Below are 551,276 nucleotides of genomic sequence, written 5' to 3'. Positions count from 1 at the left end.
CGGCAATGAGCCTGCCTGCGTATTAAATTCCAGCAAAAAGCCGACATACGAAGCTGCATTCTTCGCCGACGCGACCAGCGTCCCCAGCCTGGTGACCACGTATGAGTTTCGACACCCACCCGGAAGCGAGGGCTGGGTGAGAAACTCAAGTGACGCCACTTCGGACCACACACTGCTTCGCGACGACTGGATGCTTTAGTTTATCAAGTTGTCCCCGACGAACTCCTTGCGTTCCAGTGACGCCGCGTAAGCTCTGAGGTGGCTCACGCCGTCCGCTTGAAGCCTTAACACACGCTAAGACTACTAAAGACCTTTAGAGCACACCTCTTAGGCGCACGTTCCTGCGCTGCGCTTCGGCGTACCTCGGCGTCGTACCTCGCAACCTAGTGAACGACCACAGCGAAAGATGAAAGCGAACGCGGAACGCTGCGGGAGATGGAAGAAAAGAGCTCGAGAAGGAAAGTGAAGGAGGAGGCTGCAGTGAAAGCGTGAGAGGGAAAGCGAAGGAGGAGCTGAGGGGAAACGGCCTGTGCGTGCGCTGAGTTGCCGGCGGCTGCGGCATCCACAGCCGCGGCGGCGATCTCATCTGCGCTTCCGAGAAGGGGCCAGGGTGGCGTGAGGTGAGGAGGGCTATGCTCGTCTGCAGCGTCAGGTCCTGAGGTCAGTCCACGGTACCGACGTGTGTGACGTGGATCACTGCTCCTGCAAGGGGAGATGGCGAGCAGCTACGAGTAAGGCTCGATGTGATGCTCCCTTCGGTGCTGTCGCCGCTGACACTGGTGGTGCGATTTCCCTGCGACTAAGAGCCATTGTTGTCGTTGGTGGAACGAAAGTGCGAAAAGAAAAGCGTAGTGCCGCGCAAGACGGGCTGTGCGGCGACGATGGCTACGATATGGCGCCAGAGTAGTGCACGCCGTCTGTATGGAAACAAAGCCCTGCATGAGTGGAAGTCTGCGGTAGCTGCTGTGAATCGCGCCCATGCTTCACCCTTGTGCTGCCTCTCGCAATCCCCTGATTAGCGATGCAGTCGCGCCAAATTTCACTCCGTTTGCAATGCGCCAGCTACGCTACTCACAGTGTTTTCTTCCTTATATAAACCCTGCCCCCATATAATCATAACGCAAAATATTGACACGCAAAATGAAAGCAGGTACAGAGCTGCGCTTGAATTTCGCATTAGGGAGTATCGTAATCCCGGTGAATCTTTGTTTGATTCTTTCTTTCTTTCCTCCTTTCTTTGCTTGCTTAGTTGTTCGTTTATTTGTTCTCGTTAGTTCTCGCAATATTTTTGTAAACATGTGCTTACAATTTGGTTTAAACATCGAGACGATCACTTCTAAAAGGGGGAAATGACAAGCAACGTCTTTCCTTCGCCGCTGTTTTGTTGGAAGCAGCAGCCGAGCGGTCTTATCGTTTGTCGCATCGGTCACTTTGTCGCACGCGCACAACTATGCGACAAGCGAACGCAGCTATCTCTATCTTTTAACGCGACGGCGTTAAGAAGCTCGTGTCGCAGAAAAGCCGGTGTCGTCGGTGTCGGCGGCGATGGCCATGAGCGAAAAATCCCGGCAGGCAATTTGTAAATAAAAAAACAACTTCCAAGATGGGCTGGCTGGGAATCGAACCAGGGTCTCCGGAGTGTGACACGGAGACGCTACCACTCAGCCACGAGTGTTTTTCTTTTATGCACGGCTGTCGCAGATTTTTTTATTAACAATCGCAGATACCCTGACTCAACATATCAAGAGAGTGTTTTACCTTTTTTTCATGCCTATGCAAACCCCTAAAGAAAGGACTCTGCATGTCAGAGGGCAGGCATGCCACCTTGACCTGCGGCACTGCAGGCAAGGTATAGGGTGGTCTACTTGAAGGCCAACACTGATGCCGTCACAAGACTGAGACCAAGAACAAAAAAGCCTGTCGTGTAGAGTTCCTTCAGGCCACAGCCAAGGCCCAAATCCCAGGCCAGGTGGCGCATGCCGTTGAAGGTGCGTTAGCAGAGAGCAAAGGTCAGGCCAAGCTTCACTGGGAAAGTGAGGATGGGTGAGACGTACACGGCCTGCAAGGCCTCCGCATACTGCGGGAACTGGTGCGAGCACACAAATGGCATACCGCGCATTCCATATAGGCACACTGCCACGCCATAGCCAGTTGCCCTGTGTGTCAGTGAAAGCATTGATGTCATTTGCGGTTGTCTTTTGAAAGCAAGGTCAGAGGAGGAAAGCAGGCCGGTGGAAGATATCCAAGCATAAATGCTCAGGTGAGGTGATAAAGGCCTCTTGAGTGACTTGTTCTTTTTGAAGAAGTGTCCTGTCACTTGCGCCTGCTTGGGGCTCATTGCTGACATTGGTGCAAAGCATGCAGCGGGCGAGCCTATCACTCGTCTCAGAAGCGACAGAGCACTTACCATGTTGGCAAATCTCATTGCGTACGCCATAATAAAACGACACAGATCCGAAATAAATGAAGTATCGAAGGTGCACCCTTGAAGAGACGCGAGGACGCGAGAAACCAAACGGCCGGCGCCCGTAGACTACATGTAACGAGTTACGTGCTCATAATTACCGTTATACACCGCTGTATAACTTTCTACGGCACGTTTCTAAGGCAACACCGCATTCACTAGAGACGCTTTTTGCCCCGCTTTGAACCATCGAACTCATGGCTGAGCTGGCTGAACTACTCAGACACGAGTTCGATGGTTCAAAGCGGACAAAAGCGCCTCTAGTGAATGCGGTGTTGCCTTAGAAACGCGCCGTAGAAAGTTACAATCCGGTGTATATCGTTTATTATGAGCACGTAAATTAAAGACTTCGCAGTTACACGAGTAACGAAGTACGTTTCCGCTACATTTCTTCTGCGTTCTGCGCACACGCAGAGCCATCTTGCGGCAAACACAGCAGACCCCCTCCTCGCAATGTACGGCGCTGCCCCGACACGTGGCGCGCCACTCGCCCCATGATCGCGTCCGCCTTCATGGCGGCCCGGATAACTGTGCCGATCGCGACGTTTGGCTCGTGTAGATAGTTTGAGTGCGCGGTGCGAGCGGGGTGCGATTACGCTATCACGTTCCACTCTTGAAGGCGCAGTTTATGCGTCCTCCATTGTTTTTAATTCGACACCCTGATAACAAACATCGAGAACGTACCCTCCCATGCATAAAACAGTCTGCGGCTGCGAGCCTCAACAGTCTCATCCGCCGACCGGAAGCTGCGCCTGTCACAGTCACAACTGCCGAATTATGGCACAAGTTCGTTGATTACAGTGATTTTCTCCAGCTGTGGTTAATCTTTAATTCTCTTCTCCAGGTCGCTGCACTATGTGACGATGTGCTACACGTTATAGCTGATTTGCCTACGCGCCATCACGGTTATCCCCACTGCTGGCTTGCGTCAGCCACTAGTGACGTCACATCTGCACTCAACGAATGACGTAACAACCATCAGGAGACAAGAAATGCATATAAGGCGTGCAGATCACGCCCGATCGCTTGACAGCGACTTGTCAGTTTTCTTTTTCGACGTGTTCTGGACATGGCTGTTGTGCTTCCGTGTGAACATATATATCTATATATATATATATATATATATATATATATATATATATATATATATATATATATATATATATATATATATATATATATATTGTTGCGCGCGAAGGAGACCGTTTGTAACCCTTACGGATGAAGGGGACCGTTTACTTTAAGTCGCAAAGGTGAGCGCAAGAGCGGTCAGCTGGTTTATCAACTGAGCGTCGTCCTCTTCTTCCTTCCTCCACTCGGGACCGCCAGCACGTTCACTGGTCTTCGTTTTCTTCATGCGTAACATTCCTCTCGTCGCAGACGAAGCCCGCCGGGCGAGTCAATCCATGTGTCTTGACGTGAACAATTTCAAGCGGGCGACATGGACCACTTGTGTCTTGGCAGCTCTTCTACCACTCGCCGTGAGGCGAGCTATGCTATACGTGACTTCCGTGAGTCTGTTAATAATCACAAACGGTCCATCGTAGGTGGCCAAAAGCTTTTGGCATAACCCGCGTTTCCGTACTGGAGTCCACAACCAGACTAAATCACCAGGGCGATAGGTTACCGGGCGGTGGCGAATGTCGTAGCGTGCTTTTGATCTGTCCTGCGATGCCAAAGTGCGCAAACGAGCAATACGACGAGCTCCTTCGGCGAGGCAGAGAGTCTCGGCGACAGTGGGATTTTCGTGACTGCAGAAGGGGAAAACAGTTTCGATTGTGTACCGGGGTGGCCGTGCGTACAGCAGGAAGAAAGGGCTATAGCCGGTGGTCTCGTGCTTGGCGGTGTTGAACGCGTACGTGATAAAAGGCAGTACGTCATCCCAGTTCTTGTGGTCGGATGAAACGTACATAGATAGCATGTTTACAATTGTTCGGTTGGTGCGCTCCGTAAGCCCATTCGTTTGTGGATGGTATGGTGTCGGGTGACGCAAGTGGGAATCACACAAACGAAGCAGCTCCTCTACGACGTCTGCTGTGAATTGTCGTCCACGGTCGCTGATGATCACGCGAGGCGGACCATGTCGCAGGATCACATATTGCAGCAGGAATGTTGAAACGTCAGTGGCAGTTGCGGAGGGCACGGCCGCCGTCTCGCAGTAGCGTGTGAGGTAGTCGACGCAAACAACTATCCAACGGTTTCCCTTGGCTGATTTTGGAAATGGGCCTACGAAGTCAATGCCCACTTGTTGGAAAGGCGTGCTTGGAGGCGGGATCGGCTGCAGAAGACCTGCTGGAGCAGTAGATGGCCGTTTGTGGCGCTGACACTGCATGCAGCTGGCCACATACGTCTCAACAGATTGTCGCATTCCAGGCCAATAAAAGCGTTCCTGAATCCGGTAGAGCGTCCTCGCCGAACCTAGATGGCCAGACGTAGGGTCGTCGTGCATAGCACTCAGAATCGCTGTGCGAACGCTCTCCTGCACCACTAGGAGAAAACGTGCGCCAGTGCTGGAAAAGTTCTTCTTATAGAGGAGTCCATCACGTACACAGAAATGGTTTGCTGTCGTCGAGGCGGTCGTAGCGGTGAAGAGCGGTGTTAATTTATCGTCTTTCCGCTGTTCGGTTTTGAAGCAGTCGGCGTCTGGAAAACGCGGCGACACAGAAGCCACGAGGTGATCGAAGTCGTCGGCGTCACAGTCCGTAGTACTAAGTGGCATACGCGAGAGACAGTCCGCATCGGCGTGTCGTCGAGCACTCTTATAAGAGACGGTGAAGCTGTATTCTTGCAGTCGGAGCGCCCAGCGCGCAAGGCGGCCACAAGGGTCACGAAGATTCACAAGCCAACAAAATGAGTGGTGGTCGGTGACCACTGTAAAGGGGCGTCCATACAGGTAAGAACGAAACCGCTGAACCGCAAATATTACCGCGAGGCATTCTTGTTCCGTCACAGTGTAATTCTGCTCGGGCCTACTTAAGGAGCGGCTTGCAAATGCGATCACGTGTTCGCGGTCACCGTAGCGTTGAACTAGGACGGCACCAATACCTATGCCACTGGCATCCGTATGGAGTTCTGTTGGAGCTGAAGGACTGAAGTGTTGAAGAACCGGTCGTGACGTCAGCAGGAACTTCAACTGACGAAAAGAAGAGTCGCACTCCGGAGTCCACTCAAAGGGGGTGTCCTTCCGTAGCAGGCATGTCAGCGGATACGCAACGTCGGCGAATTTAGGAATAAATCGGCGGAAATAGGAACAAAGCCCCAGAAAACTACGGAGCTCCTTGACACAGCGCGGTGCACTGAACGCTTCAACGGCTGCTGTTTTCTGGGGATCAGGGCGGATGCCATCCTTGTCGACGAGGTGCCCAAGCACAAGGGTTTGGCGGTCTCCGAAGTGGCATTTCTTAGAGTTTAAAACTAGACCAGCGTTTCTGATGCAGTTCAGGACAATATCTAGACGCGAGTTGTGTTCGCTGAAGGTGCGGCCAAAGATGACGACGTCGTCGAGGTAGCACATGCAGATGTTCCACTTCAAGCCACGCAATACAGTGTCCATAAATCTCTCGAAAGTTGCCGGAGCGTTGCACAATCCAAATGGCATCACATTAAATTCGAAGAGCCCGTCAGGGGTTACAAAGGCAGTCTTCTCCTTGTCGTCAGGATGCATCGGAATTTGCCAATAGCCGGATCGTAAATCTACTGAAGAAAAGTAAGAGGCGGAATGAAGGCAGTCTATTGCGTCATCAATACGTGGGAGTGGGTACACGTCCTTTTTTGTTACAGCATTCAAACGGCGATAGTCGACGCAAAATCTCCAAGATCCATCTTTTTTTTTAACAAGAATCACTGGAGCTGCCCACGGACTTGCTGACTCTTGTACGACTCCTTTTTTCATCATTTCGTGCACTTGTTCGTTGATAATCTGGCACTCTGATGGTGAAACACGATATGGCTTTTGTCTAATCGGATTCGCCGAACCCGTGTTGATGGTATGGCGCGTTCGAGACGCAGGGATTGCAGGTTTACTGTCCTTCTGCGCAAAGTCGAATACCGAAACGTGCTTCGAAAGCACACCCACTAACGTTCGGCGTTCACTCGTGCTGAGCGATTTATTTACCATCGACAAAAGGGCCGTTTCCGAACTGTGGCCATCTGGTTCTTCGGGCACATCTGTAAGTTCAGCCACTGATAAGGACGTGTGTTCCCTGGCGAAGGCTAATTTCATGCCATCTGATAGTATAACGGGCTCCTTAGAACAGTTTACGGTCCATAAGCCAGTGCGTCCGCCTTTGATCGACACCACACAATGTGGCACCAACACATTCTTCTTCATACAGTTAAAGTGCATCGGTTCTACGGTGGCTTCGAAGCAGTCGGAATCGGCGCCGCAACAGACAACGGGAACGCAAACGGTAGATGATGCAGGTATGACCGTATCACCACAAACACACAGTGTAGTTTCGCGATCTACAGGGTTCTCCAGGAGTCCTGATGGAATCCTACCACTTAAGAATACTTTTCCTGTGCGGCAGTCGACAGTAGCACCACACTCAAGCAAGAAGTCCATGCCGAGAATAACATCATGAGTCGACCGAGGAATAATTACAAACTCTGTCGTAATAACATGGCCTCCCAAAAATACGTCAGCACTACACACACCAATAGGTCGCAACGGCTCACCACTCACTCCACAGAACTTTGAATCTTCGTCCCATTTAAACAAAACCTTTCGCCCTAACACGACTTTAAAAGAGACACTCATGACCGAAATTGTTGCGCCTGTGTCCACCAGAGCCATCACAGGGACATTATCTACAAGCACACGCACTTTGTTTTTCAGCATCAACACAGGAGGTATTTCTGTCAGTAGCACGTCTCCAGCGACCTCACCTCCATCGGCCGCGCTAGCTAGTTTTCCGGTGACGAAGGGGACGCGGTGCGACGCAGCGGTGAGGGAGAACGGGGAGCACGACGTTGCGGTGGGGGTGTCAAACTTCTGTCAGATGCTGGGGAGCGATTCCGGGAGTTGCTCGGCCAATGCTCGTCGCCAGATGATACGTGTGCTGGCCAAGGGGCACCGTGTGGCCGTTCGGAGGGCCGAGAAAACTCTGACGGCTGGCCATACCACGTGGTCACACGCTGGTTGCAAAACCGCGATATATGACCCGGGACGCCACAGGAATAACACACCGGCAGAGGTCGAAACCTTGGTCGTTCGTCGATGAAGCGGATATTATCATTTTCCCGCGTGTAGTGGGTTGGTTCATGGCGTGTGTCACGAGGATACATCGAGCGTCGAGAAGGCGTGCGCTGAGTGCGTTGGTCATAGCGCGGAGTCGGCGGGCGTGTTGTCATCCTCGACTGTGGGGCTGCGCTGTACTCCACGGCCGCTGCGGTAACCATCGGTTGCCAAGGGGCCGAATGTGGCGCCGTCATAGCCTCTCGCGACGTGTACATGCCATGGTGGTCAACAGTTGAATGGAACAACCCTTCGCGGCGGGAAAGTTCCTCGCGGACAATCTGTCGGATGGTCGAAGGAAGGTCGAGGCAAGGACTCGTGTCCACACTGGCAACCGTCGTAACGTTTGCCAGCCGACCAAACTTTGGCGCAATCCGACGCATCTTGAGCGTTTCAAAAGTTCTGCAATGCCGAATGACGTCGGACACAGAACTGAGGCTCTCCTTTCCAATTAGAAAATTGTAGACATCCTCAGCCACTCCTTTCAGCAAATGTCCAACTTTATCTTCTTCCGACATGCGAGCATTGACCACCTTGCACAGCTTCAACACTTCTTCGATGTATGTTGTGCATGTCTCACCTGGTAGCTGCGCGCGTTGAGACAGTGTCTGCTCCGCACGCTTCTTTTTGGCGACTGAGTCCCCAAAACACGCCTTTAGCTCGTCAACAAAATGTTCCCACGTCGTAAGCGCATCCTCGTGGTTCTCATACCACACGAGGGCGGTATCGGTCAGGGAGAACACCACATTGGTGAGCTGAGCGGTTGCATCCCACCCGTTGGATTTGCTCACTCGTTTGTAGTGGACGAGCCACTCGTCGGCATCTTCCCCCACTTTGTCTCCGAAGGTGGGTGGAACTCGGTAGTATGGCAGTGGACTGCTAGGCGCTGCCCTCGGAGTGGCTCCTTCTTCCGGCATGTCGAAGATGGTCACGGCTGATGGCGGGAGGCCGGCAAGTCGACGGCTTCAACGAAGCTGCGGCAGTGATGGTTCCGTTGTAGTGAGCGGTACCCCGCACCTCCACCACTTTGTTGCGCGCGAAGGAGACCGTTTGTAACCCTTACGGATGAAGGGGACCGTTTACTTTAGGTCGCGAAGGTGAGCGCAAGAGCGGTCAGCTGGTTTATCAACTGAGCGTCGTCCTCTTCTTCCTTCCTCCACTCGGGACCGCCAGCACGTTCACTGGTCTTCGTTTTCTTCATGCGTAACAATATATATATATGCCGGAAAAAAGCAGTTCTGGGTCCGGGTAAATATTCACAGTGAAGTAGACGCACGTCTGAAGCGGTTTATTGACGTTTCGACCGGGGTCCGGCCTTCATCAGAATCTGATCAGAATTGAATCTGATCAGAAAGGAAGGCCGGACCCCGGCCGCAACGTCAATAAACCGCTTCATACGCGCGTCTACCTCACTGTGTATATATATATATATATATATATATATATATATATATATATATATATATATATATATATATATATATATATATATATATGTATATATATATATATATTTCCTCCACGTCCACATACATTACACTGGGACAGGTCAAACAAGAAGCAACAATAAATTTTCTATGGGGTTATTTCTAGCGCAGGTGACAAGTAACACAACAATCAAAACCCTGCCCGCAGTCCCCAGCAGCTGCGAAGCAAGTGACCACGGCGGCGGTCAGACCTGCGACGCAGCAGAGGGTGCTAAGAATCCCTTGCTCCGGACAGGCCGCCGTTAGAATATGAACCTGGCAACGTTTAACGCTAGAACGTTATCTAATGAGGCGAGTCTAGCAGTGCTATTGGAGGAATTAGAGGGCAGTAAATGGGATATAATAGGGCTAAGTGAAGTTAGGAGGCCAGAAGAAGCATATACAGTGCTAAAAAGCGGGCACGTCCTGTGCTACCGGGGCTTAGCGGAGAGACGAGAACTAGCAGTCAGATTCCTAATTAATAAGAATATAGCTGGCAACATACAGGAATTCTATAGCATTAACGAGAGGGTGGCAGGTCTTGTGAAACTTAATAAGAGGTACAAAATGAAGGTTGTACAGGTCTACGCCCCTATATCCAATCATGATGACCAAGAAGTCGAAAGATTCTATGAAGACGTGGAATCAGCGACGGGTAGAGCGAAAAGAAAATACACTATACTGTTGGGTGACTTCAATGCCAAGGTAGAAGCAGGCTGGAGAAAAGGCAGTGGGCAAATATTGCATAGGCACTAGGAATAGCTGAGGAGAGTTATTAGTAGAGTTTGCGGAACAGAATAATATGCGGATAATGAATACCTTCTTCCGCAAGCGGGATAGCTGAAAGTGGACGTGGAGGAGCCCGAACGGCGAGACTAGGAATGAAATACACTTCATACTCTGCGCTAACCCTGGCATCATGCAAGATGTGGACGTGCTCGGCAAGGTGCGCTGCAATGACCATAGGATGGTAAGAACTCGAATTAGCCTAGACCTGAGGAGGGACCGGAAGAAACTGGTACATAAGAAGCCCATCAATGAGTTAGCGGTAAGAGGGAAAATAGAGGAATTCCAGATCAAGCTACAGAACAGGTATTCGGCTTTAACTCAGGAAGAGGACCTTAGTGTTGAAGCAATGAACGACAGTCTTGTGGGCATCATTAAGGAATGTGCAATGGAAGTCGGTGGTAACTCCGTGAGGCAGGATACCAGCAAACTATTGCAGGAGACGAAAGATGTAATCAAGAAACGCCAATTTATGAAAGCCTCTAAACCTACAGCTAGAATAGAACTGGCAGAACTTTCGAAGTTAATCAACAAGCGTAATACAGCTGACATAAGGAAGTACAGTATGGATAGAATCGAACATGCAATCAGGAACGGAGGAAGCCTTTTTTAAAAACAGTGAAGAAGAAACTAGGAATTGGCAAGAATCAGATGTATGCGTTGAGAGACAAAGCCGGCAATATCATTACTAATATGGGTGAGATCGTTCAAGTGGCTGAGGAGTTCTATAGAGATTTATACAACACCAGTGGCACCTACGACGATAATGGGAGAGAGAATAGTCTAGAGGAATTTGAAATCCCACAAGTAACGCCGGAAGAAGTAAAGAAAGCCTTGGGAGCTTTGCAAAGGGGGAAGGCATCTGGGGAGGATCAGGTAACAGTAGATTTGTTATAGGATGGTGGGCAGATTGTGCTAGAGAAACTGGCCACCCTGTATACGCAATGCCTCATGACTTCGAGCGTACCGGAATCTTGGAAAAACGCTAACATAATCCTACTCTATAAGGAAGGGGACGCCAAAGACGTGAAAAATTGTAGACCGATCAGCTTACTGTCCGTTGTCTACAAAGTATTTACTAAGGTAATTGCAAACAGAATCAGGAACACCTTAGACTTCCGTCAACCGGAGGACTAGGCAGGATTGCGTAAAGGCTACTCAACAATAGACCATATTCACACTATCAATCACGTGATAGAGAAATGTGCGGAATATAACCAACCCTTATATATAGTTTTCATTGATTACGAGAAAGCGGTTGATTCAGTCGAAACCTCAGCAGTCATGGAGGCATTATGGAGTCAGGGTGTAGACGAGCCGTATGTAAAAATACTGAAAGATATCTATAGCGGCTCCACAGCCACCGTAGTCCTCCATAAAGAAAGAAACAAAATCCCAATAAAAAAGGCGTCAGGCAGGGAGATACAATCTCTCCAATGCTATTCGTAGCGTGTTTACGGGAGGTATTCAGAGACCTGGATTGGGAAGAATTGGGGATAAGAGTTAATGGAGAATACCTTCGCAACTTGCGATTCGCTGATGATATTGCCTTACTTAGTAACTCAGGGGACGAACTGCAATGCATGCTCACTGACCTGGAGAGCCAAAGCCGAAGGGTGAGTCTAACAATTAATCTGCTGAAAACTAAAGTAATGCTCAACAGTCTCGGAAGAGAACAGCAGTTTACGATAGGTAGCGAGGCACTGGAAGTGGTAAGGGAATACATCTACATAGGACAGGTAGCGACTGCGAATCCGGATCATGATACTGAAATTATCAGAAGAATAAGAATGGGCTGGGGTGCGTTTGGCAGGCATTCTCAGACCATGAACAGCAGGTCGCCATTATCCCTCAAGAGAAAAGTATATAACAGCTGTGTCTTACCAGTTTACACGTACGGGGCAGAAACCTGGAGGCTTACGAAAAGGGTTCTACTTAAATTGAGGAGGACGCAACGAGCTATGGAAAGAAGAATGATAGGTGTAACGTTAAGGGATAAGAAAAGAGCAGATTGGGTGAGGGAACAAACACGAGTTACTGATGTCTTAGTTGAAATCAAGAAAAAGAAATGGGCATGGGCTGGACATGTAATGAGGAGGGAAGATAACCGATGGTCATTAAGGGTTAAGGACTGGATTCCAAGGGAAGGGAAGCGTAGCAGAGGGCGGCAGAACGTTAGGTGGATGGATGAGATTAGGAAGTTTGCAGGGACAACATGGCCACAATTAGTACATGACCGGGGTAGTTGGAGAAGTATTGGAGAGACCTTTGTCTTCAGTGGACGTAATCAGGCTGATGATGATGATGTATATTGCGCACTGCACGAAAGTCCTGCACATTCGCAGAGTGTAAACAGCTGCCATGATCCGCCCATAACCCTCGCTGTAGTGAACGTGTTAAAGAGGTTAGTTCTGTACGAGTTGCTAGGGAATGCGCCCTGTGTCCACCGTGACAGCAACTACAGCGGCGCAAGCAGCATATCAACAGAACCCAAAAAAATACTTCTTATAAGAGTGAGTTTACACTGTCTATAGAGTGTACGGGGACTTCAAGACGGCTGTGGCCTTTCTATATATTCCTTCTTTTGTCTATGCAAAATCTGCGCACTGGTTGTAGACAAAAGGTGATAAGGTGTCTAATACTTTTTGTTTACTCTCACTCTACAGTCGTTCTATAGACAAAACTCTTTAACGTGTTTGTTTCTTTTTTTGTCTCCTCCCACTCTATAGACTACTTACGGACAAAATTCAATGCATTATCTATTTCTTTATGTTCATTCTTACCTAACGACGGTCTATAGATGGAAGCCAATGGTGTGTTGATTATTTTTGTCTGCTCCTGGTTTATGATAGGCTACAGACAAAAGTTGATAAGGTGTACATTTTTATTTGTATATTTCCAGTCTATAAGTGTCTCTGGACAAAAATCGCTAAATCGTCTCTTTCGTTTAATCAACGTTGCGGCCTACAGGCTGTCTAAATACAGAAGTTCTTCAGCTGTCTGTTTCTTCAGCCAATTCCTAGTTTAGTGAATGCCTACAGACAAAAGCTGTAAGAGGACCATTTCACCTGTCATTCAATTACGCCGTTTTCAATCATTATTTTATTAATTAGGTATTTAACATTATTACAACACAAAACAAATTAACATAATTAGGTGTTTAAGCATCTGTTCGTACAGTTTCATCGAGGAGTGTACTGGTTTAAACATACAACCTCTAGTTCAACATAGGCTGGAATGCTTGCCCGACGGGCATTTTACTTGCGAACCACCCGAATACACAATATATGCACCTATGCAATTGCAGGTATACTGTACAGTTTTTTTATATCAACTCTAATGGAGAGTAGGGTGGGACGTCACCAAAGGTCCTGTTAAGTTGAGCGAATGCCATGCATACCTACTGTGGTGAGGTGTGATCAGAGGTAAAACTACCCGACACTGTAAAAGACCTATTTCATCAGTTTACTGACCTTCTATAGATTATCTACAGACAAAATTTGGTTATCTCGGAAGAACCCGTCAACGCTGTAATCAAGTGGAGGTGCTGGTAGATTATGCAGAGCTAGATTAGATACAAGCCACTGTGGTGTTATACTGCTGAGCTTGCTCTAAAACCTTCTTGAACTTTGCTGTGATTTCAGCACATACATAGTGTATACCTCCGTAGTCGCTTTCGGCACCCCTAAGACAGTCTTCACAGTTGCCAAAGCATGACATTGCGGTAGTAGAATAAAGGAAGAAAACTCTGACCTAATCGTGATAATTGATGCTATGAGTGCCAACTTCAGCGATAAGTGGATGCCAATCAAGCATCAAGCTAACAGCACAGAGACTCGTAATGTTTGTAGCTGTCAATGCAGAATTTGCGAGTCTGGGACGGACTGATGTCTCGCATGTGGAGCGCACGCAAGGTTATCTGTCGTGTCATTGTCAAATACTTTTCACGTTATCCTCTAATCTTGGCTGCATCACTAACATCGGGTGGTTTTCGTAGGCTTATATGCTACACTACAAACTCATCAAACGTGCTTGTTCATTTAAAATATATGTGCCAAATCCTTTGAGCCCACCCGGCCCTTTGGAGGCGGTATGCATGTCCGACTGAGCATATGGGTACGCTATTACTGTATTGGTTGGTATGACGTATCACCGAAGCAGACAAATGCGCACTAACATGTGTGCAGGTAACTCATTTAGCAGTACACTGGAAGATGGTTATGCTAGCAATGCACTGTATCACTCATCATCGTTAGCGACAATGCATACGCCTGACGTCCCTGCTAACGGCTTTTAAAAACAATGCATTCATCGAAGTGGGCGCTCCATACGAGAGCCCACAGCGTTGATAAAACAGCACAAAAACACATTTGCTCCCTCCATGGCGAAAACGTTCAAAATGTAAGGGGGAAAATCCGCTGCACGCACATTTCACGCAGAGGTAAAGATAGAAAAGTCAAAGTTTACTCCAAAATGCAAAGCATTGAGTGCGATAGCAACTTATTAGTTAGTTAGCTAAATTGGGTTTACTGGTAGAAAAGTGACTTGGGCTTTGCTGTGCCAGACACAGGGTGTTAGAATATCAATGATAAAAACGGTGAAACCAGCATTATTTAAAGTGTGTTCGGAACGCCTACTTCGTCTAAAAAAATTTGGTACATCTGTAAAAGGCCCAATTGAATCATCTCCCAAAATAACAGTGGGGTGTAGTGATATGTGCAATACGCATAAATCGTGAAAGTGCTTTTTGTCTTTGTAATTGTCTTTGTAATTAAAGTGTGTAGTACTGTTTTCAAAAGATGGAAGCGCCAACAGTGACAGCGCACAAGAGCGAATAAAGACAGGACAAGGCGACAGAACACGTTGTCGGAACACCCCCACAACGTGTTTTAGCGTAGTACTGTAAGTGGTTCTTGACATTTATCACATATCGAATGTGCTTCCTTTGTGAGTAGATAATTTTGTGTGAGGTGTGTGTGGCCTGTTCGGAATCTGGCTAATATTACCTCAGTGAAGCGTTCTTCATGATAGCAGGTTTTCCATTTACCTAGCACCCGTTTGCTGAGGTGCTATTCGGGATTATCTCTCATGTTCCACTGACACTGATTGCAATTTGTTAATCACTGCTCTGCAAATAGCTTGAAGCCCACTCATCAAGGGTACATTTATTTTAACTACAGTTTCGTGTTTCGCATTAGCAGCACACATATCCGCCTTTTGATTTCCCTGAATCCCAACGTGACTTGGAATCCAGCAGAAACGAATTAGTGGTGTTTATTTATGCATGATAGTGGGTGTAGGATGTCGCGGATGAGAGCTTTTCGATAGGACATTAAATTTGTGGCTTTAAGAGCACTTAGGGACTCTGTGAAAATTACTGTTTTTTTTTTGTGCTTTCGAGTTACAACTTCTTGCGCTGCCATCCACCGAGCATAACATTCGGCTGTGAAAACAAACGAATAGCAGGAGTCTAACAGTCCGTTTCTATATTTCTATACGTTTCTTGTAATGTTCAGAACCCTTGTATTATGTGCTCCTGTGAGGTATCCCGCTTCTTAAGGTGTGTCAGTGAAAAATTTACAAATCGTGTAAAGTCGCACCAGGGAACTAATATGGATGGCTTATCTCCAACATGAAGTGCCTCTTTTGGGATATCACACTCGCGATGCTTTCTTCATACCGATGTATGGGAGGTGCGGTAGTATGTGGTTAATTCACCTAGTGTATTCTTGTGTTACAGCATGTGACAATGTCACAGTGTATGTGTCCTGGTGATCATCGTACTATGAGAACGTAAGTCAGCATGAGTTGTGTTCTTAGTTCCAGGATGACTCCTTAGTTTCTGCGTTTAGACTAGGAACAGTGGAAGTTCTGTAAGTGCCATTTGCTAAGCGTAAACCTGGATTATGTTCTAGACCTAGTCGCCTGAGACAAGATGGTCTGGCTGAATCATAGACTGCACAACCGTAGTCCTTTTTTGCTGTGTACTAAAGACCCGTATATATGCAGAAGGCATTTCCGTTCAAAGCACCAGTGTTCCCATGACAAGACTAAGTACGTTCATTGTATTGTTCGCTTTATCTTCAGACTGTTTATGTGTCCTCGAAAGTATAACTTCTGGTTAAACATAATGCCTGGGAACTTGTGTTTTTTTTTTAACTGGTAGGACACATTGGTAGATCTTCAGGGCAGGGTCTAGATATAAGCCATTTCTTTGGGAAAAGCTCACAGCGACAGCTGTTAAACAAACCTTTATATGTCTCAGTGAGCGCCGAAAACGCACTGCACGAAAGCAAACTTACACATCTACGTAGACCATTACAGTTTTCACATGCAGTACCGCACCAGCGTCGACTGGCCGGCCGGTCAGTACCTGATAACGGCGCGAAGCGACGAGCTCAGCAAGAATTGCGCATGCTCACAAAGTTCCCTGGAAACGCAAGTAGCGTCTGCTACGCAACTACATTCAATCAAACGTAAATGTTCGATCAAACGTTAAGTCAGCTAGAGATTCGAGCATTTTTCCACGGATCCCTAAATCCGCAAGATCTCTTAATATGCCATATGTCCAAGTAGTGTCGTACGCCTTTTTCAGGTCAAACAAAACTGTAGGGCAGTGTTTTTTATGTAGAAAAGCATTCCGTATTTCAAGTTCTAGTCGGACAAGGTGATCAGTTGGTGAGCAGTTGTCTTTATAACTTCATTGGTCGATTTGTAATATATTTTGTGTTTGAAGAGTGAATGTCAACCTTGTATTTACGATGCTTTCATATGATTTCATTGAATAGCTTGTGAGGGCAATGAGCCGGTAGCTACTGGGAGATTTAGGCGGCTTTCTGGCTTTCAGGAAAGGTACTATGATTGCGTTTTTCCACGATCTTCGTATTATGCCTGTATCCTATATTTTCTTGAAAAATTCTAGTAGAGATTTTACACATGCAAGTGAAAGACGGGAAAGCATTGAATAATTAATGGGGTCATGGCCAGCGGCCGTCTTTGTGCATGCAGAAAGTACCGTGTTTGTTTCTTGAAGTGTTGGGGGAGTATTGTCCGTGGCTTTATAAAAAAACAGCTTGATTTTGTGATATAGTCGGCACGTGGCAGTGTACCTTCCTCCTCTCTGTGGATGGGTGTATATACATTCTCAGGATTCGTAATAATATCCTTGAAATCCTCGAAAGTTAGAGCTTTTCCTGTCTCGAATTGTTCCTCGTCATACCTTCGCTGCCAGCTGTATCACGATGAATAGCCAACATGCCCAAACCTATTCCCTTTTGTAGGGTTCATTTCATGTCCATGTAATGGGCAATCTCTGTTTCTATGCCGACTGTTTGTACTTTAGAAATGCGTCACAGTAGTTCACTTAGTTATAAACATTAAAAAATTGTTCGCCCAGTATGTCATCTTGTTCTTGCAGTGTTGTCTGTATGCCTGGAGCTGTGAGTAAAAATATTGTACATGATGAATAGTCTACCCTGAACTTCCTGAGCTGATCCCACAACTTACTGCATGTGACTTAACTATTATTTCAAGGCACATATGATTGCCATGATGACTTTTCTATGATGGCTTTTTGCGTTCGTGGTGTGTTGTGTGTTCCTTACGAATGTCCTTGTTTCTTTTTTGCCCAGTTTTAGCCTTCCTTCAAGCATAAATCAATTAGCCCTCAAGTACAGGATTTTTCCGCATACCTCCGCACATATCGCGCTTTCGCATTAGCCTGTTCGAAATTTATAAGGTTTTTATAAGTTGGATACCTTCTATGATTACCCCAAGCCTTATCTTGCTGCGTTTTTTTTTACACTCTAGTGTCCACCAGGGGTTTAGCTTTTTTCGCAGAATGATCCATGATTGGAGTATTGCCTTTTTTGCTGCTGCTATTGAACTGCTGTGAGTTTTTTTCATTCATTTCATCTATGTTGAGTTCTGGTGAAAGGAGACCTTCGAGTTTTGTGATCGCCATTAATAAAAGCCAGCGACGTGGCTTAGAGTTCAGGGTAGGTGCTGTGGATGGTAGTTTGATGACTGCCGGCAAGTGATCACTTCCATATGAAGCGTCGAGGACTTCCCACTTAAAGTCGGCAAGAACAGATGATGAGCAGAAGGCTAAATCGAGATAACTAGATTTCCGTGAGCTTGGTGAAAAATACGTTGGCGAATCTGAGTTTAAATGAAATAGGGCGGTTGACAAAATAAAACCTTCAATGACTTGCCCTCTTTGGTCGGTTCCATCGCTTCCCCAAAGCGTACAATGGGCAATAAAATCTACGAGAACAGGCTCCGGCAACTGGTGCTTTAGATTTTCCAGGTGTATATTAGTACAATAAGTATAGGATGAGATTTACAGTGAACAAATGGTGATGGTTTTATGCTATAGAACGTGAGATGGCGACTGCCTCTAAAGAAGTATTCAATTGAACATTTTAGGTTGGAGTGTCGCACTCAATGGCTATGGGTGGTGGTGGCAAACATCTATTACTTGAGCCTTTTTACAACATTACTTGTGAGGGGGCTCAGGAGCACGTACGGTGTCCGGGAGTTTGTGGCCCTCGGCGACCCTCAGAGCCCAGTCCACCAGCCGCCTTTGGTCGGCTGGGTTGGAGCTAGACACTACAGTCTCCCATCCCTCGACGTCGGTGAATTGCCAATCAGAGGATGGCCGGAGCTCAGGGCATAAGAACACTATGTGATTGAAGTTGGCTCTAGGCGCGCCGCAGAGCGTACATTGCTGTCGATATAGGCCTGGATGAACCAGGGCGAGAAAAGCTGGAGAAAGGAAGGTTTCTGCCTTAAGATGTGCCAAGTAGTTTGCTGGAATTTCGTTAAGGATTCATGTGGGGGAGGATATCTCAACCGTATTTTACGGTAGTGGGGGGTGTTCTCATAATATTCTACCAATCGGTCTCTGGCGTTATCCAGGTCATCGGACGGCGTGGCTAGATTGACGGCTACTCAATTGATAGAATGGGCCATCTCGTTGCCTGGATGGCCTGCGTGCGCGGGCACTCGGATGAGCTTAATTTGTCTGAAGGGGGTCTGATGATTGAGAATTTTCCGTGCCGGTTCATGAACTCAGCCTTTGGAGAAGTTGCGGATTGCAGTTTTGTAGTCGCTAAGGAGAACCTCGGCAGCGGTTGTTGAGATGGCCAGGGCTATGGCAGCCTCCTCTGCCTCTCGAACGTGCGCCTGTGTTGTGGCCGCTGTGGTGTAACCCAGTTGATGCAACGCTAGGCTTACGGAATAAGCCGGTTTCTGTGGGTAGCTAGCGGCATCGAAACACACAGTAACGTGGTAGTGCTGGCGTTGTTTGTAGAGGGATTTTGCCCTGGCCAGCCTGCGCGCCTCGTGTTGCACGGGGTGCATATTTTTAAGCAAGGGGAGAACAGTGATGCAGTTTTGTATGTCTGATGGTAAGGGGCATGTCTGATTGGCTTTGGAAGTCTGAATTACTCCTAGTTTGTCCAGAATGTGCCGACCTGTGGTGGTAGATGACAGCCGCTCAATTTGGGCTGTGCTATGGGCTTCCGTGAATTCATCCAGTGTGTTATGTACCCCCATGCGAAGGAGGCGTTCATTTGGCGTGTGCCTGGGAACGTTAAGTGCTGTCTTATACGCTTGACGTGTAAGGGCATCCACTTTTTCCGTTTCCGCCCGGTTGAGATGTAGGTATGGGAGCGAGTATACTACTCTGCTCATGACAAAGGCCTGCACTAACTTTCTAAAGTCATGCTCTCTCATCCCATTGTGTCTATCGGCTATCCGCTTATCAGGTGCATAGTGTGATGCACTGTGGTGGTGAGTTTGTTTATGGTCGCCGTGTGTCTGCCGTTGTTCTGCATGACTATGCCAATCACTCGTAGCTGTATGACCTCTGCAATGGAGTGCGTCTTCATGTGGATACGGATGCTAGGAGGGTGGAGAGCAAGAAGTACCGACTTGGGGGGGGGGGGAGAGCACGCGAGGCATATTTCCGTAGCCCGCTCCACCACCACATCGGCCCCTGCTTGTAAGGTCGCCTCCATGTCGCCTATGCTGCCTGTAGTGGTTCACAAGGTAATATCATCTGCATACAGGGAGTGCGCGAGGTTGGGAATATTTGCAAGGTGTATGGCCATGGGAATGAGAGTAGGGCTGAAGAGCAGTGGCAGCAGCAGCAGCTGTAGCTTGTCTGTTGTCAGCTCTCCCACAGAAAGGACCGCACTCCTACCCTGTACGAAAGCCTTGACATAGGCATGAGTTCTCGCGCCTGCGTGTTGACCGGATAAGGCGTTCAGCACTGCGGTACGTTCTTCATTGTCAAAGGCCTTGGTGAGGTCGAGTGCTAGTATGCCTCTTGTGTGCTTGATATGCCGGGGGTGCAGGACTTCTTCAGGGAGCTGAAGCATGACATCTTGCATGGATATATCCCCGGGGAAGCCAGTCATTGTGTGGGGGAAGAGGTTATGTGTTTGCATATGCTGTTGGAGTCTTTCTAGTGTGACATGGTCGAAGAACTTACCTAGACAGGTGAGTGAAATCAGACGTAGGTTTTTTTAGATCTAGCGGCTTGCCTGGCTTGGGAATAAAGGTTATCTTTGCATGGGTCCACTGTGTTAGGAGGGTTCCTGCGGCCCAGTGCGAGTAAAAGTGTTGGGTTATCGCCTGTATCGATCTGTCATCAAGGTTTCGAAGAGATTTGTTCGTGATGTTATCCTCCCCTGGGGCGGATGTGGTTCTGAGCTTATGTAAGGCTGCGCGGACTTCCCAGGCAGTGATGTCTGCATCCAGTTCTGGGTTGTCCTGGCCGGTTAAGTAGATAAGGGGACCCTTGTACTGTCCGCCGGATATAGGGTTTGCAGGGAGTCCAGTAGTGCTTTGTCTTCCGCTGGGTTGCTGTGCAGCAGCCGCCAAAGACTCTTGCGTTGCTGCATCTTGTTATTGTCGGGGTTCAGCAGGCATCGCAGGAATGAGCGCGTGTCCTTTAGGCCCAAATTGGCACTCATGCGGTCGCAGCGCTGCCCCGCTGTTGGCGTGTTAAGTGTGTCGCATGCTCTTCTATTTCCTTGACAAGGGCCACGATTCGGGTTTTGAGTTTCCGATTGCGCTTATTGGCTAGCCAGCATTTCTGTAAACTGTTGTGTGCCTCTCAAATGTGTAATAGCCTACTATCTGCGAGTTCTGAGTCTGACTCGGTTGTCACCTGGGATGTGGCCCTTGTGGCACCTGCCATTAGTTGCTGCACCCACGTGTCCAGGTTATCGATGGTTTCAAGTGCGGCTTCTCTAATCCTTTGAAACCTCTCCCAGTCAGTGATGGCGACTTGGCGGCGTTGTGTCTTGGAGAGCGTGCGAGTAGTGATGTAGGTGCTAAGGATGAAGTGGTTACTGCTCAAGGAGGTAAGCGTACTGAGCCATGTACCATTGGGTATGTGCTTAGTGAGATGAAAGTCCGGGTTTGTGTTACGTTGGACACTGTTGCCAATCCTTGTGGGAAAATTGAGGTCGTTGAGGAGCGAGAGCCCCTCATTTTGGATGAGCGTCCATAGCGTGGTACCCTTCCGGCAGTTCTTTCTGTATCCCCAAGTAGTGTGATTTGCGTTGAAGTCGCCCACTATTACTAATGTGTCCCTCTCGCAAATGTCTAAGGTTTTACGTATCGCCGTTAGTAGTGGGGATGCAGGGCCCTTGGGGGCTGTAGATCTTGAGCACGAACAGACTGGTGTCGTGTCTGTGTTGGGGAAAGAGTTCTGTGAGCACACCATCTCTGTCCGGAGTATCAAGGGGATGGATAGTAGCTGTATAACTTCAGTGTACCAATGCGGCTACCCTGCTGGAGGTCGCATTGGCTATTTCGAAAGGCGTGTAATTAAGGAGCTTTGTGGGCCCTTGTGTTTCTTGAAGAGCTATGATTGTGGGCGTTTCATCTGTGGGCAAGAACTGTAGGTGGAGTTGGAGGTTGCTGTGCTTAGCCCTGTAACTCCGCTAGTTCCACTGCCATACCAAGGTTCCGTTAGGCCGTGCTGCCATGATGATGACTGCGGAGGGACTCGGCTATGGAGGCCGAGGTTGTAGAAATTGAAGCTAGCAGCTCATTGAGCTGAGTTTGTATCTGAGACACAGTTGCTTCCTGGGTGCCCTGCCGCTGCTCGAGCGCCGTGAGTCTATTAGTTATATTTGCATTCAGGCAGCATTGTCTTTCTGCATGGCCATGAGGCTTTGTTGCATGCTTTGGATAGCGTTTGCAAAGTTTGTCATGGAAATGGCCCCATTTTGGGAATTTTCTCCGCTGCCGTCAGTCTGCGCATGGCGCTTTTGGGGGGATTCCTGGTGGGGGACGTTGCCTGTCACGGAAGGTTAGATGCCTGCAGTGCACAGGGTGTCTGACAGAGGGAGCCCTAGCAGCGGGGGCAGGATTAGGAGAGTCGGTTCTACGCGCATGCATGTCGCCCTTCAGCAGCGATTGAATTTGTTCGCGTAGTTCGGCGATTTCGGCACTTTGTTTCTGAAGCTGGGCCCTGAGCTCCTTATTCTCCCGCTCGAGAGACGGAGACCAGGGCCCCCAGCTCACCTGTTTCGTGGACTGAATATCCACGCCAGGTAGAGGTGGGTAGGAGGAGGAGCGGCTCCGGGTCCAGCCGTGCCCGGTGGTGGGCGGAGAATTTATCTTGCCGGTGTGGTCAAACCGCACCTTACACTTTTTGCAACCCGTGAAGTGTACTTCTCCACAGAGTATGTACTTAGCGTTACAGGTGGGTGGTTCGACGAGTTGATGCTCTGCTCCGCATCGCGGGCAGCGGTTGCTCTTGGGGTGCGGCACACGTCCACTCTGTGCCCTGCCCTCCAACAGTTGTGGCATGCCTCCACTTTGGCCTTAAAAGGGTGGCAGGCGTATAGAGTCCCATAGAAGTTCAGCTACTTCGGGAACGCTTGCACATTGATGAATGTGATTAGGATAGACTTGGTTTTGCCCAGAGGTCTTGCGTCAGTGATCGTGTACTGGGAGCGCTTATTCATGGCTACCAAATCTTGGATGAGTTCTTCTGGAGTTTGATTGTACAGCGTATTGTAAATGATGCCACGTACTGCGTCGTCGGGGGCGGCCACGTAAGCGCGGAGCGGATATTGCACGGTGTCTAGTATCAAAGAGTCCTCAGCCACATACCTCTTCCCTCGGTCCTCGGCGGGGTACTGGCCGTGAACGAGTTGTTGAATGGGTTCAGGCGCAGTTTGTCCTGCTGCCGGGCTGTGTTATAGTCAATGCGGGCGGCCGCGCACATGAGTGGGAGAAGCACTCCGCCGTTACACTGTCGTACGCACAGTCCACCGCCGGGTCGGAATATGATCTTGAGGTCCGTTTTGATGGCTTGGGTAGAGGGGCGTGCCTTTTTGGATTTCCAGAAGTCAGCGGAGCCGTCAGTAGGGTGGGTGAACTAGAAGCACTGCCGGTAGAGCCGGCCGATGGCACCGGTAGCGGTCTCGGCAACAGGTGTTGGAGCTTGGGGTAGGCAGTCTTCCGGGCTTCAAAGGCCCTCAGCCACCTTGGGCCACTTCCGAACCCATCTGGTGTGATAGTTTCTCCCTCGACGCAGTAAGCCGTCTCCACGGACGGCTCCATGGCGCTGAACGGGGTCGGAACAGACGCCGGTAGGCCAAGACCTAACCGGCTGTCGTGGCGGGACGCTCGTTGCGTTAGGCGTAAAGTAGGCCTATAGCGCTGCGGCCACCGCGTCAGATAGAAAAGCGCTTCTCGCGCACGAGATCCGGTCGGATAGTTCCGAAAAAAGGGGAAGGCTGTTGCCGGGCACCTTCACTGACCTTTGGGGACCGGTTTCAAGCCATTTACGGTGAAATATCCACCATCTCGGTGAAGCATTTACGGAGCCGATGTGAGGTGCGTCCGCTCTGCTCCGCCGCTCATGACTATGGCGACTCCTCCTGACGAACGGCTAGAGTGTGTGGGGATGTCGCGGCTAGCGAAGGACGAATCCCAATATAAAAACGCAACGCGTCTTTATTCGGCGAACGATGTCAGCGGACGGGCGTACCAACGCTACGTTTGTCACAGTAGCTGGTGGTAGAAGGCGGCTCTTATCAGCCAGGCAGCCTGTTATAGCCACCGTCGGTGACGCATACCTCGGGTGACATGGCGGTGGCGCTATGCTTTATCGACCATGCAATCCAGCGTGCAGCTGTGGTATGCTTGGCCAGATGATAAGATGGCAGGTGCGCAGAAATATGCGCAGAGTCTGTCGCCACATCACCCCCCCGCGGAGTGGAGAACCCTCAGGGCTTGAAAAAATCTGGGCAGCGTACGAGACGTCCGCTGCGCGTAATGACGGAAGCAGGCTGCGATGTGGGCGGTCGTGGATGGACGTCTGTGGGTGTACTGGTATTCGCTGGTTCGGCGGAATCGGTGTAGGCCGGCTTCAGCCGGTCGATAGAGACGCGGACGGCGTTCCCTTTAATGCGCAGGGTGAAGGTTTTGTCATCGCGACGGATAACTGGGTAGGGTCCGCTGTAAGGTGGCTGTAGAGGCCGGCGGACGGTGTCGTCGCGGAGAAAAGTGTGCGAGCACGTTGCCAGATCCTTGAAGACGAAGGGCGCTGTCTTACAGTGGTGAGCTGCAGGTGACGGGCGGAGGGTAGCGATAGTGTGTTGGAGCCGGGCGATGAAATCGGTGGGATCTGACGTCGCGGTGGTGGATGGCAGTGCAGCGAGAAATTCGCCTGGGAGGCGGAGAGGTTCCCCGTAGACGAGCTCTGCGGGTGTAGCCTGAATGTCGGGCTTAAAGGTGGCGCGAAGACCTAGGGTGACGGCTGGGATGGCTTCAGGCCAGGTTGAGTCCGGGTGGCACATGATGGCTGCTTTGAACTGTCGGTGGAAACGTTCGATCATCCCGTTGGCGCATGGGTGGTAGCTGGTGGTCCGCGAGCGTTCGAACCCGATGGTCAGCCCGAGCAGCCGGAAAAGGTGCGATTCGAAATGTCGTCCTTGGTCGGTGGTGACGCGGCGAGGGGGCCCGAAGCGGGCAATCCATCCGGCGAAGAAGGCCGAGGCGACGTCTTCCGCAGTGATTCCCTCGAGGGGCCATGCCTCAGGCCATCGAGTGTACCGATCGATGGCGGTGAGGCAGTAGCGATAGCGTCCAGCTGGAGGCAAGGGCCCTATGATATCAAGGTGGACGTGTTGAAACCGACCAGAGGTCTGGGGGAATGCGCCGAGTGGTGAAGTGACATGCCTGGTCACTTTAGCGCGCTGGCATTGAATGCAGGAGCGCGCCCAAGTGCGGCAATCACGCTCCATGGAGGGCCAGACATAGCGGTCAGCCACGAGGCGTGCAGAGGCGCGTATGCCGGGATGGCTGAGATTATGTAGCTGGTTAAAGAGGCCACGGCGATGGGAAAGGGGCACGTAAGGCCTGCTTCGTGCTGTTGACATGTCGCAGTAGATAGTCTTTGTCGATTCAGGTATGGGGACTTGCTGCAGTTGTAGCGAGGACCCGCCCTTAAGAAGGTCCTGCAGTTCAGCGTCCGTAGTCTGAGCCTCGGCGAGGACATCAGCTGTTATCTGTGAAGGGCTAATAGCTGCCACACGTGAAAGCGCGTCGGCGACCACGTTGTCCTTCCCGCTGACATGTTGGATGTCGGTGGTAAACTGGGCGATGAACGAGAGCTGGTTCTGCTGAACCGGTGGGAGTTTGTCGCGGCGCTGAGAAAAGGCGTAGGTCAGAGGTTTATGGTCGGTGTAGATAGTGCAGTGTTGTGCTTCGAGAATGTGGCGAAAGTGCTGAACTGCTTCGTATATCGCCAGAAGTTCTCTGTAGTAAGCTGGCGAACTCGACGGCGCGGGGGTCGTGGTTTCGTCGGTGGGAGTGGCCGCAGAAGGGGTCGTTTTGCGAGCTGAGAGTTTCTTGGAGAAGAACGCCAAGGGATGCCAGGTGTTGTCTACGTGCTGCATAAGGGCGGCGCCTACGGCGATGCTAGAGGCGTCCGTGAAGAGCCCCAAGGGAGCGTCTGGCACAGGATGGGAGAGAAGTGTGGCGGTGCAAAGAGCAGCTTTGCATTTTTCAAAAAGTTCTGTTAAAGGCGGTGTCCACGTGATGGGTTGGTTTCCTCGTAGACCAGCCAAGGCATCATGGAGGGGAGCCTGGTACTGGGCTGCGTGTGGCAAGAAACGCCTGTAAAAGTTCAGCATGCCGAGGAAACGGCGAAGGTCTTTAGCGGTGGTTGGTTGAGGGTAATTTTGCATGTCTGAGATGCGTCCAGGTAAGGGTCAAGTTCCCTCTGACGAAACTTCATGGCCGAGGAATTTGACGACTGAAGCGCCGAGCGTGCTCTTTGGGACATTGACGAGAAGGCCGTGGGCATCGAGGCGTTGGTAAAGGAGGCGAAGGTGCCTGTGGTGTTCGTCGGCGTTGCGGGAAAAGACCAATATGTCATCGAGATAGACGAAGCAGAAGTCGAGGCCGCGGACGACTTCGTCGATGAAGCGTTGAAAAGTTTGCCCAGCGTTCCTCAGGCCAAAGCTCATGAAGGGAAACTCGAACAAGCCGAAAGGAGTAATGATTGCAGTTTTCGGGACGTCGTCCGGATTGACGGGTATCTGCGTGTAGGCCTTGACCAAGTCTAGCACGGAAAAAACGTGGCAGCCGGAAATGCGATGTGCGAAGTCCTGTATGTGGTGAACGGGGTACCTGTCCGGAATTGTGCGGGCGTTGAGGGCACGGTAGTCCCCACAGGGCCGCCAGCCTTCGGTCTTCTTGGGGACGAGGTGAAGTGGTGAGGCCCATGGGCCGTCGGAGGGGCGGGCGATTCCCTCCTGGAGCATGGCTTCGAACTCTGCTTTGGCTATGCGCATGCGGTCCGGGGCAAGGCGACGGGCGCGACAGAAAACCGGGGGCCCTGGGCTGGTCGGGATGTAGTGCAAGGTGGTATGCTGCACGTCGCGTGGCAACCCGCTGGGGCGCGTCAAACCGGGAAATTCGGCGAGGATGGCGTGGTACGGTGAATTATGTTCGATGCTGAGTACTTTGATGCTTGGCTGGTGGGTAGTCGTTCGCTGTCCCGGCGCAGAATGTCCCGTTGTCGCGTCGATGAGACGGTCGTGGCGGCAGTCCGGAAGGAGGTTGTAGTGCGCCAAAAAGTCTGAGCCGATGATTGGCTCTGTGACGTCGGCGATGACAAAATTCCAATGAAAGTCACGGCGTAGGTTTTTAAGCTGGACGCGCAGGCGGAGCGAGCCGTAAGTTTTGATAGTGGAACGGTTTGCCGCGCTGAGCTCGAAAGACGTAGAAGGGCGGGGACCTTGAAGGTGGGCTCGCGGGTAGCAGCAAATGTCGGAACCGCTGTCGACAAGGAACCGCTGCTTTGTAATTTGGTCGGTGACGAAGATGCGACGGCCTCCAGGTTGGCAGCTCGCAGCCGTGGCTACGAGCTGCCGTCGGCGTTTCCCTGATTTCTAGCGGAGCAGGGTGGTCGACATTGCCGTGCTCTGTCCCCGAAGCGTCTATGGTAGTAACACCAGTCGTCGTCACCAGGCAGCTGCGACGGGGTAGTGTTCGGGCCACGGCTTTGCGAGTGGCACGTCGGCAAGTGTTGATCCAGGCGTCGTTGAATGGAGCTGAGCTGTCGGCTTATATCGTCGATACGCCGCGCAAGCTCTATGGTGTTCGGCGGTGCGGCGACAGCCTGGACGGTGGGCGATAACGGCGGCAAAGAGACCTCAATGACGCGGTCAGCGATCCCGGCGAGTTGGTCGAGAGGTAGCGTAAGATGAGCCTGCAGAATTGCCTGGACGTGCGGTGGAAGTCGTTGAAGCCAAAGTGCTCGCAGTAAGGAATCCTGGACTTCCATGTTGCCCGCGAGAGCACGCATGTGGCGGAGGAGCTGCGAAGGCTTGCGCTCGGCAAGTTCTGCGGACTGAAGTTGTCGCACCTTCTGGTCGTCCGAGAGTGACAGGCGGCGAATGAGTTCCGTCTTGAGGTGTTCGTAAAGGTTGGCCTTTGGTGGATTGGCAAGGATATCCCGGACCTCGCTGGCGTAGCGGGCATCTAGGTGGGCGACGACATAGTCGTAGCGGGTCCGGTCTTGTGTGATGTGCGCAAGAGAGAACTGGGCCTCGACTTGGGCGAACCATACTTCGGGCGAGTCGGCCCAAAACGGCGGAAGCTTGACAGCGACACGCCAGACGCCGTGCGGGGCAGCGTGCGGGATGCCGTCTGCCGGGGTTGTGGCGTCCTCGGCGGAACCGGCAGGATGCTGCTGCACGGAACCAGTGGGCTGGTCGTGCCATTCCTGAAGCTGTCGCTCTTGCCTCTGGATCACCTCTTGCTGCCTGTGAAGCTGTCTGTTGAGGAGTTCCAGCTGTCGTTGAAGGGCGTCTTGTTCGTCCATGGCGATGCGTTGCTGTTCGTTGTCCGGGTCACCAGATGTGGGGATGTCGCGGCTAGCGAAGGACGAATCCCAACATAAAAACGCAACGCGTCTTTATTCGGCGAACGATGTCAGCGGACGGGCGTACCAACGCTACGTTTGTCACAGTAGCTGGTGGTAGAAGGCGGCTCTTATCAGCCAGGCAGCCTGTTCTTATAGCCACCGTCGGTGACGCATACCTCGGGTGACATGGCGGTGGCGCTATGCTTTATCGACCATGCAATCCAGCGTGCAGCTGTGGTATGCTTGGCCAGATGATAAGATGGCAGGTGCGCAGAAATATGCGCAGAGTGTGTCGCCACAAGTGTTCGCGGTCACTTCGGACAACGGCACAGCCTTTCAGAATTTGAGTTTTCTTGGGTCCTACCTGGGTTCGTTTCTTGAAGAGAGAAGACCACTGGCGAGAATTTATTATGTCTTCGATGTCACCTAGATTATGGATCCGGTCTTTGCAATTCCAATGGATGATGAAAACTTCACTTATGTCTGTGTGAGCTCTATTTGATAGGTGAAATGCAATGAAAAGATCGCTACTCTAATAAAGGGTGGTGACCATTTTTTGGTGCCCTTACAAGAAGTGCGGCACTGCGGTCTTCCCGTCTTCGATGACCATGGAGTAGCACTGGCTGCAGCCACCCAGGGGGCGGATAAAGTTTGTACAAGAATACCGGACGTTGACCCTGCGGACTACTTAAACCGGTGTGGCACGGCCCCTTGTCGCGCCGCAGAACTTACTTGAGCTAAGTGTCCTAGGCTTTTCCTCATTTAATAGAATGAGCTCTTTTCCTTTACAGTGATTGCGATTATTCCTTTTTTCTTTTTTTCAGCAAGGGCAGCTCCATGACTAAGCTGGATGATCACCCTTGCAATTAACACATTGTGCAGGAGCATTGCAATTGTCAGATGGTTGGTCGTTGGCACTACTCTACGCACATGTTTCTTTTCCCCTGCATGATTGTGATGCATGCCCAAACCACCGGCACTTGAAGCCCCGCCTAGGGTTCGGTTACTATAGTCTGATGCTGATTTTCAGATATCCATCGTCAAGTGAAGTGGGCACAGTACTGGTACCAAATGTCAGTATTAACATGTTTCGTGGGAATCTGTTGGTCATTTCGTCGTAGTGTGATTGTTTGCACCTTAATTACGTTTTGCTGCTAAAATCATTCAAGGAGCTCTTCGTCGCTGAGGTAAAGGAAGTCTGCTTCTGATATTACTCCTCTGACTGTGTTGAGCGAGCGATGTGGAGAGATCGTCACGGTAATATCACCGATATTGATGAGTCCAACAAGCTTTTCGACTTGATCTTTCTTTGTCATTTGGAAGAGGAGCTCTTCGCTTGCCATCTTTGAGGCTTCATAGCCAGGTCCAATCGTGTTTGCTAGGCATTAAAATACGAGGAAAGGTAACAATTTTGAAGTGAGAAGAAGTGAGAAGAAGTCAGGAAAGATGAAAACGCAAGGAAGGAAGCCGAAGATTACAAAGTAGTATAGGAAAAGGCGACTGCCGATTTCCTCCAGGAGGATCAATCTTTACGTGAAGCAGAAGCCAAAGAGGTGTGTTGCCTCCGCCGGCGGGCCTTAACGGTCCGCACAACAAGCATCGGCTATACCCTCAGGACCGTCCTTTCACCAGACACGGCTAAGCTACCCACGGCTACACGCGGAAGGGTCCACCGCTCATGTACTCGGGTACGTGTCGCAACGCATCAAACGCTGCTGATGTAGACGGGCCTGCGGGGAGCAACTTATTAGACAGCTATACGAAGTAACGTTGGTTCTTTTATCTGCTGTACAAACTGCTGTGTGCATTCCTTTCTAACTGGATTAACAAGCACGTTGTCACGCGCGCACAGAAAAATACGAACAGATCGCACTCGATGACCGCAGAGACTCGCTGACAGAAAGCTGACGTTATGAAGAGCAGCGCAAGCGGCGCGCCAATTCCCATTTGTTCTGCCTATCACTTCAACGCGAACTAGGCGCTCAAGAACCCAGCGCACACGAAGCCGTCAGCTATCTCAGGTTCACAAGCCTTCCAACTCTGGGCAGGTTGCCTCCAAGATAGGATGCGCGTGGCCGCGCTGAGCCACCGCAGCTGGAGCAGAAGAGAAGGTACGCACTAACCTGCCCCCTTTTCTTCCCATTCCTAGCGCACGCACATCTCCCCTCTGCATGCGTAAGACGACGGCGCGAACCCTCCTCTCCCTCCTCCCTTGCGAGCACAAGAAGAAATCTCAACATCTAGTCCCTGTCCTTTATGGCTCAACCCAGGAAGCTCTCGCTCGCACCTGCATCATACTACGCGCGACCACGATCTTATCACACTTGGGATTTATATGGAACATCAAGGCGACGTCGTGATGCTTCATTTTTTTATAATAATAATATTTGGGGTTTTACGTGCGAAAACCACTTTCTGATTATGAGGCACGCCGTAGTGGGGGACTCCGGAAATTTTGACCACCTGGGGTTCTTTAACGTGCACCTAAATCTAAGTACACGGGTGTTTTCGCATTTCGCCCCCATCGAATTGCGGCCGCCGTGGCCGGGATTCGATCCCGCGACCTCGTGCTCAGCAGCCTAACACCATAGCCACTGAGCAACCACGGCGGGTGCATTTTTTTTTCATTTTTTTATGGAATGTAAGATGTAATTTCCTGATTTCATGCATTTTAGATGTTTTGACGGCTTCCATCCGCATTGGGTGCTTTTATGTGTCCAGTTCCTATATGCTATTCGTAGTGACAGCTGTATCTAGCATGAAGACGAAACATACAAAAAAATTTATATTTTATTTAAACCTGCAGCAGCGAGTGTTCGTATAACCGGTATAATTATTTACCCATATAGCTTACATGATGTGAAAGACCACAAGTCTAAGGACTGTCCATTGACCAGTACTTGCAAATTTTGTATAGCTTGTTAATAGACAATAGCTGACAAAAATTGTAAGGCTATCTGTTCATGGACTGTAGAATATCTACAGAGTGGTGTACAAGAAATGTCTATAGTCAGGCTATAGACCACAGGCTACACAAGTGCAAAGTCATAACTCTATAAACATTCTATAGAGTAGAAACATTCCATAGTCTATAGAAATAATATATAACCAGCCTATAGACATTTTACGGGCAGTAGTCCACTGAAAGTTTGAATTACCATTTCTGTAGAAACCTATAGACAGTATATGCAAACAGACATTTCGCAAAGTAATCTAAAATGTGTAAGGCACTAAGTTTATAGACAGCTTATAAACTAGTCAAGAAGCAGTCTACAATAAGTCTACGCACGTTGTAGACACATTTCTATAAACTTTAACAGACTATCCAAGCAATTGTAAAGCACAGGAACAACTTGAGACATCGCGTTTAGTTAGTTAGTGCTTTTTTTTCTTCTAGAGTAGTTACAGTGAGCTCATCCCAGCGGTCTTTTCCCTAACACAATTAAACCTTCTTTCAATATTTCTATGTGTCTCTCTCTCCATGGGTAAAATTTCTAAAGTTTCAATTTATTTATCGCTTGGCTGTGTTTTTGTCTGCGAGCAATACAGTTATCGAACTGTGTTTACCTTTCTATTGGATTTCTTTTCTTTCTCAAAGTCAGGCCCCTTTGTAGCACTCAATTTCAGATACACCTGGGATACTATGTAGTATTATTAAAATTCTTCCTTGTTAGTATTTTCAGCCAATAAGAAAGGGTGTAGTTGCCCTGGGAGCCAGTCATTACTGAGAAGACGGCAAACCTGCTGATATGATGCAACCTGACAGTGTCCACGTCACCATCCCTGGGCGCCTCACCGGAGAGGAAGCACCCAAGGTCGAAGACAAAGAAGAAGAAACAAACATGGCGAAACTCGGACCTGGCCCGTCAGCCGGCGCCGCTAAGGAGTCGCGGATGGGCGACGCACCGTTGTCCGGCGACCAAGTGACAGGCGGGAAAGTCGTAGACGCTGAATCGCTCTCCTCCACCGTCGTTGAGGACGTGAAAGGCTACGTCCGCCTGCCCCTAGTCTTCGTCAACATGGTGGTCATGCTGCTCTGCCTGCTCGGCTTCTGGAGCTCCTTGTACACGCTCCTGACGCACTCCTCCGCGCCTCTCGGCGCACCGGCTCGGAACTTTGTCGTGGTGCTCTTCGAGCGGCCCGAGATTCCCGCGCTGTTCCTGTCCAGTGTGGCGTTCGTGACTGCCTCCTTCGGCTTCCTCGGTGCCCTGCGCGAGAACGTCACCCTGCTCACCGTTTACGTGCGCTTGCTGACCACACTGGCCGCGATTCTTGTTCTGTTCGCGGTGCTTGTGTTCTTCCTGCCGTCCGCGGCGCGTAACTACGCCGAACGCTCGGTGTCGCGCGACATGATCGCCGCATACCGCGACAGCACCGAGCTGCAGGGATTCGTCGACTGGATGCAGCTGGAGTACCGCTGCTGCGGCATCTCGTCCGAGGGGTTCCGCGACTGGAACCACAACCCGTATTTCGCCTGCAACTTGAGCAACCCGAGCCGCGAGCGATGCTACGTGCCGGCGTCGTGCTGCCGCAGAAATGAGACGTCCGCCATCCGGACGCCGGACGTCAAGTGTGGACAAAACGTGCTGCAGGTGAGGTGGCACCGATGGTGCTCGTTGTATTTCGAGGTGCTATCGATATTATTGGTCCTTTCTAGCAAGTTCCCATCGACTTTCACTTGGGCACCAGCTAAACTATGCAACAGGTGCTCTGGCTGTAGAAGCGAGCAGCTGTCGACAAATATAGCATTTCTTGGGGGATCACTGGGTGCGTGCGCATTTGACAGCACGCCTAGGCACAAACGCCTTCAACCCGCGCTAAGAAACCTCCTCCGTAGTTCCTAGGCAGACTCATACATTCAAGGAGCAAAAGCCCCCAGATTTTCTCTCTTGCGCCTGCTCTTATTCGCGCCTGCGCACAAACGGCTGGCGATTCTTCAAATAAACGTCTCGTCTTGGGATGTGGAGCTTCGCCACGAGCGTTTTCTCGATATTTTCGTGCTCCCGACGAAGCGATCCCAAACTTTTCCGCACCAGTTGTGCCGCCTCGCCCAGCACACGTCTTTTATGCATAAAATGGCTTTTTGGCTTTTATGCATAAAATGTCTTTAGCTCGAAAAATCGGAGAGCTACATCATAATGCAGCGATATCGACTTCAAGATCTTTGCTCTGTATTTGGGGAAACACTGAGTTTGGTTCCCGCTACAACTGCTGTCTCGTTTTACACCCGAGACTTTATCTCGCCAGAACAACCCGGTCGTGCGATTAAGCTTCGCGCAACCAAATAGTAGGTTACGAAGCATCGCAGCTCACCTTGTTGGCAGCTCTTGCCAGCAGCCCATTCGCGCGGCGAAAGCACGAAAGGTAACAGCGCAGCTGAATGCCCCACTACCTTATGGGCCACTTACGATCACTAAGCGTACGACAGCGATAAAGCGAGAGCGCTGTTCCTTCTCGCTCTCTTTTATCCCCGCAGCCAGCGAGCGTCTGCGAGCGCCGTTGATGGCAGCGCTGCGATAGCACAGTGTGGCTGCTCCAAGCACGGTTGCTGCGGCTTCCGAACAACTGACCAAGACTGTACCAAAATGTATACGGAAGTTTTCGCTCACAGACAACTCCGCCGACGTTGCCACCGACATCGGAGTTTTCTGTGACACGGGGCCCTTAACGCAATCGCGTTACGGCAGTACCCAACCTGTCCCGCTTCTACACTGACCGATGTCGGCGTCAATGAACTTTGTTAAAGAGCGGCACGTATGTATGTTCGCATTGCCGCATACTCATTGACCCACGTTGGTCCAAGGGTTAGTTTCGAACCCTGTTACCTCACCACAGCAGCTCGATACGCTACTCATTGGGCCATTGAGTACACAGCGACCAAGCTAAGCGGGAAAACGGTTAGACACAAATATACAAAATGGGTAGATAGATGGCTGCACAAAAGTGCGTGAAGTACCCAAAGAATGCTAACGCAATAAAAGAAGGAAAGCAATTTTGTTTATTATTCATGGCACTTTTCTTCGCGGGGAATTAGGCAACTTTTATAGCAAAAACATTTGGTGCCTGCGTCGGCGGTGACCTTGGCGAAACTCCATCGTGACGAAGAATGGCCAACGCTGGAAAGAGTAAAAACACGTCAAGAAACACTCGGATTGGCGTCACATTTCTCAGGGAGGTTCGTGTAACCAAAGTAAATTAGTGGCTTTGAAAACATGTTGCATTTCGGCCTCGGTGGGGATGCAACCAGGCACTGCGGGGCGGCGAGATCAGCACGCGTCCCTGAAGCCACGGCTGCTCCACGGTTCTGGCTTTCTAAATGCGTGCCTAGTGCGTGCCTGACTGTACACGTCACGTTGCAGCCATCTCGCCGACTAGTGTGTGCGCCATTGGGCGGCACAGGGGACGGTGCAGAGGATGTGGCGCCACGTCATCACTGTATAAGATGAGCGCGCTCATGGCGTATCGCGATCTCGAATCGGTGTATTGCTTTCGCATCCCCGCGCGCAAGCAGCCTCTAGTGTCTGCCGCATATTAAATTTAGTAATTGCTGTCGCGCTAGGTCTTGTTGCGCGGAAAATCCAGCGGGCCCGCTCTGCGCATTGACATTACAGTCTGAGCGATGGAGGTGCTTGTCGGCGGCAAGCGATGGAGGTGCGTGCATGCTTCTGCGGCTCGCGAGGACGGCCCCGCAAGTACGCCACTGCGCCTTAGTGAGGAGGTCGCCTTAGTGCCACACGCGCACTTCCCATTGCGTCTCCTTATATCTTCCAAAAAGTCTAGCCCCCAACGCGGATAACTCCATGTATTGCGACATGTGCAGCAGCCTTTCACCTTCTTGCGTTACATGAGTGTAACACCTGCCGAACGTTTATTGATTTGAGGAGGAGTTAAACCGTGGAGCATGCTGCTGGCGGCGGTGGCAATACCTAGCAATGTGTCCAGGCACACCGCAGCTGAAGCAAATGCAGGAGTCGCGGCTTGTCGCGGGTGACACCGGTGACATGGGCGTCATGGGTGGAAACGTACTCTCAGGCTGGTTGTAGGAGGGAACAGCCTGCGGAAGAAGTCGTTGTGGTGCGCCTTGTCGGCCTCCCAGACTTGTCGGTTGCGGTGGCAAGTTGCTGCTCTCCGTACGTTCAGTATAGGTCCTGCAGTGCTTCGACAATATATATATATATATATATATATATATATATATATATATATATATATATATATATATATATATATATATATATATATAGAGGTCTACATATGTTGCACCCACTGCACCCCAATAGGTATATAGGGGTGAAGCGGTGGCGTAGAGGTAGAAGATCGAATCCCGGTGCCGGCAATTTTCCGCCGGATTCAAAAAAATAAAGACATCCGCGCGTTGATAAAATTTCAAAAACAGGCCTGGAGTGTGGCCTGATCCGGGTGACCAGAACCCGTAACGCACACCCTCACCAGAGCAGGATTGGCCACCCTGGTGCAGTACTTGGCCACAACCTGCTATATGCACACAACAATCAAACCCCGGCCCTCAGTCCAGCTGCGAAGCAACTGACCACGGCGGCGGTCAGACCTGCAACGCAGCAGAGGGTGCTAAGAATCACTGGCTCCGGACAGGCCGCCAATATGGAATATGAACCTGGCAACGTTTAATGCTAGAACGTTATCTAGTGAGGCGATTCTAGCAGTGCTATTGGAGGAATTAGAGGGCACCAAATGGGATATAATAGGGCTCAGTGAAGTTAGGAGGCCAAAAGAAGCATATACAGTGCTAAAAAGCGGGCACATCCGGTGCTACCGGGGCGTAGCGGAGAGAAGGGAACTAGGCGTCGGATTCCTGATTAATAAGAATATAGCTGGTAACATACAGGAATTCCATAGCATTAACGAGAGGGTGGCAGGTCTTGTGAAACCTAATAGCAGGTACAAAATGAAGGTTGTACAGGTCTACGCCCCTGCATACAGTCATGATGACCAGGAAGTCGAAAGCTTCTATGAAGACGTGGAATCGGCGATCGGTAGAGTGAAAACTAAACACACTATACTAATGGGCGACTTCAATGCCAAGGTAAGCAGGAAGCAGGCTAGAGACAAGGCAGTGAAGGAATATGGCATAGGCACTAGGAATAGCAGGGGAGAGTTATTAGTAGAGATTGCGGAACAGAACAATATGAGAATAATGAACACCTTCTTCCGCAACCGGGATAGCCGAAAGTGGACTTGGAGGAGCCCGAACGGCGAGACTAGAAATGAAATAGACTTCGTACTCTGCGCTAACCCTGGCATCATACAAGATGTGAGCGTGCTCAGCAAGGTGCGTTGCAGTGACCACAGGATGGTAAGAACTCGAATTAGCCTAGACCTGAGGAAAGAATGGAAGAAACTGGTACATAAGAAGCCAATCAACGAGTTAGCGGTAAGAGGGAAAATAGAGGAATTCCAGATCAAGCTACAGAACAGGTATTCCGCTTTAAATCAGGAAGAGGACCTAAGTGTTGAAGCAATGAACGACAATCTTGTGGGCATCATTAAGGAGTGTGCAATGGAAGTCGGTAGTAACTCCGTTAGTCAGGATACCAGTAAACTATCGCAGGAGATGAAAGATCTGATCTAGAAACGCCAATGTATGAAAGCCTCTAACCCTACAGCTAGAATAGAACTGGCAGAACTTTCGAAGTTAATCAACAAGCGTAAGACAGCTGACATAAGGAAGTATAATAAGGATAGAATTGAACAAGCTCTCAGGAACGGAGGAAGCCTAAAAACAGTAAAGAAGAAACTAGGAATCGGCAAGAATCAGGTGTATGCGTTAAGAGACAAAGCCGGCAATATAATTACTAATATGGATGACATAGTTCAAGTGGCTGAGGAGTTCTGTAGAGATTTATACACTACCAGTGGCAACCAAGACGATAATGGAAGAGAAAATAGTCTAGAGATATTCGAAATCCCACAGGTAACGCCGGAAGAAGTAACGAAAGCCTTGGGAGATAAACAAAGGGGAAAGTCAGCTGGGGAGGATCAGGTAACAGCAGATTTGTTGAAGGATGGTGGGCAGATTGTTCTAGAGAAACTGGCCACCCTGTATACGCAATGCCTCATGACCTCGAGCGTACCGGAATCTTGGAAAAACGCAAACATAATCCTAATCCATAAGAAAGGCGACACCAAAGACTTGAAAAATTATAGACCGATCAGCTTACTGTCCGTTGCCTACAAACAATTTACTAATGTAATCGCAAATAGAATCAGGAACACCTTAGACTTCTGTCACACAAAGGACCAGGCAGGATTCCGTAAAGGCTACAATAGACCATATTCACACTATCAATCAGGTGATAGAGAAATGTGGGAAATATAACCAACTCTTATATATAGCTTTCATTGATTATGAGAAAGCGTTTGATTCTGTCGAAACCTCAGCAGTCATGGAGGTATTGTGGAATCAGGGTGTAGACGAGCCGTATGTAAAATACGGAAAGATATCTATAGCGGCTCCACAGCCACCGTAGTCCTCCATAAAGAAAGCAACAAAATCCCAATAAGGAAAGGCGTCAGGCAGGGAGATACGATCTCTCCAATGCTATTCACAGCGTCTTTACAGGAGGTATTCAGAGACCTCGATTGGGAAGACTTGGGGATAAACGTTAATGGAGAATACCTTAGCAACTTGGGATTCACTGATGACATTGCCTTGCTTAGTAACTCAGGGGACCAATTGAAATGCATGCTCACTGACCTGGAGACGCAAAGAAGGGGAGTGGGTCTAAAAATTAATCTGCAGAAAACTAAAGTAATGTTTAACAGTGTCGGAAGAGAACAGCAATTTACAATAGGTAGCGAGGCACTGGAAGTGGTAAGGGAATACATCTACTTAGGGCAGGTAGTGACGGCGGAACCGGATCATGAGACGGAAATAATCAGAAGAATAAGAATGGCCGGGGTGCGCTTGGCAGGCATTCTGAGATCATGAACAGCAGGTTGCCATTATCCCTCGAGAGAAAAGTGTATAATAGCTGTGACTTACCAGTACGCACGTATGGGGCAGAAACCTAGAGGCTCACGAAAAGGGTTCTGCTTAAATTGAGAACGACGCAACGAGCTATGGAAAGAAGAATGATGGGTGTAACGTTAAGGGATAAGAAAAGAGATGATTGGGTGAGGGAACAAACGCGAGTTAATGACATCTTAGTTGAAATCAAGAAAAAAAATGGGCATGGGCAGGAAACGTAATGAGGAGGGAAGATAACCGATGGTCATTTAGGGTTCCTGACTGGATTCCAAGGGAAGGGAGGCGTAGCAGGGGGCGGCTGAAAGTTAGGTGGGCAGATGAGATTAAGAAGTTTGCAGGGACGTCATGGCCACAATTAGTACATGACCGGGGTTGTTGGTGAAGTATTGGAGAGGCCTGTGCCCTGCAGTGGGCGTAACCAGGCTGATAATGTGTGTGTACGTGTGCGCGCGCGCGCGCGTGCGTGTTTGTGTTTGTGTGTGTGTGTGTGTGCGTGTGCGTGTGTGCGTGTGCGTGTGTGTGTGTGTGTACATAAGCACTTTGCTTCTGATGACACTTTCAGATAATAGACATTGTTCGTACTGTGCTATTTCTTGCCTGTTATCGTCCTCTTTTGCGCTGCTTACGACGGGTCAACGAGTGCACACTTACATGTTCCACACACGTGCCCGACGGCGTTGCAGGTGTCAGACCAGGCGGCTTGGGCCCGCGTGAACACGAGAAGCTGCGCCGACGCCGTGTCCAGCCGGATGCGCGACCACGCCTTCCCAGCCGCCATGATGCTGCTGGCACTGTGCCTTGCCACCCTCCTCTTAGTGGCGCTGGCCGTCGCCACGCGAGAGCAAGTGCAGGATCTGTCCGCCATCTACGACGTGTACTACAGGTCTGTGCGCACAGCGTTCTGCGTTCGTCATTTGGTGGCGTCGCTCGAGCGCGGCAATTCAGGAGCGTATCGAAGCCAGGCTGCTCTGTGTTCCCTGGTAGAAAAAACACCGCGCGCAACCCTACAGGGACGATCCTTGTCTCCTCCTATTCTGTCGGCATAGAAAACTTTTCATCGGCGTGAAGCTTCGTTTTGCTATAAGAGCTAGTCACCCCTACGGTTTTTGTAAGAGTGAAACATCATGTGTGCACATGCACAAATATCGCTCAAGAATATATATATATATATATATATATATATATATATATATATATATATATATATATATATTGTTACGAATGATGTTTATTTACAAGGTGAAACGAGGTCCGAGATGGAAGCTACAGGCCAGGCCCAGCCGGTGCATAGTACCGCGAGATCACACGCGCACACTCTACTTCTTTCTCTGCCTCAGCCGCGCTGTGCTGCGACATTTTCCCCAGGGGCAGACGAAACTCGCTGAGCGACTCAAAGGGACCGATGATGGCACTGCTTGAGTCTGGCCACGTGAACAATTTGGGTCGCACGTGAACGCCGATTACTTGCCGTCACTTTAGCGACGACATAGTTCACATCACTCAAGCGACTGAGTATAACGAATGGTCCGGTGTAAGTGGCGAGAAACTTACGGTACAATCCCTCTTTGCGAACAGGTGTCCACAACCAAGCATAATCACAGGGAGTAAAGCTGACGGGGATATGCCGCGCATCATAGCGAATCTTGCTGTGGCCTTGTGAGGACAACGTCCTAAGTTGCGCCATTCGACGTGCTTCCCCAGCACGACACAGAGTTTGGGCGATGGAAGGATCTTCTTGGCACGATAACGATAGAATAGTGTCCAGAAAGCTCTGGGGATCGCGTGCGTAGAGCAAAAAGAACGGCGCATATCCAATAACTTCGTGCTTGGCACTATTGTACGCGTATGTTACAAAAGCTAAGACGGCGTTCCAATTATTGTGGTCAGCAGCGACATACATTGATAACATGTTGGTAAGGGTTCGATTCGTCCCCTCTGTGAGGCCATTGGTTTGCGGGTGGTAAGGAGTTGAATGACGATATGCAGAACCACAAAGCCGTAACAGTTCTTCAACGACGTCGGCGGTGAATCGCCGTCCACGGTCACTGATGACAACCCGGGGAACGCCGTGACGGAGTATGACGTTATGCAACAAAAATGAAGATACATCTGCTGCAGTGGCAGATAGAAGTGCCGCCGTTTCCGTGTAGCGAGTAAGATAATCTACGCATACTATAATCCAGCGGTAGCCAGCTGACGTCTTTGGGAGCGGGCCAAGCAAGTCGATGCCTACTTTTTCAAACGGTAAAGTCGGTGGCCTAACTGGTTGTAAATAGCCAGCTGGGGCCGTCGTCGTTTGCTTGTGGCGCTGGCAAACAGTACAGCTGGCAACATACTGTTTCGTTGTTTTCCAGAGCTTGGGCCAGAAAAATATCTACGTCGGTGTAGTGTGCGTGCAAAGCCAAGGTGCCCGGACGTGATACCGTCATGCATGGAACGAAGGACAGCAGGGCGCAGGTTTTCGGGCACAACTAGAAGCAATGGGGGACCACCAGCCGAGTAATTTTTTTTTTGTACAGCAAAGCATTACGAAAAGTAAACGGTGTTGCTCCTGCTGGCTCACGTACAGCTGCCCGTAGGAATTTCAAGGCAGGGTCGCAACGTTGCTCGCTCTCGAACGTACGCAGGTCTGGAAAGTCGGATGAGATGGAAACTGGGTAGTCATCGAAGTCATCATCCTCAGCTTTAGTGTGCGGCGAAGGGAGACGGGATAGGCAATCAGCATCCATGTGACAGCTTCCGCTCTTGTATTTAACGGAAAAGCTGTACTCTTGAAGGCGCAAAGCCCAGCGGGCCAACCGACCAGACGGGTCACGCAGCCCAACCAGCCAACAGAGTGAATGATGGTCAGTCACTATCGTGAAGGCGCGGCCATGTAGATACGGACGGAACTTCTGAATGGCGAATACGACTGCTAGGCACTCGAGTTCAGTAACGGTGTAGTTTGTCTCCGCTTTTGTAAGTGTCCGACTAGCGTAGGCAATGACATGCTCACGGCCATCGCAGAGCTGAACAAGCACAGCGCCAACACCCGCACCGCTGGCGTCAGTGTGTAGCTCAGTTGACGCCTCCGGATCAAAATGCCGCAGTACCGGTCCAGAAGTCAACAAAAATTTCAGCTGTTGAAACGCCGACTCGCAGTCAGCAGTCCACAAGTATGGGGTGTCTTTGTGAAGGAGAGAAGTGAGGGGAGAGGTAAGCTGTGCGAAATTCTGGATAAAGCGCCGGAAGTATGAGCAAAGGCCCAAAAAGCTTCGCAGATCTTTCACCGTTTGTGGCTGTTGGAAGTCGCGAACCGCTGCTATCTTTTCATGGTCTGGTCGTATGCCGTCTTTGGCGACCAGAAAGCCTAGTACGAGGGCTTGACGCTCACCGAAATGACATTTCTTCGAGTTTAAAATAAGGCCAGCTTGCTGTATGCAGTCAAGAACAATCGACAGGCGCTGATTGTGCTCGTGAAATGTCCGGCCGTAGATAATGACGTCGTCTAAATAGCACATGCAAATTTCCCATTTGAGTCCGCGGAGCACGGTATCCATAAATCGCTCGAATGTCGCTGGAGCGTTGCATAAGCCAAAGGGCATAACGTTGAACTCAAAGAGACCGTCAGGTGTCACGAAGGCAGTCTTCTCCTTGTCTGAGGGGTGCATGGGAATTTGCCAATATCCTGACCATAAATCAACAGAAAAGAAATACGACGCAGAGTGGAGGCAGTCGACGGCGTCATCTATTCGTGGTAGGGGGTACACGTCTTTCTTTGTGGCGGTGTTTAGGTGGCGATAGTCCACACACAATCTCCATGAGTTGTCTTTTTTCTTCACTAGGATCACAGGAGCAGCCCAAGGGCTACATTATTCCTGGATCACTCCTTTCTGTATCATTTCTTCGACCTGCTCGGCGATGGCTCGGCGATGACTCGGCGATGAAACGTGGTAGGGCTTCTGACGAATTGGCGTTACTTGCCCTGTATAGATGCGGTGTTGCATACGAGACGCCGGTGGTATATGGGACGCTCGTTGGCCTTGAGCAAAATCAAACACTGTGGCGTAGCGAGCGAGTACAGCTTCCAGCAGACACTGCTCACTAGAAGACAGCGACTTGTTAATCATGCGCTTAATGTCAGCAGAATTCTCATGGTTGGAATCGGGGTTGGATTTTTTTTTTTCGGTAGACATTTCGACCGTTCCGACGCTGACAATGGCTTGTTCATCAAAACTTGCCAGTTTAAGTCCTAGCGGCAATGTTATGGGTTGGGTTGAAACGTTCACTGTCCACAAACGAGTACAACCATCAGTGGTGACAACGAGGGAGCGAGGTACTATCGCATTTTTCTTGAGCGCATTGTAATAATCGGGCTCGGCTAAACCACAACAAGAACCTGTACGAGGGCGAGAGGTATTCACAGGTACAAACATTGCAGTCTGAGGGCGCAAACACACAATTTGTGACACGGAGAGAACGTCGGCGGCCTCACTGGTGCTATCTGTCATTGAAGTTCGCCCGTCGCGGCGAAGAGAAATCGCGCCACTTCCACAATCCAAAGTTGCCCCCCACTCACGCAAGAAATCAATTCCTAAAATAATGTCATGCGTTGTACGTTCAAGCACAGTAAATTCACTTCGAAATGTCTGGTCCCCTATCGTAACTGAAACAGAACAAAACCCAAGTGGGCGTAACATTTCCCCGCCAACTCCACGAAAGGTAGCCTTCCGATCCCAAGAAAACATAGCTTTTTGTCCAAGACAATTTTTGAAGGACAGGCTCATAACAGAAACTGCCGCCCCGGTGTCAACTGAAGCAAAAGCACTCACATTGTCAACTCAAACGCACACTTTGTTTTTAAACAATTTTACACAAGGGGGTCTTGATGAAGATGAACATATTGCGGCCTCACCCCCGTCGGTCGCACCAGCTAGTTTCCCAGCGGCGGCGGTGATAACGAGCGACGACGAAGTGAGGGAGAACGTCGTTGTCGTGTCGGTGGTGGTGTCAGGCTGCGATCGGAAACGGGGGAGTCACTGCGGTTCGCGCGTCCCTGCTGCAGCCACTGGAAGGAACTGGGATACGGCCAGGGCTCGTCAGCGGGCACGCGGGGTGTGTAGGAGTTAAACCGTGGAGCATGCTGCTGGCGGCGGTGGCAATACCTAGCAATGTGTCCAGGCACACCGCAGCTGTAGCAAATGCGGGAGTCGCGGCTTGTCGCGGGTGACACCGGTGACATGGGCGTCATGGGTGGAAACGTACTCTAAGGCTGGTTGTAGGAGGGAAGAGCCCGCGGAACAAGTCGTTGTGGTGCGTCTTGTCGGCGTCCCAGACTTGTCGGTTGCGGTGGCAAGTTGCTGCTCTCCGTACGTTCAGCATAGGTCCTGCAGTGCTGCGACAATATATATATATATATATCATAAGCGCTATTCGCGCATGTAGTTGCCGTCCTCTGTACATACGACCTACTATTCATCATCATCTTTGAGCTCGTCTGGTGCTTCGGCTCTCTAGGGCGGCTGCTCTGAAAGTAAAGCATCGCATCGGTCGACGTCTCACAAGTTGTGTAGGCTGCTTCGATTCCCACGTCCTCTAGCTATTCAGATACCCCTGGAGCTCCGATAGGGTCGTCATTTGCTCTCGCCAAACGCAGTGATCGCACAAAACAGCCCATCCACTTGTACTACGACCACCTCTGCTCAAACAGCTAGGCCTACCTGGACTGTGAACGCCAAATAACAAGACCCTCCCGTTTTTGCCGAACTCTGCGGTGACGACGGGAAAGATTGGCTCGAGCACTACAACAGAACACGTGACGTCAACCACTGCGACGCTACGCGCAAACTACGCTGTGTCGTTTTTACCTCACCGAAATTGCCAAGACCTGCTTCTTTAACCACAAATGTGACTTTTCGGACTGGCCAACATTGACCCACCGATTCCGCCAGATATTCGGTATGTCTTCAAGACGCTCCGAGGTCGCAAAACAGAAGCTGGCAACGCGCATACAAGTACAGGACGAATGCTATGCATCCTACAACTGAGGACGTCCTCGCTTTCTGCTGCCGCGCGCAGAGTGACATGGCGGAAGCTGACCGCATTCGCCACGTGCGTAAGGGCATCAACTCACTCTCCCTCAATGCTCTCGTCATTCAGAGCCCAAACAGCATTCGTGGTATTATCACCGCATGCCGACGTCTTGACACGCTCCAGTCCATTCCCCTTCCACCTGCTTCTTGCGACACTCGTTTCCACGGTGACGCCGAGTTCCGAGCGCTGATACGTATACCTTTGTCAGGGTGGAATTTCAGGGACATCTTTCTGTACCTGCGACGCTCGCAGCCGTTCGCCACGCTCCTTCAGGACTGCGTGACATCATCATGGACGAACTGGTGTCGACGACAAGCGCCGAACTTAACAAATCCACCGGACCATTTCGCACACCCAGTTATGCGAACATTGCCTCCCGACCTACCTCAACAATTCATTCTCCACTTATATGCTTACTGCGACCACCTGGCTTCGATGGAAGCGAATACTCCTGCGCAACAGGACTATTCTCATTGGCGCTCGTCGGGCCCTGTTTGCTTCTACAGCGGTATTCCTGGGCATATTTCTCGCTACGGCCGCCGGCGTCAGCAAGATTCTACGCTACCTTTGAGCGAGACAGCGCACCTAGGTTTGACTCCTACGTTCCCGGGCGGCAGCAAGATGAGAGGCGAAGCTACCCTACCTTTGAGCGAGACAGGGCACCTAAGTTCGATTCCTACGTTCTCGGACCGTACACAACCTCGTCTGGTCGCTCTCGCTCACGTTCCCTGGACATGCTTCGAGCTTCCCGCTCGCCCAGGCGCCGCTCTCCTTCACCTTACCACCTTTCCTCATAACCCTTGCGTGCTGCTTCCCATGTTGTGGACACCCCTTCGGAAAACTAGAGGCTGCAGTTTTTTGGAGAAGAAACTGCATTATATCGTACTGTCACAATTCTTCCTCCTCGCCCTACCAATTTACTCTCGGTCTGTGTGGAAGGCGTTTCTGTCTACGCCCTTGTAGATACTGGAGCCGCTTTCACTGTTATTCATCGCGAACTGCGCTTTTGTCTGGGAAAAGTGCCAACGCCGAATGTTGGTCCGGTTCTGTGCGGTGCCATTTGTCCTACCGGACAGTGCACAGCTTGCGTCCTGATAGACGGTGATCGTCGTCATGTACAATTTGCAGCGCTTTCGACGTGCGCTCATCCTGTGATATTAGGATGGGACTTTCCGCGACTTCTGCTCTTCTTTCGTGCGGTGACCCAAGGATTTACATCAGCGATACCAAGACTAGTGCCATTTTCAATTTCCCGTGTCCCCACCTCATTTCATCCGCGGATTGTATTATCGCACAGACAAAGAACGAATTCTCACCATCGAGTCAAGAGACATTGTCAATGGAGGCGCATTGGATATATACCTTCTCAGTGCTGCATTTCTCGAGCACTCGCCATCGCCTCTTGGTTGGTCCGGTTCTCACGCGGCTAGGCCAACCTGACCACCTGTAACACGACGCCTCAGCCACAACTATTGCCGGAAGGGTCTACTGTAGCCAACCTTGCCGACGTTGCGCAAGTATGTGTCGTCACTGCTTCGCCTGCCTCATTCTTCACTTGTTGTATGCCTCCAGAAGGCCACTCTTATGCTATTCTGAAACGATTCTGGTGCTACTAGAAGGCCACCGTGAGTGCAAATCTCAGTTTGGGCCAGGACAATGCCCTCCTCACCCTTATAATACAGCACGAAGTTTGTTTTGAAGTTTCTTCGCGACCCTTAAGTGAGACCCCTGTTACTCATAGGATTGAAACACAGTTCTCGCATCATTCGTCGTCGCTTGCGCCGTGTTTCATCTTTGGAACGAGTCGTTATAGAACAAGTGAACGACACAATCACACACAACATTATAAAGCGACCAGCAAGCCCTTGGCCTTCTCCTGCTGTACTTGTTGTTAAAGAAAGGATGGTTCGGTGCGCTTTTTCATCAATTACAGAGCGCTAAACAAAATTACCCGTAAGGAGATTTATTCAGTGTCTCGTATCGACGACGCTTTGGATACCTTACAAGGTATCGAGTATTTTTCGTGCCTCGACCTGAATAACTGCTGGGAAAAAGGTGTGCTCCCAGCAGAATGGAAGCACGCAAAAGTAATTATGATCCCAAAACACAACAAGCCACTACAAATCAGCAACCTAAGGCCCATCTCCCTTACTTCCTGCGCTGGAAAGCTGCTCGAACACATGGTTCACGATCGCCTCACCACATACCTCGAAGACTCAGGACTCATGCCCGACACAATGTTTGGCTTCCGACAGCTCCTCTCAGCACAAGATATACTACTTCAGCACAAGGAAGACCTCTTGGACCACCTAGAACGCCACAAAAAGTTCTTTATTTTGACAATAGAGGTAAAAGGAGCCTTCGATAATGTGAAGCATGAAGCAATCCTCCAAAATCTCCAAGATACAAACTGCGGAATCCGGACCTACCAATACGTACACGACTTTCTCAAAGATCGCACGGCTACGGTGGGTATAGGCAACATCCGAAGCGACAAGTTCGAAATGCCCAACAAAGGAACTCCACAAGGGTCAGTCATTTCACCTTTGCTGTTCAATCTCGCAATAATTAAGCTCCCACAACAACTCGATGGCATCGAAGATTTAAGCCATGCAATATATGCCGACGATATAACGTTATGGACAAAAGCGTCCACAACCGGCCAACAGCAAACTACCCTCCAAGAGGCAATCGATCAGATAGAGCAGTACCTCTCAAAATGCGGTCTCCAGTGCGCCCCCGAAAAATCGGAGCTACTTATACTCAAGGCAAGGACCCGGGGAAGACCACCAGGCTACGTCGCTCCAGATCCCAACGTCAGACTCAATGGAATCGATATCCCTCAAGTTGGCTCCCTCCGCGTCCTTGGCCTCACAATACATAAAGATGGTTCTGGGGCAGCTACACTTCCGAAGCTTCAAAAGACCCTAACACAAGTAACCCATCTCATTCGGCGTATAACCACCCATAGAAGAGGACTTAAAGAGCAAGAAACCGTCCAATTAATCCAAGCACTCCTTATAAGCCGGATCACATATGGCACCCCGTATCTACTCCTCAAGAAAGCTGAAATTGAAAAACTCAACATCATCATCAGAAAAGCAATCAAGAGCGCACTAGGACTCCCCAGTACGACCTCAACCACGACACTCCTCAAACTTGGCCTCCATAACACCTGGGAAGAAATGAGCTAAGCGCACAGAGCCAATCAGCTGGAACGCCTTAAGCTGACTCAAACAGGCAGAGCAGTACTTCGCAAGCTCGCATACAGCGAAAACTTCATAGCAGACTCAGACGCGAAAGCCCGATTGCCGCCACTTCTTCGTGACTCTATCTCAGTCGCTCCAATACCTCGCCACATGCATGCAACATACCACAAAGACAGAAGACAAGCAAGAGCGAGAGCGCTGAGCAAGAAATACTCAAAGAACCCGAACACGAGATATACAGATGCGGCAAAATACCCAGGTAGAAGAGCATACGCAATTACCGTGACCAACAATCAAGGGAAGGAGCTAATCGCTGCCACCATAACCGCCAGAAATCCAGAAACGGCGGAGGAAGTGGCCATCGTCCTCGGCATCGCCACATGCAAAGACACAGCAATCATCTTGAGCGACTCGCAAACGGCATGTAGAAACCTACGAAAAGGCCGAATTTCTGCCGCAGCAGTGAAGATTATAAAAGAAATAACAAGACGCCAAGAACTACCCGACACCTACGTCGCATGGACCCCAGGCCACGAACACCTGGCAGGAAACGAAGCAGCACATGCTATTGCCCGAGAGCATACCAGCCGGGATTTCCTGCCGCACGGTCTCCGGAAAGTGACGAGGGTGGAGGACATTCCCATCAACTACGCCGTAATATTGCAACATTACCGACTGGAAAGAAGACAATATCCTCCACCTCATCCAAAATTAAGCAAGGAAGAAGCCACCGCCCTCCGCAGACTACAAACAAATACGTATGTACATGGAACTATCCTGCACCGAATGCACCCCACCAAATTCTCATACCTATGCCGGTATTGTGACGTACCAGACACGCTCCGACACATGGTGTTGGTGTGCCCGCACCGCGAGAAAAACAGTGAAGATCATGCCTCAGAACCGCTACAAACGATCGAAGAAACGTGGGAGGCAATGTTAAAGGCACAGAGCCTGGAAGATCAGCGAGGTCTGGTGGACCGGGCCCGGGCTGCAGCATTAGCCAACGGCTTTCTGGACTAAGAGAGCCGCCCACCTAGGGCGAAGAAAGGACACTTTCTCGCTGTTTCTTACAATAAACGTTCATTCCTCCTCCTCCTCCTCCTCCTCGACTTGCGCTCCGAATATTCTCAGACCCCGATGCATCAGCCTGACAAAGACTGAGTTTGCTACACCTGAAGGAGTTTAACGCGATGCCTTTTGGTCTGTGCTGTGCACCAGCTACGTTTCAACGTACGATAAATATATACAGTACTCCGCGGCCTAAAATGGAACACCGGCCTTTGTTACTCGCACGACATTGTCATATTTCCTTCGAGTTTCTCGCAGCACCTACAACGTCTAGACGAAGTTCTCGCGTGTCTAGCAAAGGCTCGTCTCCAACTGAATACGGCAAAGTTTTCGTGAAAATGTTCGCATCTTCTGTATTAAAACAGATTTATCTGTGCGACAGAGTGCAAAGACAAAAAAAAACACGATGACCTGAGTCGAGTTGTTCAATCTACACTTTATTTGGATGTGCCAAGCCAACCATTCCAATTGAGCAGTTTCCCGTCCCTTGTATACCACCATGTAGCGCAGTTCGTATCATTAATAAGCGTGTGCTGACAGCCAGTTTGATACAGCGAAGCGCCACGAACAACGTTCTTGCGCTTGATCGATTGTTCACATTCGCTGTGTAAATGTACAATATGGGACAAGAGCTATCTGTTTCTTCAGCGTATCACTAAACTTCCGCTTAGAAGTGTCCCAATTGTCGCTTATACTGCCGAGTTATTACTAAATATGAAAAGTGAAATATAGGAAGCATAACTGGCGCAATATGCCTTTACTGAAACGCTTCACGCTCGTCTAGCATCCGCTAGCATCAGTTTACCGGGAGAGTATAGATGGCTTTTACTTTACTAGAATGCTTGCAAAGCTATTGATGCATGTAAAATTCTGCGTTTACCTTGAAATTGTAACGTTAAAAATCTGGCACGGTTCAAAGGTACACCGCTAATCGCATATTCCTATCACAATGACGCACTTCACTCGAATTTCCTATCGTTCCGAGCTAGTTCAAAGAACGCGCTTGGTCGTGCTGTCGACGCCGTTAGGTCAATTACAAGACATTAACATAAGTCAACTTGTGCACTGCCAGTCCTCAGATCCACCTTAAAGCTGCTTGCAGTGTTCACATGAACGATATTTCCGTCGACAAGCCCATCCTCTCCGATACGAACGCCTTTCTGCATTTTATCGGTCTTACTATTCGTAAACTACATTAAAGACCTACCCCTTAATTTAACTGCAATATGTTCTGTTTACTTAATGTGATGTTACCCTTGCGAACATTACTACTCGATCGCATAAACCGGGAGTTTTCATTTTAGACGATAGAGATCTTTTTGTAAGGAAGCTATAAGCGTAGCCAACGTGGCGTTCTTGCCGAAGACTTCCTAGGCGAGGTGGACATACATTGCCGCTCACAACGTGAGCTTCGGAAGAATACGTAACAAAATTTTACAAATTAGCTTTTTATTAGTGCTTTAGGGGTAGTTGTTGAAATGGACAATTCTAAGGCACTTACATTTTAATGCAGCCTCATTTACTCTAAAATCTTGAAAGTCGCACATTATTATTATTCGAAATAGTTATCATCGAGTCTCAACGGTAAATTCAGGCAATATCGAAACCGAGCGTAACATGAGCGCAAGAACCGGCGACCCAGTCATCAAATCAGACCGAAACGCCCCGTGACGACAAGCGTGAGGACGTTTGAAACCGAAAGTCTAGGGCCAGTCGCGGCAGCTGCTGATACGGCACGCTTTGCCTGGAAAGCATGTGCGTGGCTTTCTGTCGGGTCGAGATTTCACGTGGCATACGATCATTCAAACTTCACCCCCACGCTTCTTTGCGGGACGCTGCCGTCTGACATGTAGCGGGACGTACTCATTCTCGATATTGCCTCGATTGAGCTTTGGAATTTGATGGTGAATATCTCGCATTAGGTTGCGATATTGAAGATTTTTAAAAGATGGGCGCGCATGCAAATGTCACTGCCTCGAAATTCGCCGCTTGGCCAAGTGTCCTAAAGACATTCATAAAAGAAGTTACTAAATTATTTTTGTTAATCAGTCTTCTGAAGCTCACGTTATTAACGGAAAAGTGTGACCACCTCGCTTAGGAACTCGTCTGCAAGAACGTCACAATCTCTGCGCTCAATAATATTTCATAAAAATTTGTATGTTCTAAAAAAACACCCTGTATACTGAAGCTGCAGTACCGGTAGGATTAAAAGCGATTCTAAAATCTTTTGTTAACAAAAGGTATTCGACGATTACAATACTACCTAATGCGAAATTTGAGCACAGCTGTATATGTATCTTCATTTCGCGATATATAGAGGCAAAGAATTTTGAGACCGAAATCTGCGCACCAACTACCAGTGGGGCCAGTGCCGTCAGCGCCTTGGCGGAGGTAGGGGCAGTATGGGAACGCTGGCATGATGAGCGACATCGGAGCCAGCTGAGGAAGAAGACGACGACGAACGCGCGAGCAGTGGCACGAGCGCGTTCGCGCGGTTACGCCGAGAGACGGCGACGCTCAACGTCTCGGGCCCTTCCCCCTCAGGTCACTCCACGGCCGCTATGACCACCGAGGGTCACCGCGTCGATGGCCTCTCGTTCAGAGCCGACACAGTAACTCACGCAGAGGAGGTTGTCATCGCTTTGGCCGCCTCCCATCCCACCACTCGCACTACCTTGACAGATTCGCGCTCAGCCTGTTCTCGGTACATCCAGGGTTCCATCACCCCGCTGGCGGATAGTCTCCTTCGGGCCGCCTCCTGGCGCTTCAACCCTCACTCCATCAGAATAGTCTGGACCCGAGGCCACACAGGTCTTCCCGGCAAGGAGGCGGCGAATACCGCTGCCCGAGCTTCTTTCCTCCGGGCCACTGCACCTTCATGTTCTGAGTCGGCTCCTGGCAACTCGAGCCTCACACACTACAACGATATTCTGAATTATTATCGCACTTCGCGTCGACTCTACCCTCACCCGGCACGCGGTTTGGCGAAAGCGAACGAACGACTACTACGCCGCCTGAAGACCAATACTTTCCTTAGTCCAGCGGTCGCCCAGCACTTCACGCCGGGAATCTCAGGCACGTGGCCAACTTCTCAGGTCCTTGCCAACACCTTTAACATTGTGTCTTCGTGCTTCGACACTCCACTTTCCTTCTCATCCCCTTTCCCCATCCATACTAGAGTGATTCGAGAGGAGTACCTGTTCGGCTACTCTACCTTAGAAGCTCAACGTTCCTTGGTGGCGCGCGACCGGGCAGCGGCCATCTCCCATGGTGTCCCGGACTAGGGGATGTTACTCAGGCGCACAGCAAGCAACGCTCTTATCTTCTTGCAATATGAAACTTTTTGCAGATGACTGCATTCTCTTCCAGGAAATTAACTGGCATGATGACCATAGAACTCTAAGTAACGCCATAACAGCAGTTTCCCAGTGGTGCAAGGACTGGCAGATGGATATCAATCTAAAAAAGTCCGTTCTATTATCTATAACCAGAAAAAACATACATCAGCCTTCCAGTACACCCTTAACAACGTTTCTTTTGCATCTGTTCATCAGCATAAGTACCTTGGTGTGACACTAACATCTAACAATATCACATCAACCGCAATAAGACAGCTATTCTTCACTAACAGACGCCTTAAACTAGCACCATCTGAAACAAAGTTACTCGCATATAAAACACTTATAGGACCGGTTCTAGAGTACGCCAACACCGTTTGGTTCCCGTTTACTAAAAAGCAGATTAAAAAACTTGAAGGGGTACAGCGAAAAGCGCTGAGATACATATATAATAAACACTCCATCACAGACTCACCAACAGCATTACTGAAACGGGCAGAACTTCTAACCATGGATAACAGAGCCAAGCTTGCCGGACTAAAAATCATGTATCAGTTAATACACAATCAACATAAACTGCCTATTATGAAATACATATCAACGTCCTCGAATAGATGAACTCGTCATAAACTCACACACACATTAGGCGAATTTTCATTCCGCACTGAGATTTTCAAATACTCATTTTTTTTCCAAGGGCGACACGCGAATGGAATAATCTTAACACAGGTATCACTGACAGCTCACCCTTAGATACGTTTGGTACCCTGATTGCGGATCAATTATACGCGTTACAGGAATAATTATTCTCATTATTTACGTTGTTCCTTGTTGCCTTGTTATATTAACGGTCTTTGTGCTTGACTATAATTACGGCAATGAAGATACATTTCTTTTCTTGTTGGCAATATTGTAACCTTCATTGTTGCGTGACTGTTATTACCTCAATACTGACCCTGTAACTGGTTTCTGCAACTGCAATTATTGTTGTCATATTTTCTTCGTTCTAGTTATTCTCTTGTATATTCACGTAATCAAATCGTTATATGCTGAAATTTTTTATTGTATAAGGTTTAGTTTGTAGTCCCTTATGCCATGTTCTTATGTGTTACATACAGCCCTACCTGCTACAATCATTGATAGGATTCACAGTATCAATTAATGAAATGAAATGAAATAAAATGTTTCTACCACCACCAACAACGACCCAGGAACGGGCGCCTAAGAGGTGCGCTCTAAGAAGATGGGCGTTTAGCTAGCGGCACTGTGATGCCTGTTTTTATCGGAGCAATTACCCGCAACGTACAGCCTCCGTGAGGCGAAACCGCCGCTGCTTCATCATGCTCACAGCGCCCACGCACCACACAGTGCATTTTAGTCGTCTGCTTGTTGCTTTTGAATAGTAAAGTTGTTTTCTAAAAAGCCACCTTTGAAGCAAATTCTTTAGTATAAAGTCACTAAACAAACGCCAAATTGTTATCTCATGTCGCTAAAGAAAGAAGTCGCCGGTAGTTAAACCGAAAGAAACGTCGCTTAATCAGGCGAGAAATTGGCTACGGTAACACTAGACAAAAGTTTCCAGACTGTGCCAACAAAGGAAACGCTAATTTCCTTGCAACTTCTGACTCAGAACGGCCGACTAAAGCGCCTCGCTCGACAATCATATAGTGCACCGCACAGTTCCTGTTTGAGAAAGCCGAATGCGGCGAAGTTCAGCGTTTTCTGCGTGAACGCAGTCCAAAGAATATTGTGCCCGAATGTACGCGAAAGGCATCGATTGATCGTTTTCATCTTGTGTTTGCGAAAATTACGCGTCATCGAAGTGTCCTCAATTGCTGGGGAGATATTCCTCCTGTAGCACAGGAAGTGCGCTGCTTGAAAGCATTTTTCAATGCAGGCACCTGGAGGAAGGCCAAGAAGTCATGGTGGCCCGTAACACATCCGGCCTGCGTGAAGCCCGCCATCGGTGCCAGGATCGTGCGGAACAACTACCGAGGACCTTTTGGCAGCGTTTCGGGCAGCGCTTCTGGAAGCCATTCGGCGTGAAATGACGTCACGCCACGGAAGACGGGCCCCGTTTCTTCTTATTGTCTGGGCCCATGAATGCGTCCATTTCACGCACGCATAGCATCACTGGAGAATTTCGCACTGCTCGAAGACGTACCTTGTACTATTATATGCTTGATTTTGGTTGCTTTTCTTTTAGAACTTTCTTTTGTGCAGACCGAAGATTGCCACTTCCTTGAAACTATGCTAAACGGTGAGACTTGGCACTGTTTCCAAGCTTGTGCCAATGCGGTAAACGTGAAGTCGATTCGACAGGTGTCACCGTCTCTTATTGGTACGAGATAGTTTGTTGGCTGCACCATATACGTTTGGGGCGACTCCTCTTATAGCGAGGCTCCCGCAAAATTCAAATATTTTCCTCGGCCACCACTTTGTGGTGACGGTATTATGGTTCCGTGTTTTTGGCTTAAAGGGAGAAAGGCCGAAAAACATCCACAGGTGAATTTTTTTACGATTCGGTTGTATCCTTACCACAAAGGCCGGAAAAAAGAACCAGAATTGACTTTTTAAAGCAGGGAAGCAGTACCAGCCCGCAAAAGTTGAAAAACGGAGTTAGAGGGCACCTTGGATGGGATGAGACGTGCTATTGTGGCCGTGCCTTCCGTTACCGGCACGTTCAGCACAAAATGTTTCTTTTTTTTTTTACAGCACAGACTTTTGATTCTATGGTGTGTCATCGCCGTGCAATGCTATCATGCAAATACTTCATATACCATTCTTCGCGAAATCAGGGCACTTGTCGGAGAAACTTTTGTGTGCAAGAAAGACCTAGAAATGGGAAGGAAACGAAAGCTTCCTAGCTAGCAAAGGAACTAGCAAAGCTGTTCATTGAACTGACTGCGAACTTTATCGAAGCCGTAGCCGAACTTAGGACTGACGTAATGACCATGAAACAATCCGTTGAGTTCAACAGTGAGAGCTTCGATGAGTTCAAGAGCGAAATACGGAATTTACGCCATGAGCTCACTGTGGCAAAGAAGTGGAGTGAAGACAGTGAAGGAGACTGCCAGATGCTAAGGAAAAGCTTGGGGGACCTAGAAAAGGATCTTGTTAAATTGAAGCAATACAATAGGCGCAACAGCATTGAACTAAAGGGAGTGCCAGAGATAGAGAACGAGAACTTATACGACACAGTCCAGAAGGTGGCCAAGTGCCTGAAATTGGATCTCCGTGCTTGCGATTTAGATGTCGCGCATAGAATTCCGGTTAAAGGATCAGCGCTGCCAAATATAATTGTGATGTTCCACTCAAGGTGTGCGCGGGACAAATTCATTCAAGGAGCCAAGAAAAACCGATTGAACACAAAGATGCTTGGCTTTGAGAATAACGACCCAATCTTTGTGAATGACCACCTCTGCCCTGAAAACAGAATCTTGCTAGGCAAGACCATCCAATTGAAAAAAGAAAAAGGATGGAAATTTGCATGAGTGTCAAATGGTAAAATCCTGGCAAGGAAAGCAGACAATTCGAAGGTCGTCCATGTCACATGTGAAGATGATCTTTCGAAAATTGCCTAGTAACTGATTCGTAGCCGCAGCTACCTCATGGCAGAGGCATGGCGTTCACGAAGATGGGCAATAGTAGCTTGCACATATTCGACAGCAATATACGCAGTATAAGAAACTTGAACTTGCTTCTTGCTTATCTTTTCTAGTACCAAAACATTATGATGTCATTGCAATATCTGAAACTTGGCTCAAAAAAGAGCAAGATGTTGTTATTCCTGATTATGGCACAATTTCTCATCCACGTGATTCACTTTCGCGCAGAGGTGGTGTAGCCCTTCTTGTTTATAACAGTCGCACCTACTCAGCATTGCCCAATGTCTGCTGCAGCACATCTGAAATCAAAGCCTTATTTATCAGAATGGACAACTGTGTTACCATAGGTGTCGTGTATCGACCATCTAATTCAGATGTAGCTTTATTTCTTCAAAAACTTGAATCTATATTTTTCACTCTAGTGTCGGGACACAAAGGTCCGGTTATAATTAGTGGTGACGTTAACATAGAAACCAGCCATACAAACCATAGTGCCTATACGTATCTCCTAGAGTCCTTTAATTTTCAAAATCTGATCACTGTCCCCACTAGAGTAACAAGTACATCTGCAACTGTCATTCATCATCTTTTAACCAACCCCTCTCAGATGATCTTTCCACCTATGTAATGGTTAAAAACGTCATAACACCAACATTAAAGCACGCCAAAGTAAGTGCGAGGATTGACTACGCTTTGCTGAGATCGAACATCCAGTTAATCGACACTATTACCACATACCACGATGACATCGACACAGAATTCTCCAATCTCATTGACATTCTGACTTGCATTAAAACTAGCAGCAGTACTAAGACATCTGTTTGCTCATATAACTTGCCCGTCTCACGCTGGATGACGGAGCAGATTTTAACAGTATTGCAGCAGAAGGACTTTTGGTATCATAAATGGAAACAGCATAAGGATAACAGCTATTATTTGGGCCAGTACAAGAGGGTACGCAATCAATCTATGGCAGTTATGCCTACACGAAAAAAAGAATACTATACACGTTTAATCGAACAAAGCTGCAGTAACTCTAAAAAACTCTGGGAAATCGTGAATAGTGTTATAGGCAAGCCACACAAACCGACGTTTCCTGACGTGGTTGATCAGAATGTTGTAAACAGCTTCAATTCGTATTTTACTACCATTAGAATTTCTTCAGGTACTAATGTAAATAGTACAAATGTAAACTCTTTGTTACCAAGCCCACTCTCAAACTCATTTCGTACGGATGGCATTGAACTTAACGGGATACACTCAACATTAGCAACTATGGATAGTAATAAAGCTGCAGGTATAGATGAGATTACAGTACGTATGTTAAAAGAAAATATTGATATTCTATGTCCAATATTATGCCACGTCTTCAATCACTCACTTGAAACCACCTCGTACCCAACGTCACTAAAAACAGCCCGAGTTGTTCCAATATTCAAGGACGGTGATCGCTCAAGCCATTCTAGTTATCGACCAATATCCGTGCTCAGCGTCATTCATATACTTTTCGAGAAAATCCTTTCCAGTCGAATCAATAGCTGTGCACACAAATACAACAATTTGCCCACAGCAACATGGTTTTCGGCCAAACTATTCATCAGCGTGCAGCCTTTAGCCCACATTATAAACTGTGCTTTAAATGACAACAAACTTGTAGCTGTAGTCTTTCTCGATTTAAAAAAAAGGCTTTCGACACGGTTGACCATTCCATTCTTTTGTTCAAGCTAAAGCACTACGGTTTTCGGGAACGGATCTTCGATTTGTTTTCTAGTTCAGTGATTGTCATCAGATAGTTGTCATAAATAATGTCCCATCGTCACCACAACGTATTCATACAGGCGTGCCCCAACGGTCTGTTTTGGGATCCATGCTTTTTTTTCTATATACATTTCTGACCTTCCACGTGTCTTAAAATTCGGATAAATGCTGATGTACGCGGTGACATCGCTATAATTACAGGCAATAGCATCGAGGAAATGCAGTCCAAAGCAAACGTACATTTGTCGAACGTTTCTAAATGGTGTTCAACCAACAAGGTTACTGTATATGTCAAGAAAACAAAATATACTATATTTCACTCCCGTAGAAAGCAAGTAGATGCCAACTCTGTAAACATTAGTATTGACAACTCTCTACTAGAATATACTCTGTGTTTTAAATATCTTGGCGTAATCTTTGATAGACACCTGCACTGGCAAAACCATTTATTAAAAGTGGGGCCGAAGGAGGCATCGGGTTGCTATAAATTGCTTCAAGCACGTGACTTTTTTGACACAGGTACATTACGTATTTTATATTTCTCCTTTATCTACAGTCATCTCTCATACTGTCTGGAATCATGGGGATGGACCTACAATGGTTATCTCCAGCCAGTCAGAAAATTGCGGAAACGATCATTACGAATCATAACGTAATCTAAGCAGGATCACCCCAGCAATCCATTATTCTACTACCTACGGATATTACACTACGATTCACTACGCCTCCTAAAAACAGCAACTGTCGTAAACAGTACCGTAAGAAACAACAACCCCTTCCACATCTCCCTCTTCCAGGCATCCTCGCGTACTACCCTAAATGTATTATTAGGCAACTTTAATCTACCGCCCATGCACAACGTTTACGGAGAACGACGGCTCTCTTTCATTGGCGTTCAGATATGGCATACTCTTCCAGAAGAAATAAAATACGCTCAAAGTTTTGCACTTACAGCTAAAAAACTCTTTCAGCGCATGCATTAAACATGTTAAAAAACATCCATCTGCTGTTCCCATCCCACTTATTCTTGTAATATAACATGATGTTTTTGAATTCTTATGCTTTCTTTTTGTCATTTGTATTATGTATACATCCCCCTCTTCGCAATTCCAAGTTTTTATTTTTGCATGTGAAGAAGTGTCTGCATTATACAATTTTATTTCTTGGACCCATACCTAGCCTATGGCTATGGGTCCAAACAGTACTGGACATACCATTATTGTGTTTTCAAGAATAAATAAAGAATTTGAGTTTCAATTAGAATTTGAAGCCGATTTGAATATCATCCACGTAGACGGAATAAAAAATGGCAGGTGGTAATGAAGTACGAAGCGTGTTCATCTACACAATGAAGAGCGTGCAACTAAGCAAGTCTTCCTGGAATACACCAGTTTCTTTGGTAAAAGGTCGCGACAATACATTGCCAATTATTACGCGGAAGAGACGATTCAACAAACAGCTTTGAATTATCTTCAGCATATTTCCACAGATGCCCATTCCCGACAAGTTCCGCAAGAACCCGTAACGCCATGTTGTGTCATACGCCTTTTCCATATCGAGGGATATTGATAAGAAAAACTATATATGTACAAATGCATCACGGATATATCCTTCAATGCGCACAAGATAATCAGTTGTCGACCGCCCTTCTCTGAAGCCACACTGATAAGGATCAACTGTATTGTTGAGTTCAAAGAAATGTATGAGTCTGCGATTAACCATTTCTTTTTTCAGAAAGCTTACACGGGCAGCTCGTAAGAGATATCGGGCGATAACTTGCCACCATGGAAGCGTCGTTCTCCTGCTTCAAAACAGGGACCACAACTATGTCATTCTATGTGGATGAAAGGTATCCCGCAGCCCAAATAGCGTGGAAAAGTGCGAGTAGTGTAACTTGTGTGTCAGTATGTAAGTTTTCGATCATGTCATACATGACTCGGTCGAGTCCCGGTGAAGTGCTCTTGCATGAGATCAAGGCAGCTCTCAACTCTGCAATACTGAATGGCAGGTTATGCGCTTCGTCGTGTCTGCATTTACGTACGAATGACTTAAGTTCTTCTATTTCGTTGTATTTAAGGAGAGATCGAAAATAGTGGATTGAGCTCGACACACGCTCAAAGTGCTCCTCAAGAGAGTCTGCCTGGTTTTGCAGGGTATTCCTTTTGTCGTTCACAAGAGACAACGCATGGATTTGTTGCCCTTTTATCTTTCTTAAGCCATTCCACACTTTTGCCTCCTGAGTGTATGAATTAATGCCACAGAGGAACCTCACCCAGCTTTCGCTCTTTGCCTGACGTCGTGTCCGCCTTCCCTGTGATCTAATTAGTTAAAACTGAATTAGATTTTCGACAGTATGCGATCTGCGCAGTACGCCCCATACCTTGTTCTGTCTTTCGCGCCTCTCTGCAGTCTTCGTTCCACCAGGTAACACATCTGCTACGCGAACCACCATGCGCCTGCGGGGTAAACTTTTCGACTGCATCAATAATAAAAGCGGTCAAATATGTGTGTGTGTGTTGTGTTGTGTTTTATGGCACATAGGCAACTAAGGCCATCATGTGCCAAGCTCGAGGTATAGAATTTTCCGTGTAATTTTATACAAATATAACTAATCGTCGGTGCTGTTGTGTGCTTAAATAGTTAGTTACCTCATGATGGAGTAAGAAAAAGTAGGAACAATTGGTACTGATAAAAACTTTTAAAGGAGGTCGGGTAACCTCAGCGGCCATCCTTGCCAGAGCAAGGATCTCGAGGCTCCTAACTAATCAAATAAAGTCCTCAGCCTTTTTCTCAGGAATGAGCAATGGCTGTGGTGTATGAGGTGAAGTACTGCGTCATGATTTACATACTTTTAAGAAAACCAGCTTCTGTTAAAAAGCTAAAAACGCTAGACATCTCCACAATTGCATTATCATTCAAGAGCAGTGCTGGGTGAAAAGGGATGCATTGGTTATAAAATGGGGAAAAGCACTTTTTCCGTAGCTTTTCCAGATTACAACATGAAATTAAAATGTGATTGATTGTAAGTTCATCTCCGCAAGTGCAGATTAGTTTGTCTTCTTTCTTCAGCAGAAAGTTGTGTGTAATGTGTGTGTGACCTATACGGAGACGGCAGATAATGACTTCCTTAAAACGGTTCTGGTGCACGCATGACTTCCATTCACCTAGAACTGGTTTTATTAATTGTAGCTTGTTATTTAGTTCACTGTTCCAAGTGGACTGCCATTTTTTCCTTGCATTACTATGCAGTAAGTTCATGCAATCTCTATAGGGCATATTTACATTCTTAATTTGCTTGCCGTAAGCTTGAGCAGCGCACAAATCCGCTCTTTCAGTTTTCAAATATGTAACAGCATCATCTATAAGAAAATCATTTACAAAATCTCGTGGTAAATAAGATTATTCTTTAAAATGCTCCCAATCCGCCGATGCTAATTACCATGGAGAAATATGCGGAGGATTCTCCTGCAGAGTTATCATCTTTAAAGTTACAACAAAGTGGTCACATCCATACAATTTATTGATGACAGACCATTTTAGGTGAGGCAGAAGAGAAGAACAAATTGCTTTATCTATTGCTGAATGCTTGTTATGTTGGACACTGTAATACGTCGGTTCCTTCTTATTAAACAGGCAGGCACTATAGGCCCCAAAAACATTTTAATCAATCGACCTCTCGCGTCGCGTCGCCAATCTCCCCACATCGTTTGGTGGGCATTAAAATCACCCTCGAGTAGGTAGGGGGTTAGTAAGCTGATTAACTAGGTTATAGAAATCGGTTTTTCTCTGATAGTTGGGAGGTATGTATATAGAACACACAGTCACCACTTTGTTACAAAGGATTGCCCGAACTGACACTACCTCAAGGGGCGTCTGGCGGGCGATCTGTTGACAAGCTACAGACTTGTCCGCAACTATTCCAACACCGCCGAAGACATTAGCCTCGTTGCGGTCTTTACCATAGATTATGTACAGACGAAGAAAGCTTGTGTGTGTGGGTTTCAGATGTGTCTCTTGAACACACAGCATCTTTGGATGATGCTTGTGTAGAAGTTCTGTAATGTCGTCTAGGTGACGATGTAGTATTTGTGTCTCCATTATGGTAAATGTGTTGGGTGCTGTGTCTTTAAGAGACGACAATTAGCTCACGGGCCCTTTGGAGGCGCCGTGACGCGAGTTTTGTCTTTTTTGAAGCGCTCGCGAGAGCCTCGCCGTTCCTTAGGCACTAGTAGCGTCGTCTGGCTGGTTTTTGTGTCAATTGCTTCTTGCGAGGCGCTGGACACGCGCTCGTCCGAGCGGTGTATTTGACGTGAAGGTCTCGACACGTTGGACTAGTCCTTTGACGCCACCTGCCCGGGGGTCGATGGTCCCTTCTTCTGGGGTGGCGGAACAGCACAAGCTGTAGCCGCCTGAGGCAAAGCTGTTCGGCAAAGCTGCCCCACGTCGGCAAAGCTGCTCTTAGGCAGGTGTGGCACCCGCCTACGTGTCTTCTTGAAAGATATATTTTCTTTGACTTTGATTGACTGACTGAATAAACTTTATTGAAACCAGCAAGAGATGGTGGCTGGGCCTAGGCCTCCCACGTGGGGACGTCGGCGTGTTGCCTCTTCGCCGCCTCGCAGGCCTGACTTTGATTGAGAAATTTCTTTTTCTTTTTTCCATGACGGGCAGAACCGCGAGTATGCGGCATGCTCGCCATCACAGTTGAGACAATGTGAAGTGTTCTTGCACGTTTCAGATGAATGTTCATTGTCACTACACTTGGCACATGTCAGCCGGCCTCAACAGTTCTGTGAACTGTGGACAAACCCTTTGGCACTTAAAGCATCTGAGAGGGTTGGGCACGTTGCCTAACACGGAGTTTGTTATAACCGGCCTCGATGGACTCAGGAAGGACACTTGAGCCGAAGGTGAGTATCAGTTACTTCGTCTGGATCTCATTGACATCATGCCTCATTTTAATTCGTTTATCATTTATGACATTCTGTTCACTCAAGCCCTCCAGGAGTTCAGCCTCAGTGAGCTCCATCAAGTCATCGTCCGACACAACGCCGCGGTGGTGTTCACAGTACTGTTACTTGGGTCTCCCCAAATGACACTACTTTCAGCAGTTTCTCATATTGCTTCTGGTCGCGGAGCTACAAGAGGAGATTACCGCTTGTCATCCTCGACGCCTTGTATCCTGTACCAGAAACTTCCGTAAAATACTTGGAAACAAGGAACTGTGAAATGGTCGGCACTGGTTTGTCTGGTTTTTCCGAGTGAATTACATGGAAACGATGGAAGTTGTGAACTTCGCGTCCGAAAGACTGAAATACATCTTCAGGGCACCCTCGTTTCTGAGGGCGATCAGGGAGCTTAAGAAAAGCTGTTCCCATAAGTATTCATGGGGTTTACAGCCGCGATGCCGACCACCCACCATGGAGCCCAACTGGGGGACGTGACAGAAGTTCCTGCAGGAGAAGCCCTGCCAACGCTAGCCGTACATCGCTACTATAACCAAATACAGCATAACCAAGGCTGGCTAGCCACGCAAGGTTAACCCTCACCGCCGGAAAATTCGGAAGTGAGGAGAGGTGAAGAAATAACAAGAAATATGAAAAAGATGAGAGACAAAGACGAAGATCGGAGAGGAGAACATCGCATAAGGAATACCATACCATACCAGAACAGGAAAAGGCGATTGCCGATTTCCCCCACTTGGGTCAGTCTGGAGGTGCCGTCTTAAATGTCCGAACACCCGGCACTGGTTTAACCCCCAGGATCCCCCTTTCCCCAGACATGGCTAAGCCACGCACGGAGATACGCGGGAGGGTCCAACCCTCGTGTGCTCGGGTACGTGGTGTACCAACACACCAAGCGCCTGCTGGCGCAGACGCCTCTGCGGGGCTATATGCTATTCGTAGTTATAGCTGTATATAGCATAAAGGCAAAATATACAAAACATTTATATTATATTTAAACCTCCAGCAGCGAGTGTCCATATAACCAGTACAATTATCTACCTAGATAGCTTGCATAATGTGAAAGACTGCAAGTCTAATTACTGTCCATTGACCAGTACTTACAAATTTTGTATAGCTTGTATGTAGACAATAGTTCAGAAAAGTTGTAAGTCCATCGCTTCATGGACTCTAGAATCTACAGAGTGTTTACAGGACATGTGTATAGTCAGTCTATAGACCATAGGCTGCACAAGTGTAAAGTCATAACTCCATAAACATTCTGTAGAGTAGAAACATTCCATAGACTATAGAAATAATCTATAACCAGTCTATAGACATCTTACGGTGAGTAGTCCACTGAAAGTTTGAATTACGATCTCTATAGACGACGTATAGACACTATATAAACATAGACATCTTGCAAAGCAATCTAAAATGTGTAAGGTACTAAGTTCATAGACAGTTTATAAACTAGTCCAGAAGTAGTCTAAAGAATGTCTATGGACTTTGTAGACCCATTTCTATAAACTTTAATGGACCATCTAAAGAATTCTAAGGCACAGGAACAACTTGAGACATCACGTTTAGTTATTTGGCACATTTTTTTTCTTCTAAAGTAGTTACAGTTAGCTCATCCCGGTCCTTTTTTCCCTACATTTACAATTAGACCTTCCTTTAACATCTCTCCGTCTCTCTCTCTCTCTCTCTACGGGTAAAATTTCTGAAGTTTCAGTTTATTCATCGCTTGGGCGGTGTATTTTTCTACGAGCACTAGTTATCAAATTCTGATTACCTTTCAATTAGATTTCTTTTCTTCCTCATAGTCAGGCCCCTTTGCTGCAGCACTCGACTTCAGATACACCTGGCATGCTATGTAGGATTATTAAAATTCTTCCGGGTTAGTATTTTCACCCAATAAGAAAGGGTGTAGCTGCCCTGGGAGCCAGTCATTACTGACAAGATGGCCCTTCTTCTGGTGATATGATGCAACCTGGCAGTGTCGACGTCACCATCCCTGGTCGGCTCACCCGAGAGGAAGCACCCAAGGTCGAAGACAAAGAAGAAGAAACAAACATGGCGAAACTCGGACCTGGCCCGTCAGCCGGCGCCGCTCAGGAGTCGCAGGTGGGCGACGCATTGTCGTCATGCGACCAAGTGTCAGGCGGGAAAGTCGTAGACGCTGATTCGCTCTCTTCCACCGTCGTTGAGAACGTGAGCGGCTACGTCCGCCTGCCCATAGTCTTCGTTAACATGGCGGTCGTGCTGCTCTGCCTGCTCGGCTTCTGGAGCTCCCTGTACACGCTCCTGACGCACTCCTCCGCGCCTCCCGGCGCGCCGGTTCGGAACTTTGTCGTGGTGCTCTTCGAGCGGCCCGAGATTCCCGCGCTGTTCCTGTCCAGTGTGGCGTTCGTGATTGCCTCGTTCGGCTTCCTCGGTGCCCTGCGCGAGAACGTCACCCTGCTCACCGTTTACGTCCGCATGCTGACCACACTGGCCGCGATTCTCGTTCTGTTCGCGGTGCTTGTGTTCTTCCTGCCGTCCGCGGCGCGTAGCTACGCCGAACGCTCGGTGTCGCGCGACATGATCGCCGCGTACCGCGACAGCACCGAGCTGCAGGGATTCGTCGACTGGATGCAGCTGGAGTACCGCTGCTGCGGCATCTCGTCCGAGGGGTTCCGCGACTGGAACCACAACCCGTATTTCGCCTGCAACTTGAGCAACCCGAGCCGCGAGCGATGCTACGTGCCGGCGTCGTGCTGCCGCAGAAATGAGACGTCCGCCATCCGGACGCCGGACGTCAAGTGCGGACAGAACGTGCTGCAGGTGAGGTGGCACCGATGGCGCTAGTTGTATTTCGAGATGCTAGCGATATTATTGGCCCTTTCGAGCAAGTTCCCATCGACTGTCGCTCGGACACCAGCTAAATTATGCAGCAGCTGATGTGGCTGTAGAAGCGGAAAGCTGTCGACAATTATAAGACTTCTTGGTGGACTAGTGGGTGCGCGCGCATTCGACAGCACGCCTAGGGACAAACGCCTACAGCGCGCGCTAAGAAACCCCCTCCGTAGTGCCTTGGCAGAGTCATATCTTCAAGAAGCAAAAGCCCCCAAATCTTCTCTTTCGCTCCCGCTCTTACTCGCACCTGCGCACAAACGGCTGGCGATCCCTCAAATGAACGTCTCGTCCGGGGATGTGGCACTTCACCAGGAGCGTTTCCTCGATATTTTCTTGCTCCCGACGGAGCGCCCCCAAGCTTTTCCGAACCAGTTGTGCACGTCTGGGCACACGTCTTGGGTTTGGCTTTTATGCATAAAATGTTTTTAAGAAAGCTCGAAAAATCGAAGAGCTACATCATAACATGCAGCTATATTGACTTCAAAATCTTTGCTTTGTGGTTGGGGAAACGCTGAGGCTGGTTCGCATTACAAAACCGCTATCGCGTTTTAAACCCGAGACTTTATCTCGCCACAAAACCCGGGTCATGCGGTTAAGCTTCGCCCAACCAAACAGTAGGCTACGCAGCATCGCGGCATCGCCTTGGCGGCAGCTCTTGTCCGCAGCCCATTCGCGCGGCGAGAGCACGAAAGGTAACAGCGCAGCTTAATGCCCCACTAGCTTATGGGCCACTTATGATCACTGAGCCTGCGACAGCGATAAAGCGAGAGCGGTGTTCTTTCTCGCTCTCTTTCATCCCCGCAACCAGAGAGCGTCTGCGAGCCCCGTTGATGGCAGCGCCGCGATAGCGGAGTGTGGCTGCTCCAAGCACGGTTGCTGCGGCTTCCGAACTACTGAGCAAGACTGTACCGAAATGTATACGGAAATTTTCGCTCACAGACAACTCCGCCGACGTTGCCACCGACATCGGAGTTTTCTGTGACACGGGGCCCTTAACGCTATCGCGTTACAGCAGTGCCGAACCTGTCCCTCGTCTACCTGCAGTGAGCGATGTCGTCGCCAATGAGGTTTGTTAAAGAGCGGCACGTATGTATGTTCGTATTGCCGCGTAATCATTGACCCAAGTTGGTCCAAGGGTTAGTTTCGAACCCTGTTACCTCACCACAGCAGCTCGATACGCTACTCATTGGGCCATTGAGTACACAGCGACCAAGGTAAGCGGGAAAACGGTTAGACACAAATATACAAAATGGGTAGATAGATGGCTGCACAACAGTGCGTGAAGCACCCAAAGAATACTAACGCAATAAAAGAAGGAAAATGATTTTGTTCGTTATTCATGGCACCTTTCTTCGCGTGGAATTAAGCAACATTTATGGCAAAAGCCTTGCGTTGTGTGCCTTGCGTTGGCGGTGACCTTGGCAAAACTGCGCCGTGACGAAAGATGGCCAACGCCGCACAGAGTAAGAACACGTCAAGAGATGCTCGGATTGGCGTCACATTTCTCAGGGAGGTTCCTCTAACCAAAGTAAATTAGTGGCTTTGAAAAAATGTTACATCTCGGTCTTGGTGGGGATGGAACCCGGCACTGCGGGGCGGCCAGACCAGCACGCTTCCCTGAAGCCACGGCTGCTCCACGGTTCTGGCTTTCTAAATGTGTGCCTAGTGCGTGCCTGACTGAACACGTCACGTCGCAGCCATCTGGCTGACTAGCGCATGCGTCATTGGGCGGCGCTCGTGACGGTGCAGAGGACGTGGCGCCACGTCAGTAGTGTATAAAACGAGCGCGTTCATGACGTTTCGAGATCTAGAATCGGCGTAATGCTTTCACATCCCCGCGCGCAAGCAGCCTCAAGTGTCTGCCGCGTATTAAGTTTAGTAATTGCTGTCGCGCTAGGTGTTGCTGCGCACAAAACCTGTGGGCGCGCTCTGCGCATTGACGTCACAGTTTGAGCGGTGGCGGCGCTTGTCGGCGGCGAACGATGGAGGAGCGTGCATGCTCTCGCAGCTCGTGAGGACGGCCCCGCAAGTACGCCACTGCGCATTAGTGAGGAGGTCGGCTTAGTGCCACACGTTTGCTTCCCGTTGCGGCTCGTTAAACGATCCGAGAAGTCTAGCCCCTATCATATAACTTCATGTATTACCAAATGTGCAGCAGCCTTTAACCTTCTTCTGTTGCATGAGTTTTTATTGATTTGCTACCTGATATATATATATATATATATATATATATATATATATATATATATATATATATGCATTTTTCTTCTGATGAAACTTTCCGATCATAGACAATGCTCGTACTGTGCTATTTCTTTCCGGTTATCGTCTCCGATTGCGCTGCTTACGACGGGGCGACGAGTGCAAACTTACATGTTCCACACACGTGACCCGACGGCGTTGCAGGTGTCCGACCAGGCGGCTTGGGCCCGCGTGAACACGCGAAGCTGCGCCGACGCCGTGTCCAGCCGGATGCGCGACCACGCCTTCCCAGCCGCCATGATGCTGCTGGCACTGTGCCTTGCCACCCTCCTCTTAGTGGCGCTGGCCGTCGCCACGCGAGAGCAAGTGCAGGATCTGTCCGCCATCTACGACGTGTACTACAGGTCTGTGCACAGCGTTCTGCGTTCGTCGTTTGGTGGCGTTGCTCGAGCGCGGCAATTCAGGAGCGTATCGAAGCCAGGCTGCTCCGTGTTCCCTGGTAGAAAAAACACCGCGCGCAACCCTGCAGGGACGATCCTTGTCTCCTCCTATTCGGTCGGCATAGGTTACTTTTCATCGGCGTGAAGCTTCGTTTTGCTATAAGGGCTAGTCCCCCTTAAAATTCTATATATATATATATATATATATATGTATATATATATATATATATATATATATATATATATATATATATATATATATATATATATACCCAGTCAAAAAATCCGACAGAGCGATCTTGTTGGACCCACAGAGTTCTTGAGGGTCCGATAGGATTTCTTGTTTGCGCCCTTCCAACACCGATAAGAAAAATTGGAGGACGCTTAAGCTTCGCCTTCAAGAGTGGGACGCGACAGCGTTCCCGTCGACCCGCCAAGGCGTATAAAACAATGCGCTACGGCACAGCGATCACTTACGATGCGCCCCGCATCGGACTTAGCGCCCACCTATCACGCGGTGAGCGTCGAGCAACGCAGCGGTCGGCGCGGCTACGAAACGTGCGCCTGAGCGAACGGAACGAACCAAAGAACTCGGTGTCTCGGAGGGGAAACGATCTACGCCAGCCAAACGTCGTGATCGGCACGGGCAGAGAGATAGTAATCTAACCCGGGAGCACGGCGAAGCGTCGTCAGGGGAGAGGGAGTCCCGTGACGCGCCTGGCAGTGGTCCCAATGCGGGCGCGGCGCGCCTCCTGTCGGGGCAGCGCCGTACATTGAGAGGAGGGAGTCTTCTGTGTTTGCCGCAAGATGGCTCTGCGTGTGCGGAAAGCGCAGAAGAAATGCTGCGGAAATTCACTTCGCAACTCGTGTAATTGCGACTTCTGTACGTTACATGTTCATAATTACCGATATACACCGCATTATAACTTTCCACGACTCGTTTCGAAGGCAACACCGCATTCACTAGAGGCGCGTTTGCACCGCTTGGAAGCATCGAACTCGTGGCTGAGTGGTAGCGTCTCCGCCTCACACTCCGGAGACCCTGGTTCGATTCCCACCGGGCCAATCTTGGAATTTGCTTTTTATTTATGAAGCGCCTGCCGTGATTTATCGCTCACGGTCAACGCCGCTGACGCCGACACCCGACGCCGACGACACCGGCTTTTCTGCGACACGAGCTCCTTAACGCTATCGCGTTAATACTGATGTTTCCCTCAGTACAGACTGTGGGAACGCTTCCCACACCAACAAGATTCTTGAAGGGCCCCCAGGACGCTCTATGGGCACGCTTCCCACACCAATGAGATTCTTGAAGGTACCTCAAACCTCCTGTAGGCGAGCCTCCTACAGCAATACGCTTGTTGGATTTCCCTCAAAGCTTTCTATCGGCGCGCTTCCCACACCAATAAGATTCATGAAGGTCCCTCAAGCTATAGGCGACCCTAACTGAAATACGATTTTTGAATATGTTGCTTCAAGACCCCTTCCAACAGCAATAGGATTGCGGAATCATACATGTGCGTCGTGTGTGCTGAGAACTTTTGGGCTTCTTAAATACGTTTGACAGACAAACTAGTAGGCAGACCACCTAATATACAGTCATATTAGGCCGGCAACGACGTGACTGACGAAACGCGAGTCCTCGCAGTGTGCGATAGAGCTTCAGCGAACTTCCATGCAATGCCGGCAAAACTGCCGATCGACTGCGTACACTTGATATATCAGCGCCGTTCATCGACAGCGCGATTTCCACGCCTCCGCGTATATGTATACGTTCTCGTGCTTCGAAAAAATTGAACCATTCTTCGATAGTTGAAATGCACAAACTTCTATCAGCGCTTTTTACGTTCAGCGAAGGATATATATGCAGCGCAGTCAACCAGTTCGTATATGCATATGTGCACGTCATCGGCGTATTTGAACTGACAAGTGCTTTTATTGCGATTCATTTTCAACTGTAGCGATTAGAAATAGACCACATTTCCCTTCGCACAGTGCAAGCGGGAAGCGGCGACACGGCGCGGTGCCTATGCCGCTGTTACGCGAAAGACGTGAAAGCAGCTGCCGGCAGGTACATGTATGTACTACGTCGCACTCGATCGCCGCGGCGCTTCGCTGAATGAAATGTGGCTGTGTAGACGGCTGCATTTGTGCGCACTGTTATGCTGACACACATAGCTTTTCAGATGCCGTGGTTGCTTTTTATTATACGCCAAACGATCAAGCGACGGCCATTTGACACAGCAGCCTGGCTCGGCCAAAATGAGTGCGCTCGCGAAAACCATTTTGATCTGAGTGTGAAAATTCGACTTGATCGATCACGCAATTCTGCGGCGCAGGGCTACTACAGATGACACTGTTTTGATATTTATCGCACGTTATCGCGCAAGAAACTGGCGCGAACGACCTTCTTTAATTCGCGCGTTTGCTTGCATGCACTCTCCGATTGCGCTGCTGATGTGTTGACATCTCAGCGGCAGCCAAATGCGCGAGGTAGCTCCGACATTTCCTTAGCGCACTGCTCGAAAGATTACCGCGATTATCGTACCTTTGCGGTATTGTGCGAGCGCAGTACAACCGTTTAGCCTCATAATCAGCCTATTCCAACTAAACAGTTTTATTGATGTTATTCGGTGTTCATGCGGTCTTTAGCTTGCCTTGTGTCTTCGTGTTACTTTTTTTGCGATCTTTAGCAACCATGCAACCCATTTATGTGTACTGCAGCACCAAGACCTTTCCAGGCCATCTCCATAACGCCCATGTTGAACCAGCCTAAGCAAGAAAATGATTTTTTGAGTTTGCAAATATTTATACGTCATGCACCTTACACATAGCAAACATTGTCAGAAAGACTGGCCATTGTCTCCATGATCGAATAAAAGAACTACACGATCAAGTGTGTGCATGGAGGCAGATTGTCAGCACATTGCAGCAAGTGTGTGCCTCCATTAGTAAAAGAATGCACTATTGAGAGCAAACAGAGAGATTTCCTAATGTGAGGATTCATAATGCCAAAAAGATATCCCACTCACGAAATGTCGATGTCAGCAGTATCAGTTGCTTTATTAGAATAATTGTGATTTCTTAGCCATCAGCGTGATAGTTTGCTTGTGTAGACCTAATATATTTTACCAAATAAATTTATATTAGTGCAGTGCCTCATGACTTCTGCCTGTTCACCTCAGTGTTTTCCATGCTGCACAGTGACTTATGCCTTATCGCTAGGCATGCCAATACGTACCTCGTACGTGGTAGAAAGTCTACCCAGCAGTGTTACTAACAAGTTAAGATCTTTCCAATATACAGCTGCTTTGCATACTGCACTACCAAAAAAATTCAACATTAGAGCACCACACTCTTCTCAGCTTTGTTTTCCTTGCAGCTACTAACAAACATCCAAGCAACAGACCATGGAGCCATGGAACACAGCTAAAGTTTAACTGTCTATTTACTGAGCGACAGAGAAATCAAGAAAATAATCATTAAAACCTTACTGCTCAAATTGTTTGCATTGCTCTTCAGAGTGCTACTATACTACTGCTACTGCTACTCTACTGCTAAGTTCGCACACTATTGAACAGTGTGCTTGAATGCTTGCTTGAGTGTGCTGCTTGAGCAGCTTGTGCTGCTTGAGCTGCTCAGCTATCAGCTAACTGAAGAATTGCCATTTCAATTACCTTCTAGGTGTAGATTTCAATCGCTATGCAATGCCTGAAAATCAAACCAAATGTTCAAAACTAGGCCAGCAGTGTCAAAGAGCTCATTATGAAAAATCAGTTTTAATTAAGTTTTCAGCTTTATCCATACAGGAAGAAAAATTATGCAGATCCCACACACTGTGGGAATCAATGTAAGCAAAGCATTCTGAGCAGTTTGCTTTGATCAAAGATAAGTAGCGGTGATGCTGACAGTGAATCTTTAATTCCTTCAATGTTTAATACATGAGAGTGGCGAGTTGACGTTAGACGTTGAGTTGCCTGCACCACTGGTGTTTGTCTGTGTAGTAGACAAAACACACAGCGGAAGGTGTTTACTTGAGATGGTGTTTTGCGCCATACTTCATAACCTCCGAGAGGATTGAACACACTCATTGCCTCACATAGCACATCACATCTTGGCAGAAGTATTAAACTTTATTTAAAGTGTGGGGCTGTACATGCCAAAACCGCAATCAAATTATGAGGCACACGATAGTATCGGACTCTGGATTAATTTTGATGCCGTGGTATTCTTTAATGTGTCCTTAAATCTAAGTGCACGAGCAGTTTTTATTTTGCCCTCGTTGAAATGCACCTACCGCAGTCGGGATCAAACCCATGACTTCAAGCAATGCCATAGCCACAAAGCTACCACGGCGGGGGCTGAAGTGTTGACGTGTGACCATTTCCGTAGTGTCGTCTTGACCCTAAGGTGCACTTCATTGTGGCTGTGCTTTTGCACACCCTGTATAAGTTGCCCGATTCACGAATTTGCATGGTGTTTATTTTTCAGGAGTACCAGAAACGTACTGTACTGTACCTTGAACTTAAATTTATTCTGTTTGCCTGCAACCACTGTGTACAGTAGCAGCATTTCCTTGCCTTCTCACGTCACCTTTTCCCTATCGCCCATCCCCTTGTACGGGAACTGCAAGTGAAGAGTGGCAAGGCTGCTGTTCACTCGTTTCGTGACTGCATCGATTCTACCCATTCTCTGCCCTCTTTCCCCCTCCTCTCCACAATTCTATCTAGCTTCCCTCTGGGCTCGCATGTTAGTATAAAGCTGTTAGGCGCCACAGATAATTACACCTACCAAGAGGTTAATGCGGCGACACCCAGGAAGCTCCAAATGGCATTGTGCACATTCAATGCGGTGCGGTACAAACAAGTTTCTCACATCTCGTTTCTTCTCTGCCACACTTCTTCCATGTATATGTACGCGCTCTGAACCAGCGCCCTGACACGGTATGCCAGACAACACCAGCTACAGCAGCAGCAGCTATGGGAAAGTCGAAGAAAGGGGCAAAGAACACTTCATTTCAATATTATCCAGATCCCACGCACTGTCGGAATTTATGTAAGCGAAGGTTTCTGTCTTGGTTGCTTTGACTGTAGATAATTAGCAGTGATGTTGATGCCGAAAGCTTAATTTCTTCAACGTTTAGTATAACACGAGAGTGGCGAGTTGGTCTAAACGCTACCTTGCAATTACCACTGCTGTTTGTTTCGTACAAAGAACACATTGCGAGAGACATTTGCTTAAGGCGTTGTTAAGAGCCATATTTCATCATCTCTGAATTGATTATGGGGCTGTACATGCCAAAACCACCATCGGATTGAGGCATGCCGTAGCGGCAAACTCCTGATTAATTTTGACACTGTAGTACTCTTTAGCGTGTCCTAAATTTTAGTGAAATGGGGCTGCCACGGTTGGGATCACATCCACGACCTCGAGCAATGCCATAGCCACAAAGCTACCGCGGCAGGCACAGAAGTGTTGATTTCACAGTCAACTGCTCTCGTAGTGTCGCCTGGAGCCCGAGTTGTGCTTTAATTAATGCAGCTTTGCTTCTACAAGCATAGCGTAATTTATCCGCTTGACATATATGCATGGTGACTATCTTTCAGAAATAGCAGGAAGGTACTGTGCTGTACCTTAAACTTAAGCTTATCCAGTTTCCCCACAACCGCTGTCGCATAGCAAAAGGCCTACCTTGCCTTCTCGCGTCCCTTTCCCCCGATCTCCCTTGTATGGAAACTGCCTTGTCTCCTCTGTATTAAACTTGAGTTGGATTATGGGGCTGTATGTGCCAAAACCACAATCGGATTGAGGCATGCCATAGTGGCAAACTCCAGATTAATTTTGACACTGTGGTACTCTTTAGCGTGTCCTAAATTTTAGTGAAATGGGGCTGCCACAGTTGGGATCACATCCACGACTTCGAGCAATGCCATAGCCACAAAGCTACCGCGGCAGGCACAGAAGTGTTGATTTCACAGTCAACTGCTTTCGTAGTGTCGCCTGGAGCCCGAGTCGTGCTTTAATTAATGCAGCTTTGCTTCTGCAAGCTTGCGTAATTTATCCGCTTGACATATATGCATGGTGATTATCTTTCAGAAATAGCAGGAAGGTACTGTTGATGATGATGCGTGGTGTGTTATGGCGCAAGGGCCAGGTTTGGCCAAAGAGCGCCAAGCCAATGGTAATGTGATCAAAGGGAAGCGATAAATTGCGAGCAATGAATGTTACAGAGCTGTAAAGGGGCTTAAAAGACGGTCACTGTAAAGTGTGTAAGAGCTACATGTAATAAAACTATGACAATGACTATGAAGTGTGTCAAGGATGCGAAAGGTGCATTGTAAAAGAGTTACGATGTGCTAAAATTGGTCATTTGGATAAAAGTTCTAAAAAGCACTACTGCTCTAACAGAGTCCTTGAAGCGCAAGAACCTGAAGGCGTGTGCTGTACAAGGACTACTATCACAGCAGTATCCTCTAGAGAGAGGATGCGCTACGATAATATTGGGCTATTAACATGTAAAACCACATCATTCAAGAAACCTAGGACAGCTTTGCTGGTAAAAAGGGGTTCCTAACCAAGAAACATACCGGGATGCAGAGGTAGACAATATTGATATGGTAGAGGAAAATGTTTCCTTCTTTCTCTTTCGGCTTCCCGACACTCAACGAGGACGTAAGGTGCGATTGGACAGATTACTTTCTATCAGGTTTAGCATATTGCCACGGATGCCCATTCCCGACAAGTCTCGCAAGATCCCGTATCACCACGTTGTGTCATATGCCTTCTCCATATCGAGGAATATCTATAAGAAAAACTGTTTGTGTACAAACGCGTCACTAATATACCCCTCAATGCACACGAGATGGTCGTTTGTGGACTGACCCTCTCTAAAGCCCCACTGGTAGGGATCAAGTATTTTGTTCATTCCAAGGATATGTATGAGTCGCCGGTTAATCATTTTCTCAAACAGCTTACAAAGGCAACTTATGAGAGCTATCGGACGGTAGCTTGTCGCTGATGAAGGATCTTTACCTTGCTTCAAAACAGGGACCATGATTGCTTCTTTCCATGCGGGTGGAAGATATCCAGCAGCCCAAATAGTGTTAAAGAGTGCAAGTAGTGACAGTTGTGTGTCAGTGTGTACGTTCCTAATCATGTCGTACATTATTCTATCAGGTCCCAGTGCAGAGCTGTTGCTTACGATCAAGGCAGCTCTCAGCTCGGCAATGCAGAAAGGACGGTTGTATGGTGCGTTTTGTGGGGATTTCCGCTCAAATGCCTTACGTTCTTCTATTTGTCTGGACTTGATGAAAGATTTTGAGTAGTGTATTGAGCTTGACACATGCTCAAAATGTCAGGGGGTGTCTGCCTGTTTTTCTAGGGTTCACCCTTGATCGTTCACCAGAGGCAACGGATTTATTTGCTGCCCTTTTACCTTCCTTACGCCATTTCAAACTTTTGCCTCCTGTGTGTACGAAGTTATACCTGAAAGGAACCTCGCCCAGTTTTCTCTCCTCGCCCGACGTCGTATCCACCTTCCCAGCGATCTTGTGTTTAAATTCAATTAGATTTTCTGTATTCGGCAATCTGCGCAATATTCCCCATGCCTTATTCTGCCTCTTTCGCGGATTTCTAGTCATCATTCCACCAGGGAACGTCTTTTAGATGAACCACCATTCGTTTGCGGGATAAACTTTTCATCAGCATCACAAATAAAAGCAGTAAAATATGCGACAGCATCATCTATACTAAAATTAGTTATAAAATCGGGTAATAAATGAGTAGGCTCTTTAAAATGCTCCCAGTCAGCCGATGCCAATTTCCTAATGGGAACACGAGGAGGGTTTGCATGCTGCGTTATTAAGTTTAAAGTTATAGGGAAGTGGTCACTTCCAAATGGATTATTCATCACATTCCATTCCGCACTGTACTGTGCCGTACCTTAAAGTTAAGCTTATCCAGTTTATCCGCAACCGCTGTCGCATAGTAAAAGGCTTAGCTTGCCTTCTCGCATCACCTTCACCCCACCTCCCTTGTATGGGAACTGCCACAGCAGCAGCAGTCAAAGGAAGAGGCAAAGAATGCTTCACTTTAAAAGATAAAAGTACAATGCAAGTCTCACCTACAGCAGCTCTTCCTCTCTACCCGCCTTTTCTCATCTCAGAGCTAACCGCTGCTGCCCCACACATTGCACTGCACCAAGATGTCATAGAGTGTGGCTGGCTCCCTTAGCTACTGCTGCTATTTGCTACATAAACAAAAACAGGGAAAGCTAAAATGCCACTGGGCTTCCACCACACACTTCAGTAAGCATACAAAAACTTTGGAGCCTCTCCTGCTCTTTTCTTCCTCCATTATCCCAACACAGTGCATATATGTATGCATACATTTTGGAAACAGCGAATTTGACAAGCTTTTTTGTCATAACGCCACTGTCAAGCTCTAGACAGCAGTAGTGTTTCAAACAGGAAGTCAATAAAAAACTGCTGAAAAACCAAGCACATCACATTTTTCATTTTCATCGTTTATTCTCACATAAAGGTATCTCTTTCAATATGCACCAGATATAATACAAGAAAGAACACTGGTAGAAACATCAATTCTTACACTCCGCAGCCACTAATCATGGTATATACATACACATATATATATATATATATATATATATATATATATATATATATATATATATATATATATATATACACACACAACTTTGGCATCGAAAACTACCAGCATGACAGCACATGTAGGAATCATACAGGCATACACTAAGCACAGTCACAATGAAGTTGATCACAGAACATCTTGCTCCGATACTGATCAGGGAAAATCAAAATCACACATGAACCAGCTTCACAGCCCACTTATTACTTCAGCAATCCTGAGGAACATAATTCTACACCAATTACTCCAAAAGATAATAAACAAACAATCACAATTCAAAAACAATTGTTTTTATGTACTTGGGTAAAAGGTGGCAAATCAGTTCAGCGGTAATGCAAAAGGGGGAGAACATTTTAGAAAAGCAAGAAGTCATGAAACCAAGAGTAGCACGAAGCTTCATGCTACTGTCAGGTATGTGACTTGTCTCTCACTATCCAAAGGGCATGATGTCCCACAAGGCCACGTTATACTATATAGACTGTATTGGTTGGTAATGCATGCTTGCTATAATACTTGTGTGTAGAGTAGAGAAACAGGCTAAACACTGATCTCAGAACAGCAAATTTTCTTCTACATCAATTCTTGCACATCGTGCCAAAGTTCAATGAACAATTCACTCTCAAAAATAGTAATTCTGGAATTCTGGGGTTCTACATGCCAAAACCACAATTTGATTATGAGGCATGCCGTAGCGGGGGTCTCCGGATTAATTTTGACCATCGGTGGATGTTTAACGTGCCCCCAATGCACGGGACACGGGCATTTCGGTATTTTTCCCCCATTGCAATGCAGCCGCCGTGGCAGGGATACAAAACATTGTTCACATCTTTGATGCACTTTTACCATACCTGGTCTTTCAATACAATATATGAATGTCGTTCAAAAAGCCGACTTCCCAAATAGCATTTTCTTCACTGCTTCTGGCATACTGCACACATCACACAGCCAAGTGGCAGGCCCGATTAGGTTTCTATTGAAGTCATTAATTCAGAACTGCGTCAAGCGACACTGCTTTTAGGTAGCCGTTGTCAGAGGCAGAGGCAGGCACTAGCCACAAGGTTTCCTGCACTGCCATGTCCTTTTAAGTTTTGTTCCGTGTTTCTAAGGTTCCTCCAACCCACCTACTTCTGCATGCAACTATGGAAGCAGCGCACTGCCGTCATGAGACTTAAACGAGGGGGTGTGTGGCCCATATGTGACCGTGAGTGCAACAAAATGGAAGCAGCTGGAATCGAGACGAGAGTGCAGCAGGGCATACGACGCCTGTTGACAGTAGATTAAACTCATCATAAATCAAACAGACGTTTCGTACTTTCAGTCCATTCAAATAAATCTTTAATTTTTGGTTGGCCCATTACGTTTTCAACGTATTCAAAAGCCAATTAATTCAAACTGCACTATTCGCTTAAATCTGTTCATCTGTACTTCTTGCTTGTCGAAACTGGAAATATCAACTGCTTTATTCATTTCTAACTGAACATTTGCGTTCATAATAAAGCCGACTGCCTGTCTGCACTTGTCAAAGCGGTAAAGACCAGAAGCGGAAAAGTTGTCCTTGTTGTAATAGAAAACTTTTGGTTTTGAATTGGCATGTTGGAAGAAAGCAGTCGCAAATTTGCAATTTATATTCAACATTCACGACTCACTCTCTATGCTTAAAAGCACATTACAGAACAGGCATGACTTGCCAGTGAACTTGGCCGCTACATGGCCGTACCAACTGCTTTCTCTGTACTTCACACTTGTAACAATAAGGTGCACGAGCTTTCATTCACGAGTCACTCTCTATGCTTAAAAGCACATTACAGAACAGGCATGACTTGCCAGTGAACTTGGCCGCTACATGGCCGTGCCAACTGCTTTCTCTGTACTTCACACTCGTAACAATAAGGTGCACGAGCTTTCATTCACGAGTCACTCTCTATGCTTAAAAGCACATTACAGAACAGGCATGACTTGCCAGTGAACTTGGCCGCTACATGGCCGTGCCAACTGCTTTCTCTGTACTTCACACTCGTAACAATAAGGTGCACGAGCTTTCATTCACGAGTCACTCTCTATGCTTAAAAGCACATTACAGAACAGGCATGACTTGCCAGTGAACTTGGCCGCTACATGGCCGTGCCAACTGCTTTCTCTGTACTTCACACTCGTAACAATAAGGTGCACGAGCTTTCATTCACGAGTCACTCCCTACGCTTAAAAGCACACAACAGAACACGCATGACTTGCCAGTGAACTTGGCCGCTACATGGCCGTGCCAACTGCTTTCTCTGTACTTCACACTCGTAACAATAAGGTGCACGAGCTTTCATTCACGAGTCACTCTCTATGCTTAAAAGCACATTACAGAACAGGCATGACTTGCCAGTGAACTTGGCCGCTACAAGGCCGTGCCAACTGCTTTCTCTGTACTTCACACTCGTAACAATAAGGTGCACGAGCTTTCATTCACGAGTCACTCTCTACGCTTAAAAGCACATTACAGAACAGGCATGACTTGCCAGTGAACTTGGCCGCTACATGGCCGTGCCAACTGCTTTCTCTGTACTTCACACTCATAACAATAAGGTGCATGAGCTTTCATTCACGAGTGACTCTCTATGCTTAAAAGCACATTACAGAACAGGCATGACTTGCCAGTGAACTTGGCCGCTACATGGCCGTGCCAACTGCTTTCTCTGTACTTCACACTCGTAACAATAAGGTGCACGAGCTTTCATTCACGAGTCACTCCCTACGCTTAAAAGCACACAACAGAACACGCATGACTTGCCAGTGAACTTGGCCGCTACATGGCCGTGCCAACTGCTTTCTCTGCACTTCACACTCGTAACAATAAGGTGCACGAGCTTTCATTCACGAGTCACTCTCTATGCTTAAAAGCACATTACAGAACAGGCATGACTTGCCAGTGAACTTGGCCGCTACATGGCCGTGCCAACTGCTTTCTCTGTACTTCACACTCGTAACAATAAGGTGCACGAGCTTTCATTCCCGAGTCACTCTCTATGCTTAAAAGCACATTAAAGAACAGGCATGACTTGCCAGTGAACTTGGCCGCTACATGGCCGTGCCAACTGCTTTCTCTGCACTTCACACTCGTAACAATAAGGTGCACGAGCTTTCATTCACGAGTCACTCTCTATGCTTAAAAGCACATTACAGAACAGGCATGACTTGCCAGTGAACTTGGCCGCTACATGGCCGTGCCAACTGCTTTCTCTGTACTTCACACTCGTAACAATAAGGTGCACGAGCTTTCATTCACGAGTCACTCCCTACGCTTAAAAGCACACAACAGAACACGCATGACTTGCCAGTGAACTTGGCCGCTACATGGCCGTGCCAACTGCTTTCTCTGTACTTCACACTCGTAACAATAAGGTGCACGAGCTTTCATTCACGAGTCACTCTCTATGCTTAAAAGCACATTACAGAACAGGCATGACTTGCCAGTGAACTTGGCCGCTACATGGCCGTGCCAACTGCTTTCTCTGTACTTCACACTCGTAACAATAAGGTGCACGAGCTTTCATTCCCGAGTCACTCTCTATGCTTAAAAGCACATTACAGAACAGGCATGACTTGCCAGTGAACTTGGCCGCTACATGGCCGTGCCAACTGCTTTCTCTGTACTTCACACTCGTAACAATAAGGTGCACGAGCTTTCATTCACGAGTCACTCCCTACGCTTAAATGCACATTTACAGAATACGCATGACTTTCCAGTGAACTTGGCCGCTGGATGGCCTAGTGGCTATTAATTTTTTTCAAGCCTATTGGGCAACTCGCACAAGTATGACTTATTACACACACTAAGGAAGACACATTGCAAGGACACTTCATCACAACAATACAAGAAATTATTCACAGAAGGAGGTGGAAGCTGGCACTCTAATATGTGCAGAACATCAAATGGACATGGTGTGGTGAGCAGCTGCTGACAATGAAAGTACATAACGCCTACTTTTGCATAAATCCCTAGAACTAAGCAGTACATTCCATCAGACATTTTAACATAGCAAGAGCAAGTTTTGCTAGGCACACAATACTCAGAACTGTGAATAATCATGGTGCCTACCTGGGCTCTGAAATACTTGGACACTTGTGGTACATTACCAAATCTCGAAACAAAAAGCGCCTTTAGGATATCTGGCATATAAACAACTGGCTGTGCCTGTCCAAGAACACATGTCTGAGAACATCGCTTATAACTATGTTCAAGCTCTTTTTTGGCAGACAAAAGACTTGGTTGAAGGTCCATATGCACTGAAACTGTTCTGAAGGTTTGGTGCATGATGCACCGTTCAGCAATCTGAGCAGGCACATATTTAGCTGCTGTCACGAGCTGCAGTGCCCTGCCAATTCATCTTCAAAGGGAAACGTTGATGTAGCCCACAAGGGGCCAAACATTCGTGTCGACTTTGTGAGGTGCAATAATTGATGCACATTAAAAGTCATTGCATTCTGCCCATACAACTTGGCCATCTGCTGAACAAATGCTAAGAGGGACCTCTCAGCAGCACAAATTTCATCTTCTAGGATAACATCATTCAATAAAAGAAACACAGCCTTTGCAAGAAGTGCGAAATGTGTCAGATAAGGTCGGGGCAATATGTCAGAGACACATGGAAGGCTGTAGAAAAGAAGCCAAAAGCGCCACTCTGCAGCCTTCCAAAAAGCACGATCTGACAAAGGCCGTCCTGATCTTGAAAAGATTATTGGTGGCTTTATCAAGAGCAACCTCGAATCAATTAGCTTTATGTGCCTCCCAATATACCACGTGGAACCTGTAGCTGACAGCCACAATTCACTAACCTGTTTGGTCACACCTTCCAAGACGCAGTGCATGTAGTCAGGAGGCAGGCCCCAGACGAGATCAAAGCCTCGCAGCTTGATCAGAGTGGATGGACCTTTTATGCCGAACACTGGTTCCTTCTTCTGCACTGCTTCCACCATTGCTTTCAACACCCCACTGTGTGTCCTTCCAGGCACGTCGCTGCAAAATGAGTACTTCAGTGTACCTGCAAAGGCAATTTTTTTTATGCATCAGAATGATTTTTGTGTGAAAGCTTGCTATATCATGTACATGACAAATAGGTAGACATATTATTGCGCACTTAACTACAGCACACTTGAGCAGGTCTATCGGTATGTAAACCTTAAGAACTGAACCATGTTGACACAGTAGGCTAATTATAAACCTGCAGTAGCAACATCTAAAACTAAATGTTTCACCTTTGGAAGTAAATTCCAGTATGTGCAATACCAATCACCAAGAACTCGCATTTCATCTGATAAATGAGTTTAAACTAGTTTTTCCCATCCTGTTCCTGCATTTGCAAAGGGCTGACATGTTAACATTTTTAAAGACTGCTCATTAACTAAAACCCGCCGTGGTTGCTCAGTGGCTATGGTGTTGGGCTGCTGAGCACGAGGTCGCGGGATAGAATCCTGGCCATGGCGGCCGCATTCCGATGGGGGCGAAATGCGAAAACACCCATGTACTTAGTTAGATTTAGGAGCACGTTAAAGAACTCCAGGTGGTCGAAATTTTCGGAGTCCTCCGCTACGGTGTGCCTCATAATCAGAAAGTGGTTTTGGCATGTAAAACCCCATACTTTAATTATTTTTCATTAACCAAAATTTTTTTCTACTGCGATAATTTTTTAAAGTTTACTATTCCTGACACAATGAACAAGGGTTAGTCTCTGCAAAGACTGTGTGGAGTTGCACACCATATCCATCATAGTAGCACATGATTTTACAATGCAACCAAAAACAAGAAACCAAGATGAAATGTTATTTTTCACTCAAACTAGAATTGAACCAGAATGTTACTATTTCTTTCCACTCTAGAGTTACAGAAAGAAAGACATGACAGTTTCCAATTCAACTTCGTAACTTTTTCTGGAGCTTTTCATCCATACAATGCCTGCACTTGTCGCTTAAATGTGCCACCATATTACTAAATGTGCACCATCTTCTCGATTTTAAATGTAGCATCGTTAGTGCAGTTTTCAGTGCATGGATATTAAGATTGTGATAAAACGCACAAAACAGTTTTACCCCTGTCTTCAAAACAAAGCTAATACATTTGTTATAATCTTAGAAAACAGGTAAAAGTCTAGAACTGAGGTTAAACAGCCTGAATAAAACAAGGACACGAGGAAACAAATACCGCAGGCAAGCGCCGACTGCCAACTGCACTCACATATTTGAAAAAACAAAATTCATAGGAAAAGAAAAAGGTAAGAGGGAAAGGGAAATAATATAGGCTTACTACATTAGAAAGGAAGGAGATAAATGTGTAAGCATTCCCTCTCTTGCATTGTCAGGAAAAGAAATAGCTTTTTTAGATGAAAGATTATGATGCTGCTGATTTGCAGATCTTTTTGTGACTGCTGTATGCATGTCTATGCTGAAAAATGGCATAAAATGGCTGGAGAAATTCAAATAAAATTCCAGTTGGCAGTCAGCGCTTGTTTGTGGTATTTGTTTCCTCGTGTCCTTGTTTTATTCGCGCTGTTTAACCTCAGTTCTAAATATGAACCAACTAGCCCTCATCAAGATCCTATTAAGGTAACAGAAGCACACTTACCATCAATAACTTCACCTTGCTGCAAGCACCAGCTGCACCCAAAGTATCCATTGAACTGCTTGCTGTTCAAGATAGCTGCCCTGGCCGGAGAGTCCACACAACAAACAACTGCATGCACTGCTGATCTAATGGTCCTACCAGCATGAGACCACACCAGAGTTCCAACATTGGAGACTTCTTCAACAAATTGTGTCATGAAGAGATGCATCGGTGGGTGAGTCCTTGAGAACCACAGCCCTGAGACGAGCACATTTTGCCACCGCATCAAAACTGGCAGCTCATTTAACATTACTTGAATTGGCCAAATTGAGCTCTTGCTGGAATCAAACACAGGTGCCCCATCACTGTTAAAGGTCAATGTGATGTCACTCCATGCCATGTTTATCTGCTTTCGTACACTACGGTACAGACTTCCATCGGTGATGTCAGAAAATACGCCTGGCACTAGAGGTCCTGATGACAGCTTCTGTAAGTTAGTGTGGAGCGTTCTCCCAACTTGTTTCAAGAGTTCCAGCAACTGCTGCTTCAAGTTAAACATTAAAAAGAAACTCCCAGAACTCATTAACTCTTGAAGCCTCTTTTCAGCACCACAGGAAGCACAGGTTACAGTGGACTTGTTTTTGGCATCACAAGATAGTCCGAGGTATTTATGGCAGGCTTGACAATATAAGTGTACCCACAACGCTTCTTTTTTGCTTTTCCACAACTTTCTGAGGGAGTAGGTAGTGCATGGCAAAACTTTCTCCCCAAATAGGGCATTGACCAGAGTTAAAAGTCCTTGAACTTGTGCCCATGTCAGTCCTGCAGTGACAATATATGTGAGCACAAGCAGGAAAGCTTCTGCTTTTGTTGTTGCCTGATGAGGTAGGGTTTCCCGTCTGAGTTTCGCAAAATACTTCATGAAATCGTCACCTCCTCCAGCTTCAGTCCCAGTTCCTTCGTCATCATGCATCTGTGCACTTTCTTCATCATTGCTGTCCGTTTCATCTGTTTCTTGAGGATCACTATCCGAGCTCAACTGGGAAGCAAAATTCAGTTCACTACTGCTGAAGCTTCTTGCATCTTCATCACAATGAACATCTCTTTCACTTGCAGCTTGGCTAATTTCCTCTTCTACAGAACTAGCAATTGCACTCGCATTTGCACCAGCAGATATTTCTGCTAGGCTGGTGCTGTTCTGCCTTGAATTATCACTGTGGTCTTGAGTGATATTGCCACAAGTGGAATCTGTGGGAAGGCTGTTCAGGTTTGCTGGCGTGTTCTGAAACAACATGGAGCAAAGAAAAAATGGAACACCATTGCACATACATCCTTTGAAACATAAGTGTTCTATACCCAAATGCTGCTGAAGTAACGCTTTGAGGAATGTTGACACATTGGTAATTTGTGCAAAGCAGAGTTATGTATTGGACCACGAATAAAATGCGAAGAGGGCTGCGTCCGATTTTTGAAATTGTTATTGTTTATATTCAATTCCTGAAACAACAGTAATTACCTGCATATCTAAAGGAATGCCTTACGTCCTCAGCTCCAGGATGTGCCGTGGTTAATGGCGACTACTTTTTGCACCTTCAGCACACTGACTCTGCATACAGGCAATTTTAAACGAAACAACTCCTGCTGTTTTACATGTAAAACCTAAGATCTGATTGTTAGCCACACCACAGTGGGGGAGTAATGTGCACTTAAACTTAAGTACACAAGTATTTCTGCGTTCGGCTTACATTGAAATGCAGCCACCGTGGTGGGGATCCAACATCAATTTCATTTTAAGGTGAAAGCCTTAGATGTCTCGTTTCACGGTCGCGTTGTGAGGTACACAAAATATCACGTGACCCAAAGATGGCCAGAAGCAAACCAAAGCATGTCCAGCAATGTATAAGAGATGATTAACGATTGGTTAGTGATTGGATAAAGGTGGATTAGATTGTATTAAGGATGATTTGGGGGTGAATTAGGTTAAGGTAAATGTACAATGATTATGATGGGTTAAGGTCGGTTAAGATGTATTAATGAATGTTAATGCGAAGTAAGGTTAAGTTGGACGAGGGAGGATTAACGTGGATTAGGATGCATCAAGGTGAATTACAGTAGGCTTTACAAGGCGTTCACATCCGTGTCTCTTAGGCGATCGGTATGGGCACATTGGGTTTTCTTTATTATTTTATTTGAGCTCAACATCGCAACGCCATCGCCTACCGCTGCGGGTGCCGGTGTCGCCCTGTTGCCTGTTTCACACGCCAGTAAACGGGATTTAATGAAACTATAACAGCAATGGCGCAACACAGAAAATGTCACGTGAACCACACGAAATCCTTTCGATAATCATGCCGGCTGTAAAGACGGCGCTAGAAGGTGTGTACTTTTCGTAACACATCCCATACATATGCTTCTTAGTAACCGCTCTTAATTTCGTGTTTGCACTCCAGTGAATCATATCTAATAAAGCGAATTGCATACATACGTACCTTAGTAGTAGCGGTGGTAAGAGTGGTTCGTTTCGACACGTACTTCCGAGTTTGCCTTGGGACTTGGCTGCTCGATCCAGGCTGCAGATACTGCCGGTAACGTTTCGGCGGTATTTGAGACATCTCATTCACTACTATACACTTGATTACAACGAAGGCGCCAAATAAAATAACGGACGTAGGAAGGAGACACGAGACAACCACCAGCACGTGCTCAGTACTATATGCCGCCAAACGTGCGTCAGAATACGGTCGGTCGTTGCCACAATAGGATGGCTGCACAAATGGATGGATGTATTATAGTTTCCTACATGGAGGAAGGGTGTATAAGTGGATGGATACTATGAGCGTGCCCATTGGAAAGGGGTGGTGGGTTGTGCCCCTAAGGTATTGTATTGCCTTAAGTCCCATGTTAAAAAAGAGAAGAATAACCCATGATGAATTCTGATAACCTAACTTTCTGAACTGCTATTGTGAACTTTGTTTTTGTCATAAAGGTAAAAAAGGAAAGCACAGGCAAGCGCCCTCGTGGGTAGATAAACGAAAGCCTTCAAACAAACGTCGGCTTTATTGTCGATGTAAATATACTTGCTACAAACGGCATTTATACGCTCCTTACAGTGAAAACATTTTGCTGGTTTTCTACGAAAAAATGGGATGAATCTCGCGATGTATGCATGCATATGGGTACAAAATATTACGTATACTTCCTTCGCTGTCTGTGCATGTTATAGGCATCAGCAAATTTTCTTCTTGTTGTGCCTGTTATACTACATCCTGATATAACCCCTGTATTTGAAGTTATCGTAGCTTTCGATTCCACGCACGCGGCGTGTTGATTAAGTATTGACTACGTTAGGAAGTCGTATGCATTATTAAAAGAAACCTACCACATGGTCTGCAATTTTGTTCGCAGCTGTAGTTTCTTACACATGCCATAGAAACGCGGTTGCTTTTAATCCTTCTTTAAATACATGTTCATTCACTTCATTCGCATAAAGGCTAAACTCTTGCAAGAAACGCCATGTCCCTGCATGACCGTGCACTGCGAGTGACCCCGCTCTCAAACATGAAATATGTGCATGCATACGTATATGTATATTTGTGTACAAGCTTTTGCGCTAGGTGCTGAACGGCAGGCTCTGAATGATCTAGTTTTGGGTATGTTGACGCATTTACGGCTGGGATACAAGTCACGAGTAAAAGTGATGCAGTATTACAGGAGGCCTCGAGGCGAATTAGTCCTAGCTATAGTTTGATGTCAGCTGCATCCCTCGTTTCATGGGGATGTGCTGGCGGGCTGGCTGCATGAAGGAAGGAAAAAAGGTTTATGACAATGTAAGACAGACATGCAAACATAAAAAAATAAAAAATGCCGAGAAAGACGAAAAGGGTGGGGCAAACGGCGGTGTCTGTCTTGCCCTTTTCGTTACTTGTGCCTGTGTTTGCAAGCCTTCCTTTTAGTGACATGATTCCATACCAAGCCACTCGAATTTATTTCACTGGAAAAAACAACTTTTCTAGTGGCTTGATGAGTTAACGGGGAGGGGGCGTCGAGGTTGACGCCGCCAAGCTCGCACAAAAACACAGTATATAATTCCCACCGCTTTGTAATGTGTCCCGTTTATTCAAGCTAGCCCAACATTCTACCTAACTGCGACACTCCGCCTGTGCCGCCTCTACGATGCAGAGAACTAAATCCAGCGCATAAATGTAAAATATAAAGTGGTATATGACTTGCAGTGGTGTACGTATGATTACTGCTTTTAGTAAACTGCGCTTTTTGGTGTTTTTGGTTTCGTTTTTACAATCAATAACCACTAGGGGCGCGATTGTAATGGTTCGGATTTGATCGCTTCCCTGAAGTCATGTCCATAGCTCAACGTTGTGCGCGTGGCCTGCGTAGTGTGTGTTTTGTTGGAATTGCCCTAGCTGCTACGCACGTGCTCCAACAAATCACTCTGGTTCTGCGGTTAGTGCACGGTGCGATCTCAGAAAACAAAATGCTCGTGTGCGTGCAATATGAAGTGGACGGAACGACTGAAGTTGTTCAGCCTCAATCCATCCGCGACTTTCACCCGACAAGCGTCGCCGATTTTGACTGCGCTACGTTGTACGATGTGTGGTGGACCGGCGATGACTACATCTCCGGCGGCTACTATAAAGCCAAATTGCTCCACCTGACAGGTAAGCCGCTACTCAAACTGTACAGTATCGGTACATATAGTGATATTGGGTTGCCAAAAGAGTTAAATAAAAGAAAACATTGAGTCCAATTGGGGTTTTCAACGGGGCCCAATTGCTCGCAATTGGAGATCACTGCAGATCCAAGTTCCTACATTTAGATATCATTGCGGTTCAAAATGCCAATTAGACCTAATCTAAATTCAGTGGCTAAGCAATCCCGGGAAACAAAACCTTAAAGATATAATGTGAGCAGTCAGATATGGAGAGCTATTTGTGAACTTAAAAATCTGCATTTAAACTGACGATTTCTTTGAACCACTGGCATCACTTGGTCAACCAAATTTTGCTTGCATATATAGCACCTCACGTAATAAACCGGTGAATGGCGGATATGTCGTTGAAGAGAACTACCATTGCGTGTTCATGCATGACTAAGCATCTTGAATGGAGTTTCAAGTTTACCTGCGGCGTATGAAAGTTAAGACTCATCTAGGGCATCTTTTTCCATAATTGTCCCAACGAGTCCATTGAGAGATCAGTTGAGCGACCCAATAAATACAATTGTGTTAAAAAACAACAACTCAAGGACTGGGCAAATTTCAAATAATAAATGTTTATTTTTTGATAGGGAAATATGGTACAAATCTCAGTGCACGGGCTCTGAAAGTGCGAATGTTGATGCGGTGCTCTGAAAACAACTGTTGTCATTTGCAGAAATGCGTTTGCATTCTTGGCTCTCCCACTTGAGTGAAAAGAAAAAAAGAATGAAAAAAAGAAAAAAAAGCAATAGCTTAGTTAAGGGCAAAACACCTCACATAACGTGGCAGACATTTGTTTAAAGTTGGTATGGCATTACATGAGTCTAACACACATGCACAATGCTAGTCATGTTAATTTCCTCTTACGTAGTTCTTGCAGGTAAAATTTGAATGAACTGGAAATCTCGCTATTGTAGATAATTGCAATGCTTGTCAATAGATAAATGTCAGACATAACATGCATGGTGAACACTTTGAGCGCATGCTTTATTGTAATGTTAGATTTGTGTTGCAAGATACTAAAAAGAAAAACAGTTGTCATCTGTTGACCCTTTTCACGGCAATCCTGCGGGCACTGCCATGTTTGATCACATGATGGTGTGTCGGTTGCTTGCCACCGTTGCTTCTGTGTTTATAATGGATGCATATGACACCGGTGTGGCTCTGTAAACCTTTGTTTCGGCGGATGTCTTAGACGATGACTGGGTGGACAACACGCAAAGCTTTCGCTAAAGATTCACAGGACACGTTTTCAGAGATTTCAGGGTTCGTTACACTTTGTCCAAGCGATGCGAGTAGTGTATATGGTGCTTGTAATAAAAGTGGGGCTAAAAATGGATTCCAAGCTATCCTAACTTTCCACTTACAAAGTGAATCAGTATCACTGTGTTTAGCTCTTCGTTATTTATTTAGCAAATACTTTTAAGCAGCAGCTTGTCACATCTCTGGCTCAGTAAAGTTTCCTTGGTGTTCACCGTCTAATTGTTCATTTTCTGCCTGATCGCTTGCGGGTGTCCTCAGTTGTGATAGATATGTTCATGCTGTGCACAGGTCTTGGAACGTAGCCGTTCTATACATTGTAATGGCTTGTAGTATCGCTATGACTTGCTTACTCCTGTGAACTGTCAAAATAAATTCACCTTCGACCATTCGTGTGCTGTCAGTGTAGTCCGTCATTTATTGTGCGCATTTATTAAAGTGTGCGCCCATTCACTTATTGATGCGAAAGCATTATGCGGCTCATGAAGTGGAAAATCCGGCGGCATGGCTGTATATGGTACAGAAAAATGTATGGGCACTTTGTTGAGCTAAACTACAGTAGGCAAAAGCCTATCTATGACTGCCTCTTTGTCTGAAGTGTATGACTGTTGTTTCAGTCGCATCCGTTCATTGGCTTTCAACCTTCTTGTGTTGGGAGACTATGGAAGGCGCTGTTCCTTTTCACTTGAATGTTGCCGCTGGACAACACCCAGTTGCATTTCCGACAGTTGATCGCACAGAAGCAGGTCAGAAAAGGTAATGGTTTCGTATTTGCGTGCTTTCGCTGAGGCAACGTGCGGCACACCGTCGAAAGTGCCATCTCGTTTCTCTAGAGCAAACTGCTTCGTGAAAAGGGTCAATACTGTCACTGTTGTGTGTGTATTGTACAATATTATTTTATGGCTGTACTCATATGCCACTGCCTTCTGGTGCTATGCAGAAACGTCAGAGGAAATGGATTTGTTCCTCAGCAAGAGGCCTAGGAAGGCCATGAACACTGACTCAAAGGGAAAGAAGAGGACAAAAGGGAAGGTATGATTACCCAACACTTTCTTCTTTTTTGGCATTTATGTATTGGACTACACTGTGACACATACTGCCTGGTCTGCTCGATGAAAGCACATAAGTTCTGCCAATTTGGTCCGTGCACCGAACACATTTAGCCATCATTATGTGCCAACTTTCATTGCACACCTAATGCAATGTGCAATTTACTGTATAGAAAAGCATGGTTGAGAGAGAACTGTAGAAGCAAATATACAATAACTTCATTTTAGCATAGCTCTTTTGTTTGCTTATATCTTACAGAGTCCCTTAGTGAACTTGCTGCTCCAATGTGCTGGGGAGAGTATGAATGCTAGCTTTGAAATGTCTTCCAACATTTATCTTCAAATTGAAAAGCGCAATGTGATATTATAAATTAGTCAGGCACAACTAAAAGGCATTTTACCTGCTTTCAATCTTAACAAAATTACGTGAGCTGTAATTGTAATATTGCGAAGTGTTTATGGCCTGTTAATGCTCCCTCTATCCAAATGGTGGTCTGGAATCACACTGTCACAAGTGGAAGCTTAGACATCATTGTAAATTTATACTTGTTGAGTTTCAAAGGCTTACTTTATGTATGTGATATATTATTTCTGTGAAAGGCAATAAGCTTTGCGCTTTTAGTGTATTGCCGCAACAATCATTGCTTTTTTTTTAAATAATACTGCAGCCCGCACCATCAACCAAGCAGCTTCGTCTCGAAACTCAAAGCACTGTTGAGGCGGAGCTTGCAGCTCAGATTGAAGGAGTTGGCACACCGAAATGCACATGTTGCAGTGACGGCTGTGGCCAACTAGATGAAGCGCAAAAAGAAATTGCTCTTCTGAGAGAGGAGCTGCTAGGTCAGAAATCGAGCTTCCTCAAAAAAATAGAGGAGCTGGAGAAAAGGTTGAACAGCACTCTGGATATGAATGTAGAGCTGCAAAAAGCTCTGACATCGAAGATTTTTACAACTGGTGAGTGACCTTTCTTGTTCTTATGATAGTGTTTTACATAAAATTCCACCCAGCGGGGGGGGGGGGGGGGTTCGAGCTACCTGACGTAGCCACTTCTCTGCTGTGCTAATGTGGGCGTTTTTCTAACCTTCCGCGGTGTGCACAGTACGTCTAGAACCGCAATGTCCTGCGCTCCATGCAGTTGCACGGGACTGGTGACTACGCATCGTTAAGCAACTTCCCAAATAACAATACGAGTTGGTTTCGGCACTTAAATTGGTACAGCAGTAAATGAGGGTTCCAAAAGAACTGTGATTGTTCTGCAAATATATATATATATATATATATTTCTCTATAATTCTTCCAGAGCTAATTCAAAAAACGCCAATACAAATCTTCATTTTACACTTCTGCTTGTTTAGTTGTTCTTGGCAGTGTTCTTCCGGCGCTTCTGTCTTGCGCGGGTTTATTTGATGAGGTTCCTTGTTTGCCAAGTAAAGGAGCGGTGTATCTTACAGGCGTACCTGTGAGGTACACCTTATTTCAATTCTATTTTGCAGGTTTACGCATCTTTATGGCGAATGGTGGGCATTATTCACATTTGTACTGGTAAAGGTACCTCCGCCCTCATTTGCATAGAAAAACTGCCTTCAGTGGTTGTTCTCTCAGCACACCATGGTATTCCATGATGAAACCACCTGTGTTGACCTGTGTGCAAATGGCCAGGTTAAGGTCGGTTTGATTCACCTGCACCACAAGAAACGGTTGACGAGGTGCTACACCATGTCATAGTGGGAAGTAAAAGACTGAAAAAGCATGCATGAAGGCAGTACGGTGTGTACTTGCTGTTCAACTCTGCTGGTTCTTGCGGAGCAGCTTTAAGTGCTTTACAAGGTGGTTGCAGCGCAATATCTGCTCTCAGTTTCATTGGAAGACGTGACTCATACCATCACTTTGTTATTGCAACAGTGTTGCTCGAAAAAGAGCAGCGGAAGTTGCATTCACTCCATCATTGGAATTCATCACTAGTAATGTTGAAAATTGGGCTTGTTGTTTCTGTGCTTTGGTTATGCCCTTGTTCCAAGTCTCGCATGTACATTTAGGATAGTGCCTGTATATCTGCTGTAGCACCAGCTCATAGGCAAAGTGAGAAACGAAATGGCAGGCATCAAGCCAGGACAAAATCACTTGGGCAGCAGTGTTTTCATGCACCTATCACCAGTGAAGAAGGGGTAAGGCGTGCAGACACAGACACTAGAGAAGTGGACAGCATGAATTCCAACTGTCAACTGAAGGAAGCACCGAGGTGAAATAAGAAAAAAGACACAAGACTCATCTGCACATGCCCTGGAATGGTAGCAACACGTGTCAGTTGGGTACACGTGCTGACATTCATGCACGTGCGGGTACAATCGGGTACATGTGCCAACATTGTAGGCCGGCACGTGTTCTCAATTGACGCGTGGTGCTACCACTTCAGGGCATGCGCAGATGAGTTTTGTGTCTTATTTCTTATTTCACCTCACTGCTTCCTTCATTTGATAGTCAGTGTTCGGGTTGTCCATTTCTCTAGTGTCCGTGTCTGCACGCTTTACCCCTTTCTTGCATCATGAATCCTTACCAACTAGCTCAGCTTTCTGTCATTCTATCACCAGTACTTGTTTTGCACTGACTCTACTTCATACAATGGCATTGCTTATATTGAATTATGTGTAGTAGCCTAACTTTGAACTTTCATGCAAGTTATCGGATTTGTTTCTAAACAACCAAGCAGACTGAGAGTCTGAACTTGAAATGAATTTGAACCAACTCTACTGCCATCAGTTTCCCATGAAAGCAGTATAAGTAAATCTGGCCATGTGTTCAAGACCTACTGGATAAAAGTTATTGTACAAAGAGGTGAATAGTAAAGAAACGCCAGTATCGTCGCCTGTTTTTCCTGCACTCTGCCTCTATGTTTACAAACGTACAGATTACCTATACTCAATAACGTGCCTGATGAGTTAGACTTATAGTGTTGTAATAATAATTTCAGAGAGCAAGATCCGGTATGCCCGGTGTGTGGACGTGGCAATAGGTGCTGAAGCTCCTGCACAATCACGGAGCTCTGGTGCTGAAGCAAAAGGCAAGCTACATATGTGGTTCATTTTCCAAGTTTAGTTTTTGTTGTCTTCATTTCACTATACGATCGTACCAATTTTTTTTTACTTCACCAGAAAAAAACCAGGCACCTGCATTTAATCTATACAGTTAAATTTTGACCGTTAGATATATTGGCAAAAGTGATTCATGTGTTCAGTCCTGGGATTAAACATTGCAAACATTTCACATAAAATTAAAATTGTGCATTGCAGCTGTTCATGTCTGGGATATAGCCACTTGAAATACATGTCAGACCAGTCATCTTAGAGAATTTATATGCGGTTAGCTGCTGTAAGTTCTCTATACAGGACTCAAGGTACTTTGTGGCTGGGCCAGTGTAGTCGCAAGCAATTTCTGTTCTTTCTCTATTTTATAATTAAGAACTCGGGGCCCCATAATTATGTTGTAGTGTTCTATACACTAAGGTCTACAACATGTCCAGAATTGGATCTTGCTTTCCCTTTGACAACCAAAAAACAATTAATTTGTCATGTCATTTGCTAGGTTATACATTTACATATCTATGTGCTTGATATCATGTTGAAGGTAGCAGAAACATTGTCGTTGGAACATTATCATTGCAGACTTGGGCTTGCACTCCCGCAGCAGGCCACATTGTGAAGCCAACAAGCTGTCGCACCACATGGGTGAGAAAACATTTAGTGCACATATGCAGTTTTAAATTAGCTAGCACACTCAGATAAATCTTACTTTTATGGCTGTATGGGTGCTAGTATACGTTGCCCACATTGTAATAACTCATTGTTTGTATGGTCTTCAGGAACCACTGCAGCTGCGGCTTCAGCTGCTTCTGTCGAGGAATGTGGGTCACAGCAGCTTGGTAAGAGATTTCTTATATGCCACTGTTCCGTAGTTCTTTTTATGGACCACTGGTCATTTGCTTTTAGAGAGCTTCCATCAGGAGCCGCTTGCACAGAGATGTTTATCGGCATTTATATTGATTGAGTTGTAATAAGGTACTTCAGGACTGTAAATTGGGGCCGCAATGTGTCCAGCAGTGTACAAGGAATGAGTGCAGTTGGAAATTGAACACGATACCCACGGTGGTGGCTTATTGGCTATAGCATTGTGTTACTGAGCATGTGCTTGCAAGTTTGATTCCTGGCCATGGCATCTTCATTTCGAAGGGGGCGAAACGCGAGCACACACATTTAGATTTAGATTTATATTTAGGTGAGGCCAAATTATTTCAGAGTCCTCCACTATGGCATCACTCACATCCGCAGTGTTGCTTTGGGACGTTGAACCCCATGAATCAATCCATCGAAAGAAGGTCATGTTAAATGCTCAACCGTGTGCTTGTGCCAGGGGTTGTCGGATACAGTGTCGTGCCACCTCGGGCCAGAAGTACCACATTACCGATAAACAAATTTTCCTGTTGGTAAATGGCTCGCAAGGGGCACCAGGTTTAGACATTGTAAACAAATGTGGTCTCGTTATGGTTGTGTCTGGAAAATAGTACATAGGCTGAAACAGCTGAAAATTCAAGCAAAATTATGCGCTACACCAAATTAGCAGAGACAGCACAGCATCTTGTTTAATAGGGTTCGTCCGCAGTGCACAAGTTGGCAGAACACTGTGGGTTTCATTTGAAATACAGCCAAGCAAATCTGAAAATATTCCGTGCAGAAAAAAGAAAAGAAAAAGGTAGTGGAGCTCGTGACATAAACATACCATGGGCACTTGGCTCCAGTATGGGACAAGGCTGGGCAAGAATGTTGTGAATGCTGTTCAAAGCAATCTCTCTCATTGCCTTAGGGTTACTTGTTTGAAGTCCAGAACAAATTAATCAGCCATATCATTGCAAGGTGCTGCACTGACATGTTTACTTTGAAATATATGAAATTACTGTACAAACACTTACTGGTGTGTTATCATTGCAGAACCTAGTGACAGGCCATCTGGTGCTGGTGACGTGGAAGCTTTTCAGCCCTCGGGTAAGAGAGTACTTCATGTACAGGGCCAGTTTTTTCATGTTTGCCATCCTCGTATATGACTGCTGTTCAGTCTTAATATTCCTTGAAATTAAAAAATTGTCCTCCACCTTACGCAGCACAAGGCTACAAATTTCTCTGCAGCTTCATGCTACTGTTGAGCGCATGACATTTTTTTCACTTTCATGAAGCTTCCTATAGTTCACGAATTTTGCAGAACTTCCTTGCGATAAGATTGCATGTTCATTATCTTCAGCACCCAGTACTGCAGCTGCAGCTTTTAAAAGCCCCATAGGATTTATGTCAAACCAGGTTGTAAATATTTCTGTGACACCATTGCTTAGTCATCATGAACGGATTGTGAGACACTTGATCCTGCTAACCAATATTTTATGTGTGCTTTCGCTAATGCTTATCTAGCCACTTTCACCAATACTCATCTACATACTGTAGCACCTTCCACGAGCACTTGCTCACACGCATCTGTGTAGAAAGCTTTCAGATAAACACACCCTTATCCAGAAGTGCCTTGACTATTTCTAAGCCAACCTTCTTTTTTTCAGGAAACCATCACTATTTCTCGATTTTTGTATGCCTAACCTTTATGAATAGCTTTCTATATTGCAATACAGTAAAACCTTGTCAAACCGTACCCCCTTAAACATTAGTTTCGTTTTAAAAGTAGTAAAGGCAAATCCCTGGCTCAGCGGCCATTGAGCATAATGTGTTTTGTATCCACATAAACCGTACCAGCGTGTTGCATACGTATCGGTTAACACGTAGTGTTTCCACTTTTCTTTGCGCAAACATGGTGGTGCGCTGTCTCCATCGGGCAGCCCGGCAGAACAACAAGCCTCAGAGATAAAAATGGCCTTCAAGCGCCCTGTGCGTTTGTGCACAGGCTTTTGTGCACAAAAAGCTTTTTTTGGAAGCTGGTGCCTCTAGTAGCATAGTAGCATAACAGTGCACCGCCACGCATTTCTGGTGCACTGTGCATAAAAGAAAATCCTTGGACAAGTGAGGCTCATAACATTTGTTACAACTTAGTTGATGCATTGCTTGGATAATTAATGGAAATGTGTGCTAGCAGTTATTTAAAGTGAACTAATCAAATATAATTTGGCAAAAAACCTGAATTTTTTTTTTCCAGTTTCTCAAGATGCACAAAGCAGCACCGAGCAAGTGGTGCCAGAGGAGCTCGGTAGGAAACTTTTTCTTAAACATGCTCTTTTGATACATATATATTTTCATGCAAGTATTTTTTTCACGGTACTCGTAATATTCTGTGATCTTAAATATTGTGGCATTTATCCAAATGTCATAATGCGTCTCTTAGGTGCCATTTCCGTCCCACGAAGTGCACAAAATCACTGCGTTGGGATGGCGATATTGGTTCCTCCCAACAAGCTTTCTCAGAAGCACTAATTGCAAGCCACCTTTCATGTCATATACATGGATAATTTAAGTTTATTCCCCGACACGTGATAGCTTGTAGTATATTCGGTGTATACAGGGTGCCTTGTAATGTGTAAAAGCCATCATTTATTCATCATGCATGCATTCTTTATTTGATTTTTTTAGCGCACATGTGCACTATATTTTACAGGTGCCTTTTGTGTAGCAGAGCACCATTTAGAGTTAGCATCTATTCCATAATGAGCCATTAGAAAGCAGCCTGGTTATTAGTTGTTTTGTTAGTTAAAGTAGTGCTGTAGAATGAATTGCCACACATCAGCAGTACTTTGCAGCTAGTAAAAAATTATTCAGAGTACTTATTTATCATTGTCCAGAGCTAGAATCATTGCAAAATCATGAACATAGTACCTGAGCTCTAGTAGTCTGTTACAGCTGTTATACATTGCGACAACATTTAGCTTTACTGCAGTGTGCTCTAAAACTGATGCAACACTGCCAGGTTTTACATATAGGCAGTGCAGGTGAAAGTCTTGAGCAAAGCAACACCAATGAGTGCACAGCACAAAATCAGCAGCATGTTGAGAACTGCACACTTTCACTGCATTTATTACTTCGAGAGCTATCGTTGTGAGGATTTATAATTTCGTCAAAACTGTAGTAATTTCTTTTAAACTTTCTGCCAGTGTGACTGTTTGGTTACTGCCTGACCTTTACTGTCGTCTGTGTCTAATTCTTATCCCTATTAAATGCTTGTTATATACTAGAACCCTGGACCTCACAGGAGTTGGAGGAAGCACTCCTCGATGGTCATTCAGAGGCCTTACAAACTGTGATTGGCAGTGAAAGGGACGATGGAAAGGTAATTTCATTATGCCTTGAGGGCTGCTTTTTTTCTTCATTGAAAGAGCAGTTATGATCCATGAAAACCTGTATTTTTGTACTAGGCCATGCAGCCTAGTATTTATAGGTACGCTTAGATCTTTGAAAGCATTGCACTGCAATCATATCTTGCATCTGCTCACTTGGCAAAACAACAGGGATGGTGATTTTTTATATTGGCAGCTTCTAAACAGCACCTAAGCAGATGATGTATGCACCCAGGTGGGGTTGATGGCCATGACATAAGTCCTTGCACAGGTGCTTCCGAGATATTTTACATCGCAGGTGCTGCCTAATCTCAGGGGGGGGGGGGGGGGGCTCATGCCAGGCAAGTGGTAACGGCGCCATCTTCAGTTTTAGTATAAAAAAGATATGGTTGATCCCTCCTTCATAGAAATTTGTAGAACACAAAAGCTAAACATGCCTTGACAGAAGTTGTTGCACGTTTGCTTCGTGAACTCGCAGTTTGCTGCAGTGAAAGGCGCACAATTTGCAGGTCAGCGACCGTGTCGCAGGTTTGCTTGGCACGCAGTGTCCTGTTAGCGTCCAGCTGCCGAGCTGCTTCAGTGAAGTTACGAGCATTTTGTCCCGCTCTGTAGTGTCTTGCGCAGCCAATTGAGTTGCGATGTGCATAGCTTCAGGAATGCAATAGGCAGCGTGCACTGCCAATGTGCGAAGGTCTTCTGCTTCGTGCTGGCATGTCTCTTGTTGGACCAAAGCGAGATTAACCCGTTGATGTTGTTGCCTTTATGCTCTGCTTAGTACATCAGTTTTCTTAGTTGGTGCCGTCATAAGTGAAGCACTAGGTGGTGTGTAAGCACTGATGAGGCATGTTGAAGCTGCACTTTATAGCCGACGAAGCATCACAGGCTAATGGGATAGGAAAGACAAACCATATGCGGAAACTGTGTCGTCAACTCAGCAGAAGGCCTGCACCGCCTACATCAGGCTACACTGCATTGAAGCCTCCACTGCGCTGAGTCTACTGAAGTTCTTGCTGTCAGTGCTCGTGTCACAATGCAGTACTCCACTTCAGTGCCCCTAGATGGCGGAGCTTTCTTTGTCAAGAAAGAGCATATTTTACGTTTTCACGCCGATGTCACATCCATTACAGGAAGTTGACGGTGGACTCCGGCATAAAGCACTTTCGTTTCTTAAACACTTTCCTCACATGTTAGTGTTTCACACCGGATTAGACTGTGACGCCTCGCCTACGGAGTGCAGCTTCAACATGCATCGGCAGTGCTTACACACCACCTACTGCTTCACTTACGATGGCACCAACTAAGAAAACTGCTGCACTAAGCCACGCAGAAAGGCAGCTACGTCAACGAGCAAATCTCGCTTTGGTCCGGCGAGAGACATGCCAGCGTGAAGCAGAACGGGTTTGTGGCGCATGCTGCAAACTCTGCTACTCACATTCCTGAAGCTAAGCGCATTGCAACTGCCCAAAACACTACGGAGCTGGACCAAAATGCTCCTACTTTTGCCAAAGCGACTCAGCAGCTGAATGTCACTCGCCAACATGACACCGCACGCCAAGCAAACCTGCAACACGGCCACCAACCCGCAAATCATGTGCCTTTCGTTGCAGTGGAGTGTGAGTTCACGAAGTGGTTTACTAAAAACCTGTTCAGTTTTGCTTGTATGGTTTTGCTAACACCTATGTTTATGGCGATCTGCGCATTGCTCTGGGGCATGCAGAGCAGTGTCTTTGGCTCGCGAGTCATTCCGCAACTTTCGCTAGCATGGATCTCTGTGCAGTGGTGGGGTGCCATCGATGGAAACTTGCAGCTTAATTCTTCACATACAATAAACATGCAACAAGTTCTGTGAAGACACGTTTCACTTCATGCTTAACTGATTCTTATTAAAGAGGGATCAAGCATATTTTTTAGCTTTTCTTTCCGCTTGTATTTCAAATGTCAAATTTTGCCTGTATAGGCTTTATTAATCTATTCTTCTTATGTAGTCGAAATTTCTTTGCACTTGGCTGTAAAGTCATCCAGGGAACTTTTTTTACAATTTATTGTTTGTGCTGTTTCACTGGTAGGCTCCCACTTAAGAAAATGCAGAAATGTGAATTGCTAAAACTCAAGTGCGTAGGATGTAATGTCCACTGACACAGGCATATGCAACACATGCTTTGTCAGTGTATACTAGATTGTGTTCATTGCACTTGTAGAAATATAATGCCTAATGTAATTCTTCATATTACAGCTCTATGCAGGGAGCAGTCAATGGCTCGAGAAGGAGGCATGGGGCACTCTGTTCCGGGCCTCGACGGATTCTTTATTTTGCCGCATGGCGACGAACGTTTTTTGGACGCCCGAGCAACTGAGGAGCCGCAGTGTGACGGGCACTTTTTCGAACAAGTCGCGTTCGAAGGGGGAGACCGAACCAAGGCCTGCATTAACCCCTGAGAAAGTGGCCTCACTAAAAGGTTTGCAACATAGTGTATTAGATCTTAAACAGTGACATGCCATGAAATGTTGTAATTCAGTATAACTCCTGCTTAAGTGAACTACTGTTGCAACTGGTGTAGTGGACTACTGCACAGTTCGCTTATTCAGCTTTTCAAACCTTGCAACGTTCATAAATCATACAAGTTCAGTATGCTGAAGTATTGGACCACAAGCTCCTTGCATGTGTTAGGTTCGCTATGCTTTGTCAATAAAGATAGCTTTCAGTGTGTTTAGTTTAGCTGTGCTGTTTATCACTCAAGAGCTTGTTGGAATCTTCCTATTCTGTCGCATGTGCACAGTGCCCTCGGGAACTGCCTGGGCATCATCACAATACCCTCTTGACAGCTGTAATTATGTGTGATCCCTTGCAAAAGCATTGCAGAAGCTGCTGCGCTTGCCTTTCTACCAACGTGCAACTGTCGGGAGGGGTGGTCGATATAATGGCAGAGAGGATGTAGGGAGTGGAGGCAGAGAATTGGTAGAACCGATACAGTCACGAAACAAGTGAATGACAGCCTGTATACTGCGTAGGCAAACAGTGGTGCATGCAAGGAAACGCTTAACTCGCCACTCTTGTATTGTACTAAACAGTGAAGAAATTAAACGTTTGCTGTAAACATCACCGCTAATATAGTCAGTCAAAGCAAACACCACAGAAAGTTTCGCTTACGTTGATTCCCGCAGTGCAGGCGGGCGATCCACGTAATTTTTTTTTAAGTGAAGCTTTCTTTGCAAACCCTCCTGCACCTGTCTTGCTGACCGTGGCCGCTGCCTGCTGCTGCTGCCTGCTACTTGTGCATTCCCGCCGCATAGCTCACACTTGGCTGTGGGACAATGCATCCATGCGGACGGTTGCATCTGTGCCTCCTAGGGGAGGTTGGGTACCCTAAACAAATGGAGCAGAAAGCTAGCTTGCCTCTTTCATCCCCTATAACATATGCTGGTTGTATTAACATGTAGGTGCATTGCATTCTTTGGCAACATGTCACCTAAATTCGCTTTGCACTCAGACTGAATAAACACAAACGTGTTTCAGCACTCCAGCCTTACGCATTTATGGGAAGCCTTGCCTGTATATACAGATTCCAACCGATCTTTTTAAAACGTGTTTTTGAATTCACCATTTGCTTTTTACTTGCAGCTCTCTTCAGCATATACATGGGCAGCGATGTGCCTAAAGACGCCCAGAGCAAGAGGCTCAAGGACGTGCGCAAGCACCTTGCGCAGAAGCTGGGTGACATGCGGCGCAAATGATCCTTCGTGCCGCCAGCACCCGCCACCCACCTGCAGCAGGTTGACGCCCGCGCCCTCCCTGAGCCATCCCAACCAACTTTGCATACTGCGGTATTTAAAAAAAGGATGCTGTTCCACTCAACGTGAAAGTTAACTTTCACGTTGAGTGGAACAGCATCCTTCTTGTCATAAGTGGGGAGCATTGATTTGCCAGTGTTTCCCTTGCGTTATTGTTGTTCATGTTCTGTTTGTTTTTGTATGTTTAGCTTTTCTTTTTGTGTCTTGCTTTTCTGTTTCTGTGTATTGCTTTTGTTTATCTGTTATTTTCTCATGTTTATGCATTGTTTATTTTTCTTGTTTACTAGTCATAGTCATCGAGCTTCCTACGTGCTGCAGTGTAGAGAGGGGTTGCGTTACTGGAGCCACCGGTGCTTCAAATGGTAGACGAAGTTGCGGCTGCGGGAGGATCGGGTAGTGCACAGTAAATATTGTGTATATAGTCTATAAATATAGTGTATGACATACACTTCTTCCCCTACGTAGTGTAGTAGTATGGCCATCTTCCGGGCATCGGCTGTGATACTGCAGGCTACGATGAAGTTTTCGAAGCGTTTCACCCACTTCAACCACTCGGTGCCGATGTTGTTGGCGTCAGTGGCACGCGAAATTTTAGTACATTTACAGTAGACTCTCGTTAATTCAAACTCGAAGGGACCCCAGGATTTTGTTTGAATTATCAGGAAGTTTGAATTATCGGAAGTTCTCGCATATATGACTCTGAGCAAGATTACAGCGCACATTACAATTAATTATCCACTTAAATCATATTTTAAACATTTCACTCATTTATTACACAGCAAAAACAGAGCAGAGGTGAAGGATCCAGAACAAGTTTAACGGAAATCTATGGCTGACTAGACCGTTTGAAGAAATCATGAATTGTTGATTGTTTTTTCTGTACACGCGCATTAAGAACAAAGTTCTCTATTCCATTAAGAGCAGCCAGTTGTTCTTGAGAATTTTCTTCAACAATCAGAAATTTGCTGACCTCGGCAAGGTAGTGGAAGGCCTGTGCTGCTGTCACAGAGGATTGCTCTTCTGATTCCTCTTCACTTTCGCTGCTGTACTGTGCTGGCAGCACCTCAGCCACCAAGTCGTCCAGGGTGTCTTCTCTGCACACGCAGAGGTTATCATCGGCAGCCGCAAAATCACTGAGGTCAGCAGCTATGTTGTGTGCTTGGAGTGCAGAAAGCACTAGCCTTGCTTCATCGCTCTCCATTTGGAGGCAGTCTTCACCTTCATTTCGAGCGCAGTCTGGCAAGGTATCACTGGTGTGGCCTGGTATGCGGAAGGCATGCTGGAAGCAGTTCCGTATCGTTGCCGATGTTACTGCACTCCATACGTCAGCTAGCATTCCCACAGACGACAGCAGTGTTATGCTGTATGACATGTAATTATCCATGCACATTAGCATCCTCTTAAGGAGTAGCTTTCTGTAGTTTATCTTCAGACATTTGATTACCCCCTGATCCAGAGGCTGGAGGACAGCTGTTGTGTTTGGAGGGAGGAATTCAAGACGAATTGCCTCCAGCCCCTCCACGTCACCGTGAGCGGGACAATTATCCACTATCATCAGCACTTTTCTTTTATCGCGCTTAAACCGCACGTCAAGTTTCCGCAGCCAATCCTCAAACAAAGATTGCGTCATCCATGCACGTGTATTTGCTGCATAAGAAACGGGAAGAGTTCGGACGCCTTTAAAGCATCTCGGACGCTTCGATTTGCCAACAACGAAAAGTTCGGGCTTGTGACTACCATCCATATTGGCACAAACCATGACTGTGAGCCGCTCCTTGCTCAGCTTTCCGCCGGTGCAACGTTCCCCCTTGCGACACAATGTTTGCTGAAGAAGGCACTTGGAAGAACAGTCCCATTTCGTCAGCATTATAAATGTCAGCCGGGGAGTATTCAAGCAGTAGGCTCTGAAGACGCGTCTGCTGCCAGTCGGTAGTAACCGCCTCATCGACCGCTTCCGCTTCTCCACTTACTGTTTTGAAAGTGAGGCCATGTCGCTCCTTGAATCGCGACACCATCCATCGCTACACTTGAAGTCTTCAATTCCAAAGCGCAAAGACAGTTGTTCGGCCTTCTCTCGCAGGATTGGTCCACTTACTGGTAGACTGCAGCTCCGAGCGCGCTTCAGCCAAAGAAAAACTGCCTTCTCAAGCTCCGGATGCGCCGCCTCCCTAAGCCTTTTTCTATCGGGAGCGAAATGGCTTGCGTTGTTTCGCAGCTTGTCTTTCGCTTTCACAATCGTTGTCAGCGTACTTTTTGTGATTCCATACTTCAATGCCACAGAAGTCTTCTTCACTCCAGCCTCAACTTCTTCTATGGCTGCCAATTTTTCTTTCACAGAAAGGGTTCGGTACTTCCCCCGCGGAGACATGATGCTACCAACGCGGGCGAGCGACCAGGGAAAGAGAAGCACGAGCGGTCATGTGATTCGGAATCGGCCGATGCTACTCGCGTCACTTTCGCACCCTTTTTTTTCCTTTTCTCGTGCTCTTTGTTTTTACGTCAGGTTTTACGTCAGTTTTGAGCGTTTTGACAAACGCAGGTGGACAGTTGTCATTTCCACAAGCTTTGAGGGTTATGTGTTTTAATTTCGAACTTCGTACTTTGAACTGGCTAGCAAGCATGCTAGAAAACCACGGAAAGTTGAGCAACAATGTGCCCTTCGGGAGGCTTTTGTTTCGAACGTTTGTTTGTTAGGCTCTTGTTCGCTTTCTTTTATTTTTTAGGCCATAGTGCGCTTATTTTAACATTTTCCGCTGTTGTGGTGATATAAGAAGTCAGATTTTTCACCAGTGGTGGCAACGATATAGCCGATAATTTTCCGGTATGGACAAGCAAAAAGTACGAATTAACCGAATTGCGGTGTTTGAATTAAGCGGCCTTAAAATACATTGAAAACATGGCGAGCCAACCAAAAATTTGATTTTTGTTTGAATTAACCAAAAGTACGAATTATCAGTTTGAATTATCGCGAGTCTACTGTAGTAATGTAATAATGTAGTAATGTACATTTAGTAATGTTTTATTATTAGCAAGTACACTATAAATATTGTGTATTTCCTGTACCCTGTACTTGATGCAAATAAAAATAATGTCAGGTATTCAGAAAAAGACTTATTTTCTGCCAAATAACACAAGGCTGTGTATGTGTGGGCCTATATGTAGGCTTAGCCTTGCACTCCAGCAAGCCAATAGGCCGGTAAACCAACAGGCCCATAAGCCAACAGACCCATAAGCCAACAGACCCATAAGCCAACAGACCCATAAGCCAACAGACCCATAAGCCAACAGGCCCATATGCCAACAGGCCAATAAAGCCAACAGACCCATAAGCCAACAAGCCAACATGCCAGATTTCCGCATAGCCAACAGACATGGCCTTGTTGGAATTGTTGACTGGGATATATACCCGTATTTAGGACGCATACACCCCCCGCCTTACAGGCACACACTCATCGTCCACGCCACCACTTCTAAGACATTCCTAAAGCACCGCCAAATCAATGTTGAGACTTTACAGCTATTCGGCGGTCAACATTAGTAGGTAGTTATCGGGATACACTGGGATGTGAAGGCCAGTTTCCTCATCGATTCGGTGCCCGCGCGATTAACTCGAGATGCATTCACTTGTCACCGTCTATTCAACGATCACACGCATCGCTGTTGCTTCGTTAGTTCAACCTTCTTTGTTTAGACTGATCTAGCGACCAGGAAATGGATTTGGTTCGTGGTCAGCTGGTCTCTATGCACGTGGAACGAGCTGCGGCCGGAGAAAACGCCAGTTGCGCTTAACTTTTCCCTTTACTTCATTTTTCCCTCAAGTGACGGTTCGCCGACATGCTGACACATTCTTGAAACTATACGCTGTTAAGAACGGCCCAGCTGAGGTGCAAGTGTTCCCAGCCAGTTGCGACAACGGCCGTCAACGCTTCCTGGAGCGCCGCCGCAAACCTCTACCCACGGCGTCACTAAGTCGCCATTGTGACTGAATGCGGTCGGCGGGCCAAATATTGTTACCGAACCCACCAACGCCGCCCTGTTCTGCTATGAGCGGGGGAGTTGCCGCGGGAACGTCGACGAAGGCCAATTCTCACGCGCCGACCAAGACGCAGGACAATGCCTACGCGGGTCAGCTCCGAGTTCTACGAAGCCCCTCTGACGTCGGCTCCGGACCGTGCACCTGTGTGTGTGTGTGTTTGTGTGTGTGTGTGTGCGTGCGTGCGTGCATGCGTGCGCGCGTGTGTGTGTGTGTGCGTGCGTGTGTGTGTGTGTGTTCGTGTGTGTGCGTGTGTGTGTGTGTGTGTGAGCCGTCCCGGGGAGAGGCGGCTTGTTTACAATGCCTGAACGAACGTTTGCGGCTCGACACACTCTTTCTTAAACAGTCATGTTGGACTGCGACACTCTTTCAAGCAGTCGTGTTAGGCTGACGTACTTTCTCTCGCGGTCATGCTAGACTGATGAACTGCATGTAAATACTGTAAATAAACCCGTATTCCTCGTTCTCGATGAGAAGCAGTCCTTCCCTACATCAACGTCCTCAGCGTGGATAAGTTCGACGACGGCATAGGCCAGTTACCTTCGAATTCTTGCCGCACTCTAATCTTGACAACGGATCACGAGCGATGGGATTGAGCCCCCAATCCTGACAACTGGCTGACAGCGGTGAGATGGGCTTTGCGACGTGGTGCTGTATCTGCGGTGAGTGCTTGGTTCCTGCTTTGACTCTCTAGGCTTCATTTTGTGGTTGTCCTGTTTAGAACAGTAGGGAAGCTAGATTGTTGAGTGTTAGCTGGGTTGTGTTTTCCTAGCTAGATTTAGAGAGCAGGATCAAGGCAGTAAGGCAGCAATCATTGAGTTAGGGAGACTGCTGAGAGACGAATTGTTGATTGTTGGTGAGGAACTTGGTTTAGATGTACGCATGGAAATGCTAAAATCGAAATTATTGGAGCTAATTTCCGATCAGGCCACTGAGGAAGAAATTGAAATGGGATTCGAACTTCTAAAAAAGAGAGAGAAACGGGAAAGAGAAAGAGAAGAACGGGACTGAGAAAAACGAAAGAGAGGAACGCGATAAAGATCGCGAGTTAATACAAAGCAACTGGAACTTGAAAACAAACGTTTGGAGTTGTCTCAAGGAAGTGAAGGGACTCTGGGACGATCAAGTGAGGCAGAATCGTACCGCATGGACCGGCTATTTGAGGTCGGGCCATTTGAAGAAAGCCATTTGAGGTCGGGACCTACATAGGCTTGTTCCTAAGCAATTTTGAAAGGACTTGCGAGAAGATGAACTTCGGCCCGAGTACATGGCCACAGCGGTTGCTGTCCATGTTGCCGTTTGAGGCGGCGGAAGTAATAGCCAGACTGAGTGCACAGGATGCATATGATTATGCGAAAGTTAAGGCTAGTCTCCTTAAGAAATACCGCCTTTCAGCCGAAGCTTTTCCACAAGAAAGATAGCGAAGGGTATCCGGAGTTTGCATACGGCTTAAAAGCCAACCTAGTGTGGCTGAAAGCGCGGAAGCGTACGACAGCAGAGACAGGATTATTGAATGTATGTGTCTGGAGCAGTTTTACAAAACCATCCCACAAGCGATGAAACTGTGGGTGCAAGACAGGGGGAATGGAAACCCTGTGGAAAGCGCGGCTGAATTGGGCGAAGAGTACGCAACGCGTAGAAAGTTGAACGCCAAGGACGGAAATGGGGATGGTCGAAATGGACTGCGGAAACCATTTCCGTTCAAGAAGGGTTCGCAGACTAGACGATCGGAGCCTGCACACGTAGAGGAAAAGCCCGCAGAAAAGAGCGAGGAGAAACTTAACGAGGAAACCACACAAAGGAACAGAAAAGAAAATTCGAATTTTTTAGGCCGATCCGCTTTTATAAATGCCACAAACTGGGACATATAGCTGTAAACTGCGGGAATCCTAGCGTAGTTTTCTCCTACGTGGAGGAAAAAGACGAGAACATGAAACTTTTGAGCCATATCTTCACGACCTGCAAGTTAATGGCAAACTATGCTGAGTGCTAAGAGACAATGCCGCCACGATGGGCATTGTCCACCCGTCATACGTGACCATGGATCATTTCACCGGAGAAGTAGCATGGATCAAACAGGTTGTAGACGAACACAGCGTGTGTCTGCCCATGGCCAAAGTCAAAATCAGTGGACCATTCGGTGAGCTAGAGACTGAGGCTGCAGTTTCCAAATTTTTGTCACTGCAGTACCCTTACATCGTTTCGAATCGTTCGAATCAGTTACTGCGTGACAAAGGGATTAAACTGGGAGAGGGCATAGCACAGGCATTGACGCGAGGCCAAGCTCGTAAAATCGCGTCGCTTTCGGCTGAAAATGCACAAGCTGCTCCAGCGGAAGAAGAAAAGGAGATAACTTCTATACCCGAATCCGAGCTAGGCTCGAGGGATGAAAAGTCAGTCGAGGAGAGCCTGGCAGCTGACCAGCTCAATGAGAGCGTATCACTAGAGTGTCAAAGTTCAAGCCTGCAGGAAGAGCAAGCTGACGCAAACGCAAGCGAGACAGGGTCGTTATTATCACCGGCCTCAAAGAACTTTGATGAGCTCTTACGTGTGGACAGAGAGTCACTGGCAGCCGAGCAAAAGAATGATACGAGCTTAGCTAAATTACATCACACAACTAAAGAAGGCATTGCTAGGCGCAACGTGACGATACATGAGAGAGGAGGATTGTTGTATCGGCACTACAGAGATCGAAAGGGTAGCATTTTAGATCAGTTAGTCGTACCTACTAAGTATAGGCAGGACCTTTTGAGTCCCTGTCATGGAAATGGGTGGTCCGGCCACCTAGGCATAAACAAATCAAAGAAAATATTGCTTATGTACTACTACTGGCCTGGCTGTTTCAAAGGCGTAGAAAATTTGTAAGATCATGCGACGCCTGCCTGCGCTCCGGTAAACCAGGAGAGACATGGAAAGCTCCACTGAAGGTAGTGCCCTTAATAACAGAGCCTTTCAGACGACTTGTAATAGACACGGTAGGGCCTCTTCCAAAAACAAAATCGGGCTACAGGTACTTGTTTACCATGCTGTGTCCGGCTACAAAGTTTCCAGAAGCAATCCCTCTGAAAGAGCTCAGCTCCACCGAAGTAGTAGACACGCTTTTTACAGTGTTCCCACAAGTTGGGTTTCCAGCCGAAATTCAGGCTGATCAAGGGTCAGTATTCACGAGCGCACTGACTTCCACATTCTTGCAAAAGTGCGGGGTAAATTTACTACACAGTTCTGTCTATCACCCTCAGTCAAACAGTGCAGAGGGGTGGCATTCAGTGCTTAAGCGAGTTTTGCGTGCGCTCTGTTACGAGCACAATGAGGACTGGGAGAACTGTCTGCCGGCAACTTTGTTTGCTTTGTGAACGGTTCCACATGAAGCGACAGGGTTCTCACCAGCAGAACTAGTGTATGGGAGGACAATCCGTTCTCCACTGAGAATGTTAAGAGAGATGTGGGACGAAAGAGGAGAGAGTCCAACAGTGGTGGAATACGTGCTAAATTTGCTGGGGCGGCTAAGCGCAACCCAAGCACTAGTCGGAAAGAACATGGGAGTAGCTCAAAATAACGCCTAATTCTATTACGACAAGAATGCGAGGCTTCGTACCGTTAACGCCGGATACCAGGTAATGATCCTCAAACCTTCAAGAAAGAACAAGCTTGAAGTTCACTGGGCCGGACCCACAAACGTGTTGCACAAACTTTCAGATACGATGCTCTGAAAATGCCCGGTCGCAGGAAAGAGTTGAGGATATATCACTACAATTTGATGAAACCGTATATAGAGCGGAGCGGAGTCGTTAACTATACCACCAAAGAGCAGGATGGCACTAGTGCCAAATTTAAGGAGTATAGGGCGACCTCCAACTCCGAAATCAGCCTAGAGGAAGTAGTAAAACACTCGGTAAGCTCGCACGCTCTAAGACCCGAGCAGGTAGATGAGCTAAAAAATGTGTTAGGGGAATATCTCGACAGATTCAGCGATCGGCCGGGTAGAACCGAACTGATAACGCATGAAATTGAGCTGACATCAACCGAACCAGTAAGATCAAAACCTTACAGGGTGTCTCCAAGACAGAGAGAGATCATGGAGGCAGAGATACAGCGCATGCTAGAGTTGGGAGTTATTGAGCCCTCTGAGAGTGACTACACGTCACCGCTAATACTGGTAGAAACCCCTAACAAAGACCCTCGTCCGTGTTTTGACTACAGGAAGTTAAATGCCATCTCTAGGGATCAGCTGTACCCGATACCCAACATTGAGGAACGTATTGAAAGAGCTAGAGCTGCTAAATACATTTCAACTGTAGATCTCGTGCGGGGGTACTGGCAAGATCCCCTTTCAGAAAGTGCCAGCCGCTATGTCGCATTCATCTCACCTGTAGGCACTTTTCGCCCTCTCGCACTCTGCCTCGGGCTGAAGAACGCGCCGTTTAGCTTCTCTAAGTTAATGGATATTGTCCTGAAAGACTTGCAGGAGTTCGCCTTGCCATATCTTGATGATGTAGCAATTTTTTAGGACAGCTGGCAACAACACGTATCGCACCTCAAACAGGTGTTTTCACGGTTGAGGGAAGCAGATTAACGATGAAAGCGGAAGAGTGTAGATTTGGTTGTTCACAGGTTACTTATCTGGGCCATGTTGTCGGCCAGGGCACGAGACGGCCGGCCGAGCTGAAAATAGCCACGATTGGAGAATTTTCTCAGCCGTGCACGAAAACAGACCTTCGTTCATTTTTGGGACTTGTGGGGTACTATCAATGGTACATTCTGAATTACTCGCAAATGGCAAGTCCATTAACAGACGCTCTCCGAAAGGGAGCACCAAGTAGCGTACATTGGGGTACGGACAAAGAACGCTTTCCAAAGTTTGAAAACGCTATTTGTTTCTCGTCCTGTGCTTCGCGCGCCAGACTACACAAAGGAATTCATAGTTCAATGCGACGCAAGCCACAGAGGTATGGGCGTGGTACTTAGTCATGTCGGCCACGATAACGAGGAGCATCCTATCCTCTATGCCAGCCATAAACTAAATGTGAGAGAGGAAGCCTACAGCGCTTCAGAGAATGAATGTGCTTGTTTAGTTTGGGCCACCCAGAAGTTGTCGTGTTACTTGTACGGAGCGAAGTTCATCTTCGAGACCGACCACTGTCCTCTGACGTTGCTCAATCAAATGTCACACAAGAATGGCCACTTGATCCGGTGGAGCCTCACTCTCCAAGAGTACAACTTCTCCGTTAGATATAAGAAGGGAAAGTTGCATATCAATGCGGATGGTTTGAGCAGGGTAATTTGAATTCTGCGTTTGCGGGTTCCGCCTGCATTTTAGGGTTATTATTGTTAATTTTGTTAAGCCAAGAAGATCCCCTCTCATTTAGCAGGATTCCCTCCATGATTGCTGAATTTGTCCGCACGAAATTGCTTCAAAAATTGGCATAGCGAAATGCAGCATTTTTTTGTTTCTGAACTTATGTTTTCTTTGAAGCCTAGCGGGTCTAAAATGAGAGCCAAGGTACGTCATCTCGGCGCGGAGCCGTGTTGTGGGGTTCATGTTGCAGTGGCCTGTTCTTCTTGGATGTTTTGGTGCGGTGACATCATTACACAAGTGGATACTGCGAGCCAAGACATCACCCCCTGGCCACCAACCGTTCTCTTCCTGCCAAGCGGTTATCAGCGCTGGACAGTCGAGACTATCCGGGCCATGGAGGCGCTGTTAAGAACGGCCCAGTTGAGGTGCAAGTGTTGCCAGCCAGTTGCGACAATGGGCGTCAACGCTTCCTGGAGCGCCACCGCAAACCTCTACCCACGGCGTCACTAGGTCGCCATTGTGACTGAATGGGTTCGGTGGGCCAACTATTGTTACCGAACCCACCAACGCCGCCCTGTTCTGCTATGAGCGGGGGAGTTGCCGCGGGAACGTCGAAGAAGGCCCCTTCCCACGCGCCGATCAAGATGGAGGACAATGGCTACCCGGGCGCGCTGCCCGGGTCAGCTCCGAGTTCTACGAAGCCCCTCTGACGTCGGGTCCGGACCGTGCACCTGTGTGTGCGTGTGTAAGCCGTCCCGAGGAGAGGCGGCGTGTTTACAATGACTGGACGAACGTTTCCGTCCCCTTGGAATCAAATGGGGACCGAGTGCATATAAGCCGCTGTTGTGCGGATGCTCGACACACTCTTTCTTAAGCAGTCATGTTGGACTGAGACACTCTCTCAAGCAGTCGTGTTAGACTGACGTACTTTCTCTCGCAGTCATGCTAGACTGATGAACTGCATGTAAATACTGTAAATAAAACAGTATTCCTCGTTCTCGAAGAGAAGTAGTCCTTCCCTTCATCAACGTCCTCAGCGTGGATAAGTTGGACGACGGCATGGGCCAGTGACCTTCGAGTTCATGCCGGACTCCAATCTTGACAACGGATCATGAGTGATGGGATTGAGCCCAAAATCCTGACAACGCCCATGATATGGATTAGATAAGGTGGAAAATAAAATAGTACAAGACAGCGTTCATCATCAAACTCTGCAATAACCCTTCAACTAATAGGCAATACGACTTTCACCCATTAACTGGTTTGGTTTTTCCCTAATTGTACCAACTCTTTTCGTGCAATACTGCCAACTGGAAACAAGAGTCACAAGAGAAATTAGAAGATCTACTAAGGGAGAGAGCCGAAGCAACAGCCAGACAGGAAGGAACAGCGAAAATTAGCAAATTTATCGATTGTCTATGAAAATATTTATGGACCAGAATTTTTTATTTAACTAGGAAGTAGAAAAATTGCCGCCTGAAGTGGAGAACAATTTTGTGTGTACTGAATGACGTTTATACATTTATCATTCGAGCAGCCTGACGTAGCCTCTTCTATGCTGTGTTTATATATATATATATATATATATATAGGTGTCTTTCCAACCTTTCACTGTGGGCGCAGCACGTTTAGAATCCCAGCGTCCTGCGCCCTATGTGGTTATACGGGACTTGCGGCCACGCATCATGACGTAACTTCCCAAATAAATATACAAGTCGGTTGTGGCACTTGGTATAGCAGTAAGCGAGGGATACAAAAGAACTGGGATTGTTCCGCAAATATATATTTTTCTACAATTCTTCCAGAGCGAATTCAACAAACGCTACTATACTCGGCTACAACTTAAGCCAGGCATTGTTCCTCCACGATGCTGCAAATAATTTGAACCTCAAACTTTTCCTGTTACCCAAATAAGGTGGTAACCACAAAAATAAAATTATTAACGTGTAATTTTACACACGTTCCCACGCCTATTATAGCGGAATGGCGAAAGTCTAATTCTTTACTGAACTGAAATAACATGCTTGCTTCGCTGCAACTATTTGTTGTCAAGTTTCACTTCAGTTGGCGGTGCAGTTTCATGAGTAAAACGGGTTCAACAGTGAATGAACTGCGCCGCAGACTTTTGAAGAGTGAGATGCTCACACTCCACAAATTTGTCCATGTCTGTTGCACACCTTATTGCTTCCGCCGTTTGAAAAGGCTCTTCAAGAACAGCAGACGCTCCGAAGGTATCAAGTACGACGCCATTTTGAAAAGGCCGCATGGCGACGATTTTGTTTGCTTCTGTGATTGGCTGGCGGAGATTGGACCCCACCATGAATTTTAGGCTACCACCGAAAATTCAACGAAGCTGTGCCAGTCTTCTGCACAGACTAAGGCCGGGGGTAGCATTTACGCGCGGATACGTGCACCTCATGCGACGCACCGAGTCTCCACACGGTGAGGTGTGCAATGTGACTGAGACTATAGATCATGTGCTTTGTGACTGCCCTAAGTTTGCGGAAGAGCGTGATAGGTTGGTCAAGGACCTTACGCGTCTCGACAGCGCACCGTTGTCGGAGGACGTTATTTTTGGCCCTTGGCCAGACGCTCAGTCGAGTTTCAAGGCCATCAAGGCATTACTGAACTTTTTAAAAATTACGGGCCTGGATTGCAGACTTTGAGCATGCCAAATTACTTGCCATATGTTCTACATCTTCCTTCTATCGTCATCGTCACCCATCATGCACCTCTTTCTTCCCTCTTTCTTTCCTCTTCCCCTTCCCCCAATGCCGAGTAGCTGGCTAGAGAAATATACCTCAGCCCGACCTCTCGGCATTTCGTGTCATTAAACTTCTTTCTCTCTCTCTGGCTGGCGGAGTAACACAACTCCGCGCGGTCCGTGTGCTTTGCTTGCCAACTGCTATTTTTTTTTAAAGTTCTATTCTACTAAAGTAATCTTTATTTTACGCTTTCGTTTCTTTACTCATTCTTGGCACTGCTCTTCCGGCACTTCTTTAATGAGCGAGTCCATTTGACATGGTTCCTTCTTTGTCAAGTAAAGGAGAGGGGTATCGCATAGGCGTAGCTGTAAAACACACCCTATTTCATTGCTCTTTTGTGGATTTACACTTTTTATAGCGAATGTTGGGAGTTATTCACATTTGTACTAGTAAAGGTACCCTCCCCCTCAGTTGCATGGGAAAGTTACCTTGTCTCGGGTCCCCCCCCCCCCCGAAAGAAATATCCTGGGTACATGCCTGATATATACAGATTTATATCATAGAGCGCTATTTGCGCATGTCGTCGTCGTCCTCTGCACATACGACCTACTATTCATCATCATCTTTTGGCTCGTCCGGTGCTTCGGCTCTCTAGGGCGGCTGCTCTGAAATAAAAGCATCGCATTGGTCGACGTCTCACAAGTTGTGTACGCTACTTCGATTCCCACGCCCTCGTGCTATTCCTATACCCCTGAAGCTCCGATCGAGTCGTCGTTTGCTCTCGCCAAACGCAGTGATCGCAGAAAACAACCCATCCACTAGTACTACGACCACCTCTGCCCAGACAGCTAGGCCTACCTGGACTGTGAACACCAAACAACGAGACCCTCCCGTTTTTGCCGACCTCTGCGGCGACGACGTGAAAGATTGGCTCGAGCACTACAACAGAACACGTGACGTCAACCGCTGGGACGGCACGCGCAAACTACGCTATGTCGTGTTTACCTCACCGAAGTTGCCAAGACCTGCTTCGTTAACCAGAAATGCGACTTTTCGGAGTGGTCAACATTCACCCACCAATTTGCTATCCTCAATGCCCTCCTCACCATTTTAATAGAGCGCGAAGCTTGTTTTGAAGTTTCTTCACGAGCCTTGAGTCAGACTACTGTAACTGCTCATCGAATCGAAACAGACAGTTCCCGCATCATTTGTCGTCGCCCGCATCGTGTTTCATCTTTGGAACGAGACGTTATAGAACAAGTGAACGACATAATCACACACAACATTATAAAGCGACCAGCAAGCCCTTGGCCTTCTCCTGCTGTGCTTGTTAAAGAACGGATGGTTAAGTGTGCTTTTGCATCAATTATAGGGCGATAAACAAAATTACCCGTAAGGATGTTTATTCAGTGTCGCGTACCGACGACGCTTTGGATACCTTACAAGGTTCCGAGTATTTTTCGAACCTCGACTTGCACTCCAGATAGTGGCAGACCCCGATGCGTGAGCCTGATAAAAACTGAGTTTGCTACACCTGATGGCGTTTTCGAGTTTAACGCGATGCCTTTTGGACCGTGCTGTGCACCAGCTCCGTTTGAACGTACGACACATATATACAGTACTCCGTGGCCTTAAATGGAAGACCGGCCTTTGTTACTCGCACGACATCGTCATATTTTCGTCGAGTTTCTCCCAGCACCTACAACGTCTAGACGAAGTTGCCACGTGTCTAGCAAACGCTCGTCTCCAACTGAATACTGGAAAGCTTTCGTGAAAATGTTCGCATCTTCTGAAGAAGAAGAAGTCGCCGAAGGGAGCGAACGCACTTCACGTCGGCTCCGTTTTCCAAGAATTTCGCTGTGATTATCGCTCATTCACCTCATGAATGTAACACCAGCGTGTGCAGGAAGTCACCAAGATTCTACTGGCACCATATTCAAGGTGGGAAACGACTTCCTTCCCAATCACAGAGGCTTTTGACCAGCTCCACGCTAACCCTCACCGGAGCTCGCTTCGCCGGAGCGGTGATGGAAGTTCAAGTGAACGGGGAGGACATCTCCCCTGAAGAGTTTCTCCAAGGCAACGGTTGGTGCACCATTCGATACAAGACCCAATTCAACCGCGAGGCCGCGCAAAGCAACACCCAGAGCGGAACCCACTCCCGCACCGGCGAGGGAGCGAACGGCGACCGACAGCGTTCGCGTCAAAGACAGCGTAACGTCAAGCAGCAAGTCATCAGGAACAGTAAAATGCCACTGCTCCCACGAAGTGATTTCAAGGTCGTGATACCACCAAGAGGAGGCCTCGACGTTGCCGCCACCGGAACCGTGCTCCTCGCGTCGGCCATTTACCGGGCGGCCAACGTACCGGGGCAAGAAGCAGGGGAGGACACGGTGTGCACCAACAACCGCCAAAACATCATAGTCGTGAGTACACCTCACGCTACTCACGCCGCTAAGTACAGACAACTAGAAGCCATCACCATCGGTGATCGCCGCCACGAGGTCAGTGCCTATGAGACGGCCCCCGACTACACGGTGAAGGGAATCATCAGGGGAATCCCGTTGGAGGAGGACGCCAAGTCCATTCACACCAACATCGTTCACGCCCGCAACCCCGACGCCCAGGCAGCCAAACGGCTCAGTAATACCAAGACGGTCATAGTGGCCTTTCAAGGACCGCGAGTGCCCTCCTACGTCAGGTACGGCGGCGCCCTACTTCGCTGCACCCTCTATCGCAAGCAAGTCGACATGTGTCACTGCTGCGGGAGACTCGGTCACCGCATGGACGTGTGCCCCAATCCTCAGGACAAAGTGTGCCGTGGTTGTGACGCCCTCAACCCAGGCCCCGACCACCAGTGCTCCCCACGTTGCAAGCTGTGCGGGGGAACACACATGACAGCGGATCGCAACTGCCGCGCAAGGTACAAGACCCCCTATGTCGTGACAAAGAGGCAATGGGAACGACACAGGGCCACCGAGGAAGCGGAGGCGGCCGCCAAAGCCACCAGCCCCGCCGGCAAGCCACGCTCGAGATCCAGGACCCGCAGCCGAGGCCGCTCCCGGTCCCGGAGCCGCACCCCAAACCCACGGCAGCAGCAGCAGCAACGCCGGTCTCGCAGCCGCACCCCCAGAAGGACCTCAACAAGAGACACCGAAACGACCGAGAAGGTGAGCTGGGCAGATGCGGTCACGAGAAAACGAGCATCAACCACGAAGGCTGGCGACAAAGCACCCGCTAAAACAGAGACGGAGGTAACTAAATTAACACAGGCGATACAAGCGCTTCAGAAGCAAATAGAACACATGCAAACACAGATTCGCGAAAAAGACGACCTCATACAACAACTCCAGCATGCCGTGAAGAGCGGTACCGATACAGAGGCGATGCATGATACTCAAGAACAACCAATAGAGGACGACGAAGTCATATACCCCGACACTAAACGCAGGCCCGCTCCTTCACAGACCACTCAGGCCACGCAGGGAACAGAAGAGGAACCCATAGAGGACGACGAGGTCGAGTTGCCCGATACCAAACGAAGACCCACTCCCACCCTTACAGAGGCAACACGACCCAAACGCGCGCGCGCAGCGATACGCGACGCGCGAATAGATGCACTCGAGGCTCGCTTCAGCAATCTCGAGGAAACTATCATCGCGTCCATCACGCGTACCATCCAGCGGAGCCTGGAGAGTGTTCACCTCAGGCTGTCGAGATTAGAAGCCGCAAACAGCACGATCGTACCGTCGCATATGGAAGCGGCGCAACACATGTAACAAGATATAAGCATGGCCCGACACTCATCGAAACAAAAAAACACGATATGGCAGTGGAACTGCAGAAGTTACCAAAACAAACGAGCGCACTTACAACAATACCTGAAAACGATCCCCGAACGCCCAGACGTCATCATACTGCAGGAAACGAATGGTCCCGCCAAACTCGCGGGGTACCAGTCTATAACAGGCAAGGCGGAGAAACCAAACGTCACCACACTGGTCAAGCGAGCGCACACAGTTATCGAACACGATACCAAAATCAGAGACATCGAAAACATTCTCGTAGAATTAATTCCACCACGCAAGACCCGCAATAGCATCTTCGTACTCAACGTCTACAGCAGTCCCAGTTGCCGCCAGCACCGCTTCCATGTCCTCTCCAAACGGGCAATCGACATCGCCAAGGGGCAACAGCTGTTCATTGGGGGGGACTTTAACGCAGCGCACACGGCGTGGGGTTACAAGCACGATCACCCCAAAGGCACCCATCTATGGGCAACGGCGCAATACGCCGGACTCGAGCTGGTCACCGACCCCGCGGCACCAACAAGGCAGGGCAACAGCGTAAGCACTGACACGGCGCCGGACCTTACTTTCACGCGCAACACACGCAAAGTCACTTGGACAAACACCATGCAAGACTTGGGGAGCGATCACTACATTATTTCCATAGAAGCAGAAGGCGGTCCGCAGGAACACAATGCCGGTCGTCAAATGAAGATCACCAACTGGAATCGGCTACGCAAACATCGTGATGAGCAACAGATGGAAGACATCACAGATATAGAACAGTGGACCGACCAACTGCGGTGGGATATCGAGCGCATGACGCAAACGATCCCGTCGACAGCTGGGCTCGAGAAAATAGACTCCCGGTTGCTGCACATGTGGGAAGCCAAAACTAACCTGCAGCACCGATGGAAACAACAGAGACACAATAGGAGACTGCGTAAACGGATAGCACAGCTCAACAAAGAAATAGAAAAGCACGCGCTTAACCTGCAACATCAACAATGGGAAAAGAAATGCGCGGAGATGGATGGTCAACTCACCACGCGTCGCACGTGGCAGATACTGCGGTACCGGATCGATCCCGCCAACACCAAGACCACACACATGCAAGGCATATACAAAATCATACACGCTTACGGGGGAACGGAAGAACAATTCCTACGGGATACGGAACGCTTTTACATATCCCAAACGCCACCGCAAATATATCCAGACTACTCAGGAGAAAGCAACGCCACCCTATACGAGGAATTCTCCGTAGCCGAAATCCAGGCGGCCCTCGTAAAGCTGAACACCAAGTCGGCCCCTGGCCCCGATCGAATACCCAATAGGGCACTACGCAATCTCGATTACGGATCGATCGAGAAACTAACAAAATACATTAACGAGTGCTGGGCGCACGGCAAGCTACCCCGACAATGGAAAGAAGCAAATATCACACTGATACCGAAACCCGGAAAGAAACCCGGACAGCTGGAAAACCTGCGCCCCATCTCCCTCACGTCCTGCGTGGGCAAGTTAATGGAGCACGCGTTTCTCAATAGACTCACGGATTACCTCGAGGACAACGACTTATTTCCACACACCATGATTGGGTTCAGAAGACATCTCTCCACGCAAGATGCCCTTCTGCAACTAAAACACCAAATCATAGACAATCCGGGGCGTTCGACGAGAGCCATCCTCGGGCTGGACCTGAAGAGGGCCTTCGATAACGTTAGTCACGACGCCATATTGCGACAAATAGACAATCTAAATCTCGGCCTGCGCACGTACAACTACGTCCGAGACTTCCTCACGGGAAGAACCGCTCGCATGCGAGTGGGGCAACTACAGTCAGAGCAAATCAACATCGGCAGCTCGGGCACCCCGCAGGGCTCGGTGATCTCGCCAATGCTCTTCAACCTCGTCCTGCTGGGGTTGCCCGACCGACTGTTTCAAATCGAAGGACTGCATCACACGCTATACGCGGATGATATTACGATCTGGACGACAACGGGCAGCGACGGAGCGATCGAGCAACGTTTACAACAGGCCATCCAATGCGTAGAAAACTACCTCGTGGGCACGGGACTCGCCTGCTCGGCCGAAAAATCCGAACTGCTGCTGTATAGACCAGTCAGAAAGGGGCGCCCACCTAAATGCTACACCCCCCAGGAAAAGCAAAAGATCCAATTAACGGCATCAAATGGCCTACCCATCCCGGTAGTAGAGAAAATCCGGGTACTAGGAATGATGATAGAGCATAAGGGTGGCAATGGCGAAGCACTTCGCAAGATAACGGCAAAGGCCACCAGCACGATGCAGCTCATTCGACGCATCACCAACAAACACGCGGGAATGCGCGAAGGCAGCGTCATCCGACTCATCCAAGCCTTCGTCATTTCCCAGATAAGGTACACGGCAGCGTTTCACAACTGGACGGTTGCGGAAAAAAACAAGCTCAACGCGCTCATACGCAAGGCGTACAAATGTGCGTTGGAACTTGCGCCTGGAGTCAGCACCACCAAGCTCTTAGAACTAGGCCTACACAATACGCTCGAAGAACTCGTGGAGGCGCAACAAGTGTCCCAACTTGAACGCCTATCCAAGACCCGCCCGGGCAGACACGTGCTTGAAAATCTCGGCATCACATACCACTCGCAACATGGCGTCAAAGTAGACATTCCAAGACCCATACGCGAGCAACTATACGTACCCCCATTGCCTCGCAACATGCACCCCCAACACCACATGGGGAGGCGTAAAGCCAGGGCACAACAAATGAACAAAAGTTACTCTAAAGACAAGGATGCGGTCTTCACCGACGCAGCCCGCTATCGAGACAGGAAGAGTTTCGTGGCAGCAGTTACTAGCCACCGAGGCAACCACCTCACGAGTGTCACCGTGAACACGGCACATGCCGAAGCGGCAGAGGAAGCGGCCATAGCACTGGCCCTCACACAAACCAAAGCTACATACGTGATCTGTGACTCGCAAACGGCAATTCGCAATTTTGCAAATGGGCGCATCTCGCAAAAGGCGTATCAGATACTCCAGCGACATCCCATACACCAGGGAGAGGCCGACGTTTATACCCGAAGGCATTTGCTGTGGATCCCGGCACACACTGGAATGAGCACCCCCAACGAAGCGGCTCACGGCGTTGCTCGAGGCCTGACTCACCGAGCAGCATCGGAGGAAGAGCCCCCGCGGGGTACTGCAAACGTCTGGGCATGGGAGGATCGTATGACCACTTTTCACGACATCACGGCACACTACCAATTACAAAGACGCATATACCCATTCCCTCACGCTATGTTAGACAGGACGCAAGCAGTACACTTCAGACAATTACAAACAGACTCTTACAGAAACCCCAGACTCATGCACGCCATGTATCCAGACATGTACACTACAAACAGATGCACATCGTGTGGCGAGGTTGCCACACTAAATCACATGCTATGGGAGTGTCGGGACCTAACAAACAAGTCGGGCAGTGCCGACCCCTCCGTCTCTTCCACCGCCATCCTCCAGTCACGCTGGATGACCGCACTGCTCAGCTCTGACCTGACAGCACAACTCTGGGCCGTCCAGCGAGCCGAGGAAGCCGCTTCGAGAGAAGGTCTCGGATCCGCGTCCGCGGCGGGTGCCCAGACCCACTAAAAGACACCGGACTCAAATCTTGCTGACTTGAAATTAAAGTTTACGCTCTCTCTCTCTCTCTGTATTAAAACATATTTATCTGTGCGACAGAGTGCAAAGACAAAAAAAAACACGATGACCTGAGTCGAGTTGTTCAATCTACACTTTATTTGTATGTGCCAAGCCAACCATTCCAATTGAGCAGTTTCCCATCCCTTGTATACCTCCATGTAGCACAGTTCGTATTATTAATAGGCCTGTGCTGACAGCTTGTTTGATACAACGATGCGCACGAACGTTCTTGCGCTTCATCGATTGTACACATTCGCTCTGTAAATGTACAATACGGGGCAAAAGCAGTGTTGCTATCTGTTTCTTCAGCGTGTCACTAAACTGCCACTAAGAAGTGTCTCAATTGTCGCTTATACTGTCGAGTTATTACTAGATATCGAAAGTGAGATATAGGAAGCTAAGATCGCGTAATATTCTTTCACCGAAGCGCTTCATGCTCGTCTAGCGTCCGTTAGCATCACTTTACCAGCAGAGTATAGAAGGCTTTTACTTTACTAGTATGCTTGCAAAACTACTGGTACGTGCAAAATTCTGCGTTTACCTTGAAATTGTAACGTTAAAAATCTGGCACGGTTCAAAGGTACACCGCTAATCACATATTCCTATCGCAATGACACTCTTCGGTCGACTTTCCTATCGTTCGGAGCTCGTTCAAAAAACGCGCTTGGTCATGCTGCCGACGCGGTTAAATTACACGACATTTACGTCAGTCAACTTGTGCACTGCCAGTCCTCATATCCACCTTAAAGCTCCTTGCAGTCTTGAGTTGACCGAAAACCTTGAGAAAGATATGTGGGCCATTTAAATTCACATGAACGATATTTCCCTTAACAAGCACATCCACTCCGATACGAACGCCTTTCTGCATTTCATCGGTCTTACTATTCGTAAACTACATTCAAGACCTACCCCTTAATTTAACTGCAATTGGCGATGAGGAGTTACGGAGTCGCCATCTATATCGGAAGCGCCTCGCTGGCGTAGTATGAGGGATCACGTGGCACGCTCCTCATAGGTTTTGCTGTCAGCGGTCACTGAAAACACCACGCGCGAGCTCTCCCGGACAGTTTTGTAAGTACTTTCGAAACGAGAGAAGTTTCTTAGTGTCTAAATAATAATCTTGGGCAAACTGAAAGCTCACAATCGTTTACAGACACTATCTCTTTACCGAATACGTACAGTGAACGCCACTGCGCGCGGTTGCCGCGATGGAGTCTCCGAACCGGCTTCTTGCGTGAAAGGTAGGTAAACGCCGATAGCAAACTATGTGAAATAAGTTCTTATAGTGTTTGTATAACTAAATGGAGCGTAATAGAACGAAACCTCAAGGCAGCGATCGCGCAGATTCGCAGCGACCGACTGCGCATCTGCAAGCTTGTCCGCGCAATGTTTCGATTTCTCCGCACGCGCGTTTTCTCACCGTGCCATGAGCTTTAGGCCGCAGAATATGAGCATTTGACAGTATCCAAGCAACCATTGTTGCGTGGGCGCTATCAGAGCTGTTCAAAAATAATTTCATTGTAGCGACTTCGACGCCTACGGGGACTGTAATGTGCCGTCGCGACGATCCAATCTTTCTTTCTTCTAAATTCTTTGAACTTTCAATATTATTCCTCGAGTTGCGTCGCACTGTATGTTTATCGGTGTTCTCAGCGTGCAATTTCCCGCTGCTCTTTTTTTGTAATCCAATGCATTATTTCATAACACAAACATGACCATATGCCATGCTTTCTTTAAATGTGCTTCTAACCGCTGCCTTTCCACTCCACTGAACTTGCCAGTATCTATAGCATCGACAATTTCATAGACCAAACCGTCGTGACATTAGTCGGGCAGTGGACTCGGGCGAGCGTCTCAGTGCGCGTTCAGAACATCGCAGACCGGGCGCCCTAGCAGAAATCTTCCTCGCATCTGTGCTTGCTGCATACCCGAGTTGTAGCCGATGACTGTTTGCCGGTTTTATGTTTCGCGAGCCAAGCTTCACGCAGCGTCTTGTCCTGCGTCTACGTGTGAATAAGGCTGACACCGGCCTCCGTTACGTGCGTCCGGCCCTGCGGCACCGAGCAGTAGCCGACCATGTTGCGCGCCTTCAAAGGCAGCCACTACCTATTGTAGTGCTTTGAAGCGTTGTGAAGGAGATACTTAAAGCGGGGAAATTTCACCACTAAATGAGGACCACAGCATACGAGGGAATTTAAACTCGTTTTCAGCTCGCTTCGGCGCGCCTGAAGCAGCCCACGCGGCCGCTATGTCCACGTGATCCCTCCTAGCACGTCACGCCGACGGTGGCGCCAGCTTTTCCAGTGGTGGAGCTTGAGGCCAATAGGTTCTGCTTACTTACTGCGATGTTACCCTTGCGAACACTACTACTCGATCGTATAAACCGGGTGTTTTCATTTTAGACGATACAGACCTTTTTTGTAAGGAAGCTATAGGCGTAGCGAACGTGGCGCTCTTGCCGAAGACTTCCTAGGCGAAGTGGACATATATTGCCGCTCACAACGTGAGCTTCAGAAGAATACGTAACAAAATTTTACGAATTAGCTTTTTTTATTAGTGCTTTAGGGGCAGTTGTTTAAATGGATAATTCTAAGGCAGTTACATTTTAATGCAGCCTCATTTACTCTAAAATCTACATTCCCTACATTGCATCAGGATGTGAATCACGGTAAGTGGCTCACCACATTTATCACACCACATTTATCACACCACCTGACAAGAGGTATGCATGTGTACTGTATATGTGTCCTATTCTAAGTCTGCAAAGTGTTACTTCCGTGCGGCGGTTCTTTGATACCGGCGGCCAGTTGCCAAGATATGGCTTCATAACATGCAGTTTATTTTCTGTTTCTTTATCCCACAACCGCTGCCAGTAAACCCTGAGCGTTTTCCTTAGGGAGGGCTTAAAGTCCATTACAGGGACAGTCGTGCAAGTGTCTGCAGCGTTCGCGTGGACGGATGTGGCTAGCTGGTCAGCCAACACGTTTCCTTCAATCTCGCGGTGCCTCGGCACCCGCATACTACGATATGCTGCTTGAACGCATAGGTGGTGCATAATGCTGAATAGAGAGATACAATTATAGGATTTTGATATTTCTTCACAGTTTTCAATGCGTTTACGACGCTAAAAGAGTCTGTATATATGACTGCCTTTGGGATATTCAATTCTTTAATGTGTTTAACGGCAGCCAATATGGCGTAGGCCTCTGCTGTAAAGATACTTGTGTTCGTGTGCAGAACACCGGTATCCAAAAAGGATGGACCGACTGCTGCGTAAGATACGCCAGAATTACACTTTGATGCGTCTGTAAAGAATTAAGGACAGGAGTATTTGTGCTGTAATTCCAGGAAGTACATTCGTATATGCGCGAGAGGCGCGCGCTTTGTAACAGCTACGAAGGATGTATCACACTCTATTGGTTGCCACTGCCACGGTGGTGGCCGTATAGCAGGGGACATAAGGTGGTATTCAACCAGGGGAACCCTTGTTTCTTCAGCTATGTCTCTAACACGCAGTGAGAAAGGCTTTGCCACTGTGGGCCGGTTGCGAAAAAGTTAACAACTGGTCAAATCGTCTATGGTGTAATACGCGGGGTGCTGACTGTTTCCGTTCACTCTAAGAAAATACATGAGAGATTAATATGTTCTCTGCAGTTGAAGTGACCATTCATCCGATTCAACGTACAGACTTTCCACTGGGCTTGTTCTAAAGGCACCTGTGGACAGGCGAATTCCTAAGTGGTGGACAGGGTCTAACATCTTTAAAGCAGTTGGAGTAGCCGACTGGTAGACTATGGCTCCATAGTCTGGTCGTGTGCGTATTAGGATTTTATACAAGTTCATGAGACATTTTCTATCACTGCCCCAGGTTGTGCGTGAGAGCACCTTGAAGATATTCATTGTTTTCATACATTTCATTTAAGATACTTTATGTGCTGTTCAAAGGTTCATTTCGCGTCTAAAATTGTGCCTAAAAATGTATGTTGCCTGTTTACAGGCAGACGCTCACCATGCAACACAATTTCAGGATCAGGGTGCAGGCCTCTTTTTCTAGAGAAAATCACACAAGTGATTTTTTGTGGGTTCAATCTGAACCCGTTCTCATCAGCCCATTTGGAGACCTCGTTAAGACCTATCTGGACCTGTCGCTCACAGATTGCAAGAGAACTTGACTGAAATCCTATCTGCACGTCGTCAACATATGTTGAATAGAAGATGTTATGTGGTATGTGTAGACGAAGAGAATTCATTTTTACAATGAAGAGCGTGCAGATAAGCACCCTAGCCTGCGGCACTCCAGTTTCCTGTACAAATTTCCGTGACAGAACATTGCCCACTCGAACACCGAATGTCCGATTCGACAGATAACTTTCGATAACATTGAACATATTTCCGTGTATACCTAACAGTGAGAGGTCTCTCAATATCCCAAACCACCACGTTGTATTATAGGCTTTCTCCATATCTAAGAATACTGACAAGAAAAACTGCTTATGGACAAAAGCTTCACGGATACGTGCCTCGATACGTATGAGATGGTCAGTGGTGAATCGACCCTCCCGAAACCCGCACTGGTATGGGTCGAGCAATTTGTTTGATTCTAGGAAGTGTAGTAGGCGACAGTTAATCATTTTTTCGAATACATTGCAGAGGCAACTTGTTAGTGCTATAGGTCTGTAACTTGTTACAGAGGAAGAATCCTTTCCGTGCTTCAGAATTGGAATTATTATAGCCTCCTTCCAAGCAGAGGGGATCTCGCCGGAAAACCATATAACGTTGTAAAGGGAAAGGAGGGTTTTCTGGGTTTCGGATGGTAGTTGTTTTAACATATCATATATTACGCGGTCTGAACCTGTGGCGGATGTACTACAACAGTTCAGAGCTGCCTGCAGTTCTGCTATGCAGAATGGTTCGTTGTACGCCGCACTTTTTGCACATTTTCTTTCTAACTATTGCTTTTCTATCCGTGTTTTGTAATTTATGAATGTTTCGGAGTAGTGTGAGGAGCTGGATATGTGTTCAAATTGTGTACCAAGAAAGTTGGCTTGATCTTCCAGGCTTTCTCCGTGGCAATTTACTAAAGGCAGGGAATATGTTTGTTACCCATTGACTTTTTTCACTCTATTCCATACTTTCCACTCATTGGTGTGCGAGTTGATGCTTGATATATACTTCGCCCAACTCTCTCGTCTTGCTTTTCGGCGCGTTCTCGTCGCCTGGGATTTGACATGTTTAAAGTTTTCCAGGTTTTCGGCTGTTGGAGAGTCGCGAAGCATCGCCCACGCTTTGCTCTGGTCCCTCCGTGCTTACCTACGTGCATCGTTCCACCAGGGAACACGCCGTTTGGAACCCATGCCGCTCGCTTGAGTAATACATTTACATGCGGCATCAAGTATAAAAGCTGTAAAATATGCAACGGCGTCATCTATGGTTATACCGGACATCTCAGACCATGTCATGTGTGTAAGCGTTCGGTACTGTTCCCAATCGGCTGAGTCAACCTCCCACCGAGGGATCTGCGAGGGAAGTTGATCTTGTTTCGGCGTAGTTAGGATTATTGGGAAGTGGTCACTCCCATACGGGTTGTTAAGCACATGCCATTTAAAATAGGGTAAAAGCGTCGGCGATAAAATGCTAAGATCTATGGCAGAGTATGACTTCTTGGCCAGGTTAAAATATGTGGGCTCCTTCGGGTTCAAGAGACATGTTCCAGAGGAAAAAAGCACCACTTCAATGACGTGACCTCACGCGTCACAGCGTGAATCACCCCACAAACTACTGTGTGCATTAAAATCACCGAGAATCACATAGGGCTCTGGGAGCTCATCTATTAATGATTCTAAGTCGCGTCTGTGAAGCTGATAATGTGGTGGTGTGTACAAAGAGCAGATGGTAATGAGTTTATTTAAAAGTACGGCTCGAACGGCCACGGCCTCAAGGGCCGTTTGGAGCTTCAGATGCTGACACGCTACACTTCTATCAGCAATGATGGCTACTCCGCCAGATGATGCGACAGCATCCTCGCGGTCTTTCCTGAAAGTCATGTATTGCCGGAGGAAGTTAGTGTGCTTGGAAGTGAGGTGAGTTTCTTGAACACACAGCACTTTAGGTTTAAACTTACAGAGGATTTCTTGGACGTCATCTAGGTTTCTTAATAGTCATCTGACATTCCGCCGTATGACGTCATCCATGTTTAAAAAGAAATTGTGCTGTGTGTGTCAAAAGTGACATTACCTTACAGAGCCTTTGTTAGGCCCTGTAATTGGTGTTTTGTCTTTTTTGTAGCGGTCAAGAGAACCTCGCCGCTCCTTCAACGCTACTTGCGCCGTTGGGCTTGAACCGGTGTCCATATCCTCTTGCGAGGCACTGGACATCCGCTCCAGAGAGCGATGTGTGCGATGCATAGACTTCATCTCAAGCGATGAAGTCTTCGTCCCCACCGGGGCAGAGGTCGACAAGACCCCTGTGGCCTCTGCGGTGCCCTGGCGGCTGCCGGAGCTTGATGAGGCCACATGTGTGGACAGTTTGAGAGATGGCAGGGCAGCGCTGGCTGCTCCCACCGTAGAGGCGGGTGGCGCTAGCCTCGGCACGCTAGGCGTGGTCCGGGCTACCGCCAGAGGCTGTTGTGGTGCCGCCCCCCACTGCACCACTTCAGCGAAAGTTGTTTTTAGTTAAAATAACGAGGAAACCCTTTGTCGTGCTTCACGGAATGTTATGCTCTCATTAAATTTTACAGTAATTATTTCCTTTTCTTTCTTCCAGGCTGGACAAGCTCTGTAGTATGCAGGGTGACTGCCGTCGCAGTTCGCAGAATGTACCTCATTATTGGATTCGTCAGCAAAGTGACCGGTTGTGACGCACTTTGCACGCATAAGTTGTCCTCGGCAGCTCTGGGATGCGTGACCAAATCTCTGACATTTGAAGCAACGTCGCGGGTTCGGAATGTAGGGTCGAACATGAAGTTTTACATAGCCGGTTTCAAGTGTTTCGGGTAGAGTAGTTGAGCTGAAAGTGAGTATTAAATGCTTTGTTGGGATTTCATTGTCATTTCGTCTGATTTTGATGCGCTGCACATGGATTACGCCTTGGTCCTTCCTTCCATCCAGGAGTTCTTCTTCATTCAATGTCATTAGGTCTTCATCTGATACTACGCCTTTTACTGTATTCATGGTTCGATGTGCGCTCACAGAAACATAGATGTTAACAAAGGCTACGAGGTGTGTAAGTTTGTTGTACTGTTCCTTGTCCTTTAGCTCGAGGAGGAAATCCCCACTTGCAATCTTTGTTACCTTATAGCCAGCTCCAATGGTCTCTTTTAGGCACTTGGCCACAAGAAATGGTGAAATTGTTCTAGCTTTTGTAGATAATTGTTCGCAGTGAAGAACGTGGAATTTCGGAAACGTTTCTTTGCTTTTTGGAATGAATAGAGAGGTTGCGTCGGTGCGTATCCTTTTCGAGGCACGATCGGGTGAAAACGGGTTCGAGTATCCCATAGAAAAAGTTATTTGTTCGGCAAAGGCGTCTGCCACCCACCACGGAGCCCTACAATGGGACGTGGCAGAACATGTAAACAAGTCTGCACAGCGCCAGCAGTATGCCGTTAATATAACCCAATATGGTATACCCAAGGTAGGACAGCCACACCAGGTTAACCCTTGCCGCCAGGAAAATTTGAAGTGAATGGAAAAGATGAGAGGACAGGAAAGATTAAAAGTAGAAGAGAAGGGCGAATATGAGGGTAGAGAGAGACAGGAAAAGGCGACTGCCGATTTCCCCCGGGTGGGTCAGTCCGGGGGTGCCGTCTACGTGAAGCAGAGGCCAAAGAGGCGTGTTGCCTCCGCCGGGGGGCCTTAAAGGTCCGAACACCCGGCATCGGCTCAACCCCCGGGATCCCCCTTTCCCCGGACACGGCTAAGCCGCGCGCGGCTACACGCGGGAGGGTCCAACCCTCGTGTGCTCGGGTACGTGGTGTCGCAACACACCGAAGGCCTGCTGACGCAGACGCCCCTGTGGGATACAAAATTTTTATACGCACACGCTTAGACTATGGGGCCGTAGTATACCAATCTGCCAGTCCAAGCGCCTTGAAGATGCTTGACCTTGTTCACCACTTATGTATCCGCTTGGCGACCGGTGCCTGCAGGACAAGTCCTGTAGAGAGTCTCTACGTTGAAGCTAATGAGTGGTCGCTTCATCTTCAGAGGTCATACTCCAGTTTCATGTACTTTCTAAAAGTGAACGCAAACTGCGGCCATCCCTCTTATGCAAGCATTAACGACGTGTAATCTGCAATGCTTAATAATCGACCTGCAGCAAGAGAACCATTCTCTCTGCGCATTAGAAAGCTTCATTTGGAATTGCAAGTTCCAGTTCTTCAGAAAAACCTAATGGTCCCACCTAAGCCATTTCCGCCATGGCAGTGGAAGCCCATAGAATACGATGCGTCATTCGTAGATGTGACGAAAGACGCCCCGGAGGCACTTATTCGAATGCACTTCTTGGAACTTCAATCGAAGTACTTGTGCATATAGTTTTACGCTGACGCTTCTAAACCACATGCCGGCGTGTTTTATGCTGCAATCGGACCATCCTCCTCCGTGTCCGATGGACTGCATCCGAAAACAAGCATATTCACCGCGGAAGCTTATGCAATTCTATCTGCTGTTAAACAAATTCAAGAAAGCAAAATTGCACAAAGCCATTATATGCACCGACTCTTTAAGCGTTGTAAAAGCCCTAATGTTCCTCCGCAATCATCAAAACCCTGTACTTACCAAGCTTTATTCCGTTGTTTGCACATCGTACATGTCTCAGCAGCAAGTCATAATATGCTGCGTACCTGAACATAGGGGCATTGAGGGTAATATGCTGGATGACCAAATTGCCATATCAATTGCTTCATAAGATATCCATTCTCCCATTGCATTACCTGCCTTAGACCTAAAGCCTTTCATCCGAAAGAAACTCAGAAGCCACTTGCGGTGCTTATGGGATGCTGAAACAAATAATAAACTTCACTTGGTTAAACCAAAACTGGGTAATTGGCCCTCCGCAACAAAAACACGACGAACAGATGTCCTAATCTGTCGCCTCAGAATAGGACACACATATGCCACACACAGTTTCCTACTAACTGGAAGTGAACCACTATCCTGCGGTAGATGCGGTAAAAGGCTCACCGCCCTCCACGCTCTCCTGGAGTGTCCGTAAGCCGAAATAGAGAGAAAGAAACACTTTCCGCTGGCATACCGGCAGCACATCCCCCTTCATCCTATAATGTTTCTTGGTACAGAACCGTTGTTTGTACACCAGAGCAGCCATAAGTTTCTTAAACGATGTTGCCTTACATGTTGTTAGCCCTACAAATTTGTAGCACATCCTTTCTCAAGAGGATGCCGCTGCGATACTTTTGTACAGCACATGCCTTCAGGCCCTTCCATTTTAAGGGCTTTCTTAGGCAGTAGTGCGTTTTGCAAACGTTTGCTTTCAAGTATTTTAAAATATGATCATTCTATCACAACGTCTATTTGTTGTTCTTATTAGTACTCATTAGTCCCTGCCATAATTTTATTACATATAGCTTTTATGCACTTTACAGAGATTGCTTTTAGGCGCCTTTACAGCTATGTCACAATCACTTACGGAATTCATCTACCCACCGCAAACCCATCATCACTGACCTGGCGCTCTTTGGTCATAATTGGCCCTTCCGCCATAAAACAACAAATTCATCATCGTCATCTACCCTGACCCTGCACGCGGTTTGGCGAAAGCGGACGAACGACTACTACGCCACCTGCAGATCAATGCTTTCCTTAGTCCGGCGGTCACCTTGCACTTCACGCCGCGAACCTCAGGCACGTGCCCGGCTTGTGAGGTCCTTGCCGATACCTTTTACGTTGTGGCTTCGTGCTTCGCCACCCCGCTTTCCTTCTCATCCCCTTTCCACATCCCTACTAGAGAGGTTCCGGAGGAGTACCTGCTCGGCTGTTCTACCTTAGAAGCTCAATGTTCCTTGGTGGCGCGCGACCGGGCGGCGGCCATCTCCAATAGCGTCCCGGACTAGGGGCGGTTACTCAAGCGCACAGCAAGCAACTCTCTTAACTTCTTGAATAAAATGTTTCTACCACCACCAACAACGACCCAGGAACGGGCGCCTAAGAGCTGCGCTCTAAAAAGGTGGGCGTTTAGCGAGCGCCACTGTGATGCCTCTTTTTATCGGAGCAATTACCCGCAACGTACAGCCTCCATGAGGGGAAACAGCCGTTGCTTCATCAAGGTCTCAGAGCCCACGCACCGCACACTACATTTTAGTCGTCTGCTTGTAGCTTTTGAATAGTAAAGTTGTTTTCTGGAAAGCCATTCTTGAAGCAACTTCTTTAGTACAAAGTCACTAAACAGACGCCAAATCGTTCTCTCATGTCTCTAAAAAAAGAAGTCGCTTGTAGCTAAACGGAGAGAAACGTCGCTAAATCAGGCGAGAAATTGGCTAGGGTAACACTAGACAAAAGTTTGCAGACCGTGCCCACAAAGGAAACGCTGACTTCTTCCATGACCTATGCATGCAACTTCTGAGTGACAACGGCCGACTAAAGCTCCTCGCTCGACAATATAATGCACCGCTCAGTTCCTGTTTGAGAAAGCAGAATGTGGCGAAGTTCAGCGTTTTCTGCGTGAACGCGGTCCAAAGAATATTGTGCCCAAATGTACGCGAATGGCTTCGATTGATCGTTTTCATCTTGTGTTTGCGAAAATTACGCGCCATCGAAGTGTTCTCAATTGCTGGGGAGCAATTCCTCCTGTAGCACAGGAAGTGCGCTGCTTGAAAGCATCTTTCAATGCAGGCACCTGGAGGAAGGCCAAGAAATCATGGTGGCCCGTAACACATCTGGCCTGCGTGAAGGCCGCGAACGGTGCCAGGATCGTGCGGAACAACTACCGAGCACCTTCTGGCAGCGATTCGGGCAGCGCTTCTGGAACCCATTCGGCGCGAAATGACGTCACGCCGCGGAGGACGGGCCCTGTATCTTCTTATTGTCTGGACCAGTGAATTAAAGCCCCTTGATAATTTCAAAGTAGCGACACTCTCCTCCTCACGGCGCTTTCCTCCTCAATTTTCCTCGCCCGCCGGCTGCGCACGGCGCGCTTTTCCTCCTGGGCTCCCGCGAACGGGCCGCAGGATTTTATGGAGGCGTGTTATTTTGGGCCACTTGCGCGCCCCAGTGGCGCTGAAAATTTTGAAAAATGCTAATAACAGCATCGATAATGCTGAAGGCAACCTATATCAGGAGGTTGGTTTTTTTCTTAAAGCCGTATGAACGGAGTATACCGATGTAAAGGGAGCTTTGATGCGAGTTCTATACTCCGGACAATTTTTCTGCCACATGATCAGATGCTTTATTTCGTGCGTCTGATCTAGTATTGCTTGTGACGCATCCCTCTGTGTCTGGCTTATTAAGCGAAAGCCTTAGACCTCTGTTTCAAGGTCCCGTTGTGAGCTACAGAAAATATCACCTGACCGAAGGAAGGCGGGAAGCAAACCAAAGCATGTGCAGCCGCGTATAAGAGATGAATAATGATTAGCAAAGTAATGATTGAATAGTGATTGAATTAAGATGGATTCGGGTGTATTAAGGAGGATTAAGGTGGATTAAGGTCGATGAAGGCGCATTAGGGTGAATGAAGGTGAATTAAAGTGCATAAAGGAGGACTAGTTGGGATTAAGGTCGATGAAGGTGGATTAGGGCGGATGAAGGTGCGTTGAGGTGCATTAGGGACGATTATAGTGGATTAGTGTGGATTAAAGTGCATGAAGGAGGATAAAGGTAGATTACGAAGGATTAAGGTGCATCAAAGAGCATTATGGTGGACTAGGGTGAATTAAAGTGAATGAAGGAGCATTAGGGTGGATTAAGGAGGATTAGAGTGGACTGAGGTAGATGAATGTGGGTTCGGCTGGATTAAGGTGTATTAAGGCAGTTCGGCGGCGGTGCACGAACAGTGCATATCGTAACACACCTTCTGCCTTTGCAGCTCGCTGTCCTTGGCTCAACTCACGGAAGACCGCCCTTATCAACCTCGTGGACGGACGCTCCGCTGCAAGCTTGGTCACCGTGGTCCTGCGCCTGCGCTTGGATCTTCACGTGGCCGCAACGCCAGCTGGTTGTGAAAGACGCATAAAAGGACGGCTTCACCGAGTGCGCTACGCCGTTCGGCGGCGGTGCACGAACAGTGCATATCGTAACACACCTTCTGCCTTTGCAGCTCGCTGTCCTTGGCTCAACTCACGGAAGACCGCCCTTATCAACCTCGTGGACGGACGCTCCGCTGCAAGCTTGGTCACCGTGGTCCTGCGCCTACACTTGGATCTTCACGTGGCCGCAACGCCAGCTGGTTGTGAAAGACGCATAAAAGGACGGCTTCACCGAGTGGGCTACGCAGTTCGGCGGCGGTGCACGAACAGTGCATATCGTAACACACCTTCTGCCTTTGCAGGTGAGAATTGGTGTTACTTCTTTTTAAGTTTGCTTCTGTTCTTGTGCACTGCTGCCGAACACAGCGTGAAGTGTATTTGTTTTGCGTGAAGTGTATTTGCTTTGCCAATGGGGAAAGACTCCGCAAAGAATGCCGGAAAAGATGCAGAGAAGGACACAACTGACACAAAAGATCTTGCAGAGCTGTCAAAGGCGTTTGAAAACTTCAAACGTGATTTCAGAATTCAGATGAGGGAAATTAAGGACAGCATAACATTTTGCTCTGATACTTGCAGTGAGGTGAAAGATGCAGCCATTGATATTAAGAATATGAGGGCTGAAATGCAAGAACTTATCAGGCAAAACATGGAACTAAAAGCAGAAACCAAGAAACTGGCACAAAAATGCGATGAGCTAGAGCAGTATCAGCGCCTAAACAATCTTGAGATAAAAGGTGCCCCGGTGGGAAATGATCCAGTGGCAGTTGTAACAAAGATAGGGGAAGCTGTCGGCACGACGATTGATCCGGCTGACATCGACACATGCCACTGGATTCACACTCCTAAACCAGGCGTGCAGAAGATAATCGTTCGTTTTGTCAAAAGAACAAAACGTGACGATATTCTGGCGAAGTGTAGAAAGAAAAGGCTGGATAGCTCTGTGTTTGGGGATAAGAAGAAAACGCCCATTTTTGTAAATGAGCATTTGACTCAGAGGGGCAAGGCTTTGCTTGCAGCGGCAATACAGAAAAAGAAAGAAACTGGCTGGAAATTTGTCTGGACATCTGGTGGCAAAGTGCTAGCACGCAAAGATGAAGGTTCACGAGTGATACACATTGTGGATGAGGCAAGCCTGACTAAAATAGGGAATTGAACATGCAATGTGAAATACGAAATTGAAAACGGTTTATTATGTCTGATCTTTTTAATAACCGAAAGTATTATGATATTGCAGAATTTAATAACGAATTCCGCTCTAGCAAGAACTTGTTTTCGACATTACATATAAATTGTAGAAGTATAAAAAGAAAAGTCGATAATATTGCTGTTTTTCTACAGTCTCTATCAATTGGGTTTGATGTGCTGGTTTTCTCAGAAACATGGATCACTTGTAAAGAAGATGCACCGTTCCTTCCAGGTTATCGGAATGAAATCCTTTGTCGTGAACAACAAAAAGGTGGAGGTCTTGCTATTTATTTTAAGGCTGCGCTTTCTTGTGAACTGCTTGATACATATTCTGTCATGAATGATGATATTGAATGCATGACTATGTGTATTGGGCCATATTTAGTAGTTGGTGTATATAGGCCACCCCGGGGCCACAAAAAGAGGTTTATTCAGTTCCATGACGTTGTGTTATCATCAACTGTTCTCTGGAATACTCCTTGCATAATTATGGGCGATATAAATATTGACCTGTGCTCCAATGATCCCTATGCGAAAGAATTTGAAACGCTTTTGCTTACATATGGAAGTGCAAATCTTATAACATCACCTACTAGGATTACACCAGTAAGCGCTACGCTGCTTGATATATGTGCTTCAAATTTAAGTTCGCAGAATATAAAAACCGGTGTTTTTTCGTATGACATCAGTGATCATATGCCCATCTTCTTTCTGGTATTATCTGCTTCTCGCCTTTGCATACCAAAAACCCAGACATTTCTACATCGAACTAAAAACAGCAAAACTCGGGAAAATTTTTTTCACTTAGTTCAGAACCTAGATAGGAGCACTGCTTATAGGCAAAATAACCCTGATGAAGCGTATAACGCCTTCCTAAAGCTGTTGCGTGCTAGTTATGATGCAGCATTTCCACTTCATGAGTTCTCACGTGATATAAATAAAAAATGCAGAAAGCCTTGAATAAATTCTGATCTTTACAGGCGCATTCAAATAAAGAATAAGTTGTACCACGATTTCATCCACTCGAGAGAGACTGACGCGTTCACTAAATATAAGGCATATAGAAATGTTTTAACTTCAGATATAAGGAAGGCTAAAACGAACTACTATGAAAAGTTATTTGAAAAAATTTACAACAATCAGAGAAAATTATGGGAAGTTATAAATGGACTTACGAACAGGAATAAAGGCTGTCATAGGACACAAGACCTAACAATTAATGGCGAAACACTCAGCGGCGAAAGTTTGGCCAATGTCATGAACGGACACTTCATAAACGCGGGCTCCTATGTTGCAACCGATGGAAATACGGAAAGTTCCCCAACTGCTGATAAGTCTACTGTACCTTATTCTATCTTTTTGGTTCCCACAGATCCGGTTGAAGTAGAAAACTTAATCAGAAAGCTTAAAAATAATGTTGCATCAGGTATTGATGAAATAGGTTCTGCTGAGTTGAAATTGATATCACCATTGATATGTGATGTATTGTCCTATATTATCAACCTCACCCTCACTGCCGGTGTATTTCCGGAACAGCTAAAGGTGGCAAAAGTCACTGCAGTACACAAAGGTGGTGATATCAATAGTTTAGCAAATTATCGACCAATATCTGTGCTTCCAACAATATCAAAAATAATTGAAGGAGTAATTTACAGTAGACTTGCATCCTTTTTTGATAAACATCAAATAATAACAAAGAGTCAATATGGGTTTCAAAAAAATAAGTCAACGGAGCAAGCTCTATTATATATTAAGGATAAGATAATCGACCATATGGAAAAGAAAAAATACACACTTGGGCTCTTTCTTGATCTTCAAAAAGCATTTGACTCCATACAATTCCAACTGTTAATTCAGAAATTATCGAGGTATGGAGTGCGTGGAGTCGCACTTCAACTCTTCAAAAGTTATCTTGAAGATCGCTATCAATTCATGCAAATTAATAACACAATGTCTAAAAAGATAAAATTAAACCAAGGAGTCCCCCAAGGGTCCATATTGGGGCCACTATTGTTCCTTGCTTATATAAATGATATTGTAGAAATTCCTGATTCCCCTGAACTTATTATGTACGCTGATGATACAAACGTTTTCTTTTCATCAGACAATTTATTATCACTTGAAGTCAGTGTAAATAACTATTTAGGGCATCTTTCAGGATGGTTAAGGCAAAATAAGCTACGCTTAAATGCCAAAAAAACAACCTATATGATATTCCGACCTATAAACAAGCCTATAAGTAAAATACGTGTCACATTTGAAGGAAATTGTATTACACACGTTAGGGAACAAAAATTTCTTGGTGTGTGGTTTCAGGAGGAATTAAACTGGAATACACATGTAAATCACCTGATTACCGCATTAGCGCGAATAGTTGGTAGTTTTCACAAAACAGTACACTTAATCCCATTAAGGTTAAAACTAAATATGTACTATGCACTCTTTCATTCTAAGGTAACTTATGGGATATTAGTCTGGGGAACAACATCGCAAAGAAATTACCATAGACTTGTTACTATGCAGAAGAAAATATTGCGCTGTTTCGAAAAGTACAGGGGAAAATTACAAGACCTGCCAACTGCTCCACTGTTCATAAAACATTCCATGCTCAGGGTTGATCAGTTATACTATTTTAAATTGCTCCAAGTAATTCAACAAAATAAATTATATGAACAAAGCCGCACCGAAAAACTATACTACTGTTTACGAGAACAAAGGATTCGAGCACCTAAAGTAAAAACTAATTACGGAAAACAAAGTGCTGCGTACCAGACACATCATGTTTTGAATATTCTTGCAGATAGATTGAACTTTACAGGTAGTAGTGCTGCATTTAAAAAACAAGCAAAGAACTTATTAATTACCACATGTATACAGTATAATCATTAACCTGTGAATTTTCATGCCAATGCTTGCCAATGACCAATGCTTAAATCATTCAAGAATTAGTATTTTGAGTGTTTCCATGTATAATGTAATTTCATCTTATCCTCATGCATTCTTAGTTTCAAATTTCTTGAATTTATTTTGTGTAGCTATATATTACGGCGTGCGCGCGACCTCTTCTGTATGATTGTTTAGAGATGTTATGTAAATTTTTCTCTTGTTCATGTGATTTGTTATGTGTACTCTTGAAAGTAGCTAGTTGTCTATTTTCCTGAAACTGATGTACTACAATCTCTTTTTTTTTTTACTCTGTTGAAATCGAAGCGTGTGAGCTGCCACGAACTGCGGAGGGACAGGGACCTTTGTCAGGCTTAATTGCCTTTAGCCCCTGCCCCTGCAGTGAGCTTTGTATGCTGCTTACTGTAAATAAAAACACTTACTTACTTACTTACTTACTTACTTACTTGAGGATGATTATGGTGGATTAGGCCAAGTCCCATAATCCTCAAACTACTCGATTGCCGAGACAAAGTTTCAATCCTCAAGCGCTGCCCGCTGCTCAAGGGCTCAGGTTTCTCTATCAGTGAAGATTTTTCTCGTAGTATTCGAGAAATAAGAAAAGCTGTAGGATCGAACAAAAGAATACCGGGAAAGGCAGGAAAGGGTATCGCTAGTCTATGATAAAGTGCGTATAAATGGTCAACTTTTTGCTTGGGATAGTGAGCACGAAGATTTAGTTGAAGTCCAAAAAAATGAAGAAAAGGACGCCTTACAAAAGAGAGTCACTCGAGGTCGACAGAAGTAACCTTGTTGAATGTGAACACACGAAGTCTTGCAAATAAAATAGACCAATTCGAAGCTCTTGTTTTAGAAATTAAACCTGAAATTATTGCTGTCACAGAAACATGGCTACGCTCGGGTATCTTAGACCATGAAGTCTTGCCGCCGGGATATGTGATTGTGCGCAGAGATAGGGGCACTAGAGGTGGGGGTGTCGCACTTTTCTTCAAGAAAGAACTCCGATGCAACGTTTTGCCAGATAAGCCAGAAATTGAGGTGGTGTGGTTCTAAGTACAGCTGCAGAAAGGCTGCATATTTGTAGGAGCTATCCGCAGACCGCCTAACGCTGAGACAAGCTATCTAGAACTTCTTCTGGATTATATGCATGATCACATGACTAATGGAAAATTTATCATGGCTGGTGATCTTAACCTGCCGGAAGTGGAATAGTCGTCAAAAAAAGTGCGAGGTGCTGCGAATGACGTCATATTAGATATATTGTTCAACTTTAACCTCAAGCAACTCGTACGCGTCCCCACACGTATCCAGGGCAAATCCAGTTCTATTCTAGACGTTCTTGTTAGTGACCATTTCCTGAACGACCAGACAAGCCCCGAAATCATAGATGGCATATCCGATCATAAATTAGTCCTATGCACACTGCCTCTGCCTGGTCTTGTACGACACCACGGCCCTGTAAAACATGTTCTTGCATTCAACAGAGCAGACAACGATGCAATCATCACATATCTCACTCACGAATTTCACGACTTTTCAGATCTTTGCTTGGATAAAAACTCGTCGATAGATCATATATGGTTGCAATTCAAAGCACACGTAATGCATTTGAACATTTTGTCCCACTAGAGCGCAAACTTACAAGAAAGTATAATCCATGGATCACCCGCGAAATAATTCACGTTAAACTTAATATTAGTAAAACGTAAACGTAAAATTATTAGGCTGAGAAAAGCTCGGAGTTCTGGTTTAGCCGCTAATTTCACTACCCAGATTTCCGCGTTATTTAAAACATTGAAAAGCAAAATACGCGTTTCCAAAATGCACTACTGTGATACTACTCTGTCCACGTTCATGAAAACGTCACCAGCAAAATTTTGGCGTTACGTAATTGGTAAGCAAAGCGATAGAAAGGCTTCTCCTTCAATTGAAACAAAAGATAAAGCGGATCAATTCAATCGCTACTTCCAGTCGATTTTTACAATCGATAATGGACTAGTGCAACATTCCCCGATTATCCCATCGACCAAAAATAAATTACTAGAAACCCCAGAAATAAGCAACAGTGGTATACTGTGTCTGCTATTAAACCTTGATGAAAAAAAGAGTTGTGGCCTAGACGGGATACCAAAGGCTTTTTACGCTTAATATTCACAAAATCTATCCAGGATTCACAGATTCCTTCTGAATGGAAAATCGCAAAAATAATCCCAGTGCATAAATCCGGTGACAAGACGATCCCACCAAACTACAGGCCCATTTCCTTGACGTGTACTAGCTGTAAAATACTCGAGCATGTCCTCAAATTCATCACAAAGTTTTTCGAAGACAATGATCGGCTACACCCCAACAAGTACGGATTTCGAAGAGGCCTATCGACCGTAACGCAACTCGTCGTGATAATGCACGACTTGGCCCAAGGCATTAATGAACACTCCCAAATTGACATAATTTTCATGGATTTCTCGAAGGCGTTTGATCGAGTTTCCCATGAAAAGCTAGTTATCCAGCTGGTCAGAAAATTTGGGGACGGGCCAATGACTCGATGCATATCAAGCTATTTGTCCGGCCGTCAGCAATTTGTGCAATGCAATGAACACGTTTCTGGCACATTAAATGTCACATCCGGTGTGCCCCAGGGATCCGTATTGGCACCGATATTATTTTTGTTGTTAACATTAATGCAAAAATTAGGCTACTTGCAGACGACTGCGTACTGTATAGAGAGGTCAAAAGCCACAGTGACCAAATTGAGCTGAACATTGCCCTGAATGACGTAGTAAGTTGGTGCTCTAACTGGCAAATGGTGATTAATTCAGACAAACAGTTGCAATGTCAATAACAGAAAGGAAAACAAGACTAGCATTCCCATATGGTTTCAATAACGTCACGCTCCGAAATGTAAGCCAGTACAAATATCTGGGTGTGATAATAACTTCTGATCTCAGTTGGGCAATTCACAGGGAAGCTATAACCGCGAAAGCAATGAAAAAATTGTTTTTCCTTAAGCGGACGCTGCGGCACGCTGACCGTGACACTAAGCTTTTAGCGTACACCACACTTGTCCGACCGATTCTAGAATACGCCAATATAATCTGGTTCCCCTTCACGAGTAGCGATATAAGCATGCTTGAAAATGTGCAGCGCAAAGCGATTAGATTTACTTTTAACCGCTACCGACGCCTTGATTCCCCGACAGAATTGCTACGCCGTGCAGGTTTGCCCTCACTCCAAAGTCGAGCTAAAATTCACCGACTGAAGTTCTTATATATGCTAATGCACAACTATATTAAGTTAGACCACACAAGATACGTAGAAACTAAACAAACAAGCCAACTACGTCATACACATAATCTCACACTCCAAGAATACACATGCAACAACAATACATTCTATTATTCTTTTTTCCCTAGATGCATTCGGGAATGGAGTACCCTTGACCGACTTGTAGTCGAACAGCAAAGAATTGATGATTTCCTTGAGATGTTGCATAACTCACTTATTACATGCTCATCAACCTGATGTCATTTATTTATATTTTCCATACGATTATTTATTTTTTCTATTGGCATGCTTGTGAATACTTGTATTCATACTTACTGTTGTACGTATATTATTCCTTCCTATTTGTGCTTGTTTAGCATATCTACCTTGACAGTTACTTTTATTACTGTTTCTTCCTGTAACCCACTCCTGTGATAACCTTGTCACAGGCTTGACAGTATGTTGAAATAAAAAATAATAAAGAAATAAATAAATTAGGGTGGATTAAAGTGAATGAGGAAGCATTAGGGTTGATTAAGAAGGATGGAAGTGCATTAGGAAGGGTTAGAGTAGATTAAGGTCGATCAAGGTGGATTAGGGTGCAATAAGGAGGACTTTCGTGGATTATGGTGAATTAAACTGAGTGAAGGAGGATTAAGGTCGATGAATGTGGATTCGGTGGATGAATGTACATTGGGATGATTATGGTAGGCTAATCGGTTTTAATACTCAATGAACCCTAATTCACTTTAGCCCACCCTAATTCACCTTATTGCTCTTTCATCCACCTTAATCCAGTTTAATACTCCATATCTACCTTAATACAGCCTCATCAACCTACAACGCCCTTAATGCACCTTATCCTACCCTATATGGTCTTACTTCTCCTTTATCAGCCCTAATCCATCATAATCCGCCATTGTCCTCCTTCATCCACCTTAAACCTTAGTCATGCACCTTAATCCAACTTAATCCTGCTTAATAGTCCCAATCTACCTTAATACACCCTAATCCACCTCTATCAAACCTAATCCCGCTCAATGGTGACTAATCAGCCTTAATCTACCCTAGGCCATTCTTATCGGTCTTACTCCTCTTTTATCAACCCTAATTCACCTTAATCCACTTTAATCGACCGTGATCTTCGTTTATCCACCTTAATCCTCCCTAATCCGTGTTCATGCACCCTAATCCACCCTTATCGGCCTCAACACCCTTTCATCAACCCTTCACCTTAATCCACCTTAATCCGCCTTAATACTTATTCATACAACTTAATCCTTCTTAATCCACCTTATTATTGTTTATTACACTCTAATCAACCTTAATCCTCCCTAATCCACCTTATGTCAATCGCTAGTGATTCATTAACTTGGGTAATCGTTTTCTTACAGGTGTGGACATGCTTTGGGTCACCTCTGGCTTTCCTTGGGTCACGTGATACGTCCAGCTTACAACGCGACCTTGAAACATAGAGATGTAAAGATTTTCACCTTAAAACTTCAAACAAGCAATGTGGACTAGCTAACGCTCATCACCTGCAATACCACGGGTATACTTGCCCGTAATTATTTCAGGGCGCAAAGCAGAATCTATAATGCTGTACTTCCGATTGAATAACAGCAGTTAGCGACGTGATGGAGCCGCCCCAGAATATTAAGCATACTGAAGACAAGCGCAACAAAAACGCTGGTGAGCAGGCCGGCATAATAAAAAAAATTCAGCATTACGGGATGCTTTGCTACGAGCTATAAGAAAGACGCCTCGGCTCGCAAACAACGCTTTTCTCTGTCAGAATAAAGTTATTTCGGCCAATGTCATGCAGCCACTGCTTCTTACGCAAGCCATCACGCTTTCCTTGTGGTATCATAAAAACGCCATAATCATCTTCAGGCTTCTTTCTGCAGGTATATGCGCTACAGCCCGGCATAGCACTAGTACATAGAGCAGGAAACACAGCTTACAACGTTCGCTACGGCGAGTTAAAGTGCCGAGCCAGCCGTGCTCAGGAGGAAAATGCCGCGAACGAAAAAGAAAAACACAAGCAAAACTCAAGATCCACGCGTTTCCAAGGGCAAGCGTAGGGAGACCAATCGTCGTGCAGAAGAACGGGGGCAAAACTGGTTGCCGCGGGTGAACGCGCAAGGGGCGAGGAGGAGGCGAGGAGGTCGCGCGGCGGCGGCGGAGTTCAAAGAGTGTCGCTACTTTCAAATAATCAAGGGGTTTTACCGTGAATGCGTCCCTTTCACGCACGCAAAGCTTCACTGGCGAATTTCGCACTGCTCGAAGACGTAACTTGTACTATTATATGCTTGATTTTGGTTGCCTTTTTTTTAGAACTTTCTTTTGTGAAGACCCAAGATTACCACTTCCTTGAAACTATGCTCAGCGGTGAGACTTGGCACTGTTTCCAAGCTTGTGCCAATGCGGCAAACGTGAAGCCGCTTCCACAGTTGTCATCGTCTTTTATTGGTACAAGATAGTTTGTTGGCTGCACCATATACGTTTCGCGCGACTCCTCTTATAGCGAGGCTCCCGAAAAATTCAAATATTTTCCTCGGCCACCGCTTTGTGGTGATGGTATTCGGGTTCCGTGTTTTTGGCTTAAAGGGACAAAGGCCGAAAAACATCCACAGGTGAATTTTTTTACGATTCGGTTGTATCCTTACCACAACGGCCGGGAAAAAGAACCGGAATTGACTTTTTCAAGCAGGGAAGCAGCACCAGCCCGCAAAAGTCGAAAAATTGAGTTATAGGGTACCTTGGATGAGATGAGACGTGCTAATGTGGCCGTGCCTTCCATTACCGGCACCTTCAGCATAGAAGGTTTCTTTTTTTTACAGCACAGACTTTTAATTCTATGGTGTGTCATCGCCGTGCAATGCTCTCATGCAAAGATTGCATATACTATTCTCTACTTCACGAAATCAGGGCACTTCTCGGAGAAACTTTTGTGTGCAAGAAAGACCTAGAAATGGGAAGGAAACGAAAGCTTCCTAGCTATGAGGTCAAAGAATTCCCAGATCGTGAATAATCGTCATCCAACGAAAAGGGAGCGGGGAGAACATTTAGTAGGAAGTTTGTTTGGGTGTGCACCAATCTTAGTGATGACAAGGGTGCCATGTCAAACGGAGAGCATCTGCAATCACAACGGCACATACAAATGAAAAAAAAACCCGCCTGAGCACAGGATGGTGAACTTGTAGTTTTGATACAATTATTTTTTGCGTCTAAATGCGGCGATGTATGTCAAGAGTCGAAGGTCGTGGCCTTGCATTGTGCACGTAAGTGAGGAGCAAGCGCGCCGCCTTCCGTCGCACGCGATACAACGGGGGAAGTGGATTGAATGGGGGCGGGATCTAGGATTCTGTGAACCTGTGATTGCGCAACATGTTTATTTGCCTTGTTTCAACCATTATATGCCGTGAATTTTTCTGAGATACATAGATTTATTGGAGACTTATACGTATGTTAAATATCTTGTAGCGAGGTTTTCAGCATACGTGCAGTGAACTTTGTTCCCTGTGGCACGTTTTGACCATTATCAAGCTGTATCTTCGCATTTGTATATTTCATTGTATCTTGACATTTCCAGTGTACGAGGGCGAGTCAAATGAAAGTGAGCCTACCCACCCTGCGCAATTATGGTTCTGTTCATTATCTGCAAGGCCTGCGCGTAGCACACATGCATCTCTCATTTACAAAAGTGACACGCAGGTGTGAGGATAAATGTTCTTTAATGGGCTCATACACTGTGTTGAACATGGTTGCGTGACGTAGTGGACGCTCCAGAAGTTGAGCAGCGTGGTGCCGTGAGGTTTTTGACACCTGAAGGTGTTTCCCAAAAAGAAATTAGTCACCGTATGGCTGCCGTGTACATTGAACATTACATTTCATTGGCTCCTGTGAAGCGTTAGAACAAACGGTTCAAAGAAGAAGAAAGTTGCAAGGACGATCCTAGACCCGGACCAAAGCCACCCCTAAAAAGATTGCAAAGGTTGTTGAGCTGATGACAGAAGAACGGAGGATAAGCATCGATGAACTGGCAAAGCATGTGAACATCAGTCACGGTTCGGTTCAGCATCACCATTCACGCCATAATTCATGAGCATCTCGGCTATCGTCTCTTGTGTGCGCAATGGATGCCCAAGATTTTGAACCACCGCCAGAATACGGAGAAGTTCGGCGCCGCCTTTACTCATCTGATCCGGTATCACAATAAGGGTGACGATTTCTCGTCTGCAATTGTGATCGGAGACGAACCATCATACCACTACTACGAGCCTGAAACACGACGGCAAAGCTTACAATGGAAACATTCGAATTCATCACCCCCAAAGAAAGCAAAGGCCGTCATTTCCTCCGGAAAGGTGTTGTTGACTTTTATTTTTCGATCGACAGGGACCATTACTGATAGAATTTGCTAAACCTTGAGAGACTATCAATTGTTTCCGATATTGTGAAACGCCGGATCGGCTGCGTGTCGCAATCAAGAACAAACTACGTGAAAAATTGACGAATGGGGTCATCTTGTTTCACGACAATGCCCGTCCCCACGTATTGACAGTGCGTAGCGTTCAAGAATTCGTTTGCAGCATCTTTGGAAATGGCAATGCAGTTATTATTCATGTATTTGACTCCTAGGCAAATTGTTCAAAAGGAAGCTTTAGCTCGCGCCCAACACCGACATGGCCTATTCAGATACATGTAAAACGCAGAAACGCTTTTTTGAGATAACTCCTGAATCGCTTTTGATGAAATTTGTTGCATTTGGGGGAGAAAGTAAGTTAACTTCTAGTGTCTTTTGGTGGCGGAATTTCGATTTAGGGCCCGAACATTGTTTAAAATATTTTGAAAAATTCGAAACTTCGCAGAAAATAGCAGCGCAAAGTTTACTAATTAATAGCTCTGCATCAAGAACAGAAATCGCGGTTCTGTACACCGCATCCATTACACTATTCAAAGCGGACAAATTCGGTATGTCTATTTGTATCTTACGTGAACTGGTTGTGTTATGTACAAGGGTTCTGAAAAAGCCGTATTTCCGTATTACTTAACTTTTGAGACTTTTGTGCAACATTAATTTTGTCCGCTGTTGACGTACTATTAAGTTCAATTCACAAAATTGTAATATCAATTTTCATTGATTTACAGAGTTGTAAACTTTATTGTTTCGTTTTCTGAAAATTTTCCATGTTTGCCACTTTTCAATAAAATATTGACGACCTAAATCGAAAATTCGAAACAAACAATCACTAGAAATTATGTATTTCTTTTAAACTCAACAAACCTCATCAAATTTGGTGCAGTGGTTGCCGAGAAAAACGAATTATCATTCTATATGTATTTAGATAGCAGCATCCGACCTAATGTTTCCTCTTTGGAGGAGGCCGAAGTGCATTGTACCCCCCCCCCCCCCCCCGAACGAAATTTCTGGCTACGCCACTGACAACACCACCACCACGTGGAGGTTCCGCGGCTTCAGTTACAGCGAAAAAAAAAAAAACTTCCAGCGGCCGGGGATGTTGCGCGTGGTCCTCTTCCGTTTCGCTGCTCTGTGGAAGCACCATTTTTCTGCATTCACCGGACGGCGGGCGTAAACTTTGCGGAGATCGTTTGCCGCAAGCGCCGCGTGTCGAAGGGCACCTGGACCATCTGGTCAGACAATTATCTCAGCAGAGAACTAACACTTATCTCCGACAGTCGATTAACGCCGCAGAAGATGGGCTTCCTCCGCAGCGTCTCTATCCGTCGGCCGGGGATCCCGAAGGACTCGGCGAAAGCTAAAGCTTGGCTGATTATTTGTCGTCGAGTCTTGCTGTCCGGGTTGTGTAGTAAGGCCTCTAAGGATTATGTCGTGTTTGACCTGTCGTGTGTCGCTTCGCACGTCCGCACCATGCAGACCATCGTCGCTACGTTTTTGCAGAATCTGCACTGGGCTTTGAAGACTTCCGGATGGAACTTGCTATAACTATCTCAAACAATTACCTTCACCGTTCTAACCTCGCAAAAGCACAGCTAGCTCTGCATCGCTACTCCATCACGGGCAGCAAGTCATGAAAAACAAAGTGCTCGTGCGAAGGAAATGCGCATCTGTGTCGAGCTTTCTCTTTTGCCTGCGTTAATCTCAGCGCATTTTAAGTGTCTTTAAGGCAAAATATCTTCTTATACAGTAACTTTACACCTAAATATTCATTGGCATAGTGCCAGTTGTTTTCTTTCTTTTTTTTAGGTAATGAAGTGATTGCAGTTGTAGCTTAAATGAAAGCGAGCATGAACGCTTATGGCAATTTATTGCTTCAAATAAAATTCGAGTAAGCAGCAGGTCATTTTCACTTTAATGAATCTGCAGCCCAAGCGACCTCAAACAACGTTACCTTGGTTGTAGCCAGCTACGTGTCAATTGTATATTTTTAATGTATGGCTCAATTTACGTAGAACACCCAGTATGCCATAGGTTTAAGCTTTCAGTGGTGATGGATATTGTCGCGCTGCACTCATTGTGTTTCTGGTGCGTTGACTGTTAACCGTGATAGCGCTAAAAGTCAACTGCAACGAAATTATGGACCACGTAGAAAGCCCCGTTTCAGATAATGGAGACATACAGTAGCCTCTGTGGAAAAATTTATGCCTGAAATTCGAGTGAGTGGTTCACAGAATGCTCGCAAAAATCGATGTTTTTCATGCCAAAACAAAAAAAATGTCGTCATTACCAGTCGCAGGAAGTGACGTACTATGCAGGCTGTAGAGAACCAGCGCCTGAGTCGTCTGCTTCCCTCAAGGAGATTCGGAGTGGAAGTGGCTTACCGAAAGTGAAGCTGGTCGCCGCCATCTTGCTCAGGGCAAAAAGCCCGCGCCGCCGCGGTTAGTCGTCATAAGTGGACAGCACGGAGTCTGCTGCCGCGCTGCTGTTGTAATGGTATTTCGTGCGTGTGGCATGCTTGAGCATTGCAACACCTCAGTAAGTCATGGTGAAAGCCTGCGTTGCTTTCGGCTGTAGAGAAGCCGGGAGTAGGCTCTGTATAGTGGGGTTTGCGGCTACTCTGGTGCCATCTACCGCAGCGGCGCAACAGCACTGGGAAAGTGGCTCTGCGGCACCCCGGCCTGCTCGACGCGTATTCCCTCTTTGTTCTGTGGTATTCCCGCGTACTGCACTTCCTGTCAGTCACGGTTGGGGCCGTTTTGCTTACTTCGTTAGCCCCCCACCCCCCTTTTTTTCGTATACGTCTTGCGACATCGCAATGACATGCGTTTCATGGGCAAACGTCGAAATTGACGGAGGCGCGAAAGAGACCGGGTCAGAAAATGGCCGGGTCAGCTGCTCAACATTTAACAGAAATTTGTGGCAACTGCGCTCATTTGACGACTCCTTCCTGTAGCCTTAGCACTGGGTATGATCAGGATTACACTGGCGTGTGTCATGAGCAATATTTCATGCCGAGGAAGCTTACTTTATGCTGGCGAGCGCCAGTTCATACACGATCCTCGTTTTGCCCGCTGGCGTCAGAGGCGCCGTTTCACGTGGTGCGATTTTTCTTGTGAATTTAGCTTTGCCAAGTCGCATTGCCAAAGCAAAGCGCATATCCAAGCAGAGGAATCTTAAAGCAAAATCGGACCGAAATCATAAGTCAGCCAAAACTCAACACAAGGTAAACCTGAACATTTTTGCTTTTCTTCACACATCCCGTACTGGAAAAAGACTGACCTCCACGCAGTGCGAAAGTGTCAATCTGCAGAAGCAATTTTCATTCACTACTGAAATTTGCACGCAATGATAGAACATAGATACCTGAAGATCGAAACCAATGCGAAAATTAACCATCACGCGCTGGCCACATGGAACTTGACTGTCACGTATTTTATGACAGCGACACAGTTTGTGGCTTACAGAAAAAAGATAGAGTGCAATACATGTATTTCATTGACAGTATGACACATAGGGACCCACATAATTTTAAACTGGCTACATGCATCTGCATGAGCAGGAAGTAGCCCATAAGTGCTCTCATTATTTGAACTACATGTGGAATGGAGGAGCATACTTCTATAGCGCTTACAAGCGCGTGTAATCTGCCTGTCGTCATATTTTGCGTCATATTCATATATAAAGAAAAGTACGGCTAGTATAAGGACACTATTTTGACACAACAGCAACTCAAGAAACCGACTATTCATAAAAAAAATTCATAGCACGGTTTATCCCAAGAGAGATTAGCAGTTCGTACTTAGAGAAAAGTGTACAACTGCCGTCTCTTACCAGTGCCCACCTACGGGGCAGAAACCTGGAGTCTTACGAAAAGGGTTCTACTTAAATTGATGACGACAAAACGAGCTATGAAAAGACGACTGATGGGTGTAACGTTAATGGATAAGAAGAGAGCAGATTGGGTGAGGGAACCAATGCGAGTTAATGACATCTTAGTTGACATCAAGAAAAAGATATGGGCATGGGGAGGACATGTAATGAGGAGGGAAGATAACCGATGGTCATTAAGGTTTACGGGCTGGATTCCAAGAGAAGGGAAGCATAGCAGGGGGCGGCAGAAAGTTAGGTGGACGGATGAAATTAAGAAGTTTGCAGGGACAACATGGCCACAATTAGCACATGACCGGGGTAGTTGGAGAAGTATGGGAGAGGCCTTTGCCCTGCAGTGGGCGTAGCCAGGCTGATGATGATGATGACTTAATTACCAATAAATAGTCTATACTTGTAGCACTGGTATTATTAAATACATTTTGCCGGTAAAACAAATAACATTGCGCCTCGTCTATACAGGTGCTCAAAACCTTGCACTCACCGAAGCTGAGCCTAAAGCAAGGTAACTGAACAAGGAAAGTGAACACAAAGTCTTTGTGCTTACCAGCTGGCATTAATAAACCTGAAAAACTTTGCAGAACTGGAATTCCCGGTGTTAGAATACCACACAGCCGAGCTACACATGCGATGTCCCGTTTCATCCATCTTCGTATAATGCTTGGTAGACCTCGATTCCTGAGTCTTCCCATCGTTGCACGCCTGATCAATCTGCTCTGTCTTATCTTTCCCATTTTCATACCTGAGACGACAACCGAAGCAGATGCCCAAGCGCGATCCGACATTTAATATAGTTGAGTGAGTGGCAAGGGTGAGCGGAGTTAAGCTCGACGGACGCAAGAAAACAACCCCTCGCCGCGCTTGCCCGATTTAAAATACACAAAAAGAGAAATAAAAAAATGACGTTATTATGTTCGGCTAGCGCTTGGAGCGCGCACGTTCCCTGAAGTCGAAACTAGCACTCGCCTTCCGGCGGTTGACTCGAGTGTCGCTACGGTGGTTACACCTACACACTACACTCTAAAAACAGTTGCACCCTTTGGGGTGTATATTTGTCCCACAACGATAATCGTCATCTGTCTTGCCCGCATTTCCTTTCTTTAACGCTGCGAGTCCGGTACTTCCCAGTCACGAACGGCATGCGCGTTATCAGTGTGACGCAGCATTCTCGACAGGAAAGTAGCGCGATGACGACTATTGCTGTGGGACAAATTTACACCCCAAAGGGTGCAACCGTTTTAAGAGTGTAATAACAGTTTACACCCTTTGGAGAGCCCCTTCTACCACACAACGGTAATCGTCATCTGCCTTGATGCATTTCCTTCCTTTAACGCTACGAGCCCGGTCCTTTCCAGTAACGACGGCACGCGCGTTATCAGCATGACAGCATTTCCTGTCGGCAATGCTATCATGCTGATAACGCGCGTGCCGTTCCTTACTGGAAAGGACCGGGCTCGCAGCGTTAAAGGAAACGCATCAAGGCAGATGACGATTACCGTTGTGTGGCAGAAGGGGCTCTCCAAAGGGTGTAAACTGACACCATTAGTGCCAGCATATTCCGCGGCCCGCCCTATTTTGCCCCCGGCAATATGGCCGCTGTTGGCTTCACTCGCTCACGTAGGCGGCCCCGGCGGCTGCCACTCCAGAAGTTGTAATATATTGACACGTGTACTTATCTTTATCGGGCAACCACGTTTCGCCGCTTAACAACTCTAATCGCAGAGCGAGGGACGCGCCTGCATGTATCCGACGTTTCTGGAAAGTTATCGACGCTTCTATCCGCGTGTCTGTTGTCGCCGAACCTTGTGTTATCAGATTTCATCGCATGACACGAATGGTGTAGAACTTTGTGGAAGACAGGCGGGTCCCATCAGTTAATCTGGAACATTCGACGACTGATCTATAAAAGCCGACGCGCTTGACCCGCTGATCAGATTTTCGACGATCGCCGAGCGTGTTCGCCGCCATCGTTGCGCTTTTAGTGTAGCCTGTTTTGTGGGCACAGGTTCGCCCAATAAAAGCTAGTTTTGCCATTCACAGTACTGCCACTGTGTTCTTGAACGTCACTACCACAAGACATCTGGTGGAGGTGCTAGTGCGTTCATGTACCGAACGCCCCCGCAAAGTCGCGATCCAAGCCCAAAGCCCGAGGACAAAACTAACATCGCCGAAGACCAGCGTGCTAGCCGCAGACTGCAAAGACTGCCCCCAGAGCACGGACTTCTTCCTGAAACGACAAAGAAGATAGTGATCAAGACAACCCAAATGGCTGCCCCAGTGTCCCCCGTTATCCTACAGCAACCTCGGGACCCACCAACTTTCCATGTAGCAGCAACTGAGGACCTGGAATACTGGCTGGAGACGTACGAGCGAATCGCAACTTTCAACAACTGGGACTCCGACGACAAGTTGCGGCACGTATACTTCGCCCTAGAAGACGCCGCCAGAACGTGGTTCGAGAACAGGGAGTCGACATTGACAACATGGGACCTGTTCCGTACCGGCTTCATGCGCACCTTTACAAGCGTCGTGCGCAAGGAAAGGGCCGAAGCCATGCTGGACGCCCGAGTGCAACTACCGAACGAGAACGTTGCCATCTTCACGGAGGAAATGAAGCGTCTCTTCCGCCACGCCGACCCGGATATGCCCGAGGAGAAGAAAGTCCGCCTTCTCATGCGTGGTGTGAAGGAAGAACTTTTCGGCGCAATGGTACGAATCCCACCGAAGACCGTAGAAGAGTTCCTTCGCGAGGCAACCAGCATCGAGAAGACACTCGAGATGCGAAACCGGCAATTCGACCGCCGCACGAACGCGACAAACTACGCCGGACTTCAGTCACTGGCCACCGACGACCTGCGCGAGACTATCCGAGCTGTCGTGCGGGAGGAGCTACAAAAGCTGTTCCCATCATCACAGCCTCAGGTGGCTTCGATTGCCGATGTCGTGCGTGAGGAACTCCAACAACAACTTGGAGTAGCCCCTGAATCGTCGCAGCCCGAGCCGCAAGCAATGACCTACGCCGCCGTCGCACGCCGTCAAGGGCCCCCTCCGCGACCGCGCCAGGGCCCTGTCACGCCGCAGTTTCGTCGTCCGCCGCCGCCGCCGCCGCCAGCACGACCACCCGTCGCCCAGAGCACCTACCCGAGGAAGACAGACGTTTGGCGCGCTCCTGACCACCGCCCGCTCTGCTACCACTGCGGGGAAGCCGGCCATGTGTACCGCCGATGCCCATACCGGGTGATGGGACTGCGAGGTTTCGCCGTTAACGCGCCGCAGCCACAGATTGGCGAACGACCTCGCGATATCGCCGACTACCTCGCCGCCACTCAGTGGAGCCATCGACGAGCTTCCCGTTCGCCGTCACCAGGCTGCTACCTGTCGCCGCAGCGCCGACCATACACTGGCCCAGCCCGCGGCCGGTCCGTCAGCCCATATCCGGAAAACTAAAAGCAGCAACCGATGGAGGTGCGGTTGCTGTTCGTCGAACTGACGAAGATCCTCCGCCGCCGACGAAGACGACGAAGCAACCATCTCGACGACCGCCGTCCCGACGAAGTCAGGAAGCCAAAACTACACCGACGAAAGACGACTTGACGACGCGACGTTCAAGCTTCAGTTTAACACGACGCAGCCGTGATCCGACGCCAAGACCCAACTGCAACGCCAGACAAAGAACCACCGACCTCGACGTGCTTCTCGACGGACACGCGGTTACCGCCTTAGTGGACACAGGGGCTGATTACTCCATCATGAGTGGACACATCGCCGCCCAGCTGAAGAAGGTTAAGACTGCATGGGAAGGCCCTCAAATTCGCACCGCAGGAGGACACCTCATCACGCCGACTGGAATCTGCACGGCAAGAATAACCATTCATGACCGAACTTACCCTGCCACTTTCGTTATCCTCCAACAGTGTTCACGAGACGTCATTCTCGGTATGGACTTCCTGAACCAACACGGCGCAATCATCGACCTGAAGTCACAGTCAATAACGCTGTCGGAAGATAAAGCGATACCGCCGGAGAGCCCTCGTAGTCACCATGCCTTGAGTGTGCTCGAAGATCAAGTGAGCATCCCGCCTCACTCCAGCATTGTTATTTTGGTCGGCACCGAAACACCCGCTGACGTTGAAGGCGTCATCGAAGGCGACCAACGTCTTCTGCTCGACCGTGAAATTTGCGTCGCAAGAGGAATCGCTCGACTGCACGGAGGAAACACGTAAGTGTTGCTCACAAACTTCAGCAAGGAGTTCAATCACATCAACAAGGGCACGACCATCGCATACATCGAGGAAATTGTGGAAACCAGCGATGCCTTTGTCCTCTCGGATTCTGTCGCCTCTACCCCGACGACTGTAGTTACCGAGCCAGACTTCGACATAAGTCCAAGTCTCCCCGTGATTAAGCAGCAACAGCTCAGAAGTCTGCTTCGACGATACAAAAGCTGCTTTTCGACGTCATCGAGGATTCGACAAACACCAGTCGCAAAGCATCGCCTAATAACTGAAGAATGCGCTCGACCACTACGCCAGAGCCCTTACCGAGTTTCGACGCGGGAACGTGAAGCTATAAGAGAACAAGTCGGCGAAATGCTGCGCGACGACATCATCCAGCCGTCGAAAAGCCCGTGGGCATCCCCTGTAGTCCTGGTAAAGAAAAAGGACGGAAGCCTACGTTTCTGTGTCGATTATCGTCGACTGAACAAGATCACGAAGAAGGATGTATACCCCCTCCCACGGATAGACGACGCATTGGATCAGCTCTGCAACGCTAAATACTTCTCGTCGATGGACCTCAAGTCTGGCTATTGGCAAATAGAAGTCGACGAAAGAGATCGTGAAAAGACCGCCTTCATCACCCCAGACGGCCTCTACGAGTTCAAGGTTATGCCATTTGGACTGTGCTCGGCATCTGCAACGTTCCAGTGCGTCATGGACACGGTTTTAGCAGGATTGAAGTGGCAGACCTGTCTCGTTTACTTGGATGACATCGTTGTCTTCGCCGAAAATTTCAACGATCACCTTAGGCGGCTTGCAACAGTACTCGAGGCCATCAAGTCATCAGGGCTCACTCTGAAGCCAGAAAAGTGCCGCTTCGCCTACGATGAGCTTCTGTTCCTAGGCCACGTCATCAGCAAGTCTGGAGTCCGCCCCGACCCGCAGAAGGCAGCTGCCATCGCAAAGTTCCCGCAGCCCACCGACAAGAAGGCAGTGCGTAGATTTCTTGGCATGTGTGCTTACTACAGGCGATTTGTCAAGGACTGTTCACGCATCGCTGTGCCGCTGACACAGCTAACTAAATGTGACATTGAGTTCAAGTGGGAAACGACGCAGGCCGACGCAATTTGAAGAACTCAAACGACGCATGCAGACTCCGCCCGTACTTGCGCACTTCGACGAGCACGCCGATACCGAAATTCACACTGACGCCAGTAGCCTAGGCCTCGGTGCCGTCCTAGTCCAGAGAAAAGATGGACATGAACACGTGATAGCTTACGCTAGCCGGTCGTTGTCAAAAGCGGAAGGCAATTATTCCACAACGGAAAAGGAATGCCTCGCCATCGTTTGGGCTACAGCGAAATTTCGCCCCTACCTATATGGCAGGCCATTCATAGTGGTCAGCGACCATCACGCGTTGTGTTGACTAGCTAACTTAAAGGACCCTTCAGGACGGCTGGCACGGTGGAGCCTCAGACTACAAGAATACGACATTGCTGTAACATACAAGTCCGGACGAAAACACTCAGATGCCGATTGCCTATCACGCGCCCCCATTGACCCGCCGCCGCAAGATAACGAGGATGACGACGCCTTCCTTGGAATAATAAGCGCGGAAGACTTCGCTGATCAACAACGAGGTGACCCGGAGCTAAAAGCCCTTGTCGAGTATTTGGAAGGGCACACCGACGTTGTCCCTAGGGCATTTAAGCGTGGACTATCTTCGTTCACGCTTCAAAACAACCTACTCGTGAAGAAAAACTTTTCACCAGTCCGCGCCAACTACCTTCTTGTTGTTCCGTCGGCGCTGCGTCCAGAAGTACTGCACGCCTTACACGACGATCCAACCGCTGGGCACCTCGGATTCTCCCGGACGCTGTCGAGAATACAGGAAAGGTATTACTGGCCGCGTCTGACCGCCGACGTCGCCCGTTACGTTAAGACATGCCGAGACTGTCAACGACGCAAGACACCACCGACAAGGCCAGCAGGGTTACTACAACCGATCGAACCTCCTCGTCGACCATTCGAGCAGATTGGGATGGATTTGTTGGGGCCGTTTCCGACGTCAACATCCGGGAATAAGTGGATCGTCGTGGCGACGGACTATCTCACCCGTTTCGCTGAAACAAAAGCTCTACCGAAAGGCAGCGCAGCCGAGGTGGCGAAATTTTTCGTCGAGAACATCCTGCTGCGACATGGCGCCCCAAAAGTCCTCATTACCGACAGAGGAACGGCTTTTACAGCAGAGCTCACCCAAGCCATTCTGCAATATAGCCAGACAAGCCACAGGAGGACAACTGCCTACCATCCGCATACGAATGGTCACACGGAGCGCCTGAATAAGACCCTCGCCGACATGCTAGCGATGTACGTCGACGTTGAGCACAAGACGTGGGACGCGGTCCTGCCGTATGTAACCTTCGCTTACAACACGGCGGTGCAAGAAACACAGATCACGCCGTTTAAGCTGGTTTACGGCAGGAACCCGACGACAACGCTCGACGCCATGCTGCCCCACGTCATTGACGAAGAGAATGTTGACGTCGCTAGCTATCTCCAGCGCGCCGAAGAAGCCCGACAGCTCGCCCGCCTGCGGATCAAGGACCAACAGAGGACCGACAGCCGATACTACAACCTCCGACGACGCTTCGTCGAGTACCAGCCTGGCGACCGTGTTTGGGTCTGGACCCCGATACGCCGACGAGGACTCAGTGAGAGACTACTCCGACGATATTTCGGACCCTACAAGGTCATCCGACGTATTGGCGCACTGGACTATGAGGTCGTGCCAGACGGCATTTCGCATTCACAGCGGCGCCGCGCACGATCTGAAGTGGTCCACGTGGTGCGCCTTAAACCGTTTTACGGACGCTGACGAACTTCGTTATTTTTGTTTTCTTTGCCACGAGTGCTTTTGTTTATTAACTTTCGTTTGTTTACAGCATCGGGTCGATGCTTTTTAAGAGAGGGTTATTGACACGTGTATCTTATCTTTATCGGGCAACCCCGTTTCGCCGCTTAACAACTGTAATCGCAGAGCGAGGGACGCGCCTGCATGTATCCGACGTTTCTGGAAAGTTATCGACGCTTCTATCCGCGTGTCTGTTGTCGCCGAACCTTGTGTTATCAGATTTCATCGCGTGACACGAATGGTGTAGAACTTTGTGGAAGGCAGGCGGGTCCCATCAGTTAATCTGGAACATTCGACGACTGATCTATAAAAGCCGACGCGCTTGACCCGCTGATCAGATTTTCGACGATCGCCGAGCGTGTTCGCCGCCATCGTTGCGCTTTAAGTGTAGCCTGTTTTGTGGGCACAAGTTCACCCAATAAAAGCTAGTTTTGTCTTTCACAGTACTGCCACTGTGTTCTTGAACGTCACTACCACGTGACAATATAACCCATAGAGTTCCGCACTATAGTTAGAGTGTAGTAGACGATGATTGAGTGGGCCGAACGGCGCTCTCTCGCTGAGGCATTGCGTGTGGAAAAATTTTGCGAGGGCGCTGCGAGCGAACTGGATTGGGGCGGAAACGAGCCTCGCGGCATATTCAACGTTTTCGCGATGGGCCTTGAGACCGACTGAGCGCGTACCCTCTTATAGTAGTGCTTTATTTTCACTGTGAATTACTACTGACACCTTTTTTACTACGCACACATGTTTGAGGCATGGGTTATACAACATGACGTCTTCAATTTCGCTGTCCTTGTCAAGTGCGTTGTCTGCTAGCGAGCGCGCGTTTGTTGCGCGGACGCCCAGTTTTTCCCGCAGAAAGTCTCTGCGGTAAGATTTTGTGTGGTTTTACTTGCATTGTTGCGCCGGCGAAGTTTGTCGACCGGTACCAATTGTAGTTTTAGCCAGGTGAACTGCTATGTTTAACAAGGCTTTCTAAACGTAACACGTAATTATCTGCAACATGAAGCTACGTAAGAAAATGTAATTGACATTGTGTCATTTGACGCGCGCTTCTTGTTGGTGGAATATTGATCGGGGACAAAGATCAAAGAAAACAATATTATGGCGAAATAAACCAGGTTCATTGAGGCTCAGATGCCGAATGTACTTGTAGGTAAATCTAACGGTACGTAGACATATATATACACGACATATATGCAAGAGAAAAATTATCGAATATTTTAAATGCACTGATTAAAAAAGCCTCAGGTGAACCAATGAACTTTCCGAGAAAAGAAATTGAGGAAATTCTTGGGCGTTAATATGAACAACAGTGTTAAAGAAAATGTATTGCCTATGTACTCAGACTTAATCGCAGAGACCGAGAAGCCTTCACCAAAGTAATAGGACCTTGTATGGCAATCTCCTTCAACGTTCCAGCAGGCGAAATGAAGTAGAAACATATAGCCAAAAGGAATAGTATTTGCTATTCAGATCGTATTCGACTTTATAATTCACTATAAAAAATTATGCAATGGCCGTTTGCGTTCGAATGTAAGGAATAAGAGCACTGTTGAAGCCTCGAAGGTGAGGGGCCGATGCAAGTAGGGACTCTTATTCCGAATGATTGTGCTGCTGGAGAGTCGTGGCGGTTACGCAGAGACGCACCAGTTCCTCATAGAATCAACGCACGGGTGCTAATCGGTTCTGCTGAACAAGCTCCTAGCTGTCATTCAATCTAAACACCCCGTTTTGGGACAGCCTGTAAATCTGCAAACTTGATTCAGGCAAGCAAAGCATTTTTTGACAGTCTCGCCATGTCTGCAAGACTGCAACCCATTAAGACTGGGTACCCAATGTGGTACTACGCTTATCGTCTCCAACGAACACAGCATATCTGCAACTATCTCTACGTGTATGTGAGGCATGCCGTTCCTTGAAATGCTTCATTATTGTCCTTGTGATAGTGCACCGGATTACTGAAAGCAGCCGTTTATAATACAAAAACTGCTTAGTTGAGCGGACGTACATCGGGAACGGCATTACATTTACGTATGAAATATAACATAAGCGTACCATTTTTTTCTCGGAAATCAGACTCGAGAATAATTTATTTCCTTTACACCCCTAGGAGAAATCCGAAGGACGCAGCTACTTATTTTTCCTTTTTTTATTTAAACAAATTCTAGCGTTTTACGTCCGGCGATATGCCTATGAGGCACGCTGTTCAGTTCTCACCACTTGCAGGGGTTCCATAATGTGCACCTGAACAGAAGTACACGAGTGTTGATTTTTTTTTTTCCATTTCGTTCCCATTGAATTCTACGACCTGGTTTGGACCTGTGAGCTTGAGTTTACCAGTGCAACGCCATATCCACTATGTAGCCACTAAGCTACGCGCCGGTTTTTCTTTTCTTTTTTCTACAGCGAAGCTGTGGAGGGCTACTTTCCCACTATCGTGTCCGCGTGTAGAAAAATATCCCGAAGATAGTACATTGCCCGGCCAACCCGCGGTTATAACCCCGAGTTATAAGAATAACTCCCTTAAATCTGAGTACAGAGCACCGCATAGAGCCGATATGTTTTATTTGTTTGATGCGGGAAGGAGGAAGTTTACATACATGCTTTTCCATGTGCGTTTCGCAAGACCTTCTTACGGAAAATTATATGCGCAAAAATACACACGAAAGATGCATGCTGCTTGAAGACCAATAAAAATATTTGATATTCAAAGGGAACCGTACACTAACACAGTAAAATAAAAGCCGACACTGCGGCCGCAATGCATGCACAGTCACCGAGCTGCATTAAAAATAAATAAAATGAAATATAGAAGAGAAAGAAAGATATGTATTCCTAAGGCATAAATACATGTCATATCCAATTAAAAGCACAATTTGAGCGGTCTGATCGCAAACAGTAGCGCGCGAAGCAGTACGAACGACCTCGCCGAGCAGATTCGCCAGCAGTTTCCAACGGCGCGACCTCGATGTCGCCCAATTCAGTTCGATCGCAGCGCCGCCACGATATTTTTCGTCATCACCCTCCTCACTGAAAAGCATGCGTTGCCCCAGCCGCTAGTCCCACACTCTAAATTCCCACGAATACCACAACGCAGCAGCGCCAAATTTCCCTCTAGGCAATATGGTGAGAAACTCTGTACCAGAGGCATCACCTTCCATAAAAGTATGGACAGCTTTTACCGCATGAGCTTCTTTTATTCTGCGTCCAACTATGATAGGTGATAGTAATGCACAACCACTGGCACGCGCTGGAAAGCTTCGGAAGAAGGAGCTGGAAAGAAAGTGTCTGGCTCTCGCAATCGCTTCCGCCGCGTGAAACTAGCAAAAACACGGCCTTTGAGATTAGCATTTGTTATCCAGATGGTTTCATTGGTGGAGTGTGGATTTGCCCACTATCTTGCTTTGGGTCATGCTTTTGTTATAAGCAGAAAGGAGAATCTCCTCCATGCTTTGGCATCTGTAGTCTAATAGCATGACCTTTGAGATTGGCATTGGCTACTTCAAGGATGCTCAAGGGAACCATCACATATACGCTTCCCAGCGATGGCTTCGTGCAGATGTTACTGCGCACTACCTGGATTTTACTGCGCACTACCTGCGCTTGCATTGGTCTGTGTGCAGCTGCGATAGGTGATGGCTACGGAGTACGACAGTCGAAATAAGGTGTCTGGCTCCCATTATCGTTTCCGCCGCATGCAACTAGCGAAAACATAGCATTCGAGATCTGCATTGTTATCCAGAGGGCGTGTCGATTCGGACACTACTTTGGGCCATGCTTTTCGCGTATGCAGGAATAAAAAATCTGCTCCATGTTTCGGTATCTGTAGTTTAAAAGCATGACCTTTGAGATCTGCATTGGCTACTGCAAGGATTCTTCAAGGGATGCGCCACACATACATTTCCCAGCGACGACTTCGTGCAGATCTCAGAGGCCTTGCTTCTTGAATGCATAAGCCAGAAACGCTCAAGACATCATGGGCGCCATGTTGTAAAGATATCACGGGTTAAAAGATGTGCTGAAGACAAGTTGACGTCACCGTAACTCTATCTCAAAATTTCGACTGGCATTTCGAGAAGTGGCGAGTTGGTTCTTTATTATATGGTTGTGTTCTCTGATCGCGCCGCTCATATTCCGCGTCGAAGGGTTTAGAGCATAGAGGCTCAAAGCTACCACGGCCCCAGCCACAGTTTTGGCGCTACCAACAGGCATGTGAAGGTACAGTTTTGGCTGAGCTGGGCTGAGCCATGAAGTGCGCTTAGCCGCAGAACACCGGGAGCGAAACTGATCGCACTCCGTAAGCGCGATTCCGTAAGATGGCGAATTCGGATATTGGCGTTGGGAAAAGCATCGCCGTGCTTGCAATCGTGGTCGGTTGCTTCACAGTCCTCTGGCCCAAAGTGTTCTATCCAATGATGCAGGCAGCTTTCTCCATGTCGTTTTCGGCACAAGAAGGACATGAAGGTAAGCGATTCATTCTTCGCTTCAACGCATCTGCGAATGCAACGTTCAGCTGCCTCGTCTTTTCCATTGACAGTAGCCACATTTTACACTGATTACAGCAGAAAGCATATTCTACTTGTGCCTGAAGTGTTCAACGCAAGCTTTGTTTCACGTAATTTAAGCACAGTCAAGTCACCTTCTGACTGCCTCCCATAGTGGAAAGTCGCATACTGCAAAAAGACCGCTACTATTCAACTTTTGCAATGTAACCTGAATGTCACGAACTTACCTTGACCTGGCCTTAGAGCCAGTTCAGTTCACATGTAGAGAAGCGTGGGTAACCAATGTATTTGCAGCCACTCCTACAAATTGTGATACAAATACCATGGAGCTATAGCTAGTTTGCTTGGTTGCTTGACATATTGGTCGAAGAGCATGTTCGATGCATGGGGGTCGTATTTTGCGGCGATCAGGTGGGCGATACTATCACCTTCGTGTGACGTAGTGCTCAAACAGCCAATCAGCTCATCCTATATTGCTCAACCAGCCAATCAAAGCGCGTCTGACGGCAAAGACGATACTATCGCGGAAAGTGATCGTTGCAGGATACGTTTCCAGGTGTGTGATAACCGCAACCTTCAGGCCTCTTTCTAATTTCAGGACCACTTACTCTAAACGCAGGGCATTTTGGCATAAATTGTGAGTGTTAGTGTAAGGTCACCTGCACCCAGCCGACAAAGGTTGCTTTGACTTTACAAAAGCACAAAGCAAGGCTTGAAGCCAAATTTTACTACGCATACCAGAAAATACAGCACACCCCGCCACAGCATATCAGGCGCCTTACCTTGATACATTCCAATGAGTTGGTTGTCGCTAGTCTAGCAAACTGCAATAACCATTTTCTGGCCAGAGAATACACATCAGGCCTCAATTATTATATTATGACCTCGGTTATAGTATGGATTACTCGACTTGTGGACAATTTTTTCAGGTACCAAACTTTTCCAATGCATACTTTCTTAATATAGAAACTCGATGTCTGGACAATGGGCAGAGTGGAAATTTAAAGCACAACGCCCTTAGAAGCCCACATATCTTTGTCTCGTTGATAGTGACAGCAATAAATATGGACAGGACCTCAACAAAATTAAAAGAGCTCGAAAGCCAGCTCACACTAGTGCTGAAATACGTGCCACTGGCTGGAAGACATGCCATAGTCAGCTCATCTGCACAGGCTACTATCTCTTCTGCCGCAGCAGTCATGTGACAGCTTCAATGCTGTTCAATGCTCAAGTGTGTAGTTGAGGCATATGCACATTCTCAGGCAAAGATTGAGCCTTATGTGATGTTATACTGGCATCCTATACATTGAAGTTTGTGGAGGCAGAGAGCTTTTTCACTTACATGTCTGTTGAATTCAACTTCTTTGAATGAAAGCTCAGTCGTGGGTAAATCTGTAGGTACGAAGCGGACCGACAGCCCTCGTAGCCTAAGCAGTGTTTCAAGCTGTGCTGCGACATGCAGTCACGGTGTGGCCAGTTCCTAAACGTGGAGTAGTCCCAAGTGAACGTTTTGGAGTCTAAGTTGAGCCACTGTTACAAATGCATGTGAACGTGGAATCAAAGCACATTGGAGTAGTTTCATGATTGTCCGCATTTGAATTTGAGCATCTCTTGACGATATCAGAATACTATGTGCTGTAGACTTTGGATAAACAAAACTTGCTTATACGAAAATGTCGAATAAATGGAACAATAGTACCAATTTTGGTTGGCTACCGATAGGAACAATGTTAACAAAGTTCATTTAAACGAAACGCTTCTTTTTGTGAACTTCAGTTATAGAGAAGTGAAGCCAAAAGTGCACCTACGTTATCAACCATCATACTTCATATCAAACAGGAGCGGGTCGACATGTATGGGAGACGATGATGCCAAGTATTCAAGAAAGTGCTATCAATCAGCCAGAGGCGCTGTCGTGGCATTAGCAGCTACCGTACAGCGTTCACGTTGCCTAGTTTTCATGTTCCTTTGTGCATTGTGATGGCAAAAAAAGTGAGAGCGCTTGAACGCATAGCTTGCGCCGAAGAAGCTGTGAAATTCCAAACAGAGTGTACAATAACGCCTTTGTTATCGGCAGGGAAGTTGAAACACTCTGCTCTTGAAATAAAGTGATTTTATTGTGATTTTTGCATTCTTTGCATAAACAAAGCTTCTGATGAGCAGAACTTCATTTTCTGCGCCTTCGAGTTCCATTTAAGGAGAGTCTAATGTACATTCCTTTAAACATTTGCAATAGTGCTAAACAATGGGACAAAAAAAGACAGCACATGGGCGCAGACTAACAATTTTTCTTTTAAGATGTGCAGACGGTTAAAAATCAGTTCAGTGCGATACCAAGTAGCCAACCCGAAAACCAGAGGACACAGCCAAGCCACTTGATCAGACTATCTAACCGTCCCGATCATTTTGGTTTTTATCAATTAAACAGAGTGATGGCACACTTACATAAAATGGGCCCCTCCTACAAATCGCGTACACTTCAACAGTCTTACCGATTCATTGGTCTTTGGGTTGCCTAAGGATGTGACACTTATCAAAAGCTGGAGTACAACTGCACAAGGCTGCATTAACTGCTAGGTTGCTCCCACGTACTGTGTTGAGAGACCGCGCAAGTTCCCTGAGGCACCATCTTGTCTGTCCTACATAGTTTCAGCTGCAGAACAGGGGGATTTCGTACACAACAGCAACTGCACACAACTGCTGTGCGTGCTTCTTTCTGCGAACTTCGCATCTCGGCTCGGTCCGGTTAACCTTCCTGCACAACGTGCCTAGCTTGATCGAACGTAGTTGCGTAGCAGACGCTACTTGCGTTTCCGGGGAATTTGGTGAGCATGCGCAATTCTCGCTGAGCTCGTCGCTTCGCGCCGTTATCAGGTACTGACCGGCCGGCCAGTCGACGCTGGTGCGGTACTGCATATGAAAACTGTAATGGTCTACGTAGATGTGTAAGTTGGCTTTCGTGCAGTACGTTTTCGGCGCTCACTGAGACATATAAAGGTTTGTTTAACAGCTGTCGCTGTGAGCCTTTCCCAAAGAAATGGCTTATATCTAGACCCTGCCCTGAAGATCTACCAATGTGTCCTACCAGTTAAAAAAAACGCAAGTTCCAAGGTATTATGTTTAACCAGAAGGTATACTTTCTAGGACACATAAACAGTCTGAAGATAAAGCGAACAATACAATGAACGTACTTAGTCTTGTCATGAAAACACTGGTGCTTTGAACGGAAATGCCTTCTGCATATATACGGGTCTTTAGTACACAGTAAAAAAAGACTATGGTTGTGCAGTCTATGATTCAGCCAGACCATCTTAATATCAGGCGACTAGGTCCAGAACATAATCCAGGTTTACGTTTAGCAAATGGCGCTTATAGAACTTCCACTGTTCCTAGTCAAAACGTAGAAACTAAGGAGCCATCCTGGAACTAAGAACACAACTCATGCTGACTTACGTTCTCAGAGTACGATCATCACCAGGACACATACGCTGTGACATTGTCACATACTATAACACAAGAATACACTAGGAGAATAAACCACATACTACCGCACCTCCCATACTTCGGTATGAAGAAAGCATCGCGAGTGTGATATCCCAAAAGAGGCACTTCATGTTGCAGATAAGCCATCCAGATTAGTTCCCTGGTGCGACTTTACACGATTTGTAAATTTTTCACTCACACACCTTAAGAAGCGGGATACCCCACAGGAGCACATAATACAAGGGTTCCGAACATTACAAGAAACATATATGAGGAATATAGGAACGGACTGTTAGACTCCTGCTATTCGTTTGTTTTTACAGCCGAATGTTATGCTCTGTGGATGGCAGCGCAAGAAGTTGCAACTCGAAAGCACAAAAAAACAGTCATTTTCACAGAGTCCCTAAGTGCTCTTAGAGCCATCAATTTAATATCCTATCGAAAAGCTCTCATCCGCGACATCCTACACCCACTATCATGCATAAATCAACACCCCTCATTCGTTTCTGCTGGATTCCAGGTCACGTTGGGATCCAGGGAAATCAAAAGGCGGATATGTGTGCTGCTAATGCGAAACACGAAATTGTAGTTAAAATAAATGTTCCCTTGATGAGTGGTCTTCAAGCTATTTGCAGAGCAGTGATTAACAAATTGCAATCAGTGTCAGTGGAACATAAGAGATAATCCCGAATTGCACCTCAGCAAACGGGTGCTAGGTAAATGGAAAACCTGCTATCATGAAGAACGCTTCACTGAGGTAATATTAGCCAGATTCCGAATAGGGCACACACACCTCACACAAAATTATCTACTCACAAAGGAACCACATCCGATATGTGATAAATGTCAAGAACCACTTACAGTACTACGCTAAAACGCGTCGTGGGGGTGTCCTGACAACGTGTTCTGTCGCCTTGTCCTGTCTTTATTCGCTCTTGTGCGCTGTCACTGTGGGCGCTTCCATCTTTTGAAAACAGTACTACAAATATTAATTACAAAGATAATTACAAAGACAAAAAGCACTTCCACGATTTATGCATATTGCACATATCACTACACCCCACTGTTTTTTTTGGGAGATGATTCACTTGTGCCTTTTACAGATGTAACAAATTTTTTTAAACGAAGTAGGCGTTCCGAACACACTTTAAATAATGCCGGTTTCACTGTTTTTATCATTGATATTCTAACACCCTGTGTCTGGCACAGCAAAGCCCAAGTCACTTTTCTACCAGTAAACCAAATTGAACTAACTAACTAATAAGTTGCTATCGCACTCAATGCTTTGCATTTCGGAGTAAACTTTGACTTTTCTATCTTTACCTCTGCGTGAAATGTGCGTGTAGCGGATTGTCCCCCTTCAATTTTGAAAATTTTCGCCATGGAGGGAGTAAATTGTTTTTGTGCTCTTTTATCAACGCTGTGAGCTCTTGTATGGAGCGCCCACTTCGATGGATGCATTGTTTTTAAAAGCCGTTAGCAGGGACGTCAGGCGTATGCATTGTCGCTAACGACGATGAGTGATACAGTGCATTGCTAGCATAAGCATCTTCCAGTGTACTGCTAAATGAGTTACCTGCACACATGTTACTGCGCATTTGTCTGCTTCGGTGATACGTCATACCAACCAATACAGTAATAGCGTACCCATATGCTCAGTCGGACATGCATACCGCCTCCAAACGGCCGGGTGGGCTCAAAGGATTTGGCAGATATATTTTAAGTGAACAAGCACCTTTGATGAGTTTGTAGTGTAGCATATAGGCCTACGAAACACCACCCGATGTTAGTGATGCAGCCAAGATTAGAGGATAACGTGAAAAGTATTTGACAATGACACGACAGATAACCTTGCGTGCGCTCCACATGCGAGACATCAGTCCATCCCAGACTCGCAAATTCTGCATTGACAGCTACAAATATTACGAGTCTGTATGCTGTTAGCTTGATGCTTGTTTGGCACCCACTTATCGCTGAAGTTGACACTCATAGCATCAATTATCACGATTAGGTCAGAGTTTTTTTCTTTATTCTACTACCAGGGCAGCTGTGAAGACTGTCTTAGGGGTGCCGAAAGCGACTACGGAGGTATACACTATGTATGTGCTGAAGTCACAACAATGTTCTAGAAATTTTTAGAGCAGGCTCAGCAGTATAACACCATAGTGGCTTGTATCTAATCTAGCTCTGCATAATCCACCAGCACCTCCGCTTGATTACAGCGTTGACGGGTTCTTACGAGATAACCAAATTTTGTCTGTAGTTAATCTATAGAAGGTCAGTAAACTGATGAAATAGGTCTTTTACAGTGTCGGGTAGTTTTACCTCTGATCACACCTCACCACAGCAGGTATACATGGTATTCGCTCAACTTAACAGGACCTTTGGTAACGTCCCACCCTACTCTCCATTAGAGTTGATATAAAAAACTGTACAGTATACCTGCAATTGCATAGGTGCATATATTGTGTATTCGGGTGGTTCCCAAGTAAAATGCCCGTCTGGCAAGCATTTCAGCCTATGTTGAACTAGAGGTTGTATGTTTAAACCAGTACACTCCTCGATGAAAGTGTACGAACAGATGCTTAAACACCTAATTATGTTAATTTGTTGTGTGTTGTAATTATGTTAAATACATAAAAAATAAAATAATGATTGAAAACGGCGTAATTGAATGACAGGTTAAATGGTCCTCTTACAGCTTTTGTCTGTAGGCATTCACTAAACTAGGAATTGGCTGAAGAAACAGACAGCTGAAGAACTTCTGTATTTAGACAGCCTGTAGGCCGCAATGTTGAGTAAACGAAAGAGACAATTTAGCGATTTTTGTGCAGATACACGTATAGACTGGAAATATACAAATACAAATGTACACCTTATCAACTTTTGTCTGTAGCCTATCTATAAACCAGGAGCAGACAAAAATAATCAACACATCATTAACGTCCATCTATAGACCGTCGTTAGGCTAAGAATGAACATAAAGAAATAGATAATGCATTGAATTTTGTCCGTAAGTAGTCTATAGAGTGGGAGGAGACAAAAAAAGAAACAAACATGGTAAAGAGTTTTGTCTATAGAACGACGGTAGAGTGAGAGTAAGCAAGAAGTATTAGACACCTTATCACCTTTTGTCGACAACCAGTGCGCAGATTTTGCATAGACAAAAGAAGGAATATATATAAAGGCCACAGCCGTCTTGAAGTCCCCGTACACTCTATAGACAGTGTAAACTCAATCTTAGAAGAAGTATTTTTTTGTGTTCTGTTGATATGCTGCTTCCGCCGCTGTAGTTCCTGTCACGGTAGACACAGGGCGCATTCCCCAGCAACTCGTACAGAACTAACCTCTTTAACACGTTCACTACAGCGAGGGTTATGGGCGGATCATGGCAGCTGTTTACACTCTGCGGATGTGCAGGACTTTCGTGCAGTGCGCAATATACATCATCGTCATCAGCCTGATTAAGCACACTGCAGGGCAAAGGTCTCTCCAATACTTCTCCAACTACCCTGGTCATGTACTAGTTGTGGCCATGTTGTCCCTGCAAACTTCTTAATCTCATCCTCCCACCTAACTTTCTGCCGCCCTCTGCTACGCTTCCCTTCCCTTGTAATCCAGTCCGTAACCCTTTATGACCATCGGTTATCTTCCCTCCTCATTACGTGTCCAGCCCATGCCCATTTATTTTTCATGATTTCAACTAAGATATCAGTAACGCGCGTTTGTTCCCTCACCCAATCTGCTCTTTTCTTATCCCTTAACGTTACACCTATCATTCTTTCCATAGCTCGTTGCGTCGTCCTCAATTTAAGTAGAACCCTTTTCGTAAGCCTCCAGGTTTATGCTCCGTACGTGAAAACTGGTAAGACACAGCTGTTATTTACTTTTCTCTTGAGGGATAATGGCAACCTGCTGTTCATGATCTGAGAATGCCTGCCAATCGCAACCCAGCCCATTCTTATTCTTCTGATAATTTCAGTATCATGATCCGGATCCGCAGTCACTACCGGTCCTATGTAGATGTATTCGCTTACCACTTCCAGTGCCTCGCTACCTATCGTAAACTGCTGTTCTCTTCCGAGACTGTTGAACATTACTTCAGTTTTCAGCAGATTATTTTTAGACCCACCCTTCGGCTTTGCCTCTCCAGGTCAGTGAGCATGCATGGCAGTCGGTCCCCTGAGTTACTAAGCAAGGCATTATCATCAGCGCATCGCAAGCTGCTAAGGTATTCTCCAATAACGCTTATCCCCAATTCTTCCCAATCCAGGTCTCTGAATACCTCCCGTAAACACGCTATGAATAGCATTAGAGAGATTGTATCTCCCTGCCTGACGCCTTTTTTATTGGGATTTTGTTGCTTTCTTTATGGAGGACTACGGTGGCTGTGGAGCCGCTCTAGATATCTTTCCGTATTTTTACATACGGCTCGTCTGCACCCTGATTCCATAATGCCTCCATGACTGCTGAGGTTTCGACTGAATCAAACGCTTTCTCGGAATCAATGAAAACTATATATAAGGGTTGGTTATATACCGCACATTTCTCTATCACCTGATTGATAGTGTGAATATGGTCTATTGTTGAGTAACCTTTACGCAAGCCTGCCTGGTCCTCTGGTTGACGGAAGTCTAAGGTGTTCCTGATTCTGTTTGCAATTACCTTAGTAAATACTTTGTAGACAACGGGCAGTAAGCTGATCAGTCTACAATTTTTCAAGTCTTTGGCGTCCCCTTCCTTATAGATTAGGATTATGTTAGCGTTTTTCCAAGATTCCGGTACGCTCGAAGTCATGAGGCATTGCGTATACAGAGTGGCCAGTTTCTCTAGCACAATCTGCCCACCATCCTGTAACAAATCTACTGTTACCTGATCCTCCCCAGATGACTTCCCCTTTTGCATAACTCCCAAGGCTTTCTTTACTTCTTCCGGCGTTACTTGTGGGATTTAAAATTCCTCTAGACTATTCTCTCTTCCATTATCGTCGTAGGTGCCACTGGCGCCGTATAAACCTCTATAGAACTCCTCAGCCACTTCAACGATCTCATCCGTATTAATAATGATATTGCCGGCTTTGTCCCTCAACGCATACATCTGATTCTTGCCTATTCCTAGTTTCTTCTTCACTGCTTTTAGGCTTCCTCCGTTCCTGAGAGCATGTTCAATTCTATCCATATTATACTTCCTTATGTCAGCTGTCTTACGCTTGTTGATTAACTTGGAAAGTTCTGCCAGTTCTATTCTAGTTGTAGGGTTAGAGGTTTTCATACATTGGCGTTTCTTGATCAGATCTTTCGTCTCCTGCGATAGCTTACTGGTGTCCTGTCTCACGGAGTTTCCACCGACTTCTATTGCACACTCTTTAATGATGCCCACAAGATTGTCGTTTATTGCTTCAACACTAAGGTCCTCTTTCTGAGTTAAAGGCGAATACCTGTTCTGTAGCTTGATCTGGAATACCACTATTTTCCCTCTTACCGCTAAATTATTGATCGGCTTCTTAGGTACCAGTTTCTTCCAGTCCCTCCTCAGGTCTAGGCTAAATCGTGTTCTTACCATCCTATGGTCACTGCAGCGCATCTTGCCGAGCACGTCCACATCTTGCATGATGCCAGGGTTAGCGCAGAGTGTGCAGTGTATTTCATTTCTAGTCTCGCCTTTCGGGCTCCTCCACGTCCACTTTCAGCTATCCCGCTTGCGGAAGAAGGAATTCATTATCCGCAGAATATTCTGTTCCGCAAACGCTACTAATAACTCTTCCCAGCTATTCCTAGTGCCTATGCCATATTTCCCCACTGCCTTTTTTCCAGCCTGCTTCTACCTTGGCATTGAAGTCACCCATCAGTATAGTGTATTTTGTTTTCACTCTACCCATCGCTGATTCCACGTCTTCATAGAATCTTTCGACTTCTTCGTCATCATGACTGGATGTAGGAGCGTAGACCTGTACAACCTTCATTTTGTACCTGTTATTAAGTTTCACAAGACCTGCCACCCTCTCGTTAATGCTATAGAATTCCTTTATGTTACCAGTTATATTCTTATTAATCAGGAATCCGACTCCTAGTTCTCGTCTCTCCGCTAAGCCCCGGTAGCACAAGATGTGCCCGCTTTTTAGCATTGTATATGCTTCTTTTGGACTCCTAACTTCACTGAGCCCTATTATATCCCATTTACGGCCCTCTAATTCCTCCAACAGCTCTGCTAGACTCGCCTCACTAGATAACGTTCTAGCGTTAAGCGTTGCCAGGTTCATATTCCAATGGCGGCCTGTCCGGAGCAAAGGATTCTTAGCACCCTCTGCTGCGACGCAGGTCTGACCGCCGCTGTGGTCAGTTTGCTTCGCAGCTGCTGGGGACTGGGGGCCGGGTCTTGATTGTTCTGTTACCTGTGTAACCTGTGCTAGAAATAAACCCATAGAACATTTATTGTTGTTTTTTGTTTGACCTGTTCCAGTGTAATGTATGTGGAGGGCGAGGAAGTATATATATATATATATATATATATATATATATATATATATATATATATATATATATATATATATATATATATATATGTATATATACACACAGTGAAGTAAACGCTCGTATGAAGCGGTTTATTGACGTTTCGGCCGGAGTCCGGGCTTCATCAGAATTCTGATGAAGGCCGGACCCCGGCCGAAACGTCAATAAACCGCTTCATACGCGCGCCTACTTCACTGTGAATATTTACCCTGACCCAGAACTGCTTTCTTCCTGGTATATATATATATATATATATATATATATATATATATATATATATATATATATATATATATATATATATATATATACATATATATACATATATATACATATATATATATATTCACACGGAAGCACAATAGCCATGCGCAGGACACGTCGAAAAAAAACTGACCTATCGCTGTCAAGTGATCGGGCATTATCTCCAGGCCTTATATGCATTTCTTGTCTCCTGGTGGTTGTTACGTCATTCGTTGAGTGCAGATGTGACGTCACTAGTGGCTGACGCAAGCCAGCAGTGGCGATAACCGTGATGGCGCGTAGGCAAATCAGCTATAACGTATAGCGCATCGTCACATAGTGCAGTGACCTGGAGAAGAGAATTAAAGATTAACCACAGCAGGAGAAAATCACTCTATTTGACAAACTTGTGCTATAATTAGGCAGTTGTGACTGTGACAGGTGCAGCTGCCGGTCGGCGGATGAGACTGTTGTGGCTCGCAGCCGCAGACTGTTTTATACATGGGAGGGTACGTTCTCGATGTTTGTTATGAGGGTGTCGAGTTTAAAGAAATGGAGGTCGCATAAACTGCGCCTTCAAAATTGGAACGTGATAGCGTAATCGCAGCCCGCTCGCACAGCGCACTCAAACTATCTACACGAGCCAAACGTCGCGATCGGCACGGGCCACGACGCCCCATGAAGGCAGACGCGATCATGGGTAAAGCCCCCTAAACTTCGTAAAGTAGTGCCACTCTCCTCCTCCGCCTTCACTCCTCGTTTTCCCTCTCTTTCACGCTCCCTCCTCGACCGTGGCGCCACCTACATTGCTCGAGCGTAGCAACAATCCCCACAATAGCTCCTCGCCACTCCGTAGACGCTTCTCGAGCTAAAATGGCGCTGAAGCAAGGTGCGTGGGCCCACGTGACGCTATTAGGCCAATAGCCACGTGGCGGCGGCCTCGCCCAGAGCGCGCGAGGAGGAGGCGGCATTCTTCAAAGCGTGGCACTACTTTACGAAGTTTAAGGGACTTTAGATCATAGGGCGAGTGGCGCGCCACGTGTCGGGGCAGCGCCGTACATTGCGAGGAGGGGGTCTGCTGTGTTTGCCGCAAGATGGCTCTGCGTGTGCGCAGAACACAGACCAAATCTAGCGGAAACGTACTTCGTTACTCGTGTAACTGCGACGTCTGTAATTTACGTGCTCATAATAAACGATATACACCGCATTTTAACTTTCTACAGCACGCTTCTAAGGCAACACCGCATTCACTAGAGGCGCTTTTGTCCGCTTTGAACCATCGAACTCGTGTCTGAGTAGTTCAGCCAGCTCAGCCACGAGTTCCATGGTTCAAAGCGGGGCAAAAAGCGGCTCTAGTGAATGCGGTGTTACCTTAGAAACGTGCCGTAGAAAGTTATACAGCGGTGTATAACGGTAATTATGAGCACGTAACTCGTTACATGTAGTCTACGGGCGCCAGCCGTTTGGTTTCTCGCGTCCTCGCGTCTCTTCAAGGGTGGACCTTTGATACTTCATTTATTTCGGATCTGTGTCGTTTTATTATGGCGTACGCAATGAGATTTGCCAACATGGCAAGTGCTCTGTCGCTTCTGAGACGAGTGATAGGCTCGCCCGCTGCATGCTTTGCACCAATGTCAGCAATGAGCCCCAAGCAGGCGCAAGTGACAGGACACTTCTTCAAAAAGAACAAGTCACTCAAGGGGCCTTTGTCACCTCACCTGAGCATTTATGCTTGGATATCTTCTACCGGCCTGCTTTCCTCCTCTGACCTTGCTTTCAAAAGACAACCGCAAATGACATCAATGCTTTCACTGACACACAGGGCAACTGGCTGTGGCGTGGCAGTGTGCCTATATGGAATGCGTGGTATGCCATTTGTGTGCTCGCACCAGTTCCCGCACTATGTGGAGGCCTTGCAGGCCGTGCAGGTCTCACCCATCTTCACTTTCCCAGTGAAGCTTGGCCTGACCTTTGCTCTCTTCTAACACACTTTCAATGGCATTCACCACCTGGCCTGGGATTTGGGCCTTGGCTGTGGCCTGAAGGAACTCTACACGACAGGCTTTTTTGTTCTTGGTCTCGATCTTGTGACGGCATCAGTGTTGGCCTTCAAGTAGACCACCCTATACCTTGCCTGCAGTGCCCCAGGTCAAGGTGGCAAGCCTGCCCTGTGACATGCAGAGTCCTTTCTTTAGGGGTTTGCATAGGCAGAAAAAAAAGGTAAAACACTCTCTTGATATGTTGAGTCAGGGTATCTGTGATTGTTATTAAAAAAATTTGCGACAGCCATGCATAAAAGAAAGAACACTCGTGGCTAAGTGGTAGCATCTCCGTGTCACAATCCGGAGACCCTGGTTCGATTCCCAGCCAGCCCATCTTGCAAGTTGTTTTTTTTAATTTATGAATTGCCTGCCGGGATGTTTCGCTCATGGCCAGCGCCGCCGACACCGACGACACCGGCTTTTCTGCGACACGAGCTTCTTAACGCCATCGCGTTAAAAGATAGAGATAGCTGCGTTCGCTTGTCGCATAGTTGTGCGCGTGCGACAAAGTGACCGATGCGACAAACGATAAGCCCGCTCGTCTGCTGCTTCCAACAAAACAGCGGCGAAGGAAAGACGTTGCTTGTCATTTCCCCCTTTTAGAAGTGATCGCCTCGATGTTCAAACCAAATTGTAAGCACATGTTTACAAAAATAATTCGAGAACTAACGAGAACAAATAAACGAACAACTAAGCAAGCAAAGAAAGGAGGAAAGAAAGAAAGAATCAAACAAAGATTCACCGACGATTACGATACTCCCTAATGCGAAATTCAAGCGCAGCTCTGTACGTGCTTTCATTTTGCGTGTCAATATTTTGCGTTATGATTATATAGGGGCAGGGTTTATATAAGGAAGAAAACACTGTGAGTAGCGTAGCTGGCGCATTGCAAACGGAGTGAAATTTGGCGCGACTGCATCGTTAATCAGGAGATTGCGAGAGGCACCACATGGGTGAAGCATGGGCGCGATTCACAGCAGCTACCGCAGATTTCCGCTCATGCAGGGCTTTGTTTCCATACAGACGGCGTGCACTACTCTGGTGCCATATCGTAGCCATCGTCGCCGCACAGCCCGTCTTTCGCGGCACTACGCTTTTCTTTTCACGCCTTCGTTCCACCAACGACAACAACGGCTCTTAGTCGCAGGGAAATCGCACCACCAGTGTCAGCGACGACAACACCGAAGGGAGCGTCACATCGAGCCTTACTCGTAGCTGCTCGCCATCTCCCCTTGCAGGAGGAGTGATCCATGTCACACACTTCGGTGCCGTGGACCGACCTCACGATCAGACGCTGCAGACGAGCATAGCCCACCTCACCTCACGCCACCCTGGCCCCTTCTAGCAAGCGCAGATGAGATCGCCGCCGTGGCTGCGGATGCCGTAGCCGCCGGCAACCCAGCGCACGCACAGGCCGTTTCCCCTCAGCTCCTCCTTCGCTTTCCCTCTCACGCTTTCACTGCAGCCTCCTCCTTCACTTTCCTCCTCGAGCTCTTTTCTTCCATCTCCCGCAGCGTTCCGCGTTCGCTTTCATCTTTCGCTGTGCTCGTTCGCCAGGTTGCGAGGTACGACGCCGAGGTACGCCGAAGCGCAGCGCAGGAACGTGCGCCTAAAAGGTGTGCTCTAAAGGTCTTTATTCGTCTTAGCGTGTGTTAAGGCTTCAAGCGGACGGCGTGAGCCACCTCAGAGCATACGCGGCGTCACTGCAACGCAAAGAGTTCGTCAGGGACTACTTGATAAACGAAAGCATCCAGTCGTCGCGAAGCAGTGTATAGTCCGAAGTAGCGTCACTTGAGTTTCTCACCCAGCCCTTGCTTCCGGGTGGGTGTAGAAACTCATACGTGGTCACCAGGCTGGCAAAGCTGGTCGCGTCGGCGAAGAATGCAGCTTCGTATGTCGGTTTTTTGCTGGTATTTAATACGCAGACAGGCTCATTGCCGAGCCTCTTCTATTCGCTGCAGGTAGAATGAAATATCCAAGTTTTCTTCGTCAGTCATGTTCAGAAGCATGGCGTCGTGCGTCATCTCGAACTCTCTTCCGTAGAGCAACTTGAATAGCGTCACCTGTGTTGTTTCTTGTACTGCGGTACTGTATACGAAAGAATTGTAGGGGAACACGGCGTTCCAATACTTGTGCTCGATGTATACTTATACTGACAGTATGCCGGCGATAATTTTATTTACGTGCTCAGTTAGGCCATTTCTGCCAGGATGGTAAGCCGCTTCCCTGCAGTGGCTTGTGTGGCTTTACTGCAGAAGTACTTGCGTCAGGTCAGCTGTGAGTGCTGTTGCTTTGTCAGTGATGAACACCTCAGGCGAACCGTGTTGCAGGGCTCAACTGAAAACTGTACGACTTCTGCCGTACTACCCTTGGGAAGCACTTTCGGTTCAGAAAAAGGAGTGAGGTAATCTATTCTTATGACGACCCATTTTCTCCCGACCGTTGACGTCAAAAACAGTCCCATTTGGTCCATTCCAATCTACTGGAAGGAACTTGAAGGAGGGTCGATCACCTATCCGAGTGACTCGAAGCCCGATCATGATAGCCCGCTTGTAAAATTATTGTACGAAGTCCAGAAGGCATGACGAGCAAGGAGCAGGCCTGATTCAGAGACACTTCACAGCGTAAGATGTGAAGTCGAAACGGCTCACTCCAATAGCCGTTTGGTTGCCTATGGTGTCCGCCGCCGCCGGTGTTCATCGCAACTGTCGGGAAGAACGAGAACAAAAAAAACTTCCCGCCGGGACCGAACTCGGGCCCGTTGCGCGGGAGTGAGCTGCGTGTCTTGTCTTGTGTCCTCAACAGTGACGCGTACCCACTATGGGGTATTGGCCAAGAAGCAGGCGGTTTTCCGTATGGTTAGAAGTAGAGAGAAACTAGATTTGTATAGTGGAGCGCGGAACGATAGAACTGTAATTTAGAAGTGTAATGAAATATTGTTAAGAATTTTGATTATATAAGCTAACGTAAAGAAATGAAATAATAGAAATTATGGATAATTTTTCTACCACTGAGCCACGCCAGCGCTTTTTTTTCTTTATTGCATGGAAATATGAGTAGTGTCATTGAAAAAATGGCTGTGGCTTAGCTAAGGTTAAGCCCAGGATGCGAAGCATACTAGCCTTTATTTTAACGCCACAGCGTTAAGGAGCTCGTGTCGCAGAAAAGCCGGTGTCGTCGGCGTCGGCTCAGGCGTGCGGCGCTTGCTCAGGCGCACATTTCGTTGTCGCGCAGAACGCTACGTTGCTCGACGCTCACCGCGTCCGATGCGGGCCGCGTAGTCGCTGCGCCGTAGCAAAGCCACCTAGAAACAGTCTGTGCAGCACGCCGAAACCTTCGCTTCTCATTCCAACGAGCAGCTCTGTCTCCAGGAGGCATCTCACCTCGTGAGTGTCTAGCAGAGGCAAGCGCAGCTGCTTATATACCACCGCGACGCCGCGAGCGACGGCGCGAGTTGGAGCCCCGTTTCTCCTCTGTCGTGACGTCACGGTGTCACGTGGTATTGAAGGCGACACCACCGCGCCTGAGGAGCTGGGTTGAGCTCTAGTAATATGCTTCGCATAAAATTGTAACATTGCATTTGGACACACATGAAAAAACAAATGCCCACCTACTACGCAGTCCAGTGAAAGTTCCAAATTCGGACAAACAAGCACGAGCGTCCAGACGCGAAACCTATTGAGGAAAGGTATCAAGGTTGCAACCACACTATACACTTGAGGAGCCTCTCCCCGAGTGACTCAATGAGTGAGTAAAGACTTTATTTAAAAACAAGGTATTGACGGATGACCTTATTGTTAGCCAGCCATGAGCCCCTGGGCACGGGCGGCTTCTTCAGCTTTCTTTATCACCTTGGTCTGCAGGTCAGGGTCGGAGCTGAGCAACACGGCCTCCCTCTGCTCAGTATTACTTATTTCGTGATTCTTGTGATTTTCTGCTGGGCACGATTACATAATATGGAACAGATCCGCTTTCTTTCTTACAATGGTTACATGTATTAGGGTATTGGTCCGGGTAGTAGTGGTGATAGGCTACGGGGTTGGGGTAGGTGTTTGAAGTCGTCTCCAAGCTACTTCTTGTCGCTTGTTAAGCGATTTGTGTGCTGGCGGGTGCACAGCCCTGGCTAACCTGTAGTGATGAGTTATTTCCCTGTAACTGACCATGCGATCCCTCTCTGATCCTAGCGTGAGCCATCCGGGTGCTCGGTTGGCGAGTCTTCGAGCGGCGGTGTGGGCGGCATCGTTGCCGGGTAGGGAGGAGTGTGCTGGTACACAAATGATCTGGATTGGTCGTGGGTGTTGGTTGGTGTCTAGAATGTGTTTTATGGGAACCGAGATCCGACCTTTCGCAAGATTGCGTACTGCTGCTCTGGAATCGCTAATAATGTAATGATGTAATATTGTAATAATGTAATGCCAGAGCGATAGCCGCCTCTTCCTCTGTTTCAGAGCTTCTGCTGCAGATTGAACCACCAGCGCGTATTTGACCTGAGGAGTCCACCACTGCAAGGGACATATAGTTGCGTTCTATGTATTCTGCTGCGTCGACACAGACTACGTCTTTGAAGGCGTGGAGTTTCTGATGTAGGGCTTTGGACTGCTCGGCCCTCCTTTCTTTGTGGAATTCCGGGCTAATGATTTTAGGGAGTGGATTAATTTTGAGATGGCGCCTCGGATCCTGGGGTGTGTCTACTCTAGTGCTTTTCACCGACTCATAGTTGATGCCGAGATTCTGAAGGATGTTTCGCCCGGCGGTACTCTGAGCTAGCCTTTCGTATTGAGATATAAGGTGCGCTTCCCCAAGTTACTCGAGGGTGTTGTGCACACCTATGGCTAGCAATTTAACATTGGCCGTTCATATAGGTAGCCCAAGAGCCTGTTTATAGGCCCTCCGGATAATTGCCTCTATTTTTTCTCTCTCAGCCACTTTGAGGCAGAGGTACGGGGTGATGTAGGTGATGCGGCTGAGCACGAAGGTTTGTACCAACCTTATGAGGTTGGCTTCTTTCATGCCAGAGTGTCGGTTGGCAATTCTTGAGGTGAGTCGCATCCTCTGTCTAACGCATGCTTCTAGTCTATGAATTGTGGTGCCGTTGCACCCGTGAGCTTGCATGAAGAGGCCGAGTACACGGATGGTAGTCACCACCGGGATCGCGCCTCCTCCGGCTCGCACAGTGGTTTTGGGGGTGGTGCAGTGTCGGATTTGAGGTTCGTAGGGGCTCTGAGTAGGAAGAGTTTTGATTTTTGCGGGGAGCAGGCGAGGCCTTTGTCGATCACATACTTTTCAACCGTGTGTATAACTTGTTGTAGTGTGGTTTCTATATCTCCATCGCTACCTTTAACCGCCTACAGGGTGATGTCGTCGGCATACAGACTGTGGTGTAGATCTGGAATCTGATTCCAGATCTACACTGTTCCTGTTCCGGTAATCGTACTATCGCTAAATTAAAGAGGAAGGGGTACACGACTGATCCCTGTGGTGTGCCATGACTTCCAAGAGGGATCTTGTGGGGTTGTAGTTCTCCTATTCTTAGTTTCACTCTGCGGTGGTTGAGGAAATTTTTGGTGTAGTTGTAGGTCCTCTGGCCTAAACCTAGGTACTGTAGATTCTCCAGTATAGCATGATGCACATAGTTGTCAATGGCCTTTGTAAGATGAAGGCCCAGCACAGCCCGGGTACGGTTTACTTATTTATTTATTTATTTATTTAAAAATACCATACAGGCCTCAAAGTGAGGCATTGAGTAAGGGGGGCAGTACATAGAAAATACATTGAATACAAGACATCTATAAACATTATCTGTTTACAACCTACAACCGAAGTACAACTGAGATGAGAAAAGAATTATTTAGATCACAATTCACTAGGGAAAAGAAGAAACATAAAAACATAATATAATAACAAGGAATAAATCACACAGATTGTTTTAGGTGAAGTCGTATAATTAATAAAAACAGTAATGATGAAAAACAATGACATAAAAGTTACGGACGCGACATTCCAACGAAACGGTAAACATAGCGACATAACCGTAATATTGCGAAAATAAGCTGTAAATATAGTGCAAGTATAGAAATCATTGTGCGAAAAACGTAAAACTTCACTTTTCTTCATTCATGTATTCGGTCAAGGCATCACGAAATGAATCGTAGTTAGATTGGCTTGCAATGCTGTCAGGGAGCGAATTCCATATTCTGACAGCACGAGGAAGAGCAGAGCAATGGAATGCCTTTGTAGAACCGAAAAGGCGGGCATAGCTGAAATGATTATGAAGCCTATGTGACGTGGAGTAGGGTCGTTTCAAGCATGCGGGTGTTCGAGTGGAGTGAAGGAATTTGTGGGACAGTGTTAAAAGGGCAATGTCTCGGCGAGTGCTCAAGGATTGTAATGAAAGGTTAAGTTTTATTTGTGTAACACTAGACTGGTAGCTGTAATCGTTTATGATGAAGCGGCTTGCTCTATTCTGGATCCGTTCTAGCGTTTCAATTAGGTATTTCTGGTGAGGGGACCAAATGGGAGATGCATACTCGAGCTTGGGACGAACGAGAGTTAGGTAAGCTAGCTTGCGAACATTTGAAGGAACATTTCTTAAGTTGCGTCACAAGTACCCCAACGATTGGGAGGCATTAGCTGAAATGGACGTGATATGTTCTGTCCAAGAAAGATTTGATGTGAATAGAACGCCTAGATACTTATATTGTGTAGCTGTTGTAACAGTGTAATTGTTAATATGGTAGGGATACTGTGAGGTTGCCGACTTACGGGTAAAAGACATTACTTTGCATTTTGTGGAATTTAAAGTCATTAGCCATTTATTGCACCAGTTATTCATTTGTTGAAGGCCTTGCTGAAGAACGAGATCATCATCTGAGTTTTTAATAGGGCGATAAATTATGCAGTCGTCGGCGAATATTCTGATGGTGGAGGACAAATTTTGAGGTAAGTCATTAATAAATATTCGAAAAAGCAAGGGACCGAGGACGCTACCCTGTGGTACACCAGAAGAAACGTCTGTTACGGAGGAAGAGTAGTTATTTGCAATAGTAAACTGCTGACGATTAGACAGGAAATTTCGGAGCCATGACAAGGTAAGACAGTCTAATTTAAGTGCGGAGAGTTTTGATATCAGGCGACAATGTGCGACACGGTCGAATGCCTTCGAAAAATCAAGGAACAAGCAATCAATTTGCAAGTTATAATTTAAGTTAGTGTGTAGGTCTGTTGTAAATTCAAATAACTGTGTATCGCACGAGAGGCCCTTCCTAAAGCCATGCTGATTATGAAAAAGGAAGTTGTTAGTCTCAAGATGTCGGTAAATCTGCGAAGCGATAATATGTTCAAGCAACTTGCAGGGAATGCATGTCAATGAAATGGGACGATAATTCTCACAGGAGTTCCTGTTGCCATTTTTAAATACCGGTATAACTTTCGCCGTCTTCCAATCTGCGGGAAGGTGGCCTGTCGCAAGTGATTGTCTGAATATGTAAAAAAGAATTTTGCTAGATATTTTTACCGTATTCTTTAAAATCTTTGAGTTTATACCATCTATGCCACATGAAGAATACATTTTAAGGTTATTTATGAGAGAAGAGAGGCCCTCCAAAGTGACTTCAATAGGTTCCATGTATTGGTAGCCTAATTCTGAAACAAAAGGTATAATTGAAGTGTTCTCTTGTGTAAATACAGAGCTGAAGAATGAATTAAAGACCTTTGAACATTCACTGACTGGAATAGAAATATTGCTGCTGTTATGTAATAATAATTCATTTGATTCGTTATTAGGCTTTATTATTTTCCAAAACTTGGCAGGATTGTTCTTAAGCAGCTCAGGAAGATCATTAGAAAAATATTTATCTTTAGCTTCGCCTAAAGCTGAGCAGTACGATTTAAGGTACGTTTTGTAATTCTGCCACGCTGCTGATGTGCGATCTCGCTTAGCGATATTATACAAGCGTTTCTTCTTGTTTCTCATGCGATGAAGCTTTTTAGTAAACCAAGGGTGCAACTTATCGTTAGTTATATTAACGAGTGGAATATACTTGTCTACTAATGCGCACAGTGTATTTTTAAACATGAGCCAGTTTTCTTCAACGGATCTATCGTAAAATGATAGCCACAATGTGTTTTCGAAGAAAGTTTCAAATAAGAGGAGTGTATGGTTTATTCTTTTTCCAGCGGGTTTGCATGCTCTTTTTGGCTTCCCACAAGTGGAGGAGGTGGCTATCCACCTCGACCAGACCATCGTCTTCAGGGATTTCCCTCGTGGCGCGTTTCATGCAATCTCTGAGATCCCCGATCCAGGCCTCAAGATCGTTTATATGCTCGGTGGCGGTTGTTTCTCGAATCTGGCGGAAGTGGTCCCATTCCGCGAGCGAGACTCATTTGCCCTTCTTGTGGGATGGACCCGCCTGAATGTGGATTTCTATGATATAATGACTGCTATCGAGGCTTTCCCTGGTATTAGTCCAATCATAGTTGCCTATGTTTTGATGAAAGTTAGGTCGGGAGTGGTGTCAACACTGACACTATTCCCGATACGGGAGGGTGCCTGGCGGTCTGTGATGAGAGTCAATCCCTGTTGTTAGGCTTCTAGCCAAAGATTACGACCGTTGACTACCTCTGTGCGGTATCCCCGTGCAGTGTGGGGAGCGTTAAAATCACCTTATAACAATAAGGCCTTTGTTGGGAGATTCTGAGAGCCTTCCCGAATACTGTTCCGAACTTGTGGCGTTGGCACTTTGGGCTACGATAGACATTAAGGATGAATATGCTTCCATTCTCCTTACGCTTAGGGATAAGTTCAATAAAGACGTGGTCTATGTCGACTTCTTCAGCATCATGTTTAATGGCTGTTAGATTTCTGTGAACTAGAATAGCGGTGGTGGAATCCGACCCAGAAGCATTATTTGGATTTGTACCCTGCCAATTTTGCGTGGCCTCCCGTCTCCGGAAAGGCAATGATATCCTGGCCCTCCTTGCCCCGTACGAAATGCTGAAGACTTCCCCGCTTGCGGCGAAACTCACGGCAGTTCCACTGCCAGATCTTGTAGTTAGGAGTTTGAGCCATTTTGAGGTGGCGGTGGTTCAGCGATCAATTTGGAGATTTCGGATATGGATGGGCGGTCATAGGGTTTGGATGCCATGCCCTTAAGGGAGCCGGAGGCCGTGGATGTGAATCTCGACTCCCAACGAAGGACTTTGGCTTCGGTCGCGGTTACCCGAGACTCTAGGTTGGTGGTTCTGGTTTCCAGAGTGTCTAGACGTGTGCTTATTTGTTGCAAGTGGGCACCATTCTCCTGGTGTTGCTGAAGCATCTGGTTGGCAAGTTCAGTAATCATATAATCGTGTTTCTCGAATCTTGAGGATATGTCTTAAGACTTGTCTGTATGATCTTCTGCCTTACGTGTTTCTGGTGGTGCTATGGTGTTGTGTGATGGATTGGACGGTGGGGTTGGGCACGGCGTCTCACTGCGCTCCTGTTGTCTTTTTTGTAGTCGGGTGATATCTACCAGGTGCTTAGTGATTTCAGTTCTATGTTGTTCTATTAACTGCCTCATTTGTTGGCATTCTGCCTCGAGAGCCTGCGTTTTAGGATACTGAGCATTGCGAGAAGAGACCATGTTAGCCCAGCTCACCTGTGGAGCGCTATTAGTCGGTGTCGTTCGTCTCCCGGAACTCAACCTGTTCTGCGACGTCCCGCCGGAGTCGTTGGCGCTCGGATTTGAGCTTAGTCTCGGGTAAGATCGAGATCGGCTCCTGCTACTCGATCCTCCGGGAAAAAAGCTTGCACTGGTTTCTTGCCTGTTCTGCGTCGATCGGCGTTCTCGCGATCTACTTTGGCTGCCCTCGTTGGGGTGGTTCTGTACTTCCACCGAGAGTTTTTGCCACTGCCGTTGTCGGATGATGTTGGGGACTTGGAAAGGCTTCTTGCATTGCTTTGAGCCGGAGAGATGGTTACCGTTGCAGATAGCGCACACTAGTCCACAGTCATGGTCCGTTGGCGGGTTTTGCTTGCCGCACCGGATACAACATTTTTCGTTCGGGGTGGGGCACACATCGTCCCGGGGGCCGACTTTTCGGCAGATTCCGCACACTTCGATCTTATTCTTGTACAGAAGACATCGGTACGTAGTATTTTGGTAGTTGATGTAGTTGATGTAGTGTGGTACTTCTTCACCTTGAAAAACGATGATAACTGAGAGCGTCTTGCCCATGCGCCTGGCATGCGGGACCTGGGACGTATTACGCGCCAAACTTCAAATAATATCTTCTTGTGTTTCGTAATACGGAATTCCACGGATGATTGCTTTTTCGGAGTTTTCGGGCGCCGTAATGTAGGTAGTCATGCTGAATTTTTTCTCTTGCAGTTTGATCTCTTTGATTTGGCTGTACTTGACGGCGTTGTCTTCTCTTGCATGGTGTGCTGACATTAATGATATTTTGGCTGGTGTTAATTCGGATCGTGTCTTCTAGTTGCGTCGCCGCTTCCAGAGCGGCCGCTCTCATGATGTTGTCGGTGATGAGCGCGGAGCTCCAGCTGACTGTATTGAATCCGTCACGCGGTCGGAGAACCACTTTGAAGTAATTTTCCGGCAGCTGTGAAGGCTTCGGCCCTTGCCGACGCGGACAGAACGCCGGCGTCTGCGCTACTGAACTAGTTCTTGTACGCGGTATGGCGTTCGATTCGGTAAGGCTTGGTTTGCTTCGCTGTAGGTTCTTATGGACGGGGAGCCAACCTGCCTCGTCTAGTTCTTCTGGGGTGATTTCAGTCCCCTCCACTTCTATTTCCATAGCTGCCTGACGAGTTGGTAGAGAAGCCTGGCTGCCGAACCGGTGTTTTAACGCGGCTGCCGGCAAACCGGGCACGATATGTGGCGTTTTATGGATGGATATGGAAGCACTTGCCGAGACCTTGAGCTCTTCGTGGTCCAGATGACTTCCCGCAGTCATGGCGATGGTTACTTTCATGAAATCTATAGGTTGACGTTCACTGTGAGGTGAAAAAGCCGTAGCTCCATGTGAGGTACTTCTACATTTCTTCTACTTCTTCTTACTACTTGCTACTACTTACTCACTGACTACTTACTTATTTTCTTACTACTTCTTCCTCCAAAGGAAGACCTTGTCGAGAGGTGTGGCTTGGCATGAATAGAGTCCTAATAACACAAACAAATCAGCTAGTTTGTTACTGACTGTCTTTTTGAAATGAAGAAAGTGCATACCATAAGATATGAGAGTAAGGTATTATTTTATAGTTCTTTGTAAACGAAGAAGAAAGCGATGTTCTATTGTCTATATAGTACATATTCACATATATTCACTGCATATAATTCTTTTTCCCGACGCCATGTTTTAACTGGCAAGGTGGAATGGGCAGCATAAAAAGGTTTTCGCTGCTGGCGCAATACACATTCTACGGACACGGCAAAGAAGATCTCGACGAAAGACAGACACATACGGATTTCGGTACATAGGTTCAAGGAAAAGAATATGTATGAGTAATATATTTACCGACGTTCGATCAACGCTAAACAAATATGCTAGAGTGAATCTGGCTCTTAAAACTGAAATAGTGTCACCAAGTTCTTTTAGGAAGCCCCGTAACGGCAATTCTCGCGCAAAGCATTTCGTGACGAAACGAAAAGGGAGGTGTGAAGCAAGGCGTGTTCGATTAACTGCGAGAAAGAAAGGATGACGGACTATATTGATGTAAAATTATAACACGACCAATTGTCGCGCACAGAAATCCACAAGACGGAGGCCACCCTTCTCGTGTGGAAGCAAAAACTTGGTAAACGCCAAAAAACATGCAGATATTCTATTCAATGCCTGAAAAAAGACACGAGGGCAGTGAAATACCTGCAAAACATAAAGAAGCTTTTAGAATCAAGAAATACATTGCATGCCTAAGCTGTCGCATAAATGGAGAGGTCATGTCCCTGCCAGGTTGTTACCTTTCGACAGATAGTACGTGGACGAATAATCAGGTCCACTTTTATGGTTGTTATCAGAGGCACACGAAGATGTACTAGCGGAGATTGATTCCTGTGAATATTCCAGAATACAGAGGGAGTTAGCGCTCACATACCTAGCCAAAAAACTCTGCTTTTATGAAAATATACACTAGCTCCTGCAGTTTCGTAGAAACGCAAGGTATTGGTTATTACCTTGGTAATACTGGGTCTATTGTCGCAATAAAAGGCAGTGTCATCCTCGCAAGCTAGAACTTTAATTTACTCAACTGCGTACCTGTATCCTATAGTGCTTGAGCTCCAAAGCATGCTTAAGCAAAGTGGTTCCAAGTATATAGCGAAGAGTAAAGGCGAGAGCGGTCAATCCTAACGGACGAATGACTGTAACTGAATTATAGCTGAAAGGATACGGTTCACAATTAACTTTGTAGGGCAGTCTTTATGACAAATTGTTATACCATTGTATAATACATCTCCAATGTGCAACTAAATATGTAGCAGCAGTCGGAAAAAAAATCGTGTTGAACTTTATCAATGACGTTGGCGAGGTCAATTTAAAGGGCTACTTGATCCAAACTACCCTCCATGCACTCAAGGACTGAGCGTGCGGTATGAACGTTTGTATGTGTAGAGCGCTTGCTAACTTGCAGCGGAAACATGCCCTATACACGCGTCCTAGTGCCCGAGGAGACACGCGATTAAAGTCCCTCAATCATTTAAAAGTACCGCCAGGCTTTGATCCAGCCGACAACGCCTGCGATAGGCCGATCGGTGACATGTGACCTTGCTCCGCCCCTTTGCCGCCATGAAAGTTCCTGCGCGCTGTTACGACACCCAACCGGTGCCACCAGTGTTACGAACTTGCACCGCTGCACCACGATTACGACTTTGTGGTCCCGTCGCGCTCCTCACCCGTTTCGTGACAGAGCGTTGGTAGCGAAGACTCCGAGCCTGGCGTCGATGAGAATAACAAAAGGGACTTTATACATTATATACAGGTTATCATACAGGACATGAACGGGTCGGCACTGGGGCCGAGTGCTCACAACAAACGCGACTGTTCTCGCACGACGACGTCCGGCGAAAACGCGTGACACATCTCACCCCAGTCGGGAGCGACCCTGTCTCCCGGTGGGTCGGCGGATCCTGTTTTCGAGGCGGCCTCCTCGCCGCTTTATAATCCCCGAGAACCATTGTCACTCAAACGGCCCAATACAAAGTCAGCACACGACGGTCGTCCGAGGGGTCCAACCAGCGACCGCGCTGGCCACCCGGTTCAAATTCGCGCGCGCGGTGACCTCCAGGCAAAGGGAGGTGCGGCGCCGGGCTGTCTGGCACACGCTGACACGTCCAAACATGCGGCTCGCCGAGGCTTCTCCCGCAGCAGGACACCGCTGCCTGACGGCTCAGCATCTTGACTTGTGAAGGGAGAATTAGGGCGCTCGCAGGATAGATTCCGCATCTTGCAGATTCGGAATCCGGGCTTGTGGTAATGGCACAACAGCATCCCCGCCCTCAGATAAGGCGCCGGGAAGACGAGCTGCCTCCACGTGGCTCGGATGCCGGGCGCGCACGTTCGTCAGGCTCGTCCAAGTTTACGTCCAGTGTCGGGACGCCAGGTAACTTCACCTGCCCAGGTCCGACTCGCCAGGACAGGAGCTCTGCTCACCGCGTCGTCGCCAAGGCACCTTGACCAGCTCCGCTCGGGTCGTTCCTAAGACCTTGCTTCTCGCCACTGGTCCCGCTTGGTCGTTCTGCAGCTTGCAAAACCGACCGGCAAAAGGCAACACCCAACACGAACAAGTGCCCTCTGTCTCCCGTCAAACACCAGACAAGGCCATAATCCAAATCAACCTAACTAAATCGCTATCCCTCTTTTTGCTCCCGCTGCAACAAGAGGCAGGTGTACGATCTAGCACACAAGGCTCAAACAATCAGTTTACAAATCAACAACACAACAAAATAGAAACAATTATTAATCAGCAATAATAATTACAAATAGAATGGTCCCCTTGAAATCACTTGGACCGAAAACATACTTCTGAGGAAGCAAATGAGGTCATTCATTTTTCCCGGCGATATTTTCGCGGAATCCGAAGCTACTTATATTTGCGACCCTGCTTATCCGTGTAGCGGCGGTACAATAAGCCAGATTCTGTGCCAAATGAAACCCTCTTTTTTTCCACTCCCCGTTTGACGCTCTTCCTCAGATCGGCTAATGAACAGCCTTCCTGTGGCTCGCGAATCAGACTTTCTCTTTCAACTGCAGCCTGCTCCTGCCGGCTGGCGGAAACCGGAGCGAGTGTGGAGCCCGCGTCGCCTAATTGCGGCGTCGCGTCTATATCGCGGCTAGCACTGTACGCGTCACTCCCACTCACTTCCAGGACCCGCTCGTCTAGGCCTGCGTCCGAGCTCTGCCTCTCCCGTGACTGCTCGCCACTCAAGTTACCTTGATCAGTCCGTGTGCCGCACCGCCTTTCGTTCACCGACGCTAAGTCAAGTTCCCTCGACCGCGGGCGCGCTTTGGATCGCGTGGGGGCCATGTACGCCACGTCGGCAAAGAATGATTTGCCCTGATCCCTCAGCAGCTGCTCCGAGCTATTTGAGAAGAGGTAGGAAAATTGCTCCGGGAGGGCGGCTGACACAGCGGCTTCGGTGTTAAGTTTCCCAAATTCTCCTTCAATGATAACCGTTGCGATCGGTAAACAGACACTCTCCTTCTCGGCCACTTGCCGTATCCTAACGCACTCTCCCGTAAAATCACTCAAGGAGACGAAAGACGGGTGAACAACGTCCATAGTTGCTGCAGAGTCCCGCAGTGCTCGGCACTTCTTGCCGTTTACCTTAATTTCCTGCACATAGGGCTCCAATAGACGTATGTTTTTGCGAGTTTCCTGTATCGTTGCAAAAGCAATTCTCTCTGGGCAGCTTGCAGCGATGTGCCCTTGCTTTTTGCAATTGTAGCAGGTTAACGGTTTACGTTTTTCAAAAGAACGCGTCATTTCGTTTCGCTGTTTCGGACCATCGTCATCATTCTGAGATGCATTCTGTCCATCCCTTACAGTTTCTTTGGGAAGGGACTCGTCTTCCCGAAACTCGCGACGCGTGATTTCCTTCCGTTCGTCGGGCTTCCCGTAAAACCCATCTCTTCTATCTGCTTTTTCTACGCGCACTGCCTTGCTGTGCAAGCTGCGGCGGGTGTAATACTCTTCCGCTAACTCTGCTGCCTTGTTTAGCTTAACCTCCTTTAGCCTATCTTGCAGCCAGAGCCGGACATCCTCATCAATGCAACGGTAGAACTGCTCCAACGCGATGCATTCGACAATTTTGTCGCGGTCGTCGTAAACCTCTTCGCCCTTCAGCCATTCCACCAGGTCGGCTTTTAGACGAAACGCGAAGTCAACATTCGACTCCTTACCCTTTTTTGCATACCGGAACCTCTGCCGGAAAGCTTCGGGCGACAATTTGTACTTCCGCAGTAGCGCTTCCTTCACATCACTGTAGCTCTCAAACGCGTCTTTCGATAAGCAAGTTATTACGTCTGATGCCTCCCCAGGAAGCAACGCTAACAGATTCTGTGCCCAAAGGGATCGCTCAATGCTATTCCGTTCACACACGTGCTCAAATTTCACGAGGTATTTGGCCATATCCTCTCCGACGACAAAGGGTGGAAGTTGATCGCGTATTCTGGGAACATTAGAAGTGAGACTAGGCGCCGGCGAGTTATTTCGGTTCTCCAACTCTTTCATTTTAAGCTCGTGCTCACGAATCTCTCTCCTTTCCTCCTTTTCCTCCTCGCGACGTTGCTGTTCTCTCCTTTCCTCCCTTTCCTCTTCGCGACGTTCCTGTTCTCTCCTTTCCTGCTCGCAACGTTCCTTCTCCCTTTCCTCCCTTTCCCGACGTTCCTTGATATCCGCCCAGGCCTCAGCGGCTTCCTCAGCCGTTACGTCCCCAGTCCTCATGACCTCAAGGATCGCATTCTTTCTTTTGGTTGAGCCCAACTCAATGCCCAACTCCTCACAAATTTCGAGAAGTTCCTTCACCTTGTACTTCTCCATCGTTCACACTGTCCTCCTGCTGTTTACCCTTTTTGAATATACCTGCCGTACGCTACTATAATGCTACTAGTAAGACATATGCAAGTATTTCACACACTGCCCTGTTTACCCCCTCAGCATCCCCTGGTTTTCAAAACACTCTTACTAGGCTTGAAACACACAAGGTTATCACAATGCAACACCAAATCCTTCCCTGAGCTACTATAACCTGTGTCAGAGAAAGTCTGGTGTTTGAGGTAAACTTCAGGCACTCACCGCGCCGAGGTAGCTGATGCCGGTCAATCCCGTAGCTGCCATCCAGTGTTACGACACCCAACCGGTGCCACCAGTGTTACGAACTTGCACCGCTGCACCACGATTACGACTTTGTGGTCCCGTCGCGCTCGTCACCCGTTTCGTGACAGAGCGTTGGTAGCGAAGACTCCGAGCCTGGCGTCGATGAGAATAACAAAAGGGACTTTATACATTATATACAGGTTATCATACAGGACATGAACGGGTCGGCACTGGGGCCGAGTGCTCACAACAAACGCGACTGTTCTCGCACGACGACGTCCGGCGAAAACGCGTGACACATCTCACCCCAGTCGGGAGCGACCCTGTCTCCCGGTGGGTCGGCGGATCCTGTTTTCGAGGCGGCCTCCTCGCCGCTTTATAATCCCCGAGAACCATTGTCACTCAAACGGCCCAATACAAAGTCAGCACACGACGGTCGTCCGAGGGGTCCAACCAGCGACCGCGCTGGCCACCCGGTTCAAAGTTCGCGCGCGCGGTGACCTCCAGGCAAAGGGAGGTGCGGCGCCGGGCTGTCTGGCACACGCTGACACGTCCAAACATGCGGCTCGCCGAGGCTTCTCCCGCAGCAGGACACCGCTGCCTGACGGCTCAGCATCTTGACTTGTGAAGGGAGAATTAGGGCGCTCGCAGGATAGATTCCGCATCTTGCAGATTCGGAATCCGGGCTTGTGGTAATGGCACAACAGCGCCGGGCGAAGAGCGCGCGATTAGCCTGTTGTGCTTAGCACATCGCTGCGATAATTTCGTTCCGGGAGGTCTGAAACGCCTTGTTGCTGTGCGGTTGGGTGCCGAAACCGGACGAAGGATGGCAAGAAGTTATTTTGCATTGCGCGCGGCAACCAGAACCTTACCAGACATAAAGTATGGTTACACAGAATTGCACGGATGGACTTTTTACCGTCGGTAACAGCACGACCATGCGAGGCAAGTAACATACAAAGATACAAAGGTGCGATAGAAAGTATACACGTGCGTGTGTCGAGCGGTGATAGTATTTCACTCGCGTGCAAGAATGTTGAGGGCCGAAGTTTGTGGAGATTATTTATTTTAGTTCGCTGTGAGCCCGCTGAATAGGTCGGTATGACCTAGGATGCGAAGGACCGAAATACCTTGTTGCTGTGCGGATGGGTGCCGAGATCAGACGGAGGACGACAAGAAGTTATTTTGCATCCCGCGCAGCAAACAAAACCTAACCAGAAGGTACTTCTGGTTGCATAGAAATGGACGGAAAGACTGAACCGTCGGTAACTGCACGACTATGGGAGGAAAGTAACGTAGAGCGATACAAAGGTGCGAGAGAAAGTATACATCTGTGTGTGCAGAGCTGCAGTATTATTTCATTCGCGCGCATGAATGAATGTTCACAGCCGAAGTTTGTGGAGATTACTGATTTTAGTGCATTACGAGCCCGTTGACTTAGCAAGTACAGTAGGACCTAGCATGCAAGTAAATAGTGGAGCAGAAACGCATTAACTCGCTGACAAATATCCGCATTGCGTTACGTGCGATAAAAAATAAAATTCAGCAGGGAATTCTACTTTTGCACTTTCCTCTGTTTGTGCGCGCGTTGTTAACTGCGCTTTACAACATGTCCAAAATGTAATTTCCAATATCCTAATCGTATTTTGTGCGTTGCATATGTGAATAAATATATTGCTTAGTGCCTGCATTACTCTGTTTTTAAAAACGAATACTGCATAGCCACAGCTACTGGCCGTCAAATAATAAAGGGTAATACTGTATATCAAAGTACATTACATACAGCTGCGAGCTCGTTCCTTCCATGTTTCCCTTACACTCGAAGCTAGATGTTTCAGTAATCGGCAATGCCATTTTACTGATGAAAAACACACAACTGCAAATGAACATAAGAAAAACGCCACAAGCGATACACGGATTGCCAGAAAAACACAGTGCAGTAATAGCTGGGTCAATCCGCGTGCGTTTCGTATAAGGGCCCTCTAATTCTTACGGGGCTTTAGCGGTGCACGGAGGCGAAAAGGGGTAAACACAACAATGCGCGTCATGATTCTAGTTTACGCGGTGACGTCGCACGGTTGGTGTGCCGCGAGATCAGATCGCGCTGGCAGCCCGAACACGATCGAGGAGACACGCTGACACGATCCATACCGCCTCTTCATCATGTCACGACAGTTGCACTGGCTCGTAGCATTGAACCACAAGACACAGCAGTCGTCGTGTAATCGCTACACGACAGACACACTCAGGGACAAGAAGACTGTTGTCGCACTCGTTTCCACAAACACACAGGATGTTGTTTAGTTGCCGTGAGGGTCGCGCGCTTTGAGAATCGCACGTTTGAGCGACGTTATGTCGAAAGTTTTCCGGTCCAAGCGACTGTCAGCCTTCATTTTTACACGACTTCTTCGTTCAATGCAACCGCTATGTGTACGCAGCACACTTACATGCAAACGATTTCACAGGGCATACGGGATTAAGCGTAAGCAATCACCAAGGCTCGCGCGGTGATTGAGCGCAAATGAACGAAATGTAAACACGCGGAATCGAGGCGATCAAGCCCTCATTACGCTCTCTTGAGCTATTTTCTTGGAGCGGTCATTTGAAATTAAAGGACAAAATTTAGCAGTTCGGGTCCTTCTTTCGTTTTTCGCCACACTCAGGCACCAGTGGGTTTTATTTCCGCGTGTATGCAGATATTTTTTCACCTCACGAATACCGCGGCGCCGCGGTTTAGCGTGGGCGCCGTCTGCTACAGGAACTTCCTAGGTGGCGCGCGCGGTAGATGTCGCTACCTTGGAAATTATAGAGGGACCTTACACGCCATGTGAGATGCGCGCCACCCAGCGCCGATACGTCCGCACATTGCATTGCAGTTGCGTATTATTACACCAGGTGGCGTACAATGTAGCAGTTGCACAGGTAGGGGTACAAGGTAGATAGGGCAGGTTTGAGAATGAAAAAGAAAATCAAAAAGGTGGATCCAAAAATCCTAGAACGAAAAACATGGCGTACCTGATTAAACTAAGCAGGCTAGGTGACTGTTTGTCACAGCCCCTTTTCATAGGAGATATCAGCAGATCAGCGTCGTCATAGTTATCATCATATGGTGCCACTTGTCACATGATGTGGCATTTGTGCCACGTAGCTTCTATACGTGGGAATTTTTACGTCCCGCGTTTCGAATGTCCGTTTGACATTCCAACGAGGCATTTCCCTCAACGAGAAACCGCGATTAACTCTGGAAGTGCGTTGTAGCGCTGTTACGTGATGAGTGGTGCGCACTCTGAATGTCGTGTATTTTCTCAGCCCGTATGATATGGTATGAAGAACTTTATTTAGGTCCTGAGGGATCAGTCTGGGACTGATGCGCGCCGTTCCCATATGTTCTCTTAAATTTTGGGGGCTCGAAAGCGCGCGTGGCTTACTTGTTGTTGCTGTTGCCTCAGCACGTGGCTTATACCCTGTGCTTTATTCTCAAAGCCGCCTTGTTGTCATCTAGCGAACTCTTGGCTAATTTTTCATTGCTTTATTATTTTAATGTTCTTGTGCAGAATAATGTTAAGCCATTGAATATCAAATATTTAAAAGCGCCATTTATTGGAAACTTGAAGTGATAAAATGGAAATGAATTAGTAAGGCAATTGAATATTAATCCGCAAAACGTATTTTTTTTTTGCGAGGTGGTTATAGTCCGAGTGCTTTCTGTGCGCATGTGAAAGGGACGTGTGAGTGCGTAATAAAAATGATTTGGCAGTGCCACGTCCTTCAGAGCTCGTAAGCGGTGAAGGAAGTATTTTAGCACCCAGGGTCAATGTCTGTCTTTTTATGGAGCGCCGCTTGTGCAACTGTTTTTGTTTCAGCACGTGGCGAGGAGTAACCGAAGTGCAAGAGGGCAAAAAAAAAAGACACTCGTGGCAGTGTCATTTTATTAGCAAGTATTTTGATCACCTTTACTCTGGACGAGGAATTTGTTATGAGCAAGCTGAAACATGGCCGCGTGAGGTGATATGAGAAACTGTAAAGAGGACAAAGATCCCTGGGGCTACTCCGTATACCGACCCCCATAGTGGGTTGAGCCTTATCCGTAGGCACCGAACCAAACCAAACTCAACACATTCTCTACTCCGAGGCTCTTTTATTGGGCTATAGCCTCAGGAACATCTCCGTGACCATTTGCGACTATCTTTGTGACAAAAGAGGGCCGCCAGGTTAATTCGCGAAATCAATAATTGGACAGCTCTATAAATCGCTCCTTGTGTATTGCCAGTTACTCTAATTCCACCAAAAAGAGTGCTGTGTACATGTAATTACACTTATTTTTATTTCTGTATCTGTCAGGTAAATTTATTTCCTAATTATCATAAACTTTATAAATCACCCCAATTTACTTTTTCATTTAGGTTCTTCTCGCTCCCCCTTCCCTTTAACATTTCACCATCGTCTTCTTGGCCAGTCCCCCGTAGTGGGTGAGTGCCACAAGTGAGGAAGAGGCAAACAAGCAAGCAAGCAAGCTGCTTCGTCACCCTGTAGTCGGAAAAGAGTGGTAAGTTGGCGCATTCCGAATTTATTTAGCCTGAGGGGTTTCTGTCTAAGTTGATAAGCGAGGCCTCCACAGATTTCGAGGCCTCCACAGCGTGTAACGTTCCCATTGACATGCTGAAGCCATAGTCCAAAGATTACCGTAGAGTAAGGCGCATTGGCGTATCTCTGTGTAGCTTCCCTACTTGGCCACCTTCAGTTGCTGTAGCGCATAACAATTAGATTATGCGTAACATTGCTAGCTTCTGATGGCATTTAGCGCATACATGTGCTGACTCGATTTTGTAGTATGATATTTCAAAATTTTCACATTGTCTCTCGTGCACCTCGAAGCTAACCCTACCAGCAGCACGCATTCTTCATTCATGTCGGATTACGTGCAAGGCAATAGTGATATTGCTTTTCCTAATGTTGCGCATGCGTGCGCATTACGTGCTGTCGCGATAATCTTATTTAACGGCTCTGTATTGTTGACGTAACGGAAACACCTCGAAATATTATTATACCTTTATTTGTTGTTTCTTAGAAAATACTTTATTTCTTATGTTTGCTAAATCATCTTAGGAACAGCGTGAGAACGCATGAAAGAGCGAGAAAGGGCCAGAAAGAATGCTAGGATGTCGCACATGGAGCAGTGCGACATCCTATCTTACCGCACTGTAGAAGATGTAGCTGCGAACCCAGTTTGGAGCGAAGGGGCTATCATTCACCGTGGTACTACTCAACTCATAAGGGAAATAGTAGAAGCGTACCATATCTGCTAAGCAAAAGATATGTGCATCAGTCACTCTTCAGTGTAATTAACACAGAGTGTATTGAATGTTCGTTAGAGGACTGATATAGATGAGGCATATTCATGCGCGCATTATGTTGATGTCCGGGCTTATGAGCATACTCATGATTACATATTGTCACGTGGTGGTGACGTTAAAGAACACAGTAGCAATGCTGTGAAATACAAAACCAACTTTTATTGGGCGAACCTGTACCCACAAAAACAGGATACACTTATAGCACAACGATAGCGGCGAACACGGTCGGCGATCGTCGAAAATCTGATCGGCGGGTCAAGCGTGTCGGCTTTTATAGATTAGTCGTCGAATGTTCCAGAGTAACCGTTGGGACCCACGTGTCTTCCACAAAGTTCTACATTATTCGCGTCAGGCATACATGCAATGAGTTTACACAAGCTGCCTTTCGGTAGAGCTTTAGTTTCAGCGAAGCGGGTGAGATAGTCCGTCGCCACGACAATCCACTTATTTCCGGATGTTGACACCGGAAACACACCACGACGATCCACTTATTTCCGGATGTTGACGCCGGAAACAGACCCAACAAATCCATCCCGATCTGCTGAAATGGTTGGCAAGGAGGTTTGATAGGTTGTAGTAATCCTGCTGGCCTTGTCGGTGGTGCCTTGCGTCACTGACAGTCTCGGCATGTCTTGACGTAACGTGCGACGTCGGCGGTTTGACAACGGCCAGTAATACATTTCCTGTATCGTCGACAGTGTTCGGGAGAACCCGAACACTGTACAGCGTACAGTACTTCTCGACGCAGCGCTGACGGAACAACAAGAAGGTAGCTGGCGCGGACTGGTGAGAAGTTCGTTTTACGAGCAGGTTGTTTTGTAATGTGAACGAAGACAATGCGCGCTCAAATGCCCTAGGTACTACGTCGGTGTTCCCTTCCAAATACTCGAGAAGGCCTTTTAGCTCCGGGTCTGCTCGTTGCTATTTATTGAAGTCTTCTGCGCTTATTATTCCGAGGAAAGCGTCGTCATCCTTGTCGTCTTCCGGCGGGGGATCGATGGGGGCACGTGATAGGCAGTAGGCGTCTGAGTGTTTTCATCCGGACTTGTAGATCACCGTGGCGTCGTATTCTTGCAGTCTGAGGCTCCACCTCGCCAGCCGTCCTGAAGGGTGCTTTAAGTTAGCCAGCCAACACAACGCGTGATGGTCGGTGACGACTTTGAATGGCCTGCCATATAGGTAAGGGCGGAATATTGCTGTAGCCCAAATGGTGGCGAGGCATTCCTTTTCAGTCGTAGAATAATTGCCTTCCGCTTTTGACAGCGACCGGCTAGCATAAGATATCATCCGTTCATGTCCGTCTTTCCTCTGGACTAGGACGGCACCGAGGCCAAGGCTACTGGCGTCAGTGTGGATTTCGGTATCGGCGTCTTCATCGAAATGTGCAAGTAACGGCGGTGACTGTATGCGTCGTTTTAGTTTCTGAAATGCGTCGGCCTGCGGCGTTTCCCATTTGAACTCGACACCGGATTTGGTTAGATGCGTTAGCGGCTCAGCGATGAGTGAAAGTCCTTGACAAAGCGCCTGTAGTAGGCACACATGCCAAGAAACCTACGCACTGCGTTCTTGTCGATAGGCGGCGGGAACTTTGCAATGGCAGCTGTTTTCTGCGGGTCGGGGCGTACGCCGGATTTAATGATGACGTGGCCTAGGAACCGTAGCTCTTCGTTAGCGAAGCGGTCCTTTTCTGGCTTCAGAGTGAGCCCTGATGATTTGATGGCCTCTTGTACTGTCGCAAGCCGCCTAAGGTGATCGTCAAAATTTCCTGCGAAGACGAAGACGTCATCCAAGTAAACAAGACTGGTCTGCCACTTCAATCCTGGTAACACCGTTCCCATGACGTGCTGGAACGTGGCAGGCGCCGAGCACAGTCCGAATGACATGACCTTGAAATCGTAGAGGCCGTCTGGCGTGATGAAGGCAGTCTTTTCGCGATCTTTCTCGTCGACTTCCATTTGCCAGTAGCCAGAATTGAGGTCCATCGGCGTGGGGTCCATCGACGTGAAGTATTTAGCGTTGCATAGCCGATCCAATGCGTCGTCTATCCGTGGAAGGGGGTATACGTCTTTCATCGTGATCTTGTTCAGTCGACGATAACCGACGCAGCAACGTAGGGTTCCGTCCTTTTTCTTCCCCAGGACAACAGGAGATGCCCACGGGCTTTTCGACGGCTGGATGATGTCGTCGCGAAGCATTCCGTACACTTGTTGCCTAATAGCTTCACATTCTCGCGTCGAAACTCGGTAAGGGCTCTGGCGGAGTAGTTGAGCGCACTCTTCGGTTATTATGCGATGCTTTGCAACTGGTGTTTGTTGAATCTTCGATGAAGTCGACAAGCAGTCCTTCTATCGTCGGAGAAGACTTCTGAGCTTTTGCTGCTTGCTCATGGGGAGACTTGGATTTACGTCGAAGTTTGGTTCGGGGACTATGGTAGGCGGGGTAGATGCTGCAGAATCTGAGAGGACAAAGGCATTGCTCGTTTGCATAATTTCCTCGATGTACGCGATTGTCCTGCCATTGCTGATGTGCTTGAACTCTTGGCTGAAGTTGGTTAGCATTACTTCCGTTTTCCCTCCGTGGAGTCGGGCGATCCCTCTTGCGATGCAAATTTCACGGTCTAGCAATAGACGTTGGTCACCCTCGGTGACGCCTTCTACGTCGGCAGTTCTTTTGGTGCCGACGGGAATGACAATGCTGGAGCGAGGCGGGATGCTGACTTGACTTTCGAGCACGCTTAAGGCGTGGTGGCTACGAGACCTCTCCGGCGGTATCGCTTGATCTTCAGACAGAGTTATCGACTTCGAATTCAGGTCGATGACTGCGCCGTGTTGGTTTACGAAGTCCATGTCGAGAATGACGTCGCGTGAACATTGTTGGAGGATAACGAAAGAGGGAGAGTAAGTCCGGTCATGAACGGTAATTCTTACCGTGCAGATTCCAGTCGCCGCAATCAGGTGACCTCCAGCGGTCCGAATTTGAGGGCCTTCCCATGCAGTCTTAACCTTCTTCAACTGGGCGGCGATGCGTCCACTCATGACGGAGTAATCGGCCCCAGTGTCGACTAAGGCGGTGACTGCGTGGCCGTCGAGAAGCACGTCGAGGTCGGTGGTTCTTTTTCTTGCGTTACAATTAGGTCTTGGCGTCGGATCACGGATGTGTCGTGTTAACCTGTGGCTGGTATGTAACGTCGTCAGGTCGTCTTTCGTCGTCGTATTCTTTGCTTTCACACTTCGTCGGGACGGCGGCATGTCGTTATGTCGTCTAGATAGGTTCTTCGGCGTGTTCGTCGGCGGCGGAGGATCTTCGTCACTTCGACGAATAGCAACCGCACCTCCATCGTTTGCTGCTCTTAGTTTTCCGGATATGGGCTCGCTGACCGGCCCCGGGCTGGGCCATTGTATGGACGGCGCTGCGGAGACAGTGAACGGGACGGTCGTCGAGAGTTGCACTGAGTGCCGGATAGGTAATCGGCGATGTCACGTGGGCGCTCGCCAAGCTGTGGACACGGCGCGTTGACGGTGAACCCTATCAGTCCCAAGTCACGGTATGGGCATCGACGATACACATGGCTGGCTTCTCCGCAGCGATAGCAGAGCGGGCGGTAGTCGGGGGCTAGTCAAACGTCCGTCGTCGTCGCGTAGGTGCGCTGGGCGACGGGTGGGCGTGCTGGCGGCGGCGGCGGACGAAGGAATTGCGGCGTTACAGGGCGCTGGCGCGGTCGCGGAAGGGGGCCTTGACGGCGTGCGACGGCGGCGTAGGTCATCGCTTCTGGCTGGGGCTGCGGTAGTTAAGGTTGCACCTCAGGAACCCCAAGCGATCGCTGAACCTCATCTTTCACGATGTCGGCGATCGAGGCCACTTGAGGCTGCGACGAAGGCAGGACCTTGCGCAGTTCTTCGCGCACAATGGCCCTGATGGTCTCTTGAAGGTCATCGGAACCCAGTCCTTGGATGGCGTACTGCGGCGTGAGCCCTTGGCGGTTATATTGCCGGGTGCGCATCTCCAGAGTTTTGTCGATCGTCAATGCCTCTGCAGAAAACTGAGCTACAGTCTTCGGTGGGTTACGAATAAGTCCGGTGAAAAGTTCTTGCTTGAGGCCCCGCATCAGGAAGCGGACTTCTTTCTCCTCCGACATTTCCGGGTCGGCGTGCCGGAAAAGACGGGCCATCTCCTTCGTGAAGATCGCGATCGATTCATTTGGCAGCTGCGCTCTAGTTTCTAGTAGAGCTTGGGCTCGCACTTTTCGAACCGCGCTTGTAGATGTTTGCAAGAAGCCGCTTCGAAACAGGTCCCACGTCGTTAAGGTGGCTTCTCGATTCTCGAACCACGTCCTGGCAGCGTCTTCGATGCGACGAAGACGTGTCGCAGTTTGCCGTCACGGTTCCAGCTGTTAAATGCAGCGACCCTTTCATACGTCTTGAGCCAGGTTTCCGAGTCCTCGAATGTTGAACCGCGGAACGTCGGAGGCTCCCTAGGCTGCTGCAGCACGATGGGGGACGCTGGGGCTGCCATTGGGGTTGCCTTGGCTACAATCTTTCAGGTCTCCTCAGGCAGAAGTCCGTGCTCCGGGGGTAGCTGCTGAAGATGGCGGCTTGCTCGATGGTCTGGGACTACGTTGGTGTTCTCCTTGCGGTCCGGGCTTGGATCACGGGTTGTCGGGGGCGTCCGGTAAATGAACGAAAAGTACCTCCACCAGATGTCACGTGGGGGTGACGTTGAAGAACACAGTAACAATACTGTGAAAGACAAAACTAACTTTTATTGGGCGAACCTGTGCGCACAAAAACAGGCTACACTTATAGCACAACGATAGCGGCGGGTATGGTCGGCGATCGTCGAAAGTCTGATCTGCGGGTCAAGCGTGTCGGCTTTTATAGATCAGTCATCGAATGTTCCAGAGTAACCGCTGGGACCCGCGTGTCTTCCACAAAGTTCTACATTATTCGCGTCGGGCATGCATGCAATCAGTTTACACAAGTTGCGGTGAAAGACATTGAACGGAGCCATCGATAACATTCCAGAAACTGCTTTTATATGCAGGCGCGTCCTGCGATGTGCGATAACATTTGTTAGGCGGTGAGAAGTGGTCGCCCGATAAAGATAAAGAAGTACACATGTCAATATAACCACTCTGTATAACGTTTTTGTAGTGCCCGCGGCATGAAATCAATAAAGAAATTAGGGCCCTGCAATTATCTAGAGCAGACGTAAGCATAAAATGGCTACCGGCAAAGCATGTTTGTTGTAGAATATACTAGCCACAGTCGCAAAATTGGTAAAGTCCATAATCGCAATGGCGCACACAACCACAGCGCACCACAGCACAGGAACCTGTTTTGAACTGAACGTCATTGCATGTATCGTCCTGGCGAAACAGCCATCCGCGGCCCCGGATGCTGCCGGCTTGGTAACGTAATGCGATGCCATCTATCGAGCCGGCGCAAAATCCGCGCCGCGGAACTCATGGACCGCTGGCATTGAACAGACAACCGTGCCTGAGCGCCGAAAGATGACAATTAAGCGTATGGGGCCCTGTATCTGCCTTCTGAACTTCGTCTTTTGGAAATAACAAATGAAGCTTCAGCGTACTAGGAGTTACAGCTTGAATGATATCGTGAACAAAAATTAGGTAGAACTCGCAAGCAATATTGTAACTTTTTCGGCAGTAACGAGCGTATGTAATGCGGTCCCGTACAGACAGTTGGTGGCCGGAGACACCACATTTTCTTCAGTTTTGACTGGTTGCCCGGATGATCTCATTTTGTTCTCGCAACTTGCCCTGATCCCGTTTGGGCGCCCTGATAACGGCTTTGGCTTTCTGCTGAAGTTCACTTGAAGGTCGCCGCAACAGAAGTTAAACGCATTTCGTGCTTAATATGTGTTCTCTTCAATAAACTTCCTAGTTTCAAATCAGCGCCTGTCTGGTTGTCTTTTCCGCTGTCCATGTGTTTTGGCGCTGTTCTTAAGGCTAAGGTTATCTAACTTGCCCAAATGTCTGTTCTCCTGTTTACTAAATCATTCGCGGTTTGGTTTCTTTCAGTTGGCCGCAGGCTTTTCTGAGTAAGAATGTTCTGTGCTTTCCGCACTAATTTATGCACAGTAGCGGCATACTTACCTTGGCTGTTACCTTTGCCCGCTCACAGAAGTGCCTTGGATTCAAATCTGCTGAATCAGCCAGCCCTGTACTTCCGAACACAGTCGCTTATGTTCTATCGCTTGTGAAATTCAAATTACTAGAATTAACTATAAAACTATGAAATTACTAGAATGTTTACAGGTTTTGATTTCTTAATGCGATTGGCATTATTGGCCTTTTTCAGGCGCTTTAAATCCATCTATCCATCCATCCATCCTCTTACATCGACCCAGGCGCTTAAGTTGTCTACTTTCCCCGCAGGGGCGTCTGCGTAAGCAGGCGTTTGGTGTGTTGCGACACCACGTACCCGAGCACATGGGGGTTGGATCCTCCCGCGTGTAGCCGTGCGCGGCTTAGCCGTGTCCGGGGAAAAGGGGATCCTGTAGGTTGAGCCGATGCCGGGTGTTCGGACCTTAAGGCCCCCCGGCGGAGGCAACACACCTCTTTGGCCTCGGCTTCCCGTAGACGGCACCCCCGGACTGACCCACCCGGGGGAAATCGTCAGTCGCCTTTTCCTGTCCTCCTCTCTTGTCTTCGCCTTTCTCTCTTGCCTTTTTCATCTTTCCTGTCTTCTCATCACTTCTCCTCACTTCCTAGTTTCCCGGCGGCAAGGGTTAACCTTGTGTAGCTAGCCAGCCTTGGTTATGCTGTATTTGGTTATAGCAGCGATGTACGGCTGGCGTTGGCAGGGTTTCTCTAGCAGGAACTCCTGTCACGTCCCCCTGTTGGGCTCCATGGTGGGTGGTCGGCATCGCGGCCGAAAACCCTACTGTACTCATGGAAAACGCTTTTCCTAAACTCCCTGATCGCCCTCACAAACAAGGGCGCACCGAAGACCTCTTTCAGTTTTTTGGACGACAAGTCCAGAACTTTCCTAGATATTATGTGATTCACTCGGAAAACGCAGACAAACTAGTGCGCAACATTTCACCGTTCCTTGTTTCGAAGTCTTTAACTGAAGTCTTCTTCTCTTGGAGCTCCACGATAAGAAACAGTACGAGAAACTGCCGAAACTTGTGTCATTTAGGGAGACCCAAGTAACAGTAACCCCGCACCGTACCACGAACACTACCCGCGGCGTTGTCTCGGGTGATGACATGCTAGAGCTCACTGAAGCTGAACTCTTGGAGGGCTTCAGCGAACAGAATGTCATAAGTGTTAAGCGAATTAAGATGAGGCGAAATGGTAAAGAGATCAAGACGAAACACCTGATACTCACTTTCGGTTCTAGTGTCCTCCCCGAGTCCATCGAGGCCGGTTATATCAAACTCCGTGTTAGGCCATACGTGCCCAATCCTCTTAGGTGCTTTAAGTGCAAAAGGTTCGGCCACAGTTCACAGAACTGTCGAGCCCGGCTCACATGTGCCAAGTGCAGTGACAAAGAACATTCTTCCGAAACGTGCCAGAACACTCCACATTGTGTCAACTGTGAAGGCGAGGATGCCGCATACTCGCGGCCCTGCCCATCCTGGAAAAGTGAAAAAGAGATCGAGAAAATCAAAGTAAAAGAAAATACATCTTTCAAAGAGGCACGTAGGCGGGTGTCATTCCTAAGAGCAGCTTTGCCGATGTGGCGCGTAAGGGGGCAGCGTCACAACGGCCTCCGGCGGCTGTCCAACCCACAGGCAGTGAGTCGGCAGTTACGCCATCTGCCCTCGCGGCGGTTGCAGCTAGCGCTGCTCCGTCAACACAGCAGAGGGGACCATCGACCCCGAAGGTGGGCGCAGCCGAGGCTGCCCCAACATCCCCGGCACCTTCCAGCGTTGGCAACAGCCGGCGCAGCCAAATCCCGCAGGGTGCCCCATCGACCTCTGGGCTGGTGGGCGCAGGGGTCTTGCCCTCCAAGGCAGGACTCTCTCTTGTAACTTCTCGCTCGCAAGAGCACGTGTCCGGCGCCTCACAAGAGGCAATGGACGCTCCACCTGTCCTCAAGGCGCACCAAACGCCTAAGGAGCGGCAAGGCTCCTTCGAACGCTCCAGAAAGGGCAGAACCCCGGTACAGGGCCTCGAAAGGGCGCTGTAGTTTAATCTCTGTAATCTCCATAATCACTACTTCTGTTTCTGTACACACAGCACTTATTAACTTCCAATATGGATACACAAATAATTCAATGGAACGTCAGAGGTCTTCTCGGAAACCTTGATGATGTGCAAGAACTGATCCACAAACACAATCCAAAAGTGCTGTGTTTACAGGAAACACACTTAAAATCTATACACACAAACTTTCTCCGAAAGTATGCTACGTTTCGCAAAGACTGCGAGGATGCTGTCGCATCATCTAGCGGTGTAGCCATTATTGCTGACAGAACTGTAGCGTGTCAGCATTTAAAGCTCCAAACGACCCTTGAGGCAGTGGCCGTTCGAGCCGTACTTTCATATAAACTCATAACCATCTGCTCCTTGTATATACCACCACATTATCACCTTCACAGACGAGACATAGAATCATTAATAGATGAGCTCCCGGAGCCCTATTTGATTCTTGCTGATTTTAATGCACACAGTAGTTTGTGGGGCGATTCACGCTGTGATACGCGAGGTCGCGTCATTAAACAGCTGTTTTTTTCTTCAGGAGCATGTCTCTTGAATACAAAGGAGCCTACGTATTTTAACCTAGCTAACAAGTCATATTCTGCCATAGATCTTAGCATTTTATCGCCGACACTTTTACCTCATTTTAAATGGAGTGTGCTTAATAACCCGTATGGCAGTGACCACTTTCCAATAACCTTAAGTATGACGGAACAAGATCGACTTCTCCCGCAGGTCCCCCGGTGGAAGGTTGAATCAGCCGATTGGGAACGGTACCGAACTCTTACTCATATGACGTGGGCTGAGATGTCCGGTATAGCCATACATGATGCTGTCACATATTTTACAGCTTTTATACTAGATGCCGCCTCTAAGTGTATTACCCAAGTGAGCGGCACTGGTTCTAAGCGGCGTGTTCCCTGGTGGAACGATGCATGTAGGCAAGCGCGGAGGAACCAGAACAAAGCATGGGCGCTGCTTCGCGATTCGCCAACAGCAGAAAACCTGGAAAACTTTAAGCATGTCAAATCACAGGCGAGGAGAACGCGCCGACAAGCAAGACGAGAGAGTTGGGAAAAGTTTGTCTAAAGCATTAACTCTTACACAGATGAGAGAAAAGTCTGGAATAGAGTGAAGAAAGTTAACGGGCAACAAACGTATTCCTTACCTTTAGTAAACAGCCACGGAGAAAGCCTGAAAGATCAAGCCAACTCTCTTGGTGCACATTTTGAATACATACCGAGCTCCTCGCACTACTCCGAAACCTTGCTAAAGAACAAAATGCGAATAGAAAAGCAAAAGCTACAAAGAAAATGTGCTAAAAGTGTGGCGTACAACGAACCATTCTCCATAGCAGAACTGCAGGCAGCACTGAACTGTTGTAATACATCCGCCCCAGGTTCAGACCGCATAATATATGAGATGTTGAAACAACTACCCCCCGAAACACAAAAAGCCCTCCTTTACCTTTACAAATTTATATGGTTTTCCGACGAGATCCCCTCTGTTTGGAAGGAGGCTATTGTAATCCCAATTCTAAAGCAAGGAAAGGATCCTCCCTCTGTATCAAGCTACAGACCCATAGCACTGACAAGTCGCCTCTGCAAAGTTTTCGAAAAAATGATTAACTGTCGCCTACTACACTTCCTGGAATCAAACAATTTGCTCGATCCATACCAATGCTGGTTTCGGGAGGGTCGATCTACCAGCGACCATCTTATACGCATAGAGGCCCGTATCCGTGAAGCTTTTGTCCATAAGCAGTTTTTCTTATATGTATTCCTTGATATGGAGAAAGCTTATGATACTACGTGGCGGTTCGGGATATTGAGAGACCTCTCACACTTAGGTATACACGGAAATATGGTCAATGTTATCGAAAGTTATCTGTCAAATCGGACATTCCGTGTTCGATTGGGCAATGTTTTGTCACGGAAATTGGTACAGGAGACTGGAGTGCTGCAGGGCGGGGTGCTCAGCTGCACGCTCTTTACAGTAAAAATGAATTCTCTCCGTCTACACATACCACATAACATATTTTATTCAACATATGTTGCCGATGTGCATATAGGATTTCAATTAAGTTCTCTCGCAATCTGTGAGCGACAGGTCAAGCTTGGTCTTAGCAAGGTCTCCAAATGGGCTTATGAGAACGGGTTCAGACTGAACCACAAAAAAGCACCTGTGTTGTTTTCTCTAGAAAAAGAGGCCTACATCCTGATCCTGAAATGGTGTTGCATGATGAGCGTCTGCCTGTAAACAGGGAACATAAATTTCTAGGCATAATTTTAGACGCGAAATTAACTTTTATACAGTACATAAGGTATCTTAAAAACAAATGTATGAAAACAATGAATATCCTAAAGGTTCTCTCACGCACAACCTGGGGTAGTGATAGAAAATGTCTCATGAACTTGTACAAAAGCCTCATACGCACACGACTAGACTATGGAGCCATAGTTTACCAGTCGGCTACACCAACTGCTCTCAAGATGCTAGACCCTGTCCACCACATAGGAATTCACCTGTCCACAGGCGCCTTTAGAACAAGCCCAGTGGAAAGCCTGTACGTTGAATCGGATGAGTGGTCACTGCATCTGCAGAGAACATATTCGTCTTTCATGTATTTTCTTAGAGTGAACGGAAACAATCAGCATCCCGCGTATTACACCATAAACGATTTGTCCAGTTGTCAGCTTTTCCGCAACCGGCCCACAGTGGCACAGCCTTTCTCCATGCGTGTTAGAGACATGGCCGAAGAAACAAGGGTTCCACTGTTTGAATACCACCTTATGTCCCCTGCTATACGGACCCCGCCGTGGCAGTGGCAACCAATAGACTGTGATACATCTTTCGTAGCTGTTACAAAGCACGCGCCTGTCGCGCATATACGAATGTACTTCCTCGAGTTACAGCACAAATACTGCTCTCCTGAATTCTTTACAGACGCATAGAAGTGTAATTCTGGCGTATCCTACGCAGCGGTAGGTCCATCCTTTTCAGATGCCGGTGTTCTGCACCCTAATACAAGTATTTTCACAGCAGAGGCCTACGCGATATTGGCTGCTGTTAAACACATTAATGAATTTAATATCTCAAAGGCAGTTATATGCACAGACTCTTTGAGTGTCGTAAATACTTTGAAAGCTGTCAGGAAATATCAAAACCCTGTAATTGTACCTCTTTACACAGCCCTATGCGCAACCTACGAGTCCAAGCAGCATATCCTCGTATGTTGGGTGCCGGGGCACCGAGAGATAGAGGGAAACGTGTTGGCTGACCAGGTAGCCACATCCGTCCACGCGAACGCTACCAACACTTGCACGACTGTCCCTGTAATGGACCTCAAACCCTCAATAAGAAAAAAGCTAAGGGCTTTCTGGCAGCGCTTGTGGGACAAAGAGACAGAAAATAAATTACATGTTATCAAGCCGTATCTTGGCAACTGGCCGCCGGTATAAAAGGATCGCCACACAGAAGTAACACTTTGCAGACTCAGGATAGGACACAGATAGAGCACACACGCATACCTATTGTCTACTGGCGAGCCACCCACGTGTGATAAATGTGGTGAGCCACTTACTGTGCTTCACATCCTGCTACAATGCACTCAATTAGACGCTAATAGGAAAAAGCATTTACCATTACCACATCGGCAGATAATTACACTCCATCGTCAAATGATTATAGGAATAGAACCTCTCCTTAAACATGAATCCCTGTTTCGATTTTTAAAAGATGTACATAGTTTTCATATTATAGCCCCAGGAAATCCGTAGCATAGCCTCTAACAGAGGATTCTGCTGCGGTAGGTGCAATAAAAGAAAGCACCTGCCTCCCAGCCTTTGGGCTCAAAGGCCCCCCGGAGGCATAAGTGCTATTTACATATTCTTGCATTTTAGCTCCATGGTCACTTATCACGCGTACTATATCCACAGACCACTACATGTATCGCTATAACAATTTTATGCTATATACTATTTTACGCTTCCATCACACTGATTGATTTTAGGCCACTTTACAGCCGTGTTACATCCCACCATCGCCACTCACAAATCAGCGCTTAACACATTACCAGTCATGGCGCTCTTTGGCCACACCTGGCCCTTGCGCCACTAAACAACACACATCCATCCATCCATCCTAAGTTGTCTACAAGCTTGCGCTACTGGTCATGTGGTCGTGGTGCCGTCGTGGTCTTTCTATTTTCGTCATTCTAAGTTCGTCATCTGGCTCTTGTCATGACATCGTCGTCCCGTCTTGCAGGCCAAACCAGTGGACCAGTTGTGTAATAGCTTGGGCCGCTAGGTCGTTGATGCCATCATGGCCATTGCATCGTCATCATTCCACTGTTGCCATCCGACTGTCGTCACGCAGTCGTCGTTACGCCATCGTTGTCGTACTGTCTTCATAACGAGGCCACCATAAATTCGCCATCATGCCATTGCACTACAACGCCATGCCATCATCGTTATTGCGTCATCGTCGCATTGACACGTGTGCTTGTTTATCTTCCTCCGGTGGCCGCCGTACGCCGGCTAACAAACTTTGAACGTTATTGCTAACTGCAAGACACGCGTGCATCATCGTCCACGCCATCTGTTGTGCATGTCCTCGCCTAACCTTGTATTATCGATTGCATGCGTGACACGAACTGTGTAGCAGTTTCTGGAAACCACGCGGGCGCCAGCGGTTACAGTATTACCTTCGACGAGTGATGCATAAAAGCCGACACGCGTGACCCGCTGACCAGAGTTTGGACGATGGCCGACTTTTCTGGCCGCTATTGTTGCGATTCAGTGTTATACTTGTTTTGCTGAGCATAAGTTCGCCCAATAAATAGTTAAATTTGTAACTCCCACTCTTAACTCGGCATTATCATTCACCGTCACTGCTACTACGTAACATCTGATGGAGCTACTTCAGCGTTCATGTACCGCATGCCCCAGCAAAGCCGTGAACCAAGCCCGGAACGAGAGGACAACGCCAACATCATCAAGGACCAGCGAGCTAGCCGTAGGCAGTAAAGACTGCTATGGAATACGGGCCTCTTCCCGAGAAGACGACATGAATCAAGGCCAGGCCAATGACCCCAAAGGCCGCCCCAGCATCCCCATCCTGCTGCAACAACTTCGGGAGTCACCGAACTTTCGTGGATCATCAGCTGAAGACCTTAAAACCTGGCTGGAGACATATACGAGATGACCACGGCGTTCAATTGGAGCGGCGGCGAGAAGCTCCGCAATGTATATTTTTCGTTGGGTAAGGCCGCTTGGACCTGGGACGTGGGACCCATAACGTGAGAACTTCGTGAAGACCTTCATGAGTGCAGTACGAAAGGAAAGGGCCGAAGTTCGCTTACAAACCAGTGTTAAAGTTCCCGGCGAGAACCTCGCGATCTTCACGGAAGAGATGATTCGCATCTTCCTCAGCGCCCACCCCAACACGTCTGAAAAAAAAAAGGAAGTTCGGGTCTTGATGGGGGTTGTGAAATAGCAACTATTCGCCTGATTGATACGCCACCCACCCAAGACTGTCACAGAATTTGTTCCGGAGGCCACAAATATCGAGAAGACGCTTGAAATGCGCACCATGTGCTACAACCGCTGTGCGCTGACAACGAACTGTGCCGACGACCTGCGTGCGACGGTCAGAGCTGTCGTATGCGAAGAGCTGCACAAGCTGCACGCAACGTCGCAGCCAGAGGTGGCATCGATCGCTGACACACTTAACGGTGAGCTTCAGCGGTCACTGAAAGTACTAGAAGTTCCGGCATCGCTGCAACGCCAGCCGGAAGCGATGACCTACGCCCCCTTCACCCGCCATCGCCCCGGCCCTGTAATGTCGCAATTCCGTCGTTCGCTGCCACCGCCGCTAGCACGCCCGCACGTCGTCCAGCGCAGCTACCCGAGAAGGATGGAGATTTTGCGCGCCACGGGCCGACACGCGCTCTGCTGCAACTGCGGTGAAGCTAGCCACGTCTACCGCCAATGCCCATACTGCAACGTGGGACTGTCAGGGTTCACCGTCAATGCACCCTGCCCAGAGCAAGGTGAACGACCACGTGATATCGCCGGCTACCTGGCCGCCCCTCAGTGGAGCCTTCGACGACCATCCTGTTCGCCATCCCCAGGCAACTACCTGACGCCGCAGCAACGACCATGCACTGGCCAAGCCCGAGGTTGGTCCGTCAGCCCGTAACAGCAAAACTAAAATCAGCAACCAATGGAGATGGGGTCACTGCTCGTCGAACTGACAACGCTCCGCCGCCGACATACACGCCAAAAAAACTATCTCGACGACATATCAACGAGACACCGCTATCGCGACGTGGCCTGGAAGCAAAGAATATGCTGACAAAAGAAGACTTGACGACGCGACGTTTTAGTCACAGGCCAACAGGATCCAGCCATGATCCAATGCATAGACCAAACTGCAACGTAAGACAGAAAACCACCGAGCTCGACGTGCTTCTCGACGGCCACGCAGCCATCGCTTTAGTGGACACAGGGCCTGGCTACTCCGTCATGAGGGGACCTATCGCCGCCTAGCAGGAAAAATTTAAGACTACATGAGAAATCTTTCGAATATGTACCCCATGAGGACACAAGGTAAAACCGACTGGTATCTGCACAGCCAGAATTACCGCTCATGACCGGACCTACCCTGCCACCTTTGTTATCGTCCAACAGTGTACAGGAGACGTCAATCTCGGCACAGACTTTCTGAACCAACACTTCGCAATCATCGACATGAAGCCGAAATCGATAACGCTTCCCGAAGGTCAAGCAATACCGCCGGAAAGCTCTTGCAGTCACCATGCCTTGAGCGTGCTCGAAAATCAAGTCATCATCCCGCCTCTCTCCAACATTGTCATGTCCGTCGGCACCGAAACACACGCAGACGTAGAAGGCGTTATCGAGGGTGACCAACGTCTACTGCTCGACGGTGAAATTTACATCACAAGAGGGGTCGCTTGACTACATTGAAGAAAAGCGAAAGTGATGGTGAGGAACTTCAGTGAGGAGTTCAAGCACATGAACGAGGGCACGACGATCGCATACATCGAGCAAATTACCGTCACCAGCAATGCATTTGCCCTCTCCGATTCCGCCACATCTACCTTGATGACCATTGTTCCCGAACCAAACTTCCACATAAATCCAGGCCTGCCCATGAACAAGCAGTAATAGCTCAAAGCTCTCCTTGGACGATACAAAGAGTGCTTTTCGACGTCATCGAGGATTCCACAAACACCAGTTGAAAAGCATCATATTGTCACGGGTATAAACTATATACACGATGTATTTACACAATGCGTATATGTACAGCAGCACTGAATCCCGAGAGGCTGTTGGCCCTTTGTCGTCTTCACCGTCGATCACCTTGTCCTCTTTTTCCACCGTAACACGAACGCCAACAGAAAATGCACCGTCCCGGTGCTTCAGACGCGACCATTGGTAAGGGCATACTAAGCCTTAAGCCGAGAGACGTGTACGATGTCAGGTGGCATGATGGAGGTCACGGGGATTATCTCGTAAGTGACATTGGTCACTTGACGTACAACACGGTAAGGGCCTTTGTAGCACGGAAAGAGTTTCTCAGAGGGCGGCAAGGGGGACCAAAGTAGCAAGAGAGATCTTGGCGAAAAATATATGTCACGATGGCGGCGATTGTAAGCGTGCTGTTCAGATTCCTGCGATGCCGACACACGAGTACGGGCAAGCTGGCGCGCATGGTCAGCGTAGGCGATGGCCTCGCCAGCATACTTAAAGGTGAACAACGTGGTTTTCACGGGGACAAGCAGGAAGAAAGGACATGGACGAGCCCTGCCTATGCAGTGCTCGTGCAGTGCTGTGTGCAGTGCTGTTTCAAATATGGCCTACCAAATCGCCCAGACGTCTGTTTCAATGAGCATACTCGGTCGTCGACTCCTGTACCAAGGTGGGTGAGGCGTCTAATGGTAATACAGGGTCACGACCGAAGAGTAAGTAAAAGGGAGAGCACCCAGCAGTATCGTGGCGTGATGAATTATAGGCGAACGTGATATAAGGGAGAGCCACATCCCAGTCCTTGTGGTCGGCTGAAACGTATTTCGATAGCATGTCAGTAATTGATGAAGTCGCTCAGCAAGGCCGTTCGTTTGGGGATGATAGGAGGTAGGCAATTTGTGCTTGGTTGAACACGAGCGTAGGATATCGGCGATGACTTGAGAGAGGAAAGTGCGGCCGCGGTCAGTAAGGAGCTGTCACGGGGCGCCATGTACTAAAATGAAATCCCGGAGTAGGAAATTGGCGACGTTGGTTGCGCAGCTCGTGGGAAGTGCCCGAGTGATGGCGTAGCGCGTGGCGTAATCAGTAGTGACAACGATCCACCTGTTGCCGGAGCTGGACTCGGGAAAAGGGCCAAGGAGATCCAAACCCATGGGAAAGAATGGCTCAGGTGGAATGTCGATCGGCTGTAAGTACCCGGCAGGAAGCGTTGCTGGCTTTCTGCGATGCTGACAGGGCTTGCAAGCAGCTGCATAGCACCGTACGGAGCGCGCTAGGCCGGGCCAGCAGAAGCGGCGGCGCACGCGGCCGCAAGTGCTAGCAAACCGAAGGAGTCCGGCAGCTGGGGCGTCATGAAGCTCCTGAAGCACGGTTGAGCGGAGGTGTTGAGGAACAAGGAGAAGGGTTGGACCGTGAGGATGAAAACTGCGTCGGTACAATATCCCGTCGTTGAGGACGAACCACGGTAACGATGCATCAGTAGGAACACATTCCATTCGGTCAATGAGGGTCCTCAAAGTAGCGTCATGGCGTTGCTCGTTGGCCATGTTCAAAAGCTGGGAAACGGGAAGAAGACTTGAGGAAGTGTCCATGTCGGCGTAGGCGGGCGTGTGTACAGGGTAACGGGATAAGCAGTCGGCGTCCTTGTGTAGGCGACCAGACCTATACACCACCGAATAGGAATACTCTTGCAGGCGCAAAGTCCATCGCCCAAGCCTCGCTGTGGGACCCTTTAAGGAGGAAAGCCAACAGAGAGGATGGTGATCCGTTACAATAGAGAGGCTGATAATCTCATGGGTGGCGGAAATGTAAAATATACCTGCCATGAGTAACTACTTAAGAGGAAAAAACTAAATCAGGAAAGAAAGAATTTATTATAGCTGAAAGGTAAGCTCAATACTTTTCGGAGTGAGATCAGGATGCCTTAGAAGACGCACTTATAAAGCGAGATATAAGAGAGAAGAAGAAGCATGTGCTTGCTGCGGTAAAGCTAGGGAGACTATGGAGCATGTTTTATTAGAATGTGAAGACGTCGACCCAGCAGTCGATTTGCCCTTGGCGATGAAACATTTCGCTTCAGCGAGAACAGTGGAAAAGTAAACATGCCCGCAATAGGCATTAGTAAGAGGCGATTAGAGGATTGGTGGCAGAAAAGTAGGGAAACGACAAAAAAAGGAGACGTACAAAAGCACAGTTCGAAATAGGGGATCAGAAAATTTTGGTGGTGTAGCTCATAGCGTTTTTTTCTCTTTTTTATTGTTTAACCTAGGTAGGACATTAGGCAGTATAATAGCAAGAGCTTAGTGGCACAACCTGCCGCCCCGTTCCAAAGGGGAAGCTCATAACATCCGCCCGCCCGTCCGTCCGTCCGTCCGTCCATCCGTCGGTCGGTGCCCACACAACGACAAAACATTCGCGCTATGTTATAGAGTACCGCTCCGCAGGTGACAAAAAATGACTAGCGTACGCGATTGCACGTTCATGGTCGTGTTGAACTTGCACCAAGATGGCACCGATTCCATGGCCACTGGCATCGGCGCGCACATCTGTAGGGGCTGAAGTAGCAAAGTGTCCTAGAATCAGTGGTGTGGGGAGAATGGTAGTAAGGCGAGAAAAGGCGGTGTACTGAGAGGATCTCCATGACAACGGCACACTTTTACTCAGGAGACCTGTGAGAGGGCGTGCTACCGTGACCAAATCTTTATCAAAGCGACGAAAGTAAGAGCAAAGGCCCACAAAACTTCGGACATCTTTGGCGGACCGTGGAACAGGGAGCTCTTTTATGGCGCGAATTTTCTCTGGGTCCAGTCGGATGCCAGTCACATCGACGACATGTCCGAGAACAGTAATCTCGCGATGGCCGAAGTTACATTTCTTGGAGTGGAGCTGTAGACCAGCCTTGCGAAAAACGGCAAGTACAGCTGAAAGGCACTCAATGTGTGCGCTGCACGAAGGCGAGAACATAATAACATCATCTAGGTGGCGCACACAAGTCGACCACTTGAATCCTTGGCGTAAGTCCATCATACGCTCAAAGGTAGCCGGAGCGTTGCATGGCCCAAAAGGCATAACTTGGAATTCGTAAAGACCATCAGGCGTTATAAAGGCGGTCTTTTCACGATCTAGATTATCGACAGCGATTTGCCAATATCCGGACCGCAGGTCGATGGGCAAAAATGCTGTGCCCCGTATAGACAATCGAGGGCGTCATCAATACGAGGTAGTGGTTAGACGTCCTTCTTCGTTATGCGGTTGAGGCGGTGGTAATCGACGCAGAATCGCCATGAACCGTTCTTCGTTTTGACCAGCACGACAGGGAATGGCCAGGGACTTGGCAATGGCTCAATGATGTCTCGCGCTAGCATCTTGTCTACTTTCGTTTTGATGACGTGACACTCCGAAGCTGACGCTCGCTAGGGTCACCGATGGACGAATGGATTATCGGCTGTATGCATGCGATGTTTGACAAATGACGTCTGGCCTAAGGGTCGGTTGTTCAGGTCGAATATATCCTTGTAGGAAAGTAGTAGACTCCAGAGGTGCTCAGTCTCTGCAGGAGTGAGATTCGGGGTGATCATTTTCTTAATGTCGTTGTCAGTACATTTAGCAGACCGGGAAGGCTCACAAGAAGCGTTTCAATGCAAGTAACTTCGAAAAGAGTGATTGTAGCCAGGGCGATATCTTTAGACAGAATTTTCTTAGCAAGCCCGAAATTTACCACAGGGAGATACGTGCGATTGTCTGTGACCCTCAGTATTGTATGCAGAACGGTAACGTTGTGGGTGAGAACGATGGCAGTTATGGGAACGGAGATGTAATCACCATCGGGAACTGGCGTAGAAGGCGGCATTTCGATGTATGTCAAGATCTGTGGTGGAATGTGATCAAAATCAGAAGGTCTTAGGTGAATTTCGTGTGGTGTCGGAGGAACGTCCAGCAGAGGCAGGTCAAGACGCACAGTACTTGAGGAACAATCGATGAGCACTGAAGGGGCCGAGAGGAAGTCTAGGCCTAGTGTGAGGTCATGGGGGCATTTGTCAAGCACAGTGAAAAGGACGACACTATGGCGGCCGGAAATGCTCACACGTGCAGCACACATTCTGACCACGGTCTTTAATTTTCTTTAAATGGCAGCGCAGGCGGCTGGTCTTAATCAATATGTGTGCTCCGGTATCTATAGAGTGCTGTGATGGGTGTGCCAGCAACTTGGACGTCAAGAAGCTTATTTCGAGTAAACAGCGTCAAAGGAGGATTTAGCGGCGAATGCGACATTGCAGCACTAGCTCGAAGTGCCGCATTTTGTAGTTTTCCAGCTGGGACGGTTCTGGGTAGGTCGGCGACGGCGAGTGGTGAAGCTGAGGTGGACGTGGCTGACGCCGTTGAGGCGAGGGCGAGCGGCATAGCGGCGAGTCGACGTAGTGGCTTCGGAAGCGTCATAGAAACGAGAATTGTGAGGAACGTCGGGGCGAACTTGCATTCCGGAAGGTGTTTCGAGGAGGGGATGGCCAACAGCTCCGGCAGTGATGGGAAACATGACCGATTCAGCCGCAGCAGAAACAGATCGGTCTGTCGTCAGGTGTACGCCAGTCCGATGGATTCCTGGCAGTGTAGGGATAACGGACACTGAGGTGGACTGCGATAGGACCGAGTCATAGGAGCTGGACGGGTGTCAGGTGACTCAAGCAGAAGGCGCTAGGAAGACCCATAGTAGTGATTTCCTGGCGAACCACAGACTGGATCAGCGATATAGTCTCAGCAGTGCTGTTCCAAGACGTCTGTTGAGGCGAGGCAGGAAACGCTGTTTCGAGTTCGCGGCGTACGATTCGGGTCACGTTTTCGCTTGGTGGTGGCGAGCTAGATTGATCGGTGGGGTGGGTACAAGACGAGGTCACTGCAGCATTTGGAAGCCGCGTAAACTTATTGTATATACGGTGACTCTTCGCCTTCTCGAAACGGTGGTAATTCTTCACGATAGCGGGGGCAGTCGATAAGTTTCTTAAGACCAGAAGGTTGAATGTGTCGTCCGCGATGCTATTGATAATGTGTCCGAACTTTGCCGCCTCTGGCATGGACGTGTCGATTTTATGACAAAGGGCTAGGACGTCTTGAATGTAGGAGACATACGACTCGGTAGCAGTTTGGGCACGCGCGGCGAGTTGCTTGGCGGCTTGTTGTCGACCAGTCGGATTGCCGAAAACGTCCGAAAGCTTCTCTTTGAACAAGTCCCAGCTGGTTAGCTCTTCTTCGTGCGTGTAAAACGATGTCCGCGGTGTTCCGTCGATGTAGAACACTACATTGGCCAGCATTATGGTCGGATCCCACCTGCTCACCTTGCTGATGCGCTCATACAATTTCAACCATTCTTCTACGTCAACACCTTCGAGGCCGGTGAACTTGCCGGGGCTGAAGTAGAGCAACGTACTGGGTATGCATAGTCGGCATTGTAGTTGCAGACGCGGTGCCTTCCACTGGAAGCGTGGTCCCAGGCTGGGTGAGCCATCCGCTGCGACGCTCCGTGGCAAAGACGCGTACCCCGCACGTCCACCAAAATTTCACGGGTATAAACTAATTACATGATGTATTTACACGATGCGTACAAATACAGCACTAAATCCCGAGAGGCTGTGGACCCTTCGTCGTCTTCATCGTCGACGTCCCGTCCTCTTTTTCTATCGTAACAATATTATAATCAAAGAGTGCACTCGACCACTCCGCCAGAGCCCTTATCGAGTTTTAACGCGAGAATGCTAAGCTATTAGGCAACAAGTCGACGAAATGCTGCGCGTAGACATCATTCAGCCACCCTGAAGCCCGCGGGCATCTCCTGCAGTCTTGGTGAAGAAAAAAGGACGGGACCCTACGCTTCTGCGTCGATTATCGTCGACTGAACGCGATCACAACGAGGGACGTATACTCCATCTCATGGATAGATGGCGCATTGGATCGGCTTTGCAGTGCTATATACTTGTCGTCCATGGAGCTCAGGACTGGCTGCTGGCAAATAAAACAAGATGGTAGGGATCGCGAGAACACTGCCTTCATTGCGCCGGACGGTCTCTATAAGTTTAAGGTCATGCTATTCTGACTGTGCTCGGCGGCTTGACCGACGCTCTTGACCCGCTGATCAGATTTCTCATGATCACCGACTTTGCTTACCGCTATTGTCGTGATTGGGTGTCACTTTTTTGCTGCGCATAAGTTCGCCCAATAATAAGGTAAATTTGCCTCTCCCAGTTGCGTCTCTGTATCGTTCTTTCCCGTCGCTACTGCTACATGACATGATAGTTGTCGTGGTGCCATCGATGTGGTTGCATCGTCCTGATTCTAACTTCGTCGTTCCACTCTCGTCATGCTGTCGTCGTCATGGCGCCTTGAGCACCCACCGACGTCATTCCTTCGCCTTCGTTCTGTCGCAATCATGCTGTTTACACTCAGTCATCATTATAGCGCTATTGTGATGCCTTGGTCGTCATTGCGTCGTCGTCAGGGAGTCGCTATCGTGCATCCGTAATCGTACGTTCATCGTCATGCTGCCGTGGTCGTCATATTTTGCTTCATCGTCACATCGTCATAGTCGCGGCCGTCATTCAAGCTGCGTCATTCGGTTGTCTTCGTACCGTCGCCCTCACGCCATAGACGTCGTATACTGACAGTCATCCCACTGTCCTCATGGCATCGTTGTCAGACTGTTGACGTTATACCATCGTCGGCTCATTGCCGTCATGTTGCCATCGTCATGCCATCTTTGTCTCTGCACTGATGCCATGCCATCTTTGCCATTCCATCGTAGTCACTCCGGACTTCTCGTACAGTCATCGTCATGGCGTCAAGCTAATGGGTGACCATGGCCTGTGGCAAACGACTGCCAGACAGTGTATGTCGCATATAGTAGCGGAAGCAACGGAAGACTCGGGATGAGCCCAACGATTTTTCAATAAACGTGACTTCAGCAATACGGTGTGTCGCTACATTGCTTGAATGCCGATTGCATTACTGTCGGCAGTCATCCTCAGACGGGCTTTGCCAAGATATTTGATTCAAATATTTTGTTCTTAGGCCACGTTCGTTAGGTACGCAGAATCTCTTCATAACTGACGTGCTTGAATTCATGTTGAATTAATTTTTTTTCGTGTAATACCGTGAACATTCTGTTTCCTTGTTCATGCCCCAGTGTGGTTCTTGTCTGTGGCTACTGATCTAAATTCGCTATACCGGGATTGACCTAAGAGAGGTTGATGATATATCACTAAATAATTGCATAAACCATATGCTTTACGTTAAGTAAACATTAAGTAAAGTTTACTTCAATCGTAAGCCTTACTGCAGCTAAACGTCACTGTTTGCACCAATATACGTACCAAATGTTTACATTAGCTTTAGACGTACATTGTTTTATCTAGATTCCTAATATGACCTCTCGCAAGATAGTATTCCTTATCAATAGGATTTGGAGGAGCATTTTTCTAGAAGAACACCACTAAGTACCTTCATGGCGTTTTAAGAACGCATTAAAGAAACCAGCTTACTTAGTTACATGCCATAGGAGGCGCCTGCTAAATTATGTATTTGCTGAATAATTACTTGAGTAGGGCCTTTGAGTCAATCGTTTGAGTTGTGCCTCAACTACTCGGCACGAGTATCCGATGGGCGTCATAAAAAGCTGGGAGAAATGGGAGCCCAGAGCGGCACATGTTTACCACTTGTTTGAAGCCCGAAGCACTGAACTTAGCATTGAACTATATTTTATAACTTGTAATAATGGGGGGTGGGGGCGTAAGCATTCTTTGACGAATACCCTGAGAAATGTGTTCGTACAGTGTCGCCTTACATCTGCAAAATAAATGCATAATCGGTGACGTTGACACGCGTAGTCGTTGCAATAGTGCAATATTACATGGTTGGTAGGACAAAAGAAAACTTTTGATTGGGATTCGCACCATGGACCGCAGCGCACGTAAGCATTTTTGTCGAGTACCTCACAAAATCTATCCGTCCCATGACGCCCTATATCTGCAAAATAAATGCATAATTGGCGAAGTTAGCCTCTCTAATCGTTATAATAGTGTAATAATAGACGATTGGAATCGTTAGAGAAAAGGCACCCGCCGTGGTTGCTCAATGGCTATGGTGTTGGGCTGCTGAACACGAGGTTGCGGGATTGAATCCCCGCCAAGGCGGCCGCATTCCGATGGAGGCGAAATGCGTAAACACCCGTGTACTTAGATTTAGGTGCACGGTAAAGAACCCCAGGTGATCAAAACTTCTAGAGTCCTCCACTACGGCGTGCCTTATAATCAGAAAGTGGTTTTGGCACGTGAAATCCCATAATTAAATTGTTAAAAAAAGGTGCGGAAAGAAAGATTACTTCTGACTACGATTTGAACCATATACCGCGACGTGGCAGGCAGATGTCTGTGTGAGCCACATTAAATTCGCGGGAGTGAAAGTTGCTTTGGCATTAGCTTGCATCCCACCCGGTTTAAGTCAAAAGGATATTACAAGGCTTCTTGTTCTTTATTTGCTACAGTCCTACAGTAATGCGTAAGCGTTCTTTGGCGAATACCTCAGCAAAATGTGTCCGTCCCGCGATGCGTTATATCTAGAAATAACCGCATGACTCTTCAAATTAACAAATGTAATAATTAAAATAGTAGGGGATTTGTTCGGTTTGAAAAACAAAACAAAAGGTAAATAAAAGAAAACTGCTTAGGTCACCACCACTGCGTCAATGTAGTAACAAAAAAGGAAATTAATGTTACTACATGTAATCATTACAGTTATGTAATAGTAGAGAATGGGTAGCGTTAGAAAATAAACTGGTTAAGTTCTTATCGTCGCGTCAAGGTCGTAATTAAGATTACAAATGAAGAATACATGTAACCGTTATATTAGTGTAAATGTAGATGACTAGTAGTGTTAGAAAAAAGAAAAACTGGCGAGGTCGCCTTTGCCGCATCAAGATCGTAACAAAAATAAAATAATAAGAAAAAATTTCCAGTGGCATAGCTCGGCTATGCCAGGATATACGTAGCGAAAGCTAAGGCATAGCATGGTTAGCCGTGGTTAATCTTGACTGTAAGTCCAGGTTAGTCTGGTTGTCTAGCTATGTTGCGGCGTTTACCCAGTCATTCGGCGCGCTGTTCTTCTGTTTCCTGGGCGATTCGTTTCCTCTTCATCTCGTTCCGATGTCGATTCGAGTCCTCCTCCTGCTTATGAGAATTGTCGCCGTCCATACTGCCGCATCATCTGTGATTGCGGCGCACGCGAGCTCTCGTTTTCAGTCCTCCATGTTATCAGGCATGCGACGCTGCTGGGAAACCGAGTGGAGGCGAGCGCAACGACGAGGAACGTGATGTGACGTCATACCAAACGGCGGAAGCATAAAGGCGCGACGCTGCGCAGCGGCGGAACACCTGTGACTCGGTGCCACTAGTGGCGCATGCGCAGTAGTGACTAGGGAGCGAGAGAGAGAGAGAAATATCCGCGGCGAGGCGCAGGTAGTGACGTCATGTGCCTCCTCGGAGCACCGCCATGGTGAAATCGCAAGTTCGCGGCCACAAAAGCTTTCGCTGTAAAAGCAGTGGTGTGGCAAAAAAGGCCGGTTGTGAAGGCGCCTCAGCTTAGTTGATACGACACATTGACAAATAATGTGGGGCTTCCGCACCACTGACAGGCGCACCCAGAGGTCGACGCCATGAAAGGGGACGAAGCGCGTTAACTGCACACTCTCCTTCTGGTCCGCCTTTGAGGAGACAGCGTCATTTTAGCCATCCTCAATCTTTAACTCACGTTACAATATCTGCAAAATAAATGCATAATTATTCAAGTTAATGCACGCAATCATTATAATAGCATAATAGATGATTGGTAGCGATGTGTAGACATGCATAAGCTGCCTAAATAACTCAGCAAAGCGAATGCAGCAGGCGAGCCAAAGGATGCTCAGACATTGGGAGGCAATTATCAGAATTTATGTAGCATTCTTTATTTTGTTAATGGTCGTGTAGCAAGTTGCATGTAAATCAACGTGCCAAGGTAATTATGACCAGCTCTGTGAGAAAATGTTCTGTTTTTTTTTTCTCACCCCGCAGTGCCTGGACACTGTCAGGCCCGCTATTTCAGGCTCGCTTTAGTGAAACGATCGGTCTTGTCCGGGACGTTCTTGCTGAGTAATGCTTCAAGGGTCGCAAACGCCTGTCCATGAGCATCTCTAATTATGCGCAAACGTAACTGGCCAGCCAGTGAAATCGGCGAACGTCTCTTTGAAGCCGTGAAGCACGTGAACAAGGAAGGCGCCTGGAGGTGACGAGAATAGGCGTGCGAAGTGACCTTCGAGCTGTCTGTCGCTTTAGCGGAAACTCAGCGGGGAGAGCAGAGCATCCATGCAGCTACGAGCCGTCGGCGCCGTTGGCGCACCTGCACTCTGCAGGGCGCCATCAAGTTAATGCGCGCGAGGCCGTGTAACACGCAGTTGCTGCCCGAGTACAGCGCCGCACCCGTACCTCCCCTCACCCCTAAAACCCCTTAACCTTCGTAAAGTAGTGCCACGCTTTGAGGAATGCCGCCTCCTCCTCGCGCGCTCTGGCTGACGCCGACGCCGTGTCGCTATTGGCCTAATAGCATCACGTGGGCCCTCGCGCCGTGCATCAGCGCCATTTTTTCTTGAGAAGCATCTATTGAGTGGTGAAAAGCACATGTTGGCGCCGTTGCTACGCTAGAGCAGTGTAGGCGGCGCCACGATCGCGGAGGGAGCGTGAAAGAGGGAAAACGAGGAGAAGTGAAGGCGCAGAAGGAGAGTGTCGCTGCTTTACGATGCTTAAGGGGTCTACTGACCCCAGTACCACGCGCGCGACGGAAGACCGCGCTATCTGCCCGCTCTCCTCTTTCGCGCGAGCCGCGATCGTCAGCTTGCCGTCGCACGCTTTCACTCGCACATGCAGCACGAGGGGCGCGTGGACGATATTATCGCCCCTTGGACTTCATAGTACACCGAGGCGACGACGAGTGCAGAAACGCGCCTGGAGTGTCCATGTAATTGCTCCCGCAAGGAACGGCAACCATACGCTTGCGCGTAACCCGCATTCACAAAATGAAACGTCCGTGTAATTTTGATGTGCCTCTGCAGCAGAGCTACGCAAACTGCGGTCCAGAAAAAACAGAGTGCTACAAACACCGAGATCCAATAGCGCAGCGAACGCTTATCACGTTTTATTTGAATTTTGCTGCGTCGTATAAGAGCACGATCAGGGATAAATAGACATGCGAAATGTGAAAATGCACGTATGTTTGTGAACGGAACAGTCCTTCACTGCTGCTTTTCAGGACATCCCAGCCTGAGGCCTGGCCAACACATTTGTCGTCAGCAGCAGTGTCAGTCCCTTAGTCGTCGCCGGAGCCAACCTTCTTCGATGTTGGGCAACGTGAAGACTTTCTTATGGCGCACGCTGTACCTGCAAACGATATGGCGCCACTACATTAACACGGGGATCGAGATTCTATTAGTGGGTTTGTTAATTTTATCCCTAGTGTTCAGCCCACGAGCAAGGATTCCGCTCAGCAAGGATTCCAAGGAGGTGGACGCCAGTTCTGTTTTTGTGCCGCCTTTATTGACTGACGTTGTGTATGCACCGAAGAGTGACTACAACGATAAGCTGATGCGTGCCGTGGGCGACGAGGTATCCAGTCATAGGCAGGGTAAGTTACGTAGGCTTGTGTTCTGTTCTGAGTGCACGCGGCCGTGTCTAGGTGCAGGCAGGCAACTTATAGACATCATCCCATAAGCGGAAGCCTTGCTTCTGTCAAGACCACGTAGGAACGAAATTGATTAAAAGTGAGCATGTCGTCTACTATAAAGGTAAACAGAAAGTAAGGCCGACACGGCACGGTCGCCGGCTGCCGACTGAAAGCTTACTGCCAGAATTAAAATCGTTCTAAGAAACTGTTAGCAATAAATTTTCAGCTGTGAGTCAAAGCTCTAACGCGATCGTCCTTCCTTTGTGTTGAGCCTGATTTCTTCCTGCCATACGTAGACATGAAATTATGCTCGCTCGCCTGACCTGACATGCACGGCTTAAACTCACGGAAGAGCTCAGCGAGACGGGGGCGCACCACCAAAACTGATGGGGTAGCCCGGCTGCCCGATCGTTGCCATCAGAAATACGTGGACGAAAATTCACACGTAGGCACGTGTACATACATACATACATACATACATACATACATACATACATACATACATACACACGTACATAGCTACACACATACATACATGCACGCAAACATACACATACATACATACATACATACATACATACATACATACATACATACATACATACATACATACATACATACATACATACATACATACATACATACATACATGCTGTCAGGTAGCAGTGGTGGTGAAGAACACAGTAGCAAAGCTGTGAATGAAGAAACTAATTTTTGTTTGGCGAACCTATGCCTAGAAAAGCAAGTAAAATTTCAAGTACAACGATAACGGCGAACACAGTCGGCAATAGTCGAAATCTGATCTGCGGGTCAAGCTCGCCGGCTTTTATTCATGACTCATCGACTGCTCCAACGTGTTCTCTGGCGGCAGCGTACCTTCCAGAGCAGCCACTCCGGCTGTACTACCTTTCGGCAGAGCGTTCGTTTCAGCGAAGCCGGCGAGGTAGTCGGTTTCCAGGACAATACATTTATTTCCAGTTGTTGACGTCGGAAATGGTCCCAACAAATCCTTTCCAATTTACGGAAATGGTCGGCAAGGAGATTCCATCGGCTGTAGTAATTCTGATGGCCATGTCGGAAGGGGGGGGGGGGGGGGGGTCTTGCGTCGCTGGCAATCACGACATGTCTTTAGGTAAGAGGCGACGTCGGCAGTCACGCGCGGCCCATAGTACTATTGTATGCTAGCGTGTGGGAAAACCCGAGGTCCTCGGCTGTCTGGTCGTCGTGGAGAGCGTGCAGGACTTCTGATCAGAGTGCCGCGGGCACAACGAGAAAAAAGTTCGCGCGGACTGGAAAAAGTTATTTCTTACGAAAATGTCGTTGTGTAAACGAAGACAGTCCACGCCGAAATACCATAGGGACAACGTCGGTCTTGCCTTCTAAGTACTGTACAAGGCTTCGTAATTCCGGGTCTATATGTTGCGGTTCGGCAAGGTCATTTGCAGTAATTGTTCCTAAGACGGCGTCATCGTCCAGTTCGTATTGAGGGGGCGGGTCAATAGCGGCGTGAGACAGGCAGTCGGCATAAGAATTATTCCGTCCAGGCTTACCGACATGTTGATGTCGAATTGCTGGAGTCTGAGACTCCATCAGGCTAGGCCCCCTGAAGGATTCTTTAAGTTTGCCAGCCAACACAAGGCGTGGCCGGTCGCTCACTGCATTAAAGTTCCTGCCATATATTCAAGGCTGATATTTCACCATAGCCCCGATGATCCCAAGGCCCTCTATGTCGTAGAATAATTCGCTTCAGCTTTTGACAGTGGCCGGCTGGCGCAAGCTATGATGCTTTCAACTCCGCCCTTCCTTTGAGCTAGCATGGCAGCAAGGCCTGTGTGTCGGTGTGGATTTCCGTCTCGGCACCTTCTTCGAAGTGTAAAAGTACCGGCGGTGACTGTAGCCATCGTTTCGGCTCCTCGCATGCATCATCTTGCGGTGTTTTCCATTTAATGTCTACGTCGGCCTTCGTGGCATGAGTTGATGGTTCCGTGACGCTTGAAATGTCTCTTACAAAGCGCCTGCAATGACACACAAGCCAAGGAACCTACACACTGCCTCTTTGTCGACGGTCCATGGAACGAAGTGATACGAGCTGTCTCCTGCAGGTCGGGACGGACTCCAGACGTGCTGATGACATGGTCTAGGAACAGAAGCTCTTCGCAAGCGAAACGAAACTCTCCTGGCTTTAGTGTGAGTCAGATGATTTGATCGCCTCTAGTACTTTTTGAAGCCGCCTCAGGTGATCTTCGAAATTTGTGCTAAAGGATAATAATAATAATATTTGGGATTTTACGTGCCAAAACCACTTTCTGATTATGAGGCACGCCGTAGTGGAGGACTCCGGAAATTTTGACCACCTGGGGTTCTTTAACGTGCACCTAAATCTAAGCACACGGGTGTTTTCGCATTTCGCCTCCATCGAAATGCGGCCGCCGTGGCCGGGATTCGATCCCGCGACCTCGTGCTCAGCAGCCCAACGCCATAGCCACTGAGCAACCACGGCGGGTGTGCTAAAGGATATACAATGTCATCCAAGTAGACGAGACAAGCTTGCCACTTCAGGCCTGCAAAGACTGTGTCCATCACACGCTGGGACTTCGCCGGCGCAAAGTTCGAACGACAACAGTTTGAACTCGAAAGGCAGTGTGGCGTGATAAACGAGGTCTTCTCTCGATTCCTTTCGTCGACTTCAGTTGACCAATAGCCTGTCTTGAGATTCATCGAGGAAAAGTATTTTGAATTGCAGAGTCAGTCTAATGCATCATCTATCCGTTGGAAGGGGGTGTATGTCCTTGCTTATGTTAACGCGACAGCGTTAAGGAGCTCGTGTCGCAAAAAACCCGGTTTCGTTGGCCGTGAGCGAAAAATCCCGGGAGGCACTTCAAATCAAAAACAACTTACAGGATGGGCTGGGTGGGAATCGAACCAAGGTCTCCGGAGTGTGAGACGGAGACGCTACCACTCAGCCACGAGTTTTTTTTTTCTTTATTACCACTCAGCCACGAGTTCGATGCTTCAAAGCGGTACAAAAGCGCCTCTAGTGAATGCGGTGTTGCCTTAGCAACGAGCCGTAGAAAGTTATACTGCGGTGTATATCGGTAATTATGAACATGTAACTTACAGAAGTCGCAGTTACACGAGTAGCGAAGTGCGTTTCCGCTACATTTCTTCTGCGCTTTCCGCACACGCAGAGCCATCTTGCGGCAAACACAGAAGACCCCCTCTTCTCTATGTACGGCACTGCCCCGACAGGTGGCGCGCCACGTGCGCATTAGGGTTGTGCGGGGAGCGGTACGAGGCTCGTCGTGGCCCGGACTCCATCTCCCCTGACGACGTTTCGCCTTGCTCCCTCACGGGTTGCAGAATCAAGCATCCTTCCTTTCTTTAGATCACTCTCTGTCTATCTCTCTGCCCGTGCCGATCACGACGTTTGCCTGGCGTGCATCGTTTCCCCCTCAGAGACACCGAGTTCTTTGGTTCGTTCCGCTTGCTCAGGTGCACGTTTCGTTGCCGCACCGAACGTTGCGTTGCTCGACGCTCACCGCGGCCGATGCGGGGCGCCTCGTAAGTGATCGCTGCGCCGTAGCCCATTGTCTTGCAGCCCTTCGCGGGACGACGGGAACGCTGTCGCGTTCCACTCTTGAAGTCGAAGCTTAAGCGTCCTCCAGTGTTTGTGCGAGTGGTGGGCGATAAACGACACAGAAGCGGAGAGTTCCATCCTTCTTCACTAAGACCACATGAGGCGCCCACGGGCTTTCTGGTGGTTGGATGATGTCGTGGAGCAGCATTTAGTCTACTTTTTGCCTTATAGCCTCTCGTTCTCCGGTGGACACTCGGTAAGGCCTCTGGCACAGTGGTCGAGCGAATTCTTCGGTTACTACGGGATGCTGCGCCACTGGTGTTTGCCGAATGCTAGATGACGTAGAAAAGCAGGCTTTGTATCGTCGGAAAAGACTTTCGAGACATTGTTGCTTACTCATCGGAGGCTTTGATTTATCTCGAAGACTGTTCCAGGAACTATGGTCGTCGAGGTAGAAGCAGCAGAATGCGTGAGGACAAACGCATTGCTGGTTTCCAGAGTTTCCTGGAGGTATGTGGTACTCGTGATCTCATTGGTTTGTTTCTACTTCTGGGTGAAGTTTGCGAGAATAGCTGTCCTTCATTCAGTCGAGCAATTCCTATTGCTACGCAAATTTCACGGCCTCGCGGTAGATATTCGTCGCTCTCTACAACGCTATGTCTGCGGGTGTTTCGGCTCCGGCGGAAATGATGATAATGGAGCGAGGTGGAATGCTGACTTGATCGCCGAACACACTAAAGGCATGATGAACCAGAGAACTCCAGCGGTGCCGATTGGGCTTCGGATAGCGTTGTCGACTTGGCGTTCAGGTCGACGAAAATTCCACCGACACTGTGTTGGAACAGAAAGTCCATGCCGAGAATTACGTTCGCTACTATTGTTGGAGAACAATTAAGGCTGCAGGATAGGTCCTGTTATGAACGGCAATTCTTGCTATGCAGATTCTGGTTGCCGTTATTAGGTGTCTTTCAGATGTCCGGATTTGAGGGCGTTCCAGAGGAGTCTTCACTTTCTTCAACTTGGTGACGAATGATCCATTAATGACGCAGTAGTCGGCTCCTGTGTCTACAAGAACAGTGACTTCGTGGCCGTTGAGAAGCACGACGAGGTCAGTGCTTCTCCGTCTTGCATTGCAGTTAGGTCGTGGCTTCGTGTCACGGCTTTGTCGCATTGTCTTGCTGTCACGTCTCGCAGTCAGGTGTTCTGCAGGTGGCACAGTCTTGGCGTGGAGGCTTCGTCTGGTCGGCGGCGTGTCGTGGTTTCTTCGTCGAGTTAGGTCTTGAAGCGTCGTCGTTAGCGGCGGCGGATCTTCGGCATTTAGGTGAACAGCAAATACCTCCATCGGTTGCTGCGTTTAGGTTTTTGCTATGGGCTAACTGACCGGCTGTGACTTGGTCGAGTGTACATTGGTCGGGGCTGCGGTGAAAGCTAGCGGCAAGGTTACGGTGAACGGGCAGATCGTGGCGGTCTCCGCTCAGTAGCTGCCAGGCAGTCGGCAATGTCCCGTGGTCGTTGCCCTCGTCGCGAGCACGGTGTGTTCACGCTGTATGCTCGTAAATCTGACGGTATGGGTGTCCACAGTAGATTTGCCGGCTTTTCCAGAAAGGTAGCAGTGCAGGAGGTGGTGAGGAGCGGGCCATGCGCCTGTCTTCCTAGGAAATCTGCCATGGGTGACGGGCGAGCGTGATGGTGATGGCGGTGGGCGGTGGTGCTGCAGCGTTGCGGTGCTGGAGGGGGCGCAGAGGGGCAGCCTGGCGGCGGGCGACGGCGAGGTATTTCATCGTTACCGGCTGGGGCTACGGTGATTGCGCCTGCACCTTAAGGAACTCCAAGCCATCGCTGAACTTCTTCTTTGACGATGTTAGCAAATAAGGGCACTTCAGGCTGCGACCTTGGAATAGCTTCTGTACTTCCTCCTGAAAGACCACTCTGAGGGTCTCGTATAAGTCATCGCGATCGAAGGCGTGCACATCGGTATACTTTGCGGTCAGCGCTGAGCGCTTGTATTGCCTTGTCCGCATATCGAGCGTCTTCCCAGTGGTTCAGACTTCAGAAACCAATTCACCAATGCTCTTGGGCAGGTTGCATATCAATCTGAGAAAAGCTCTGGCTTGATACCGCTCATCAATTGCCGAACTTTTTCCTCTTCTGGCATGTCGGGGTTGGCGTGTCTGAACAGGCGAGTTATCTCCTCCGTGAAAAGCGATGTTCTCGTCGAGCAGTTGCATTCGGGCTTCTAGCTGAGCTTCGGCTCTTTCTTTTTTCACAATGCTCGTGAAAGTCTTCAAGAAGGTGCTGCGAAATAGGCGCCATGTCGTTAGGCTTGACCCTCGAATTTGATATGACATAGCCTGTCATCGTAGTGACACTTTCATAGTTTTCCAGCAAGCCTTCCGGGTCTTCCAAAGATGATTTGGGGAAGGTCGTTGTCTCCCTAGGCTTTTGCAGCACTATAGGGGACGCTTGGGCCGCCATCGTGGTTGGTGACTTGGCCTCAATTCCTGTCGCCTTTTCGGGAAGAGGTCTGTATTCTGCTAGCTTCCTCGTAGCCTGCGGCTAGCTCGCTGGTTCTTGGTGACGTTGGTGTTCTCTTCGTCGTTCTGGCTTGGATCACAGTTTTGGGGGAGCGCGCCGTAGATGAACGCACAAGCACCTCCACCAGTTGTCACGGAGTATACACGGCAAAGAACGCAGTAGGAAAACTGTGAATGACGCATCTACCTTTTGATTTGGGCGAACTTGTGCCTGCAAAAGAAAGTGACACTCGAAGCACAACAATTGCGGTGAAGACATTCGGCGATCGTCGAAATCTGAGCTGCGGGTCAAGCGCGCCTGCTTTTATTCAAGACTCGTCGAACGTTTCAGGGTAATCGCTAGTGCACGCGTTCTTTCCAGAAAATACTACAAAATTCATGTCGCGGACGCAGTCGGATTATCCAAGGTTCGGCGAGAACACACAAAACAGATAGAATCAACGGTAATGTTCGAGTAATCCCCAACTCATGCAGGCGAGTCTTGCGCTGAGCGAAAGCAGTTAACAGTTGTTTATAAAAAGCGGTCACTGAAGAAAGATAAAGCAGTGCGCGTGTCAATACTTACATACATACATACATACATACATACATACATACATACATACATACATACATACATACATACATACATACATACATACATACATACATCATCATCATCATGATCTACAGCAGCAGCAGCAACACCAGCAACCTGGTTATGCCCACTGCAGGACAAAGACCTCTCCCATACTTCTCCAACTGCCCTGTTCATATGCTAATTGTGGCCATGTTGTCCCTGCAAACTTCTTAATCTCATCCGCCCACCTAACTTTCTGCCGCCCTTTGCTACACTTCCCTTGTTCTGCAGTCCGTAACCCTTAATGACCATCGGTCATCTTCCCTCCTCAGTACATGTCCTGCCCATGCCCGTTTATTTTTCATGAGAGTGGCTTGTTGGGCTAGTTGGTACATGTTTATACCAAGAAAATGCCAGCAAACTTCAAAGTAGAAAAAATCGAGAAGCAGACATAGACAATAAGACAGCAAGGTGGCTGGACTAACAACTGAACTTCATTCATGAACACGGGAAGCAGGAAAGGGAACTGATTGAAGCCTATCGCATCTATAAACTTGGCCCGAGAAGTGTGTAAGCGCGCCATCTGTGTTCCTGGCTGAATAAATGTACACTCGCCAACTGAAAAAAGTCAAAACACAGATTGACGTTTCGGCGCCCTATACGGGTGCCTTGTTCACAATGAACGAATGCATGATGATCTTTATTATATACGCGTCGGAAGACGTAATGCGCTTGCGTACAACTCATGGAGGGGTCCCCGTGTCCGGTTCATCGTGTTAGTAGTAGATTGTATGCAGAATGATTCAAGTAGCAATCGGGATGATAATTTTTCATCTTACCAAGAAAGAGCTCTTATAGCTTGATAAGTGTAGACATGTATAGATATGGTGTTGACGGCGTTTTTGTTTTGTTGGGCTTTGTGCATGTTCAGCATGGACTTGGGGGACGTCGTTTTTATGAATGAAGTTCAGTTGTTTGTCCAGCCACCTTACTGTCTCTTTGTCTACGTCTGCTTCTCAATTTTTTCTACTTTCAAGTTTGCTGGCATCCCCTAGTATAACCATTTCCTTTTGTTCGTTTCAACTAAGCTGTCATTAACTCGCATTTGTTCCCTCACCAAATCTGCTCTTTTCTTATCCCTTAATGCTACACCCATCATTCTCCTTTCCACAGCTCGTTGCGTCTTCCTCAATATAGGTAGAGTACGTTTCGTACGCCTCCCGGTTTCTGCCCCGTACGTGATTACTGGTAAGACACAGCTATTATGCACTTTTCTCTTGAGGGATAATGGCAACCTGCTGTTCATGATCTGAGAATGCCTGCCAAACGCATCCCAGCCCATTCTCATTCTGTATATTTCAGTCTCATGATCCGGATCCGCGGTCGCTACCTGCCCTAAGTAGATGTATTCCCTTAGCACTTCCAGTGCCTCGCTACCCATCGTAAACTGCTGTTCTCTTCAGAGACTGTTAAGGATTACCTTAGTTTCCTGCAGGTTAATTTTCACACCCACCCTTCTGCTTTGCCTCCCCAGGTCAGTGAGCATGCATTGCAATTGGTCCCTTGAGTTATTAAACAAAGCAATATCATCAGCGAATCACAAGTTACTAAGGAATTCTCCATTAACGCTTATCCCCAATTCTTCCCAATCCAGGTGTCTGAATACCTCTTGTAAACACGCTGTGAATAGCATTGGAGAGATCGTATCTCCGTGCCTGACGCCTTTCTTCATTGGGATTTTGTTGCTTTCTTTATAGAGGACTAGTGTGGCTGTGGAGCCACTATAGATATCTTTCAGTATTTTTGCATGTGGCTCGACTACACGCTGATTCCTTAATGCCTCCATCATTGGTGAGGTTTCGACTGAATCAATTGCTTTCTCGTAATCAATGAAAGCTATATATAAGGGTAGGTTATATTCCGCACATTTTTCTATCACCTGATTGATAGCGTGAATATGGTCTATTGTTGAGTAGCCTTTACGGAATTCTGCATGGTCCTTTGGCTCACAGAAGTCTTAGGTGCTCCTGATACTATTTGCGATTACCTTAGCAAATACTTTGTAGGCAACGGACAGTATGCTGATCGGTCTATAATTTTTCGAGTGTTTGGCGTCCCCTATCTTTTGGATTAAGATTAGGTTAACGTTCTTCCTGGATTCCGGTACACACGAGGTCATGAGGCATTGCATATACAGGGTGACCAGGGTGCAGGATGCAATGGTGGCGTAGAGGTAGAGCATCCGACTCGCATGCCAGAGGACCGTGGTTCGAATCCCGGTGGCACGCAATTTTCCACCGGATTAAAGGAAATACGCCTATTGATGAAATTGCATCAACAGGCCTGGAGTGCGGCTTGATCCCAGTGACCTGAACCGGTAGTGCACTCCTTCGCCAGAGCAGGATTCGCCACCCTGGTGCAGTACTTGGCCACAACCTCCTTTATAAGTACAAGAATCAAACATACATGGTTTTGCAGCTAACTTTGGCCAATTAATAAAGATACAAACAAACCGCAGTATTATTCTGAGCCATATCAAGCACGTCATATATTTGTCCATTCTCCAAGGTGGTTAATTAACAAAGATTGCTTAATGAACTTTTCAAATATTACCTCCAACAAAAGACCGTCAGTACAAAAGTTGTAGCACTTGTTGAGCAAGATAGTATTATTTCATCTATCGTAAAATAACTTCGCTGCTTAAGCATAACTGCGAGTTGGCCTAATTCGTCCTTGTGTTACCGCTTTTCTTCGTCCCTGTTTGTTTGCGCACAAAAAGTTTTAAGATGACCTGCTTAATTTTTTTTTCCAGCCTTTTCTTAAAGTGCGCCAAATTGAAAAATTACCACGTGACTGCGCGCGCATTTAGTGCCCTCAAATGTGTGTTGAACGAATTAGCAAAGGCTGGCGCCACGCGTAGAGGTCGATTGAACAGGCTGTCGGTGACTGCGATGGACTGCGATGGACCGGAGGCTGCATGGCTTCATCTCCGTGTTTAATTACACTGCCATCCTCGCCCCTTCCATCGCCTTTCTTCATTGCACCGAAAACAACATAAGAAAACTGGCAGTGGCTTAGCTCGGCTATGCCAGGATATACGTAGCGAAAGCTAAGGCGTAGCATGGTTAGCCTTGGATAATCTTGAGTGCAAGTCCAGGATAGTCTGGTTGTCTAGCTATGTTGCGGCGTTTAGCCAGTCATTCGGTGCGCTGTTCGTTTGTTTCCTGGGCGATTCATTTTCTCCATCTCGTTCCGATGTCAATTCCAGGCCTCCTCCTGCTTATCAGAAGTGTCGCCGTCCATACTACCGCCTCAACTGTGGTTGCGGCGCACGCGAGCTCTCCTTTTCAATCCTCCGACATGTTATCAGGCATGCGACGTAGCTGGCGAAGCGAGCGGAGGCGAGCGCAACGACCAGGAACGTGCTGTCACGTCATACCAAACGGCGGCAAAGGAAAGGCGCGGCGCTGCGCAGCGGCGGCACACCTGTGGCTCGGTGCTACTAGTGGCTTATGCGCAGTAGTGACTAGGAAGCGAGAGTGAGAGAGAGAAATATCCGCGGCGAGGTGCGTGTTGTGACGTCATGTGCCTCCTCGGAGCACCGCCAAGGCGAAATCGGAAGTTCGTGGCCAGTAAAGCTCTCGCTTTAAAAAAGAAATACCTGCGCTGCGTCAAATGCTTCTGGCCTCGCATCGCAGCCGCTTTTTCATTGAAGACTTTCTTTCTCAAAACAGTATGCCTCATTTTTTTTATTTAACGCCCATCGAAGTCACCGACAACCTGTTCAAACGGTCTCTGTGCGGGGAACAGCCTTTGCTATATTCGCGGACAACATTCTCTGGCTATCAAGGGAAGGCTACGGGTGTGCGCCTGCTGGTCACGGCTTACCGCGACAAGTTGTCCGGCAGAGCGCTTTTGGCGGCTCGGCACAGACGCTGAATCGACGCAGCTTCACGTGTGTGACACTTTCGCGTTTACCCCAACGCAGAAGAGAAAAGCCACAAAATAAGGAAACCTTTACACTCAGTAATGTGTTCAGTCTTACTTAACTTTTCCTAATAATTTGTTTGGTTTTTCTTCTGAAGCCTAAACTAACATGCATGACAACGCGGAACTCTTTCCAGAAGCGCTCTCAGTTAAGCGCGCGTTGCCTCCGTAAAGCTTCCGTTCGGAGAGACAGAAAGTTGTCCGCCAGCATAATTCGTATAACTTACATTTTTTGAGGGCATTAAAAGCGCGGCGCGTTAACCGAGAGTGATGCGGTATGTTGTAAAATTTCGGGCACTTTAAAGAAAGGCTGTAAAAAAATTTAACAGGGCAGTTGGCATAGTTGAAATAATCCAATGTTTCTGAACGAGCGCCACAACTTTCGTACTGAAGATTTTTCGCTAGAGTTAATATTTCATAAGTTAATTAAGCAATCATTGCTATTTAACCAGCCTGACGGACTGGAAAAAAAATATCATGAGGTGGCAATTCGACATGCGTAGTGCCTATGTTTTTTAAAAAAGATACTTGGCCCCATTTTATTGAAACACCCTGTATATAAATATATATGCACACAACCTTGGTGAATGCGTGGGAGCAGCCCCGACACGAACAAAGGGAGACCGCAAGGAGTGCTGCTAGGAATGTCAGGTCGTTGTCTTGAAGCGTGCCTCATAATCAGACCATAGTTTTCGAACGTGAAACCCTATAATTTGTAATATTGGATTATTTGGAGCCTACCTAAAGAAACAAACAGGTAAGGCTCGTGGGAAGTAAGCCCTCGCAACCACGAGATAGGCGAGCGGCAAGCTCTCGCAGCCGAGCACGCTGACAGTATAAAAAAAAAGAAAACAATAGAGCGATGGCGCGAGCCGACGTAAACGATGGCATCACTAGAACTGCTTCACAATGTAAACAATGCCTTGAAATGCCCGATATCAACGCGAAGCCCATTTCCGAGTAATGAAAGTGTAGATTCGTCCCCGAATGGTAGGCGAGGTGGGGTCAGAGGAGGTTGCCTTGCCGAGGTTAGCTGGGTTATGTCGCGATTCCGCCTGTCGTTCTCTTCGCCCATCGACCAAACTCTGTCTTATTTTCAATAGGCAGCTCCAGCGAGATTGTGAAAGCGCTGGCGACCGGCATTTTATTTGCGTCTCCAGTATGTATTAAGAGTATCTCAAAGGGTACAACGATTCTCGAAACGCGAAGTTTGCGGTTGTCTAATTGCTGACCGCAACCCAGACCAAGGGATGACAGCGACGTCCTAACAAGGTTCACAACTGCCAATCACATCAACGACATTCTGTAAAGTCAGCTTACGCAGCGTTTCTTTTTTGAGCTGTGTACTTAAAGTTACGTTTGCCATTTTGTTACGAAGTTAACTTTTTTAAAGGGAGACTTCAAACTACAGCATTTTCATTTCGTCTATTTGGTGAAGGGGAAGAAACATCAACATGTCCTTCGCTCAGAGAGATTTGTAAAGGTCACCAAGTTTTACCTAACTACTATTTTAATTACGTTGTCATAACATTTCAAGCCGTAAGCCGCGCATTTCGCAGTTGTAACCGCGAAAAAATATAGGCTTACACGGTCCCGTACAAAAATGAGTGTTGATTAACCATTGATATATTGTTGGGGAATTGTTGAAACAACTGACTTCAACAAATTTTCAAAAGCAATTGAGTTCACTCAATTCTTGCACAACAATATTACCGTTGAGTGTTCTCAATAAACAATTTATTGGGCAATTTGTGTTGATTTTTCTAGTTGTTCTTTTGTTGTGTAGCAGTTGAGTCCAGTATACAATAATTAGGACTCGCATATGAAGACATTCCAAACATGTTTTGCGATGCGTTTCAACCTCATTCCTGTCACTTTGCGGCAGGTAGGTTCTTCTTTCGCCTCGCGTTCATTAATAGAAAATTATGTGTGACCGATGGGGTGGAATCGAACGTCGGCCGTCGAGCCCGGTACTCTAACCAATAGGCCACGAGCGCGCGCTTACTCCTCTCATTCGAAAGCCAGTGAGCTCTGAAATGCTTGGCGTGTGTGCCGCGTGCCACTTCCTGGTGCTGTCGCTACAGCTGGCGCTTTGAAGCGCCTATCTCCGGGACCGCCCCACTTTCGTAGCCATTTTCGCTACGTAAAAACTGCAACGTTAGACTAGGTTCATGACCGCCCAAGTTCATAACGATTTATTTCTTCGCCGGTGTACAAATGCCATCGTCGTTTTAACATACACTAGATGACATAACCATTGCTACGATCCGAAATGAGCACGTTTTGGGGAGCAGAAGAATGCGAAACTCACTTGCCAACACGGTGACTACGCGCATGTGGAGTTCCCCAAAAGTAGACACGGCGGCAGCGCGGCCGGCGATAAGACAGGTGCCGACAGGCGACGACGCTACCTTCGAGCATCGGACGCACTGTGGGAACCGTAGGATGCAAGCGCGCATACGCTACAAACATACACGGGTGAGGTCTTCGAATTTCCTGCGACGTACCCTCTGTCCGTAAAGCAAATATAGTTTTTGTCCAATATCCGTGGTACTAGAGATCAAAGAATGAACGCGCTTTGAGATCGCAGCGCGCAGCCGCTATAACCATTGACTTCAAAGAGCTTCAGATTCAGCAACAGCCGCAACAGTATCACAGCTAATCGCTGTATCTGCGGCTGCTCCCGTTTCTCGCCTTGCAAGCAGCACGCGATTTATTTGAGCCTCGCCGAACGGTCGTCCTCTCCCAAGCCTGCAGGTCTCGTAAGTTCAGTTAAGAACACCAAAGGGAAATGAAAGAAATACAGGTAACGGACTCTTATTGTACCTTACTTGTCACCTCGTCATCTGCAAAAACGCTATAAACTATTTTAGAAGCTTTATTTTTGTAAAAATAGCAAAACTAGTAGTAATTTTTATTTCTAGGTGGCGCGGCAAACGTTAAGGTAGCGTTCGGGTGTGTATGTGTGTGCGCAAACGGGCGCAATCGAGCTTCGTTTTGCGCACACTTTTGCAACAGTCGTAGTATTTGTTGTTTACGCTATAAATTAGGTAGTTCTTAATAATTTATGAAGGTTAGTTGATAAAAAATTATTGCTAATTAATTAGTGGTTCTTTAGTGCCGTTATTTTGTGTTTGAAAGGTTTTTATAACTGAATACGATAGTCAAACCATGTGAAGCTGTGAACGGCTTTCGGACTCAGTTATTCGGTTGCAGTTGTGCGGTGGTTCACGCCTCGTGCTTCTTGATGAAAGTATTTTCTTTTCGGACATCATGACGCACATTTTAGTGGAATGCTTTAACGACGATAAGTGGGACGTTTATCCGGTGAAGTGGTTGGCTCACCCAACAACTAGTCTTCTACTGATGTGCGAGCCTGACGGTATTGATGAGTTGCGCGGCAGAGGCCATGATGCCTGTTGGAGAGAAGGCACCCCGAAACAGTCGCAGCCGCACTTCTGAAGATAGGTAAGTAATCACGTTTTCTTGGTCACGTAGCCTTCTTTTCTATTTTAACATTGACGAGCGTGGCATGTTAAGCACACCGTTCACTTTCTTGAAGCAAACCGCATGCCCCGGAGCAAATGCGCGCGATAGTAACTCTCGCTGCCGCCGTCACTTAGTTTGAAACAGAAACAATGGTAGGCGAAGAGGCAGCGGCGCCCCATGTGCGTAAAATTGCATTGCTTCATTTGTTCCTGTGTAATAACGTTTCCTTCATTTCTGTGAGAGAACACAATTGGAACATAAGGATCGGCTTCTCTGCGCAGTGATAATTTTGTACAGTGTCCACGTCATTCTCATGGGGGCTCACGTATGCCGTCTAAGCGCTTGTTATCGCGTTCCGATACGTGAGAGGCGCACTGCCTTTCAAGGTATTTAGGCAGGCACTACGAGTTTAGGAGAACCGCGACAAATAATCGTGCAGCAGGTGTGCAGCTGTGCTACGCTTGTACCAAACTCGTACCGGAAGGCAGTGTTGCACTTCACGCTTACGCATTTCGTAACTATGGCGGCCTCCGTGGCAATTTGAGGATCGAGGTCGTGGATACGAACCCTGCAGCGGCCGCATTCCAAAGGAGCGGAATGCAAAAACGCTCGTGCATTGTGCATTGTATGCACGTAAAAATTTCCAGGAAGTCAAAATGAATACGGAGTCCCCAACTACGGCGTGCCTCATAATCAGATCGTTGGTTTGGCACGTGTAACATCAAATTTTTTTTCCGTAGTGGCTCATCGTATACCATATACAGTTAGTGTGATCACCTTTTGTGCCGTAGCGGTTAAGCGCGCCTCGATTTAGGTTGCGTCTAATGATGCGGCGCACCGCGAAATATATTTCGCCTCTCTGGGATTTTCGGAGAACGGCCAACCGATTAGTCACCGCTTCCGCGCGGTGACTGTACATGGATACACAGCGCAAATGAACAGAGGTGTGGTGACGTGGTCAAAGAACACAGCCGCCGACGGGCTCACCTTATCGTCTATCACCGCCAAAACTACCGCAGTAAGCATCTTTATCTAGCGCGGCGGTTTGCCGTTGAAGACGTACTGTACAATTTTAATAAGCGATAACCGAAACATGCCACCGTTCTCTGCTGCCTCTTTGAGTTGGACCGATCCGAATATGGGTTGTTTCCAGAAGCGAAAGGAGCGCCAATCGGCGCGTTGTCGCCTCGAGCTAAGCGTCGCACTCGAGCACCGTTTGCGCGGTGAAGAATGACGCGTGCATGAAGATAGCTCACTGCGCGTACGCTACCGCGCAACGCAAGGGCGTGTACGCGACGTTCTGCACACAAATCGCATGGGATGATCGGAGCCACGCCGGAGCGCGGCTAGCTTCAAAGAAGCGGTACATGTTCCCACTCGTACAGGCACGCTCACGCTCGCATCGCTCTCGGCGTATGTTTAGGTCATCCCTTCTACTGGACTTCTACCAAAAGATTCGATATCTGTTTGGTATGGGTTATGCACTGTCGCGTGGTCTTTGGTTCTGCGAGAGAGCCGGGAATATTTTTCCGACTGTGAAACATCGCTGTGCGTGTTTTAGCTAACATTTACCGTAGCAACCCATTCCTTCCTTTTCTCGATGGCACTCGTAAAGAGTCGCAAATTTTTACTTGCCAGTATAGTGTGTACGTCTATTTCGTGCGTAGTTATGTGCAGTGTGTGGCATATTCTTAATCCGCGCAATCTCATTTTCTGTCCACATTCCCTTCTCACAGGTTACGTATGCAGTAAATTCCCAGATGCTAAAGTGTTCTACGCCAAAAGCACCTTGGCGTCGTGCAAGAGACACCCGTTGATATGTGGCTGATTCACTAGCAAGCTCGCATCTCTGTTGCCACTCTCCATCAAGTGGGATTTTCAACTATTTTTTGTGTTACCCTGTGGTGTACTAGCTGCTGCATGGACGCTGTGAAGGCTTACTTTCGATTTGCTCTGGCGTTTAGTAGTAAAGGATGGGCTACCTTTTGAGGGGAGGCATTTACTTTTGTTTGTGAGAATGTTTACCAGCCTAACCAAGTGATACGTGGGTACTGTAAACAGCAGCACGAACAGAGGCGGACGACGAAATAGGTAGGAGCACACACGAGCGAAAGCTCTACTAATTGTTTGCTTTTGATGACAAAGGTATTAAACACACTGGTCAACTTGGCAAAGGTAAAAATCCGTGCGTGCGTGGCAGAAACAGCCACGTGCGCCAAGAAAAAAATATGAAAAAGCCATGTCCTGTAGAATAAACGTGCGTGAAAAACGAGAACTATCGGTCAAATCTATTGAAAAGGCGAAAGATTTGCCCGATAAATGATACTACCCAACGGGAAATACTCTTTTGAGAACAACTTTTTCCCACTAAGGGCAACAGATAACTTGGTTGCGCAATTGTTTCGTTTGTGATCAATAAATATTGCTTCTGGAACTCCTCTGGTGTTGCAGTATAGAGCAGAAAGGACGATTGTTTCATCACAAAGACCAGAACACAAAAGGAATTATGGAAGAATTATTTATTGATCACGAAGAAATATTCATAAGCAAGATTTCTGTGACCCTTAGTGGGAAAGAGTTGCTACAGTACTTCTCGTTACTATGGCTTACAGGAGAAACCTTTCAGTTTTCATGTTTTTGTTAGTTTTTGACGCACATGTTTATTCTACAGGATGTATTTCGGTCCTTTTTTGTTGTGCCGGGCTGTGTATGCTGCGCATCCATGGTTTTTCTTTGTGAAGTTGGCCAGTGTGTTTAAAATCTTCGTCTTCACGAATAAACTTCTACTTGAGTCAGCGTTCATGTGTGTTCCTACCTTAATTCATCCTTCTCGTCTCTGTTTGAGTGGTTGTGAAATATAAATGTACACCGAATTGGCGAAGTGTCCATAGAATTGATACATGAAGTTATTTGCGCTGTTTATTTCAGGAAGAACGCCATAGGGTCTTCTCTTTGTTTTTGGCACTGAGTACATTTTTCTAGTTCAATTTCAAGGAGTCCCCTGAGGAAGCCAATAAGAGTGATGGTAACTTCCTTTGTGTGTAAGATTTATGAATTTCATCCATTCAAGGCATGACATGGCACATGCCTGATTGTAGGTTGCAAGCATTCGTAGTAAGATCTACTTTTCGGTTCTCATGACGCTTCTTTGTACTGCGCTGCATTCTCCAGGCACATGAACCTTTTTATGCTCTAAGTGCATGCATTTTTTTCTATATGTTGGAGCGAAAATTGTAAACTTAAATATGCATATATATCATTTTCCTTGTAATCTTTTTCAACATGGGTGCGCTGTAGCTCCCTCTGTCTTTCAGTTACTGCTTTGTCCCAATTTTTATGCAACCTTTATATATTTTATGCAGCAAAATTCTGGTGCTATTTTAATAACATTTTATCTGTGAAATTCATAAACCTACATAAATTGCACATATACTACCCAACAGCATACAAGGACATATGCCCGTGGTGTGGGAGCACACCAACGCTCTACCACATCACATGGGAGTGCACAGCTCACACAGAAGAACAAGAAGATAACACGAGAGCGAGGTGGGAGGCATTGCTATCCAGCTCCGCCCTTGGGGATCAGCTCAGGCTCGTCCGCAGGGCAGAAAGGATGGCGACGGCCAGCGGTGCCTTGGAATAGGGGCCCGACCACACGGCGTTACCCCGTTTTAGGGGCAACGAAGTTCTTTCAACGAATAAAGTTTTGTTCTTCTTCTTCTTCTTCTTCTTCTTGAGGTAATTGGTGTTTCGTATATGGTTTATATGCGTTTTTCACTGTCTCAGCAATCGGGCTGTCACGTCATTGGAACCTTTCCTCATACTGTGAGACTATTTCTGGGGTGCTTGATACTGAAAGTGCAGGTGACCATTTATTTGGCTGTTTGGAATTGTGTTAGCCATGTGTTACTACCAATTTTCTGTGCTAAATAATTATTTTTTCTCTTATCGTTCAAGGTATTAGCCTTTCGTTATCTCTTTATTGACTGAGGTAGCACTTCGTTGCTGGGTATAGGAAAAAAGGCCCCAAAAGTGCTTTAATTAGCTTTGTGCAAGTCCAGAAATATTACCTGAAAATGAGCTCACTAAATTGAGGAAATGCCACTAACGAACTCCTCTGTACCCCAAATTAACATAATCAAATGGCGTACTGTTTGTTCTTGACTTGTACCAGGGAGATAAGCTGCGTTCATTACACAAAAGCTTTACAAGTTTATTTCTGAAGAAAGCAATCCTGGCTTGTCAGAAACACGATTCAGGTGTTCATCATGCCCGACAACTTTCTAAATGATGTCTCGTGAAATAATAGCTAAGTTGACTGATGTTATTTTATAAAATAATTGGGCAACATGAAAATATATATATCTCGAAGACAAAGCTCAGGCAAGTCTACTTTTGTACTTCATTAAATTTTAATCACGGTGAAAGACGTGTGCTAAAGGTTGTATATATTTACGTGAAGTCATTCGTTTCAAGTTGGTTATTTTGCCTTCTCACAGTCAGCCGTAGCTCTTCCTGTGATGTGTTAGTGTGCGCAACATTTTAATGTAACATATTCAGATGTCTTTTGTGTATTCACATGCAAGCAGCTCCAAGTGTTCATGTGTTCAAAGTTGGTTGTTGCAAGGGTATGCTTAAGCCCTGCCTTTTGAGTCGCTTTGCCTTTAGTCATAAACTTAAGTCGAAAGTGAAGAGCACAATGATCGTTTTGATTGGATTCATATGTATAGGTTTTTTCAGATGTATTTACACTGCTAGAGTCCTGTAGGTACTAGCCTGTGTCTCCAGGTTCGATGTAGTGGTGCCTTATGTACTGTAATAATGTTTCACGTCCACACATCTTTAGTGTAAATAAAGGTACTTCAAGTTGATCAGTCTCTCCTTTGATTTTGTTTGTTTGGGAAAGTTATGAGCAGGCCCCGGGGCATGCAAGTGTGAACAGCGAAGCAATTTCAATATATGAATAAAAATACACTAGCCCAACGAAACGTCAATCATATTTCAATGGCGACTTCTGAAATCTCAATGGCATCTCAACTGTGGCACGATATGCTTTTCAATGCTGTGGCAATATTAACTCAACAACAGGTCAACAGAACTACCACAACGTTAGTTCAACGCAGTATCAATGGTAACCCAACAACCATTAGACAAAACAAACACAACGGGCCGTCTAAGCACAATGGACTTTCAATGGTAACTTAACAATTATTCAACATTGAGGTACCCAATGGTGTTTCAATTTGATTTCAGTGGCCAATATCCAAAAGTGCTCAACACTCAACCCAACAATTCTCCAAAATACTCTCAATAAATCCTCAATAAAAAACTCAACATTGACCAACAATATTTCAATGCCTTCTCAAGAATTTTTTTGTACGGGTAGGCGCGGACACGCCTACGAGCAGGCCGGTATGCATATATGTATGATAAATCAATGTGACATGTATACTTATTCTTGATAAATCAAGTTTTGTAAAACTTCAGGGTGCTCTGCAAGGTCACATAAACAACATTGTTCCATAGCATTTACGAGAAGACTGTATTTGAAAAACACCTGCTAGTGTTGGTTCGTTGTGATAATGTACCCTGAAGTCTGCCCGTCCTCTAAGCAACTGTTGGCGACGAGGTTACCTGGCTACACTTCAATAACATGTCATACCTACACGTCTGCCTAATCATCATGCTGGACACCAAACACTCAGACGGCTAACAGCGCAGACAACTGGTATAGTGAAAGGGGCGGACAGATTTGCTGTCTAAAAAGCAAACTTCTATGCTTGCGAAAGAAAGACACATAATCCAAAAGCACAACGCTGTCTCAAAGTGCACGACGGACCGGCAAGAACCCAAAGTGAAAGCAAAAAAAAATGCAGCCCGACTGTCATTTACGGTTCGTTCACAATTGGCCTTGTTTCGCCCCAGAGAAAGCCGAAAGTCTTTCCGCTTCATCGGACCCTGCAATAGCATGAAAACATCAAGTGATAAATTGAACATGGTGGCCAGAGTGTCAGTTGGGGATGTCCATTGACGCAGTATATAATTACACCATGCTTTACATTAGAATGCACTGCCTCTACAAGGACACGTTTTAAAGGGAAGCTGAAACGGTTTTGAAATTCCATGAATTACTGGGGTTAGGAAGAACAGACCTAATAATTTACAGTACTGAATTTTTTTCTTCATTTTGTTATTATAAGGGGCGGACATTGCATTCTGAATATCCCCGCGGACGCGCTCCCGTCGCTTCCTGGATTGCCGGGTGAGGAGGGAGCCGGAGGAGAGAAACGGCGAGAGTGACGTCATTCCCGGGGAGCGAGCCGGCGGACCGGCGTGCTGGCATGTGCTGACGTGTTTCTTTCCATCCTGCACTTACGCTACGAGAGATCTGCCGCCGCTGACGTTTGCTTTCTTGTGCGATTTTCGTGAACTGTGCTTCCTTTCTGTGCTGCGTGAGTGCCTAAAGCCAAGGGCGCCCAACATGGGGACGTATTCTGAAACGCTCGCCGCGGTGAAGTTTTCGCACTGGCCACGTCTCCGCAGTTGCGGCGCGCCCTGAATGGCTGCTTTGACAAAACCGGAAATTCATGTGGCGCAAGTGAATTTCCGGTTTTGTCAAAGCAGCCATTCAGAGCGCGCCGCAACGGCGGAGGCGGGGCCAGTGCGAAAACTTCGCCGTGGCGAACGTTTCAGAATACGTCCCTTGCCTTCTTTATGTGCAGCATTCGGCAGTGCGAACACACGCGGGCGAGACGATGTGGGGTTTCACATGTTCCCAAAGGACAAGACGCTTACAGCGTAGTGGGTCCGCGCGGTGAGGAGAGAGAATTTCGTGCCCATGAAATCAACTGTGCTGTGCTCGGACCATATCCGCGACAGTGATTATCATCGGAGCTTGACAACGATGCGGGGAATCGGTATTCCGATTCCGGTGCCCACATTGATGCACTCGAGAAATGCAAACATTTGCAGCCATGAACGTCTGGTAACACAGTTTTAGCGCAGCCGGATAGCCTTACGACCAATTCGGAAACGCATTGTTGCTAGCGTTGCTAGGCTTGCCTAGCGACATTCGACGTACGGTTGCAGTTACCGTAAAGTTACCGTGTTTACCACACAGTGGTGCTAAGACTGCCTAATATCTGTATGTCAACACTAGCATGCAGCACGCATACCAATTCTTGAACGAGCCACAATCGCGAAGTCTTGGAACCATAGTCTGAATGTTGCACATATAATCCCCCTGGCCATCTCGATCTGGATGTGTATGATAAGCAACATCCATGACTGTACATCGCAGCACTGTATGTGCGCGCTTTGGAACGCGGAACTTATGTTCGCGATCGTGTATCAACACGCAAAAAACCACCGAATTTTACACAAGCAGCGGCAAGGTGCTTGACATCGCGGAATTGCACCCGTGTTTACAATCTGATGAGAAGTTAGTGCTTCGGAATTCTTCCTGCAGCAAGTTCCCAGTGACACTCTAGCGCGTTTTTTCTCCTGTCATTGCAACGTGCAGCGAGATGAAAAAAAAACATACGTACCAGTTAATATTTCCACTGCGCGAGAACGTTCACACATCGTTCTCGCTGTTGGCACACTCAACATCGTCGTTGCCGCGATCGTTTTCTGTATCGGCTGTCGGTTCGAACATGTAAGGCGAAAATGCAAGCTGTCCGAGATAGCGAGAACGTTCCATAATGCTTACAACTCATCTGTGAAGCCAGACCAGAACAGCGTGCTACGCTCTGAAACGACGGCGCCGACCGGTGATCCCCATGAATGACGTTACAGCGGTCCCGACCAATCACGGGCAACAGCGGCCTTCGCGCGATGCCCCGAGGAGCTGGTGCGCGTTTTCTTGCAAAAAAAAGAAGAGCCGCTTGCGTTTATTTCCGCCATTCTTAAACTAGATATTTGTGTTTAATGGACTGAAAACTGTAGAATGCCGAAGGGAAATCATTTTTTTCGAAAAGTGTTTCAGCTTCCGTTTAAGGGCCTGGGAATCAGCAGAAGGTGTGACAGCGAAGCTTTACCGTATTCCAACTTCTCTGCTTCGGCAGAACTGGCCGAATCCACTACCGCCGCTTGCTGGCGATCCAGTTCTTTAGCTGCTCCTAGTGCATCAGCAGAAAATCACTATTAACACTTCCTTGTTCCTCCTCCCTGATGAGTGCTGAAGAGCGGCGCTACGGAGCAGACGATACGCCAAGTTGCACGTCTTGACTGATAGGCCAGTGAATGAACGTGTTGCTTGATGTGGTGGGGTGATGAGCAAACCACACCCACAATTACGCGCGTAATAAGAAGAGGTGGCGGCAGTGGCAGTACAAAGGTTCGCAACTAGTGGGGTATTGGGCGAAAAAGAATTTCCACCCGCTTTGACCTAATCGCTCTTTCGCTGCTTCCAAAGCATTTACACGCTCTTAAAGCCTGTTTAGACCATCGTCTTCATTGCTATGTATGTCACCTTGTCCTCTGGCTATTTTGTTGTCACTCCGTTTTCTTTGGGATTAGTCGAGTAACTTATAGATAGCGTTGCGCCCTTGGGTCTCCTGACTTCTGTGCTGTACGACACCGAGCAAAACTTCGTTGACACTCAAAGCATCTCCCAAATTTGTTCACTTCTAATGGCGTCTACGCTGTTTGCCATGCCGAGCGTACACCGACTAGCCCTGCTTATGCCCTGTTTCATACTCAGTAGGAAACACTGCAAACACTAGAGATATTCATATCACAGTTCGCATTCGTTACCAAGCAATATTGCGTCACGTGTGAAAAGAAAGGCACGGCTCTGTGTCATGTTGCGCGACGTGGCATTAAGTTCCAAACTTCTCTGTCGCAAAGCACAACGCATTTACTCTATTGAAAGGATCGCACGTCAAAAGCCATTTGCTACCCAGCGATCGCAATGACGCTTTTCTGCGACCAGCCGCATGCTTGGCGACTTCGCAGGATCGCAGCTAAACTGCCAGCGGAGCTATATCTCTCCAGCGGTTGGGTTAATAATTTCCCTTGAAGGTCTTTGTCGCGTGCTCTTTCCGCTCTCTCGTGGGGAGCGTGCTTCTGCTCTTCGAGACCTGTCTCATGCTAAAATCAACCAACTAGCCAAAGTGCACTTCTCAATTATTGCCTGAAATTAAACCCACCACGTTTTAAAATTCTGCTCGCATAGGGACGAGAAGAAAGGGGCGTTAACCGAGGGGGCTGATTTTTTATTCATCATACCATGAGAAGTCAACAAAGACAGACGCCTAGGAAAACATTGGTGGAAATTACTCGTGCTTAATAAATGAAATAAAGAAACGACGAAAAATAAAGGAAATGAAAGTGAATGAAAAAACAACTTGCCACCGGCGGCAAGTTCTTTTTTTCATCCACTTTCATTGCTATTTATAATTTGTTAGTTCAATTAGTAAGTACATTTCCTCAATATTTTCCTAGGTGTCGTTGTTTCTTGGCTTCTTAATGTATGCTCGCATACGAGGCTTTCTAGAATTGTCTTAAGAAATTCGTAGGAAAGGCATTACTACAACCGCGCACTTTTTTAGCTTCTCGTCCGCATCAGCCATAGTTAGTCAGATCAGCTGATTAGTCTAAGAATCGCTTTCATGCACAGTGTAAACCAAAGGCCCCGATCAACTCGTATTACTTAATCTTCGCCATGGGATAACCCAGAACTCAACCCTTATTTAGAATGAATGAATGAATGAATGAATGACTGAATGAATACTTCAAATTTGCAGAAAAATGTCCTGCGTACTAAGCCGCATTCGTGGCCGAATGGTTACGGGAGATTCTGAAATGACGATGTTAGAAACATTCAGAAATACTATGTTGTGCTACCTGGTGGGATCAGCAAAACCCGTCTATCCTGCATACCTCAAACGTGTTTTTAGAGCTGTAGGATCCTCTGGGCTGGAATTTCGCTCCATGAGGTGGCCCCACAACCTGCAGGGTTATCTGACTGAGCTAGCTGGGATGCTCGGTTGCCATAATCAGAAGTTCGAATCCTCGTGTTTTTTTTCTTCATATATGGAGATGGTAAGCTCTAATTCACTTCTTCGAGTAGACTACATCTCCAGGCTTGGAGTGGCACCTGACACAGCAATAACGCGGAGAGCCAGTAGGGCTATACTAATAAAGGTACAACCACGTTAGAAAGACCTACTAAGCTTCAACAAAAGACACTTCCTCACCAGAACACGGACTGGCCTCCGTGGTACATTATTCGGCCACTCCCTTCCAAAAAACTCATTCAGTCAACCAATGGCCCTCAGTCCCCAGCAGCTGCGGAGCACTTGACCAAGGCGGTTCTCAGTCTTATAACGTAGCAGAGGGTGCTAAGAATCTCTGGGCTTGGTCATACCGCCAGTGGAAACTGACCTCGGCAACATTTAATACACAAACTCTCTCGACTGAAGCTAGCTTTGTAAGAATCTTGAACTATCAGGCATTGTTCGGGACATCATTGGCCTTAGGGAGGTTAGAAGAACTGGCGGGGCATATACAGTGCTGACTAATGGCCACGTCTTCTGCTATAGAGGACTTTCAGATAAGAAGCAGTACGGAGTAGCATTCCTAATCCATAAGGACTGAAGGCCCCTCAGCCTTCGCTCAGGGGGTCCGCGAGCCGCGACCAGCACGACAAAGGACCAAAGGCGCAAGGAGCAAAAACCGCTTTAATTTACGATAGAATGTAACACTCAAAATTACCGCAGCCTCGCGGCCAATAGCAGAAAACAACAAGGCAAGGAAGCAGGCAGCAAAGAAGCAAAAGGCAGCAAAAGCAAAGCGGCAAGCAGCAAAACAGCGAGGCAACAAAATATACAAGCGAAAGGGAGCGACGAAAGAACGGCTGCTACCAACCATCAACCAACACAATCTTTCGGGCGATAACCAAATGCATAAAGCGCAGAAAGCAAGCAAGCAACGAACCAGGCGCGCAGATAGTCCCAAAAGCGAACAACAAGAACAACAACACTCTTTCACGCAGACACAATGCAAAGACGCTTTTCCCCCTGCTCTGCAGCACGCTCGGTAAAAGAAACCTAGACGGGCCACGCCCCACCAGCGCCTCCCCAAGCCCGCGCCCCGCAAAAAGCCCCGAGTGCCGTCTCCGCTGCCTTCTTATCGGGCAGCCGCCTTCCCGGCAGTCCCCGCGCGAGTTCTTACGCTATCGCGATCGATGCGCATGCTCCATGCGACGAGTGCCGTTGTGGCGCGCGATTCAAAGGCTACCCCCCGTGCGCGCTGCAGAGAGGGCCAAGGGCCCGACAGGACATAGCGGGCAAATAGTCTACAGCAATAATGAGAGTGTAGCAGCAGTCGTAATAAAACCTAATAGAAGCTATAGATGAAAGGTAGTTCTGGCCTGCGCTCCAATCTCCAGTCATGATGATGATGAAGTAGATCAGTTTTATGTGACGATGTCGAATTAGCAATGAGAAAAGTGCAAACTCACTATACTGTTGTGATGGGCGTTTTCAATGCAAAAGTGGGGAAAAAGCAAGCTGGTAACAAGTACTTGGCAACTACGGCTTCGATTGTAGGAACAATACAGGAGAGATGTTGGTAGAATACGCGGAAAGGAATAAGATGGGAATAATGAATGCCTTCTTCAGGAGGCGTAGCAACAGAAAGTGAAGCTGGGAAAGACTTGATGGTGAAACACGAAATGAAATTGATTTATACTTTCTACCGATCTGATCATAGTGAAGGATGCAGAAGCGTTAGGCAGGGTAAAGTGCAGTGATCAAAGGTTAGTGAGGTCTAGGATTCACCTCAATTTCGAAAGAGAAAGAATAAAATTGGTCAAGAAGCAACAGGCCAACCTAGACGCGTTAAGGGTAAAATCAGACCAATTCAGGCTGATACAAATATGCAGCCTCCTTAAAACAGAGGGATCAGGAAGAAAGTGGTAATGAATGAAACCGTAACTAGGCTGCCTGTAGAAGCAGCTATTGAAGTGGGAGGTAATGCACCAAGGCAACCAATATGCAGGTAAGCTCTCCCAAATAACCAAGGACCGAATAAAGAAATTACAAAGAATGAAAGTGTCCGAGTCAAAGATCAGACAGTATTCGCGGAACTGTCAAAACTAATGAAGAAGGAGAAAATAAGGGATATTCAACAGCTGATAATTACACCTTCTGTGGCACTGGGAGAATCATTTTTTAATTTCATAGACGAATGTTTGATCTAGTCATGCTTGTCAGTGTTAAATCAGATGTGCGTAGTTTAGCTCCTGTTTCGTCTTGCATTTTGTGTTATATACGTATTTTACAGTCACCCTTCGTGTATATATTTGACGTGCGATAGCTATCAATAAACCGCCGAAAGTTTGCGCACATGTGTGTCTGTTTTTTTTTTACTTTATAGAACAATATAGTACAGCAAGCAGAACGATTTCGTATATGCCCCATGCTCCGCTCTTCGGCTTTCGCAGCCCCCTTGTTGTCTTTCTGCTAGTGTACAGTGTCGTGCCTGCTTATTTGGCACATTTTGCGCTTTGCTGGCACATGATTTTCATAAAATATATAAAATGTCCCTCGTTCAGTTCACAGAGGACACCCTGGATATCTACTGCGTGCCTCAAAAAATTCATTAAAGTAGACAGGAAGTGGGTATTTAGGGGTTACATGCAAAATTCCTACACTGTGCACAAGCGTTAAAGAATTGCTCACACGTCCACCCTAACGTATTGCCTACGTTAAATGCTTTCAAGCTCCGTGGCACCTAAAGTGCTGAAGACGAGATATTGCGATTACCGGCCGCGTAATGCTGTAGGACACTAGCTTAGGAATTTCCTTTTGGCAAATTTCGCAGTTGCTTGACACTCTCCACACGCTACCCACACATTGTTCAAAAGATGCCCACATGTGGTTTTGAAATTTCATTTTCGTTGCACGGTGAGACATTTCAGTGCACTGAGAAAACCTTCTGCAAGGTACGTAGTATTCGCCGTCGTAGTATTCGCGGCATTCCTTCTGCTTGAACTGCACAATTGTTTCGAATGGCTCGAGTTGGGGGAACTTACTCACTCTACCAGCGCATTGCAAAACGAAGACAAGCTGATAACTGCCAAGGGACAATTATCGATCGGCTCCGAGATTTCGCCGAGCTCTAAGTTCCCTCGTCGTGGCTTTCTATCAGCTGTCGGTTGAAAGGGGGTCGAGGGTTTCTAAAGCGAATGTGTTTTGCGCACCGTCACAGGACTTTCCCGACTGTGGCTGCTGGCTACGCGTGTGCAGTAGGCTTTCACTGCCCCAACATCGCACAGAAAAAAAACAAAAAGAAAAGAAAAGCTGAATTTCGAAAATTCGAGAATTTCTTGACGAACCTGCATATCTCCTGCGTAATTTTCATATCAAGAACTATGCACATATTGAAATTTTTTATACCCTGAAAAGGAGCGCCCTTTGTCCCGTGCCTCACAGCCCTGCCTTGAGATGCTATAGCAATTTCTGTTGTGCATGATGGTGAGCTCCAACTACATCTGCGATGAGAAAAAGCGTAGTTGAAGCTGTGTAGACCAGCTGGGTTGGCCAGAAATACCTGAGAATAGTATTGACAACACCTCTGAAACTTTATTCAATTTGTTCTTGGTGTCATCTGTCGCTGCTATTATGACTTTATTTGCAGCGGAATGCCGGCAAACTTCATTGGTCCTCGACAAGGATTCAACCTCGCCCGTCTAACGCGAAGGTCTTCGCCTCTGAGCCAAACGCCCTTTACACAGCCGTAAAAGGTGTAAACACGTTTATTGTGCAGTTCTTTTAGATGCTGCTATAGCTCTTGCGAAGTAAGACGATGTAAGCACCTCGCAAGACTTACCCACAGGGGTTACCTCCGATTTGTTTTAAATCAACGTTCGCTTCTCTCTCACTCTCTTTCCAGGTTTCTTTAGCCGCAAACATCAGGAGCCTTCGCCTGACATCGTGGAACGAGGCGCCCGTGTTGTCGGCTCTCTGATCGGCGCCGGTGCCAGCGATGACTCGCGCCAAGGATCTGGCTCCGTGAAGCTGCACCCCGAGGCCAACGCAAGCGCCGTGATTGAAAAATGCAAGAAGCTGACGGGCATCTATTCCACCAAGACCTCGTTGTGCGTGAATCTGTCTGGATCGGGAGGTGAATCGGCTAGCCTCGCGATGACGCTGTACGTTTCCTCAACATCCCTTCTACCAGACAAGAGGAACCTCTTTCCCCTCGGCTCCTTCTCCTCGACCGAATCGTCCTTCGGTGAGTCGGTGGCTGCGGTCGCAAGCGGCCTCCTTGGGACTGTTGCATGGGTTGTCGCACCGCTGTGTAAACCAGAGCCCTTAGTCACACTTTTGTGCGTACGGGATTTTTATGCGAAGCATATTACGAGAGCTCAACCCAGCTCCTCAGGCGCGGCGGTGTCGCCTTGAAACCACGTGACACCGTGACGTCACGACAGAGGAGAAGTGGCTTTGGCTCAACTCTTGCAAGACGGGCTGGGTGGGAATCGAACCAGGGTCTCCGGAGTGTGGGACGGAGACGCTACCACTGAGCCACGAGTACGATGCTTCAAAGCGGTACAAAAGCGCCTCTAGTGAATGCGGTGTTGCCTTAGAAACGAGCTGTTTCTAAGGCGTGCGTCTCTTGCTCAGGCGCACATTTCGTTGCCGCGCCGAACGCTGCTTTGCTCGACGCTCACCGCGTCCAATGCGGGGCGCGTAGTCGCTGCCCTGTAGCCCATTGTCTTACACCCCTTGGCGGGTCGACGGGAACGCTGTCGCGTTCCACTCTTGAAGGCGAAGCAGTAATGCATGAGTTGTTTCTTCGTCTAGCCGAACCAAATATAGCCAAGCAACAGCAGTTCACCAGGCTAAACAGTGGTTCAACAACTAAAATAAAGGCTAGTATGCTTCGCATCCTGGGCTTAACCTTACCTAAGCCACAGCCATTTTTTTTTTTCTGACCGCTGGTCGTTCGCCTTCCATGTAATGACATGCGGACCATTCGGATTCGCTAGCACGCTCTTCTTGCGAACACTCCTGCCCTTAGCGGTTCTTGTGCATGCGTGCCCTGTTCTCTGCCGCGCGCTTACCTGCCAAGCGGACGCCTAGAGTGCATTCTGAAGAACAGCGCTAGACACACAGGAAGGTGGACGGCGCAAGGGCCAGCTGTTGGTTTATCTGCGGGTATTACGTACGGTAGAGGGATGGAAAAGCAACGAGAATATTTTAAAGCGATGTTCTCGTTGTGTGTACCCCTCGTCCGTCATGCGTGTGAAGCCGGCCACATTGTATATATATATATATATATATATATATATATATATATATATATATATATATATATATATATATATGTACAAATTGTCGCGTATGCCCTGCTGGCGTATACACGCTGAATCAAGATACAGGCGGTTGCACTTTACGAAAACGCAAGCGGCGACGCGCGATGCCGAGACGAACCTGGTTGTCCTCTTCTTCAGTCTCTTGCGGCGCCACAACATGTGACAATACCCCCTCTTCAAAAAAAAGGAAAGAAAAGAAGAAGAAGCAAAGCATACATAGGCTTGAGCTGAGAGCGCCGAGATGGTCTAGGACAAACACATAGGCTATAGTCACAATCACTGTGGTATGCGATATAGTCCCAGGGCACTGATGGACGCGCAACCACAAAACTAACCGAAGTGGCTGAAAACGTCGAATATTAGGGGCTATAGTACGGTTTCAACCGCAGAACGTGCACAATCTCAGATTGCGGTTGTCGACGTAGGGGGGGCTGACTTATGTCAGGAAGGACTTCGTAGTTCACGTCACTAACTCGCTGCAACAATCTGCAAGGTCCGAAGTAGCGACTCAAAAGCTTCTCGGATAGTCCATTTCGGCGCACGGGAGTCCAGACAAAAACTTGATCACCAGGTTGGAACTCGACATGTCGATGGCGGAGATTGTAACGGTGCGCATCGATGCTCTGTTTTGCTTTATCTGCACTCCGGCAAGCTGACGGGCTTCATCCGCGCGTAACACGAAAAGTTTGGCATCTTGGGCGAGGTCGAGCTGATCGATGTTGTCGCACGGCAGCATTGCTTCTAGCATAGTCTGCACTTCATGGACGTAAACAAGGTAAAACGGCGTGAAGCGTGTTGTTTCTTGCGTAGCAGTATTAGAGGCAAACTTTACGCAAGGGAGTATCTCATCCCACGTCTTGTGCTGTACGTCTACGTACATAGACAGCATGTTAGTCATCGTTTGGTCAGTCGTTCGGTCAAGCCATTTGTCTGCGGATGATAGGCAGTTGTCCTTCGATGGGTCGTGCAGCTGAATTTAAAAACGTCTTCAATGATCTGTGCTGTAAAGGCTTTGCCTCGGTCTGTGATGACGTGCGATGGGGCGCCATGCCATAGGACGATCCTCTGTACGAAAAACTGGGCAACCTCGGAAGCTGTGCCTCGAGGCAGCGCCTTTGTCTCAGCATATCGCGTTAAATAGTCCGTGGTGATGATTATCCATCTGTTGCCAGAAGATGACAGTGGAAACGGGCCCATAAGATCCATGCCGACCTGGTCGAAAGGTTTGCCAGATGGTCAATTGGATTCAGCAATCCCGCAGGCTTCACAGCTGGCGAGTTTCGGCGCTGGCATTCACGGCAGGCTTGGACGTACTGCTTAATACACTCGGCAAGTCTCGGCCAGTAGTAGGATTTGCGCACTCTACGAAGCGTTCGCGTGAAACCCAAATGGCCAGACGGAGGCTCGTCATGACAGGTGAACAAAACTTCGGCACGGAGGTCTGCTGGAACGACCAAAATGTAGGTCTTGTTGGTGGCAGCGGAGTTCTTCTTGTATAAGACGTCATGTCGTAAACAAAAAGACGACGATCTTCGCGCGATATGCCGGGGTATTGATGGATTTCGTCCTTCCAGGTGTTCGAATATAGTCTGTAGTGCGTAGTGCGCGCGCTGCCGTGTGGACAAATCAGTAATGCTAATGCTTAGGGTCCCAAGGAAAGCGCCATCGTCTTCAATGTCGTGGTCGGTAATGTCGATAGGGGCGCGCGAGAGTGCGTCAGCGTCTTCATGTATGCGGCCCGACTTGTACACGATGGTCACGTCGTACTCCTGCAAACATAGACTCCGCCGTTCCAATCGTCGGGAAGGGTCCCGGAGATTCGCAAGCTAGCATAACGAGTGATGATCAGTTATAACTTTGAATGGGCGGCCGTAAAGGCAAGGTCGAAATTTGGCCAGCGCCCATACGACGACAAGACACTCTTTCTCCGTGGTGGTGTAGTTGGTCTCTGCACGCGTTAGCGTGCGACTTGCGTAGGCGATCACTCTTTCAATGCCTTCCTGCCGTTATACAAGCACCGCACCAAGACCAACGTTACTGGCGTCTGTATGAACTTCCGTGTCCGCTTCCTCGTCAAAGCGGGCCAAAACTGGTGCTGACATCAGACGCTGTCGAAGCTCGGTGAAAGCAGTCTCTTTCTCTGAGGACCAGACGAACGATACATCGTCCCTCGCGAGGCGAGTCAGCGGCTCCGCCATCTTCGAAAAATTTTCGATGAAACGCCAGTAGTATGCGCAAAGGCCCAGGAAGCGTGGGACACCTTTCTTGTCGGTCGGAGTTGGGAACGAGGCTACATCGGCAGTTTTCGCGTGGTCGGGGCTAACGCCTTCCGTGCTGACCACGTGTTCGAGAAACATCAGCTCCTTGTAGCCGAAATGACACTTCTGAGGCTTAAGGGCGAGGCTAGCCGATCGGATGGCTTCGAGAATTTGCCGCAATCGTTTCAGGTGGTCGTCAAATGTCGCCGAAAAAACATCCCCGTCGTCAAGGTAGACGAGGCTGCTTTGCCACTTCAGACCAGCGAGAACGGTGTCCATCACTCGCTGGAAAGTTGTTGGGGCCGAACAGAGACGGAAAGGAAGGACTCTGAATTCGTAAAGGCCATCTGTAGTGACGAAAGCAGTTTTTTCGCGGTCTCCTTTATCGACCTCGATTTGGCAGTAACCGCTCTTTAGATCGAGCGACGAAAAAAGCTTAGCTCACAGCAACCTGTCTAAAGAGTCATCGATACGTGGTAGTGGGTACACGTCCTTCTTGGTAACATCGCTGAGGCGTCGATAATCAACACAGGAACAAAGCGTTCCGTCTTTTATCTTGAGTAGAACGACCGGGGAGGACCACGGACTGTGCGAAGGCTGAATGACACCATCATATAGCATCTCCTTGACTTGGGCTTGAATTGCCTCACGTCCTTTAGGCGAGACACAATAAGGCTGTTGTATGATGGGACGTGCGTCGGCGGATGTCGTTATTCGGTGCTTCGTGATTGGCGTTTGGCCCACCTTAGTAGCCCGAACGAAGCACGAGCGGAATTCTTTCAAGAGTTCCTGCAGTGCGCTCTTTTTGTCGTCGACAAGCGTGGAGTTTACATCGATGTCTCTGCGCGAACCGTCGTCTGTGTCCACCTCAGAAGCAAAGCACTCGACGACGTCAGTTAATGGTTCGGCGTAGGCGATGGCAGTTCCACGAAAAATGTGCCGATGATCAAAGGTAAAGTTGGTAACGAAGACCGTTGTCTGGCTTTCGCGAAGTTCCACAAGGCTTCGCGCTACACAAATACCTTGTGCCAGCAACATGGAAATGTTGCCTTTGACAATGGCTTCGCCGTCTTGTAGTTCGTCGGACTTGACCAGAACCATAACACTCGCACGCGGCGGTATCGTGATGATCTCGTCCGAAACGCGAAGTGCGGATCTGTGTCCAATGGCGTCGGCCTGTGCTGCCCTTTGCGTCGAGAAAGTGATGCAGCACTCGCGGAGGTCAATAATAGCGCCATATTCCCGGAGAAAGTCCATCACAAGGATTAAGGTCGCTGACGTCAGTTTTTCCCGGCGTGGACAAGGTGCAGCGGTGGCGTAGAGGTAGAACACCCGCCTCGCGTGCAAGAGGTCCGTGGTTCGAATCCCGGTGGCGCGCAATATTCCCCTGGATTAAAAAAAGAAAACAGAAATCCGCGTGTTGATAAAATTGCATAAACATGCCTGGAGTGTGGCCTCATCCCGGTAACCAGAACCGGTAACGCACTCCCTCACCAGAGCAGGATTGGCCACCCTGGTGCTGTACTTTGCCACAACCTCCTATATGAACACAACAATCAAACCCCGGCCCTCAGTCCCCAGCGGCTGCGAAGCACATGACCACGGCGGCGGTCAGACCTGCGACGCAGCAGAGGGTGCTAAGAATCCCTGGCTCCGGACAGGCTGCCATTGGAATATGAACCTCGCAACGTTTAACGCTAGAACGTTATCTAGTAAGGCGAGTCTAGCAGTGCTATGGGAGGAATTAGAGGGCAATAAATGGGATATACTAGGGCTCAGTGAAGTTAGGAGGCCTAAAGAAGCATATACAGTGCTGAAAAGCGGGCACGTCCTATGCTACCAGGGCTTAGCGGAGAGACGAGAACTAAGAATCGGATTCCTGATTAATAAGAATATAGCTGGAAACATACAGGAATTCTATAGCGTTCACGAGAGCGTGGCAGGTCTTGTGAAACTTAATAAGAGGTACAAAATGAACGTTGTACAGGTCTACGCTCCTACATCCAGTCATGATGACCAGGAAGTCTAAAGCTTCTATGAAGACGTGGAATCGGCGATGGGTAAAATCAACACAATATACACTATACTGATGGGTGACCTCAATGTCACCGTAGGCAAGAAGCAGGCTGGAGACAAGGCAGTGGGGGAATATGGCATAGGCACTAGGAATAGCAGGGGAGAGATATTAGTAGAGTTTGCGGAACAGAATAATATGCGGATAATGAATACCTTCTTCCGCAAGCGGGATAGCCTAAAGTGGACGTGGAGAAGCCCTAACGGTGAGACTAGAGATAACTCTGCGCTAACCCTGGCATCATACAAGATGTGGACGTGCTTAACAAGGTGCGCTGCAGTGACCATGGGATGGTAAGAACTCGAATTAGCCTAGACCTGAGGAGGAAACGGAAGAAACTGGTACATAGAAAGCCGATCAATGAGTGAGCGGTAAGAGGGAAAATAGAGGAATTCCAGATCAAGCTACAGAACAGGTATTCGGCTTTAACTCAGGAAGAGGACGTTAGTGTTGAAGCAATGAACGACAATCTCATGGGCACCATTAAGGAGTGCGCAATAGAAGTCGGTGGTAACGCCGTTATACAGGAAACCAGTAAGCTATCGCAGGAGACGAAAGATCTGATCAAGAAACGCCAATGTATAGAAGCTTCTAACCCTGCAGCTAGAATAGAACTGGCAGAACTTTCGAAGTTAATCAACAAGCGTAATACAGCTGACACAAGGAAGTATAATATGGATAGAATTGAACATGCTCTCAGGAACGGAGGAAGCCTAAAAGGAGTGAGGAAGAAACTAGGAATTGGCAAGAATCAGATGTATGCGTTAAGAGACAAAGCTGGCAATATCATTACTAATATGGATGAGATAGTTCAAGTGGCTCAGGAGTTCTATATAGCTTTATACAGTGGCACCCACGATGATAATGGAAGAGAGAGTAGTCTAGAGGAATTCGAAATCCCAAAGGTAACTTCGGAAGAAGTAAAGAAAGCCTTGGGAGTTATGCAAAGGGGGAAGGCAGCTGGGGAGGATCAGGTAACAGCAGATTTGTTGAAGGATGCTGGGCAGATTGTTTCAGAGAAACTGGCCACCCTGTATACGCGATGCCTCATGACTTCGAGCGTGCCGGAATATTGGAAAGACGGTAATGTAATTCTTATCCATAAGAAAGGGGACTCCAAAGACTTGGAAAATTAGAGACCGATCAGCTTACTGTCCGTTGCCTACAAAGTGTTTACTAAGGTGATTGCAAATAGAATCAGGAACACCTTATACTTCCGTCAACCAAAGGATCAGGCAGGATTGGATAAAGGCTACTCAAAAATAGACCATATTCATACTATCAATCAAGTGATAGAAAAATGTGCGGAATATAACCAACCTTTATATATAGCTTTCATTGATTACGAGAAAGCGTTTGATTCAGTCGAAACCTCAGCAGTCTTGGAGGCATTGCGGAATCAGGGTGTAGACGAGCCGTATGTAAAAATAATGAAAGATATCTATAGCGGCTCCACAGCCACCGTAGTCCTCCATAAAGAAAGCAACAAAATCCCAATAAAGAAAGGCGTCAGGCAGGGAGATACGATCTCACCAATGCTATTCACAGCGTCTTTACAGGAAGTATTCAGAGACTTCGATTGGGAAGACTTGGGGATAAACGTTAATGGAGAATACCTTAGTAACTTGCTATTCACTGATGATATTGCCTTGCTTAGTAACTCAGGGGACCAATTGAAATGCATGCTCACTGACCTGGAGACGCAAAGAAGGGGAGTGGGTCTAAAAATTATTCTGCAGTAAACTAAAGTAATGTTTAACACTCTCGGAAGAGAACAGCAATTTACAATAGGTAGCGAGGCACTGGAAGTGGTAAGGGAATACATCTACTTAGGGAAGGTAACACTCTCGGAAGAGAACAGCAATTTACAATAGGTAGCGAGGCACTGGAAGTGGTAAGGGAATACATCTACTTAGGGAAGGTACTTACCACGGATCCGGATCATCAGACTGAAATAATCAGAAGAATAAGAATGGGCTGGGGTGCGTTTGGCAGGCATTCTCAGATCATGAACAGCAGGTTGCCATTATCCCTCAAGAGAAAAGTTTATAACAGCTGTGTTTTACCAGTACTCACGTACGGGGCAGAAACCTGGAGGCTTATAAAAAGGGTTCTACTTAAATTGAGGACGACGCAACGAGCTATGGAAAGAGGAATGACAGGTGTAATGTTAAGGGATAAAAAAAGAGCAGATTGAGTGAGGGAACAAAGACGAGTTATTGATATCTTAGTTGAAATCAAGAAAAAGAAATGGGCATGGGCAGGACAAGTAATGAGGAGGGAAGATAACCGATGGTCATTAAGAGTTACGGAATAGATTCCAAGGGAAGGGAAGCGTAGCAGAGGGCGGCAGAAAGTTAGGTGGAAGGATGAGATTAAGAAGTTTACAGGGACAATATGGCCACAATTATTACATGACCGGGGTAGTTGGAGTAGTATGGGATAGGCCTTTGCCCTGCAGTGGGTGTGACCAGGCTGACGATGATAATGATGATGATGATGATGATGATGATGATGAACGTATAAATCGCGGGAACACTCGCGTAGAACCAGACAAGTAGCGAGAAAAGCAGCAGCGCGAAATTCTACTCTGGCCGTGCATAGGCCAAGCGGTGTGACGACGTGGCCACCTGCCGTCCTAGCTGATGCGCCGTTCCAGGGCAACGTAACTTTTTTCAGAACACTCGCCAGTTTTCCACGAAGAATAGAGTAATCGACACCGGTATCTACAAGTGCACTCACTTTTTTGCCGTCGATGAACACAGGTATGTCCAGTAAAATCTTGTTCGTGGAAACTGGTTCTGGCGTCATCGTGTTTTCGTTATTCTGCGGTCGGCACGATACGAGGTCTTGAGCGCGTCGAGTATCAGCGGACCCGCCTCGGAAGGTCGCTGACGTCAGTTTTCCCAGCGTGGACTTGGTTATCGCCCTTGCATCGTCCTCGAGGTGGTATCGCGAGCAGGGAAATATCGCCGCGGTGAGGGTGAGCGTGACTGCCGCTGCGATGGGCTCGGTCTGTGCTGCTGTTGGAGGAATTCTGCGATGTCGGGTGGCCTTTGGCCGAACCTAGGTCGAGGTGAATCGATAGAAAAACCCCGCCGTCCGAGTCGTTAGTAGGGGCACTCCCGATACACATGACCAGCTTCGCCGCAGTGGTAGCACAGCGGCCGTCGATGAAACCTCTGATTTCATCGCGGATGTTCGGCGATGGTCGAAATACGGTAGCGGAGTTGTCGGAGCTGCTTGTGCCGATTGCAGTGCGACTGGTGGCGCCACATAAGTAGGTGCGAAAGCTTCGATGGGGCTCAGTAATGTTTCTGTGTACGTCTTGCGCCGGGATTCGCTTGGCACAGGTGGGGCTTCGCTGCTGGAAAGAGATGCCTGCACTGCCTGCTGTACTTATTTGCGTACGATGCTGGCGAGCTAGCTGACTGGAGGTGGCGATGTACCGTGGTGCTTCTGCAGCTAGTCGCGATCGACCTAGCAAATCAGCTCGGAAAGCAAGGCGACGTCGCACCCTAAGCCTACCAGCGTATCCGGAGTGCAGGCGGCATTTACTTGTCGGTTGTAAAAGTTCGACCGTTGCTGAAGGGTCTTCTCTATCACGATGGCTTGGGTGAGGAACTCCGCAACAGTCTTGGGCGTATTCCGAACAAGACCACCAAAGAGCTGCTCCTTTACGCCCCTCATCCGACGACGTACCTTCTTCTCTTCCGACGTGCTCGGATCCGCACGCTGAAAGAGACGTGTCATGTCCTCCACGTACATCGTGACGTTCTTCTTAGGCTTTTGAACGTGTGACTGAAGGGCCCGTTTCGCTTTTTCTCGGCGATCGGGGCTGGAGTAAGTCTCCAGTAGCTTGCGCTGGAACTCAGGCCAGGATGACAGGGCACTTTCGCGGTTCATAAACCACGTGCGAACACCATGCTAGAGGCTGAAGTAGACGTTCCTGAGTTTGGCGTTGTTGTCCCACTCGTTAAACGGAGCCACGCGCCCGAACTCCGCCAGGCAGTCTTCCACGTCTTCAAATGTGTCGCCACGAAAAGCCGTCGGCACTTGGGGGTTCAGCAGCGTTAGGTAAGTTGGTGTGACCCGTTCCGTAGAAGTCGCAGTCGTCATTGTCATCACTTTTTCCTGGAGGTTTCCAAATTCTGGGGCGAGGCCTCGGATTCGCCGGCTTGCGCGGTAAACTGGAGTCAACTCCAACTGTACGGCGAGCTTCTTGCTGCCCAGTGGTGTCTCCTGCATAAGTTGAGCGTACCCAGCAAGCTCCACCAAATTGTCGCGTATACCCTGCTGGAGTATACAAGCTGAACCAAGATACAGGCGGTTGTACTTTACGAAAACGCAAGCGGCGACGCGCGATGCCGAGACGAACCTCTGTCTCCTTTCTTCTTCAGTCCCTTGCTGCGCCACACCAGTTGGCAATATATATATATATATATATATATATATATATATATATATATATATATATATATATATATATATATATATATATATATATATATATACACCATAAAAAGCCAACAAACAAGGACACCAGGGGAATTACACATGGGCAATTACTTGTACTTACTAAAGACATGGTAAATTAATGGAAACGGAAGGCGAGGAAAAAGCAACTTGCCGCTGATGGGGAACTATCCCACGTCTTCGCATTACCCGCGCTATGCTCTAGCCAATTGAGCTACCACGGCGTCTTTTCCCCATACACTATCTTGGGTACTTATGCTTGTACTACTAGAACTAACCTTGAAAGTGTTAACCAGCGCCTCCAATCACAAACCTTGGCGACAGATGTGGAACATTCTTTCTGCCGCAGGCATCACGAGTACGTGATCTATTTGGGTGAAGGTAACTGGTCAATAAACCCACACATGCTACCTGAAGGCATCAATGTTGCCGGATGCGAGACCCTCGTTATGTAATGAGCGAGAAGAAAGGGGGTTAATGAGGCGCCCGATTTTTATTAATCACATAATACACAGACGTACTGTGCGCGTACACAGACTTATCTTCGCATGCCAAACGCTTCCCTTCTCAGCCTTTTTACTGGGATGCGCCTGCAAGCGGCGACTTTTCCAAAGCGTCGGTACTTGGTATTACCGAAAACGCATTCCTAGCCTCCGCTAGCTTTCGTTTGCCTTTTGTTAGCGTTTGTACTTTTCCCCCGTCCCTGTAGATTCCATTTTTGATGAATAAATACATTGCACTTCCTGCTGTACCTACATGCGAGACGACAAGCATACTTTCGCAGAAGGTACGCAGTCGAGATCGGGGAGCCCGACCGATCCGTCCGAGACATAGAAAGCCGGGCCCTTGCCCGGCCCAAGCCCGAGTAAGAGAATCTCCAAATGGCCCGAGCCCGTGCACAGCTGTAGACCGTGCTCTCACGAGGGTTGTTCCACCAGCGGAAAACCTTAAGTAAACGCGTCTTACTTCCAAAAGATTCACCGTTTCCTTGCCTCGTGTCCTGCGTGCTGAACGTTGGAGGAATCCCCATATATATATATATATATATATATATATATATATATATATATATATATATATATATATATATATATATGTATATATATATATAGACGACGCCTTCGGTGCGCATCCGCCACCTAGGCGGTGAGTGGAGGCGCTGGTTACAAGTCCTTGGGTTAGTTCTAGCAAATAAACGCCCCAGAAAGGGGATGGTAAAATGGCACCGCGGTAGCTCATTGGTAAAAGCATTGTACACGTAATGCGAAGATATGGGTTACTATCCCACGTGTGGCCAGTTGATTTTTCATCCGTTTTCATTTCCAGTTATTATCCTTTCTTGATTTCAGTTAAGAGGAAGCTTTAGCTTTGGTGCTCCTAAATAAATGACAGCAGAATTCGTTTTTCTCGTCAACCACTGCACCAAATTTGACGAGGATTGTTGCATTTAAAAGCAAAACGTAAAACCTAGTGACTGCATGTTTGGATTGTTTGACTGATGTTGTCAATTTCTGATAAAAAATTGACAGAAATCGCAAATTTTCCGAAAACAAAAATATCAAGTTTACAACTCTAACTTGGCAATAGATAATGATATCACAATTTTGGGGATTACGGCTAATAGTGTATCTAAAGCAGACAAAATTGATATGTTACATATGAATGTTGAAAAATTTAGTAATACGGAAATACGGCCTTTGCACAACCTTTCTACGCAACGTAACGATTCCATGCGAGATATAAATTGACCTATTGAATTTGTCCGATTCGAATGATCTAATGGATGCCTTTTACAGAACCGCCATATTTGTTCATGATGGAGAGCTATTCATTTCTAAACTGCGCCCTTCTATCTTTCTCAAACTTCGAAATTTTAAAAATATTTTACACAAAATTCAGACCCTAAATGAAAATAGCGCCTCCAACAGTCACTATAATTTACCTTTCTCTCGTAAATGCAAAAATATATTAAAATCAGCCCAGGGGTTATCTCAGAAAAACGTTTTTGCATTTTACATGTATTTGAATAGGCCGCGTCGGAGATGGGCCCGAGCTAAAGTTTTCTCTTAAGAACTGCAGATAACTTATCGTAAGCTGTTGTTGGTGTCATTGTTTTTTCGCTACTTCTGATATGGTTAATAAAAATCGGGTTCCCGATTTGATTTGTTCTCGTTCATACATACATACATACATACATACATACATACATACATACATACATACATACATACATACATACATACATGCATGCATGCATGCATGCATACATACATACATACATACATACATACATACATACATACATACATACATACATACATACATACATACATACATACATACATACATACATACATACATACATACATACATACATCGCAACTGACAGTGGTCTGCTCTAGACTATCGTCATTTGCGCTTCGTTCCTCGAAGCATCATGACGTGCCTCGAGTAAGCTCCTGAAGAACACTTCGCAATGTGGCGAACGCGCCCTAAGTTATCGATGCGTGACCTCAAAGAAGTATGACATAATGCTAACACATTTCTCTCGCATTTACCGCTAATCGCCACAATTTTTTTCTCGCTGGATTTACTGCGTTTGATGATTTATTGTAGTGAACTTGGGCTAATGAGCTTGTGCTGGCTGCTGTACTACCGAGTAGACAACCTGGGCCACTAGTTCCGTGCACGTTCTTGGCCAATCCCTCTAAATGCACGTACCAACGCGGCAGATGTGTTGCGAACGCCTAATATGTAGTCGTCGGACTTGTCTGTGCGCGCAACTCTTCATAGGTTTCTTCTCGCGACAAGCATCCTGAATCGTTTTCGTTCTGGTGAAGCAGACAGCTAACATCCACGGGCGACGAGGCTGCGCCTGTGTTACCCAGTGCTGCTACTGCTACCTTGCTGGCTCATAAAAGTTTCGCCTCATGTACCATTCCTACATTCCGTTGGATCTGGGTGCTATCTTATCGCGATAGCAGTTATGTGGACACTCCAAGCGCATTGATGCCGTCGGCGTCGCCGTGCGGTTCTGTGTAAAGTTCAAGGGCGATGAAATCGTCGCCGCGTAGGCCGTATGTGCCAGTGATAGCGCACGAGGGTGAGCCGGCCATCTGGGCTTAACCTCGAGCACGAAAGGGAGGAATGCGGGGAGGAAGCGCGCCGTCTTCCGTTCTGCTCGGGCCGGCGCAATGGGCCGCGCGCGCACGCTCGGGCCACTGTTTCCCGAAAGCCATCCGCGACGGGAAGCCTGCGCCGCGCGCTGTTTTCACGGCTTAGTTTGCGATGATGCCCCACTTACTCACTCCAGCATTTTGACAGCGAGTTTCACTGGTCATTGAGCGAGGTTTGTTTGTGTTTCATTGTGCGCGCGTGACACCGTGCACGCGAATTTAGTTAGTAGGCCTGTTTACAACTTTATAAGGCCGATGAAACTACTATCCTTACTTCGTATAGCCGTCTACTAATTTGCTATCGCAATCGATGCTCCGGGTTTTGGGCGAAAGTGTGACTTTTGTTGTCTTGGAGGCGGAAAGGTAGTTTGTACGCACTTGTACCGCCTGGCACGTACTTTACTCGCCGATAATTTTCCGTGGCCAAGCAGTCAAACCTTCAAAGCCATCGCGCTCGTGCGGTAGCGCCGCCGGATATAGTCACTCGTTTCATTTAGTGGTTTGTAAGGCGTAATTTGAAATCAAGGGGTGCTTTCGATTAAGGCGTTCAGGCAAATCATATGTTCTTATATTTCCTACGAGTTATTGAAGAACGCACTTCTTCCAACATAGCAGCTCGCCTAACTACTCCGCAAGCACCAAAGTTACTAGACTAGCTTCAGCTGTAAAACTCTCCGCCCGCGCGCCTACAGCCGCTGTCGCCACTTCTGTGACAGCTGCCAGATGGCAGCGCCGTTCCATCAAGCTCCACTGCCGACGCCTCGCCGCAGCCTTGAGTTCGTGCGGATAGACAGTTTGCGCGTGTTTTACGCTCGCTGGCGTTCTCCCTTGTCCTAATTAGCGATACCATGAGAAAGCCGTATCCACCTACGGCAATAAGATTTACCGGGCCAGTTGGTTCATACTGAAAGAAGGGTAAACTGCACGAAAGGAAGACACGCATACAGCCAAGCGCAGAAGCTGCGTTTCTAAATGTTTGTTCCTGCCGTCTTAACGTTTCGCGCAGTTTCTTAACTCTTCGTGCAGTTTAGGCTCAGGAGCCTGAAGATCTGGCCAAAGTGCGTGATTGTAGGATGATCTTCGTCCCCACCGAAGCTTCTCACCACGCCAAAGAAGCGCTACAAAAAGAGAGATGCGGTCAGTGTTTCACCCCCCCCCCACACACACACACAAACACGCACGCGCGCGCATGCACGCACGCACGCACGCACACACATACACACACACACACACAAACACGCGCGTGAAGATGGTTAACCAGCGAAGCTGGAAAATGCGGCCCCTGTGTTTATCACTGGCTTTTTCCCGAGGGTTCATTAAAGTAATTTTTAATTATGCGGTTCACACACAATCGGCTGCGACGGAGAGAACGACGTCACTGACGGTATGCCCGCAGTCCGCCGTTGTCGCTTGCGTTCAGTGTCTCGAGTTTGCTCGGCGGCGTGGTTAAGAAAATGAGTGGCTCACACTCCCTTAAGCCATGGCCCATAGCCCCGTAAACGCGGCCTCCCCATTACGACGACAGAAGAGAAGTGAAATTCTACGCTGGAATGATGAACTATGACGCAGTCAGCTGTGGAAGACGACGGCGAACGCGGGCACAGTGGCATGAGCGCGTGCCGTGGATTTCGCAGGGAGTTCCCATTCGGCACGAGGAATCGCTCTGTCCCACGCCGAGCGAAGCGTCGCATTGCTGGGAGCACAGAAAAAGTGGCGCGCCGAACTGTCGACATCGTTCCGATAGCCGCCCATGCAGCCAGGTACGCAGCACGTCGGCATCGTCTGCTGATATTCTTAACAGACTCGGCGAAGCCTACAGTTTCGCGGATGACATGCTTGCTGGAATTCGCCGTCAACAATGAACCACAGAATACACGTGCGCCAATGCTGCACTGCGTGCTTAGTCCTGCCCGCCCGCGTAGCCGGCTAGTGAGAAAGTGAGGCTGGGCGCGATTGGAGGACCACGAAGGCGCGGGCGGGTGGCGGTTCCGCGCAACCGCACCGAGTTTGAAAACTGAAGCTAGTCTAGTAACGTTGGTCAGCACGCCGTCTCCTGGTGCGCTCTACCAGAGTGCATACAGCGGCGCTCCTAGGATGACCCCCCCCCCCCCCAATTGCTTTGCCTTCACAGGCACATAAAATTTTTCACGAGTATACAACATCGTTCCCATCAGTTGGCCGAGCAGCGTCCTTGCGTAACGTTTTGTCTAACATCAGGGTTGGTTTATCTCGAGCTTCTGTCGCCGTCGGCGTCGAATAGGCAACGGCGGACGCCAAAAAGAAAAAAAGACGTGTCTCTATCAAGCTGTTTTCTATTTGAAAGCTTTTTCACATCAAACGAGCTTGTTTATTTTAAGTTTGTACCGCAAGTTTGTAATACTGGGCGTTTGCATGAAGCTGACAAAAACTCGTTGAGCCTATTTGTTACGGTGAGTTCCGTTCGTCGTGGTTAGCTAAACGCTATTTAGCCTAGCTTAGCCGTCCTGACTGCATGATATGATTGCCTGAGCTCGACCAATGGGGCACACTTTTAAACACGGATGAATCAAGTTGGTGGCTCGCAGACAGCTGCGATTAACAAGGCGCATTGTATCCCCCCTGACCTCGACGCAAGCTGTCGCAACAGCGTCATTCCGTCGGGTACATGTTCGTGTAGCTGTCGAGCCGGGCTGGTCGAGTCGGGAATTTTACTCGAACGCTCTCCACTCGAGTTTATGCAACGGTAGCGACAGTCGATCAGTATTTTTACGCGAATTCTTCGAGTGGTTTCGAGTGAAGCAGTTTGAAGGAGACGCCCTATTATTTGGAACATGGGAGGGTTCTTTTCGCGCTGGAACAGCGCTGCCATGGCCAGAGCAACACCTCGTGACTAAAATAAGATGACAACAGCACTTTATCTCACCTTCTCCGCTTTCTCTATCTTACCTTTTACGGACTTATTACTACGATACTGAAACTCGAGCTTAAAGGCACCGACAACCGGCATTCTAGCATTCCCCTTTTCTTGGCGCAATGGAAAGCCTACGCTAGCCAACATCTATAACCGACATGGTTCTCCCGGCAAATGTCTGGAAATTCCGGAAACGTAATTTTTCGAGCTACAAAGCCTGCACTGCTTACTGAATGTGGATGCCGGTAAGAGGGAAAAGTGATATCGATGCTGACAGAAACTGAACAATTCGAAACACATCCAACTTAGCCGGTAACGTAGCCGTAGCAAACGCCCAGATTGTGGCCAAAAAACAGCCGCAACAACGTTTTACTAGTGCCATGTGTGGATGTAAGCTGTTTCTTGGCCAGACGCTTTACTCAGGAGTTGCAGAGATCATTGCACTCGTAAGATCTGCAAAGCGTTTTCGATTATCCTCAACCTTAATTTGTCCAGCGCGGACTTTTTGTATTGATATTGCATTTGCACAGCAGCTTGTGTAGTTTTCGTTAGTGTTGTTTGTTTCAGCTTTCGTAGTACTTTTCTGGACATTTCATTCTCAGAGGAAGTGTCTCAGGGCCCCTTTGATTTTCTCACTGGCATAGCGTATATGACATTTGTCATTGTTGTACCTTTTGGCCATATATATGGAGCAATTCATTTTATAGAGTGCTAGTAAGATCCATGTTCTTCTTTTTACCAGTCGAGGGTAGAGGTGTTACTGCTCTACTTTGGCGTCCCAGACGCACCGCCTGAGACGGTCTCCACAAGTGAAGAATACTACCGCTAAGCATAGCGGCAATATGTTCGCTGTAGGCTTAGGATACATGGAAGCAGACACAGATGAAGCTTGAAGGCATTCTTTATTTACAACGTTTTACGATAAATGCACCTATAAGTGCAAGCTGGAACTGGAACACATAGGGCCACCTTATCTCGGCAGAGCCGATGGTGCATAGCACCTAAAGTATAGCCCAGAATACTTGGTGGGGGCAGCGCTGCCACGTTTTCTATCCCTCGGTGCCATGTACCAAACATTTACATCCCAATCACCACCGAGTGTTTTGAAGAATATCCGCTCAATTTGTACAAGCGTCGTCCTGTCAGTGGTCTGGCGGCCATTCGTTCATTGAGCCTTGTAGTGTTTAGGACTGTTCGGCACTTTTTCTAGTGCGCAGTGGCGCGGAACAAAGACAGAGAGTCGTTTAGGAACATCTATAAAAACGAAAAGAAAATTCGAAAGCATATAACGAAAGTTAATCTGCTGAGTAACTGCGGTCAGTACTTCCGCGCACAACAAGGGAGGATAAACGGGCTGAGACAGTCCTGTGTAGCGAATGTTATGGTTCCGTCGTCATGCCACTGTACATTCACCCATGCTCCAGTAGGCTGTGATGAGACGTTCAGGACCCGTCCAGCATGGTTCTCGTGACGCATGGCATGCTCAGGAGCAGCAGCGGCAGCAGCCACGAGACGTCTTGTCCAGCACGGCCTCGGTGCCGGGCTCGTGCGCTGCTTACAACTCACGTGCTACGATCGCACGTGAGGACCGCGTCTAGGACAGCCACCTCTGTGCCAGACTGGAACGCTCCTCGGCACAGCTCAGGTGTGGCAGCTCACAAACCCGCGGCCTTCGGATCAGCCAGCGTCTCGAGCACTGGCAGCTGTAGCCCTGGCAGCTCGGACACCCTTGTCCGCACTCGGCTCCGCTGTCCTCCGCACCTTTCCATACACGTCTCAACCAGCAGGACCTCGTTCACCCCACGACTTCGGAACTGCTGTCCGCCTAGTCCGAACACTGCGAGATCGAGCCTCGTGCCACCCCATTCGTGCACACTTCTTCCTTCTTCGCGGAGCTTCGGTATCCGCTCTGATCTTCTCACGGCACTTACATATTGCCGCGTCTCTTCTATGGCAACGACGAAGACAACGATGGCAGCTTTAGTAGGCTTTGTTTCGTCCATCTTCGTGTCGGAGGTAAGAAGACGAAGTCCTCTCTAAGCTTTATTACTAAAATAAATTGTTTTTGTTATACATGTCCTCACCTCCTATCTTCGTTGCACCGCGACACTGCTGGAGGGGCCGACCACCCGATGCTCCAGACTCCTCCGGGGAGTTATTCATCCAGCTCGGACCATCTGTCACCTGTTGCAACGCCTGTGCATCACTTCAGTGGACGGTTGCAAGGCCTTGCTACAGAGCTCACACCCCCTGAAGGAACCGTCGTCCGGATGCTACCCATCGCCGCGCATGGCCGACGTCAGTCCGCCACAAGATCCCGAAAGCGTCCGTTCGTCCAACCTGCGACAGGTAACCCTTATTCAACAACGGATTCCGGATCGCTTTCACGGTGGCGGCTTTGAAGACTGGCTTACCAGTTGGAGCGCGTCGCCGAGATCAGTGAGTGGAGTTCCAAACAAAAGCTCACCAATTTCTATTTTGATCTTGGCGATAGCGCTCGTACGTCGTAGGAAACTCGAGATGGCTGTCTATCGAGCTGGAGTGACTTCCGCCAGCAGCTTTTTGACACCTTTCCGATTGTCCACCGACGGGACCGGGCCCAGCAGCTGACTGAGTTACGGGTTCAGAAAGCCAACGAACCGTTGCAATGTTCGCCGAGGACATGGCCGGTCTGTATCGCAGAGCCGACCCAAACATGACAGGGGATAAGACGTTACGCTACATCATGCGCAGCGTGAAAGAGCAGAACTGTGGCTGGGGCCCCATAACGTAGAACTATACCAATATCTTTTTATTCCAATCTCTTGACGTCCAATTTGCATAACCGCCAACGCAAGCATCGGGCGGTGACCCGCAGGGTTGTCTGAACAGACCAATCAAACGTTCTTCTCGTTTATAGGAGGTCACTTTGTTTGTTTTAAGGACGAACAACATTACCTACAGTGAGTGGCTTGTCTTATCTAATTGGCTGACAAAAGGCGTAGAGCACGCTCAAGTGGAGCGGGATTCGGTGGGGCTGAGCCAGTGCACGGAAAATCGATAACCGGATGAAGAGGGTGTTGCCGGCGTGTGCAATTGGTCCGCTTTTTCTTACTTAGCTTTAGGTGGGTGGTCTAAAATGGCGGCGGCATGCACGAAAGGTTAAGAACGCCGCTAATATAGATGCTCAGCAGAGTTGGCAGAGCGAGGTCGTGAACGTGCCGAAAATGCTTGAAAACCTTATATGGCCGTCACGATACTGGGAAAAGTGCGGCCGTCGCACAGTTCCTGATATCGTGCGATAAGAAAGCTGCCAAAAAATTTCTGCGCCTCTGCGAGTATTGTCGGTTTATCGCAGATTTTGCAAGTATTGTGTCGCCATTTTCTCACCTCACGAGAGACGACGTGGCATTTGCGCTGGGCGACGCACAGAAAACTGCGTTTATTGAGCTGAGGCAGCGGCTACAAACACCTCCAGTACTTGCCCAATTTGACGAAGCAGCCCCAACGACGCTTCACACAGACACCAGCGAAATGTTGGCCTGAGAGCACTGCTCATGCAGCTGCAGGAAGTGGCTGAAAGGGTGATTGCCTATGCAAGCAGAACGCTCTCCCGCAAAGAAGCCAATTACTCGACAACTGAGAAGGAATGCATTGCTATGGCCGGTTATGAAATTTCCCTCATGTTTGTACGGCCGCCCTTTCAAAGTTATCAGTGATCACCATCCACTCTGCTGGCTGAAAACAAACCTCAGGATGCAAGCCTCAGGATGCAAGAGTTCGACATGACGGTCGATCTTCAAGTCGGGGAAAAGGCATACCGACGCTGATTGCTTGTCGCGGTCACCGATACAGTCGACTGTTTGATCCCACGAAGACGGAACGCCATTCCTCGGTGTTCTTGATACGGCCGCCGTTGCACACCAACAACGTGATGGCCTTGAGTTGCTTGCCCTTTTTTATTTTGTAAATGAACGAAATCCCAAGGCTCCTAGAATTTTTTCAAGATTTTTTTAATTGTTTGGCTTGCGCAGCGATGTTCTGTACAAATGGAACTTTTCATCCATCGGTGGCAGTTATTTACTGGTTGTCCCAAGCCCCTTCGGACTGAAGTATTCCAAGCATGTCACAAGGAGGTAACTTCTGACCACTTAGGCTACACACGACCACTGAACAGAGTATGACAAAGGTACTACTGGCAAGACTCGCCATGGCCGTGAAACATCAAGTACGGACTTGGCTCGATTGCCAGAGGCGTAAGTCGCCCCAAGAAAACCAGCCGGCCCGCTAGAGCCTGTTCACGCCCAATGCACACCATTTGACCAGATCGGAATGCGCCTTTGGACCCACTTCCTGCGTCTAATACAGGAAATGACTAGGTTATTGTTACGATTGCTTATCTGACTTGCTATACCAAAAGAAAGGCTCTCACGCGAGGCACAGCAGCAGAGGTGGCGTGATTTTTCATAGAGAAGGTTTTGTTGAGACATGTTACATCAACCATCGTAATCACAGACAGAGGAGCCGCATTCACGGCAGCGCTTTTACATAATGTCCTGACGCTCAGTGGAATGACTCAACGCAAGACGACAGCCTACCATCCACAAACTAACAGACTCACAGAGTGCCTAAACAAAATGCTTGAAGACATGCTTTCCATGTATATGGATGTCGAACACGAAAATTGGAAGGAGATCTTGCCTTATATAACTTTTGCCTGCAACACTGCCAAGAAAGAAACAACATGGATGACTCGGTTTAGCCTTGTTCACGGACAAGAAGTACGGACGATGTTGCATACGATGCTCCCACACGAATGCGATGGAGCGTACACGGATGCAGATGCATTTATACAACGTGCCGCAGAAGCTAGACAGCTCCGCGTGTTCGGATCTGCCAACAGTAGGAATACGACAGAGGCCGCTACAATGCTCGCCATGAACTAGCAACCTACGAAACAGGCGACAGAGTCTGGGTTTGGACGCCCATCCTACGACAGGGACTTTACAAGGCGCTATAAAAACTATACTTTGTAGCGTATCCAGCGCTACGACGCCTTAGTGGCATCACCTACGAGATAGTCCCAGATTGCTCCTGTTACACGAGGCAACGTCAGCACCAGCCTGAATTTGTGCACGTAGTACATATGAAACCACACATCAGCAAGTGGCTGCGCGAAGAACTTCACACCAGTCACGTCTAGCATCGGGAAGATGGTTCTTTTTAGAAGGATTCAAATGCCGCGTCTCTTCTATGTCGACGACAAAGACAACAATGAGCGCTTTAGTAGGCCTCCTCTCGTGCATGTGTTTAATGGAGATTAGAAGACAAAGAAGTTCTATCTAGGCTGCACTAGCAAAACAAGCTGTTTTTCTTATACGCGACCTCAACTCCTATCTTGGTTGCACCGCGACAATATGACAAGCCTTGACTTCGCGTGCTTTCTTTTATCACAGCCTAACTTATTTGCTCCTGTCAGTAAAACCAACATACAAAAAAACGCGAAAAGTGGAAGGGCCGCAAGCGTGTAGCAGTCGTAGACCTTGCAAAGCAACAGAGCACAATACAATTGACACCATAAAGTAGCAGGAAGCAGGGAGCACCTGTGAAATAAGGTGGCAGGGTGATTGAAATGTGCTGTGTCTCCCCGTACCAGACTCTTAACTGCGTATGACCTTTGGAAAAGCCGATAGCGTAGTAATTGTGGGACATACGCCAACCAAAGCTGTCACTGCCACACTTCATGCTCGCGTACTCGGTTATTAAACACTCCCACGAGTGTTTAATCACCACGAGAGCTTCGCACGACGGACATTTGGCCAGGGTCTCAGAAAGGGGTTCCCACAACGGTCCCAATGGATACGGTGCGCGCAGTGAATGATGACTAGGCATTTACGCGTTCTGTTGTCATAATATATGGTACGCGGGAGTGGAAACATAAACATACGAAGACAGTGCGCCGTGCGGGGGTGAAGAGGACAGTGAATCTTGGCAAATACCCGCAAGATGGTCATCATCATCATCGACGCCTTCTTGGGAGCGTCGGCAGTGACGCCTCTAAAAGCGTGGCGCGAGAGTGTGGCCCATGGCCCGTGGCGTGAGCAGTGCGCGAGGTTCGGCGGTCGACGGAAAACAGCTTCCTCGCTGGGCGTCTGGCCCATAGGAGCTATCGCCGACCGCGCCAATACGCCACACCTGAAGCAACACTGTCGCCCGCTGGGAGGTTACCTCGCCCCGCTCTTCCGCTGGGCACTGGTCCAGGAGGGCTGGCGGTCCGGAACCGGGGCGCTCGAGCGTTCGGGTGAGCGGCCACAGGGCTACCCCGCCAGCTGTGGACGCGACCCGATGACTGCGGCCGGCTACCAGAGCCCCGCGAGGCGGTCCGACCCGGCCGTCCAACCCGGCTGTCCGACCCAGGCGACCGTCCCAGCCGTCCGACCCAGCTGTCCGACCCGGCCGTCCTACACGGCTGTCCGACCCTCCGGCCAACACTGTTGTCCGACCCCGCTGGCCGGCATCGGTTCAACAAGGTCTCAGACACGGCGACACACGCGTCCGCCGGAACTGTAGGCCAATCATAATCCACCGATCCATAGATAAAGTGCATGTCGCCTATGAGGCATTTTGGGACATTGTCACGTGTGTGTGCCGTTATCTGTGCCGTGTACGTCAATAGAAGTCTGATGTGTGTTTTTGCTTTCGCGTGCTGCTTCTCCCTTTTTCTGGAGTGATCCGGCCCCAATAACATCACATCTGTGTCGATGAGACGCATGGCTGACGCACGTCTTGAGCCAGCGGCGGTCACGGTCCTCTTAGCTCTCGCCGTCAAAGCGACCGCAGGAGATGGACATGGTGAAGTACCGTCTGCAACTTTTTCAGGGGCAGCATTGTGTGCAAAGGGGTGCTCATCGCGTCGTTATGCGCCCTCCGCGTTTGTTCTGTGCCAGCCGGCTCGCACGTACATCTGGTTACAAGGGCGACCAGGGTCACTAAGGCGTCCCGAATTACTGGCTATAATCACCGCTCCGCGTGTCGGGTATTATCGGGCAATGTCATAAATGGCGCACCAGTCTCATTTCACTGCCCTCACCGCGAGAGGCACCCGCCGCTGACAACCCATTATCCCATGGTGCTTCGCACTTCAAGCAAGAACCATCGGCAACCTACCACCAGCCGCCTCTTCACATTTTCTTTGCAGCCGTTCTGTTCGGCGGGACCAGAATGAAGGAAAACGCCGATCAGAAGTTCCTCATCCTAAAAAAGGAAAGAAATCGCGATTTCCCAGCAGCAGGCTTACAGTACATGCTACTGCTATAATTACAAGTGCAATTTTTTTCAAGGACCTCCCTGTTATGAATAAAGGTGCCCAAGTAGAAGTGATTGTGGCAGTAATTATCCTTAATAACTGTCATCTCATGTCAACTGGTGAGAGAAAAAAAAAACGAAGAATTGCATTACGCTGTTCGCATGCACATTGGCTTGAACATTAAGCTGCGAATACTTAATGATGTGTCAGCTGGTGCCAATAATGACAATTTGAAATCAGAAATATGTGCGCGCTATCACTTTTCCCATATTTAGCCCTGCTCCACCTCAAAGATGTGCTTGTTATTTTACTCATAATTTCATAAGAAATGACGTAGTTTTCATCAGGACGTCGCAAAGACGCATTCGTGCCTTAAGGATTGCCAATTGGCGGGCAGCAAAGCTCAGAGGCTCACGGTGCCGAGGTTGCCACTCCTTGAACACTTCATGCCGAGATGGTTTTTGTGACGTCGCCGACAAACATAGTGCTTCTGGTATAGAGGCTAGAAGGTTATCCTAGTGTCGTGAAGGCGCGAGACGTCGTGAAATACCTTTCTATGCTCCGGTAGATGGCGCCAGCGCTCGCTGGCGGGTTGCTCTTGCGGGCTCCGGTGCGCTTTTCAGCGGGCGCTCGCAAGTGATCGGCGCTTTCCGCCGATTTGCAAGTTCAGAAAAGAGACATGCAATAATCTATGAGGGCCAGTCAACCTTACAAAATTAGCGAGCATGCTTATCGCGACGAGCTGTGAAACAAAACTCTGTTTGGGCTAATTAGCCCATAAGTGGTTATGACGGCAGCCCAACTGAGATGAAGAGGCACAGAAACGAGACGGTGCGCTTATCATGTGTTTCTATGTGCCTTGTCTTCATCTCTGTTGTGCTGCCGCTTTAACCAGAGTTACGGAAGCTACGCAAGCAGCCGTAATAAAATGGGGTTGGTATTTTTTTTCTACGGGAGATGCGACACCAATCAGCCCACAAATGTGGAGAGGAAATCGAATGCATTCTGTGCATATAGTATATTGCAGCTTTAGAAAATTTCGCACTATGGTCCATAAGAACGCTGTATGGGGAGCGCTTTCAAAACCTATGTTAGAAGTTTTTTGTTTTGTGTTTTATTGTACAGCGAACGTAGGTATGTACGAAAGTGGGGAGCATTTTCGCCACTGTCGTTCTACTGGCATCGCCTCATTTTCAGGAGCTTCTGCTTTTCTCTTTGTGTGTTCCGTTCCATGTTCTTTGCTTTTGCAAAGACGTTCAGCCTCGTCAGTGCATAGAACTTTATTGAAACTTGTTGTCAACCGCCGGCCGTGCTCACTGCATGCGACCCACTTCTTTCAGCTTCGCTCCGTGAAGGAAATGGAAAAAACAGACCATGCTTTCAGTATGAATCTGATTCTTGCTGAAATACGCAGTGAATGCGTCCTCAACTTTACAAACAAGCTCCTCAACAGGTTTGGAAGGATAGATCAAGTCCTCATGATCAAACTGCCTTGTTAGTATGGAATTTCCATCACAATCTGCTTGTAGGGGCAAAGTACAAAGGCGAGAGGCACACTCTGGGCATGGAATTTTTTTAAAGACTTTCTGACAATATAGCCAGCTATATAATATACTAATCTACTGTCACTGTGCGTTTTGACGCAGTTGTCATGATCCAACTGCTTGCCTTGTGTTTTAACACAGATTCTGCTCACTCCAAATTGCCATCATCCAATATCTCATAAATAATTTCTGTTAGATGGCCAGCCTTTCGTTTTCTAACATCAGATGGCTTTCAGAGTGCGGTTACAAAGTCTCCTGGTCAGTTCCCATATTTAGGTGGCCTTGCCAGGCTGTAGAATGACAAGCTGTTTATTATAATTAAAAACTGTTCAGGAGAAGGATGGTCGTTACAACCAAAGGATGGCCTTACCACACAAAACATATTTTCCATTTTGTCCTGACTAAGATTAGCTGTTAACAAGTACTTGTAGCCTTGTGAGCTACTTAGGTAGTCTAAAAGCGACAGAGTGCTTTTTATGGTCACACGAAGAGCAAGGGCAGTTCCTGGGTTAAGAAATCTATCACCATGCTTGGCAGCATAATCTTCCCATTCTGCAAGGAATGCAATGAACCCTTCAAGAGACTTTACACTTCGGGAGTTGGGTCGGTAGCCTTTAGATGGTATTCTGGAATTCATTATAAATACTAACCTTTCCACAAGCTTCACAAGGCCTTTTGTCGGCTCAGTTGTTCTAAGGTGCCTGTCCAAATGAACTTTATAGAAAAGATCCCCTCTAGCACCTCCTCGCTAACAGCTGGAGGGCTAAGCTCACGCGCATTTTTTCAAACGCATTTGGATGAATGTGCGAGCGGCTAATGTGTGGCATTACTTTAAGAGTTAGTGAATCCATGTCCAAAGCATTGTCACAGAATTTCAGCACGTCGCATCACACCAAGCCGTGGCGCTACGGTGTCAACGTAAATAAAGGCTGGAACAAAATGAACTGCGTCGGTGCACGGGCTACCCAAAACTGACGACGACTTGTGTCTGCATTCCTTCAGCTGGCATCAGTAACCCGCCACTAAAATCCCTTGATAATTTGAAAGTAGTGACACTCTTTGAACTCTGCCGCCGCCGCGCGACCTCCTCACCTCCTCCTCGCCCCTTGTGCCTTCCACCGCGGCAACCAGTTTTGCCCCCCGTTTTTCTGCACTACGATTGGTCTCCCTACCGTTGCCCTTGGAAACGCGCTGATCTTGACTTGTGCTTGTGTTTTTCTTTTTCGTTCACGCCATTTTCCTCCTGAGCACGGCTGGCTCGGCGCTAAAGCTCGGCGTAGCGAACGTTGTACGCGGTGTTTCCTGCTCTATGTCCTAGCGGCTATGCTGGGCTGTTGCGCATATAACCGCAGCAAGAAACCTGAAGATGGTTATGCCGTTTTTAAGATATATACCACGAGGAAAGCGTGACGGATCACGCAGGAAGCAGTGGCTTCATGGCATTGGCCGAAATAACTTTGTTCCGACTAAGAACAGCGTTGTGTGCGAGTTGAGGCGTCTTTCTTATAGCTCGTAGCAAAGCATCCCGTAATGCTGCATTTTTTTCCTTCTTCCGGCCTGCTCACCAGCGTTTTTGTTGCGATTGTCCTCAGTATGTTTAATATTCTGGGGCGGCTCCATGAACTCGCAGGTCACTAACTGTTGTTATTCAGACGGAAGTGCAGCATTATAAGATTCTGCTTGGCGCCCTTAAAAAAATTATGGCAAGTATACCTGTGGTATTGCAGGTGATGAGCGTTAGCTAGTCTACATTGAGTTCTTTTTTTTAAGTTTTAATTCGAAAGCCTTTAGATCTCTGTTTCAAGGTCGCGTTGTAAACTGGAAGTATCACGTGACCCAAGGAAGGCCAGAGGTGACCCAAAGCATATCACCCCAGTATAAGAGAATGATTACCCAACCTAATTAATGAATCACTAGTGATTGAAATAAGGTGGATTAGGGAGGATTGATGTTGATTAGAGTTAATTAGGGATTGAGATGCATAAATAAATATTAGGGTCGATTATTGTGGATTAAGGTGAATAAGGGTCGATAAAGGAGGATTAAGACCGATTAGGATGGAATATGGTAGGTTAAGGTGGATTAGGGACCATGGAGCTGGATTAGGTTTGATAGAGGTGGATTAGCGTGTACTGAGGTAGATTAGGACTATTAAGCAGGAATAAGTTGGATTAAGGTGCATGAACAAGGATTAAGGTAGATGAAGGAGGATTAATGCGGATAATGATGAATTAGTGTTGATAAAGGTGGATTAAGACCGTATAGGTTAGGCTAAGGTGCATTAGGGGTGATGTAGGTGGATTAGGTCGTATTAAGGTGGGTTTGGAGTACTAAGCTGGATGAAGGAGCATTAAGGAGGATTAGGTCGGACTAAGGTGAATTAGGCTACATTGAGTATTAGGACTGATAATTCTACCTTAACCCTCCTAGTGCACATTATTCCACCAAATCCACATTCATCGACTTTAATCCTCCTTCATTCACTTTAATCCACCATAATCCACGAAAGTCCTTAAGGCACCCTAACCCACCTTCATCGACCTTAATCTACTCTAACCCTCCTTAATGCACTTTAATCCTCCTTAATCAACCCTAATGCTGCCTCATTCACTTTAATCCATCCTAATATACTATAATCGTGCTTAATTCACCTTAATCCACCCGAATCCACCTTCATCTACCTTAGTCTGCCCTAATCCTCCTTCATTCACTTTAGTTCACCCTAGCCCCCCATAATCCTGCTTAATGCACCTTAATCCTTCTTAATCTACTCTTATCCTTCTTCATGCACTTTATTCCACCCTAATCCACTATAATCGTCATAATGCAGCTCAACGCACCTTCATCCACCCTAATGAACCTTAATCCAAACCAGTCATCCTTTATGCACCTTAATTCACCTTGATTCACCCTAATGCACCTTCATCGACTTTAATCCACCTTAATCCTTCTTAGTACACGCGAATTCATCCTAATCCAATCACTAATCAATCATAACTTTGCTAATCATTAATCATCTCTTATACGCGGCTGCACATGCTTTGGTTCGCTTCCCGTCTTCCTTCGGTCAGGTGATATTTTCTGTAGCTCACAACGCGACCTTGAAACAGAGGTCTAAGGCTTTCGCTTAATAAGCCACACACAAAGGGATGTGTCACAAGCAATACTAGATCAGACGCACGAAGTAAAGCATCTGATCATATGGCAGAAAAATTGTCTGGAGTATAGAACTCGCCTCAAAGGTCCCTTTACATCGGTATACCCCGTTCATACGGCTTTAAGAAAAAAAAACGAACTTCCTCATAAACGTTGCTCCAGCATTATCGATGCTGTTATTAGCATTTCTCAAAATTTTCAACCCCACTGGGACGCGTAACTGGCCCAAATTAACATGCCTCCATAGAATCCTGCGACCTGTCCGCAGGAGGCCAGGAGGAAAGGCGTGCCGTGCGCAGCCGGCGGGCAAGGAGAATTGAGGAGGAAAGCACCTTGAGGAGGAGAGTGTGGCTACTTTCAAATTATCAAGGGGTTTTACACCCGCCACTAAAACCCCTTAAACTTCGTAAAGTAGTGCCACTCTCCTCCGCCGCCTTCACTCCTCCTCGTTTTTCCTCTCTTTCGCGCTCTCTCCTCGGCCATGGCGCCACCTACATTGCTCGAGCATAGCAACGGCCCCAACATGCGCTCCTCGCCACTCCGTAGACGCTTCTCGAGCAAAAATGGCGCTGAAGCAAGGCGCGTGGGCCCACGTGATGCTATTAGACCAATAGCGACGCGGCGGCGGCCTCGGCCAGAGCGCGCGAGGAGGAGACGGCATTCTTCAAAGCGTGGCACTACTTTACGAAGTTTAAGGGGCTTTACCCGCCACAGGAGCGCAGCGCCCTCTTCGAACGCCAAGCATCCAAACTGGTTTCTCCGGCGCCTCGGGAAAGGGCGTCCGCTCCCGACACTAGGAGGTCCTTTCTAGCCTCTATAGTTTCTGGTGGTAGAATTCACGGTTTGAGAAAAAACTGTTGCGCATGCGGGAACACGGCTGTCACGAGCGGCTTCTACATGGTTAGATATGAGAAGCAGACAAACAGCCAACGCAGCCCTTACGCGCCTTGAGACGCCGGTTTGTGGTGGTACCGATCGCGGAATTTTCTTGAAAAGACCGGCTAGTTGTATTGCGTATTCTGCAAAAATTGTTTCACTGGCAAACGGAGCACGATTTTCTTTTATTTTCCGTCCGAGAAGAGCTATCGAGCGACGAAAGCAGCATGGATAAGCGACGACCGCAGATGCCATCACAGCACACAACTTGCTCGCTCCTCGCAGAGCTGGGCTGCTGAGCTGTCATATGGCAGCGCGGCGAGGTTATTTAGGCCTGCAAGCTTCGAGATGCCCTTAAACGCAGCTGCAATTTGCGGGAAATGTGGTAAACTCGAAATAGACGGTGATGGACAGAGCTTGCGAAAGCGCAGTGGTGTCACTCAGTTGTCGCTGACATGTAATAATAAGAAATATCACGTGATGTCGAAAGTGCGCCTCATATGACAATCGGCGCCCAGCACTACGCCATTGAAGTTATCGAAGCACACCAGCCGAGGGCAGTTGGTTTCGTCTTCGGGGAGCGCTCAGCGACCACCGGGCGGGGTTTGCTCTTTTCTACGATGGTGCAAGATTTTCACATGTATTTTCATTTAGCCTCTTAATATTCACGGAGGCGGTAAAGAGTTCACAAAAAACTATGCGTTGAATCGCTAGCAGGAGTTTCTTCGTTACCAGCGTGAGCGCCGACACGGCCAGCGAGCAAGGCCTACCGTCTTCATCGATGGCAGTTAGTACATGCAGTCGAAAGAACGGCGCGCCGTTTAAGACTTCCCCGTATTTACCGTACGCAAAAAAGAACCTTCGTACTAAGACAAACAGCTCTGCGAAATTTTGCTTTGTTGCAGATGGGCCATATTAGTGTGGTAAACTCTCCTTAGTGGAGCATCACCCTCGGCGCGATGACTTCGTGGGCAGCCGCCGATCGCTCCAGCCGGTAGGCCTAGGCCCCGGCTGTGGAAGCAGCAGCCGACGGTGCTTGCAATGGAAACGCCACGACTCATAAAGCGTTTATTTTCGTGAGCAGTTTAGCGTTTAGACAATTATGTCACGGTTAAATGCACTCTAATATGAATACAGCACAAGAGAGGAGCAGGAAGCGTGTCTCAACCAGAGCAGCTCAGGAAATCTCGAGCTCGCGCCTCCCGGACGACTGGCGATGTGGCTGCTGCACCGGACATTCCTCTTCACTACAATTCGCCCCCTATAGGAAAAGGAGCCATCCTGGCGACTAATGGTTAACATAGAATCATGGGGTCGTAATACGGGTTCAGGCGTTGTACGTGGACGGTTTCACTACCACGACAGCGTTGGTCCGTAGGTGGAGTGACAGGCTCGACAATATAGTTCACAGGCGATGTCTGCGCTAGAACACGGTAGGGTCCTTGATATTTGGAGACAACCTTGGATGATAGTCCAGCAGGATCGGCGGGAAGCCAAAGCCACACAAGGGAGTCCGGAGGAAAGTGATAATTCGGGTGATCATCGTCACGTCGATATTTTTGTTGCCATTCGTCGACGGCTGTAGAGGAACGGGCGAGCTGGCGGCATTCCTCTGCGCGGCGAGCAGCATCAGAGATGGGCGTACATTCGGATTAGTCGGGTCTGTACGGAAGAAAGGTGTCGAGGGTAGCCGAGGTTCGCGGCCATACAAGAGGAAGAATGGGGAGAAGTTTGTGGTCGCCTGTTGCGCAGTGTTGTAGGCGAACGTGATGAATGGCAAAATGAGGTCCCAATCAGTGTGGGCAGAGGCGACGTATTTGGAGAGCATGTCGCCTAGGGTGCGGTTAAATCTTTCCGTAAGGCCATTAGTTTGATGCTGGTAGGCGGTGGTGGTGCGATGGACGATACGACATTCAGCAAGGAGCGCGTTTACGACTTCGGAGAGGAATACACACGTCGTCTATCACTCAAAAGTTCGCGAGGTGCACCGTGACGGAGAATAAAGTTTTTTTCAGGAGTAAGGATGCTATATCACGAGCGGTGGCAGCAGGCAGAGCGGCTGTTTCTGCGTATCGCGCCAAATGGTCGATGGCGACGACTATCTAGCGGTTTCCGGGAGCCGTGCTCGGAAGGGGTCCATACAGGTCAATCCCAATGCGATCGAAGGGCCTGGCAGGACACGGAATTGGCTGGAGTGGACCAGAGACATGCTGAGCCAGAACCTTGTGGCGTTGGCACTGAGGACATGACCGAATGTACTTGCACACAGAGGTGGGCATGCCACGCCAATAAAACCTGGATCGAAGGCACGGTACGTCTTGAAGATACCCGCATGTGCACACTGCGGGTCAGTATGGAAGGCAGAACATATTTCACCACGAAGATGTCGATGTATGACCAGCAACCACTTGCGGACGTCAGAGACGCAATTCCGGTGATAGAGAAGTCATTCCCCAATTTCGAAGTGAGATGCTTGGCGGCGCAAAGCTCGAGAAGATGAAGGAACAGTCGACGGGTTCGAAAGGAAGCCCATAAAAGCACTAATCCAGGCATCCTTGCATTGCTCTGAAGCAGTGTCGCAGCCTGCTGGGAACGAAAGTACTTGGTCAACAGCAGAGAGGCAGGCATCGCTTTCTGCAGACACGGGCGAACGGTAAAGCGCGTCAACATCGGTGTGGCGGCGGCCAGACCTGTAGACAACGCACACGTTGAAATCTTGCAACCGTAAAGCCCAGCGAGCTAATCGACCTGAGTAGTCCTTCAACGTGGACAGCCAACAAAGTGCATGGTGGTCTGTTATCACGTAAAAGGGGCGGCCATAGAGGTTGGGTAGAAATTTACGAAGTTGTAAGATTATGGCCAAACATTCCTTCTCCGTAACGGAATAATTCTCGGGTTCGGTGAGGGTGCGGCTTGCGTATGCAGCGACGTACTCGTCGAATCCAGATTTGCGCTGCGCGAGCACAGCGCCAAGTCCAACACCGCTGGCGTCGGTCGGAGCTGTCGGGTTGAAGTGATGCACTATAGCCGGCGAGGTCAGTAGATGACGCAACTCTTGGAAGGCATCGTCACAAGGGGACGACCAGGCGTAATCGTTCAAGTCGCTACGTAGAAGCTGATTCAAGGGAGCGGTGATGGACGCAAAATTCCGAATTAAGCGGCTAAAGTAAGAACACAGGCCAAGGAAGCTGCGAACTTCTCTTACGAAGGAAGCTTTGCGAAAATCAGCAACTGCACGGAGCTTGGCGGCGTCAGGAAGAATACCGTATTTACATACTTCATGGCCAAGCAGGCACGTACCCAGGATTTTTTTTTCGGGGGGGGGGGGGGGGAGGGGGGCAACTCAAGGTCACCTTTCTATGCAAATGAGGGGGGGTACCCTTAATAGCACAAATGTGAATACCGCCCACTATTCGCCATAAAAAGGCGTATACCCACGAGAGAGAAATGAAATGAGGTGTATTTTACACGCATGCCTGTGCGACACACTTCTTTACTTGGCAAACACAGAACCACGTGAAATGGACTCGCGCAGGAAAGAAGCGCCGAAAGAACACTGCCTTGAACAAGTAAAGAATCAACAGTGTAAAATGAAGATTAGTTTAGTAGAATAGAACTTAAAAATACAGCAGTTGGCAACAAAGGCACACAGACCGCGCGGAGTTAGGTTACTCCACCAGCCATGTCAGAGAAGCAAACAAAATCGTCGTCGTGCGGCCTTTTCATAATGGCGTCGTACTTGATACCTCCGGGGCGTCTGCTGATCTTGAAGAGTCTTTTCATTGGCAGGAGCAATGAAGTCTGCAACAGGCATGGACAAAATTTATGGAGTCTTCAAAAGTCTGCGGTGCAGTTTTTCACAACTGCACCCGTTTTACTCATAAAACTTCACTGCAACCTGAAGTGAAATTTAACAACAAATAGTTGTAGCGAAGCAAGCATGTTATTTGAGTTCGATAAAGAATTATGCATTCGCCATTCCAATATAATGGGTGAGGGAAATGTATGAAATTACGTGCTAATAATTTTATTTATGTAGATACCACCTCATTTGGGTAAGAGAAAAAGTTTGAGGTACGAATTATTTGTAGCCTTGCGCAGGAACAGTGGCTGGCGGGGATGAGGGCGTGGGCGGGGCTTCACTGCAGACTTAAGTTGTCTCCGACTATAGCAGTGTTTTTTTTAATGAGCTGTGGGAGAAGTATACAGAAATATATATTTGAGGAACAATCGCAGTTCTTTTGGATCCCTCGTTTACTGCTCTAACAAGTTCCACAACCGACTAGTATTGTTATTTGGGAAGTTGCGTAACGATACGTGGCCACCAGTCACATACAACCGAGTGTGGCGCAGGAAGTGCGACTCTAGACGTACGGCGCCCACCGCGTAAGGTTAGAAAAAATTGGCAGTGACTTAGCTCGGCTAAGCCAGGACATACGTAGCGAACGCTAAGGCATAGCATGGTTAGCTTTGGTTAATCTTGATTTCAAGTCCAGGTTATTCCGGGGTTCTAGCTATGTTGCGGCGTTTGGCACGCTGTTCGTCTGCTTCCTGTACGATTCGTTTCCTCTTCATCTCATTCCGATGTCGATTCCAGGCCTCCTCCTGCTTATCAGAATTTTCGCCGTCCTTACTGCCGCGTCATGCTATGTTCAGACTACGTTCGTAAGGCGCCGATTTTTCGTAACATACGTAAGCGGAAGCGCAACAAGCGTATGCGTCTAGTTCAGACTGCGAACGTAAAGGTACCAACGTGCGCAATTCTCGCGAATATCGTGGGTGAGAGTGTTAAAGGGTCGGCAACATTTACGACTGTTATGTTACGACCGTTTCGACACAGCCAATGACCGATAAGCTTTCGGCTTTCAACAACCGGTGACGACACTTCCGTCCTGCCGTCTGCAGACAGCTCCGGGCGCGGGAAGTGCCATTCCGCCATTCCGTGCGCACGATTGGCTGTGTTCGTGAACATTTTTGCAGTGCGCCTTGCGAGACTGTTTTCAGTTCATCTGGTTTATCCGCCGAGGAAATCGATGGCCGCAGATGCGTGCTCCGAACTTCGATGTGTGGTCTCATTAGGTTTTCAAGGAAGCGAAACTGCTGGGGCGACATGCGCATGATGTTATGAAACATCGCAGCGTCACCAACTAGGAGCTTGGCGAAAAGGTTGTGAAAATCGCCGTCCACGGCCCTGTCGAGAAATACTTGCCGCACCAAAACCCTTCTGCGTCGCGTTCGTCGTCTTTGGGCGATTGAATACATGACTATAAGTTTGTTTTGAGCGTGAATTTCTTCGATCTCGGTCAGCGCTCGCATGTTGGCAGGAGCCATATTGGATCGCTGGTGACGTCGATTCTGCAGCTCCAAATTTGATTGGCCTATTGTAAAAGCCGTAATTTAAGCAGCAGTAAATGTGAACAAAGGTGCCGGCTTAACTGCCGTAACGTTTTTTACAGCCGTTACGTTCGATACGCCAAAAGAGCTGTTATGCGCGTTACGACCGTAGTGTGAACATAGCATCAGCTGTGGCTGCGGCGCACGCGAGCTCTCCTTTTCAATCTTCCGACATGCTATCAGGTATGCGAAGCACTGGCGAAGCGAGCGGAGGCGAACGCAACAACGAGGAACGCTGTGGGACGTCATGTGCCTCCTCGGAGCACGGCCACGGCGAAACCGCAAGTTCGCGGCCAGTGAAGCTTTCGCTTTAAAACACCTACATAAGCACAGCAGAGAAGTGTCTACGTTAGGTGGCTCTAATGATAACTTTAGAAGCGTCATTGAAAACACACGGAATCGTCTTCCACTTACGGCGGCGTTTTCTCTGTTTCTTTTTTAAAGAGATAACGAGATGTTAATCCAGAAATATTTTGATAAACAATGGCTAAATTTGTTAATTTTCGCTTTTCCTTTCTGTTTGGCTGTTGTCTCGGCCCTCTCTCTTAGCAGATCGCTTAATTTCTCGACTCCTTGAGACTCTTGTTTCGAGTTGCCAATTTTGCACGGAAAGTGCTATACAATTAGGAAAAAACCAGACGAGTTAACAGGTGACAGTCATATAGCCCATCAGTGTAAGGGTTATTGCAAGGTTTTATGATGGACGCTGTCTCGCATTGTTTTATTTCACACCTTATCTAACCCATATCACGGGGATATGTTGCAACAGAACTGCTTGATGGCCTTGTTGGTGCTTGTTGGCCTAGTTGTTGCGTAGTTGTAGTTGCTTCTTGGCCTAGTTGGAAGTGCCGCCAGCGTCTTCTTTATGTGTCTTCCTTTTGTGTGTGTTTTAGCTTGCGGCAAAAAATCATGTCTTTTAACACCGGTATATAGTACCGAGGATCTGTCAGCGTCGCGGCGAGCCGTCACTCGAGGAAACAATGTAACAAAAAGAAAAGTGAACGCAATTGGCATTTTCTCTGGCCGCAACTCGTTCCATGTGAATACAGACCAGCTGACCGCGAACTGAATCCATTTCCTGGTCCCTGATCAGTCTAGACGCAGAAGGTTGAACTAACCAAGCAACAACGATGCGCGTGGCCGTTGAATAGACGGTCACAGCTGAATGCATCTCGAGTTAACCACGGGGGCACCGAATTGATGAGGAAACTGGCCTTCACATCCCAGAAGTCCACACCGATAACATTATTCAGAGAAGGGAGAGGCCTTAGTCGGTTTGTGGGTAACGCAGTTCTTGCATCGGGAAGTGTGACGATTAGTTTTTCCCGTTCCGGCGTAAAAGGACGACGACGCATCGACGAAAGCGATAGGCGTCAAGGCGATGGCGTTCAACAAGGGGGCGGTAGTCCGAGTACGAAGACATCTGGCCAAGGTTCTGAGACGTGGAGGATGACGGGTACGTAGGAACGTATGGTTCGGTGTCGAAGCTACGGTGGTAGGATGTTGCGCGCGACGACAGAGTCGTGCAGCGTGGCCAGGTAGATCACACGCAAAACATATTGGCCGGTTGTCAGGAGTTCGCCATTGTCCACTGCTGTGTGGGTACCGCGGCTGAAAGAAGTGAGGAACTGGACGCAGTGGCACGACTGATGGGGATGGTGCAAAGGTCGGAGGATGTGCCCGCGCGAGAGCCTCGGCATTGCTGAGAGGTGCAGTCACCTCAGGAAAAGCAACGGGAGTTGGCACCAGCGGATCCTCGCGGGCAGAAGGGAGAGCTGCGCAAACTTGCTCGTGGATGACCTGGCAAAGGTTGGCCGGCAAAGGCGAAGGTGGCGGCGTGGCTTAGGACAACAGCGAAAGCTCACGAGTGACCTCAGCACAGACGAATTCTTTTATCTGGCAAAGAAGGGAGTCCATCTCAGGAGCCGCGGTCACGCTCGCGAGGGTTTCGTCGAAGGCAGGGGGGCAGCGTATGAGAAGACGCTGACTGGAGAGCTCGTCGAAACTCTGGCAAAGCTCAATGCGCTGAGGAACAATGCCTGGGTTTTTGGACAGCAGCATATGAAACGCACCGTCGGAAATGCCCGTCATGATGTGACGTACCTTGTCTGCCTCCGCCATCGTCGGGTTGACACGCCGACAGAGGTCGACGATGCCCTCTATGTAGCTGGTGAACGTTTCATCAGTTTGCTGAGATCGGCTTCGTAGGCGTTGTTCAGCGCGAAGATTGCGCACGCCAGGGCGGCCCGAAAATTCTGTGATGCTTGTTTTGAAGCTAGCCCTCGTGCGGAGATCGGCTTCGTGGTTGGCGACGCCCACAGCTTGCGATGCCCCATAAATATAAGGTCGCGTTGGCGAGCTTGAGGGGATCGTCCCATTTGTTGGAGTTGCTGGCGCGTTCATACAATTGCAGCCAATCTTCAACGTCTTTCTCATTGGTGCCGCTGAAGATATCAGGATCCCTCTGACACTGGACACCGGCACACAGGACGGCTGGAGTAACCGGTGGGGATGTTGGGCTGGGGTCATCAGGCATGACGGATGCCAGAGTTCGGGTGCGTAATTCCAGGTTGGGGGAAAACCACAGACCCTCTACCAGAATCTAATACACATGCCAGGTACACATGCCTGGTACGAGCCTGTGAATCTAATACACATGCCACATGCCAGGTACGAGCACTCTCGTGAGGCAATATGAATACAGTACAAAAGAGCAACAGGCAGCATGTATCAACCAGAGCAGCTCAGGCAATCTCGAGCTCGCGCCTCCCGGACGACTGGCGATGTGGCGGCAGCGCCGGGCATTTCTCTTCACTGCAGAACATAGAGTTGGTTCTCTCTATAATCCGTCGGCCGCAAAGGGCGAATAAAGCGAGCCGCCTTGCACGGTGGTCGCTGCGCGTTGCCAGTCTGCGAAACCAAGTGTGGACACTCCGCAATACACCGGCAGTGCGTTTCAACTTCCCGTGTACTCCGCTCTTTGTTGAAGAAGTGCACGTCACTCGCATCGGTCCTGTGTTGGAATCATCAGCCTCCGAATATACGATATATTTAATGTAATCTTCCTTCAGTGCTTTGCTTTGATGAGTCTGGCGAATAGCGGTAGTTTTAGAAAGCGTATACTTCCACACGCGATAACTGTGAATGGTATGCTTCGAGAAGTTAAGGTCCATGTCACGTGCGAAAACCGGAGCGGACGGACTGTGTGTTCCGTTATTTTTACCGCAGTGAATACAGGCGGTTGCCGCTGCAAAAGTCAGGCAGAAGCCGAGAAACCAAACTCGCTTTCTAACCACGCAATCTCGCACGCAGAGCGCTGCAGCTTCGCCTGTTACGCGCCAGGTGGCACTCATTGTTTTGCAAACCGTAGCTCGCAGTAAAATGTAGCATGAATAACGACTGAGGAATATGGAAGTAAACGAGCTGGGAGAGTGTTGAGGTATCTGTACTGGAAAAACATTGATTCATAGTGGAGGAAAAGAACTAGGAAGCTTACCAGCAAGTATGCGGCCTGTAGGGTGGGCTACACAGCAACAAAAATGTCAAGCGTAAAGTCAGAGCTGCTGAAATAATCTCATGGGTGGCGGCAATTTAAAAGAAACCTGCTATGAGGAAATACTTAAGAGGAAAAAACGAAATCAGGAAAGAAGCAATTTATGATAACTTCTATTTTCTGTTTTCTTCGAAGAATCATTGCTGTGTTGAGACTTCACCGTTGTCCAGGGAGAACAGACATCTCGTGGGATTCCTGTGTGCTAAAGATCACGCACAATATCACGGGGTTTGGCTGCGCTCCGCAGCGCATCTACGCCAACCACGGCGGTACGCAGCAAAGAACACCGACACGAGCCATATGTCCGACAGCGCTTTCCTAGGCGCATGAGTGCCACAGAACCGGTGCCGCACTCGGAAGTGCCACAACAAGCCCCCAATGGCATCAAGCCAGCGACCCTAGTTTTCAACGCTGCCCTACCTCCCAGCGCACCTTCAGTGAATATGGCTGAGACAAGCGAAAGTGAAGCCAAGAAACCACGGGTTGACGACGAGAAAACATCTACCTATGACCTAAGTGAAGATGAAGATAGACTGCGATGAAACGCCTTTCTCCTTGGTAACGTACGAAAAAAGCGGCCTGAGGGCATTCCAGTTGTTTTTCGATCCTCACAGGAAGGACGCAACTTCTGGTAAGGGAATCCGAACCACGCTGCGTCGGAAATTGTCTCTGCGGCAAAAGGAAAAGTGAAGTCTTTCCGCGTGAATAGAGATGGAAGGTTCTTTGTCAACTTTACTTCAGGGTCATCTGCGAGACATCTACTGTCGATGAGCGAAGTGGCTGGTTTGGAAGTCAAGCCATTCATTCCGGCGTCTTATACGAAGAATGTTGGCCAGATACGCCGATCAGTTGAGTATACGGAAGAACAACTGGTTGACTTCCTGAAGGATTTCGCAGTGACATCTGCCCGCCGTCAGGCGCGCTACAATCGCCAAGAAAACGGAGCGGTAGAATCACGCCCTCTAAGAACCTTCATCCTCCATTTCAGAGAAGACAAACCAATGCCGCAACGAGTGCATTTAGGTTTCACGAGTCACCCCGTAGAAGATTGTCATGGCCCTGCTCTAAGATGCTACAACTGCCAGAGATTTGGACATCTATCGAAGAACTGCCGCCGTCAGCGTCGCTGCAAGATATGCTCAGAAGACCACAACCATTCAGAGTGCAAGTCTGTGTGTCAGCCAAAGTGTGCCAACTGTGGCGGAAACCATAAAGCTTCCTACTCCGGGTGCCCTCAGAGCAGAGCTGCCTCAAGGTTACGCAGACATGAGTTAAAATACGGAAGGCTGCCCCCTCGTAATGCGCCTGCCGTCCTATTTATTACAGTCGAGCGATTTAAATATACAGGAGTTCGTAGCATGCAAGATATCTTTTACAAATGCAAGCGTCACAGTGATCAGTCTTTATCTACAATGTGCTAGCAAAATATCAGTAGACAGCTTGGTGAATGTGTTTGGTTTCGCAAATTCACATGTGCTGGTTTGCGGGGACTTAAACGCACATAACGTCATCTGGGGCAATGAATATAACGATTCCCGTGGAAGCATCATAGAGTCTGGCGCAGAAAAAAGTAATCTTATTGTGTTAAATGACAGCTCTCCAACGTTCTTGCGGGGGTTTCGTTACTCAAGCTGTATAGATGTTACGCTCTGCTCACAAGACCTTCTTGATGGCGTTGAATAGTCAACGGACATAGAAACGCATGGTAGTGATCATTTGCCAATCCTGGTAAAACATCGCCTCATACAGAGTGAGGGGACCCGGCGCTACTCAAAATATACTAATTGGCAAAGTTTTCGTAACCACTTAAGTAACTCATTGGGCGAAAATCCGAGCTTTCAAAGTTTTGCAAATATATCGTGTGAGTCTTACAAGATCTGCACAAAGCAAGTCATTGTTCCAAATGAATATGCTGCAGTCGACGGCGAATATGAATGTCTAAGAGCAATTAAAAGACGCGCAGAACGGGCTTACCGCCACTGAGGAAAGCTGGATGACTACAATATGGCACAAAAAGTTCGGTCAACTTCGCGCAGACGCTTACAAAAATTAGGTACGAGAAGGTGGCGAGAATATTTCGCGTCGTTGTCTCCGTTTACTGCAGTTCCCAGAATATGGTCAGTTGCCCGATCTTTTAATGGTGCAGTTACCCAGAGCCATGCCTTCCGAGCCCTTGCCGGAGCTTGAAGCACTCCAGAAACATCTGTTGCCTACGAATTCTGTCAACTTATATTCAGACCAAGAATTCCGTTTACTTGCCTGCAATTTACAAGCACGATAACACTAGCACAACAGAAAGTTCGTGCGTGCTTTTTGTCACAACATCCTCAACTTGACTGTGAGTTTGGTCTAAATGAATTGAAATGTGCTCTTTCGTCATGCCGTACAAAGACAACCGCAAGCCCAGATGGTGTCACGAATATGATGTAAAGAACCTAGGTCCTGTAGGAAGAATGGCTCTTTTGGAGATATTGAATGACATCTGGATAAGAGAGACTCTGCCAGATTCATGGAAATTAGCCCGGGTAATTCCAGTACTAAAACCAGGAAAGTCTTCCTTTCGTCTTGACTCCTACCGACCCGTCAGTCTCACAAGATGTTTTTCCAAACTAATGGAGAAGATGATAGACCGTCGACTGCAGTGGTGGTGTGAACACACAAATGTGTTTTCCAATTACATAACTGGTTTTCGACAAAATTAGTGTACAAGGGATTCAGTATTAGACATTGCCACATGCGTCGAACATGAACAAAGTTGCGGAAATGTGACAGTAGCAGTATTTTTAGACATTCAAAGAGCATTGGACACTGTAAGTCACGCACACATCCCTGCTGGTATGTTAGAGCTTGGCCTACACGGTCGAGCATTACGATGGGTATCAAATTTCTTGAAAGACAGAAAAATATTTATGGAAACAATCGAAGGAGCAAGTAATTATCACAGCATCACACAGGGCGTTCCGCAGGGCAGTGTTCTCAGCCCGTTTTTATTCAACTGCGTCATGGCAGCCTTGCTACTAAATCTCCTGTCTGGTCTACCGTATTCGCTGTACGCAGATGACATCTGCATATGGGCCTCTAGATCGCATATACAAGACATTCCAACAACGCTGCAAAAGGGTCTTGATAGTATGGACACCTTTTTAAAAGAAAGAGGCATGAGTCTTTCGTACGCAAAGACAGCCGTACTTACTTTCACTAGACGACAGCTGAATAATTTCCAACTTACGGTTAATGGGCAAACTTTGATGTTTGTGAAAGAGCATAAATTTCTTGGAGTTATTCTTGACCGCCAGCTAACATGGGCTTCACACATCCGCGCACTTGAAAAGCAGATCAATGCAGTAATAAACGTACTTCAACGACTCGCAGGTACAACGTGTAGGGGGGGGGTTGCTCAGTCTCTTCGCTACTACAAGTTCATAACGCACTCATAAAACAAAAAATTGCTTTCTCGGCACCTATTCTCCATGGTTTATCGCAAACTTCTGAGGAACGTCTTCAACGCTTACTGGAAAGGGGGCTGCGAGTGTGTCTTGGGGTTCCACAGGATACCTCGCGTTCTTTAGTAATTGCTGAAGCTCGTCACCCACCATTTCCAGTCATACGAACGGTTGAAACACGCCGACATATTTATCGCATCTTAACCCAACAGGAGAAGCATCTATTAAACCTCGCGCTTACCGAAAGAAACAAAAGAAAAGTTCACGATGTTGTTCGAGAACATAAAGCATTATTATTAAGATTTGAATTAGGCGAAGTGGATGTTTGTTACCCTCTCTGGATGTTAACATGCCCTAAAATAGAATTATCGGTTGTCGGGATTATACCTAAAAGAGACATGTCCATAGTAGCCGCACAACAACTGGCACTCTTCCAAATTTACTCCTTATATGCCCAGTACATCCATGTTTATACAGATGGTTCGTGTCATAAGAATTCCTCGAATTCATCATTCGTAATTCCACGTTTAGCGCTAGCACAAACATTTAAATTGTCCTGAGAGACATCTTCCACCGTGGAAGAACTGTTTGCAATCCTGTGTGCTTTGCGTTTCATAACATCAGAAAAACATTCGCATAGATGGGTTATCTTTAGCGATTCGCAAGCCGCTCTCACATTACTACAGAGCAATAAGAAAAATTCTTTAAACACTTTGCTATTGGATGAGACACTCAAAGAACTTACATAGGCAAGTCCAATGAACCACGTAATTGCATTCCAGTGGATACCTGGGCACTGCAATATTTCTGGTAATACTGCAGTGGACGCAGCTGCGAATCAGGCACACAATAACGCGGAGACAACCAATCTTCCTCTATTGCGTATTGAAGTCAATCTGCTCCTGAGACAGATTTCTTGTCGCCTCAGGAAAACTACCTGATTTGTTGAGGAAACTAAAATCTCTGAGGTATACTTTATAGACCCATGTGTAGACTTATCAATGCCGGAAAATCTAAAAGACAACAGAAAATTTGAAACATTGGTGCACCGCCTGCGTCTTGGTACTGCATTCACAAAACGCTTCTTGTACAGGATAAAACGTGTCTCTTGTTCACAGTGTTCTTGTGGCCATCCAGACGAAGATGTGCATCCTCTTCTCCTCGAATGCACAAAATACGATCCACAAAGAAGGGTACTGCAAGCAAATTTGTTGATATTAGGCAGGAGACCATTCAGTCTAAAAAAGATACTTGGCCCATGGCCAACTGCGGGCCTTCAAAAAAAAAGCGCTTCTTGCTCTGAAAATGTTTTTGGAGGACACCAACGTTTTGTGAAAATATTAGGTATCAGATGATCCGAATACGCTAAATGAGTAACACAAACGACCCCGCAGGGGCGTCTGCGTCAGCAGGCGTTTGGTGTGTTGCGACACCACGTACCCGAGCACACGAGGGTTGGACCCTCCCGCTTGTAGCCGTGCGCGGCTTAGCCGTGTCTGAGGAAAAGGGGATCCTGGGGGTTGAGCCGATGCTGGATGTTTGGACCTATGAGGCCCCCCGGCGGAGGCAACACACCTCTTCGGCCTCGGCTTCACATAGACGGCACCTCCAGACTGACCCGCCTGGAGGAAATCGGCAGTCGCCTCTTCCTGTTTTCCTCTCCAATCTTCGTTTTTGTCTCCCACTTTCTCATCTTTCCTGTCTTCGCTTCACTTCCTATTACTTCCGTATTTCCTGGCGGCAAGGGTTAACCGTGTGTCATATATTCAACCTTGGGTATATACATTAGGCTATAGTGGCGCTGTATAGCTGGCGTCTGCAGGTTTCTTCAAACCTGCAGCGACTCCTTGTTGGGCTCCGTGGTGGGTGGCTACCACCGCCACCGAATACTGAAACCATCCAATGGCAGAAGCGTTCCCGCGACTTTGAGATCGGCCTCTGAAAAGAGGTCGCACCGAAGCAACTTTTCAGTTCTTTTTAAAACCAAGCCAAGACACATTTCCGAAATACCATGTTCTTCATAGGGAAGGCAATACCGCCGTTAGAAAACTGTCACAATTCATAGTATCGAAATGCCTAGCAAATGGAATTGGAGCTGGTTATAAAGCCACGAAGATGGCTAGCGGAGACCTCCTCCTTGAACTGACCGAAAAAGTTCAACTTGAAAAACTCGCGGAACTCACCACTATCGGTGACATCAAAGTGACAATCTCTCCACACCGCTCACTCAACATTAGCAGGGGAGTTATATCTGAAGAAGACTTCTTGAACCTAAGCGACGAAGAGCTCCTCTAAGGATTTCAGGAGCAAAACGTAATTAAGGTTCAGAGAATCACACTACGACGAAATGACCAACAGATCCCGACGAAACATGTGATTTTGACATTTGGTAGTAGCACTCTCCCTAGTTCACTCGACGCAGCATATCTCAAAATAAACGTCAGACCGTACATACCCAACCCAAGGCGCTGTTTCAAGTGCCAGAGGTTCGTGCATGCGTCTCAATCATGCAGAGGAAAGGTAACATACGCGAAGTGTAGTGCCAACGACCATCCATCTGACAACTGCAATGCTCCCGCACAATGTGTCAATTGCAAGGGCGATCATCCTGCTTACTCGCGGAGCTGCCCTTGCTGGAAAAGAGCAAAAGAAATAATTGTACTCACAGTAAAAAAAAAGATTTCATTCTACGAAGCGAGGAAAAGGCTAGGCCACACACCTCAGGCAAGCTATGCCAGTGTGACGCGACAGGGGGCTGCGTCACACCGGACTCAGGAATCTGCAGGGTCCACGTCCGGTACCCCTGTAGAAACCCCAACCACCCCCTTGGTGGCTGCAGCCAGTGCTGCTCCATCAGCAACGAAGACGGCCCAGCAGACCACAGTGCCGCAGGGACCGAAGTAGGACTGTACTCCACGGCCAGAGACGCGCGTCTCGGCGCCTGGCTCTCGATCGTCCAGCGCCTCAGAAAAGGCGATGGTCGATCCGAAAATCCCGGCGTCATTGACTCCAAAAGACCAGCGTTTCTTGGAGCGCTTACAGAAGGATAAACATATTATACCTTCGCTTAGAAAAGGAAAGGTAACCTGAACGGTTACCGCCTTTCATAAGAGTAATCAGCTTTTAAATACATGTCACCTACAACCCCTAAACTCACACACACAAGTAACTCTTTTTCCAATCCCAGTAACATGGCTTTCATCATTCATTGGAATTGGAGAGGCCTAATTCACAATCTAGGTGACATCAAAGACGCTATAAATAAGTTATCACCAGTGGCATTCTGCCTTCAAGAAACGAACCTAGGAACAAAGCATACAAATTTTCCTAAAGGCTTTACAGTCATAATAAACGACCGTGAACACTCCAGTCGTCTGTCAGGAGGTGTCGCTATTGTCGTTCAAGGCGGCATCCCTACACGGAACGTTTCACTAAATACTGCATTTGAGGCAGTAGCTGTCACCATTTTAACTTTTAAGGCTGTCACCATCTGTTCGTTGTACATCCCTCCCCATACCCATTTCACAACTTGAGACATGGAAAATTTAATTAGCCATCTGCCGAAACCTTTTGTTTTAGTTGGAGATTTTAATGCTCATTACACTCTTTGGGGCAGCGATAGCAATGACCAAAGAGGACAACATATCGAAGATTTTATTTTAACAAACAACATCTCTCTTCTAAACTCAGGGGCGCCAAGTCATTTTTCACCGAGTTCACGTATTTTTAGCTGCATTGATTTAGCATTTTGCTCTCCGGATATATTTAGCGATTTTAAATGGGACGTACTGGAGAATCCATATGGCAGTGATCATTTACCTGCTTTAATCCACCTTACATCAACACTACCCATTCTATCCCACAAACCACGCCACTGGAAGTCACAAATGGCAGACTGGGCTGTATTTACGGAAAGCGCCAGGCTGGAGGAACTCATTTTAACGGACCTAAGCATTGAGGAAATTAATGAAAAGTTTACCAATTGCATTATTTCTGCAGCCGAAAAGGCCATTCCGCAGTCTTCTGGCATTGTTCGAAAAAAGCTTAATCCTTGGTGGACACATGAATGCACCCTGGCAAAAAAGCACCAAAATAAGGCCTGGGGAATCTTACGCAGGTGCCCAACATATAACAACCTTCTAAATTTCAAACAAGCCAAAGCGCAAGCTCGATATATCCGGAGACAGACAGAAAAATTTTCCTGGCAAAAATATGTATCGACAAATAATAGCACAGTCACATCCAAAAGGATGTGGGAACAGGTCAGGAAGTTTAAGAGGGACTACTCATCATACACGATACCCATACTTACACCTTCAGGTACTCAAACAACATTACAAGAGCAAGCGAATATACTTGGGGAGCATTTCTACAACGTCTCCAGCTCGGCTAACTATTCAAACACGTTATTAAAATACAAACTGTCGGCCGAAAAGGAGAAACTACCAACTGCTAGCATGTCAAGCGACGAATGCAACACTCCATTCACGGTACAAGAACTTAACAGGGTTCTCTGTGCTGGCAAGAAAACTGCAGTAGGGCCTGACTGGAACCATCATTCCATGCTCGCACACCTATCCCAAGCATCCGTAGAGGCTCTCCTTAAATTATTTAACAAAGTATTTGAATCCGGAAACATGCCAAAAAGCTGGAAAAACGCAATAGATGTGCCTTTTTTAAAACCAGGTAAATCCCCCACATTCCCAAGCAGCTTTCGACCCATTGCCCTGACAAGTTGTTTGGCGAAAACATATGGAAGTATCGTAAATGCCAGATTAACTTTCACGCTTCATATACGGAACTCCATTGATTCTCATCAGTGCGGCTATAAAAAAGGGTGTTCAACGACAGACCACCTCGTCCGACTTGAACACGAAATACGTGAGGCATTCGTACAGAAACAGCACTGCCTGGCAGTGTTCTTCGATTTAGAAAAAGCGTATGACACCACGTGGAGGTTTGGAATATTATGTGACCTCGCCGCTTTAGGAATCCGTGGCAAAATGCTAAACTGTGTCGCTGATTTTACGTCCAACAGAACATTCCAAATCCGTGTACATTTATCCAGGAAAACGGCGTGCCACAATGTTGCGTACTAAGCACAACACTCTTTATAGTAAAAATGAACTCTGTTAACAAAGTCATTCCCCCCTCAGTTATGCACTCCATATACGTCGATGATCTGCAAATAGCGTGCCGCGCCTCAAACTTACGAACGCGTGAAAGGCAGCTCCAGATAACAATTAATAAGTTAATGGAGTGGGCTGAGAAAAATGGCTTTCGCTTCTCTACTCAAAAAACTGTTGCAGTGCTATTCTCGCAAAAACGAGGGTTGTACTCAGACCCGGATTTAAGATTGAATGATGTCGCGCTGCCGGTAAAACAAGAATTTAAATTCTTGGGAGTAATCTTTGACAAAAAACTAAACTTCCTATCCCACATTAAAACACTAAAGATTAAGGCAAATAAAGCATTGAATATCCTTAAACTTTTATCTCATAAGCACTGGGGTTCCGACCGAACCTTGTGCGTAGCCTTTTAGACTACGGCTCCGTGGTTTACGGCTCAGCCAGACAGTACTATATTCAACGACTTGGTCCAACGATTTGACCTTGGATTGCGACTGGCAAGTGGTGCCTACAGAGCGTCACCTATTCAAAGTTTATATGTTGAATGTAATGAACCCTCATTACACCAGCGCAGAGCATTACTCACATTCTCTTATGTACTCAGAATTCAGTCATCACCGCAACACATATGCTACAACATCGTCACACAGTGCAACTCACGCCTACACTAACAAATAAACCAAACATGATTAGGCCACTTGTACTCCGGTATGAGCAATACTGCCGGGATTATGAAATTCCCCATGGCAACGTGGTACGATTTCACGCAGTTGTGTGACTGGACATTAACACATTTAAGGAAAAGAGACACTCCACTCGAACACATTATTACAGAAATTCCGTGCTCTTCAGGACCAATACCAAAATCACATGCAATTCTACACTGATGGGTCCAAAACAAAAGGACACGTGGGTGTAGGGGCCGTAACAGAAAATTGGGAAAGTATTCGTCTACCAAAACATGCCCCTGTTTTCACTGCCGAAGTTTACGCTGTTAGGGTTGTAGTTAAAAAGATTATCACTGGCAAGCACAAAGACACAGTCATATGCACTGAGTCCTTAAGTACACTGAAGGCTGTAAATCTGAAATGTGAGTGTGAACCCCTGTTAGGGGATATACTAAACATGGTCGCGCTTAATAAATACGGGAGATCAATCCGCTTCTGCTGGGTACCAAGTCATGTTGGGATACCGGGTAACGAAGCAGCCGATAGATGTGCATCGATGGCAGCGAACGAAGAGATAACAAACACAACACTTCCATACAAAGATAGCATCCGCGCGATTAGAAAAGGCTTAACGGCGAAATGGCAACGCGAATGGCACCATTGTTCGGACAACAAACTACATCTCACAAAACCCATAGTTGGCGAGTGGAAGTCATGCTATCATCAGGAGCGGTTCATCGAAGTAGTTTTATGCCGACTACGCATTGGTCACACTCACCTCACACACAATTACTTGCTTACGAAAGAAGACACACCAACATGCGAGAAATGTCAAGAGCCACTAACAGTTATGCACATATTACTCACATGTACGCAGACTGAAACACACAGACGAACACTTTTGCACAAGTTATATCAACTACAAATACCTTTACACCCTGCTCTAATTTTAGGTGATGATCGGCTAGTCCCATAATGTGACGTCCGTAAATTTCTAGACGACACTGGATTTTTGCATAAAATATTGATTATTAACAAAGCCTTTTCCTTCATTAATTGAATTTTAAAACACCTCGTGTTTGGCGCAGCATAGCCTTAGCCGCTTTTGCGCCATTAAACCGCATTTAACTAACACAAACGTTGTTAGTGGTTCATAATTGGTTTATGTGGTGATCGCAACTTTTACGCAATATGTATAATTCTGTTCTGTACTTGCAGCGCATTACATGGTTTGTGTGTTTTGGCTGTTCAAAATATCAGACTTTATATATGCGTACGTGGACTGAACTAATGCACAGAACTTTGCGACTCATGTACTGTTAGACTGTCTATTTTTTATTCATCCAGTGTTCTACTGATTGCCATATTTCGTGTCGCTATTCTCCCTTTTTACGCAAATTTGTTTTCTTTTTCAAGTGACAAGGAGTAGCCGGTGCCACCATAAAGGCGCCAACCTCTCATAATATTAATTTCAATAACAAAAGCGAGATATAAGAAGGGCAAAGAAGCATGTGCTTGCTGCGGTAAAGCCAGGGAAACTGTGGAGCATGTTTTATTAGAATGTGAAGATATCTGCCCAGCGGTCGATTTAGGCACCACACTCTAAGAAGAATTCCGGGGAAAACGGGAGTAACTGCGCAGTTCGTCCCAAAAAGGGCGCTTTCGTCCCTCAAGGGAGTAACTGCATGGATGTGCGTGCCGTGTGCAAATTTTGGAGAGTAAGTGTTTAGTCCCTGGTCGGAAAGAGAGCAACGGGAGGACGAACGGCAACAGTTACTCCCCATGCGCTCCGCTGTTTTCGTCCGTGTCGTGCAGTGATGCGGCAAAAACTGTATTGTCTTTAAATCGTGAATAGTTCGAAGTTCATGCACTGTCCATTGAACTACATGCAAAGCAGCACTTTGCCTCTTCGTGAGAAAATTGCGTGAAATTTAAAGTTGGAATGTGAAGAGCCATGCCATTCGTGCGCACCCTATAAGTGAGCGATAGAAATTAAACGCGCAAGTCATTGATAGACTGCCAAATTTTGCTGATTAATAGTACCTAAGTTCCTTCCGTTCCAAGGAGAGAGAGAGAGAGAATAAACATTTTTATTATGTAAATGCAGCTAGGGAGAGGCGTCCTCATTCCAGAATGCCTTGAGCTCGGGCCGCGTCCTGGGCCCTCGCAATCAGCCGTTGCTGATCCTCGAGGTCGGAGCTGGCCAAGGCTCTCTCCCAAAGCACGTTAGTGGGGTAAGGGTTCGGATGATTTAATGGTGCCGCTCTGCAACCCCCTACTATGTGCCTGAGGGACCCGGGCTCTGCGCAGAAGCGGCATTGCGGAGAGAATTTTGTAGGGTCTATGAGGTGATTTCTGGTTGGGTGGGGGAATGTATTAACCTGTAGAGCTCGGAGGAATCGCTCCTGCTCTCTAGGTAGTGACTTGTGTGGGGGTGCATATGTTCTGCGGGTTAGCTTGTAGTGTTGTGTGATGTCTTGGTAAGAGACTAGAGGGTGCATGCGCTCGGGTTCAGATTCCTCGGCGTCGGCTCGGTGGGTCAGATCTCGAGCCACGTGGTTGGCGACTTCGTTGCCAGGAATGCCATGATGAGCTGGCGCCCAGATGATCATGACTGATCTCGTTGGCGGCTGTTGATTGATGATCCGGAGTGTAGTGGCATGAATACTGCCGCTAGCAAAGTTGCGGCACGCCTCTTGGGAGTCGGTCACTATGACTTCAACCTCTGTTTGGGAGAGAGTGAGGGCTATGGCCGCTTCCTCGGCTTGGAGGGGATTGTTTCGTGTGAGCGAAATGCTGCTCCGATGTTCTGTGTTGACGACTACGGTGGCTGTTATGGCTGCGCGTCTGGAGTAAGAAGCCGCGTCAGTGTAGGCTGTAGAGGGTAAAGTTCCGTATCGCTTGTGTATGGCCAGGGCGCGGGCCTCCCTTCGCTCTGCGTGGTGCACTGGGTGCATATTGCGAGGTAGAGGACGTACGGCGATGTTTCTCCGGATGGCATGGGGTAAGCTCACAGTCTGAGGCGGCGGATGGCTCAGAGGGGCAGAGAGCCCCAGGCGTAAGAGAACGGACCTCCCTGCTTCCGTAATCGCCAGCCTTGTTCGCTGACTGGATAAATGTGCCTCGATCAGCTCCTCGGCCGTGTTGTGCACACCGAGTCGTAGTAGGCGTTCTGTGGACGTACTGATTGGCAGACCCATCGCCTGCTTATATGCCTTTCTAATCATTGTGTTGATTTTCTTGAGTTCCGTCTCGTTGAGTAGTGCGTGCGGAATAGCGTAAGTTATTCGAGACACGAAGAAGGCTTGGACAAGCCGAAGCGTGTCCGCCTCCCCCATGCCTCTTGTCTTGGTTGTTATTCGCCTGATCATGTGCGTAACTTGGGCTGTTGTATTCTTAAGCTTTTGAATTAATATTGTACTGGTGCGATCCGACTGGAAAACCATTCCCAATATCTTTACGCTCCGAGACGGAACGATGGTGTGTCCCTCCAGCTGTATGTTGATAGTGGGCGAGTCGCATCTGTGCTTCTTTCGCGGTGAGACCAGGAGTAGCTCCGACTTTTGGGGGGCGCAGCTGAGCCCGCATGACTTAGCATAGTCGCTCACTACGTCTGCAGCTTCCTGCAAGCGGTTCTCCATTTCCCCGATGGACCCTGTGGACGACCAGATGGTAATGTCGTCAGCATATAGGCCATGCCGGATCCCTGGGATGTTATCGAGGAGCGGCGGTAGGCCTATTAGGGCGATATTGAAAACGAGAGGGGATAACACTGCGCCCTGTGGTGTGCCGCGCCCGCCCAGTAGGAAGGGGTTTGTGGCTTTGTCCCCGACCTTTAGGATGGCTTTTCTATCTGAGAGGAAATCTCTGATATAGGAGTACGTCCTGGCCCCACAGCCCAGCGCGTTTAGCCTCTGTAAGATTGCTATGTGCTTGACGTTATCGAACGCCCCTTTAAGATCTAAGGCGAGGATAGCCGTGGGGGAGTTGCGTGTCGCTGGTACAATCACCTCCCCTTTCAGCTGAAGTAGGATGTCTTGAGTTGAGAGGTGTGGACGGAATCCTATCATCGTTGTTGGAAGTTTCCCCGAGTCCTCCAGGAATGGTTGTAACCGATTGAGAACGATGTGCTCTAGGAGCTTTCCTACACACGAAGTGAGGGAGATCGGTCGTAGGTTCTCAATGGCTGGTGGCTTGCCTGGCTTCGGTATCAGACGAACCTCGGCTATTTTCCAGTCCTCGGGAAGGTTTCCTTTCCTCCATACTTCATTAAGATGAGCGGTAAGCCCTAGTAGCGAGGGGCTGTCAAGATTTACGAGTGCCCTATTGGTAATTTGGTCCATTCCCGGGGCTGTGTGGCGTCTCAAGCCCATTATCGCCGCTGTTACCTCATGTAGATGAATGTCCTCATCTAGGAGCTCCTTAGGGGTGCCGGTGTTGGGTGGCAGAGGCTCCGATGGCTGTGTGGGGAAGTACTCGGCTTTGAGAGCCACAAGGAGGTCCGCCTTATTTCCAGGAAATTGGTGAATTACTCGGGCCATATTGTGGTGGGATTCCGTTTTGCTGCTGGCCGGGTTGATTAAATACCTCAATAACTTCCACGTCTTCGAAGTACTCAGTCTTCCTCTCAAGCTGTCGCAGAGGGATAGCCAATTCTCTCGGCATAGCGTGGTAGCGTATTCCGCAGCCTCTTGTGTGAGTAGTGCTATTCGCCTCTTGAGCTTGCGATTTAATCTTTGCCTTTTCCAACGCTTCAGCAGGCTACGCCGGGCTTCCCACATGTGGAGCAAGCGGGCGTCAATGCTTGGAGTGGTGGTGGATGTTTCAAGCATTTTGGTGTGCGCCTTCACATCCTTCTGAAGCTGAGTGATCCAGTCCTTAATTGACTGAAGCTGTTGGCTCTGTTGGTTCGCAGCTCTTTTTTCTCTTATCTCCCGCAGCTTGGTCCAATCCGTGAGGCGAGCCGTGCCTATCCTGGCTTTGTATTCGAGCCTATGGAGAGAGGTGGCTAGCAGCGCGTGGTCGCTGCCTATGTACTCCTCCAGATTGGTCCAGCAAGCTTGGGGGATATTTCTGGTGAGGGTTAAGTCGGGGTTCGTGTCTCTTTGAACACTTGTGCCGAGCCTCGTGCTATTCTTTGGATCGGTGACGAGTGTGAGATCCATGTCCTCAATAACTTTGTGAAGCATGTTTCCCCTGGGGTTGGTGTACGTATAACCCCAGAGGGGGTGGGCTGCATTGAAGTCGCCCACAATTAGAAGCGGATGGTTGCGTGCTGCGTGCGTGGCTTGCTCCAAAACCAGTTTGAGGACCGATGGCGCGCTTTTCGGCCGACAGTAGAGGTTTAGAACAAACATGGGACTCTTCTTCTTTGTTGCCTGTGGGATAATTTCGAGCAGAATGGCAAGCGGGTCGGATTGCTGGAGATGGTGTTGAACGGCCACTAGCTTCTTACTGACCAGGGTGTGAAGGCTGCTGCCTGTATCGGTGCCATAAGTGACGTATCCGGGTAGGCGGACGTGTGTGTTCGTTTCTTGCAGTGCGATAATTTCGGGTGGTCTTGTTGATGTAGCGATGTATTGTATCAGTGATCCATACTTGTTCTTGTAGCCCCGGCAATTCCACTGCCACACCGTGGTTTCGCCTGAGGAGCCCCCGCGCTTACTGCATATATGTTGAGGCGGAGCCATCTTGGTTATCAAGGGGTGGTGATGCGTGCACAAGATGGGGTTCTGGGGAGCCCAGAGAATCTGGCAATTCTGGTAGGGTCTGATGAGCTGTTTTCTTGGGGCGCCGGCTCTGACGAGCTTCCAGTGCTAGTATGCGTTCCTCTAGCCTCATGATGCGTTCCGCCAACTGAGTGTTAGAGTGTTGTTGTTGAGTTGCGTATTGTTGTTGTTGTGCCGCTGTCTGTTGTATAACTGTGAGTTGTTGCTGCATGGTAGCTTGTAGGGATGTCTGAAGGCTCTGAATAGCTTTTGCTACTACCTCTTCTACCTTCTGGAGAGTGCCATATTGGACGGGTATGACTCCCTGCGGTGCAGTGGGCTGCGCGGTTGCTCGTTGCGGTGTCGGGTTTGAAGTGACTTTGTGAGCTGGCTGTTCTTCCCGTTTCCGCTTCTCCGGGGGTGGGGTTGAAGTGTTTTGTGTAGGGGTAGGGCTATTTCTTCCAAGCAATTCATCTTTAAGTGCTACGAATTCTGCGTGTACGCTAGTGATTTATGATTTGAGTTTTGCGTTTTCTTCAGTGAGACGCCTAATCTGGGCAGGTGCCTGTGCCAGCTCTGTGTCAACAGGGGGGGGGGACGAGCTTTGGGAGAAACAACCTGTGCCCAGCTCACCTGCTGCGTGACCTGCGCTGCTCCCTTGCTTCCACTCCTGCCGCTTGCGGAACGACCATGGCTCGAGGTCCTGCCATGGGATGGCGTCCGTCGTCGCGATGAGGTCCTACGCCTGGAACCGGAACGCGGCCTGGAACTGCTCCTCCCCTGGACAGCTCCGCATCGTTTCGGGGACCGCGACTTGCGGGATGCTGAGTGCTCGCCACGCGGCCTCGGAGACGAGGAGCCTGCTCTCGGGGTCTGCTGCGGTTTCCGGCGGTTGACGGGCGGCAGGAACCTGTTGCGGCAGGCTTTCGCTGCTGTCGGGTGATCCCCGCCGCACAGAGAGCACCGAGGGTGGCACTCGTGCTGCTCCGTTGCTAGCGAAGTGCCGCACTCTCTGCACTTGGGTGTGGCGGGGGGCCGCGGGCAGACGTCCTCTCTGTGGCCTGTCTCGTTGCAGGTTCGGCAATGTGGCACGGTTCTCTTGTAGAGGTAGCACCGCAGAAGAAGGCCGGAAAATTCGATGTAATATGGCACTGTTTTTCCCAAGAATGTGATCACCATGGTGGTTGTGTTTCCCAGTCTTCTACATGTTAGCGCCTCGTATCCGGGAGATTCAATGCGTTTAAGTAACATTTCGAGCGAGGTGTCGTGATCGATGTTGTATATTACCCCTTTGCAAGAGTTATCGGGGGAAATTCCGTAGGATGCAATATCATATGTTGTTGCATCAATTGTAATTTTTTGCATCTTGCTTAGTGCCGAGGCCGTAGCTTCTGAGGCAGTGCTCAGAACAAGGATGTTTTGCTCTTCGTCGATGCGTATTTTGAATCCGGTGGAGCCGATTTGTAGCTTTGCCGCATTTGTGATGGCGTCCACTAACTTCCCTGGGCTCACCTTGTTGAGCTGCAGGCCGTTCCGTGGACGAACCGTCAACTTGTAATCATCGGCAGGAAGGGGGGGTTGTCGGGGCTTGCGCATCGCCGGTCGGCTGTGGCGGAGAACGGGCTTCGGTGGCGTTCGGGAAAGTTGGGGCGTGGTCGAGCGTGTCTGCAGCCGACGGCGATGGGCACGACTGGTAACATTGATCCAAGGCTCATTGTCTTCTTCGTTCTCCTCAGCGGCCGGAAGAAGTCCTTGGGATTCGCGAATTTCCATGTCCTCGTCCTCCGGGGCCCCGGTAGACGATTGGTGGGCTTTGTCGGCGTCGGCATTTAGCAGCGCGTTCGCCATCTGCAGCGGTGCGGCGGCCAAAGCCTTTGCTAGGCCTCGCCACTAGCGAAGTAGGTTTAGCGGGGCGGCCCCGCTTCGAAACTTGATGTGGCCGTAAAATGCAAAATATAGCACTTACACCCTCAAGTTTGGTGTTGACGTGCTCTGGCTGACTTCAGGCACACGATGATCACGTAGAATCTGGATGCGGAGGTGATTTCGCCGAAAATGTAGCTTCTGTGCGGAGCAGATGTGGAGCCCATCCGACCCGTCGCCACACTTCGTCCCCGTTCCAAGGAGATTACGAACTTAACTGAAGCGATGTGTAGCTCAAACGGGACACACTAAGCGACAGAGCAATTGTCCGTCTCTGTCGTCTTAGGTGCCCCGTTTGAGCTCGCTACACGTTTACATCGTGTAGTGCCTCAGTTTAAAGCACCCTCAGAATACTCGGGCATATTTCTTTTCGCACTCACTGATGGTTGCAAGTACACTCAAAGTTACACTCTCCCCGCACAACATACACAAAATGCCGAGTCGCTTTTACATTGCCGCACCTGCGTTCCGATGCTTAACATGTCTCAATTTCCTAGTCCCGTCAAGCAAGTCCTACCGTCCCATTAGTTTGACCACTACAGATTATAAAATATACATGAGAGTGTTAGCTAGAAGGCTCCAAAACGTTATTAAGTCCCTCGTTGGCCCGCATCAAACCTGTGGCATTAAAGGTAGAACAATTTTTACAAACATACACATAGCAAGAAGTATTCTGGAATGTTGTGACGCAATGCATGACCGCGTAGCTATAATTCAGCTAGATTTACATAAAGCGTTCGACAAAGTTGTACATGAAGTTCTGTTTTTATTGCTGGAGCACGTAAATGTTGGATCTGTAATTACTGAAGGCGTTAAAATGGTGTATCATGATTGCACAGCCAAATTAGTGATCAACAAAGAATTAAGTATGTCAATTCCTGTGCGGTCGAGTGTGAAACAAGGATGTGCGTTGTCCCCTCTACTTTTTGCGATATACTTGGAGCCGTTTTGTTTACGTTTGCTTGCAACACCATGTATTCGAGGCTTCACTTTTTTCAGCAGTGAAGCTAAGGTCTTAGCGTACGCGGACGACATAGCCGTGTTTTGCACTGATGCTAGAAGCGTGCAGGAAGTTGTCAGTGTTGCTAAGGCGTTCTGCACAGCAACTGGTAGCGTGATCAGTTGGTCGAAATGCCTTGGATTTTGGCATGGCAACTGGCAGAGCACCCCCGAGGTGTACTGTAATATGAATTGGACCGTCTCCCCCGGAAATTACCTCGGTGTCCCGCTAAATAACTACCTCAATGCTGATGAATATTGGTCTGAGGAAAATAAACGCGTCAACAATGCTACCAATAAATGGGGTGGCCATAACTTCTCAATGTTCGCAAGAGCTTCCGTTTGTAATATGTTTTTAATTGCAAAAGTGTTCTACGTGTTGCAAGTGATGGCCATGGCAAGAACTTCGGTTCAAAAAATCCACCGAGTGTTTGCGACCTTTATTTGGGGATCGCAATGGGAGCGCACAAGCCGGTGCAATTTGTTTCACAAGGTGAAAAATGGTGGGCTAGGGCTCTCACACCTGTTTTTCAAGCAGCTAGTAAGCAGATTCTTCTTTGTGCGGGACCAAACTGATGTGTTTTTGAGAACTGTGATCCAAGCACGATTGCAGGATTATCTATCTGACTTTGTCGTGTCATCTGTTTCTATTGGAGCTGGACCGCTCAGTCCTTATTTGCGTGAAGTGGTTACTTCTGTACGCCTGCTCAAGGCAAGGTTCTCATATGAATACTTGTGTGATGTCACGAAAAAGCGTTAGTATTCTGATATTCTCGATGTATTTTTACCATTACCGGTTTACCGAGCTGCCTACAGGCTAGGTCCTGAGCGCGATGTGCTAAAGCGCGTTAAAAAAATGCCAGTGAGACCCTCTGCTCAAACGTTCTTTTTTCAATTACATACTGACACACTCCCTGTAAAGCCATGGTTACAAAGCAAAGGTCTTTCTGTACCTTGGTCGGTAAACTGCTTAATCTCTAATAAGCCAGAATCAATTGAGCATATTTTTATTGACTGCCATGACGCCGTATTTCTGTGGGACGTCCTACAAAGAACACTTAAAAAAGAATTGCCGATAAGCCCTTTTGGAATCCGGTTTCTTCCACGTGCAGAAACAGGGGAAGCGCCGAGTGATATGCTAATGCTGCTTTGCATGCACAGCGTATGGAAGACGAGAATGGACATCAGACATTGTCATATACAGGCTCACTCAGCAAGACACTATTTTGTTGAGAGCATTATATACACACGCGACTTGTTCAGAGCACTATGTGAACCCCCGGAATGGCTTCCTGTACTAGACCAATTGGCTTCTGTGAAGCCCTTCTAAACACCTTACACTGGCCGAGCTGTGGCTGGTGTTTTTAGAATATGTACATGTCGTGTAATTGATCTTTTTGTTTGCGTTTGTGAAAAGGCAATAAAGAAAAAAAAATCTGCCGTGGTGCAGTGGGTAGAGTAGCTAACATGGGACCACGAGGACGTGAGTTGGAATCCAGCTTTTGGGCCCCCTTTTTTTCTTTTTATTTCAGCTCAGTAATCTTTTTTATTAGCGTATAAATGCCTAATTTCATTAATTCCACCTTTGCGGAGCATCGGAAATAATGACCGTTACTCCTTTGAAAAGCATCGGAAAAGAGCAACTGTTAGTCCTCGGAGGAGTAACGGCATGGGGAGTAACAGATCATCCCCTCGCACTTACCCCCTAAAGGGAGGAATGGTTGTGGCAGATCAGTTGCTCCCCTAAAGGAGTAACCTCAATACCCCATTTCCTCCTTTTCTTCTTAGAGTGCACTGGCCTCCTTCCAGCGTTTGGGTTCAGCGAGAGCAGTGGAAAAGTAATCATGTCCGCAATAGGGATTTGTAAGGGGCGGTTGAAGGACTGGTGCAAGAAAAGTAGGCAAATGACAAAACACGGAGGCGTACAAAAGCAAAGTTTGCAATAGGGGATCAGAAAATTTCGTTGTGGGAGTTCATATAGGGTTTTTCGTTTTTCTTGTTTAACCTAGGTAGGACATTAGGCAGTATAATGGCAAGAGCTTGGTGGCGCACCACACCACCCCGTTCCAAAGGGGACGCTCGTAACATCCATCGATCCATCCATCCGTCCGTCCGTCCGTCCGTCCGTCCGTCCGTCCGTCCGTCCATCCACAGAAGCCCACATAAGTCGGTCCAATACTACACATACAGAATCTCTTAGACACTTTGCAGCATCCTCATAAAAGGCTGAATTAGCTGTGAAAGTTCAGCACCGGGAGCTCTCCTTTTCCAGACGACATCTCCAAATCGGGGTGAATTTTTTCCTGGCTTTACACGTACGCGCTTTTATTCGTTTGGAAAGTTTGTCCTGACGGACCCTCGTGCAGTGAAGGAACTCAAGCGGAAGCCGTGCAAATGGGGACCTCGTGGCACGCCGGCACTACTTCGGCAGTTCACTGCAGGTAACTTCAGCGGTAGGCTCGTTGTAGTTTTCCTTGAGCATAGCAAGCAGCTTTAATGATGGGACACTGTCACTGCCTGTACCGCTTAAAATAGCTGAACACTCACATGCGGCAGGCTTCACAATTCCGAAGGCATCTAGCACAACATAGACGCTATAAGGTTTTGACGTCTTTTTCAGGCTGCAGTAGCATGTGCAGCCAGATGGATATGCTTCACCGCTGTTTACTGCGCACATGGTCCGACGTGTGTGAAGTTGATAGCCACATGGCTGGAAAGGCCCGCAAAAGTGGCTGATGAAGGCAATGCCTACGATAGCGGCTTGTCCACATTGAGACAACGTGGGACACCAAGTGTGAGCCACACATTAGCGGCCCCCGAAAGAAAAGAATCGTACAGGTTGGAAAGGAGTTAACGCTAAAATGCCGGGTAGTCCATGTCTCTGTGTTGGCTGCGGCAGCACATGCCTGCATCACCCGGTAGCATCGCAATGCAAGTTGCTCATCTTTAACGGCGACTGCCGCTGCAAACAGGTGGGACACCGTCTAATCTGCTTGCGACGCTGGTTGGCGCTCGTTACCAGACCGCCATGTGCGACGATGACGGTGAGCCGTTTACGAGCTCGCTTCAATGATTCCAGCGTATCTCGACATGCAAATTTTATTTCTGCTATTGCACGAGAATGTACACTGCTCGTATTCTGCCAATAAAGTTTCACGTTCTGTTCACTCACTTGTGGCTTGTTTGTATGGGCGTCAGTAGAGGCTATTTGGTCTCCTGGTAATTAGAACGCACCACTTGTGCGGCAGCCAAGGCATTGAGGCATGCCGCATAGCCGGCAGGGCAAGCATGGCCAAAAGCGGTCAAAAGCGGTCATATTGGATTTTGCTCTAAAAAAACAACAGACTTCCGCTTCCGCGTTGAGCAGCGCCATCTGGCGGCATACCTAAGTAAGTTCCATGCGCTGCCGCTGCTTATTTTCGAACCACTGTGGAAAGTACAGCTTTCCTTAAAGTCGGTTCTTTATTCTACGGGCACGCTTTGAAGAATGCCGCCTCCTCCTCGCGCGCTCTGGCCGAGGCCGACGCCACGTCCCTATTGGCCTAATAGCATCACGTGGGTCCTGGATGGATGGATGGATGTTATGAGAACGTGGGTCATCACGTGGGTCCTCGCGCCGTGCATCAGCGCCACTTTTGCTCGAGAAGCGTCTACGGATGGCGAGCAGATCATGTTGGCGCCGTTTCTACGCTCGAGCAGGTAAGGCGGCGCTATGGTCGAGGAGGGAGCGTGAAAGAGAAGAGAAACGAGGAGGAGTGAAGGCGAAGGAGGAGAGTGTGACTACTTTACGAAGTTTAAGGGGTTTTATATTGCTCGGCCGCGCAGGTCCTATCTTGAAAGCAAACTGCGACGGGGACAAAGTCTGCCGTGCGCTGTGTTTATGCGGTTTAGTTTGCGTTAAAGCGAAAGGTAGCACGAAGGCCAATATGGTCGCTGCTGCGGCCTCGCTTCCTCATTCCAGAGTTTTGAGAGTGAATTTCTGCGGCAATTGAGCGAGGTCGGTTCATATTTGCTTGTGCGTGCGGGACACCATGCTGGTTAATTTAATTAGTATTCGAATGTTTACAAGTCATCACGGCTGATAAATGTTCCTATTTCGTATAGTTCTCTACTAATTTGCTATCGCAATCGATGCTCCACCTTTTGGTTGATACTGCGACTTCTACTTCTTTACTCCTACAAAAGCAGGACCACTGGCAAAACGTCAATAATTTTTTGGATGACATACAAGTCGGCTGTAGGCGGAGTGAAAGATGATTCTATAATCAAGTCTGTTCGTAATTAGGAACTGTCTTCTACTTTCAGGTACAGCCCTGAAGTACCAGTATGTAATAGAGCAGGCACACTTAAAGCAACACAGTAAACGCTATCCACAGAGGCCAATGAATGAAAAGGTGAGTGACGAAAGTGCGCAGTATTTCACATTGTAAGATCGAAATAACGTATTGGGCTATTGTTCACGTGCTCTGGCGATGAGCGTATGTAATATAAATTGCAGTGCAAGTGCTCGACTACTCAGTCTATTGCAACAGTGATGAAGCTGTTGGATATTTGTTGTTCTATAAGCAGGTTTGTGTGCCTCAGATGTTCCCTAGAGCTGACTAACTGTAAGACCTTGCAATTTCGCGGCTTCAATCGGTCCCCAATAGGGGTCTATGGGCATGTTCGCGGCTACCAAACTTCGCGATTTTGTGCTTGCGTCATGCGGCCCACTTGAGCCGGAAAAAGTCCTCTGCGTTTCATTTTGCGCCGGTTTCTGCCTTGTAAATTTAAAATGAATTCCGGAATTTTACGTACCTAAACCACTACTTGATTATGAGGCACGCTGTAGCGGGGGTCTGGGTTTCTTTAACGTACATAGGGGCTTCTTTAAGGGGCCCCTCAAACTGTTGGGACGAATTTTGCAGACGCTCAGAGTGGAGCTACAGTAAATCATTCGCACCACAATTTGCGTTAAGCGTCTCGTGTCAAGTGAGCTGCGGACGATTGCAAGCTGCTCTCCTCCATAGAGATTCATTTTCTCGTAAACTCGTTCACCAAGTGACCAGGGCTAAGCTCTGCTTCGCTGGCTCTGCGTCATGACGGGATGTAGTGCCGTCTACTTCCGGTTGCCTCGGAATCAGCGCGCGAAGCCTCTCCAACCCCAGAGTTTCTCGCCACACTCTAAGAAAATTTACACCCTTTGATTCGGATCTTGCCCCACAACAATAAGCGTCATCTGTCTTGTCCGCACTGCGTGATATACTTCCTCATGCTGATAACGGCATGCGCGTTATCAGCGTGACATAGCATTTAGAAAGACAACGTGTTCTCAATTGCGTTCCTGCCAAAAATGTACGCCAGCAGCAAAGTACAATGCACTTGGTTACTTCAATATCAGTTCTGTGTGATGGTTCATGTTTGCGCGTCCGTTCTTCCCATGAAACACCCAAGCCCAGTCTGCTTGCGCTCACGTTTGCCCGGATACCGGACACGCGAAACACTATCGTGGTATATAGTCAGGCACGTACCGAGGATTTTTTTGGGGAGGCAACCCAACGTAAATTTCCATGCAAATGAGGGGGGGAGGAGGTACTTTTAGTTGACAAATGTGAATAATGCCCACCCATTAAGCATAAAGACTCGTAAACCCGCAAAAGAGAACTGAAATGAGGTGCATCTCACAGGTACGCCTGTGAGATATCTCTCCTTTTCTTGGCAAACAAGGAACCACATCAAGTGGACTCCTGCATGAAAGAAGCGCTTGTACAACGCTTACAAGAAGAAGTAAACAAGCGACAGTGTAAAATAAATATTTCTAGTAGCGCCTTTTTAATTAGCTGTGGCAGAATTAAAGAAAAATATATGTTTGTGGAACAATCACAGTTGTTTTGCATCTCTCGTTTACAGCTCTACCAACTGGCAAAACCGACTCGCGTTATTATTTGGGAACTTGCGTAATGATGCGTGGTCAGTAGTCCCATACAACCGCGTAGAGCGCAGGACGCTGCGGTTCTAGACATACTGCGCCAGCCGCGGAAGGTCAGATAAACACCCACATTAGCACAGCAGAGAAGGGGCTACGTCAGGCGGCTCGATTTATAGCTGTAAAAGCGTCATTCAAAACACGTGAAATTATTGTCCACTCCCGGCGGCGTTTACTGTACTTCCTGTTTAAGCAAAAAGATTTTGATCGCTAAATATTTTCAGAAACAATGGTTAGGTTTGTTAACTTTCGTTTTTTCTTCCTGTTTGGCTGTTGCCTTGGGTCTCTCCCTTAGCAGATCGCTTAATTTTTCAACTCCTTGCGATTCTTGTTTTCATTTGTCAATTTTGCCCGAAATGTGCTGTGCAATAAGAGGAAAGCCAGTCGAGGTAACGGGTGACAGTCATATTGCTTATGGGTTTAACGGTTATTGCAGGGTCTGATGATGGGCACTGTATTTCATTATCTTATTAACGCGATAGCGTTAAGGAGCTCGTGTCGCAGAAAAGCCGGTGTCGTCGGCGTCGGGTGTCGGCGTCGGCGGCGTTGACCGTGAGCGATAAATCACGGCAGGCGCTTCATAAATAAAAAGCAACTTCCAAGATTGGCCCGGCGGGAATCGAACCCAGGTCTCCGGAGTGTGAGACGGAGACGCTACCACTCAGCCACGAGTTCGATGCTTCCAAGCGGTGCAAACGCGCCTCTAGTGAATGCGGTGTTGCCTTCGAAACCAGCCGTGGAAAGTGATACTGCGGTGTATATCGGTAATTATGAACATGTAACGTACAGAAGTCACAATTACACGAGTTGCGAAGTGCGTTTCCGCTGCATTTCTTTTGCGCTTTCCGCACACGCAGAGCCATCTTGCGGCAAACACAGAAGACCCCCTCCTCTCAATGTACGGCGCTGCCCCGACAGGAGGCGCGCCGCGCGCGCATTGGGACCGCTGCCAGGCGCGTCGCGGGACTCCCTCTCCCCTGACGACGCTTCGCCGGGCTCCCGGTTTAGATTACTATCTATCTCTCTGCCCGTGCCGATCACGACGTTTGGCTGGCGTAGATCGTTTCCCCTCCGAGACACCGAGTTCTTTGGTTCGTTTCGTTCGCTCAGGCGCACGTTTCGTTGTCGCGCCGAACGCTGCGTTGCTCGACGTTCACCGCGTGATAGGTGGGCGCTAAGTCCGATGCGGGGCGCATCGTAAGTGATTGCTGTGCCGTAGCGCATTGTCTTATACCCCTTGGCGGGTCGACGGGAACGCTGTCGCGTCCCACTCTTGAAGGCGAAGCTTAAGCGTCCTCCAATTTTTTTCCACCTTATCTAAACTATGTAATTAGTATAAGCTTGCGCGAATCTTCCACCGTCGCGGCGAGCTGTCACTCGAGGAAATAATGAAGCAAAAGAAAAAGCTGAACTCAATTGGCGTTTTCTCCGGTCGCAACTTGTTCCACGAGCATACGGGCACGAGCTCACTGCGAACCGAATCCCTGGTCCCTGGATCAGTCTAAATGAAGAAGATTGAACTAACCAAGCAACAGCGAACTCGTGATCGTTGAATACATGGTGACAACTGAACTCATCTCGAGTTAATCGTGCGGGCACCGTATCGGCGAGAAAACTGGCCTTCAAACCCCAGAAGATAGCGATAACTACCGCCATCCAAAAGGAGTAAAAACATTGGCTACCATACCACTCTGTGAAGACAGAATGACAACGAAAACTGACGACAGTCAAAGGTCTCAAGCGAAAAGCAAGGTGCTTCACCTCTGCCGGAGGTCGACCCGAAGATGCAACACCAGGCTGAGCCCCGGTGGAGGTGAAGCAGGCGTTAAGCATTCCCCATACCTTGGCCGATCCCGACAGTAGCGCGATGCTGGGCCGACCCGCGGCAAAGATGAAAGAGGCGTTAAGCACTCCCCATACGTGGGCCAATGCCAAGAATAGTGCAACACCGGGCCAACCCCCGCCGGAGGTGAAGAAGGCGTTAAGCACCCCCCATACGTGGGCCCATCCCGACGGTAGCGTGTTGCCGGGTCAACCCGTGGCAAATGTGAAGCAGGCGGTAAGCACTACGTGGGCCCATCCCGACGATAGTGGTACACCGGGCCGACCCCCGCCGGAGGTGGAGCAGGTGTTAGGCACTCCCCATACGTGGGCCATCCCGAAGATACCGAAGGACGCGTTATTGGTTCCCGAGCCCACATGTGTATGTGTCATAGAGCTTGGACTATCACAGGATCGGCCCACATGATTTTTTCTGTTGACGGATGCCGAAAAAACTAGGGTAGGTATACACAGCTATCGCTGTAAAAGGTAGCAAAATGTTGACCGCTGAATAGATTGACTTGTCGGTGCTTTAGGAATGTGTGTGAGGAGTGGTGGCGTGGTCGGGGAAAGGGGGTATGCCACCTCATTTAGGGTGCCCCCACTGTGCCCCCCCCCCCACTGGGTACGTGCCAGTTTATAGTAATCTTTCGGATTGAAATGACGGCCGCAAACGTGCAAATCCTGGCGCCGATCGGGTACCGACAGTCCGTTGCGCTGCAACCACTACCTCGTCTTCTGGCTTGCAGAAGGGCACGATGAATTGAATGTTGCAGCTTGACATATTGCCACTACCTACGCTTGCCGCCTACAACCTAAGATGGGCGAACCATGGTGCTCATGAAAAGAACGCTCAAAACCGACACTGAACGCAGAGCTCTGGTCAACATGGAGCACGTTGTAGCACAAGCAGACAATTGCTATGTACCGGAAGTATTGAGTGTAGTGATAAATTGTCCTCGTGCATTCTGTTTCCGTTGCTTTCTTTTCTATAGAAACAAACTGACTAGCAATACAACTATTACGAACAACATTTGTTCGCCATTAAGTTGGAAAAATTATCGATGATGCGCCCTGGGCAGCCAATCGGATAGCTGGCCCTACTGGCGTCATATGGTCACCTCGTGTCACCTGGTCATAGGCGGCTGAAAACTCAGCCCAGTGGCAAGCTGCAATCCTTAGCAATGTACATTTTTAAAACCTTATAAGAAAATACACGCTTTGCGTGGAGCACTTAGATGCGTCAATTAATTATCAAAGAGACCTTCCCTAGCGACTCTACGTTTTTACAAAATCGTTAAAACCGTCTCAGGATCCTTTCAACGCGACCCCTGGGGTTATTTTACGTGCATTCAATGCATGAAACACAAGCGGGAGCTGGATAGCGCAAGCTTGCGCACCTCGGCAAATTAACTGCTCCACGTTTTAGCGGATACAGCTGGGAGAACTAGCTGGCAAGAAAGTATAGCACACATATTCTCCCAGAAATTTTCATGTGCCCATAAAATTTCGGAATGGAGACTCTGCTGGTTAGCAATATTAACAGCCACACTTGGTTTGTGGATGCAGAGCGACGAGCATGAATGCCCCACACGTGCACAACGTGGCCCAGGCCCATCAGCTGATGGTGTGGACTCATCATCAAGTGGTAATTAGAATCGGCAGCAACGTCTCCAGAGACACGATACCAGACCTGACATTTTCCGCTAACCTAAGGCAAGTCAAGTAATCGAGGCTGCAGGAGATTCTAGGAAAGGACCATCATAATATCCAGACCAATTTTAGCACGTCACAAGAACCCCGTGAGAGCAGGTCAGGCCAGAATTAAGCACTGGCCCACTTTCTAAAAAGACGAACATAACAGGAATCTCGAGGACATCGGTGGATGGACTAACAATGTGATGGATTTACTGGAAGTTACCAAGCGCGCAAAAACCATTCAGCTCACTACGGGCAATCCTGATGCCGACGCACACTTACTCCACCTTTTAAAGGCCAGATGAGGAACCTTGAAGATATCGAAGAAGCAGAATATGAATCGCAAACTCGAGATCCGCGCTGCCGCAGTCTCCCGGACGACGGTAGACTCTGAACTTGAACTTGAATTCAGTTTTTGTGTTTTACGTGCGAAAAGCACAATTTAATTAGGCGGTATTCCGTAGCGGAGGACTCCGGATTAGGTTTGACCACCAGGGATCTTTAACGCGCGCGCAATGCACGGAAGACGGGTGTTTTTGCATTTCGCTGCCATGAAAATACGCCCCACGCAGCCAGGATTTGATTCCAAGATCTTGTGCTTACCAGCGGAACACCGTAGCTGCTAAGGCATCGCGGCGGGATACGATACACTCGCACGACGGAAAGGGCACCCTAAGCAAGCGAAAGACTTGCGCCATCTTAGAGACGCTCCTTGCCAAGACAGAGTTAAAGACCGTCACTGGGTCACATAAAAAGGTTTGTACGCAACTTCCCGGGCACTGAAGAACTACTCGAGATCGTGACGGAGAAATACCTCCTGGCTAACTTTTCGCCAAAGCAGATATCGTGGCAGGCATAAGAAACATCACGAGCTAAACGACACCTAGACGGGACGACAGAAGTGACAAGACCTTCCTAACCTGGACAGCGGATCAATGGCGATCTTACTAAATTACATGAACGAGACTTGGAAGAGCGGCAGTATATGGGCCAGTGAAAGAACCCGGATGTGACGCTGATTGCTATATCCGGCTAGCCCACTAAGCTAGAGAAGCTACGCCTGATCTAATTGATGTCGCACGCGGGGATAATCTTCGACCACATGCCCCACTAATGGCTTTCTTACGTGGAAGAAGGTAATAACTACCAAACACTATGTTCTGTTTTTGGCTTCAGCTTTCGACGCAGGACATTCTACTTGAGCCGAAGGAAGTCATTCACGGCCTCACCGCTTCTCACAAAAGTGCCAAGCTGGCGTTCGATACTGTCTCCCACGAAGCGATGCTTCGTGGGATGAAGGACTTGTACTGCGGCCGAAGGATGTACGACTACGTCTGCGACTTTCTGGCGGGCCTGGCGGGTCGGCACGGACACCATAGGCTCGGTACTGAAACGATCCATATATCGCAGATAGGAATCCCTCTGGGGTCGATGATCTCACCGTTGTTGTTAACTATAGCGATGAGGAGGCTACCGAACACATATATACACGGATGAAGTGACCGTGTGTATGAGTGCGGGATCCACGGGTGAATAACAAGATGCCTTCCAAGAAGTCACCGACAAGTCCAAGTGTTACGTCGCCGCGTGCGCCCCGGTGTCATGATGTGCGTCGAGTGAATAAAGGGAAGAGGAAGGCGGCGACATGTGAAGAATAGTGGTGACAGCTTATCGACGCCAGCCACACGTGCCCGAATTAGCGAGAAAAAGAAAAGAAGCTGGTGGAAGGGGGCGTGAGAGGGTTCGGAGGGAGATGGTGACCGTGGTAGACGTGGCAGGACCAAGAAGATGGTGTCCAGGGCGCGGGAGTATGGGCTTGCCAAGTTCCTGGTCTAAGGTAGCTGCACGCTCGCAAATGGGCAGACGATCATTAAAGTTCTTCTCACAGCCCGGAATTGGCGAACGTCGTAAGGGCGCCCAACGCGGGCACAGCCAGCGTATCTATAGCCATGCCGAAGCTCCGGGCCCAAGCTCTGGCTGGCGAACGCCGAAAGGACGCCGGCCATTGCCAAGCCCGACGCACTACAGCGCTGTCGACTGCCGCCGCTTCATCAGCTCTGCACCAACGTCGAAACTCGCTGCCAGCATCTCCGCAAGGCTTATATTGTTTCCAGCGTCTGTACCATGATCCGGTGACTTTCCTTCATTACGGTTATTGTGATCCTTGAGCATTAGTCTTAAAGAGTAATTTGGTTTTTGTAGCTTGTATTCAGTTGTCATATAAATATAATTTTTGTGTTTGCTGTGCAGCTGTACAAACGGTGCGGTGTTTAATATTTGTTTACAATCGCTTTGTTTCAAAAGGCGTTCTAAACACCCCATAAGACTGTGACACTCGGAAAGGTCGGCGCTCCTAATTCTGAAAAAGAAGGCGACAGTGTGGCCTCTTCAGGAGATACCAAACCCAACGTTGACCATGAACGGAGTTACCATAACCAAGGTGGACGTCCTCTGTATCCTGGGCCTCAATTTGCATGAGTACGGTGCTTTTTATAAAAGACAGTTACGCCAGTAGCGCACATTGTGGGAAGTGGGACCAAAAAAAGGACGGTTTGAAAGAGCGGGGCATGCTCTGACTAAAACAAGCCTTGATCATCACCGGGGTCACGTATGGCATCCTTTAACTGGGTCTCAAGAACAGTGAGACCGACAACCTGAACAATCTCGTGCGAAATACCTACAAGCTGGCACTGAGGCTCCCCTCGGCGACATCGATGGAGAAGGTACTCAGGCTGTGAATCCATTACATTTAGGACGAACTAGCAGACACGTGCAAGACGAGTGCTTACAAGCACGGGCTTACCAGTGCGGGCAGAGACACGGTAATACTACTGGGCTATGCGCTTGAAGACGACTGACCATGAATGACTGAAGACCCGTAAAAGAAAGGATCACGCCAACAAGCGCCCCCTGAAGCATGAACCCGGAACGGAAATAAAAGAAGCAAGAGTACAAGCCCTAACCAAGGCCTACGAAGGGCAGAGAAGAGGAGGTAAAGCCAGATCCATCTACGTAGCAAAATAAAAAAAACGTGTGGCACAAACTGTCAGAGTGATGACTAGCCAGGGAGAAACGTAGCAGCAGCTTCGGTGAAGACACGAAACATCTACTTCTCGGAAGAAACAGTGATAGCCCTGGCTGCCATGGAGGGCAAGGGAAACGACGAGCTCACCACCATCATCCCGGATTCGGAAACAGCGTGCGGAAACTTCCCAGCAGGCTGCCTATTCAAAACAAGCCTTGAAATTCTTGAAGAAACACGAGAATCTTTCAAGAAATATTAATTATTTTAATCCCGGGAAACGTCATCATCATCATCAGCCTGGTTACGCCCACTGCAGGGCAAAGGCCTCTCCCATATTTCTCCAACAACCCCGGTCATGTACTAATTGTGGCCACGCCGTCCCTGCAAACTTCTTAATCTCATCCGCCCACCTAACTTTCTGCCGCCCCCTGCTACGCTTCCCTTCCCTTGGTATCCAGTCCGTAACCCTTAATGACCATCGGTTATCTTCCCTCCTCATTACATGTCCTGCCCATGCCCATTTCTTTTTCTTGATTTCAACTAAGATGTCATTAACTCGCGTTTGTTCCCTGACCCAATCTGCTCTCTTCTTATCCCTTAACGTTACACCTATCATTCTTCTTTCCATAGCTCGTTGCGTCGTCCTCAATTTGAGTAGAGCTCTTTTCGTATGCCTCCAGGTTTCTGCCCCGTAAGTGAGTACTTGTAAGACACAGCTATTATATACTTTTCTCTTGGGGGATAATGGCAACCTGCTGTTCATGATCTGAGAATGCCTGCAAAACGCACCCCAGCCCATTCTTATTCTCCTAAATATTTTCGTCTCATGATTCGGATCCGCCCCAAGTAGGTGTATTCCCTTACGACTTCCAGTGCCTCGCTGCCTATTGTAAATTGCTGTTCTCTTCCGAGACTGTTAAGCATTACTTTAGTTTTCTGCAGATTAATTTTTAGACCCACTCTTCTGCTTTGCCTCTCCAGGTCAGTGAGCATGCATTGCAATTGGTCCCCTGAGTTACTAAGCAAGGCAATATCATCAGCGAATCGCAAGTTACTAAGGTACTCTCCATTAACTTTTATCCCCAATTCTTCCCAATCCAGGTCTCTGAATACCTCCTGTAAACATGCTGTGAATAGCATTGCAGAGATCGTATCTCCCTGCCTGACGCCTTTCTTTATCGGGATTTTGTTGCTTGCTTTATGGAGGACTACGGTGGCTGTGGAGCCGCTATAGATATCGTTCAGTATTTTTACATACGGCTCGTCTACGCCCTGATTCCGTAATGCTTCCATGACTGCTGAGGTTTCGACAGAATCAAACGCTTTCTCGTAATCCTTGAAAGCTATATATAAGGGTTGGTTATATTCCGCACATTTCTCTATTACCTGATTGATAGTGTGAATATGATCTATTGTTGAGTAGCCTTTACGGAGTCCTGCCTGGTCCTTTGCTTGACAGAAGTCTAAGGTGCTCCTGATTCTATTTGCGATTACCTTAGAAAATAGTTTGTAGGCAACGGACAGTAAGCTGATCGGTCTATTATTTTCAAGTCTTTGGCATCTCCTTTCTTATGAATTAGGAATATGCTAGGGTTTTTCCAAGATTCCGGTACGCTCTAGGTCATGAGACATTGCGTATACAGGGTGGCCAGTTTCTCTAGAACAATCTGTCCACCATCCTTCAACAAATCTGCTGTTACCTGATCCTCCCCAGCTGCCTTCCCCCTTTGTATATCTCCCAAGGCTTTCTTTACTTCTTCCGGTGTTACCTTTGGGACTTCGAATTCCTCTAGACTATTTTCCCTTCCATTATCGCCGTGGGTGCCACTGGTACTGTATAAATCTCTATAGAACTCCTCAGCCACTTGAACTATCTCATCCATATTAGTAATAATATTGCCGGCTTTGTCTCTTAACGCATACATCTGATTCTTGCCAATTCCTAGTTTCCTAGGAAACGTCGTTGACGAATAATGTAGCGGCTGTCACCGCTGAGAAAGCGCGTCTCTTTCAAGAGCTACGCTCGACACGCTCGAAGACCTCCCGAAGAAATACACAGACAACCTGAACCACAAAAGGCGGCGTAAGAGGGCCTATCTATCCCCGCCCCTCAAGCTGACCACCCCAATGGTATGATCCAGCGCAAGGGCACAACCGCAAACGGACACACAGAAGACATCACGGGCGGTCTGTGTTTGTCATCTTTGTGGTTGTGCCCTAGCTTTACATGACGCCATTAAATAAGCACCATAGCCCAGCAACATGTCCTTATGCAAGATGACCAGATAAGAGGCGTTGATGTACTGGAAACTACAGAGCCGCACATACCCGCACGGTATCTTGCTGCAGGCCATCTATCCCTCGAGCTACAGCTACAAGGCCTCTACCACTTGATATGGGAGTGTGGACGCAACCCATCGATACCACCCATCACCGCACCAAGCGTCGAGAATGGGAGGCCCAGCTGATAAGCTGGATCCCTCAATACCAGCACGGTTTTCCGCCCAAGGCCAAGATATCGGCCAGCGCTATGCCATCCTGAACTATGGACGCCACCCACCTCGTAATAGTGTACTAACTTTTATAAATTTCTTTACTTTAGCCATTCTTAGGTTACTTCAAGAACGTTTCCATTCATGTTTGCTTGCATCTAACCGTTTTCCTGCATACCTGGATCAATAGGTAGTCCATGGACGAATGAGAACGGTCCATCGGACTACTATGCTGAAGTAACCTGATTCGAAATCAACCATCGGATCCACTTGGCTCACTGAGTACGTGGTAATGTGTACGTAAGTGCCACTCTTCAACAAACTTTTTTCACGCAGATATGGGTCACTGTGAGGTGCGGCACTAGATACCGCTGTTCGAAGAAACTCGTTGACGTCGACTTGGAGCACTGAGTATATGCCACTCGGTCTGTGCTGGTCTCGAATGAACCTCTTTGTTGTGAACTTGCGTCCTCTAGTATGCGCCAGTAGGTGTGTGCGGCTTTTTATTAAACATCTTTCATGCCAACCTGGGTAGCTGCGTATGTGCCACGAGGAATGCGCCACTTTACAAATGCGAACGATATCCCTGGAAATTCCCGATCCCTTAGAGCAGTCTAACCCACGTCCCGCGGAGTGTTCATGGACAGCAACCCGACGCATTAGCAGACTGCGCCTTGAATGCAATGGGTATGTGGCGCTGTTCAATTAACTTCTCGCCAATTTGAGTCACTGAGTTTGTGTCGCTGAGTGTGCTGCATTCGAGAGAGCTGTTTTCTGCGTATGGCAGGCTCCCGTTAGCCACGTTTTTCGTTTCGGACGCCATTGTCCGGACTCCTCAGCAGTACCAGAAAGAAGCGCGAGAGAGGGGTCCGGTTGCCGCACGACGCGTTTCTCAGCGTTCTGATGAACCAGCGCACCATGTATTTCGGAGGATATCCGCAGGTTTCGCGGTGGCAGCGCTAGATGGCGCACTGTGTTTTAAGGGACGGCGAGGGAGTAGTGCCGCTGCAGTATACGCGCCTGATACATAACTAGTTTCGACAGTGGTAATACGTTGTGCCGCTATAATGATTCAATGCTAACGCATTACCGTCTATGGTCATTGCGAGACTGCTTCTGCCGCAATTTTTGTCCCTTCCTTAAATTTTGCAATATTTTATAATCAGGAAGATGGCGTAAATGAAGGGCGCCAGGAAATAAACGGTTGCACATTATGTGTTCGCTCACAATAAGCAATAGAAAGGCTACAGTGTCCTTCAAATGGCCTCCTTTATTACCCAGTTAACCAATTTGTGTACGTGCTCGTCATGGTGCAGACTAACGAAGTGGTAATACCCGCACGGTGTTACCAATTTTACCGGTGGTATGGTGCCACCATGAGGAGGTACCGGTGGTACCTAGGCGTAATCCTAGGCGGCGCGATTTTGAATGGAGCGTTCTCGAATACTTCCCTCGTGGTAGGTAGTCTTTGACGACGCTGTCGTTTACGCGCATTGCACCTCTGGTCGAAGATGCTGGCGCTGTCGTTTGAGATTCCCAGCCTTTGCGACGAGACCTGGTCGCAGGCGCTGGTCGGGCCCCCGAACTGGTCCTTGGTGAAGTGGCTCCAGAACTACCGGCTGTTTCCCGCGTAGAGTCAAGGGACGGTGGTAAAACCCTATAATTTTCCAAAAGTAGCGCAATTCTTAGATCTTTCCACTGCACCGCTCTCCCTGGCGTTTCCTCCTCGCCACCTCCGGTTGCCCCAGCCTCCTCTGCTCCCCCATTGGCCATTTCGTGCCACGTGAAAGCACGCGGAGCGCTCTTGCGTATTTTTTTTTCTTTCCAGCGCGCTGCGACCTCTATTTCCGACCCAGTGCGACGAAGATGCTGACTCGTGATTGTGCAGAATAACGCAGTAGTAATAACCTCACGGTGTGTCCAATTTCAGCGATGGTACTGTGCCAACCTGAAGAGGTACCGGTGGTACCTAGAAGTAATGCACGGCGGCACGTCCCATCGAGTTGTCTATGACAACTTTTTTGCCTGGAGGACCCTCAACTTTGTGTTGGAAATAAAGTGAAGTGAAAGTAAGCGCAAATGGATTGATCGAGTGTGTTAGGGGACCAAATCAAATGTGTTAGGGACGAGAACGTCATTGTAATGCCATTCTGCTGCGCCTTCGGTTGCCGCAACCGACAAGGCGAGTGCAACGTGCTTTTCTGTTTGCCATCCGGCGTAAGCAACGCACAACGAAGAAAAGCGTGGACGCATAGCTTCAGGCGGGCTGACTTCAAGGAGGCTGGAAGCAACGGACAACTTTGTGAAGTGGCCACGGTTCTTCATTACATCTTCTCTGGACCCTAGTTTACGTGCTTTTTAAAAAATGTGCTTGCGTATGCTGTGTGCAGCTTTCAGCGCGCCTACGTTGACTTTTCGAATGTGCTCGCATCTGCAGCTGGGGTGCGACATAAAAGCGACTTTATCCAAGCATTCTTTTTTTCATCCCCACCACGTCGTTGACGCTTTTGCAAGGCTCACCAATGCTTACGAATGCGGTAGTTTTGCTTCAATCAACGCCCGCATCTATTGATTTCGTTTGTGGAAGGCTATGACGGAGGTCCTAGTGAATGGCTCCGGATAACTTTATTTAGTCACCTTAGGATGTTTAACGCGCACTTTGATGGTACAGTACATGGGCTGGTAAATTTCTCGTTGGCGTCCCGTAATTCTTTGCACGAGCGCGGTCGCTGCGTCAGAAGTTGGTGGCTGGGCGTGATTGCGTTTCTTTAATAGACTGTATTTACTAGTAGTAACAAGGTGTCATTATTTGGTATTGTTGACAGCGCCTACAGGACACCAAAGCGGCAACGGGAATACCGAAGCTAGAACCAGGGCTGGTCCTTGGGTTGTGACTCGCCGAGGCCTGTGCGTGCCAGAGGGGTATAATATTGTTACGTGTAGCTGATGTACAAGTTTATTTACAATATGTTTACATGTAGACCAACGGTGGCTAAGATAACGACGCTATATCAAGTGGGGGCCACGTCGTCTTCTTTCTCCTCAGTGCAGCCACACTGTGGCGGCTGTTCCGTAGCATCACCCCCGGCAATAGAAGCACCGTCCCGGTGCTTAATCTACACATCTGCGGTGAAAGGTGTGTGGTATGTGTTTAGTCTCGCCACGTGAACGATGTCACTTGCAGCCGACGATGACGCTGACAGGTCGGCGGGGATGACTTCACACGTGACATCGGTCACTTGTCGCACCACACGGTATGGGCCAGTGAAGTGCGTCAGCAACTTTTCAGAAAGGCCCACACGTCGAATGGGTGACCAGAGAAACACCAGAGAACCCGGAGTAAAGTGTACGTCGCGATGGTGGCAATCATATAGGCGTCTCTGATGCTCCTGCGAGGCCTCGACATGGGTGCGGGCGAGCTGGCGTGCGTGGTCGGCGATCGCGTCGCGGGCGTATTCAGTGGCTGAACGTGTGGCCGAGAGCAACAAAGTGTCTAAGAGCAACGCGGGTTCTCGGCCATGTAGGAGATAGAATGGTGAATAGCCGGTGGTGTCGGGACGCGATGAACTATACACGAACGTCACATATGGTAAGTGAAGATCCCAGTCGTGGTGGTCGGTCCCAACGTACTTGGATAGCATGTCGGTGATGGTCCGGTTGAGGCGCTTCGTGAGGCCGTTGGTCTGTGGGTGGTAGGACGTGCTGAACTTGTGCTTGGTCGAGCAGGAGAAAGGGATGTCCTCGACGACTGCCGACAGAAAGTTGCGGCCACGGTCAGTGACTAATTGGCGCGGAGCACCGTGCACTAAAATGATGTCATAGAGCAGAAAGTCAGCAACGTCAGTAGCACAACTTGTCGGGAGGGCTCTGTTGATTGCGTACCGCGTAGCATAATCAGTAGCGACGGCGACCCATTTATTTCCGGAGCCCGAGACAGGAAACGGTCCAAGAAGGTCTAGACCAACACGGAAAAGGGGTTCCGGTGGGATGTCGATCGGCTGGAGACATCCAGCTGGAGGTGTGGAGGGCTTCTTCCGGCGCTGACAGCGCTCACAAGCGGCATCGTAGCACCGCACGGAGCGGGCGAGACCCGGCCAAAAGAATCGACGGTGTACACGGTCGTATGTGCGCGAGACGTCCAAGTCTCCCGCCACGGGAGCGTCGTGAAGTTGTTGGAGGACAGTCGAACGCAGGTGGGATGTAATTACGAGCAGAAGGTCATGGCCGTGTGAATCGAGATTGCGGCGGTATATTGTCCCTTCTTTAAGGATAAACATCCGGGAAGAGGCATCGCCAGGCGTTGACTCCAGATGGTCGCTGAGGGCTCGTAATGAAAGATCGCGGCGCTGCTCGTTGCCGATTTCAAGCAACTGGGACACAGAGAAAACGCAAGCGACGGTGTCCACATCAGCTGGGTCGTCGACGGGGTAGCGGGACAAACAATCGGCATCCTGGTGCAAGCATCCCGTCTTATATACCACGGAGAGGGTGTATTCTTGCAGGCGTAACGCCCAGCGAGCGAGTCGTCCAGTGGGGTCCTTTCGCGAGGATAGACAGCAGAGCGCGTGGTGATCAGTGATGACACAGAAGGGGCGTCCGTACAAGTATGGACGAAACCTGGCAACAGCGCACACAAGAGCGAGGCACTCGCGCTCTGTGATTGAATAATTGCACTCGGCGGGTGATAGAAGTCAGCTTGCATAGGCTCTAACGCGATCATGTCCACGCTGGCGTTGTGCTAACACTGCTCTAATTCCGTGACCACTGGCATCAGTTCGAACTTCCGTTCAGGCAGAGGGGTCAAAATGGGCCACAATTGGAGGCGTGGTAAGGAGAGTAGTGAGCTGCGAAAAAGATGCGGCATGGTTAGATCCCGAAGAAAATAGGGCGTCTTTCTTCAAGAGGTCGGCAAGGGGACGTGCGATGGTCGCAAAATCCTTCACAAAGCGTCGGAAATAAGAGCACCGCCCTACAAAACTACGAACGTCCTTGGTAGACTTCGGAATAGGAAAGTTCGTAACGGCGCGAATTTTGTCCGGATCAGGTCGCACGCCTCTGGCGTCTACAAGGTGTCCAAGGGCCGTGATTTGGCGGCGAGCGAAGTGACATTTCGACGAGTTCAACTGGAGACCGCCGCGGCGGAACACGTCAAGAATCGCTGCAAGACGGTCTATACGCGTGTCAAATGTGGGCCAATATACGATGACGTCGTCCAGATAGCACAAAACAGGTGGACCACTTGAACCCCTGAAGCAGAGTCCATCATTCGTTTGAAGGTGGTGGGCGCGTTACTGAGACCGAAAGGCATCACCTTGAACGGATCAACTCCGTCAGGGGTAATAAATGCAATCTTCTCTTGGTCCATGTCGTCGACGGACAACTGCTAGTAGCCGGACCGCAAGTCGATAGAAGAAAAATAGGTGGCACCGTACAGGCAGTCTAGAGCGTCATCAATGCGTGGCAGAGGGTACACGTCCTTTTTTGTGGTTTTGTTCAGGTGGCGATAATCTACACAAAAACGTCACGTGCCATCCTTATTTTTGACAAGTACGACGGGAGAAGCCCAGGGACTACAAGAAGGCTCGATAATGTCCTTTGCAAGCATCTTTTTCACTTCCTGTTGGATAACAGCTCGTTCGGACGCAGAAACACGATATGGACGTCGGGGAATAGAGTTCGCATCGCCAGTGTTTATGCGATGGGTCACAATGGACGTTTGACCTAAGGGTCGATTGTCAAAGTAAAAAATGTCGTGGTAGCCTTCAAGAACGCGACAAAGAGCTTCAGCATGAACAGGTGAAAGGTCAGAGGAAACCATCTTCTCAATGTCGACGTCAGTACCATACGATGACTTCACGATATCGGCTGCCCGCCGTTTCGGACCGCCAATTTTATATGTGAAGTTTCCCTGCGCCACCTCCTTTATTATAAACTGAGGTGCTCTCCTAAGGCCTCCATTAGCGGTTACTTGTGCCTTTCTGGAGCAGTACCTGTAAAAAATCTCATCTATTGTCGCAACGACAAAGCACCTAGCAGCGAGAAAAGTGGCCGGCAACTTCTGAAACATACCGCGTCTGTGCGAGGAGAATTACGGAACGCCAATGAGAAATCTGCCCACCGGCCTCTTGCATTTCGCCTCTATCCCGGCTGCTGCCGGACGCGTCTTTGGTGTTGGAGGGATGAGCAGCGCTACTCCCATGTGTTGTGCCCAGGATTATCATAGCAGAGAAAACGTGCAAAATACCACAGTCCCCTTGATAAGGATTAGCAATTTTACTGCTTAACGATATCTTTTTTATGCGTCCAATTAAATGGTATCACGTTCAACATATGTACTGTGCGTTGCGTTTCATCTCTTGCGAGAAATAATTTCGTGGCTTTTCATTATGGAGTGCGGACGTAGTTTCCGTGGAACCTGCGCGTAGAGCAGTTACATAAGTTTGCATTCCAGCGCCGCGACAAGGAATAATGGATCTGTTGTCATTCACTTTAATAATTAATCCTTTTTCTTTCGGGTTTCATTGATTGTTTGAGCCTGACAGCTCAGTGGACTGTGTGAATTTGTGCTGTATACTTTCCTCGTCTGGGAGACCATGATAAGCACCTTTATGAACGCCATTCGAGGACAGTTCGGTCTTACAACGCTATTGTTGAATTTGTCTCTATAGCCGTCGCAGGGGCTTGGCGCCTTTCGTGTGGCGCTGCGAAGCGCGAGGTCACGGGATCAAATCGCGGCCGCGGCGGCCGCATTTTGTCTCCATCAAAACGCGGCCGCCGCGGCCACGATTTGATCGCGCGACCTCGTGCTTCGCGGCGAACGCCCGTAGGATGCCGCGCGTCAAAGGTCCTCAGGTGGTCAAAGTTAATCCGGCGTCTCGCACTACGGCATGCCTCAAAGTCAGATCGTGGTTTTAGCACGTAAAATCCAAGAATCGTTTGCTGTGTATATGGTGTTCTAGTTATAGAGACACCGCTTCCCTACGAAAACTTACAACGCAAAAAAAATACAGACGCACGCAGCATACAGATATAAAATTAGCTCTCCAACAAAAGTGTTGCTGGTGCTAAGGGGGGGAGGGGCGGAGGGGTGATAATTGTTTTCGGAACCACTAACCAATTTTCTCATCAATTTCATTATTGTTATCAAATTGCAACCTCCTGCGCTCTAATAAATAAATAAGAAGCGATTTCATGTGCTGCGAGAAGTCCCGCTACGTTGTTCGCATTATCAATACCGTCTACCTGTGAAAACATCGCTCTTGAACGCCAGAACCCGTGTGTCAGTTACGCACATCGGCAAAAGGCGCAGAGGAGAAGCGGCCCAGTTACTAGGCAGTGCCGGCCCCGAACTGTTGGAATATTTCGCGCACCGGTCGAGCAAAAGTATCGAGCAGGCACGTAAACGAACCCACGAAACCGCATTCACATACTTTCGCGCAGTCAAAACTCGAAAATCTGGTGGCCACGCGTGTGTTTGAGCACACCGCGTGCACATGCAGCCTGCTTCAGCAACATGAACAATCAACGGGCTGACGATTTGCGCCTTAAATAATGGCCCTTTCCTCTATTCTTTTGCGCAATTACAGAACGGCGTTAGTAAGGCCAGTTACCGACCGACGAACCAAAATCTCGCTTCAAAAACTGCCCCGCGGGTCTCGAACGCGACTGCCACTGTCAAAGCCGCGCTGGCCGTACCGAACGGGGAAGTTAAACGAAGGAGGAGGGAAACGGTCAGCGCAGCTTTTTGAACATTGAGAGGTTTAAGGACAGCGGTAAGAGAAGCGCCGCCCATAGGGCACACAGTGAGACACACTGCCACGCGTGGAGTGGGGCATCCACCACCGGGTGATTTGAGCGCTGTTGACGTAATTGCACGCAAGAGCACACGACGACGCTCCGCTTGAGCAAGCGAGCTTGCATGATTGCCGTAGAGATTAGGGCCTAAAAGATTTTGCCACAGAATTTGAGGCGGCACGAGAAAATCCAGCGGCACGTACATTATCTATTAGGGTGACGTTACTACAGTAAGGGCGATCGGAATCATGGGTAGCAAACCGCACTTTTCAGTTGCGCTGAAAGAAAATGTCGCATCCACATCGGGAGTTTTCCTGTGGCGAACCATATTCAATTTAAGCGGGAGGGTAAAACAGGCAACCGTTTGCTACTGACAGTATGGTCAAAGCTACTGCAGGAAACTTTTTGTCAGAGTGCTCGTGCCGCCAAAGCATCTCAAAGCTGCATTGTAGTTAAAATGGAGGAAACCTATTGCAGTCGGCAGTCAGTAGTAAAATTTAGATTTGGTATTGGTAGATATGCCACGCAGTAATGGGCTTGTCTTGATTTGAATATTCCTTTTGGTGCCTGCCTTGGTTGCCCAGAAAAAGTATAAATGGCATTGCATGAACGATTTGGCAATATTTGTGCGACAGACTAAGGACCCTAAACATTCTTTCTTCGGCACCGTCCTCTCTTGCATGAGTATAGTGACGAGGTACATAGAGAGAACGACGGCTCGATGTGTAGAACACATGTTTTTTCATAGAACTAGGCACACGGTTTCGGACAGTCGGCAGCGGTTTCTTGGTCTTTGGCTCCGTTGAAGCCCTCTCACGAGGTGTTCGTGGAGCACAGCCATTGGTTAGGCGGATGTGGCTCACGCGGATTCGAACAGGTCTGTCATTTAACTAATCTTTCATTGGTGACTGCTTTATTCAGTCGGCGTTCCAATCGAGTATTGACCTATTTTATTTAAAATGTTTTAAAAATGAAGGGTGCCTGTGTATGCGTTATAGTACTCGTAAATTTAGCCCAGTTTCAATTCTTGGATTTGGCTCTTTTAGAAAAAAAAAGAAAGAAAGAAACTGAAACATAACGCAGTAAGTGGGGTATTGCTATCGCTATTGACCCGCTCTTTCGTGACGGAGGATAATCAGGGCAACGACAGAGGTAAACATTGCGCACGTAGTATTTACACTCGTAATAGGCCTTTCTGTAAACGAATTCTTCGCTAGCCTACTCTCCGAAAGGCACCCCTATAATTAAAAGGCGCTTATGACTCTTCAAGAACAGGCATTTCGGGGCCCCGTTACTGTATATAATGCATGCTCAATTCGATTTTGATAAAACAGGAAGTCTTCTTATGAAAGAATGTAGCATATTATATTGTATACATTGAACGTCGCAAGTATACATTTGGTGCCACAAGTACTCTTGCGGCCAGACACAGATTTTTGTTTGTTTCCCAATTTTACATTGTTTTAAGAGCGACCATACTACCTACATCTTATGGCCAGTGACATTCCTCTATCGAATACAGCGCTAACTTTTGATTCTTTCTGTCTTACCCAGGTTAGCATTGATGCCATGCCCGGTTGGGTGTTTGAGGGCCTCGAAACGGCGAATTACGAGAGGGGCCTCTATTTGGTTACTTATATTGCGTTCATTTTTCCTATGATTCGACGGATAAACGCAATACAGCAGGAGTTTAGAAGTGGCACGGCGGTAAGCACAAGTGGTTCCCGAGTTTTATTGGCATGCGTGGTACAGGGCTGTCAATCTATGTTACGCAAAGGCTGGCGTCCCTGCAGCCGGTGACAGCCCAAAAATGAAAGTCGTGCGCACGTAATTCAAGCCACGCACAATTTGCATAGATGTGCAAGCCAACTAGCTTCACTATGTTTCGTGACGTCAAGCGGTTTTGCGTGTTTAAAAAGGATCCTTTCTCCGTACACATCTCTCTATTTGTGCCACTTGTATTGGCGTGTAACAGGAACGTCTTGACAAAGTTTGTAGACGATTCTGACACCAATGTTTAGCGAAAAGCAATGTGTTAAGAATATATAACGACCTTTCATTTTTCAATTGGTCCACCGTTTGCACCAGCAAAGCAAGGTCATCAATCTTTGAATGGACTCGTGCAGGCTGGGATTTCTTTCAGAAGTGAAAGGCAGATGCAATGCGTTTTGGTTGGTGGAGCTTGCACTGAGTCTTTGAACTTTCACCGACCATAGTTGTTAAAAGAAAAAAAAAACATGAATAATTTAGTTGCAAATAGCTGAAATCTGCACCAGATATCATGCTCTATGCGTAATTAATTTGGTTGCATAATCACGGGTATCAAAGGCGTTGAAATAATAATTATGTTTCGATTACAAATATTCGAGAAAAAACGACCTTTCAATAATGAAGCGAAGCCGAAAATTTGCAAGTTCGAAAGAATGTGAAGTAATGAACGCCACTAAGTGTTCGTGAAGAAATTCCTAAATACCATTTTATGCTCCCATAGCGTGCATTTATGTACATCTTATGTTTTCATGTGTTGTCCTGCGGCTATGGTGCATTCTTACGCTATTCTGAGAGCAGTATTAAGGACTGTAGTATTTGGAACTAATTAAGACATCCTATATGATGCAGAGCGATGCGCAACGCTGTTCGATCCAACCATTTATTGCGTAGATCATTGCATAACGCTTTGTCATAAATTGAAACACCACAAACTCATACATAAATGCAAGTTATCGAATTTCATGATTGGAAGCTGAATTTTTGTTGTATTTAACATGAATAGAATAAACTGTTCGAAGATCATATTTAAGAAATCAGATGCCGAAATTGAATTTATTCCTTCAAAAAGAAATTCCGCAGGACCTTTCTAACTAAATAGAATATTTTCATTATTTGCGCACAATAAATCAGCGCGAAAGGGACACCAGGACATCTGGTTGCTCTTTATTTGCCTGCTTTGGTGTTCGATGAAGACAGACATTCGGGAGGCTCAAGTAGGAAAGCATGAATAGCACCGTGCATTTGTGCGCTGACTTATGGAGGAGGGAGATTTTTTTGCTTAGGAAAGGGCAAATTTGGCGTCACGTTACAATTTTTTTCCAAAGAATGTGCTGTTTCGTTGTTTCCAGCTCAGAAAATTACAGCAACGTTCACGATTAGGATAGCGTGGGGTCTACCGGCTGCAACAGCCGACAAGAATAGCAACAAAAAATAACAAATAAAGGAAGAAGGAAATGTTCTTTCAGGTGGCGTCAAACTTCAAAAAACTTTAGAAAGCAAAAATTGTCATAGAACAAATCTGTACAAATGATTTGACCTACATTTTGAAGCTACAAATTAGTTTATTTAGTGATGATGCTACCAATGTAAAGAAGCTTATAATAGCTGGAGCTCCTAGAAATACGCTTGTGCCAACATTCGACAGCTTATGGAGGCCTGCAAAATTAGCAATCGTGTCAGTAAAAAGCGAATAAAGATGCGCATTTTGCCGGTGCGCATGAACACGACATGGCTGAGAGTTAGGTTTTGGGGTTAGACGTTTTGCCCTGGTATGCCTTTCTTTGAGTAGTGACTCAGGAACGAGACATGAGCTCATTCGGCCGTGTACGAGAAAGCGACCTTCCAACCCCCTCCCGCCCAAGTCAGGCGGACGTGGAGCTTCCAAAAGCGCGTGCAGCCGCCTTGCCGAAATACCACAGAAGTGCGGTTAGATCAGGTGGAGGCAAAGTTGCATATTCACCGCATTATCTCAGAGGTTACGTGGTACTACCACCGCTTCTCAACCCTGTCATCACACGTGGTGTATGTGGTGGCCGAAGTTAATGCCGAGCCGCTACCAACGGCTACTGACAAACCTACCAACGACTCAAGTGGAAGATTATGGAAAGCACAATGCCTACCAAGGGTCTACGTCTCCAGCAGCTCCTCACTCATGAACAGCTCGGTGACGAGTGCCTTCACAGCTGCTCAGCAGTATGCGGTGGCTTTTGGGCTACAAGGACATCAGCACACACGGCACCTTGCTCAAGGAGTTGTTCCTGCTGTAGCGCATGCCTTGGTACGTCCGCCTCGTCGTAGCTGCTGCGGAAGAGTTGTCTCTCAATCGACTTTCTGCATTGGTTGACAACGTCTATGAGGTTGTCTTTCCATCTGTAACCGTTGCCTTGAAGACCCTAGACACTTCTGCTGTTTCGAGCTTACAGGAGCGCATATACCAACTCGCTGCTAAGATAGGCGCGCTGCATCTGTAACCTTGCCGGAACTCTCTGCGCCCAAGGCGTCGTTATCCGGGCAACGACTCCTCGCGTCATTCGAGTACTTTTCCAATGTGCTGGTACACCACGATGTTCCAGAACAACGAAACAAAAAAATCAACTTCGCCTTGTAGCTAGTGGAGAAACAGCCAGTGGTATCCCTGATGGTGCATGTGACCTAGCGGCTTCACCTGATCGCATGTTTATGTTTATGAGCCGAAACTGCGTGACGAAGTTCATCTTGGACGTGGGAACCAGAATAAGTGGGGCACCTGCTAACAACGTGGATCAGCGCTCTAGGTCCACAAGGCGAAAGCTACGTGCCGACAACTCTTCGGCGATAGCCACGTACGGCTGCAGTTCGTTGACTGTTGGCCTGGGCCTGCATAGCACGTTTCAGTGCGTGTTAATAACAGCCGGCGTCGTCGAGGTCATCATTGAGTCTATCTTTCTTTAATAATACGACTTGGGTGTTGGCATTTGACGTCATCACCTTAATCACAGCGCAACCCATCTCTCCGCCTAAGGAGTGCTCTGCGATTTTGCGCGCACTGGCGTGCGCTCACTGATACCGAGTTCCCCATTTGAGCAACTGCTCGCTGTGTTCCCTGACCTCAGGAAGCCATGCAACCTTACCCAGCCACCTAAGCATGGTGACATATCACATCGTTACACGTGGCGCCGCAGTCGCTGCCCGTCGGCGTCGCCAAATAGGCGCGCGGAGGATTGTAAATGGCCGAGTGATAATTTCACGACATGCTTGTCATCCAGCTGTTCGGCTTCGCCACTGCATCTTGTATCGAAGGACTCAGGAGACTAGCGTCCTGGTGGGGACTTCCGCGCCCTGAACTCCCACACCGTCCACGACAGCTACTCGCTACCTCAGATCCAGGATCTTGCGTCTAAGCTGGCTGGCTGCAGTATCTTAGAAAAGTGAACCTAGGTAAAGCATGCCATCAAATACACAGAGAGCCCGCAGAGATTAATAAGACGGCCATGACAGCTCCATTTGGTCTGTTTGAATGCTTGCAAATTACCTTTAGGCTCCGCAACGCAGCTCAAACTTTCCAGCGGTTTATTACAGATGTGACGCGCGGTCTTTCAACTGCACTCGCCTAGATCGATCATATTGTGGCGAGCGCTATTCGGGCAGAACGCGAGTGCTACCTGCATAAATTAGTCCAACGCCTGCAGCAATGGGTCGTCTGCCTGAATGCCAAGAAATGTGCGTTCGGGGCTTCGGAGCCGCATATCGTAGGCCATCGCACCTTTCCGTTGGGAATCCGTGTGATGCCCTCTCATGTTCAAAGAGTGCAAAATTTTCGACAGCCGACAACGCTACGCAAGTTGCGCGAGTGTTTGGGGCTGGTCTATTTATAGAGGTGTTTTCATACCTCATTGTGTGAGGCTCGTGCAATGACAAAGTTTTCTTCGCGAAAAAAAGCATCCCGTTGAGACGATTCTGTGGACTTCAGAAGCCACAGCCGCCTTCGCGGCTGCAAAGAAAGCCGTCACACATGCGGTGCCACTCACGCATCCCAGAGCTCAGGGTCCGACTTGAATCGTAGTAGATACTTCAAGCGTGCCCATCGGAGCTGTGCTTCAGCAACTCATTGACTTAGAGTGGCCTCCTGTGGGATTTTTATCGCGAAATCTTTAACCTGCCGAGATAAGCTACGGAGTCTTCGGCCGCGAGACTCTCGCCATCTGCGCCACCACCCAACACTTCCGACACTCTTTAGAAGGTAAATAGTTTCATGTTCTGAGGGATCACAAGATCGTCTACGTGCTTCGAACTAATTCCTCGAAGTACGTCGCTTGGGAGCTTCGTCAATTAGCCACGTATCCATTACAACCAACGTGCGGTACATTAAGGGGCCTGGAAATGATGCTCCTGGAGGACTCTCCCGAATAGCTGCGATAAGCTCTTGCTATATGCTTGGAAAGCTTCGTGACGGCGCACCTCTCCAACCCGTGCCGGCATCCCGCAAGCGGTATGACAACTAATGCATGGCCACCACTGTATGACGGTGATTCAGTCAAGATGATGGCATGTGAACATAATGAGGACAGTGGAATGACGATGAGTGTGTGATGACAATGTGCTGATGGTGATTCTATCATGAAACCTGTATTACTACGATGACGTGAGGACGACGGCACGATGAGATTCGGATGACGAAGCTGGAGTGACCGTGATGGCGGCGTGGCCACGACGGCATTACGACGAGGGCATGACAAGGGAGGCCTAATTGCCAGTGAAGGACGAAATAAAACGAGGATAGGCGTGAATGGAACGGGGAAGGCGCAATTACGACCGCTGCATGACGACAATGAATGTACGCTACTGAAGTGATGACAATGATAAAGCGACCACGTGACCACGACGGCATGACGAAGATTGCGTGATGACGATGGCGTGATTGCAACGGCATGACAAGAGACGGAAGGCAAAGTTGGAACGACGACGATGGCATTATCACGGCCGCCGTCCCAACCAAATGTACAACTTGGACCATTGGGTCGTAGTAAAAGGGGTGACGGCGGCACCATGAAGAGTGTCAGTTCACGAAGTTGGAATGGCGACGATTGAACGGCCATGACCGCATCGCTATGGCACTGTGAAAACGAATGCATGAGGTCTCTATGACGAGGATAGTAGGAGGACGGTGGCATGACGAGTGTCAGATGACAAACCTAGAATCGCGGCGAGTCAACGACCACGAAGTCATCACTACCACGAGCCCATACGGAATGACTCCGCTGTTAGGTAACTTGTACTAGGGGGTCGGGAGAGAAGGAGTGACAATGACGGGGTGATGAGAGCAAGGTATCACGAAGCTACTAACGACAACGGAAAGGTCACAAAGCATCTTGACTAGGAGCACATACCTAGTGGTACAAGCAGGTAGACAACTGTGTCAGCTGGTTTCGCGTAAGAAGTTTGATAGATAGGGTCAAAACAGCTGAAGTAGGCAAATAATGCTATTCGCGGTAAAATCCGCGTCGCAGTGCAGCTTAGCTGGCTGCCCGTCACCCCCGTCCCCCGCAACCCATAGAAGCATACAGTAGCTGAAAATACATGAAATAAAGCAGTGCAATACACGCTTAGAAATGCCCAGTTAAGCACTAGAACAAGAAACAGTATTTTGTGGGAAAATGTTGCAAAAGCAGCATCGTGCTCATGTACGTATATATTTATTTCGTATTAGTTTATTATTAGATGCTGGGATTCTCGAAAAGAAATATTACAAGTGCAGGCAGGTATTCACGTATTCTGGCATTTAACAGAAAGATAGGACATGCACAGACAAAAAAATTCCCTAAAATGAAACATGTCAGCGCCGTTTTATGGTCTATGGCTTGCCAAAAACATTTCCGGTGAGAGGATCTTAAAAAAGTCTTGAAGATGAGGATTTTGTTTTCTTGTCACTAAGGGAAAAAAGAACTACCGCAGCACTGGGTGTGGAAATGACGTTTTGTAAATGTGTGCGAGTATTTGTTTATTCGGTGAGTAGTGTTTGTTAGGACTTTCTCGTGTTTAATTGATGGTCATGCGCAAATGGATGAATTCGGGAATCATACCTTTTTTATCCGAAAGACATAGTTTGCTCAGCATCGGTGCAATAGGTAAACCGTTTGGTGTTTTTGACGAAAACGATATTCTCTAATAAAGCCAAGAGAAAACCTTATCTCAGCATAGTCCAGCTGGTCCATGAATCCGTGCGCTCTTTCGAAGGCCTTAGCTTACGCTACTCACACGCCTGCGTGTTCTTCTAGTCAAAGCGTGGCTTATTTCGATAACAAGTCCTACACGATGGTCAATGCCTGTTTCTTGCTTCGTGACTCCTCCTGCCAAACGTTCTGGCAGCTCTGCCTGCCATTTATGTTGTTATACTTCAAACTACCGGCAGAAACCGTGGCAGTTGTGCTTGTTTTGTTTTACTGTTATACGTAGCCGTTTCGCCAACACATCTGGACGAGACACGTGACAGAGGGCGCCACACAGCAGAAACTGCCAGAACAGCTGACCATTTCTGCAAGCAGTTCCGTCAGATACCGGCAATTTCGTCTGTCGCGCGGGAAACTGCAGTTCTGTGCCTAAAGAATTTCACATATATTAAACACCCGCCTAGAGGCTACCACAGGACTTAATTATAGTGTTCTACAACCTACCAAATAAACCATATTTGGAGGACGCTCAATCCCTATCCTTCTGTTATTTGCTAGGGAGAAAAACATGGGGATAGCCAGAACTGTGGAAAGAGTAGAAATGTTTCGCTCACTTTTTCGTTTCAGTTTTGTCCGTACTAGAATAAAACAGGCTTAACGTATTTCAACTGGCCCAGCAACTACTTTACTGTAGCACACATTTCTTACAGGCAATATACACCAGCAAGTAGCCACTGTTACTAAATGAAATATCTTCGCATTCTCAGGGCGAACGAGTTCAAATTACAAGAATAAATTTCTAGGCCTGTGATTCCGTGTGGCTTGTCCTCACGCGGTGCTTATAAAAGTTGTTAAAAACCCACGGATACCTATAAGCCCTGCTATAATAAAATGATGGGAATGTAAGGACATTCACCCAGATTCGTCGGGAAACGGCATCGAATTCACATCTCTGCCTCCACAAAATAAGGCAGTATTTCTTTGCCAGGGACCGAGGGTTCAAATTGTTCCGGCCAATTAGTTACAGCTAGAATCGTGCGCAAGGTAAAATTTTTTCTGCTTGCATCTATGTACAAAAGAAAACACTTGTTGATTGTGGCTCCTGATTAAAACGGATGCATGCGTTTTTTTACGTTCTACGCTTCATTGAAGGTTGAACATTAAACAATTGAGCTCGCAATTTTTTTTTCGATCGCTTAAGCATTTCTATGATATCATTATTACGGTCGTCACTCACCTACTTATGAGGCATTCACTAAATTTCAAAGTTATGAAACGGCAACTTTCCTGAAGCACCGAAGCGCTTATAAGTCTTTTTTTGGGGCGACCAGTAGCAATATCCTTTGTTTCTCCAGCATCTTTTCTTTAGTCTTGGTTTTTATTCATGCACCCTTTAAAAGTAATAAAGTTCTTTGATAGTGTACGGATTGGACGGAATGAATGAAATGTACAGGAAAGTGCCCCAAATAGAGTATTCCAACTATGTGAAGTGCTTCATTGGGATCTTTATGGGTCGCAGTTTTCTTTTCCAGGAACACCAGTGTGTAATGGGGTTAACTGGCACCGAATTCTTCTGGGGCCACTTCCTCACGGCTTTCATTATTGGCCTTGTCGAGAGTTTCTTGGCCATCTCAATTATGTTTCGGGTAAAATATCAAGAACATACGTACGCCGAAGGAATGGACCTGGGTCTGGTGATCACATCGTTCATCATGTTTCAGATTCAATACAGCATGCTTATTATACTCATCACGTGGGTGTTCCCGAAAGGTGAGCGTAATTTCTGCGACTCAAGCTGCGACTATCAAAGCGTGCCGGTATTTATGATCGCCGAATATCGCAGTGATTAAAATTTGTGAGGCACTGCTGCTAATTTCCTTTGCAAAGATTCTATAGTTGTTCAGGCTAGTTTCGCGCTAGATGAATTGTAATTTTAGTCCCATTCATTGGAATGACAAAGGCACTAAAGATTTCGGCGTAATTTTTCTATCAGATTGTGCTTATAGAGCGGCAGCATACGCCGTAGGAAAGAAAATTCACGTTCGGGCTCTAATGCCACCATCCGTGGCGAACGCTTGGATGGCTGTCCATCTAATTCCTTACTACTCAGTACTGCGTCCACGTTATCCTAGACGGTGGAATGGCTATAGCAAAGGACCATGTAAAACTACAATGTCTGCGTGAAGTTTGAATGCGACAGCGTTAAGGAGCTCGTGTCGCAGAAAAGCCTGTGTCGTCGGCGTCGGGGGCGTTGGCCGTGAGCGAAAAATGGCAGAAGGCAATTCATAAATAACTTGCAAGATGGGCTGGGTGGGAATCAAACCAGGGTCTCCGGAGTGTGGGACGGAGACGCTACCACTCAGCCATGAGCTCGATGCTTCAAATCGGGACAAAATCGCCTATAATAAATGCGATATTACCTTAGAAACGTGCCGTAGCAAGTTATACTGCGGTGTATATCGGTAATTGTGAGCATGTAAATTACAGAAGTCGCAGTTAAACGCATAGCGAAGTACGTTTCCGCTACATTTCTTCTGCGCTTGACGCACACGCAGTGCCATTTTGCGGCAAACACAGAAGAACCCTTCATCGCAATGTACGGCGCTGCCCCGACAGGTGGCACGCCACGCGCCCGCTTCTCCCCTTCGTCTCGTTTGAGCGCATTGCGGCCGTGCGGGGACCAGTGCGAGGATGCCCCAATACCCTTGCGTTTAATAAGTTTTCTCGCTCTGTCCCTTTCCAACTTCCAGAGTGCGTCACTCGATCCCTCGTGTTTAGGCGATGTGGCTCCTCTTTTCGCTCACAGCATTATTCCTAGGTGCAGCGTCCGATGCAGGGCGCCTCTGACGTGATCGCTGTGCAGTAGCTCGTCTGATGGGAAAGTGTCTCCTGGTATGTGTGCAATGCTGCTGGCGAGGAGTCATGCGTCGGCGGCGTGCTCCCAAGCATGAGAGAGGACGATCCCATCGAGGCGTCAGCCCCATGATCGCGTCCGCCTTCATGGCGCGTCGCGGCCCGGCTGTCCGTGCCGATCACGACGTTTCGCTCGCGCAGATCGTTTCTCCCTCGGAGAAACAAAGTTCTTTGGTTCGTTCCGTTTGCTCAGGCGCACGTTTCGTCTTTGTGTGAATCAAGAGCATGTCGAGCGAACTAGTAGGCGGTGTGAACGAGGTGCGATAACGCTATCGCGTTCCACCCTTGAAGGCGAAGCTTAAGCGTCCTTCAAGTTTTTTTTTACTGTTACATCTCCAGTTAAATACGCTTGCGTCTAAGCCTCATTCGCAACCTTGCAACGCCTCGTCACATAACCGTCAAAACGGTGTTCGTCATGAAACTGTGTTTCATGACGAAACACAGTTTCATGACAGTTTCATCACCGCCGACCTTGGCCGATGCCCTTATTAGACGGTTTAGTTCTGCGTACGTTGCGTACGTAAGATCGCTACGTTCTGCAAAGTGCGCATGTGCAGAACGCAACACGAACGGTACGTGATCCTTACGCGGTCGCCCCGTACGCACGCATACGATTCTCGCGTGCTGCTCTCGCGATTCTCGTATGTTTGGGAGGGCGGGAGTGCAATGGCCAATATAGTTCGACCGATGGGTCGACGCGGTGGCGGACGCGGCCGACGTGCTTCGACGCGCCCGGCGTCTAAGGACGCTCGCCCGCTTACGTACGTAGGCATTTCCCAGTACTAAAAGCCCTGGCGTGGGAAGTGCTGCTACGTTCCGCAACGCGCTTGCGTGCTGCGTACGTATCGTGACGGCGCAGTCCTAAAGCTGTCTAGCCACTCGGTATATGCCTGCAGGGTTCATTTCACCCGAAGATAGTGCGCTCGTTTTTTCTTACCACAATCGGGGATATAAATGGCAAAAGTAATCGGGCACACAAATGTGTACACTTCAACTGAATGACGTAAAAGGGTGCTGGCACAGACAGATGTTGAACACTCAAAACAAACTGCATTGAGAGCACAACACGCACCGGCACTTAACCATAGTAGTGCATAGGTGCTTGTGCAGGGTGAAGGTTGGTAACGATTTTGTTTCGATTTGTTCGCTTTGAACAGAAAAAAACGTGAATCACTGTAACCCGAAAGGTGGGGCACCCAAGTACACCGCTTGTCTGATCAATGTTCGGTCGACGCCTTCTGTGCGTACTAACAAACCTCAGGTGGTCGAAGTAACTGCGGCGTCTCTCATAATCAGATCTTTGTATTGGCCTGAAAAACTGCAGAATATGCATTTCATCGTTTAATACCTGTTCAGCAGAATGAGGTCAACAATCGATTTCAATAAACCAAGAGAAGGAAAGGATATTCTACAACGAATGACGCCCATGTCATAAATCAGATAGTTGAGAAATTGGCGGAGAACAATCCACGCCTTCACAGGGCTTTCGCAAATAATGAGAAGGCCTCTGATTCAGTAGGGATATAAGCAGTCATGGAGGTATTTCTTAATCAAGGAGGCGAGGTGACGTACGTGAATATATTTGGAATTAAATTTCTTGAAGCATTTTGCAGTTAGCTCGCTACTGCACAAGAAAAGTAGGGCATTACATACAAGGAAAGGGGTCAGGTAACATTGCACAACAACCTCTGCAATTGTATTCACTGAATCCTTATATGTGTTAAAGCTGTTAGACTGGGAAGGCTTAGAAATAAGAATCAGTGGTGCATACTTACCAGCTTTGGTTTAGCAGGTGATATTATTCCTGTTCAGCAACACAGGGGTGAATTCAAAGATGTACTGAGGACCTTAACCGAGAAAATGTGAGATCATCGTTAAAAATTAAATTTCGAGTATCGCTGGAAATGAAAATTCAGAAGACAAATGCAGTATTAAATAGCCTGGCAAGTCAACGACAGTTCATGAGTGCGAATCATCCTCAGGGTATGTGCAAGTCAATTACTCACTGGGGACAGTGATCATAAGAACTAAATTAAGAGAAGAATAAAAAATTGGTTGGAGTGGACACGGCAGGCATTGCCAAAATGTGACTGGGAGATTACTATTGTCGTAGAAAATAATGGCATAAAATTATTGCGTTCTTGCGGAGCTATTATGTGAGGCAATAAGACGTTTGAAAAGGCGTTAAAGACAGCACAAGGAGCAATGGAACGAGAAATGCCAGGCATAACGTTAAGAGACAAGATAGCAGTGTGGATCAGAGAGTAAACGACGATAGCCGATGTTGAAATTGACATTAAGAGAAAGAAAATAGAACTGGGCAGGCCACGTAATGCTTAGGACAGATAAGCGGTGGACCATTAAAGTTAGGGAACGCCAAGGGAAGTGAAGTCGAGGATGGCAGTAAAGTATTTGGGTTGATGAATTTATCAAATCTGCGGGCACAAGTTGGAATCGGCTAGCTCAAGAATGCGGTAATTGTCAATCGGAAAGAGGGTGTCTCGTTCTGCAGTGGACATAAAAACAGGCTGACGATGATGACGACGACCGGTCTCATGCTGACGCCACGTAAACATACAAGACATGCGCAGAAGTAGAATAACGAGGACCGACACGCACGGTCACCAGTAACCGAGAAGTTGCACAGTAGAAGAAAAATGACTGTGGCTTAGGTAAGGTTAAGCCCAGGATGCGAAGCATACTAGCCTTTATTGTAGTTGATGAACCACAGTTTAGCTTGGTGAACTGCTGTTGCTTGGCTATATTTGGTTCGGCTAGACGAAGAAACAACTCATGCGTTACTCTGCTTCGCCTTGGACGCCCCGCATTGGACGCGGTGAGCGTCGAGCAACGCAGCGTTCGGCGCGGCAACGAAATGTGTGCCTGAGCAAGCGACGCACGCCTGAGCCTTAGAAACAGCTCGTTTCTAAGGCAACACCGCATTCACTAGAGGCGCTTTTGTACCGCTTTGAAGCATCGTACTCGTGGCTCAGTGGTAGCGTCTCCGTCTCACTCTCCGGAGACCCTGGTTCGATTCCCACCCAGCCCATCTTGCAAGAGTTGAGCCAAAGCCACTTCTCCTCTGTCGTGACGTCACGGTGTCACGTGGTTTCAAGGCGACACCGCCGCGCCTGAGGAGCTGGGTTGAGCTCTCGTAATATGCTTCGCATAAAAAGAAAACACGTGATCCAACTGAGGTTGCTCTATCCTATGGCAGCGCCAACCTGTCTTACTCATACACACGTGCGGTAACTTGCTAAAGGTAAGGGTTTCGGTCTTTACCTGAAGTGATGGACAAACAGTTGTCTATTGCGAGTGCCTGCCTACCCTCGTGATTGGCGTATTGACACTGCCATCACAACATACTGGGTGATCAAAATTGGATTTCCCAGTTTCCTTTTAGGACTAGGCGCTGCGAGATGCATGAAGTCCACCTCTCCATGTGGCCAGGGGGACACCATGTGCGAAGATAATTATCGTTGTCCGCTGGCGGAAAACGTAAGATTGGAGAAGGCACTTTGTGGTAGCTGCTGTAAGCGAGCCTGTTCGTATTGAATAGTTAGCGGCAGTCGTGTTTCCACACAGCTCCACTTGGCAGAATTCTTCTAGCATGCTTGTGTTGCGAGACATCCAGATGGATGTTCCCATTTCTGATTGCATGCGTACGCATGCAAGACAGTGAGCATCGGCGTAAAGCTGCTCCGTGATGTGTCGCGGCTGTTGCGTGCGGCGTTTAGTCTGACAATGGGGTGGATGCATAGATAACGATGATATCTGTTCCTTTTTCACTCTCGGCTGGCGAAGTGAAGGACCTACTGCTCGATGTGGCTTGGACACTATGCATTGTGCTGATAAGGGCGAGAATGGAAGATAAGTTTTTGGGATGTTTTTGTACGACTTGACGTCGCACCACAAATTTGTCATCATGTTAGATTCGCAGCCATCAACAATACTGCGTGCGCCATAGTGGCATCTATTTATTTATTTATTATACCTCAATGGTCCCTGGACAGCACATTACATGAGGGGTTACATCTCATGAAATCCAATAAAAATTACCAACTCTTTGAAGATTGGTAAGCGAAGCTTGTCCTGCATGCACCTGACCTTCGCCGGGGTTAAGTAATCCACAGGTAACGGTGCCGGATTGCTTGGGCCTCCCTCCCCCTCATCTCGGGATCTTCTTCTCGTTTCTGTCGGATTTCCTAAGCTCGGGCCGTTCTAACGTCTCGATCGTCGCACCCACGGCGAGCCCTTTCACGTGCGATTTCTCGCCGCCGCTCGTCGAAGGATGCCTGTTTCTCCGGGGAACGCAGTACACGTGGCGATCACATCCGTTTTCTGAAACTGAAATGAACGGAAATGAAGCCAGTGGGGGGGGGGGGGGCAGCGCGCGTGAAACCATTTCCTGTCCTTTTCCTCCCTGGCGGAAGCAAGATGGCTCTGATTGGTTGCGCGCGTGGCGTGAGTGCGCAACCACTCAAACCACCCTTTTGTATGCGCTTTCTCGCTAGTGCTCTGCTATGGGAGCAAGTTTTTTTTGCGTGACTACATTACCGCCGAAACTTGTGAGCCAATACGAGCTTCGTTTGAACAAGCACTTTCAGACCCGTTGTGCTGACATGGCTGCTTCGACCCGGACGAGGTATTCCATGGAAAAAAAAAATAGACGCGGTACTTGCAATGACTGCGACGAATGGCAAGTCTTTGTTACCTGCACGCGGCCTGCCACTCACAGAGTCCCCTTCAAAGTAGGCCAACCTTCGCAAACATGATTCAACGCTTCAGCACAACACGATCATGCCACCATTAGAAATAGACTAGGAAAAAGATCGATGAAGTCCTCAAAATAGGCGTTCTCTCGTACGGGACGCTGGTGCCAGAACTCAGCATCCGACAGGTTGCCGACGAGTGCAGGTGCAGATTCGGAACAGTTGCAAATGTGATGAGAAAGCATAGCTTCGATCTATACCTTGTTTGCCTTCACCAGGATTTAAGTGTGGTATATCTTGAAAAGCGGGTTGACTTCTACAATTTGGGTCTGATCAAAATTGATGATGAAATGGAGTTCTTACAAAAGAGTAATCTGGTCAGAGGAGTTTCGGTTTTGCCGGAATGGCATTATGAGTGCTCACAACGCCCATTATCGGTATATATTGGCTGCGGCATATATATTGTGGCTGCGGCAACGGAATCGCCTGGATTTGCTGGAGTGTGAATGTGCGGTGCGCCATACTCAGGGACAGGGATACTGCACCTTAGATTTTTCAGGACAACCTCAGAGCAAAGAAGCGCACGCAAGAAATACAAAGTGTTGTCAACAGTGTTGTCTCCAGTCTCCCCCTGAATTACCTGCGCCAAGTATGTTTCCAGCATTAAAGGCACCATCACACTTCTCCACCTCTGGAAATTCCCAACGACAGTGGATCTGACGGGCAGGAGCGATGTTTGAGTGTGTAGCATTCGATATGCATATTGAGCAGAATCATTGCCTTTGCACTTGCCCCTCTGGGCAGGCTTTGATTGCAAATGCGAGGCAATGTGAAACACAGTATCGGGAGAGCAGTGGAAAGCACATTGACCACACGGTCATTTTATTCGAATTCAATGACTGATTTCTTAGTCACTAGAAGAAGCTGCTCTTTGTTTATAAATAAAAAACTAATTGCTACTATTAAATAAATTAAAAAGAAGGGATGCTTTCAAAACGTCATTCAGGGAGAGCGTAAGATGAGTCGATTCAGTTGCTTCTGGAATATAAAAGTATTGTACTGAAGGCAGTGTGCAGTGGGCATGGTGCTAGTGAATGAGAAGAAGACGACGAGGAGTGCTTCCTTCCCCGTTTCGATATAGCACCGACCTGTTTAAGCCTACCGGTGCAACCTAGAAATAGTGCTGCTAGGCGAACACGCCTATTGCAGTATATTTGACTTGACTTGATTGAGTGCGAGGTAAGCACAATAATGAAGATTCTTGAATCAATTCGTTGTCCGTGCGGTATGCGGCGAATGCGACCCATTGTTATATTGAACCCGCGGCACACTTGTAGGAATGACGAATTCATCGCTGACGTGTATGGTTTCTGAAGTCTGGGATACAGTTTAAATGTGCAGTCGTTGGTAAAAGACTCAATGCTAATATTGCGCTGTCAAATTTTCTTTCTTCGCAGCTTGCGCATGTGGGCTGAGATGAAGTTCTACATCCTATGTATGTGTGCTAGACTAATGTATTTTACCTAAATTATCTCATGTTACGAAGCTGCGTTTGATAAATCTTTCATAGTTTGATGCCGCGGTAGGGAAAATTTTGCTTGCGCGTGTACAGGCGTTGTTATAACATAAATACTAAAATTGGCGTTCAGGGCATTTTTATTTAAGGAGGGATTTGCATATTTGTAGTCTAACCGTTGGCCTCGAGCTAATAGAAGTACGGCAATTACTCATTGCATTGTTTACAGGTTGGGTGGCGTTAATCATCGCTATTCTGTTAACATTAGTGGCTCCATCAATGATAGACGTGACGGGGCCTGTGCCATTGCCCAAGTATTTCATATGCTCAAAAACGGACAAGCTTCTCGCATCTCTTACGCCGACCAGTGCCCTTTACTCTTTACTGAGGATTGTCTCCATCGCCCGAGACTATGAAGGTTTGTAAAGCCTGAGTTCTATGCTGTGAAAGTTTTCGCAGAAAGCTATCGGTGAACCGTTGGTTTCAATCTTCCTCCTAGTGCAATAGCCTCAGCACTGGAATTTTGACGACATGCGCTCTGCTTTACTTTTAACTTTACTTTACATTCACAATCTGTCACTTTACATGTTATAGTCTGAGTCAGCACGCCCATTATGCCGCTTTAGGAATTGATGGTGTTTGAAAAAATTAAATAATTAAGAAACTGAGCCAGGAATTAACGGCATTGTTAAAAACAAAAGAGTTCGCAACAAACCTTCCTCTCCATAAGGTTGGAAAAACTTTTTACATTCCCGCTTATTTAAATAAAAGCTTCCGAGCTAAAGCTTCTTTTTAAATGACCTGCCGCGGTGGCTTAGCGGCGTTGGGGTTGCGTTGCTAAGCAACAGGTCGCGGGATCGAATCCCGGCCGGGGTGGCCGCATTTCGATGGGGGAGAAATGCAAATGCGACGGTGTCCCCTGCAGTGGGGGCGCGTTAAAGATCGCCTGGTGGTGAAAATTAATTCGGGGTCTCTAACTACTGTGTCCCTCATAATTAAATACAGTTTTTGGTATGTAAAACCCCAAAATTTCATTCAGTTCTTCCTACATGAAGTTAGTAGTCGTATACGAATAATGAAAGTTTCGAATGCGTATGAAATAGCTTCCGCTATTCGATTCATATTCGATTCGAGAATTTATTATTCGAAGTGTACGCATATTCGCTCCTCCGTTCAAATGAGATAAGCAACTAATTTGTCGTAAAGTGACAGAGGCGGATATACGTCATAAAAGATGTCACAGTGCTCATGAGCAGTGTAGAGAGAATAGGGCTGTTAAAAAAAAAAGAAAAGGCCACATGCAGCGGAGGAATGCATTAAAGCATGAAATATTACCTGTGCGTCTGCATAGTTCGTAAAAGAGCTAATTATTTTTAAAACTTTGGATATTGCAGGAGGCGCATCATGGTCCCTCGTGACCAGGAGAGTGCTCGGCAAAGATAACGTCACGATTGGGGAACTTTGGGCATTCATGGTTATCTGCGATGTTGTCATGGCGTTCTTGGCATGGTACCTCTCGAAAGTTCTTCCCTGGAGCACCGATAATCGACAAAGCCCGATGTTCTGCCTTATGGTACACATCATTGCGTACTTTGACAATCGTTTTACCGCACGTAAACATTCATTTTTTCTCCTTTGAACAACTAAGCGAAACTGTATCTAAGACGACAGAGCGAGGAAGCTGGAAGGCTAAGTTTGTTTCAGAACCTGACAAAATATTATATTTGAGGTGAGGATGCTGCCGCAGCGTCTTTCTGTTTCCAAATTGCGTTCTGCGTTCAATAGAGTGCAATCTAAACTAAGTGACAATTACAAGCAAATGACACGCAATTGTTAGCTTCAGGTCGCTTCCAAAGCCGAGAACAGCCATTCAAGTGAAAACTATGGGTAAATTTAATTCCAGTGAATTTCCATGGGGAACAAATTGTGACTGTGACACATTGGGAACACATGTAGACGTGCCTTAAGTGCTTATATTTAGGACGTAGCTGCAGGGATTGCCGGTGTGCGGTGAGGTTGGAACAGAACGCTAAGCGTGCCCCTCGTGTTTTCAATACGCCCTGAATATCTCCGTTCCATTTCTGACTCGCGATGCCAGCGACGAATATTTAGGAACATGTGACTAATGCTGCCGCGTTTACGTGACTACAGGCCCTGCCGTCTGCTTACTATTAAAAAGCGCCCATTAAATATTGCTGCCAAGTAACTTGAGGTTCCCGCTTTTTATTCACTGCCTAATGCAATGTTTTACTTACTGCTCGTTTAGAAAAGACCCAGTTCAATTGGCTTCCAAGAGCATTACACGTACTGATGTGAAAGAATTATGAATGTATTTATTAGTTTTTACTTAATGGGACCGGGTGGCAGGGCGATTGCAGGAGAAGGTCATAGTACGGAGAGGCGAGAAGAAAGGGGGTAAACCTGGGGTCCGATTGTTATTAGTCATAGCATAAGAAGTCAACAAACACTGATACCAAGGACAGCATAGGGGAAAAAAACTTGTGCTTAGTTAATGAAATAAAAGAACGATAAATAAATGGAAATGAAAGCGAATGAAAAAATCACTTGCCGCAGGTGGGGAACTATCCCACAACCTTTGCATCCACAACCATGCGACAACCATGCGAAGGTGGTGGGATCCTTCCCCACCTGCGGCAAGTTGCTTTTTCATCCACTTTCATTTTCCATAAATTTATCCTTTCTTTATTTCATTTATTAAGCAAAAGTAATTTCCCCTAAGTTGTCTTTGGTGTCAGTGCTTGTTGGCTTCTTAAGATTTTTAGGAGAGAGTGTCAGAGAAAAATTAGGAAAATTGTGCGGCAAGTTTAACATGGGCGTATTGGTTTGTAGAATGACAGAAGCAGGACAGAGCTCGGAATTAGATTGTACACAATTGACCGCAGGTAATTCTACCTCGGTCAACTCTAATAATTGCTTAATTAGAATTCCCTCAAAAGTTTCGGCGAGACACCATGGGAAGAAAGGTTGTTTCGTGCTAATGCGAAAACAGGTCGCTTCGAATTTTTCGGCCTCCTACCAGTGCCATATTTTTCGCGCTTGAGTTACGAAACGTTTTGACACATTAGAAGTTCACCAGCCTGCGGCACTAGTCCCCTATAGGACTACAGTGACGGTGGTGCCCTGTCCTGCAGGGAAAGCAACTTACACTATGCACGGTCTGGTCACCCTTTTGACGATTTAACGAGCACCCATTAGGGTTGCGGCCTTTGGGCCACTGATCGAAGTCAACATGTTTAGCCACTATAACAGCTTATTGAACACTTTTACCGCGTTAATTTGCTCTTTTGGATAATTCGTTCAAAAACTTACGAACGCACGGTGGCCGAATTAAATTTAGCCGATTGCCTTTTTTAAAATAATGTTTCATATGGGTTAGATTTATTTCTATTTGAAGTCGCATGAGCTATGTGTCTATCGTGTGCTTCACGTTCACAGCCCAGCTATTGGAAAAGCGAAGGCGCAGTAGCCGCAACCGAAACAATGACGGTCAATCAACACGCCCAGCGATTTGAGGAAATGCCGCCTGGCAACAAGGCTGTAATCACCACCGACAATCTGACCAAGGTAGGACATGAGTGGTGCAGGAGAAAGATTTCTTTCCAAGCAGGCTCGCAGTTTGTGATCTGCGCGCATTTTACGTGAAAACGCTCCTACTCAGCGGAGACGTTGAGATTGACCCCGGGTTGCCAGGCGAACACCGCAAAAAATGGCACACTGAATTACCCAAAGTCCCATGAACTCTTAATACGAGACCTGACGCCAGTAATACCGGGGTAATTGATTTTCTTGGTGACTTAAAAAATCAAGACGTGCTTGCCGATACTGCCTTTGACCTAAGAGCTAGAATTACTGCAGTTGCATCGTCTGTAGAATCGTTTCGAGGCGTTCCTGCCCCAGCAGGCATCCACAATCTAGTCTGGTAGGCAGCTTCAAAGGCTGTTTCGGATGTAATTACAAGCGCAGTCTCGGAGACGGTCTCGGAGACTGCTGCTGCCGCAGTATCCGAACAGGTCTCTGTGGAAGCTTCCGCTGCTGTTTCGGAAGCAGTGAAAATCGAATACGGGGCGCTGAATTCCCTCCTTGAGGATCTCTAGGACAGATCGAGACGTGATAACCTGCTATTCTACGAGGTGTCATCCCCCCCACGGCAGCATGGCGACAGTCGAAAGCCCACATTCGTGATCTGTAGTCCCGGCATTTTGACATGTATCTAAAGCACCATGCACACGGTCGAGCGCACAAATTAGCATCTTCGTAGCAAGTAAAGCCCTTCTAATAAAAGGTTAAATTTCGTCCTTGAAGGTCAAAGAGAGCGTCCCGTCGCAAAAAAGTGTAAACTGAAGATTGATAGTGCCTGTTTACGTGTAGACGTCTGTAGCACTACACGTCAACCAAGAAAAGAATGCATACGCCATAGCGAGTGGCCATGCCTGTTCCCTTCCCGCTAAGAGGCTTTTAATTTAAAAAGTGACCTATGCGCACTGCGTTGCCGCCGAACGTGTTTGCGAACTGGACTTGCCAGTGCACGAACACCTGAGACCACCCATACCTACCGAAATGAATGTGTGCATGACAGCAGCCCCATGACTGTATATAACTCTCGTCCGCATTCTTCATACCTATCTGACGTTCAACCGAAAGGAAACAAAACATCTATGTTATTTACAAATGCCTAGTGTGTTAAGGAAGCGCGCGACACTATCGTCCATGATTGATCCTTGCTCAGCCGAAGTCGTTATTTTCGCAGAAACTTGGTTATCGGCTGCGGTGATAGGCAGGTAAATATTCGATTGCGAAAAGGCTTACAACGCGTACAGGTATGCACCAATTCCTCATACCATTCCAGTTGCTTCATGCTTGGAAATTGATTGTATCTGGGTGATTACGTCTAGTCGTGAAATGGTCTTGTGGCCTTGTTATCGGCCCACATCGGCTCCTTCTTCTTTCTGTAGTGAGCTTCACGATGTAATTAGCCAGATAATTATGAGATAGCCTAACATGCCATTATTTGTTTTGGGGGTATTCCAACTTTCATGTTTTATGGGCCAGTGATTCGATAACTGTTGAGCACAGCATGGCAGAGTGCACTGAATTTTCGCATCTTTGCCGTGAATTTAACAGTTGCGAACAACCTTGTTGTTACCACTGCACCTGACCTTGCCTCGCCACAAACATAGTTGCCAGGTGTAAGCAATCACGCAATAACTTCATTTCACTCTGCGAGCGCATGTTTTAATTAAGAAAAGTTACAAATTTATTCTAAACTACTTCAAAGCTCACTTTGATTCCATGACAAATGAGCTATATCCTTTTTTGCCAGAACACTTCGCTAACTTTGCTGAACAAGATGTCGATAACTCGAATATGTATACAAGCCGAAGATATCATATTTAATCGATTGTTAAGTACCGAAAAGGAGAGACCTTCAAACCTTCGCTCACCTTGGTTCAAAAGACTGCCGTGGTTGAAAGCGGTTAAACCAAATTAGCATGGTTTTACTTGATTTGGCAATGAACGCAGACGCCGTTCGGCGACATCAGCAACTGTCGCTTTACAATTGCACTACCAGACAACACACGGACGCTAATCGCCACGGCAGTAGCAGCGAGCGAAGGTACCTCCATGCTGCGTCTCGCTTCAACGCGAACTAAGCGTCGAAGCCACAGCGCATCCGAAGCTACCAGCACTCGGCGCACTTTGTCCACATCGCAGATCACTTTCAAGATATGGGCGCTGCCGCGGCGTTCGTAGCTGCCGCGGTTGTGGCCGGCTAAGTCCCAGTTTGACCTTGGCTGAGCTTGACGGTCAGGTATACGGAGCCAAACGTTTTCTAGGTTTATACCTGGAGTAGTAGAGCAGTCGCTCTAATAACTTTTTAAAGCGCCTGCGCGGCAACAAAAAGCGGCTGTTTCGATGCACAGTGTTCGCAAATCATGCGCTTCGGTAGTCTGAGTACCGCCGCATGGATATCGATTACAACAAGGCAATTTCACAGGTCAAAGAAACATTGTTCGATAGAACACTGCCTTTGTTACTGCGGTCTAACCCACGAAAGCTTTGGAGTGCTTTTACCGGTACTAAAATTAAGGCACATTCAACTAAGCCTCTGCAATGCCCCTGTTCCTTACAATAAGTGCAGCACTGTTTTCAATAACACATTTGCGTCGTTTTCCCAGCAGATGGTACCTCACGGACCACTGGCATTGAAAAGAGACAGGCAACTCTGTCTCAGCGCCAAAAGATTACAATCAAGTGAATAGTTCTCTTTATCAGACTTTTGAACGTCGCTATTGGAAACGACAAATAAAATTTCCGCGTACTAGAAGTTAGAGCTTGAGTGATAGCATGAAGAAACATTTGGAAGAACCCGGACGCAATTTTTTCATAACTTGTTTGGCCAGTAACTAGCCCATGCACTGCTGTCCTGCACAGTGGATTGGGAGCCAAACACCTCATTTTCTTAAATTTTTACTGTTTGCCCACATGGTCTCGTTCTTTCCTCGCAACGTGCCCGAATAACGGCTCTGGCTTTAGGGTCAGGGTCACTTGAAGGTCACCGACAACGGGAACTAAAAGCAGTTTGTGTTTAAAAGAAAAAGAAAACTAACCTGCATACCGAGGGAAGAATATTTTAGAGGCAGGAAGGTTCCCCAGCTGTCGTTCTGTCTTTGTGAAATGACATCGTGTCAGCCTCCACTGAAAAGCACATTTCGAGGAGCCTATACTCGCGGAGAGCTACAGGGGGCGAAGCTTCTGCGCATGTGTTACCACGCCAGGTAGTCCGGCAGCGTTTGGCAGTGCTTTTGGTTGCTCGGAACAGACGCTGAATTGACGCTGCTTCCACGTGAGACGGTCTTCCGTTTTCTCAGACGCGGAAGGAAGAAGCCTCAAAATAGGTAAACCTTCACGCTCAATGGTCTGTTCTGTCTTATTTAACTGTTGCTAATAGCGTATTCATGTTTCTCTTCCCCAGGCTAAACTCTTCATCATCATCATCAGCAGCCTGGTTACGCCCACTGCAGGGCAAAGGCCTCTCCCATACTTCTCCAACTACCCCGGTCATGTACTAATTGCGGCCATGTTGTCCCTGCAAACTTCTTAATCTCATCCGCCCACCTAACTTTCTGCCGCCCCCTGCTACGCTTCCCTTCCCTTGGAATCCAGTCTGTAACCCTTAATGACCATCGGTTATCTTCCCTCCTCATTACATGTCCGGCCCATGCCCATTTCGTTTTCTTGATTTCAACTGAGATGTCATTTAACCGCGTTTGTTGCTTCACCCAATCTGCTCTTTTCTTATCCCTTAAATATACACCCATCATTCTTCTTTCCATAGCTCATTGCCTCGTCCTCAATTTCAGCAGAACCCTTTTCGTAAGCCTCCAGGTTTCTGCTCCATACGTGAGTACTGGTAAGACACAGCTGCCATGCACTTTTCTCTTGCGGCATAGTGGCAACCTGCTGTTCATGATTTGAGAATGCCTGCCAAACGCCCCCCAGCCCATTCTTATTCTTCTGGTTATTTCAGTCTCATGATCCGGATGCGTGGTATCTATCTTCACTAAATAGATGTATTCCCTTACCACTTCCAGTGCCTCGCTACCAATCGTAAACTGTTCTCTTCCGAGACTGTTAAACATTAAGTTAGTTTTCTGCAGATTAATTTTCAGGCCCAACCTTCTGCTTTTCCTCTCCAGGTCAATGAGCATGCGTTGCAGTTGGTCTCCTGAGTTACTAAGCAAGGCAATATCATTAGTGAATCTCAAGTTGCTAAGGTATTCTCCATCGACATTTATCCCCAATTCTTCCCACTCCAGGTCTCTGAAGACCTCCTGTAAACACGCTGTGAATAGCATTGGAGAGATCGTATCTCCCTGTCTGACGCCTTTCTTTATTGGGATTTTGTTGCTTTCTTTATGGAGGACTACGGTGGCTGTGGAGCCGCTATAGATATCTTCCAATATTTTCACATATGGCTCATCTTCACCCTCATTCCGTAATGCCTCCATGACTGCTGAGGTTTCGACTGAATCAAACGCTTTTTCGTAATCAATGAAGGCTATATGTAAGGGTTGGTTATATTCTGCACATTTCTCTATCACCTGATTGACAGTGCGAATATGGTTCATTGTTGTGTAGCCTTTACGGAATCCTGCCTGGTCCTTTGGTTGACAGAAGTCTAAAGTGTTGCTGATTCTATTTGCGAGTACCTTAGTAAATACTTTGTAGGCAACGGACAGTAAGCTGATCGGTCTATAATTTTTCAAGTCTTAGGCGTCCCCTTTTTTATGGATTAGGATTATGTTAGCGTTCTTCCAAGATTCCGGTACGTTCGAGGTCATGACCCCTTGTGTATATAGGGTGGCCAGTCTTTCTAGAACAATGTTCCCACTATCCTTCAACACATCTGCTTTTACCTGTTGCTCCCTAGCTGCCTTCCCCCTTTGCATCGCTCCCAAGCTGTTCTTTACTTCTTCCGCCGTTACTGGTGGGATTTCAAGTTCCTCTAGACTATTCTTTCACATTATCGTCGTATGTGCTACTGGTACTGTATAAATCTCTATAGAACTCCTCAGCCACTTGAACTATCTCATCCATATTAGTAACGGTATTGCCGGCTTTGTCTCTTAACGCATGCACGTGATCCTTGCCTATTCCTAGCGTGGATTAAAACGCGGTACTACTTTGAGAATCGCTGTCAGAAGTGCACGCTTTGCCTTCGTAGCTTTCCTTTCATAGCCACAGAAAGTTATCTGCGAGTTTAGTATGAAAAAATTGAAGCTTTCGTTTGGTTGCTGCCCTTTCAACAGGTTTATGGTTACAAGCCGGCACTGAATGGCGTTAATTTGAAAGTGTACGAGACGAGAATCACAGTGCTTCTTGGCCACAACGGAGCTGGCAAGACTACTTTGATGAGCATCCTGACAGGTAAGCTGCGGAACTCACCCTAGTAGCTCAGAAATTAGAAACGCTGAAATAAATTACTGTCTACAACACTGGCTATAGGCGTAAAATAATTTAGTTCTATGCACCCCCTCGCTTCCCCCCCCCCCCAAAAAAAGAGAAAAAAGCCTGCAGCACGACCCGCTTGGTGCACCTGCGTGGCACAGAAGTTCTCTCGCTTGTCTTTGCAGTGCCACCTTCGGTCGTATCAATACGATAACCTCTGCTTCCTTTCTCATTGCTTCTCTAGAACATTCACGTTAGCGTTCGTTCATTAAAGCATATGTATGTAGACTCCCAAATACCGGATGTCCCGGCCGCTACCGAATGCACGAAGTCAAAGAATTTCCATGCATGTTAATTAGCCTGCGGGGCTTTATGGCACCTTCGGCGAATTTGGCCGAATCTGTGATTTCACATGCATGCTCGTTCAACATATCGTCCTCCCAGACTTGCGACTCATTGGGCTTTCCGTCTCGTTGGACACTCGGCCTCGTTGGACATTCATGCTTTGAATGCAATTTAGGCACCCGAAAATTAGGCCGCGAGAGCTTCGAGCAGGTATAAATTCAGTGCGATCACTGGAAGTGGCAGTTGTTGTCACCTTGTCCAACAACTGAAGGGTAGCTTCTTCGCGACGTCACCGCATTGGCACTTCGTAAAGCACTCAGCGAAGCTGCGTCTCCTCGCGACGTCTCCTGCCAACTCGGCAGTTGTTCCGTGTGGCCTGTCTGCGCTGCCTCCAAGGTAGGTCGATGAAGTTGCTGGCGTCCGCTCAGGACGGCTGCGACGCTCACTTTACGTTCATGGGCCTGCATTAGCTCCGCGTTGGCTAGGGATGTCTTTTGGTAGTGGTCGCTGCTTTCGAGTTATCGTATTTTGGACGAGGCCACCTACTGTGTGCAAAATTTTGTGAACGTTGATGAGCGATAAATCTATGGCGGGAAAGACATGTCGAATCAGATTTCTAGCTCTAATCTGGAATGAAGTGGAATGCTACCACTTGCTCCTAATGTAAGTGTTCCGTAAAATCAGTGAGTGCAGCCCACTTCATAAAGTGGTCGGTAACCACTAATAAATAGCAGTTGCCCCGCGGAGTACGGGGGAAAGTGTCCATTATGTCACATGCGACAATTTGCCAGGGGCTTTGACTTAAGAATTGACTGCATCAAGGCCGATGGCAGACCACCAAGCGGGTTTACTCATTGACAAATGGAAGGGGTTCGTGCATATCGTAAAACATCCTGCTGCATGCCTGGCCAAGTAGCTGTCTGACTTAACCTATCGTATGTGTTGCTGGCAGAACTGTGACTGCAGCCAAAGCTAAATCGAGCAATTAGTTAAGGCTGTTCTTCGACTTTTCGGGATCGGTACGCGAAAGGGGTAGTTACCGTCATCCTGGTCAGCTTGTGGAAAGCAGCGAAGCAGTAGGGCATCGTCAGCGAACACATAAGGATCGAACTCACCGATGGTAGACGCTTGCGCGCTAGAGCCACATATCTCTCCGAGGTCACGCCGGCAGAGGCCATCTTTGTGTTGTGCTTCGAGGAGGCGCTTCCTGCTGACCAAGGCACCCAATGGTGGGTGCGCGTCGACAGCAGCAACGATAGAAGCTGGCTCCTGGGAGGAAGAAGGCTTGGGCAAAGGCACACGTGAGAGCGCATCAGCAACTTTGTTTTGGGCGCAAGTGCGATGTTCGAAGGTAAAATGACATTCTTGCATCGTTAATATCCAACAAGCAAGGCGGCCTACTAGATTAAATGAACTCTAACACATCAAGCGCCATGTGGTCTGTTTCGACAGTCAAAGAGCCACCGCCCAAGTACATGTGAATTTTTTTAAGCGCGAATACAATGGCAAAGCATTCGCGCTCAATTACAGTGTATTTTTTTCTATGGGTGTTAGAGTTTGACTCGTGAACGCAGCTGGGCGCTAGTCACCTTCGAATTCTTGTAGTAACACTGCTCCTAGACCGTAGTCGGTAGCGCCTGTATGTGGCACAAACTGCTTGTTTAAGTCAGCGAATTTTAGCGCTGTGGTCAGTGTTCTAAATGCGTTGTGCTGAGATTCACCCCAACTACATCTTGAGAGAGAGCTTGAGACGTACCGTAGCTCGTGCTGTCATTGCCGCTCCGTTAGCAACTCTCAAGCGCGTATTACATTGTGCTAGTTGCACTTTCCGTGCCTGGCACAAGTGAAAAATGCCATCTCCAATGAGAGATGCTGCCCCCTGTATCTAGAAGCGCGGATATATCCGTGCCTACAACATATACCTTGATATATCGTACAGAAGAATACCAAGCAGAGCTAGTACGATCTGGGCGGCAAAGGTAAAGGTGAGGTGGCTCAGCCTCGGTAATTTCGGCCTTGAGCGACGTTGGCGAGCTCGTTACTACTACGGGCCGTAGCCGTTTGCCTGGGTGGAAACATGATGAGTCGAGGGCGTCATTGGACGCTCATGCTGTCAGTGTCTACGATGACCACAGCTGTAGTATGATCCAGCCTTCTATGCATCTTCCCTGTACTATCTCGGTGCCTGTGGCCTATAAGCGGCACGAGCGCAACCTCCGGTGTTTCGAGGATTTCGCTCCCCGACCTGAGGGAGTGGACCGGGGTGGTGGTGGCGGGAAGTCGTAGTGGGCATCCCTAGTCGGGCAGCGCCTCCGCCATCCCAGACAATTTCGCTAATGGGGCCAAGAGAACCGACTTCTCTATCCGGGCCCTCCTCGGAAGCTCCTAGACGAGGACAGTACTACGGTACTGTCCCCATGTTTGTCTCCCTCCAGGTACAGGCTGGCTCAAGGGCAACGTCGGCTGGTGGTGGCGGAGTGTAGGGTTGCTCCCAAAAGAGCGTCTGCGTGATTTGCTGGATGAAGGCGGCAAATTCCTCAAGGGAGGAAAACGAATGACGAAAAAGATATGGCCTGAAGCGAGGGTGGCACCGTCGCAAAGGATGTGAGTCCCTAGTTGATTCAGTGGTGTTGGGAACAGCGTGTCGAAGCAGATCCTGCATGGCCCGAACATATTACCGCAGTCGTTCATCTTGGTGTTGCGTTCGGGCGTTCAGCTCTCGTCGGATGCGGTAGTTGTAGTCTACCGATAGGAACTCCGCTAGGAACGCCGCGACGAATTGGTCCCCGCACAGGAACGCAGGCTGCAGGTGCAGCCACTGTGCGACGGTGCCTCGAAGGGCGACAGACAGGTCTCTTTAGAGCAATTCAACCTCCGACACGCCTGAAAACGTCCCGTAAACTGCCAAACCATACAGAAAATCGGTGACATATTTACCAGCATGGCGGTCGCTAAGCGTTTGAACGCCTAACGTGAGCCGTCAAGGCCAGGGGCTGCGCGCGCTCGTGACCCGTGCGCGTGGCGGCGGCCATGTCCACAAGCCGAATCGTTGCAGTCTGGCACAAAGCGGTGATCTTGCCCAAAGACGACGAGGCGATCGCATCTTGACTCTCTCCGGGTTCACCGGCTCCAGCTCCGCCCCAGTGGAGACTCTGCGTTGCAGTTCATCGTCTGTCGAGACAACCTTGCATGCCGAGGACAAGCTATGGGCGAACTGTCGTGCCTCACCCAACGTACAGTCCAGACATCACGCCTAATGATTATCGCTTGTTCACCAAGTTAAACTAACATTTGAGCGGTCAACGATTCCGGAGCAACGAGGAAGTCAAACAAGAGGTTAAACGCTTCCTCGATGGGTTAGCGACGGAGTTCTACGACATTGGGATACAGAAATTGGAGCAGCGCCCACAAAATTGCGCAGAAAATGACGGCGGTTATGTAGAAAAATAGAGGAAAGTTTCATCTTTCCAATGATGTAAATTTCTGAGAATAAACAACGTTGTCTGTCTTTAAAACTGATGGGAACCTTATTTCTGGATCAACCCTCATGTATATACTATATATGTAGTTGTGGCTGAGGTAATCACGATGGCCCCGGCAGTAAAATGAAGAAAAAAGAGGACGCCGCACGTTGAATTAGCACAGTATATTTCCCTGACGTTTCGGCTGGTGGACCAGCATATATATATCATAAGAAGGCTACAAACAATGACACCAAGCACAACATCGGTGAAATTGATCATACTTACTAAATGAATTAAAGAAATGAAAAATTTATGGAAATGAAAGTGGATGAAAAAACTTGCCGTCGGTGGGGAACAATCCCACGTCTTGGCATTACGCGTGCGACGCTCTAACCAATTGAGCTGCCGCGGCACCGTTTCGCCATTCACTTTCTTGGGTATTTATGATAAACTGCTACAACGAACCTTGGAAGTGTTAGCCAAGGCCACCACGCAGAAACCTTGGCGGCAGATGTTGAACATCCTTTCTGCCGCAGGCATAACCAGTACGTGATCTTTTTGGGTGAAGGCAACTGGTCAATAAAGCTACACACGCTACCTGAAGGCATCAAGGTTGCCGGATTTGAGACCTTCGTTATGTATAACGAGGGTCTCGAATCCTGCAACATAACGAGACCCTCGTTATGTATAACGATGGTCTCGTTATTTTGATTCTCGGTATGTATATTGAGGTTCATTAGTCGTTATGTATAACGAAGGTTTCAGATCTGGCAACATTGATGCCTTCAGGTAGCATGTGTGGGTTTATTGCCTTCACCCAAAAAGATCACGTGCTCGTGATGCCTGCGGCAGAAGGGATTCCACATCCGCCGCCAGAGTTTGTGAGTGGTGGCGCTGGCTAACACTCCAAGGGTTAGTTCTAGTCATCATCATCAGCCTGGCTCCGCCCACTGCAGGGCAAAGGCCTCTCCCAATCTTCTCCAACTACCCCGGTCACATGGTAATTGTGGTCATGTTGGCCCTGCAAATTTCTTAATCTCATCCGTCCACCTAACTTTCTGCGACCCCGTGCTACGCTTTTATTCTCTCGCAATCCACTCTGTAACCCTTAATGACCACCGGTTATCTTCCCTCCTCATAACATGCCCTGCCCATGGCCATTTCTTTTTCCTGATTTCAACTAAGATGTCATTAACTCGCGTTTATTCCCTCACCCAATCTGCTCTCTTCTAATCTCCCAACGTAACACCCATCATTCTTGTTTCCATAGCTCGTTACGTCGTCCTCAATTTAAGTAGAACCCTTTTCGTAAGCATCCAGGTTTCTGCACCGTACGTGAGTGCTGGTAAGACGCAGCTGTTATACACTTTTCCCTTGAGTGATAATGGCAGCCTTCTGTTCATGATCTGAGAATGCCTGCCAAACGCACCCCAGCCCATTCTTATTATTCTGATTACTTCAGTCTCATGATCCAGATCCGCAGTCACTACCTGTCCAAAATAGGTCTATTCCCTTAGCACTTCCAGTGCCTGGCTACCTATCGTAAACTGCTGTTCTCTTCCGATACTTTAAACATTGCTTTAATTTTCTGCAAATTCATTTTTAGGCCCACCCTACTGCTTTGTCCCTCCAGGTCAGTGAGCATGCATTGCAATTGGTCCCCTGAGTTACTAAGCAAGGCAATATGATCAGCAAATCGTAAGTTACTAAGGTATTTTTCATTAACTCTTATTCCCAATTCCTTTCAATTCAGGTCTCTGAATACCTCCTATAAACATGCTGTGAAAAGCATTGGATAAATTGTATCTCCCGGCCTGACGCCTTTCTTTAGTGGGATTTTGTTGCTTTCTTTAGGGAGGACTACGGTGGCTGTGGAACTGCTATAGATATCTTTCAGTATTTTTACATACGGATCGTCTACACTCCGATTCCGTAATGCTTTCATGACTGCTGAGGTTTCGACTGAATCAAACGCTTTCTCGTAATCAATGAAAGTTATATATAAGGGTTGGTTAAATTCCGCACATTTTTCTATCATCTGATTGATAGTGCGAATATGGTCTGTTGTGGAGTAGCCTTTACGAAATCCTCCCTGGTCCTTTGGCTGACACAAGTCTAAGGTGTTCCTGATTCTATTTACGATGACCTTAGTCCGCTTTTATTTCGAAGAATTTATGATTTGTTTAATTCAAATATTATGTAAAAGTAATTTCGCCTCTGTGTTAACTTTATCTTTGGTGTCTTCGTTTGTTGACTTTGTAGACAAGTTGATCGGTCTTTAATTTTTCAAGTCTTTGGCGTCCGCTGTCTTATGGAGTAAGGTTATGTGGGCGTTCTTCCAAGGTATCGGTACTCTCGAGGTCATGAGGTATTGCGTATACAGGGTGCCCAGTTTTCTAGAACCTGCTCACTATCGTTGAATAAAGCTGCTGTAACCTGATCCTCCCTAGCTGCCTTCCCCCTTTGCGTAGCTCCCAAGGTTTTCTTTATTTCTTCCGGCGTTACTTGTGGGATGTCAAGTTCCTCTAGACTATGCCCTTTTCCACCATCGTCGTGGATGTCACTGCCAATGTATAAATCTCGGTAGAACTCCTCAGCCACTTGAACTACCTTATCCATATTAGTAATCATATTGCCGGCTTTGTCTCTTAATGCACACACTTGATTCTTGCCTATTCCTACTTTCTTCATCACTGATTTTAAGCTTCCTCCGTTCCTGAGAGCGTGCTCGATTCTATCCGTGTCATACTTCCTCATGTCAGCTATCTTGCGCTTGTTGATTTACTTGGAAAGTTCTGCCAATTATATTCTAGCTGTAGGGTTAGAGTCTTTCATAGATTGGCGTTTCTTAGTCAGATCTTTTGTCTCCTGCGATAGCTTACCGGCATCCTGTCTAACGAAGTTACCACCGACTTCTATTGCACACTCCTTAATGATGCCCATGCGATTGTCGTTCATTGCTTCAACACTAAGGTCCTTTTCCTGAGTTCAAGCCGAATACCTGTTCTGTAGCTTGATCCGGAATTTCTTTTGAGGATAGAACGGAAGAAATTGGTACTTAAGAAGCCGATCAATGAGTTAGCAGTAAGAGGGAAAATAGTTCTAGCAGTAACACTTAAATACCCCGGAAAGTGAATGGGAAAACTGCGCTGCGGTAGTTCAATTGGTAGAGCATCGCACGCGTAATGCGAGGACGTGGGATCGTTCCCCACCTGCGACACGATTTTTTCATCCACTTTCAATTCGAAGAATTTATGATTTGTTTAATTCATTTAGTATGTAAAAGTAATTTCTTCTGTGTGTTATCTTTATCTTTGGTATCTTCGTTTGTTGGCTTCTTTTATATATATATATACATGAAGGATATGCATTCATGTATGCGTGTGTGAGTGCATGCGCGAGGAGGAAACATGCGGGCTTTATGTGGCATTAAATTTTTATTTGGGCTTATTGGGTTTGAGTCCATTTTTTATAGGGACGTTATCTGGGAATACAGAAACTTTGGTATGGAAGCAGTGCTAAGCATGACGGGAATAGCTTTAAAAACCATACCCAGTGAGATAAGGCTGACATAAATGTACTAGTGGTGCTGTTTCCGCGGAATTCAGCGAGATAGGTCTTCACCGTCAGCGAGGCATGAAGCTTTTGTGTCCTAGCTTTGAAACCCAGTGATTGTTCAGCGATTTCTTTGAATTCCACAGGAATGCTGGCCCCAACAAGTGGTGCAGTCACAGTGTGCGGCTACAACGTTGCCAGCCAGCGTGAGCAGGTACGCCAGCGGGTCAGCTTTTGTCAGCAGACTGACATCTTTTTCGGAGACATGACTTGCCTCGAAAACCTTCTCTACTTTGGATCGGTACGTGAGCTTTGCTATTAATATGCCTTAGAAAGAGCCGACACTCCCGAAACCTTTGGCGCCTCTTTCAACTGTCGCTATGAACCGCTTCACGGCATTTATTATTAAGAGAAAGCTTAGTTTCAACGAAACAAAATGTTGCGGTACGCTGCCTCGTCAAGGCAAATGTGGTCGCCAAGGTAGCACCGGGTAAAAACACATTTTTTGTGGGTGACTCGGGTTCGAGTTCCAGGTTTTTATCGAATCACGTTCACTTACGGGGCAAAAACTGTCCTGCGTACTACAGGTGCGGGGTTTTTGGAAACGGTCCATTCAGGTTTAGACGGGTTAGGAAAAAAAAATCTTCCCATGCCGGAAAATCTTCCTTTGCCGGAAAACTTGTGGGGCTTGGAAAGAAATCTGCAAGTTAACTTGAGTTTTGCGGAAAAGTACAGGGGATAGAGTACTCATTCAGTGATTACCTCGAAAAAGAAATGTAAAGCCTTTTCAAATACGAACCGCGTACGAACAGGAAGAAATGAATACCGACATGAATATGGAATATTCAAACGCCAGACGTACATATTTACAACATGAATATTACGCCTGTACCAAATGGTGTGGACCGCACAGGAAGGAGGAGTCAGTGTGAAATACAATATCCCAAATTGTCATAAAAATGAACTGCACGAATAGCTTCTCAGTATCTTTGGAGCCGGTAATAAAAGAAGCTTTCCGGAAATGAGTGAGTGATGTGTCATTAGCTTACCAAACACATTAAATAATGGTTGGTAAAAAAAGATCTCAAAAGTGGAATAAGAAGAAGGCCGAAGTATTAGTGTGCCAGCTGTAAATGGACCCGTTGCAGGGAGAAAGTTGCTAGTGGCTGCGTAAAAGGTAAAAGTCTTCCTGGTTAGAGTGCCGAAAACACAAAGTGACAGATTGCCAACAAAACTCACAGGGTGTCATACAGGCTTCAGCAGCAAAAGTAAAAAGAAATTGAAATACCGATTTTGCTTCTGGATTGCTTCGAAAAGAGTTGTCGTAGGTCTAGATCAAATAATGTGCAAATATGTGTTTAGCACACGGAAAACAGAAAGAAAACATTACCAATCGAGTTGCGCGAAATGTTTTGAAAGTTTACATTATTCGGAAATATATAATTGTTCTCTTTTGAATGTGAGTAGTTAGTGTGATTTTCGATTTGCATTTAAAACATGAAATATTCACCCACCCTTAATATATAACAAAATAATATATATATATATATATATATATATATATATATATATATATATATATATATATATATATATATATATATATATATATATATATATATATATATATATATATATATAGTCATATCATAAGAAGCCAACAAACACTGACACCAAGTACAACATAGGGGAAATTACTTCTGCTTAGTACATGAAATAAAGAAACGATTAGTTAATGGAAATTACCGTGGATGAAAAAACAACTTGCCGCAGGTGGAAACCGAGCCCACAACATTCGCATTTCGCGTGCGATGCATTACCAATTGAGCTACCGCGGCGCCGTTTTCCCATCCACTTTGTGTCCGAGTAGAACCCTGGGAGTGTTAGCCAGCGCCACCACTCACAGACCTTGGCGGCGGACGTGGAACGTCTTTATTGTCGCAGGCGTCACGAGAACGTGAACGTGTGGGTTCGGTGTTCCCACCTGCGGCAAGTTGTTTTTTCATCCACGTTAATTTCCATTAACTAATCGTTTCTTTATTTCATGTACTAAGCACAAGTAATTTGCCCTATGTTGTACATGGTGTCAGTGTTTGCTGGCTTCTTATGATATGACGAATAAAATCGTGCCCCTCGGTTAACCCCCTTTCTTCTCGTTTATATATATATATATATATATATATATATATATATATATATATATATATATATATATATATATATATATATCGGGATACCAGCATAAGCGATCCAACAATCCAGCCTAAGCATAGCAACATGGGCACACTCATAAACATTTGCGGCTGATGGGGGACGGCCCCTCGGGCGCAGGCGTCACATCTACCAAAATTTTTCGGGTTAAGGCAACACGTCAGTAAACCAACACATGCTACCTGAAGGGATAACACCTGCCGGAGTCGACACCTTCGTTCAGTAATGGGCGAGGAAGAAAGGAAGCCGAGGGGCTCCGTTTTAGTGCGAAATTATTAAATGCCGCCGTACGCAAATATTCGGCTTCGTTGTGGACGGCGGCTTCACCGAGCGATGGTGTCGGAAATGGCCAACGGCTCTAATAGTAAAAACGCGTCAAAAATGCCCGACTTGTAATTTTTCAGCCAATTTTGTGTAGACAAATTAAATTGATGGCTTTGAAAAAAAAAATGTGGTACACATTGGATCGGGGTGGAAGTGTATACCATACCTTCAAGGTGCGAGACAAGCACGGTTCCGAGAGGCCATCGCGCCTTCGCGTTTTAGCTGACTAAAAGGCGTGCCTATTGCGTGCTTCACTGGACATGTGACAGCGAAGCCGATGGGGAGGAGGTGGCGCCATGTCATGAGCGCACAAACTGAGTGTATAAAATGACATTTCACCAAAGCAACTGTATATCGGATTCCCGCGCATAAGAACCTCATGCGTCTTCGCCGAAAGGACGTTCTACGTCCGCCGAAAATACCACGAGTGGTCGCCCTAGCTAGTAGTCCCAGGTTTAGTGTTAGTAGATAGAGAGGAGGTGGCGCCACGTCATGAGCGCACAAACTGAGTCTATAAAATGACATTTCACCAAAGCGACTGTAATTCGGATTCCCACACATAACCAGCCTCATGCGTCTTCGCCGAAAGGATGTTCTATGTCCGCCGAAAATACCACGAGTGGTCACCATAGATAGCAGTCCCAGGCTGAGTTTTATAGATGGGGAGGAGGTGGCGCCACGTCATGAGCGCACAAACTGAGTCTATAAAATGATATTTCACCAAAGCGAATGTAATTCGGATTCCCGCGCACAAGCAGCCTCATGTGTCTTCGCCGAAAGGATTTTCTAGGTCCGCCGAAAATACCACGAGTGGTCACCCTAGCTAGCAGTCCCAATCTTAGTGTTAGTAGACAGGCACAAGTACACAAGAAACCGGAGGGGAAAGGGCGCCACGCCAGCTCTATTGATAAGAGCGTCACACACGTAATGCGAAGACGTGGGCTTGTACTTCACCTGCCCACCAGTAGCTTTTGCATCCAATTTAATTTCCATTTTCTGATCATTTCCTTAATTCAATTAAAGAGGTCGATAAATTCCCCTATGCTGTCCTAGGTGTGACTTGTTGGCTTCTTATGATATGACTGTACTTGCAGAAAGCAATGGTAATGCAAGCTAAATAACATCATTTTAAGTAACCTTAATTATTCACTTTAGAACTCGTGTTATAATTGTGTAGTTGAGTAATACTTGTTGGGGGGCTAGTTGGTGCATGTTTCCAGAAGAGGGTTAAAGCGCCGAAAAAACACAACACACAGCAAGCGAGACGGGACAGGCGCAACTTCCAACTGTTTATTCACCGCGTATGCGAATGAATATAAGGACAAAGATGGGCAGCAAGAACCTTAACCTATTAGTTATAGTAACCTTAACCTATCTTTATCCGCATTATGTAAAAACCTCGTGCGCATGTGTGGTTCTTGCTGCCCATCTTTGTCCTTATATTCATTCGCATACGCGGTGAATAAACAGTTGGAAGTTGCGCCTGTCCCGTCTCGCTTGCTGTGTGTTGTGTTTTTTCGCCGCTTTAACCCTCTTCTGGAATTGTGTAGTTGAAGCTGGCATAGTTCACGTACCATTTGTTCATCGAAATTACTAGGCTTATTTACATCTTCGAAAAAAATCAATCACTTGCGTAGTTAACACTCCATTTCCGACAGCGCTGACTCACTTAATATGCTTATCTCCATGTTCTACGCTTCGCTACGCGGTGCCTCTGCTGCAAAGACTAGTTGGATTCGTTGCTGTAGCGTAACTATCCTCCACCAAATGCTTAATCAAGGTGGCATCACTGAAAAAGTCTACCTTACCTTGTTCTCGCAGCCTCACGCACTGCTCAATAGAGTGGTTTGATTTAGGCTCAAAGTGCAAGAAACGTCTCTTTAGGCTAGAAAAATATTGTTTCGTGACTTAGTTTTTGTCCATTTATCCGGATATGGCTCATTATTATATTGGAGACAGGGAAGATGGCATTGCACTTTTTTGCCATGACAGCGCGCGTAAATGAGCGCGACATCATATGTTTGAATGCGCTGTCGCATGTTAGGTCCCTTTTGACGCAATACAAAGCCTTAATTATTACTCGGTTAAGCGTCTGATTGACTTAGAGGGCAATTCAATATTTCTTTGAAGAAAGCATTGGCTAGACATCAAAGTCTTGCCAGTTTGAGCTTTTGGTTCATGCGAGTGTGATTTCTTTGCGGATAAAGAATTAACTACACTTCAAGTCTCAAGACCCTGTAGCTTGACCTTTTGGTTCACTTGAGGCCAATTGAATCGTTCCTTGCGGTAGAAAAATGGCTAGACCTCAAGTCTGAAGATTTGCCAGCTAGAGCTTTTGGTTCATTTGAGCGCAATTCAATCTTTCTTTACAGATGAAAAATTGTCTGCGCCTCAGGTCTCAGGACTATGCAAATTAAGCTGTCGGTTCATTAAATTGAAATTCAGTCGTTTTTAGAGGGATGAAAAGCTGGCTAGACCCGAGTAGGGTGTTTCAAAATGCAGAAGCTGTTGGCAAATTCTTGCGAGGGCTTGAAAGCATACTCCACCCCCCCCCCCCCCTATCTGTGTGGGCTCATGTTCATCGTTTTATTGCATCCTCGCTTTTTCGTCATTTCTGTCTCACCAAATCTCCATTCGTGGCAAGATTTTTGCTGTTCTAGGAGTGTTTGTTGTTTATTATGACGATATTATCATTAATTCTTCTAGTTATTATTATTAATTCTTGTAGTATTACTAATTATTCTGCCGAATAATACGATTAGCATTCCTAGGGAACTCCACTCACTGTCGAGGGTACAACTCTCAATCTACACCACGAACCGACTTGGAAAACTGGGCAGTCCTTGGTCGAATGAGTAGAACATGGGGCTGGTGCTCTGTAAGAAGAGGGTTCGAAACCAATCATTGCATTGAGTTGTGTATCGATATGCCGCGTTTCAACGAACGTCTTTGATGGCGACGTTAGCCACTGAAGATACGGCACCAGGCACGTGGCACCTAATATGTAACGCTCTTCCATAAACCTTTTTTACTCCTCCTTAGAGCACTGAGTATGTGCAACTAATTTTGTACTGGTATTCAGTGAAGCTCTTTTATAGTAATTTGGGTCACTGCGCATGTGCTATTGGGTGTATGACACTACGCCATGAACCTCTTGGACGATAAGTTGGGTAACTTGACATGTGCCACTGGGTATATGGGCCGCTCTACAATGACAGAAATTGTCCTCCAAATTTGTCTCACATTCTGCGGAAATAAATGCGCGCCATACGGAAGCTTTACGGCAGCCTCATTGGATGGCGCAGTGTGTGCAGTAAGAAACGCGGGAAAATAGTCCGGATGCTTAGATGTTTCGGCGTTGGCCATTAGTTCTGTCGCCACATTGCTTGAACGCTAATCGCATTGACGTCGACGTTCAGCGGCAGTCTGGTTCTGCCGGATTTACACATTTCAGGAGATGACCATTTAACAGCGCACCGTATATTCTTTCACCTGTTTCGCAGCTTAAGAAAGGACACCATGACAGGCTCATGAGTTCAATCAAGGAGACACTGCGTGTGGTCGGGCTGGAAGACAAGGTGTACAACATGCCCAGCGAGCTCAGTGGCGGCATGAAGCGAAGGCTGAGCATAGCGATGACTCTTGTTTCCGATCCAGAGGTACGTTCGGCAACAATGTGTCGTTGCGCTGCTAAGCACAGGGTCGCTGTTTGTATTGCCGGCCGCGGTTCTATGGAGCCGAAATTATAAAACGTTCGTGTACTTAGATTTCGACACAATTTCATGGACCCCAAGGTGGTCGAAATTTCTCGCGATTCCCCCAACACGGAGAGCCTCATATTCATATCGTGGTATTAGCAGGTAAATTCCGGAGTATTGAAGGGCAGCTGAGGGACTCAATTTTCTCTAATCACATTCATATGAAGCAAGCAAATTATTAAGCCAAGGAAAACATAGGCAGTACAACAATTACACGTCCAACCAATCATTTATTTATTTTTACTGCAACCATAAGATGGTTATGGCGGGTTATCGCTTATGATATATTGGACTTGTTAATGTTCTGTCTACATCTTAAATGTAGAAATTATAAGCCTGAAGGCTTACTGGATTGAGCCCTTTGTCAATTTAGAGTGCAATTCAAGCTTCTCGACTATATTCAAGCAATATAGTGGAGCTATATTGAAAGATCAGGCTTCTGTGTTGACAAATCTTCATCGCAGCGAGCCCACTTTTAGAGCGCAGTTCTCAGGCGCTCGTTCCTGGGGCGAGTATCCTCTACGTGCCTCGGCGTAACCAAGACAACGAACAAAGCAAAGGATGAAAGAGTGAACGCGGAGCGCAGCGGATAGTTGCGCTCCGCAGGATAGCAGGAGAAGGAAAGTGGAGGAGAAGGGTGCAACCGAACCATGAGGCGAAAAGCGGAGGAGGAGGGTATGGGGAAAGGCATGAGAAGAAAAGCGTAGTGCCGTGCAATAAGGTCGATGCGGCGGCGATGGCCATGAGATGGCACCAGAGTAGCGCGTGTGGTCTCTTAGCCGATGACGTCACCGACACCATTGTATGGAAACAAAGCCCTGCATGAGCGGAGGTCTTCCTGTGGCAGCCGCTGTGAATCTCGCCCACGCGCTTCCACTCGAGATTTACCGTATAGCGAGGCCGTCGCGCCACGCTTCGCTCCGTTTGCAATGTGCCGCACGAGACAGATCGTCCGCACCAGCCACTATACTGCGAAAAAAAAATACACGTATAGAGTTGCTCTCAAATTTGCATTAGGGAGTATCGTAATCGTCGGGGAACTTCTTTTTTTGGATGCGAGAAAGTGGCGAAAGCAGGAATGTTTTAGAATATGACGCCGTTTCTGCGATGCGAGCATTTTTTGATAGGGTGGTGACGTGGCGTGTTCCTCAGCTTGTATATTTTAGTGTGAGCGACTGAAACTGACGAGTAGCAGGGCAAACTTCGGTGGCAATTTTGTGCACAAACAGACACGTATTGGCTCTCAGAAAACGATCACACACTTCTAGACGAATGTTCTATCAATATAACCCTTCTGATTATTTTCCTCAGTGTCTGTTCGGAGCACTCCACGTATCTAAACTTGAGCAGAGCGATTGACTACAGATATCCAGCCAGGTCTGGTGGGTGTGGGAGGACGTGAAACCGGATTTTTTCCCAGGTGCTGATTCTCGACGAGCCAACCGCGGGCCTCGATCCGGAGACGAGGCGGATCGTGTGGGATACATTGCAGAACGTAGGCAAGAAAAAAACCCTTCTAATCTCTTCTCACGACATGGAAGAAGCTGACGCCATCGGAGACCAGATAATCATCATGGCTTCTGGTGTGGTTGTTTGCAGTGGATCGACGGCTTTTCTCAAAAGAGCATGTGGTATGCTTCTGAAGCCATAGTTAATAGTACTAATATTTATTGAATGTTACTGGCTGTTTCATGGCGGCCCAGCTATTCGTATATGAGGTGCGCGCATGGAAACAGACTGCAGTTTAAGAAAAGTGTGACATACAGAACGGCAGACAAAGAAACGCCCACTGTCGGGAACACGGTTGTACCCCGTTTTTATGGGACACGATCAAGCTGCATAACATAACTTGTGTAGGTACCCAGACAAGTGTAAAAATCGGCTTGGTATTTTTCCGGTGGCTTGTGGTAAAATAACGGCAGCACATAAACGCAGCGCCATATTCTCAACTGCTTCTGCCACACGTCTGGGAGTTCTTTATGTAGTACATTTCCCTAGGTTTGAGGCGGAGTTTCTTTTATTCAAGGTATCGCTTTTTCCACACGAAGGAGCACCGAGACCTCCGGTATCATTTCGAATAATAGCGACCTGTGCGTGTCGTCCAGAACGTGAGAACGAGACCAACATTAAAGGGACATTTCAGAAATCCGCCTTAGTTAGCTTAAATGGTCTCATTTTTTTTACACACAATAAATTAAGGAGAAATATTTGTATACAACGGAAGGCGCACACTAGCGCGTCTTCGATATTCTAGATGCGTGAATCAGGCGAACTAATGTTGTGACAGGTAAATGGCAGAACGCAGGAACATCTATTATGCCTACACAATCAGTCCTGGATACAAAAGAAGTCGCCAGGCACAGCTGGGTATGATTCAGACACCGAACGGTCGACTGGTAAGGGATTTTATATGCGTGCTTACTTATATACTATGTCGCTATTGGCGCCATGCCCTCAAGCTTTGCATAATGAGAACTACGTTAAACCACCCCAGTAAGCCACCCATATCCTATCACCGGGAAGGTACAATTCATTCGACCACGTCTCCACATGAAACCTAATCGAAGTTCTACTAAAATTTATTTTGCAAGTATAAAGTTTATTTCGGAAATATCAAGTAGCCGATATCTTATTGACGCTAATTCAACTTTAGAATTAGTCTTTATGTACATTACATCGCTTCATCGTATACACATATGTGCTACGTCATTCCTGGTGCCTTCATTTGAGGTTTTCTCGAAGATTTATTTAGGGTGCTGTATTGGGATGTGGGAGGGATTACGTAAAGTTTTGTAGCTATATCTTTTGCAACAAAGTCGTCAAAGATTTCCCGAGTTTTATTGCGTTTGAAATTCCATTCTCACTGAAAGTGGTACTTTTGCAGAAGTAAACGGTGGGACCATAGGTCTAAATTTGACAGTGAAGGCTCGCCCAAAAGTTTCAGATCATTGTTATTCCGAAACACAGTAGCCCGTGCCTATCGTGCGTGTCGCGACTGATCACGTGGCGTCTAATTCATGAAACAACATGACGAAAATAATTTTCTCAGACTCCACATAAATAGTCTCCCCCTCGCCACATAGGTTTTTCAAAAGAGATACGTTTTGGGCGAGTTGGTTGTGCGTGGTTCTTGTTAGACTTTTGCGCGCACAAAGACAGGACGTCGAATGAAGAAGGGACACACAACACGTGCAAACTTCAACGGGCTTTTATTGTGATAGCGACATATATAAACGCTTCCACAATCAGAAGAAAACAGTATGCGAGGAAAACAAACAAAACCACGTGCAAAACTGCATAACCACATGTGTCGCTCCATGTGTCGTCATACCTCCAGAAACCTCACTTTCGTATGACCTAATGCTACAGACAGGGCATCAACACAACTCTGATCATGCCGAAAGAATTTCTCTGGCCTCAACTATCTCCCTGGTTAAGCGATCTATGGGAGAAAGTAATATCGTGCATCTGTGAAAGATAGGATAACAACCATTGCATGACTTGCAGTGTTCTGCCACGTGGCCTTCGATGCCTTGCTCTACCTTGCCGCGATGTTCTGCTAGCCTCTCGTTTACGCATCGGCTGGTTTGACCGCTGTAACACTTGCCGCAGGACAAGGGAACCCGATGTACTACACCTGCATTGCATGCAACGAACTTGTTTTGATGCTTTATCATGCAACAACATTTTAGTTTCTCATTCTTAATTGGGCAGCTTTTCCTGCAAAGTCTCAAGTTTTTGGGGAGCCGAGAACACGGCTTTGACATCAGAGCGAGGTACTATCTTCTTTAGGTGATGCGAAATTTTATGGAAGTATGGTATGACAACCATTCTTTTTTGCTTCTACCTTCTTTTTTTCCAGGTTCCCGAAGCGAGTATTATGTTTCCGCGTGTTCAGATTACAGGTTGAAACGGTCACGTTTGCATCCCATGACTACATCTATTCTTCGTATTTCCTGCTACGATTTAATCTTGCAGCTTTCGATAATTTGTTATGCTCAGTGTGGCGGGTGCAACTTCCAGTAGGATGAGTACGCTGCGCTTTCTTTTCCTAGGCATGTGCACTAGTGTGAGCGCGATGTACCTGACCTTGTTGTGAGGGCGTTCTGCCCCTCGGCAACTACTGCGAGCATTGCATTGAATATGTCCTTGATAGTAAATCTGCTATGGCAACAGGAAATGAAACGCGCTAGCGGGAACTCACAACTATACACTAGATATTCTGTAGACCTATGCACGCAGATAGTGAGCATTTATTAGAGGTCACATAATCCAGCGGCGATATCCTTCCCACTTTACGGCAACAAGTTCTGGTTGAGACTTAGATTATTTATGATGCATATTTGTACTGTTTGAGTCAATGTGGATATTGACACATGTACTTGCTTCTTTCTCGTGTGAGCGCGTTTCACTCCCTAACACCTAACCGAACTAACTTATGTGCGCATAGTATAAAACATCATGTTCTATACGCATCTATGAAATACAGATGGCTAACCGGGACGTGCCTAACGGGTGGGGAAATAATATTTGGTGGGAAATGGAACTCGTTCATAATGGTCTCACGCCGTCGTATATGCGGTATCTATGTTGTGGATCAGGCGTTGCATCGCTTGACAAGGTACTAGTAATAGTAGCACAGAACATTTATTGAAAAGAAGAACGAGCGTTGAAGCTAGTCGTGCTTCGTCGCTCGCCGGTTGCCAGGCTTCTTCAAGCCCTGCAGCAGCAATTGAGTGCTGTGCCCGTCCTACCAGCCGCAACTATTCGAGCGGATCTTAGCGGGTTGCACAGTTTCCCATTAGTGGGATTGAAAATGACCGGGAAGCGGGCTGTATGTGGGCATACCCCAGCTGTGTAAGGTAAGGGCGCGTACTCTTTACAGTGAGCAGATCTATACTGGTGTAGACTGGGATGGATGGCATGTCATAGTCTAAGATGGGAGTGATTACGTCACGGCCTGGAGTGTTTGCCAGGCCCCAGCATCTTCGCGAGTTAGTGTTTTGCGCAGAGGTGGTACCGTATAGCGAGTTGAGGAATAGTGATGTACGGGATGAGTGTTAGGTAAGTCTCTAGATAAGTCTCAGCCAGAGTTTCTCTGCACAGTGGGAGACTGGTGTGCGCTAGGGGCGCGCTGCACAGGGCTAGGTTAGTGTGCGCTAGGACACAGGTGTTCGCCTGCTCATTGCAGCGTAGAGAATGGTAGGCCGTAGCCCATGACAGAATAAATGTGGCGGGTGTTGTTTGTAGTGAGTGGAATACGTGGCGAGCTTTGTAAGAAATCTCGCTGGCGTAGTTGCGGCATGCTGCTCGGGAGCACGAAAAAATGATGACGCAGTCCTATTGCGGCTGAGGCGCTGTACGTAGCTCAATGGCAGTTTCCCCCGCTTCCGTAATGAAAGTATGTTGTACCGTGGCTGCAGTTTTTTATTTTTCCTCGCCGTATACTCCGCTCAGAGGATGCGCAGATAGCGGAAGATTGGCAACAGCATCCACGTTTAGGGCGCTAAGGTGGCCTCCATGTTCGAGAGTCAAAGCTCGTGTCCTAGCTTGTCTTAAATCAGCATGACAAGTAGGGTGCATGCTTCTGGGGATAGGTGGCATGTGAATTAAACTGCGGAGGTGAGGTACAATCATGAGAAGGAATTGAGAAGTGTGTAAGGTATGTCGTAATATCTGAAAGATGTGTCGCCCGGTGGCTAGTCGTTGTAACCTTTGCAGCTCATTACCAAGGTAGGCATCTGTACGTTCTGTGGAAGTATTGGGAACTGTAAGTGCTTCTAGTCGTAACATGACCTTCAGGTTGGCCGTCCAATCAGTTTCTTGTAGGCTGTTCTTCAGAGATTATCGAGGGCCTCGATTTGTACTCTCCTCAGTGGGAGATAAAGAGTGGGCCATTGGGGGCAACTGATAATGAGTGCCTGTATCAGTCATAGGATGTCATTCTGCTTACGACCATGCTTCCTGTTGGTGACGCGACAGACCACACGAAGAACTTGTATGGTGGAGTGTGGTGGGCGTTGCTGAGCGAGGTCAGCTCCACTGTCAGTTTCTATTTTCATGCCAAGAATACAGAGCTTCCTCACCCGGGGGATACGTGTGGCAGCCGTGAGGACTGTCGTATCGGTCGGTATCAGGCTTGCTTTCCCTCAGGGTTTGCACGTTACCAATAGAAGCTTGTGGAACGCCCTGAAGTGCTCTGCGTGCCATCTAGTTCTGCACCTTGTTGGCTGCATGTTGTACGTAATTCAGCCCGTATGTAGGGTGTGTTTGATGCCTCGTATGATACTAACTAAGACTGGGAGCCTCGTCATGGCAATGTTGAACTGCAGTGATGAAAGCACTGCGCCCAGCGATGTGTCCGTGCTGTGTGCGTGGGGAGGTGGTGTCTGCAAGTTGTCAATGCTGACAGTGGTTGTATTGTTAATGTTTCTTAATTTAGCGACGGCGATAATGATTGTGTGGCTCCACAAGTGATGTCGTTTAAGTTGGATTTACAAGATGGAAAGGACCAGCGGTTTTCTAGGCGCACGAGCATGATGTCGTTGAACGCCACCGAATCACGCCTCTTACAATAAAGCACTGACGATCTGCTTGCAAGCGAGTCGTTGCAGCCGAGCCATATCACGCTTGCCTGCGGACTGATTACGTGATCGGTACTGTCTAGTGAACCCAGCTATTTGCTGTCTATAGTGATACAGGGTGCAACATTGTGAAAAGTTCCCTTAAGAAAAAAGAGACGGCAATTCTTTTTCTACTGTTCATTCTAACGTTGTCGAGGACTTCTTACTTTAGTTGGAGTAAAACATCTTGGTGGGAAAGGTTTCGCCGGAAACCAAACATAGTATCTTGGACGGGATGTTGGTCTTCTAGGGGATGTTTACGGTTCTTGTGAACAATGTGCTCAAAGAGGCTCGATTGCGCAACATTTGGACAACACACACAGAAGAGAAACATACACCACAGAGCGCTTGTAGTGTGCGTTCTCTTCCGTGTGTGTCGTCCAAATGTTGCGCAATCGAGCCTCTAATATGCTATACCAACACGCCCAGTCCTCAATCTGTGCTCAAAGCGCTATTCCAAGTAAGCTTTCAGTGATATGGTACGATATGGGACGTAGGTTTGTTAGACAGGGCATTTTAGCCGGTTTGCGCATTAGCACTATTTTAACGGGCTTCCACCCAGTCGGTAAGCATCCCGTTTCCCAATGTTTGTTGGGAAGGTAAAGGTAAAACCGACAAGGAGTCGCCGTCAAGGTTCCGGGGCATTTTGTTGGTGAATAACTTGTGACCAGACGTCATATTGTGAGTGCATCTTTTGTGAGCTCGCATAAGATCGCGCGAAGTGATTGGCATGTCGAGTGTCTTATTCGCAGATCTCCTATATACCGAAGTAGTTTCACAGTTGAGACTCGATTTCTTTATTTATTCATAATACTTCACAGGCCCACTGAAGGGCATTGATGAAAGGGGGTAATAGTTTGTACAGAATGGAAAAATGTGGCATAAAGAAAACAAAGAAAGAAAAGTCGCAAAACAAAGGTTCTTTGCACTTACTGTGTACTTCTCCTCAATATCTTTGAGGAAATTGCTAGTTGGGGCTAGTTGAAACACTCGCTGCATGGTGTACTGGCTGTGCCGTTTGTTTTGAGTGGCATCGAGAAGGTGCCGGACAACGTTTACTGAGCCAACACTACCCTGCGGAGGAGTACACCCCAGACGGTAGTTTTGTCGCGGAGGACGATCGGCGAATGTCTCAGTGGCAGCAGTAAGGGCTGCGATGCAGAGTTTGGAACGTCTGCTGTATTTCTGTAAGCGTCATCACTCGACAAAACAGTTTCGGGCTTTCCGTTGAGGCAGAAAATGGGTATCAACTGCTGAGTTATCGGTCGTGAGTAGTTTGTCTTTCGAGTGTTCATAAATTGTGTCTTGGATGCATTTGATCTTTTCCTCAAGTTTGTCGATCGCGATAAGTCAGATGGCCAGAGGGTCATGTCTGAGGGCTGTGAAGTGCATTAGGTTGGTGGCTCCAAATAATTGCGTGGGAGAGAAAAAATATCTCTGGAAAGCCAGGGAGGTTGAGCAAAGCTTGTTCTTGTTAGCTACCCTGGACGGACGGAAGGGGTAAGGCAACAAATATCAGAAGAACGGTAACAGTCGGCGCTTCTAATGTTTATGGCGAAGGCCTGTAGACCACAGGAACCTGAGTATCAGTAATAAATGGTGTTCGTTTGTTGGGAGCACTGGCCTAGAACTTTTTGTTCGGAATGTAGAATTGGTGGAGCGCTATGCACATGATTTGCTTGTGTGTTTGAGCGTCTAATCAGCTGCATGTACCGCACGTGGGACTGTTGGCCATTTCAATAAGGAACGCACAAGTCTGTGTAAATGCAACAACAAGCGAGAACAGCAAACGGCGGTAATCCAGGATCTAGATGCAGCTGTGTATCTGGAGGCAAAGAAGGTGAGCTACGCATGGTGGGAACACGCGAGTTACACAGGATCAATATAGGTTAATGAGACATACAGAGCAGCTCAGCCATAGAATCAGCTGACGAAAGCAGAATCAAAACAACGGCCACTTTTATGTGGAGATTGGGTGACTTCATTGTTGTGTCCATCCGCTGGTATTGCAGTGGCCCAGGAGCCACTGGAAGGTTGTGTCATGCCCATGCCCTGGTTGCGATGATAATGATAGGTCCGTCAAATTTCTGAGACAAGTTGTTCCTTTGTTTCCATGATGCATTTTCTGAATTAGAACTTTATTTCATGTATTGTGACGTGAGGTACGCGGAGGTTACTACCCATCGTCTCATATTGCAATGCAGCAGCCAGTGTGCGCAGTCGGTCGGTCAGTGTTAAGTCAGGGTACGTCTCTTGACTCATGCTGTCGCCCATTTTGGTAGAATGTTGCGAATTAGCGAAGATGGCGAGTTGATGATACTGTAATGTTTCATATGGAGAAGAATTTTGCCTATGGCCGTGTTTCTGGTGTAGCCCCACGTGGCATGCGTGGCGTTGAAGTGACCTAGGATGAGTAGTCAATTAGTGCTTGCTAGCTGCTTCATCTAGCGAAGGACCTGGTCTAGGCGGCCTAACTTCTTTTAGGGTGGTACATATGCTGAGAACGTAGAGACTGTACTTACCATTTCCTTAATGTACAATCTTCATAAGGACATGATCGATTACAGAGTCCGTGAGGGTATTTAGAATGGTGGCCAGTGGTGTACCTGTCAGGATGCCGTGCGTGAATCTTGGGCAGCGTGCGTTTGGCATACTGAATAGGTAGGTTGCGCGCCTCTTTAAGGTTGATAACCCTGGTGGGCTTCGTTGAATGTCATTGTTGCCGAGAAGAGCCGCGACAATTGCAATGTCAAAGATGGGTGTTGTTCTTCGCCGAGCTTAGCCCTGTTGCTTACTGTTTGTGCGAATTCTAGCAGGGTCGCTTTGCGTTGGAGGTACACTCTGCGTTCGCTTTGTCATTTGTTTTTCATCAGAACGCCCTCGTGGTTGAGTGTTGTCATGTCCTGACAGAGATTGGATGATTACAGGGATTTGTTCCTTCAAATACTTGTGTGTAAGATAACGTAATGATGGATTTTTGCGGGACCATGTAGAGACAAAGTACTACGAATTATGAAACGCCATAATAACTGCGATCTTATATTCGATGTCTAATTTTCGATCTCGATCCTTAGCGAAGCATCCCATACTATTTATTTCCAGAATAAATGCGTGTGCCTTTACCTTCATTCTTTCTCCGTTGCATATATGACGCATATTTATGACGGACAATAAGGCATCGAGATCGTTGAGTAGGGCTTTCAGGCCTTCAGTGGTGGGGGTTGATAAATGAATTGAAATGAAATATGGTATCATGGACTTACGATTCCATTCGCGACCTTAAAGTTATCTGTTAATGCGCCAACGCTCCTTATTTCAAACATTGATTTTAAGCTTATCAGGGGGCGGCGTGTCCCTGCGAACATTTATGCTTATCAATGGGGCCATAAACGAATCCTGAAATAATTTACATGCGTATACTATCATGCATTGCTGGGTAATTACCAAATATGGTTCGTGCACAATGAAGAATAATACAGATTCTCGTTGTCGATGCGCCCTTATGAAGCCTTTTATTTATCTGGCTATTGCCATTATAAATAACCTCACACCAAGAAGAAGACAAAGCGTGAGCCTATGCTAATTAAAACTGCATGACATCACGATGCCTTATGCACAGCAAGGTGTTTTTTTATTGCGACATCACGAACAAGGTGCCTTTTAAGCTGCACCAAAATTTTTAAATATTGCCTATTGTAGATGGCACGATACTAACCCTTGATCTAAATTGCTTGATAAGGCGGCCATTAAATGAAAATGTTCAATAATAAACGTAATTACGGTAATGAATTTCTAATTAATTACTTTACGCGACATGTTTCAATGCACGAATTATAACCACTTAGTTCGCAAGGCGTACACACTTAGAAGAAATTCTCTGGGCGGCACTACGGTTGCGAGATATTAATTTTCAAAGTGCCCGTCGAAATGCATTGGTGTTACAGTTACTTCTGTGCTTCGAGGCATAAAACAGCGGTTTCTAAAGATGTAACTGCAACACCGGAAGGTTGGCAGCAAATGCCATCAAGGCCTGGCTCACCGCGAGTCCGCAACTGAAAGCTTCTAAACACGTTGAGACGAACATAAAGCGAGCCACAGCCCCGTAGAACGTGAAATTCAGGCTGCATGGGCTGCTTGCATGCGCCCGATGCGAACGAGACGCGAGCCAGGCTGCCCGAGTTCCAGAGTAGCTATATAAAAAAAATAACGACAATCACATCTAGTAAAGGAAAATGGTGTTTTTCTTAGCCTTCGCATGCGCAACGGAGCCCTCGTGGCCGAAGCTCAGGTCTGCCCATCATTACCATGCTGTATGAGCTACTCCTCGTACAGCACCTGCCAAAACCAGGAGCTTTTTGTGCCCACTGTTCGCTCCGTCTTTACTTCCCTCTACCTTCCCCTAGTGCAGGGTAGCAAGCTTGAGGCTTTAACTCTGATTAACCTCCCTGCTTTTCTCTCATCTGCATCTCTCTCTCTCTGTAAGCACTAGCGCCAGAGTTCCCCTCAGTAATAGTAGAATGGAACTCTATGGTTCTCACATGTTCTAAAAAAGGTGGAGGGGAGAAGCGATGACGAAGGCCAGTTGTGGATAGGGTGGTCATAGGTGGCAGAGAGCGCGGCGGCGTGCTGCGTGCGCTTAGGGCGAGAGGGTTTGCTGCGTCGCTGAGGGAACAAATGTAGTTGCGGGTTCCAGAATTGAATCACCTGTATACATTGCGTGCAGTTCATGACCTAGACATGGAAGAATGTCCGTCGTGCCACAAACTCTCCCAAGCGTCAGGCAGAAGGTCATTTTTTTTTTTACAATTTAGACTACTTTCCTCAAGCCTTTATGAATGAGCGTTGACAAGTGATACACCTGAACGTTTTTCTTGCTGAGCTTCGGTATTAAGACCAAAGTTTTGGCTAAATATTTTCCGCAAACACTGGATAATATGCATCAAGCATGATTTCTTGATTAAAAGCAGAAACACGGGACAAAGAAGACGAAGTTTGCCACGCCATAGTATTCTCAGATAATCGCCTTCCAATTTCGTCCGTATAGTGGCAAATCCTTCATAGTGGATATGACGCAGCGACAGAGAACAAACAAACAAACAAACAAACAAAAAAGCAAACAAACAAACAAATAAACAAATAAGCAAACACAAACAAACACTCGTTTTTTCTTTTGAAACTATGGTCAGAGTAGATATACCTATGCAAGATCTCCGGCTGCAGTGGCATCATTCATATAATGCACGGCAAATACAGATGCTAGCACTTCATCACGTGCTTTTACCACGTGCTTTTGCATTGTAGCTCATACTGAGCGCAATAGCACCTCTATGAAACACGTATGATAATAGGATAATGGTTACCTGTACAAGTTCCAAAAAGCCCTAGGTGGCTTGGCGTAAAGCCCAGTTCAGTGAATTAGCCTGGCGTGCCCTTCTATTGCAAGATATTCACGCCAACTAGTTCTTCTTTTAGTTGATTTTGCTTATTCTTGGTGCATGTTGCGCCTTTAGGTAAGAAATAAACATTTTTGGTGTATTTATCGTCCTTAAAAGGATAGCCACGCATATCTTGATATCTTTGCTGGAGCTAATACTCGTGCAAGCTATACGTGTCACACCTACTTTGTGTCGGACGGCCAATTCATTCAATGCGAAATGCAGCTATTTACACGGAAGAGCTTCGTAAAAGATCTCCTAGTGACATCAGGAAGTGACATCATCAACCTTTGTCAGTAGAGTAAGCGCCACAGCTATGCTGGGCCAATTTCACAGTTGAAATCATATTCAAGTATACGAGCCGTGTAACGACTACTTGTCCCTGACTGTGTTTTGTATTTCACGCAGGCGTCGGATACAAGCTGACGTTCGCCAAGGTGGCGAATGCTTTCAAACTCAATGACGTCATGAACATCGTCCGCCATGCTGCGCCTGAAGCAATCGTCGATGACGACAAGCAGGAAGAGGTGTCCATCGCACTGGGCACTTTGGACAACGAGGGATTTCCTGCAATGTTCAGGGCACTGGAAAGTTCCCTTCAACGACTTGGCATTGCAAGCATCGGTGTGACTGTTGCCTCGATGAAGGACGTTTACCTGACGTAGGTTTCACTGCATTACAATGCATTAGTGCGGCAATGTTTTAAGTAGGCATGGTTATTACACGACAACTTTATTTCATGTTTGGCTCTACAACAGGAGTGAAATAAGAAGTTGCTGCTGAGCAGCTTGACAGGGCTCCTTTGTCTTGAGCCGCAGTGAGTCGCATGATTCTTTACAGAAAACAGAGACGATCACGCGAAGTACACGAGCACAGAACTGCGCCTTGTCGTTAGAAATATTCAGCCTAGCCAATAGTAGGGTGGAAAGAAAAAATAATATAGAAAAGAAAGAAAATACAATGGCAGTCAAAACGACAAGCATGTGCAAATTCATCAATTTAGCAATAATATTATTATGTCAAGTAGTTAGGAATATCAACTGAGGAAGGTCACTGGCTACGTGGAAGCTTCGGTGTCTTCTGTTAGTTTCAAGAGATGTTGAGTTTAAGATATCGGGTAGTAATTACACGTTGAGGTTCCTATTATCAGTAGGCACTCGTGGTGTTTAAACAGCTGAACATTTGAGCTCTTTGATAATGAGAGCTCTGCCACTGAAAGCCATGTTTTAATGGACAATGATACTGCTATAGAGAGATGTGCAGATGAGATGGTTTATTTACAGAATATACAAGGAGGATAAAAGTAGGGTAGCAACAGCAGAGATGGCTGTCGATAGTTCTTGCTTCGTCTTCCTCTTGTACGCTCTACGCTTCAGCATCTTCTTCATCCACAGGAAAACTGGCTCATAACCCTCATAACACTCATACTCTTCGGCAGCAAAAGCACGGACTCGGTGTAGGCGAACGGGGGGTACATGAAAAAAACGTGCAGGAAAGGTATTGAGGAGTCTTCTGGACAGGATAAAGCGCAGGGCGGACAACGTGTAGAATGTCCGTGAGGGGACAAGCAGGCGGTGATGAAGGCGGCAGTGGAGCGATTTCGTAGAACGGTCACTTGGATGGCGGCTCACAGGAAATGAGCTGTGTGCTGAAAGAGCAGGTTTTAGGGATTGTCAGGCACGTGCTGCTGGGGCCACAGGAAGAAGAGCAATCCAGGAACAAAAGTGGGTGGGACTGTGGTGGCTGTTGCAGCGAGACTGCGGGTTTATTGTCGGGGACGCAGAAAATCATTTCCTTGCAAGTTGACGTGCATCCTCGGCACGGGCAATAGTCTCTCGAGCACAATCACTCGGAGGGTAACCATAAGAAGGAACCAGGGGGTCCACGGGTAAAGTAGGGCTGCGAGCGTATAAGAGGAAAGAGGGTGAAAAACTGGTGGTCTAATGTAGTCTCAGAAGCTAAAGTGTAGGCCCTACACTTTAGCTTCTTCTACATCCGCAGGACAACTGGCTCATAACAGTATTGCAAGTCATCACACGTTTAATATGATTGTGAATATCAAGAAAGCGAGCATTTTGGCTCTCCCCCTTTAGCAGACAAGTATAATATAGTTCTGTGCGGATTACCTGGAAGTTCTTCCACATTTCATAGTCACCTTCACCGAGCATCATAAGCGCGGGGAGCCTATTATAAAAGTGTAAAATGTGGCGTTTTTCTTTCGTTTTCGACCACGCAAGCGACGCAATTACAGAATTGGAAAACGAGACAAGTAACTCCTTCAAAAAGATCGAAAGGCTCCGTTTTATGAATGTGCAGATCTAGCCCAGTGGAATTTGCAAAGCATAGTTGTCCGGTTTTTTTTTTCTACAGGATAAACTTGGACTGGGCCCCAGGCGGGAAAGAACGAGAACATGAGGTAGAAGGTATGAAATTATTTTTGTTTTCAAGTATAACTTTTGCCGACAGCATTCAATTTATTCGTCTCAATACAATAGGCTTATCGATCAATCAGGCACTACATCATGAAACATATAAAGATGTATGATCAACTTTACGAAAGGTTTCCTGTAACGAAGTCATGTGGTAAAGAGTACAGAAGCAAAGAGCCGAAAAGAGAGGCAGAGTTCTCATGCAGAGTCCTTACTGATAAACAAACCCTGGCCAGCCGTCTCTACCATGGAAGGTACCACCAGCTTCAGCTTTGGACGCAGGATCTTCAGCAAACATCTACAAACGATGTGTGATCCACCAGATTAGAAATTAAACAACTGCCACGTCGTATTGCCGACCGACGAAATATGATGCTGGTTCACCTCGCATGAAACTGCCGCAGCGCATAATGGCTTAAGTGAATATACTGCTCCGAACACCATCTTCCAGCCCTTTGCACCACATGAAATAAAGACAGCAACACCCATCACACGGGAACTATGATTCACCTGCCAAGCATGAGGTTACGAGAACTGTCAATTCAATGGCGACGAGTGCCCTCCTAGCACTAATAGATCAGCAACTGTCATCATGGAAACAGTTACTGAGCGGTAGTTCGGAAAGCATCATTCCGCGTTAGTTCAGTTGCTGCTTAACACGGGCGTTCGTTGAATCTGTACTGGTTTCTAGCCTTACATTGTGCTTGTCGGGCAGCTTTCCAATCTTGTCCTCCCAGTCGTTGCAAGTTTACCGGCTCGTATTTCAGGCGACTACTCAGGTCGGCTAGTCGACTATCTTTTGGCACATATACGAAGCGTGGCTCAAAACCTGATCTTGCTATTGCCTGGCCTAGTGAAGAATTAGAGTTAAACTGAGCCTTGCGCAAGTGAGCATCCCAATTCCGATGGGTCGTGTATTCCATGGCCCTCGAAATCAGAGGTACCAAATTCTGCTTTTGCTTGCTACCTGCCTATTTGCATGTGGTTGTGGTATTGCTGCGAATGTGCTCCTTAGTCCACGCGAGACCCGAAACTCCTCAAAAAGTTCAGAAATGAAGCATGAACAGCTGCCAGAGATTATTCTGAGAGAATCTCCTTACACGCAAATAAATGCCTCCAGGAACTTTACCACATACTTAGCCTGTGTGCGACTGTAAGCACGCAAAAGTATCAACTTGGTCAGGTCGTGAATGAGGGTTAAGAACACTCCGTTCCTGACGCAGCTCATGGCGAATGGCCCTAATTGGTCCAACTGAACGACCCTAAATCGTATCTGCTCTGGTACAGTTTGGTGGTGATATCTCTGAACCTTGCCGCATCGAGCCTTGAGGAATGACATCCTAATTACTGCCGTACATGCTGTTCTACATAGGCGGTCATTTTTGTTAACCGCAACTTATGTCTGATGCGTACGACAAACTCACCTTAAGCAAAACGTCTCCCAAAGTCATGGTGCCTTATTGCGGTTAACTTTCTCATGCTCTTTATTTTCAACTTTCTCAATTTTCTCTATTCTCATGCTCCCTATCAGTGCAGACAGTCCTCTTTTTGCCCCACCATCCTGATATTTATAGTAGAGTGAATTTTTTTAGCTTGAAGTCTTCGCCATGTTTCGTTGCTTATCATTTGGCTAGTGGCTTTCACATCTAACATCTGGGTAACGGCCGCTTTTATTCTTTTGGCCTAGTGCAGACCAGGGGAGAAAGTGAGGTGGGGTGTTCCAATTAGGAATCTTGCAGGCACAAGTGGGAGTCGGCTAGCGCAAGATAGGTGTAATTAAAGATCACTGAGAGATGCCTTCGTCCTGCAGTGACTATGAAAATAGACTGATGGTGATGATGATGATGGATCGACTAGGATACTGCACAAGTCAGTGTGTCTCGGCCGTTCAAATTTTTTTGGAGAAGTCTCTTTATGCGCTTCGACTATCGCACAACTCGGAGCGTCCTCATGAGCCACTTGGGTGCCTCATTGTTGCTTGATAGTGTCGACACGCTGTTCAATTGCTCAGACCTTCCCGCAACTAATGGTTTCGCGAATTTCCTAGTGCCCAAGGGAACTGTAACAATGCAACTTTGCACTCCGGTGAAGCCCAACCAAAACAGCAACTATCGCATCCTCCCCACGGCCCACGCAACTGGCCCACGTATAAGCCAACTCAAATTTACGTCTGTTCTACATCGCTGGCTCGTCGATTTACGTAGTACACTAGATGCGGCGGATTTGTACCGTTCTTCCATACGAGCATACGAGCTGCTTTTACTACTCGCATCAGTATTGACTTCAGTCTCATGCTTTGGGTCGAAGAACTCTGAAATGGGCTGTGACAAAAGTTTGCTTTTCAGCTAGTGTAAAGCATGGTGGGCATATTCTCACGACTTCGAGTTTGTTTGAGCCTTGAGAAGATGGTTTAGAGGGTTAGTATATGTGATAGCCCGGCATAAGTGACCTGAAGAATCTCACCGGCCTAAAACATTTCGCAGCCTTTTTAGATTAGCTTAAACTGGCAGTTCTGTCAGTGCTGCTAACTTTCAAATACCCGGTTTGCGTTACTCTTGAGCAGAAATTACGATACACCACCTCATTTTTTTTCAAGTTCACATTAGGAGAGACAGTGCCAATCTTGTCTTGGAGATGGAATTCATGTTTTGGTGTTGTCGCGTGGACCCCAAATCTTGGGGTAGAACAAGTAAATTGTCTAAATCAAGTTACCACGCTGCACTCAAGTGGTGAAGTACGTTGGCAATCATGTTTCGGCAAGCAGGTAGATCAATATTTAAAGCAAATACCAGGTGCTTTGGTTCAAAGTATCCATGTAGCGTGTTGAATACTTGCTTCTGCATGCTCGGCTCAACCAGAGGAATGTAAAATTTATCAAGCGCCATGTCCAACCCGGTGAACAAGTTTATTCGATCTATGTGATCCAAAACATTGCCAATTACTGGCAGTGCAAAGCGATCTCACACAGTTTCCATGTTCAAACGGCTGTGGTTCACCATCCTTTTATATCTTTCATTATTCTTCTCGGCTAAAGATACGGAATTGTTGTACTCGGACTCTATGTCGGATCAGTTCCCAGGCCTTGAGTATATACTGTTCTGCCCATCGAACTCGATTAGGGAGCCAACTCGTTAGCGTACTTCCCGGCTTGCCTTAATGACCATAGCCGCTAAAGTCGTGTATCCGAGATGCTTGGTGTGCATTTGAAGTCACTTTGGGTTTCAGTTCTACAACTCGCACAACTCTCTGTCTGTAATTTTATCACACGTGGCCCGAATCACAGCGCCCACACTCTAGGATAACACAAGGAAAACTTCCCTAAGCACGGCCTCCCAACCGTTGCCATTTTTGCCGCGCTGGCACTGAAGAATGTGAATTCTGCATCTCACTTTGAATGAACAATGGCGCGATTGCATAGGCTTCTATTTAAGGCGTAAAACTGATTTTGATTGTCAACTATAGGAGTGCGGGATCTCCGTTTTATCGCTAGGATATGCAACTATGAAGTACACTCGAAGCAAATTGATCGAGGCTAGAAAGAAGAATCAGCATCGAACTAGGGGAGGTGGGCTAATAATGCCACTGCATGCAAGCACTTGCAACCTATGCATTGCGTATACCCTGCAATGTGCGCGGTGGGCACAGTGCCCAAGCAGGGAGGCTTGATACCATGGATACCCATGCTCAAAGACGGCAACGCCAGCAGCTCGTTCCACTTATCAAAGCACTCTGGCCGGTGAAAGTGTGATCTCCAGCTAACTTGAAGGCGTCAAAGCCAAGACAAAGAGGAGGCAGACTAACTACGGTGTACGACGGTCATGGAACCTGAATCACTTTGAATGTTCTACGAAGAACGTACTGGGAAATATGTTTCTCGAGAAATCTGAAGGAAAGAGGGTTATGGAGGCAGCCTCTATGCGTGAGCCGAAAAGGTCTCAGGTGCAACATGAATTGGACGTCCTACTGCAAGATATCTGCAATTTTTAAAGCTACCATTAAAAATGCAACCAATGCCATCAGCACGTCGAGCGGGCAACCCTCTCAAGAAATCTACATGGGTCCAGCAGATGTCACTAATCCATTTCGGAGATGTGATTTTTAATTGGCCATCCGTGAGGCATAGCGTGCCATCTAATGTGTTGCTTTACTTTCTGCAAACAAAACATCGCGACATGAAAATATTATCTTTATGTGTTTTTTCTTGTAGTGTTTCTGTCTTTATAATGCTTGGCGCACCTGACTATACAAATGCTAGACCACTCGTCGTCGCTATCCTCAATGGCAAACTTCTGCCGGTAAGGTTTTTCTAGATGGCGTGACGAGAGGAACGTAATTTTTTTTTTACGCCTAGTAAAATCTATGACGTTAAAACTGGAAATTGAGTATAGTGGCTCCAAAAAACTCGGTAGCACTTTTCCCCGAATTCTAATTCAGTTTAGAATTTCCTAACTGACGCAAGCACGTTTAGGGCAAGCGTGCTTAATCTGTAGTTCAGTCATCATTTGTCGGCGCTGCCCCTACGGGGTCTGCACGTCTCATGACAGGGCACCTGACGATGATATCGTTACGAAGTGGCACTGGTGGAGAGCGAGCCATAAGAACAGGCTGAGCGCTATCTCGACCGCTCTTTCGTCCCGTCGCTGAACTTCTTAAAAGACGGTTGTGACCTACCTTCGCTGCAAATTCTGCAACCTTTCATCTTTTCCAAAATATATCGGCTGAAAATTCTGTCGAACAGGAGTGGGCCCCCTTAGCCACCAACATGGCACGCTGTAGGAGACCGTGAGGGTGGTAGCAAAAGGTGCATGAATTGGCTATAACTTGCCATTCGTTGAAACAGACGCAAGGGCAATCGATCAGCTAGTCCATACCACATCCAGAAGAGCGACCGAAGAGGTTTGATGCCTCTGAAACGCATATTGTTCCTAAAACGCGAGGGGCACTCGACAATATAAGAGAAATTGATCCTTTTCCGGCGTCCTTAAAGCAGTTGCTTCTTAGAGGATGCTTTTCGCACTTTCAGGGGAGTTGTATACCTTTAATTCTGAATTAGCAAGCGAAGTTATAAACGCACTCATACGGACACAGGTGCTCCTCATTAGACAATTTTGTTGCATTCACAAAATTTATGTAGTTTACCGGAATGTTTGTCGTAACTAATACCGTCAATGGAATTAACGTCGAAATACGTTCTTGTTTTGCTGTTTGTGCTGAAATGTTTTGAGTGTATAAAGATCTTATCTGAAATTCTTCAAATTGCTTACGTGTACCTTTGGTTTGGGATTTATTTCAAGCCAGTTTAAGACCGGGAAGCGCACCGTGTCATTTTTGATATGCTACAGTTGATGCTGCAAAACGCTTACTTAGGGGCTGTAAACCAGATGTTGAGCACATACTAGTGTTTTTATATGCAGTAAACAGACTTTAGCCACACTTAGATATGTAAATAAATTACGAAAAAAGTATTTACTGTGCTATTCGATTTTCACTAAGTTATTATATGAGTCTTCTTTGTACCAATGTACGCTCCGTTGCAAGATATGCCTGGCAAAAAGCTGTTTTCATTTTCATTGATATGGAATGGTGATCAGGATTTGTGAGGTTAATCTACTCAATTTCAAGTTTTATTGCTTCACAAAAAGCTTCCAAAGTTTGACAAAAACGAAATACAATAGGAGCTACCATAGTGAATTAATGTATTGGTTTCACTTGAACTGGTTCGAATGACCCTATTCGTTTTATGCTATTTAACTGCGATCGCACTGCCAGTATGTATTTCTATTTATTAAAGTCTCACCGTAATTAGGCATAGGTTTAGCGTACACTACCGCGCATTATCTCGTCTAAGCCTTTTTCTTGTTGTACTATCCCATGGATTTACGTAGGGCGGTAATCCTTCCTCCGGAGTACGTCTTTCATATACTTGATCGAGGTAATAAAGTCGGTGTCCAGGCTGGTTCATTTTCTAAGTATTACCTGCCACGCGCATCCAACAAGTCGAATTAGCGACCGCATCAGCTGCAACTACTCTAAACCACCACGCGTTCTTGAATGTGTTAGCTGACACTGTGCAGCCCAGAAATAAACATTGTTTTCTATTTTAGGTTGTACATGTGGGCGTCTGCGCATCAATTGCATTCTTTTTCTATGATACCTAACACTGCAAAAGCTGGAACTGCGCAATCTTTGACACATTGTCTCGTACAAACCACTCCTCTCTGTCGTGTCAATTATCCTTACGGTACTTGAAATAAATGAATCAGTCAAATCAATGAGTGAATACCGCTCCCAACTTGCAGGACAAGACATCGAAGGTGTCTGCAAACCAATCACGAAACGGCGCACAATGGCCAGATCGTTCGGTGCCCTCTTCAGAAAGCGGCTTTTGAGCCTCTTGCGGAGCTGGGATCTCCTCGTAGCGTTTGGCCTCGTGCCACTCTTACTGCTGGTGTTGTTTATGTGGAGTTCGGGAGCGGGGCAAGCAAGCCGTCAGTTGGTGCAGAACCCTAGCCAAGGCGGGACCGTCGACATCGCAGTAAATATGGGCGTCCATTTTCCGGGATCCACCGTGCTGGTTGGTGAGTCACCGGCCACCGACGCAAGTCGAAACCTGCGGGCACTCGTGGAATCACAAGGCGGCCGCGTGCTCACCACCACAAAAGACGTGCGGAAGGAGCTCCAGGAAATCATCGAGCAAGACTTCTCAGGTTACATCAAGGGGTACGCCATGATCGTGGAATTCAAAGAGAACGCGTGAGTATATTGACTAGATTTATGCCGTTGAATACGGTTACAGTACTCCGTTATTTTTTCTGAAGAAGGCGTCACTATGGCAAAGTAGGAAAAGACTAGAAAAAAATTACAAATGTCAATGCGACCTTGCGTGACGCACGAAGCCTAATAAAGCTGTTCAAGGCTCTGTCTTGTACCGGGACAGGGGGCGTCGTTCTCGTCGCAGCCCTCCCACTTGCGGTGCTGTGTTTGCTACTAGGTTTCGTTGCATCATGCGTATTACGGCGAAAAACTGGAAATAATGGCGAAACAATGGAACGAACATTGTTTGAACCGCAGGAAGGACTAATCTTTATTCCGGTTTGAGCACAAGTACTTTGACTTGAGCTAGTCGGTATGGATATACACAGCGAGAATGAAAACGAACGCACATGTTTACAAAGGACGCGCTAACAAGGGCACAGGGAACACGCCCAAGGAAAGACCGTGCCAACGCTCACCAACAACTCGTCGTTTATTCAGGAAACTTTTTTTATATGCAAAACCGCACGCTTGACAGACGAGACGCTTCAAATCGCAGCATCATATACCTTACGCGTTCGTCACCCGTGTTTGAGAAACGTTGATATATGTTCCAGTCGTGTTAGGGAAACTTCGTATCTGTTGCTATCCTGCTTTTTGAAATACGGCGTGAGGCTAGGAAAGTGTATTTTTTTAAACCGAAAAGGCGATAGATAGAAGCGCGCGGGCAGGCCTCGTTACACTGTGTGACATCGAAACAGCAGCTCTGGAACATTCGTGATGACTTTGCAGGATTCCATATATTTTTTTTATATATCACACTTAGTTTCAGTGGTGTAGGTCATTGCAGAAATAAATGGTTATGTATGTGCAAATGTTTTCGAAAGATACAAGACTCACGATAGATCCGATGTCACCTAAGCATCTCTCATGAGTTGTGAATGCAAAAGGAATAATGTCGACTTCAGTCCTTGGAGCAGTGCACAGCTGGTCTTCCACGCGGGAAAGCGAGTACGTTGAGGCACTTGGCCGACACCTCCTAGATATTACAAGGCCGGTGAACTTCGATCCATGACGTTACACCACCTTGCCCAACTGCCATAGCATGTAATCGCTACGCTCCAGAGTACGCAACGGTGATTTTGACGTCACCACTTTCGTGATGCCGGGCTTGGCATAGAAACTTTGGTCCAAGTAGCATGATGTCCTAAAGCGATTGCGTAGGACCACGTTTCGCCCAGTGGGTGAATCAGATCGGCTTTTGAGCCGATCAGAAGCCGTAGGCTCGAAACTCCCTACCGCCGTTTTTGCTTTTGAATTTATTTCAGTTTTTATATATCTATATCTTCATGGGCATTCCCGAGGCGCAGTTAGAACGCAGGCGAGAGCTTGCTCGGATAACAAAGGCTTCCGAGAGCGAGGCTGACGTGGCGTTGCGGGGATGTCCTGCCCTTTCACGCAACACCTGGCCCGCCAACGCGCAGCATGTCTGCCGTTTCCGCACCCACTCTGCTTCGTCGAGGCGCGCACATGGAGTCGCACCGTATCCAGTGAGAATTTAGGTGCCGTTTCACTGCTGCAGACGCCGGCATTTTGGTTCATTCGAACATTTGATGGTTTCGCATCAAAAAACATGTTTCAAGGTAGTACTAAACCTCTTAGTGTTGGATATAGCAGCGTCCAAAGTGAGATGGTCATCACCAGCTCTGGGAATATGCGATGGGCTACGGTGCTGGCAGCGTAGTTCAGGAGTAAGAAGTGTTCAGATTGAAGCTCGCAGCCTGGTGAGCATGGAGATGAAAGGGTATGGTAGAAGAACTTGCCGGGAAGGCGTAGTGCTGCTCCAAAAACCATCTCGACAGGCGTACAGCGCAGATACCGCTTCAGTATAGCCCGAAGACTCAGCATAACCAGTGACATTGATGTGGACCAGGGAGCGGGGTCAGGCTGCCCTCTGAGTGAGGTCTTGATGTAGCAGTAAAAACGTTCAACAAGACCATTGGCGATGGGGTGATATGCCCTTGTGCGTATGTCTAGGAGAGTCAGCAGGTTATCGAATAGTGTCGATTCAAACAGGCTTCCTCGATCGGTTGTAGTTGATGGTACGCTGTATCGCAAAATTTAACGCGTTTGCGGTGGTTTCAGTACGGACGTCAGGCAGAAGGAAAGCTGGCTATTGGGTAAGGTGATCTGTGCAGGTTAGGACGTAGATGTTCCCGTTTGAGGGCGTCTACGGCCCCACAATGTCAGTGCGTACCTTGTAGAATCGTTTAGGTGGTGGAGTAAACGAGCCCAAAGCTGCCTTTGTGTGTTGATGAACCTTCAATTGTGGGTATAAATGACAACCACGCGCCCAGGCACACACATCCTTGGTGATGCCCCTTCAGACACAACGTTTTGTCACCAGATGTTGCGTGGCTCGGATTCCAGGGTGGGATATTTTATGAAGGGATTCGAAAACGTTACCCGGTAATTGAGTGTAAAGACTGGACGGGGGTTGCACGTGGAGATATAACAAAGAATAGAGACGGCACAAGGTGGAACGTGGACGTTGCACATATGTAAGGCGCCAGGATTTCCAAGAAGCGAAGTTACTTCTGTGTTGTGTTGTTGCTGGGCAGTAAGTGCGGAGAAGTCGATCTAACCGGGTTGTTGTCTGCAGTGATGAAGAGGCACAGCGCGAGCGCGCGTCCGCTGCGGCATTGTCCTTTCCGTGCACTTGACATATATCCATCGTGAACTCCGCGATGTAGGCGAGGTGGCGTGTTTCCCGTGGCGAAAACAATAGAATTTTACCGGACGGCGAAAGTAAAGGGTTTGTGGTTTGTCGTAATGTGGAGGTCTCAGCCCTCCATGAAGTGTCTGAAGTGACGTACAGCCATGTACACTCCGAGGAGCTCTCTCGTGAATGCGCCGTAGCAGGTGTCCGTGGGTGAGAGCTTCTGCGAAAAGAGTGCAAGGGGTTGCCCGACATTATCCGCGAATTGTTGAAGCACCGCTTCCACTGCAGCATAGGACGAATCACTAATGCGGCAAAGTTGGGCTCCTGGTCTCGGATGGACGCGAAGGGTTGCCTGAGACAGCTTAACCTTGATGATATTGTAACCGTTTAGTGCATCTGGGAACCGAGTGAGTTCATTTTCCGATTTGTAGCCCTGGAGTATGTCCCTTAGGGTCAGGAGAAAAGCGGCGCAGTGAGGGAAGGAGCGGTTGTAGAAATTCACGTGGTCGATAAACCCGCGCAGGTTGACGATGGAAGATGGCTGAACAAAATCTTGTATGGCCTTGATTTTAATAGCAAGGGACGGATGCCATCCTTGTCGACACGGTGACCGATGAAGTCCATCTCAAGGGCGTCGAATTCGCATTTCGCCTTATTGATGATAAGGCCGTATTCGGCTAGCCGTTTAAAGAGTTGGTCCAGGTGTTGAATGTGTTGTTCTGTGCCACGACTAAAGCGAGCAAATGGTCAACGTACGCGGAACAGAAAGACAGTCCTCTTGTCACTGTGTCGATGCATCGTTGAAAAAAAAAGGTGGCACAGTGGGTGCATATGAACGTTCCACGAGTGAAGTCACGGGACTTGATGCGTCCATGACGGAGTCCGCAAGGTGGGAGAGCTGAGGCACGGACAAACTGCTAGCAGTCGCCAGAACCACGGTTCTGATGCATGGTCCGCATGGTTCAACAATTCTCGAAGCAAGTATTGATCGAATGTGGTTACCTTGTGTCCTAGGAGCTGTTGAAAACAGCACAGGAGCTGCGAAGGTTTGCGATCCCATCGCTCTTCAGATCGAAGAAGCTGCTGCAGCCGTCGCTGTTCCGAGTCTTTTGCGTTTGATGAGGTCTAGGAATGTTGAGGGGGTCTGTCGCCGGAAGTAGAAGGATCAAGTCTCGAAACTCGGTGGCAATCTCAGGTGGCAGCGAGGATAGGGGTTGGTTAAATTTTTGAGTCTGGCACCTGACTGGTGCAATGGCGAACTGGCTGTTTACTTGAGCGATCCAAAATTGGGGGTCCTCTGGACAGTATTGCGGTAACTTCTGCGCAAGAGCAGCCACGTCGCGCTCTGGTGCAGGGGTTGTTCGATGATTGTGATCCGTGACGGTGGTTTCACGCTTATCATAGGAAGCGTTGCGGTTGTCGTCTGCCATGTCCCGTGTCGGTGAGAACAAATCTTGTGGCTTGCAAGTCAGTGATGGCGATGAGCCACAATAAACAGTATATTTTTACTGAGCAGAAAACCCTTGCTTACGGATATTCCTCAATGGATCAATCTCCCCTGGGCCTCAAGCGTGCCGCGCGTGATCTGAGCAACGCGCCCTCTTGGCTTCGTAGACAATGGCCTGTCCCTAGCTAGCCGCCGTTCCTCTCATCTTCCTCGACGTCGATGCTGATACAGATTCTAATATTTTTCTTACTTCCTATGTTACCATGTTTTTCCTCTTTTTTTATATATCGTCTCATGATTTATTACAATCTGCTCTACTTTCAAGAGCTTTCCGATAAGGCAAACATATCCTCTAAACCCAGCGCGCGTTATTCCATCTTCGTATAATTTACCGAAGGCGTTGTGGCGTCAGTCACACTTCTACATTAGTAAATTTGTAGTGTCAAAGCTCACATCACTTCATGGAATACATTTACGCTGCTCTCAACTGTTTCACAAGAGCTCAGTGTCCTTGTGCACTGTCAAACGCTAGACAGAAGTTGTTATAATCGCGGACAACTTACTGTGGCTATGAAGGGAAGGCTACGGAGGGAAAGTGCGCACAAATGTGAGCGCTTCTGAGAAGAGTCCTGCACCTTAATTTACGTTAGTTTAGGCTGGGAAAGACAAAACATAAACACCTTATTAGCAACAATTAAAAATTGGCTGCAGCTTACCTCAGCTAACCCTCGATCAGCAAAGCGAAAGCTTGGTTTTGTCTGGTTAAGTCTTCGTTTCGCTTGGCTAACGTCCGATTTAGCTGTAATTATTATATTTAGGTATACAGTATACAGGTATACATCGTGTCATCGTTAAGCCAGGTTTGACGTGTGTGCCAAGGTCGCTTGCTATAGATGACTGTGATTAGGCTGGGGTAGACACGCATCGTTCGACTGTGCCACGCCTGTTCTGCCACAGGAAATACGCATGTGCTGGACATGCACAGAGACGCCGCGAACATGCGCAACCTCGAAGCACAAACGGACAGGGGCGAACGCGGTCGCTACATTCATCTAGACGGTCCGACGCATGTTCCGTGCCGGATCCTCCCCAGTGAAGCAGTTCGCCGGGCGATATCCGCGGGGTGGTGAGAATTCGCTTGGCGGCGATGGCTCAAAGCCTGAAGCTCCCGCCCAACGCTCGGAGATGGCCCCGCTTCCCTCTCTTTCACGCGCCCTCCTCGACGCTACGCCGCCTACACCGCTCGAGCGTAGCAACGTCGCCAACAGGCGTTCCTCCTCACTCGGTAGACGCTTCTCAAGTGAAAATGACATTGACGCACGACTGTAAAAAAGCGAAGCCGGTGCGAGGGCCCACGTGATGCTATTAGGCCAAAAGCGACGCGGCGTCGGCCTCGGCCAGAGCGCATGAGGAGGAGGTGGCATTCTTCTCAAGCGAACATGGGGAAGCACGAGTGTAAACAAACGAAGCCGGCGCGAGGACCCACGTGATGCTATTAGGCCAATAGTGATGCGGCATCGGCCTTGGCCAGAGCGCATGAGGAGGAGGTGGCATTCTTCTCAAGCGAACATGGTGAAGCACGAGTGTAAACAAACGAAGCCGGCGCGAGGACCCACGTGATGCTATTAGGCCAATAGCGATGCGGCATCGGCCTTGGCCACAGCGCATGAGGAGGAGGTGGCGTTCTTCTCAAGCGAACATGGTGAAGCACGAGTGTAAACAAACGAAGCCGGCGCGAGGACCCACGTGATGCTATTAGGCCAAAAGCGACGCGGCGTCGGCCTCGGCCAGAGTGCATGAGGAGTAGGCGGCTCTCTTCTAAAGCGAAAATGGCGCTGAAGCACGACTGTAAACAAACTGAGCAGGCGCGAGGGCCCACGTGATGCTATTGGGCCAATAGCGACGCGGCGTCCGCCTCGGCCAGAGCGCGCGAGGAAGAGGCGGCATTCCTCAAACCGTGTCGCTACTTTACGAAGATTAAGGAGCTTTGCTCGTAGCCAGGCGCGCCGCGATTGACGATGTCATGCGCGGACTTAGCTGTGGAGAGCGCATGCGGCTTGTCACGTGATGCATTGTCAAGGCTACGGCGCAGCTGGGGTCAAATGAAGGTCAAATTCACGGCGACGGGGAAACTGTGCACGACGACGCTAGTAAAGCTTTCGATTTAATAAGATAAAGCACACAACTAAATGTTAAATTTTACTTATTCAGTGGCTTTTCGTTTCCGCGTCTGCGTGAACGCGAAAGCGTCACGTGGTCGGCGCGTCGATTGAGCGTCTGTTCCGAGCAAGCAAAAACACTGTCAAACGCTGGCGGACTACTTAGCATTGTAACCATGTGCAGAAGCTCCGCCCCTGTAGCCTTCCCTTCACAGCCACAAAAAGTTGTCCGGAAGTATAGTGACCATCGAAAGTATAGCAAGACTGTTAGACTAGTTGAAAAATTCCCACGTCGTTCTTGTGCAACGCAAAATTACTGACAACGGTATTCCAAAAACTATTAACGTCGTGTGGGCAAACGCCCGAAAAAAATCTTTTTTTTTGCAGCTGATGATCCAGTTCATGTAATACAGTTTGCCCTTGCCCAACAGGTGCAATTATCTGTAGTTATTGTTGTCCTCTGCTGTTCGAACATTGTCTAAGGAATGGATCACCTTGTACTCATATTGAACCAGGCGCCGAGCCTCTTCTGTTATCGGTATACGTTGTTACTGATGTCGCTTTGAACTTATCACACGTAGCCACGATAAATTATGCGTCCTACACTTGAACCTTTCCTTCTTCCCTCTCCCGACATCTTCCTTTTATTCTTTCACATTTTCTCTCTTGACGGACGACAGTGTTTTCGCAAATTGTGTTGCATTTGCATGCTTTTCAAACTTTCTTGCAAACCAAAATTCTGCAAAATATGAAACGTGTGCGTCAGTGATAGGCCAATTGGGGAAACTGTTATCGATCTATGTATACACTTGACGAGTTTTTGCAGAATTGATATAGGGGGACGGCGGTGGGGCAATGCGAAGCTGAAATCGTCACCAGATGTTGTGCTCTTTTTTCTATGCTCCCATTGTGTGTCATTGATAGGTTGTTGTAAAAAATACCATGCTGCACGATGAAAGAAAGCTAGATTTTGGCCATCATTTGGTACACATGGCTTTACATCCTTGTAATTCAAATCACCCACCTAATCTCTTGCATTAGTTGTTCATGAGGCATGGGTAATGTTATAGAAAAAGAAGCTAGAAGACTTGCGTGACCTTGCAGAATCACAACCATATTTCCATCGAAGCGGCTTTTTAGGCAGTTTCAATAAAAACTTCAGTTGCCTGTAGTTAGGTCACGAAATTTAAAATGTTCCCTTATACGACTGGTCCGAGTGAAACTTTATAAAGCGTATAAATTTTTCGGGCGTGTTGTAAAGAAATTTTTCAGTTGCAATAATTCATCGACAAACATTTTACTTTGTTAGGCCACACTTTTCCCTTCTCCTTTTAGGTAAACGGGATCTGGTTGCCACTTGCAGTGTGACTAGGGTTGGAGTCCGAGTTCGGCGTTGTTCCTAAAAGAGTTCGAAGCCTCTAGATAACCTGCATACACAACTTACTGCTGGGGTCGTAATTTGCACGCAAACCTCGCGACTGCGTTTGCACGTTACCTATAAATTGCCTATATATTTCAACACGGGAGGAACTAGGTGCCTTTTGTTTACCGTGGATGCCCGGGCAAGCTACATCGAATCTCGTATAAAGCTAAAAGAGAGAAGTAAAACGAGTGTTTGGTCAATGCTTGTTGAACTTTTATTCAAGCCAGGAACCGTTACAGCTTTGTCACTCACTGCACAAAAAATGAGCCCCCCCCCCCCCCCCCACCCCCCGCTTCGCAGCAAACAAGAACTTCATGTTAAATAAGCTATCTCATCATGGAAGCATAACTGATAGCGGCAGTTATTGCACTTTTGATTATTTAAATTTCTCGAGTGGAGTGTGCATTTCAGACGAATAAAACTTGACACACATATTTGCCGTAGCCTCTCTCCTATTTTCGCTACATCTAATCCTAATGCAACTTGTTTTCCTGCCCCAGAAAAAGGCTGAATTGCGTGCGCTCGCAAGAACACTCGTAACATCTCAGAACGCTTGCATGCGCAACCCATTGAAAAAACCTCAATAAAGCTACCCACTTTGAATTTTGCCTACACATCACCCATTGCCTGTCACTTACTTTCGACAAGCAGAAACAAGGTACACTACGTAGTATATTTCAAGGGATTCACAACGCATTAATATTTATTTTCTGGGAAAGCATTACGAGAAAAATGTTCGCTGCCACCACCCGGAAGCCACCACCACCATTCCATTCGCGAAATTATTATTTTTTTTAGCCGTGGAAATGCCCCAAACGCTGAGAAATGTCGAAGCGCACCGTATATAACATAGCCGTACCCTCACGCCAAATCCAAGAAGTAGTTGCACTCATGAAGGCTAAACACGCATTCGCGGTCCCAAATAATTATTCGTCGGAAGCAAGCCATGCCCTTTCGCGTTTATCAAAACGGAGCTTCTGTGGTGCAAAGAAAAATATATATATTTTTTAGTTTTTTAAAGAGCGAGTGCTTTTTATAGGCGTTGCAGTAAACAAGTGGACACTCGGCGAGGAGATGGAGAGGGTCATCCACGTCCGCCTCTGTTTGAAATGCGGATTAAAATAAAAAAAAACTAATTGTAGAAAAAGCTAATTGTCGAAAAAAAGAAACAAGCTGAGCATGGTGCCTACACTGCCATGAAGCCCTTACTTCACATATAGCAGCGAAAAGCAGCGTGAAGACTCCGCTGATCATGCATGAAAGCGGAAACTGTGCGTGCGTTTCTTTTACAAACGGAACTATGAAGCGTGTTTTTTCAGTTGGACAAAATTTTTAAAGATTGTCTGCGGCAGATAGCACAATTCTCAACCTTGATTCAAGTTACTTGATTAGGCGGCCATTACTCTTCGGAGAAATAAAATGCTTATTTGAATAATTAGGATAATTACGGTCAACTACATTTCAATGAGTTACTTTACGGCGCATTTAAATCCACAACCCAGGACTATTTCCGTTTCGAGCTATTGATTTTTCACGTGTCCCACGAGATGTATTGGCTGTCCAGTTACTCTTGTGTTTTAGTGCATATTAAACAGTGTTTTCTTAAAAAAAATGTAACTTGAACGCCAACGCATGTTGCCAGACCTTTTGGACGTTAATAGAGAGTTTTAGAATTGGAGACCCAAGTGCCTTGGCAACCCCGAAAAATTTCGGGCTAGAAAGTATGCATGCGCAGAGCCCAAGCCAGCGTTAAGTTCTTGCGTTCGCGTTGATTCAAGACCCAGAAATCGGAGACTAGCGAGGCTCCCCAAGTAGTGTTGGGTCTAAAACAGCATGTGTTCAGTGGCTATGGTGTTAGGCTGCTGAGCACGAGGTCGCGGGATTGAATCCCGGCCATGGCGGCACATTTCGGTGGGGGCGAAAACACCCGTGTACTTAGATTCAACTCCACGTTAAAGAACCCCAGGTGGTCGAAATGTTCGGAGTCCTCCACTACGGCGTGCTCATATTCAGAAACTGCTTTTGGCACGTAAAACTCCATAATTAATTTTTTTAATTTTAAAACAGCATAGCTAACTTGTTGTACTAACGCAGTGATTACGTTTATTACGTTTTATTGTTTGTCGTTTTTGCTCAAAAATACATTCTGTTCGTTTTCACTTTCACAAAAAATTTTTTTGCGTCATTCTTTTTCTGTAATATGGCGTGGCGCGCACTCGACCAAACGCTGTCTTGATTTGACCCATTTCCCAAACTCAGCAGCTCGTCTAAAACTCTGAGCAGCCTACACAACTCGGACTCAGAGTCTTGAGTCCCCAATTCTACAACTCTAAAATATGTCGATCCGGGCGTAGTCATGAGGATTTGTTCCAAGTAGCTGTGCCTTGCATACTCCTATATTTCGTTAACTGAAAAATGGTAGACCCGCCCGAAAGACGAAGTATCGATAGCGATAGCAAATTAGTAAATAGCTCGACAAAGTGAAGATATTAGTGTTATCGGTCGTATAAATTTGCAAACGTTCGCTTACTAACTTACTTGACAAGTACGGTGTCACTCGCGCACAGGTAAACAAGGAAACATCTCCCTCGATGACCGCAGAAACTCGCTGTCAAGACGGTGGAATGAGGAAACGGGGCAGCAGCAGCGAGAGAATTGATTTTTTGTGCTGTCTCTCGTTTCAACGCGAACTAAACGTCGAAAGCACAGCGCATTAGAAGCTCCCGACAGTCGGCGTGGCAAACTTGTCCAGTGATCGGTGTGAAGCAAACTTGTCAAAACTTGTCCAAACTTGATCGGTGTGAAGACGAGGAGGGCGTGGGCTCGCAGTTTGCGCATGTCGCAGATCGCCTTCAAGAAACGCTGCCCACGTTGCCGCGCCATAAGCAGCAGCCGAAGAAGTAAAACAACCCCCCCCCTCCACCCCCGTGCGTCGTGCGCCATAGAAGTCAGTGTGCTCCCGCCCTGCCTTCCTCCGTCGCGCGTGCGAGACTGAGCCGCGATTGTCTTGTAAAATTGTAAAATAAGCCTCGCAGATTTTTTACTCGCACATACAGCGTACGGCATGCGGCGACGCTGTTATCGTGTTTGGACTTGATAGGGAACACCACGGCGACGGCCGAAATGCGCCTGAAGTGTCCATGTAATTGATATCGCAACAATACGTGAGCAATGTAAATAATGTGAGCAATGTAAGTGAGGCAAAGCAAAAGGGTGGGTATAAAAATGGATCTGCAGAAAACTAAAGTAATGTTTAACAGTCTCGGGAAGAGAACAGCAGTTTACGATAGGTAGCGAGGCACAGGAATTGGTAAGGGAATACATCTACTTCTTACAGGGAGTGACCGCCAATCGGGATCATGTGACTGAAATAATCAGAAAATTGAGAATGGGTTGGGGTGCGTTTGGCAGGCATTCTCAGATCATGAACAGCAGGTTGCAATTATCTATCAAGAGAAAAGTGTTAACAGCTGTGTCTTACCAGTACTCACGTACGGGGCAGAAACCTGGAGGCTTACGAAAAGGGTTCTATTTAAATTGAGGACGATGCAACTAGCCATGGAAAGAAGCAGGATGGTTGTAACATTAAGGGATAAGAAAAGAGTAGATTGGGTGAGGGAACTAACGGGATTTAATGACATGTTAGTTGAAATCAATACAAAGAAATCGGCATGGGCAGGACAAGTAATGGGGAGGGAAGATAACCGCTGATCATTAAGGGTTACGTACGGGATTTCAAAGGAAGGGAAGCGTGGCAGGGAGTGGCAGAAAGTTAGGGTGGGCGGATGAGATTAAGAAGATTGCAGGGACAACATGGCCACAATTATTACATGACCGGTGTAGTGAGAAGTACGGGAGAGGCCTTTGCCCTGCAGGGGGCGTAACCAGGGTGATGATTATGATGATGATGATGAATGTAAATAATTAGAAAGCAAATTAGTGTCTGTATGATAATTACTGAATTAAGAATGTGTTATTTCTAGTAGAAGTAATGGCCACCTCAACGAGTAATTTGTCTCAAGGATTAGAAATGTGCTATTAACCACAGTCAATTATTAAACAATTTGGTGCAGCATAAAAAAAGAAAAAAAAAAGAGACACCCCATATATTCTCGATGGAGAAATTTCGTCTTTCTGCGGCCTAGACGAGACGGGGGGCGGCAGTTTGCTGGAAGTCGATAGAATGGCGCTGGACATCTCTAACAACCCTCAGTTCGTGCAATCAGCAGAAACGCATCTCGAGGGCTATGCTTTTGCTAAGCGCATGCACCGAAAACAATTGCGGAAGCGAAAGTGTACATCGCAGAGGCAACCTTTTCTATACCACATGCAGGGACGTACCCAGGATTTCCTTTCGGGGGGGTGGGGCGTTATCTCTTCCCGCAATTCGTTCAACGTGCATACAGAGACGCTGACCACAAACCGAATCTCGTTCTCGGTCCATGGATCAGCCTAACGAAGAAGGTTGAACTAAAGAAAGAAAAACGATGCGCGTGACCTTTGAATAAACGGTGACAACTGAGTGCCTCTCGAAATAATCGCGCGGGCACCGAATTGATGCGTAAACTGGGCTTCACATTTCAAGAGACGCCGATAACTACAGCCATCGAAAAGGACTGAAGAAAGCAGTAAAATGTTGACCTGTGAATAGCTGTCATCTATCAACATTGATTTGGCGGTGCTTTATGCATGTGTGTGAGAAGTGGTCGCGTGGGCGGGAAGGGGGAGGTGGTATGTGTCTTAATTTCGGGGGGCGCGGGGCCCCCACCCCTCCACCCCTTCTTTGGTTACGTGCCTGACCACACATCTGAACACGCGTCCGCGCAGCATACGAATGATGGCCAACCCTACGAGCGCCGTCACACTTCCCGTCGTGGTCAACCTGGTGGACACGGCTCGGCTGCGAGCTCTGACGGCGGAGCCGACGGCGCTGATCGACGTCACCATCGCTTACCTGCCAACGGGCGATGTGGAAAAGCTTGCGGCCGTTGTTCTCTCACGCTTCTACGCTTGGCGTGATTGGACGTTGTTCTTCGCCCTCACCTACTCGTTGGCCCTCGCCGCGTACTCCTCCTTCCCGGTGGCCGAGCGGTTGAGCGGAGCCCGAGACGTGCAGCTTATGACGGGAATCTCGGGGGCCGAGTTCATCTTCGCCCACTTTGTCTTCGACTTCCTCCACCACGCCCTGTTCAGCTTGCTGTGGTGCGCCATCCACTACGCTTTCAACTCCTACCCGTTGCGCTCGGCCGGTACGTTGTGTGCGCTCTTTACGGACTTTTTTCGGGACGTGGATGTCGCGCCTATGGGTGTGCGCAGTCCTTCACCCTGCCCACCCCCCCGAATAGTTACAAGTACTGTTGACATTCTAAAAAATAACTAGAGCTGAAATACGGCAACAGAATGTGCAAGGTATCTAAACTTTCTCATTGGTTGATATTTGTGTTCAGTCCTTGAATGCATATCTGTGCCTATCTAGGTTTTCGACGTTGATTTCCTTCCTGCACCTTTTATTACTGCCGCCTCGTAGAGAGGGTGGGGGGGGCTGTGGGCCTCTGTCAAGCTGCCGTTTGTTCGTGCAGCCTTTACCTGCAGCCTCCTCCATCCTTTTTGATAGGAAAGGAAATTATTATTATTATTATTATTATTATTATTATTATTATTATTATTATTATTATTATTATTATTCTAACAACATTAAAGCAGCTATGGTGAAAATAACCTCCAGAACATTTTTTACAATACTTCTTTAAAGGGACCCTGAAACGATTTTGGCGATTTTCTACAAACGTACTGAGTCGTTAGTGTAGGTCCTTCTGATCATTAATTGACACATCTAAGTGCTCTGCGTAAAGCGCGTAATTTATTATAAGGTTTTAAAAATGCACATCGCTGTCGATCGCAGCGCACTGCTCGGCGGAATTTTAAGCCGCCCCTACCCATATGATGCAAATAACCCATTTGACGTCACATGGGCGAGCTATCTGATTGGCTGACCAGGGCGCGTGGCCGATAATTTTTCCAACTTTATGGTGAATAAATGATGCTCGTAATAGTTGGAATGTTAGTTACTTTGTTTTTGTAAAGATAACATAACTTAAAGAGAATACACAAGAATAGTTTTTTAGTACACTTGAGCACTTCCGGCACACAGCAAGTGTCGTCTGCTTGTGTTTCAACGTGCGCATTCTTTGACGAGAGCTCCGCCGTCTTGTCGATCAGTCTTTTCGTGAGCACGATGAATCACCCTTGTTGCGTTGTGGGCTGCAGACGTAGCGACTGGAAAGATGTGAAGTTGCGAAATCGTGTCTCTCTGCAAGGCAGCATACGAGCGAACTGGCTGCTGCGCATCGGACTGCGGCTATCCGATAGGCGCCAGGATTTGCGCGTTTGTGGCCGTCACTTTACAGCGGAAGATTACTAACGCAATAGCCTTTCGCAAGTCCGGTATTAGGGCAAACACAAGCGCAAGGGGACAGGGTCTGGTCGCTTGACTGCGCCGGGATGAGCCATGAGATGAGCAGAAAGGTAAATGTGAATGGTTTGCACGGTGCAGCCACCTGGTGGCACAGAGCTCAACCATACACAGCAGCAGCAACGAAGCGTATTCTTCTTTGCTGCTGGTGTGTATTTTTCGCAGGAGTGTAATCATCAACACGTTGTTCTTATAAATGTTTAAAATGTTTTACACTTGGTTAGAGCAATATTAGCGCTTCGTTTGACTGGTTAAGCGCTGCGCCAACAAGTGCCTGGACAGTGCAGACCGATCAGGCTGCTCACGTACGTCTACTCTGAAGTTCCTTCATCAGCTTGAGTTTATGCCACCAGTCATTTGCCGAAATGACCAGCTTGCCTGTGGTTACCGGAATACCGGCCACCTGCGGCGCTACGACAGAATGCTCGCAACGCACGCTGCTTCGATGGCTCTCGGTCGACGGCCAAGCGGCCAGCGGAGAGGTCTCGCGCGGGAGGAGGCGTGCTCCAACAACCGGAAGTGGACTATGTGACGTCGCATCGTGACGCAGGACTAGTGAAGGCGGAGCTTAGCCAACACCCTCTAGAGAACTTAAGGCCTTCTGGCTTACCCTCTCCCCTTGAGCGACGTCACGCACAAGAGGCCAACATAGAAGTTCCGTGCAGCGTGCTACGAAGCTACGAGCGGCGCACCAGTTTTGAAAATGAAGCGCGGAAGATATACAATGGTGAACGCCGGCTATTCGGAGAAGACAGAGGGTACGAAAGCGGCGACAACAATTCAATTAGTTCCAGGAGCCCTGCCGCTCCTTGAATAGCTTCGGGGTTAAACAAGTCCCGGCATGCTCGGCCATGCTATTGCATGCTTCCGAACGCACATTTTTTTCGAGACGTGACCAGTGCATGTAGTCTCAACACTTGTGCTGTGCTTGCGATTGTGTGTACCGCGAGTCTTCATTGCCCCGGAATGTGGAGTGCTATGCCAAGATATGCCTATTAAGTGCTGCGTGCCCAATTGCCGGAGCAATTACATGTACAAATCAAGGCAGAAAAATAATGTCTTCAAGTTTCCGCAAGATGAAGAAGCCCAGAGTGCCTGGATTAGGGCGCTACCACGTGCAGAGTTCATTGTATTAGCGCACTCAAGGGTAAGATGTTCAGAACATCTTTAAATAGTTACTTTTGAAAAATACGGGAAGGTTAATTGCTCAATTACAGCAAGTGCATTTACAGAAAGTGATGATTCCTCAGAGTTCGACGCCTTCGAGGATAGACATAAATCTGAATTTGTGTTAAGGCACCTTTTGTGGTGTAGGACGAATATTTTATTGAAGAACTACTGCTGCAAAATGAATGACAAAATATTGTATGCCAATGCTAAGGCAAGGAAGAGAAAAGCTGAAACTCTGCCCAATAAGGCAGCTGTTTTCGTGTAAATAGCTGCACAAATGTTTATATCCCATTTCTAAACTCATTTGAGTTGTTGTAAATTAGTGGACTGCGGTAATTAGTGCGTCGAAAGCGAAATTATTCGTTTGACCATAATATAGATTGTAATAAATACATGTGTCCCCAATAATATTGTTCACACGCAATTGTGAAGCTAATCGAGTGCATTACATTCGTCATTGCCGTGCCGTAAAAACCACAAGTACAAAATACGGAAGGAGAGGTTTTTGTGGATTCAATTTACTTGAAGTAATGGGTATGAAGTTTGGGGTACAATAAATAATAATAATAATTCACAAAAAACGTACATTACAAAGACGACAAAGCGTGATGCTATAAAAGCTTCTGGCATCAACACATGCACAAGCTTTACAAAGCTGTTTTGTATCTGTGCCTCTAAATAAATGCTTTGTAAGGTGCCTGCTGCTCATCCCGCAGTTTCGACTGAAGAAAACGTGTGGAGTGGTCAATAAAAGCATACGGCTGCTAGGTGAACCAAGCCGCGATCCCTTCACTGAACCCGTATCCCCGAGCGTGCCGATGGCCTCTTGCCCGTGACGTCACTCACCGAGCACTCCGGCCTTCTAGTCTAGGAGGTGTTGGCTTAGCGCCGCTCGCTCGGCGAGCGAGTTGAGGAGGAAAGGCATGGCTAGGGAGGAGGGTAACTTCTAATCGCTTGTAACTCCATTAATACGTAACGCTTCACTTTTGTTTGTTTGTTTGTACATACTGCAGCCCGAGCGGGCTATTGCAGGAGTGGGTGTGAAAGCAATAAATCGTGGTGCGAATGTTCTACTTAAGCTGTACCCTATGCGCCTACAAAATTTGTCCGAACCGTTTCAGGGGCCCTTTAACTTCCTTTGTTTTAAGCAGAATAACCGAATGTTATCCTGCTCTTTTCCATTTTTTGCTATTGCTTTTATTTCTTTATTCTTAATGTCTCATCAATCTATGTATTTGCTTTTTCGTCATATGCAGCGTATCGATAGGCACGGCCCTACAAGCCAACTGAGGCTTAGACCGGCCTATTTATGTTGCTTTGCATGTTTGAGGGCAGTATACGTTATTATTATTATTATTATTATTATTATTATTATTATTATTATTATTATTATTATTATTATTATTATTATTATTATTATTATTATTATTAGTGCACAGAGCAAGTCGGTCCTTGGGGTTCCCCCACATGGAGCTCCGATACCAACGCATGTCTAGCTGTAACATTTACCTGTAACAAGCCCAACGTGTCTCATTATTAATTGCTACCTTGATTTTGACGCCTGGAAAATTCTGTTGAAATCGACGTTAAGGAGAAAAATAGATTGAGTTGGTTCAGAATATTTCACTTCTACAGTGCCAAAAAGGTCACTGGTGCTGCGAGATGAGGTTGGTAAGCCGCAAAAGACTGATGGTGATGATGTGTGATGATTACGAGTTTTGTCTCATATGCCCGTGCAAATATGTTGCATATTGTTTTCTTTCTATAGGCTTCTTCCTGTTCACTTTCTTGAGCGCTGGGCCTCTAGCAATCGCGTATGGCTACGTGACGGCGGATACCACAGAGACCGCAGGCTCTGCAGTGGGTCGGATTTTTACTACCTTCTTCGTTGGAGGTAAGCAGCAACAGTATCTGCAGGTCGCTGGTGACATTTAACGACATATCCTCTGAAGCCCCTACACATCCTGATGAAAAAAAATTGTGGGTTAGTTCTTTCAAGTGAGTCCACATGTGCTTAAGCGCAGAGGGAAAGCAAGGAAGTGCGTTGCGGAAGCTGCTACGTGCCGTCAAAGCAAATTGAGACACGAACAGGAATAAAAGATAACTGATCATAACGCCGGTTACGCGTCATGGCATGGCATTGCAATGTTATGCGCTCTGTATACGGCTTCTAAGTATGCTGCAGTTGCAAGTGAGCAGGATTGAAGCCTGCAGCAAGCTGCCGTTACAAATGCAAGCGCAAATTTGAAACCAGTTTCAACATGTTCGCGTTTGAATTTGTCTAATGGCACACGCGATTAATGCTTGGATTTGTTATTGCAACAGTGAAACCACTCCAGCTGCTACAAAGTTGTGTGACCCACACTCTAATCTAATTTGCACCATTTGTGTAACAATTTACACCATTTACCATAGACCATTTACATCATCACTGCACGATAGTGTAAATTGGTCTACGACTCAAGCCCTCATGCCCATAACGGTTTAAGGGTGCGAGGTATAAAAGGATTCACACCCTTAAGCACGCTTAAGGTTGCAAACTAGCTTACACTGCAGATAACATGCAGCAAAACTGTGGATGAAAAAGACGGCATATTGCTAGTAACAAGTCAAAGAAATCTACATTGTCGTTAATAAAATTAATTTACAGAGCCTAGTCCAATCAGTGTTTCATTTTTTATATTCAAGGTCGAAATGCCAAGACTCCATTGTAGAACACACTAAATGTTTCAATCGTTGAAGGCACGCTTTTTGTTGGGCGGCTTTCCTTTGCTAACAAAAGCGTACGAAATATTTCAGTAAAGCTGCCCCTATGTTCCGCTTGCATGCCAGCGCAGAACGCTTTCTTTAAATTTTGGTGTAATAGCTTGGACTACCTGAACTTGATTGCGGGGACGTACAATACGTGTCATTCCCAGTAGTCTTTTTCTGTGCATTATTTAATAAAAGTGCCTTATAGTTGTCAAGATATCGCTATAGATTGCGTGAGCGTTGTGCTGCAAACATACGAAGGGGCGCTTTATGAACGTTCATCTCTCTCTCTCTCTCTCTCTATATATATATATATATATATATATATATATATATATATATATATATATATATATATATATATACGTGTGTGTGTTATAGCATAATTCAGCGGTTATATAGATAGATGAACGTTCATAAAGCGCCCCTTTCAGCACAACGTTCACGGAATCGATAGAGATAACTTGCCAACTATAATATACTTGTATATTTTACATAATATATATATATATATATATATATATATATATATATATATATATATATATATATATATATATAAAGCGCCCCTTTCAGCACAACGTTCACGGAATCGATGGAGATAACTTGCCAACTATAATATACTTGTATATTATACATAATATATATATATATATATATATATATATATATATATATATATATATATATATATATATATATATAATGAACATGAGTGGTGCAACAAGGCAAACAGAAAGAAGAAGTATTTAATTTTAATATCATCACTTTCGACCGGTGGATCGATTTTCATCAGAGTTTACAAGAATATGGCAGTTCGGCGCTGTTAGTCAAGACACCAGACCGGATGCCCGGTCGTTCTCAGATGCATCAAACCGAAAGGGACAATTGTGACAGTGATTGACTTTCCCTCGGCGCTTTGGCAAATTTAAAGGGGCCTTATTTGCAATGACGCAGGTCAAAAGGTAGGCGGAGCCCCATGTATCTACGGCAAGGATGTCAGTTAGAAAAGAAGAAAGAAAAGAAGAAAGAAACGCAAAGGAGGAGGGAGACATAAGTCGGAGAGTGGAAGGGGGTGGAGAGGAGCGGAAAGCTGGGTTCCCGTTGACACGAGGCAATGAGGAACAAAACGGTCTCTGCGCAGCACGAGTGCGCGTGCCGCCATTGTAGCGGGAGAGAGGGCAAGTTGAATTGGGCGGCGAGGGTGGGGGAGGGCACAATAGAGAAGGGGCCCAGAAGGAAGACAGAAGAGCGGCAACTTGTAGAAAGTAACACAGTGTCACAGTATACATATATAAAGCACAGCCCGTTCAGGCAAATATGGGGTCCAGCTAAGGTGTGAAAAGAATATAGAATTCCAAAAATAATGCATATTTTAGCTGAAAGCATCTCACGCGGTATGTCCTGTCTTTCTCTTCGCGGAGCGAAACGGTCCCTCAACGGCATGTTCATGTCCGCAACGATTCCTCGTAGCATCACCCCCGGCGGAATGAGCGGCGTCACGGTGCGTTCTAAAATCAGTCAGCACTATTGGTGAAGTAAGGTTTTAGTCGCTACACATGGAAAACATTTAGCAGTAGACGTCAAAGAAGACGGGCGATGTGGGAGGGGAGAGATGAGGTAGTCAATGTTGTTGAGCTTGCGTAGAAGTTTGTATACGGTCCAGTGTAGCGAGGGAGGAGCGTCTCGCACAGGCTTTGGCGTCGAGGCGACGTCCAGAGTAGGACAATAGATTCAGGAGGGTACACAACTTAGCGGTGCCGGTTATCGTAGCGCTCGTTCTGGGAGGCCGGCGTAGGAGATAGTCTAGTGTGAGCAACCTGGCGAGCTATTCTGGCTCGAGAGATGATGTACTGAGCATATATGGTGGGCACGGAGGGAACAAAAGGAAGGAGCGTCTCGAAGGGCAACGCAGGGTTGCACCCGTACAGGAAAAAGAACGGCGAATAGCCGGCGTCGTCATGCCGGAACGAGTTGTTGGCAAAAGTAACGTAGGGTAGGCCTGGTGGCGTCCCAATCGTGGTGATCCGTAGCGACGTACATAGCATATCCCTGAGACTTCGGTTGAGGCGCTCGCTAAGACCGTTGGTCTGTAGATGATAGGCTGTCATAAGGCGATGTTCAGTAGAGCAGCTGCGAAGAATTTCGTCAATGGCCTTCGATTGGAAAAAGCGACCACGATCCGTAAGAAGCTGGCGCGTGGACCCGGGTCAGAGAATGAGGTCACTGAGCAGAATGCGTACAAGGTCTGTAGCGCAGCTACTAAGCATGGCACACGTGATGACATATCTGGTCGTACAGTCGGTTGCGACGGCAATGCATTTGTTTCCTGATGCGGATGTAGGGAAAGGTCCGTGCAAAGAAGCTCTCCGACGGAATGTCGACCCGCTGAAGCATGCCAGCTTGTGGAAGTGCACGACGTTTGTGCCGTTGACAGCGGTGGCAGGCAGCAAAGTATCGGCGCACAGAACGACAGAAACCTGGCCAATAGAGCCACTGTCGCACGTGGTCGTAGGTGCGTGAGGCGCTGAGGTGTAGTGATGAATAGTGGTCGAGGAAGAAATAGTGAATCGAGGAAGAAATAGCCGAAATTCCAGCCCGTCAGGTTTAATCTTGCGATGGTATAGAACTTCATTGTGTAGGGCATGCTAACGTAGAGAAGGGTCGTAAGTTGCGGGCGACAGTAGCTGAATGGTGACTTTATAATTCATCCCGGCGCTGTTCGGTGCAGATGTCGCGCAAATCGGTTATGACGTGCACACAGGAATAATAGTCATGGCCAGCGAGATTAGCAGGGTTCAACGGATGGTGCGAAAGACAATCGGCATCGCTATGTAGCCTGCGGGATTTATAAATTACGTCAAGTGTATATTCCTGTAGTCTGAAAGCCCAGCGACCAAGGCGACCAGTTGGGGCCTTGAACGATGACAGCCATCAAAAAGCGTAGTGGTCGGTAAGAACCGAGAATGCGCGGCCGTACAAATACGGCCGAAATTTCGCGACAGCCCGAACCAACGCAAGCCATTCGTGTTCTGTGATGGAATAGTTCCGTTCAGACGTGGAGAGAAGGCGGCTGGCGTATGCAATAACACGTGTTTTGTCGTGCACACGAGGACGGCGCCAATTCCATGCCAACTAGCGGGTGCGCGAACTTCAGTAGTCGCGGATGGGTCGAAGCAAGGCTTGATAGGCGGTGAACTGAGCAAGTTGGTCATTGCCAAGAATGCAGCCGCTTGGTCGGTGCCCCACGAGAAGGAGGGGACGTCCTTCTTAAAAGGTCGGTTAGGGGTCAGGCTGTGATGACGAAATTGCGTAAAAACGGCGGAAGTACGAACGTAATCCCACAAAACTCCGAAGATCTTTAGTAGAAGAGGGTACCGGGAAGTTCTTGACAGCGCTAACCTTGCCAGGGTCAGGTGGGACACCTGTAGCACTTACAAGATGACCAACCATGGCGATTCGTTGTCTGCCGAAATTACACTTTTTGAAGTTTATCTGGAGTCCCGCCCGACAAAAGACAGCTAGAATGGTCACCAAACAAGTAAGGTGACTTTAAAACGTTGGAGAAAACATAATGATGTCGTCTAGGTAGCACAGGCAGAGGGACCGTTTGTAATAGCGAAGCTGATTTCATCATGCGCTTGAAGGTTGCTCGGGCGTTGGGCAGTCCAAAAGGTATAACTTTGAACTGAAAGCGGCCGTCCTGTGGGACAAAGGCAGCTTTTTCTCGGTCCAAGTCTTCAACAGGAGTATGCTAGAAATATTTGTGTTACTTACGCAAGCCTTCTCTCTAAGAGATACATAGAGAGCTTGCATATGCTCCTAGGCAGTGCTATCTTGGATTTTACCCAAGATGTTTACTTTTCGCAAATCTGGAACACACATGCAAGCTTGACAATGTGCAGGCAAATGTGCATTACCTTTATTTTAATTGGAAGTTCTTGTTTTCTTGCGCGATCCTTCGCACAACGCCCGGTTTGCCCAACTTACGGCTTTCCACAAGGTAGCGGAATCTTCTAGACAACGCCGACCGCGCATTTCACATACCCACGAACGTGCTTTTTGTCGCAACCTCCGGGTTCTTTCATCTTTTCAGAAGAGATTCTGGGGCAAAGCCCCGCCAGCTTGCGCGAGACGGAATAATAATAATAATATTTGGGGTTTTACGTGCCAAAACCACTTTCTGATTATGAGGCACGCCGTAGTGGAGGACTCCGGAAATTTTGACCACCTGGGGTTCTTTAACGTGCACCTAAATCTAAGTACACGGGTGTTTTCGCATTTCGCCCCCATCGAAATGCGGCCGCCGTGGCCGGGATTCGATCCCGCGACCTCGTGCTCAGCAGCCCAACACCATAGCCACTGAGCAACCACGGCGGGTGCGCGAGACGGAATAAACGATGGGCGTATTGTGCCTGCTGGCTACCTTTTTCAGCTTGTGGTATAGGCGATGCATACGTGGCAACGCTTCCGGATGACTCCTAGTTAACCGCCATGTGCTCACTCTAGAAGGGGCTGCTTCTGTTTCGCGCAGAAGACCCATGTGGTTAGATTTAGGTGCCCGCTAAAGAACCCGAGGTGGTCCAAATTTCCGGAGTCCCCACTGCGGCGTGCGTCATGGTCAGACCATGGTTCTGGCACAAAAAAACCCCATAATGTAATCTTGGAAACACCGCCGCGCAACGGACTACGGGGTATTCGCCATTTCGCCTCGTGTGTGGCCGTCAATTGATTACTCTCATCGACGACTCCGTCTTTGATGCCCCGGCGCCCTCGTCGACATAAGTTCGTTTCGCGCATTCCCCGATGTCGCCTCCGCTATCGCCTTAATACCAACGCCGGTGGACAAGATCGAAAAACTCGCTACGACACCTCCCACTGAGTTGTTTTCTTCTACCGTGAAGACAAAGTGTTACTGTGCACCCAGTTGAATGCGCATGGCTTATGCGAAAAGTTTAAATCCCGTTTTATCGGACCCTGCATTGTGCCGGAGCAAACTTCGCCAGTGAAATATCGCGTCACTCCCCTTGTCACGCCTTCCACTGCCACTGCCGTACCGCTGGAATTGTGCGCGTTTCGCTTTCAAAGCCTTCTCTACGCATTTCATGGCCATAACCAACGGCCCGGTTGGCCGTTTACGCGCATTGCGTAAGTATTGCATTATGTTCACCCGTTATCCTCTTCAGCTGCATACATCCATCATCATTGCGAACGTGGTAAAGTTGAGCACGCGGCTCTGCTGAATGAAGCGTGGAGGTATAATGGATGCCTCGCCATCCCTCATGAAGATGCGATTGTCCTTTATGTTTACTGTATGTTTCCTGGAGATAACAGAAGGAAACATTCCTTATGTTTCCTACGTGTTGAAATTTGGCCGCTGCTTTCATGTTTTCTGGATGTGTCGGTCCATTATGTATTCTTTATGTTACCATGCTATATGTATCCTAGATGTTGAAATTTGGCCACTGCTTTGATGTTTCCTTCATGTGTCCCACCTTTCTGCAGCCGCTATGTGGCCCTATTCATAAAACCCTGTATCTTACGTAGACATACACAGATGATGAGTTCCCTGTGCATACATATTTATCCACATTTGGGGTGTTTTAATATGTTGCGTTGTTTTTATTACTATAAGGTTACTGTTCTCTATATATGCAGCATACGTACTATATATCTGGTGGGCCCACAGAAGTTTCCGTTACCCGCCACGGTTGCTCAGTGCCTATGGTGTTGGGCTGCTGAGCACGAGGTCGCGGGATCGAATCCCGGCCACGACGGCCGCATTTCGATAGGAGCGAAATGCGAAAACACCCGTGTACTTAGATTTCGGTGCACGTTAAATAGCCTGAGGTGGTTGAAATTTACGGAGTCCTCCACTGCGGCATGCCTCATAACCATAAAGTGCTCTTGGCACGTAAAACATAATTTATTTCGAAGTTTCTGTTGTAAAGTATATATATACATATTCAAGGAGTGCATGCGAATTGTCGCAAGGTTGACGAGATGATTCCGGAAGCGGGAAATGTTGCACGACGTCCGTCTTCTGTCTCAAGGAGAACGCAATTACTCTACCAGTGAACCCGAGTGCCTTACCCGCGTTTGGGCAGTGGGAAAATTGTACCCGTACTTGTACGGCCGGCCAGTCAAAGTTATCAACGACCATAATGCATTATGGTGGCTTTTATTCCTAAACGATCCTACTGTACGTTTCGGTAGGTGGGCTTTACGACTCCAAGATTGCTCACGCGTAAGAGCTGCCGATTGCACGAAGACGCTGATTGCTTGTCGCGCCATCCAGTAGACCCACCACAGCTTTCCGACAGCTGCGGGTACACCTGCCTGCTGTCGCTTGCTACGTTTGAGAACATCGCAGAATAGCAACACCATGACCCCCGCTTGCGAGGCGTCATTCTCCGCTGACCTCTGTGCGTACGTTTGTACTGCAGGATGGCATCTTTTACTGTTATAACATGCACTTTGACGGTATTGGTCTTTGTTATTTCCACACATATGCTACGAACTCTCCTCGGGCAGTTCCTTCTCGGGGTCACATCCGGGCTGCTAGGACATACGACCGTGTTTGGCATACCGTGCGATATGTCGCTTCGGCGTTTCCTGTTAACAATGCCTGTGCAACAAGAAACCTGCAGTATAGCCAGCTCCCCGCCTTCTACTCGACGTACCATCGACGCCATTCTTTAGGGTTGGTTTTGACGTTGTTGGCCCTTTCCCGCTATATGCATACGGAATTAAGTGGATGGCAGTCGTTATTATTAGCGAGTCTCGGAATCGTGAGGTCCGCAGTTCAAATCCTGTGCGAAAGCTTTTTTTTTCTACTTTAATTTTTTTTGTATTAATAATTTTTCTTATACTTGAGGAGGTCTCTGTCAATTTTTAATCAAATATTGATCAGGAGCTACAGAATTTTCGACTACAAGACGTCACACTACAGAGAACAGAACGACAGTCACAACGTCCCAATATACGACAGACTGAAAATTTCCTGTTGGGTTATTCAAGTGGGTGAGACGTCTATACGCCGTATACGCACATTGCCGTCCTTTTTATTAAAAGCAACGTTGCTGAAACACGTCGTACAAGACGCTGTACGACTCGCATAACATCGAAATACAACGCCGTCGCCATCCATGAGATCACCGAAAGCACGGTCGCTTTCGGTGGTGGCCTACAGATGGCAGCACAGGTAGCGCCGGTAAAGTTACCCGTGATATTATTTTGCCGTCTTCAGCCTTAGCTACATGTGAGTGGGCGCTGCATTGACGCCGTCCGATGCAGTTGTTTGATCGTGTGTACGCTGTGCCGAGAGTAATTGTGGTGCATTTTGTATTCATTGAGAATCACAAAACCCCTGGGACCGCGTAATGTAGCCCGCAGTATCCTTCGTGTGGTGCGCCGATGTCGACGGTATGGCCCTTCGCCACTTTCTTTGTTCCGGGCTCACGAAAAGGATCTCATATGGCACTCTCGCATCGTATCACACTGTACGGAAGAATTTGGCGAAAATTGTGCTCTCACGTCCTGTAGTTGATCTGCAATTCAACAGTGTGTGCGCCGGAAGGACCGTTGGTGCAGTCGATGCCGCGGCACCTGTGACGCTAAAAGGAGCGGTTTCCGAGTACGCCTAGAAAGGTAAGTCCGGCGCTTGCGCGAATTCTTCCTGTCTATGGTTCGTGAAGTGTGCGTTCTTGTACGTATCGCAAGATCCGTACAACAACCGAATCCGAATGAGTAAAGCCGCAAGAATTGTAAATGTGCTTTTCAAACGGTTGTTCTTCATGTCGCAGTGCACATTTAGCAAAAAGTTCCATGGAAATTGCCCTAAAACGTATTCATGTTACCAACAGCTATATCTGTGGTTTATTTACTTTCACCTATGAAGCACGCTAGCGCGGGTGGTTCTTTGATCTAAATGGGCGCAAAAATTCAAGCAAAGAAAGTTACTGTTTGTGTACATAATTTTTCATTGTGAAATAGTATAGGCATTTCTAGAAGTAGTACGTCGATGTGTCGTCTTCACAGCTAACAGCTGCGCGATATAGCACCCGATTTCTTCGTCGACGCATGGCCAGATTTTCAGCTTGTATGGAAATTCTTCTGTTTATAGAGTGTCGTCAGATGACGTGTACTAGTGTCCTGTGTGTTTTCGTGTACTTGTAAAGGGTTCCGATCTTGCAGAGAAGCCGAAATTACAAAAGCAATGTTTCTTTTTAATCCACAAATCTTTCTCTTTTCTGTATTGTCTCTCCAGAAACAGAGGTGGTCAGTTGGAATTTTGAGCGCATCGTCCTTTGGGAGCAGTGCTTTGTTGCGCCGCATAAACAAATTAGGTTTTGGAACGCTTTTCATGTCCTAAGGAATTTTTCGATAGTACAATTCACATTTCACGTCATACAGCTGTACGTTTCTGTGAACCTTTTCATAGTAGATTCATGTTTGCTACAGTTCGATGTACGTGTTATTAAACCGCCTGTGATGTTACGGTCAGATATTTGCACAACCAGTTGCAGCTTCATGTAACTGGTTGTATGAGACTTTTTTCAAAATATGACGTGATCTTTTTATATCACAAGTTCGCAGTTTCAGCAGGGATTACAATAAATTAAGCATTTATTATTGTTTAGGGATGGCAAGGTTTTGTGAACCAGAGGCACCTCCACATATGCACCTGCGGCACTTCTGCAGCCTCAACAGCACGGCAAAGTACCTGATATGCATGCTGTGACAAGGTGTGTGCAAAGCAGTCGCTGTCACTTACACGAGCTGCAGATTTTGTTCGTATCATCCATGTTTGGAAACTCTCCTGAATTTTTCGTGGGTTTAAAAATGTGGGCTCATTTTCCAAATTTTTGAATGTCACTTTAGAAAGACAATGAAGTTGTGTTGGTTAAGATGTTTTAAAGCTGTTGAGAGATTAAGGGCATGACATTGTTAAAATGCATGTAAAAAATTAGTTGTAATGGTACTTGTACTGGTTTATTATTAGCGATGCAATATCTCTAACAAGAACATCAGAGGGGCACTTGCTTTAGGGAAGTTTGGTCAGATAAATTCATGAAGCAGCGTAAAGCGGCAGCAGCAAACACGCTGAAAAAGCTCTGTAATCTAAAAAAAACAAAGTTGTCAGTTGCTGGTTTCAAGTGCGCTGCTGCTTTTTGTGCTGCACGACAAGTTAAATAATGGTTGATAATGTGTGGGATGTAATAGTTCTGCGCAAACACACGAGGTGGAGAGAAGTAATTATTGAAGGGAAAATCAGACATCCGCCCGCTCGTAGCATTTGCTACAAAGGAAACCCGTATGTGTTCCTCAACAGGAAAGCCGCAGAGTTGAAGAAAAATTCGTACTGGTCCGGGAGTCGAACCCGGGACTACCACCTTTCCAAGGCAGCCACTCTACCATCTGAGATAACCAGGTGGCTAGCACATGGCAGGGCGAAGTCGAATTAGTTGACAACACGAAGCAAAGGCAAGGGTTTGACGTAATATTTTTTCCCCTTTATTAATTACCTCTCTATACCTTGCGCGTTTCCGCAGAACTATTACGTCAGACCCCTGCCTTTGCTTCATGTTGTCGACAAATTCGAATTCACCCGGCCATCTGCTAGCCACCTGGTTATCTTAGATTGTAAAGCGGCTGTCCCGGAAAGACCTGGACGGTTTTTTTTTCAGCTGTGAGGCATTCCTTTCGAGGAATCCGTACGGGTTTCTTTTGTAGCAATTGCTACGAGTGGGTGGATGTGCGATTTTCCCTTTATTAATAATGTGTGTGTGTATGCAACAATGGGGGTGCTGAGAGCAAGCTTTAAAATAATGTGTGCTATGTCCCCAACAAAGAATTGAGTGTCTTCAGCATTTTTACAAAATATTATGTTCACAGGTTGGCAGGTATGACATAATGTACAAGGATAATGTACAACGCTTTTGCTGTAGATGCCATACTCATAACGTCCATTTTCTGTCTACTTGAATCGTATATTTAGAATTTGGCCCACCTTCAGTTTGATCAAGTTACAAAGGTAGCCCCCTCTGAGGTAAATATAATTAGGGGCTATTGTAGATAAGCATGATATACCTACTCACTCTATTGTGACATATTTTTAGGGACTGTGTTGTGAGGCATGCATATCCTTTTACCTGTATGTCTTGCTGCAGGTTGCCCGACAAAAGCATAAATGCTCTGCCCACCTTTATTATTATGCTTTCATGTAGACTTCTAACATCTGTGCCCACATAGACTCCATGTTCTTAATTACATTTTTCTAAGTATTCACTGTTGTGCATTACATTATTGTGTTACATTACTGTGCATTATATTTTTCTTTATTTGGGAGGGGGGTATTCATTTCTATAATAGTACAGAGAATAGGACTTCAAAACAAAAAGCCACGAAAGGTGGCTTCAAAGTGTATGATGCTTGGAATTCTACATTCCATCCCCTAAAGCGCTACCAGCAGTAAAACATTCCTAATTGTCTTTTTTATATGCTAGCTGCCAGATACATAGTCCCATTATGAGAGTATGTTATTCTTTTTTCTTTGGTCTGACTTGTTTTGTTGAATGTTCTCCTTGTTAGTTCAGAATTTGTTTTCTTGCCACCTCATGCAATACTCCAACTGGAGCCTATGAGCTATGTGTATAATAAATAAGTAAATTCCTAAAGCATGCAACAAACCATGCAGCATAGCATTTATATGTTGCCAGTTTATAATGCTTCTTGAGTGCAGCGCAGCATGGAGCTTGAGGCTGATCTCCTCAGATGTAAAAAAAATGGCAGGTTATGAAAATGTGGTCCTACAAACTGCTGGTTACGCATGTCAGTCAGCCTGTTGCAGTGGTCACAAGTGAGAATGTAACCAAAAGCTGGGCGTGCTCGGCCATTTTGCATATGGCACAGGATAAAGCTTCACCTCTGCTATTGCTTCTCTTATAATAATGGCCTTCGAGTATACATGCCGAGTTATGCTTCTGGGGACACTTATTAGTTAACCTTATCAGGTAATACCATTAGCCTTATGGGTGCTATAATGTTGCATTTCCTGCAGGATGGCCAGCATTACAATACACATTAAAATAATTGTACAAGTCATGCAATGGTATCGGGATTGGCCCACCAAGTGACACCCTTTAATTACACTATACCTGGGATCAGCCCAGCTCACTCAATCAGGGAGACATCCATGCATAAGGGGAGGGGTATAGCAAATAGAAGGCGTTCAATTAATCTTGCTCACATAGATAGCTCATACATATAATGTTTCTTAAATTGGATGCTTTGTTGCTCAAAGTGAAGTTACTTATGTGCATAATGTCAGCATTTCGATCCTATTTATGCCTAACGAAAGTTGCTTTGTTCAGTGTCACGTTTTATATTGTTTCGCTTGTGATTCTAAGCTCACTTGTTTTATAACTGCTGTAGGTATGGCTGGACCTGGAGAAGAAGTGTAAGCAGACCGTGCTATGTTGCTGATCTGCGCTGATCTCCACATCCAAGTTGGTCCCGCGACAGTTGGGCGCCATTGTGCCTTGCTTCATTGACAAGGTGATATAATATGGTGAGCTTGTACTTCAATAGCGGTGTTGAAAATTATGTTAAGGAAAAAAGACAAGGATTGGTCTTTATGATAGATACACTCATGTTCTTTCTTTAAGGTGTTCTTTTGACACTGTTCTGCATGGACATATTTTTAGAGAATTATAACAGTCCTATATTGCAAAGTGCCATGGCGCTAGTTTATGCGTTAAACTAGCACTCTTTCACCAAAAAAAGCCGTATTTAGCGCACAATTCACAAGGAAAGAAAGGAGGCAACAGGACAGAGTGCTACTAACAGTTCAGTATTATAGCTCGCACAGTAATATTGTGCAAAAGGTGAACGGGGGAGAATAGATCTAATACATATTGTTCGCACAGAAACGAAAAGGACGCATCACATGGTGAGTGTGACACTTGTTTTACAATGATAAGAAGCAGTCTCACTGTCTAGCAATTCTCTGCATGGGGAGCTAGTGCTAGGTTCCTCGTCATACATATAAGAAAAGCCTCAGATATCTCTCCAGCGCTTTTGTCTTTATATTTTGTCACGATCAAGCAGCTTTCAAACATTGGTGCATTTGCACCGAGAGTAGTGCACTACCACTGCTAACTGACCCACGCATCAAGTTTGCTTGCTCACGCTGCCAGTCATTTATACATTGGCCGGTTTATCCGATGTAGCCTCTACTGCATGAAATGGTATGTGATAGACACTGCACCTGTGTACTGGTACGTGCTTTCTTACATGATTTTTTTCAGAGATAGTGATGCAGGTCTTTTCATTATTTACATGTCTACACAACAAACCACGCATTATCTGTGCTTAGAAAGAATTGTAGGAAAATCTAGCATGAGGCAACTGTTCTCAGCACGAAACAAACTTGATTCGTTGGTTTTCGTTCATTATTGCGATCACACTAAGGCACACAAGCTTGTAGGCAGTGCTTCTGCAATTTGTACAGCACACTGACAGCACTGGTGTGGGCCTCATCTGTGGGCAGACTGATGGCACCTTCTACGGCGCAGACAACTTGTGTTGGGCGAGGCACCAATGTTGACGTTTGTTCCCTTGTGCAAAACAGCAGTCTTAGGTTTAGAGTAGTTGTAGCAAGACAAGGTAAACATAACTTCCATAGCTTGAGTGGGCTCATTTCTCTTGGCGCATCTAGCTTTTTTCTTGCAATTGTGCAGAGGTGCTTCCCTAGAGTCAGCGTGAAAATGGCATAGAGTTGTGCATTCGGGAACTCCTGAACAATGATCTGCCGTAGTTAGGGCCTTGCGAAAATGCACTGTCTACCAAGTGGTAGAAGGTGCATTATTCAGCCACTGATTTCCTGTTGGCATGATTGCACTCGTGCTGTCAGTAATTTCTTGGCTTGCCGAATTATCTTGAGGCCCCACTCTGATCATGCTACCGATGTCTTCATGTGCAGATTTTCAGGATGAGGTTTTTTGCTTTGCAAATGTTGTTGAAAGGTAGGTGGTGCTTACAGGTAGCTATTCTAAATATTAGTGAAATGAATTGGCCCACCTTGCTTTGTCAAACATCGTCACGCCGACATCAGTTGCACAAACAAAAAACCTGGCCTACTTGCAGCGTCGTGCACGAAGAAACAAACAAATCAGTTGCTGGATTGTCTTGACATCGCATACTAAGCTGAGACCGGAACTGCTGTAGCTACAAACCAGGCAGAAACGATGATGATGAGCAGGGATTTGCAGTAGCGCCACTTCGTGGGGCAGCAAGGAGGCTCCGTTCAAACCAAAAATGCGTTCAGCAAGTAGAACCATGCAACGGTCAGAGCCGGTGCATGGTGCTCTCGATCAAGTTGGCTCAAGGAGTGTCCGAAAAATCAGACGAGAGGTTGCAAGGCGTCCGAATTTTCGGAAGTTGTTATACATTATGGTCCATGGGGAGAATGGCAGTGCCGTGAAGCAGACCGAGTAATCATGTCCGGAAAATCAGTCGGCGACTTTACCTATAATTATGTGTCTATGTATACCTAGTGCAACAGTGTTTGCTATGATCTGTGCCAGAATTGCTGTTTCCCGTAGATTTCCAACATGTAGGGTGTCAAATTGTAAAATACGTTGCAAAAGTGATCTACGGAAAAATACCGCTTCTGCTATATTTCGCTTTTGCAAGAAATTTAGCGGCTGCTGGCACCTACCTTAAAAGGCTTTATACGGTCTTCGCATGGCCTTGTACTTTTGTGAGTTTGCTTATCTCGAAATTTACCCCAGTTTTTATAACTTGAAGTTGGCAGGATACCTAGTCTCCTTTAACGTGTACCCAATAGACCTTGCATAGGGGTTTTGGCATTTCCCTGCCATCTAAATGCAGCCATTGTGGCCGGGATTCAATCCCATGCCCTCTGCCTGAGCAGCGCAATGTCAAAGCCAGTACACTACGGTATTTTGCTGGCAGAAGGGTTTAGTTTCTGAATAATTTATTATCTCAACCTGTCGGTGTTGTTTTTAAAGGTATTTCATGTTTGTATTCTGTTGCTTCAATACTAGTAATTATTGTTAATCAAACGATGTGTCCATCTTTTTCCTATAAGACTTGCTTCTATCGCCTGCTAAACATGACACCTTATTGTCCCACAGTAATCCATGTTCCCTTGAAACATAGGCAGTGGATGAAATCACATATTTTTCAAAAAGATTTATTCATTATCTTCTATGACCGGAATGCTGAACCTTTCTTATCTGTGAAAACATAGGCAAATTTGCCTATGTGCTAACCTTTTGCTAGAGATAAATTCAAAGACAAATCTCACGATTTGTCAAGATGAATTATTGGCTTTACTTTTTCAGGTGCCCTGCTCGCTCTCACCCAAGCAACCCACTCCAGCGGTCTTCTCTCGGCAGACTGAATGCATCGAAATACCGTTAGAAGGTCCAATAAACAATGCTTGGGACATTTATGACATGCTTTTATTTAGGCCGGAGGACTTCAGGATTAATGAAAGCTCAAGTGGGTGTACAGAAATACCTACGTAAAGCATACTTGTCTTTTTCACTTACAAGTACATGCCAGTACTTTGCCTGACATTTTTCACCCCAAAATTACGCTTTACTGTGGATTTGTGAACAAACCATTACAGCAAAAAGCACTGCATTAAGACGAGTACAAGTAATCAAACATATACTAAACTTGCCAGAATTACATTTGCATACTTGTAGTAAATATGAAAATGAGGTACAGCCTTCTTCAGGGTGCATTTTCTTGTAGGTCATACATAGAGAACGTACTCGTGGGTCATACAAAACTTGTTCATGATTTATCACATCGGTGTTGGTAGTGCTAATCAATTTATGCCGAAAATTGTGTTCATCTTCGTATCAAGCAATGTACCAGGCAAACCTACATATGAAAGTGGCATTCTTGTTGCGAGCCTAATGCAGATCTACTTCTCTTCAATGCTGATCGCAAATACACAAGTGTACAAAATAGGTGTAAAGAATAAATTATATTAAGCAACATCAATCCATTCTGAAAGGACCTGGTATGAATGTAGCAAAAAAAATGATGTGGCTTAGCTAAAGTTAAGCCCAGGATGCGAAGCATACTAGCCTTTATTTTAACGCGACAGCGTTAAGGAGCTCGTGTCGCAGAAAAGTCGTCGGCGTCGGCTCAGGCATGCGGCGCTTGCTCAGGCGCACATTTCGTTGTCGCGCCGAACGCTGCGCTGCTCGACGCTCACCGCGTCCGATGCGGGGCGCGTAGTCGCTGCGCCGTAGCAAAGCCACCTAGAAACAGTCTCTGTAGCACGCCGCAACCTTCGCGTCTCATTCCAACGAGCAGCTCTGTCTCCAGGAGGCATGTCACCTCGTGAATGTCTAGCAGAGGCAAGCGCAGCTGCTTATATACCGCCGCGACGGCGCGAGCTGGAGCCCCGTTTCTCCTCTGTCGTGACGTCACGGTGTCACGTGGTATTGAAGGCGACACCGCCGCGCCTGAGGAGCTGGGTTGAGCTCTCGTAATATGCTTCGCATAATAGGTCTGAACAGGGGCAAACAGGTCTGGGTTAGATAGGGCGGGATTAAACGGGTCAGGATTAAACAGGATTTAAACGGGTCAGGTTTAAACAGGATTTAAACGGGTCAGTTTTAAACAGGAATAAGCAGGATTTAAACAGGTCAGGACTGAATAGGATCAAACGGGGTCCCGTTCCATAACCCTATTTGATGAAACCCGTTTGAAAACAAATAGGATTTTCTAGTAGGGGAGGCACACCTTATTACCTGCCTGCGCCTTAACGCTTCACAGGAAAAGCAACGACGCTTCTATGATGGCCGCTGCCCCAATGTTCGCTTCAACCCTGATGTTATGGTCCTTCACCTTCGTTGGACACCATCACGGGGAGTTGGCCTTTGCGAAAAGTTGATTTCGCCTATTCTAGTGGCCTGCACCATGTGTTCCGCCAAGTGACCGACTTCACACGAAACCACGCCTCTCGATTCCACCAACTCTCGACCTTTGACCGATACCGTTTGCCTTACCTGCCTCAAGCGATACCACTTGGACGATCTAGCAAGCACCAGAACGGTGCCTTCGCCGCCGGGGGTCATGTCACGAAGCACCGCCAGAGACGAAGCGGAGTCCAGTACAGAAGATGACGCACGCTGATGTCGCGCGGGATCTCTTCCATCTTCCTTGCTGCAGAACGCGTTCTAAGTACCCTGTAAATATATTTAACACACGCCTAGTACAACATTACGGCCGCAGTCCGGCCTTTATCAAGAGCTGAGAAAGACTCAAAACCAGGCCCCGGTCGAAACATTAAATTAGAATATGTCCCACTAAATGTTTGTTAGCAATCTTTTATGCGCGTCTGTACTGATTTCGATTTATTAAACATTGGATCAGAAGATGAATGACACATGTATAAGTTGTGTGCAAAATATTCCAGGACTGCTATTTATTTGTCTTTGTGTGATATTCAAACATAAAAAAGTAGTGGACGCAGTCTGGGAAGGTCTGACATCATTTGGTTTAGCAGCCCAACAGTCCACTTCTTGACCCGTTCAATTAGACGTTAAAACAGTGACTTTATGGACACAAATTCTGAGCGACAACGTCCGCGTTGAAGCGTTAATGGCACACGGTACATGACTCGACAGGTTGCGCCCCTGACAAGGGATTCAAGAGCGTGGGCGATGTGCATTTTGAAGCCTTAATGGCACATGGTCCATAACTCGACAAGTTGCGCCCCTGACAAGCGATTCTAGAGCGTGGCAGATGTGCGCTGTCGATGGGTATACGAGGTCAGTTAGAAAAGTATCCGACCCTATTTTTTGCGAACACCTGATAGATATGAATCAAGCGCGCTTGCATCAGCCCACCTTGAACCTTCGTGCGCACACGCGAACTTTTTTCCCGCCTAGGGATAGTGTCATTCGCTGGGATGCAGAGTTTGAGTGATGTTGTGCGCAGTGCTCTTATCTGTTTTTTTATGGCAAGGAAAATGGCGGAACGATAGAGCAGGGGCTCTATTCTGGACACGCATGGCGGCTGCACGGCCGCCATTATCCGCCATGTTTACTCTCTGATTGGCTGTCGAAAGGTCACGTGTTCTGAAATTTGTGCCGGGAAGCGGAAGTATTGCAAAATGCAATTTTGCGTTTTCATCAAGATGACGAAACGTGACGTGGAGCTGCAAATTTTATGAACTAATACATTTTTTTGGTCCTTGGCAGATATATTGTGATGTTAGCGCTTCAAAAAGAATGTGAGTGGTAGCGTGCAGAAGCCAGTGCAATGCATCTGCAATTGCGCGAATATGTGGTGGCGATCCAAGATATGCGCCATGCCAGCTTGCTGATTGGCTGAAGGAATATCTCGTGAGGAGCGTCACAGGAAGGGCTGTTTCGTAATCGTCATTTTGACGATGCGTGACGTTGCGCTGGGCCGCCATTGCTGAGATTTTCCGCCATAATTCTTGCTGCGACGAGCCGCGCGAATTATGCTAATGGGCAGCCATATGCAATGGCAGCCGAGAGGAATGCGTATCGCCACATTTTCCCCGTCATTTGGCGCCACGAAAATCTTTTGTTCATAACGCGTGCTCATAGTATTTGCATCGCTCTCGGGTGGTGTTGGCATTTGTGTTTGGGGCCATCGTTTTTTAAAAGAACGCGTTTATACGAAATAATATTGGTTGAATATAGCAAACTTTCAGCAATGTTGTCCACTTTTCACTGCTGCATTTGTATTGTAATCGAGATTAATGCCTTTTCGCACAATCATACGTTATGACAACGGCCTCTTTCTAATTTATAAAAAGAAATGTACGCAAGGTGGCGCCTTGAAGTTTCCTCCCGCGGTGCGAGTAACCAGCGAAATGAACAAGAGATGGCAGCGCCGGCGCTTGCGTCGCGCTAGTGGTTATCTCTGGCGCCCGCAACGCTATCGGTGATATTCGGCCGTTTCTGAGCCAGCCGAGTCGGGCTGAGTCACTTGCGCTTCACGAAATAGCGATAACGTGGCCTAGAACGTGCGCGCATCACCACTGGTAGGTCGCGTATGTTGTCTCAAGCAAGAAAACAAGGGCATTGGCGCCAACATACGATGACTCATTGCATTTTCCGGGGACACGCATCCTAGCTATTGAAGCAGACGACGGCTTGTACGCAGCAGACGACGGAAGCGCGAAGCGTTTTCGACGGAACAATCATACGCTTTGAGATAGCTGCTTTATTTTTACTGCGGAGGAAAACTGTTTTGCTTTACCGATAACGCTACATTCAGTGCCTTCATTTCAGTTTCTTAGGCGAAACGTCAAGTTGGCGTCACGTTACGTAAGCAAAACTGGGCCACCAGCGCCATTTTGTTTGCGTCGCGCCTACTTCACGCACCGAAGAAAATGGCGGAATGTCCAGAATAGCGCCCCAGAGCTACATCAAATTTTGCCAGAAACTGGGCGGCAGCGAAGTGGCAACCATTCGGAAGATTCAGACTGCTTTCGGTGACGATGCTTTGAGCAGCACACAGATTAAGGAGTGATAAAGCCGTTTGAAAGACGGCCGCACAGCGTTGGAGAGCGAGCCGCGCTCCGTTCAGCCATCAACATGCCGAAATGACCAGTGCATTGGCGAAGTGAACCCTGCGGTGATGCGGGACCATCGTGTCCCTGTCCACGAAATTGCTGAAGAGGTGGGCATCAGCACTTTTCCTGCACATTCCATTATGACCGAACATTTGGCCATGAAGAGAGTTGCGGCAAAATTCGTGCCGAAGCTGTTCATGGTGGAGCAAAAGCAACTTCGTCTTGAAATCTCACAGGATATGCTAGATTCCACAAACAGTGGCCCCGACTCCATGAACACCATAATTACTGGTGTCGAGTCTTGGGTGCACGGGTACAACACGGAACCCAAATCCCAGTCGTCACAGTGGTGGCATTCCACGTCATCCAGACCAAAGAAGGGCCGCCAAATGCCCGGCAATGTCAAAGTGATGCTGACTGCTTTCATTGACTCCTGCGGTGTGGTACACCACGCGTACGCGCCACAAGGTCAAAAAAACATCGAAGAGGTACTACATGGATGTACTCCGTCGCCTAACGCGATGCTGTGCTGCGCAAGAGACCGGAGTTGTGGTCAACAGGAAATTGGCCCGTCCATCACGACAATGCTCCGGCACATTGTTCGCACTTCATTCAGACGTTTTTAGCAAAAAACCAGACTCCTGTAGTTCAACAGGCTCCTTACTCTCCTGATATCGCCCCTGCAACTTCTGGCCAAAATCAAGAGGCCATTGAAAGGAGCGCGATTTCAGACAAGAGAGGACATTGTGGCTACAACGATAGCTGAGCTAAACTTAATTCCGAAATAGGCCTTCTCACAATGCTTCCAACAACGGCAGCACCGCTGGGAGAAGTGTGTGGAGTACCAAGGAGACTACTGTGAGGGTGATTAGGCTTCCAACGCTCCAGTTATGCCAGTTTTTTTTTTTTTTTTGCTCAGCCAAAGGTCGGATACTTTTCTAACAGACCTCGTACATAACTCGGCATTTTCGAGATATTTAATGCCACCAAGAGAAGCAAGCACGCTGGCAGGGCACAGTTGCTTCTCAGCTTGCGCTGCCAGGCAGATAGCGCTGTCATCTCCGTACGCCTTTCTCAGCTCCCTTTGTCTGGTGATTCTGCCCGAAAAGAAGATGTACGAGAGCATGTTTTTTGCTTGATATGCTTTCGCCACAAGGTGAAGGATTGCAATGTTGTGCAAAGAAAGGCCGTGCTAAAGAACCGTTCCGGCCGGCTGGCGCTTATCTGTGCTGCCCGGCTACTCCTGTCATCGACCGGAGTCAGAAGAAAGGAGAAGCTGCGGTAGAGGCACGGTGATGAAGGCTAGGGTGCTGAACACCACCGAGACATCACACGGCCCGTACTCTGATTTATGACGTCATGCTGGTAGGACCGAAATTTTGATTACCAAGCCCGGTGTGACGACAGCGGGAGTGTCAAGATCAACGCGGCTTTCTCAGCAGCATTCCTATTAGATTGTATGGCAGTCCGCCCTATTAGCCTGACCTCACAAAACAGAGTGTACAGACCTTGTGCTATCTAGGTGCCTTTGGAGTGTCTCAATATTGGGTCTCTCCCAGGGGAGGAGGAGTGCCTTGAAACTCCACAATGAGAGAAAGTGGCCGAGTACAATAAAAAAAACGTGGCGGCTGATAAAACAGGACACGTTATTAATCTGGACTTTGACAAGTCCCGCAATATTGTCGTTTGTTATGCTGTGTTCTTTGATAGGCTGAGATGGCTGCTACGACCTCTGTAATTGTATCAAAATGCCGCCATTACATTGTACGACAATATGTCGTAATTCGACGATGACCAATTTTCGGCCGCTTTACTGGCATGGTACATGCTCGACTTCATGAACCATACATTCTCATCTCATTGCACAAAGTGTTCGGCGTTCTTTCACCAGAAATGTTCCTTGTGACGTAAAAACACAATCACCATCATCATGAGGTGATGTAGATGGCACCTTGCCTGTGATTCTGTTTCGCTAGAGACGTCACGCGAGTTTTCCATTGTCTTCCTTATCTGTGATGAAGGAGATGACCATCGGTGAGATTTTTCGTTTGCGGGATGTTAACGAAGCCAGGGGTGCTATTTTATACGCCGGCAAATTCCCTTATGCTGTCGAACTCTGTAATAGCGGCATTTTCAGCTATCGAGAGACAATTAGCAGCTCCCTAGGCCAATCAGAACTGCGAAGGTGATGAATTGAACAACGTGGCGGAAGTCGCCGATGCCAAGGGTTATGTTGTAGCAACGCCTTTTTCGATTCATACGTATTTCGATAAGGCATTCGGACAGAAAGAGGCATCAGTACAAAATAGCGTTGCCAGAATAGCACCTTAGTACCACAGTGAGTAGAAGCCGAGAAGGCCGCCCTCAATTACCACAGGTCATAGCTTTAGTTGTTTGCATGCTAGGGGATTACGCTTCCACTAAGTAAGTAACCCGACAATTTATCCATGCAGACAAATGTACGAGAACAAGAAATGGAGATTTTTCCGTTTGTCGGGCTCTGTAGTGCTCCAGCGTATATCTCAATTCTGATAACTGAATTGAGATGCCCTTAAAATTTTCCCGGCACAATTTTCGAAGCACTTTTTACCTGGTGCAAGGACATCCATCACTAGAAAATTATGTGGATCCCACGCACTTTGGGTATCGATGTAAGCAATGCTTTGTATGCTATTTGCTTTGACTCACGATAATTAGCTTTGTGTGTCCCCATAAAAGAAAGAGAAAGAAAAATAAAGTGGGGAAGCCCGCACCACCAGCTAGGTATGGCAGGCATAAACCAATCAAAATAAATGAATAGGGGAGGCTAATGCCATCCCAAAGAGAATTTGTGGAAAAGCCAATTAGTAAAAAAAAACGGAGGCAAGCCTGGAGAAGTTGAGAAGAATGACTGAGGATGAAAAAGAAGAGAAGTAGCTAAGCGCAGATTGAGAATTGTGCTCCTTAACGAATAAACCAACAAACCCCCCCGCAGCCACCCACCCACCGCTCCGGCTGCTATCCGCAGCACGGGCGAGTTTTATTCAGTACAGCAAAGGAGCACGCGCAAGCCGGCTCCACGGTAGGCCCGCCCGGCAGGTCAGTGATGCTGCAAGTCGAACCGGTCACTGCCCATGGGAGGCCGGAGGCAAACAGGTGAACAGCAGGACCCGCAAGATGGTCACACGAAGGGGCGGGAAGAGGAGGTGGCGTAAACGAAGCCAACGACTTGAGCTGCTACCCAGTCCAGGTACGTCCAAGAAGTGCGTGTTGAGACGGGAGGGCATGTGATGGTGACGGCGATGACGTCTGGAGGTCGGTGGTGAAGACAGCAGGACGGGAGCAGCAGGCGCCTAGAAGTGCAAGGACCAACGCCAGGGGCACGAGTAGGCCGAGGATTGGAGGTGTGGGCAGCAGAGCAGGAATCTCCCAGACATCCAGGAATGAAGGCCAGGCACGAGGAGCCGATGCTAATGCCTGCACATGTGGCTAACAAGAGAGTGAGAAAGGCCGGAGTACACACAAAGAGCCAGAGAGGATCATGTAGGAAGGGAAAAGGCGGAGCCGCGTAGGACAGAAAGAAAGAAGCTAGCAAAATGAGTGATGAGGCATGTAGCTAGAGCCAGCTGACACGGGGAAGCCCCGCCAATTGTAGGCTGAAACAGTGCAGTTGACAGAAGCAAACATGCAAAAGCAACATGAGTGAAAAGAATGAAGATAGTGAAGAAATGATATGGCCGAGTTATGAACCATCAGGAGTACGAGAAGGAGGAGGAGAGGAAGGGGAAACAGAAAGGACGGCCAGGCGCGCGAGCCGCAGAAGTAAAGCTCGTGAGCGGCAAGACCGCAATAGACTCGCCTAATTGGCTGGAGACAACGACTGCACGTGAGCGTCGTCACACAATGCCCGAACGACGTGCACAGTGTTCGGGCAGGTGGTAAAGTAGTGTGAGACGTCCGCGCACACAGCGCCACACGTACACACGTTGGACGTGTGTAGGTTGAATCTGTAAAGATAGGAAATAAAATGACCATGGCCGGTAAATAAGTGGCAGAGAAGTTTATTAGGTGGAAACCAGCCTGGGATATCGTCGACACCCGGAACCCAGGGGTATAGGTGAGTGGAAGACCCCTCGCGCTGCCTGTAGCCACTCCATTGTAACCACGCGATGCGTCGAAAACGTGCGCGCACCGTATTAACTGACGCCGCCGCAACGCGGAGGAGTCCCGTGCGAGCCGCAGACGTTGCAGCAGTGTCTGCCAACTCGTTGCCCACGACGCCCCGGTGTCCAGGGACGTGGTGTAGGGAAATCCGCCGGCCCTGACGAGCGAGCAAGGTGAGGGTCCGCTGAAGTGCCCATATCCGGGAGTCAGCGTCTCGAAGATGCGACAAGGTGGACAATAAGGAAAGGCAGTCAGTATAAAGATGGACTGGAGCGCTGGTCGGTAACAACACTATGTACGCGAGCGCCTCGGCGAAGGCGACAGCCTCGACGCTGTACGCACATGTTGCGTTGATGACCCGGAATTTACGGACGACCGACAAACGACCGGCCGGGTAAAATGCAACAAATGCCGCCCCCGCCGAAGTACTCGTGTACGCACCATCAGTATAGACGTGGAAAGCGGAGCGGGTGGCGATGCGAGCAGCTCCTGCGGGGGAGAGCCGCGTGAACATAAACCGGCAGGTTTCGCGTGGGTGGTGGGCCCAACGAGTAAAGGAAGAGGCAACCTCGGTAGGGTGAAACGTGTCGCACCCAAAGTGCGTGACCTGGCGGTGCGTGAATAAAGAGAACTCCGCATTGAGGCGTTCCAGGTCAATCGTAAGAGGCGGACAGCGGGCTAAGATCTGGAGGGCGGAAGTCCGGGTGGTATGGTAGGCGCCGGTTAATGCGATCAACAACGATCGTTGCACCGACAGGACACGCGTCTGCAGATGTGTTGTCGGAAAAGGCGGCCACCATACAGGGGAAGCGTATGCAATCGCAGGCAGCAGAACTTGTCTATATAAACGATGCAAAAGAACTGGGCGCAGCATAAAATACATGCGGACGAAATTTAGTAATCGAGTAACCAATATCTCGGCTTTTGTCTTAAGAAAATCAACATGGGCGTGAAAGTTGAGTTTGTTATCGAAGACCATGCCGAGGAGTTTAATGTGGTCCTGATGTTTTAGAAAGGCGCCATCCAATCGGATAGACGGACGGCGCTTAGATGTACCAATGTGCCCGTTGTTGAAGAAGACAAAGAAGGATTTGACTCGCTAATTTTGACCTTGTTTTGCCGAGCCCAATCGCAAATCAAGGTTAATACCGATTCTGCTGAATCCTGCAAATGCAACCGCGACGAGCCGGAGAGCAACACAACGGTGTCATCAGCGTAAGCCTGTAAATGAACGCCCTCGGGTAGCGGGAGACTTAGCAAAGAGTGAATTACCAGATTCCAGAGCAGGGGGCTAATAGGCGAACCCTGGGGACTGCCGATGGAAGGGCGAGCCGAGATGTCCCCATGCTTACATCGGAGGACGACCGTCCTATCTGCGGAGAAAAAACAGCACGGCATCATGCCAGACGCTATCAAAGGCGCCTATCAATGTTGCCGGCGAATGTGTAATTTCTTCAGCGTTTAGTCCAATATGACAGTGGTGAGTAGATGTTAAACGTTACCTTGCGGGCACCACTGCTGTTTGTCTGCGTAATCCACAGAACACACAGGGAGGCGTGTTTGCTTGAGGCGTTGTGCGTCGTTGTTCATAATCATTGATAGGACTGACCATTATCATTGTCTCACATGGCACAACCTGTCACGGCAGAAATATACAGAGGAACATTTTCTCAACAACGTCTACTAAGCAAGGGAACTGCTGTTGCGCATTCTAGTGCTGGAAAGGAGCGTTAGGACATTCGTCATACGGACGCGGAAGCACAGCGTGATTCTTCACCAACGCTACCGGCAGAGACACCCGCTCTAAGCTCTCTCTTCAAGCTATCTACAATAATCTACAATATCTATGTGGTGTATTATTTAGGCTATCACAGCCCAGCATACAACTTCCACAGCCCAGCACCTGCATTTTTCTCGCATAGGAAAGCAAGCCCAGCACGTGCAATGCGCACAACCTGAGAAACGCACAACCGCGCAGGCGCCGGTCGGGATGCGCGAAGGCGAGCGTCATCTGCAAATGCAGCATGAAAGCCAGAGGCATGCGCGAGCTAGAGTGCTATCTCGTAAACCTGTTCTAAAAAATTCTGTTCCAATTCTGCAGTAAGACGTCCACGATTGCTCGAAAAATTTTCTACCCACGCCCCACCGCACCTGTCTGTCACGTGACGTCACTAAAACCACAGAAACGCCCCGTTTCATACATGTGGACAGCGATTACTATTTAATGAATTTCAAATAAATATTTTTTGATTCGACGCTTTTTTTTTTGCCCTTAGTAAAGCAGGTGCCTTTTCACCAATTGCTGTTGGACAAACGTCGTCGCGCTGCGCCTAGTTCGCCTGGTTGTCTCGACACGTCAGAAAGCCACAAGAAATCACCGCGTGAAGGTGACTTGCGGCGCTGCAACGTAAAGCTATTCCAAACTTTTCTATTCAAACTTTTCAATCAGCCCTTCAGATTGGTCAAAAACTGTTCTCAATCCTCCCCCCCCCCCCCCCTTTGCCTGTCACGCGGCGTCACGAAAACCGCGATGGATCCGCATCTGATATGGCGCATACACACTAATTATGCATCAGTGGAACGAACAAAAACATTGTTACTTCTGATTCGACTCCTTTTGTCCATTAACCCTGGGATTATTGGTGAAAAGTTTTCGGGCTGCACCCACTTCACCTGCCTGTCACGCGATGTCAGAAAACCAAGAAAACTCAGCGCGTCACAGTGACGTGTACGAGTTAAAGATGCATTAATATGCCGAAAACAACTAATTTTTTTTCCTGAATAGCCGGAAGCTGCCCCTTCATGAAAGGAATAGAAGATGGCCATCCGCCGATCGCTGTCGCGCTCACTACTCGAAGCTACCATGAAGCATGGATTTATTTGAGTACAAAAAAAATTGTTTCGCAGTATAACGTTACTGATAGCTTTCGGCACGTATGCAATATCGCCCTGCCAATTCGTCTTACTGAGGATCCATTTTGGCGGCATTTCTAACCTTCCGTTGCGCGCCACCGCGATTTTCGCCCAGCCACCGTAAGCTAAGTAAGGGGAAGCGGATCTGTCGTAGACGCCGGCACCAACCTACTCATCCGGTTATTTATTTTCACTGTGCTGGCGCGGCCCAGCCCGGCCCCATCGGTACTCCCTCCACTTGAGCGAGCTCCTCGCCTCGTCTCAGCCAATTGGATAAGAAAAACTGCTCAATATAGGCAATGCTATTCGCTTTGAAAGCAAAAGAAAGTGACATCCTCTGAAGGAGAACGGACTTTGAGCTTTTGACAACTGTTACCGCCCTATGCTTGCGTCCGTGGCAGCGTCAATTTGGCCTCAGGAGATTGCAATAAATACAGATTAGAATAGTTTTACGTTACAGGGTCCCTAGGCCACAACAGCAGCAGCAGCTCCCAGAAAGTTGAGACAAAAGGTAAAGAAAGCAACGCTTTAAAAAAGAGCTGTAAAAAAGAAACTCCACCGGATAGGCAGTTAACATGGAGTAGTCGATAAAATACCTGGAGACAGTGGCCGCGAATATAGCGTGATGAACCAGACGCACGCGATGCGTTAAGAGTGTGCCTACTCGTGGGTGTCAAGTGGTGCCTCTGCAAGGCCGCCTCGCCGACTCGAGAGAGCTGAAAACAGAACAACTTCACCACTGCAACAGGCGCGCAGCAGCAAGTAATGCAGTACGCGTTGGGCGGCATCGGCCACACAGCTTGGTTCCAAGATTCAGAATCATGGGAAAGCTCTTGTGAACTACAGGCGCGTGGTACGTGATAGGTACGGTTTTCGTTGCTGAACGACAAATAACACACGTTCCTTGCCTTCGTTGGCATCTAATATTTCGTAATACGTCCCTGTTCAACTTTCACCTGCAAGTTGGTGGCTAAGAATGATAATCCTAGAGCACATTTGAACAGAATAACTTTATAGTGCGTGTACGAAAAAACGGTTTATTTTGTCCATTGGCCCTATAGTTCAGCGACTATAGTTCAGCGACGCACGTTTCGGTTCCATCCCAGTTTGATTATGGGTGCCGAGTTCGTCGCCGGGCGCTGACTAAAAAAAAAAAAAAAAACTTGAACATACACCCGACGAAGTTGAGGGCTCCTGTTGATTTTTGTTTACGCCGGCAATGCTGGACTCTATGGAGTCAGTGCGGCTGTAGAGGGAGTTCACGTTCGCTTCCGAGAAATACTTTTGCATCGAATAAGCATAATAGTAACCCATTGCGACTGAGTCGGTCGAAATCGCAGCAATAACAGATGAAACACGCAAGAACCGAACTAATTCACAATGACACCGCTACCCTTAGAAGCTGCTGCTGGGAGAAACGGCCATTCGAACATACCAGTTCGCGAAATAGGGCGTCACTGCGCGGTTGTTCGAGGCTACGTTCCTCCTCGCCAATGAAGCGGTCTACAGCCGCCTATGTTAGGCCTAATGGGCCAAGGAATCGAGAATGCATCTTGGAAGCAGCGCTGTCACCAATACTTTGTTGTGGAAGCATCATCGGCCGACTCAAAACGTCGTGCAGGTTGGGATCGATGGTACGAAAAAGTGCAGGGCGGCAATTCGATAGATCCAAAGCGGTGCCACTTCGGACAAGGCGTCGTGCCATGTTCAGTCGTGTATGGTCGTTACGTTCAAGTTCATTTCAAGTTCACTTATTTACCACATACATGGAGTTTAAGATGAGTGGTTGGAACGAGGAAAAAAAAAGCTGCAGTAAAAAAAGCTTGACTAGCCCCACGACGCGGGTTCACTAAGGCAGCATGGCAACAAAAGAAATACATTTCAACGTCGGTGTCAAATTAGAAAACGTGATATCCACAGAAAACATATTTTACGAAAAGTGAAATTTAACTGTGAACATATTTGCCATAGCATGATTGAAACAGAAGTGTTAGAGAGTGTACAAACGTTTGCTTAAGAAATTTTTAATTCATTTTTTGTCTTCGACAAGCAATAACCTAATGTTTGAAAGCCATACTTTGTGCGTGGACGTGGCACATACCATCGTTCCAAGTGGCTGCTTAGGCGCGAAGAAGGATTTAGTTGAAAGTTAGCTGCACTAGGTACACAACCGCGATTTTTACAGTGTCAGATCTAGAGGGAAGTAATAGAGTGTATTCATATAGCACGTTTAGTTTAGTTACTATATTTAACGAACAGTTTTGCAGTACGCGCATAAACCTCTGCCGACACGGCGATCAGCGATCTGTCTGCAGGCTGTTGACGTCGGTGCAGCTGGACAGGGGTGCCGATGAGACGTAAAGCGCTGTCGCCTACAGTCGGCAGACCTTAATCGGCGTCGCGTTGGCCTAGCGTGAACGGGCCTCTACGCCGTCTTGGTGCCGTAGGAGTCATTTGTCGTTTCTTCAACTACACCACTTTTACACTGATATAATAACAATATGCATGGCATCAAATGCTATTCTTGGCATCAATTTCAAGAATGTGATGATCAAATATTTTATTGAGTCGTGTTGCCATCGTGGTCATTTGTTTATCATATCAGGGTATGTATATGAGACGTCAAGACTGACATGCATTCGTAACATGCATGGCATATTATGAGTAGCATGCATGACATAACACGTATTCACAACGTGGATGATATAACATGGTTTTCACGGCCTGTAATACTATGTCGATGCTTGTCATTATTGTGATATGATTTGCATAAACTACGAAATGAATAATATGACATGCACTGCTGTGACGTTATTTATGTCAAGTCATTCACATCGGGTAATGTATTGCTAGCTTAGCCCACACAGGTATGTGCTCGTGGTCATGCATGTCATGAACTGTCATTCCTGTTAACTCACGATGCATGTCATACATGCAAATCATGTTCTTGCCTGAGATGCCATTCCTCATGCCTTAAGGTACACGATACATTCTTTCATGCATCGGAAATACACATACTGATACACTTCTTGCAAGACGCATCATGGTACAGATACAACATGCTCAAAGAGGATCTGAGATAGTATCTAAGATACTTGTATCTTCGATACCGCCCAGCACCTAATGCCATGCGTGCATGCCATACCTGTCATGTTTGCGTATCATGCTATCCATGCAATGCCATTCTTTTCGTACCACGTGTGTCATGCGATGTCATTACGTTTTGCGTTGTTCATGAGATCACATCATTTATGTCATACGATACGTCATGCGTGCATGTTATTCATGTCACGTCATGCTATTTATGTCATGAAATGTCATTTATGTCATTCGTTTGCGGAAACTGCGGATTGCGACGTTGATAGAGTTGAAGGCCACGGAAAGTCGGCGTCGCCTCCGTTAAGTTGGCTTTTCTGCAGCGTGGAAGAATATCTGACGTCATGATAGGCCACGTGATGGCACTTGGCGAGTAGCGGTGCGAGCGGCGTCAGAAAAACGGAGGTGAAACTCTCCTCTCTTTGGGAGCATTGCAGGGACACTCAGAGAGGATTGTATTCACGTAAACGGTGACGCAAAGCTATCACGGGATACGTTAATAAGGTACGGCTCTACAGAATTGGTCTGAACGTGGTCGGTCGCAGGTGCGCTACAGTAAATGCCACTTCATGGACCTGGGTGTGAGCGGGATGCATGCACAGTAAACAAAGCGCATCGAAATGTGAAAAACGACAAGGGACCCTTGCCAAATATTTTTCTGGTGAATGATACCACAATGTCTGTGCCTCGTGAATGGGTTTCGAAGGCTAGCCTTGCTTCCAGCTGAGCCGAGTGATGTTACGCGTACAGCGAATGGCAGGAAAATATCGCACCCGCTACAGGCAACAGAAAATCAGGACGGAAACCGATGCGGCTTATAAAGAAAGAAATCGCCGTATTCGAGGAGAAGTAGCATTATCGTCGGACCCCTGGACAAGTAGGACATTTTTACCTAACCTTCAATGCACGAACGTATTCCAGGTCATGACACTTGCCCCACTTTGCGGCGTTCCGCAGTACTGAATTCGCCTAGTACGTCGCCCCCGAGATTGCCCGCTGTGATCTCCGAGGCCATGCCTGCCTCATCGTGCCGCATATGCCTAACTTCTGATTCTGACAAGCTAATCTTAGTTTCCCTGGCACTAGATATTTAGGTGCATCCTCCGGGATTTCATTCTCAAGCGAACTTCACAATCCTGTGGCACCTCTTTTGTTTCCAGGTGCAGCGACCGTAATAGCGAGAACCATTATTTTTGTGGTGACATTATCAGACACCGTGGACTACGTGACGATCCTCTTTGGTCCTTATGCGCTGCTGTCCATGCTCGTCAAGGTGTGGAACGACATAACCCTGAGCGAGCAGTGCAAGCGCCTGCGGAAATTTGGTGTCCTTGACAAAGTGAAAGGTGCAGTATATTTTTTTTCCTCTTTACGCAGACGAAGGCTTTCTGGCTGCTTGACAGTAGGGCGTAGTGTGCAGCCCCTCATCGGGAATATTAAGAAGTCCTGCATACTTCAGCGCTTCAGTCGTCATGTTGAGCTGGATATAACGAAACGTTTATAATTTTAGTGGAGAACGCGGGCGACAAGTATTTCTTTTTTTTACAAAGCAGCTTTTTGTGCAAAAGCAAATATTTTTCTAAGCCAAGTCTCATAGACTATACATACTTTATTTTTTCCGAAAGGTGCTTTCCACATCTGCCTAAGAGGAAGCTTTAGCTCGGGCCCAACTCCGACGCGGCCTATTCAAATACATGCAAAACGCAAAAACGTTTTTATGAGATAACCCCTGGACCGAGTTTGGTGAAATTTGTTGCATTTGAAAGAGAAGGTTAAATTCTAGTGACTCTTGGAAGCGGAATTTCGATTTAGGGCTTGAATTTTCTTAAAACGATTTTCAAATATTTTACCATTTGAAAAAAGTAGAAGCACGAAGTTTACAGATTCATAGCTCTGCATCAAAAACCGATATCGCGGTTCTGCAAACGGCATCCATTATATCATTCAAAGCGGACAAATTCAATATGCCATTTTACATCTTACGTGAATTTGTTACGTTGGTTTCAACGGTTTTGCAAATGTTGTATTTCCCTATGAGTAATTTTTTTTTATATTCATGTGCAACATACCGATTTTGTCCGCTTTAGGTGTACTATTAGATGCGATTCACAGAATTGTATTATCATTTTTAGTGGTTGAGTTACAGAGTTGTAAACTTGATAGTTTCGTTTTTTGAAATTTTTTTATTTCTGCCAATTTTTAATACAGCATTGACAACGTAGCTCAAAACTTCGAAACAAACAGTCACTACATTTTAAATTTGTCTTTTAAATGCAACAAACCTCGTCAAATTTGGTGCAGTAGTTGCCGAGAAAAGCGAATTCTCCTTTTACATGTATTTAGATAGGAGCACTCGAGGTAAAGCTTCCTCTTAACAGGAGATGCGGCAAATAATATCAATAATTCTCCTCCATTGTGTCACCGAACACAATGTTTAATATTAATGTAGGAGGAAATCGCACACAGAAGCGAAAAAGGCATCTTCCCTCGGCATCTAGAAATATATTGATTTAAAGCCACAAGTTTCTTCTGTTCTTCCTCCCATGTTGCTTTTTGTGTTCCTGGCCGTTTACGGCCAATTTGCGACGCTACGTGCCCCTGGGTATGCGCTCGCTATATATATATATATATATATATATATATATATATATATATATATAGAGAGAGAGAGAGAGAGAGAGAGAGAGAGAACTAAGTAAATGAAAGGTGGCGACTGGTCACTTCCGCGCCGCGTTCTACGGTTTGGCCACGGACACCATGCCTTAAAGGGAAGCTGAAACACTTTTCGAAAAACAAAAATGAGTTCCCTGCGGCGTTGTACAATTTTGAACCCACTGAACACGAATATCTCGTTAAAAAAGGGCGGAAACAAACGCAAGCAAAGCAAAGCAAAGCAGCTTGCTGTCGGAACAGGGAGGCTATGCCTCTCCGCTGGTTCACGGGCCCTCTGGACAGGCACGAGCTGGACGTCTTGTCTCGGGTCTGTGGCGGCCTTCGTCCAGTCTTCTTCTGTATTAAAATCCTGTAACACAGGGCACTGTCAGAGCATGTGATTTAGTCAGCTAAATTCAGTGCCACAATCTGGGCAGAGTGGATCGATGTCCGGGTGGAGGATGTTCAAAAAGCCCATAGAGGGGTGGGACCCCGTCTAAAGCTTGTGGCCTGTTGAGCTTATGATGGGGGAAAGGAAAACTCTGCCTATTCCCTCTGTAATGAGAGGTGATTTCATGAAAAGTAACCAGTGCATCACGCAAGCGGCAGTTTTTTGCAGAAAAACATGCACCAGCGCCTCAGGGTGTCGCGCGAACACCGCTGTTGCCCGTGATTGGTCGGGACCGCCGTGACATCATTCACGGGGACCGCCGGTCGGCGCCACCGTTTCAGAGCGTAGCACGCTGTTATGTTCTGGCTTCATAGCTGAGTTGTAAGCATTATGGAACGTTCTCGCTGCCTCGGACGACTTGTATTTTCGCCCTACATGTTCGAACCGACAGCCGATACGTAAAACGATGGCGGCAACGGCGGCAACGACATGTTGAGTGTGCCAACAGCGAGAGCGATGTGTGCACCTTCTCGCGCGTTGGAAATCTTAGCTGGTACGTATGTTTTTTTTTATGTCAGCTGCACCTTCCAATGGCGAGTTAAAACACGCGCTAAAGTGTCACTGGGAACTTGCTGCTGGAAGAATGCCGTAGCACTAACTTCTGAATAGATTGCGAACACGGGTGCAATTCCGCGATGTCAATCACCTTGCCGCTGCTTTTCTAAAGTCCTGTGGTTTTTAGCGTGTTTATACACGATCGCGAACATAAGCGCCACGTTTCAAAGCGCTTATCATACATATCCAGAGATGGCCAGGGGGACTAAATGTGGAATGTTCATACTATGGTTCGACGACTTTGCGATTGTAACGTGAAGTATGGGTATGCCTGCTCTATGCTAGTGTTGACACACAGACATTAGGCAGTTTTACCACCACCGTGTGGTAAACACGGTAACTTTACGGTAGCTGCAACCGTGCGTCGAATGTTGTTAGGCAAGCCTATACTCCATTTCATACCTCAGGTGCAACGCTGTGGAAGCTACGCGAGAAGTCCGGTCACCAAAATTTAGTACTCCGCGCGTTTCCGTCCATGCTTCGCAGCGTGCCAGTGGCGTTTGCTCGCGCGAGCATGCACGTGAAGCTGCCGCGACGGGCTGCAATTAAACATACCGGAAAGCAAATTGATTTAAAACAGCGCTTAGCAGCCGTATTAGTACACGGATTGTTTCTATGGATAAATTCTTTTTTTTTCAGAACTGAGTTTACATAACAAAGATTTTCACAAAAATCGGGACAAGAAACACCGAACTCTTTCTAAGTGCGAACGCAGCCACTGCAAAAAGTATCTCGAGCCTCCACAGCGTTGCACCTGATGTATGAAACGGAGTATAGCAACGCTAGCAACAACGCGCTTCCGCATTTGTCGTAAGGCTATCCGGCTACGCTAAATGTATGTTACCAGACGTTCATGGCTGAAAATGTTCGCATTTTTCGAGTGCGTCAATGTGGGCCTAATCGGGCTTTCATTAAGCTAGGTGCACCTGCATGTGCTGCGTATTGATGGAAGATGAATAGAACGGCTTGTGCTACCAGGAGGTGCAAGAGATTAGGAATAAACAGATGCGCACGCAGTGCGTAAAAATTTCAAGACTATTCAGGACTTGTGTGCCTCACCAGGCCAGTACTGGAAGTGGCACTTGCCCAGAAAGAAGTCGAACCAGCTGGACAAGGCAACCAGTTTACAAACAGGTGCGAGAATGATATAGCCAATGGAAAAAGAGTGCTGTAAAAGCAAATTTTTTGCAGGCAGTTGAGGTATGCAGCATACCGCCAGTTTGTCTGGCTGGTATATAAGAGGTTAGGAAAGAACAACCATCGAATTCTGCCGAGCTGTGAGCTTGAAGTTGTCCGGAAGAAATACCCGTCCAGAACTGGCTCCTATGCAGGCTTCAAATACTTCTAGGATTCCATTTAGGTGAGTGCACATAGATGAGCTAATGTATTAATGAAATCCTCTACAAAATGCAGCAAGTTAGTTTTTCTCTCTGAATTCTTTCGCCTGTTTCCAAAGAACGTTTCATGAAATTTTTTGCATTGCCATCATGTATTCTTCAGAGCACAAATCTTTTTCTCACAACTCTTTTACCCACAGTGTGACTGCCATGTAAAAAGATCAACTTTGCTGGCAGTAACGCACTATGTAGTTATGTTTTTTTTAAATACAAGTGAGGAATATTATTGTTACTATGCAAACATCAATATGGAGCATTTGCTAAACTCAGTGTTGCAGCTCGAAAAAAAATTGCAGCTTGAAACATTATACCAGTAAGCATCATTCAGTTTTGGTAGGTGCCCACAAAGCTACTAATGTTTCTTGATATTTCGTCTTTACTGTCCGACTACAAATAGTACCTGAAGAGACGTCGCAAATTAGAGGAATTTTGCAGAGGTAAAAAAATGAGACCAGAAAGAAATGGCTACAAAGTCACTGGACTTCTGCGTAATGACTGAAAGCACGGCAGTAAGTTTAGTAGGGATATTTGCAGGCTAGTAATATTTTTTATTAGAATGCATCAGGCTATTGCACCAACACGCACAGCCGATTTTTCTGTTCTTAGTCAATGAGCTCTCGACGTTATTTACTGAACCTTGTTCTCCTCCGTCTCACAGCATCTTCCTTGGAAACTTGAGGAAACTGGCTGCACAATGGTAGCGGGGTCTTCGGGAGCCGAGTTTTCGTGAACCGTGATGACGAGTTCCTTGCCTCCACCATCACGTGGTCCAAAAGCATTTGATGTTACTATGAAGTAGTGGTGTTGATACGCACAAGTAAAATTATTTTAACCTGCTGTGAGCTGTCGGTTGCTTTACAGGGCAGGCAATTCCCTTGCCCCTTGTAGCCTTTGGATATTTTGCATTCAACCTGGCTTCACCATCTACTGTGCATGCCTGGCATCTTTCAGTTTTAAATGTGGTGCAAGGCGGCTAGCTGGGTTCGGAAATGATGGACCATGGTCAAATACACATTAGTAGCAGGTATGTGTGAATTACGTGTACACATGTAATCATTTACAATGTCTATTTTGGGAAGAATGCATGGGTCACATAGTAGGGCCTGGCAGGTTCTATACTGCCCCCCCCCCATGTTATAATAAATTTGCTTCAGTAACTAGCACAGTATGTAGAGACGATGAGTGTGTACGTCCTGCGTAGATCTGAATGTTTTTTTCATTGGGGGTGCTTGGTGACAGGAAATCAGTAAGGTATCATTTTTACTTGAAGTTTAATTGACTAGACAGTCGAAGAATGTATGCCACAGCAAGCCTGTGTTATCCCTACCCTTGTGTGCTCAATATCTTCCGAGTAGAAATTTGTAGTGTAAAGCTGGTTGCTTCCACAACATTGTTGGTGATCGAGAAAGCATGTGAATACGAGCCTGTACCAAACATGGGTATTTAATAAACGATGCTCCTGCCTTGATAATGTCCATCATACTGCAGCAAGTCAGCATGCGCAAAAGTACAATTCTCACTTCCATCTTGGCAGGTTGCATAAGAAGTTATATGCCGGCAGAAAATAATGAGGCTTACCTTGCCTTCATTCTAAGGTATGAGTACTGGCAATACTTTGGAGCAAAATGTATCAAAAGTCGTTGAAAACTTTCAAGACCGTTGGTCTGATGTGGTGTTGATAGCTTGGGCATGTCCTATAACAGCGGTTTTAAAGCCGCAATCGCTTGGAGCTTTTCAAATGCCTTAGAGTGAAAAAATATGGCACAGACACTTCCTCATTTTGACACAGGACAAACCAGTCCTAAGTTCAGCCATGTAAGTTAGGCAGTCTTCGTGAAACCTCACTGACAAGAAATGTCTATGCCGCACTCAAGTGGCATGAGCATAGATAGTATATGAACGTGTACATGCAAAAGATCACCACATTTATGCAAAGAATGCTGTGCTAGCTGCTACAACTTCTTAATCAGCTGTCGTTTCAGCTGAGCCAGAAATAGTAGACCACAAATTGTGAACTGAGCAAGGAATACCTGCACAATATGAGCTAATAATGCAAAGAACAAAATTGGACAGACCCAAAATTTTTTTGCAGACTGCTATTGCTTTATACAATGGCTATGATACCCTAAACCTCCTTTACACGCTTAGACAAAAAATGTACATGCAAAGCATTGCAATGGTTTTGAGTAACGCCTCCTTTCCCTACATTTTTACTGACAGTACTTACTCTCACTGAGCCACTGCCGGCGTTCAGTTTTCCTATGTAGACATGCTGGGAATACTGCACTTCTGTGAATGTGCACATTCTTAATATGGTTTAGTAGTGACAACCACTGGGAAACAATCTGCTCGCTGTGGGAATGGCTGGTTGCGACTGCCCAATACAAATGATATGGAACTGACTTCACCCATGGCTGCAGTTCTTTGCAGTCATGTCGCTTTGAAATTTCAGTCATTTTTAGAGACACCTGATATGCATAGTGCAAAGTCCGACATTCAGTGTCCATATTTTATATTAATACATATAGCAAGCGCCAATATTTTCAACCCAGCATATAAATGTGTTGCTTCACGATACATTTTGCGAAATTCCAGACATCAAACTCATGCCCGATTTCTGGTATTTCTCGTCGCATATAGGCCTTGATCTGAGCATGCTGGTGAGTCACAAAAGTCTTCACAGAGATACTATGGTTTTCTAGGAACTGAAGGCTGCGCTTAAGACCCCCAAGTTCCATGTGGCAGCTACCGCCTACCTCATTTCACTGTAATTAGAAGAGACAATATTGTAACCTACTGAGAAAACATGTTGCCAGCAAAATAAACTCAAGCAGCAGGAACCACTGCATCAGCACAGCATTCAGCGGTATGTAGGCCCTGTGAAGTCTTTACAAAACGCTAGAGAAAAGTTAAAACAAACTGGGACAAGCTCTACGTTGAGCACTTTGTTGTTTGCAACATCCGTCAAAGAGTATGTGCCAAATTTGGCACTGAAGCCAGACGAGTCAGCTCGCCCATCACCTGCAAGCTCCACTTCTTGGGCACGGGCATTCTTGAATAGCTGCTCTTGTTGTTCCCTCCAAACCTTCAGGAAGTATACTTCAAAGTAGTGAAAAAATGGCTGTGGCTTAGGTAACGTTAAGCCCAGGATGCGAAGCATACTAGCCTTTATTTTAGTTGTTGAACCACTGTTTAGCCTGGTGAACTGCTGTTGCTTGGCTATATTTCGTTCGGCTAGACGAAGAAACAACTCATGCATTACTGCTTCGCCTTCAAGAGTGGAACGCGACAGCGTTCCCGTCGACCCGCCAAGGGGTGTAAAACAATGGGCTACAGGGCAGCGACTACGCGCCCCGCATTGGACGCGGTGAGCGTCGAGCAAAGCAGCGTTCGGCGCGGCAAAGAAATTTGCGCCTGAGCAAGAGACGCACGCCTTAGAAACAGCTCGTGTCTAAGGCAACACCGCATTCGCTAGAGGCGCTTTTGTACCGCTTTGAAGCATCGTACTCGGGGCTCAGGGGTAGCGTCTCCGTCCCACACTCCGGAGACACTGGTTCGATTCCCACCCAGCCCGTCTTGCAAGAGTTGAGCCAAAGCCACTTCTCCTCTGTCGTGACGTCACGGTGTCACGTGGTTTCAAGGCGACACCGCCGCGCCTGAGGAGCTGGGTTGAGCTCTGGTAATATGCTTCGCATAAAAATGCACTGCAAATAATAAAATACGCATCATTTTTCAGCACGCTTCCCTACTTTGTCAACTGCTGGCCAAAGGTGAATACGCTTCATGTTTAAGAAGGTCCATTCGGTAGCAACTTCAACACCTATAGAAGCCAGCATCCTCAAAGTTGCAGCAGGGTATTGCCCGAAAGCAAAAGGGCAGCAGAAAGCTCCAGGTTTAGCACTGGCTGCTGGTTTACAGCGTCTTGGTTCCTCCAGCGTAGCTGGTGTCCTAGTGGGCACTGAGCACACACCTCTGTAAGTGTCCCTTCACAGCGAAGACTATGTGCAAGGAGCAAGGCACGCATGACAGGCTTGAAACTATGCTGTCAGGTGCGTTTTTTCAGCTAAAATTACTCCCTCTTAAGAAGAGTCAGCACAGTGGTCGGGCCTGCGAGAAATATGAGATTTTCCCCGAATGGAAAATATTTAGATGATTTGAAAACTTGTAGGAGAGTTGTATGTAATTTACACAACTAGTCATGAACCACAGGCTGCACAAAGTGTAGACATCTCAAAGGCTATGCAACAGTAAGGATAGCATAACATACTCGCGGCAACGGTCATTGTCAGGACTGTAATCGTCGTCGAAATCAGAAGACGGTTCACTGTCACTTAGGCTGTCACTCTCATAACAAGGCTCTGCCACATTCATCAACTAAGTAGCAACGTCTACCATGAAGTTGCCAACCTAGACACCTTAAAAGAAAAAAAAAACAATTCTTAAAATGTTTATGGTATTACTTCATAGCCCATTATTATCCCAGCATTATTCTCATAAGGTGTACAGAATTTCCAGGAACCCAAGCATTTCAAATAAATTTGCAACTCAGGCTATTACTGAAAAAAATGTGCTGCACTTTCTTATTCATAAAATTATCCTCCTGAAAACATGAATTATGTCAATGTGCAGAAAGAGGCAGACTAATGTCAGATGATCTTACCGACTGAAACACCCCGAGGCTTTGTCCGCGTCCCACGTGAAATGAAGTTGCACTTTTGTTATGTCTGCTTGTGACGGCCGTGCAAGTTGTTACTGGTTGTATCAGAACTTGAAGGCTCTTGTGTGAACTTTCGGGGCAATTATGTTCAACACCAGTTGCCTGTGCCACAATTGCTGCTTCAAACTCTTCAACATTATCTGCCTGTGTCACTCTGGCTGCTTCAAAATCTTCGATTTGTGATGTAGTGGAACAGGTTCTTCAGGGGCTTGGTTCTCAAGGAGCTCTGCTAGTACCTGAAAGAGTGAAAGGCATGGATGTCATGGAGTTAAGCATATGAGCATACATAACAGCAGTTAGATTACTTACAATAATTAAAATACTTTTCAGTAATTTATCAGATGGATTAGTTGTCTAGTGATTCAGTAATGTGAATTATTTTGTCTGTAATTTCATGGCTAAAGTAATTCAATAATTGCGGTAAATATGCATCGGTAAGCTGTGTACGGCGCCAGAAGGTTGGTAGTGTGGTAAGGTGTCGTGGAGATACATGGAGGGGGCAGGGCATGAAATGTTGGCAAATGTATGTTACCTTGAAGAAAGTTTGGCGTCCCTTTACACTTTGCTTTTTGCTTCTTTTATGCATGAAAACGTTTTCGAAGCAATCGTAAAGTAATACTATTACCTTTTTTAATCGGTAATTGGTGATGTAATTCAAATCAATGACCTTAATAAGACAGTAATTAGTAATGTAATATAATTACTTTCAAAAAATAATTTTGCGGTGCGTCATGCATAGCTAGTTCTCTAGGTACAAGGGCAAGAAAACTTTTTGTCCAGCAGCGGTGCCTCTGTTGGGCTACACCGTGTCGAACGCTGACAAGTTTAATACCTCACATCGTTACTTCATAATTTGAGCCCGTTCGCCTTGCCACGGGCGCGGCTGTGCCGACGCTCCTTTTTGCGGCATTTTGCTGCTGGTAGCAAGCTGTGAGTGCGAAATCTACGGAACGGAGTTTTTACACATTGAGTTCAACTACTCTAACGCGAGCATGAAAATATTACCATAACACCTCATGTCGTGCGATTTGAACACGAATGCTGAACAGCTAAACATGCGGGCACCACGTGGTAGGACGAATAACAAATATCACTGAATGCGTAAGTGTACCCCCGGCCAGTTATTTCACCGTGTCAAAACAGTACCGAACAAGCGGCTTTAGTGGAATGTTCCGTGACAAAGCGAAGTGGCAAAACCTAACGAAAACGGCAAACACTTTGCACGCATGTGCATATTTCTGGCTGTACTTGCACCTCGCTTTGTCATAGCCCTCTTTAAGGTCGTTTGTTCGATACTCAGATGGTCACATGTTAAAACATTGCCCGTGTGCACATTAAAACCCTTACCTCACGCTTTCTCCTCTTGGTGAAGGCCGCGCTTGGACGTGACGAGGTGTTTCTTTTGTGGGAGAACATAGACGGAACAACGCCGAGCTTCAGTCGCGCCGATTAAACTGGAATACCGATTGCACGCATCGTTGTCAAGCTCCGATGATAATCACTGTCGCGGAAATAGTCCAAGCACAGCACAGTTGATTACATTAGCACACGAAATGATCTCTCCTCAACGCAAGGACCCACTGAGCTGCAAGCTTCTTGTCCTTCGGGAACATGTGAAACACCACATCGTCTCGCCCGCCTTTGTTCGCGCAGCCGAATGCTGCACAGTACGAGGGCATGTTGGGCGCCCTTGACTCTAGGCACTCACGTAGCACAGAAAGGAAGAACAGTTTACGAAAATCGCAAAAGAAAACAAACGTGAGCATCGGCAGATCTCTCGTAGCGTCGTTTAATAAAGCGCAGGACGGAAAGAAACACGCCAGCACATGCCAGCATGCCGGCCCGGTAGCACGGTTCCCGAGAAGAGAGAAGTGGTTCGTGAAGGGAAAATGAAAGGTTGACGATATTTTCTGTAGCCTTTGCGGGAGCACGACTCAGCATCAACAGGGGTGGGGGGATAGTGGGAGCAATGGAGATAGGAGAGTAGAGGGTTAAAGTATCGCCATGGCAGTGGCTGAGCAGTCCTTAAGCTTGGGCCTAGTGGGTCCGGTAGGAATGGTAATCTGGTGAAAGGCCAGGGGGTGGTGATCCAACAGGAGGGAGTTGGTTGTGGCACGTGGAGTAGCCTGAACTGCTTTGGAAAGCTGTGAGGCTATCCGTCTTTGCAGAAAATCCTAGAGTCTCGCCGAGAGCCCCGACGAGTCGAGGTACTCGACTACACATAGGAGGGCAGGTAGCTCTTTGCGACCAGGGAAGATGATGTGATGTCTTCCTGGAGGCGGCCACGCTGCTGCAGGTAAGCAGGATAGGCCAGCAGGAGGTGAACCACGGTCTCAGGCTCCCCACAAGAGGCTAAGGCCCAAACAATGAAACGTTCCTTTCCTTCGAGCGCTTCCTAACCTTACGTGAGGCCTCCTTACAGCGAAGGACCGATGGAGGAAGCAAGCATACTCTGAAAGCTCCCTTCACCCGTCCTCACGTAAGGAGCGGTTGCCGCCATGCCTGGGTTCGAGATTATCTCTTAAAAGCTTTAGGCGAACACCAGAACACCCCTATTCAATAAAAAAGGTTGTATCGTTGCACAATCTCTAAGTTGATGAGCTATTATAGAGAAGCGTGGACGCTATTTTTTAGTTTTGTTTACTAAATCTAAAGAAGCAGTGCATTACAGTGCGAAACTTGATGTGCTCCAGCAAAGCTGGCACGCCGGCGTCGTGCAACGCCTAGCAACGCTTCCATGCCGCACGCGTGACTGAAACGAACGTGCATGGCAAAACGTACCGTGCTCGCGCTTCTCCGAAGGTGGGCGACAGCACGCACGCGCAAGCAAACGTCACGTGGTTAAGCAGTGAGGCGAAGTGCTCGTTCAGGGCCAGGAGCGGCGTAAGGACGCATGAAGGTAGCTTGGCCCAAACAATAAAACGTTCCTTTTAGGGGTGTGCGAATATTGAAATTTTCGATTACGAATCGAATACGAATAAGACGAAGAACTCTCTTCGAATATCGAATCGAATATCGAATACATGTGTAGTATTAAAAAATTGCAAGAGAGGTAACAATAGCTTTATTGCCCTTTTAAAAATAACATTGCATTTTACAAGGTTGCTTCAAATTAAAGAGGTACTCAATTATAAATAACGGACTCAGGTAATGCCCTCAGTCAGGTAAAACGCTTGTTACAGATTGTCGTGAAGGAAAATTAACTGCTCAATATGGCCAGAAAGTAAACGCTCTCTATGCATTGTCACATTTCTACCGGTAGAAAAGACTCTTTCACTAGGAACTGAAGTGGCAGGGATCGCCAAGTACTTCCGGGCGAGTGCACTTAAAAGCGGGTACCTGAAGCGGCCAATGGACTGCCACCACTCACAAGGATTCATGCCCCTTTCCAGAAGAGGCTTTTGCGCGTAGTCTGTACCTTCCCTCTGAGGGGCAGATGCCAAATGTGTCTTCTCTTTGTTCATCACTAGATCGTCAAAAGCATTCCATACACTCGATGCCACCAGTGGACACGAAGTCGACGCTGGCACGGCGGTGTCCCCATGGTGTTCCACGACGGCTTCCTGGAGCTCCCTTGTCACAAGGTTTTTCAGCCAGATCATCTGACATGATCATCTGATGAACGGTGGCCATAAAGCGCGGATCAAGAAACATGCCTAGGCTGGCCACTTCATCAAATTTCCACTCCGCACGAAGAGCCCTGATACATCTTGAATCAATGTTAGCAAACCCTGAGTTGCCTTTGCAACCTTCAAGGCAATGGGGCATTCCAAAAATAATTGGAATTATAAAGCTTGGTGAAAAAGAAACCGAAACTGATGATGTCTCAAATGCCTGAAGCAGATAGACTGAAACAGAGCATACAGATAATGAGCGGATCATGCGAAGTTCTCAGTTAATAAACATGTTCTTAGGAGAATGCGGAGCAAGCATACAATTGGTTAATTGCTCAATTATTCGCAGTCTATCCGAATATTCGCTGTTTCCACCATTATTCGGCCGTCCTCGGATATTCGTGAATTTCCGAACATGCATTTCTCGAATCGAATACGCTTCGAATATGGAAAATATTCGATTCGTATTCGAAATTCCGAATATTCGCACACCCCTAGTTCCTTTCCTTCGAGCGCTTCCTAACCTTACGTGAGGCCTCCTTACAGCGAAGGACGGATGGAGGAAGCAAGCGTACTCTGAAAGCTCCCTTCACCCGTCCTCACCTAAGGAGCGGTTGCCGCGTGCCTGGGTTCGAGATTATCTCTTCAAATCTTTCCGCGAACACCATTATTCTATTAAAAAATGTTGTATCGTCGCACAATCTTTAAATTGAATAGCTAATATAGAGAAGCGTGGACGCTTTCTTCTAGTTTCGTTTACTAAAGTTAAAAAAAAAGTTGCGCATTACAGTGCAAAACTTGATATGCTCCAGCAACGCTGGCACGCCGGCGTCTTGCAACGCCTAGCAACGCCTAGCAATGCTTGCATGCCGCACGCGTGACTGAAACGAACATGACTAGCAAGACGTACCGTGCTCACTCTTCTCCGCAGGTGGGCGACAGTGCGCATGCGCAAGCGAATGCCATGTGGTTAAGCAGTGAGGTGAAGCGCTCGTTCAGGGCCAGGAGCGGCGTAAGGACGCATGAAGGTAGCTTTGGAGCTACCTTATGCTGAGGAAGCACCAAGGAAGCCTTCACCGAGGGCCCCTCAGTAAGAAAGCTTTCAGAGTGACATAAGGTAGCCTCACCCCAATGAAGGCTTCCTTAGTGAGGTAAGGAAGATTTCATTGTTTGGCTTCTTATGCTGAGGAAGTACCAAGGAAGCACCAAGGAAGCCTTCACCGAGGGCGCCTCAGTAAGGAACCTTTCAGAGTGACATAAGGTAGCCTCACTGCAATGAAGGCTTCCTTACTGAGGTAAGGAAGATTTCATTGTCTGGCCCTAAGGCTGAAGAGGCGATGAGGCCATGGCGATGGTGGCGAGCACCCGTCCAACAGCAGCTAATTCTCAGTCGCAGAAGGAGGGAGGTCTCCCTGCGTGTGAGGCCGCACTGTGGAAGTGGTCACGGGGGGCGGGCCAAGGACATCCGCTTGTCCGGATGGCAGGCCAGCAGATGGCGTCGAAGCCTGTGGCTTCTGAAATCATTGGCTGTCACAGCCAGGCTGGGCAGGACCACGCAGTAGTGGGCACGCTTTGCCAGTGCATCAGCTTCCTCGTGCCCGGTGTCCCTACGTGGGCTGGAAAACAGTGTAGGGGCACTGAGCAGCCCGCTTTGTGGAGCGCCATGAGCCTTGTCGAGAGCAGGGCGACCCCAAAGCTGGCCCTTTCTGGTCCCTGCAGGCTGAGAAGTGTCACCATGGAGTCGCAGTAGATAGTAACAGGGGTCGCTGGCAGATCCTCCGCGAGTAAGTCCACAGCCAGGTGGAGGCCCGCCACCTCTGCCGCTGTTGCCGTCACATGGTCGGGGAGGCGACAGTGCTTGCCCTTCCTCAAGACGGGCACCATGCAGGTCGCAATCGACGAGCCTGAGTCCGGCATCACCGAGCCGTCAACGTAGGTCTGCAGGTGTTCTCCGTGGTCCTCATGCAGGAGAAAGGCAGCCGCCTGCTGAAGGGAACAAGTCGGGGAGCGCCATTTAAAAACGCCGGGCAGTTCTGTGGTGATGGGTATGGGTGTGATCTTGAGTGCAGGCAGCTGTGTATTGTTCGCTGGAGGCCTCCCAATCACCTAGTCGTACAGCGCACAGAGTCTGCCGATCTGTGAATGGGGCCGCGAGCGTAGTCGGGACAGCAGGGCACTGCAGTCTGGGCCATGGTGGAGGCGGTCAACATGGCGTAGCCCTTGTTGCAGGAGGAGGAGTGACAGGGGCCATGCGCCTGCCTCGGCCAAGGTTGCAGCGACTTGGGAGCTGCGGGGAGTGCCCATGCAGACTAATCGCGGCCCGATGCTGTAGCTCCAGATTCATGACACGGGCAGGTGGTAGTGCCACGAGTGAGAGGGCGTACCGCAGGCGTGAGGTGGCTGCTGCATCGTGCAGCCGCAGAGCCCACCCAGTGGTACAGCCCTGTCCTCGGGCAAGAAGCTGAAAGACTGCTTTGTGAGCCCGGAGGACCTGGACATGCAGGGTCTTGACAGCAGGCAGCCAGGACAGCGGGTGATCAATTCGCAGACCCAAGTACATCACTGTCGTACTCCAGGGTAAATGGACGCCTCCCAGGTGCAACTGGGCAGCTGTGTGGCGGGCGGCTGCTCTGAGGTGGAGCAGCTTGGCCTCCGCCGAGCCGAGATGGCAAGGCCTTCCTTGCCGAGATGGCAAGGTCAATGCTGCTCAGGTAAGCAGCCGTGGTGTCGAGGGCTCTTTGCCGGACCGAGCGCGCGCTGCGGTGGCTGGGTGAGAGACTTCGCACCCACAGTGGGATGTCGTCTGCGTAGGTGGAGGCATTCACGGGGTAGTGGGGGTCGATCGGCAGGGCAGCAGGAAGCCCGGCCAGGGCCAGGATGAGCCGGAAAGGGCTCACCACCGGCCCTTGTGGGACGCCCGCTGCCACTGGCCGTGGGGAGCTCCTCGATCGGCCCACTCGTACCCTGAAGGTGCGTTCCTGCAGGAACGACGAGATCAACCGTCGCAGGTTCCCGCTGATGCCAAGTTGGTCCAGGGCCTGCTCAACGACTGGGTGGGGCAGGCCGTCGAAGGCCCCCTTGATGTCAATAAGTGCCAGGAGCAGGGTGTCACCGCGGGCCTTGGCCCCTTCCAGTGTGGAGACCACATCTGCGATGGAATCCGCGGTGCATCGGCGCCACCGGACCCGGTCTGCTCGTCGGCCAGAAAGCCATGGGCATGCGCCCCCCAGTCCAGTCGGATCATAGCAATCGCCTCCATCACCATGCAAGTGGCGGAGGTGAGAAACAGGCTGGTAGAAGCTCATGTTTCCAGCCGGCTGTCTGGCCTTCAGGATGGCGGCCACGATGGCTGTGCGCCATGTCTCCGGCACCTGGCCTGACCACCAGATGTCGTTGTAGCAGTCGAGCAGGTGCTGCTGCTCGCTGGCGGCCAGGTTGTGCAGCATTTGGGTCGTCACTGCGTCGGCTCCTGGTGCGCTGTGGCACGTGCCCCTCTTCAAGGCCACATGGAGATCGTGCAGCGTCAGCGGGTCCTGGCCGATAGCCGTAACCTGGCTCGATGCCCACCCCGGGTACTACCGGCAGGATGGTTGCAGTTCGTTGTACAGCCAGCGCGAACTGGCCGGCGATTAGCTCCGCAAAGGCCTCTTCGCTGATACCCAGCGTGACGGCCGCGGCGACGACAGGTTGTAGGCTTGCTCCCCTGCCGGTGAGGGATTTGAGCAATCTCCAAGTCAGGGGTCATCCCCGGAATGACAACACTGTCGCCGGTTCTCTCTTCCGGCTGCCTAATAAAAGGGGTGGAAAGCGATTTCCACCCCTTTTATTAACAAAACTAAGAAAAAAATTTCAGGACCGTAAATTATTAGGTCTGTTCTTCCCAACCCCAGCAATTCATGGGAATTGAAAACAGTTTCAGTTTCCCTTTAAACACAAATGACAAAAAAAACGCTTCAGGAATTTCCCTCACGCCTAGTGCTTGACGCATTAGGTGCGTCACAGCAATTTACTTATAAAATATGAGCACGCGCTTTCTTATTTCTGATTATTTGGAAAGTTCTTATGGGACGTGGCAGTCCACGAAATTCCGTGTGCGTATCTCATCATGCTGTAGCGCTGTGACACGCTTCCATGATGTCAAGTATGTCCTGTCTTGTGATTCATCACGTTGTTACGCTGAATGAAAGAAAGCGATTTGTCTGCCAGGCCTACCAAGGCATATGAGGTACGCGTTCGTCAGTGAAGTCTGCAGCGCTTACAAAAATAACTGAAAGCTGCTTCAGCAAGAAAAAATTTATTTTTGTTGTTTCCCTTTTGAGTCATCCTCTTAACCGACGAGACTAGTTTTCGTGAGACCCTTGACCTTTATAGCTTCGAACATGCCCCTTTAACAGTAATCCAAGCAAGACAGAAGTTTACAGGAAATGTACGCAATTCAGATGATCAAGAGTAGTTGAAAGACTTTATACTCCGTTCCATGCATAACAGTGGACGCTACGAATGCTAGACATACTTCTGTCACTGTTCGAATTCGCAGCCAAAAAGTGGTGCGTCATACGTTAAAGATATTAAGCATGCACCATGTAATCCGCAATAAAATTAGGTCACCTGCTTCTACATCAGAAAACATGAACGATTTATGACATTATTAGTCGCTAGAGATCTGTAACTATTTACTATTGTACACGCTGAGTAATATGTTACGTCGATGCGCAGCCACAGGGCATCGCTTGCGCTGTGATCAAAATATAGTACGTAGCCTCTATACTCTATCTCAGTAGTTCCTTAGAGCACTGTGGAAGCTAACCGAATTCTCAACCAAAAGGAAAGCTGAATGCCCCTCGAGATGTGCCCATCCGCGCCACGACGTCTGCTCAGTGTCTGCTTGTCATCCTGTCCGTACATGTTACTCCATGTTAGGTGGGTTGACAGAAAAATGTGTTGACGCCATAGCCATAAACTTCGTTTACATGGATGCGACAGCAGTGCTTCGCTTTAGCTGTACACTTTCCCTGCAGTTACCTTGCAGCCTCCCTAGCAAGTAGTAAGGGCGAACGCCATCATAAACGTCCACCTGGGGCGCAGCGTGTGCTCGGCGTCTACTTGGAGTTAGCTCGCTACCCTCATTCATGTACCATGCTAGAGCGGGGTAGTAGATTAATGATGCAGCGAACAATTAGGCCTTTATAGCGTTCTACATCATCAACGTTTAAGTGGTGTTAATAGTGTCGCGCTATCTCCTAACTAGAAATCAAACCAGTTTTAGGCTCGGCGCCTTCTCTCATTTTATTAATTTTATTTCCTTAAGGACCCCATAGTAGGGGTAATACATAAGGAGTGGGGATACAACAGATACAAATGTTATAATGCATTCAATTCTGGAAATAAAAAAAGTTGTTACATGTTGAGCAAATTCTGAAGAGCAGGCGATGGCAGCGATTTGATGAGGAAGGCCAGTCCAGTCTTTAGATGTTCGGTAGGAAAATGAGGCTGAAAATGTATTTGTGCGCGAATGTGGTTGTCCTACCTGCTGGGGATGACCAATGTGTCATGACCGGCGCGTTGGGGGAACAATGTATGGTGGTCAATTAAGCGTCGAATAGTAGAACCTGTGGAAGAGGGAAAGGGTGGCAATGCGGCGACGAAGGGATAGAAGCGATAAGGAATATTCTTTTTTAAATATGATATGCTGACGTTGTAAGCGTATGTGGAATGAATATACCTGGTGGCGCGATTTTGAACTGCCTTGAGAGCATTGGCGAGATATACTTGATGCGGATCCGAGATGGCAGGTGCGTATTGGAGTTTCGTTCTTACCAATGATCTATAGACTAAACGTTTTACATGCAATGGAGTGAGGCGAAGATGATGTATTAGAAAGCCCAACATTTTGCTAGCTGATGAAATAACATTAGTTACATGCGCTTTCCAGGTTAGATCATAAGTCAAGGTGATACCTTGGTATTTCTAGGATTCAACTGATTCCACGGTGATGTCACCAATCCGAAAGGAAACGCGAAGAGGGTGATGACGACGGGTAATTGAGAAAAGTTTGCATTCATTAGAGTTGAGTGTCATCAGCTAAACATCACAGCATTCTTGTACCCGGTTAAGGTCGGATTGAAGAGTGGTTTGCACAGTGATGGTATTGACAGCGTGAATACCATCATAACGCGTCAATACCAAATAACGCAGTCATCGGCAAACATACGAATACAGCAGGACACATGCAAGGTTAGGTCGTCAATGTAAATTAGGAAAAGAAGGAGGCCAAGGACGGACCCCTGTGGTACATCTCGTGTAACGACGGCAATGTTTGAATCGTGGTTATAAAATGAGGCACACTGTGAGCGGTTAGTTAAAAACTTGCTCAAGCCATTTTAGGATATCAGGATGCAAATGCAAACTAAAACGTTTTAGTAATAGGCGCTTATGAGCTATTTTGTCAAATGCTTTCGAGTAATCAAAAAATATGGCATCTGTTTGTATGTTACGGTCAAGATTAGCATGCACGTCATGAAGAAATAGTGCAAGCTGGGTCTTGCAAGAACGGCCCCTGCGGAACCCGTGCTCTGAAGGAGGAAAGAGGTTGTTAGCGTCTAGAAAGTTCATAATATGTGAGTAGATTACATGCGGGATGATTTTGCAGGGAGCACATGTCAGTCCCATCAGCGTGAATACAAAATGCCGATCTCAATATTTACATCAAGACATACATAACTCTTTGACCTCAGCTTAAATGACACTGAGCAAAAGCGAGGAATTATTTTGCCACTTTTTTCTTGCTGACAGGGCGTAGAACAAGTAACAATTGCGAATGGAGATCGAGGGGGGAAGTCGGCGCTCTAAGAGCACTGCCATGTTGCTATAGTTGATCGCGGTTAGGGTGGCTATTACGCTTACCGGTGGTGGCTTCCACAGCAATTCTCTGTATACAACAAGTATGCACAACGACGATGCCTTGCCACGTATTGCTGTACCGTGTCATGTAACGAGCGAAAATGAAACCTTTTAGTGCAGCCAATAATGAGCCAGCTATGCCCTGAACTATACACCGCTGCAAAAGGATGCGACAGATTATGCCCGCATTATAGCCGCTGTTTTGGTATGATGGCAATGTGGCGCCAATGTACCTAATATGTAGTAGGAGATAGGAAAGGACTAACTGTAAGGATACATAAAAAATTGGCAGACATAGCAAGCAGTTGCGTGGTAGATGACAGAGGAATTACATACTGGTCACTAGCAACGCCCGAGTCATGTAGTAGAATTAAAGAAAAGCAGATTATGGAAGCACGGATAGTTAATACGAGTTAAAGCAAGTTAATACGAATGAATCTATCATTCAATCAATCATTTCATTAACGAGCACAGGAACAACGCTAAGATCCGAGTGCTGCCACACTGATATATGGAAAGAGAGACACATAGAAAGTGAGGTGCAAGACATAATGCACAGAAAATACAAGCTTGGTGGGCAAAACAATCTGTGGCAGAGAAATATTTAGGGACGCCTCCTCACCATTGTGAGGAGGCGTCTGTAAGAAGAAGTTAAACCTAAAGCATCATTGTCCACACTTCTACAGAACCCGGGAAATGAACTCTGTAATAGCTAATAATGGGGGCCCCATAACGTAAAACTATTCCATGTATTTTGTTGCAATCTACTGACGGCAAAGTTACGTAACCGCCGAGGCCAGCGTCTGTCGGGGACCTGCACCGTTGTTTCAGCAAACCAATGATACGCTCTCCTTCTTTATAGGAGGTCACCTTTGTTTGGTTTCAAAGCGGGCAGCATTGCCTTGGTTGACATTATTTTAAAGAAATCCATTTTGCTAACAATAGGCATGCAGCACGCTGAAGTAAAAAAGTTTTCCGTTGGGCCGAGCTAGCTCAGTGAAGATAGATAACCTTAATGAGGAGGGTGGTGCCGACGTCTGTGATTGACCCGCTTCTCACTGCTTGGATTGTAGTGGCTGGTCGAAAATCGTGACGGCCTGCATCGGAAGGCTAAAAATTACAGTGACGTCTTATCTCGTGAACGCGGGTTACCCGCAAGCGTTTGCGTGCCATAGCGGACACGAAGCTAGTGGCCCTCTGTGCGCCAAGACGCCTAGAATATATGTGTCCGTATCCAGAAGAACAATAACCGTGTTTGACGAAGATATATATTTATTCTGGATGCGTTCAATTATTTCTGAATTAAATTTGAGTGCACGACTGTCAAATAAGCAGACGACAATGAACCACCGCCTCAACTTCAGCAAGCATGGCGATTAGCTCGTTGTAACTGGAGTAGCCCCGCCCTGGGCAGTGATTTAGCGCATTGTTAATTTTCCGGGTTACACGCCCCCCAAGGACTTCCAACAGCTGCGCACATTCATCAATGAAGCTCCATGGGATTCGGCTAGAACTGGCCTATTCCTCGACTTTCTCTTCGAACAGTATGCACAGGTGCTCGGTGCTGCAACGGAATGCTTTCGCGCTGTTAGAGTACACGATGGCAGCAATTATACGTCGTGTTGCAAATCCCCTGAAGGCTACCAAAAATGCTTGCGCTGTAACATATGTGGCCCACTGCAGGTGTACTGCCCTTGTCCCTGCACATGAAAAGGCAACGATGTAAACTTAAGCAGTCGACAGTCTTTGAGCACGGCAGTAGAGTGGCACACAGAACTAAATTTCCGCTACGCAAAACCTTTCTTACTTCCCTGATTCTTTCCTCTGACGCTCCTTGAAGATGCAGAAGCGGTTCTGAAGATCCAGGAGAGTGAGTTGAACTCCACCATGTCATAGTCGTAGGTATGCTGCATCAGCCAAGAGTTCGGTGAGTCACTGATCCCCGGAAGCAAGATTGGATGCTTCAACTCCTCCGGGTAGCTAACCTGCTGAAGCCGGCCTCCTACACGAAGTAATCTTTCATGGTCTATAAACGGTTGTAATGTCGGCACGTTGCGAGTATCCGAAAATTGCTATCATTACTGCAGGGCCGGGACTTCGTTCGCGAATGCGTAGTACTGGGGAAGGGTCAATACATAGATATCCGCCTGATGCAAATACAGCGCTTTCAGTGGCTTTTTGGTGGAAGCGTTCCGAAGAAACTTCATGATCCATTCCGCTATTCGGAGTAAACGGGGGATGTATTCAAAGCTTGCAGCCTCAGGCACTGGCTCGTGTAGGAATGGAGGAGGTGCCATTACTGCCGCGGGGCCGTGATCCTCCTCACTGAATGGATTCTCACTTCATTTGTTTCGCTTGAAACGGCATCCGCTAAAGGAGCCGAACGTATTTTCGCAGGCTGTCACAACAACGAAGAACTGGTTCACCACAGTGTCGAGCAGAAATGACCTGGCTGTTGCTCCACGCGTCAGCGTATCTACTGGATTGTCGTGGCCTGCGCAGCGCCTCCAAGGATACCCTAACGTCGGGCGTTGTATTTCGAGAATACGGTTTCTCGAAAGTCTCCCATTGATTAGCGTCGGCTGCAATCCAGTGTCGGGCTATTGATGAGTCCCTCCAAAAAATCCTAACATCTCGATGTTTCTGGAATTCCTCGATATAGCTCCACAGCATGACAGCTAGCAAGTACACAAGAAGCTCTACGTATGACAACGAGGTAGTTTACAGCACTGCGACCCTGCAATTGCTTCTTCATCATCATCATCACCACCACCACCACCACGATCATCATCATCATTCTGGTTACGCCCACTGCAGGGCAAAGCCATCTCCCGTACTTCTCCAAGTACCCTGGTCATGTGCTAAATGGGGCCATGTTGGCCCTGAAAATTTCGTAATGCCATCTGCCCACCTAACTTTCTGCCAACCCCTGCTGCGCTTCACTTCCCTTGGAATCCCGTCCGCGACCTTTAATGAACATCGGTTATCTTCCCCCCTCATTACATGTGCTGCCCCCGCCCATTTCTTTTTGTTGATTTCAACTAAGATGTCATTAACTCGAGTTTGTTTCCTTACCCAATCTGCACTTGCTTATGAGCAGCTGAACTTTAACCTTTCCTTCTTTGATCTGGTAACGCATGTAGATGGCTGCACCGTTTGTCAGTGGGCTTGCATCGTATAACAGGTGAAGTTCAAACGATGAAATTAGTCGCGGAGGGGAAAGAATAACGCAGCGCGGAATGCGCCTCGAGGAGAGCGTCGGTAGTACGGATGTGCAGCTTTCCCTCTGTTTGTACACGTCTTGTCCAGCAATCTAGTCAATGGTGGCTAGTCCAGCAATCTAGTCAACCGATGGCTGGAGAGTTCACAGTGCAGACTTCATGTACTTCCAACGAGCCTACCGCGAAGTCGTGGGAGTTGAAACGACTATGTAATTTGGGCCTGATGCTTCGATAGCTTTAATGGCGGGAAAAATTAGAAGCCCCAAACGTCTGCACAAAGAGGTCTTCTGTCTCGAGGGAATCCAGGCCGAACCTTTTGGACAGGTCACCTGAAATGAACGTTCTTTGGCAACTGGTGTCAAGCAGTAACCGAAGTAAGAAGGAATTGTGCGTTCCAGACGCTCACGCTGTGGCCATTTGCATTAGCAAAGGTGAAGGCGTACAACCCCTAACTTTTAGTTGTGTCCTGCTCGACAAGTTTATTACTGCTCGCGGCAGATAGGCTCTTGCTGTCTTCTTTCCATATGGAAATGTTCTTGTTTCATATGAAAATATTCACTATTTCCATATGACAACTGATGTTTCGTGCAGTACTTCCACATGAGCCACGCTGCACTGTAGCCCTTTCATCCAACGTGCCCTCCAAAGCCGCGTTTAAAATGACAATTCTTGCGAGTTCGCCAGCGTGTAATTTCGACGGGTGACAGGTGACTTGGCAGTCTCATAGGCGTGGTCCCGGTGATAGCACAGTGCATAGCAGGGAGGGCCCTTCGATGCAGATCTTGCAGCCAGCGCTAATGCGTATCGTAGCTGCGGTGTTAGACACGGTTTGCATCGCACGTTTCTCGCGAGGTTGCTTTCTGGTAGGGACCTTGAACGGGAGGCTTGGCTCTCTGCTCTCGACTTGCACCTACAGGGACTTCATGACCTTTCGCACGTCTTGTAGTAGCGACCTTGCAGCAGTGCCGTAGTCGGCTTGAGTCTCCTTCTGCGTTGACGACATAGATTGGTGATATCTTCGGGGAGTCAGTGCATAAGTACACGATGAATATGACCGCGTATTCTGATGCTGCAACATTGTGGTTGTCAAGGCAGATTTTGCGAAAGTGCACCTCTTCGCAGAGTTCCCGCAGCTACGAGAAATGAGAAGAGAGACCTATGGGAAAGACTCCACATTTGCTGATGACGTGGTCCAAAAAGCTCGTCCTAAAGCGAAATGGAACTTTTTCGCCTTCAAAGTGAGCCCTGATAACTTGATCGCTCTAGTACTGTCCCAAGCCGCCTAAAGTGATCATCTTCCGGCGAAGATGACGACGCCATTCAAGTAAACAAGACAGGGTTGCCACTTCAAGCCTGCTTATACCATGTCCATCGTGCACCAGAGCGTTGCAGGCGCTAAGCACAGTTCGAAGGACATGACCTTGAACTCATACAGGTGTTCTGGCGTAATGAAGGTCTTTTTGCAATCCCTCTCGTCGGCTTCTATTTTCAATAGCACGGTCTTGACATCCATCGACGGGAATTATTTAGCATTGAAGAAACGATTTAATGCGTCATTGATCCGTGGGAGGGCGTATACGTCATTCTTCGTGATCTTGTTCAGTCGACGATAATCGACGCAGAAACCTAGGGTTCCGTCCTTTTCCTTCAAGATTGCAGGAGGTGCCCACGGGCTTTTCCACGGCTGTGTGATGTCGTCATGCAGTATTTTGTCGACTTGCTTTTTAACTTCGTCTCACGTGTCTAAACTCGATAAGGGCTCTGGCGGAGTGGTCGAGCGCTCTCTTGATGACGTCGAAAACCAGTCTTTGTGTCGTCGGAGAAGACTGCTGAGCTGCTGCTGCTTACTAGTGGAGCTGCTTGGATTTATGTGGAAGTATGGCTCGACAACTAAATGTGTCGGGGTAGATGCTGCAGTATCCTAAAGGACAAATGTGTTCCTGTCTCTCGCAATTTCCTCGACGTATGCGGTTGTCGTGCCTTTGTTGGCATGCTTGAAATTTTGGCTGAAGCTTGTCAGCCCCACTTTCTCCTTACCCTGTGCGGTCGAGCGGTTCCTGTTGCTATGCAAATTGTGTGGTAGAGCAGCAGACGTCGGTCACACTCGATGACGACTTCTACGTCTGCGAGTGTTACGGTGCCGACGGAAATGACAATGCTGTAGCGAGGCGGGATGTTGACTTGATCTTCGAGCGCATTGTAGGCATGGTCACTACGAGCAGTATTCGGCGGTATCGCTTGATCTTCGGATAGCATTATTGACTTCGACTTGAAGTCAATGAACGCGCCGTGTTTGTTCAGGAAGTTCATGCCGAGAATGACTTCTCGTGTACACTTTTCGAGGATAACGACGGTAGCAGGGTAGGTCCGGACAAGAGTGCTAATTCTCGCAGTGCAGATTCCAGTCGGCGTTATTAGGTGTCCTCCAGTGGTCCGTATATGGCGGCTGTCTTCACTTTCTTCAGCAGGGCGGTGAAGGGCCCACTCATGACCGACTACTCGGCTCTTGTGTCTACTAACGCAGTGACTGTGTGGCCGTCGAGCAACACGTCGTGGTCAGTGGCTCGTTGTTTGATGATGAAGTTAGATCTTGGCGTCGGATAATGGCGGCGTCGCGTTGACGTATGGCTGGTACGTCGCATTGTCACGTCGGTGCATTCTTTGCTTCTAGTATTCGTCGGGATTGCGGCGTGTCGTTGTTATGTCGTCAAAATAGTCTCTTCGGCATCACCGTCGGCGGTGCAGGATCTTCTTCATTTCGACGAAAAGCATCCGCCCTTCCATCGTTTGCTGCTTGCTTTTCCGGATATGGGCTGACGGAGCGGCCCCGGGCTGTATATGGTCGTCGCTGCTGCGACAGATGATGACGGTGAGGTGGTGGGCGATATCACCTGGTCATTCGCTCTGCTGTGGGCGCTATTTAGTGAAGGCAAAGGCTCGCAGTCTGAAGTCGCGGTATGGGCATCAGCGTTACACTTGCCCGGCTTCCCCGTAGTGATAGCCTAGCGGGCGGTGGTCGGTGGCGCGACAAATGTCCACCTTTCTCGGGTAGCTGCACTTGGCGATGGGCAGGTGTGCTGGCGGAGGCGGTGGTTGGCGACGGAATTGTGGCGTTACGAGACCCCGGCATGGGCGCTGAAGGGGACCTTGATGAAGGGTGATGGCTGCGTAGGACATCGATTCCGTCTGGGATTGCAGCGATGCCGGAACCGCTGAAGCTCCTTAACTATGCCAGCGATTGAGGCCACCTGGGACTGCGACCTTAGGCACAAGTTCTGCAGCTCTTCCTGTACGACCGCTCTGATCGTCTCGCGCCGGTCATCGGCGTCTAGCACTTGAGCTTCTGCGCAGTTTGTTGCTGGCGCAGGGTGGTTATATTGCCTGGTGCATACTTCAAACGTTTCCTCGATCATTGTGGTCTCCGAAAGAAACTCGGCGACAGTGGGTTACGCATCAATTAGGCGAATAGTTGTTCTTTCAAAACCCGCCTCAAAAACCTTACTTCCTTTTCTTAAGACGTGTCGAGGTGGGGGTGGCGGAAGGGGAGAGTGATTTCCTGCAGAAGGATCGCGATGTTCTTGTTGGGCAGTTGCACGCAGGTTTAAGTAGAGCTTGGGCTCGCTCTTTGCGCAGGACGCTCCTGAAGGTATGCAGGGTACCGTTGCAGAGCAGGTTCCGCGTAGTCGGAGTTGGCTCGCGGTAATAAATCCATAGCGTCTTAAAAGATGAAGTGCACGTGCCAAAGTTTGTCATCGGCGTTCCAATTGTTGACAGCGACTCTTTCGTTTGTTTCCAGCTAGTTATCGGGGTCTTGAAACGATGGCCCATGGAAGGTCAGTGGCTTCCTGGGCTATTGTAGCATGATTAGGGACACTGGGGCTGTCACAGGGGTTGTAGACGTGGCTACAATAATCTTGGTTGTCTCAGGTAGGTTAGGTTAGGGCAGGTGTGGTGACGGCAGGCGACGCGGGCAGGCGACGTGGTTTGCATGTGGACACCTTTCCGAAAGCACGGTCATTCGAAAAAGCTATTACGTCGGTACTATTTTCCGTAAAAAGTTTTGCGGCGACTCAACGAGGTTAACTATGACGCTATTGCAGAAGGCACATTTAGAGGTTCCCGTCATCAGCCCTAACCTGGAGTCCTTTACGTCGCCAGAGTGAAACCTTGCTTCCCACCTTGGGACCCACCTCTGCAGAGACATTGGTTTACGTTCGGCAGGTCACTCTTCAACTATATTTTACAGCAATTCTGCATGAGGTTCTTACTCTGGGGTACATGTGACCTATTATGCTCGTTTCATATGTTCAGCCACAACTGTCTTCATAACTTTCCTACGTTTCTTTTAGCGTCTCAACGATACTACCTTGGGGCAGGAAGCAATGCCACATTCCATATGTGAGCCTGTGTGCTTGGAAAGCGGGCGATAGGTGAAAACAACAGCAGGACAGTTCTGTGTAGCTGTTAGACAGGTATTAATTCCGACCAGTCTAGGTGTACTTCACCCGCGACAGTATCGAGGCCTCCGTGCTAAGCTTGATCAAGGTCCTTCAATACTGTCTATCGAATCACCCTGGATTGACGTTTCAGATACGAGCGGTGGCGCCCCGTAACCTTTGCAACACAAGCCATTTTATTGCCGAAATTGAAAAAAAAAGAAACACTGCCATTATCACTAGCAGCTATTGACGCATGACAAGACGCACGGCCTCTTGGCGGGACCTCCGCGTCAAGCCGAGCTCACACGTACACTCCTTGATAATATCGATTCAAAAGGCTGGTCCGCCCCAATGTGTGATGGGAGAGCATGAGTGCGAGCGCATAAAATAGAATAAAAAACAACCTTCGAGAAGGGAAACTGTACTTTGCACAGTGGTACGATAATAAGCAGCGGAATCGCATGTAATTTAGGAAGGAATAGCAAATGTGGCGCTACACAAAGAGGAAGCGGACGTAACTTTTTTACAAAGAAAAATCTAATCTGGGTGCTCTTTAGGGGTAGAGTGCGCTGGTACGTGCGGTGCTCGCCCTGCTGGCTTTTCGGCATGCCACGGTGCCTTGGCCATCGCATAGCCGGCACGTTTTAATAACCAGGAGACCAAAGAGCGTCTACTGATGGCCATATAGACTGATGGCCATTTGCGCCGGTGGTCTTCGCGTGCCTTTCAGTGCCTAATTTTAGGAAGACCACAAAGCTTAATTTTGAACACCCTGTATATGGAACGGTTTGTGACTGCATGACATGCAAATGTACAATGTATTTTCTAGGGTGCTGAAGCAGCATGTTAAATAAATATTGCTACTATCAGCAAAATTGATGACGGCCTAAATATAATGCATATCAACAGGCGAAGTAATATTAAGGTCGCACATGAGAAGATTTCTGCGCTAATTTGTACACTAAAACAGGTCACACTGCTGGCCGCTCAAGCAAATGCTTGCGGGACATGAAGCTACTAGAACGGCTGTTGTCTTTTTCTGCAGGAACGTGATGCACCGCTTCACTACTGGAAAAATAATGCCCTAAGAAAAACCAAACCGAGCAGCGAAAACACTTGGGACCAATGAGCACAAAATATGGGTGAATTATCATGTGTGCAACCGTTTAATACATTAAAGTCAGTGCTTTCAATTCGATTTACCAAAAGGTTATTCTGTTTCCTTTACGAAATAAGGTGCCGGCGGACTCGAAAGAAAAATAGATATTTTCATAACGCGACGAAGTCGCCTATAGCCACGGCTACACTAAGATGAAAAATGTTAAGCGCGTTCCTATATCGCTCTTTGTTTCGTTAGTGTGTGCGTATAACGATGGCCCAGCAGCTAAAGGTTTGTTTTGGATGCAGCAGTGGAGGTTCCTGACTGCCCATATGTAATGCAGGAGCTAGTTCGTTAGCTTGTGTGCGCCTGTAAGTTAACGAAACGACTATTACATAAAGATTCAAGCCGGGATGATAAATGGCTCACTGGTTATTGCCGTGGTCAGTCGCAGCGTAATCCGGCTTCAGTTTCGATGCGGTCGCGTTCCGCATGGCTCACGATCGAAACCTAAGTTTCGGGCTTATACCCTTCGCGACGAGTCATGTTTCCCAATGTTAAATAACGCGGGGTATCAAAGCGCGATAAAGTAGTTTTAGCACAAAATAAGCATCCAGTTTAAGTGCACGAACCAATGAAACCATGCTGGTAGAAATTTTAAATCGAGGCCAGCGGTCACGTGATTTGTCGATGAGGCTGAACGCTATTTTCCGTTTATAATGGCAAACAACAGCAATAACAACAGCGAAGTTGCTATTAAAGAGCACAATGTATAATTAGGAATGACAATTTTGTACTCTTTGTCTTGTAACAAAAACTCTTCGATAAATGTGGGAGAAAATCTGTAGGCTGAAACTAAGCGCACTACGGCGCCTACAGCGGGAAATGTTGGGCTCATGCAGGCAGACACTTGAAATGGCTGTACTACAAGCTTGTTTTATTAGCAATGCCGCGCGGTCCACATTTCTTGCCCTCTGTGGTGATTCGTTGAACTTGAGAGTGTGCTACCCCTGGCATACTCCAGCGCTTGCGCGTAGCTGTTTCTGCACACGTTCGCTCCGTAGCATAGACAGCCTACCTGTCGCGAGATGTCACGACGAGCCCGCTCGCCGTAGAGACGTTCGGACAAGGGCGTGCTTCCATTGGTCTCTTTGGGTGGCGTGGCCTCATGTGTGTGGTGAGGCGAGCCAGAAGGAGCGCGCTGAAAAAGCTTGGAGGCGTAGCGTTGAGATTCGCGGCCTAACGACAACCGCCAAATACACGCGTCATACGCGTAGGTGTGGTTTAAAGGTTGCCGAAAACAACTCCAGCCCTGCGGATCCGCTAAGTGTCGTTCATGGGCATACACGACCAAGTTATAAAACAAATGTTACAGAATGTGCAACTTCGTTGCAGTTGGCCTTTGAACTTTGCCCTTTTACAGTGCCTGGATTTGCAATTAATTGCGACGGCGGTCTGCTGGAATTTAGCTACGAGGGATTAGGCTACGAGCTGTTGATCGTGCTAGTCGAAGGCCTGCTGCTCCTGGCGATCGTGATCTGCTGGACATCCGGCTACCGGGGTTCTGGAGACGCCTTCGCTCCTAGCGAATTTCCCGCCGAGGAAGACGTGGAGGAGGAGAAGAAGCGCGTCAACGATGCACGGCAGCAAGAAGGGCTCGGAGGCCATTCGCTCCTCGCGTGGAGTCTGCACAAGCGGTACTACCAATTCCACGCTGTCCGGGGCATGTACATGGCGCTGCGGCCCTCCGAGTGCTTCGGCCTGCTCGGCGTGAACGGCGCCGGTAAGACCACGACGTTTCAGATGCTGGCCGCGCTGATCAGCGTCTCGTACGGGGACGCTTGCACCATGGTGGCCAAGCTCAGCGGAAACGTTCGTAAGGTGAGCGGGTGCTTGTAATAGGGAGTTTTAGTGCGTCTCTTAGCGCGTGATTTTATCGCAATCACATGCTGTTGTACTAGAATCGCGATAATGCCACCATTGCCAATACCAGCGTCACCAGTGTCTGTAGGGACAGTTTCTGCCATGCATCCGTTGCCGTATGGTCGTCATCATGCAATTGTAGCCCTAACATCGTCGTAATATAAGCTTCGCCATTCGGTTGTCGTTATATGGTTGTCACCCCATCATCATCGCGTCATACATTGGTCGTGATCCCGATGCGCTCATGCCGTCCTCATCACACTGCCGTCGTTACAGCGTGCTTGTCATGCATAAATGCTAGAGCTTGGACAATAAAACCCAAGCACTTGAAAACTTCGTAACTGATTTCGAATAAGTAACTCATTTCGACAGAAACGGGACTCACGTCCATAATTTTTGATCATGACTTCGCCGCAACAAATTACTCCGTCTTTCGGAAGGATCCTCCTACCCCTAGTAGTGGAGTGGCGTCATTAGTAAAAAAATGTAATGCATTTGCCACTCTCCCTGTGATAAAAGGCGCTGAGGTGGTATTTTGCAAATTGGCATACTGTATAAGAGCCACTCACGACTACACGCAACGCCACGTGCGAACTTTACGCGTCGCCCTTATGGGTGATGTGAATTTTCGCGAGTATAATTGGAATGGTATGTACTACTCGGCAACAGCCTCGGATCCACTATTGGATCTCATGTTAACTTTTCAATCCTTATCAGGTCCTGCCACGTCCAAGCCGCTCGCAGTCAACAACTGAAAGAATTCTTGACCTAATACTAGCCAGCTATCACTTCTAAATAATCATGTACGAACTGGTGTCCTTCATGGCATACCTGACCATGACGTACCAGTATGCGTGCTACCAGTTGATGGTATTACTTCTCATTTTCCTATTTCCTTTTCCTTATGGGTACCTATGTCTCTGCCGAAGTAAATTCCCTTTGGCGTATGGTAAAATATATCGTCCTCTGCTGCCTCACGAACTACGCGCCTACTAAAACCAAGCAGACGCCAATTTGAGTGCAGTTCTATACATGTTTCCATCTCGTGATGCATTGGCTGGCGTGGGGAATCTGTCTCGTGCGGCACGTTGCGAGCGGAGCGATGTGCGGCGCGACTGGTTCGCTAATCGGGAAATTGCAAGAGGCAGCACGTGGATGACACGTGATCGCCGTTTAAAGCCGCCGCCGCAGACAGACTTCTGCTCATGCAACGCTTCGTTTCTATATATGGTATCGGTGGACGCGCTCACCGCATGCCTTATCGATGGCGTCATCGCTGAACGAACGACACCCGCTGCTCTGGCTCCGTATCGTAATGAGTGTAGCCGTAGAACACGCCTTGCGCAGCACTACGCTTGTTTTCTCATGCTTTCGCCATGCCGTCCTCCTCCGATTTCGTCCTCGCGCTTTCTTCGCTATCGCCATCTTTCATCCGCGCAGCGCTCCGCTTTCACTGTTTCATCCTTCTCTGTGCTCATTGACTCAGTTACGTCGAGGGACATCAAGGTACGCCGAGGGACGCAGTTCATCAAGATAAGATCAAGCCTCTAAGAGCTGCGCTGTAAAATAATCCCTGGATCACCTGAGATGTAATTCAGGCGAAGTGCCGTCGTAAAAGATTTTGTAGAAGCGCAAAACATAAAGGAGGTGACTAATGCAGAGTGACGAAACTGCCCAATACCATCGTGGAATTCAAGCTCGAAGCCGCACAGGTAGAATAATATTACTTTAAAGGGGCATCAAACGAACCGTCGTTCTTGGTGAATTGACATAGTCTCCGGTAGCATACGCTGCTGCGAACATCTAAGCCCAGTTTTGCTGTCGTACGCGCTTCGTGGAGCTCGCAAGCGGATCGCGAAGTCAACTTTCTCTCAAACGCCGTCTCGTCAACAGGAGCCTGCCTTCTAATTGTTTTCTGCACGCTTTATTTCGTAATAAAGCGGAATACAATCCACGGCTGCTATTAGCAGCTCTGGTCGGCTACGTAGCGCATATACCGCGGCCGACGCGGGGTGCAGCCAAGAGTCCACTGGGTGATCGCACTACGGATATGTGAGAACAACCGCATTTGGCTAGTGTTTAGCGATTCGTAGGCACCAAAATCGGAAGTTGTGGCGTCTACGTTAATATACAAAATGAAGTTCGAATAGCACACTACGGTGAAATTTAGAAGGGGAAGCCTTGTGGGCCCGTCCCACTACGGCGTAGCTTTCCCAGTGCAAGGCATTGAGGAAGGAACGGGAGCAGAGGAGAGGCCTTGTTTGATTGCCAATAACTCCGCGGCTGCTGAGCCCATTGAAGTACTTTTTTTGTGGCAAAGTATTTTTGAAAGAGTCCATTTCCACTTCAAACGGCTTTCTCTACATCGATAAAGAGTGTTTGAGGGACGCCTTAATGTAGAATTACATAGCCTTGTTACTAATAATCCCGGAAGGTTCTGGAGTCACTTCCACGCCAACGATGGAAAAGCGTGTCACCACCTCCCAGTGGAAGAAACTGCAAAGGTCAACGCATATAATCTTTTTCTATCAACATTTACTCTAGACATTAACATTATTCCCCATATTCGAACCTGACAGGGTGTAAACATTGCCGAATTAGACATTAGAGACGCCTGAATACTTAATCTTCTACTTAGACTTGACCTTCGAAAATGCGACAATCTGGACAACATAACTGAGGAATTCTGAAGAAGTATGTGGAATAGTGCAGTAGACGCATTTGCGTATTTTTTCGCAAATTGCAAATGCAGAGATACCAAGCAATTTGAAAATTGCAAAAATAATGCCGTTTCATAAATATGGGGACATCACCGAAATTTCAAATTTTTACACGTTACCTAAACTAGTACATCCTGTAACGTTCTAGATCACGTAATCTTTAACCAGATAACGGTTTTCCTAATGAACATTGGCTTTTTGCCTGCCAACCAACATTGCTTTCACAGTGGTTTATCAAAAGCAACCCATCTGACAGAACTAGTCCCCGATGTTGCGTTTTCAATCAGTCACCATGGCCAGACTGATTATATTTTGCTCTATCTGGCGCATTTGATTTTCTATGGCAAATTGATTGTTGAAGTCGAAAGTGTTGTTGCAACGGGCCCCTTTCAGCTTGAATAAAAGAACTTCTATCCAATCTTTCACAATTTGTAATCTGCGAAAAAATGCTAACATGGTTGCAGTTGCTTCCTGAGTTCCCCAGGCTCCGTTATTGGGCCGTTACTCTTCCTGAACTATATTAACGACATCAGAGCGAAAATTGGTTGCAACACTGTTCGCCGGTGACTGCGCTATTTATAGCGAAATGTCTGATAATAGCGACGGCATCGCACTTAATACGGTGCCTCAACACTCTAGCTATTTGTTACTGTAATTTGCAGATGTGAATAAACGCTACTGTCAGCTGTAACATCTGTGTGTCTTGCGAGAACTTGCGTAATCCTAACATTTTCTACGCGAATTACTCTTGCGTCTCTAGCGCTATATCACGTCTTGTAACACAAGACAATGCCTTACGTCATGATCTTGATATATTAGCTCTCCTCATTGTAACATTTCTGTCGTTGACTAATTCAACTTTTTCTTGTGGCGCGGTGTAGTACTGTTGTTTGAGATTTTGTGTTCTGTTTTATGTTTTATGTTCTTCGTATAATACAAGTGTACCAAGGGTAAAGCGTATAGCTGTTCTTGAGAACTTCCACAAACTAAATGAAATAAAATGATAACATAAAAACCTTTCTGACCGCGGCGTAACAAGGAAAACAAGGCCATCAAAACTTTAGATATGACAATAATCGCACACCGCTAACTAAAATTGAATAAGATAAATATCTAGGGCTTATATAGCCTTCAGTTCTCAGGTGGGATAAACCTATTACAAATATCACCGCAGGAGCACTGCGCAAATTATCCTTCCTCAACAGAAGCCTTGCACTCTCCAACACATCAGTCCACCTACTCGCCTACTACTACCCTACAAAACGTTCGTAAGGCTAATTCGCGAATACGCAAATACAGTCTGGTCTCCTCACTCTATGACTGACATAAAAAATTAAAGGTAGTACAAAACAAGGATATCAGGTTCATCCAAAATAAATATAAATGCGCAGACTCTGCGACTAATCTTCTAATGCCGCTGGAATGTAAACGCGATCTGCGAGAGGAATACATGCTCTCTTGAAGTTCTTTCTTCAGCTACTCAAAAATAACTATAAGATAGACGTGTCTAGGTACGTTTCATTTTCTGAGGCTCAGAAAGCCCGTAAAAAGCATGCATAGACTTTAAAAGGACACTAAAGCGAAACGATCAATCAGTTTAGACTAATGAAGCATTGTTTGAGAACCCTACAGGCAGTCATTCCAAACATATAGTTTGATTATTAGATGAGAAAATGAAGGTCCAAGTAGCAGTGTTTGAATTTCGCGCCGAAACCCCAGCGCCGGTACGTCAGCGTGATGTCAGAGATTCCAAAGTATGTTTCAAATTTGGGCCGCGTTGGCTGAATAAAGGTTCTCGAAACTTTCCAAGTTTAATATTTGGTTCCTTTAGAACGCAATGTAGTCAATCTGTACCACTATATATAATTAGTAGGCCCTAGAAGATGCCATCGAAATCCAAGACGTCACAGCCCCCAGGTGCGGGAACTTAAATAGGCGTCGCCACCCGTATTTCGTCCGTGCGCTTTTTCTGGCTTACCAAACGTCTTATCGTTGTAAGAGTGGTGTTTTTGGTATTGTAGAACGGTAATTTAGTGATGAAGAAGAAATCATTTTTTATTTTAATGTTCTTTTAACACAATAGACATGCAACAACGAGACGTGCAAGTACCCTTTCTTCCCTCTCGCAGTACCGGAATGGAGTTGGGAGTGTTGGAAGCGGCCCAGCTGTTTGGGCGATGGATGCTGTCTGCCAGGGTTTATGTATTGTATACGCGTACGACCCCATTTGAGAGCGTGTGGTGTCCGTCTATATCGTGATACATTTCCGGTCTCTGTGATAAAGTTTTGTTTGTGCTTGACGTCAACCCGTCATGTAGGTGTGGCGCCATATTGGTCGGTGTGTTTGGAAATGCAATGTTGCGTTGTGGCTGAGGGCTTTGACCAACTTGTGTCAGCTGGACGGACGAGGGCTATCCCTACTGGTGTCATGATGCTGCATCCTTGTTCCTTAGAAGACAAGCGCGCTACTTGTCTGTCTCGGTGTTGTTCTATTAGTTCGGCGACAGTGTGAAAGGGGCCTGTCCGTGTGTTGAAGGCGCTGATTTGAGGTGCATGTTGGTAGACCTAGGACGGCCTTGTGAAGGGTGTTGATGGCAGATTTGAGTTTTCTAGTTTGTGTTTAGCATTAGGAACGGGGTGGTGTAGAGAGCTTTACTATAACACGAGCGCAGTCACGTGTTGTGTTGCTTGTCTTTGTCTGCGTCCTATTTTTTTGCTAATGATGGCGACTGCGTTATTTATAGCGAAATGTCCAATAATAGCGACCGCATCGCACTTAATACGCCGCCTCAACACTCTAGCTATTTGTTACTGTAATTTGCAGATATGAATAAACGCTACTGTCAGCTGTAACATTCTATATGCCTTGCGAGAACTTGCGTAATCCTAACATTTTCTACGTGAATTACTCTTGGATCTCTAACGCTATATCACATCTTGTAACACAAGACAATGCCTTACGTCATAATCTTGATATATTAGCTCTACTAGGTTAACTTTGGGAGTGAATCTGATGAACTGACGGCATTGCAGCCGCCATGCTGCAGGAACAGCACAGTGTGGTAAATTGTAATCGTGACGTCACGTACGAGCTGTCTGCACAACTTCACAGTCTTGGGGACGCGTACACATCAATGTCAGATTAGAACTCGTTTGGGACGTATTTTGGTCTGTTTAAAATTCTTTGCATTCTTTTTTTATGTATTGACCCCTCTAATTTGCTTGGCGCTGAGGAGGAAATAAATTTCATTTCCCCTGTCCCCTTTCCACGCAGTGGCAGTCGCAGGTCAGCTACTGCTTCCAGCTCGGAGGCCTACTGGACAGGCTGAACGCGTACGAGTACCTGTACCTGGTCGGCCGACTGCGAGGCATCCCTGAATGCGAATTGACGCCCATGGTGGACAGCATCATATCGGTCGTTGACCTCGACGAGCACGCCTCGAAGGAGTGCGGCGTGTACAGGTTGGCAGGCGCCGATTGAATTTATGTAGCTAGCATTGTTACAATCAGGCGTGTGCGAGTACTAATCTTCAAAAAAAGCATTGAATGTGATTCGAATGGTGCCGAGACGAATAGAATCGAATACTGGTTGAACTGTTTTGTGATAGTAGAAGACGGTTCTTCCAATAAGTATAGAACGATGCTCACGTCCTAGTATTCGCTGTAGTAGTGTGTTTCTGTTAATACGCGGGTGGAACATTATAGGATTAAATGAGCAGTTTGTTCGCGTAGACGAAAATTTTCGCAACTAGCGAAAGACATAACTTGGCGCTTTTTAGGCAGATAGCGTGCCCGCGCTAATAATTTGTATCGTATTTCTGTGCCAATATTCCCTTTTGTTTCAGGAAGTTGGCATTTTGAAATCGAAAACTACTCAAAAAATATTGTTATTTAGAATTGTGACAATTGACAAGCAGGGCACATTTGATTTCTTCAAAAGTTTGGAATATTCGCACTGACATTGACAATTTGTTGCGTCCTATTATTATGAGCGATCGGATAGCAAAATTCGTGAAAGAGTAGAAAATATTTTCTATATTAAAAACCAAGTGCGAGAGAGCGGTTGCGTTCTGCCTTATCGCCAGAAGTGATGTTTCATTTCGCGAACGCGGGTGACGCGCAAGCGTATGGGTGCTACTTTCGTAACTTTCAAATTATCAAGGGGCTTTAAAATAGTGTAATGAACAGCGCCACCACGCGGACAAACGTACGCAAACTAGACGGATGTGGGCGAAAGCAGCTGTGGTTTCCGCTGCAGTGGCGAAACAAATGTGAACATCTTGTACATGCGCGGAGGTTTCCCGGCCGCTTTGGCTTTTCCGCCCGCTTGCCGTTTCCCAAGTGTGAACCTAGCCTAGACATTCACCGCGGACACCGGCTGTCGAAACGCTGGCGTTGAGGAATCGCGGTAGCAGCAGCGAGCGAAGGGACCTTCGTGCTTCTATCGCTTCAACGCAAACTCATCGGTGAGAACACAGCACACGCAAAGCTTCGGACGGTACACTCTGCCTCCAAAGCAGATCGTTTTCAACATAAAGCGCCCGTGGCCGCGCTTGGCCAAAGTACAACGCCCCCGCTCGGTCTCTTCAACCCGGTGTCACGGCTCAATGCCCACGACGGGATACCGCGCGCTTTCTCCCCGCGCGCACGCGAGATTGAACGGCCACCTTCGCCTCACCGTCGCACGCTTTAACTTGCACACACAGTGTACGGCGCGCGAGGACGACGTTACCATGAGACGAACCCACCACATATGTATCGCAAAGAAAACCAGTAGAGCTGCCAGAGGAGGTCTACCCAGCGCACATCGCCTACATTCCGCTTGGCCTCCTTTCTCCTTCTGTACTTCGCTGAACTCCTAGGTGGCGGTACTTAACCGCGCGCTTAGCGTGCTCCCTTGTACTACCCAGGCGCGCGATTTTCTTGAATTCCTGGCGCCTTCATCGTTCCTTTCCTTCGTGGCCTCAGACAAACACCGTCGATTTGAAGAGCTGGCTAGTTACGCTTGCGTGTAAAAATAAAGCTTAAGCGAACGGATTAAAAAACCAGCAAAATTGTGTCGTTTTGTGACAAATAACAGACAATGCACTGAAAACGAAGACAAGGAAGGCACACACAGCGCTTGTGCTTGTGCGTACGCCTTTGTTCGTCTTCACTTTCTGTGCGCTGTTTGTTATTAGCCATAAAGGCTTGTTTAGAAAATTTTATGGATGCGATGCCGCCTTCAAATGAACTTTGGGCTGATTGGGGGGCCTGTAAATTAGGAATGCCACAAAAAGTTTGGAAAGTCATGGTGGTTCTGCCATAACACTGACAAATAGGGGCGGCATCGCGATACGAGGAGACAAATTAAGTTGTGTGGTAGAGCACGAATCAGGCACAAGGGACGCAAGAAAAGCGAGGACAAGCGTTTTTTTGCGTCCCTCGTCCTTGATTCGCGCTGTACCACACAATCTAAAATGGAAACCATCACCGTTTTAAGTTACAAGGAGGCAGCTGAAGAGGCGTAAAGACGGCGCTGTTTGTTGACCTTTTAGTCGTGGCTAGAATCCCGCACTTAGCCACAAGGTTAGCGTACATGTTGAACCTAAACAATGGCGGTAGCATGATGGCAGAAAGAGCACGTGTCTATATGCTTAATTATCAAAGTTTAATACCGCAGTACTCTAAATCGTTTTAAGCGGATGCAAACACAGTGACATTGTCTGAATGATTATTTCTGTCGCTGAAGTTGACAAAATAAATCTGTTCTGTCTAATGTCGAGGCATCCTTATTGACTGACTTGAAATTGCTAAGCAGAAGTAGGGAAAATCGTTCGTTAGCTCGGAATAAGCAATAAACATTTTATTGATACCCAGCTTGAATAGGAACACGCACACTGCTTCTGAGGTAGGTGAGCACATCACCCCCTCTGTACATAAGCGAGTTAACCTGGTGCCCCAAAGGGGCCCCCAACATCACCTCCGCCTCTACACTTTTTCAGTAATGTGTAGTGGTTGGTGCCGCTCTACTTAATGGTCGTCTTGCAATCGGCAACATTCCCAATGTAACGATGAGATTTCTCTCCATTCCCAACCCGTTGTGGTTGCTTAGTGGCTATGGTGTTGGGCTGCTAATGCACATGGTCGTGGGATCGAACCCCTGGCCACGGCGACCGCAATTTCGATGGAGGCGAAATGCGAAAACACCCGTGTACTTAGCTTTAGGTGCATGTTCAAGAACCACGGTTGGTCCATATTTCCGAAGTACACCGCTACGGCGTGCCTTATAATCAGAAAGTGGTTTTGGCACGTAAAACCCCATAATATAAGTAAATGTTTTTCTCCATTCCCCAGCGGAGGCAACCGCCGAAAGTTGTCCATCGGAGCCGCTCTGCTGGGACTGCAGCCGTTCGTGTTTCTGGACGAGCCGTACGCGGGCGTGGACGTCGTGTCCAGAAACAAGATCTTCCGAGCCATCGCGGAGATCAAGAAACGCTCGCTGGCGACCTTCGTGCTTACGTCACACAAGTGAGTGCTGCCAAAGTGCAGACAAAGTTATCACGCAACGAAGCCAATGGCAAAATGACTATTCGAGCGAGGAGCAATCGAGCGCTCGATTTGTTAAGTCACAGCCAAACTAAGCCAGGCCAGAATGAAGCTGAGGTGTAAGCACAGAGGCGAGGGTTTTTTGAACCTCTTCTAATCCAATAATTTCTGTAGCCATCACAATGCCTTGCAGGAGATATCCGACATTGAGAGAAAAAAAAATCCTGTTTTCATTAGTGTGAGTGTCAACAATTTAGATGTCATAATTTGTTTACTCTTATGTGGGGCGTTCATATGACTCCTCCTGAAATTTCACAAGTGTTCATGCGCATCAACCTAACGTTTGGAAACTGCACTCTGTTTTTGGAGCGTGCTGCTCAATTTATATAAATCAAGGCATCTGTAAACTGGTAGGGAAAGTTTCATGGAAGCCACCCTGTTCAGAAAATGTCGGCCTGTCACGCCGGTTGCCATCAGTTTGCTGGGAGAGTTCAGTTTGCTGGTTAGCTTTTGTCAACAAAATAACACAGAAAGAAGTATGACGTCAAACCTTGAAGTGGCAGCGGTATCGTGATCAAAAGCTGCTTCGGGCAAATGTTTAAATCCATCTACGGTTCACCATTTCAGCTGCTACGCGAACAGTTATTTAGCTTGTTTGATGTTCCAGCTTATTTCACCTTACGGGCAAGTGTGCTTTGAAACATATGCAGACCTTGTATCCTAAGGGGAACATAACTAGGCTTTTAATGACGGCAGCCACATCTATTAAGAACGTGAAGGTTTAGGGTGTGTTTCAAGAACACAGACCGACACACTTGAAAACATGGCTTCACTTTTATTTGTGCACGCACCCAGTGTGCATCAACTAATGAAGAAAATAAGCTTCAATGGACAGTAACTAGTACGGCCAACACATAGTCACAATATAGGAATGTATGCGATACCTAGCACTCACCGTTCTGCTGTGCAACAACTTGTAATCATAACTAAGAGTAATCAGTCAAGACATCGTTGCACTGCTGCCCCCCGCCTCATATTATTATTTAAAAATAACTAATCTGCCGATTTTGCTGCCTGCAACTCTGAGTGCACCCGCTTTCCTGCCACGTTCACACCGGAGCATTCGGCGTATTGAACGACCGGAAAGTTCCTGCTGCCGAGATGCCGGGTCGTTCATGTTGCTTGCCCGCCGCGTCGTCAGAGCTCGCAAAAAAGTGCCTCGAAAGAAACAACCAAGGGTGCGAGATACTCACGGAGGACGGAACTGAGGAGAGGCCCTACCAAGTCTCCGCACTGGAAGAGCAGCGTGGAGGAGGTTACGTGGTATTTTTTGTTGTATCGGCCATCTTGCGGGGCACAATGGCGGTTTCGTTACGATGGCTTAGACTCATGCGTGTGCTTCTCCATGGATCTCATACCGTGGTAAAGGCGATTAGTCTCCGTGTCTTGTGCCGCCGTGTTAGCTAGACCATGCTTTGCCAGCTGTTGTTCTGGCCAGGTGACATTGGAAGAATCAAGAAGCGTAAAACGAGCGCCTATAAAACGCTGTACACCACGTACCGCGCTACTGTCAGTGGACGATTTGGTAATATTCTTGCTGTCTTCGGTGGATACAGTGCTAAGGTGCCATCACGGACTGAAACCACTGTGCTTCAGAACGTACGATAAACGACTTGCAGGTCAATGACAGTTGTGCAGTGTTCCCGTTTTTGACATCTGGCGATGCACTCGTGGCACGCAAGGATGATCGAGAAGCAGCTGTTGTTAGTAATAAAGGCGCGAACCCTGCTTACCGCATACATCAATGCGCCATAGAGTGGCAGTGAACAGAACGCTGGCGGACGCGGTGTAAGAGTGAACAAGACTCGACAGAAAACTACGTCTGGGCGCACATAAAACGGCTGATGGTCGATCGCGCGTAGCGAGCCCTGTCAATGCGCTGGAAGCACGCATATACATGTATATACTGTTGGCCAGTGCACGTGAGTGCACTGGCCAACACGATAAATGCGTGCACGTGAGTGCACGCATTTTATCGGGATAGCAATTATATAGACACTCCCAGCGCATTTTTGTCGCCGCTCTTGCCATAATTGCCCGCATTAAGTCCAAGGGTGATGACAATGTCACCGCGTGCCGTATCCTGTATTTGAGAGTCAAACCACGCGAGGGAAGCCGATGATCGCGGCTAAATCTGGCGCGCGTAAAGGATGAAAGCGGAGAGCAAACGCACTGTCTTCCGCAGCGCGAACAGTTGTGGGGAGATGGGAGGGAGGGAGGGGGCAGCGTGGTGGTCCGGCAGCAACTGCGCATTTCGCGACCGCGCGCAAGGGAGACAGCGCGGCTTTCGCTTGGTCAGCACGTGCGTACTCTGAACGATACCACTAAGATTTATGAGTCAATAAAGTTGTTCTCGCGTGGTCGCGCCCGTCGTATCTTGAAGGTGATCTGCAGACGGCTCACACATTTGTGAACGCTGTGTTCTTGCCGCATTTGCGTTGAAGCGATAGACCGCACGAAAGCCACTTCGCTCGCTGCTGCTGCCGCGCTAGCTCGTAATGGTGCTTTGATGACGAGTGTCCGCACTCATCCAATGGAATGTGTTCATGTTTGCTTGTGCGCGCTGACACCATGCTCGTTAATTCAGTTAGTGAGATAATGTTTCCGAGAATTTACGAGAACTAGTTTATGTCTAGTATCCTTATTTCGTACAGCTGTCTACTAATTTGCTATCGCAATCGATGCTTCGCCTTTTGGGCGAAACTGCGGCTTTTTTTTATTTCGTGAAGCTTCACTTACCGTGAGAAGAACGCACCTCAAGACGCAGTCATGCATCTGAACATGTTCTTTCGTCGGCGAGAGCTGTAGCTCGTCATATCGCTGCGCTGCGCGGCCACCTGTAGCTCGTTCAATAATCCAAAACCGTGCCTCAAGGCATGACATGATGTTTGTTAACCTAGCTACTGATAGGCTAGCCATAGGTCGATGGATTATGATGTGCGTGCATAAAGTGTACTGCCGGTCATCGTCTGTGCATTCTTGTAGCACAGTGAGAGTGCGTAGATTTGTTTTCACAAAAGGCGCGAAACGTAGCAGGGACCGGCCACAGGGTCTAATTTGCGATGTTCGCTGTCAACCTCTTCCAACGCTAGAGCGCAGTGCTCTGCTGACATGACGATGGTACATCGTGATTGGATTCGTTGATGGAATCGCTACGTGGTGCGCACGTCCGCGTAGCCTGAAGCGGATCCACGGCGGAGGCGAAAAATGTAAACAAGAGGGGAGAAACTGCCCCGACAAAATGGCGGAGTAAAGCGAACTTCCGGCATCACCATTGAGGAAGGGAAAATGGGGAGAGAACCTGATGTCATTATGAAACTCAGTGACACCGGAAGCTCGCGCTACTCCGCCTTCTTGTCGGCGCAGATTCTGCTCTCTCGTTTACATTTCTCGCTTTCGGCGCACAACCACGCCGTGCTCGTACTGTAGTGATCCGACCAACAGGTCCAATCACGGTGCCATTGCCTAAGTCATGCCGTCGTGTTACCGTGCCCTAGCATTGAAAGGAGTTCATAGACAACACCGCATCTTTGACTGTGAGGCCTACCCCCCCCCCCCTCCTCGCCCCCACTACTTTTGCCAGCTTCGCTCAAGATAAATATGTGCACTATCATTTCACAGGGAGAATGCACAGGGGATGCGCGGCAGCAGACTTTACGGACATTGCGAGGTTTGACTAGCCAGCCCTCCTGTACTTTATGACAACGAACACGCATGCTAGTAGTGACGTTATAGGAAATGTTTTTTTTTATTTGAACATGTTTTTGGCGGACCGCACCACGGAGATGTGATGAGCGGCAGCGCGCTGCCTAAGAGACCAGCAGAGGAGAACGTCGTTATGCGTTTACACCCAGTAATAGTGACACTCAGTGCTCCTAGCACGTTGACCGGGCCTTCGTGCGACCATCAACCTTCCGCCATTAACCGTTTTCACTCTTGCGCCGCATCAGCCAAGTATCACTTCTCTGCGTCCCACGAACACACATATATCCCAACTAAGGTGGGTACGAACACACATATATCCCAACTAAGGAAGGTTCGTCCCTTAATTACTCACAAGCAGCCGCCTCTTTACCGCCCATTCACAGGGCTGTTTTACGTGCCACATAAGTCCGCTGTCGAAAGCAGGAGCACTACCCAGTTGGCCCTGATTTGCAAGGCGTTTGTCGTAGGTATTCCGAAGTACAGCAGCGTTAATCTGTGATTGCACTTTAGGATGAATCCCCCGAAGACGGCAAACAGATTCCCATTCGTCCTCTGTTGAACATTGTTCCGTAAAGGACGATTGGGAATCTATTTGCCATCTTCAGGGGATTCTGGGTTTGACGGTCCCCGAGCACGGAACCGGAACTGCTTGGCTCTCCTGCGCTAATTAGCAGACAATTCAGACGCTGGGTCTGATTAGGTGCATTGCCCCTAAAACGGGGTGCGCCCGCTCATATTTTTCGCGACTGTTGGTCAAGACGGTAGTGCAACCACGCCTTGTTTATCAAGCCCAATTCCAGCATGTGACAAGGGCACAATGGGATCGCCTTGAGGCTGCTAATCGGGAGACAGTGAGGGTCATCACTTGCCTTCCCCGCATCACCCCGATCGTGGCTCTCCACGAAAATGCACAGCTGAACACGCTAGACGAGCTGGTGCAGCAGCGACGTGATGCTTGCAGGCTTAAGACCAGCCTTTCACACGCAACTTGCGCTCTCAGCGCTTACGCTTTCTCGTACTCCCTTCTACCACCACCGTCACCAGTTCTACCGCCCTGGAGTTTTGTACAGCTGAGCGATAACAAGCCAACTGATATACGTCGTCCGACATCAACTCACGCGGCGGCGTCGCTTCGTGACCGAACAATAGGTCAAGATGCCCACCTGCCGCTTGACTCCATAGTGCTTTACGTTGATGCAAGCATTCAGGACTGTGAAACAACCACTGCAATTTATTGCCCTTGCGCACCTGCCCTTAATAAGACAACCCGGTTTCAAATCCAACAGCCTCCTTACTCCTTTTGTGCAGAGCTCCTTATTGTCCGAGAAGCGTTGTGCTCTGTGGCTGCCTTTCCTATGGTCTCCGCCACCCGCATCGTCATTCGCACCGATGCCCTCCATGCGACGCGGCTTCTGTGATGCGTCAGTCGCAGCCATGAAATATGTCAACAGATCCATCTTCTGGCGGCACGCATGCCGCAGTCAATATCTGTCGAGTGGATCCCACGCGAGCTTCTAAGCTTCCAGAGTCGTGCGGATTCTGCGACCCGTCTAGCAACCTCTCCATCGTCACTGCCTGAACTCTTTCACATAGATGATGTCACCCTCCTTTTAACAAGAAAGGATCACCTCCGGCGCCGCACACGTGCTCTCGTACCTCCGTGTGCGGTAAACCTCCCGCGCGGTCTTACCCGTGCAGCGGAGGTTGCGCTTCAGAGGACCCGGGTCGGGCTCTCCCTCACTCATACCGTGACTCGGAAGTGGCCGCACTTCCGCCCGTTATATCCTCGTCCTGAGTGTACACTCTGCAAGTCGCGAAATGCTGAAGCCGACATCCACCACTTGCTGTGGGCTTGCCCTGCACTGAAACCGACGAAGCTCCGACACCTCGCAGCAGCGGGACTTTCGCCGCATAATCCGAGCGATTACTCTGCTTGGACGCAGGGGCCACATCATCGATCCCTCTTGGACTTCAATAGATCAGCAAATCTCTTTTCATTCATTTAATCATCCCTATTCACCCCCATCCCATACCCCTTTATGCCCTGAGGCATTTGCCATCGCATTTAAAAAATCGTCCTTTTTCTGTGGCGTCGTACGTAGTGCACGGCGTTGCGTGCACGCTGTTTTCACGCTTTTTACATTTACCAGTCCCATCCGGCGACAACACAGCCGAACAAAACACGTAGACAAACGCAATCCGGCCCGCACACCACCTTTACTATGGTACGAGACATACGGGGCCACACCACCTTTACTATGGTACGAGACATACGGGGCAGCGCATGCACGAGCATACATAACAATAATAAAACCGCCATTGTGCCCTGAAAGTATGGTTGCTACAGTGAAAAATACTACGTGACTTCCATCACGCTTTTCTCCTACTTCGCGGGGAGGGTAGGGTCTCGGCTCCGATTTTGAATTCGTAAGCACTTTCTTGCCTACCCAATTAATGTGTAAAACAAAGTAAATTCCAAAGTACAGACGCTGGAAATGGTGAGTTTCAAATTTACGACGCGAGACCGAGAAGCCGGATACTTTGACTACTGGGCTAAACCCCCGCACTTGCACTAGGGGAATATATCTGAACCATATGATTTCGTTCTACCGGGAGCACAAAAACGTTACATTGACATTTTACTTCGTGAACACCATTTACGCGCAAGCGTATCGGTGCTATTCCCATTTTGTGCATTGCGCGGATAATGTTTTAATATGGACGCCACGAACATGCTCAGCGAGCACCGCGGCGTCGAAACACATACGGAAATGGCGCGAACGCGGTCGTGGATGATACATTGATCTCGACGGTGTGATACCTGGTATATCAAAGAGAGCATGGCTACTTTATTCTTCACCACCAGGCACCTTCCTCTTCCGGTGCTTTTTCTTTCGCGGTGACACACGTATTAGAGAGAGAATGTGGTTGTGAAGAGGAAGGGGCGCTATTTCCGGCAGCCCCTTAGAGAGTTTACAAAGAAGGCGCCAAATAAAACAACAGACGAAAGATGGAGACACGCGACAACCACGTAGGCGCCAGGTAGTTGTTTTATTTGGCGCCTTCTTTCTAATCATGTATAACCAACTAGCCCGCCAGCACGTGCTCAGGGCCTTTAGAGAGCGTGACTCAGCGCCTCGGGGAAGGGGCTATGAAGAAGAAAGAAAAGGGTAGGTCGAGGCGATTACACAGCCCTTGGCTCTCACCGTTAGCCAGGCGGCGCATTCCCAATTTCCACGCCAGCCCCGTGTCCTCCAGAAACGTGGCAAGGTGCCTGAAGGCGGAGCCGTGGTGCTGGCCGGGAAACAGCCGCTGCGATGCGGACACCGCAGGGAGCCCCATGCCCCGGAATGACGCGTAGAGCGTACGCCCTCTGTTTAGGGAATATGGGGCAGAAACGAAGTAGGTACTCATTAGTTTCGCCCTGGCCGCGCTTGGAGCAGGCCGGGTAGGAGTCAGGCATTCGCTTTACCTCCAGGATGCCGTTCAGGAGCGGCCGATCCGTAGGCGCAGCAGGAGAGACCGCTCCTGCCTTGCGAGGCCGCGAGCAGCAAGTGGACGAGAAGGGCGACTGCTGGCGGCGCGCTAGTGTGGAGCACCGTAAGGTGCCGCTGCAAGGTGTACCTTGCATAATCGCAGGTAGTTACAGCGGGGCAGACTGGAACAGTGGCATGGTGTGCTGCCTTTTCCAGCATGTCAGCCTCTTCGTTGTCCTGGACGCCGACGTGAGAGGGGAGCCCCTCTAGCGACACGTTCAAGCCACTCGAAACAAGGACGCGAAGCTTTTCCGCGAGAAGGGCGACGCCAAGGCCGGTGGTGTCCGGTTGATGAAGAGCCAGGAGCGCCATTTGCGGGTCAAAGATGATCAAAACCGGAGAATCTGAGGGGTCCTTTACAACAGGCTTGCAGCCAGCAGGAAACCAGCCACCTCATCAGCAGTGGAGTTTGCCACGAAAGGCAGGCGGCACCCTCGGTAGCGCTGAAGGGAAGGTATCGCGCAGGATGCTGCATGTACCGGAGTCTGCGAGGACGGAGTCGTTTGTGTAGATGTTCGTCGAGCTGCTCCTTCATCAGAAACATCGAGGTCTCGTACAAGGCATGGTACGGGAACAACCTTTTCGAGAAGCCCTCCAGAGTAGTAGACACCTACAGTGGCTGATGGTGCCAAGGAGGTGGCCGGATAGCTAAAGTAGGAGGACGGCCGACAACGTCCTCGTACAACTCGCAACAGCTGCCCATGCGCGAGAGAGGTCGGCATCGCAACCTTGAGAGCAAAACCGTGCCAATGGGGGCACGATGCAGCTATGAATGTAATGGAGGCTACGTTGTAGCAGCAGTAGGGACAGCTACCAAGTGTTTGCCTCGGCTAGGATGGCAGCATGGCAGTGATGTGCGAGGTCCTTGGCGAGCAAAGAATCATCCGGATGGCGTTCCAGTGCTGGAGCTGCAGGCGGTGAACGAGAGCACGTAGTAGAACCACGAGCGGAGCGCATAAACAAGCCCGGACATAGTCACTGCGGCGTACAGATGGATACCCTAGTGTTGTGTGCATGCTGTGCAGCGGAACCGGATACGACGAACCGCTTTTTGCACTTTTAGCATTTGGTGAAGAACGCCTGGGCCACTGGCACTCAATCAGAGTAGGTGGTCTATCTACAGGCCCAAATAGGTGACGGCCCGTTTCCATCATATGTTGCTGCCACCAAGGACCAGCCAGACTGCTCGATTGCTCGGCGACGTATGACTACGCTGGGGTCGACGAGGAGTGCCTCCGTTTTCGTTGACGATATGAAAACGCCGATTGCATATAAGTAGAAAATATAAACAACTTCCTCCAGGACTCACTGCCGGCAGAACGGAATGGCTGGAGGGCTTCTAGTTGTACCCTGCGTCCACAGAGCTGCGTAATTGACATATACGGAGATGAAGCGCGATTCCTGAAGTCCGCTAGGACGGCCGAAGGGAGCCATGGCAAGGGCAAGCTGAAAAGAAAGGGGCTCAGGACAGATCTCTGGGGCACTCTGGAGCCAACTGCCCATTGGGAGCTTACAGCCTTTCCCATCCTTACGCAAAGGGAGCGCCCTGTGAGAAAAGGCGTTACGAAACGTCGGAGACCTCCCGTAACCCCAACACCATGTAGAGAGCTCCCAATGACCGTGTAGGGCAAGTCATGAAAAGTGCTTTCCACATCAAGAAGCACCATGGCGTCACTTCGCCAGAACCTCTGACATTCTGCAAGGAATGTACTGTAACGTGGAGTGGCGTATGAAGAACACAGTAGCAATACTCAGAAAGACGAAACTAACTTTTATTGGGAGAACCTGTGCACACAAAAACAAGCTACACCTAAAGAACGGCGACAACGGCGAACACAGTCGGCGATCGTCAAAATCTGATCAGCGGGTCAAGCGCGTCGGCTGTTATAGATCAGTCGTCGAATGTTCCAGAGTAATTGTTGGGACCCGCGTGTCTTGCACAAAGTTCTACGGTATTCGCGTCGCGCGCACATGCAATCAGATTACACAAGTTGCGGGGAAATACAGTGGATGGAACCATCGATAATATTCCAGAAACTTCTTTTACATGCAGGCCCGTCCTGCGCTGTGCGATAACATTTGTTAGGTGGGGAGAAGTGGTCGCCCGATAAAAATAAAGGAGTACACGTGTCAATACGACGTCCGCGATGGAGTCAGCAGTGCACTGTGACGACAGAATGCATTCTGCTGTTCCCGGGGGAACTCGAGAGCTCGGGAGATCCACTTGAGGTGCACCAATGCTACAGACACCAACACCTTGCAGGCTGCTGAGGTGAGGGAGACGGGCCTTTAGGAGGTGGGCGCCTGGGCAGACAGGGCTGCAATCTGCTCCTTGGTCCAGGAATGGTGGTGGCTCAGCAGGGAGCAGGAAGCTCTGGTTTGGAGACTGCCCCGGTCCACCGGTGCAACAAGAGTTGCCAATACCGGTATCTAAAGTGGTCCGATAGTCGCTCTGCCAGGTCCATCTAGCCAGTCTTTAAGGCGATCGCGACGAACAGGATTGGTTGGTGTATCGTGGGATTATGCAGGAGCGAGCGTAGCACTCCTTGGAACTGTGACGAGCACCAGGGATGGTTGATGAGACACTCTGCCAACTCTGCCGACGCCTCAGCTAGGCCTGACGTTGAATGGCGGCGTCTATCCGCCAGAAGGCAGTCCATCGCTCAGGGCGCTGGGTCAAGAGGGTGCGGCGCTCTGCTTGGCGTCGTGCGGCCCACAGATTAATCAGTGGTAGGTCCGGTAGAGGATGTGCCGGCTGTATAGTCGCCCAGATAGTGGCCGCTGCTGTACTGTCTTGAACAGCCCGCAGAAATTCTCCGCTGGAATTCTTGGCGAAGACGTGCGGGAAGGTATCCCCGTGGATCAATGTACAGGACTTTGACATGTCCTGGAAGAGGGCGCCAGCAGGATGGGAAAGTTATCGGACCCCCAAATGTCAGCAGCCATTGCCACAATGTACCAACAGCATTCTGCGGTAATGCCTTGGTGGACGATAGTTCTTAAGCTGAAGCTGCGGATACCCCTGCACAAGTATCTTCCTGGGTGTTTATGGTGACAAGGCCGGCCTGAAGTGTAGCATCTACCACAGTGTTGCCACGCGTGTTGTAGTAGCTGCGGTTACCGCAGGATGCATGATGTGCATTGTAGTCGTCGCAGAGCACGTGTTATTGTCCCAGATGGACAGACATCCGCAATGCAGGACAGCGCAACTGACAAACACAGAAAACCTCCTCCTCGAAATGTACGGCGCTGCCCCGACGGGTGGCGCTCCACTTGCCCGCGCGGCGCGGCTCCTCTTTCTGCTCATAGCGCGATTCCTAGCTTTCAATAGAATAAGCGCCAAAAAGTGACAGCACTTCTTGTGTGCTGTCACTTTTTGGCGCTTATTCTATTGAAAGCTATGCAACAACTAGCCCCACAACGTGTTTCACTGCGATTCCTAGGTGCAGCGCCTGATGCAGGACGCCTGTGTCGTGATCGCTGCGCCGTATCACGTCTGGTAGGAAAGCGTCCCCTGCGATGTGTGCTGTGCTGCTGGCGAGGAGTCATGCGTCTGCGTGGTGCTCCCAAGCGAGATAGAGGACGATCCCATCAAGGCGTCAGCCCCATGATCACGTCCGCCTACATGGCGCGTCACGGCCCCGCTGTCCCTGCCGATCACTACGTTTGGCTCGCGTAGATCATTTCTCGCTCCGAGACACCGAGTTCTTTGGTTCATTCCGCTTGCTCAGGCGCACGTTTCGTCTTTGTGTGACCCAAGAGCATGGCGAGCGAATGAGTGGGCGATGCGAACGGGGTGCGATAATGGTATCGCGTTCCACTCTTGATGGCGAAGCTTCAGCGTCCTCCGATTTTCCACCTTGCGCTCCCCCTGACTGCGTGTTGCGTCGAGTTGTGTTGCGTTTTCGAGTTGAAGTACGCCGCAGCGAAAGAATTGAGGCTATGCCTGTTCGTAGGAGTTTGTGTAATATTGCCCTCCACACCGCAGGAACCTTTTCGGGAAAGCACAGGCCATAGCAGTGTGACCATAGCGTCCGCAGTGTACGCACTGAAGTGGGCGTGGTCGAAACGGCTTCGCAAGAAACGGCATCCAGCACAGGCGAATGCATTCAGGAGGGGCTTTCGGCACCAAGCGAAATATCACTTTGCCCCTGCTACGCCTGACGGAAATGTTCCTGTCGACCCAGTATGCGAAGCTCGTGCACTGGGAGCGGTCGAAGGATGGGGAGGGGAGCGACAACTGCATTTCCTGGCAGCTCCGTAGTAACAAGCAGGTTTTGCATGCTCCCGGAATAATCCGCATACACGGCTACGATGTCCAGGCGCTTGTTAGCCTGCACCTCCACCACACTAGGAAGGGCCGAAAGCAACTGGAGAATCTTGAGCCAGGAGGTGCGGCAATAGGACGCGCTCGCTGTGTCAGGGCGGAAGAGTGCCACGCCAGCAACATTCTTACGGAAGGATGAGAGAAGAGAGAAAGAAGATCGGAGACGCTGGCTGCTGCCTGTTGTTGGTGGTCAGCCATCTTATCTATTGTGACTCATCCTGTATATATATTGTAAATATTGTTTTTATATGCTCGCAAGATCCCCGTAACATATTGGTGAGAGGTGTGGGGCACCACGGCTGGAGGAGGAGATCCGCAGTGGACTTCGAATCACCGTCCGCACCATGAATGGCGGTGAGCCTGCGGGATCAACGTCGTTGCCGCCGCCAACATCACTGTCGCCAGCTACTTCGCTGTCATCTTCGGTTGTCGTTGTGCAACTCAAGGATCGTGGAACTTTCTGTGGGACCGATGGCGCCAACGTTGAAGAGCGGTGGCTATATACGAACGCGTGAGTGGAATCAACAGATGGAACCCTAAGCTTATCCTAGCTAACCTGTTGTTCTACCTAAGAGGAACGGCCAAGGTGGGGTACGAAAACCACGAACAGGAGCTAACCAGCTGGAACCAACGCAAAGAGAAATCGACAGAGTTCTTTGGGAGACCAGCCGGCCGTAAAATTGCCGTACCATGTCGTCATTCAGCTTAGCGGAGCCTTGCCTTTTCTATTCGACTTCCGCCCAGTTTAAGTTCTTCAGCACGAGCTCCTTTTCCCTTTGATTCTCATTCCTGCTCTGCTTTCTTAAAGTCACCTTGTGGTTACTTTGGAACAGGCACGTACCCAGGATATCTTTTCCGGGGGGGGGGGGGGGCACGACCTTCATCATCATCATCATCATCATCATCATCCTGTTTTAGGTCTACTGCAGGACGAAGGCCTCTCCTACATTTTTTCCTCTTGATGTCAATGAGAATATTGTCTATACCCGTTCGCTCTCTGATCCAAACCACTCTCTTTCTCTCCCTTGACGTTATGCCTAGCAATCTTCGTTCGATCGCTTTTTGCGCGGTCCTTAACTTGCTTTCAAGTCTCTGCCCCATATGTCAGCACTGGCAAAATGCACTGATTGCACACCTTACTTTTCAATAATAATGGTAAGCTTCCAGTCAGGAGCTGGCAATGTCTGCCGTATGCGATCCAACCCATTTTTATTTTTCTGTGAATTTCCTTCTCATGATCACTCTTCCCTGTAGATTAATTGACCTAGGTAAACGTATTCCTTCACAAACTCTAGAGGCCGACTGGCGATCTTGAACTCTTGTTCCTTTGCCGATCTATTTATCTTTATCTTTGTCTTCTATATATTAATCTTCAACCCAACTCTTACACTCTCTCTGTTAAGGTTTCCAATCATTTGTTGTAACTCGTCTGCATTGTTGTTGAATAGAACAATGTCATTGGCAAACCGAAGGTTGCTGAGATATTTGCCGTCGATCTTTACTCCTAAGCCTTCCCAGTTTAATAGCTTGAATTCTTCTAAGCACGCAGTGAATAGCTTTGAAGAAATTGTCTCTCCCTCTCTGACCCCTTTCTCTATAGGTATCTCCCTGCTTTTCTTGTGTAGATTTAAGGTAGCTGTAGAACCTCTGTAGATAATTTTTACGCGAAGGACGAGTCAGTAAGACGACAAACTATTTACAGATTATATTTACAACAATGGTTGCAGTGCTGACCGGTCAGATTCACAGCGCGAGCTCAGTTCGTTCTTCCTCCTCTTTTCTGGAGTGATGGCGCCCACGTGCCTCGTTCAAATAAACAAATACCACACGCATGTAGCAATATTTTCCAAGCTTTTTACTTAAGTGTTCTGTACTCCTTGATTACGTAGTGCCTCTATGACTGCTGGTACCTCTACTGAATGAAATACATTTTCGTAATCTATATAAGCCACATAAAGAGGCTTATTGTACTCTGCAGATTTCGCGATAACCTGATTGATGACATGGATGTGTTCCATTGTAAGGTATCTCTTCCTGAAGCCAGCCTGTTCCCTTGGTTGACAAAATCGAGTGTTGCCTTTATTCTATTGGAGCTTATTTTGGTAAATATTTTATATAATACTGGGAGCAAGCTAATGGTCCTATCACTCTTTAATTCTTTAACGTCTCCTTTTTTTGTGGATTTATACAGTATAATGTCTGCATTCTTCCAGTTTTCTGGGACCCTTGCAGTCGATAGACACTTCGTATAAAGAGCCGCCAGTTTTCCAAGCATTGTGTCGCCTCCATCTTTGATTAAATCGACTGTTACTCCACCTTGTCCTCCCGCTCTTCATAGTTTCATGTCTTGCAGGGCCCTTCTGACCTCATCGCTAGTTATAGGAGGGTTTCTGTATCTTTTTCACTACTGTTTCTAAGCTTGCAGTTTGGTTGTTGCCTTGGCTCTCTCCCTTAGTAGATTGCCTAATTTCTGAACTTCTTGCGATTTTTGTTTCCAGTTGCCAATTTTGCACGAAAAGCGCTATACAATTAGGGAAAAACAGACGAGGTAACGTGCGACAGTCATCTTGCTTATGGGTTTAAGGGTTATTGCAGGGTTTCATGATGGACGCTCTTTCACATCATTTTATTTCCCACCTTATCTAACCCATATCACTTGTATGTGGTTCCGGGCATCTGCCAGCTCCGCGGCGAGCCGTAACCCAAGGAAATAATGAAGCAAAGGGAAAAGTTAAACGCAACTGGCGTTTTCGCCGGCCGCAACCCGTTCCATGAGAGTACAGAACAGCTGAGCAACAGCCGCATCCTTCTCCTGGTCCCAGCATCAGCCTAAACAAAAAAGGTTGAACTAACCAAAGCAACAGCTATGCGCGTGATGGTTGAATAGATCGTGACAACTGAACGCATCTCGAGCTAATCGCGCGGGTGCGGAATCTATGAGAAGACTGTCCTTCACATTACAAGAGATGCCGATAACTACCGCCATCTAAAAGGAGTGAAAAAGGCAGCATAATGCTGACTGATGAATAGCTGCCAAGTCTCAACATTGATCTGGCGGCGCTTTAGGAATGTGTGAGGAGTGGTGGCGTGGGTGGGGAGGGGGGGGGGGTATGCCACTGGATTTCAGGGGGGGAGCCCGGGCCCCCCCCCGGGGCCCCCCCCCCCTGGGGGCGTGCCTGCTATGGGATGAATCGCCTGCTGTGTTTAGGGTGTAATTTAATTCAGCAACCCTTCCAGTTGCTTTCCGCCTTCGCCTAGGGTATGTTGTAGCGTTCCAGAATTTGCGCCTAGTAAGTTTATGGGGTTCTGAAATATTCTAGGGGCGGCCTTTTCCTCACGCATTTCTGACAACCACCGTTCACTTTAGCTTTGTGCCTTTGCTTGAACCAGTATTTGAACCATGGATCTTTTACCTCCCAGTATATTTCCCATTTTTGTCCACGTCATCCAGCGGTAACAGCGCCTTTTGCCTGCCTGTGCTCTCGTTGTTCATTCTGTCATTCATCAATCGCTTCTCGTATCTCACGGTTCTACAAGCTTCTGACCTTCATTTTTCCTTTCCAACAAGCCTGTTGCTTCTCTTTCGGTATTTCTGTCGTCATTACAGTTAGCATTTCACTATTTTTCGACTCTGGTTGGCCATTTTCCACGTTCTTTCTCGACTCTTGTCACTATATTGGTTACTTGTTTAACGTTAAAATTTCCACTTCCGTCTTTGCTCTCTTCACCAGCTGCTTATCCCCTATTATAAAATGATATTTATGTGGTGACTGCCTGTGTTGCTTCGTCGTTAGGCATTTAGGAGTTGCAGCTAACCCTTAGTTCATCTCCTTGCGATTTTTCCCCTCCACAATTAGGTTACGTCCATCGTAGCTTTCGTGCCAATGTTTGTGCTTACAACCTAATATGCTCTAGACAGCTTGAATTTACTTTTTTCCCTTTGGCTCCCAAATTATGGCCATTCGGACACCCCATTCGTTTTTTTCCAATTTAGTTCTTTCGAACCTTCTTGAAATATAATTCTCAAGGAATAATGGCCTTTCTTAGTCTCTCATACGCACTTTGGCTACCGCATGCACAGATATTTGTTGTCTATATAACTGCTCCTGAATCTCTAATCGCATTTTCTTTCTTCTCCCGCCTTGCATGTTTACGTGTCCTATAGCACGGCGAGCTTTCTTCTTTCTTTTTTTCCTCCTTTTTCTATTATTTACGGTCATGCTAGTCTGAGGTTACCCTAGGGAACCTTCTTCGTTACTTCTTGTCCTGGCGTCCTGAACGCCCGTGGGACCCTCAAAAAAAGCAATTGCGCGACCAGCAAGTGGCCAGCCCGCTACTTGCTCAGGCCTGTGATTGAAGTTGATTCCGTCTCGTTGAAAACCATCATACCTTCTCACTTCCCTGTTGGCTTTCACGACCTCGAAATCTTTCTTTTGGCTCACTCTCAATATCGCCTCATAAGTGACCGCAGTCGCTGTGTGTGTGTGTTACGGTCACGTAGCTCCGTACACATCACAATCTGCACCTAAGGGAACAACAGCTCAAGTCGTCTGCTTCCTTCGCCAAGCACTGGGCCAGTCCTGTCCATTTTCTGTTTCGGACGACATTTAACCCAGCCGCTACTATTACAAGGTTGCGTCTGTGTGCATTTCTGCGAGCTTTTGTTTTGCTCGCTCAATGACAAAGCCATTGTCCGCCCTGGAAAGTGAAGTATCCGTACCGATTCTTCACTGTCTCATTTCACCGTCTCCACACTTGCCTCTGGGCACCTAGTTAGGTTTGAGTCACCGGGTGTTATCACATTTTCACTCCTTCCTGCTGCAGAGGCCCCTTGCATTCCTTTGCCATCTTTTTCTTATGACTCAGGTGGACACGGGGCACGGACACCGTTCGTTCCTCTTGTTCTTTTGTGGTCGCTTCAAGGTAGGTGAGGCCCTCTCTAGCTGCTGCCACCGTACGTTCCGCGCATTCCACGCGTATTGTTCGCACTCCCGTTCCGTTACGCCGGGAGACGGCGTTCCATCGTCCCTGCCATTTCCGTTCCTGATGTCGGCCCTGCTCAGTTTTTCGTCGAGTGTTCGAAGTCTTTCTTGTACTGCCTTCGGTGCGTCTCGCGCCATGTTGAGCTCGTTTTCTAGCTTTTTGATGAATTTCAGAAACTCACCTTCTACACCCTTAATTTTCGTTAGCGCCTACATTACAGTTTCTGTCGAGCTACTCGATTTCCTTTCCATTCTCATCCTTCCCCTTGTCTACCTTGAGGGGTCTCCCGCACGCGCAGGCTGCGCGCCTGCGAAGCTTTCTTGAAAAGTTTGGTGACCCTGGAATAAAGGCCAACTATAGGATTATATCTAGAGCTGACTTGGGGCATTGTAGACAGCAGGCATTTGCGGTGTTGCCAAAATTGAATGTCAAACATGCCTAATTCCTGACGCGTATCGGTGGTAGCGGGAGCGGCCTTTCGTCGGGGCGTTCCTTCACAGACCGTAATGTTAACAATTTCTGAGGGCTCACGCGCTTCACGTTGCGCAAGACAGATAGATAAGCTCTAAATCAGTTGATAACGAAGACAAGAAGTGACGGGGGGGGGGGGGGGGGTTATATAGATCTTTTGACGATCAATAATGGTCTGACATGGGTGTATAAGGCGCTAAATATCGGTAAAGGTTTAGGATGGTAGGACTGATGCAGATAAAGTTGATAAGTAGTACTGATAAGGGTTTTACGAATTGGATCACGTCCGATAAAGTCGATAAGGACCGATAAAGGCTTGTAAGGGTAGGATCCTGTCTGACGGGGTTGATAAAGACAGATAGGAGGACGAAAACTAGGATTGAGTGAGATAAGGTTGATAACAAGCGATAAAGGCTAAGAGGACGCGGGTGTAGTCCTATCCAGTAAGGTTGACCACAATATATAAGGGATTATAACGGTTTACAATGGTCGAATCAAGTTTGATGGCATGGCTAATAACACCTGTATACGTGGAGATGAGGAAGTGTGCAATACTTCTGCATAATTAGACAACTTGCAGAGGAGTTTCTGCGTGAATTTATGCTTCCTCCTTGGTGACACTTTACTACTATCTCCATCTGTGGAGTATTCACCAACTTACGAGCGCCGCGGACTATCCTGGAGAAAGTTGCTACATTGCTGCAGATTGCTACTTTAGGAGACTGCCTTGTGGCAGAAAGAACGGGTTTGCTCGCTGCTACTTTCTGGCTACTTTTGACTTTCAGTTTGGCTCATTTCCTAGCGATCGTTCATTATTTATTTCAAGTGAGGTAATCGGCAGGCATAAAGTTTAGCCATTCTTCTCCACCTTTGCTATCGTGGTAGTTGCAGAACGTATGTGAAATAATATGCACATGAAGTCATTTTCTCCGCTATAGGATCGCACTTGAGAAACCGTCGTGTGGGGGCCCTGAATTTTTTAAGAATATTTATTTAGAGGACTTATCTATTATCGCTAGACTTCGTAAATATGAAGTCAAAGAAACTGCACGCAGAGGCAGCGAATCTGGAAGGCATTGTGAGCAAGAAAATTGGGATCGTCTGTGCCTGACGATCAGGGCACTGCGAGTTTCCAGTTCTTGAGGCTCATGACGATGCAGCTTAAACAGCGCCTTCCCAACGTCTGGACAGCGTTTCGGCGGCTGAAGGGCATGGATAATCAAGCAGCTGGAAGCGCGAATAGCCATTAAAATAAAATGAAGCTTAAAGTGATTTTTTATGTTCGTTAATCGGGCTGGAATTTAAATTTACAGGCAGTTATCAGTTTGGCCTTACATGATGCCTTAGTTTCTGGCACGCAGCGGCCACCTAGAAAAGCAGTTGCGGTGATTGTCAATTTCTGTCCCTGGCGTCAGGTGCGCTCAAAATTTTTACACTTCCTCTTTCAAACACCAACCAAGCTTAATTCACATCGCCCCGAAGGCGAAGCTGAAATGCGTTTTCAAGCCAATGAGCAGTGACATTGAATATGGTTGTGCGATCGAAGTGCGACTACATCTCGCTAGGCAAAACACTAGTTGATGATAATTATGCATCCAATACGTCTTCGATGGGAACATTCGAAAAAAGTAGCAGTTTCACCGGAAAGGCGAAGCATAGATTGCGATAGGTAATTAGTAGACAGCTAGCTATGGGAAGTAGGGACCACAGTTTTATCGGCAGTACAAACATGTAAACATTGGCATACTAACTAAAGTAACAAGCCTAGTGCCGCGCGCGCACAAGCAAACGTGAACACATCTCACTCAATGAGCACGGAAGCTCACTGTGAAACTGATGGAGTGGGGAAGCGCGGCAGGAGCAGTGAGCGAATTGACCTTCGTGCTGCGTCCCGAATCAACGCTCAGTTCGCGTTGATGCGAGTTAAGTGCTGAAAGGGGCGCTTAGGCGCATGTGGTCGTACCCGAACTGGGTTTCGCGTCGTTGTGGACGCCGGATTCCCCAGCGTGAATGCGTCGTCGGGGTTATGGTGGCATGCAGCACGCCGGACGCAGAAGTGTGAATATGGCGCGATAACGAAGAGTCTGCAGTCACGCCTTCCTTGCTTTGCGAAGACGTTATGCGATCGCTCAGGCGCAATTTAGAGCGAAGCACGCGCCAAGTGTTGAACCCTTATATATATATATATATATATATATATATATATATATATATATATATATATATATATATATATATATATATATATATATATATATATATATATATATTATATTGCTACAGTACAGTATTTGCGATGACAAAGAGGCGAGCAGGGTGAACATGACGATGACGATTAGAGGCTAGCGCGGGCTGTTGCCGCTTGGCTAAGTGCGGCGTATTGCCTTGTAAATATACTTGTATATAACATTTCGTTGGCGTCTTCCTACGTAGCATATCTGGTCAAGGTGGACGTTCCCTGTGCCTCGTCACGGAGCTTCGCAGGGGACGGTACGTAGAGCCTTCCTTCATGGCTCCCGGCGACGAAAACTCGACTGCGCCGGCTCCGACACCTGCTGCCACTTCGACGACCTACATCACTCTCCGCGCTCCCCGTGAACCTGGCGTATTCTCGGGCAAAGATGGGGAAGAGGTCAAAGACTGGATCAGTCTGTACGACCATGTCAGCCGCAATAATCGGTGGGACCCTACTATCATGCTCGCCAACGTAGTCTCTTACCGTGGTGGCACAACTCGAGTTTGGTTTCGGACGAACGAAGATGAGCGGACCAGTCGGAATTCGCTTAAGCAAAAGCTCAGAGACTTGTTTGGTAACCCCTACGGTCACCAACTTGCAGCGCAGAAGGGGCTTTCTGGCCGTGTGCAGACGTCAACAGAGCCCTACGTCACGTACATTCAGGACGTCTTGGCTCTGTGCCGCAATGTTGACCCACACATGACTGAGTCAGATAAGGCTTTCCGACATCCTCAAAGGCATTGTCGATGACGCTTTCAACTTGCCCTTTTTCAACAACGTGGGGATGGTGGATGCAGTTATAGAAGAGTGTCGCCGCCTGGAACTCGTCAAAAGCCGACGTATCAACCAGCAGTTTGCCCGTCTGCCGAACACCCCAGCGACATCTTCTCGTGCCGACGCTCCTGGTCCCAGCTACACTGGCGATGTTACCAGAATCGTCCGGCGTGAGATCGACGACTTCTATCCGGCTGCCTTCTACTCCAGCCCCTCCGACGCACCTGCAGTCACGGTTTCCATGATCCAAGCAGTTGTCCGCCAGGAGTTCGCAAACATGGGTCTTCACACCATCTGCTCGGCCCCACGCCCTGATACCCACCCGGCTTATCCGATTCCGCCCCGTCCGGCATCTTCTTACCCACCACGTTTCCGCAACCCGTCTGAATGGCGGACTGCCTACGGCATACCCATTTGTTTTCACTGCCATCGAACCGGCACATTTCTCGGCACTGTCGCAGTCGCTGAGTTCCCCGAACCGGTCTGCTTATACTGGCTACTCTCACGGCCCAGGTGGCCCATCTCGTCCCTATGTCGGTCACTCCGATAATGCCGCCACAGATTCTCCTGCGCCGTTCCGCCCCTATTCTACCTCGCCTTCGCCCCAACGACGACAATCTCGCTCCCCCCAACCCCGTCGCTCCTGTTCGCCGACTCCCTTCGGACGCCGCTCCCAGCCGGAAAACTAGACGATGCAGCGCCTCGAGGTGACGCTGCATTGCTCCCTACGCCGCCAAATCCTCCACTGACGTTGCCCACTCATCTGAACCTTCTTGACGTGCAAGTCGACGCTGTTTCTGTATCTGCTCTCACAGAGATTGGCGCGCATTTGTTGGTGATGAGCGCTCACCTTCGTAACTGGCTGAGGAAAATAATCACGCCCGCCACGACGCCTGTTTTCCGTGTCACCGATGGCTGAACAGCCCCTGTAATTAGTATGTATGCCGCCCGCGTCTTCTTCGACGACCACTCCACTATCGTGCTATTCAGTCATCGCCCACTGTTCCCACGACATCATGCTCGGCTTAGACTTCCTCTCCGCACATCCTGCTCTCATCGATTGTTCCACCAGTACCCTCCGCCTTGACCTGCCTGTTCTGGATCCCGCTGAACCACACCCCAGTCACCTCAGTTCCGTCGACTTCATTCACTTGCCACCTTCGGCACTGACTTAAGTTGACTTCGTGTCATCCCCACCAGCCCCCGATGGTCACTACATCGCGGCTCCTATGCAAGACGTCTTCCTTACACACGGGATCACAGTGCCTCATACAGTTTGATCTATTACGGCGAATTGCGTCTGCCTGCCAGTGGTCAATATCGGCGTCACGACACAAGTGCTGCCACGTGGGATGTCTCTGGCCCTGCTCTACTCATTCGAGGATCACTCACTAGCATCCATTGCAGTAGACGACACTTCATCCGATGCTCCTCTACCATCGCAGTCGGCAACTTGTCCCATCGCCGACTTACAGAAAATGATTGCGCCCGACATGCCGTCCAAGCACGCTTGTGAGCTCTACCGCGTTCTGTTTTGCTACCACGATATTTTTGACTTTAACGATCGTCCTTAGGCCCAAACTACAGCTGTTAAACATCGCAATAATACCGGCGATGCCCGTCCTATTCATCGCCGCCCGTACCGAGTATCACAGGCTAAGCGTCAAGTTGTTCACGCCGAAGCTCACAAAATGCTTGCCATGAACATTATTGAGCCATCATATAGTCCAAGGGCGTCACCTATTGTACTGGCAAAAAAGAAGGATGGATCATGGCTCTCTTGCGTGAATTATCGACACCTTAACAGGGTTACCAACAGGACGTGTATCCCCTACCTCGGATTGATGACGCCCTTGACTGCCTCCAGGGCGCTCGCTATTTCTCCTCTATTGACGTGCGCTCCGGCTACTGGCAGATTGCGCGGACGACCTTGACCACGAGAAGACTCCCTTTGCAACACCCAACGGTCTTTATCAATTCAAAGTGATGTCGTTCTGTCTGTGCAACGCTCCTGTCCCTCTTGAACGCCTGAGGAACTCGCTTCTTCACGGTTTCAAATGGTCTACGTGCCTGTGCTATTTTAACGACGTTATAGTATTCTCCCCAACGTTCGCTAAGCACCTCCAGCGCCTCTCAGCAGTCGTGGACGTTATTCGTCGAGTCGGTCTGCAACTCAACACATCGAAGTGCCAATTTGGCCGTCGCCAGATTTCCGTCTTTGGACATCTCGTTGTCGCTAACGGAGTACAACCAGACCCAGGCAAGATCCATGTTGTTACGCACTTCCCTGTTCCAAAGTGCGTGAAGGATGTGCTCAGCTTCATCGGCTTTTGCTCGTACTTCCGCCGTTTCGTGAAAAATTTCGCGGCCATAGCACGACCACTAACCAAGCTTTTGAAAAAAGACGCCCCTTTCCAGGGGTGTGATTACGAGGCCTCTGCATTCTCGCTTCTAATCGACCTTCTCACAATGCCTCCCGTTCTGGCCCATTTCGATCCTTCTACGTCTACCGAAGTCCGTACTGATGCCAGCGCTCATGGAATTCGCGCAGTACTGGTACAACACCAGCGTGGCCACGAGCTTGTTATCGCTTACGCCAGCAGGCTCCTCTCGCCCGCGGAGCGCAACTATTCCAGCACTGAGCAAGAGTGTCTGGGCCTAGTTTGGACGGTTGCGAAGTTCCGCCCATACTTATATGGCCGACCTTTTTCGTTTCTCAAAGACCATCACGCGCTTTGCTGGTTACGCTCACTGAAAGATCCTGCAGGAAGACTTGGTTGCTTGGCCTTACGCCTCCAAGAATATTCGTACTCTGTCACCTACAAATCTGGCCGACTTCACAATGACGCTGTCTGGCTGTCTCACTACCCGGTAGACCAGCCTCACGACGCCGACAGTAGTACCGCCAACGGCATTTTATCTGTGTGTGCCTTCGCTCACATAGCCGATGAGCAGTACCAAGATCTATTACTGCGAGTACTTATCGAGTGTCTGCGCTCTACACCTACCGACGCATCCGTTCGCCGATATGTCCTCCAGGGCGGCATTCAGTACCAAAGGAACTTCCTCCCTGACAGCTCTGACCGTTTTCTTGTCGTGCCAAAACATCTACGACAGACTCTACGACAGACATCTACGACAAACATCTGCGACAGACTCTACGACTCTTTGAGATGCATGACGCGCCCATTGCAGGACATCTTGGGGTAACACGCACGTACGACTGCGTCCGCCGCCGCTTCTATTGGCCTCGTCTCGCTCGCTCCGTCCGACGCTATGTGGCTGCCTGTGATCCCTGCCAGCGTCGGAAAACACCACAGGTGCTACCTGCCGGTCATCTACAGCCGATCACCATTCTTGTGGAACCGTTCTTTTGCGTTGGATTAGACCTCCTGGGTCCCTTTCCCACGTCATTATCTTGGAACAAATGGGTAGCCGTCGCAACTGATTGCGCTGCCCGATATACTGTCACGTGAGCTCTTCCTACCAGTTGCGGCACTAACGTCGCGGACTTTCTCTTGCGTCACATTACCTTAATTCATGGCACCCCGCGACAGCTGCTTATTGACCGTGGTCGTAACTTCCTTTCGAAAGTTATCGCCGACATTGTGCGTTCCTGCTCCATTCAACACAAGCTGACTACCTCATCCCATCCTCAAACCAATGACGTGACAGAGCGGTTAAACCTACTCTTAGAGATATGCTGTCCAATTACGTTTCCAAGGACCACCACGACTGGGACATTGGCCTTCCTTACGTAACATTTGCGTACAATTATTCCCGGCACGACACTGCCGGATTTTCTCCATTTTATCTATTTTACGGTCGCGAACCGACCATGCCCCTAGACACCGCACTTCCTCCTGCTGCGATCTCAACAAGCGAGTATGCGGGCGACTTCATCGCCCTCGCCGACCATGCATGCCAACTTGCCCGTACTCGACTGACGGCTTCGCAATCCACTCAGCAGCGTCAGTATGACGCCCGCCACCATGACGTACAGTTTTCGCCTGGTGCGCTCAAGCTCCTGTGGTCGCCCTCTCGTCGCGTCGGACTTTCAGAGAAGGCCCTTTCGCAAAACACAGGGCCCTACCGCGTGCTGCGCCAGGTGACGCACGTAAGAAATTGCTCCTTTGCGTTCGACCTCGTCCTCTACTCTGGCATCTAGTGATGTGGTGCACGTCAGTAGGCTCAAGGCCCCCTACACTGCTTCCGCGTCCGGAGATGAGTCGCTCCGGGACGGCGCTCTTGCCACGGGGGGTAGTGCTACGGCACAATATGTGCGATCACGAAAGGCCAGAAGTGTGAAGACGACGACGACGATTAGAAGCTAGCGCGGGCTGTTGCCTCTTGGCCAAGTGCGGCGCATTGCGTTGTAAATATACTTGTATATAGCTTTTCGTTGGCGTCTTCCTACGTAACACTATATATATATATATATATATATATATATATATATATATATCACAAAAACACCAACATGAAACTGGGACTAAACAGCAGCGCTAAACGTAGCGGCATCCTTCCTCAATGCATAAAAAAAACTGACTGTGGCTTAGCTAAGGTTAAGCCCAGGATGCGAAGCATACTAGCCTTTATTTAACGCGACAGCGTTAAGGAGCTCGTGTCGCAGAAAAGCCGGTGTCGTCGGCGTCGGCTCAGGCGTGCGGCGCTTCCTCAGGCGCACATTTCGTTGTCGCGCCGAACGCTGCGTTCCTCGACGCTCACTGCGTCCGAAGCGGGGGGCGTAGTCGCTGCGCCGTAGCAAAGCCACCTAGAAACAGTCTCTGTAGCACGCTGCAACCTTCGCTTCTCATTCCAACGAGCAGCTCTGTCTCCAGGAGGCATCTCACCTCGTGAGTGTCTAGCAGAGGCAAGCGCAGCTGCTTATATACCACCGCGACGCCGCGAGCGACTGCGCGAGTTGGAGCCCCGTTTCTCCTCTGTCGTGACGTCATGGTGTCACGTGGTATTGAAAGCGACACCGCCGCGCCTGAGGAGCTGGGTTGAGCTCTCGTAATATGCTTCGCATAAAACTGTACAGAGGCTTCAACTGGCCGGGTATTACTTGTGCCTCAGGCGCTAGTGTGTAGTGTTCTCAAAAGACCAAATAATACACTGTAAGGACAAATAGCGTAGCTCTGATGTTTCAGGACAAGATCATCTGAAACGGGACTCCTACGTAATTTGGCAGTATCCCAAGATGGGACATTATCGTAGATTTGTCACATAGCGGTTACATAGCTGCCGCGTAGGTCGATAACCAAAGGTCTTGACGCTGAATGGCTGCCGAGGGAAGGGAAATACAGTCGCTAACAGCCGATAAATACACATGGTTTGCATCGACGTCATTCTGGCCTATCTTTTGGGATATTAGCACGTGGAGAAGCTGCGCAAAGAAAAAACATGGCAGCACAACAGCGCGACCAGGGCGTCTTGTGGCGATGGACAAAACGATAACAATGAGTCGCTGATAAAAGGTCACCGTCAAAAAGCAAGGCATGTGCCGGGGGTGATGTAATTATGTCATCGTGGTCGCCATATTTGGCTACTAGCATGGTGAAAAATGGCGTCTCTGCCGTCACGTGAAAGCTATCTATAGGTTGTATTATGAAATAAGGACATCTGAAAGCATACCACGCTGCCAGCTGACACAAGACAGGGACAACTGAAGATCGCCGGGAGATCTTGAAGTAGTACGAGCAAATGGGCTCATACCACGATTTATCGCTGTGATTCCATGTCAACAACGTGACAATATCAACCTTGTCCGCTTATAATGATATGTCCTGTGCAGTTTACAGAGTGGTGATGTAATTTCATCCGCCAGAGTTAAGGATGACATAAGTTTCATTCATATGTAGTTTTAATTTACTAATTCTTGGCAATTCTTTCAAAAAGGGTTATAAGCTCTAAAATAAAATTTGACTAGCAACAGTCAGTAGAGATGAGCTGCCTCTCTCCAACACTGTTCATTTCACAAATTGCATAAAACCATAAAATAATTTTGCCTCGTATGTGTATATGAAAAGAGAACATTGGAGTATGCCCCAAGCTGAAGCTTCCTCGGAATTCTAGCACATACGTTTATTATAATACAGTGCTTCTCATGACTCTCGCCAATCTGCAGCATGGACGAATGCGAGTTTTCATGCGACCGGATCACCATCATGGTCAACGGCCAAGCGACGTGTCTGGGCACGCTGCAGCGCCTGCGCGAAAAGTTCGGCCAGGGCTACCGACTCGAGTTCCTGCTCAAGCACACGGCTGCGGCAGACGCGCCCAAGCTCAAGGAAGCTGTGGCAGAAGTCTTCCCCAAAGTCCAGCTCAAGGACGACAACAAGGTATCCTGGTTTAAACGCTATTACGGTTGTTTTAGAACTCCATACAATTTGCGCTGTGTCATGTATCCATATATCGTTGTGCGTATTTCCGCTATTTTAATGCGTTAACGTTCTTAACAGTAATTCACGTACTTACGTACTTTTCGTATTCTATCTATCTATCTATCTATCTATCAATCTATCTATCTATCTATCTATCTATCTATCTATCTATCTATCTATCTATCTATCTATCTATCTATCTATCTATCTATCTATCTATCTATCTATCTATCTATCTATCTATCTATCTATCTAACCGACCCACCGATCGACCGACTTTCCTGGCTACCTGAGACATTGGGTAGTCGGTTGTTGAATGGACAGTGCTTTGGGCACCTATGCTGATGGAATGGCATTCGAAAGCAACCGTCGGACAAACATGCGCCACTGAGTGCGCTGTAATGTGCACATGCCATTCTTCAACGAACCTCTTTCACGCCAACATGGGCCCCTGTAGATGCGGGACTGGGCGTGAGCCGACGTTCAATGAAGTTTTCTGCTGCAAACTTGGAGCGCTGGGCATATGCCTGTAGGTATGTGCCGCTCCTGGTCTACCCAGTGTCATAGATAGCGTGTAAACAACAGCACAGATAGATAGATAGATAGATAGATAGATAGATAGATAGATAGATAGATAGATAGATAGATAGATAGATAGATAGATAGATAGATAGATAGATAGATAGATAGATAGATAGATAGATAGATAGACAGACAGACAGACAGACAGACAGACAGACAGACAGACAGACAGACAGACAGATAGATAGATAGATAGATAGATAGATAGATAGATAGATAGATAGATAGATAGATAGATAGATAGATAGATAGATAGATAGATAGATAGATAGATAGATAGATAGATAGATAGATAGATAGATAGATAGATAGATAGATAGATAGATAGATAGATAGATAGATAGATAGATAGATAGATAGATAGATAGATAGATAGATAGATAGATTGTTAGGGCACTGAAATTGGGTGAACACCATAACAGTGCCAATGAAAAACTAAATAAATCGTCATTCTTTTTCATAGGATGGGTGCTCCGCCAATTATCGTTTTTTGATCTTTCGCACGAAACAGATATGCTTAGCTGGTGGCTATGCCACTCATACGTTAGTACAGAGAAGCTTCAATGTCTTTTGTTACAAAGGAGGGAGTCGGGCCTAAAAACTGAAAGGCCTGATAGATGTGTCAGCTCTCCATCACAATTTAAGACCATAGATCACAACATAAGTTACCATGGTAAGATAAATGACAAAAATAAAATTCACAAGCGAACTGCAAGTGGTAATTAGGAAAAGCTTAGAAACGGAACGTTTCAGAACAAATATACTTACGTTGCTCGTTTAGTTTACAGATGAAGGCTGGCAGAGATGATACATATTGAAGTTTTTATTTGCCTCATAAATACACTGACGCATGTAAGCGGTGGGCATTAGAGGATAAAAGCTACATAAGGTAGCTTGAGTAGTCCCACCTCCCCGTGAACAGGCAGCAACGTGTCAACATATTCGTCCTACATATTCGTCTGATAGTTGTGGCAGGCTTCTGTTTGAGTTCTTATAAATTGTTTCTTTCCTGATTTTCTTTTTTCCTCTGAAGTACTTACTCAGGGCAAGTTTTTTTTTTCCTTTGGCGCCACCCACGAGAGTATTTAGGCCTCTCTGACTTCCGCTTGACGTTTTTTGCTGCTGAGCTGCTCACCGTACCGGCTGCATACTTGCTTGTAAGCTTCCTTGTTCTTTTCTTCCACTGTGAATTAATGTTTTTTCCTGTACAGATACTTGAACACCCTCCCAGCCCATTTACTTTCTTCCATATTCCTCAGTCGCTCTTCATAATTTATTTATTGTTGGATGCGTATGAACTAGCGCCCCAAGCGGCCGCGGCACGAAGCTAGTGCGTTTTCAATAAAATGAGCGGGTTTTGGGGAATAATTAATGCTGCAGGTCGACTACTGGAAAAGGCAAGTGACACACATGTTCTAGGCGACAATCCACACGAGACAAATGCCGCGATCAAGCTGTGGAAAGCAAGAATTTTGTTCCCAGAGTGGTTAAAGATTCAGCGATCGAATCTTATGGAAACGACGATAATTTGTACTCGATGTTTTAGACAAGAACGGCAGCTGTGATAAAAGCACGGCTGCTTCTGTAGTAGCTGCTACAGCGTATGTTGTGCGGAAACTCAGTTTCCGATTAGTGTCTATCTCGACTCTCTACACTGGGCGCAACATGGTTCCCACAGGAGATTTTTGAAACACAGTCGTGCAAATTCACGTGGTATCTGTAGAAACCAGAACCCCTCATTGAGGTGCTGTTTGAAGCCGCGGTAGAGTCATTTATTCGCCGGCACCTGTCGTTCCTCTTTACGCTAGCAGTGACTCGATGTCGTGCTGCCCGACGTTTTAGCGGCACGTACGTCTGAGCTCGATAGTCTCCCACCATATGGCCGAAACACTAGACTGACATTCGGGTTTGGTTCTTCCAGGAGTGCTCATGAAATATTATTTTTAAAACGTGGCAATGGGTCGCTCGTTTGCTAAGTCACCGCTTTTATTATTATATTTTACACCTTGCACAACATGATAACAAGCATGCGCATGTCCTTGTATTAGGTTAAGAAAAATTACCCTCCTTCGTAGCATGGACATACCAGGAATTCTGGACTTTGTGCCTTCACCGATCCATGGAACTTCACGGCAATGCACATGTGTAACTGAATGGGCAAAATTATGGGAAATTTTATTTAAATATAGCGGCCGAGCATCAACAAGCTTCAAGCACTGCGCCGAGAGGCTAATCCCCTCTAGCAACATATGCATTTATGGCACTTAGTCGGAACATTGGTGGTGCGTTAAAGCAGTGTTTCGGTCAGGAATGGGTGGTTGTTTCGCACGACAGGAGCAAGTGGCTTTGCATCCTGCGCGTGCACACGCGTACATCGTACACATGCACGTGCACGCCTTGAGCCTGCATGCACGTGCACCTTTATTTGCGTGAGCGCGCATGTTTGTGTCTGCGTATTTGAATCTGCATGCGCACCAGTGCGTGTATACGTGTGCGAGCATACGTGTCTTTGTGTGTGCGTGCAGTTTCGTGTACATGCGTACATTTTTGTGCGTATGTGCAGGCGTGGGCTCATGCAAATGTGTATGCGGGCGAGTATATGTTGTATCTCTCTCTCTCTCTCTCTCTCAGTACACGTGCCCCTGTTTGTGAGTTTGCACTAACTAGCGAGGGAGCGAGCTTTACATCCTTATAGCTACTCTCGGGAATGAATAGGATATAGAGTTAATCTAAATCTGTAAATCTACGAGACAAGAAGTAATCACATTGTATTTGTAGTATTATCTGTTTCTGAAATGGAAATGAACGCAAAAAAAGCCCGAGCCATTAATATCGCTGCCACAGATTTTATCACGATGGCACCGTCATTATTAGCACGGCTCCCTGGGCAGCTGCCGAGCTGTTCAATTTCGTCATCTTTCTTCCCTCGGCGGAAGCGCATTGTCTTGATACCAGCGACGCGCTAAATCTGCACCAGCATTGCGTCATGCATCGCTTCGGCGACGAAGCAAGCTTTCGGTGGCACACGTTCGCTGCTATATTGACACAAAAACTTTCAACTGCTTGCCTTTGAAAAACAGCGTCAATAAAAATCGCAAGCCGGCAGGCCACAAGGAACATTCTCACAGAGCGACACTTTTGATGACATCACAAAAGCCTAGGCGCGATCAGGTTGACTTTACTGCAAGGTTTGCAAGGATTGACTGACTGTTGGTTTATTATCATTGAAAGAACAACGCTTCAAGTTCTTAGCGCAGTGTATTCGTGGATCCTTTTTATGTCCCTTCCTGAGGCGCTGGTAGTTCTTTGAGTTTACAGAAGCACTCTTTCTGCATCAGTCACACTTTCAGAGAGCGTTTAATTGCAAAATATTTGTTCGGATAGCACTTACAGAAAAATATTCAATCAAGAAATTTTTTGCTGTGCTAGATAAACTCGAGGGCGGGCTCCAAACTACTCACTAGCTTTAGCCGCCTAACATGAATAATTGAAGTGTTAACTAACGTACCTTCGTTAATTACGCACATAACTTCGCAACCTACTCCTTATCTAGAGGTTACTAATCTGAACACTGGAATGATGAAATGATGGATGGTTGGAAAAATTTTATAGAGGGGCATCGGCCCGTGCACTAGCACGTGGGGGGCTGCACACACATCGGGACAGAAAGCCCTAGCTTCTCCACCACGTCGCAGGCCCGTTGGACTTCCCATAGTTGGGCTTCGAAATTGGGACTGCGTAGGGCAGTCTCCCACTTGCACTACGTAGCACATTCATCGCATCGTAACTCGGGGCACCGCCGGTACCTATTGGAAAAACACACATGATGGGAATAGCAGAATCCAGCATCCATCATAATAGTGGATTAATGTAGTGGGCAGCATGCTGGGTGGATGGTGGGCAACGGTCATGAAGGGTGGATGGTGGGCAGCGGGCTTGATGGTTGGATGGTGGGCAGGTCGCATGCTGGGTGGATGGCGGGTAGTTCGTATGGTGGTTGGATGGTGGGTGTGGAGGGTGTATGGTGGGTGGTGGCAAGGATGGCAAATCATCTCTTAAACCGACGCGAATGGAACACTTTAGGCAGAGAAAACATTATGCCTGCTCGCGTCTGGACAGTATCGCATTTGAGTGTTGGGCTTGCACCACTAAAGCTGCATATTTCTGAAATACTAGCTTGCGCACTACTGTAAGCTGGTTCAGTCGTTCAGGTGAATCGAACTGACCTATAATGTTGATGTTTACCATGTATAATATCAGAGCCAAGAAACATGAAAAGCAGCTTGCCCATGGAGAAAAAAAACTTGCAAGTTAGTTTAACATGTATATAGGCCTAACAGGCAATATAACACCAAACTTGCAATAAGTCGTGTAACACCGTTGCTTATAAATCCATTTTTATTGCGTATCGGCATGTCTTGGCGCTTTACGCACCCTCTTGCCCTACCGTGCTGCTTCGGTAAAGAAAGTACGCAAGTACATTCTGACAGCATTCACTCGAAGCTCCCTAGGTGGCTGCGGTGCAGGGTGGAGCTCGATGTATTTTGCCAGGCAGTCTGAAAAAGGTTGCAGAAGTGATACTCAGTGGTATCCACTTAAACAACATGAGGGGAAATAAAAATTGTAGGGTTCAATGAAGTTTCATTTAAGTGAAGGACATGGATTGAGGACATTTCACTGGAGGATATAGGCTGTACTGTACCGTATAATTATTCGCATAATGATCGCACTTTTCTTGTCAGAAAAATTGACGCAAAATCAGGGTTGCGATCATTACGCGAGTTAAATTTCCAGCGAAAAATTTTTTTTCGGCTCACGTTTGCTGCGGGAGACCAAAACAAAAATGGCGGCTGGTGGAGCAAGCCGAAAGCGATATTTGTTTCTTCACGTGAGTGCATTACGTGCACTGAAACAGTTTCTCCCGTATCAGTATGAATAATATTGTTAATATCGGCAAGTTTTTGGCAATAACGTAGCCATGTCCACTTTGAGGGGGCACAAACAGATGGGCGCGCTTAGCTGCCAGTGACATAGAAACACAGGGCCGGCATGCTGCGGAAACTGCGGCATCTGTCTTCACTACTATCCTAATACGGCATGTTTCCGCTAAGGGTGGGTGAATATCTTAGCTGTGTTACAAGCGTCGGCGTATGAACAGGGTACACTTAACGCATCTCTGTAAACGTGGCTACTATCGTTGCCGCTCGCGATTTGTGGCGTGCCCACGACTGCAGATGAGAAGAATGCAAAGGCGCCTTTTTTGTCGTTGTTGACCACAACAATTATAAAGCCTACACATAATAAAGGCAAGTTTGGTTGCAGGTTCTTTTTAGTCATGGAAGTGCGGAAAGTGATGAAAGTAATGAAATGAAGCATCTACTTAAGAATGTTCGGTGCGTGCAGACAGCTTGATTTGTCTTGAAGAGTTGTTCGCATAGCATTTGACAGATGCTAAGTGCGTTCCATATTAGCTAGACTTGGCACACGACATATCGCTGTGGCAAATTCGGGGTGCGATCATTACACGGCAAATAAAAAAAATCGAATTTTGAGAACAAAATTCAGGGGTGCGATCATTGCGCGGGTAAATACGGTATGCCGCTTCTTTTGCACAATATGTCTACCCGCGCACAAAAGGTTGCCGAAGAATAGTGCAGCTATCATATTCTGTGTAATGCTAGGCAATTTGAACTATAGCTTGCTTTGATAGTCTATACCACTAGTCTCCAGCTCATCTTTGGCCATGCACTGCATCCGGCCCACATAGCTTCGCTAGGCGTGCGCGGCACTATGTTTTCTCGTCTTATTCATCAGACTGTACTGCAGAGGAAATTTTTAGACTAATGTTACTGAAAAAAAAAAACGTGCACATTAAATTCAAGTAAATAGTATATAATTCATTGTAAACTGTTTTTACTTCCTAAAGTGTCCACATGCAAGCCATAAATCGGGTGTTTGGAGGAAGATATGTTCAATGCATTCACTGTGCCTTAAGTAACACACATGACAAATGCAGCAGCTATTGAACAACTCTCCGGGGGGTCACAGCATGCATGCTGCTTATGATTACCTAAGTTTGCATTATCTAGCGAAGGCCAACTTCAGATAGAAATAATGCATTTGAGCCAATAGAAATGTATGAGCGCCAGTGGAAGCTTTCAGAACAGGATAGAATTAACCGGACTAGTTAATGGAAATATACCATATCATTATCATTCCAATGGGCCGCCAGCCAATGTCGCAACCCTATATAAGTTTATGCAGTAGTTCCACTAAGGTGAGTTTTCTATCACTGGAGTCAAGTGTGTACGTTTTGGCTCTACAGACTTATTTGAGTAGACCGATTGGTTAACTGATGCGAATTAACATAGCAAAAATAGCTGAGCTACAAGAAATGCTGTAGTGGAGGGCTCCCGATTTTTATGACTACATTGGGTTGTTCGGGAATTCCTGAAGAACCCAATGTTCTTGAATTCTTCCCGTATTGGAAGTGAGTGGAAGTCAAGCTTGTAGCCTTCATGGTTAGCAGCATAACACCATAGCCACTGCAGGGCAATATGTGTAATAGTGTGCCAGAAATGTCTGCTGTAGGATATACTCACTCTTTACCATCTCCACCTTTCTGGTGTGGCCGGCAGCTTTGTTGTGTTTGTGGCCATGCTGCGGCAGGCCTGGCCTGTAAGGCTGCGTGTGGCAGCCTCAGAAGGTAGCCAAAAGTGTTTGGCAAGTTCCAAACAACACTTGGCATCTGAGATATTTTTCATCACAAACAGCCACTTATCCAATGGCATGAATGTGTTTTCACCAACTTTTACCTGCATAAACATAGTGATGAATAGTAACAATTATTTTTTTGCTAAAATATAACTATCTATAAAGGAGGAGTCAAGCAGATATCCCACAAGATACGAAAAAAATTTCGCTGCCTAGTAATGTAAAACAGTCATCAGCAAAATAAACTTGCACACACCATCGTAAGCAACAGCCTCAGGAAGAATGCAAAGACGTGGGATTGTTCCCCGCCTGTGACAATTTGTTTTTTCATTTATCATTTCTTTATTTCAATTAGTAAGTGCAAGTAATTTCCCTTATGTTTTCTTTGTTTGTTGGCATTCTCATGATATGATTAATAAATATTGGGCCCCTCAGTTAACCCCCTTTCTTCTCGTTCTTACATAATGACGGTCTCAAATCCGGCAACATTGATGCCTTTATATAGCATATGCGGGTTTATGGAACAGTTGCTTTCACCCAGAAAGATCATGTACTTGTGACGCCTGCGGCAGAAAGGATGCTCCACACCCGCTGCCAAGGTTTGTGAGTGGTGGCGCTGGCCTACTATGCCGCGCGCCGTAGTAGCTCAATTGGTTAGAGCATTGCATGCATAATGCAACGATGTGGGAACGCTCCCCAGCTGTGGGAAGTTGTTTTTTCATCCATTTTCATTGCCAATAATTTGTCATTTCTTTAATTCAATTAGTAAGTACAAGTAATTTCCCTTGTTTTCCTTGGTGTCTTTGTTGGCTTTTCATGATATGATGAGAAGGGCTTCTCAGTTAACCCCGTTTCTTCTTAGCTTCAGGAAGAGGTATACGGACACCAATCCTCATCATGCACCCATCAAAAACAGAATTTTTCCTTTAAAAGGGCGATATCACTCCCTGTGTGCCATATGTAGCACCTTAAGATTTAACTTCTGCAGCTCCTTGATGATTAATACTAAAGCGAAGCGGAATTGTAGCAGCCTGCTGTTTTTCTGCTGCTAAATTGATCCTAGAAATCATTATCAGCAGAAATATGACATCATAATGAGCAGATTCAAACGGCGGTGTCATTCGATGCAGCAGCTATCTTTAAATGCCTAGTGCACACAAAAAAGAATGTGCCCCTACAATATTATTTGACCAAACTCTGATCACATAACACAAGTTCACAGTACTACTCTGCACCATGCCCATGTGTAAGTAAATGCATAAAGAGCATGCCTTGGATTTTCCCATTTTGAGGTTTACTAAATTTTCACTGGTGTGTATACAACACAGAACTCCCACATCTTATGAAATATCATTAAACCACACCAAATAAGCGAAACAGCGAATACTGGACAATATTTACAACATGCAGTTAATCCTTGGCAAAAAAGTTTGACTGTCCGCACTATAATTACAATCACAATAAACATAAGCAGTGTCACCTGGCCATTGACTTCTTCAAACAAGCCTGCTGGTGCCTGGCTTGCGCTTGTGAAGTGTGGGAGCGCTGCAAGTGCAGGCTGTTGTTTCTCTGCAAAATTGGTAGCATTACATCAAAATAAATAGTAGCCATTGTGCTTCTTGAGCTCAAGTGTAATGCTAAAGGACACTGTGTGGGAGCATTATGCCCTTAGAACCAAATACAGTTGAACCCACTCATGTCAAATTGCATACACTTACATTGTGAAAAAATGCAATTACAGTAAAACCTCGTTGAACTGTACCTGTCTAAACAGTAGTTTCATTTTAAAAGTAGTAAAATCAAATCCCTGATTCAGCGGCCATTAAACACATTGCGTTTTGTATCTGCACGAACCGTACCAGCTTATTGCGTACGTATCGGTTAGTGCGTAGTGTTTCCACTTTTCGTCGTGCAATCACGGCGGTGCGTCGTCCTCATTGGACGGCCCGTTAGAACAAGTCTCAGAGGTCAGAACAGTCTCCAAGTGCCTTAAGTATCTGCGCGTGAAGCGACATCAACATAATTTCGGCGTCGTGCAAGCGAGGACTCGTGTCATGCGGAAGCTCAGATAAAAAAACCGGGTGCTCAGCAAAGAAAAAAAAAATTGGACACCGTGCCATGAAACGTGGCACGAAGTTGGTGCTGGCACGCGACAGGCATCTACTGTTGACTACGGTGTGTGGCATTTGGAATGCAAAGAAGTTGTGGAAAAATGACGGCTACGAGGTTCAGTTTTTCACCATCATTGCTGAAGTGTCACCTAATGACAGTGATGAGGACGACAGCGTCAAAGATTCAGATCTGACAGTAGCAGAAGCTGCACGTTATATCAGCGTCATGAATGCAATCGTACTGACAAGAACAGCATCCGTACATGGAGAATATGCAGCGCGAGCGAGGAATCTACCATGTCAGTGTTTGCCGACAAAAGGGGGCTGGCTACAAAGGTGACTCGCACCTTTAGCAAGTTTGAGGCTGCTGTCATCGCTGCTAGGCCAGGTCATCAAACGAAAATGAAAATAGCAGACTTTTGTCGTGCGAAGTGAATAAATACTGCATGTTTTTGTCCTTTCATGACACTCTTTCTGAGTTCCGTTTTTGACAGCTGAGTGGGCAGTCTCATACTATTTTTGTTAAGCAGTACTACCGCTTAGTACATACTTTTTCCACGCTCCGACCAACTATGGTTTGATGAGGTTTCAGTGTCCCAATTGTGGCATTATGCTGAACTCCATTAGTCGGCAAATTTCATGTATTTCCCCTCTTGTTTATGTGCTTGTAAGCCATTGTGCTTCATTTGAATGCAACTATATGCATTAACTAGCTTTTCAACATCCCAGCATCCTCAAAGTCGCTGAGAGAACTCTGCTAAGGTGTGACTGCTTTGATGCAAGCATTAAAATTGTACAGAACATAATGGGATGTTCCCAAGCTTAGTTGACAATGTTGTAGTTTGCACAAGGCACTGAGAAGATGATACATGTGTTATACTTCATTGTAGCTAATTTTTCAGAGCAGCTGCCGCATTTAGTTTGTGTGGCTAAGAGTATTTCTGATGAAATAATGTGGCCCTCGCAAGCACTATTAGCATGCGACAGTTCTGCTGCGGATTCACGTATAAGAGTAGTAAAACAATTTTACTGTGGATCCAATTTGTCTTGCTTTATCAGATAGATAAATTTTTTTTAATTGTCAGGTTTTACGTGCCAAGACCACCATCTGAATATGAGGCACGCCATACTGACAGAGTCTGCATTAATCTGGACCATCCGGGGTACCTTAATGTGTACCTAAATCAAAGTACATGGGTGTTCTTGCATTTCACCCCAATCAAAATGCGGCCGCCGTAGCTAGGATTTGGACCCTTGACCTTGTGCTTAGCAGCACGACAGTATGGCCACTAAGCAACCATGGCTGGTTTATTACACAGCTGTCGACTCATGCAAAAAAGTTATGCATGGCATAATTTCTTGAATAAGCTAAAGATCATCCTTTATAGCTTTTTTTAAGATGACCATTTCAAAATGTGCACGAAATAGAGGGCAGTTTCTTGTCAAAGAAGGTCTGCTTACAAAGCATCTTTGCATGTCATGAAATTAAGAGACGGTGGTTCACATGTTCATCAGTCAAGTCCACTGGTTGCAAGCTACACAATGACCATGTATTTCAGAAAGCTTAAGAGCCGAATAAACCACTGCCCTCTTTCACTCTGCGCTTCCCGGCTTTAAACAAGGAATGATGCGCTTGGTCCCCTATTGTTGATTCTGCCAAAATGCACAGCGCCGTTTATCTTTTGCACCTTTCTCTCCTATTATCCTGTTTGAAGGTTTTTACAAGGATGACCACAATTCAGCTGTTACTACGGCATGAGTGATACCTTGTGATCACATCTAATGTTCATGACATACAAAGGTCCCTTGTAAGCGAACCCTTCAGCAAAGTATTTCATGCGTTCTTTAATTCATCAAATTAAAATATGTTATTTAGGAATTGCACGTTTAAGGAACTCTCTCACACCCCCTGATTACAATGCCGGTGGCTATGACACACAAATTTTGTGTCAGTTACCCTTTTAAGTATACATGCAACTGTAACAGAAGTAGCGGCAGAGAGTCGTCTATAAATTACACACTTCTGATCAAAGAAGCAATGAAATGAAAGCCGCGCAATATCACAAGATGACAAAAGAGGCAAGAAGCTGGAGATGTGGGGGGAGAATGGGAAAAAGTAAATGCAGAAGTGCCAAACTTTAATTGATGTCCTTATTTTTATTCATTGATAGGCTTTACATAAGTGCCACCTGTTTCATCACCAGGTCAAGTAGTATAATTCCATTCTTTGACACAAAAAGCACTAAGAAGTACTTTAACCGTTATTATAGGAATAAAACAGAACAACCAAAATGGGGTTGTCAATATATAAGATACTGTGCGCAGTCTGCAATTATGTCTGCGCTAGTGAAAGTGGAAATTTTTAGCAGTGCCTAAAGGAGCACATGAATGATGTGAAAAAAAAGCCCCTTCCAGTGCACTTGCTGAAGACGCAGAATCCACGTAACACGATTTCAACTGGAGCCAAGCTTCAGTCAACGCCCAAGAAAAGAACTGGTCGAAGCGATAGTATCTGGAATCCCTGACAATGCAAACAACCGCATACACGCTTAATCGAAATCATGACAATCTCCCGCCAACATGCGTAAGATGCCTGAAACGATTTTTTATGTGGATTTAAGCTGAAGGTTTTGTGCCTCTCAGCTCAGTGAACAAGGCTTCCGTGTGGAAGCTGAAATGCATAAGGATTTTTAGACAACCCCATTTTGGTCAGCATTGTTTTTATTCCTATTATGCGGTTAATTTCAGACTAGACGAGATTTCGTAAATCTTGATTTACTTTAACCTTCATTTCAAAAATCTTTGAAAGCAGGTTTCTCTTGTTAAGTTTGTCAAGCTGTAAATTTAGATTAGACAGGCCCAGTACATTTACATTGGCCATATCAGACTCGCCCAACATCTAGGATGTGCAATGTGTTGCAGTTATTGCGCATCCTAGACATTGTAAACTGCACGTATGCTATTTTTTGCCTTTGGATTTGCTGTTTTGTTGCAAAATTACACCCACATAATGTTATTGTTGATCCTGAATAATAGGATAGAACAAAGGCAATAGTATAACTGCAATTCTGCTTTGTCTAAGTACATGCACTAAACAAGGATGTGGTGTTAAGTAATAGCATCCACTTTCAAAACACAAAAAAGCACGCTCAACACTCACCACTGGATGCAGAACAATGTCCCGCGATGAAGCCACCTTCCACAGGGGCATCAATGCCTGCACAAATAATGAGAGTCATGCAAATATGTGAGAAACAAAGATAGTACTAATTATGCTATCCTTCCTTGCAGCACTGAAAAAGAATGCAGCCAATACTCACCAGAAGATGCAGCAGGATCCTGCTCACTGCAGCAGTACTCGGGCATGTCAAAGGCATCAGTGCCTGCATAGGAAATAGATATGCGAGGGAGCAATGTAACTTTTCTTCTAGAAAATACATAGCAAAAAGAAATACAGTTCACCATCTCCAATTATAGTGGACTACAGCTCAACTAGATATAGCTATCCAAGTAGCAGCCAATAACAGAACACTTAAACATACCTGCATCATTTGCCCTCTCTGGCACCATTTCTTTGGGTAGCCCAGTGCCTGTAATGGCACAAAACACAGTTGAGTGACTAGTATATTATGGAATTGGGACATTCCAAGGGCAGAAAGAAAGCATTACCTGCATCCAAAGAGCAGGGCATCAAATACTCTGCGATGACTTCACCATCTAGCCTTTCTTTTGTGGCTCGGGCTACCTCGAAAGAAAAAATTCCAAAAGGAAGAACCCCATTACTTTTTCACAATCACACAGCCCTCTATAATAATATAAGTATAAGCTTTTCTGTCCTTTGAAAAAGCCTTCATGTAGAGATAGCCATCAAATAGTTTAGCTTTTATTCTATAAACAGCCTCTTGGGACCATTCACGTAAATGTTACTGCACATGCAAGCATGAAAGAACTCTATATACCAGTTCATTCTAAAACAGTAAGCTGGGCAAGTTGGTATGTATGCATTGTAGGAAACCAGTGCAAAGAGAAAGAAACCAAGTGAAAAACACATGACATCTCACTGAACCTGCAACTAAAGGTGAGGTAGAAAAGATGAACTCCAAAAAGACCTGAGCACCATTCCACATTACAGAAAATCAAAACAACTTGATCACATTCATTTCTGGACACGGATGATAAATTGGTGCAAAAGAAACTATGAAACAATTTACAGCAAAATTATTTACTATTACAATTACTTGATTAGTAATTGCTTTGCTAGGCTGTCCAAACTGAAAACTCCCTGCAGCTTATGAATTTTGGCTCCACACTAAATTTCCAGTGCATAAGTTTTTAGGCAACCAATTCAGTATTAAAGATAATACATTGGGCTTTTCAGGGTTAATACATACATGTAAAATTACATGCTGAATCAAAAAGAGGGCTGACAGATGGAGCAGCGCACACGCGATATGAAGGTTGTAAACAGGGATGAAGTGCCTCAGAAGGGCTGGCCAACCTTTCAATAGGAGGACCTATGTTCATCAAAGGTGCCCTCGTTATCTTCGGCAGGTTAGTTTTAACGGGTTAGTGGGGTGACATTAGGTGTGGTGGTTTTTGTTGGCAGCTGGCTATGAAGGAAGAAACCGAGAAGAAAAGGACCACTGTCATTTGATGTCTCTAGGCACAGTTTCTAAGACGAGGGGACAAGAGTGGGAGAGTGAAATTCATAGCCGCAAACTTCCTGTCACCATCTTAACAGTTTAAAATTTACCTGACACATTGCTGCTATGCAAGTCAAGTCATTCTTTCAACTCGTGCCTTTTTGTTACTCACACACTGACCTGCTCTTCTATAACCACAAAACGCATGCCACTTAAGACACCTCTGAAGGCTCACTAAGTCTCACTCCCCCAACACCGCACCGCCTTAAATCCTTATATTTTTTTCCGCCTTCCCACTTTCTTATTCTTGTCCCCTCATCTTAGAAACCACGCCTAGAGATGTCAAATGACAGTGCCCATTTTCTTTTCAGTCTTTCCCTTCCAGCCAGCCGCTGCGGACTGCACATGACGTCACTCCATTACCCCATTAAAGCTTACCTGCCTAGGATGATGAGGCCACCTTTGACGAACATACATCCTATTGAAACATTGGCTAGATTTTCTGAGGCACTTTATCCTTGTTTACAACCTTTATACTACATGATCCATGCTGAGGAGTTTCCAAATTGCAGGCCAAGGTTAATCAGACAATAAAAGAAAGACATACAACCACCGCAGCTGGAAGCTAACTGTTCAAGTCAGTGAGAGCTTCAATAAATGTATAAACATTCCTTCTCATGCATGTTTAACTAGGGCCTACTGGCACATTTGTCTCCCATTCTTTCAATCTAGAAAGCCCCTATCCATAACGAGTGCCTTTATTTTTCGAAACAATCATTGTGTTCTGGAACACACATTTGCCTGCAATTCTCTCAATGTAGAAAGCTCCTATCCAACACAAGTGCCTTTATTCTCCTCACAATCACTGTTCTGGAACACATTTATTTCCTCAATTAAGACAATCCTGATATACTGGACTTCCCTTGATTTGACATTCGGCGCATGCTTCTTCAGGCTTTCATTTATATGCTTCCGCTTTGGCCAACATATATATTTCTATATATTAAGGCAAGTAACCAGATAACATGAGTTCAATAAGAAAAAAAAGCTGACACCTGCAATGAACTTGCCACTTCCTTCATTACTTCCCCATGGACCACATCGAGCTGCTTTCTCTTCGGAAAAGATGTGGTGCAATTTAAGAGAAAAGAGCTTGAAGAAGTGGGGAGTTTGTTCTTTGTTATCCCAAAGAACATGAAAAATGCTGAAGTATATAAACACATACATAAATAAAATTTCACATAATCGTACAACTGGCGGCACAGCACCTTGCTGCGAAGTTTTCCACACACCGGCTGGCCACAAATGGCAGTTACCATCCACACTGCAGCATATTAGCTCTACCCCGTAGCTCTATCACAACTGCAAAATTTTCCTGTTGGCGAAAGATATATGATCAAGTGATATTTCTGCTGCTGCAGCCATCTCACCGCCGTGCCGCACCGCCCCGAATGCATCGCTCATATTCCAAAGTACGGCTCATTCACCATTATAAGTTGGTTTAACTATACTCATGAAAAAAAAGACACCTATATGCGTCAGTTTCAAGGAAACTTTAGAATAGCATTTCAGTCCTACACATTTTCATCACGAAACTGAATAAAAACTTGCCAATATAGTTTTCATCTTTTTATCAGGTAATTAGCGTTGCTGTAACCCAGAATACTCATCTGTGTTGGAATTTTATTGAGGTCAACCCAGCAAATCTGTTATCTTTATAGACCAAGAAGGAAAGGGCCCATCCTCACCAATTTTGTCCAGCAGAACACTTCTCAGCCTTTGATTTAAAGATGCTGCCTCCAGAAGTTGTTTTTTAAGTCTTTTATTCTCTTTGTCTTTCTTTTCTAGTGTTTTTCTAAGTTGAGCAAATAATCCTTCTTCAACCTGTGGTCCCTCGTTCTCCTGGAACACCAAGAAAATAATTATCCCAGAGAGATTTACATGATATTCAAGAAAACGCCCAGTTAGGCTTAGCAATCAAACCGTCGAAGCAGAAATCGGTGGTCACTTTTATAAATTATGTGAAGAAGTAATGTGTTCAGCAGAATTCGCTTACATTCACAACTAGTTCAATATTTAGAAATTGATTCCACATAGTGTTCTAAACGAAAGCTCTCCATTGATCGTGACATACATAAGGCTTTTGGTATAATAACACAGAGGGCATGGTAGAAATTTGAAGTGAACCACATTGAAAGTGCATTTCTGCCATTGATTTCTGCACAAAGGGACTGACATCGAAGGTTCCTGCCGAGATTGCTTTACAACAGTTTGCTGAATTTTGGGTGTATATCCCTTGCAGGTGCACATGAAGATGGTGCTAAATAAACAAAGGCTGACAAAAAATATAACATATGTCACATACATTTTAAAAATATTCTGATTGCACATGTGCCAACTCTTGGAATAATGTGCACATTGCATCCGTAAAAGTAGTTGTGAAGCAGATGTCTTAAAGCTTGCTCTCAGTGCAAGCATGTCATAATTCATGTTTACTAATTAAGTTGTTTTCGGGTTGTCTTGCATCAGACGTGTTTTCCAAGTATGCTGGACATAAAATAGGTGTATTCATTTATAGAAACTTGTCTTTCCAAATGTTACCTAAGGTTTCTGAAATTATATACAGATACGAAAACCAGTAGTTAGAAACATGGCTGAATAATCGTGAACAATATTCCCGAGGCAAAACAAATGGCACTTCTTGAAGCGAAACCAACCATTACTTACATCTGTGTAAAAAATATTTTTTAAACCAGGCTGCATGTCCCCTTAGACATACTGTGCTAACCAGATTGGAGTGCCAACAAAATAATCCCAACAGGTACAAACCTGTGATTCTGCTCCATTTTCCGATTGAGCAATTATGCGCTCGTGCAAAACGCTGGCGGCTTCTAGCCTCTTCCATTTTGTTATCCTGCTTGTAGGCTGCTCCTGCAACTTGATGGTGGAATATCTGGGTAATCTCGGGTAAGGCTGACAAAACAGTAATGAACAGTTGCAATTTTTTTAAACTTTTAATGCCACTGAACTTCTGATTTTGAAATGCATCCTACCGAATCTCATTAAATTACTGAATAATCACAAGACATATGTAAAGGTGAAGTGAAGTGTGTGTTCACTAAGCTATGTCAAGGTTTGGTGATGCATAATGTCATCATCATCATCATCAGCCTATTCATGTGCACTGCAGGACGAAGGCCTCTCCCTGCGATGTCCAATTACCCCTGTCCTGCGCCAACCGATTCCAACCAGCACCCACAAATTTCCTAATTTTGTCGCACCAACTAGTCTTCTGCCGTCCTCTACTGCGCTTCCCTTATCTTAGTGCCCGTTCTGTTACCCTAACGGTTCAACGGTAATCTAGTCTGCGCATTACATAACTTGCCCAGCGACATTTTTTCTCTTAATGTCTATTAGAATATTGTCTATACCCGTTTGCTTTCTGATCGATACTGCGCTCTTTCTGTCTCTTAAGTTTACGCCTAGCATTCTTCGTTCTATCGCCCTTTGCGCGGTCCTTAACTTGTTCTCAAGCTTCTTTGCCAGCCTCCAAGTCTCTGCGCCGTATGTCAGTACCTGTAAAATGCACTAATTGTATACTTTCCTTTTCACTATAATGGTAAGCTCCCGTTCAGGAGCTCACGATGTCTGCCGTATGCGATTCAACCCATTTTTATTATTCTGTGAATTTCTTTCTCATGGTCCGTGTTCCCTGTGATTAGTTGACCTAGGTAAACTTACTCCTCCATAGACTTTAGAGGTTGACTTGCAATCTTGAACTCTTGTTCCCTTGCCCGGTTATTTATCATTATCTTTGTCTTCTGCATATTAAACTTCAACTTCACTCTTACACTCTCCCTGTTACGGTCCTGAATCATTTCTTGTAACTCGTGAGCATTATTGCTGAATAGAACAATGTCATCGGCAAACCGAAGGTTGTTGAGGTATTCACCATCTATCTTTACTCCCAAGCCTACCCAGTTTAATAGCTTGAATACTTCTTCCAAGCACGCAGTGAATAGCGTTCCAGAGATAGTGTCTCCTTGTCTGACCTCTTCCTTTATAGGTATCTTCCTACTTTTCTTGTGTAGAATCAAGGTGGCTGTGGAATCTCTGTAGATATTTTCCAGTGTATTTACGTAAGCGGTCTGTACTCCTTGATTACGCAATGCCTCTGACTGCTGGTATCTCCTGAATCAAATGCTTTTTCGTAATCTATGAAAGCCATATAGAGAGGTTTATTGTACTCTGCGGATTTCTCGATAACCTGGTTAATGACATCGATGTGATCCATTGTAGAGTACCCTTTCCTGAAGCCAGCCTGCTCCATTGGTTGACTAAGGCCCAGTGTTGTCGTTATTCAACTGGAATTTATTTTGGTAAATATTTTATATAATACTGGGAGTAAGCTAATGGGTGTATAATTTTTCAATTCTTTAACGTCTCCCTTTTTGTGGATTAGCATAATGTCTGCATTCTTCCAGTTTTCTGGGACTCGAAGTCGATAGACACTTCGTACAGAGAGTCGCCAGTTTTCCAAGCATTATGTCTCCTCCACCTATGATTAAATCGACTGTTATTCCATTTGCTCCTCCTCCTCTTCCCCGTTTCATGCCCTGCAAGGCCCTGACGCTTTAATTCTCTGTTGTTTCTTTATTAGGTCCTTTGTTACTTGGGGGAGCTTGCCTACTGGTTGCCTTGGTGCCGTGCTTCCCACTTCGATTGCTGCCTCTGAAGCCAGCCTCGTTACGGTTTCATTAATTACCTCTATGTCATCATCTCTGTGTTATAAGACTGCATATTTGTTTGCAAGTACCAGCCTAAATTTTTCTGCTTTTGCCCTTACTGCCTCTAAGTTTACCTGTTTTTTCTTGAGCAATTTTACTGTTTCTCTCTTTAAATTGAGGTGTATCCTGGCCCTCATTAACCTATGATTGCTACATTTTACCCTACCTATTACTTCTACATCCTGCAATATGCTGGGCTCGGCAGAAAGTATGAAGTCAATTTAATTTCTTGTTTCACCATTAGGGCTTTTCCCGGTAACCCCCCCCCCCCATTTTCTGCTGCTACGTTTCCTGAAAAAAGTGTTCATTGTATATTCTCAGCTTATTCCTTTCTGCAAATCCTACCAGCATCTCACCTCTAGCGTTTCTAGAATCGACACCGTAGTTGCCAATTGCTTGCTCACCCGCCTGCTTTTTCCCCACTTTTTCATTGAAGTCCCTCATTCCTACTGTATACTGCGTTTGCATTTTTTTCATCGCTAATTCAACATCTTCATAAAACTGATCAACTTCCTCATCGTCGTGACTAGATGTTGGAGCTTCTCTTTGTACTACCTTTAATTTATACCTTTTATTCAGTTTGATTACGACTACTGCTACCCTCTCATTGATGCTGTAGAATTCATCAGACATTCATAAAAATGTAGCAGGACCCCAAGGTCAACTTTAACAAAAGTTCTGGAGAGTGGGCAGGTATACATGTAGCAATGAAATGGTTATTATCCCATTGTCCTGTCACTCTTGCTGTGATGAGCCAGTGCCACTATATTAAGTGATTGATAAACCACGTAATTACCTTTTAACATTCCACTTTGCAACTCCTTCTAGTTAAAGGTCGACAAAGTTTGCAGAAGAATGTGCCCCTGCAGGCCCAACATACATCATTATAAAATCCAATGCACACGCATAAGGCTGAAGGCCAGAGGAATTATCTGGCATCTTCTGCTGTGTGCATAACGTTTGCAGCAATATCATAAAAGATCTTTCACACTTTTACTGTGATACACATCCCTAAACTTCAAGCAAACTTACAAAAAAAAGCAACAGAATGCACAAATGCTGCACACCACCTTCACATGACCTATAATTTTTCATGCACAAACCAACCAAATTTGTCAGTCACCCTGAGCTCTTTTCCTACCAAGGTCATTACCAAGGTCACCTAATGACATTACCTGAAATCACTCAACAAATAAAGTCTTACAGCGACATTCAAGGTATTTGCTTATTTCATCACAAACAAGGATTCAATAAATGCTCAGTGCTACACCGAATTTTCTACCATATTGTGTACTACAATAAATTAATGTATAGCTTTAGCACATAGTAAAACCCACTTCTTTCTTCCTCGGTGATGCCTCCTCTTCTTCTGCTTCAATTAGCCTCGGAAATGGCTCCCGCATGCTTTGTATTTTGAGTCGCAGGGAGTCCAGACCACCTAGGTAAAAAGCAATACCCTTTTACCAGTGGCATGTATCGGAATATTTGGAACATACAAAAATGAAATGATAAAGTGCACAGCAAAGTCTAGACTAAAAGCACAACCTATATAATAACCATTGTATATCATTGTATGATGACTTTAAGGTTCCATTGCCTGTGCTCGTTTACAGCTGTTGTACAACGCCCGGTTCTCATCATACAACAGCTCCAAATAAGCACAGCCACAGGAACCTTACTAACAAGCAATTGGCTACACCCAGTGGTTAAGGACCAGGAGGCAGATGTGCATCTATTAGATAGCCGTATAATCAGTGTCTGCAGCTTTATTTGTTTAAATGTGTGCCTGTGTGATCATCACTGCGGATACAACTGCAGCTATGTATGCCCGAACATTTGGTTAAACAAGACAAAAGAGGTTAACCGAGGGCCTGATTTTTATTTGTCATATCACAAGAAGCCAACAAACACTGCCGCCAAGGACAACATAGGCGAAATTAGTTGTGCTTAGTAAATGAAATAAAGAAACAATAAATTGATGGAAATGAAAGTGGATGAAAAAACAACTTGCCTCAGGTGGGGAACGATCCCACAACCTTCGCATTTCGCGTGCTATGCTCTACCAATTGAGTAACACTGACCAACATTGATACCTTCAGGTAGCATGTGTGGGTTTATTGACCGGTTGCCTTCACCCAAAAAAACCACGTTCTCATGACGCCTGCGGCAGAAAGGGCGTTCCACGTCCGCCGCCGTCTGTGAGTGGTGGCGCTGGCTAACACTCCCAGGGTTCTGCTAGGAAACAAATACCTAAGAAAGTGGATGGGGAAATGGCGCCACGGTAGCTTGATTGGTAGAGCATCGCACACGAAATGTGGAGGTTGACGGATCATTCCCCACCTGCGGCAAATTGTTTCTTCATCCACTTTCATTCCATTAATTTAGTGTTTCTTTATTTCATTTATTAGGCACAGCTCATTTGCCCTATGTTGTCCTTCGTGTCAGTGTTTGTTGGCTTCTTATGATACGAACCTATGGGTAGGCATACATAGCTACAATTGATGCCATGTTGCAATCTATGAAAGCCCATCATTCGTCATAACCTACTGGGGAGAATTTAGCAACCACCAACACTGATTGTGTTGCCATTTGAGTGCTACTTTGCCATTTTCCTCCCTATTTAACAGTGAGTACAACATTTAGCATGATCTAATTAAAGGGACCCTGAAACAATTTTCACGATTTTGTACAAACATACTGAGTCGTTAGAGTAGGTCTTTTTTATCTTTGAATGAGGCATCTGAGTGCTCCGCATAAAGCATGTAATTTATTATAAGGTTTTATAAATGTACGTTGCTGCCGATCGCAGAACACCGCTCGGCTGAATTTGCAGCCGCCCCTAACCATTTGACGTAAATTGTCCTAATGATGCCAGTAGGGCGAGCTATCCGACTGGCTGCCCAGGGTGCTTCATCGATAATTTTTCCAACTTTATGGTGAACAAATGTTGTTTGCAATAGTTGTAATGTTAGTTAACTTGTTTCCATAAAAAGAAAGTAACAAAAAGAGAATGCACAAAGACAATTTTTCAATACACTTAAGCACCTCCAGCATAAAGTAAATGTTATTTGCTTGTGTTACGTGTTCCGTGTGGACAAGAGCTCCAGGGTCAGGGTTGATCTCGATCTTTATTTTTGCAAGCACTATGGTTCGGACTTTTTACATTGTGGGCCGGCAAGAACATTCGTACGCAGTAAATCTATTTGAAGGCGCAGATAGCACGACATTGTGATGTTGGACGCTACATAAACATAAGGCATTCGTCTGATGGTATTAGCACTACGAACAAAAAGCTTTGTGAAAAGCTTGCGTGGCAGCATGTATGCATGCTTGACAGGTCGTAAATGAGGTTTAACCTATTTCCGCATAAAATTTGTAGATTTCTGTTTGATAGCTTTTAACTGCCACTTTATTCCTCTTGATAACCGTTGGTTGGTATGTGCAGAAGTGCAGATATATCTAAACCTCTACAAAAATGAATAACTATGTTTGAGGATATGTCTATCTCGGGTCATAATGCTATGATAGCGCTATATCTCGAGGCTCCCAGAGCAAATGCTACCTGATGTTATGCCTCATGGCTTTATATACTTGATGTACCAAGTGTACAGAAAGATGATTTCTGCTACAAAGGTAAGAAAATGCGCACGTTGTTTGGACCATTGCTTAAAACTGCCAGTAATTTTCCATTTATGACGTCTAGTAAGGTGCTTAAATATGATTACCCATCTTTCCAGTTCCTGTCAGTTGCTGTGCGGGAGTATAGAACTGCGTAATGGCCGTCGAAAGAAACCGAAATGAGGGGTCGAGCATGGCAGTGATAACAGCACTCTTGTTGTATCCAAGGTGCGCAGCAACTCCCAGCAATTATCGTGTATCAACGTCAAATAAATGTACCAAACTCAGTTTCCTGAGGCGCGAGTTTTAAAGGGCTCGCTTGTTTTCCTGTTCAGACTGTTTTACGGTCTTAGATCAATCGCTCCCTTTGCTTATCAGGCTGTTTATTTACCGGCAATGAATAGCTAGATTTCGTGTTCAGAGTGTTTGATCGCCGGATGTGGATAGCTTGCTTTCTTTTTGAAACTGTTTGATGGCCTGCGATCAATCGTTTTCTTTATTAACCACACGGTTTCGTGGCCTGATATGAATCGCTTGTTTTCCTATTCAGGTTGTTTGATGGCCTGAGATAAATTCTTTGCTTTCCTGTTTAGGCTGTCTGATGGCGTGAGATGAATCACCTATATCCTATCCAGACTATTTCATGCCCTGAGGTGAATCGTTTGCTTGCCAACTCAAACTGTTTGATAGCGCAATGGCCGCGGATAACTTGCTGTAGGCTTGAAGCGAAATATATGAGCGTAGATGTTCTCTACATCCGTTTCTGTGCCAAGCCGTCGGACCGCGTTAGACAGTCTCCTTGGTTTCTTGGAGCAGATACTGGAATGGGTTGTAGAATCACGTGTAATGGGTTCGCATATACAAAGACGAGGAAGACAAAAGCAGAAAATAAGTCATAATTAGCGCTCAGTGTTGAAACCACCGTGTTTAGGTTTTCACTTCTCCCTTATGCTAACATATTTGAATAGGTGAAATTTTTAGAAGCGCTTTCTTTTTTTGCGCGCTCCGTAGCTTTCTGCAAATTGTCACAGAAAGCTGCCCGCGAATAAGAAATCCCGTGCGCGCGGTTACGTGTAGTTTTTTGTGTGTAGTGGGCATGTGTACCTTGCTGAAAACGCACTAGTTTAACATTTCTAGCGATTAGGTGCAACTGCCCGATTGACGCCTTGACAACTTGAACAGCAGGTAATGAGCATGGTGCCTAATTTTAATTACTTCACTGACAGGGACCGACTAAACAACGTCAACTTGTGGGTTTTCATCAAAATTTTCAAGAACATTCACTTGGTAGTATTCGTGTAGAATAAGTGTCTTTTTCTTTTTTTTGAACATTGTGCTGCACAACACCGACACCTTCTATGGGATCACGTAGGTGTCTCACGAAATTATCGCACATTGGGGTTAAGAGCATATGGTTTTTCTCACGATGGCAATGGTAACATTTGTTTCACTTTTGTGCGTGGTGCCTGCACGTGGTATGTGAACGCCTGTTTTTTTTTTTTTTTGCCGTCCAGAATCTGCTCGGCTACCACCTGATGGAGCGAATACCCTGGAGCGAGCTGTTCACCAAGGTGGGGCAACTCCAGGAAAATTTCCCCCTTGAACACGTCCTGGTTGGGGAGAACACCCTCGAAGACATTTTCTTGAACTTTGCCAGATTGCAGGGATCTCCCTCTCTTCCTGGCGGTTTCGCTTAACTAGATGTTGGTAAGAAAGTGTTGAGCAGCAGGGCCACGTCCAGCTTTTAGACGCAACTCCGGCTGCTGCAAGTTGCTTCGCGAGGCAAGCAATAAAGGCCTTTCTGATATGTAACGCTTGGAGTTCGATAATTTTTTTCACTGCTTATGAACACTGGCCATCAAAGCCTGATTGAAACATGGAATGATGAAATAAGGAATAAAAGAGTGAAAGGAGTCTAGGCGATAAAAGACGCAAAGAAAAAAAACTAATTTGGGATGCGTTAGTGTATTACCTTTCCGCAGTAACAGACTGTATTAAAGTTCTTTGTCTTATTAAAGTTCTTTGTCTGTCTGTCTGTCAGTATCAGACTGGTCATGCTTACCACAAGAAGATGCAGCAGGAACGAAGCAAGGGCGAAAGTCAGGTGGTGACGCCGCTTTGATACTCTCGCACTAGCACGCCGTGACGTCACAGATTTGTCTGTTGCGGATGTCCGCTGTGGCCTAGTAAAACTTGCATCGGTCAGAATGCACTGCGTCATATTCTTAAAATGGCAAACAGTTGCAAGAACGTGTACAAGTCTAAAGAGCGCGTAAAAAAGTTTCAGGAATGCACACTAAACCACGACGGCCGAAATAGAAAAAAGGATTCTTCGCAATCCGCGATTTCACGCTGACGTATCGGCCCTCAACTTCTGGCTCAAAATTCAAAAATAAAAGTTTAGCCGTTATTTTTTCTTTTAATCATCGGCGAAATATCGCCAAATGAGCTATACTAGGGTTCTTCGAAAATACTTTATCAATCGTAACTGTCCCACAGTTTGCCTTTACTGGCCCTTTATGGTTGTCGCCATTACATGAGCCACATCTAGTGTGAAATCAACATGCTGCACTAAATTTGGTGGTACAGATTGGTGATAGGATATATGAGGACTAGTTATATGTTGTCTAAGGTGTTGCAACGTGCCTCAGGCGAAGAGCTTTATTGCTTGCTACTCGAGGCCTGCTGTAATCTGGGTCATTTTCGTACAATAAAAACATTTATATTCTGCAGAAAACATTAGGGACGGGTCAAGTTTCCTCGTCTTGCCGTTGACTCTTAGATAAAGAAAAACTTCTTGCAAGTATATCGTAAAAGTAACAAGTTACATGTGATTCATTGCAGTTAGGGTAATGTTTGTCAAAAGGAACCCTGAAACGGTTTTTGCCCTACTGAATACAGCCTAGATACAGGGAGCGTCACTCAGAGAATGATTTCGAACAAGAAAATCATGTTGGCGGGATCTATTAAAAAGTTGCAGGTGAATAAACATTACTGCTTTCTCCAACCTCTGGAACCTCAAATTTCATTTTGTGCGGTCATGGCTACGTCACGCCTCTTCGTGCAAAAGGTCGTGAGCTGACGCGAGTGTTTTTTACTTGCGATGTATTTGAACCGATTGTGTTCCAACGTCTCTTTCAGGCACAGTGTTTCTTGTTACTGTGGTTTGGCAACATCGTATGAACGCACCGCTCCGATCTCGGATACCACGTTGCGGTTATAGTGACCTCAAATTAAAGTTTACGCTTAGAGCTCGCATTTTTAACAGCTTGCAATCACTACAGTTTACGGCGAGTGCCATAGGACCCCTGCAGTCGTAGATGCAGCGCCGATTAGTTATCTCTAGCGGTGGCGCGACCATGTTTACAGGCAGCAGCTGCTGCAGCAGCAATGCCAGCATCTTTATAGGTGACACGGATAAATAACACGTCGGTTTGCTTTGTTCTGGAATACCCATATTTCGACAAAGAGCTGAGGTTCTCGACCTTAGCCGCAGTGGGTGCGTGTGCAAATCGCAAAACTTGGGAGTGCCATCTGGTGCAGCAGTGTTTACAGCAATGCTGCTATCCGAGGTTGTAGCCGGCTTTATTCCAAGAGCCGGCGTGGTTCAGAGTTCCGGCCGTTGCTTTTCTGATTTGTAGGAGAAGCAATGTCCCGAACTCTGGACCCAGTAGGTTTGCCCAAGAAAGACCGCAATATGCTGGCTTTTCATGCAACATTGCAGCGGAACACTAAATGTATGGAAATGTGCAGTCGCAGGCCGTCATTTTCGTCACCAATAAATTGTTTTCGAAAGATTTTCACGACCATCAGGGTACAGTTTGGTGAGCCTACAGGAGCACAAAGTGCTTTCCTTGCCAAACTATGTGTAATATCTTATTAAGCAAATTGCTTACACGGTTGAAGTGCTCACAAGAACCCAATCTATTTACATAACGTGGAATGAAAAAGTGCAGGGATTGGTGTTGAGCAAATAACGCGTATTTTCAAGCGACATAAAAATGAGGGACTGTCAGAACTTTCATGTCTCCCTTAGCTAACCCTATATTGTTCACCTAACTGTATATATAGGTCACCTTCTCCAGCGATACAACACTGGGATCTTCTGAGAAGGCTTGCTGTCGCTACCTTTAGCAACGTCGGTTACATGCTGCGGCAGGCTTGGGCTATCTTCTCATGTAATACTTCTGGAGTTGTCGTTTCTGTCGTGCACAAGTGATCAGTAATGAAGCCCCACAAAAAACGTCAAGAGGGTTCACGTTAGGTGACCTTGCCGGCCACATGACAGGTGAGTTCTTGCCTATCCTTTGCCCTGGAAAGGTTGCGACATTGCGTCAATCTGGGCTAGTGGTATGTTACAGCAGAAGTATTCAACCGGCCCTTTGAGGAACTCAGTTACGTAGCTCTTGCCGGTCAGAGTGTTGTTAAAAAATATTTGGCCAATGATTGTGCTGTGATATATTCCGCACCAATCTTTAAAGACCACTGATATTGTTGGTGGGTGACCCAGTGGGGATTTTAATCACTCCAATAGTGTGCGTTGTGGATATTTTCTTGGAACTTTCGGGAAAGTTCGCCTCGTCAGTCCAGAGTACCTTGGTGAGAAAGTAAGAACCCTGCTCCTCCCTAATCGAAATCCAATTCGCAAAGTCGAATCTCTTTTGGAGGTACTTGGACTCCAGGGATCGATGCAACCGCAGATGATAGGGGTGCAGTGGAGCTGTTTTCAAAATCCTCCAGGCAGTTGGGTTGGACACACCGAGCTGTGCACTCACACTACGCGTGCTAGCGTTCGGATTAGCCGCCATTCAAGATAAAACGTTATAGAGAAACTCATTATTTATGACTGAAGCTCTGTGCCTCTTGTGAAGCGGAGGTTTGCTTCAGCCACTCGTAGGTATTGAATATTGTCATCGGTTTCGTTCGCGTTCCCGGGTGCCAGCTTCGAAATATCCTTGCAGCATGCCGTCTCCTACTGCAAGAACCATGTCTGTTTTTTCCTCGTTGGAAAAAAAAACATCAAGAATTTTCTCGCGCTTGAACAGCCGATGCACGATAGTCTGTTTATCGTGGTCTAGAACTACCACCAACCCCCGTAAGACAAATGCTAATTTCGGTTTCAAGGAACATGCGCGCCTCAAGCGATCGCCGGACATCCTAACATTTTTTATTCCTCTTTTTGTGAATTTTAAATCGCGCTAAGCACGCGAAGTCGTTGCCTTCGTGCGTCCGTTGAGGTCACCTCCGCTCACCCTTGCCACTCGCTCAGCGACATAAAAATTCGGATCGCACTTCGTCATCTGGGCCGCCATCTTGTACACGTTCGAAAAGCCGACGTTCGATTTCGCCTCACGCGATTGTACAAGATTGGCCTATGCCGCGATATCGGCGCAGCCTGGACAATCGCGCGAAGTGAAATCAAACGTCGGCTTTTCGAACGTGTAGAAGATAGCGGCCTATAAGCTAACCATTTAGAGCATTAGACAAGGATGGCTGAATCGAGGCATCGCACGTGTTGCGCGGCTGTGTGGTATTCTAACACCGAGAATTCCAGTTCTGCAAAGTTTTTTCGATTTATTAACGACAGCCGGTAAGCACAAGTATTTGACTTGAAATGGGATTTATTGCAGCTCGTTCGAGGGAGCGCAGGTAGCTCTAGATCACGAGTCCTAGCGCTTCGCATCAACGGCCCGAGCTCGGGTCTCGCGCCGTAGTGGTGGCAGTCCGCACTGTGCCACATGCATATTACCCACTACCACTGCCCCCGCGGCGAAGAGGAGCCATCCTGGCGACCTAAGGTGATGATACAATAAAGGGGTCGTGGTACGGCTTCAGGCTGCTGACGTGAACGGCTCGCGGCCACGGCGGCGCCATTGACGGATTAACGCGCTTACACAGGTCTTGTGAACGTTTCTTGTGAACGTTTCTTGTGAACGTTTCACACAAACTTGTGAACGTTTCACCGTGGTGTTGCGCGCGCCCTCATAAGCGTGGTTCTGCGCGAAGCTTGCGCACAGCGGGGCGCCCGAACACTTCTGTGAAACTTGTCTTGAATGTGCTCCACGTTGTGAAATCGTGTTCGTGGTTTCGGAACCAGAGGTTCGCGACGCCGGTTCAGTAAAACATATCCAGCTTTAGTGGACACGTACCAGCCAGCACCCCAAGCGGCCTCGGCACGAAGCTAGCGCGTTTTCAATGGAACGAGCAGGTTTTTCGCGAATAACAAAAGCTGCAGGCCGATTATCGAAAAAGGCAGGTGACAGACGTGTTCTGGAAGACAATCCACACGAGCAAAATGCAGGGATCACACTATCGGACGTAAGAATTTTGTTTCCACAGCGATTAAAGCTTTGGCAATGGAAGCCTATGGAAACGACGAAAATTCGTACTCGATTTTCGAGGCAAGAACGATACCGGTTATAAAACGATGGCGTCTATCGTAATACCCAGTGCAGCGTATGTAGTGCGGAGACTCAGCTTTCGATTGATGCCCATCTCGACTCTCCACATATGGCGTAACACTGTTCCCGAAAACGTTTTTTGTAACACTTTCGTGAAAATTCAGGTGGTATCTATAAAAGGACGAGCGTACCATTGGGCGAAGCCTCGGTAGCCGTGGCCGAGTGGTAGAATCGCGCGCACCTTTAGTCCCGCGTCGCGATGGCCACGGCTCGATTTCCATGTGTGATGATGTGATAACTTTATTTGGAATCCGGCGATTGGGAGGCCCGGGCCTGGGGCCGCCTAGATGGCCACTGGGAGCTGCTGCTCCCGTGCGGCTTCCTTGGCTCGCTGGACGGCCCAAAGTTGGTCTTGGAGTTCTGAGCTGAGCAGCACGGCCGACCACCGCGCCCGTAGATTTTCTGGGGAGACTGCCATTTTCTTTTGGTATATTTCACATCCCCACAACATGTGTTGAATGGTGGCCCTAACAGACTTGCATAGCTTGCACATATCGCTCTCGTATATATCGGGGTAGAAAGTTTTTAGCTGCACGGGACTCGTATAAGTTTCTGTTTGTAGTCGCCTCCAAGTAACGGACTCAGCTCTGTTCAGTTTAGTGTGAGGCGGTGGTAATACTCGCCTCCGATTTTGATAGAATTTGGTAATATCACTAAATCTTGTTAATATATCTTTTTCTCTCCAGATTTCCTCCTCCGCGTTCTCCTGACCGATGGAAGTCACTCTTTGCTCAGCTCGGCGAGTAAGACCTCGAGCTTCGCGGTGTGCTACCTCGTTGAGGTTGACTGCGGGAATGTCTGGAGTCGTATGCGCTGGGAACCAGAGCAATTGCCTGCCGTTCTTCTCTGCATCGGAGAACTTTGCTTCATTGACTCTGATGATGTGCCATGCCTCAGGAGAGATCCTACCTTTTGCATAATTTCTAATGGCCGCTTGAGAATCGCTTATGATGTATTGAGCATTCGTGGAGACCAATGCTAGTGCAATGGCTACCTCCTCTGCGGTCTCGGAATGTTTGGTATTAACTGATACGCTTGTAAGGGGTTTTTGGGTGTGATCTACGATTACTGCTACATAGCTATTTCTGTCTGGGTATTCAGCCGCGTCTACGAAGATTGCTCTGTCGTCTGACCCAAAGCTTCGGATAATTTTCTCTGCTCTACTCTTGCGTCTGCCGTCGTTGTAACCTGGATGCATGTTCTTGGGTATATTTGGTACTAGGAGTTTGTCACGAATTTCTCTCGTTATCGTCCTCTTTTCCCCGTATAGATTGTGATAATTCATTCCTAGTTTGCTTAGTATATGCCGTCCCGTTTTGGTTTTGGTTAGTCTCTCTGCTTGAGATGTTTGTTGTGCTTCTATGAGTTCGTCCAGTGTGTTGTGGAGTCCTAACTTTAGCAAGAGATCCGTGCTCGTACTGATGGGAATCCCTAGAGCTAGTTTGTATGCTTTTTTTATCATGTTGTTAATTTTACGCTTTTCAGCTGCAAACCAATTGTGGAAAGCTGCTATGTATGTGATCTGACTGATTACGAATGATTGTATAAGCCGTATGATACTTTCTTCCTTCATACCTTGGTGCTTGTTAGTAATTCGTTTGATTAATCTCATGGTGTTTGTTACCTTTGTGTCTAATTTCTTTACGGTTTCCCTATTTGTGCCTTTGTTCTCGATTACCAGACCCAGCACTTTGAGCTGGTTGACTATTGGGATATTCCGCCCGTTCTTGGTGTGTAGCTTGATTTCCTCATGAGCCTTGTTTCTGTCGTATCCTTTGGGAGGCCTGCCTCTACGTATGGGGCGGTACAATAGAAGTTCAGATTTCTCTGCAGAGCATGTGAGGCCTGTTCCTATGAGGTGTTCCTCTACTGCGTTAATTGCAGTCTGGAGTCGTTGTTCTATTGATCCGTCGCTGCCATCACAGGTCCAGATAGTAATATCGTCCGCGTAGATTGTGTGATTCAGGGACTCTATGTGATTTAATTTTTCGGGGAGTCCCATCAAGACGAGATTAAACAGCATCGGCGAAATGACAGCGCCTTGCGGCGTGCCGGCCCCGCCTATGTCGATCTCGGGCGACTTGAGCCCTCCGACGGAGATGACTGCTTTCCTGTCTGATAGGAAGCTCTTGATGTAGTTATACGTCCGTTGCCCTAGTCCTATTCGCTCGATGTTTTCCAATATGGTTGCGTGGTTGGCATTATCGAAAGCTTTTTTAAGATCAAGGCCCAAGATGGCCCTTGTCGAGCGCGTGTTATAATCGATTATCTGATGCTTAAGTTGGAGCATCGCATCTTGTGTCGAAAGATTTTTGCGAAATCCTATCATTGTATCTGGGTATATGTTATTATCCTCTAAGAAGTTGTCTACTCTGTTTAAAATGACATGTTCCATTAATTTTCCGACGCAGGATGTTAGGGAGATTGGTCTGAGGTTGTCTATCTCAAGCTTCTTACCAGGTTTTGGAATAAGCGTTATCGTCGCTTTCTTCCATTGAGCTGGCACTTCTCCCTTTACCCAACACTCGTTTATGTATTCTGTTAGTTTGGCTATCGATTCATCATCCAGGTTCCTGAGAGTCTTGTTGGTTATACCGTCTGGGCCTGGGGCGGATTTGGTGTTTAACTTTTGTAGGGCCGCGCGGATTTCTGCCTCCGTGAGTTCCTCGTCTAATTTTGCGTTTGTATTCCCGCTGTAGATAGGATAGATGCAAGGGGGTGCCTGTTTTAAGTATTTCTGCTGTAATTCATTGAGAAATTCCTCTTCTGTACCCTCATATGCGTGTATTAACTTATTAATGGCTTGCATGTGATTTTTCTTGTTATTGTCATGGTCAAGCAGGAACCTGAGCATGTGCCACGTTTTGCCGGTGTTTAATTGTCCATCCATGGAATTACATATCTCGTTCCATTGTTGTTTGGTCAATTGCTTAGCATGTTCTTCTATTTTTTGTTGAGGAGTGCTATGCGCTTTCTTAACTTTCTGTTATGCTTCTGACCGCTAAGTCTATTCTGAAGCGACTGCTTAGCTTCCCACATGAGGAGAAGTCTGCTGTCGCATTTATCCAAGTTATATTCAGGTGGTGCTATTTTTGTGGCAGCTTTGACGTCATCACTGAGCTCCTTAGTCCATTGTTCTATGTCTGCGATTGATCGTTGCTGTGTCTTCTCTCGCGTTCTACGAAATAGTTCCCAGTCTACTAATTTAATTTGTCGTTCCTTGGGTCTATTCGGCCCTTCTCTGACGTGTAACTCTAATATGCGGTGGTCACTACCCAAATCTTCCAGTGTGTTGTGCCACGTCGCCTTTTCAATATTCTTGGTAAAGGTTAGGTCTGGGGTTGTGTCCCTGTTTAGTGCCGTGCCTACTCTGGTTGGAGTGGCGGGGTCTGTGACGAGCGTGAGGCCTAATTCTTGCGAGTCGTTCCATAAGTCCCTTCCTTTTGCTCTGGTATATAAGTATCCCCACGTGGTGTGTGGGGCATTGAAGTCTCCTCCTATAACTACCGGATTTTCTCCAGCAAGTCTGAGTGTTTTCTGGAATAGGTTCTTGAATTTGTGCTTATGTAGCATGGGGTTACTATAAATATTGAGAATAAATAAGCTATGTCCTGTCTTTTTTTGTGGGATGAGTTCCAATAGAATATTGTCAATGTGCGTTATTCCTGTGTTGTGCTGCATGCAAGTTATGTTTCTTTTTACCAGCGTAGTTAATGCCCTGGTGTCCCCTTCGGCATAGCCAAAAGATCTGTATCCTGCTAGCTTCGCAATCCCGTGTGTTTCCTGCAGAATTATGACGTCCGGTGTATCCTTGTCTTTCAAATACTGTTGCAAAACTGATTTTTTGTTTTCGTAACTTCTACAATTCCACTGCCATATCCTGAACCCTTCTTTAGCGCGCCTCATTTCGGGTGCGACCATGGGAGGGAGACGGGAGGTTGGAGAGAAGCTGATCTTATATAATTATGTGGTTGTGAAGTAGGTGAGGATTGTGGTGCTTCTGACGCAACGGAGGGGAGTCCATTACCTGGTGAGTGGTTTGCCTCTAGGATGTCTAATCTACTCATAATTGCTGCTATTGCCTTAGCCATTTGATTCATCAATTCGTCCCGTTTTTCATTTGACTTTTGTATTTCTCCTAGGCTCTTTTGAATATCGGCTAATGCTTTATCTACCACTGCGTTATCTTGTTTATCACTGATGGCTTGGGCCTTGCGTTTGAGTGGAGGGGGGTCATCCCCTTCGTCCATCTTATTGTCCGGAATTTCAAATGGCTCTTTCGTGCTCGCCTGTGGAGCGGGAGTTACCTGATTTATTTGGTTTTTTCCTTCCTTGAGAATTTTGATTTCATCGCTCATACGTGCTAGCAAAATCCTCAACTGTGCGTTCTCGTGTTTTAGTTGCTTGATCTCGTTATTAATGGCAGTCTCCCCACCAGTCCCCGGGCGCACGCCATCGACCACGTCTGCCCAGCTCACCGTGTTAGTCTGGTTTGCTGAAGAGGATGGCCTAGTTCTGGACCTGGATCTGGATCGTGTACCCGGTGTTCTGGAGCCGGACCGGGATAAGGATCTGGTGGTGGATGGAGACCTTGTTTTCCATTTCGCACATTTCTTTTAAGCCGCATAGGACCTAGTTTTGTAGTCTCTCACTAGATGGCAGAAACACAAAACACAACGCTTGCTTTTGGTTCTGGTTTTTCAGCGGCACATTTTTTTAAAAGCCACATAGGATTTAGTTTTATAGTCTCCCACCAGATGGCAGAAACACAAAATATCATGATTTACTTTCGGTTCTGGTTTCCCAGTGGTCTGAAATATTACGTTTTCTATTTTTCCTTCCAAAAAAATAGCAGTGTCGTGTTTATTTGTTAAGTCATCGCATTTATGAAGATTTTATTCATTCGACATCATAACTTGAAGCTTGCGCATTGCTTTGTGGTATGCAAAAAAAAAAACTTTCGTGCTTTGTAGCGTGGAACCAGGGAGAACAAAATGGTTATTCGTATTGAGTTCTTCTGGAAGGTCCGTTATCTTCGACTTTCGCCTCTCCTTAATGGCACATGCTCCGAGAGAATCAGGTCCACCCAAGCCAATAGGCGACCCGGCGGCCAGTGCCATTCTTATGCAACATTCATGCGGAACAAAGGGTCTGCTAATCTGAGTCGCTGCCCGAACGTTAATTATTTCTAAAAATTCATCGAAATAAGAAATGCTCCAACTAGGAGAAGATGTGCAGTGTGTGGATTAATAGCTACTGTTAACGTGATCCCTACAGCCAAGTGGTATGGAACCATTTGAATAAATGTCCCGTGCTGTGTCTGCCCCGGTCGCTCTACAGAGAAGCTAGCTTGGCTAGCCGTGAGTATTTAGGATCACCATATGGAGTCGCTTGTTCGGTGCAGTTGGTTTTAATGCACAGCCTTCTTTGGCGAGTACCCCAGCAATTTGGTAGCAAAATCGTGCAAAATCGGGTCTGTAACACCAAAAATTTGACGCATTTCCTACATGAATACGTAGGTCTCTATAAAAAGGGTTGGGGTGGCCAACCTGAAATTGGAAGCGGCATCAGCATAAATTTGGGCTTGATAAAGGGATGGGCCAAGTTGAATTTGGTAGTGATATGGGAGTGGCCCAACCTAAACTTGAAGTGAAATGGTAATGAGCCTGGCTGAATTTTAGGCTGATATGGGGGTGGCCCAACCTAAATTTGAGGTGATATAGGGGTGGGTAATACTAAGTTTGGGGGAATATGGAGGGTGGGCAAGCCTGGATTTGGGGATGATACGGGGGTTGGAGAACCTAAATTTGGGGGGATATGGGCGGTGGGCCATACTAACCATGGGGGTGATATGGGGCTGGGTGAAGCTGAAGTAGGGGGTGATATGGAGATGGGCTAACCTAAATGTGGGAGTGATTTGCGGTGGGTCATCCTAAATTTGAGGTGATAGTGGGGTGGGCCAAGCTAAGTTTGGGGCTGATATGGGGATGGGCCCACCTGGATTTGGGGATGATATGGGGGTGGGCCAACCTCAATTTGGGGGTGAGATGGGGACGGGCTAACCTAACCATGGGGGGATGTGCGGCTAGGCCAAGCTGAAGTGGGGGTGATATATATGTAGACTAACCTTAATTCGTGGGTGATTTGCGGTGGGCCATCGTAAAATTTGAGGCGATCGAGGGGTGGGCCAGTGTTAGTTTGGGGCGGATATGGGGGCTAGCCAACCTTGATTTGCAGGTTGTAGTGGAGTGGGCCAACCTAAATTTGGTGGTGTTGTGGAGACGGGCCAATCCGTAGTTCAGGATGATATGGGGTTGGTCCTACCTAAATGTGGGGGCAATCTCGGGGTCGGCCAATCTGAATTGGGGGGGGGGGGGTAGAGGGGGGGGGGCAACCTAAATTTTGGGGTGCCTCAATTTGGAGGACGATTTATGGAAATTCGTGCGTGGACCAACTTGAAAATTAGGGATGGCCCAATTGAAATTTGGGATTGGGCCAACTTGAAATTTAAGGCTGGGCGAAAAGAAAATCGGGCCTAACCGACTTTAAATTTCAGGGTGGGCCAATTTAAATTTGAGGGTGTGCCAACTTGAACTTTGGGGGTGGGTCTACTTAATGTTTTGGGTGGGCCAATTGAAATTCGGGGGCCTGTTTACGAATAGTTAGGCAAAGCCAGTGGTGTTTCTGCATGTTTTTCATCATGGCATAGTACGTACAATAATAATTGTTACCCAATACCCCTCAAGGTGCAGTACCACTCGAGCCTTCCCAGCCCACTGAGCTAATAATGTCACAGGAGTGCTCTCATCGTGACGACTGCGACGTTCAATGTGGAGATCCACAAGAACGAATCGCAAACATAGCTGACCATTTTCACACCAATGTCATAGCTAACACTACTCGCTCGTGCTAGACGCAACACTACTTACAACAATCATAATTCAACGTTCAATCGCACGCTAGTCGACACGTTCTCAGTGCACGATTTCGTGAATCATCTGGATAGGAACCTTGCTAGATGTTTTACTGTTATGTTGGGTCGTTTTTCCCGAAAGCCTTCTCCCGCAAAAAGAATACATTTTTGAGATTGACGAGGCAAGCTTGCATATAACTCATATGAAGCAAATGTATAAAGTGGTATAGTGATTTTTCAAAAAACATGTATAATTAAATAAGATTTCAGATGGTATTGTTTCGACCAGGCATGACAACGATTTCTTCCCGCCTGTCACAGTGCTTCGACCGAAAACCCAATCATCTTGTTCAAACGTATTGCCTCAATACTACTGTGTAGTATTGTAGTATTTCTACTGTTGCCCCAGTACTGTGTACTGTTGTTAATATAGTAGTAACGTGGAGTTTTCCTCTTCATAAGAGCACAAAAAGAAAAAAAATATTACAGATAGTAGCTAAGCGCAAAGTACATTGAAAGATCTGAAACCAGCAATTATTTTTAATTTGCGGGTTGGTGTTCTCCGCTGGTAGATCGCTGTCCGATCACTTCAACGAATTTTGTTTGTGTGCAACTGCAGCCAAAACAAAGATACTACCATTTCATTGCCAGGACCTTTATGCCCTTCATACACACAAGAAGGACACCAGATAATTGACACTATCAGTGTATAAATTATATTGTTTTGCTAATTTCAGTGTAGGGTGGTGTCTGCGAACGGAATATTTTCTTATTATCAGTCCAGTGTTAGCAATGAGAAGCACTTTGGTCTACCATCCCCATGATGGCATACTTGCCATTGTAGCGCTTTACTCTAGGACAGGTGCAAAAACTTGGTGTGCTTTGTCCTTCACGCAGGTCGTTTATCCATTCTGTTATGGTGACCATCAACGTTGTGTCCATCAGGCCTCCTCCTCATTTTAGCTTCACCATCGCGAGATTGGACAGAGAAAAGAAGCTTTCTTCACAATCAGCCCCAGCGGGACTCCACCACTCGTAACTGCTGCAATTTGCATTCAGTGGCTGGGCATGCTAACTAAATCCTTAGTTTCGCAATGCCTACAGCGCGCAGAAAAAGTAGAGCTTTCATCGCTATCACTACCACGAACCCATGTCAATGCAGATATAAGTACGTGCAGGGGTTGGGCATGCTAACTTCTGCGCTACCACCTGCCACCACATCAGATTTTCTATGCATACCTGCTTCTTGCTTTCATCGCAGACGCATGCAGGACAAACGCGGATAATTGATTGGATTGGATCGGAAAAACGTTTATTAAGCCTCAGTAAAGCGCGAAGGCGCGCTTCGGACGTGGCCTACGTCGTCATTGTGGCGGATGCTCTAAGAGGATCCGCTTGCCGTTGCCGGCTCGCCAGGCTCCTGCCTAGCCAGCGCCTCGATGACCTGCTGAACCGCCTGGAATTGTTTTCCTTAGTCGTCGCTCCGCGTTGCTTCCTCAAGCTGCGGCGGTATACGTCGTGCGTTAGCTTCGCTTCCATGTTTCGAGCAGTCCCATAGCATGTGCTCGAATGTGGCCGTCTCCTTGCAGCACGCTCTGCACCCGTCATGGGGGTGCGATTCTGGTTACATGCTATGGAAGAGTGCCGGGCTTGGAATCGTTCTCGTTTGTAGTTGCCTGAATAGCACGGCCTGCGACCTGCTCAGCCCTTTGCAGGGCGGCGGGAGAAGTCTGCGGGCCAGCCGAAAGCCTTGGTCAGTTCGGTATAGCTGGTGATCCGGTCTTTGGCGCTGAACCACAGCGAGAAGCAGTTGCCTTGAGCGTGGTCGGTTAGTCCTCGCGCTCGGGCGTGTGCCGTTTCGTTCTGACTGGCATGCTTCTCCGACGCTTGTCCTGCGTGTGCCGGGAACCACATAATTCGAATACTCTTGTCGCGGTCTGCCTGTCGGAGCAGCACGCGTGCCACCGTTGGGGCAATTCTTCCTTTGGCGTAGTTCCTAACCGCCTGTCCGGAGTCGCTGAGGATTATGTGGCAGTCTCGGTCTACGACGGCCAGGGCGATGGCTATTTCTTCTGCTTCGTCCACTTGCTTGCTCGATGTGCTGGCAGTCGCCCGCACATTGCCTCCGGAGTCGACCACCGCGATCGCGAAGCCGTTGCGGCCAGCATATTCGGCTGCATCGACGTATCTGGCACCGGTGCCTTCCGCGTGCAGGTCCGTCAGTGCCTTGGCTCTAGCGAGTCTTCTGCCTTCGTTGAATTCCGGGTGCATGTTTCTCGGCAAGGGCTCGTGATAACCGATGCCTAGACTGCACAGAACCTTTCTGCCGGCCATTGTCGATGACACTCTTTCCAACTGAGTGGCTCTTTGCGCTTCGGCGATCTCGTCAAGCGTGTTGTGTATGTCCAGCTGGACGAGACGTATCGTGTTGATAGTTTCGGGTCGACCGAGTGGTGTCTTGTAAGCCCTCCGGATTAGGATGTCTAGCTTGTTCTTTTCTCTTTTCCCCCACTTGTGGAAGGCTACCACGCACCGTATGTGGCAGAGTACGAAAGAGTGTATAAGTCTGATGAAGTTTTCCTCCTTCATGACTTCCTTCTTGGTGGTAACGTGCTTGAGCAGTCTGGCGGTGTTGACCGCCTTACCCATGATGCGGGTGATGGTGTCCTCGTTCCTGCCGAGCGCTTCGATCGTCATGCCCAGGAGTCGGATCTTACTGGCCTTCGGTATTGTGTTACCACGGCTGGTGCGGATCTTGATCTTTTCGTGTTTTCTTTGCTTCTTGATTCTGTGCGTTTTGATCGGTTGGTAAAGCAGGAGCTCCGACTTGCTTGGGGAGCAACGCAGTCCCGTAGCTTCCAGGCTTTCTTCGATCTACTCGGCGGCCGTCTGTAGTGTGGATTTTATGCGGGCATCACAGCCCCCTTCCACCCACAGCGTAATGTCGTCCGCGTATATTGTGTGCTTCAGTTCTTCAAGCTGGCATAGTCTTTTGACAACTTGAGTCATAACAAGGTTAAATAGCATGGGTGAGATGACGGAGCCTTGGGGAGTGCCCTGGCTCCCTAATGTCTTCTCGTCCGTCTTCAGCTCGCCGGCTCTGAGCTCCGCCGTTCAGCCGGTGAGGAAGTCTTTGAAATATTCGTACGACCTCTCGCCTAGGTTTAGATGGGATACCTGCGCGAGGATGACAGAGTGCGTCACTTTGTCGAAGGCGCTTTCTAGTTAGAGTCCGAGGATGGCTTTGGTGTCCCTGGTTTCGCCGTGGATGTCCTGATGTTTGATAAGTAAAAAATTTCAGTGTCGTCCCACTCTATGAAGAAAGATGAACAGCAAAGCTGTGTATGTGGGTCCCTTAATGGCGAACTGCACCTCCGCCGTATGCCGGCCCCGCATTTCACTGTCTTCGGGATCGGCACACGTATGGGGAGTGCTTAGTGCCTGCTTCACCTCCGCCGCAGGCAATGAAAACTGATATCACAATTCTGTACATTGTATCTAAAAGCACATCTCAAGCGTGCAAAATTGATATATTACGCATGAATCTAAAAAAAATAGTAATGTGGAAATACAACGTTTCTACAACCCTTGTTCACAACGCAACGATTTCACAAAATATATAAATAGGCGCATTGGATTTGTCCGCTTTGAATTGTCTAAAGGATGGTGTTTACAGAACCGCGATATCAGTTCTTGATGCGGAGTTATTATTTTTGTAATCTTCGTGCTTCTGTATTTCTCGCATTTATGAATTTTTGAAAATATTTTACCAGAATTCAAGCCCTAAATAGAAATTCCGCTTCCAATACTCACTAGAATGTACCTTTCTCTCCCGAATACGGCAAATTTCATTAAAATCAGCCCCGGGGTTATCTCAGAAAGGAGTTCCGGCGTTTTACATCTACGTCAACAGGCCGCGTCGGAGTTGAGCCCGAGTTAAAGCTTACTCTTAACGACTTCGCTGTAAAAAAAAGGAATAAAAGAACAAAAGAAAAAAAAACGCCTCAGCCCTCGATATCGCCGCCTCAGATTTCATCATTATGGCACCGCCACCATAGGCACGGCTCCGCAGCTACCCAGCTGTTCACTTTCGTTGTCTTCATTCCCTCGGCGGCAGCGCATTGTCTTGATGCCAGCGACGCGCTAAATCTGCATAATCATTTCATCATGCATCGCTTCTGCGACCAAGCGAGATTTCGGCGGCACACGTTCACTGCCGTATTGACACTAAATGCTATCTTCGGCTCGTCGCTTCCATCCCCCGAAGCAGAGTCGGGCAGATCCGGCGTTCCCCGAGCTCAGAGGTAGAGGACGAGCGCGCAAGCCAAACGTGCGACTCGCTTTCGGAGGAGGCAATGGCAGATGCTAAACCACGTGACTACTACCAACGTCCGATGTTTCGCTTATCGAAAGCTCCCGGCGCTGCCGGGAAAACCGGCGAAGCGCCGGCGGGACGAGCGTTCGTCGCAGTGGCCTAGGTTGCCTAGGTTACGGTGGGCCGTCGCCAACAGCAGCAACGCGGCTCTGCAATGACGTTTCAATTTCGACGACTGCTCCGACGACAGGGCTCGGAGCGCCTCAGAGCACTCAAAGGTGGAGGAGAGCAATCGAGAGGAACCAGCCGAACGCAGGGCGGGCACCCTCTTTCAACCAGCCGAAGACAACGCCGCTCGCGAGAGCGCTCCAGAGCGCTCAGAAACGACCAGTCGAAGATGGCATAAAACTTTAAAATGCCTGCCTTCGAGAAAGCAGCATGAATAAAAATGGAACGCGACTATGTGGCCATGTGGAACATGTTCACGGGGCCATACTATTGATGACAGCATCACAAAAGGCCAGATGTGGTGAGGTTGACTTTACAGGTTTGGAAGGAATGACTGAAGGGCTAGTTGCTTCATATCATATAAAGAACCGCGCTTAAAGTTAGCGAAGTTTGTGTGTGGTTCCTCCTTTGTGTCCCTTCATGAAGTGCAGTTCTTTCTGTGACTTTACAGTTGTGCTTTTTCTGCGTCAGTTACGTCTTCCAAGAGCGTTTACTTGGAAAATTTTTGTTCGCATGGCTCTTACAGAAGCATGTTTAGTCGAAATTTTTTCGCTTGGCTGCATAATCTCGAGGACGGGCTCCAACTGCTCATTTTCTTTAGCCACGTAAACACCATTACTGAAAATTTAATTAACGTAGCTTTGTTAATTCCGCAAACAACTTCTCAACTTACTCCGCATCTAGAGGTTACCAATATGTCAACACTCGAGTGATAAAATGATGTTAACACTGTTTGTATCGCTTCAATAGTTTTGTTTCGTGCAGTTAAAAGCAGCCGGCATATTGATGGTGCTGTGGACTTCTTACAAAGTAAGTGTGAAAGCTTGGACAAGTTATCTTGGCACAAATCAACTTCATGAGCTTAAGCACATGGCCCAAACTTGCACGTCTGTCTTTACAACCGATTCTCATACATTATACAAGAAGCACCTCAGCGCTACGGTACGTCCCACAAGGTGTGCGAGAACATTGTGTGCGCTCCCGATTAGGTTTCTGAGCGTTGGTGGCATCAGGCCCGGCTTCCTGGCATCATAAGGAATAAAAACAGCTTCCTGGAGGAAGGCACTGGGCACATTTTCAGTACTTTGTAACATATGTATCAGCACAGATATGTACGTTAGGACGAAAAGTACTGAAATATTAAGGTGAGGGTTTTGCTGGATGTACTTTAGCTGTCTAATGATAAGATGTAAAGAAAAAAAATACTGTGATTTTGTGGCATTTAATGCTGACATGAAATGTGAGTTCCGACACAGTACCCGCGGGGGAACTGGCCCCTGGACTACAGGACTACATTGAACCACGACATGCTGGTATGATAAATCTCAGTAATTGGAAAGTTGTTCGCTCTTGAATTTCCTGTATGTCGCCGCCGCTGTGCAGTGTCGGGGGCCCTTTTTAAACCACAATCACTATGTTTCAGGTAATATTGAAAGCAACTGTATAATTTTTTTTATGGGGGAGGGGGGGGGGCTTTATTTAGCATCTAACCACAGTTCCAAAGTTATCAGTTAGCTCAAGATGCGCCTGCATGTGTTCTTAATATCCAGTATGTTGTCACGGATTCAATAGCGAAAGAGCGTTATCCTATCACATTGCGCACGTGAAGCGAATACTGGCGTACATTCTCCATCACATTTGACGACCCGAGATTGCGCTGCAATGTACGAGCATTCCAATCTGACGAACCGACGCCTTGATCCGTAGATCGGAATCAGAAGAAGCACTTTGCGCGCAGTCATCGTTATGTTTGTGTTATTTTCTTTTCTAGCGCAAGCTCATCTTTTAATGAGTAACATTCGTGACTAACTCTTTTGGGAGTGTTTTGTTCTTGACATTACTACGACGTGAGAGTATAGGGGTGCTCCATCTTCGTTGAGTGAATACTGGGAAACGGACTAGGCCTTTTCTTGTGTCTGCGTTTACACATTTACCGCACCAATTTATTTTTCATAACTTACTTTTTAACTTAGGGGGCTGTAAAGCACAGCAAACTCTTATTAACAGGATGTTTTAATAACACAGAAAACTTAAATGCTTATTAGTCGGCTTTCACCTCATGGTAAGGAATTTCAAGAAATATATACTTACGATAATTAAAAGCCTATCCGTTTGACAACGTTTCATCTTAGTTCCCCTTTGCAAGCTGATACAGACTTGCAGGTGGTTCGTATCGGGGACCCTCGACATATGACCAACCGCCAAGCAAAGGGTTATTCCGAATGTTTCATTTCAGGAAGGCGTGTTACCCTCCATTCTTTCACTCCCGTTCGCAAACACGCATAAGATGAAAGTGCTGCGTGAAAAGCACCGTTAGTGCAAGCCAACGAGCTACCGTCACTCACCTCGCCTATATCGCTGTCATTTAGGCTTAGATAAGAAATATATATATTTTAAATCGACACATCACGAATCCAAAAAGAGCTGCCCGCGACCAGCCCAGCTAGGTTTCTTTCATTTCATACTTCGTCGTAGCGGCTAATTGTAACTCACGAAGCAGAGCACCGAGTGTGGATATGCCCTCCCCCTCCTCCCGCTCCCCAGAGAAGGTTTTCTATATACTGTCCCGTCACCCATCGAAAATTGCCCGCCGTGCTACTGGCCAGTCCTAGAAAATTGTATAGGTGACGCCCAGCCATTTGCAACACAGCAGCTTCGTTTTGCGATGGGAGAGTCCAGGTGAGGGACATGGAGGTTGTGGAGATAAAGACACGCTATTTTCTGCAGTAACTTGGGAATGCATTATTGAATGCCTTCATTTATTTAGAAAAAGGAGGAGCAACCATCAGTGGAAGCACGTCTCAGCAGATTGGGAAAGAAACGGGAGACAAAGAGGAAAAGCTGGGGCCCGGGTGGCAGACGAAGTCGCAGCTTAGGGGCGAGAGAATATAAGCAAGAGTTGGCTAAACCAGTTGAAATCCAGTGCAGATGTGTGATGTGCCGAGTAAATGATTGAAGTGACCGCCCAGCATCCGTCCTTCGCGGCAGCATAAGTTCCCGCCGTTCTTGGCAACAAATATTTACTGAAAAGCAATCTTCGCAATTATACATCAACCATGCCTAGCCGCGTATTCCTTGGTGGCAGGGTCTGTGGATTACAACTACGCTGTCCCGACAAGTTACGATCATAACGTGACGCTTGCGGTTGCGGATGCCATACTCGATGCTCTTTCTATACTACTACTATACTGCGCGAATACTACAAACATGGGTTCACTGCACAAGTTAGTGAACAGACATTTTAGAACCGCGTTTTTCTTCTTACATACGCTCAACGCAAGCACCATTGCAGCATGTTACGGTGCGCGTCCCTTCAAGACAGAGACGCGAACGCAAACATAAGAACGCGTTAGAAGACAGGGTCTTGGGCCTCGTACCAAACTTATCCAAGCCAACAATATGTTAACAATCATGCCATCGTATCTATGGAAAGAGGTTATGTATTTAAACTTCTGGAGTGACAGTCCAATCCGCCACCTACGGGAGGCCGTGAAGCCGCCGAGGGCCACATTGTTAGAGGAAAAGGAGTGCGGCCACAGTACGTGGCTGCGGTATACGCGCGAAGCAACCTGTGCTTGCGCTTCTGCGATTAAAAGATAAAATGAAACCCTTTTAGGATGTATATTAGTCCACCACTCTGTGTCGCTGTTGTCAAAAAGGCCACGTGGTTGGGTGCCTTGTTTTCTTTGTACAGTATCTTGCGACAACTGAAAAACACTCGTTTCCTGTTTTTCTTCATTTAGTACCCTGCCGCGTGCATCCGCACTGTGATGCCCTTTCGCCGATACGCAGTGCCGGCCCGTATTGAAAAAACATGACCTCGAAATATAGTATCCTTATGCCATTTCTTTGAAAAGAGCACTATTTGTGTAAATGACCGTTTTTGGTTTAAACCTGGAAAATAAGAAAAGAAAATATTCAACGGTAAGTCTCATTTTTGTTCGGCATTTCAGTTCTAGCTGAAAACAGTCGGAGAAAGCAAATTTGCAACAAAGCTAAGGCGACCCACAGTCTGCACGCAGCCGCAAGCCTACATGCACTCCAATGCGAATAACCTGCCAAATTTAGGTCATGTGTCAGCTGGCAGCTCAAGCAAACTTCTTTTTTGTTTCTGCATACGTTCTGCCTGCGTCTGCGGCAAAAACGTGAATTGGGAAGGCATATGAACAGAAATTGGTGGAGGCCGGTGGTAGCGTAATGGTTAGCGTGCCCATCTCCCAAGTGCAAGATGGTGCACTTGGGAGATGGGCTCGAATCCCGGTGGTTGGTTTTTGAAGACAGCTTTCTGTGCTCTCTGGTGACTGCGAAGCTCAGAAGGAGGCGGCATCCTGACGACAACGGCTGCCGTCAACGTAACAGAGTAAGCGGGCGTGCAAGGTCACACCTAAAGCGGAAAAGCACATTCAGAGGAAATACACTACGCACTTGTCACAAAAAAAAACGTGGCGAGTAATGAGTGGTGTTGTTGAGCGAGGCTGTAGACGGACAATGTCACCATAGACAGGACCAAGGTCCAATCCCGGTGCTCGTTGCGTGTTTGTGTTGTGTCTAGCAGGAGTGAGTAGTGTAAGAATGACACTGGAGAGAAGGCGGTGAGAGAAGTCCGCGAAAAGTAATTCAGATTAGCCATATTGAACGTTGACGCCATGTTGAATAAAGCCTGCGGCTTCAATTGCTCAGCGGCCAGAGCGGCTTGAGCGGTAGCATACCGCTGGGCGTGTTTGGTAACCACAGCGATAAACACATACTTTGCGAAAGTAAACAGAGGAAAGGGACATAGTGAGTTGGCCGCCCTTTTCGAGCTCTGGCATAGTTTGAAAAATGAATGTGGTGAAGTATGACGCACAAAATAGTATATGTCAACCCAAATGAATCAGCGTGGTCATACTTGCGCGACACGCCATGGTGGCCTGCCACCAGGACATCATGAAGTTGCAGTGATGAGAGTTTTCTTTGGGAGGAGGAGGAATGAACGTTTATTGTAAGAAACAGCGAGAAAGTGTCCTTTCTTCGCCCTAGGTGGGCGGCTCTCTCAGTCCAGAAAGCCATTGGCTAATGCTGCAGCCCGGGCCCGGTCCACCAGACTTCGCTGATCTTCCAGGCTCTGTGCCTTTACCATTGCCTCCCACGTTTCTTCGATCGCTTGTAGCGGTTCTGAGGCATCATCTTCACTGTTTTGCTCGCGGTGCGGGCACACCAACACCATGTGTGGGAGCGTGTCTGGAACGTCACAATACCGGCATAGGTATGAGAATTTGGTGGGGTACATTCGGTGCATGATAATTCCATGTACATACGTATTTGTTTGTAGTCTGCGGAGGGCGGTGGCTTCTTCCTTGCTTAATTTTGGATGAGGTGGAGGATATTGTCTTCTTTCCAGTCGGTAATGTTGCAATATTAGGGCGTAGTTGATGGGAATGTCCTCCACCCTCGTCGCTTTCCGGAGACCGTGTGGCAGGAAATCCCGGCTGGTATGCTCTCGGGCAGCAGCATGTGCTGCTTCGTTTCCTGCCAGGTGTTCGTGGCCTGGGGTCCATGCGACGTAGGTGTCGGGTAGTTCTTGGCGTCTTGTTATTTCTTTTAGAATCTTCACTGCTGCGGCAGAAATTCGGCCTTTTCGTAGGTTTCTACATGCCGTTTGCGAGTCGCTCAAGATGATTGCTGTATCTTTGCATGTGGCGATGCCGAGGACGATGGCCACTTCCTCCGCCGTTTCTGGATTTCTGGCCGGTATGGTGGCAGCGATTAGCTCCTTCCCTTGATTGTTGGCCACGGTAATTGCGTATGCTCTTCTACCTGGGTATTTTGCCGCATCTGTATATCTCGTGTTCGGGTTCTTTGAGTATTTCTTTCTCAGCGCTCTCACTCTTGCTTGTCTTCTGTCTTTGTGGTATGTTGCATGCATGTTGCGAGGTATTGGAGCGACTGAGATAGAGTCACGAAGAAGTGGCGGCAATCGGGCTTTCGCGTCTGAGTCTGCTATGAAGTTTTCGCTGTATGCGTGCTTGCGAAGTACTGCTCTGCCTGTTTGAGTCAGCTTAAGGCGTTCCAGCTGGTTGGCTCTGTGCGCTTCGCTCATTTCTTCCCAGGTGTTATGGAGGCCAAGTTTGAGGAGTGTCGTGGTTGAGGTCGTACTGGGGAGTCCTAGTGCGCTCTTGATTGCTTTTCTGATGATGATGTTGAGTTTTTCAATTTCAGCTTTCTTGAGGAGTAGATACGGGGTGCCATATGCGATCCGGCTTATAAGGAGTGCTTGGATTAATTGGACGGTTTCTTGCTCTTTAAGTCCCCTTCTTTGCGCGGTTATACGCCGAATGAGATGGGTTACTTGTATTAGGGTTTTTGAAGCTTCGGAAGTGTAGCTGCCCCAGAACCATCTTTATGTATTGTGAGGCCAAGGACGCGGAGGGAGCTAACTTGAGGGATATCGATTCCATTGAGTCTGACGTTGGGATCTCGAGTGACGTAGCCTGGTGGTCGTCCCCGGGTCCTTGCCTTGAGTATAAGTAGCTCCGATTTTTCGGGGGCGCACTGGAGACCGCATTTTGAGATGTACTGTTCTATCTGATCGATTGCCTCTTGGAGGGTTGTTTGCTGTTGGCCGGTTGTGGACGCTTTTGTCCATAACGTTGTATCGTCGGCATATATTGCATGGCTTAAATCTTCGATGCCATCGAGTTGTTGTGGGAGCTTAATCAGTGCGAGATTGAACAGCAAAGGTGAAATGACTGACCCTTGTGGAGTTCCTTTGTTGGGCATTTCGAACTTGTCGCTTCGGATGTTGCCTATACACACCGTAGCCGTGCGATCTTTGAGAAAGTCGTGTACGTATTGGTAGATCCGGATTCCGCAGTTTGTGTCTTGGAGATTTTGGAGGATTGCTTCATGCCTCACATTATCGAAGGCTCCTTTTACGTCTATTGTCAAAATAGAGAACTTTTTGTGGCGTTCTAGGTGGTCCAAGAGGTCTTCCTTGAGCTGTAGTAGTATATCTTGTGCTGAGAGGAGCTGTCGGAAGCCAAACATTGTGTCGGGCATGAGTCCTGAGTCTTCGAGGTATGTGGTGAGGCGATCGTGAACCATGTGTTCGAGAAGCTTTCCAGCGCAGGAAGTAAGGGAGATGGGCCTTAAGTTGCTGATCTGTAGTGGCTTGTTGTGTTTTGGGATCATAATTACATTTGCGTGCTTCCATTCTGCTGGGAGCACACCTTTTTCCCAGCAGTTATTCATGTAGTCGAGGCGTCCATTTAGGGCCTTGTCTTGGAGGTTTCGTAGGATCTTGTTGGTCACCTTGTCATTTCCTGGCGATGTGTTAAGGGTCAATTTGGCAAGGGCGGCATGGAGGGCTTTGGAGGGTGAGATTTGGTTCACCTTTGTACGGTCGGGGATCGGTAACCTTGGGGACATTGTCTCCGACAAGTTTACGCTTGATTTCTTCCAGGATTTGTTTGTCTGTTCCTGGATGGGAGTTAATGATTTTCTTGAGGTCATGTCTTTGCTGGGTCTTGGTTCTGGTAGTAGCTAGAAGGGCTCGCAGTATATGCCAGGTCTTCTTCGTGCTTAGTGTGCCTTGAAGTTGGTCGCACAGTTTATGCCAATTCTGCCTGTTGAGTTGATCTCCGTATTCTTCCGCTTGCTTTGTTATGTGAGCGATCCGTCTCTGCAGTTTGCGGTTAAGTTTCATCTTTTTCCACCGCCTCAGTAGTCCTCTTCTGGCATCCCAAAGATGTAGGAGGTGAGAGTCTACGGCCGGCGTGTTCATCGTGAGTTGAATGACTTTAGTGTGCTTCTCCGCCGTCTTGACCACTTCGGTGAGCCACTCTTCAATGTTTTCGATGTTTTGTTCTATGTCATGTTCTCGGAAGGCCTTCCAATCCGTCAGCTTTGCCGTTCCTGTTCTACTCGGCTTCTTATGGTGCAGGATTTCAAGCTGAAGGATGTGGTGGTCGCTGCCGAGATTTTCTTCCAGTCGGGTCCATTCCGCCTTGGATATTCCTACTGTAAAGGTGAGGTCGGGATTTGTATCCTTGGACACACTGTTGCCTATTCGAGTGGGTAGTTTAGGATCATTCCAGAGGGTGAGGTGATTTTGTTGCGCCGAATCGTGCACTCGCGCTCCTTTCTTGGTCGTGT

At 47.4% G+C, this 551,276-nt stretch overlaps 3 protein-coding genes, 2 long non-coding RNA genes and 1 pseudogene across 9 annotated transcripts; 5 read left to right on the top strand and 1 right to left on the bottom strand.

Annotated features, from left to right (window-relative positions):
- Positions 1-31,266: 31,266 nt before the first annotated feature.
- LOC139049595 (tetraspanin-33-like) lies at positions 31,267-54,260 on the top strand. The gene is made up of 3 exons (XM_070525165.1): positions 31,267-32,956; positions 39,054-39,253; positions 53,958-54,260. Exons 1-3 carry the CDS (start codon positions 32,114-32,116, stop codon positions 54,109-54,111), a joined length of 1,197 nt encoding a protein of 398 aa, XP_070381266.1. The 5' UTR covers positions 31,267-32,113; the 3' UTR covers positions 54,112-54,260.
- Positions 54,261-63,957: 9,697 nt separating this feature from the next.
- On the top strand, positions 63,958-131,885 carry LOC139049974 (tetraspanin-33-like). Its single transcript, XM_070525920.1, has 3 exons — positions 63,958-65,195; positions 67,674-67,873; positions 131,655-131,885. Exons 1-3 carry the CDS (start codon positions 64,353-64,355, stop codon positions 131,806-131,808), a joined length of 1,197 nt encoding a protein of 398 aa, XP_070382021.1. The 5' UTR covers positions 63,958-64,352; the 3' UTR covers positions 131,809-131,885.
- Positions 80,340-83,887, bottom strand: LOC139049791 (uncharacterized; annotated as a pseudogene).
- An 810-nt stretch (positions 131,886-132,695) lies between the features above and the next one.
- Positions 132,696-142,265, top strand: LOC139049973 (uncharacterized). The gene is made up of 3 exons (XR_011508689.1): positions 132,696-133,007; positions 133,075-133,305; positions 141,751-142,265. It is a non-coding gene; the product is annotated as an uncharacterized lncRNA (long non-coding RNA).
- Positions 142,266-193,373: 51,108 nt separating this feature from the next.
- LOC139049593 (phospholipid-transporting ATPase ABCA3-like) lies at positions 193,374-527,038 on the top strand. 5 transcript variants are annotated; one of them, XM_070525154.1, is made up of 24 exons: positions 193,374-193,444; positions 221,016-221,387; positions 249,478-249,819; positions 309,761-309,849; positions 329,805-329,957; positions 337,699-337,936; positions 345,537-345,725; positions 346,702-346,880; positions 348,764-348,892; positions 354,139-354,256; positions 361,788-361,942; positions 367,680-367,835; positions 369,355-369,565; positions 380,401-380,653; positions 382,363-382,415; positions 388,721-389,174; positions 401,753-402,174; positions 406,336-406,461; positions 437,238-437,423; positions 466,546-467,003; positions 473,040-473,227; positions 476,102-476,275; positions 502,516-502,729; positions 526,741-527,038. In XM_070525154.1, exons 2-24 carry the CDS (start codon positions 221,102-221,104, stop codon positions 526,921-526,923), a joined length of 4,956 nt encoding a protein of 1,651 aa, XP_070381255.1. In that variant the 5' UTR covers positions 193,374-193,444; positions 221,016-221,101; the 3' UTR covers positions 526,924-527,038. The 5 variants fall into 5 exon arrangements, with proteins under 5 accessions (XP_070381255.1, XP_070381257.1, XP_070381256.1 ...); XM_070525155.1 differs by lacking the exon at positions 221,016-221,387 and having other exon boundaries at positions 193,390-193,444; XM_070525156.1 differs by lacking the exons at positions 309,761-309,849; positions 329,805-329,957; positions 337,699-337,936; positions 345,537-345,725.
- On the top strand, positions 414,594-421,784 carry LOC139049972 (uncharacterized). The gene is made up of 4 exons (XR_011508681.1): positions 414,594-414,968; positions 415,961-416,065; positions 418,755-418,890; positions 421,691-421,784. It is a non-coding gene; the product is annotated as an uncharacterized lncRNA (long non-coding RNA).
- Positions 527,039-551,276: the final 24,238 nt, after the last annotated feature.

Source organism: Dermacentor albipictus, chromosome 9 (genome assembly GCF_038994185.2).
Source record: "Dermacentor albipictus isolate Rhodes 1998 colony chromosome 9, USDA_Dalb.pri_finalv2, whole genome shotgun sequence".
NCBI classification, from domain to species: Eukaryota; Metazoa; Arthropoda; class Arachnida; order Ixodida; family Ixodidae; genus Dermacentor; species Dermacentor albipictus.
Note: the sequence above shows the minus strand (reverse complement) of the source record. Positions and strands in the feature narration are given on the sequence as shown.

Coding starts and splice junctions, on each gene's coding strand:
- LOC139049593 (XM_070525154.1), top strand. CDS start 221,102: ATGTTGGGCAACGTGAAGACTTTCTTATGGCGCACGCTGTACCTGCAA. Junction 361,943..367,679: donor ACCTTCTCTACTTTGGATCG/GTACGTGAGCTT, acceptor CCTGTTTCGCAG/CTTAAGAAAGGACACCATGA. Junction 402,175..406,335: donor CTACCCGTTGCGCTCGGCCG/GTACGTTGTGTG, acceptor TTCTTTCTATAG/GCTTCTTCCTGTTCACTTTC.
- LOC139049595 (XM_070525165.1), top strand. CDS start 32,114: ATGATGCAACCTGACAGTGTCCACGTCACCATCCCTGGGCGCCTCACC. Junction 32,957..39,053: donor GTGGACAAAACGTGCTGCAG/GTGAGGTGGCAC, acceptor ACGGCGTTGCAG/GTGTCAGACCAGGCGGCTTG. Junction 39,254..53,957: donor ATCTACGACGTGTACTACAG/GTCTGTGCGCAC, acceptor TTTTCAATGCAG/GCACCTGGAGGAAGGCCAAG.
- LOC139049974 (XM_070525920.1), top strand. CDS start 64,353: ATGATGCAACCTGGCAGTGTCGACGTCACCATCCCTGGTCGGCTCACC. Junction 65,196..67,673: donor GCGGACAGAACGTGCTGCAG/GTGAGGTGGCAC, acceptor ACGGCGTTGCAG/GTGTCCGACCAGGCGGCTTG. Junction 67,874..131,654: donor ATCTACGACGTGTACTACAG/GTCTGTGCACAG, acceptor CTTTCAATGCAG/GCACCTGGAGGAAGGCCAAG.